This window comes from Camelus ferus, chromosome 9, assembly GCF_009834535.1.
Source record: "Camelus ferus isolate YT-003-E chromosome 9, BCGSAC_Cfer_1.0, whole genome shotgun sequence".
NCBI lineage: Eukaryota > Metazoa > Chordata > Mammalia > Artiodactyla > Camelidae > Camelus > Camelus ferus.
Genome location: NC_045704.1, coordinates 62371479 through 62921233, shown reverse-complemented (window position 1 = coordinate 62921233; position 549755 = coordinate 62371479). Strand labels below are relative to the sequence as shown.

Below are 549755 nucleotides of genomic sequence, written 5' to 3'. Positions count from 1 at the left end.
AGATTTATTGGCTTCTATAAATGAAAAGTCCAGGGGGGTAAACGTGGTTTTGGATAAGGCTGGATTCAGATCTCAAAGGTCCACCACGGATGGTGGTCTTGCACCACTGCACGTAGTAAACAAGAGCAGCAGCAGCTCTCAGCTTCCGGCAAAGCAGAGTGCATGCCCCAAGCCCGGAAGTCTGAGGGCATTTCATTGGCTCGGGCGGGTCATGTGACCATCTTTGGGCAGCTAGAATGTGGCTTAACCTCGGCCACACGCCCGATCTGGGGAGCCAGCATTTCACTCCAAGCACATGGGCTGTGCAGAGAGGAGGGGTGGCTGCCGCAATGCGGAGCTGAGGTGCAATGCCAGAAGAAGGGACAGTAAGTGGGGTGGGAAAATAAATGGCCTCGCTACCTTTTGTAGCATTTAAATTAAAATTTTAAAACAATCTTTGGGAGGGGAGGGTATAGCTTAGTGGTAGAGTGTGTGCTTAGCATGCATGAGGTCCTGGGTTCAATCCCCAGTACAAACAAACAAACAAACAAACCTAATTACCTCCCCCACAAAGAAGCAAACCAAAACATGTTCCCTTAAAAAATTAAAAACAAAACCTTTGAAGGGATTTATCATCATTATTTTGAGTCCTTCAGACTCTTTTAGAGTCCATTCCTCCATCACTTCCGTGTCCTAAGTATGGGTTATGCAGCCACATTCCTTAACTCTGTCCCCTACGTTTTACACAGCCACTTCGTTACATCCATTTGCCAGATGAAAATCTATGTGCCTCAAAAAACTGCTGAAAATGCATGTGTAATCGTGCATATTAACCGTCAGGAGGAATTGGAGCTGCACACAGTATGATGCCGGGGAGTTCGTTATTCCCAGGAGCCTGGCGTGTCCTTGTTGCCAGCGAATCTCTCTCCTGCCACCGAGAAATGCTCACTGTGTTCAGGTGAAGGTTTTGTTGCCACACTTTTTGAAAATCACATGGACCCCATGTCTAGTCTTATTTTTCCCAATCAACTAAAATATATAAACGGGCTTTCTGGACTTGCCACGATAAACCACGTTCTTTTATTGAGCAATAAAATGCTTTCTTCTATCTGGCTTTGCTAGAAACACAGAAGAGAGGCTGAAAACGTCTGCCACTGTATTTATACATTTTAATTGAAGTTATACCTGTTATCTATTGCTTTGACAAACAAAGTGGCTTAAAACAACCACCATTTTATTTCCTTGTTATTCAGGAGGTCAGCAATTAGGGCTGGACCCAGCTCGTCCCTCCTGGGCTTTGCTTCGCCTGTGGCCATGCATGTGGCTGCGGTCAGCTGACAACTCAGGTGGGAGCTGTTGATAATCTTAAAACAGCCTCATCTGTAGCTATGGGGGTTGGTGCTGGCCTTGAGCTAAATCCTTGTCTCCAGCAGGCTATCTTGGGTTCCTTTACAAGGTGTCAGAAGAGTCTTAGCAACAAGAGAGTCGGGCCAGATGTGCAAGCCAGCTTCAGTCAACTGCCTGGGTCACATTTGCTAATAATGTCCTATTAGCCAAAGCAAGTCCTGTAGCCAAGCCCACAGGCAGTGAGGGTGGACGCTGCCCAAAGGCGGGAGTGTGGGGAGGGAAAAGCCACTGAGGGCCATTACAGTAAAGATCTATCACAGGGGTTAAACATCTCCGTCATTCCTTTCACTGAAAAAGGAGATGCACCTGGGAAGGTGTCAGAGTGAACCCATTTCCAGGAAGAAAATCTGTCAGAGATTTATAGATCTAGAGCAGAGATAAATACATCTTAGAGATGTGTTAACACTGGAGGAGCTTGGCTCATGCATTGAAGTATTGCCCTATTATAAAACTAGCATACTTCAAAAATAAGTCTAGACTTGTACGTGGGGCCTGCCTGGAGTCCAGCTGCATTTAGGGCCCTTCCAAAGGGCTTCTTGGGAGGGGATAGCTCAGTGGTAGAGTGTGTGCCTAACATGCTGGAGGTCCTGGGTTCAATCCCCAGTACCTCCATGAAAAAAAAAAAAAAAAAAAAAAAAAAAAAAAAAAACCCTAATTACCTCCCCTCCTCAAAAAAATACATAAAATAAACAAAGGCTTCTCTTGGTATAGGGGAAGGTGAGGCATTTATTGGGTTAAATAAATCAGGCTGGTCATCCCAGTCCTGACAAGTAGGGAGAGACTAAGGCGGCTGATAGTTAAGAGTAACTAAGATTTCCTGAACACTTATTCTCAGCCGCTGTGCATGGTTTCTTTTCTTTAAGCCTTGAATAATTCTGGAAGTTGGGTAGTAATCCTATCTTCACTTTACAGAAGAGGAAACTGAAGTTTAGAAAGCTTAGCTGACCCACACTCACACAGCGAACACAGACGAGACTCGAGCCCTGTCTGTCTACAGAGCTTCAGTTATTGTGCACAAATCATGCTACTAATTCCATCACATGGGACGAATGGCTGGGGTCCATGAAATGATGTCTCTTCCAGACCCATCAATCCAAACGTGAAGTCCTGTCGTCGCATGCTGCTCCTTCCTGGAACAGTTAGTTTGCTTCCTCTGGACTTCAAAGCCATAAGCAGGGAACTGGGGAGAGCCTGTGGGAGGGAGGTGGCTTCCATAGTTCTCACAGCATAAGAGTTGTTGATGATGGGGTTGATTGCCTCCTAACTGAGCTCTGGGGTCCTTTCCCGGTTAGAATTAGTCCTGCAGAGAGCACTTTCAAACTGCTGCAACTGAGTTTTGCTTGAGAGAAGTCAAAGCTCTTTCTCACTTGACCTGGCTCTCAGGCATTATCCCTTATGTTTCTCAGTGGTAGCTGCAGAGCCCAGCACATCTGGGTTTAAGGGTATAAACAATCCTCCGTTTATGTCAGTGCTTTCCCATCAAACAGCATGATTGAAGCCCAGAGACACAATGATCGCCCCCCAACATATCTGAATAATGGAGTTATTCTGATAATACCAATAGGTAGAGATGATGATTAGAATGAGACGAGGGGTAAGAAGTGCTAATCTGAAATCTAGTTTCTCCTATGCACATTAAAAACAAAGTCATAGCAATATAAGTCAATTTAGTCCCTCTGTCTGTGCTCTATTCCCAAGTCCCACCCTCCACCTCCAGGAAACTTGGCCTCTATTTTTTCATCTTTCCTCCAACTTACCTTAAGCATCATTCAGGTTTTTGCAAAATGAGGCCCCTCAGATTTTTTGCCATTGTCCAGTCATATATTTTTTGGCAAAGAGGAGCAAAGAAGCCATAGTATGTGTCAGACAAGTGTTCTTACAACTGCCTTTGCAGGCAGATTGATGGAATGGAAGCGAAGGCAGTGTTTAGCTAATTTTGAAGAAGAATAAATGTATTAGGTGGTATTCAGTGAAGCATGCTTTGCATAGCATGTAAATTGTATAGAATTATAGTGCAGAAAACTCAGAGCTTGTCAATAGTGAATGAGTCTAATTTATAGCTTTTTCTAGAGACTAAACATTCTGTAACAATAAGTGGAAAGTTTACTTTCCATTTGATAATTTGTAGAAAACACAAAATAGGTCAGGGTCTTCTTTTTTCAAAGCTAACTTCTTGACTAATAAATTGCGATTCAAAAAAACAGAATGCACGTGTTTTTCCCTGATTCTGCACTGAAGATGTACCCATATCATCTGCCTCAGCTTCCAAGATTTTAATTCTTATTTATGTATTTATACAATTTGCTATTCTCCAAAGTAGAAGACATCCTAGAAAAATCAATTATTTAATGAGTTTCAATATTCAGATTTTTGGTTGTTTGCTTAGAAACAGAATATGAATTTGGAGGCACATTTAAATTTTAACCGTAGCTTGATGCAAATTAATAGCCACATGGGCAATGCACAGTCAGATGAAAAAAGGATGAAAAGGATGTCTTCAAAGAAGATAGGACAGAGAATCCTTTCTACCATGAAGCTTGTTGTTTTGATTCAACAACAATGAAGGTACAGGGCAGGAAGAAGGTCTAGATTCTGATGCCAAATTTAAAGTGCTGTTCCGAAGAGGGAACAGGGAGGAGGGTATCTGGAATTCTGTTTAACTAGAATTTGCAGGGCGTGAAATACAAGATACTCTCAGAATACGCAGGTGAAGAAGACATAGTCCTGAGCCTCAAGAAATGAACCATCTAGGGTAGTAGATAAACATCTACCAAATATGAGGCCAAATGCACTGTATGTTTAGAACTTGATAGAGTTGGTGGCTGTGCAACATTGTGAATGTATGAAATACTACTGAATTGGACTCTTAAAAATGGTCAATTTTATGTTATGTGAATTTCGCTCAACTTTATATAAGTAAATATTTTATTGAAGTATAGTCAGTTTACAATGTGTCAGTTTCTGGTGTACAGCACAATACTTCAGTCATACATGAACATACATATATTTGTTTTCATATTCTTCTCAACATTTTAAAAATGTGCTTTAAAGAGGCACAAAAGGAAAAGGCGAAACCCTGTGTCCTTGGGAATTTTGTCCATCATCTCTGAATGATTAATGTTCCTTCATCTCTGAAGAAAAGAATGTTACTGCTTGGAAAGGAAGGGGCATTGGGGGGCCTGTATTTCAGCGGCTTGCTGTGTGAGGACCTCAGCCCTCTGTTTTATGAGCGGACACCTGCTATTTGGAAGACTCTGCTATTCCATGGCCATCCTGGGCTAGGATACGAGTCCCTTGAAGAGCTGTTTCACTGGAAAGGTATTTGCCTACCTGGTGAGAGTTGGGGACTGCAAAGGCTCATCTGAACAAAGCACCAGTGTGCGGGTGAGAGGCGTTAGATTCAAAAACCAGCTCTGCGCAGACTCACCGTGTGGCCTTGGGGAGGTTAAGGTAATTCACTTTTCTGAAATTCTGTTTCCTCACTGGAAAATTGGGGATCACAAAAACTACCTCGCATGGTTTTGGAAAAGATTAATACCACATATGCCAAGTGACTTGCACAGAGACACTAATACATGTTACTGGCCTCCAGCCCTTTCCCATCTTCCACCCCCCTCACCTCTCCCCGTGGCTTGGCTTGAACTTCTCATCATGGAAGTCATTTCCTATGAGGCAGCAACAACACTGGCCTAAGGAATGACCCTCATGAGGGAGCACTCTCCATCCTTCTCCACCTCCTCTCTGGCTGGGAAGGCTTACCTGTCTGGATTACATCAGTGGACTCCTAGTTGGATGGATGGTTTCTAGTTGTGCTTGGCTAACAGGAAAGACCAGAGGTGGATCACACACTCAAGGACAGAGGGAGTATGAGGTCAGAATATTTATATGTATTCTGGATTCCCTCCTTGCAAGGTCACGGCAAGCTCTACGTGACCCTCTATCCAAAGCCCATAGCTTCTGTTGGGCAGCCCCTCCACTACAGCTCTTCTCTCCAGGTCTGATCCAGACTCCTTCCTTGGCCAAGTCATACCTCAGGCTGGAAGAGAGAAGTGGTCCTCAGTGTTGCCACCCCCAGGGTACTACACTGTTCCTTGTCAGTTTCCCTGAACCCTGTCTGCACCTTGGTAATGATCCCATTTTTAAGTTTTCCTCAGAGGCACGGTTTGAATATGTCACCTGCAGACTCCCTAACGAATATAAGAAGGAACTCCCTTCTCCTGATTTTGTATTTTCTTGCCTCCAGCCTCACGTCCCTCCCTTCCATAATGGCCAATCTTTCTGAAACACAAATCTGACCTCTTTTTCTCTACTGTGAAGATTAATTGCACTGATGGCCCAATCTTCTATGCCACTCTGTGCCCACACCCCAGGATAGTATCTTTCCGTATGGTTCTAGACTTGCTTTGGCCAAGGGGATAATGATAAACTTGCCACAGCAGAAACTTCAAAAAGCACTTGTGTGTTTCATCCTTTCTTGGACCCCTGCTAGTGCCATAAGAACATGCCCACACTAGCCTGCTGAGGGAGGTGAGAAACATGTGGAGAAAAGCCAAGTTGTAACAGTCAAGGTTGTCCTAGATGAGCCAGGCCCCAGCCAACTTGCCAGCTGTCTTCAAATGCAAGCCCTAGCTCAGAGCAGCAGAACTGCCTCGCCAACCAGTGGACTTATGAAAGAACTCATAAGTTGCTTTAAGTCTCTAAGCTTTGGGGTTCTTTGTTATTCGGCAATAGCTAACTGATATGCCTATTTAAAACTCTTTAATTCTTGTAATTGCCTCCACAACAAAGCCAAAACGCCTTCAGTGAATAACATATAAGATCTTTCATCATCCTCCTGAACTCTGTAATTTAGGCTAACCAGCCCACTCTGCTACTATACAGCTGTCACTTCAGAAGCTGGTTCCCAACACCCTTGTCTGCTTTACCAAGTATATCTTGAATTTTGTGCCTTGCCGCTCTCTTTCCTGGAACTTACAGTTCCTAGTTTCCTCTGCTCTGGTTGCCCCTGAAACTGAGTTGACCCTGCCTTCCCCTTTGACTGTAACTTACACTCCCCCTTTAGATCAGTGTTTTCAAAACTTTGAGACATGACCCACTCACTAGGTCATGAGATAAGTTTAGAGAGTCATGACTAGCATTTTTTTTAGATGAAGTAGGAAAAAAAGAGAGAGAGAGAGAGACCAGAACTAAAAAAATAAAATCAGGGTGAATCATGTACAGTAAGAATAAAGTTTCAATGTGTACATATTGGTTTGCCATGTAAAATACATTTTTTCCTGTGAAACACACTCCAAAGAGTTTGAAAACAGCTACTTTAGAACGTATCTTCCTCTGGCTGCTCTGAGTAAATATTGCCCCGATCCACCTGGTCCTCACACCCCACCCCAGGATAGGCCCTCATGGGCAGCTCCCCCAGGACTTGCCCATTCCCACCTGACTTCATCAGCCTCTTCCACCCACAGCTCCTCCACCCCCATCATGCCATTGTCACCCTGAAGCACGAGCTGTGCCTTTGCAATTCAGTTTTCCTCCACCAATAACAACCTTTCCTTCCTTATTTGTCTGGAAATTTGTGTTTGTTAGGAGTGCTGTAAGTGAGTCCATTATTTAATTTTCAACGTGCATATGATTCAATATGCCCCAAAAGCACATTCCCCTCCCCTTGCCTCTAATCCCATTCACCTTACACGCCGATGCTTATGGTGTGTCAAAGCTTAAGAGTATTTTTTTTTTATTTCTTTAATTGAAGTATAGTTGATTTGCAGTGTTGTGTTAGTTTCTGGTGTACAGCATAGTGAGTCAGTTGTACACATACATATTCTTTTCCATTGTAGGTTATTACAAGATATTGACTGTAGTTCCCTGCGCTATACAGTAGGACCTTGTTTATCTATTTTATATATAGTAGTTAGCATCTGCTAATCGCAAACTCCTAATTTATCTCTCCTCCACCTTTTCCCCTTTGGTAACCAAAAGTTTGTTTTCCATCTGTGAATCTCTGTTTTGTAAATAAGTTCATTTGGGTCATTAAGAGCATTCTTTTTAGAACTTAACTTCTATTTCCCATGCTTTCACTGAAGAATCACCTGGGTACCTACGTGATCCCATCGCCCCTGTGTTTGTAGTGTTCTAACCCCTAGCAACAACTGACTTCCAAGTGTGTATTTGCCACACAAGGTTGGGAACTCCTTGAGGTTAAGGCCTGAGTCTGTCTATCTTTGTATCACAGCACGGAGAGCAGGGCCAGGCCTCAGGACGAGTTGGCCCTCAGCTCGAGCTGAAATTGTCCCCTTGTACATGTTGGACAGCACGGGGGACTGTGGGTGAAGACACAGGGCCACTCCGTCTCAGTGGGAAGACGATGGCCCAAGGAAACAGAGTGAAGAGGGCGAAGTTCAGTGTTGCAGCACCTGCAGGGGCGAGTGTGAGTTGGCCACCAGGTCCACGTAGCCTCCTTACAAATTCCAGCAGCTGTGTTCCCCAACACTTGAAACCCCAAATGAAACCAAAAGGCCCCAACCCACACGATGTTAAGAAGCAGGAAAACACTACACAGCCTCTTCTAGGGGGGTTTGTGTGCTGCAACACAGGAGGAGAATAAAGGAGCACACAAAGTTATCAGCGATAAGAAAAAGCCCCGTGAAAGACACAAAACCCTCAGCGCTCGGGAAGGATGGAGCTGTTTACCGACTGTGAAGAGGGAGAGATAAGAGCTGAAGTGGAGACTGACTTGAAGATGGGTGTGCTAGGAGCCCTGATGAATCAGAAGAAAAACATGTCTCACGTATTATATCAAGGAACAGAAGTGGGTAGGGAAGTGAAGAGAGCTTCAGAGAGGCCGGGGGGAGGGGGGGTGTCATTTAGTTACACAAAAACTACACCCTGTAGAAAACTCAAATGAATTCTTTGCTTTGTGCTACCTTCGCACAGGTACTATTGTGGGATTTTTTTTCCAGATACCTCTTGTCCCAGATATCAGGTTTCCAATAAAGGGCTCTGGGGTGGCCATTGTTAATTAATTACAGCTACAAAGAATGGCTGCTGAGTACCAAATGGGAAAAGTTAGCACAGGAGGCTTTGACAGTCTCACTCTAAGTGATACAAGTCCCCAGAAGGAAATTAATTTAGCCTTGGGGGGCTACATAAACAATTCTGGTACCCAGCACAGTGTCTGGCACACTAGTCAAAGACAACAGCTGAAGAGGAGGCAATGAATCATTTTATAGCTCTTTTTCCCCTTCTAAAGCAACCAAACCATTTTGGTTGGTAAGAATAGCACTTCCAGAAATAGCCAGGATATCTTTAGAAGACTGTGTTCACCTGGCCATGAGGGGCAGAGAGGAGAAAGTGAGGAGGGGGAGGAAGGGCGAAGGGACAGAAGGAGAAAAAGCTCATCTCCCTTTCAGGACACAGAAGCCAATTTCAAGGAGAAATTTTTCTATATGAATGTATAATACAGCCAACTCGCTCAATCAGATTCAAAGGAAAATAAAGGAAGCAGGTGAAGCCCAGAGCCAGGAAGGGTGGAAGGGATTTTGGACTCAGAATTCACAATGAGATAAATCTATGAGAACCTGAGATCACTGTCCATTTCTTGGAGCAGAGCCAGTTTCCTGCTTTTTTTTTTTTTTTAATGATTTGTATCATCAACTTAGGAAATATGGGATTTGAACCAGATGATGAATCAATTACCTCAATGAGAAAAAATGCCCAAACTCCACAAACGCATCAGGAAACAACAAAAACCCACTGTCAGATGTCTTCCAAAAGGCAGGTTGACAAATCCTCTGATGTTAATCTCCTAGATTAAGTCTGGGGGTTGCAAGCTATCCTGGTCCACCCAACTCCCAGCCCTGGCCCAGTGCAGGTTACTGTGTGAGCCAGGACAGATCCCTCACTGCCCCTGGGGGAAACTAATGAAAATCAGAAAGCAGATAGTGGGGAGTGACATAGAGAGGAAAAGGGGCCACTCAGGTAACCAGCGGTAAGACAAAGTATCCTAGGACAGAAAAAAAAAAAAAAAAAAGGAAAAAGAAAAGGAAGGAAAGAATAAAACTAGTAAGAAGAAATTTGAATGTAGAGAATCAGGGGTTCCACTAGATGGGCTGCTCAAAGAAAAATCTTTATCTTATGTGAGTCATTTGTTGACTACTGCCTTTAAAGTGGCCCATGATCTCCTTACTCAGCCCCCAGGAAAAAAGCTCTCAAGTAGTTCAGGGAGCTGAAAAAAAGAACATAAATACTACAGGACAGTAATTTTAGAACAAGAAAGCACCTCCAGAGAGAGAAGGAATATTTAGATTCATATATTTTAGTCACAATGTTTATACCTTTAACACAGTTTGATATATAAAACTATATATGAGTTATATACTATATATATATGAGTTATATTACTATCTTGAGTATAAATGTACGCATACTGGGGTATACAAGCACTCTGCAGGCTGTGCCTGGTTCCTAACTCTGCTGCTGGTCTCAATCCAGATAGCAAACCATTTAGATTCCTACCTACAAGCTAAACCCTTGCTCTCCTGAATGTGACCAGCTGTGACCAGCCGTGACCTCACACAGCAGGCATCTCTGGATCTGCAGCCCAGCCTCATGGAGCAAGCTGTCAGGTCATCCGACTACAAGTCCAGCCCAGGCCTTGTGCCCCTGTTTGGATAACTAGCTTTCTATATTACTTACAATACTCCATCATCTCCTTGTGCCCTGGGATGGCTAATGGGTTTCTACCTTGGGAACCCTTGCTCAGATCACCTGACTGCTCCTCCAACTTTTCTAAGACTGGGATCTGAGAAGCCCCACTCACCCTGTTCTGTCCCAACACCAAACCGGCATGGAGTGCAAGGCCTTATGGTCCTCAGCAATGAGGGACAGAACCAACAGGGAGGCAGAGATGAGCAACAGTCCCGGACCTTGGAGAAGGGGCCTGGACAGAGGAAGAAAGGGCTGAGTGTGAAGAGGGGAGCTGGGTGGCGCAGTCAGTGTCTTAGGCCTTGTTCCAGAAGCCCCAGCAAATGCAGGCGTAGGGGTGTTTGATAGGGAGGTGTCGATTCTTCACTCCCGTGCACCCGTGCCCCAGATCTCAGAGAACGGGTCTGGCAAGAGCTATACCAAGCGTCAATCGATGGGGTTCTTGTCCTAGGAAGAGGAGCTAAAATCTCAGGCCACAAAACTGAGCACCAAGGAGACCTGTAGATTGCAAGATGCCTCAGGGAGAAGAAAGATACCAGACAGACCTGCAGAGATAAATCACATGCAGTTGTTCCAGCCTTTTCCCTGCCTCCCATCTCACTCTTCTTTGCCCTGCCTCTCACGTTCAGATCGGATTCCCTAAGACCCAGCTTTCAGCAGGTCACTCCCTGTTCATGCTCTCTGTCAAGTGCTTGCTCATGCCCAGATATTTGTGCGTTCAACTGTGTAACCCCACAGCTGTCACAAATCCGCCAGGACAGGCTGGCGTGGTGCCACCGGAGCCGAGGTCGGGGGTGCGCTGCAGAGAGGCTTACGAGGCGAAAATTGAAAATAGTTGTTTTTGGTGCCTGGGAGGCCATTGGAGACTTTTAAGTGAGGCATTTTTATTGTTGTTTCGAGAATGGATGACAGATTATGAGACACTGATGGCAAAAAAGAGAGCAGGAATCGGCTTTTGATCTACTGAAGAGAAAAAGACAAATGCTTAGTGTTTGGTGAAGTTACATGTGATCAATATATTTTTTTCACACTGTAATTTGTCTGCCCAATATTTATTCATTTTTTTCCCACACATATTTGTTGAGTACCTACATGCAGGCGCTGTACAAGATAGAGAGGACACGGTGGTAGATAAGATATACGTGGTTCTGCCTTGAGGTAGTTAACAGAGGATGACAAGTGTGACAAGAGGGGAAGAACAGTGCGTTACAGCAGCACATGCAGAGGGCATGTAACTCTGACTTTGATAGCCCCAGGTCTCAACTGCCCTCGTTCTCTCGAGCCAGGCTGTTTTCCACCCATTTCCATGCACGTGTCCTACATTCACCTGACATCAGGTCTGTGATTATGCTTTCACCCAGCCTGCTCAGGGCCTATGAATTCCTTCTGCCTGTCTCGAGTCTCAGATTCCTCCTGAAGCGATTTCTAGTGAAGATGGCATGCAAGTTAACGCGTTTACGTCCACACCCTCTCCCTGGGCCCCAAACACATACCGATGGTAGATAAAAATATTTTTCAAGAAATCTAAACACAAGTGGCCATACTCAGAAACCAAAGAAAAACACAGTACCACAAGTAAGGCTGAAGCCATGGGCTTCTAGGTGTGAAAACGGGCACAGGCTGTGAAATGTTAATATCTGTGGGGTAACAAGGACCAGACGTGTCCTATGAGAGGTGGGGAAGAGGGCCAGTTTCACTGAGTTAAACCAGTACTTTTATGGACTCCTCTATCCATAAAAGGAGGATAAAAAGGATGCAGTGGACCCTTGCCTGGAGCAGCAGTGTATATGAAGCTGAGTTTCCTGAAAGGTCGGAAATGATGGATCTCACATTGAAGCAAGAACATGGGTCCAACAGCCAACTGGGTTGTTAACTAGATTTTTTAAAAAATTCAATGGGACAGAAGCCTCTGAACCGAAAGGAAGAAAGAGAGAAAGACAGACAGACAGACAGACAGGTTGGGGGAAGGTATAACTCAGTGATAGAGTGTGTGCCTAGCATGCACTAGGTCCTGGGTTCAATCCCCAGTACCTCCATTAAAATAATAAATAAATAAACCTAATTACCACCCCCACCCAAAAAAAAAAAAAAAAAAAAGAAAAGAAAGAAAAAGGGAAGGAGGAAGGAAGAAAGGTTGAGATCTACACTGAGAGCTGGGGGGCCAGGATAAAGCAACTACAAAATCATCAGACCTTGAGAAAACAGAGAGAGAAAAACAATAAAACCTCGTACCTATAATGAGGCTTCAAACCCAATTCCAAACACATGGAGAAAAGTGAGACAAGAGCTATAAATAAAAGATATATTTACTCCAGATGAGATGAAAATAAGAGATTAATATGGAAATGTCTGCAATAGGTATGTTTAAGATCCTCAAAGAGATAAAGGAAGGAATAGCACTCATAAACAAGAACAAGAAATTCTAAAACAAAACAGAACAGGTGGATATAAAAAATAACTAATTGAAATCCTGGAAATAAAAAAATGCAATCATTGAAATAAAAATCAAAATGAATAAGATAAACTCTTGACTGGATATATTTGAACAGATAATTAAAGAATTGGAAAATAGAATTGAGAAACCCACTCAGAAGGCAACATAGAATGGTAGGAAATTAAAACTAGGAAATGTCAGTTAGAAAACAGAAAATAGATGGAACGACGCCAGTGTGGCTCTGACTGGAATTCCTGAAAAAGAGGAGGAGGGAGGGGCAGATGAGGCATATTTGCAGAAACTATGGCTGATGACTTTCTGGACTTAAAGACAGATAAAAGTGCACAACTAGTGTGGAACAGGATACATGTGTGTGTCGTGTCCTGCGTGTCCTGGCTCCTTCCCAGCTGCGTGACTTCGTCTCCTACTGCTTTCCTCCTCCCTCACTTTGCTTTAGCCACACTGGCCTCCTTGCTAATCCCTGAACAAAACAAACTCACCTCTACCTTAGAGCCTCTGTACTTGCTCTTTCTCTGTTTAAATGCTTTTCTCCAAGATAATTCTATATGGTTCGTTCCCTCATTCTCTTTCTATTTCTCTTCAAACATTTCCTTATCAGTGAGACATTTTCAGATAGAAACAAGCCAGTTTTTGCTTCGGGAATGAATGAACAGGTGGATGGATGAATAGTATCTTTTCTCCACCTCACCACCTTACCTACCACCCACATGTCTATGGAACTTAGCACAGTGTTGGGTACATGGATACACATCCAAATAACATTTAATTTTGATAAATTCCATGCAAAGCCCTGTCTATATCCTAAAAGCTGACACCCTTTTGTGTGCAGGTGATTTGATATTTAGTGACAGATATGTTCAGTCTATTTTCCCTAAAAGTTTATTCCTATGACAAAGTAATTAAATCACAGAATTACAAAGTTTATGAGGGCTCAGATGATTGGTTTAGGAAGATTTTTTTTAATATACCACCCCTCCCCACACAATGGAATATTACTCAGCCATAAAGAAAAATGAAATATTGCCATTTGCAGCAACATGGATGAACATGGAAAATATTATACTTAGTGAAGTAAGTCAGACAGAGAAATACAAATATTACATGCTATCACTTATATACAGAATCTAAAACATAATACAAATGAATCTATATACACAACAGAGACAGACTCATAAACATAGAAAACAAACTTACGGTTACTAAAGGGGAGAGGGAGAGGGAAAGGGAGGTATAAATTTAAAGTATGGAATTAACAGATACAAACTACTATACATAAAATAGATAAGCAACAAGGACTTACTATAATATAGCACAGGGAATTATATTCAATATCTTATAATAACATATAACAGAAAATAATGAAAAAATATATATATAACTGAATCACTTTGCTGTAAACTTGAAACTAACAACAATATTGTAAATCAACTGTACTTCAACTTTAAAAAAAAGTTTGTGAGGTTTAGAGCTTGTTAGTTTTAACCTCCACATTTTACATGTGAAAAGTTGAGGCCAAGAGTGGTGAAATGGACACACAGGCAAGTACTTTAGCAGAGCCAAGACTGGAAACCAGCATTTTGACTGTGTCCAGGGCCCATTTTACCACACGACAAGTCGTCTTCATCCTACCTGCATTCAGAGAAATTGGGTCGTAAACAATCCTATTCCCCCGACGAACATCTTCTTAACCTCTGTGTACACATGCATTGTTTCTAGGTAACCATAGATTATCCCTCCTTGCTTTGGAGACGTTGGGGCTTCCAGGTGCCACTTCATTAAAAATGTAATTTTAACATGTTTTTATTTCTACAGCTTCTTGTCATTAAGAGCCTATAATTAAAATCATTAGGAGAAGAATCTTGCCTGTTAATCAGTCTACATTTCAATAAAACATTTAAAAATTCACAGTCCAAAGCTGTTACCTTATTATTTAAGCATGAGTTCTATTATATAAATTGTCACCACAGCAGTGCCAACCAGTTATTTATAGACAAAAATCTGTTAGCTTTTCCTTGGTAAACCAATGTCACTCTATGCTGAAGTTATTGAAGAAATTATAGGGAGATGGACGATGGGTGGGTTTGCACATCCCCAGTGTAACTGGGCTTTGGAAGGTTTCCAGAGCCTCTTTTGGATGCGGTGGACGTCAAGACGGTTGAGAAGGAACACAGTTTTGCAGCAGCAGTGAGAATTCGTGGTGCTAAATTTTGAGTGTCGTGCATACATATATATACACACAGACATATGTATGTGGTAATAGTGATGAAAAGATTTTTTAAAGCTGCTATAATTCAGGCAGGCTACATTCCAGTGGTACAATGGGGTTTGAGACACTAAAAAGCAATGGAAATTATAACCTCTACAACTGATTGCACATTATAAGTATTATGTTCGCTGTTTACTGTGAGCCTGCACCTTTCTTCCTCCAGAAGCCTTGTGCTGGGGTGATTCTGTAGGACTTCTCCATTTACATTTCCCACAGAGATAACCTCTGCTGACCTAGAAGGGTGTGGGCTGGAAGGCCACAGGAGCTCACATACAGAGTTTAGAACGAATGTCATGTATTTATTTCATGACCCTGCTAACCGCACTAAATGCATACTTCCCTGGGGTCCTGTAAGTATTGAGCTTATTTCCAGAAAGAAGATGACAGTGCAACCAATAAGAATTAAGGCCCCAGTCTTAAGAAATAACAAATAATAATATTTTTAACCACCAGCATGAGATAAACATCCCAGTTGGGATTTTTAAAAATTTTTTTTAAAATAATAAACCTTTCTCCAAGCCCAGACAAGGAAATTTATGACAAGTTTGTAGGATTGGTAGAAATAAAAAGAAAAGCATTGGACATTTGATATAGCTCTCTGTAGCTAATAGACTCTAATTAAGATGCACCCCGCCCCCCAGCTCCTATCATCCACATCCAGGTGTAAGCCCCTCCCTTGAATGTGAGCAGAGCCTGTGACTTGCTTCTGAGCAACATAATATGGCAAAGGTGGTGAAACATCGCCATGATGATTATGTTACATAAGATCATAACTTCCATCTTACTGGCAGACTCTTTCAATCGACTCTCTGCCTTGATGGTGTTAATCAAGTCAGCTGCCACATAGAGGGACCCATGGAGCAGGGAACTAAGGGCAGTCTCTGGTTGACAGAGGGCCTCAGTCCAACAACCTGCCAGGACCTGAGTGCTGCCCACAACCGTGTGAGCTCAGAAGCAGATTCTTCCCCAGTCAAGCCTCAGATGAGACCCCAACCCTGACTGACACCTTACCTGGAAACTTGCTAGAGACTTCAAAGTGAAAAAACCAGCCAGTTATGCCCAGATGTCTGACTCACAGATAACGTGTGTGTTGTTTTAAGCCACTAAGTGTGCAGTAGTTTGCTATATAGCAATAGATAACTGTTAGACTCCTTAATGATAAAAGCCCAGGTGGGGGGTGTCGCATCCTAAAGAAAGAAGGAAAAGATGTAGAAAATTGAACAGAGCACAGGCTTAGATAACAGAGAGCCTAGGGTTTGAGTCCCTGCAATGTCATTTAGTGTCTGTGTGACCTGAGGTTACTTCATACCTTCTCCAAACCTCAGTTTCCACATCTCTAATATGAAGGTAATATATTCTATCTCGTGCTGCTGTTTGCACGAGTAAACCAGATGTGGTATTTAGTAGATCAAGTAAACCAGATAAACAGTATGTCTGGCAGATAGGAAATGTTTAATAAATGCCATCCAGCACCATATACCTCACCTCCAGGAATAGTCCCGCCCTTCACTCAGGGGCCCTTTAGCATGATACAGTGAGCCGGGTTGGTTTTGCTAGCTTTTTTGTTCCCTCCAGTTCGGACTTTATGTTTCAGGGAGACTGAGTGACCTTCCATGCAGTCCTAAAAAGGTTTTACTCTCCTGAGTATTATAAATATTCTCTTCTCTGTATGTGACTTGATTATCTAATTCCTTTTTGTCTGTAGCAAAACTAGGGAGATGTGAGTGATGAGGTATTAAGAATTCTTTTTCAAATAAGGAACTAGATGCCTTTCCCTCAGTGACATGAATTCCTGACCTGAGCCTTGGTGCACGAGGCGGCTGTGTGTGCAGGGGCTGGCTGAGAGCATGGGCTGTCAGTCATGAATTTCCAGCAACCTTTTGCTTCCTTTGTTGGCATTAATGTATTAGAGATTGTGAAATGTTTATCGTCCACTTAAATGGCGTGAGCAAATGCAATAGTAAAACCCTTCAGTCTATAATGCAAAAGTTTCTTAGATTCTGGCTACACCTATCAGTTAAAAAGAAACTATAATTTTGTTTGAGTACCCTGCCTTTGTGATTCAAGATCAGTGGAGCTTTAGATTTTAAGGAGTCAATTTGGGAACCCCAGGAAAAAAGGGATGTATTCTGCAATTGGGTGACAGACATCTGCACCACAGGAGAGAGAGTTGACGCTTTCTTGAGGAGAACCCATCCTTTCTTTCTTTTAGAATTATGAGATGTTCTTTTCCATCCCTCTTCTCCCCACCCCCAAACTTGCCTTTCTGTTTCCTACAGCAGCAAATCAAAACCGTATTCTTGCCATCACTTTGTGTATGTATGTATTGATTGAAAGACCTGGGTTCAAATCTTCACTCTGCTGCTTAGTTTTGTGCTCTTGGGCAAATCATTTCATCTCTCGAGGTCCTAATCTTCTCATATTTATAGTAAAATGAAGGGAATAATAACAGTCTCAAAGTGTTGATATAAAGATGCAATGAGATAAGATACGGGGAACGGTCAAACTCAATAATTTTCTTTTCCATGTAGTTATTAGGGTATAGAATCAGTTTCAGGGAAACATTTTTAGTGCTTCTCTTTTTCTCTGTATGTGAAATTTTCCTCATGTTTGAACAATCAGCTATCTGGTACAATGTTCAGAGATGTCTACTCTGTTCTATGGCATATTTTAAGTCAAAAGATTTGCTCAGGATTCTTTTTAAGGGAGATAACAATACCTAATATTTAATCGAGCACTTGCTATTGGTAGTTGCTTCACATGTATTAATCCATTCAATCCATGAAGAAACGGAAATCCGGAGAGGTTCAGTAACTTGCTGAGAACCATGCAGTTTGATGGAGTTAAGAATCAAACTCAATTATCTGAACTCAGAATCCACGTTACAGCTGCCCACACAACACTGCCGTGCACCTCGTGCAAGTGTTCATTTCCTGGGCACGAATCCTCTAAGCCCATAGAACCAAGGAAACAAGGAGCAAAAGATTTTGTAAGGCGGTCATTACGTGCAGCTGGGGTTGGTGGTACAGAGGCGACCACGCCTTGGTTCTCAGAGACCTGCATTCTGACTTCGGCGGAAAGAGCCGCATGTAGTGGCCCTTGGTTGACACATGCAGCAAGAAAGGACTGGCAGTAAATCTAAAGCTGACTTCTCTGGTTCTTTGATCTTTCAGCCTAACTGAAACCTTCAAAGGTGACTGGGTAGACAATGATCACCCTAACACACATTTATTATAAACATATTCCTATGAGAACTATATTACCAATTATAAAAGAAACCATTTAAATGGCATTGCCGCCGAATAGCTTTACCTCTACCAGCTTCTGAAAAATTACATAACCCATTTGAGCAGCATTATAAATAAGCAGCTTTATATAGTTTTATTTTCTTATTTTCCTTTAGAATCGCTGTGATCCATGAGCCTTCGAAAGCCTATCCTATCCAAAGCATCAGTAATAAATCATAAATATTTATAGCATTTAATCATGAGGCAGCCAAAGAACTAAAGAAGTGTTATATTATTCAGCAACTCATTAAGCACCCAGCATGCTTATAATCCAGTGGTGGGTCTGTGAATGGTTTCTTCTGTCACCAGTTGTCTTCCTTCTCTCCTACAGGAAAAAAATGTCATTAATGCTCGCATACGCGTTAAGTTGTAGCAGGTGTGGACCAATGTCAATTAGACAACACCATCCCTGATGTCCTGGAAATGTATAATTTAACAGAACAACCAAATGTATCCTCCTTGCCATCCCAACACAGAAGAAAGAAGGGGGAGACCGGAGGTGGAGTGGGGGCTGGAAGGGAGGAAGATAAACAATCACCGAACCCTCCTGCTCACTAGGCGATAATCACTGGAACATCACATTTACATTATTAATGATGCTATTTCATTTGCATTCCTGTGTTCCCTTTGTTTTATTGTTTCAGAGGGAAGATAACAGATTTGTTATTCAGTCCACAGGAAGAACTAACAATAAGATCCATTCAAATGTGGAGTGGGGGCTCCCTTAAGAGATAAGAGTCTTCTCGGAACACTGGCAGTGTTCCAGCAGAGGCGGGATGGCCCTCAGTCAGGGGTACTGAGGAGGGGATTTCCTAACAGAAAAAAATGACCAGGACCACTTCTTTAACAGGCAGAGATGCAAACCTCAGTTCCTTCTCCACAATGTAGGTTTAAAGGCTAGAAGTCTGTCCACTTTCCCAGACTCATTTGAAGATAGGAGTAGCCACATGATCTGGTTCTGGCCAATGAGATGTTTGTAGAAGTCTCTGGAGTTGGGGGTGGGAGAGGCTTTTGAGAAAAGGTTTTAAAAGAGTCAGACTCGTTGGAACTCTTGTACACTGCTGGTGGGATTGTGAAGTGGTGCGATCACCTTGGAAAACAGTTCAGCAGTTCCTCAAAAAGCTAAAATATTGAGTTACCGTACATTCACGTAAATACTTGTATGCAGTTGTTCACAACAGCATTATTCATAATAGCTCCAAAGTGGAAACAATCCAAATGTCCATATACCAATGTGTTATAACCAAACAATGGAATATTATTTAGTCTAAAAAGGAATCAAGTACCAGTACTTCTATTCTAAGGATGAACCTTGAAAACATCATGCTAAGTGGAAGAAGCCAGACACAAAGGGAGCCAGACCCAAAAGGCCACACGATGTGTGGTTTCATTTATATAAGGTGTCCAGAACAGGCTTGGGGATGGGAAGTAGGTAGTGGTTGCCAGGGGAAGGGAGTGGGGAGTGGGAACTGTCTGCTAGTGGGTGTGGGCTTCTTTTTGGAATAATGGAAATGTTCTGGAACTTGATAGCAGTGACGATTGCACAACCTGGTAAATACACTAAAAATCTTTGAATTATACCCTTTAAAGGGGTGAATTTTATGGTATGTGACTTATATCTCAATTAAAAAGGAAAAAAGAGACAGACTCCGCTGGCCTACTGGTAAGGCCTCTTGCCTGGTGCCCTTCAGCCACTCCCAACTCTTCTGATCTGCAATGCAGAGGGGAGGCCCGAGGGGCAGCAGCTGTGTTAGGATCGTGGAGACAAAGCCCATTGGCTCACAGGGATGAACGGAAGTTGTCAGGGCCCAGTAAACCTCCACTTTTTTAAACTACAGTTTGTCAAGTTTCTTGCAGCTGGTAGCTGAAAGGAATCGTCGCAACCAATATGCCTCCCCACTTTAAGATTTTCTGAAAAGCCAATTACGGCTAAAATGGAGAAGAATCGAGTTATGAAATGCAGTGCCTAGAGAGATGTAGAAAAATCATTCTTGAGAAGGTGCAATTTAGAGAGGAGCTCCCATTTTCTAGAGATATTTGGTGCGTGTGCTGTAACAAGAAGTGGTTGCATGTTTAAGTTTATGACGCTGCATTATGGCACAGGGTAATGAGACGTAAAATACGTGCTTAGAGCATCTTTAAGGAAAATACAATAAATATGAATAATTACCATTATAACTATTACATTAAGACAGGCCATGCAGTCCAAGTTGAAGAGTCTGTTTTTGGATTGTTTCCAAAATGCCTGAAAGGAAACTGTAATGGTAGGTCCTCGTTATCTAGATAAGGCTGAAGACATTTAAAAACTGTAATTTGCTAAGTAATAAATAAGCATAATTTGAGTATAAGGGGAGCTATTATAAGTGAAGACAGTATAAAATATGCTGACATTTATAGTCTTCTCTAAGATATTAGCATGTTCCAGCACCAATTTAAACCAAACTTTCCGAAATCTATACTCGTAAATTACTCATAAATTCTTAGTCTACTTTCACATGTTTCTGTTGAATTTACACATATCTTGACGTCCCGTCCATCTCTTACTGATTTTCCACCCTGTCCCAATCTAAAATTCTGAGGTTCTGAATTTTAAAATCATCGACCACGTGAATGTATGGTGCCTAGGCTTATTTAAATTGACTTTAGCAAACTGAAGTGAAGTTTGATTCCTGTGCGTGATCGTTCTCAGAAGTCATTTGTGTGAGAAGAAGGGCGGTCCCAATATCTGTCACTCATCAGGCATTTTAAACTACCAAAGATTTTGTTCAAAGACTGAAAAATCAAATTAACCAACTTGTCGCCTGGGCAAAGAGATTGCTGAGAATTATACCATGACTTCAAACAACACAGATAAATTCAACAACAACGTGAATTCAAGCAACACGAGCCAAGACCGTTTTTTCCCTTAATTAAAATTTGGGGATGAGCTAGAAAGAGAAAGGATGTGACAATCTGATTAATATCCTCCAAATCTCTTCTCCATTTTGCTTCTGATGATCCAATCTTATTGTTTGTCTTTATGGTAGTGCAGATATCTCACAATTTGGAAAACTGGACTGTCCTTCCCAGGTCACGTCCTGAGAGGCATGCCAAAGCGTAGATGAAAATCTATACTCATTTGATTTCAAGTTCAATAGATGTGTCACCTACATGTCCACAAAGCGCAAGCAAGAATATGTGTGAACGCCCTTTGAAAGGTCTAAGAAATGATCGGAATTTAAGGAGTTATGATGACAATCGTTTTATAAGTGACCTTTTAGATCTAATTGTTCTGTTAATCTTTCATCCTTCCTACATTTATGGGTCTGTCAGCTTCATAAACCATGCTCTTCTGCAAGTTCTTTGGACAAAGGCTCAGTGAAGATACAAACCTGTAAAACTGTGGATGATTTTTTTTCAGGCACTAAATAGAATTTGTAAAAAAAAAACCCTACAATTTCTACACTCACTGCTTCCTTCTGCTGTAATGATGTGTCAGCTCATTATGTTAAACTGTAGCTGATTGGCTACAGGCTGTGAGCCCAGGGGTCCTCAAAGGTCAGATGAGGATGTTATCAACCCAGGTGCTGATCAGTTTTCATTAAGCCCTGGTTGACCTTCTGGAGCAGATACAGAGAAGGGAGACCAACTGTATCACAGACAGCAGAGCAGTGGGAAGAAAGGTAGTTCACCATTTGTGGAAACATACGAGTGCATTCTTCCTAAGTATAGGTAGAAAACATGGAATTCCTCCAAGGCTCAAAATGCTTTTTAGCGAGGAAAAGAGAAAATGAATATGTTTAGCTCTAAAAGCCTTTGCTGATGAAAATAATCACAATAATTAGTCATTGCATCAAAAATGTATTGTGGAGAGTCGCTCAGCTGGAATAATTACTATTCTCCACCCCACTGACCTTTCGAGAAGCTTCATCTTGTAGTTAAATTTCATGTTCATCCCCCACACCATAACCTCGACTACTTTCAAGGGATCAGTGGTGACGCACATTTCTGTGCTGAGATAGGTTTATAAATATACACAGATGTGATAACAGGAAAGTCATTAGATTCACATCCAAATGCTACAGCTACCTTTAAATAGCAGTGCATTTTTATTACATACTCTTTAATGAGTGTGATGTGTTCTTTCTTTTTGCGTGATTTGTTTTAGCTTCTCTAAGAAGCACTGATGTTGTAAAGAAGGCTTCTCCAGGAACTCAGCATGTGTTCCGCATTCACGCCTGGAAAGCCAGTCAAACTTGCAGTTTGTGGCAGGAATCAGGGTCTGACCCCGGAGGGCCTTGAGGACAGAACACTGTCTCCTCCCCTTTGTGTCCTCCAGGTCTCACACAGCCTAATCCTCAAGTCAACCTCAAGGATCCTAAGAGGAAGCAGAAGACTAATTCCCCCTACTGAAGACTTCAAGTCCCTCCGACTGAGAGATCACCAAAGTGACATTGACAAAATCAAGGATGACAATGGCTGCTTTAATGATTAGTTGAATTTTAATATTTTAAAGAAATTACCCTAATATTAAGACTATTAAGATACGGAGCCACATTAAGGGAGCAGAAGTGTTATGAGCTTCTGAAATGAAATGAATCTTTAGAAGAAAGAAATCGCCTTTGGCAAATCCACGTGACTTCCGTTTTCTTTTTTTCATTAGTTATGGGATATTACTATTTTTGTGTTTGTCATGAAAAAAAGATCCCCCCCCCCATTCAGCCCTAAAGAATTGGTCAACTCTTCTATCACAGAGCTATTAGGGAACATCTAAAGTTTACAGGGGTACGATTTGGAAAGTGATTTCCTAATATGCTAACTTCAAAGGAGCTTTGACATCTCAAAATGTAGGATCCAGCCCAATGTTAATCCACCAAAGCACCAGTCAGTGGCCTGTTCGGGTTTGGTTTCTTTTCAAATTTTTGTAAAAATTCTTTTTCTTAGGGAGTAATAAGGTTTATACATACATACATATATATATAAAATGTTTATATATATAAAATGTTTATATATAATGTTTATATATATAAATTTTTTTTTTCTAGTGGAGGTACTGGGGATTGAACTCAGGACCTCGTGCTAGCATGCACGCACTCTACCACTAAGCTCTACCATCCCCTGCTCAGGCTTTGTTTTGATAGGTCTTTAGCACGTAGTCAAGCACTGAAGGCAACATTCTGAGAAACACATTCCTCTGTGCTCTTACCCTCACCTTTCTCTCTACGAAGTTGTCATGGTTTATAACACCAAGTGCCCAGGGAACCTACTATTTCCATCTGTATCTGCCATCACCTTCCTGCGCCCTTAGGATCACAGCATGGAGATTCAGATCTTTCCTTCAGGCTGAGAAGAACTCTAGACACAAACCTTGCTGGGTGGAATAGGTAATGTGAACCACTTTCTCCCCTACCTTTTATTCTTTTCACTCCTCAAGGGGAGAAAGAACTGCAGAACAGGCAGCAAAACGAAACAGCTGCTACAAATCCCACTTTGAGCATGTAGGCTGCTGGGACAGGATGAACGGTTATGCCAGCTTCAAAGGAAGGGTACCTCTTATCACCTCCCTGAAAAGCCGTGAGTCACGACAGACAAATGTAATTGTGGTTTCTCTGTAGCCACACCCCATCTGGGATCTGCCCTTTGAAGGCCTGTGTGCCTGGACAGGGATGTAGGTGTTTGGGTGGGGGTGGGGGGGCTGAGAGGAAGAAAGAGAAAAGGATACTGTCTTTCCTATCCTGCATGATAGAGCAGTTCTCTAACGGCTCAGCTCTCATATGTATGTAAAATCTCCTGACTGGAAAATACCGTCCATTAAGTTGTTCAAGGTCCTTTATACAAAAACCTCTCTGTGACAAATTATTTTCAGAGCTCAGTGTCAGAAAAGGTTTGTCTCTCCTGAATAATTGGCATTTTTGCTTTTACTAGAAAAAAGAAGTTGCATCACTCATTGTATTTTTCCTCTTTGCCTTGGTTACTAGGAAGCTAAATTTTGCACACAAACACAAGACCTTTCTTCATCAAATGTTTTGCTAAATTGTTACCTCTCCTTCCCCTCCCTGCCTTTACGCCCACTAAACTTGACAGACCCAAATGCCATTCGAAACCAAAATTTGCAGGGTTTGTTTTTTTTTTTAACAAACTAAGAATAACAGTAATCATTCACATGCATGTTCTATAATATTTGATCTGTATAGTTTACAGTAGACACTTCTTACCTTTTTGATAATTCCCGCCCTATCCCTCCCATCTGGGACCTCTTTTTTTAAACCATAACAGATCAGAAAGGGGAGCAATGCCTTCACTGGGTCACAGGATTCAGAAGGAAATTCTAAGAATCACTTGATGATAAAGTGATGTTTGCATTTCTGCCTTTTTTTCCTCATTTGAATTTACTGGATAGAAAATACATTTGCCTCATTAAAGCTGGTATTAACCAAGTTACAGATGATTTTTTCTTCATTTAAAGCCAAACTCTGCTTCTAAAAACTGGTCATTTATGGGTTATCTGTAAGCATGATGTCCATAAATCCTTGATTATCAAGGACTTTCTAGATTTCAAATACTCTGATTCTTTCCTATGAAAAAAAAGTCCCAGATATTCCAGTAATTTGTTGTCTACAGTATAGCTCACAAAATGTCTCTTATACTAAACCACAAGACAAAAGTCCCCAGTTAAATTACATATCCTGGTTTAAAGTTTAGAGAATGTGGCCACCAGAGCCCCAGGTTTTAAAAGAGGCATCGTTAGAGGAGTTTGGAGAAAGCAAAGTGCTGTAAAAAATGGCTAGTTCTGCTAAGGGTCTCCTATATTAGTAACAAAGTCTTGGTATTCATAATTATCCAGTCTTAGCGCAGCTCGCCCTCTGTGTCCTTGGGTTTCTCATTGGAGGAGTCAATGACCTGAGGATAGAAAAAAATTTTTATTGACGTACAGTTGATTTACAATGTTGTGTTAGTTTCAGGTGTACAGCATAGTGATTCAGTCATACAAACATGTCTATATTCTTTCTGAGATTCTTTTCCATTATAGGTATTACAAGATAGTGAATACGGTTCCCTGTGCTATAGAGTGGTCTTCGTCTTTTTTTAAAATCTATTTTGTATATAGTAGTTTGTATCTGTTAATCCCAGACTCCTAATTTATCCCTTCCCCTGTTTCCCCTTTGGTAACCATACATTGGTTTTCTGTCTAAATTTTGGTCCTCAGTTGGCCGCAGTTTGAATCCACAGATGTGAAACTCATGAGTAGAGGGTGGACTGTATATTTATTGAAAAAAAAAACGCAGATGTCAGTGGACTCATGCAGTTCAAACCTGTGATGGTCAAGGGTCAACTGCATTTTCTCACCAAGACCATTACTGGTTGACGATGACAGTCTTCACCAGACATAGAATCTTTTCAAGGAATCTGGGGTCCAGTATCATTTTATGATAAGAATCCTTTCTGTGCTATCCATTCATAGTTAGTCCATTCACAATGATGATGTTAAAATAGTTTGTTCTAGCAACATAGCTCTATATGTTACTATTTCCACTGTATAGATGGAAAAAACAGAGGTGTGTCCCAGGTTGACTGGTGAAATTTTACATCTCCATCACCAGTGCTCTGCCTCTCCTCTGTGATAAAGAATAAGGCGGCATTTGTGTTATCATTCACCATGCAGGCCTGGAAAGGTTAGCTAGATTAATCTACCTTAAGTGATACACAAACATGTGTCTGTATACATAAATGAACAGTCACATACCAAACAGCTATTAGCCTAGATATGTTTGCGGAAGGATGCTGTGGAAAGAATTTTTAAAGCTAGTCTCCAGAAGCAAAGGCCTTTATGCAACAGTCCTATTAATAATCTACAAAATTATTTAAGTCGATTAGGTCACTATAACATATCACTAAAAATACAGAGGCAATGAGTAACTTTGCAGTGATTGCTCCAGCCCACATGAAGCAATTGCTGAGGCAAACAGTGAACATTGTTTGAGGCTTTCCACATAATCATTAATATAGCTATGCAAAGAACACAAAAAGCATTCTTGGGAATTTTTTTGGTTTGAATTATCTGAGTAATCATCTCTAAATTAATTTAATTTTTTTGGTGTGTATGTAGGCTAGATGGAGAATTGAAAATGATTTAAAGATTTTCAGTTTAAAAAATTCGTTCCTCGTGACTGGCCTTAGTGATAGCATTTTTCAAAGCAGAAGTCCAGCTGATGTTTTTGTTAGTGGAGGCGAAGAAGAGAGGAAAACTACCTTCTGGGAAGCCAGCATCAATATGTCTCAGTGACACATTCTGCCCCTTGTTGCCCCTCCCCCTCCCCGTTCTCGCTCATCATTTTCAGGATCTTAAACTCCTTCTTAAGTAAGAAACCCTCCCCTTTCTCCAAAAGATTCATTTAAAGAATTTCTGCTTTTGCTCAGCCCTGTTCTTCCAGTGCCTTATTCTTCATGTGGGAAAATAAGGGTTGTTTGCATTTCAAATTCCAGGGGTTTATGTGGTAGACATGAAGCTCTTGCTGCCTTTTTTCTTTCTTTTTTTTTTTTTTTTATATATATAATAAGATTGGTTTGTATCTCGTGCAAACATTCTTCTCATTCATTAAGAGAAATGTAAGTGACTCTTCAGGCATAGAATTCCTCAGTTCTCCAAATGTGTGACCTGTTTACATCTTCAGAAGCCTGAGAGCTAGACCAGCCTCTCCTGGCTGGGGAGTCACTTGTTTCCCTTACTCCTGGCCTAGGTGGCAAGATCTTCCTCTTCAGACTTGAAACATTTTATCCTTCATCCCACATAGTAGTTCTTAAAATTATCAAGATGACTTTATTAAGCAGCTGCTGAACTACCTCATGGATATTGCCAATGGCACAGACTTTTTCTCTAGAGGGAAATATTAGTGTTACCTTTGGGACCTTGGAACAATTTTCTTTTCTTCCCTCTACAAGGTGAGGATGGCTTCTTTACTTGACCTCCCAAACAAGGGTATATTTTCAGGAAACTACTGAGCATTTATATTTAGGTAATAGAAGGAGATATTTGAGAAATAGAAAACAAGCTTCATACCCATGAGGGGCATAACTAAATGGAACAAAGACAACATTAAAGTGTCAAGTGAACAATTACATACAGAATCATAGAAACTGGAAGGGAGGAAGCACTGAGGAGTCTTCTAGACCGGGGTCAGCAAACTTTTTCCTTAAAGGGTCAGGAAATAACTACTTAGGTTCGTTAGGCTATGTGGTCTTTGTTGCAACTATTCAACTCTGCTATTTTATTGCAAAGACAGCCACAGACAATAATGAGTGTGATTGCGTTCCAATAAAACTTTATTTATAAAAGCAGGCAGTGGACCAGATTTGGCCTGTGGGCTATAGATTGCTGACCCCTGGTCCAGATCATACTCCTCCCAATACAGAAACCCCTTTCATAGCACCCAGATCATTCTATATTTGCACAGCTATAATACCTGGAGGCTTTCCTTCTACAGAGCTACACTGAATCTCTCTGAAATTCTCACCCACTGTTACTACCACCATCTCTGGCCTGGACCAAGGCAGGGGCCTTCTGACTGGTCTCCCTGGTTCTACCCTTGCCCTTCCTACAATCTGTTCTTCACCCAGCAGCCACTTGAATCATCCTTATAAAATGTTAAGTCAAATCATATCATTATCCAGGTCAAGACCCTCTTAACAGTGGTAAGTCCAGATGCACTGCTGTGGCCTGTAAGGCCCTAAACACTTGGCCCATGGTCGTGTCTCCAGCCTCATTTCCTGCTGCTCACTGATCTCTGGCCACACTAGCTCTTGATGTTTTCCAAATATGCTACATGCAGTCCCATCTCAGGGCCTTTGTGCTTGTGTTTGCTCCTGCCTGGAATTTCTTCTCCTGGACATCTGCAGGGCCTGCTCCCTCCCTTCACTCAGGTCTCTGTTCAAATATCACCATCTCTCTGGTTTATCAATGAGAGTTTATTTTATTTTTTAAACCCATTTTATTTATTCCAGAGGACCCAGCGCTATCTAACATTATAAGTATGTACATGTAATTCTCTTTTCATTTGTGCTCCCACTGCATGTTGTTTTATATTAGTAGGAGTTTATGTGCCTTGTTCACTATTACATCCCCAGTGCTTAGACCAGTGACTGGTATGTGTCAGTTACTTACTAAATGTGTTGACTACATGACAAGTGTAGCTTTGCCTTCTGCAGTTTCCAAAAATACACATGACCCACATATGCTCACTCATCCATATGACAGCCCTTCAACTCACGGAGGCAAGGCTCTACTTCCCCTCTAAATCTCCTAGTGTCCAGAGCTACGTAGATGTCACATCTGTGACATTTTGCATTATTCCCCTAGGCCAATGACTGATCATGCTCCTTAAGTTTTGACGTTGGCTCTTGCCTGCACTTGCTCATCAGATTACATGGCTCTGCCCCTGGCTACGCTGGGTACCCACTTTCCCAGGTCCAGCTGGATTTGGAGGACCTTTATTCCCTGAGATGTTCCCAGGCACTTGTGAAAGGGAATCAAATACCTAATGTGTGGACATCTGTCATTCCTTTTGGCTGCTCAGCTTCTGAACCCCTTCTTGTGTCTGAAGAATCCCCCATCTCATGAAACAGAACCCTCTATTCATCACAGAATCTGAAACTTCCACATACTTTGCCAGCCATCCTTACAGCATGAGTGCTGTCACAGGATCTAGGCTTCACCAATCAGATATTCTAATGCCAAATTCTGCAGTAGGAACCAGTGAGGCTAAGATGCAGTGACTGTCCAAAATCCATGCTGGTGACACTGTGACAAAAGGAGCCATGACCACCCATTTCAGAGGCATCAAAGGCAGATTCTAGTGCATACAGCTCTTACTGGATGATTTACTTGTATATTATGTTTATTATTTATTATGCTAGAATGTTAGCTCCATAGGGGCAGGGATCTTCATTTTGGTCACTTGTGTGTCCCAAGCATCTAAAGCAGGGGACTGGCACATAGTAGGAACTCAATGAATATTTATGAATGAATGCACACTGAGATGACATTCTTTAATCTATCAAGTTGACAAAAACTAGTAAGTCTGATAAGTCAAGGCTTATCAGTGAAAGTGTGGGAAATAAACATTTCCACGTGGTTGGTGAGATAGTAAATTGCCTCAAATATCTTTTCGATCTAAATTTTAATACAGTTCCACAGCTAGGAATTTATCCTACACAAGTTCCTCAAGAGCTTAATTCAAAGGTGTTCATTGCAATATTATTTACAACAGCAAAATACTAAAAGAAAAAAAGATTATAACTCAATAAAAAATGTTAAAAAAAATAAACCTGAGTGTCAGTCAATAGGGTCCTGGTTAAATAAATTATTATATATTCATAGAATAGAGCTATGTGCATTGACATGGAAAGGTTTTCAAAACCCAGAATAGTCTGATAAAATAAAAACCTAGTACTATTTTGCAAAGACTTTAATTTTTTAAAAATTCATAAGGGTATACACAAGAAAGTTTCTACTGTGATTACTCTGGGAAAGCAGAGAGGTTTGGGATTGGCAGAAAGAGGAAAAGCTTTATCTATTTATTTATTTATTTAGTTTTATGTTCTTCTATACTATTTGACTTTTTCTTGTATGCATGTGTTGTTCATATTTTTAAAAACAAGGAAAATTATTGTTTATAATTTTTAAATGATAACATTTTATGCAAGAAAAGATGCAAAATGGATTCTGCTGCATTACTAGTAGCATTGTAAATTGTTACAATCCTTTTGGAAAGTGTTTAATAATATGTAACAAAAACCTTAAAATGGTCATATCTTTTGAACATTGTAAAATTTTTTAGAAATTGAATTTAAGGGAATCTGTCCCACATATGCAAAGTGCTTTATATATAAAGTTACCAATCAAATTATTATTTTAAATATCCCCAAACTGGAAATAACTTAAATATCCAATAACAGATTAATTAAAGCACACCCATAGAAAGTTAATGTCAAATCATTTAAAGTGATATTTAAAGATTTTGTTACAAAATAAACGTTTAAAGTATAATACTGCAAGAAAAAATAGATCCACTGGTAGACAACAAATGTGCAGACTGATTACAATCGTATTAAAAGATATTCATGGAAAAAAATACAAAATGTTACTAGTCGGTGGCAGAAATTTTCCCTACCCTAGTTTTCTATATTTTCCAAGTTTTCTATAACAAGCATCTATTATTTTTCTAATGGAAAAAAATAACTTCTATAAAGAAGAAAATAAGGAACATTTGGTTTGGTTTGTTCATAGTTGACCTAATCTGATGTTAAATTAACACGCCTGTTTAATTTCTAAATTAAATGCTCACTTACCACTTTGAAAAATCGACTACGGCATTTTGCCAAGGATCAATCATCAAACTTGTCAATCTTTATTACCCAAAGACACTACTAATTACTTAGTACAAAGTGCTGCCAATTTTGTCATCTAAATATTTATTAATATCACCCCTCTTTTGCTCACCCTCTCCCCCTACTACTGACCTTGGCTAAAGCCTTTATCCTGTCCATGCTCTCAACTTCATTCTTGTTTCTCTCCATTCCATCCTCCCCTCCACCATGAGAGTAATCTTTTTACAACACTGATCCACCACATGATTCATTTCCTTGAGTCCCTCCACGGCTCTTATGGCTCTGGAGCTGTAAGAGTTCAAGTTCCTTGGCCAGCCTGCAAGGTCCTCCTGACCTGACCCCTGTCTGCATCTCCCTATCTCACTTATAGGTCTGAGAATACAGAACTGCCCATCATTCTCTGAGCTCACACTGACATGTCACACCTCCTTGACTTTGTTCACGCCATTGCTGCAGTCTGGAACCCTCTTTACCTGCTAATGCTTCACCTTCCTCAAGTGTCAACCCTGGCATCAGCTCCTCCAGGGAGACTTCTCTGACGCACCAGGTTGGATGGACCCCCTCTCAGTACCCTGACTTCACTAGAGAGTTTCAAAATTGCTTCCGCAAAGTAAACAGATTAACACTACTTGTTATGTTTTCAAAGTGCTCTCATAATAATAACACATCTAACCCTTACAATAGCCCTATGAAATAGGGCAAGAAGGACATAATCCCCATTTTATGAACAAGGAATGCAAGATTCAAAGACTATATCGTTGGCCAAAATCACACAGCTTATAGGGCGGAGCCAGGACTGGTACCCAGGTGTTCTAACCCCTAATGCAATGCTCTCTTTTCTTTCAATCTTACTTCCTGAGCTGTTAAGATTAGAGAGGTGAACCTGGGGAGACTGAGGAATTAGTAGGGAGAAGGAGGATCTTACCGATGGAGAATCTTGAGAACTAGGCTAAGGAGTCGTTTTCCCTCGTTAACCACATTTATTGAGAACATACTGTTCCTGAGTTGGTGCGAGGCACTTACTGTAAATTGCCTAGCAGTGGTTAAGAGGCAGACTTGATGCCTGGTGTGAATCCCAGCTCTACTACATCACCCAATCCTCCAAACGTTCACATTTTACACATGAAACAAGCAAGACCCATATGGGTTCAGTTGCCCAAAGCCACACAGCTAGTAAATGGCAGAGACAGCTCAGGTCCAAGCCTCTCTGATGCGGAAGCCTGTGCCATGCAGAAGAGCTTAGTGGTTAAGAGCTTAGGCTTTGGGTCCACACCTTCTGGTGATGAAAGATCTCCAGTGAGTCACTTAACCTTCTTAGTAGTAGTCTCTACTACTACTAAAACAGTGAGCTTACGGGAGCGTGAATAGAAATTGCAAATGTGGCTACTAGAAGCTTTAGAATTATACATATTCTATGTCTTTTCTACTCTATAAATTATATGTGTTCTTAGAAAATTATATATTTCATCAAGCATTTTAACATTTATTTTTAAGTGCTATTCAATAAATCTCAGTAATGACAGTGATTTTTACTAACTTTATTTCATGATCCAGGCCTTGAACTTTTAGTCTGTGTTAACTGATGAAATTAATATGAATTATGGATATCTTCTAACCTGAGAAAGGGGGGATCTCTACTAATTCAGTTAAGACTTCAGAATTCATCAGACACCATTATAACAGCCATCAACCAGAAATCCACATCTGTCAAGTGGAATCACGGTATAACAAAAACTCTGTCAGACACAATATTCCTCGTCTACGAAGTTCAAGCAGGGAAAATGATTCCCGGTTACTGTTAAGAGTTGATGGCTAGCTTTTGGCTTTTGGCTAGAAGTAGGCCAAAGGGCAGTTTTCTTCCATGGGCCCCAATCCAGGTTCATCCAACACCAGCCGCCTCCAGCATGCCTCCTAAAATAGTCTTATACCTGAGGTCAAAGTCTTATACCTGAGGTGCACCGGTGGGAAAGTTGGTACCACATCTGCCCTGGCCCCCGGCTCTGTCTCCAAAACAGGTTGGTGATGACATCACCAAGGCAACTGGTGACTGCAGTTTAGATATCTGAGGAAAAATTGAGGAAAAATCTGAGAAAAACTGTTTTCCCCAAAGCAGAACAAAAAAATTATTAAGGGCTTGTCTTAAATCAGGTTGTTTTCTTCTCCTAACATGTAAACTCTCTAAATGAATTGGCTAATAAGGCCTCTTTAGTAAGAGCACATAAGAAATACATTATCGGTCCATTTAGTATGAAAAATGATTGCTACCTGGACTAGGAGAGAAGAAACCATGTTGTGTAGGGACCATTTAAAATAGGAAATTTATTATAACCATATCAACAGAGCCGTGATATTAAGGGGGGTCTTGTGAGAGACTGAATACACAAATGGACAATGGCCAGACCACATGAAAATAGAACTCTGACCCACCTGTAGCCACCTGCCCAGGAAGCCAACCCCTTATCCAGGAACATCCAAGAAGCTAAATAATGACTTCTGTAATCGTCAACCCCAAAATGGCCAGGACATGATTAATAACTGAGAGCTTCCCTAACTTTTGTCTCTACTCTTAACTTGGGACCAACCAGAGAAAGCCAAATAATGTACCTAACCAACCACACAGGATGCCCCTCTTCTAGTTGGCCCACCTCCGGCTTCCCCCCACCAATAGCCTGCACTCAGGGCACCTGAAGCCTTCTCAGTTTCCCATTACAGAGCTTCCCCATGCCTCTGCCTGCCTTTGAGTCTCTGCCAAAACGCAAGTGACAGTGGCTGACTCCCATGCTACAGTAAGCTCAGAATAAATAGCCTCTGCTTTTCTCATTTGGCTAGTTTTTATTTATTTGCGCACTTGAGAAGCACAGACCTAATGGTAAGATTCTTGATTTTAATAGTATCAACATAAGATATTTCACCTCTGATATCAGCACCAATTGTGGATTATATAAACAAAGTTACAGGCAATGTCCAAATGACTGTGCACACAGAGCAGGGCAGGTACAGGAGGCTATAAACAAGGAATAGAGAATTCAGATACAAAGTAGCCAAATGGGAAGACGTGGCAAATAGATGGTTCTCTTTCCAGCCATATTTCTCTTTTGCCCTTGAGAACAAGTTGCATATGCATCCTTGTTAGTCATGAAAGGTACGTTACCACTGACTGTTTCCTCTGCTCCCCCCTTCCTCTACTTCTGTTGGCTCCTGGTGTTGCCTTCTGTGCTCCAGCCACCTTGAGAGAAGCTTTTGCTGTAGAGCAAAATGAGCTACCTTTTCATCCCATACTTCACTAGGCTGCGGGACCCGCTACGTAATTTGTGGGGCCTAGTGAAACGTGAAAACTCAAGGTGCCTGGTTCAGAAAGTATTTAGACTTTCTAGATGGTGACGGCAGAGCATAAAACCCAGCATGAGGCCCTGTGAACGCAGGGCCCCGTGAGACCACACTGGTGGCCCGCCTGCCCAGGAAGCCAGCCCTGCTAGGCTCAAGGGTCAATGCATTTTAGGAAATATTCTCCCCCTTTCTCTGCTTCGTTTTCTCTTTGCTTTGCTAAGGGAATAACTTCTGGAAAATGCCATCCTTTTCATAACAATAAGACAGAAAGATGAGCAGAACTTTCCTTCTGACGTTTCCATCCCACTAACCCTGGCTTGTACTTTGGAGGGACTCTGCCCCCATGGAGAAGAGATTCCGTCTCCACAGTCTCCTTGGTCTGCACTTGTGGTACTTTGCCCACCCTGAGACTTGAGAGCCGAAAACCTAAGCACCTGCGACCATCAAATGGGCTTCTTAGAGGCTGGAAGGCCACAGAAAGGTAAGGCTGTTGCGTTCTTTTTTCAGATAAAGCAGAGATCTGTCAGTGATAGATCAAAATCAGATACTGGACATTTGCAAACCAGGTGAAACAAACCATTAGCTAGTCTGTTATTTGCTAAAAATAATAAAAACACACACTGAACAGCAAGCGATCATAAATATTTAACCACCACATTCCTTTTTTACTGTTATTATAGCCAACAAAGAAGGAATAGTGGGAAAGCACTGCAGATAAAAAGGAGATTCTTGATTTTTTCTTTTTTTTTAGTCAAGAGTCAGCTATTTTTTTTTTAATGAGACAAAAATGAACCTATGTTTCCCCTGGCTTCAAAACACCAGTCTTCAGCAACTGAGACTGGATGATGCCTGTAAATACTAATTATCAAACAAAAAATCCATTGTTCATCCTCCTCTAGAAAATGTATTAACTTAAAGTTTAGGGTAGGTAAATTCATAGAAGGCTTGAACGTTTCTCAGAACAGGATTTAACTAGGACTACAGTCTATAAAGCGAAACCATTATGTTCAATTACATAACATGTAAAACCCGAGCACCCTTGAACTCCAAGCTGACTTTTGTATCATAAACGTTGGGATTCATGACATCTGTGATCTCAGGAAGTGAGGGTATGTTTGTTCTTATTTAATCTTTGTTTAGGCTCTCAGGCCACTGGAGGCTAAGGCATTCATAGGACAAGTCACCATGTCTGGTTATACTTCCTCAGTCACTTGGTCCCACATTCATACAGAACCAGGTTCAAGTCCTTCTGCAGGACATTTAAAGGAACTAGCACAGTAGAACGACTAAGGATGTGTGGACAGACTTGAGTTTGAATCCTGAGGCTATCACAGCCAGCCCTATGACCTTGAAAACAACTACATAAGTTGTCTGAGCCTCAGTTTTGTCATCTATAAAGCCGGGAAGTGATAGGGTCCTTGGAAGGATTCAATAAGGCCAATAAAGGGCCTGGCATGTAGTGGGTAGCAATAAGTCGGTTGCCTTCCCTGAGTTGCCCCACTCCAATCTCATTCCGCTTTACTTATTCATGACGCGACCCTCCACTTCAGCCAGTCTGTTGATCTCACTCACCATCCCCTGGACACTGTCACACAATTCTCCCTTTTCTTAAATGTTCACCTCAATCCATGTGCCCTCCTGGACTCTCCTCACCTAGCTAAATCCTGCTCATTCTTGAAGATCTGGCTCAAGCCCCACTGCTTCTCTATAGCCTTCCTTTGACCACTCCCCTAGGCACTCCTGAAGTGACCTTGTCTGGCTCATAGAATCAGGAGTCCACACTGTTATTAAACTTTGCATGCTTGTTTTATCTCCCCAAAGGTGCTGTAAGCTGCCTGGGGGCAAGGATGGGCCCTTCCTTCCCTTATATTCCCCCACAGAGATGATTATAGTGTGACACTGATGACAAGGGCTCAGTAATTACATGTTGAGTATATAAGTGAGGACTGCATCATATTGCATTTTGTGAAATTATACATGGATGCCAGGGGTGTGGGGAGGGTTGAAATGTGAGAAAATGACACTGCAATTTCTCCTCCTTCCAATGCATATTGCTTTTTAAAATATTATCTGTCCAAGGTTTTTGTTTTACATGTGTTCTTTCTTCTTCAATATTTTAATACACCACTTAAAATTTGGCCTGAAAGAAACTATTAAAGTGTGTGTATTTCAAATGGAAGGAAAAATCTCCAGCTATGACTAATGTCTTCAATTTATAGTGTATCCAATTTGGAGAGGACCATGCTTTTTCATAAGGTTGCATAACTACTAACAAAAACATTCTCAGCCACAGGATGTGTTTTGGAAGAATTCAGCCCTTTGTTAGACTAGGAAAAGTGTAAAAATTTAAGGGCACAGCTTTCCTTAATACACATCTTACCCTGCATAGAGAAAGCACACAAATATATGTCAAATTGAATGATCTCTTCTCATAGAATGCTTGATAGTGGACAGAAAGCAGGTTGGAACATTTTCAATAAAAATGGTTCGTTCTAATTCTAGATATTGCATTCTTGCTAATTGTTGCCAACTATTGAGGATTAGTATCAAGAATTACTCAAAGAAATGAGTGAGAGTTGACGTGTGTTTCCACTTCCACTGTTCTGGATTAAATAGTCTAAACAAAGAGACCTGTTTATTATGCACCTCCTAATGTTCGTCGTTACCACCCTTTGGAGGTGGAATAATGGTGAATAGTCCTCCAAGTGAATCGTGAAGACTAGAAGTCCAGTTCACTTGTTGACTGCTGACATGCTAGGAAGTAAGGTCCAAAGATGGATAATAGGTTACACTGGTGAATATCTCAAAATTTACACTCTTCTTTGGCAGTCTTCTCTACTGTCATATATGAGAATGTAAAATCTGAACCAGACCAAGATGTTGTCTGATCCTAACTTAAGAATGAACTGGACATATTCTCTTTAAAATACACAAAAGGAACACTCTTTAAAATTTAAGAACTATAATGCATCAATAGTCCAATAGGAAGGTTTAAACTCTTGGTTGCACAATTCAAATTTTTATTTTTAAATGTGCAGAGAAAAAATGTCAGAAAGCAACAACACCAGACCCCATTGTCTGTATCACCCTAATAAGAACAGATTTTACATTTTAAACTCTTGTTTTCTTTCTTACTTTGAGGATTCATCTTACAGTTAAAGTAGAAGATGTGAGAATTAAGATTTAAAAAAAGAATTTTGAATCAATCATCAGAGGCAAAAAAATGTTTTTGAGGATACAAATGCATTCTGACATTTTAATTACAAGCTCAGTGGAAAGTTTGGTAGTAAATATGAGCTCTGAAAATTATTATGTTGTCCTTATGAATTAATGAATATAAAAGAAATCAGTTTTGAGTGGTAATGGTAAATTACAGAGAAAAACTATGGAACTGCTTTCTATTTCCTGATGTACCTAACATATTCATCATCATTTACTTGATTAAAAAATCCAAACAGTGGAAAAATACAGAGACAGATTTTTTTTAATGGATTATATAAATATAAGGCAGCTTTTCTTAGCAATTCAGAAGATGCTCATCAAAACACCATTAATAATATTAAAAAACTAGAAGCAACCTAAATGTTTAACAAAAAGGGAATGAATAAGTAAATTATAGTAAATTCAATTAGTGGGTTATGCAATTATTAAATATTATAAATATAAAGATACCACAAATTTTAAAATACAAATAATGTAAGGTTTTATGTTTTATACATGCAAACATTTATGTATGCTATTACAGGCATGTAAAAATATGCACAAGAGAAAATAATGGGAGGGAAATGATCATAGAATTTGTATTTGTGTGGTAAATTATGCATTTTTTTCGCTTTCTGTCCAAATCTCATGTAATGCTTTAAATTCTATTTATAATTTTTAAAAATTAATTTCTATTTTTAAAGACCTATAACATGCTGGGATATTCATTATATGAAATTGCCAATTTTAAATCATTTTTACTTATTGAAAATTGCAATATTTGGTTCAACCCAATACTCTGTTATTACTGCCCAGCTAATAAAATGAATCCTTTTTTGGAGTAACATTTGCTAATTCCTATTTTAAAATGTTCTTTAAGCTTCAAAATAGAGTCCAACTTTTTGAAAACTTTTAGTGAAATAAATCACTTGAAAATCACATTTGAAAGTATAACTCGAAAATACAAAGTTTTTTGATTTGTTTAGGAAAAGTTCCAGCTGTTCTGAATTGATGCAAAGCTACTGCCATTGCATCTATTTTTTCATCTTTGGAATAGTGTCATGTTCATTTTTAAATTATTCAGTGACCAGTATAAACTAAAACATTCATAATTTAATAAGTAAATTTGCTTCTAACCTATCTATGCTAGAATGACATTTAAATTGCTTCATACTCTGTGATTACTCAGAGATAATTAGTCCTCTAGATATTACTGTAATGAAAACCATGGGTTTAATGAACTATACAAATTCAAACCAAATAGAATCTTTACTTCTTTACTGAATATTTAAGTTCAACATAAAAATTGTTTAACCATTGGTTAGAATTTTAAAAGATAGTCTAGGGCAAGGCAGACCATAAAAATGTGAGGCAAAATTAAATGTATTCGTAGGAGTTTGTAACAGCAGTCATGGAAAAAAGTTGATCAGCCTGGATTTGAGGGGAAGATAAATTTTACCCTTGCTATACAATTGCTACTTTAAATGTATAATTTTAAGGATCATTGTTTCTGAAATTTCAGAGATGTATTTTACAGTCTTTTATGATATATTTGTTAATAACTATAGAAATGTAGATGGCTTCAGGAAGAGACAGTAGAGTCTGTGTTTGTATGTGTGTGTGTGTGTGGTGTGTGTTCATAATTGTGTCACCAGCACCAAGCTCAGTGTCTGGCACATGGTGGATAACCAATAGGAGTTTGGTAAATAAATGCCTGGGTTGGTTGAAAAGGTATATTAAAAACAAAAGTACAGGGGGAGGAGGGTATAACTCAGTGGTAGAGTGCAGGCACAAGGTCCTGGGTTCAATCTCCAGCACTTCCATTAAGATAGATAGATAGATAGATAGATAGATAGATAGATAGATAGATAGATAGACAGACAAACAGATAAATAGGCAGGCAGGCAGATAGATAAACCTAATTACCTCTCCCCTAAATTAAAAAAAAATTTTTTAAGTGCAGATAAAGTGCTGGCAGAGAGCTCATTCGTGGACCTTCACCTTGGTTGTTAAGTCCTGTTTTCAGTGACTTGGATAGAGATAACATGAGATGTATTAAACAAGGGCTTCAAGTCATACAAAATTGGTGAAACTAGTCAATTACATCAAAATGCTAAGTTATCTTAGGCTTGGAATAATGAGTTAAGGCCTGAATGATGAAATTTTAAAGCGATGAATGCAAAGCCCCCCATTTAAGTTGTTTGTTTTTCTTTTTTTTTTTTTTTAAATCAATTTCACAGGTACAGGATGACAGAGACTGGACTTGGTGATAACATGTGTGTTAAGAACTGGAGAATTCATGTGACCACAAGCTTAACCTGAGCCAACAGTGCTTTAAAAATTATTGTAGTAAAAAAACACAGCATAAAATATATTATCTTGATCATTTTAAGTATATATAGTACAGTTAAGTTAACACATTAACTGCATGTTGTTGTGCAACAGATTCCCAGAACTTTTACTTCTTGCAAAACTGAAACTCTATACCCACTGAACGGCTCCCACTTCCCCCTCTACCTCCAGCCCCTGGCAACCACCATTCTGCTTTGTATTTCTAAAAGTTCGACACCTTTAGACACTTCGTATAAGTGGAATCATACAGTATCCATCCTTTTGTGCCAGGCTTATTTCACTTAGTATAATAACTTAGTATAATAACTTAGTCCTCAAGTTTCATCCATGGTGAGCATGTGACAGGATTGCCTTTTTTCTTTTTTTTTAAATGCTGGATAATATTCCATTGTGAGTATAGATCACATTTTATTTATCTATTCATACATCGATGGACATTTGGGTTGTTTCCACCTTTTGGCTATTGTGGCTAATGCTGCAGTAAACACAGGCATGCAAATATCTCTTCAAGATTCTGTTTGTAATTCTTTTGGATATATACCCAAAAGAGGAATTGCTATATCATATGATAATTCTGTATTTTCTCTTTTGAGGAACCTCTATATTCTTACCCATAGTCTATACACAATTTTACATTTCCACCAACAATCCAAAAGGGTTTCAAATTCTCCACATCCTTGTGGACACTTGTTATTTTCTGGGTTTTTTTTTTTTTTTTTTTTTTGATAATGGCCATTCTAACATTTGCAATTTGGTATCTCAGCATGGTTTTGCTTTGCATTTCCCTGATGATTAGCGATCTTGAGCATCTTTTCATCTGTTTGTTGGCCATTTGTATATCTTCTTTGGAGAAATAGCGATTCAAGTTCTTTGCCCATTTTTAATCAGGTTATTTGTTTTTTGTTGTTGTTGCATTGTTGGAGTTCTTTATATATTCTAAATATTAATCCTTTATTAGATACATGATTTGCAAATATTTTCTCTGATTCCATAGATTTCCTTTCTTCTCTGTTGATTGTTTCCTTTGATCTACAGAAGGTTTAAAGTTCAATTTAGTTCCATTTGCCTATTTTTGCTTTTGTTGCCTATACTTTTCCTGTTGTATCCAAGAAATCATTGCCAAATCCAACGTCATGAAGCTTTCCCCCATGCTTTCCTCTAAAAGTATTACAGTTTTCATTTTTACTTGAGGTCTTTTAGTCCATTTTGAGTTGATTTTTGTATATGATGTCAAAAAAGGATCCTAAGATTAATTTTTAAATTTAAAATTTTGTATTTTAGATTTTTATAGCCTTAATAATATTACCATTCAAATAGAAATAAGCCAATTTAAATTAATTTGAATTTTAAAGCAAGACCAAAACTAACAAAAATGTACAACTGATTTTTTATGGTAAAGATACTGGGAGTTTTTAGTGCTTGTTACAAACATGGCCTTTGGAGTCAGACCAACCTGAGGTTGACTCCTTTGGCATTACCTTTTGTGGGCATTTTAGGCAAGTTTCCTGACCACTCCAAGCCTACACTGCCCTTTTGTAAAAGAGAAACTGGAGTTTCTACCTTATAGGACTCTAGTGCAGCCTCTCCAGTTCTTGAGAGTTTTAAATTAAATAATGTAATCGTAGTGTCTGGAACATAATAAGCACATCATAAATGGTAGCCTGGCTGTTATCATTATTATCAAATGTTGATTTATTTAAGAATTTGTATTCCTTCTGATGACCTCAAGATTTAGAATTTATTTATGAGAACAACTGTTGAAATTTGAGAGGGTCAAATTAGAAGGCCTAATTTTGTTTGTTTCTAGAGATATGATTGGAAGAATTGTGCAGAAATCACTCCTAGAAAGTTTCTGTTTAAATGTTACTTGCTCTGGAAATGTAACTGAAACTCTCCCCAACTTGGTTAGGGCTCTGATCTCATAGTGCCCTGGCTTGATGGCTTGTCTGTTTAACATTCCCATGGGCATGTCTGTAGCTTGTGTCTGCCCTTATTCTGGGAATTCATTTTTCCCCTGGGGAATTGTCCCTCTGTGCCACATGTGGTCTTGGTGGGACTGTGGGTAAAGTTGCCAGGCATTCCCTGGCCAAGAGATGGGCATGTGATCAGTCTTGACCAATTAGACTCTTCGGAATTTGCACTGAGAGTGATTGACACAATGTTAGGAAATGATGGGGGAGATTTATTTAACTGTGAAGACTTGAAGAGGCTCTCTGTTCTTTCTTGTTCTCTAGATCCCTAGAGTTATTTACGTTTCTTTTTCCTTTTCTTCCTTCCTTCCTTCTTTTCTTTCTTTCTTTCTCTCTCTCTCTCCTCCCTCCCTCTGTCCCTCTCTTTCTTTCTTCCTTCCTTTTTTTTTTGAAGTCCTAGTTCTTCATCTTTTCCTTAAGGTTAAGGTTTCCTTCTCCTTAAAAGCTGCCTGATATCCTTCCACACCTTTTTTTTTTTTGACTCAGGCAGCAGATTATCATGTGTTGCTTCCTGCCGGAGAGCCTGAATGGATTCAACCCTCGTCACTCTGTACTGTAATCAACAGTTTATTTGTCTATCCTCCCCCAGCATCACATGCTCCCTGGGAACGGGAACTGTGAAAACTGTGACAATGCGTTGCCAGTGCAGTGACCAAAAAGCTATTTAGTTAAGAGCAGAATCATTCCTCATCTTTTCTTTGTAATAGGAAGTTCTATGTTCGGCGATTTTTCAGGTCATTTTCATGATACTTAAAATTGTTGGGACAAATAAAAAACATTGACGAGTGTGTGACTCTTGCCCAAGCTCACATTCTCCCCAGCGCCCCTGTGCCCCTCCCCTAGCACATATCCAGGAAGATAAGGAAAGTAACCAGCTGAGCAGTCGCAGAGCCTGTGAAGGGAGTCCTTACATCTGCTGAGCCTGGTCTACAGCTGCTTACAGGCTTTTGTTTTCATAGGAGAGGCCATCCCTGGAAGTTCTCTTCTTCTTTCCCTACAGTTAGCCAGAGCGAGGTGTGTCTTTCCCTCGGCTATGGCCCCTCTTTCCAATCTAAAGAAGCTATTTGTTCTTATTATAAAATCCAATGAAGCAGTCAGCCTCGCATTGTTACCAGTGAGTAGCGTGTATCTCTCAAGACCTTTGTGCAGGTGTCACCCAGCTTTGCCAGGGGAAGAGTCTACTTGGGGCCTCACTTCACAATGACGATTGTGAACATTTGGGCTGTGGGTCCATCTGTTTATACATTTGTTCACTCATTTGACAAATGTTTATTGAGGGTCCACATTGCTCCTGTGCTCTGTGCACTAGGGATAATAAGGTGAGCAAAGATGGAAAAGGGTCATCTCCCATGGAGTTGACTGTCCTGTTGGAGATGAAGGACAATGACAAGCTGTATTAAAGGCCATACAGGAAATAAACTCAGTGCTGTGACAACATCTTTAAAGATGACCCTCCCACCCCCTAGTTTCAGTAGTCAAGGAATGGCTATCCAAGAAAGAGATGTGGTGGACATGCTAACCCCCAAATGCCCAGTTCTATATTCCTACTAAGATAAGAACTGTCTTTATGACCTTAGGCACATCACTGAGCCTGTCTGGACCTTGTTTTCTTCGTCTATAAAATGAGCGAGACTAGGTGATCTCTAGGTCCACTCCATTTCTAATACAGCTTTTTAAAAATGTTATTCTTATCAGCAGCTTTATTAAGCTTTTATACTTTACGTATCATAAAATTCATTCATGTGTATGATTAAATGACTTCTAGAGAATTTGTGAAATTGTGCAACCGTCATCACAATCTGATTTTAGTATATTTCCATCACCACAAAAAGAAATCTTATGCCCATTTAGTCACTTTCTGTTCCCATCCCCAGTCCTAAGGAAACACTAAGGTATTTTCTGCCTCTGTAGATTTGCTTTTTTTGTACATTCCATATAAATGGAATGCAATATGTGTTCTTTTGTGCCTGGCTTCTTTGAACAAGATTTTTTTGAAATTCATCCATGTTGTAAGGATCATCTTATGTTGAAGCACGTATCAGTACTTTGATCCTTTTTACTGGTGAATGGTACTTCATTGTTCCATTTTTTAAGATGCGTTCACCATTGACGGACGTATGTGTTATTTCCACTTTTTGACTATTGTGACTGTTGCTGCTATGAACATTTGCACATGAGTCTTTGTGAGGACATTTGTTTTCATTTCTCCTTAGTGGATACCTAGAAGTGGAACTGCAGGTTTATATGGCAACTCTATGTTTAACATTTTGAGAAACTGCTGAACTATTTTCCAAAATGGCTACCCCATCTTACATTCCCATCAGCAATGTATGAGGAGCATAACTTCTCCACATCGTCACCAACACTGGTTATTGTCTGTCTTATTGATTATAGTCATTCTGGGAAGTATGAAATGGTAGCTCATTGTGATTTTGATTTGCCTTTCCCCAGTGATTAATGATATTGATTGTCTTTTCATGTGCTTAGTGGTCATTTGTATATCTTCTTTAGAGAAATGTCTATTCAAATTCTTCGCTCATTTTTAAATTTGGTTGCCCTTTTATTATTGAGTTGTAAGAGTTTTTAATATATTCTAGATATATGTCCTTTATTAGGTATATGATTTACAAATATTTTATCCAATTCTGTGGATTGTCTTTTTATTTTCTTGATAGTATATTTTTAAGTTTTTAATTTTGATTAATTTATCAAATTTTTGTTGCTTCCCCAATCCAAGTTCACAAAGATGTTCTTCTATATTTTTTTCCTAAAGTTTTAGTTTTATCACTTACATTTATATTTTTGATCCATTTCAAGCTAATTTTTGTGTATGGTGTGAGGAATGGGTTCAAATTTATTTATTTACTTTTTTTCTTATGCATACCCAATTGTCTCAGAACAATTTGTTGAAAAGACTGTTCTTTTCCTATTGATTTTTCTTGGCACCTCTGTCAAAAATCAATTGACCATAAATGTAAGGGCTTTTAATTCTATCCCATTGACCATTATGTTTGCCTTTATGCCAGTATCACATTGTCTTGTTTACCTAAGATTTGTAGTAAGTTTTGAAATTGGTATGAACTTTAAGGACATTATACTAAGTGAAATAAGCCAGTCACAAAGAGACAAATACTGTATAATTCCACTTATATGAGGTACCTAGATTAGTCAAAATAATAGAAACAGAATATGTGATGGTGGTTTCCAGAGACTAGGGGAAGGGGTAAATGGGAGTTATTGTTCAATGGGTATAGAATTTAAGCGTTACAAGATGAGGAGAGTACTGGAGATGCACAGTGGTAATGGTAGCACAACATTAGGAATGTATTTAATACCACTGAACTGTGCACTTAAAAATGGTTAAAATGATACATTTTATATTATGTGTACTTTACCACAATTTTTAAAAATTGGGAAAAAAACCCCACAGAAAGTAGAATGATGGTTGCCAGAGCTGGGGATGGCAGGAGGTGGAAGCAGGGAGTTGTTCAATGGTTATAGAATTTCAGTTTTGCAAGATGAAAAAGTTCTAGAGATCTGCTGCACAACAGTATATGACTATAGTTAACACTACTGAATTGCACACGTAAAAATGGTTACGATGGAACAAATTAATTAGGCAATTCATGTTTCAAATGTTATTATCAAAGAAACCAATGTGTGCTTACAGATTACTCCCTTGGTATTGTCTCCAAGTGAAAAGAATAACAGAAATGAAAGTCAAATGATATGTGAACCTTAAAGCTTTGTGGAGACTCAGATACCAGATCGAAGTGACCACATCAGAAGTAGCTGTTATACACAGTCAGCGCCATGTTAATGAAGAGAATAAACAACTTCAAAATAGTCAGATATCATGACTTTATCTAAATGTATCTAAATACAATAGCAATTTGCTTTCCTTTTTATGTACAGACATAACAAAAACGATGAATAATCAGTCTCTTTTGGTCTCAACCAAGAGCTCACGGATTTTTTTTTTCTATAAGAATAGCTTTTCAGGTAGTAAAGTTTGCATTTACAATTTTTATTTATTTTTTTAATTGACGTATAGTTGCTGTACAATAGTATATACTACAGGTGTATAACATAGTGATCCACAATTTTTATAGGTTATCCTCCACTTACGGTTATTGTAAATATTGGCTATATTCCCCATGTTCTACAATATATCCTTGTAGCTTATTTTATATATAATAGTTTGTACTTCTTACTCCCATGCCCCTATATTGTCCCTCTCCCCTTCCCTCTCCACATGGTAACCACTAGTTTGTTCTCTATATCTGTGAGTAGATTTGAATTTTTTTAAAAAAAAAGTTTAAAACATCACATAGTTTGAAAAAGGAACTTCTTCAATATTTAGAAACTACATTTCAGCACTTGAATCATTTGCAGCTTTCGTTACCTCCTCAGTATAATTGCAAACACCTTCAACAGAGTGATAGCAAACTAATTAGCAATTCCTTTTCCTTAAAAAAATACTCCTAATCAAGGAAGATAATCATTTTTGATTAAACAACAACCAGAGTTATCAAATGTAAATTTGCAATTGATCACAGAAAAAATATAGAGTGTGCTTTTCCTCTTAATAACAGTAAGCATTATTTCTTCTCCACGCAGTTATATTTAGTTTCTTAGATTAATTTAGTCTGATCCATCTCTTTTGATGGTGTATTCACTAGAAATGCCCATATTATTTCCCAGAAAAATTAGCCCTGTGCAAATAAAATATCCAGATGCAAAAATATGCCTGTGATAAAAAGAAATCTGACAGTTGCCCAAATATTTTAATAATCTGGATGCTACTAAACTACTATAATTCAGTCTTTCAAATCCTTCAGGGACTAGTAAGGCCATGGGGAATAATATCTAGACCTTAAGGATAGAAACCTGAATGTCTCATTTTTGAAGAGTTCATTCTTTTATCCACTTATTCATCCAGTAAAAATAAATAAGAAGCTACTGTGTTCCAAATACCATCCAACGTCCTGGAACTCAAACCATGGACAAGACATAGTCCTTGCCTTCAAGGAGATTTTCAAGCTGACTGGGAAGACAGGCAAGTTAAAAGGCAATTGCAAATCAACAGGACATGTGCTAGCAGTGGGAAATAAGCAGGGTAAGCCTGATTATTATGGCATGGGTGGAGTTAGGGAGCTCAGAAGGAAGTGAAGTATTAGTTTAGTCCTGAAGGACCAACAAGGGTTAGTTAGGTAAGTAAAGGAAGCAAAGACTGACATGTGCAGAGTTTCAGAGGTGAGGAAAAGCATGTCTTTTGGGAAGACCTGAAGAAGTTCAGCATGTGTGGAATAGAAATGAGAAGAGAAAATGGTGAGAAAAGAGGCTGGAATGATAAAAACAGGACGATTTTATGAAGAACAGTATGCACCTCCAGAAGAAATTTGCATGCAATTTTAAAAGCAATTAAGACCTACTATAGGGTCCATTTTTAATAGAATTCTTATTATCCATGCAGATTAAATTTGCCTTTTCCCTCCCATATGCACTATACCTGATTGCAAACTGGGTCTGTCTGTGGTTCAGAAAATGCTGGTTAAAGACAGAACATGCAGGCAGTTAAATATTACTCTTCATTCTCTAAGTTATACTTAATTTAGGTTTATAGGAGCAGAAGTTACAAGAGTGAAGATAGCCAGGTAACTCCTAAACTTGAAACTGCCTTCTGAAATGTAATAGGGAAAATGACAATAAGATCAACTGTTTGTATTAATCCTTAACAGGGGTAGAATGTAAAACACCGTTTCTGAAAGAGATTCCCCTTGGATACAAGGTAGGACATTTCCTCTATGCCAAAATCAAAACCAGAAAAAGAACAAACAGCCCCCATCTTAAATTACCAATGGGCAGCTAAATTGTTTTGGGGCAAAAAAAATTCTAATCCCAGTGGCCGGATGTATTGTTAAAATAGCAAGACTGGACTTGTAGGCTTCACAAATGCACCTAGATTTAAATCCTGATTCTGCCACTTTTGGTCACTTATGCCTCTCATTCCTCACGTCGGGTGTTTCCCCAGTGCTGTTGTACGAAAAACAAGCTGTCTTCATATCAGCTTCTAGAAAGTGGGACTTTAAAAAAAGCAGCTGATGACACGGATCCTTTGATTATACATAGGGAGAGAAACAAAGTTTATTATTTTAGTTGAACAAAAACTGTCTTGAGTATAGAGCATACACTTTTTCAGACAAATGACAATGGTAAGAATGGGTTCCAGGATGCCCTTGTGGCTACAGTGTTCTGAGAAAGACAGCCTAAGAAAGCATTCTGTCCGATTCTGCCACAAAAATAGCCCAGTGTCTAGACAGACAGTTGATGATAGACCGGCTGATAGATATTGACTCAGTGTAATAACTAGGTAATAAATGCCTACTATGTTCAAAGGGAAAAGGTGGTGACACATGGTATATAAGCTTCAGTAAGGCAGCAGCCGTGTCCTGTTGTCAATTTGGCTTTGAAAAGATTCAGCAAAGAATCTATAGAACTTTGTGCTAAGGCAGAAGTTTTGTGGCATAATAAGAGAGGTTCAGTCCAAGTACTGTGTGGGTGATCCCATTTGGTCTGAGGGAAGAAAATGGTTTCATGAAGGAAGACGCATTTGCAATGGTCTTTGGAAAATGGGAAGAATTTTTTTTATAAGAGTAGTACACACATTTCAAACAAAGGAAAGAGCATGGGTTTTGGAGACAGGTGGACAGGATTCAAATCTGGGTCTGCTACTTTATAGCTATGTGATTTAGGAAAGCCCTGTAACTCCCCTTAACAATGTTTTCCTCTGTTAAAATGGGCTAATAGTTCCTACCGTACACTGTCGTTCAGTTAATGAAATGTAAAGTGCTTAATGCAATGCCTGGATATAGTGCTCTATAAATTGCAGCCATCACTACTGTTATTACAAGCAAAAAATCCCACAAAACAAGGAAAGTATATAGTCTATCCTGGTTGAAAGGAAGGACGCTGAAAGATAAGACTGGAATTAAATGTTGGGACCATATTATAGGACGCCATGGATGCCAGACTGAGGAGTTTGAGATTACTCCAATAAGCAAAGAAATCTTTGATCTCTCCTTCTTCTCCTCCTCCTCCCTGTTCCTTCTTCTTCTCCTTCTTCTTTTTACTAGACCAGAACTGACTTTTAGACCAAATAAGCAGTATGTGAAGTGGACAATGGGTTAAAAATGGGAGAATAAGAGACTGGCATCAAGGTGACTAGTTGCAATGTCGTAAAAATAGTTTGGGCAAAGGAAAGACTTCTTGAGTGTTTGTGGTGGCAGTGGGAAAGGACATGAGAAGTAAGAGGAATAATCTATAGACCAACATAGAAATGGAGTTGCTCTTGAGCCTTTGACCCAACCTCAGCATGGTTGGGTCATTCATGGACGTTTGGAGGCACAAGTTGGAAAAGCAATGGTCTAGGAAAGGAAATGGGGAGCGGAGTATGCTGACCTCCTGCCTCAGCCCAGGAGGTCAACAGGAGTTAGGAAAAGGAGCGGTGCCCAGAGAGAATTGCAAGGGAGGCCCTGGAATATAAGACCAAATAGATTTTTCCACCAAATAATGTTGGTTGAAAATGAAAGAAAACCTGAAACAGTAGAAGGTGTTGGGGGTAGGGGAGAAGGGGGCAAGTAAAGGCAAGACTGCTGAGATACGAAAGGATTTCTTGGGAAGAGATAAAAATGGGGAGGAGTGTGCTTCCCACTAGTGAAACAGAAGCATCAAAGCTGACAAGATTGTTGAAGGGACGTATTAGAACTGAATATGAAAGATATGGGGATGGGGCACTGTTAATGCAGTAGAATTTAGTTAATAGAGAAGTTTGCAACTCATTTGTCTTAAGGTTCCAACTATGTATTTGCAGCTATAAAATCCCTTCATTTGGAGAGAGATGGTAGACAGAATCTGACTGATGGCTGAGTCACAATTTTGGCTAGTTTGGATCCTACCTTTGTTGAATTCCTTCACTAGAATGATGGTTTCATCCACCAGTCTACTTTCAACTCCCTAGAGACAGCTCTAGGTTTTCTAAGTTCCACTTCTCCTGCCAATGAGGTCAGAAATCGAAGCACTGAACACCTCAACAACATGAGAAGTTAGAAAAGAAATGGCCCCCAGAAAGATAGGTCAGTGGCTAACAGACACCAAGAGGTAATAGATATTTGCTCTATCAGGTCATTTGTGAGAACCCACGTCAGGCCAACAGGAAAGACACTTGGTAAGATTGCTCACAACTCCCCAGAACCCGTTAATGATGCAAGACCCATGACATCGCAGAACTGTCCGAAGTATAAACTGTGAATTCTGGTGCGTATTGTGGTGACAGACATCAGTGGAAAGGATGGCATAAGAAAATTATGCTCTATATCTTTTAATGAACAGGAATGAAACCCATTTTATGGGTTGAGCACTGTGTTAGGTTCTGGAGATACAAATATTTGTAAGTAAGAAATTGTCTCTATTCTCAGTTGCTCCCATTCTGGTGGGCAAAGGCATAGACAGAGCAGAAAAAATCGCCACCAATGTAAGCAAAGTTACCTATAAAAGAAAGAAGATTACTGAAAAACACGGAACCCAGGGAGATCCAGGCCCTGCATTAAATACAGATCAAGGGGTACTAGCTTTACAGTGAAGCAAAGCTGCTCTCTTAGAAGCAGGAATGTTTTTAACGTAGGGAAAATGATACACGTGGAAAGCTGCTTTTTTAAGTGACACAAATGTGTTTTAATGTAAGGAAAATCATGAGCATCTTGTTGGAGACAGCAGCTATTTGGCATTTCAATAACTGAACATAAGATAAGTTATAAAGTTCCTTCCTTGCATGCAAGGTAAATATTGCCATTCTCTGTACCAAGCACAGCAGGTGTTGTTCTCAAGCCCATCCCGAAAAACAGAGCCAGCAACACCAGTGAGTTCAAGTCTTTGAAGCCAACTTTCTGATGACGTCTTGCCCCGCAGTCCAGGAGACGGGGGAGGGAGGGAAACGAAGGAAGGTTGATGTGCCTTTTCCCCCTCATCCTGTTCTTCAGAAGTCTTCTCTCCCTCCCACCCAGGTCCCATTATGCTTGAGGACAGGAAGCAACAGACAGGAAGGAAGCCTCTGGCAAACAAACACAGCCAGGCTTTCTGTACCATTCCCTAAGCTGGGGGAGGGAGAGGGCAGGCTCTATCTATGCCTGATGTTCAGACCTTCCGTACTTCTCGCTGTCTCTGCTCGTCCTCTTCCAAAGAGACTTCGCTCCTCTGCTCTATCTCTACTGAGAATCATGTAACACTTGTTCCTAGAGTTCACAGGAAAATAAGATTTGATCTGTAACATTTTACCTAATGACAAACTCTATGAGAACACAGAGTTTTCAAATTTCAGGAGGTATTTGTGATTGTCCCAGCACAGTGATGAATGGATAATAATCAATTTGATACTAAGGCATTCATCTAGATGCGTAAGCAGAACACTCAGTAGTTCTTGAAATTTTCCCTTTGGAAGGAAAATATAGGTTAACTGATGATATTAGTGTTTGCAAATGTATGACAAGGATTAAAATCTATTAAGACTAGTGGTAAAGCGGGGGCAGGGTATAGCTCAGGGGTAGAGTGCATGCTTAGCATGCACAAGAGCCTGGATTCAATCCCCAGAACTTCCAATAGATGAATAAATAAATAAATAAAATCCTAATTACCTCCCCCATCAAAAAATAAATAAAAACAAACAAACAGACAAACAAAATTAAATAAAAAAATTTAGAAGGAGTAATAGTAAAAGATAAACTGGTAATAATGAGCAAAATTTGCTTACAGGATTATTAAGATTAATCAAGAAGAAATTTTACAATGATAATATAAACAAGCCTCCCAAAGGCAGTAATAAAATTATATTCTTGTAAACATTTAAGAATAGTTAGTAATGGTCATCATGAATATTCAGCAAGGACAACTGGTCACCAAGGAAATAAGATGGGATGGGGAGCACTATGACCTGGCCTGTTGGTCTTCAGTTTTAGGATTGTATCAGTTTGAAAAATGGCATCTCCTTTGTTCACATTTATAAGAAATCAGCAGCCAAATTCTACCTAAAAACAAAACTAAAAACTTGAAATGCTCAGATAGTCTTTCAGAGGGTGTGTGTAGGCTGCAACCTTGTTATACACACTCCAACAAAACATAGCTCTCTCCAGAGGATAATAGAAGCTTAGAACCCTACCCTGTGATAAGCAGACACAGTTTTTTCCTGAGAAAAGCATAAACATAGAGATGACTTGTATTTAAACAGAATAACAATACAGTGGAAGTAAATTTCTACTACTTTGACTCTTTTGTAGCTGGCTGTAAAAAGTATGTTACATTCTTCAAAATTTTTAAATTATACATTGTTTCCAAAGCTTCTGATTTTCTTTAAGCTTTCTGTGTCCTGTCTTTAAGCTACTTTCTCCTTTATGCTTTCTTGTCCATTTCACCAAACAGCATGGTTAACGAAGTGCTCCTGGAACATCATACAGCTTTAGACAGCAGTGACATACAGTGGCTAAATGTCTGCTGTATGTCAGAGGCAGAAGAACAAAGATTTTTAAAATAAATATAAATTGAATTAAAAATTTTAAAAATTGATTTTAGATTTTACTTTAATTTTAGATATTTAAAATAAAAAAGTTTTTATTTAAAAAATTTTTATTTTGCAAACATTTCAGATTTAGATTAGAAAAGTTGCCAAGATCCTACACAGAGCTCCCATCACCGTCACCCTGTTTCCTCTATTGTTAATACCTTCCATTTCCACAGTACATTTGTTAAATCTAAGAAACCATGTTAGCACATTAATTATTAACTAAACTCTAAAACAAGCAGTTCTCAATGAAGACATACAAATGGCCAATAGGCACATGAGAAAATGCTCAATATCGCTAATAACAGAGAAATGCAAATCAAAACTACAATGAGGTATCACCTCACACCAGTCAGAATGGCCATCATTCAAAAGTCCACAAATGATAAATGCTGGAGAGGCTGTGGAGAAAAGGGAACTCTCCTACACTGTTGATGGAAATGCAGTTTGGTGTAGCCATTATGGAAAAAAGTATGGGGATTCCTCAAAAAACTAAAAATATGATCTAGCAATCCCACTCCTAGGCATATATCCAGAGGGAACTCTAATTTGACAAGATACATAGACGCGAATGTGCATAGCAGCACTAGTTACAATAGCCAGACATGGAAACAACCCAAATGTCCATCAGTAGATGACTGGATAAAGAAGGTGTGGCATATATATACAGTGGAATACTACTCAGCTGTAAAAAAAAAAAGAATACAATAATGCCATTTGCAGCAACATGGCTGGGCCTGGAGATAGACATTCTAAGTGAAGTAAGCTAGAAAGAGAAAGAAAAATACCGTATGATATCACTTATATGTGGAATCTAAAAAAAAGACAATGAACTTACTTACAAAACAGAAACAGACTCACAGACATAGAAAACAAACTTATGGTTACCAGCAGGGAAAGGGGGTGGGAAGGGATAAATTGAGAGTTTGAGATTTAAAGATACTAACTACTACATATAAAATAGATAAACAACAATTTTATACTGTATAGCACAGGAAACTATATTCAGTATCTTGTAGTAACCTATAATGAAAAAGAATATGAAAACGAATATATGTATGTATATGTATGACTGAACTATTCTACTGTACACCAGAAATTGACACAACATTGTAAACCGACTATACTTCAATTAAAGAAAAAAAACTCTAGACTTGATTTGGATTTCACCAGTGTTCCACTGATGTCCTCTTTCTAATTTAGGATCCCAATCCAGAGAACTACATCACACTTAGTTATCATGTCTCCACTGTCTCCTCTAGTTGTGATAGTTTTTCAGTCTTGACTTGTTTTCTGACTTTGATGCTTTGAGGGAATATTGGCCAGGTATTTTGTAGAGTGCCCCTCAGTTTGGTCTCATCTGATTTTTTTTTAAATGATTAAACTGGAGTTATGGGTTTTTGGAAAGAAACTCACAGAGGTGAATTGTTCTTCTCATCACACGTATTGGGACAAGTATGACATCCTCACGACATCACAGAAGATGTTAACCTTCATCGCTTGGTTAAGATGGTGTTTCTCCTCTGGTAAAGTTACTATTTTTCTCTTTCCATACTCTATTCTTTGGAAACAAGTCAGTAAATCTATCCCACATTCATGGGGAAGAGGAGAAGTTTGGCTTTTGAAATACATAACTTAAATGTAAAAATCTGAATATACAACATAGCTCCTGTCTTTCATTCAGATTTAATTCAATAAACTTTTAGGATACCATGAAGAGAAATATTTCAGAGATTTATACAGCAACAACTGTAATCCTTAGAAGTAGCTGTGGGTATTACCATCATATGGAAAGACACAAACCTTAATCCTTATAATGAACATAGATACTAAGAGATGGTTATCTTTACCTTACCTGAGTTGTTATTAAAATGGCTGCTTATTTTTCTAAGCTCTTTTTAATGTCTGATGAAATCCCCAGATGAATTCTCTTCTGAGACTGAACATGCTACAATGCAAATTGTACACAAGCTAAAAATTCATCTTCATATAATCGTACTCCGGGGTCACACAACATTTAAATGCACGTTGCCAAGAATGTTGTTAGTCTGCAGAATCATAAATGCATAAATGAATTACTTTCTTTCAATGGTCATGTGTTTATAAATTTTCTCAGAGGCATCCAACTTACTAAATAGCTTGCTAGCTTACATGTAAGGGCTTTCCAGTTTATCATTTTCATTAGAATCTCTGGTGTCATGCTACCTTTTAAAATGTTTTGTTTTCAAGTACTGGTTGTTGTTTTTTTCCATACTACTGGCTTTCCTTAACCTTTGAGTAATATTTTAGTTGGCACAGCTTATGCTGCAGGCAACAAGATGAAAATGTGTTCTGTTCGCTTTAAAGGAATCACGTGATCATCTTGCAAATCTATAATTAAGGTCTTGAATTAGTTATATTTTCCTAATTTGATAATTTATAATCTATCTTTGCCCTGATCAAATTATGTCACCATAAAGATATAGTTGTAGTGTTAGAAATGCATATCAACAAGATAAAATTTCCTTCTAAGGTTTTATTTACTGATTTTTTTCAGTATTTATTGATGACTTCAGACAATATGCTAGATGTTGTGGGGGAAATAAAGCAAGGATCTTACTTTTTAGTAAAGAAGCTCAAATGTATACAAAATTTATTGTAACATAGAAAACATGTGACCTAGATGAGGTACAAATAAAATGGATCAAAAATGGGAAGCCGCAGAAGGTTTTTAGTGGACAAATGATAAGACCAGAGATGGTGTGCCTTACAAAAACTAATTCAGTAGCATTTTATTGGATGAATTATAAGTAGAAAAAAAGGGGAGGAGGATGGAGCAGGGAGAGACTGGGGCAAAGAGATAAATAGGAAACTATCAATATTAAAGAGGTAATGTGAACTAGGGCATTGGCAGTAGAAATAAAAGATGTGGCTCCAAGTAACACCGCAAAGGCAAAACCAACAAGTCATGGCTATTGACTGAATATGAGGATTGAAGGATGGGAAAGCTTCAAATAAAACTTTGATTCTTCAAGAAAGGAAATGTGGTGCCAGTCATAAAAAAGTAGGAGCATTTTCTATTTTTTATTTATATTCCTTTGCAACATTTTTTCACAAAATATTTTAAATGCATTGAGAGCTAGCCTACTACATTCGAAGATTTTCTTGTCTTTATGTTTCTCTTATGATTCACTCATTATAGCAGCCTCTATTCCTTTCTGGAATAAGTTGCAGTATAAATAAATGAATATGCATTCATTATGCTTGATTATATAATTGTGCTTGCTTCTCAGCAAATGTCTCAAGGTAGTAATGTAACGGCTTCTCATCATAACTAAAATCTAGGGATAGTTAAAGGGATGTTTTTGAGCTATATTGTTTTTATTACACATTTTATACCATTTAACTTTCTTAGCAATAAGAAGTAGCTTTCTACAGAAAGGAACTTTCTCATTTTAGTTTGGAATCAAGTAAACCAATAACTGTTTTGTTTTCTTTTGAATAGGCATTCGTGACCTTTTCCAGGAACCAAACCTTCATTAATACTTATCCCTTTAGAATCAAATCGCTTCTCATTTCTGTGTTAACATTATAGGAACTTTTCAATAATTATAACAACACAAGCACCACTAATACTTACTGAGCATTCATTACGTTCAAGACATTGTTCCAAGTGTCTTTGACTCTTCAAAATAACCGTTTGAAATAGGTACTTATTAGAATCTCATTTTACAGATGAGACGCAGAGAAGTAAAGGAGCCTATGCAAGTTTACATGACAAGTAGCTGGGGGAGCCAGGATGAGCACATGCAGTCTGATTGCAGAGCCCATCTGCCCGCCAGCTCTGCCCTCAGCCACTTTGTCTGTGTGGAAGAGTCCAATTAGTCCAGCCTGCCACTTAGTGGGGTACACCTCTCAAGTTTTCCTGAAGTTGGGTCTATTTTAATAGAGAAAAGAAAAGACTCGTAATGGTCATTGGCATTCTCAGAAACCTTAATCATCAAGATTCTACAAAAACAGAATTCCCAGGGGCAGTGGGGAGGGTATAGCTCAGTGGTGGACTGTGTGCTTAGCATGCACGACGTCCTGGGTTCAAGCCCTAGTGGCTCCAAAAAAACCAAACAAAAAAACCCTCATTCCTTATACACCAAGACATTTGATTTGGTCATTTTAAACTACTCACTTCCTGTGGATAGCTGTAGGAAAGAAGCATTCCTTATGTGTATTTAAGCTGAAAGTGGTAAAAAGAAAGGGAAAATAAACGAAGTTGGGTTGATTTTCAGTCAACAAAGCATATACAAGAGTTAGGAAGGTAAATCGGATGTCTGAGTTTCATTACTACAGGGAAGTGGGATTTTGGGTGATGGGAGTTCATTGCTTTGGAATGAGGAACAGGAGGGTCAGAAGAGGAGGCTTGGTGGAGACATTGATCTTAGTAAAGGTTTTTTCAAGATGGAAAGTTGACAGCTCTCCTCATGGATGCCTTTAAGAAACATAAATCACTTTTTAAATTCAAAAATATGAAAGGCCTGAATTATTTCTGTAGATACCGAGGTCCGGAAGTACATTTCATCAGAAACTCATTCACCAAAGGCCTTTATGGAAAATATCTTCATAGATCACCCATGCTGAAAAGATTACCTAACATATCAAAAATTCATCAAGTAAATGGGCCCTGAATCATGCAATCTTCATCCTTTATGCTTTTCTGCTTACTCTGTGCACTTTACTGAGTTTAGACTATGAAATGAGGCGAAGCTAACACACTTCTACCTGCACACACTCTCACACACACATGCCTTATCTTTTCACATCTTGGACAACATGAGATAACCTAAGACAAGTTTCCCAGTGGAATGGTAGAAGATTAAAAATTTTAAACCTATTTTTTATTTTAATTTAAAATATTCCTCCATATGAAATATGTCTGACACTTTGTCCTCCAAGGGTCCTAAAAGCTAAACAACTTTCTTACTTTTTAAACTTTATTTTACAGTATCATACTTTAAAAATTCAAATATATTTAGTGTACAATATTATATGTTAAAGCTAAACAACTTTAAATGCAAACTATTTTATTGAATATACTCACAAACACACACAAACACATATTTGAACAGAAATTAATTTTCCTGCCTTTTAAATCTTAAACAGGATAGGTTAGAAAATTGAAGTATTGCTTTCACTATTTCAGTCCTACTTAAAGACATCTAATTTTTGGCTGTTTTGTACAAAGATCCCATTATTTTGAAAGTAGGAGCTTCTCTGTCTAAAGCTGCTGAAGGATTTCACCCTAAGATAAATTTTCTCCAGGTTCCCAAATCTGCTATTTTCTATAATTCTCAAAGAGGAGGGTATGGAAGGATGGCAGAGTGGAGGCATGTGTATTTTGGAAATTGCTTAAAAAGTGGTGGAATCAAGGAGAATTGAATTAAATAAAACCAGTGAAATATCTCACAGGGTCTTGTCCTAGGATGATGAGTGGAGCTTAAGAGCTGGTTTCTGCATCACCTAGGAACTTGTCAGAAATTAAAATTCTCGGGCTGCCCCAGATCTTCTGAATCAGAGACTCTAGGAGCGGAGCCAACAATCTGTGCTTTATCAGCTTGTTCAGCTGATTCTGTTTATTGCTAAAGCTTTGGAGCCACCAGACTAGAATCATCTATACCAGGATCACCTGGGGTGCTTGTTTAAAATCTCAGGTTAAAGGGTTCTACCCTACACCAAAAGCTCTAATGGTGAAACCCAGGAATCCATGAGTTCAACAAGTTTTCCAGGTGATCCTTATGCTCGCTAACAATCGTGAGTCATGGAACCAGCAGATAAATCAGTTGACCAGCATGCAGTGGAAGGAGACCAGTCTCAAACAGCTTTCTCTGGAGGCAACTTCAACAATGGACGGGAAGAGCACTAGCTTTAGAGTTGTACTGACTTCACTTTGAATTCCAGGTATGCCTTCCACTGCTTCTGTGATTTTCCATCAGCTACTCAAACTTTCTCCGCCTCCTCTTCCTTGTCTATAAAATGGGCATAACCATACCGTGCTTGCTGCACTTGGAGAGGATTGACTACGATGGGGTATATACTCCATATGATGTCTCTCACGCTTTAACAGACATTAATCTCTTTCTTTTCTATACATCCCTCTTTCAAAGATGTTCTAGCTCATGCCTGTTGTGGTGCCTGCTACTTTGCTCAGTAATATTTGCCAAATAGACACAAGGTCCAAAGCAGAACTTTTGGATTAGAGTCTTAGCGCCACAGCTTATTAGCAATGAGATCATGAGCGAGTCGTTTGACTTCTCTGTGCTTCAGTTTCAGTATCTTTAAAATGGGGATAAAAACAGCATTTACCTTCTAGGCTTAGAGTGAGGATTAACTAAGTTAATACATGTAAAGAACTTAAAAACTGTGTCTGGAACATGGTAATTCTCAATTGCTATTGAAAGAGAAAAAATCCTTACAGATACACTTTGAAGCTTCAGAAGGGTTTAACTCTCAAAGACATAATGTGATACAGACAATAATTTTTCCATGAACACTTGTACATAATGTTGCAGGCTCTGTGAGGCCTTGGGGATACACAATCTGTTTTCATGGAGGATGTAGACTAGAGGGAGAATCAGACATTAATCACATAATCATGCAAATGAGTATGTAATGACAAAACGAGAAACGGGTGCGGTGTAGGGAAGCACAGCTTGCGTGACTCAGGCTCAGGGATCCGAGGGCAGGAAGATGGAGCCAGGTGAGCTGTGGGAGGAGAGAAGCAGGGGGAGGCCAGGTCAAGCAGAGCCATCACACGTTTTGGTGTATTTCCAGCAGCAACGGGAAGCCTGGGCAGAGTTTAAGCCACAAGGTGACATGCTCAGATACTGAAGGAGATTGAAGGAGGCCCAGATAGGTTGCAGGGAAGACCAATTAGGAAGTTTACACAAAAGTCAAGATGGTAGCTGAGACAGAAATGGAGCTATTTTGAATTCAAGAGCTGGGTAGGAGAGGAAGTGGACGGGATTGAGGGATGTTGGAAATGGGAGGCAGGGAAGTGAGAGCAATCTAGAGTGACTGCTCAGATTCTGACTGCGCTGGGGAAGGACTGGATTGGAGCAGGGAAGACTGTGAGTGTGGCACTGTGTATATTTAGTTTGACGTCACTGAGAGATACCCAAATGGAGATATTGAGCAGTTGGATATGTTGTTCTGGGGCTCAGTCTGGGCCAGGGAAACAAAACAGGGAGTCATAGGCTTATGGATGGGAACTCCACCCAGGGAAGTGAATGAGATTATCTGGGAGAGACTGGAGCGAGGCCGTGGGCCCAGCCTGGCGGGACTCCTACACTGGAGGACCAGGGGGAAGAAGGAAGATGAACGTGCAAAAGAGCCTGATGTGGCAGCATAATCTGTGGAAATATTAATTTTTGTTTTCACTCTTAATTTTCCCCTTTCCTCCCATGTTAAGCTGATAGCCTGGTTTTATTATTCCTGGCTTCAGGGATCTTGGCAGGACCTAAAGTAAAAGGATCCTGAAGTTAAAGCCTCTTGCAGTTTTTGATCAATGACCAGAAGGCAAGGAGAAACTATGAGGCATGAGGAGAGAGGCCTGAAGGGTCTTTTTTTTTTTTTTTAAATTGAGTTATAGTCAGTTTACAATGTTGTGTCAATTTCCAGTGTAGAGCACAATTTTTCAGCCATATATAAACATATATATATATTCATTGTCACATTCTTTATCACCGTGAGCTACCACAAGATCTTATATATATTTCCGTGTTACACAGTACAAACTTGTTTATCTATTCTATATATACCTGACAATATCTACAAATTTCAAACTCCCAGTCTGTCCCTTCCCACCCCCCTCCCCCCTAGCAACCACAAGTTTGTATTACATGTCTATGAGTCTGTTTCTGTTTTATATTTAAGTTCATTTGTCTTTTTTTTTTTAGATTTCACATATGAGCAATATCATATGGTGTTTTTCTTTCTCTTTCTGGCTTACTTCACTTAGAATGATGATCTCCAGGGACATTCATGTTGCTGCAAATGGCATTATATTGTCATTTTTATGGCCGAATAGTATTCCATTGTATAAATATACCATATCTTTATCCAGTTATCTGTTGATGAACATTCAGGCTGTTTCCATGTCTTGGCTATTGTAAATAGTGCTGCTATGAACGTTGGGATGCAGGTGTCTTTTTGAAGCAGGGTTCCTTCTGGATGTGTGCCCAGGAGTGGGATTACTGGCTCAGATGGTAAATCTATTCCTAGTCTTTTGAGGAATCTCCATACTGTTTTCCACAATGGCTGCACCAAACTGCATTCCCACCAGCAGTGTAGGAGGGTTCCCTTTTCTCTACACACTCAGCAGCATTTATCATCTGTGGACTTTTGAATGATGGCCATTCTGACTGGTGTGAGGTGATAACTCATTGTAGTTTTGATTTGCATTTCTCTGATAATATTAAGCATTTTTTCATGTGCCTATTGGTCATTTATATGTCTTCACTGGAGAATTGCTTGTTTAGGTCTTCTACCCATTTTTGGACTGGGTTGTTTGTTTTTCTCTTATTAAGTCATATGAGCTGCTTATATATTCTGGAGATCAAGCCTTTGTCAGTTTCATCTTTTGCAAAAATTTTCTCCTATTCCGTAGATTATCATTTTGTTTTGTTTATGGTTTCCTTTGCTGTGCAAAAGCTTATAAGTTTAATTAGGTCCCATTTGTTTATTGTGAAGGGTCTTGAATTGTAAAGGCCCACATGTGGCTTGAGCTCCCAACCTTAGCAAAGTTCCCAGGGCCTTTCAGAGACCTTAGATGCAGCAGAACCACTGAGCCTGAAGGCCCGGGGTCGACCTGGCAAGCATGTTTTGGAGGCAATTAGAATTGATGGCCAATGAGCAGAAGGCCCTCCCGCATACACTGGGGGTAATGATGGCTTCCAGATATTTGCCCAGCTCTGGGATGGGAAGCTCCGAAAACAACAGAGGTTAAATTTCTCACCAGGCTGGTGGGACAGTAGGAAAGAGTTTGAACTTTGGTTTAAAAATAGAATAAAATGTGATATTTCTTGGGAGTTCCATAATGTACCTTATTGGAATCTGAGACAAAGGGAAAAATATGCCCCTGGCTTTATTGGAAGCAAAATTGCCAATAATAATTTTCAAACACTAATTGTTTGATTACTTTATTTTCAATTGAGATAGTAACAGAATTGCCACGGGTTTTGTTTTTGGGTTTTTTTGCATTCTTTTTTATTGAAGTATAGTCAATTTACAATGTGTCAATTTCTGGTGTACAGCATAATGTTTCAGTCATACATATACGTATATATTCATTTTCAAAAATAATTGCCATGTTTTAAAATGTCTTTTGACCAAGTGACAATCTTAAATAAGTCTTAATTAACTTCAAGTAAAATTATAATCAATTCCTTTTGGGTATAAATAAAATTATATTCAAACTTAAAAATGTGTTACTACATCTGCTTTTCAATCTTTAAATATTTTTCTAAAACTTTAATTTTCAGGAAACAAACTAATCATTACAGAATATATAAAAGCATATGTATAGAGTCATACATTTTTCTTTTGCCTCAGGCTCCAATCTGAATCAGCACAGCACTAGCTTTTGTTAAAATTTTGATATTTTGTTCAATGTGGATTTTTGGCATTAATTGAATTTTTAAAGTTTTGCATTAAATATTACTTTTTGTATATATATTTTTATTGAAGTATAGTCAGTTTACAATGTGTCAATTTCTGGTGTACAGCAGAATGCTTCAGTCATACATGAACATACGTATATTTGTTTTCATATTCTTTTTCACCATAAGTTACTACAAGATATTGAATATAGTTCCCTATGCTATATAGTATGAACATTTTTTTATCTGTTTTATATATATTAGTTGGTATCTGCAAATCTCAAACTTCCAATTTATCCCTTTCCACCCCTATCCTGCTCTGGTAACCATCTTTTTTTTTTTCTCCTATGTCTGTGAATCTGTTTTGTAAATAAGTTTGTTTGTCTTTTTTTTTTTTTTTTGATTCCACATATAAGTGATATCATATAGTATTTTTCTTTCTTTCTGGCTTATTTCACTTAGAATGACAATCTCTAGGAAATATTACTTCTTATTTATGGAGTTATTCATCAGCCCCTTAAATTTTGTACCTGAGTGAGGAAGTCTGAATGTCTCGCTCACCTCACCCCACTAAGTCTCCATTTCTTGTGCACCTAACCATGAACTAAGAATCATTCTTCATATATGGAGAAAAAGTAACCACGGAAGAAGAAATCCAGGAGAGGTAGTGTCATTAAAGGGAGTATTTCCAAAAGGGAGAGAATCAGGGTATTAAATGTTGCTGTGAAGTCAAGTAAGATGGAAACATTTGTTGAATGACCTGAGGGTCATTGGCAGCTTGGTGTGAAAAGCCTCTGTGGGTTGTTGGGGGTGGAATTGGGCTGAAAAGGATTGAGGAGTGAGTAGCAAGCAGGGAAATTGAAATCTTGACTGTGGACAGCCCTCCCAGGAAGTTTGTCTCGAGAGGATAGAGGGACAGGGCAGTAGCTGGAGAGAGAAGAGTCAAGGGGTTATTGTGGTTTCATATGATCCAATTTGTGAGGGAAAAGTTTGATATACAAGAGAGAAACTAGGGTCAGCAGCAGTGTCGGTCCTGAGAGGACTGAAAGGAGACGGATGGGATCCTAATAAAAGATGAAAAGACTGGCGTTCAGCAAGAGGTGAAAAGTCTCCATGTTGCAGCCTGAGGGGAGAACAAGGTCAGGGGAATCGTAGGTGGGTTTTCATATTTGATAACAGGAAATTGAGGAGGCTCTTTCTGAAGGCCTCGATTTTCTCTACTGACACGGAGACAAAGCCCTGAAGAGAGGCCAATGGTGATGGAACGCTGGACGCTTGTGGGGAGGGGAAGGTTTCAGAGCTATTGGGAGGGACTGGTGGCTGGCAGGCAGCACTCATTAAAGCTCCCCTACATCTCGGTAAATAAACAAATAAACATGGTGCCTCCACTCTGGAATTCTATGACGTTATAAAAATATAAGGAAGCGTCCCTAAGGAGCACTAATAGATACTCTGTATCTCTGGGATAAACTAAGTGAAAAAAACCAAGGTATAATACATCTAGTAGAATGCCTTTTGTGTCGGAAAGAGGGAAAATAAGATACGCTGTATTGTTATATTAGCTTGTATTTACATTAAGAAACGTGGGCAGAAGAAGTAACTAATAAAAAATGATACTGGAGAAAGCAGGGGACAAGCAACAAGGTGAGTGGGGACAGGTGGGAAAGAGACTCTAAGTGTATCTTTTTATTTTTACTTTTTGAAGCATGTGACTATCTTACCTATTAAAAAATAAAATTAAATGTGAACGCTGAAGTTCCTACACAAATAGATACACATGATGAACTCAGAACCTGTTTGCAAGTCCAAGCTGTCACGCACCCTGGTGATGTTTTAAAATGACTGCTCTGTCAGTCGAATTACTGCATTTCTACATCTTTCTGAAAATGTGTTGTTGAGGATCATTAGGGTCACAAGAAGGGAGAATTATTATTACTTTCACTCTTAAAAGCTGGTGTGTTTTCTCTCTCACTGCGTGGAGGTCACCCAGGGTTCTGCCTCTGATGCTCTTTTCCTCACCTACTCCCTCTCAGTCAGCAATCTCATTTCCCCCAGCTTAAACTCAAAACCTCTCTTCCAATTTCGAGACCTGAAGTCACAGATCAGCATGGTCTATCACTTAGGGGCCCAACAGGAAGCAGATGGCACCTGCAAACTGGGATCATTTGGGTTGATTTACCAAGAGACAATTAACAAAGGTTTGGGGATAAGGGAACCACACAGGGTGGTGAACCACTTTTACCAGCCCTGAGTCCCAAGGGGTGAGGAGAGGGAGAAGTCACTAGAACCTAGAAGGAGAGAGAGTTGTGGAGAGCAGACTGCCTTGAGAGAACATGATCATCTACCAAGGGACACAATCAGCCGACAGTGGCCTCATTGGGGAAAAAAAAAGAGAAATAAATACCCAGACCTCATTCTCTTCCTTCCTACCTACTGTTTGGCTCCCCACTGGCCAACTCAAACAGAAGGCAGAGGGCACAGCAGGCCATGGATGGAGTTTCTCAGATGGGTACCCCTGGAGCCCACGGCAGAATGGGGGAGGATGAAAAGCAGATCTGGAGGGGCAAACCAAATATATGTGACCACCATGGCTCCATTAATGTCCTGCTGGCACCTCAAAGTGAACATTTCCCAAAGCAACCACACGGTCTTCCCTTTGTTAACCTGATCTCTCTCCTGGGTTCCTTAGTTGCCTTGGTTAATGATGCTTCTATCCTTCAGCATCATACCCAACTCCACCTCCCTGCCCCGTGTGTACACGCATGTGCACACATGCAGTGAGTCTCTCTCCTCCACTGGATTATTGTGAACTCCTGGAGGCAGGGCCCTTGAGCCTGGACTCAGCAAATGTCTCATGAATAATAACATCTAACACTTATCGGGCATTTGTTACATCAAGCACAGCACTGATCATTTGGATTGCCTCCTTTAATCTCTCAACACCTCCATCAGTAGGTCCCATGATTATCCCCATTTCACAGGTTAATAGACTGGGGCTGAGAGAGGTTAAGGAACTAACTGAAGGTCACATTTTCACAAGGAGGACATCTGACATGGGAGCCCACCCTTAAGCACTGTGACCTTCTCTCTGCTTTCCCTGTTCCAGGTTGAATGAACCAGCCACAGTGACAGCACAGTGCTTTGCTTATGGACAAAGATCGATGTTAATCAAACAGTGTACTTCAGAGACAGAAAGGGCTGGAGCTCGGGCTTGAGCGTGCAGAATTCTGACGGCAGAGGGGAAAACGAGGGTACACTGGGTTAGGAGGCCAAGGAAGGGCTGGGAGAGACTGTAGTTTGTGGGCTTCTGTAGAGAAGAACTTGACCGAGTCAGAGAAATCAGAGAATAAATATTCCCAATGAGTAAGACTGAGGAAGACAGAGGGAACCTAGATTTCAGAGGGCCTTGAAGCACTGGAGCTGCTGAGGCTCCCTAGAGAGGTAAATGAAAGTGGTGTGTTGGTAAGATCACCACTTACGAAGTATGTTGGATGGGTTGAAAGTGGAGGATCGTGTGCTGCTAGAGAGCAGCTAGAAAGCTGTTCTAAGGGTCCGTGAAGGAACCAGTGACGGTCTGGACTAGAGTGAAGCGATGGAGGTGAGGAATGAACATTGGATGTAAGAAATATTTCAAAGCAAAAACCATCCAAAAGCACTTGTCGATGGATTGCTATGCAGGTTAAAGAGGCTTGGACTTCAGTTAAAATGACTTTAGTTTTGAGCCTTTCCAGTGATCTTGCCCTTGATCAAGAAGCTGGAGTTGGGTGGCAGAGAAGAGAGAGAATAGTTCAACTTTAGATATGTTGGGTTTGACTCGAGGGCCTCATTGACCATTAGTCACTCCCAATTTTGCTAACCTAGAGGTCCAGGCTCATAGAACTAAAAGGGGCACACGTTGTGGGTTGTATATCTGTTTTTTATTCCTATTGTCATGGCTTTCTGGATTTCTACCTTAAAAGAAACTTTTGTTTCTCAACTTTTTCCCTTTTTGGTTTTGCTCTCTATTCATTTTAAGTACACATTTAGCCTCTGAGCACATCTAGTCCTGCTGTGATCTATGTGCTGGGGCGGGAAGCAGGGTATTGCTTTGGGTATCATAACACACCAGGGTACTGAAGCCCTGTGATTCAGGACTAACGCACTGTGGCTCTAATTGATAATATTTTCTGCTTCACAGTAGCTGAGCTGAATTGCACAGATTTAGAGGGGTAAATGAAATAAGGGTTTTATGGAAGAACAGGCAAACCATTTAAATCTATAACTACTATGATTATGTTTCCTGCTTCCTTGTCTACAAGAGAATGTAAGTGGCGTCTATGACCCACATACCGTCATTTCCTTTTATGTTTGCAAATAACACTGCAAATGATATAATATCCTTGCTGTAGCTCATAGGAGACTTAAAAGCCTGAGATGACAAAACAGGAAAGCTAAATCATTTATAAGGATGTAAACAAGCCAATTTTCACCACCACTGCTATCCCCCAAATGCTGGAGCACAAGTTCATAGAAATAACATATAACTGATTTTTGTGGTCACAGAGACAAAGATTGAAAGATTAAACACTTATTTTTACTAGAAAGAATAAATACTTCTCTGAATTGCCTATAAAGTTTTGCCACCTCTAAACTTTGGCAATCCCAAAGTTTAACCTTAAATCAGAATTAAGTGTACGTACTCCTAGAGTTTGACTATGAAAACATTCCATAGTATTTGTAGTTTATTTTATAACTTCAGCTAAGAGCAAAAACTAAATGTGCAGGCAGATATCTGCAGATTTTTAACATTGTGGGGAATAGAATAGCAGCATAAGTGTACTTAAAAGATCTTTACTTATACATATTTTTTTAAAACTTTTTTTACTTGAAAGGACTTAAAAGATGGCAGGAAAAGTTTACACTAATGGGTCATGAAAAGAGGTGAAAAGGAAGAAACTACAGGTCTGTCTGACCAATTCATACTGCAAAATAGCCTTTATTCTTCTGGTGTAATGAATACTAGTACCCTTTTTGACTTTCAACAGTGTCTGGATTTGGGCAAAATAGTCTCCTTGTACCTAGATGTCATGGTGCAATATGCATTTAAGGGAAAATCCAGAACTCTTTTATCAACTTTAATCCATTCAAAAATTATTTTTTATATATTATTTACTTCCTATAGGCCAGGAATGATATTTGAGATACAAAGATGAAGATATTGTCCCTGATAAACAGCAAGGTCCTTCTGTATAGCACAGGGAACTATATTCAATATCTTGTAGTAACCTATAAAGAAAAAGGATATGAAAACAAATATATGTGTGTTCATGTATGACTGAAACATTATGCTGTACACTAGAAATTGACACAACATTGTAAACTGACTATACTTCAAATTAAAAAAAGGTAAAAAATAGACTATTTAAAAAAAAAAGACACTGTCCCTGCCCTGAAGCACTTGCATAATTCAATGAGAAAAGTGCCTGTATAATGACAGTAAAAGTTCGATAAACACATGTTAGCTCTTTCCTGAGTAAACAATGCAGCTGTCAACTGAATGTGTTATTATTGGGTGTGCCAAAACAGTGTAATGGTAATAGTGGGCACCTTGTTTTCTTGTTTATAAAGTGAAGGGCTCTGGTATTTCACTCTTAAAGAGTTATTTCTCTCCAATGGTGGTTTTGAGATTTGGTATATTTCTATTTGTTTAGGTGGGGAAGAAACCCAAAAAACCTGAGTGAGTTTGTTGCCAGGTTGCTTGAATTCAAATTCTGACTCAATCACATCATAGCCAAATGGTCTTGGGCTCCTTGCTTCTTCTCTTTATTCCTTGGTGTCTTTTTCTATAAAAATGAATAAATCAGTTGTACTTCAGTTTAAAAAATGTAGGTAATGAGTGCCTACTTCATAGTGTTGTCAGGACTGAAAGGGTTAATGCATGTAGGGACTGAGGATATGCTGGCTCACATGGTAAACACTTCTGATGCTTTAGCTATTTAAACACTCACACACATTCATATTCCTTACTAGTGGTGGGGAGGAAAAGGTTAATAATCACTGCTTTAAAGGTTAAAAAAATATCTTGGCTCCCATGGTGTGAACGTAGAGAGGGTACTTTGTTTAGGCTAGACCAGAGGATAAAAACACCCTTAAAGCACAAAGGAGGTGTTATTCATTACTTAACATTTTGCAAAGATGTATGAAAATGAAATGAGAGTGCTATTGTAAAAGACAGGTAAATTCTATTCAGTAAATGCTGGCTTGAAATTTTTACTTAACAGATCACAAAGAAGCTGAATTTTTCCTTAACTGAAAAAGGATACTGAGGAAAAAGGTTACCTACTTGGGCAAGTGTTTTTGTTTTTTTTTTTAATATATTTTTATTGAAGTGTAGTCAGTTTACAAGGTTGCATCAATTTCTGGTGTACAGCACAACACTTCAGTCATATAGGAACATACATTTATTTGTTTTCATATTTTTTTCCACCATAAGTTACTAAAAGATATCAAATATAGTTCCCTGAGCTATACAGTATAAACTTGTTGTTTATTTTATATATTACTTAGTATCTGCAAGTCTCAAACTCCCAATTTATCCCTTCCCACCCCCTTCCCCCACCAGTAACTGTAAGTTTGTTTTCTATGTCAGTGAGTCTCTTTCTGTTTTATATGTAAGTTCATTTGTCTTTTTTTTTTTTTTTTTTTAGATTCCACATATGAGCAATCTCATATGGTATTTTTCTTTCTCTTTCTTGCTTACTTCACTTAGAATGATATTCTCCAGGTCCATTCATGTTGCTGCAAATGGCAATATTTTACTTGTTTTTACAGCTGAGTAGTATTCCATTGCATAAATATACCACAACTTCTTTATCCAGTCATCTGTCAATGGACATTTAGGTTGTTTCCATATCTTGGCTATCGTAAACATGTATCTTTTTGAATTAAGTTTCCCTCTAGATAGATGCCCAGGAGTGGGATTGCTGGATGACAGGTAAGTCCGTTCTTAGTCTTTTGAGGAATCTCCATACTGTTTTCCATAATGGCTGTACCAAACTACATTCCCACCAGCAGTGTAAGAGGGTTCCCTTTTCTCCACAGCCTCTCCAGCATTTATTGTTTGTGGACTTTTGAATGAAGGCAATTTTGATTGGTGTGAGGTGATACCTTATTGTAGTTTTGATTTGCATTTCTCTGATAATTAGTGATATTGAGCATTTTTTCATGTGCCTATTGGTTATTTGTATGTGTTCCTTGGAGAATTGCTTGCTTAGGTCTTCTACCCATTTTTGGACTGGGTTGTTTTTTGTTGTTAAGTTGTATGAGCTGTTTATATATTCTGGAAAGTAAGCCCTTGTCAGTTTCATCTTTTGCAAATATTTTCTCCCATTCTGTAGGTTGTCGTTTGTTTTGCTTATGGTTTCCTTTGCTGTGCAAAAGCTTGTAAGTTTAATTAGGTCCCATTTGTTTATTTTTGCTTTTATTTTTATTGCTTGGGTAGACTGGGACAAGTTTTTAATGCTGACAAGTCTGTTTTTTTTTTTAAACAAGATTCATTTTAGAATGCTTACATATGCTCATTTACTTCAAACTATTTTGAATATTTTCTCCATGAGTCTCAGGGTGGTAGCACCCCTAGTTGTCCAGGAATCGTCTCTGTATAAAATTGGCTTTTAGATTATACCTTCATTTCTTAAAACAATTTTTCACCCGCCAAAAGGAAACAGCATCTTGAAAGATAGGCTGATTCCAGGCCTGTGGCAGGAAATTAAGAGGAGTCTGGGACATCTGGCTGTGCTGGAAAGCAAGAAAGCTATCAAGAACTAATGCGTCGGGTCAGAAAGACACAAGAACCAGCAAGAGTAAGATATTGGTAAAGGAATGAAGAGAAAGGAAGAGAGAGAGAAGAGATGGTCTATATAGAACAGGAACTATACTCAGTATTTTGCGGTAACCTATAATAAAAAAGAATATGAAAAAAATTATGTGGGAAAAAAAAAGAGAGATGGAGCAAATATGGCAAAATCTTGATAACTGTTTAACCTGGGTATGTGGGGTTCATCTTACTATTTTTTGTATTTTGAATATTTTCATTATAAAAGAAACATTTACATAATTCAGGCCTTCTTAATGCAAAGCAATGCATGTGCATTTTCAATAAAATGAAACAGCCCAGATGGATAAAATAAAGAACATTGATAATTCTGTCACTCAGATCATTACTGAACTGCTAATAATTTGTTGTAATGCTTTCTTGACATTCTTCATTACATATGCAAATTTAAAAACACTAATTTCTTCTTCGGTTTCTCATATCTTCTACGGCCTAAGAGTACCACTTTGATTATACTATTGTCCTGTTTTCTAATCCACTGAGGCTTTTCCACACTTACTGAGTATCATCTGGGCTCCTTGACATTCAAGGTTTTCCAGCATTTTTTCCAGAATTCTTCCTACCACCTTGTCTCTACAGACCCTCATGCTCCAACCAATCTGATTCCTACATTTGACTTCAGATTGGTTTCTGTATAAATGTCATAATTTGTAATCTGAACAAGCACTCAAGACTTTTAAAAGAATATATTTTGGGATTTCAAAGTTTAAGACACTTGATACAACTAGCAACTTGTCCCAGCACAGAGCCTAATTTTTCTGAAAAGGCCAAGCTGTTACATAAGCATTTTGCTGAGATCCATGAAAAGAAATCAAGAAAATGCATCTCAGCCTGTAAGGGATGGCTTGAAAATTTTTTTAAAAAGGTGAGAGAACCTGCCTCCACTAGTCGCAGTGCTCCTGCAAGGTTTGTTTCTGCTTTGGTGGTGGCAGAAGAAGCAAAAGCATGCCTGTTTTGCTGAGTACAGGGAATGTGAAGTTCCCCAAAGGCCTTAGGCATCACACTCTTCCAGAATTGGGAATATGCTTGTCCCTTGTTCATCTATGCTCCATGCACTGCACCTTACCTCTACAACTATGAGAAATTATAATTTTGGTCATAAAAATATGACTACTGTTTCTAAACTTCAACAGTTTTTAAAATTTTTAAAATTATTTTTGAAGTATAGTTGATTTACAATATTGTGTTAGTTTCAGGGGTGCAATAAAGTGATTCAGTCATATATATATTTTTTCAGTTTCTTTTCCATTATAGGTTATTACAAGATATTGAGTATAGTTCCCTGTGCTACAAAGTCACTCCTTGTTGTTTTATCTATTTTATATATAGTAGTGTATATCTGTTAATCCCATACTTTTAATTAATATTTCCCCTCCCTTTGGTAACCATAAGTTTGTTTTCTATGTTTGTAAGTCTGTTTCTGTTTTGTAAGTATGTTCATCTGTATTTTTTAGATTCCACATATAAGTGATATCATATAATATTTGTCTTTCTCTGTCTGACTTACTTCACTAAGTTTGATAATCTCTAGGTTCATCCATGTTGCTGCAAATGGCAATATTTCATTCTTTTTATGGCTGAGTAGTATTCCATTGTGTGTGTGTGTGTGTGTGTGTGTGTATATACGTGTGTATATATATGTGTGTGTATATATATGTGTGTATATATATATATATATATACACACACACACACATCTTTATCCATTCATCTGTTGTTGGACACTTAGTTTGCTTCCATTACTTGGCTATTGGAAATAGTGCTACTATGAACAATGGGGTGCGTGTATCTTTTCGAATTAGTTTTTGCTTTTTCTAAATATATGCCCAGGAGTGGGATTGCTGGATCATATGGTAACTCTATTTAGTTTCTAAAGGAAACTCCATACTGTTTTCCATAGTGGCTGCACCAATTTACATTCTCAACAGTGTCCAAGGGTTCCCTTCTCTCCACACCCCTTCTAGCCTTTATTATTCGTAGACTTTTTGATGATAGCCATTCTGACCAGTGTGAGATGATACCTCATTGTAGTTTTGATTTACAGTTCTCTAATAATTAGCAATGTTGAGCATCTTTTCATGTGCCTGCTGGTCATCTATATGTTTTCTTTGGAGAACTGTCTATTTAGGTCTTCTGCCTATTTTTCGATTGAGTTTTTTTTTTAAGCTATATGAACTGTTTGTATATTTTGGAAAGCAAGTTGCACCTTGTCAGTTGCATCATTTGCAAATATTTTCTCCCAATATCTTTTTTGTTTATGCTGTGCAAAAGCTTATATGAATTTCAATGGTTTTCTATGTCAATTATGTGTAGTTTTTAAAATAACTGAAAGGTTCTTAATCATGATAAGCGAATACTGTCTTCTTATTTATTTTTACCAAATCTCTAAAAAGCCACTTTTTATAATTTTGATTTATTTTTGAGCTCAGTTATGGACAAACAGGACTAGGATCCAAATGAAAATCGACTGTTTCTTCCATTTTCTACTGCACATGTGTCCTAATACTTTTAATCAAAATATATGAAAAGATTACTTTGAAAAACTGAATATTTGTTCCTTCATATGAGTCATAAGATGGAGAAAAAGAGGGGTGGGTTGTTAAGCTTCTGTGTTCCCAATGTCTAAGAAAGCCCACCATGGTAAAATTCCCTTGTGGAGTCTTAGGCAGTAGAGGGATTGGAAAACTGCTGTTTTTATATATTTAATTTTTCAGTTACTTAAGGATTAATCCAAAACAGGTATTTCAGTTTATGTTGTTGAAAATGGCACAAGTCCATCTCCCTGCATTAGTAGGCTGTAGGTGATTTTAATTCCTCCAGATCTAAAAGTCTGTGAGCCTATGAATTGTTCTCTCAGATAACTGTGGCTTTCTGTTGTCTTGTGGTGGCTCCTCAGAGCAACTGTTCTCAGTGTTATGCATCTTGCTGTAGGGATTAAGGGACTGGGTTGAATCTCTCAGACCTGGGATAGCCCAAGCAATTGGTTGGATTTTTAGGCTACTCAGAGCCTAGTGTCTTATGCTTTACTCTTTTTTAGACAATTGTGGCAAGCATGTAGGACAAGATGACTTGGCCAGTAGGTTCTGAGTTTTCATTTATTTCTTAGATTTTGCTCTAAAAAAAAAATATATATATATATATATACACACACACATATATAAAATATATATACACACACATAATTACATATGTATGTGCATGTGTGTATATATATATTTTATATATATATAATTTATCTAGTTTCTCTCCTACTTAAGTGAATTTTACATGATCATTGTTACAGCAGTTAAGACTATAAGACTGTTTTGGTTGTAACAGAAAGATCCATCCAAATGGGCATAAGCAAAAAGTTTAATTTTTTAAAAATTTTATGTTTTCTAGTTTTATTGAGATAATTGCCATATGACATTGTATTGGTTTAAGGTATACAACATAATGATTTGATATATGCATTTATTATGAAATGATTACCACAGTAAGTTTAATTAACATCCATCACCTCGTCTAATTACAAAATTTTTTCTTGTGATACGAATTTTTAAGATCCACTCTCTTAGCAACATTCAAATATGTAATATAATATTGTTAAGTATATCTCCAGAACTTATGTACCTTATAACTGGAAGTTTGTACCTTTGACCACCTTCATCCATTTCCTCAGCCCCCTACCCCTACCGCTGGTAACTGCCCATCTGGTAACTACCCATCAGCTCTCTGTTTCCATGAGTTCAAGTTTTGGGGTTTTTTGTTTCTTTGGGTTTTGTTTTGTTTTAAGAATCCACCATATAAACGAGATCATATAGTATTTGTCTTTCTCTGGCTTTTTTCAGTAAAATCAGCCAATTTCAGACTAATACATTAAAAAGTGAATTCCTGAGACTTTCCTAAGTTTTACTGCCTGTTTACATTGGCCATTGCTCTATTAATATTCTGTGAAACTTTGCTTAAATTCACTTTAAAATAACTGCCTTTGGGTACAGATTACCCTGTTAGATCAAGATAAGCATGGGCCAGAACACTCTCTACAAGTCACCCCAAATCTAGAAATCAGCTGAACCCCAAATCTCTTCAAAAACCAACATTGATGAAATTTCTGCCAACAGGTCTTGTCTTAGTAACGTCCCCTCTTTTTTTTTTTTTTTCCAATTTCAACTTTTAATTAGAATATAATTAAACAGAAAGTAAAGCTATTTTTTAATTTAAAATCATTAGAAGCACAAGATGGGCACATAGACACAATTGTTAAATGTCCTGGTGACTCCTAACATGTCTATCTTTAACTTCAGATAGCTAACATGCTGCTTTGGTGTAACTGGGGTTTTTTCACCAATGTTGATTTACCCTTCACCTCATCTAAAGACAGTAAGCAATAGGTAAAGTTTAGTTTCTTACCAGCATAGACTACCTCCAAGAACAAGAAAAGACCCTGGCCCAAGTACCTCTTGCCTCAAGTAGTCTGGTCTTAAAAGGTTAATCTGAGCTGAAAATACTGACCTGGTGCTTGGATGAGATTCAGGACTAGTCGAGTCAATGTGAGGGTTTCGTTGACGCAGCAGGCTCTGTGTAAGACACTGGGCTAGGCCATGGCGGGGCGTGCAGATGAGCAAATCTTGATTATTTTTCTTTCTCCTCATCTACCTCCTCCTCCTCTTCCTCTCTGCCTACTCCTTCTCTTTTTCACTCCACTTCCTCCTCTTCTTTGAACACAGTGCTTTTATTTATTTGTCTATTTATTTATTAGAAGTATAGTTGATTTACAATGTTATTAGTTTCTGATGTACAGCATAGTGGTTTAGTTATACATATGTATACTTTTTCATATTCTTTTTCATACATCATAGTGATTCAGTTTTACATATATATGCTTTTTCATATTCTTTTTCAATCTAGTTTATTACAAGATATTGAATGTAGTTTCCTGTGCTATACCATAGGACTTTGTTGTTTATCTATTTTATATATAGTAGTTTGTATCTGCAAATCCCAAGCTCCTGATTTATCTCTTCCACTCCTTTCCCCTTTGGTAACCAAAAGTTTGTTTTCTATGTCTGTGAGTTTGTTTCAGTTTTGTAAATAAGTTCTTTAGTGCTTTTATTTGTATCTTTTTTTTTTCAAGTAATACATATACTTTGTAAAAATAATAATTTACAGTGCAAACGGCTTAAGGGAAAAGCATTTCCCCTCACACTGTCCAGAGACAACCACAGCCATTAGTGTCCTCTGTGTGAGGACACAGGCCTGTACAGGTGTATGCAAATATCCACCATCTCCTCCTCCCCTCTTTTTAATCCAAATAGGAGCAAACACATCAGTATCTTTAAAAATGTATCCTGGGGATCTTTCCACATCAGCATATGAAGCTCTCCCTCATACTGCACAATATTGTATTGAATGTATATATCACAGTTCATTTAACCAGCCTCTCTCTAGTCTAGACATTTTCTACTGCACACAATGCTGCAATGCATTTGCTAGTACATGAGTCTTTGAAAATTCCTGGTAATAGAACTGCATTGAAAATTTTAAAATTCTGATGATGGCATATTACTCACTAAAGAAGTATTCTAATTTATAGTCCCATCTCAACAACATAATATGTTATCAAACTTTTTGATCCTTGCCCGTCTGTTAGGACCAAAATGGAATTTTACTGTTGTTTGAAAATCGACACTTTTTCATATGTTTAAAGTCAGTTTATTTTTTTTCCCGGTAATCTAACTTAGCCTGTCTTTCCACACTGTAGTATTTATTTTGTTTTACCTTGCTTGCTTATTAATTTATGAGGACTTTCTGTATAAGAAGGAAATCTGCCTTTGTCAACAAATACTATAAATATTTGTTCTAAGAATGTAATTTGTTTTTAAACTTTGTTTATGGTCATTATTTTGTCATGCACACATATAAAATTTTTGTAGTCAAATTTAATCATCGTTTCTTTAAGATTATCCAGTATTTTGTTTCTTGGTAAGAAAAGCCTTCCTTTTGCCATGTTATAAATCAATGTTACCATTTTTTATTCTAGTGCTCTCTAGATTTTTTATATGAAATAGTTGATCATCTGAAATTTATTTTTAAGTAAGGAATATGGTAGCCATTTGTTCTGTAACCTTTTATTAAACAACCCATCATTTCCTCCTTGATAGAAACTATTCATTTAAGAAACTAATATATTGACATATAATTTATGGCAAAGTATATAATCTTAAGTGTACAGCTAGATTAATTTCTACATGCGTTTATACCATTTAAAGCACTACCCAGATCAAGATACAGAACATTACCCAGACCCTAGAAAGTCCTTTGTGGTACCTTCAGTCAATATTCCCTCAAAAGTAATGATTATTCTGAACTTAATCACCATAGATTAGTTTTGCCCATTTTAAAGATTCTTATCAATGGAATCATATAGTATTTACTTTTATGTATGGCTTCTTTTGCTTAAAATTTTGCCTGTGACATTCATCCATTTTGTTGTGTTCAGACTGGGCTTTTTTCTCCCATTGCTGTGTAGTATTCTAAGAATGTACCAAGATTTATGTAGCCATTCAAATCTTAATGGACATTTGGTTTCAGGCTATTATGAATAATTTTTGTATAGATCTCTTAGAGAACATAGGCAGTCATTTCAGCCGGATATACACCCAGGAGTAGAACTGATGAATCCTGGGGTGTACGTTTGTTAACTTGAGTAGAAACTGCCAGTTTACCAAAGTGGTTGAACCAATTTACACTCTGATTAGCAGCGTATGAGAGCTCTCATGTGTCTACATTTTTTGCTAACACTGAATAGGGTCGGTCCTTTCCATTTTAACTATTCTAGTGCCATGTGTAACAGAGACTATTTCTTAATTTGAGTGTTTGACATTTTGTTCTACTGTGAAAATGTCTTAGAATGACCACCATGGTATAGGAAAGGAGACTCGATGTGGAGTAGAAAATTCATTTTGACTTAATATTGAGAAACCTGTGGGTGACTACATTAGCCTTTCTGACCCACTGGTGAATAGGAAGATGATGACAGCTACCTCACAGGATGATTACAAAGATTGAATTACTTAAAAATTATTATGAAGATTAAATTACCTAGCATACTTAATATAGCTAAAAGAACTTTGAAGGGAAAGCACTGTAACAAATAAGTATTTATCTGGTCTCTACTATGAGCTAGATGTTATTCTAGACACCAAGGATAAGTGGTGAACAAAACAAAGATCTTTGCCCTCATGGAACTTATACTCTAGGGTAGAGACAGACAAAAATAAGAGACATAATGAGTAAATTCTGTGGTATATCACAAAGTTACAAATGCTGTGGACAAAGGACAAAAATCTCTTCTTTTCAGGGGGCCACCAATCCTATTGAATTAAGGCCTTACCCTTATGACCTCATTAAACCTTAACTAGCTCCCTGTGGTTCCCATCTCCAAATACAGTCACATTGGGGGTTAGTACTTCAACACTCAGTCTACAGCTGTTTACAAGGTGAAAATTTTAATCTCTTAACATTCTCGAATACACTAAGGCTGAAAACGTAATCTTGAAAAGTAACCGTGTATTGTCTGGATTAATGGTTCTGAAGGTTTGCTGTTGATATAACCAGTTGCTCTCTTTGTCCTATTTGTGCCCTTCAAGCTGTGAATGGATAATTATTTGATATTTATTTTTGATGGAGGTACTGGGGTTTGAACCCAGGACTCCATGTATGCTAAGCACGCACTCTACCGCTGAGCTATACCCTCCCCTGATTGTGTAATTGCCATACAGCATTATATTAGTTTCAAATGAATCACATCGTGATTTGATATATATGTATGTAAGTACAGCAAAATGATCACCACAATAAGTCTAATTAATATTCATTGCTATACAGAATTTTTCTTCTTGTGACAAGAACTTTTGAGATCTACTCTCAGCAGACAGTTGTTAGATATTGAAATGTGCAAAGATTAACCTTAGATTCTAAGCAGAAGCACTTCCTCAGAACCCATACTATCGAGAATGTTGCCCTGCTTCTGGACTAAAATTCAGCTCCAAATCCAAGAAGGTTACTCTCCATTTCTGAATGAAGGAAAATGTAGACTTTATTTGGATAATTTGGTTAAAGATAATAAAGGCCACAGTACCCAGGCCTTGAATGGGGTGTGTTTATTTTAAGTTCATGTGGTGTGTTTCCAATCATTTTTACTGTGAAATTTGGGAGTGTGCGTTTGGAAATGTTTCACCTAAGCTTAGCCAAGAAAATGAGAATTTTCCTTCTGTTGAAGAAAGGGAGCTTCACATCATACTTTGTATTGGAGTCCACTAAAGGCATTGCTTATTTGCTTTCAGTCTGCAATGAGAAAATAAGACTCAAGGGCCTGAAGTTTTCAAACTAGTCAAAGAACCTAAAAGATGTTATATAGTGGTAGAACTCTTTAAAACAAAGTTTGTGAGTTCTTTTATAAGTTAAGAAACAAATTCCCCTTCTTATAACAACACATCCTGTAGATAAAACAAAACAGTATCTGCTGTTTCACAAACTCTAAGGTCATCATATTCTCTGAGTGGATGCTTCCTAAAAGATTAAACAAAAACCTTGAAATTAACATTCTGTTTCTCTGGATGCTCTTATTAATAAACATAATAAAAGAACCTGTATAAATTCAAACTTAATTAAGAATTTTCCCCACTTTTTATTTTCTAACTTCCTCCTTATCTTACTGGGAAGAGACATTTCAACAAAGCAATTACAGTCCACAAAGCTTCTTATTAAATACGATGGTAACATATTTCTTTAACTGTGATCAGTCTAGGAAATTAAAACTATAATTTCTGATTTCCACAGTGCATTCAAGACATTTTCATCTCCATTGTTTCTACCCTGCTCTGCGCCACCGTCATCTCTCGCTGGGCTCCTGTACCAGTGGCTTCCCTGCTTCTACTGTAACCTTTTCTATGGAGCGATCAGAACAATCAGTGTAAAATGTAAGTCAGATTCTGCTACTCTTTTCCTTAAAACTCACTGCACTGAATAAAACTCAAATTCCTTTCCTTGCCTGAAAGGCTGTATGTGATCTCCAGCCCTCCTCTCTGAATTCTTTCCCTACCACTCTCTCCTGCATAACCACACTTTAGGCTCATTAACACTCTTCTGTCCCTCAAGTTCAGACACAGGTCTATCCAGGGTCTCGTGTTGGCCTGGAATTCCTGGTTCTTGGGTCTTCACTTGGTTCCCTCTTCCTTGTCATTCAGGTCTTGGCAAAACTGTCACCTTCTCAGCCACACCTTCCTTATGACCTCTATCAATTGTAGCCTGTGTCTTCTAATCATCCATCACTTCATTCTGTTTCATCTTCTATTTTAATGATAGTATGATTACTACTGGAAACAATCTTGATCATTTCCTTCTTTTGGGTTTCCTGTGGATGGGGTTCAGGACATGATACCCAAGAATATGGCAACTGGGCATACTGAATATTTGAAGCTGAGAGAGTTTGAAGAAACCACAGAAGCAGACCTCCCCCGCCCTTCATCCCTGAAGCAGTTCATCTGACCCTCAGGTGAGAGGTGCCCTCCCTATGCCTGGAGGAAAGGAACAGCCTCATATCCAAGATGGCCAGATATGGGAAGAATCTCAGCGAATAGGCCTTGCTAAGTAACCCCATTTACTACGCTTAGCTAATCCTCTTTGCCCTATCATATTTCTCCATGGCTTTCAACTCCTCATCAATAGTGTAAAAACACTCAGATTTATCATTTCTTCTGATCTTCATTTCCTTATAAAGATGCCCATCTCACATACAACTTACATGAAATCAATTTGTATACTCTTCTCCCGTTTATCTGTCTTTGCCAGTTTAGTTTTCAGATCTAGCCAGGGACCCTAAGAGGTTGAGAAAAAACTTTTCCTCCCCTACACTGCCTTCTTCCCCATGAAAGGAGGGACCTGGTAAGTTCTTTCATTGCAACTTTCAACCAGCAACTAAAATAATGCCTGCTCAAAACAGGTACTATCTATTTTTGAATGAATGTGTTCTCACTATAAAGACAAAGTGCCCAGCCCAATGGGGGATACACAAATGAATCAGGAAGGGACCCTGCCCTCAAGGATCTTGAGGTCTGCTGGTAAAGAAAACACATAAAGACAACATGCTGCTGGTTCTGGAGAAGGATAAAATGACATCCAGATGACATCTGCCTGTAGGTAATCAAGGCTGGCCTTGAGTAGGAGGTTGCATTTAAGCTGAAAGATGGGAAGATGTGTATTGTGGTATTTTCTACTTCATTCAATGCTCTCTTTTTGTCCTGCTATGTCTGACAAACTTGACCTCTGACTGCTTAACTAACTCCCCTCTTTCAAAGCATGTTGGTGCTGTACTTGGCTCTGAATGTTCCTACTGTTGTATGATTGGGGCTGGATGCATTTGGTCATTTGCAGGTAAGTACACCTATGGGCAAAAATACACGCTTATATATGAAACATAGTAATACAGATTTTAACAATAAATCAGTTTAACTGAAATAAAATTTTCCATGTTACTGCCTTTGCAATTGAGCATATTTTAGCATTAGCATACAAATTAGCCCATAGGCCTAGGCAAATAAAAATGCTAATAAAATGTAAAGGTACAATAGAATATTAATACTGAATTCAGTTAGGCTATTAACATTAGGCTGCATTACACGTATCATTTCCACAATACAGGTATGAACGTTTTCTAAGCCAGTGAAAGATTTTGCGGATCAGGAATTTTAAAATTCAGGATGATCTTATTATAATCTATGGGAATAAAAACGGGATAAATGTTCCTGTATTCTGTATAGAAGGTGAATATTTGTTTTCTCTGTCCATTTCTCCCCCACCCTCTGCCACCTTAGTATGTGAAGATGACTTATCTTAAATAATGGTGATTTGATCAACTGTTACTAGAGATTCAGGTTTCCATGAAAGAAACAGTGAGAATATAAAAATAAATGAAATAAAAATTTCCCCCATATTTCCCTGGCTTTGGTACAGAGCCATGCACAGCCCCAGGGGCACTGTTCAGAGACGCTCACATGAGTGATGCTCCTGGAGTTGATGGCGCCCACACTGCCATGCGAGGCATCCCTGATGGTACAAAGGAGTAACGATGGAGGGATCCTTCGGAAAAATTCGGGAACTGATACTTGCCATTCTGAAGTTTTCTACTTAAAGGGTTTGCTTAACTTTTATTAGGAACACTTGGCACAATATTATAAAACAAAACAAACTTTCCACCTTGTGAAAAAAATGTGTCTATGTATATATAATTTATATATACATGAAGCAAATCAAGCAATCTCTCCTTTTCCTATTGCTAAGAGCTCCCACCCCTACCCCAGCTGTGTTCAGATACTGTGCAGCCATGCAGTTTACAAGACGCTGGATCCACTTCTGAGCACCAGAGGGTGAAACTAGATAAAAGCATTTCATTACCCTTTGCACCTTTGGTTTAGGAAAGGACATCTAGGCAAGTCTGGCCAATGAGCTAGAGGGGAAGTCTTGCTGGGGGGGTCTTTCGGGAAAGGTTTCCTTGACTGGCTAAAAGGAAATGAGGAAAGGAGACACACTTCCTTCCTTTCAGTCATTGGATAGTGTTATCTGGAGCCACTGCAGCCATCTTGGGACCTAACTCACGTATTCTGCATATTGAAACACATCTATGTTTATCGCTGTAGATTAGATGGATAGAGGTAGCCCAAAGAAATCTTGGAGATCATCATATTCAACTGTGTCATTTGTTTTTGTTAAACCAGGTTTCATATTTTTTAGCTTATTAATACCCCCCAATGGAAATCACAACTATTAAGTCAACTGTTAGGTTTGGGAAACAATGATAAATATGGATATGATCTGATTATTTGGTTAGGTGCCATTTTAGACAGAGACATTTGCCATGTGACTCCTTTAATTATGTAGTAATTTCCAGAATAGTATCTTACCAGAATTAATTCACAGGGGTGGGCAGCTTATTTCTAGACTATTTTAAAACTGAACTGAAGCTTACTAAGGTGGGTGAATTTAATATTTATGGAGTTAAAAAGGTAATTAGCAATGCTTTTGGCCTTGTCACAAATATTACTATTTAGCATAAACTAAAATCATTTGAGTGTTTGTTTAGATGCCAGACTATAGGTTAAGTGCTTACTTGACTCAAATAGCTCCATTCAGGTCTCATAATTCAGGTGAGCCTTGTTATCATACCCATTTTGTGGATGAGGAAACTGAGGTTGGGTAAGGTTAAATAGTTTACTCAAGATCACAGAGCAGTAGGTAGAAAAGCTGGCACTTGCAGTCTGAGAGTCTCCAGAGCCCTAGCTCCTAGTCGCTGCAATTTTTTGCCTAAGAGTCAATATAACTTAATCTCGGTTGAGGCAGACACTGTTAGGTGCACAGTTACCAAATATTTCCTCTTTCTCCCCTGAAACAGAATCCCTGTTTTGCTTGGGAGCGACTCATGGTTAAGTTAACGAATTATGGCAATTCCATTTTCTTTACTTATCAGTCTGCAGTGGGCATGTGGCCGTTTTCTGGCCAAAAAGGGAGATTCTACCGGGGAGGGTGGTTGGGAAAAGATTTTTCTCCTTCATAAAAGTGGTAGCACTGTCTTTCCCTCCCTGCTTGTATAATGACCTCTGAGAATGTGATGTCTGGAGCTGTGGTGGTCATGCTGCAATCAAGAGGTAACAAGCCTGGAGCTAAAAACCCATAAGAATGATGGTAGTGGGGAGACACAAAAAGTCTGGGTCCTTAATGAGATGATTGTGCTGCTGAACTAATCCTGAGACTACTTACATCTGAACCTCATCTTAGAGACGTAATAAATAACCTTATGCTTTAAGTTACTGTTAGATATTCCATTCCCTGTGGCCAGAGGTATCCTGCTGGATACACTCTAGGCAGGGAAAGATGTTTTCCCAGAGTTGCTGCAAAAATAAATGAGGTGGAGGTTATCAAGATTTCATCCAGGAATCCATTAGTGTACGTAGTTGTTCAGAAAAAATACCCCAGAGTTGTCTCAGGTGTGGGTAAATCTGAGCAATGCTCATGCTGCCTGTGCTGGATATTTCCCCCTTTTCTCTCCAGGTGCACTGCTTCTTCTTCTCTGTGTGATTGACTGATAGGGATTGCTTCAAAAGGCTCTCCTGCCCTCTGGCTTCTGGTTGGATTTGGCTATTGGGATGCACCAGCAGGAGGAAGGAGGAGGGAGGTGAGTGAGAGAAATCCCCCTACCTTCGTCGTTGGGTGATTACTTAGGCTGACTGCATCCCTTGACTGAAGGTCAGAGGCTCCTGTCAGGCTGCCTTTTTTGTGCAGAGTTTTGATAACTGCTCCTTCCCTTTGCTTTTACAGATCTCAGAGCTTGTAGCCCCAGGATTCCACACTTCCCTCGTGGTTTCCCACACCCTACCCACATCTTTGTAAAGTACCATTTGTTTCCTGCCTAGACCCTGACTGATACGATGGTGTAAACAAAATCAGTGCAGCTGCTGAAGTTTGGTCCAGTGTCTCTGAGATGTGGTGAGATTCCATGGAGTTATTCATAGTTGAAATAAGGGTACCCCAACCATTAAAGAGATAGAGGACTACATAAATGTCATACTGCAAAAGTGAAAGTATCACAGCTCAGAGAAAACACTTTCCACCTGAGGACAAGATATCAAAGAAGGCTATATGGAAGAGACGGCATTTGGGGTGAGGATGGATAGGATTTTTAAAATACAAAGATGGGAGACTGTGAGTCAAGTCAGGAAGGAGAGAAAACTCTAGAATACTTTCTGAAAAATTAGTGCTGAAGGGACCCAGGATGTCCTTTATTCACTATTTGTTTTCCCTCCATCTCCTTTATGGGCGAGTAAACTTGAAGCTGAAATTTGGCCAAGGTCAAATAGCAAGTAAGTAGCATGCCAGGACTTCAAGCCAGGGCAGCTAGCTGCTAGGCTGATTCCTAACCCACCTTCTACCTCCAGCCCACCCTACTTCACCTCAAGTAGTCTGCTTGCTTGTCAGTCTCTCCTACTAGACTAAGACCTCCTTCAGAGTAGGACCTCTGTTTCCCTCATCTTTGAACGCCAGTATGTAGCACAATTTCTGACATAAAGTCATCCTCATCAGCTACTAAATAGTAAGAAGAACTCACCCCTTGCCAGACACAATATTGATATTTTATATGCACCTCATGTAATCTTCTTAACAACTTGGAGGGGTAAAATTACTTCCACTTGTCAGCCAAGGATGCTGTGACTCAGAGTTTCTCTAATCTGCCCGAGGTCTCACAGAGGAATGCAGGACTCTTATTTTACCTTCCAGCAGCCGGACTCTGGAGTCCCTGCCTCAACGGGCGTTCAGTAACTTTTGTTGAATGAGTGAAAGAACAAAAAACGTCGCCTCAGTGTAAGTGATCGGCTGTCACAGGCTCTGCTGCTGTGCCGCCTCTGGCCTCAGACTCAGCACGTTGTCTCCGCTCCAAAGTAGATCCGCTGATCTCTGCTCCCGGTGCTGGCTCCCAGGCTCCGCCTCCGATTCCGCCCATCTTGTCAGCCACGCCTCCACCTCGGGGAGTTCGTTTGCTCTTCCAGGCCAAGTTTTCTCCTGGCTGCGGCCGCTGCACTAAACTTTTCTCAGCCTTGCAATCTGGAGCCGGTCCCACTTCCCTGCCCTCCCCTCCCCTCGCCCTCCCTCACTCTTCAAACTTCTTTTTTCCACCCTCTTTAAACTTCAGTCATCCTAGTGCCCGCCTTCCCCACTCCCATCAGCCAATCGATGGTTCTCGTTCTCGTCGAGGGTCCGCCCCCTGTCCGCCGGGGGCCAATCCCCGGCGAGGGAGTCGAGCGCTGGGGCTCGTTCCCAAGCGCCTGGCCCGTGACGGCAGCGCGCCGGGCGCCGCGCGGCGGGAGGGGGCGGGGCTCTGGATGAGGGATGGGCGAGGGCGGGGGGAAGGGTAGAGGGAGGAGGAGGAGGTTGCGGCGGGTTTGAAAGCGGCAGTTTCCTGGCAGCTTGGGCAGGCGTTGGTCTCCGCGCTCCAGCTCCGCAGCGGCCACGATCAATCCTGCGACGGGTCTACGCGCGCTTCTGCGCGCCCCCGACGGATTTTCCCGTTCCGGCTCTTCCCCCTTCACCTCCCCGCCCCCCTGCTCCTGCCTTTCCCGCCGCTCCAGCGCGGAGCTCGGGGGCCAGCCGACGGCTGTGACCCCGCCCGAAACCCCTCTGGAGCCGCCTGGGGACAATCCTCTTCTCCTTTCTTCAGCCTAACCCGGGGTGGCCCTCGCGGACCCCGGCCAGCCCCAGGGAGCGCCGCCAGGAGGGGCGTCCGAGGGGCGTCTCGGGGCTTGGAGCGGCCCGGCCCCCAGCGGGCTGTGGTGGTGGGGGGCGCAGGAGCGGCGAGGACCCCCCACGCCGGGCTGCGCGGGCCGCCCGGGGCCCCCAGGCTGAGAGGGGGCCGGAGCGGCGCCCCCGCCGCCCGCGCGGGGTCTCCCCCATGGTGCAGCGGGGTTCGGGATGTCGAAGACGCTGAAGAAGAAGAAGCACTGGCTCAGCAAGGTGCAGGAGTGCGCGGTGTCCTGGGCCGGGCCCCCGGGCGACTTGGGCGCCGAGATCCGGGGCGGCGCGGAGCGCGGCGAGTTCCCCTACCTGGGGCGGCTCCGCGAGGAGCCCGGCGGGGGCACCTGCTGCGTCGTCTCGGGCAAGGCGCCCAGCCCGGGAGATGTGCTGCTGGAGGTGAACGGGACGCCTGTCAGCGGGCTCACCAACCGGGACACCCTGGCTGTCATCCGCCACTTCCGCGAGCCCATCCGTCTCAAGACTGTGAAGCCAGGTACGCCGGCCCTGCGGTTCTGTCGCGGGGATGGGGCGGGTGATGGTGGTGGGGAGTCCGAGATGGGCGTCTGGGGACCCGCGGCCCCACCCCACCGCTTATCGTCCGGGGTAATCTTAGACCTCCTAGGTGTGCAGGACTCCCTGTCGAGGAGGAGGGGTGGTGGTGGTGATTCCCATTTTGCCGATAGGAAAACTGAGCTCTGGGTTGTCAGGGTTGTTCTGTAAGCTGTCATAGAATTGCCACCAGAAGCTAGGTTTCCTTAATTTGTAGCTTGGTCTCCCACCGCAGTTTTTGACTCGGGAAATAACCAGCGTTTTTCTGCTATCCTTTGTGGGAAAGGTCCTCGGGATTGTAGCATTTTCTTTGGAAGAGTCTTACGCATTTTCTAATAGGGAAAAAGGTTTTTTGTTTTTTTTTTTTTTTTTTTTTTTACTACTGAGGCACTTGGTGCCAAGGTTACCTGGGAAGGCTTAGCTGCTTCAGTGTTTCTTGCACACTAGCAACACCTCAGAGCTGACAGCCTAACTCTTGTCAGTCCAGGTGGTTCAGTTATCTGGGTACCGGTGTTGTACAATATGTGGTTTGTGGCAGAATGGTGTGTTCTTTCAGGGAGCTGTTGAATAGCCTGGGTTTCGAAGGAAGACGTAGGTACCTCTTGGAGTAAAATCTTTTGTAAATCTTTGATTTTACAGAATTTTGTTGAAGTGTGTTGCAAAGGCCCCCGTCGCCCTGGTGTCTTTTTTGCTAGTAAAATCTGCTGCAAAGCTCGTTACATTTATGGCATACAGTTTCAAAGCATTGATCAGACTGTGTACAGTGAAATCTGATAGTAGGTAATAGCCCTCTTGTATTTGTTGTCGACAACATCGCTGGTAGTTTCATCATTGGTAGAATATGGTTTTGTTTTCTGAGATGTTTGTAGGGGAAGAGAATTATGACTACAACGTTATTAGAAATCATAGTGTTTTTGCTGAATGTGCTCTGCTGAATACACAGTGCATGGAAATATAATGGGCTGCTTCATTATAACTTGGGATAGAAAAATCAGTCCATCCCTTCAATGAAAAAATGCTAGAAAATTCTGGAGAAAGAATTTAACATGTTATCTTCCTCACAATTTTTCCTTCTTTCTTTCTCAGCAGCTCACTTGGGAAATATCTCTTATTTAATAGTCCTTAGGCTTAATGGGAACTGATGGTTTGTGGTGCAATATACATATGTGTGTGTATCGTGGGTGTACACATACGTACACACATGTCCCTGAAATCTTAAATTAAGATTTTCTTCTTACGGTCTGTTCCATCTCATTCATTTTAAATTTATGGATTTATGCGAAGCTTTCTTTTTATTGTTAATTTTTAAAACTTTGACAGACTTTAAACATCTTTTTCTGTATAGTTTTGTAAATTTAAGATTTCTTTCTTAATTCAGACTTTTAGAGCCATTGTGAAAGGTAGAGGAAAGGTTTTGGGGGCTGTAATTCAGCTAGTCAGGCACTCTCTAATATCCAAAATACTATATATATATAGCACTTGCTGGTCTAAGTGCCATATGGTTCAAATCCCTTGAGACAGGGAATAATGAGAATATTTATATCATTGCTTTGTGTCTTGTTTTCATTAGTGGGGGGCATATATGAGAGTCTGTTACTTTCAAAAATAGTTTAAAAGTTGATTGGAGGAAGTTAATGTGATTCTTTTAGAAGACTGGGGAAATGTATCTTTAATTGACATTAGTCTGGTCGCATGTTATACATTTTCTCAAGCTTTATATAAAATTTAAGAATGTAATTCAAAGTTTAGAGTATATTGAGTAATGCTAATTGTGTCAAAAAAAAATCATATGCCCCAGAATGTAGTTGACATTTTTATAGTAGTCAGAATTTTCCCTCTTAACAACTGCAGATACTGCCCTATTTTAAATATTTAGCCACAATAAATAATTTATATTAATGGGTGTAGCACATTTTATAATCATTAATAATAAAAGTTCTGAATACTACACCTATTTTTTAAAGATATACTCTACTTCAGTAATTTCTAAAAGATACCACTATATGTCATCTGAGATTAATATTCTTGTTTCTGAGCAACTTGTTAATAATCTCTTTTAGAAAATAGTATTCTTTGTTTCTTAATGGCCTCATATTAGGCATTATATTAAATGGCTTTCTTAAATGGCTACTTAAACATTTGTTATAAAATAGGATTTTTGCAGGTTAATCACATGACTTTAAATATTAGAAATTAAGAACTTGAGGTTATTTGTAAAACTTCAAGTGTGATTAGAAACAGCATAAATATTATCTCCAGAGGAGACAGATTGTATCCTGTTGGAATTAAATTTGAAAAGTATGAAAATACAGAGTAAGGGAATTTAAAAAGGAACTTGTCGTCCACATTGGGGCTTTTTTCCCCCTTTTACCTTAATTTTGTGAGAGAAATGGATTTTTCAATTCAATAAAGTATTGTAAAGTGTATTTAGCATTCTGTCTCTTGATTACTAACTCTTTATCCAACTGTATTTATAACACGTCATTGAGAAACTAGCACAATGCAAGAGTAAATCCAGCCATTGCTATAAGATGTATTATTAGTGGGGAATGAGCTCATACTGTCTTCTGACAAAGTCCACAGTGGAAGGATGAGCTGGGCTGTAGTATATGACTGTTGTAGAGCTGTTTCTTTCGTGATTTCTCCTTTCATCTAGTAGATATTAAAGGGAACCCAGCCAAAGCGAGTACCATCACCCAGAGGACTTAATGAGGCTTCTTTCTGGCAGTGACTGTCTTTAGCTTTGACTTGGGGTTTTATTTATTTACTTTATTTTGTTATAATCTGTAATGGAGATTTGAAAGTAACTCTTTAAAATCCGATGCCTATGAGGCTTTTGTGAGAGAATTAGGAAATTTCTTACTGAAATCTTACTGTGAATGTAGTACTTAGTACTTCCTTGCCTCACGTATTGCTTGGCCCAACACGCCACCTGTTTCTTAATTACAACCTTGTCATTTTCTGCAGAGAGAAAAGTTTACACTTGAATTTGAACTTTGTATTTTCCTGTAGTGGAGGACGTTGAACTTTGGACCTTGGGTGGAATTGTTTCACATTATAGTCCCGTGACCAGGATTACTTTCTTTGATTTTACTTTACAGTATATTTTTAAACAATTCCTATTCTGATTAATGATAGAAGTAGTTAATTTTGTTCTAAAATTCCCCAACCTATGCACGTGCAATGTTATGGAATATTTGCTTCAGATACCTTGAACACATACTTTAGCAGTTGTAAATTATGTGGGCTTTATTCCAGAGATGAAGTATTGATACAGTAAGTATGTGAAATCTTTGTCTACTGCATTATCATGCACACAGTACATTCAGCTGCCCTGTCTGATACTATATCTAGAGATGAAAATCATGAAGAGCAATATTTCAGTTTGTTTAAACAAAAGCTTATTTGAAACAGATCTTGTGTAATGCTAATTAAATCCAGGTAAAAGTCTTCACTGCTGACTCTTTGAGACATCCGATTTATAAGGGAATTTCGTTAAAATGAGCACATCCCTAGAAATACTTTCTCCATTGGTGAAGATACATTACTAAATGCTTTTAAGTAAGGGTGTTTATGTTACACCAATAATGAATAACTACCCCTTTCTTGTCTTAACGTTTGGATCTTTTTGTTAGTCTTTTTGGTTTAGTGGGTAATTTGGGGATTTCAGTCAGTTTTGTTTAGACGGTTGTAACATTTAAATAAGGGGAAGGTGAGAGAAATTAGAGTTAATTGCTAGCCTCCTAGGTTTGCAACACAGACATTTTCTTTACCTTTTCTCAGACACTAGAAACAAGAGACTGGGTGAGGCAGCCCTTTTGTTAGGGAAAATAGCATCAAATTTTCATAAACCTTAAATTTGAAATGTTCCTGCTTTTCCAAAATTTGATTGCAACTTTTTGGGTCTAAAGTTGGTTTGAATACCTCAAGTTTCGAGTTCTGGGCTCTGTTCATTGACACCTTCAATGCATGTGGCTGCTGGGCTTATTATACCCCAGTGGCAGAACAGACACTTAACATTGGCCCTTTCAACTTGCAGATCATTTTTATTTTATTCAGTTTAATGCTGAAACTGATTTTTTGGAACATAACTCTATGTCCCTGAGGAATGTAAACTGTTTTTCTTCTGAGATCCTGGGATGTACTTTATAAAACCTCTTGTTATGAGAGACAGATTTCAGTGATTTTTTTTTTCTCCTTCTGGTCTCTAATTTATATAAATTTACGGTAAAACAGATCTCCTACATTTGTTCAAGCACCTGATTTATGAAGTCAGTGCATAATCTTCTTGGGTAAATAGTTTCATATAATGTCTTTACAAAGCACTTACGGGTTATATAGTAAACTCTCTGGGCACTTAGTGTTTGGGGAGTGTATTGTAGGGGAATTTCATTTTTATGAACCATTTTAGTATTACCTACCAATTTCAGACTCTGCCAGTTTCCGAGTCAATATTTGGTTTGTGATTTGGCAAAGAATAAATGTTTTCATATTAAAGACTAGAACTGTTTCTCCTTTAACTAATTAATAATTTTTGTTTCCGTTAACAAACATTTTAAGAAATAATCTCCTTGCAATACTACATTTTGGTAAGGAGAGTGAATACCCTTAATTTAAAACTGTTCCTAAGGGTAAGATTTTCAGTAGTTCGGCGGCTGGTGGTGTGAGAGACCTGTTTGTGGGGGAAGAGAGGCGAGTTCATTGCTCTCCTCTCTGAACACATTATTCAGAATATTTCCCCAAAAGTGCTCATTTTGCTTTATAGAGAGAAAATTTAAAGCTCTATTACTGGCACATGTTCATTCCCTCCTCAGACATTTAGTGGTGACCCCATCATGTAAGCCAGCACCACTGATATAAAAACATAAAGTATAAAATGAGTCAGAAAAGGTCTCTGTCTTCAGGAAGCTCACAATTTATTGAGAACTTCGCGATTTGCTGGTCAGCAATACCTGTAGTAAAGATTTTTACCTTTTTCACTTTTCCCCCAGTACTTAAACAAAACTCTTTATGTAAGTTTTAGTATGAACTTCGGTAGAAACTAGACCGATTAATTGGCTGCCCAGCATGCTGTCCTAAAAAGTGGTGTGGAGTTGCATCTTAGAGAGAAAGGATTCTCAAGTCATTACAAAAAGAGGGAAATCAAATACAAATGAAATTATCTTTTGAAAAGTTCTCAAATTTAAATTGCCCTTAAAATATATTGTATTTGTGTTTTATGTACAGTGTATTTTACAATACAATCTGTTTTATTTTACAGTGTATTTTATACATTGTGTTTGTATTATTTATATTGTACCCTACAATTTTTAGGACGTGTCCTACATGCCTCTTTTCCACCCATGCTGGCAACAATTGCTCTATTTTGGTTGAACACCAGATGAAGTAGTTTGCTCAAAAAAGATGTTTCACAAAAAAATGGCTCTCTCTTAATTCTAAGAGATTATCCTTACCTGGATGTGCATAGTGAATTTATAGAGGTTAAATGTGTACATGAGGTGAAAGAATGGTTTCATTCTTTTTCATATCTTGTTCGAGTCCTTGCCACCTGCCCTTATTTTCAGACTTGGATGATTGGGGAGTAGGTGAGAAGCAGAGCAGAAGCAAAACACAGAGCCGGAATGGTCAGTACCAGAAAGTCTATAGTATAGTCCATCTCTGTAGTTTTGTGTATGTGTGTAAAACCACAAAACCCATGTTACAGCATACTTAGAAAATACAGGCGAAAATCATACTGTTTAAATGTGTAGGTAGTTCCATTATGAATTGTGTCCTATAAGTTTTTTTCTTTTAATTAGAACTTGAAATGTTTGTTCTTCTACAAATAATGCAGGTAAGGTGCCTAATGCTCTTTCCACCTTCAGCCTTACTCAACGCAAAATGTAATACTGTGAGTATTTTTATTTAGCCCATAATGTAGCTGCCATATTCCCATTAGTTCTATACTTTACGGTTAATTGGCTTTCTTGGGTTGCCTTGGAAGCCTAGCCAGTTTTATGGGAGAATGCAATTTGCTACTGTAGTAAAAAGGAACTGGAAATATATTTCCACTTTAACCTTGCCTGCTCTTTTGTTAGAATCACAGTTGACTGGCTTCCAGTGGAAAGGGTAGCACTATTACATCTCCATTTCCCCCTAACCCTAGCAATTTAATCGCTACGCAGCTGCATTGCAGTGGGCCCCAGGAGCACTTTTGCCCCCTCCCATCCCAATTTCAGTCATCCCAGCGTGGCCAGGAGAGATGGACTATGTTTTGAGGACCATAATTTGACTTGTAACATAACTAAATACCTGAGAAAGGACAGACTGTGCCCATAAATTGTACTTTGTTTTATCAACACTCATACTGGACATTACTATTTTAGAGACTCAGAAATATAGAGAGTTAAATAAACTTTTCTGTCGTAATTTATTTGGGGTTTAGGATTTTTAATATTATGGAATGGGAATTGAAAAGAAACTTGGCTTCAGATTTAATAATTAGGATCCATTCTGTTTAGAGGCTTCCCTTCCTCTTGTCTTGGGTATGCAATATGAACGTAACCGATCTACTTAATTAAAATTTTCTGGCATCTTAGGCCTTTTGCTATATTTTTTTGCAGAGAATTTTAAACACATAACTATTTTTCTTCAGGGAAGTTTATGAGAGGCTACCCTGTATCTCATTGTTGTTCTGATTGGGAATTACATGTGACTGTGAAAAATTGGATTTTACTATACATGATGACATTGAACAGAAGTGGTTTTATAAAATGAAAATACTTCAAAAGGGAGGAAAAATAAATATTTATTAATCAATGCTTTATCTCTGAATTTAATCAAATAGAATTATGTTAAACTGGCTTTGAGTTCCTTCTAGTAAAATAACTTGAAAAAAAATCCACTTTACTGGAGTAGTTATTACTCTTTGGATGTGGTTATCCTGTTTGCAGCAGGTATCTTGTGATATGTAGCTTAGATTTCAGCAGGAAGGGAAAGAAATTCCTAATTCACATCAGTTTCTGTGTTTGTAAGGATTCTGTACTGAGAATCCTGACAGAAACTCTGAGATTAATTGAGGCGAAGAAGCTGATTGGCTTCCATACGTGAAAACCCAGACACAGGACAAGTATGAGCTAAACTAGGTTCCCAAGGATTGTTACTTGACTCTCTTGTCCTCCAGGTTGGCTTCTTTCTGAGTTCAGCCTTGTGTAGCAGAAAAGGCAGCTCTCAAACCCCCAAGTCATGAAGAGTCCTTAAAGCGTCTCGTATTTTTTCTGGAGTCCAATAGCACATCAGATCTCATGCAGGGACTTTGGCCTTCACAGATCAGTTGTGGGGAGAGAGGGCTGTGGGGTACGGTGATGGGTCAGGCCTGGGGATATGTCCACTCTTGCAGCTGGCTGTGGAAAGCACAGTGTGGTTAATAACTGTAGCAGAACCCCAAGAGATAAGGGAGGGTTAGTTCCTCAAAGGATGGAATGATGGGAGGCAGCACTGCAGGAAATGGCCTCCTTTAAAACATTTAATCTCTCCTGCTTTGAAGCCAACAGCAGTACACGGTTGTCATAAAGCTATCATTTTTAAAGGCCAGACATTGACTGTAGACCACAGCTGAGGCATTGATTTTACTCACATATTTTACTTAAATGTTATCATTTTTTATGTTTTTTAATCTAAAATGCTGTTTTATATAAATGCTGTTTCTTAGAAAAATTGAGATGTTGATACCTTAATGTGCACAATTTAAAAGTGCTGCTTGTAGTTTTTCTTCAGTTTCCTTTGAATTTTTTTTAAAGTATCAAATGAGAGTCTCTAAATCATTGCTGCTTGTTCTTAGGTAGATAGAATACTTTGGAGGATCATTTAATTATCTTTGGCATGATTATTAGTCTAATTAATGCAATTTTAAAACTTAATACTGGAAGTGAAATTCTAAACCAATTGCTTTCTGAGGTGTTTTCGCTTTTAAAACAATGGTCTTTTTAAACATAAATTGAGACTGAATTTTTATTGTATTGTTTCTAAGGGCTCCTTAACAAAACTTTTTAACCATAATTGTATAGAAGTTATACATAAAGGATCTACTTCACTGACTCTGAACTTTGAAACACTGCTTAAGAGTGAAATAGGAATCTGTTTACTCATCAAAAAGGCTATTGGCATCACTGTAGAGTCTGACCACCTTTGTTAAGTTTTTTCCACCTCCACTTGGGGAACAGAGGTACTTGGGGTAGAGGTGGAGGGTTGAAAGATAGGGGCAGGTTCTCTGAATATCTTTTCACACTGTTTTTATATTCAAATTACTGTATTAATGCCTTCAACTTTGCCATAAAAACAATAATTTTGGTATCAGCTGTCAGTTTATGTATGACGTGCACAGTAGGAGTTTGCAGTCTGCCAAGTGTTGTTTGGTGGTTGGACCTTTAGTGAGTGTTAGATGTTGCCAAGGTTATTGGTAAATACACTTATTGTGCATAAAAACATCCATGGAATTGGGTGTAATTTGTCAGTAAGAATTATGGCAGGGGCTTTGTATTTTTAGATTAGTTTATTGTCTCTCTTTGGATATCTTTAGACCACATTTGGAAAATCACTGCTTCTACTGCAGAAGCCTGCTAGGACTAGAGTTCTCTATTAATTCCATGTATTGATGAATTAAGTCATGAAATCTGTTAAAATAATATAGTCTTTCTCACAGAGCTGTATCTTAACCCACTTCTGTAACTTTTGTCTGAACACTTTGTCAAAGTATTATTATCAATTTTAGCTAAGGTTACTATTCATGATTTTCCATGTTTGATCTCAGTTGGAATGTACATGCTAATGAAAGATTCATTAAAAATCAACTACACTTCAATAAAAAATAAAATTAAGAAAAATAAAGGATTCAATTCCCTTTGAATAGAGTTAGATTTGCTAACTAGAGCTATCTCACACTGTAATGCTGATGAGTGACACATCGACCTCCCTTTGGTGGCAACTCTAAGTTGACAACCTTGCTTTACGTCTAATAGGAATATTCTGACTTGGGGACTTGTCATGATAATGCTATTTACTGAGTAACAACCACAGGTCAGGAGTTATCTGCCCGTCTCATTTGGTTTATAAGGATGGACGTGTTGGCATACGTGTATTCCCATAAAGAAGTTCTTATATTATTCTCCGTGAGTCAGGGATTATCATCCCCTTTTTACACATGAGAAAGCTGAGGCTTGGAAAGGTGAACATGCACAAGGTCACACAGACTCATGGGGATGACTGTGAACTGAAACGGTTTTGAATCTTTCCCTTCACATTCCAGACAGAATATTATTTCATTATGTCTGAAAAACCTCTCCCACTTCCCTTTTGTCTATTAAAGGGAAAACCCCCACAGTTCTGAATTGTTCGAGTGGGTGTTCAATGCAGTAAAACACTGGGCAAGTACTTAAAATAAAAGCTTCATTGCTTGGTTCCGTTTCTAAACAAAGTTGTGACAGTGCCATCGGATGTGTACAGCTCAACTGCTGATAAAGAAGCTGTTTCTAAGAATTACTAATCAAAGTTAGCCTTAATTCTTCTTACCTTTGTAAGAAATATTTTCAGCAGTTATATGTAAAAGCCTAGATACTTTTAGGATAAATATATGTGTAAAAATGATATAGTTGATACTGGAAAGAATATCTTGTTCTTGTGTTTCCTGTCCACTTGCTCTAAAGTTTTCTCCCCGGGAAGGGGTCTGTTAGACAGGTAGCCTAGAAAATGTTCTGAAGGATGGAAGAGTATGTTCTGGAATTAGAAATTTTTAATAAGTATTCAGACTCTGTTCAGAGTCGACTTGGCTTAAATAAAACTTAGCCTAGCTAGATAAAAGAATAACTCATTGTAGTCAAGTCAGTCTCTCTTTTTCCAGCCTTCAAATACCGCACAGTAAGGTGGTTCTTTTGAAGAGGCAGTTAAAGCAGATTGTGGAGTGTGGGCACCTCTTGTTAATCTTCAAGTGTTTATGCTGTTAGATTTTCTGTCTGGGCCGAAAGTCAGTCCCTCAACTGCAAGGAGCCATAGCAATCCAACCGGTACCCTTTGTCTAGAGATAAACAAGTTGAGGTTTGGCAATGGTAGGTAACTACTCGGGGGTCCTAGCATGAAGCTGACAGAGCAGGGTCTGGAACTCGGGTTCCTTTTATTGTTTTGGTTTCTGGTATACCACTTTCTGTAAGAAACTCATGAAAGAAGAATTAGCCTGCTGACCATATTCTGTCTCTTTTATGAAATCTGCATTCTTTTGGAATTAAGTATAGCAGGCTGACTCCGTTTGTCAGGCCCTCAGCATGTATGAGTGTCATTAGAGGCACTGGTAACCCAGAAATTGGGAGCACAAGAAAGAATTTTAATCACTATATGCCACAGGTTGTCAAGGCGTTTTTAGCCTTCCATAGCGCTGTAGCTTATGGTTAAGACTTAAATAGTCAGAAAATTGTTAGCTGGTGTAACGGCTGAATACTTAAGTATCTTTTGTTGTTAGTTGTTTTAGCTTTGAAAAATTATTTTTCCTATCAGAAAGATTCTTCGCCCTGCTTTCGGGGAGTCCATCTGAATGGGTGTCCCATGCCTGTGCCTGCCATGCTCCGGAGGGGTGATGAATTCATGCAGTTTAGATCCTGGCTATGCTTTGGCTTTTTTCCGTCTTGACTGACCAGGGAATCCAGTGGGGGAAGATGAGTTTTAAGGCCCGGGACTGCTCAGGGGTGTGGTGGGTGCACTGTCAGGGGCACTTTTGGCTCAAGGTCCCTGAGCTTGTCTGGCTGTGATGTTTGTTGACATGACTGCTGTGTCTGAGAGGAGGGACCGTGCTCCTGTGGGTATGGGACAAGTGGCTGTCTCAGGACACAGGGAGCTGGCCACAGCAGAGGAGAAGGTTATCACCTCTGTGAGGCAAAACTGAAGGAAGGGCTTGACGTGGCCGTTCTGGGGAGACTGATGGGAATGGTGATGTCTTGCTTGGGCTCTTTGTACATCTGTGAAAGAACAGCACTGAGTGCAGACATGAAAAACTCTTCCTGTAGACTATGAATCTGCCATGTGCCCTTTGCAGTATCAGTCAGGGTTCGGTGTAGAAACAGGAGGGATGTGATGCAGGGAGTGAGTTGCTTGGGGAATCTTTGGAAGCGCTCGAGGGCTGGGCTGCAGGCCAGGCCCCTGAGAATGACTTTCAGGATACCTTGGAATGACTCGCCGTGGGAGCTGCCACCTCTGCCACAGTCAGGAAAGTGGCTATCAGGGGGTTGCCACTGAAACCACAGCAAGAAAATACCGCTGTGGCTGTGATCAAGGGGATCACAGCAGCCCCTGCTGTTGCCATCGTAACTGCTTGAAGTTTGAAATTTAGCTTCTCCGTGATGCCTGTGAACTCGTGACTAGACGCTGGAATGCTTGGTCTGGCACTACTGCTCCTGCCACTGTCCCTCAACACCCACGAAACTGGAGACTAGACACTGACATGTGTGTGGCCTTCTTTGCTAGCTGAAAGCAGCTAAAAGCTGTAGCTAGGCTGGCAGGGCTCAGCCTCACTTCTGCCTTCTGTTTTCTGTGTCCTGCATCTTAATGGTTGAATCAGATTTGCATCCTGAGCACTACCTGTGAAAGGAGTCTAGAAAACTTAGTTTTTAATTTCCCAGCCTCTGCATTTCAGGAAGGCATACTGTAAGGAGGTGGACGCTCTGTGCATCTTATTAAATACGGTGTTTTCCATGCAGTATAGACCTTTCTTGAAAACTCATTGTCATTTCTGTGAGCTTCTCTTTCTGAAATGGCCAATAGTTGGAAGGATCTAGGCCTGATGGGTTTTAACATCTGCAGTGGCCTTTTGTGTGAGGTTAGCTTGTGTCTGTCCGACCTGCCGTCTCTGCTGCTGTGACGTCTCTGTTTTACTTTACTTGATCTCAGCCTCCGCTGCAAGCCACAGGCATCCAGGGCATGGAAGGCACCTCCACTGAAGCAACCAGTTCATAGACTGGTCAGCAACGTATGATTTCTGTGGCTTAAAAAGATGAATGGGGCCAGTAAGAAGCTTTCCTGGGGATTTGAACTAAGACAAAAAGGAAAGAATTTTCAATTGGGGTTGGAGCTTCAGCTGAGAGGTTTTGCAGAGCTGCCCTGGAGTTGACGTGTACTCTTTCGGGAGATTGATTGTTACATTTTCAGGAATTTTGTGAGTCAGTTGTTCAACACAGCCATTTAAAGAAAAATTAAGTTGTATAAAATTACAATTAACCAAATTATATTTAAAACAAAGGTACTTTACTGTTCAGAATTAATCATTTTCTTAGGATTTTTCAGCTTTAGTGAGATATAATTGACAAAATTACAGTATGTTTAGGGTGAACAACGTGATGATTCAGTATGCGTATGCATTGTGAAAGGATTCCCGCAACTGGGTTAACACATCCATCACCTCACTATTTACCTTTTCTCTTTCTTTTTGTGAGAACACTGAAATTCTACTCTTAGTGAATTTAAATTAAACAATCAGCTATAGTCACCACGTTGTACCTTGGATCCTCAGACCTTTTTCATCTTACAACTGAACATTTGTGCCTCTTACTACTTCCCCCACCCCCCAGGCCCCGGCAACCACCGTTCTACTGTTTCTTTGAGTTCGACTACTTTTTTTTTAAGATTCTGTGTCATTTCCTAATTATTTCACTATATTTGACTGCCATCTGTGCTCTCGAGTTTCTTTACATCTATTCTGTCTGTAGGACAGAAATACTGTAGAATGGTTCGCCACCGCACTTACCTTCCCAGCTCTGTTTTCACTCCTGTCACGGCCGTGGTGGGAGTTGTTAGCACTTACCAAGCACAGCCCTGATTGTGGGGCTGGGGCTGGAGAGTCAGGGTTGGAAAGGCCACGCTGAACCGTGTACAAACTAAAATTATGGGAGAAGAAACTATGAGTAATAAGAACACACTGATCTAAGTGTGATGTAAGGCTGAGTGGTGTTAACAGCAGGGCACGGGAGGAAAGGGCCCCGACTCTTCTTCCCAGGGTCCGGGTCATTTTGGAATCATCGTGCAGCTCCAGTCTCCAAGGGCTTCGACCCAGCGCTATTCCCTGTTCTTGAATTGTGTGAAATTGTGTGAATTTCTGTGTGTTACAAACCTTCGTAGAAGGCTCTGGGATTTCATTTTATTATGTTTATATGCCTTTTTCTTATGAAGAGCAGACAGCATGTTAAAAATTGGGGTTCACGTTTTCTGGGGTAGAGATGCAGGTAAAGAAGGAAAAGAGAAGTGTGATGGGAGAGAATTTCTGAACGTGGGGGGTGGGGATTTGTAACTTGTAGTTTTTGGTCTATACCCCTCCCCCTAATACATTTCACATTAGAATAAGAGTGAAAACTCCATTAAGGGATGACTATTATAAATATATATATCCATGTAAGTATATTTAAAATATAACATATATATTCTTTGGTATTTTTCGTGTGTAGACAGTGAGTGCCGAGACTCTTGCAGTTGCCCAGACTCACAGAGCAGCTTGTGACTGTATAAATGCCTTAAGCCTCAAAGCCAGAATCCTGGGACGTAGTTGATACCTTCCTCTGTTCTTGTAGCTCTGGCCTCTGCGTTCAGGAGCTGCTCAGGTGTTGACTCTGGATCTGGTCTGTCTGTGTCTGTAACTCAGAGCCTCAGCCTCCTCAGTGGCCTTTGATCAGCTGCTCTCTCTGCGCATCTCTCCAGCTTTGTTTTCTCTTTACTCTGATTGCTTCTCCCACGCTTCTCTGCTTTCCAAAGGAAAAACGGACCTTATATAGATCCTGCCAGCCAATTGCAGTGCTCCCAAACTTCTCCCTGGGGAATTGTCCAATCTCAGGCGGCAGGTGTACGCCGAGGGTGGTATTCTTCTGCCTTCGGTTATGTTTGTCCATGCATAGGTATTCAGAAGCTGCTCTTTACCCCCAGTGCATGAGTGTATGTATTTTTTCTATTTCTTCATTTGGAAATATTCCAGAAACCAGATCTCTAAATAGATAATATTTTACTGTTCATTTGGTATCCTTGTTTTAGAGATTCAAACTGGACTGCTTTTAGTAAACCAAACTTTCTTCTTAAAAGTCATTAAAAATAGTGATTAGAGATGGATCTTTGAAAGGCCAATAGATAATCTCTTGGGATAATTTCTTGCTAAATGAAAGAATAAAAAAAATTGTCCAATTGTGGCATATTAGCCCACTGTCAGTGTTGTAATGCAGATGAGAATTTCATCACTACCTTTAATGTAGTAAGGAACCTCTTATTATAAGTAAATAATGTAGGAATATTTTATCATTACAAAAAATACGAAAATTTTTCTTATGACCTGCAGTTTGCAAACTTTTCACCTCCCAAGATGCTATTTTTCTCCATCCCTGTCACTGGTGGTGATTGAAGAAACATCTATGTGAATTACATTGAAAGCTCTCAGCTATTCTGTGGTCATTTTCTAACTTTGGGAGCCCGGCTAGATGAGGGCACATGATCAGAATTTCTTCTTTGTTCTTATGTGGAGCCCCCTCTCTGTAAGCAGTGGTATATACAGCCTCACCGAGATGTTCCTAAGTTTCCTGAAAGAGCAGTTGTGCTAGAGTGTAGTCTGCGTGTACCAGTTGGCTCTGTTCCTTTCTTGCCCGGAGTTTTTACATCAAATTGTTGTAGGAATCTTTTTATCAGGGAGAACAGGAGTACTTGTTTGTTGTTCTTGTTTATTTATTTGTTTTTTTGAATAATGTAACTAAATAGAAACACAGGATACAGGTAACTTTATATATCACAGTTTAGGACTACTTGTCTTTATTATATTAATAGACATAATACAAGACAGAGAAGAAATTATAACCTCCAGTCCATCTTTTGGTCAAATAAATCTAAGTAGACTTTTAGTGAACTGTAATGGGAGTTTATTTTTATTTTATTCATGACACTTGTTTGTAACAGGCTTAGAATATTTATAATTTGGAATCACTGACCTAGTTCTATTTCTCATGATTATAAAGCTGTTAATTCACCCATAGAGGTAACAGTCCTGGAGAATGGGACCAGAAAGAATGGGCCCTTATTAAGTATCAAACTTCAGAAATATACTTGTGTCTGCCTTAAAGGTAAATAGTATCTTGACAAGATGAAATTTGTAACTATAGGTAATAATGCAATATATTCCTAGGTATATGTTATGTGTTGAGTTTGTGCCCTCCCCTCCACCAAGGTATGTTGAAGTCCTAGCCTCCTAACAGCACTGCAGTTTGGAAATAAGGTCATTACAGACATAATTAATTAAGATGAAATCCTCCTGAGTAGGTGGGCCCTTGAGGACAGAGGAGACACAGGTACATAGGGGAGAACACCATGCGACTATGGAGGCAGGTTGAGGTGCTACAGCTGCAAATCAAGGAGTGTCAAGGACTGACGGCCACTGCCAGAGCCCGGGAGCTGGCAAAGAAAGATTCTACCCAGAGTCTCAAAACATGGCCCTGCTAATACCTTGATTTTGGACTTATAGCCTTCAGAACTTTGAGAGAATAAAATTTCTGTTGTTTTAAGACACCTAGTTTGTGGTACTTTGTTACAGCTGCCCTAGGAAACATTTTATATATATATATAATGATGAATATATCCATGTTGTTATTTAAGAAACATCTCAGTTCATTAAAAATATCATCTTTATAGCATATTAAATTGTGGATTAATATGCTATGAGTAGCCAAACATTTTTTATTCTTTCAACAATTAATGTGATAGTTAACAAAAGCTTATTACTGTATAGGTTCCCTAAGTCTTAAGGGCTACAGTATAAAGGAGGAGGCAGTAAGTCCCTTCCTTAAAGCGGTTTCCCTGCTCATGTATGCTGCTCAGCACCATCACTTGACTTTAACTTCCCTTTAGGTGTACTTTCTGAAAAAGGTGATATGTAGATGTTATACTTTGATTATGAAATGAACAGGTGAGAGCTAAACCTGTTTCTCACTGCTTTAGCTAAGGTGGGAAGGGAAAGGAGACTGACTTATTTTCTTTCAAACTATGTTTTGGTTATTTTTTTTAATGATAGAGGAATTTTTAAATCACAAATTAGAAGTTAATGGAATATTTAATATGCTGTGTTTATATTGCCTTTTGGCTTTCTTTCTTCCAAATAATTTCTGGAACTTATGCAAAAGGGAAAAAAAACTACATTGTAAGTAAATGTTTACTGAGGGCAGATGAAATAGCACCACAATCAAATGTAACAATTTAATAGTTTTTTTATTCAGCAGATATTTATTGAGTATCAGCTAAGTGCTTGATAGTGTTCTAGGCATTGGGGACTTAATAAACAAGGCAAACGGGATCTCTTACGCAGTTAAACATTCCCGTTGGAAGATAGATAATAAGAAAATGTAAGCTAGTGCTGTAATAATAATGGTAGCAAAGACTTAACTAGGTCCTCTTATGTGCCAGCTATTGCTCTTAAGTGTTCTCCATATTTAGTCTCACAGTGACCCTATGAAGTAGTATTGTCTCATTTCTGCAGATGAGAAAACCAAGGCACAGAAACGCCAACTCACAGAGTAAGCCCAAGGTTGCACAGTTAGGAACGTACAGAGCTGAACCTTGAATCCGGGCAGCGTGACTGCAGATTCTGTGCTCATAAGCCATATCCTCCACTGCTCTAAGAAGAACAGATCAGGATGATGAGAGAGAGTGTGTCTTCTTTAGATTGAAGGGTCAGGGAAGGCATCCCTGAGGAGGGGGCGTATAAACTGCAAGTTGAATGACTAGAAGGAAAGAGTCTGTTATGTGAAAAATTTTGAGATAAAACATCTCAGTCAAAGGGGGTTGTAAAGTCCAAGACCTTAATGTAAGAACTTAGTGTGTTACAGGAGTAGAAAGGCCAGGGTGACAGGCCCCTAGTAAAGGAGGGGGTGAAAGTGATGGGGGTGAGATCAGAGAAACAGACAGGGGCCAGCGAGGATCTGTAGGCCACAATAAGGGGCTTGGATTTTATTAATTCTTAGCGCCCCTGGAAAGTGTAATCCTGGTGAATGGTTGTCTGGTGTATATTTCAGAAAGTCACTGACTATGATTTAGAAGAGGGCAGGAGTGGAAGAAGGGAGACCTTTTAGTTCAGGTGAGAGATAATGATGGCTTAGACTAGTATAGAGTAGGGGCAGTGAAATGAAGTGTGTGGGTTTGAGATGTTTTGAAAGAGGAAGTAATAGGACTTGCTGATTGATTGTGAGGGAAGAAGAGGAATTCAGGATAACTTCTAGGAGAGGGGCGGGGTAGAGCTCATGCTTAACATGCGGGAGGTCCCGGGTTCAATCCTCAGTACCTCCATTTAAAACGAACAAATACTGGGATTTCAAAATTTGTAGATACCCACAGGCATATGCAGAATAGATAAACAAGATTATACTATGTAGCACAGGGAAATATATATAAGATCTTGTGGTAGTTCACAGCAAAAAAAAGTGACAATGAATATATGTATGTTCATGTATAACTGAAAAATTGTGCTCTACACTGGAATTTGACACAACATTGTAAAATGACTATAACTCAATAAAAAATGTTAAAAACAAACAAAAAAACCTAATTACCCCTCCCCCACCAAAAAAAAAGTTAAAAAAAAAAAAAAGCTAGTCCAGGATAACTTCTAGTTTTGTGCTTTGAGCAACTGGGTGAGTGGTGGTACCATTCCCAGGAATAGAAAAAAGTGGGAGTTGGGGAGGATTGAACAGGTTTACTCTGTGGAGTAGGTATATCCACCTAGATTATTTTCCTAACTTTTCACTCTGCTTGGTTTATTATATGTTTATCCATCTATCATGTATCCTATCTTTTTTATGCACTTCCAAGTAAATTGCAGTCATCAATGTATTCCCTCAAGGAAGATTTTTAAATGGCTATATTTCTCATTTTACAGATGAAAAGATTAGGGCTTGGAGAAAAGTGGTATGTTCAAGGTCATGTAGCTAATTGTTGGTGGATCTAGGATTATCATGCAGGTTATCATTAGTCTAGGATTGTAGTTTGATTATATTTTAACTAGTGAATCTTGAAAAGTGAATTTTGGAAATTAAGTGAATTTTGCTGCCAACTGATTTATGTGCTAAAAATCACTTGGACCCAAATTTCAAAGACAGAATGCAGAGGATGTAGTATTACTATTGCATTTGATTGGATTACAAAGTTAGCTTAGCGATTAGGACTTGTTGGAAAGTACAATATAATGCTGTAGAATTGAGAACATTTTCATATATTTGGTCCAGGAATGTAGCTTGGGATTCTTTCAAGCATTAATCCTCTTGTTGGCAAGGCATTGGCATTTAATTAGCAAATGTTTCTCACATGCCTACTATGCACCAAGTCCCATGCCAGGCCGAGATATGATTCAGTTCCTTTCTTTCAAGGAATTTAGCCTTTGACTTTCCATCTTCTGCTGTATGTTCGTTTAAAAAAATGTAATAAAAGCTGACGTTCAAAAAGGTAGAGAAGCTTACTCAATCTAGACAAAACTTCAGCCTCTCTAGTAAAAATTATATGCATGTGGATGTAGGCTGCAGATTTTTCATTTGCTTTATGTAAGCACCTCATTTTCTAAGGAGTAAGAATATGCCATTTTAGTTTCTGTCTGATGGTATTAACTAGCTCAGTTGTCCGTTGAGTCAGTATCAAACTTGGAAGTAAATAAGGATTTAAGTTGGTACAGAAATAGGAGTAGTGTTTGACTTTAAAAGTTGAACTAATTGTCTTATATTGATGTTATTTTTGTGCTTTCTTGTAAAATAAACACTTTCACTATTTAGTGACTTCTCATCACTTGGATTTTAAAGAAGTTAACCCGATAGAGCATTGTGTTCTTTCCTTGCTATGGTTACTCTCTGCTCTAACATATACTGTCCCTCCAGCAACTCTCAACTTTTTCTAAACAATTTCCAAACTTATTTCTTGTTAGTACACAGTATGGATATTCCCTTATAGCCAAAATAAAGTATTTACCATATTTATTCAAAATCCAATCCCAAACTTATTTCCATCAGATTTTCCTAGGATTAATCTATGACCATTTTTGTTTCTCTACTTTGCAGCCCCAGGATACTTGAATAGCTCTGTTCTTTGCCATTATATATTATTAATTTTATAACTCTTCAGCCCAGTAATTTAGACTCCACCCAGCAGGCTATGGTGAGAATATGTTTAAATTTACTTTAATCAGTGAAACACTCTTTAGCTTGGAAGGCAACTTTGTACCTTTGAAGAAGTTCATCTTGATAGAAAGTTTCAAGAGGAATACATAGTTTACTCTCCCAGATTTGACAAGGAAAAAGAGAAATGAGTGGAATTTAGCTCCTTGGTGGTAAGAATTAGAAAAGTAGAAGGGGAGGAAAAGCCAAAATTGATGTCCATTTGAACCTATTTGAGATACATGTTTCAACTAGTAGTTGACATTTTGAAACCTTCTCTTTTTAAAAACATAGCATGAACATAAAATGACTTTATACAGTTGAATTAAGCAAGTTATATGTCCTTTTTTTTTTTTTTAACTTAAGCTTTGGAAACAAAGTCCAATAAGGAAGTGAGATGTGTCACTGTTACTTATATAGTTCCCCATAAAGTAAATATGTACATAAATTTATAAAGTATAAAATTATCATATATGATTTTCTTTGATATCTCTGGTTTACCCCCATGAAATATTTATGAATTGTTTACACTTAACACAGAAGACTGGCTAGTTTGGTCATAATCAGTACCAGTTTGGTCAGAATCAAGTAGGATGTCTGGGATAAGACTTTAATAACAGCATCCTTTACATTAGAGACAGAGAGGAGGCTTAGGGCTAGATATAGGTAAGATTATAAGGTGGAATTAGCATTTGGTAGCCCCCTCCCTTTTTTCCCCCCTCCTATGCCATCCTCACTTCTGCATCTTGATATTATTTTCCTGTGTCTGTATACTGTCTGCTGACTGTTTACTCTTAGCACCCTCTCCCTGATTGGCACTACACACTACTTGGCATTTTTCCATTATATAACAAGTGTCAAGAAAGTTATCTGATTAAGCTATTCTGTAATAAGTTATACCAAACTGATGTAAGGAACTACCCCTGTTAAACCCACTCAGGGATGTTTTCTCCTTAACCTCCTATGTAACTCCAAATCACAGAATTCAAGCAATGCTGTAAGGACCTTTCCCCAATTATCCCATTAAACTTATTCTGCCTCATTTAACTGAATCCGAAAAGTATAAGAAAGGTGTCTGTGGTTCTTTGCCCCCTTTTATCATCACATTTCTCAGGCGGTTCCACCTCTCTTGCCTGAGGGTTACCTTTCCTGATCTGTCTTTACTAGATTGCTTTCTGTAACAGTATTTTGTTGTTCAAAATAAATTAATTGAGGGAGTGCCCTGTATTTTGAGATTCTTTGTAAGAACTGAAATGTAAGTCAGCTTCATCTTTTCTGAATGACAGTCCTTTTGTGGGATTGGCAGAGCTCTCCTTGTATTACAAAGAGATCTAGTGCCTGAGTTTTGGTTATTAGTTCTAAATTTGAATCCAGCCGTGCCACAATCCTGTATTCAAAAGCTCCGTAGAGTGTAAAGAATCAGGACAAAGAACCACTACTGATCATTTACCACCCAGAAGCAATCATAATAATTACTTTTTCTTTTACTATTTTAAACTTTGGCTGTGACATTCTTAGACACAGGATTACTTGATCAAGAAATATGAACAGTTTTGGGGATCTTGATAACTATCTTTCTGGTTCTGGAGCTAAAACTTGTGCATCATATATAGTTTCTCAGTATCTGTAGAGTTTTATTTTCTCTTTTAGATCTTCTAGCCAAAAAGAGATTTTTTTTCCTCTTTTGATTCCAAAAGCCATCCCTTATTTTGGATTATTTGCTTAATTATTAACTCTACAGGAAAAACCCAGCCCTCACCTCACAGCAGTATCTGTCATATTGATAAACAATCATGATATACCAGGCTGTTAGCTCTGCTTGGGTAGTTAAATGGCCCTGTGAGGTTGCCTAGTACCTGCTGGTGATTGGTTGTAGTCTTCCACACCTAAAATTTTGCCACTGGTAACTGCTTTGATCAACACAAAGTATGGTCCTTTTATTCTGTATGTAACCATCTTCTCTAATTTACATCTTTGGAACTCAAGCCCCCCTTTATATAGCCAGATGGATCTTGTGTAAAAGCAGAAGTAATCTTGGCTATACAACCAGAGTTGTTGATATTTCTGTTTTTAAAAATTGAATCAGTCTTATATTTCAAGTCAGTAAGTAAATTAAAAACCAAAACCAAACCTGGGGTAAGCTACCAATAAATTGCTAAATTGTTTAAATATGTGAACTTGACAAATATAAAACTGTAAACTCTCAGAAACTTAATCTCCTTTTTGTTGAGTGGCAATGTTTCAAAATTAAAGCTGAACTGTTTGGGCACATTGACCTTAATCTAGTGGAAAGCAGTAGACTTTTAAATTGACACATATGCAGCCTCCACCTTAGTCTGCACAAAATGCCTTATTTTTAAATTATTGTTTTTAAACATTGTGTTTTCACTAGCTACTTCTTATAGTATAATTAAGCATCTCTGTATCCTCTGACAAAGTCAGAAGGCTAATTTGTACAAGGCTGATTTTCATGTGTGTCCTTGTACATTTGTGAATTACTGCCTCTGATTACTTACCCATAATCTATTTTAACCTCAGGTAAGTATCTGAAAGTAGGTTTTAAGTCACAATGATTCTCGAAAAGTTGATGAATTAAATGAATTATAAATTTTGTTGGGAATTAAACAAAACTGACTTTTTTGAGGGAATGTTTATTTGTTGGTTTCCTCTCTGAATCTTGAGCAAAAATTAATTTTTAAAGGATGAAGTCGAATTTTCTATTCTATTTAATATCTACATTAAAATAAAAATACATTTACTATTTGGTAATAGTAATAAACAGTTTATAAATTGTCTCAATCCAAGTTAATGTATATTACTAAAGCAGATTCAGATAAATGATGTTTATGTATAAAACACTACTAGGTGTTATAATTAAGATGAATTTCTTTCTTATTTCTAACACTAATTCCAATTGTTATGTGAAATTTGATATATTATTTTCTTAATGAGATCACATGATTACAAGCTTCACAGTATTTGGGTAAAGGTGTTACTAGACTGAATAATGAAAATCTGAAGCAAACCTTTGGTGTTTTCAGAAAATGGAGCAGTTTTAAATCCTAGATCCTCTTCCTTATTATGTTTTTAGCTTTCTTCTAACTGCTTAGTTAGTGGGCTTTATAGCCAGAATAAACAATTATAACTCAGTTGGTCTTTCTCCAAAAGGAGAAAGGAATTTTGGGTATTTCTGAGTTATCTACGCCATTGCTTTCCAGATTGATTAAAATTAACAGAAATTATTCAAATAATGTGTGGGTGAATTTTTATAAACCACCCGTTAGGTGATAGGACATCTAACACTGTCTTATTGGTACCTTTGGGAGGTTTGTATATACCAGCAGTAGCTGAGAATAGTTTCTCCTGTTCCCTAACTTCCCTGCCACTGTTAAAATCCTTTTCACTTTATGCTGAGACTGTTTATGATGCGATCCTCCTTTTCCTCTTTCCTTTTTCACCCCTTCATCACCACATCCTATATTCCAGCCCCAGAATAATGTTTTTTGAGCCTCACCTTTGTTACAGCATTCCCCTTTTCCAAAAAATCCATGACAGTTTCTCTTGTTGCCTACTGAAATCCTCAGGCTAGCACATAAATCTTGCAAGTGTGGACCCAGCTTACTTTTCCAGCCTCTTTCGTTATTGCCGATGAAATTGGTCATTTTTTACTCCTCAATATGCCTTGTACTCCTTTTAACTTTTAAACTTTTAGTTCATTTCCTTACTCCCTCTCCCAGTATCTTCCCTTTCTATAATTTTAAAATCAGTTCATTTTATACTGTCTAGATGAAGTTATATATATAGTATTAGGTCAGATTATGGAGGATTTGAAAACTAGTCAGAAACATTTGCATATATCTTAAAGCCAGATGTTTTTGAGGTGGGATTTATATAATTAATAAAAGAGCATATGACTAATCTGCAACTGGTGTGTAGGAGAGGAGTAGAGATTAGGGTAGAAATCTTTAAAGGAAGAATCATATTTCCCAGGATAGGCAGAACTGGTACTGGGGTAAGGAGGAGATACCTGGTATCAAAGGTAACAAATCTTGAGATAAAAAAGACGTGAGAATATGGAGGAAAGCTGGTTAAGGAGGAATATGATTTAGATTTATTTAAATTATGATAGGATATGAACTGGGTCCTCAGGTTAGGTCCTGAGCCTGAGCATTAAGACACCTTCTTGAATTCAGGATGAAATGCATAAAATTCTATTCAAATAAAAAATATAAAATTACATATTTATTAAGAAAGTATAAGTGTTTATAACGTGTATACAGTACTGTAAATAATAAAGGTGATACTGGCATATACATTATTTTTAATATAACATTAAGTAACTACTGAATTGTCTTTGAATAATTGCCAGTGAATTTAGCAATTAAGAAGTCATTGGTGATCTTTTTTTAAAAATGTCAGCTTTATTAAGATATAATTTACATACAGTAAATTCACCCTTTTTCAGTGTACACTTCTATTGATTTTGATGAATGTATAGTCATGTAAATCACTATCATAAAAATTTAGAATATTTCCACTTCCCATAAAATTCTCTAGTGCCCCTTTGTAGATTGGTGATCTTTGGGGAATGCAGTTTCACTTTGTAATGTAGTTCATCAAAATAAAAATTTTGGGTTTTAACCAATCAGATTATTATAGAAGTAGATTTTTGGAGGTCGAAAATTTGAGACCACATTTCCTGATTTCCAATAGCTTGAATCCCTTACATGTAACTTAATTAAGAAAGGGACTTGATGTATATGTGTACTTTCACTTTTCTGCTTCTTGCTCCACCCCATTCTCCATTTGATTTCCTTCCTAAGATCGCTTTCCTCTCCCGGTCTCAGGTTTGGGCTATGTACTTTTCCTACACGCTTTACTTTCCTCACCCGTAGTGTTTGTCACACTGTTAGAACTGCCAGTGCTTTTGTGTTTCAGCCTCATGTAAGTAGTTCATTGTCATCATCATTATTTTGTCCCTACCACTTAGCTCAGTGACTGGCCTCGAAGGGACTCAATAAGTAATTTCTGAATGAATTTTCCTCGTCACCCGTACTTAAATACTTAAACTAATTGCCAGGTTTTGTCAGTTCTTTGTGTGTAATACTTTTTGTAGTTTCATCCATTCATTCTCATTTTTATATCTACTTTCTTGTCTGGGCTTTTCCCACCTCAGATCTAGGTGGGGGTTGTTTTCGATTTTTTTGCTGTTCTCTTTTATCTTGTATACTATTGCTAATTCTGTTTTATGTAAATTATTCTCTTATCCAGAAACCTCAGCGGTTCCCTGTTGTTTACCAGAGAAAAATATAATCTTATTTGTCTAGTGTTCAAGACCTTTATTTACAGTTGACTGAAAAAGTTCGAGAGTCCGCTACATGGAGTGCCCTGTGGTGGGTGATTTCTTAGGCTTTGTAATTTGTCCCCAGTACACTTGTCCTGCCTTCCTTTACTGTTTCTCATGTAGAATTCTCTGTGGTGTCTAATTGGATTGTTTACTGTTCTTTGAACATGTCTTTTGCCTTCTTGCCTTTACTTGTGCCTTTTCACTAGTCTGTGTTGTTCTTTTTCCTTTTCTTTTTGAGTCCCACCCAAGTCAATTCCCACCTTCAACTTCTTTGACCATTCTCTCACAGTACATGTTCTTAGAACTCCTTTTCGGCCTTAAACTGTCTGTGCTACTTATTTGTTACAGGGCCTTGTATTAATTCTCTTATCCTCTTTTTACTTATAAATGTGCCATCTTCTTGTACAAGGATGAAAGCAAGTTGAAGTTGGGGACCATGTCTTATACACATTTGAATTTCCCACTATCTTTAATGTAGGGCTTGAGCTCAGTGGTCTTCAGTAAATATGTGTCTGATTAGAGTAAGTAGAGACCTCTTTGCCCGTATGCATAGACACTCAGTGAGAAAGTATTCTAATGAGTCACTTAATATCTAATAAAACTCTGAAATGTAATGGTCAGTGCACTAAACTTTAACATCCATGAATAGAAGTGTGATATAAAAACCTTTAAGATTGTAAAGTAGGTTATTCTATAGGCACAATGTTGTTACAGTGTATTTGTCAAACCTTTTACTTGTTATTTTTGCTGCATCATTATTTTGTTGGACGAAATTAATGTTGGCAGATAAAGCTATTATATAATCATTTAAATATTTTGTAAAGACATTTGGCTTAACTGCACTTTTGTTTAATTGATTTTTGTAATAAGTTCTACAATTTGCATGATAATTAAAAATAAATGGAGAGTTTAGGGGGGCATGATATTAGGAAGCATTAATCATATACATAATATAGAGAGTTTTTACTTTTATTTTCAGTTTCTGCAGTGGTTTTATGAATCAAGGAGTCATATCACTGACAGTCTCAATTGAGAAGTCATCTATGTAATCTTGTAGAATCCTTACAAATGGGAAGGAACTTAAGAATTCTCAAGGTTAAATCACATTATTATTACTCAGTTTGGAAGGAGAGAAGAGGCGGAATAAGGCTTTTTAATCTTCTAGAAGATTGGGAATTCTGAATGGTTGTTTTATTTCAACTTAATATTTATTGAGCAATTGTTCTGGAAGTGTGCTTCATAAAGGTGAGTGGATCATAGGGATGGGGCTTTAAACATCATTGCTTGGGAGAAAATCTAAAGCTATTTTGGGCCAGGACAGTAGGGTACAGGGATAGGTCAAAGGAAACACATGAGGTTTTCAACAAAAGAAGGGTTGAGAATGTCCTAAGGGTGAGACTTGAAACTGTCATTTGAAGAGTGGTTAAAGAAATCTTTTAGTCTGAAAAGAGTTTCCTTGTTGCTGTAACAAAGTAACACAAATTTAGTGGCTTAAAAGAACACAGATTTATTATCTTACGGTCCTGGAGGTCAAAGGTCCTCCAAGATGCAAGGCTGCTTTCCTTTTGGAGGCTCTGTCGAAAAATCTGTTTTCTTGCCTTTTTCAGCTTCTAGATGCGCCTGCACCCCAAGGCTTGTGGCCCCTTCCTCCATCTATAAAGTGCATCACTCCAGCTTCTGCTTCCTTTGTCAGGTCTCCTTCTCTAACTCTGACCCTCCTATTTCCCTCTTACAGGGACCCTCATGTTACATTGGGCTCACCAGGATAATTCAGGCTTATCTCTCCATCTCAAGATCTTTAACTTAGTTATATCTGCAAGGTCCCTTTGCCTTATAAGACTCTGATAGGTTCTGGGGATTAGGACATAGACATCTTTGGGGGAAACAGTATTCAGCCTGCCACAACAATCATGGGAAACTTGATGACTATCTTCAAATGCTTGAAGGGCTGACATGTGGAAGGTGGAAGAAGGATTAGGCTTTTTCTGTGTAGTCCCAAGGGATAGAATTAGAACTTGTGGGTGGAAATTACAGAGAGACAGATTTGTACCCACTGTAAGAGAACTTTCTAACAGAACTGTGAGGATGGAGTGGGCAGTCTTAGAAAGCAGCATGTCCCAGACACTGACAGTGTTGAGCAGAGGATGAAAGATCTCTTTCGGGAATTGTTGCAGGTGGAATCTAAGTTTTGGCTGGGTCTAGACAAGCCTTAGACCTTCGGTGGCCCTGAGATGAAGTGATTCTCTCTGCACAGCCCAGTGCTGTCAGCATTGGGGTATGAAACATGGCCTCTGCCTTAGCAATTCAATTTTGACTCCATTCGGTGCTCTGCTGCTTTATGGTCAGCCCTTCAACACTGCAGCAAGGCCTACAAGAGAGGTTGAAAACAAGGGCTGTGATTTAGGAACTGACTACTAAGACAGTGACCCCATTCTATTTGGTAAAACTTCTTGTGGATTAAATATGTTTTCACTTACTTTAATGATTGGTTCTTTCATTCAGGTGAAAAAGAATCATACTTAAAACAAAACAAAACAAAACAAAACAAACAACGGAATAGATGGCAGTCCTAAAAAGTTATATGGAAAGGAGTTTGAATTTTCAATCTTGCAGTTTTTCAAATAGGAGGTAAATTTCTTAGAAATCACTGGGCCCATGTGAAGACTCTAGGTGAGGAATGTAGTAAGATCGAATCAGTTTATCCTTGCTGAATATTTTACAGTTTCAATCAGAAGATCTAGTCCCTGCTAGTTCACTTTCAAGTACACCCAAAAGCTATCCTGCAGCTCAGGGAACCTACTAAGGTAAAGGTCTGTATACTGGGGAGTGGCTTTTATGCCCGTAGTCAATGAAGATTGCATTAGGAAACCTGAGAAAGTTAATGTACTTTTTGCACTTTTGGGCATCTCATAATGTTTTAGACATCTCATAAAATGCGTTTCTTTCATACATTTTTAATGCGTTTTACAGATTAAAACTTTTGGGGGGAGGGCTGCTGCATTTGCTTTGAGAAGTGTTTTTGCTGAAACTGAGCTAAATTGAGCCTACTTTCTGGCCAGTCCCTGGCACAGTGCAGCATCAGGGCATTTACCTTTTTTTCCTGAGGCAGTTGTGCCTCATGTTTTCTAACTAAGGATTTTGAGTCTACTAAGGATAGCACGGAAGATTTCCATGGTTTTCTAGCTTCCTCCTTACGGTTTAGACCTGTCCCGGGTGGTAAATATGCTTAAGGGCCCTGTGAGATAAACCGAATGTTCAATTAAAAATTCTCTGTCATTATATTTGACAGTGAAAGAGAGGTAACCCCATAAGAGGGTTTGACCAGGATGTAAGTCATTAAATTATAGCACTGGAAAGGGCTTTGAGAAATTTCTTATCTAATCCTCTGCTTTAAAGAGGCAAATGACCTACATTGCTGGAGTAGGTTCCTCGAGATGCAGAATCTAAAGCAAGGTTTCATAAATTGTGGACTTCAGGACCTTCAAGAACTTTCTGAAGCTACATGTAAAATTTCTGTGAATATGTCTTTTTAATGGCATAGGGTCCATAGATATTCATTCATTCATTCATGAATTATTTCCTTTCTCCTTTCTATTCTTTAATAAGAAGTGTGTGTCAAGTTGGTACAAAGTATTGGACCTTGCTCTTAATATAACATGTAATTCTTAACTCACCTGGCTTTTTGATTTATCTGCAGTCTGTAGGAAGTTACCAACCTTAAAACAGATAGAGAACTCAATTGCTAGTATAATAATGGATGCCAGTAATTATTGTGGTTAAATAGATCCCACAGACTGTCCTGATTATTTTAGTAAGGATCTCAAGAGTGGACAGTATCTGTGTGCAATAAACCAGGTATAAGGGGCTGTGGCTCTGTAGTTGCTCCTGGTCTGTTGCATTGTAGTATGTCTAGTCTACTCCTGTCTTGTTTTCTTCTTATACTCTACTGTCTGTCACTACTTCGGCTTTTTTTTTTTTTTTTTTGAAATCTATATGTGTTTGGGTTTGTCCTTGCTTACCGATTGTCTGATACACAGTTTGGTGACCTGGATGCTAGACTCTGTGCTTCCTTAGAAGTCACGCTGTTTTTGGAATTTTCCTTCCTACATTAGTGTGAACTGACTTTACACCTGTAGATAAAATGTGTCCTGCCCAACTCTCTACCGTTTTTTATTGTCTGTAGGGGAGTGAACTTAGAAATTATTGGGTTTTGTGTAATTGAAATTTTTTTTGAGACAACTGTAAATTTACATATAGTTCTAAGAAATAATAGATCCCATGTACCTCTTCCCCAACTTCCCCCAATGGTAGCATCTTGTACAGCTGTAGTTCACTATCACAATTAGGACATCATTGTCGGTCCAATCCATCAATCTTACTGGGTTTCCCCAGTTTTACTTGTATTCGTATATGTGTGTGAGTGGGTGTATTAAGTTCTATACAGTTTTATCTGTGTGGGTTTGTGTATCCACCAACATAGACAGGATATAGAATAGTTCCATCACAGGGATCCCTCTGATTGCCCTTTTATAAATATACTCACCTCCTTGTGGCCCCTCTCTCTTCCTAAACCCAGCAACCACTTCTATTTTCCATTTCTGTAAGTTTGTCATTTCAAAATGTTTTATATAAATGCAATCATGCAATTTATAACTTCTGGGGATTGGCTTTCTTCATTCAGCATAATTTCCTGGATATTCATCCAGATTGGTGCATGTATTGATAGTTCCTTCCTTTTTATTGCTGAGTAGTAGTCCATGGTTTGTACGTACCACTCTGTTTAACCAGTCACCTGTTGAAGAACATGTGGACTGATTCCAGTTTTGGGTTATTATGAATAAAGCTGGTATGAATATTCATGTACAGGTTTTAGTGTGAACATAAATTAAAAGGTAATACTGGCCTCATAAAATGAGTTGAGAAGTGTTTCTTCCTCTTCTGTTGTCTAGAGTAGATTGACAGATTGTGTAAAATTTGTTTTAATTTTTCCTTTAATGTTTAATAAAATTCTCTAGTGAAATCTATTCCTGGAGATTTCTTTTCTTTTCTTTTCTTTTTTTTTTTTTTTTACAGCTTTTAAATTACGAATTCAATTTCTTTAATGTTTATAGGACTATTCAGATTATCTATTTCATATTAGTTGAGTGGTTTTGAGGAATTATTCATTTCTTCTAAATTGTTGAATTTGTAAGCATAAAAGTCATTCATAATATTTCCTTATATCCTTTTAATGGCTGCAGGATCTGTAGTGTTATCCCCTGTTTATTTCTTGATATTGGTAATTTTTGTCTTCTCTCTTTTTATTTTTCTTAGTCTTTGTAGATGGAGGTTAATCAATTTCAGTGTTTTTTTCCCCCTAAAGAACCAGCTTTTTGCCTAATTTATTTTCTCCATCAGCTATTTCCAGTGCCATTGATTTTCACTTTTATCTTTATTTCCTTCCTTCTGCTTGCTTGCTTTGGATTTATTTTATTTTTTCTAGTTTCTTGGGGTAATCACTTAGATTATTGATTTGAGACCTCTCCTTGTTTTTAATGTAAATATTTAGTGCTACACATTTTCCTGTCAATAGTGCTTTAGTTGCATCCCACATATTTTGGGATGTTGTATTTTCATTTTTATTTAGTTTTATGTTTTTAAAAGCTCCATTGAGACTTCATTGGATTATTTAACACATAGATTATTTAGATTATTTTGAAGTACATTGCTTAATTTTCGTGTTTAGAGATTATCCTGTTGTCTGTTATTGGTTTGTAATTTGATTCTATATAATTAAAGAACACACTGTGTATGATTTTATTTTAAAAAATCTGTCAACAATTTTTATCCTCTTGGTGAATGTTTCATGGGTGCTTGAAATAAATGTGTATTCTGTTGTTGGATGAGATGTTCCATTTATTTAAGTCAGTTAGATCCTGGTTTATTTTGGTTGTTCAGATCTTCTACAGTCTTGCTGATTTTCTTTCTAGTAGTTCTGTCAGTTGCTGAGGTGGGATATTGAAGATTCCAACTATAATTGTGGATTTTTCTGTTTCCCTTTTCAGGACTGTCAGGTTTTGCTTCCTGTATTTTGAGACACTGTTTTTTGGTGCGTGCATATTTAGGATCATTATGTTTTCCTGGGAGATCGATATTTTTATCTGCATATAATGTCCTAATTTGTCTTTTGAAATTTACATTGCTCTGAAGTCTCCTTCATCAGATACTGATAATAGTCATTACCACTTTTTTTAAAAAATTAATGTTTGCATAGTATAACTTTTCTCATTTTACTTTTAACCTACTTCTGTTACTGAATTTGGACTGAGTTCCTTATAGAAAGCTTGGATTTGGATCACTTTTTTTTTTATTTTGAAAGAATGCTGTCAATCTCTGTCTTGATAAGTGTTCAAATCATTTGCATTTGAGGTAGTTGTCTTGATCTGCTTGGGCTGCTGTAACAATATCATAGGCTGGATGACTTAAACAACAGATGTTTATTTTCTCACAGTTTTGGATGCTGAGAAGTCCAAGATCAAGGTGTTGGCAAGGTAGGTTTCCTTCTGAGACCTCTTCTTTTGGCTTGCAGGCAGCTGCCATCTTGCTGTGTGCTCATATGACTTCTTTGTCTGTGGGTGGAGCGAGAATGGAACTCTTTAGTGTCTCTTCTTATAAGGACTTAATCCTATTGGATCAGAGACCCATCCTTTTTGACCTCATTTAACCTTAATTACCTGCTAAAGGCCCTACCTCCAAATAGGGCTTCACCATATGAATTTTGGGGGGATACAATTCAGCCCATAGTAGTACTTGTTGATATGTTAGAGCTTAAGTCTGACATTTAATTATTTGTATTCTGTTTGTATCCTCTGGTTCTCATTCCTGTTTCTCTTGTCTTCATATGGGTTACTTGAACATAATGTATAGTTTCTGCAGTAGTTGCTCTGGGTGTGTATGTATGTGTGTGTCTGTGTGTGTGTGTGTGTATATATATATATAGATATATTATGTATGTGTTCAGTCTCCTGGTATCACATTTTACCATTTTGAGTAAAGTGTGAATAACTCATTACACTTTTGAGGAAAGTGTGAAAACCTTACTTCCATTTAGTTTCCTTTACCTTCTTCACTTTTAAATATTAGACACCAGATGGTATTATAATTGTTGTTTCAATCCTCAAATATGATTTATAAAACTCATGGGAAAGATAGTCTATTGTATGTACCCATATTTCTTCTCTTTTTGTTATTCTCTCTTCTTCATGCTCCAAGATTGCATTCTTTCTTTCTTTCTTCTTCTTTTTTTTAAATCATTTACTTTCTGTTTCAAGAACTTCCTTTTGCCCTTCTTTAAGGGTATATTTGCTGATGACAAATTCTTTTAGAAAATCTTTGTTTGATGATGCTCTTTTCCCCCTTCATTCCTGAAGGATAGTTTCTCTGGATATAGAACTTGTGATTGACAGTTCTCTTCTTTCAGTGCTTGACAAGTGATTTGTGTTCCTTCCTTTTGGTCTCTATGGTTTTAGATGAGAAATCCACTGTCATTCAAACTATGTTCCTCTAGAGATAATGCGTTGTTTTTCTCTGGCTGCTCTCCAGATTTTTTCTTGTCTTTAGTTTGCAGAAGGTTAATTATGATTTGTTTTGCTATGGATTTCCTTGGGTTTATCCTGTTTGGTGTTTGCTCAGTTTCTTGCGTCTGCACATTTGTTTCTTTTGCCAGTTTTGGGGAGTTTTTAGCTATTTTTTTGAATACTCTTTCAATCTTAGTCTCTTTTCTCCTCTCCTTCTGGGATTCTGATGATACAAATGTTAGTTCTTTTATTAGAGTCCCACAGGTTTTGAGGATTTGTTCATGTGTGTTCAGTCTGTTTTCTCTGTTGCTCAGATTGGTTAAATTCTGCTGTGTTTTCACATTTACTGATTCTGTCCTCTGTCATCTCCACTGTACTACTGAGCCCATTCAGAGAGTATTTATTTCTGTCAATGTATTTTTTGATTCTGTGATTTCCATTTGGTTCCTTTTTATAACGTCTATGTTTTTACTCATTTATAATTTTTAAATGTTGAGGTATAATTGACATAATGCTGTGTTAATTTCAGATATACAATATAATGATTCTGTATTTGTATACATTGTGAAATGATTACCACAATAAATCTAGTTAACATCTGTCATCTTACACTGTTGCAAAAAATTCTTTTTTCCTGTGATGAGAACTTTTAAGATCTACTCTCTTAACAACTTTCAACTTTAAAATATGCAGTACAGTATTAACTATAGTCCCCATGCTGTACATTACATCCCCATGATTTATTTTTATCACTGTTTGCACCTTTTGACCTCCTTCATCCATTTCTCTGACCCCCCAACCCTTCAGCCTCTGGCAAGCACCAATCTGTTCTCTGTTTCTATGAACTTGGTTTTTTGTTTTTAGATTCCACATATAAGTGAGATGATACAGTATTTGTCTTTCTCTGTCTGACTTATTTCACTTAGTATAATACCCTGGAGGTTCATCCAAGCAGTCACAAATGGCAGGATTTCATGCTTTTTATGAGTGAATAATACACTATTGTGTACATACACCACATATTTTCCTTCTCTGTTCATCTATTAATGGACAGTTAAGTTGTTTCCATATCTTGGCTATTGTAGATAATGCTGCAGTGAACATGAAGGTACATGTACCTTTTTGAGTTAGTGTTTTTTGTTTTCTTCAGATAAATACCCAGAAGTGGAATTGCTGGTGTATATGGTAGTTCTAGAAAAGAATATATATAATGAATAAGTAAATATTTATTATTATTTATATATTTTTGGTTGAGATTTTTGTTTTTCATTTGTTTCAAGAGAATATGAAGTTGAGTATGAAAGCATTTTTATGACCACTGTCAGAAGACATTCCCTGTCAGGTAATTTCAATATCTGATTCACCTTTCTACTGATGGCACTTTGTTTCCTTTCCTTTTCTCTCCTTTTTTTAAATAGAAGTGCTGGGGATTGAATCCAGGACCTTGTGCATGCTAAGCACACACTCTACCACTGAGCTATTACCCCATCCCAACCCCTTGTATTTTTTTTGTTCAAGTTGTGTTGTTCTTGTTTTTGGTATGACAGGTGATTTTTTTTACTGCATTCCGGATATTTTGTCTCTTACGTTGGCTACTCTGTGTCCTATTTAAATCTTTTGTTTTTAACAGGTAGTCATGGCATCCTGTCTCCGTTTGTGGGCTGTGATTCCAGTGATGGCTTAATTTTCAGAACCTTGTGGTATCATTTTGTTCTGCTTAGTTTATCTGGTACCACCAGGGCTCCCACTGGTCCTTGCTGGTGCTTTCATAAGGAGGGCTTTCCCCAGGCTGGGCCACCTGATGTCTCTGTGGAAGAGGGGAGTTTTAGGCCAGTGGGGCCAAAGATCCTGCCCAGGCTGGTCACTTGTGGAATTCTTCTTGCCAGTGCCATTTGGCCATCCTGGTATCTCTCAGTAGTGCAGGGAAGTCTCAGACCTTGTGGAGAAGGAGATTGCGCTCCCTGGCTGCTTGTTAGTGGGACTCCCAGTCATACCCCTTGCTTTTGGTGGTGGGCTTACCTGGCATTGTTGGAGAGATTCTTGTTTAATCCTGGGGAGGAATGGGCCAGCCTGGACTGCCTTCTGTTGGGTGGGGGGCATGTAAGATGCCCTGCCTCTGTGTTGTTTCTCTAGTCTTGGGATCCCAAGCCAGTATGCCATTCCAAAGTTCTCCATTGGTTGTCTTTTTCATTATTTTTAGGGTTTATACTTGAGCTTAGAAGGGAGGAGCAGTGAGAAACCAGTCTCAGCCATCTTGTGTGAGTTGAAAGTCCCAATAATGTTTTAAAATATTTAAAAATTTTAATTTACAGGTGACCTTAACAGAGGATACATTTTGTTTGAGAATATCTTACTTAAATACTGACTCCAACCGTGACCTCACGTGATCATGTAAAGGTTGATTTTGTGTATATTACTTTTACTTTGCCAACCAAGAATATATAAGTATTTCTAAACCAAATCAAAACTGGCTAAATCAAATTTTTGTTTCTCAAATGGGTAAAACTTCAGTTGCTTGAAATTTTGCTTAAGCAGAACATATTAACAGGAAAACAATGGTCAAAGTATTGAGATATTTGTGTATATACAGTGCATATGCTCTGTGTGTTTCACATACTCCTGCCTCTTTTTCATGGTTTAACTATGCTCTGAAGCTTTTCCCCTACTCTGGCTTGTCTTTTCATTATCTTAGTGCTTCTTTTGATGAGAAGGTCTTCTTAATTTGCAGTATGGTTTTTTTAATAAACCAGGTATCTAAGAGTGAGTCTTTTTCTGGACACACTATACCAGGGCTGTCCAGTGGAAGTATAATGCAACTCACAAATGTGAGCCATATGTGTAGCTAAAATTTAATAGTAGTCACATTAAAAAAGTTAAAGAAACTGACAAAGTTTATTTTAATGATATATTTTAATGATATATTTTATTTAACCCAGTATATTAAAAATATTAATAAGTAATCAATATGAAATTGAGATATTTTACATTTTTTGTTACCATGCCTTTGATATCTGGCATATGTGTTACATTTATATTGGATCTCAATTCAGTCATAATTGTCATCAGAAATACTTGATCTGTATTTGCAGTTGAAAAAGTAGATTCACAGTTGGTTCAAACCGTATTTAATTGATTCAGTTATTTGAAAACTTTGATCAGTTCTTGATTTTAAATACATTAAAATAAAGAAATTTAAAATCTAATTCATGAATTGCACTCGCCACGTTTCAGGGACTCAGTAGACGTGTGTGCCTGGTGGGCAGTGTAACTCTTCTGTTGTCTGTCCTTGCTCCCGTAACAAGCTGTCTTAATAACTGTAACTTTATACTAAGTCTTGGCATCTGGAAGTATAAAGTCTTCCAACTTTATTCTTGATTGTTATTAATCCCTTAAATTTGTGTATATATTTTAGAATCAAATTCTACTAGCATTTTCTCCTATAGTTACTGCTGTCCCCAATGTTACTGCATACATAACAAGAAAAACAAAGCAATGTTGCAGTATGGAGTTTGGCTACTTAGTTACCTTGATTCTTCTCCTAGCTAAGCAGCTGATTCTGAAACTTCAGCATTACTGTTTCTGCCATTTACTGCCGCACCTCTGCAAAACTGTAAAATAGGAGGTGTCATAGGCTTTTCAAGATCATTGTGAATATCACTTATTCATGTCACAAATCAGCCATGATTTTTATTAGAGAGTGGAGTCTGAGAAGGTGTTATGACCAGAGAAGAGGTTGGAGTAGTTGCTGGTATAAGAAATTACATACTTTTCTTTATTAGCTCTAGTCCTAAGCACAGGACCTGACACATAGTAGGTGTTCAAATATTTGAATAAATAAATGGAGGCAATATACTTAGAAGTCTTTGATCAGATGCGAAGCCATTACACTTGTATGTCGTTCACAAGCTAGGCCCTCTGTTACTGCAGAGTGACACTTTTTGGTTAAAATGGCTGAGTAATATTATACAAAGTGATGTATGGCATTTAGGCTTTGTGACATTTCTTTAAAATATGAAGAGAGGTCTTTGGGGACATAGTTATAATAGAATTACTATATAATTTGGTATAACTCATGATGCATGATGTGTGACTATGAAGTGAATTGCTCTGATTTGAATAGAAAACTATTCAAGTAAATCATCTCATGTTTTTTAAATAGTTTCCCAAATTGTATTCACACAAGACCAGTTATCTGGCTAATTGTTCTGATCTAACCATTGCCACATCTAAATCTTTGATTTCATTACCACCCCTGTGAACTAACTTATTAAGTTCTTATTCCAAAGGAATTTTCCTATTGGAATAGTGTATCCTAAAGTGATTTCTACACAGTTCTTTTAAGCTGGAAAATGCTTTAAAACTCACTATTGCTATGGTATTAGGTTGAGCAGTCGAGAAAACATCCATTGGATTTCTTTTTCTGGCAGTGTGACTGCTTGAATCTTTAAGTTATAAAACATTTAAGACATCCTTGACTTTCTGTTGTCACACTTAAAAAGAAAATCAATTTAAATGAATGGATGAGTTTGCAAAAAGGAGCAAGCAGGATATCAGGAAAGTAAGTTGTGTACATTTGGGGTTAAATGAATGCTGTTTGTGTGATCTGAAAAAACCTAAACCAAGAAGTATAATTTAACCAGAACTTGGGTCTTTAATGGTCAGGTGCTTGGCAGAACATGCTCAAGTTCTACCTGGAAGTAAACATCTTTAACCAAGCTGCCAAGAATTGTCACAGTGTTATACAAAATAGAAGCACACAATCAGGAACTGCTGTCATAACAAGCAAGCCACCGTGAGAGTCAGTAGGAACACCATCCCAAAGAACCAAACCCAGTAGACTTCAGTTATTTGACTATAAATGCAGTTTATGAAAGTATTTTGGTATTATTAAAGGAAGAAAGGGAGAAATTGAAAACATCATAAGGAGCAAGTGATTATTATTGACCAGGCAGTTTTGAAAATGAACCAAACAGAAATTGTAGAAATGTAAAATGAAAAACAAATTTTAAAAAACCAATAATAAGGTAAAATAGGAGATTAGACACAGCAGGAGATTATTAAAAGGTAGATCTGAAGCAAATGCAGAGAGGCAGCACAGAGGCAGAGGGATGGAAATTATGGTAAAAAGGACAAGAGATAAAGGGAATCGCAGAAGATGATAGTGGGAGAATGGGGAAGAGACAATATTTGAAGGGATTAAAGGCTGAAATTTTTCTAGAAAAAAGGTCATAATCTTCGCATTTTAGAAACCCAAGAAATACAAAGAAATTTATGCCTTGGCATATGAACTCATTGTAGTGAAAAGCAGAACAGTAGAGACAAAGACAAAGTTCTGGGAAATCATCAAAATGCTGAAAGAAAATAATGGCCAATTGAGAATTATATTTCTAGTGAAACAGTCTTTCAAATATGAAGGCAAGATATATTTTCAGATAAACAAAAACAGGGAGTTTAATACCTGTTTACCTAAGACCTTCCTCCTCCAAATAACTTTGATAATTTACTTTTAATCTTAGAAGGAAGGTTTGAGATGTAAGGAGGCGCATGATGAAGTAAAATGGTAGATATGGGGATAAATCTAAACATACATTAATGATGTAAAACAAAAACAATTAGTGGAGTTTAAAAGACCACAGTAATAATCAGGATTGTTGTAAAATACTGTATTACAATTTGATGTAAGAAGGAGGTAACTAGATTTAAAACCTCTTCAGTCCCTTGTATTATTTGAGAACAAGCTAAAAGATAGGATTTCTGTACATATGAAAGTTAAAAATCAAAGCTTAACATTTAAAAGGATGAAAACAATAGATGTCTTCTAAATGAGGAGAGAAAAAACATTTAATGAGGAAAAACCTATCAACTTGACAAAAGGCAGGAAAGAGAAAAAAAAAAAACAGAAAATGTGGGGAAAATAACACAAAATAAAATGGTAGAAATAAATCCAAATATCAGTAATCAAATTAAGTACCAATGGACTCTGCAAGTTAAAAGACACAGTTCAAACTGAAAAGGAAAACAAAATCTAGTTACTTATAAGAGAACACCTAAAGGATAAGGGCATAAAAAGATTGAAAGTAAACAATGGGAAAAAATAGGCAAATACTAACCAAAATATTTCTTGTATAGTAATGAAATTGTCAGACCAAATAGATTTTATGGCAAAATGCTGATTAGCATCTGAGAAGGGCACTATATAATGATAAAATATTGGTTTTACTAGGAAGCTATTTCTAAGTTTGTATGAACCTAATAGCTTAACTCCAAGCTATAAAGAAAAAAATTGAATGAGCTACAAGAAAATTTGGACAAATACATCATCATAGTAGGAAATTTTCATATACCTCTCTCAGTAATTCTTAGATTCAGCAGACAAAAATAAGAAAAGTTATAGAAGATGGAACATTATTAACAAATCTGATTTGGTGAATGTATATGGAACCCTTTTCCTAACAATTGGAAAGTAACTTTTTTTTTCCTAAGCACATATTGAACATTCATGAAAATTGACCATGTTTTAGGCCAGGGGATTACAAACTTTTGGTAAATGGCCAAAAAATAAGTATTTTCTGCTTTGTGGGTCATATGGTCTTTCTTGGGACTATTCAAATCTGCTATTGTAGATTGAAAGCAGCTGTAGATGGTATACAAACACATGTGTGTGTCTATATTCCAGTAAAGCTTTGTTTACAAATACAGGTGGTTGGCTGGCTGGCATTGGCTTATAATCTTAGTTTGCCAGCTCCAGTTTAAGACTGTAAAAGTCTCAACAAATTTCCATACCATGCAGACTATATTTTCTGACCGAAGTACAATGAAGTTAGAAATCAATACTCTTCTCCCCACACTAATATACATACGTATGGGGGAAAAATCTTTTTAACTCCTGGATCAAAAAAAAAAAATCATAATGGAAATTTAGAAGGTACTTAGAACTGAATAATAATGAAATCACTATAAATTAAAGTTTGTTGAATTCAGCTAAAGCAGTGTTCACAGCAAAATCTATAGCCTTAAAGGAATGAAAGAAGAAAGGCTGAAAATGAATGTGCTAATAAACATGTGATATAAATTTAAAAAAAAAGAATTAGAATAAATTCAAGCCAGGTAGATAGAAGGAAATAATAGAGATAAAAGCAGAAGTCAATGAGATAAAAACCCCAGCAAATCCAAAGTTGTTTTCTTTTTTTTCAAAGAAGACATTAATTTAAAAAAATTAGGAATAAAAAGAGGATATAATAATGATGCTACAGATATTAAAGAGATAAGAGAATTCTTGAACATTATTATGCTGCAGAATTTGAAAATTTAGATGAAATGAGCAAGTGTCTAAAAGAACACAGCTTATCAAAAGTGACTGAACAAAATTGTTTAAAAACACAAAAGTTGGAGTAAAGAAATTAAGTCAGCGATCTGAGATCTTCCTAAAAGAAAATAGATTCAGACAGTGTTTCAAACATTAGAGTAATAATTCTAGTGATATACAGACTAGAAACAAAAATATAAACCTATTCTATGAGATTAGTATATTCTGAATACTGAAACTAACTAAGGACAGCATGACAGAGGAAAATGACTGCACCATTGCATTTATAAGTGCAGAGTAGAATTCCCAAACAAAATAATAGCAAACTAAGCAATGATATAAGCAACTAAGTATAAGAAAGGTAAGTCCAGCTTGGTCACGAGGTATTTTTATGACTAGCCAGGAATACAAAGGTAATTATCTGAAGAGACATGGAAAAAGCATTTGATAAAATTCATCAGTGTCCATTCAGGGTAAAAATTCTTAAAAAACTTGGAGTAGAATGAAACTTTCAACCTACTGAATTTCACTATAAACCTACAGCAAGATACTTAATGATGAAGTAGAAACATTTAAAAAAAAAAAATCAGAGACATAACAAAGGTACTCACCATCACTGCTTCTACTTTATGTTGGAATTATAAATTATGTGTAAATTATAAATATATAAATGAGTTATGAATTATTAAAAATACCTTTTCAGTTGGAAATTCTAGCCAGCTTAATGAGACAAGGCAGAGAATGAAAGATTAAAAATTGGAAAGGAAGATACAAAATGGTCATTATTTGTAGATGATATCATTGCATAGAAAATTCTAAGAAATCTGCAGAAAAATTATTAGTTTAAGTTGCTGGATGTAAAGTAGTGACTAGAAATGAACAGCATTTAAATAAATCAGAAACTAAAAAATGTTTTTAAAAGATAGCATTTATAATTCCATAGAAATATGTAGTAGATATAAGTTAACCAGAAATGTATAAGACCTTTACAGAGACTATAATAAGACTTCACTGAAATAAAATAAAAAGTCATAAATAAATGGAAAGATCATGTTTATGAATAGGGAGACTGGTTAACATAATTAAGTCAGTTCCTAATATTGATTTGAAAATTCATGTAGTTTCATTCAAAATTCCAATAGTTATTTTAAAAATGAAATTTGAAAACTAATTTGAAAATTTACAAAAAATAAGTTATTCCAGATACATGAAGAACAGGTTGGGATTAAGGTCTTGATCTACACTGCAGTTTAATAATTACTGTCGGTAATTTGTAATTTGACAGCATGGTAGCAGCACAGAGAGAGATATATAGACCAGTGGAGCAAAATAGAGGCACAGAAATAGACCTTTATGGAAACTTAATATATTTCAGAGTGACATTGCACACTAGTGGGAAAAAGATAAACTGTTCACTGTATATTGCTGGAATAATTGGTTATCTATAAGGGAAAAAATGAAATGAGATCTCTGCTTCATACTCTATGCAAAATCAAGTTCAGGTAGATTAAAGGCTTAAGAAAAACCAACTAACAATTACATAGTGCTTGTTATATACTTGACCTTGTTCTAGCACTTAAATACATTTACTCCTTTGATCACTACGTTTATCTTCAGTGGTAGCTGCTATTATTATATCCTTTTCTATTCAAGAAAACTGAGGCCAGCACAGAGAAATCAAGTAATTAGGCCAGGGTCACAGTAGCAGAGCCATGTTTGACCCCAGGTAGTCTGGCTCCCATGTCTGTGTTCTTTGACACTATGCTGTATTGTTCCCTTCACTGAAATGCGTGGGACAGAATTCTAAATTTTTCAACATGGAGGCATGTCTTTTTATGACCTCGGGATAGGGAAGGATTTTTTTTTTTCCAGAAATAATTTTACGTTTATCATAAAGAAACAAATTCAATAAATTTGACTACCTTAAAATTAAGAACTTCTGTTTGTCAGGAGATATTCCAAAGAAAGTGAAAAGGCAAGTGGGAGAGAGATTTGTAATACTTCTAACAAGAAAGGATTGTATAACCATAAATATAAAGAATTCCTATCATACCAGTAACATATAAGAGTTTTGTTCCTCCATGTTTTCTTTCATGATGGGAATGTCTGCTGAGCCTAGTGGCCATAAAGTGGTATATTTATGGTTTTAATTTGCAGTCTGATTTTTAGTGAAGAGAAGCATCAATTCCTAGGTTAATGGCCATTTGTGGTTTTTTTCTCTAAGGAAGAGCCTGTAGGAGATGGGACGTGGGGCTGACCAGTTGGCACTTTGGGGAGTAGGTTGTACTTCCACCTCCAGGTACTCCTGGGTCTACAAATTTGATCAGAGAAGCGCCCATGATCAGATCTGCTTCTCTGGCTGATTTTTGGTTTCTAGGATATTTTTTATTTTCATTTTAGGCTGTACTTTTAAATCATTTAATCAAACACTGAATTTGCTGGTACGGTTCATAACATTTGAAAGGATTAACATTTGATTTATTCTCTCTAAATCCACTGCTATTAGGAAATAACCTATAACTTCAGGATTTACTTTGCAGAAATGATTTCCTTCTAATGTATGCTCTTTCAGAGGAATTCAGAATCCTGTTACATAAGAGGCTATGCAGCTTTAATCCCATGCATTGATATTTTAGTGACCAGTTATACTTAAAAAGTTTAAAATCCCCCTAATTTTCAAAGTAACATATACTCATGTAAGAAAATTTGGGCCATCAAACATGTAGGTGATAATAAACTACTGTTGAGAGAACTGTGACTTAACACTTGTGGTATATTCTTTTGTGGTCTTTTGTTTTTATATCTTTATGTACATAGTTGAGAATAATAGTCCCGCTTCAAAAGGAGAGCTTTAACTTCTCATGCCAAAAAAAGGAGTAATCATGATTCTTTAGAAATTTAATTGCACAGAAGTTGAGTCAAAATTTGTGCTCCTATTTTCATAAATGTCTATCTTCTTATTTTATCTTTGGTTTTCCCAGGCTGATTTTTTTTTTTCTTTACGGTTATGACCACTTCAAATCCTTCTGAGAAATTAACCGAGAGCATGTGCCAGTTGTCAATGTATTGCCTCCAAGTCCAAATCCATCTTCATTGCACTGGTTTGTAATCCTGGAACTGTACCCTGAAACATTTCTCCTTTGCCAGCTGGCATATTGTTAACTTCTGTCAGTAGAGGGGTGCTGGAGGGAACACAGCAGGATGAAGGAGCTTTTCTTCCTGGTTCCAGGATAATTTCCTCCTTCATGCTCTTTGGCACTCAGCCTACGTGGGGTGGGGGTGGGGCAGCAGCAGCAGTGAAACTGACCTCCTAGTGAGCCTCAGCATCACCCCACAGGGGCCTTGCACCCAGCAGGTGATTTCTTGCTCGCCAATAGAAACCTGTGGCACTTCTGTCATCCAGGGGGCTAGAGGTGCACAGTCTCCAAAGAGAATTTCAGCCCTGGGGGGTGAAGGGACTGCAGGGGAGGAGTTAGAGGATTTCCTATGCAATAAAGAATATTCAGCATTATGCCTGGCCTCTCCCAGCCAGGTACTGGTAGCACATCCTACCTCCATGAGTCATGACTCTCAAAAATGTCTGCCAGATGTTGCCAAATGTCGCTTTAGGGACAAAATCACCTCCAGTTAAGAACCCCAGGTATCGTAGAAAGCTCTTCTGTGCTGATGTTTTCTTCTCTTGATTTTGGTAATATCACTTCTCTTGGTTTTCTTTCTTCATATTTATTGTTCCTTTTACTCTTTGCTGGTTTCTTTCTCCTGGCTTCTTAATGTCCATACCACAATTCTCTCCTGAGCTCCACACTCATCTAGCCACATGATTATCAGACATCTCCACTCAGATCTCTAATAGACTTTCAAACCTGGTATGTCTACAAATGAACTCCTGATTTCTGCCTTCCCCCCACCCTCTCCATTTGCAGCCATCATCATTCAATTGATGGCAATTCCTGTTGTCAAGGCCAAAACCTTACAGTCTTGTGTAACTTAACTTGTTTCTTTCAGACCTCACATGCAATTCATCAGGAAGTTCTGTTGGCTCTACTTTTACAATTTATTCAGAATCTGACCTTTTATTACTCTTTCCACTGCTGTCATCATCATCTCTTGTTCACTTTACTGCGAGAGCCTCCTAACTGGCCTCCCAGCTTCTGCCCTTGTGTCCTTAATCTTCTAATCACAGCACCCTGAGTGACCTTTTAAAATGTTAAATTATATCTGCCTCTCTTCAGAGCTCTGTAGTGGCTCCTGCCTTTTTTTTCTCAGAATCAAAGCCAAAGCACCTGGTGCATAATAGGTGCTCCAGAAATATTTGTTGAATGAGTGAAGTGCTGACTCAAATCCATTCAAATGCATTTTTTCCTCCTTCATCTTGCTGATGTGTTACACTTTTGACTCTCACTCCCTCTTTCTTGAACTTCCTCCTCCTTCAGATGTAGTTATTTCCTCTTAGCTCTCTGGTTAGTTGTCTATTTTCCTCGTGGCCCCACTTCTATATGTACAGTCATATAAATCTCTGTTCAAATCCTTGGCCCTCTTTTGCCTCTCTGTACTCTTCATTTTTTCTTGGTGGTCTCAGTCACACCAGTGGCTAAACTGACACTTCTTTGTTGATGCTTGTCAGTTGTATAATAATATATCCAAGGAGTCTTCTTTAAAATTTTTATCAGCACCGACTTTGAGCTTCATGAAAGCAGGGACTGGATCTTTCTGGTCAACTACTTTATTTCCTGGGCCAAATATGGTTCCTGGTACATTGCGGTCATTTAGTTCACATTTGTTGAGCTGAATGGATCTTAAATCTGTGTTTTCACAGTGCTTTTTAGGACATCTTCAGGTGGATGTCTTTATAGCAATATGTAATATTTAGTATACCCCAAACCAAACTCAGTATTTTCTCACAATAAACCTACCCCTTCTCCTTTCCACCTTGCCTGTTTAATAAAGGGTAATCCCATCCACATCATTATTAAAGCCAAAAATCTAGGCCTTTTTTTTTGGTTGTTGTTTTTTGTTTTGTTTGTTTACAGTTTTTCCCACTTGCTTTTTATTTAGCACAGCTAATCAGTTGCCAAATCCTGCTGATTTTTTTAAAAAACAGCTTTGTTGAGGTATGATTTAAATACCATAAAATTTACCTTTTTTAAGGGTATAATTCAGTAAATTTTAGTATATTTATAGAATTATATAACCATCACCACAATCTAATTTTATAACATTTCCACCACCTTGGAAAAAAATATCATACCCATTTACAGTCACTCCCCATTCCTACCCTCAGTCCGAGGCAACCATTAATCTACTTTTTGTCTCTGTATTTGCCTGTTTTTAAAAAAATATTTCCTGTAAATGAAATAATACAATACATGTTTGTTTGTTTGTTTTTCTGTCTGGCTTCTTTCACTGAACATACTGTTTTTGAGGTTCATTCATGTTGTAGCTTGTATCAGCCCTCTGTTCCTTTTCCTTGCTGGGTAGGAGTCCATTGTATGGGTATGTCAGATTTTTCTAATCCAGTCACCAATTCATGAGCATTTGGGATGTTTCTAGTTTTTGATTGTTGTGAGTAATACTACTGTGAACACTTGTGGGCGGGCCCTTGTGTGGACATACATTTTCATTTCTCTTGGGTAGATAATCTGAGAGTAGACTCACTGAGTCATATGGTAAATCTGTGTTTAAGTTTTTAAAGAAAGTGCCAAACTGATTTCCAAAGTGGCTGTGCCATTTGATGTTCCCACCAGCAACATACAAAGTTGTACTCTTCCTGATACTTGATATGACCTTTTCGATTATAGCCATTGTGGTGGGTGAAAAATGGTATTTCATTTGGTTTTGATTTGTATTTGATATGTTTTGATATGACTGATGATGTTGAACATCTTTTCACATGCTCATTAGCCATTTGTATGTCTTCCTTTGCCCATTTGGAAGTTGAGTTAATCGTCTTTTTATTGGAGTTCTGTATATTCTGGATGTAAATTTCTTACCAGATATGATTTGCAAATACTTTCTCCCAGTCTGTGGGTGGTTTTTTCACTTTCTCCTTTTTTGAGGACTTGAGATATAATTCACACACCATAATGTTCACCTCTTTAATGTGCACAATTCAGTAGTTTTGGGTATATTTTCAAGGTTGTGCAGTCATCACCACTGTGTAATTCTAGAATATTTTCATCACCCCAGAAAGAAAGCTAATATCCATCAGCAGTCACTCCCGATTCCTCACTCCATCTAGCCTCTGGCAGCTGCTTTTCTTCTTTCTGTCTCTGTGGATTGCCTAGTCTGCCTTCTTGCTTTCTGGAATGCTGTCTTTTAAAGCAAAAAATTTTAATTTTTATTAAGTTCAGTTTATCAGTTTTTTTCATCTCATGCTTTTGGTGTCATAGTTAAGAAATCACTGCCTAACTCAAGATCACAAAGATTTGCTCCTATATTTTCTTCTAGGAGATTTATAATTTAGTTCTTACATTTAGATTTGTGATCCCTTTTGAGTTAATTTTTGTGTTAATTTTTATGGATATCGAATTCCCCCATACCATTTATTAAAAAGGATATATTTTTAATCTAAAGCATGTCACTTGCAGACAATATATAGTTAAACATTGATTTTTATCCAGTATGACAGTCTCTGCCTAAAATCTTTTCATTCTGCCTCAGAAATTCTTGAGTTTTCTCTTTGTTTTCTGTTGATTCTCCCACTGCCTTGTCCTTGTCTGGAATGTCAGTAGCCTCTCAGATATTTTCTTAGTCTCCTAATGTGGATTCCCTTCCACCATTTCCAGATATATTCACTATACTGATTGCTTTACTCAATTAATTTACTGGCCTGGCCCATGTGCACCTTTCAATTTGCAAACTCTGGCATAAAATGTCATATTCTGATTCCTGCGAGTCTTCCTGGTCATTATTTTATTCACTGAGTATTTAGTGAGTGTCTACTAAGTGACATGCTCTGTTCTAGGCACTAGAGGTGGAGTAGTATGTCTGTCAGCTTTTGATGATTAACTCACCACTCTAAAATGTAGTGGCAAAAAGCAGCCACTTATTTAGGTGGTGATTGTGCGGGTTGACTTTGTACTGGGCTCATTGTGCGATTCGTTTGGTCTTCTCTGGGCTTGGCCGTGCATTTGCAGTCAGCTAGGCAGTATTGCTTCTGGAGGTTGGTTGGCCATCATCTAATGCAGGAGTTAGATAGCTATGGCTCTAGTTTTGTATGGTCCCTAAACTAAGAATGGTTTTTATATTTTGGAAGGGTTATAAAATAAAAAGTCAAAGAAAAATATGGGATAGAGATCATATATGGCTCTCAAAGCCTGAAGTTTTTACCATCTGTCCCTTTAGAGAAAAAATTTACTGATCCCTGGTCTAAGGGTCTAAGGCAATGGAAGTTGACTGGGCTGCATCTCTCATAACTGAATGGGCTAGACTGGGCTTTTCACATGGCAGCAACGGGGTTCCCAAACAGAGTGGAAGCATACAAGACTTTCAAGGCTTACATTTGTAACTAGCACAACTTGTTTCTGCTACATTCTGTTGGCAAAAGCAAATCCCAAAGCCATCCGAAATCCAACAGATGAAACAAAGGACTCCGTTTTTTAATGGGAGGCACTATAAAATCACATTTCAAGAGGCATGGATAAAAGAAGACAAACTATGGCCATTTTTGCTGTTTGCCACAAGCAGTGGAAAAACAGACAGAAAGCCCCTTGCCGTTGTGGACTGTACATTCTATTGACAGCAGTAAATTCTCATGTCTTGTCATACCCCCAAATCTGCCCGTTAATTCAGCCATACTGCCCTAGTTGCATGGCCCTGAATACTCTGTGATTTCTCACTTCCCTGTGCTTGCAGTCATACTTTATAAATGTTTATGGAATGAAAGAATAGTGTGACTTTCTTCTCTCATTTGCTTGGTTAACCCCACTCTTCAAGTCTGCTCACCTCTGGGAGGCATTTCCTGTCAGTGTGCTATATTTCTCTGTGTTTACTGACATGCTCTGTTACAGCCCTGGTTCATGCAGAATTGTGGTTAGTAATTTCATATCTCCTTCCTTAGTAAGGAGTTTGAGGATGAGGGTTGGTGTCTTGTTGATACATTTCCATTTTCATTCAACGAATATTTATTGTATACCTACTGTGTGTCAGCACTTTGCCAAGTACTAGAAGAAAATAGACAAGAAAGTTCTTGCATTTGTGGAACAATATAGGTAGTATTTTTCATAGTACTGCTTTTTAGCAAAATTAGTATATTAATGTTTTGTTGTTTCATTTTGTCCCCGAAAACGTTTTTCATCTATAAGTCTCCTCTTACATGTTTTATTCTTCTGAAATTTTATCATTAAGGCATTTACTGGATCACTTTTGATTCTTATAGTTTCATCTTTAGCTGTTATGCAATGTGTGTTTTGAAAACTAAATGTACTAAATCTTTATGTTGAAATTCATATACTATTTTTGTTAGTAGTTCAGCCTCAGTTATTCAGTTTTTAAAATTCTTGATACTCAATCTCCAAGGACAGTATGTCTTACACATTTTAGAATAGAAGTGTGAGGTTCTGAATTATTTTTCCTCAAGGAAAATTAGATTTTAGTGTTTGGTATAGCACCAAATACATAATGGGCAGTTATAAGCATTTGTTCATGGTAATAGCCTCTTTGGTTTTCTGTTTCATTGAATTTTACCCAAGGTGATTATTCTTGACTGACTTTTAAATGGCTAAATAAATTCTTGACCTTCAGTATAATAATTATAATAACTTTTTCATTATGAATCACAATGATACTTGCATTTTCTCTTCCTTCCCCATTTTACTGTTAAAAATATTAATATGTAAATTTGGCAGTGTCTGTTTCATAATTGCCAACCTATTTGAAGCATTTTGAAAATGTGCATACAAATTTTATAAATTAATGCCTCCAGAAATTAAATTAAAGGCCAATTTAGAGAAGGGATTCATTATCTTAAAAGAATTAATAGTGTGATTCTTTTTAGGGTGTTATTAGATATTTATTTATTCTTTCTTTCTTGGTTCAGTCATTCATCCATATAATAAACATTTTTTGAGTACTTACTATATGTCAGTCACTTTGCAAGATGCAAAGGTACAAAGAAGAATTAAACATAGATGATGTGTGAAGGGAGGTCTTTATTTTCATGTTTAAAATTTGGAATATTATAAAGGGCTAGAATATAAACATCTGCTGGAAAAGGGAGTGCAAAAAAGAACTTCATGGGATTTTAACCTGTTCTAGCATCCTACTTGACCATTCTGTAAAATCTAGCAAAAGATATTCTGATATAATATTTTGGATTGAAAGCATAAGGCCGTAAGTCTTTCGTAAGTGAAGAATTTTTAGAAATGCTAATAACAGTTATTACTGTAAATTTTTAAATGTCATATTTGTTGCAGTGAGTTTGTGAGGATTCAATTAAATGTTTGGAAATAATGATTGTTGAAAATATGCATATAAACATATGCATCTTATGAAAGCTAATGTCAGTTCATCAGCTTTCTGAGCTGTTCAAAATGATGTATAATTATCAGAATTATTGTAGAATAATATAAATTATTTTGATTGCAGATTTAGAGAAATTATAGTTTGATCAGAAAAGGCTGAAAAAGAATCATTTTCCTCTCATTAACCTCTTTATAGTTCCATTGCATTGTGTAAGACGTATGCTTTTATATATATGAAATCACGTAATTGCCTTCTCTGTTATATTTTGTTACATGTAGGAGGCCAAATCAAGACATGAAGACATTAGTGAGATAAAAGCAGATTTCTCTGATGGCCATTTGGTTTATAAGAATGGTGAAGAAGCTATACAGCAGCTCATATATTCACTAGCCTATGTGATTTTTATTCTGTGTGTTTGTTTACACATGACTAGTAAATTAATCTGTAGATCAGCAGGGAGGTTTAAAGTATTCAAAAATTGAAAGCTAAGCTATTTTAGGGGGTTAATTTAGTTAAAGTGGAAAGGGTATTATTTAATCATTAATCTGGGTAATATTAATAGTTTGATAGGGAAAGTGAAATGGTACTCCTTCCCCTGTGGTACTCCCTTACTTTAGTAAACAAACATCACTTTTTTTTGTATTGTTGAAAATCTCTGGGAATGGAATGGTAGTTGAACAAGTTATATTAAAGCAAGATCAGTCTTAAGATTCTAATATTTTGGAAAATTTTATTGAAAAAGCAGTCTAAACAAAGTCATTTAAAGGTCCATTTCCATTTTGTGCTGCAGGAGTTCATACACTCAAAACTATTCCTTCAAAGGCAGTAATTATGTATTATTCTGTTTATTTACTTTGACTAGATAAGTTAGATCCTATGTCTTATTCAGTCTCTACTCCCAGAGTGAAATGGCTTGGGCACGTATAAATGCATGTCTGTCTGTATTATACTGTATATGTAAAGAAAAGTGCATGGGTCCTTCTTCTCCTGAGATAGTCCAACTTTTATTGCATATGCATCTACAGAGTTATTTGAACATGACATTAATAGAATAAAGTCAATATTATACCAGATATTTTAAGGCTGTCTTAAAATGAGGCAGTTAGAAGTAACACTCTAAAAAATCTTATTTCTTTGATTTTCCTCTCCGCTCCCATGCTTAGCCTGGTTTTTATGTAACTATTGTTTAGTATTAGTTTTGTGTAAATTTTAACATTTCTTTTTTAATCTTTTCTTTTCCCCCTTCCCTCTTAGGCTTAGAATTAAACTTGTCCTTGTCTATTAATGTTTAATAAGAACAGTAAATTTGGAATCAGAGCAATTGCATGTTATCTTTTAGATTGATTACTGTGTCCGTCATTCATAAGTAATTCAGTAGTTTGATTTTTCTAGATCCTTGCTTTCCTCCTTTTTCTTTCTTGCCCATCTCATTGTCTTGTAATTAATTTGTGTTTCTTAGTCCCCTCCCACCCCTACCCAGATAACAGAAAGGGACGGAAGGTAGAACTAAAGGATTACTTGATTTTCATAAACTTATTTATTATTTAACTGTGTTTGCCTCTGGCAGGAATATTTCTCTACCACCTTTGTATGTATTGAATAATACATTAAACTGCATATACTCAGTTACTCTTTCAGTCCTCAAACATAGAATTAATCTTTTTTCTTCTTGTATTTGGAGCACTATAGTTAATAGTTTAGAAGCTCAGAGGCTTGTTTCCTTAATTTTAAAATCTGTATACTAGCTGCGTTTTTTTTTGTTGTTGTTGTTGTTTTTCAGTTCTTCTCCAGTCAATTCCCTCAGCCCTCACTGGCAACCATTCTTTTCTGTATTAAGGACATTTATGACCTGTTCCTTGTCGAACTCTCCAGCCCTTTCTCTTGTCACTTCCTCATTATTGGCCCCAGCTGTGCTGAATTACTTATAGTTCCTGAAATCTACTTTATTTTCTCTTCCCTCCGTGCCTTTGCACATACTGTTCCCTCTGCTTAGCATGTTCTTCCGTTGCGCCCTCCCTCTCTCATCAGCTGGCAAGCTCCCTTCAGCTTGTTCACAGATGATTTCCTGGAGTCAGTTCATGACACTTCCTTGAGTCTGTGCTTCCACAGCATCCTGGGTAAGCCTCGGAGATGACTACACTGCATTGTAGTGTAGCACAAACCGACTCCTTCCTCTCTCTTCATTCATGGGACTGAATTGAATGAATTCGATTGCCACAATGATTTTGCAAGAACTTATTAGTATCTTGATTTTATAGTTCAGAGAACTGAAGTTAATTTGCCCAATCATATAGTTATTAAGTGGTGGAGCCAGGATATGACCCAGGCCTGGTTTGACTCCCTAGTCTTTGGTTATTTCATTGCCACGCTGCTTCCTCAACCATACAAGTGTAATCGTTAGTGCCGGGCAGTAGTTTATTGTAGTGTAAAAATACATGGACGTGGATGTCAGACAGTTGAATTCTAGTTTGCCATTTAACCAACTGTTGGCAAATTTCATCATCTTTATAAATCTCTGTTTTCCTCTTTTAAAAATATGGTCTATAGCATTACCTACTTCAGAGGATTGCTGCGAGAATTAAATGAAATAACATGTGAGGATGGTTTTGTGTAGTCCTGGCCAAGTAGTTGTTTAAGATAAGATCTACAGCTACAAGCAGAAGAAAGAGTGACTAGCAAAGGCTTAAACAAAAAAAGATTTTAAGTGGCTTCACATAATAAAAGGCCTAGAGATAGTCTTCAATGACTTAAATTTCTAGTCTTGCAGTCACGGGGTATCTCTGAAGTCTCCGGTATCATATCAAAAGCCGGAGAAAGTAAGAAGGCATGGGCTACGGTAATAGCTTACCCACTCTCCTAATCACAGTCTTGCTGCTATCCAAGCTATGTGAGAGACTGGGAAGGTGGAGGATGGGGTAGCTGTGATTAGACCAGCAGTCACTCCTCTTCCGGGGATGAGGAAATTGCTCCCTCATGTAAAATTAGAGAAGTGTCTTCCACAGTGATTGTGGCGTTGCTGCTGCTGCTGTGTGAAGACATGGTCCTGAAAACTGTCACCAAGTATGCTTATCACTTCATTAGTCTGAAGCAGCTCACAAGTAAGCATTGTCTATTGTTTTAATCCATATCAAGTAAAGGCTAAGAGTAGATTAGCCATATCCCTATGATATCATTATTTAGGTGCTAATATTTTGCAAAAGTAGCATTTTCAGTCATTTTCTTATCTTACTGACTTACGAATGCTTAGAAAAAATTGCTGCTGCTTCCGACTACCTCTTCATCCCCCAGCCAACACGTCAAACAACAAAAACCAGATGGACACCCACTACCACCAGATAGACAACAGCAAAACCACATGACGTCACTGGAGTCCCTCTGATAGTCTGACGGCCGCTGCTTTTTTTTTTTTTTTTTTTTTTTTTTTTTGAGAGAGACCCGAAGTTTTGGCTTCGACCGCCTGAAGTTCATGGTATTCTTAAAGTCACTACTTCTCCGCTAGTGTCTCACATTTGGGATTTTCCCTGCCACCCGCATCTGATGCAGAGAGAACAGTGGGAACTTCTGTACTTCTTCCTCCTACCACCCAGCTTCCTGTTGTTGCAGATCTTTCGTAATTATTACACCTCCTTCCACCTGCTCACTCTGTTGATTTTTGGCCGATTGGGAAGACTAGAGAAACTGAACTGTGGCGCTTTTGCTACTTTGCCAGTGGTTAGGAGGATTCTCAAATGCTCATTTGGATTCTGGAATGAATTTTGCTATATAAACAGTGCTATGAAGAATGTTAGGGTTGTACACTATTATTGGTTCTCTAGTTCAGTTACATTTTGGCTTTTGAGGAATGAGATACATTATTCCAATAGGGAAATATTTTATGACTTCCAACCAATTTTAAGAAAAACATTTGGAATAGAATATACATCATGAATTAAAGTTTGGGTTTCACCTTTCTGTATCTTGGTAGCATGCTGAATTAACACGCATCCAGGGTGAAAAAGCAGAAGGAGAAGCTAAGGACATAGATAATTCACAGACCGGTTAATTATTCTCTATCATATCCTTAATTATTCTCTATAATAAGAAGTATATAGAAAATCTGAGTCTTGGCTGCAGAATGAAGTATGTTCTTTCCTGTGGGCACTTTGTGCATTTTTTCATTTTAATATTTATATTTTGAAGCTTCAGTTATTTTTCCATTAAGTCTTCACTCAGAGCTTAGAGGTATTTATATAAAGAATAATATCTGATTATTACATGGCTCTTACTGAGTTTCATTCTTTGGCTCAACTATGTTGTTTTACCAATCGATGTTAATGCCACATTTTCTAGAACTTAGATTCGCTGGATGGTTTTCAGTTATTCAGAAGCCACTGATAATTTAGTACAATAATAAACATAATGATGATTATTAAGTTTGGATTCCAATTATTGAGAGGCATATATGCTTTACTGTGACAGCTTTTACAAAAGGTTTTGAAGTAGATGAAAAGAAGAGAGAAGATATGTTGGGAAGCAGATGTTGTATGACTAAAGTACCCAGCTGTGTACTAACAAAATGAATCTCATGCCGATTAGTTAACAATTCTTTGGCAGTCAGAGACATATGTAAAGCAGTAAACACAGCATGGGGAAATGAAAAAAATTAAAAGCATTTTCTAAGCTTAAAAGATTGGCAGTGTCTAGTCTACCATCTGTGTTGCTGAAAACTTGATTTTGTTGTGGGTAAGCCATACCAAGGTCACGTCCAAAAAAGTTGTTTAAGCCATTAGAATCATCATTCTCAAATACTAGCATTACATGTCTTGGTACTTCAATCAGTGAAAAGTATTTCAGTAAATTAAATTCTATTTGGTGTATATAAATCTAAATCCTTTTATGTTAGCACTTCTATTTGTCTGTTATGAAACAGATTTTTTTTTTAAGTTCTTTTAGGTCAAATCTATTAATTATTTTAAAATTTTCTATTGAATGCTTCTTTGCCCAGTTGAAGTGTCTGACCATTTCACTACAGAGTATACTGCTATTGACCTTTATCATCATCATGGTCGTCTGTAAGAAGATGTAGGGCTTTCTCATGCTTCAGATCTTTCCTCTTTGATTGAGTAGATGGTAAACTATTTTAGGTGGTTTATTTAGGCTAAAAGTTCACCCTTCAGTAGTTAAAATAATCTTCCATTCCAATTTCTCTTAAAGGACCAAAAATTGAAAATTTTACATCCGTAGATTATTTCTATATATACATCAGCTCTTTGTAATTAGTTTCTTTTGGTTCAGCAATTTTCTTCCTCAGTGCTTAGAGATGTTGCAAACCACACATGGGATTTTCTTAGAGATATAATGAAATACCTTAAAACTTTACAGAAATCGAGGCCAATATAATTTGCCTGAAAATGAAAAGTATAATTAAACATTTCTTAATGTGTGGGTATGATTAAATTAGACACCATAAAATTGCTAAGCTTTGGTATTCATATTTCTATATTAATAGTCTGCAATAAATTGAAAACACACTAAATGAAGATAGACATTCTTATTATAATATGGGTCAAGAAAGAGATTCTTTGACTGGAGTGTTCACGTTTCTTTATATGTAACTTACTTTTAAGCTGAAACCTAGGATTATGAGGGCCTTGTCATCCCGCATAATTTATGATGTTCTGGTTACGGTACCTACAAAAATTTTGGTTCATTGGCCGGTCTTATTTTTGCCTATATAGCTCTTTTGATAAGGGTTGAAAATGTTTTATGCACATAATATACCATCTTCCTTGGTGAGTACCGAGAAGCTCTCTTTCAGTTGAGCACCAATCTGGCAGTACCATATGAAGCTTAAGTAGAAAGTAGACAGAGAGGGAGGGCTGCATGCAGTGAAAAGAGAAAATTATACAAAGGAAAAGGAAAGAGTGAGAGGAAAAGTAGTGGTCATTATTGGCATTTAGAGATTTACCTCACGGCCTTCTAGATACTCCATTCATTAATTCATACAGTATCTTTGTGAACTGCTGGAGTCCTACAGAGGACCATAGAAGGGAGGCTTCTTGTAACTATTACTGTCTCTGTAATTATATTTCTCAAAATGAAGGAAACAAATGTTAATTGAATTTCTGTAACAAATTTTAGGAAATATATTTACTTGATTAAAAATATAATTTTAAAATTATTATTAAAGGCAAAATTTTATACTTAAAATCTGTCATATCATCAGTAAAAGAAGCAGCCTTAGCACACGGAAGGCACTTAAGTTTTCATGACATTCTGTAGTTGTTTATTTTTTCAAGCAAGGGTTTTAGTAATATTTGCTGAAAACTTTATAACCATTATCATTATAACCATCACCACTAGATTACATTAAATCTTCTCAATTTTTATCCATCCACTTCAGATTTTTCATTGTCTTAAGGATGGTGGTAGAGGGAAGTTATATAACGATTCAGTTTTGTTAAGCAAATGAAGACTATGAATAGCCTTTAACTTATTAGTGAGCTCATGCTATGTATTTCAATGGGTTGTGTGAGTTTTGAGATGGTTCTTCATTCTTAGTTTCCTCATTTAGAAAGTAAATGTAAATCTAAAAGTATATAATAAAATATACTAGAAAGTATATAGTAAATCTGTATAATGAGCTCTAAACTCTGTATTTAAGAGACAGTGAATTTATTATTCAATTCAAATCCTGTGGTATGGTACTCTAGCCTTTCATAGCTAGAAATCGTTAGGTATATTTCATTTAGTTTACTTTCACAAACCCTATTGTAGTATTCACCATTCTCTGTTATGAATTATGTCTGCTAACCTCAAGCTAATCTCCACCCTTATCCCCATTTACAATTCTTCCTGTGTTTTCTGTCATGGTCAGTGGGATCACTGTTTACCTTGTCATCCTGTGTAATAGGCCCTGCGCTAAGTGCTTAACATACATTCTTTTCTAATTCAGTCCTCATGACAGCTATATGATATGTAGGTTTCTATTATTATCTCCATTTTACAGATGAAGTGGAAAACCTATGGTGATGAGGCTTTTGTAAGTCATTGCCCAGTATGCACAGCTGGAATGAGTCAGAGCCAAACCTCTCGCCCGCCCGGGAGTGTGTTTTCAAAGTCTATGCAAGCCTTAATCTCTAGGTGGTATTGCTTTCTCTATATGCAGTTACCTCCCCCAAGCTCTGTTGATTCTACCTCTTGAATTAGACTTGAGAGCCTCTCTTCGTCTGTCCTTCCCCTGCCATTACTTTAATTTAGATGCTTCATCATCCTTATCTAGACAATTGTGTCCATCTCCCAACTGGTTTCCCTGTGCCTGGTCTCTCCTAGTCTAACTCAGTAGATGGTTAAGCTAATTTAATAGTTTCCTCATTACCTATAGGTTAAACTGTGAGATCTTCAACATTTATAACCCTCCCCATCTATTACCTGCTCACTTCCCTTTTGTATTATATTGTAAATTCCTTCACTGTAAGGACTGATATCTTTGTATTCCTTATAATACTGGGGACATCATAACTGCTCAGTGAATAGTTGGTTGACTTAATGAAGTAGACCTAGGCAGGTTCTTGGCTTGGCAACTAAGTATATTTCTCTAGAATTAAAATGAATTACTCTGTGTAGTAGGAATAAAAAGATTATTAATAATTCACACCTTATTATTTTATCATAGTAATAATTCATACAGTCCTCCAGTAGTATTAATTTAAATTAATGAGATTTTAAGCTATTACATGCAGTTGTTCTGAGTTCCTATAGAAGTGTCTTTTTTATTCCCCCCAGAAGGGAATTAATGGAATTGAGACATAGCAAGAGCATAAATTCTAGGGTTTGGACATTTGTTGTGGTACAGAATAAAAATTAGCAGTCATTGACTCCTTGTTAGAAATTTGAGTCCTAGTCAAAAATTTATTAACTTTACATTGTGTAAATAAGTCTGTAATCATGATCATTTGATTCTCAGAATGTACCAGTGATTCTTGAACCACCCTAAGGGAATAGTGTAACTGGTATAACCTCAAACTTGGTTTTGGTTTAATTTGCAACTTTTTGAAGTCTTTTTTAATCTACAGTTCTGATGGATACATTGAAACATGGTAGAAGTTATTGATAGTTGTGACATTTTTAATAGAAATGTTTATATCATAAAAACAAGTTTATTAATAGATGTATAGAAGGATAAGATTTCATAGTAGATGAAATATTTAAAATATGCTTCATTTAATATCTCAGTAAGTTTCATTAACTACATATTTTGTGTTAATTCACTTATACTTTTTTAAATTTGAGAAATAGTTTCACATACAGTACAATTTATTGCTTTATAGTGTACAGTTCAGTGGCTTTTAGTATATTTACGAAGTTGTACAACTATCACCAATCTATAATTACAGAACATTTTAATCACCCCCCAAAAGAAATCCATGCTTCTTTGCAATCACTACCTTTTTTTTTTCTCTGTGCCTAGCCCCTGGCAACCACGAATCTACTTTCTGTCTCTATGAATTTACCTGTTCTGGATATTTCGTATGGATTTATACAATACATGGCCTTTTGTGCCTGGAGTTCTTTCATTTAGTGTGTTTTCAAGATTCATACACGTTGTAGCACATATTAGTTCTTCAGCTTTTTAATAGCAGAGTAATATTCCATTGTATGAATATACCACATTGTGTTCATGCATTCATCAGTTGGTGGACATTTGAGTTGTTTCCACTTTTTGACTACTACTACATAATGCTGTTATGAACATTTGTATACAAGTTTTTATGTGAATATATGTTTTTGGTTCTCTTGGGTATATACTTTGCAGCAGAATTGGTACATAGAACTCTGTGTTTAACCATTTGAGAAACCGCCAGATAGTTTTTCAAAGTGGCTACGTCTTATATACTTACGGAAGTGTGTGAGGAGTCAGATTTTTCCACATTCTCAGCAACACTTGTTATTATCTGTCTTTTTGATTATAGCCATTCTAGTGCGTGAGAAATGATCTCTAAGATAAGTGAGCTTCCTTGTAATGTGGTGTTAGATGAAGGTAATAATTATTTTCCAGTTGACAGAAAAGTAACTAAACTTTAATTTTTCTTCTATAACTGTTATAAAATAATTAAACCTACTATTAATTACTTATTCTATCTCCAGATATACAAAACTATATATTCTTTAAAAAAAATTACACATAGAGATGTTTCGTAAGTGTTTCTGGTACTCCATCACCTAAATACATTTGGGAACTACTATTTTTATATATTTAAGGCATACGTACTTAGGCTCATAGAACATTGCTTTTTCTTTTATTGTTCATGTTGATTATGAAAGAACAGTTCTCTAGTCAGTATATTCACATTGATTCTAATAGGATTAGAAGTGTAATTTAAATAATATTTTAAGCCTTTCCTTTTAAAAGTGTTGCATTTAAGTAGGATCACATAAATGGATAGTGGAACTTTAAATGACTAAAAATGAAAACAAGCTATAATAGGAATATATTTTGTGCTAGTGTTGGTAGTGTTCACTATATTTTAAGTAAAGACAGAGCAAATAATGCTTTGATTCATTTTCTTCAGTTGGGCTTAGTTAGAGCCACAGAGCTTCTTTGAAAGCAGTAGTGCATTAGACTTCCTTGAATGATTCTTTATGCTAAAAGTCATATCTGGGTTTTTTGTTGATTTTTTTTTTCTATGTGACTGTATATAACTAATTTGGCCAGTTTTCTCAGATATTTCTTGAGGATGTATATAAGAATAAGGATTAAGCTTTAATTTTAGAATAGGCCTTCCCTTATGAGTAGAGTAACATGATTACTCTGGTAAAGACCCTGTTTTGACCTGAGCTACTGCTTGGGAATTGAAGTAATTGGGAGATCTCAACCTAGTCTCCTTAACACTGCGTATCACCAGTATTCCTGAGGTTGTAAGAGCTGAATTGCCAGATATTCTTTTATATAATGGGTAGGAAAAGTTGTGTTCATTGATAATCTGTGTATGCTAGTACATCTATATTCTTTCCTCATCTGTTGGTAGGGATGATGTCCTGCAGACTAATATCCTGGCCCTTTGGCTCTTGTGACATGCCTGCTCATAAGAATAGTGAAGTTTCTTCATATAGGTAACCGTAGTTTCTGTCAAAGGAATGAGTTATGGTATTATGACCCAAATGCATTTTTTTTTAATGTTACATTAGTTGCTTAAAAGACAAAGAATATTTTGCAATATCAGGCGGCAATACTGTGATATACTGGATGGTAAAGGATCAGTGCTGATGACAGAGATGCCTAGGCTGAACAAAATAGATAAAAGGGGCTGATCGTAGATTGATGATGAGAGTAGCATCACAGTGGCACCGCAAATAATGTGTAAGTCCTGAATTCCCTTGTTCAGCTGTACGTTGGGACAACAAACAAAGCCTTTGTAGGTGTTGTATTGCATTTGTGGTGTGTGTGCAGGCTTCAATCTTGAAGTCATATAATGTTAAGAAAAAACAAAATAATTTGTCCAGCAGGTTTTGGGGCTCTATCTTTATTTTTTCATCATTGTGACATTTGGAGGTTATAATTTCTAAACAGTTGGAAAGGATATCCCTCCAGAATAACCTGGAAATTTCTTTGTCAATTATCTGCAAATAAATTATTTTTTCAATCAATGCAATTAATATCTACATTCAATTTGCTGTTTTTCTTTCTTTCTTTTTTTTTTTTTTTAGAGAAAAATGTATCTGCATGAGTGAAATTGGTCTAGCATTTGCGTTAGGGGAGGCAATTGTTTTTCTTTTTAATTTTTTATTGAAGTGTAGTTGATTTACAGTGTAATTTTCAGGTGTACAGCAAAGTGATTCATATACATATATTCATATATATTCAAATACATATTTTTTTCTTTTTAGATTCTTTTCCATTATATTTTATTACAAGAAATTGAATGTAGTTCCCTCTGCTATGCAGTAGGTCCTTGTTGTTTATCTATTTTATATATAGTAATGTGTGTCTGTTAATCCCCAACCCCTAATTTATCCCTCCCTGCCATTTCCCCTTTGGTAGCCATACTTTTATGTCTGTGAGTCTGTTTTTGGTTTGTAAATAGAATTTGTATCCTTTTTTTTTTTTTTTTTAGATTCCACATATAAGTGATGTCATATGGTATTTGTCTTTCTCTGTCTCACTTCACTCAATGTGATAATCTCTAGGTCCTTCCTTGTTGCTGCAAATGGCATTACTGCATTCTTTTTATGACTGAGTAATATTCCATTGTGTATATATATCACATCTTCTTTATCCAGTCATCTGTTGATGGAGATTTAGGTTGTTTCCATGTGTTGGCTATTGTAAATAGTGCTACTGTGAACACTGGGGTGTCTTTTTGAATTCTAGCTTTCTTCAGATATATGCCCAGGAGTGGGAATGCTAGATCATATGGTAAGTCTGGTTTTGTTTTTTTTGAGGAACCTCCATACTGTCTTCTGTAATGGCTGCACCAATTTACATTCCCACCAGCAGTGTAGGAGGGTTCCTTTTCCTCCAACACCCTCTCCAGCATTTATCATTTGTGGACTTTTTGATGATGACCATTCTGACTGGTGTGAGGTGATATCTCATTGTAGTTTTGATTTGCATTTCTCTAACAATTAGTGATGTTAAACATATTTCAATGTGCTCATTGGCCATCTGGATGTCTTCTTTGGAGAAATGTCTATTTAGGCCTTCTGCCCATTTTTTGCTTGGGTTGCTTGTTTTTTTGATATTGAGCTATATGAGCTGTTTGTATATTTTGGAAATTAGTCCCTTGTCAGTCACATCATTTGCAAATATTTTCTCCCATTCTGTAGGTTGTCTTCTCATTTTGTTGATGGTATCCTTAGCTATGCAAAAGCTTTTAAGTTTAATTAGATCCCATTTATTTATTTTTGCTTTTATTTCCATTACTCCAGGAGCTGGTTCGAAAAAAAATATTGCTGTGATTTATGTCCAAGAGTGTTCTGCCTATGTTTTTGTCTAGGACTTTTATAGTATCTGGTCTTACGTTTAGGTCTTTAATCTATTTTGAGTTTATTTTTGTATATAGTGTTAGAGAATGTTCTAATTTCAGTCTTTTACAGGTAACTGTCCAGTTTTCCCTGCACCACTTGTTGAAGAGACTGTCTTTTCTCCATTGTATATTCTTGCCTCCTTTGTCATAGATTAATTGATGTAAGTGCCTGGGTTTATTTCTGGACTTTGTGTCCAGTTCCATTGATTTATGTGTCAGTTTTTGTGCCAGTACCATACTGTTTTGATTACTCTAGCTTTATGTATAGTCTGAAGTCAGGGAGTATGATTCCCCCAGCTGTGTTCTCCTTTTTCAAGACTATTTTGGCTATTCAGGGTCTTTTATGTTTCCATACAAATTTTAACATTCTTTGTTCCAGCTCTGTGAAAAATGTCATTGGTAATTTGATAGCAATTACATTGAATCTGTATATTGGCTTGGGTATTATGGCTATTTTAACAATATTGATTCTTTCAATCCAAGAGCACAATATATCTTTCTATCTGTTTATGTTGTCTTCAGTTTTTTTCATCAGTGTCTTAGAGTTTTGGAGTACAGGTCCTTTGCCTCCTTGGGTAAGTTTATTCATAGGTATTTTATTCTTTTTAGTGTGATGGTAAATGGGATTTAAAAAATTTTTCTTTTTCTGCAATTTTGTTGTTAGTGTATAGAAATGCATATGATTTCTATGTATTAATTTTGTACCCTGCAACTTTACCAAATTCATTGATGAACTCTAGCAGTTTTCTGGTTGCTTCTTTAGGATTTTCTGTGTATAGTATCATGTCATCTACGAACAATGACAGTTTTATTTCTTCTCTTCTAATTTGGATTCCTTGTATTTCTTTTTCTTCTCTGATTGCTGTGGCTAGGACTTCCAAAACTATGTTGAATAAAAGTGGTGAGAGCGGGCATCCTTGTCTTGTTCCTGATCTTAGAGGAAATGCTTTCAGCTTTTCCCCATTAAGTATGATGCTAGTTGTGGATTTGTCATATATGGCATTTATTATGTTAAGATATGTTCTGTCTGTACCCACTTTCTGGAGAGTTTTTGTCATAAATTGATGTTGAATCTTATCAAAAGCTTTTTATGCATCCATTGAGATGACCATATGGTTTTTATTCTTTGGTTTGTTAGTGTGGTGTATCACATTGATTGACTTGCAGATATTGAAAAATCCTTGCATCCATAGGATAAATCCCATTTGATCATGGTGTTGATCCTTTTCGTGCATTTTTGCAGTCGATTTGCTAGCATTTTGTTGAGGAATTTTGCATCTATATTCATAAGTGATATTGGCCTGTAATTTTCTTTTTTTGTGTGATATCTTTGTCTGTTTTGGTATCAGGCTGATGGTGGCCTCATAGAATGAGGTTTGGAAGCATTCCTTCCTCTGCAGTTTTTTTTGGAGTAGTTTCAGAAGGATAAGTGTTAACTCTTCTTTAGATGTTTGGTGGAATTTGCCTGTGAAGCCATCTGGTCCTGGACTTTTGTTTATTGGGAGTTTTAAAATTACTGATTCTATTTCAGTGCTAGTAATTGGTCTGTTCGTATTTTCTATTTCTTCCTGATTGCATCTTGGTGGATTGTACCTTTCTAAGAAGTTGTCCATTTCTTCTAGGTTGTCCACTTCATTAGTGTATAATTGCTCATAGTAGCCTCTTATGATCCTTTGTATTTCTGTGGTGTTGATTGTAACTTCTCCTTTTTCATTTCTGATTTTAATACTTTGAGCCCTCTCCCTTTTTTTTGATGAGTCTGGCTAAAGGTTTATTGATTATTTTTTCAAAGAACCAGCTTTTAGTTTCATTGGTCCTTTCTATTGTTTTATTTATTTATTTTTTCAGTCTCTGTATCATTTATTTCTCCTCTAATCTTTGATTTCTTTCCCGCTACTGACTTTGGGTTTTATTTGTTCTTCTTTCTCTGTTGTAGGTGTAAGGTTCAGTTGTTTATATGAGATTTTTCTTGTTTCCTGAGGTAAGCTTATATCACTATAATCTTTTTTCTGAGACCTGCTTTTGCTGCGTCACATAGCTTTTGGATCATTGTGTTTTCATTTTCATTTGTCTCAGAGTATTTTTTTATTTCCTCTTTGATTTCTTCAGTGATCTATTGGTTGGTTAGTAGCATATTGTTTAGTCTCCACATGTTTGTGGTTTTTACAGTTTTTTTTCTTGTAATTGATTTCTAATCTCATAGCATTATGGTTGGAAAATATGCTTGATATGATTTCAGTTTTCTTAAATTGAGGCTTGCTTTGTGGGCCAGCATGTGATCTATCCTGGAGAATGTTCCATGTGCACTTGAGAAGAATGAGTGTTCTGCTGCTTTTGGATGGAATACTCTGTAAATATCAGTTAAGTCCATTTGGTCTAAACACAGGTTTAAAGCCTGTGTTTCCTTATTGATTTTCTGTCTGGATGATCTGTCCATTGATGAAAGTGGGGTGTTAAAGTCTCCCACTATTATTGTGTTACTGTTGATATCTCCTTTTATGTCTGTTAACAGTTGCCTTATGTTGAGGTGCTCGTAATTTGGGTGCATATATATTTGTAATTGTTAAATCTTCTTGGATTGATCCCTTGAGCATTATGTAGTGTCCTTTGTCTCTTGTAACAGTCTTTATTTTAAAGTTGATTTTGTCTGATATAAGTATTGTGACTCTTTTTTTTTTAATTTCTATTTGTGTGGAATACCTTTTTCCATCCCCTCACTCTCAGTCTGTATGTGTCTCTAGATCTGAAGGGAGTTGCTTGTAGGCAGCAAATATATGGGTCTTGTTTTTGTATCCATTTAGCCAGTCTATGTCTTCTGGTTGGAGCATTTAGTCTGTTTACATTTAAGGTAATTATTGACATACATGTTCTTATTGCCATTTTGTTAATTGTTTTGGATTTGTTTTTAATAGGTCTTTCTCTTCTTTTATTCTCTTTTCTTGTGATTTGGTGACTCTCTTTAGTGTAGTGTTTGGATCCTTTTTTCTTTTTTGTGTGCATATCTATTATAGAATTTTGGTTTGTGGTTACCATAAGGTTTTGGCATAAAATTCTGTATATATATGTGATTGCTTTAGGTTGCTGATCTCTTATATTCAAATGCATTTTAAGCACCCTGCACTTGTATTTTTCTCTTCTCACGATTACTGTTTTTGATGTCACATTTTACATTTGTTTTGTGTATCTCTTAACTGTTTATTGTGGAAACTGATGATTTTATTACTGATGTCTTTTACCCTTCCTACTAATTTGTACTAGAATGATTTCCTACCTTTACTGTATGTTTGCCTTTACCAGTGAGCTTTTACATTTTGTAATTTTCTTGTTTCTAGTTGTAGCCTTTTCTTTTCCACCTAGAGAAGTTCCTTTAGCATTTGTTGTAAAGCTATTTTGGTGGTGCTGAATTCTTATCTGTAAAGCTTTCGATTTTGCCATCAAATCTGAATAAGAGCCTTGCTGTATACAGTGTTCTTGGTTGTAGGTTTTTCCCTTTCATCATTTTAAATATATCATCCCTTCTGTCCTGCAGTTTCTGCTGAAAAACCAGCTTATAGTCTTATGGGAGTTCATTTGTATGTTATTTGTTGCTTTTCCATTGATGTTTTTAATATTCTCTCTTTATCTTTAATTTTTGACATTTTAATTATATGTCTTGGTGTGCTCTTCTTTGGGTTAATTCTGTATAGGACTCTGCTTCCTGGACTTGGGTGACTATTTCCTTCCCCAGGTTAGAGAAGTTTTCAGCTTTTATCTCCTCAAATATTTTCTCAGGATCTTTCTCTCTCCTCTTTCTGGGACCCCAAAATGCAAATATTAGTGTGTTTCTGTTGTCCCAGAGGTCTCTTAAACTGTCCTCATTTCTTTTCATTCTTTTCTCTTTTTTCTGTTCCATGGCAGTGATTTCCACTACTCTGTCTTTTGGCTCATTGATCCATTTTTCTGCCTTATTTACTCTATTCTTGGTTCCTTCTAGTGTATTATTCATAGGAATAATTGTGTTCTTCAACTCTGTTTGGGTGTTCTTTATATTTTCCAACTCTTTGCTAGAAACTTCTCTCTATGCATCTATTCTCCTCCTGAGTTCTCTGATCATCTTCACAATCATTACTCTGAATTCTTTCCCAGGTAGATTGCCGATCTCCTCGTCACTTATTTCTTCTTCTGGGATTTTATCTTGTGCCTTTTCTTGGAACATACTCCTCTGCCACCTCCTTTTGTCTAAATTTCTATTTGTATTTTTATGTAGCTTAGTTAGGTTTCTCTACCTTGGAGAAGTGGCCCTCTGTAGGAGATGCCCTTGTGTCCCAGCAGTGTACTCCCCTCTTGTCACCCAGGGCCCTCTATAGGAGATGCCCTTGTGTCCCAGCAGTGTACTCCCCTCTTGTCACCCAGGGGACCACCCAGCTGGTCCCAGGGTAGATTCTGGCCTTTGTTTGAGGACTTGTTTTAGAGATTGTTGAGATCAAAGTTTTCTAGCTTCTAATCTGCCCCCTGGTGGGTGAGGCTGGCCTAGAGGCTGGTGCAGGCTTCCTGGCTGGAGGGGCTGGTGCCTGCCCACTGGTGCCTGGAGCTGGGTCTTGGCCTTTCGATGGACAAGGCTGTCTAGGGTCGTGTCTAGAGGCAGTTGTGGGGTCAGCCTTAGGCAGTGTCTGCTGATGGAGGGGGTTGGGTATGTCTCCACCTAGTTAATTGTTTGACCTGGGGTATCCCAGCTCTGGAGCCTGAAGGCTGTTGGGTGGGGCCAAGTCTTGGTGTTAATGTCCAAGCAAGAAGCCAGCCTCTGATGGACAGTTCATTCAGATTAACACCTCTGAATATCTGCCGCTGTGTCTATGTCCCCAGGGTGAGCCAGAGCCACCCCACTTCGAGGAGGCAATTTTTATTAAGTTTTGTTACCATGATTAAGTCAGTTTATAGAATGAGCTGATAAACTTTCTATAAGGATTATTTGTTATTTTAGGCTTTATCCTCTAAAATTGATCTCATTCTAAATGACTCTGAGGGTATATAGATAATTGACTATTTTTTCCAATCTCTGGCTTTGGAACTCTTCAGATATTCTTCATCTTGAATGATTTTTGATAATTCATATTTTTCTAGAAAAATAGTCTAATCTGTAGATTTTTAAATCTTTAAAGTAAAATTGTACATGGTATTATCTATTTAAAATTTTTTTCCACATATGCAGTTATATTACTTTTTCATTTGTAATGCTCCACGAGGCTCCATAAGGCTCACTTTTTTGATACCAGGTGTTCCTGAAAGTGTCATGATGAAGATCACTGTAGGAACAATGTTACACTTGAGATTTTTGTCCCTCAATTAAGGAGGTTTTTTTTTTTTTTTTTTTCTTTGAGGTGGAGGTGGACAGTACGGTCAGGCAGGTGTATTCCTCTGGGGAAATATAGTGTCAATAGGAGAAAATAATCCCAAATATTAAGTTTTCCTCTATATGATAGGACTATAGATGGTTTTTATTCTCTAGCCATTTTCTTTTCTATTTTTGTACATTTTCTACAAAGAAAATGAACATATAGTAGAAATAAACCCGACTTTAAATGTCATGGCAGTGTTTCTGTATGTACACATTAGTTTTTTCTTTTTGCCTACCTACCACCCACCACCAGTTTTCCAGTGCTTAAGAAAAATGAGGATGGATGGACATTAAATGCTTCTTCATAGTAACTTCCTTAACTCTCAGCAGGGATTCTGAAGTATTCCATTTCACAGGGATAGTCAATTACAGACATATTGAAATGACCACTTTTTGCTTTAGAAGGACAGTCTTTGCTTATAGAGAGGAGAGAGAGATAACAATGTCTTCCTTTCCTGAGCAGTAGGAATGTAGACTGTTGATCCCTCTTTTTCCTGCAAAGGGAGGATCTTGCTTACTTCTCCTAACTTCCCATTTCAAGAAGGGGAAGGAATGAGAGAGAGAGAGCAAGGTGAATGAGCATTGTTAGCACCAGCTGCAGTAATGTTCCTATTCTGGACTCCTAGTGTTATTTTTAGGAAGTCAAGGCATGTAGCCATAAGGGTATTCATTTGGAAATTAAGGTGCAGTGAAGTCATTTGGCCTTAATTCATTTTTGGTGTTTTGAGACAGTTGACTGACTCATTGCAGAATTTTAATCTGAAATCTATTGTGAAGATTGATGTCATCTCTAAAAGATTTCTCTGTAACTATATTCCATTAGGACGTCAGATTTAGCCAAGTATTGATGTGTTAGTTCTGTTGGATTAGTTTCTGTGCATTTATATACACATATAGTGAAATCTCAATTGTTCAATGAAAATTTTATTTTATTTTTTATTGAAGCATAGTTGATTTTAGTGTGCTAGTTTCTGGTGTACGGCAAAGCAAAGTGATTCAGTTATACACATGTATATATATTCTTTTTCATATTCTCTTATGGCTTATTACAGGACATTGAATATAGTTCTCTGTGCTGCACAGTAGGACCTTGCTGAAAATTTTTATTTTTAAATTATTGAACCTCTTTTTATATACTATTAAGGAAAATTATGCTGGAAATGCAAAACTGTGAGCTTGCACTGACAACAAATGTGTTCTCTTGTTTTCTTTAATCTTTTAAGAGTACACTGAAGCCTTTTGTGATGACTTATGATTCAGCACTGTCTCCAGGAAGCAACTGCTTTAATATTTTAGAGTGACAAAAGGAGAGTCACAGCATATTAGTCGTGTTTTATATTTTTTTCTCTGTTGATTTGAGGAGGATTAAACAAACTCTAGGGTGAACCACCTATTAAGCAAATGGTACAGGCCAAAAAGTAAGGAGGTTAAAGTAAGATGAGGGAGAAACGAGGAAAATAGGACAAAAGAAAACCCAAGGTTGGAAAGATTCCGTGAAGAAATTTTACCCAAAGACATGAAGAGATTATCTTCCTCACTACCCCCAAAGAAAATGTATGGCAGGAATTCTTACTTTGATTATTCATTTTCAAGCAAGTAAAAGTGGAATCAGTAGATGGTTGGCAAATTGATACATTCTGTCTTGCACGCATGGTCAGGGCCTCATAAGTAGTCAGGTATATGCTATAAATTACATGTGAGTAAGCATAAGTACAGGTATAAGTTATAGATTCCTTATGGGAAGGCAACCCAGCCCAGCCTTGCTGAAATATTACCCGGTGCTCTCTTATACATGTAGGATGAGTTGAAAATGCTCATTAAGGTAGAGAATTACAAATTGCTATATACATTCTGTAAACATTTTGTTTTTAATTTAAAGCATGTATTATACTTTAAAATCTTTTGAAATGAAGTGCAGGTTTTGTTTTCAGTGAGTATGAGTCCACTGACTGGAGACTGCTGTCATCTTTCTTCCATAAATAACCTATAATGCTTATCTACGGTTTCCAATTCCGAATTCCATAAAGTAGAACAAGAACTCAGACATCTGCAAATCAAACTTGTATAGAATCCTACTTCATTTTTCATTTTTATAGTAATTTCTCTTTTCTAATTTTTAGAGATTTACCTCTCCAGAGATTTCAATACTTTCCCCGAAACATTTATCTTAGCTTTCATGGAAACATCCTTTTTTCACAATATTTAATTCAATATTAAATTATATAATCACAAACTCTCATAGAACGAATGAGAATGAACACAAGCATAATATTTTAACTTGGGAAAACAGAATGTGACAATATACTGCTAATTGAGTAGTCTATTTGCCTTGAGCATTTAGCTTGCTCTGGACAACTATGTGTTTTAAAGAGGAAATGTAGAGCTAGCCTATAAATACAGCAGAGACCAACCCACTTGGGGAATGTCTTCTGTGTTTAATTTAGCTGCTGCCTGTATTCTTCTGTCGGGACGGTTAGCTATGATAGGCCCTTACGGTTAAGACCTTTACCAACAGTCTTTTGAGGAGGAGAGTTGTTAAGGAGCTAAATATACATGAGAGAGCAACATGCAGTCTGAGTTCAGAGCTCATGAACTTAACCTATGCTCTCTACAGCGTCCCCTTGTGGGAGGTATTAGCTTACTCTGTCTTCGACATAGTAAGTAAGAAGGAAATGATGCATAGAAAATAATATAATAATTTGATCTATTCTCTATATTAAATGAACTCAAAAAACAGAGTATACTATCTTTTCAAATATCTCTAGAAGAATTACCGAAACCATTCTTATATTAGGATAGCACCATGTCAGTAAATTAGTAAGAACATAAATTATGCAAACCATTTATGCAGACAAGATACAAATAAAATTATGAATTAATAACAACACTTAAAACCCATTTGGTTGATAATTATTATTTGGGAGGAATATTTTGCTTATTTTAGATTAGGTATCAGAGTCTCTTCCTTGTGGGTGGTATTTTCAACCTGGTCTTCAGCCTGTTCAGTTCCTGAAGAGAAGGAGGGATAGCTACCTTGTATGCAGAGGCTACATGGTTTAGGCTCTGAAGTCAGACTAACTAATAATGTCTAGCCCACACATTTTTATTTCATTAAGTAGCTGTGTGACAATGGGCAAGTTACCTAACCTTCCTTGTCTCAGTTACATCGTTATAAAATAGGGATTAGTATCTGTCACACAGGATTTCTATAAGGATTAAATAAATTAATTCATGGAAAGTTCTTATAAGTGCCTGGTATATAGCAAGTGCTCAATAAACTATAGCTACCATTATCCTTATCACTGAAGAAGGAGAATAATGAGGTTGTTGTTGAAAATGTGCCCTGGGAGATGCCCCTCAGACATGCAATATTGATGGTTAGGTGCAGAAATAAACAAGAAGTAGGAGAACCAGAAAAGGCATCAGTGAAGAATTAATATGCTGTCTAGAATACTTAACCATAGTTTGTAGCTCTGCTTCTTGTTCATTAAAAGACAAATACTGCCTCAAAGTAAAAAAAAAAAAAAAAAGCTGAAAAAAGGATATAATAAAAATGACAGAGAAATTGATAAGTTAGACAATAGAAATATAATGGGATAAACATGAGAATGACCGTTAAACATTTTTTCCAGCTTTACTGAGGTATAATTGATGAAACGTACATATTAATGATGTACCATGTGATGTTTCGATATACGAATGAATACATTGTGAAGTGATTACAACAATCAAGCTAATGAACATATCCATTACTTCGCATGGTTGTAATTCTGTGTATGTGGTGAAAACATTTGAGATTTACTCTTCTAGCGCATTTCAAGTATACAATATAATGTTATTAACTGTAGTCACTATACTATGCATTAGATTTCCAGAACTTATTCCTCCTGCATAAGTGAAACTTGATACTCCCTGACCAATATTCCCTCAACCTCCAACCCCTACCAGAATCGACTTTTTGAAAAATCCCAATAAGATCTGTAATTGAGGAAAAAAAGGGAGAGAGAGAGAAATGGTTTTAAAAACAAAAAAGGGATACCATTAAGTTGGAAGGAGATCTTAAAAACTGTAAGACTTCTATGCATAATATTGTGATAATGCATTTGCAAATCCTGATGAAACCTAACATTTCCTAGGAAATATAAGTTATAAAAATCGACTAGAGAAGTAGAAAGATCTGGTTATGTGACACCCCTGTTTGAAATCCCCTTAAATAGCTCCCAATTGTTCTCAAGATAAAGATACAGATGTTCACGTTGCCTTCTGTGCCTTTATTCCTTTGGCTCATGGACTCCAGCCATACTGATCTTCATGCTCACCTACCAGACGCTGTCCTGTTTCACACAGGACCTTTCCACATCCTGTTTGTTTTACCTGGAATGCTGTTACCTTTGTTTTGAACAGTTAATTTCTATTTGTCTTTAGGTTTCAACTCAGAATTTCACATCCATGGGGAAACTGTCCCTTAATCTTTGCAGACTCGATTTAGGTCCCCAAGCCATATGTTCTCATAGTTCCCTGTATCTTTTCTTCACGCTTAACATTGTTAACAATGATTTCTGATTATTTGTGCCTCTTTCCCCCCAACTAGATTGTACTCTTTTTGAGGGTAGCATTGATGGCTCTTTGGCGCACCATTGGAACTCCAGTGGCATGTAGATGGATACTTACTCAGTAGATGCTGAGTGAGTAAGTGTCTCCACAGCCAAACAGCTTTTTTTCATTTCTTCTTTATTTATGAGAATTATAGACTCATTCTCTCAAAACAAAACAAACCCAAAATCTAAATGGTTTTATGGACACATTCTTCCAAGCTTTCTAGGAAACAATTTTCTATATTAAACTCTTTCATAGTACACATGTATACATAATGGAAAGCTGTCTAGCTCATTTTGTCCCAATATAAAATTTGACAAAGTGTCAAAAGGCAGTATTATAGTCCTAGTTCAGTTACGGGAAAAGCCAATTTATAATTCTAGCAAATCAAATTCAACAGAATGTTAAAGAACAATGTGTCATAATTAGATAGAATTTATCCATTGAATAAAAAATTTGCTGAGTGGGTATTAGGTCAAATATGAAAAACTACATGGTTATCTTAATGTCAGAAAAGAGTTTGATAAACTCAACATTCCTTCTTTTTTAAGTCTTTAATAGGATGAAGACCACTTTAGTTGGGGGAAAATTTTCTATACAAATTAATAGCCAATATCATGCATATTGATATAATGAAATGCTAGATACATTTCTGTGAAAACAGAATAAAACAAAGGTTCAGTAATACCACTTTTTTTTTTTGGTTGTTGTTGCTAAGTTCTGGACAGTGTAATAAAAAACATAACAGAAATGAAAAGCAGGACTTATAGAAAAAAAGATACAGCTTCCATTACAGGCATACCTCATTTTATTGTGTTTGCTTTATTGTGCTTCACAGATATTACAGTTTTTACAAGTTAAAAGTTTGTGGCAACCCTGCATTTTCAGATGATGACTAGCATTTTTAGCAATAAACTGTTTTTAAATTAAGTATGTACATTATTTTTTTAGACATAATGCTATTGAACTTAATAGACTACAGTATAGTATAAACATACTTTTATATGCACTGGGAAATTTAAAAATTGGGGTGAGTCACTTTATTGAGATATTCACTTTAATGCAGTGGTCTGGAACCAAACTGCAGTATCTCTGAGTTATGCTTGTATTTCTAGAAACCAAAGAGAAAATGGAAAACTATTAGAATTAATAGATATGAATATGAATGTATGTAGGATAAAAGATAAGGTTAGTGACTTTTCTATAACAACAAATTAGATTATGTAGTAGAAAAATGCTCCATTTACTGTAACATCAAGGAACACTTTAATGAAAGAAAATAAAGCAAATAAATGAAGAAAATTGTAAAATTCTACTGAAAGAGACAAAAGAAAATTTAAATGGAAAGTCATATCATGATCGTGAATGGGATAACAATAAAGATGTGAGTGCTTTCAAAATTGGCTGATATTCACTGTGGTTAAATCTCAAAAGAAAATTTAAGTTTATTTGGAAAAATAAACAAGTGATAAAGACAAAATTTTCAGTGAATGGTAATTAGGAGGAAATAGCATAACCAAGTACACGTTTTGTAAAACAATAATTGAAACAGTATATTAGTAAAGAATAGACAAACACAACTGAATAAGCCCAGAAACAGATTTCATTGTATGTAAGAAATTAATACATGATTTTAAAAAGAAGCTTGAAAATCAGGCACTTAGTGTCATAAAACAAAAGATGTATGAAAGGCCAATAAGCATATGAAAAGATAATATCATTAATCATCAGGCAAATGCAAATTAAAACTGCTATTAGATACTACCTCTATATACTCATTAGAATGGCTAAGTTAAAAAGCCTGATGATACCAAGTGTTGCAAGAATGTAGAAACTTTTCATAAATTGTAGTGGAAATATAAAATGTTACAGCTGCTTTGGAATACTGCTCAACAGTTTCTTTTCTCTCTCCTCCCCTCCCCTCCTTTCCTCTCTCGTCTCCTCCCCTCTTTTCTTAGTAGAAACCAGGAATGTTGATTATTTGTAATTGAAGTATAGTTGATTTACAATATTATATTAGTTTCTGGTGTACAGCATAGTGATTCAGTACTTTTATAGATTACAGTCCATTAAAAGTTATTAGGATAACAGCTATAATTCCCTGTGCTATACAGTGTATCCTTGTTGCTTATCTATTTTATATATAGTATTTTGAATCTCTTAATCCCATACCCCTAATTTGCCCTTCCTCTCTTCCCTCTCCCCTTTGGTAACCACTAGTTTATTTTCTACATCTGTGAGTCTGTTTCTGTTTTGCATTATATATTCATTTGTATTAGTTTTTAGATTCCACATGTATTTGACAGTATTTGTCTTTCTCTTTCTGACTTATTTCACTACATATTATATTCTGTAGGTCCATCCATATTGCTGCAGTTGGCAGAGTTTCATTCTTTTTATGACTGAGTAATATTCCACCACATCTTCTTTATCCATTCATCTGTTGATGAGCTCTTGGGTTGCTTCCAAAGCTTGGCTGTTTCTTTTAAAAAGTCAGGCATAAACCTAACAATACAATCTATCCATTCCATTCCTGGTTATTTACCCAAGAGAAATGAAAACATATGTTCACTCAGAGATTGGTCCACGAATGTTCATACTGGCTTTATCCACATTAGCCCCCTACTACTGAGATCTGTTTTTCACTCATACCACTTCTGATACCAAATGTGAGTTTTCCACATCAAGCAGTTCTCTAATTCTTTGCAGACACCAGATGAGTATCGAACGAATTAATTCAGTTCTGACACTACCTGAAGTTAGCGCAGGTTAAGGGTTCAGTCTCACAAGACCGCCCCCTACTTTAGATGCCACATGTACTGGATCCCCAGGTTACCCACACTTCTGTCTGACTTGGCTACAAATCAGGGGTTCTTAAAACCCTCCTCAGGTTAGATAATTTGCTACATAATGGCTTACAGAGCTCAGAGAAACACTTCACTTACTATTACTGGTTTGTTATAAAGGCTGTTATAAAGAATTCATATGAACAGTCAGATGAAGTCAGACACATGGCAAGATCTGGAAAGGTCCCAAGTGCAGGAGTTTCTGACCTTGGAGAGTTTGGGTACACCATACTCCTTGCACAAGGATGTCTTCACCAACCCAGAAGCTCTCTAAACCCTATCATTTAGGGGTTTTGTAAAGGTTCCATGATGTAAGCATGACTGCATGACTGATAGTGCTCATTCTCTACCTCTAGAGGTAAGGAGTGGGGCTGAAAGTTCCAACCCACTAGTCACATGGTTGGTTCTTCTGACAACCTGCCCGCATCCTATAAGTATTAAGGGGCCCATGACAGTCATCTCATTAACATAAACTCTGGTATGATTGAAAGGAGTTTATTATGACTAACAAAAGGTGATCCTCTCACCCTTGTCACTCAGGGAATTCCGAGGGTTTTAGGAGCTCTGCGCCAGGAATCAGGAGGAAGACCAAGGCCGAATATAGACCAACACACAAATGTCTATATGCTTTTTAAATTGAGATATAATTGACATAGAACATTGTGTTAGTTTCAACTGTACAACACAGTGATTTGATATTTACATATTATAAAATGATCACCACAGTAAGTCTAATTAAAATCCATCACCACACATAGTTACAGAATTTTTTTTCTTATGATGAGAACTTTTAAGATTTATTCTTTCAGCAAGTTCCAAATATACAATACAGTATTTTATAACTGGAAATTTGCATCTTTTGACGCTCTTCACCCATTTTGCTCACCACTACCCACTACCTCTGGCCATCACCAGTCTGTTCTCTGTATCTATGATCTTGATGTTTTGTTTTGTTTTGTTTTGTTTTTAGATCCCATGTATAGGTGAGATCATACAGTATTTGCCTTTCTCTGTCTGACTTATTTTACTCAGCATAATACCCTCAAGGTCTGTTCCTATTGTCACAAATGGCAAGGTTTCCTTCCTTTTTATGGCTGAACAATATTCCATTGTATATATATATACACACACCACATTTCCTTTATTCATTCATCGTTTGACGGACACTTAGGTTGCTTCCATGTCTTCAAAATATACATTTCTTAGACGGCAATATTACAGCCCCAAACTGAAAACAACCTAGAAGTCCATCAAAAGGTAAATGGTTTACAAAAAGTGGTGTATCTGTGTAGGGGATATGCCACTACTCAGTAATAAAAGAGAATGATTCACTGATACATGCAACAGTGTAAATAAATCTCAGACTCATTATGTTGAATGAAAGATGGCAGACACTGGACTTCATACTGTAAGATTCCATTTATATAAAATTCTAAGTACTACAAACTAATGTATACTGTCAGAGAGAGCAGACCAGTGTTTGCCTGGGGTGCTGAGAAGGAGTGTGAGAAATCTTTTCGGGGTGAAGGAAATGATCTGTGTCTTGATTGTGGCAGCAGTTTCATAGGTATATACGTCTGGCAAAACTCTGAAAAGATGCAGTGTATTATGTATCTGTGTTTGTATTGTAATGTATGTGTGTTTGTATGTTTCTCTTATCTACTACATTCAGCTTGTCAGCACATCCTGTTGGCTGCACTTTCAGAAAGTATCCAGAGTTCAGTGACTTCTTATTTCCAGTGTCACCCTACTAGTCTAGCGCACCATGATCTTCTGTTTGGGGAACTGTTCTAGAGTTTTAACTAGTCCTCAGATGCTACACCTGGCTTCAGTTTAGCAGATGCTAGAGTCATCCTATTAAATCATAAGTCAGATCACGTTGTTCTCCTGTTTAATACCTTGGATGATGTACATCTTACTTAGAGTAAGTCCATCTTACTAGAATCCTTTTGATGGCCTAGAAGAACTTACAGCATCTGGCTTCCTAATACCTCTCTGACCTCATCTCCTACTGTCCTCTGCCTCCTGCATTCCAACTGCATTACCTCCCTTGCCTGCCTTTGAGCATTCCTGACATGCCCTTGCTTCAGGACCTTTGTCCTTGCTGTTGCCTTCTCTGTAATATTTTTCCTCCAGATGTCTACATGGCTTATTTCCTTACCTCCTTCGTATCTTTACTTACATGTTACCTTCCCAGGGAGTCTTCCGTGACTACTGGGTAAGTCCCTGCCAACTTTGACCCTACTCCATATCTCCCTTTCCTGTTTTATTTTCTCCACAGCATTTACTACCAGCTAACATACTGTGTTTTACTTATTGCCTATTTCTTTTGCTTATTGTCTTTCCCTCCCCCTCTCTGGTATGGAAGTTTGATGAGCACAGGGAATTTTGTACATCTTCTCACTCCAGCTATTTTCACATAGTAGGTGCTCAGTATATATTTGTGGAATGAATGAAGTGCTTTCACTTTGTACTACATGCAAATCAAGCTCAAAATCAAATTCGCTGAATACATGAAGCTTCTGGAATAGATGATTGTAATATTTCTGTTCTTTACATTGTCCAGTAGATATTCTTCATCTAAAATATGGACTTTAAAGGAATTGCTAAATTAGGGAATTAATTTGACATGTAGTACTTTCTGTTTCCTAGTTTGTAAAAGGAAGTAGGCAGACCGAATGATGCCTAGAGTTCCTTTTTCTTTTCGAAGTCTGCGACCCTTTTAACCTGAACCCTTGTGGTCTGGGGATGCTGAGAAACTCTCCTTTGGTTTCTCTTTATAGATAGAGATATTAGTGCCTTTATATTCATTCAGTCCTTATTCCTTTTTATTCCTTTTTGAAAATCCACAAAACTCTGGAACCCAGAGTTTGGCAAGGAAGAGGTTAATACTAGAAAAAGGATGGTAATTCACGGGACCAGAGTTCATCTCAGCAGCTGGTTGGAGAGGGGAAAAAACAGTTTCAAATGACTAAGAATGGCCAGAATGTAATCTAAGAATTTGGACATACTTTTTTCTTTGTTTACTAATTGAAGAATTTAATAGGTGTTATGCCCCAGAAATTGGTTTCAAATAATGAATGTTAAGTCAGGAGAGAAAGTAGAATTTGATATGCTACATTTTATAAATAGCGATGGCTTTGTCCTGTATATAGGTAGATTTGAAAAAAAAAAAAAGATGCAGAAGATGCAGCTCTTACTCCTTCGGGCGCTATCTTAAAAAGAAGGCAGTGCTTAAAAGAAAGTGTTCTTTTACTGAAAAGTGAAGATTAAACCAAAAAATATGCTAAAATGTTTCTGTTATCTAAAATGGCAGTTCTTTTGGTGGTTTTAAATGTCAAGGTGGTAATGAGAATTGGGTTACAGCTGTTGTATTTTAGCCGTGCTTGCTTTTAAGAATGTAACTAGTTTCATTCGCTTATGCTTACATCAGTTCTCGTCTCACTAATCTGGGGAAGCATAAAATGCTAGTGTTAATGATGGGTTTTAATTAATGCATCACTTTTTAATGGATAGGCTTCACAGGATTATGTTTTATATTGCTTTCCCATCAAAGGTTCAAAAGAATATTTGAATATTTTCAGTACACTACTGTAGTTTTATTGAAATACCTTGATATTTTAAACAGCTATTATGTTGAAAATTAAAACCATAATAATGACCCAGTATCACTTATTCACAGTCAGTAGAGCACATGCTGTAGGTTGTTTTTCTTGTACAGATGTTTTTGAGCTGATTTTTCAAAAGCTTTCCAGGCCCTCTTGTACTTACTGGGCTGTCTTTGCTGAAAGCTGGCTTTGTAGCGTGCAGTCATGAGTTAGGGGTGGAGTAAGAGCCTGACCAGACCCTACATTATTCTGGGCCATATTTCTTTTCAGTGGAACTAAACCAACATGAATGTTGAGAGCGATTAAAATCTGGCAGTTTTTCATTTCCTTGATATTTGCAAACAGGCTTTTCTTTAGGGAAAGGAATTTGAAGGAGGACAGAGATGTCATTCTCCTTTTTTACACATGTGCAGTTTCCTGTTTGACCCATACAAATTAAATGTATTAATATTGATAGTCCATTTGCATTTGAGACCATTTGAAAATGATGGGTTGATATACAGACATTTCTATTCCTTATCCAGTAAGGAATACTGAGTAAGTGGGAGAGAGGAGGTCATGTGCCAACCTGTACCCCTCTTACCTTGTCTTCAGCAAGGAGTTAAAGGTAACTACCATGGATTCCCTTCCGTTGATTAAATGGCCAGCCTTTACTGAGTACCTACGAAGTGCCTAGGCTCTGTTCTTGGTGGTAGAAATGCAGTGGTGAACTAGATAGTGGTTTCTACTCTTAAGAAGATTGTAGAGGGGGTAGACAGATAATAGATATACACATAATTAATTTTAATTATCAGTAAGACAAAAATCAATAAATATGGAGAAGATAAGTAGGTATTGGTCAGTTGTGAAGGCATGGGGTATTGTGAGAGCTGTTGAGCTAGAGTCAGAGAAGTTTTGACTGAAGAGGTGATATCTGGATTGAGACCTGAAGGATGAAGAGGAGGAAACCATGAGAGGTCCTGCCCTAAGAGCACTCCCCGCAAGAACAAGGTAATGGGATGTGATGTTCAAGGACAGAAAGGAGACCACTATGGCTGAAAAACAGTGAGCCAACGAGGGAAGAGGAATAAGAGAGAAGGTTGTAGAAGTAGCCAGGGGACAGATCACATAGAGAATAGTAGGCCACAGGAAGGAGTCTGGATTTTTTAAAATGGTAGAAACCTTTTGAGGGTTTTTCAAAGTGAAGTGTTTATAATCTGTTTTGAAGATAGACGAGAGAAAAACAAAAATGGAAGCAGGAAGACTAGGTAAGATGCTGTTTGTGTAGTCTAGTGGGAAGATGGTGATGGCTTAGTTCAAGGTGGTGGTAGTGGAGATTCACAGTTTGTTTTTTTGATTAAAGGCAGTAGAACTTGATAGGTTGGAATGGAGTCAAAAACAATCCTAATTGTTTGGTCTCAGTAATTAAGTAGTAGTGATGCTGTTTGCCAAATTGGGCAAGTCTTCAGGTTGGATGTGAAGATTTAGATTGAGAACGCTCTCTCTTTGGGCCATAATAACTCTCAGTATAACAAGGAAAAATAGTCATCATCATTTGCCATTTTAATCCATTGCACTCTTTCTTTACTTTCCAATTTTTATATTTTTTAGTTATCTTAGAAATAATTTGTAGAAGTAAGTATACAGAAATAATGAAAAAACTTTATTAGAAATTTTAATTAGACTTTAAACCTAGCAAACTCAAGCTCAATTTTTAAAAAATACTCTTTTGTTAGACCAATTTTATGTTCATAGCAAAATTGAGGGGGTGGTACAGAGCCCTCTGCTCCCACACATATGTAGCCCCCCCCTGTTGTCAACATTCTCCACATATTACACTTATTACACTTGTACACTTGTTACAACTGATGAACCTACATTAATACATCATTATCACCCAAAGTCCATCGTTTACATTAGGGTTCACTCTTGGTGTTGTGCGTTGTATGGGTTTGGACAAATGTATAATGACACGTATCAACCATTATAGTATCATACAGAGTATTTTCACTGCCTTAAAAATACTCTGTGTTCTTCCCATTCATTTCTCTCTCCCCTGACAAGATAAAGGATAAACAAGGTCACTGAGGCCCCATAATATCTAGATTTATAAAAGGATCCAGTGGTACCCGTATAGTAATTGCAAGATAAAATGACTTTTATTCTATTTTTTTAAAGTAAAACTTTTCTTTGTTCTTTGGAAGACCTTTAAAAAAATTAAAAGTCGTAAAGTATCAATCCTTACAAATAGAACCGTTCAAAAAAGATGTTTAAAAACAAAACTCGGATCTCATGGATCCTGTTAATATCCATGATATTAACAAGGATTGTTTGAAGTGCTTGTTAGACATAGTAGTGGAGATGTGTACTAGTGGTTGTCTCTGTGGGTCTGGAGCTCTGGGAGGAGATCCAGGCTAGGGATCTCGGTCGGAGAGTCATTAGCACATATATGGTATTTGAAGCATTGGGTCTAGATGGGGTTGCCTGTGAAGGAGTATAAAGTGAAAAGAGGAAATAGCCAAGCACAATGGACTTTAGAAGTCTGGTTAAGGAAGAAGCTACAGAGAGGGTATGCACTGTGAGGCTGGAACCTGTGATATTTGGAGACGAGTGTTTTAAGTAATTAGTTGAGTCAAAAGATGCTGAGAGAGAATTTTTTTTTTAAATGAGGTCAGAGAGGTTTGATCATTGATCATTTTTAAAAAAATAGGGATCACTGATGACCTAGAGAAGAGCTGTTTTATGAAGTGGTGGGGCAAAAGTCTATCTGTAATGGATTGAAGTGAGAAGTAGGAATAAAAAGTAGAGGCAACTTTTCCAGTAGATTTTGCCATGAAGAGGAAGCAGAGACATGGTAGTTGGTGAGGGTTTCTTTTTAACACACGTTAGGGGATTGAGAAGAATTGGTTGAGTACCTAGAATTGGGGGTGTGAGCCAGGGAGATAGTGGTAGCTTAAGATACCACTAACATTTTAAGGCTCCATATTAGTATTTTCATATTAATACTCTCTCAGAAGAGCAGAGCAGCCCTTGCTGAGTTTCTTCCCCCACCTCCTTTCTTTTTTGATGCTAAAAAATTCTGCTAGGATTGTTACTTGCTTTTTGCTTGTTGGAGACGAAAACATTGAATACTGACCTGCCTGTCTGATTTTATGATGCAAATCAACAGGGAAAAATTGAAATCTTTGTTAAATATATCCCAGAAAACTTGGATTTGATTAATACTTGAAGTGACATGTACCTGCTTGCTAGATTTCCTTATCTTTGGGGACTTTTTGAATTATAAAATTATTGCTATCTAAATGGTAAGATGAATTGAAATAGCATTTTATTTAGAATAGCGTAAAATTTGAATTTAGCTTTTTTTCTCACGTGAATGTTGCTTAGGATTATGAAGAACAAAGGTTCTAAAATATATTTTATGTTTTGAGAGAAATAATTAAAATGGAGGAAAAATCTTGAAAACTTTTACTGTATAAACAGATTTTCTAAATATCTATTGAGTGGGCCAGTTTGGAGCAGTTAGAACTTATACTTAAATACTAATTTGGATACTATTCTGTTTCATTAAAAAATGTTTCTTCAGAGAGTGTAAGGGTTATATCTAGTGAAGTTGACTCTGAAGTTCACTTTAGAAGTTTTCTTACTTACGTGCTTTAGATTAGGAATATGATCTTTACAAAATATTTAGTTGTTTGGGATATGTAGTTGTGCCAACTTCATTATTTTATGTTTCAAGGGAATCAAAATATCTTCTTTACAACTTTTCACTTTGATTTTTTATTTTACTTATTCTGTGTTAAAATCTTAATCCTCTGTGTTATATGTGATAGCTCAATATTGTAAGCCTGCTTAGACAAGTAAGACTTTCTGGAACAGTTCTAAGTGATGTTCCGGGAAGTCAGTGGCAGTTAAACAATACAGATGTCTTTTGGCTCTCAAAATTTTCATGGTTGGCTTCCACTATATGAGGTTGTTGGATGCAGAAATTATTTAACATCATTGTCAAAAGTCCCTTCAGACTAATTTCCAAGCCTAGTTTCTAGAACTCTCCAAAGAAACAAGATCTCAAAATTTCTTAATATCGACTATTTGAAAATTCTTTGGTTATTAATGGCAAAATGCTCAGTTAAGCTTATTTGAGGTAATGTGTGCCAAAATATTATTTTACATGTTTCTACTCATAAATTTTGTATTTTAACATTTATTTTTAGCGTCTTGGACTGAAGATAGAGTTTCTTTGATCCCCCTCCTTCTTCCTTTCATTATGATACTGACATCTTTCTTCCTTAATTTCACCACAGGTTTAGGGAGAAAAGGTTTCCTCCAACACATCTCTAGTATCTTGCAGTGCTATATCATGGGCCGTAAAACACTTCAGGGTTTGGTCCATGCCCTGACCTGGCCAGTTTCATGTCTTCAGTAATCTGGAGCTATTTATGGTTTTCCTAATAAACCCTCTGAAGCTCCTGGGCCATTTCTCATGGTTTTGTTCCTTTTACCTGTAGTACTGTCTCTCAACTTGTCTGTCTAGCATATTCCTACTTATCCTTTACATTTCTGCTGATAGTTCACCTCCTGTTATGTGTTTCCCTTGGGCAGTCCTCTTAAATATTCCTGCTATACTTTGCAGGTGCTTCCACTGTAGAAATGATCAGTGTAGTTGTTGCACATTTGTCTTCTCTCTAGGCCTGCAGAGTTCAGTACACAGTGGCTCCTGAGCACTTTAAATGTGGCTACTGCGACCGAGGAACTGAATTTTAAAGTATATTTAATATAAATTAGATGTAAGGAGCCACATGAGGCCAGTAGCTACTCTGTTGGACACCATAGTTCACGGCTTCTGTAGGGTGTTGATAGAATGAATAAGGGAAGACAAGTGCAAAGATCGGTGTTTCCAATAAAAGTTTAGCTTCTGAATTGAGATGTGCTGTAAGTATAAAATACACTCTGAATTTTGATGACATAGTACCAAAGAACTGTAAACTTGTCATTAATAATTTTTAATATTGATTATCTTTGAAATGATATAGTTTGAATATATTGGGTTAAATTAAATATATTATTTAAAATAATTTCACCTGTTTCATTTTAGTTTTTTTAAATAGCCACTAGAAAGTTTAAAATTCTACATTTGGCTCACTTTTGTGGCTCACATTATATTTCTGTTGGGACAACGCTACTCTGATAATGAGCTCCTTGTAGGCAAAGAACTTATCTTTTCATTTTTATCACAATTATTACCATACCTTCTATATAGTGAGTGCTTGATGTTAATTGTGGAATGAATAAGTAGTCTTTAGAAATTATAACCATGAGCCTTGTGAGGAATTGAAGCTTTAGAATAAAGCAAGTGACTTGGCAGGTCTTTAGGCGTATGTCTATTTCATAGTATATTTCGATGTATGATTGATACATAATAAACACACACCTGCACATGGAAGGAAAAAACTTGAGACCTAGGAAGACAACAGTAATAGCACTTATTCTGAGCACTGTCTGTAATTGAATCATTAAGTCCTCATAACAGCATCTGTGAGCCAGGTTCTATTAATAATCCCCATTTACAGGAAACTGTGGCCAAGAAATTAAGTAACTTGCCCTAAGACACAAGCATATTAACTGGTGGACCCATGGTGTGAATCCTGGAAGTCTGGCTTCTTAGCTTGTGCTTGTTACCATTATTCTAAGGACATGTAAAGTAATGTAATTTTGGTCACCCATGATTATTCATTCCTCTCAAGATACGGAAGGATTTATATGAATGAGTCCTGGGCAGCAGTGGACTTGGGTGATTTCATGGTGTTTAGACTCCTTTGCTTTCCTTAAAATTAAGAACATTTACTTAGGAATTGCAGTCTGCCTTTTAATTACTTTAAGATTTATTAAAGTTCAGCAATCAAAGGCTTTGTTTTTGTCCATTCAATATGAGCTCTTATATTGTATTTTTAGTGACTTTTTTTCATCTCACAGAAAAGCATTAAAGTGTTGTCACTGGTAGGGTGTAAGTGAAAGTTATCATTTGGCTTCTGGGAAAACAAGAAAACAAAATGGTCACTGATATATGGGTCCCACAAATCAACGACTTGGTGACAGACCTATAGTGCTTTACTTTTGGGGGGGGGGGAATGAAAAAGCAAAAGAACATGTTTATTTCCTCTCAGCTTTCTGTTAATGTTTTCCACTGAAAGTTTTATTTCATATCTAATTGAAAATCCAGTATGCTATTATTCTGAACAAATCTTATCACATGAATAGTCATGAAGCAATAGAGTATAATGTTCAAGGGAAAAGACTTTTTTTCCATTTTAAATGTGCTGCTACAAATCGCATATATGCTGAATTTTGGGGTTTTTTTTTCCCTATTCACATGATTCTTTTCAGTAGTAACATACCTTTTGAGAATTCATACATTTATAAGGGTATTCTGGAAAACTTAGCTTGAAAAATATGCTGTCAGAAGATTCAGATGGATTCTAGGTAGTGAAATGAACTTCCTTGTGGCATTATCATTTTGCATGCAGAAAACAGGTTTACTTCCCTTGCTTGGGTGAGTCTGGGTTGGCTGGCAGTTGAGTTGGCAGTTCTGAGAGTTGGGCACCTCTGTTCACACTGCCATCTAGGGACCTCATTCTGTTTATCTTGTTCCACCAAACCCCTAAGGAAGCTGTTGCTCTTGTCTGCAAACATGAATCTGAATCACTCCCACCACATTCACATTCTAGTCTGTGGGACAAGGGAGAGAGCAAGTGGAAGGCGAGCAGCTTTTTAAAAAAATATGTGACTTGGAAGTTTCATGCAACATTTCATGCTCATATCTTGTTGGCCAGAACTTAGTCACATGGACACATCTATCTGCACATGAGATCAGAAAATGTAGATGTTATATTTTCAAAAGAGAAGAATGAGTATTGGAAGATTATCAGTCTCTGCCATGTGAATAATCCCCATTTATTCAGCTCCTCCTGTAGGCTAGACATTGTACAAGGTCCGTAATCTGTGTTATCTCATTCAGTCTTCATGACTAAGATTCAGAGAGGTTAAATATTTCAGGCTAGGTCATCCAGAAAGTGAGTAGGAGAGCTGGAATTTGAACTCATGGTCTCAGATTCTCAAAAGATCATGTTTCCACCACACATGCCTGAGAGATTAATTAGATTAATTAGAAGAAAGGATCAAGATATTTGACCCAAGCAACTGGAAAGACGATGCTGTCATTAATGAAGGCAAGAAAATCAAATAATTTTGAGTGGGATGATCAGGAATTTACCTCAGGGTATTCTGAATATAAGATCCCTATTTATATCCAAGTGAAGGTGAAGAGTAGGCAATTGTATATGTGAGCCTTGAATTCAGGGTAAATGGTTTGGCTGAAGACAATTTGGTAGGTGCCAGTTTATAGATGATGTTTTAAAACAAATAAGGGAGTAAGTGGAGATGAAGAGATGAGGCTCAAAAACTGTGCTCTGGGACATTCCACCTGTAAAAAATCTGGGAGGTGAAGAGAAATTAGAAAAGATTGCTTTCTTAGATGAATTTTTATCCCTCTCATCAACTATCTTAGTGTGTCTCTGTTTCTGTCTTTCGCACACAAAAGCAGAATGTCCCACTCTCTACTGCCTAATGCAACCTTTGAACCCAACAGTAGCAAACCTTTATCATCCTAAGAATCATGGATATGTTCAGCCATTGTCTTTGAAGTTGGAAGTGTCACCAGAAGTACCTGGTCCCAGAAAGCCAGGAAGAAAGGGCTTCATTCTCAATATGCTGTTTAATACAGTCAGAATCTGAATGTGGATTCTTAACCTACTGATAACCTGGTTTGGTATAATCACTACCCCCATACTACTTAAGTAATATGCATCTTATCTCTTCTTTCCTTTTCTGGCTGTGTTCTTTCTAATTGGTTGCTTGTTTTTGTTTTGTTTTTAATTTTCCTAGTTTCCTTCATTAATTTTCTATTTAATAATGCATGTTACTTTCTAGAAGTGTGCATCTCAGCAAAAACTACACAAGAGTTCAGAGATACTTTTTAGAAGATCTCTCCTTACTTTATCCCCCGAAGCTTATAAGTCTCCTTAGGTCTGCCTTTGTAGTTCACCATCTAAGTCTGTTTCTGTGTATCTTGATTGTTTGGGTAGAGGTGTTATTCTACAATAATGAGCAGCACACATTGAAGGAAACAAATGGATGAGTTTCACAACAAAATAAACTCAGTTATGTTAACAGTTTAAATCACTTTATAAAACCTGGAGCTTTGAACTAAGAAGACGATATCTTTTAGCTTTAGGTTTTTGAAAAAGAGAAGCAAATTTCTACCATCATCTTTAATTCTTTCATTTAGAGCACCTGAAGCTGATGGCATATACTTGGTTATTGTTACTTGGCAAATTCCTCAGTTTTATAATATATATAACCCACATCTTTCACTCTTTTTTTTTTTTTTTTTCAGATTAAACCCAGTATTTTCCATAGAATCCCATTAATCAGCTATGCAATAAACCCAATTCGGTATTTGTATTAGTTTTCAGTTGCCGCTGTAACAAATTACCACAAATTTAGTGGTTTAACACACATCTGTTATCTTTCAGCTTTGTAGTTCAGAAGTCCAACACAGGTCTCACTGGACTAAAATCAAGGTGTCACAGGGCTGCCTTCCTTTCTGGAGACTCTAGAAGAAAACCCTTTCCTTGCTATTCAGGTGTGGCAGAATTCAGTTCCTTGAGGTGGTGGGAATGAGATCCTGTTTTCTTGCGAGGTGTCACATGAGGGCTATTTCCAGCTTCTAGAGACTGCCCTCATTCCTTCAAAGCCAGCAACAATAGGTTGAGTTGCTCTCAGGCTTTGAAATTCTTTTCCTTCTTCTTCAGTTTCATTTCTCTCTGACCTAGCAAGTTAAAGTCCTCTGCTTTTATGGACTCATGTGATTAAATTGGTCCCACTGGGATAATTCAGGGTACTCTCAACATCTCAAGATTCAAACTCTTAATCATATCTGCAAAATCCCTTTTGTTATGTAAAGTAGCATTTTCCCAGGCTGAGGGAGGAGTAGGAGTTAGGGGCATGAACACCTTTTGGGGGAGACATTATTCAGACTATTACAGCATTTCTAATATTTACGTATTTCTTAATAGAAAAAGTATAATTTGGCTTTCAGTAGTAACAAATAATTTAGACAAACTCTCAGTTCTCTTTTTTTCCCCTCTCATCTCCTTTAATATGATTTCAGTCATTTGAAATTTAGTTTAGAATTTGAGAAGAGCTTAATCTATGTGACAGGGACTAAATCTCATTTGTCTAAATCACACTATCTAAATTCTCTATTTAATTGTGATACTCAGGAGACAGGAGAGAAAAGCTTTAAAATTGTCAGTGATGGTGGTGGTGATTATAATGTTAAACCTTTGAGGGTCTCAGTTTCCTTTTCATACACATAAAAGCTCTCTTGTAGTCTTTTGAAAATTATCCTAATTGTTATGATGTATGAGTTTCATTTTTAGTTCAGATTATTCTACCCATTTTTAAACCATATGCTGATTCTCTAACTGAATCTTGTACTTTATATGGAAAAGATTATGTATTTGTGAATTGGCAGCATGGGTATAAATGTGAAACCTTTGCTGAATCGAATTGCTCTATCATTGTCAGAAACAAAAATATCTAGGCTACTTTTCTCATACTTTCCCTATGTTTTAAAAGATTACTGGAAATTTAAATGTGCCTCATATTTTAACATACATGAATGCTATTTTGATATGAAAGCAAGTTGGTACTGATATTTACATATGAGAGCTCTCCCTGGTAACTGACTTCTGATGTTATTTCTTCTTAGGGAAGTTTTCATAAATTCTTGTGCTACTAAATAAAAGTATCAGCACCACAGAGCTCTATTTTTGGAAGAATATCTAAAAGATCTAAAGGCATGAAATGAATATTGTTGGGGTTGGTGTGGGATTTGAATGTATTTCTTTTTCTCCAACTTTTTATTCTGAGAAGTAGCAAACCTCACTACAGTTGCAAGAATAGTACAACAAACCCTGTATACCATTCACCTACGTTCACTGACAGTTACTGTTTTGCTGGATTTGTGCACGTGCTCTAACATATGTAAGTGTGTGTGTGTGTGTGTGTGTGTGTATGTGTGTCTGTCTGTCTGTCTGTCTGTCTGTCTATATAGATGTAGGTAGACTTTTTTCTTCCTGAATCATTTGGGAGTTGTTTGCAGACATTTCACTTTCAAATATTTCAGCATGTATCCCACTCAGGAAATTTAACATTGATGTAATACTGTTATGTATTATATAGTTCATATTTAGATTTCCCCAGTTTTCAGATTCTGAAATAGCAAATGGTTTTAAAGGGGCATTTATTGCTTTGAAAATTTGAAAACCACTTTGAAAAGTCTGGAGTTTTAAAGATTGATCATGTGGAGACCATGGCAAATTCTAAAAGAATGCCCTGGAGTACAGTTCTAAGCCAGAGAGAATTCATGCTGTGAATTTTCGATAAGAGTTTTGGACATCAAAAATACCCATAAATGATACGTGGTCCTAAACTGTGTGTCCTGCTAATGTTTTCTTATAATTTTCATACTTTCTTGAGAAGATAAAAACAGGGGGTCTCCAAAGTCTTGAGATGTGGGGAAGGTTCCTTGTCAACTTCTCGTCTAACTTAAATTCTGTGTCTTTCAATAACTTAGCAAACACTACTGATCTATGAAACATGTAACATTGTGCTGGGTACTCTAGGAAATGTGGAAGGTAACCCTTGATCTCTAAGCATTAAAGGGAAGTAAGAAGTTGTACACAAAGAAATGAATGAAAGTAAATATATGTTAATAGAAATCTAGAGTTTCTAATGTAATTTCCATTTTATATCAAAATTTTAACTGGAATTAACAACATTAGTAAGCACAAGGCATGTGTAACCCAGATGAACTGAACAAAAATAGAGGGAAACTCATGTGATATATTGCAAATAAAAATAACCATTACGATTTTTAAGGAAAAGAACATATAAGTGTAGACAGCTCTTTAAAGATTTTATTTGATTGTCTTCTGACTTCTACTTTCTGATGAGAAGTAGAAGCTGAGTTGCTCTCTTGAAGGTAATGCACAGCTGCTTTTAAGAGTTCCTGCACCTCTTTTTAGCAGTTTTTAACTATGATATGCCTAAAAGTGTGATTTTCTTTATATTGTTTATCTTTCTTGATGTCCATATTGCTTCTTGAATCTATAGCTTGATGTCTAGGCCAGTTCTGGAAGTTCTTGGCTGGTGTACCTTCATTTATTGCTTCTGCTACAATCTCTTTCTCTTCTTTGGAACTGCACTTCCATCTATTAGACCTTTTCACCCTGTCTCATATGCTCATACACTCGTTGCCATATTTGCTAATCTTTTTTCACTTTGTCTGGATAATTTTTTCTGAATTTTCTTCGGTTCACTGATTTTGTTCTCCCGTTCTGTTGAACCTGCTTGTGAACCCAGTCTGTTGAGTTCTTAATTTTAGTTACTGTCTTTCTCACTTGTAGAGTTATATTTGATTATTCCCTCTAACTTTTTATTGTGAAAAATTTTCAAAATTTGAAAATTTCTATTTAAAGAAGAGATCAATACTTATATATTCTATCTGAATTTATTAGTTGAATACATTTTGCCACATCTGTTTTATCTCTGTATATAAAATCTTTCTCCCCCTGACCATTTGAGAATAAATTGCAGACATTGGGACCCTTCTTTCTTAAATATTTCATAATTTTTCCTCCTAAAAACTTTGGCATGTTTTTCCATTGAACGAGGACTTCTACTGCATAAACCTGCTATAATTATTACACTCTAGAATTTACTGTGAATATAACACTTTATGTAATATAGTGTCCATCTTTATAAATTTTCCAAATGTCCCAATAAAATCCTTTACAGCTGAGCCACCCCTGATCAAGGATCACATATTGTATTTATAATATGGTATAATCTCCTTTAAATTAGAGTAGTTTCCCAGACTGTTTTTGGAGGGTAAAGGTGATCTTCCTAGGCGTTGACATGTGTAGGTTCTAGGTTAGCTGTTCTGCGGGATGTTTCTTCAATTTGGATTCATCTAATTGTTTTCTCATAATTAGTTTTGTATTAAACATTTTTGGCAAGAATATATCAAGAAGTCATTTTGTCTCATTGGTGAGGTTGTGTTTGATCATTTGATTAAGGTGAAAATGCTTATAGAATTATAATCTCTGAATTAGTAATAGTTCATACATGTTAAAAGCTGTATCAAGATGTCTCTTTCTCTAAAATATAAAACCTGGCAGAGACTCAAATCATTTCCTAGTACTGGAGTATTTCAAAGGGAAGGATTCATAAGTATTGTTCCTGTTTTATGTCTGAGTCACTGGCAACTCAGTTAACATGTCCACAAACAACTCTATTTTAGTTAGGGGGTCTTTACTCTTGAATTTGAATTGCTCAACCTGAGGCCCTTTAGTGAGAGCCAATGTGGGTACTTTTATATACTTAATACAAATTAATTGGTTTTGTTAATAATGATTTAAACTGGCTAGATTTTGTTTACTTACTTTTTGTTATTTTTAAAAATGATTGATTCCGGTCTGCTATGCTAACTTAAATGTATCCTCAAAATAAGGCCACACATTAAACAACAACAAAAACAAAAACGGGACATTTAAGTTGGAAAGAACCTTAATAGTTTTTTGTTAATGCTTTAATTTTTCCATGTTTCCATAGGAATTAACTCTTACAAGGCATCACTTTAGACTATATTGTCTGCAGGTAGATGCTCCATTTACTTAGAGATGAGAAACAGTTGGAGCCAGTAAAACTACTAAGTGATTCAACACAATACTGAATACACAGACGAAGAAAATCATAGAGGAGCTAAATATTTTTAAAACCCATTTACCAATCTCTCAAATAAATGTAACACTTAATAGAGCAAGTCCCACATGCTTTTTTAGAATTCAAGATTTCAAGATATTTAGCTTGTAGACTTCACAAAGAATATGGGGTTCTGGTTTGGTTTAGTTTTTGAAGACGCTGTACCTTTACCTTTCTTTTAATGCTAGCTTATAATGCATATTTGAACTTCTAATTTCATAAATCTGTGAAGGTGAGATATACATAGTAGGAAATAAACCTGATTAAGATAGTCCTTTTTATGCAGCATTGTTAATTTAACAAACTCAATAATCATTAGGGCCAAAGTTTGTGTTTGTTATTATGGATATGAAGACTATTATCTCTAGGAGCTTATAGACTAACGTAAGAGACAGAGGTGTAAACAAATACTTACAATGAAGTATCTATAATAATGCATTGTAGGAAATAAAAACAGCAGTGAGCTCAGCCAACTGCTGTATTAATTATAGAAGTCTGTCTTTGGCAGGTAGTTGTGCTGTCCTACAACATGCCTGGGTTTTCTTGAATGTGCTAGATGAACCTGACTCATGATTTAGTGGTTAAAATCTTTTTGTCAACTTTGTATTTTATTTGTTTACCTTTACCTGATGCTTATGTTAGCCTTTTAGTCTAATAAAGAAATTGTACTTTAACTTGCTACTTGTTTGCTGTTGTTAATGCTTTTTATGATTTTCAAGTATTTCAACTTTAATATTGAAGAGTAAACATATTTTCAGGTAGATATTATACTTTAGTTGATCACTACTTCAATTTAAAATTTGCTGAAATTTGTCTTTTCCAAGGGTAGAGTTTCTGGTCAGTATGAACAGTAGTGTCTTGAGTCTCTGTTCCAGAAACGTTGGATGGTTTTGATTTAGATTTAGAAATTGATTGTGCCAATTGATGGATGGTTGGATAACTGCTTGCGATAACTCACTACCTGTGAAGTCCTGCATGCATTTGTTAAGTGTGACTGTCAGCACTGAGTATAGATTAGTAAGCAAGTTACTCTTCAGCCCCAAGTAAGGATCTGTAAAGTCTCTTAGAATTTCACAGGAGCAAATCTCTGATTATCAGTTTCTTCTGTATATTGAAAGCATTTTGTTTATCTTATCTATTTATCAGTTTGCTCATTTCTTAGTATTATCATGATTGCATTTTATTAGAGAATTTTGACTGTATTTTTTCCATCATATTGAACCAATTTTTAATTGTTTAAAATTTCAAGATGTTTTAGTGTTTGTGTTTATAGTTTTGTAAATTTTTGCTCAGTCTTGGGATAGTACTGATTACCAAAGAAAACCTGAACTTAATGAGCAAATAAATTTACAAGCTGGACACTTTTTTTTAAAATTAATTTTTATCTAGGCCAAATTACCCTTCAAGATATGTGATATACTGCCTGGGGCTCCTTAGATCTCTTGTAAAATGTGTTATATTGCCTGACATGAATACATATTATCTGTGTAAAACAATATAATTAGAGCTTAATTGATTGAACCAGATTCAAGAAAACAGTGCTAAATTTTAATTTTCTCAATACTGTAAATGTCTTTTTCAATCTTCAGCTTGGTTAACTCCTATAATTTGCAATTATCCCAGTTATTACCAACTGTATGCACTAGAATTCCTTAAAATAGATCTTGAGTAGCATTTTCATTGTACAGTAATTTTCTCTCTATGTAATTTATATGTTCACAATACGCATATTTAATTATATATATGCTACTTTTCTATGACTTTAAGGTCAGAAGCTGTGCTTTGCTTATAGTTATATTTCTAATATTTGTCATAAAGAAGATATTCATCGGTGGAAAGGGAAAAGAAAATGAATAATCTTTAGGTACCAATGTTGAATTACTGAGTCTGATTCTCATTCTCTTACATACTTGCTTCGTTTGGTTGTTTAAACAGGAATATGAAAAATATAGGTGATTCTGAATGAAATGAAAATGAAATGGTATGGTCTAGAGAAATAATAAGCGTCTCATTACTGGAAATGAGCAAGCAGAAGTTAGACTATTCTTTGGCAGTGATGCTGCAGAAGAGAGTCCCTTTAATGGACAGAAAGCTTAAGGTGATATCTAGTATCTTTTCTATTCAAATTTTTGTGGGAAGTCTATTTACTTTAATAATTATAATGTCAAGACTTTGCACTATAGTAACTAGAGAGTCAAAAGAATAAAGTGTAAAAATGAAAAAGTGTGGGGGTGGTTCTGAACAACATAGTTTAAAGAGCATTTCTCATATTTTATGTGAAAGTAAAATTTCTCATATCTTTGTATTATATTTTGATATTTTAAGTAGGAATCATCCTCTAGAGAACCTTCTTTATTAAACAGGAAATCTGGAAGGTGGACAAGGTAAAAAAAGAATTTGGGTATATAAAAGTCTAAACTTTTATGACAAAATGGAACATATACAAAATTAGTAGTCCACAGCAAACTTGGAAAATAAAATATCCACAATAGAGATGTCAGATAAAAGGATTTGTATCTATAATATGCAGAAAGCTCTTACAATTTGACAAAAAAACCAAATAGGAAAATGGGCAAAGGGTATGAATAGGCCATTTTAGACGAGCATTCAGATGATCAATAATATTTCAAAGAATGATCAGACTTATTAGCAGTCAATGAAATGCAAATTAAAATAACACCAAACTATCACTTTATATCCATAAAACTGGGAAAAATTAAAATGATCAAAAACACTTGTTACTTGCAGTAGGGATGTGGGAAGTTTTTTGAACACTACTGAGAAATATGAATTGTTATTGCCTTTTTGGAAGGTAGTCTGGCAATATATATTAAAATTTAAAATAGACATATTCTGTGCCCTAATGATTTCACTTAAGGGAGTCTATCAGAATTAAAGTATTGATATGTACAAGGATGTTTACTTAAGCACTCCTAATAATAGCAAAAATTACAAACTACATTTCTGTAAACAGTGGAATGGATAAATAAATTATTGTATATAGCAGCATAGAATATTATATTGCCATCAAAAACAGCATTATATGAGCTAACTTAGTGGGACTTTCTGTGAGGTATAGTTGAATGAGGAAAAAAATAGGTACAGAAATATGTCTTAATATATCCTATTCTTTTATAGAACAGTGGCCAGGAAACCTTTGGATGGGTTTATGTAATTGTATGTGTGCCTGTACATGTGTATATTCATATGATAGTAACAGCATAAAAGAATGCATACCAGAAGGTTAACATGTTTTGGGGGAGCAATAACAACGCAGCAGGAACAGGAAGAAGAAGGAAGTCGGGTGCATTACCAGGCAATTAGATGTGAAAGCAGAACTCAAGAAGGAAGTCAAGATCCAAGATCTAAACTTGAGAGTCCACTATAGAGGTGATATTAGCTGCCAGCAAAGACCACGGCTGACCTCTTAACATGAATCTGTATTTTTTTGCCATGTATTTTTATCAGTAGCTGCTTCACCTTAGTAAGACAAGAGCTCAGCCATAGGTTTTATAATATTTTCTAAAGCTTCAATCGGCTTACGTAAAGATGCACTAATTGATGCTTGTAAGAAGCTTTAACTTATTCAACAAATATTTATCGAGCAATTGTTTTGTGTCAAGCATTGTTATAGGCCCTACAAGGATAAGACATGCAAGGTCCCTGTCATCATAAATGCATATGTAATTCAGATCACATAAATACTGTGAAGCATTGTAAAGGGATACAAAGAGGGCAGGGAAGGTGAGTGGAGGAGAGGCGACTATATAAGATAGGGTAATCAGAAGAGGTTTTTCTCTAAGGAAGTGAATTTGACAGAAGACTTGGATGAAATCAAGAATCTAGCCAAGTGGAAATATGGGAGAAGAGCATCTTGGTGAGACAGAAGAAGAAAGAAGGCCCTGAGGCCGGAATTGGCTTGGCGAGTTCTAGAACCCAGAGGACCAGAGTGACTAAAGTGTAGAGAGGGAGGGAAGGGTGTGAATAGATGAGTTTGCACGTATTTACTCATGTAAAGAGACTGGATCTTAATCTGGTTGTGGTGGGAAGTGATTAGAGGGTTATGAGCATGGAGGCTGTGCTCGTTTGGATTTAGGAAAGCTCACTTAAGCTGCTATGTGGAAAACTGACTCTAGGAAGTAAGAGCGAAGACTATTGCACTCATGTAGGCAAGAGAGGATGGCATTTCTGTTAACAAGATAGTAATGGAAGTCGTGAGCAAGGGGTTAGATTTCAGATATATTTTGAAGGCAGAGGGAATGGAACTTGAAAATCTTGAGAGCCCTGATGTATTTTGAGTCCACTTTGGTATCACATAAAACAAATATTTTAGAATTTGAATTTATTTTAGTACCCTCACCCTTAATAAAGGAGAACCCTTTAGGGTATTAAAAAGCAAAGCAGATACATTAAAAGATGGGGGGAGTGACTAAAACTTCCCTTTCCTGTAAATCTCAGAGCAGTCCCAAGTCCCATCCAAACTTCAGTCATTTTTTGATGATGGTTGTAGATCACTCTCCAGTGTTTGCCTTTCATACTGTTTCAGAACTGGCTTTGGCCCTCAATTTTGTTGTTTTGTTGTAATGGTAGTAAGAGCTGGGGTAACAAAAACCACTTATTATTTACCATGTGCAAGGTGTTGATTTAAGTATTTTTCGTGTAAGAAATCCTTTCATTCTCAAACAGTGAGCTACTAGTATTGTTCCTGTTTTACATGAGAGGAAACAAGTAGCCTATGTGTACTTTAATTGGCATCAGATGAACTCAGGACCTGAGCCTTTTCATCATAATTATATTTTATAGGATCCCCAACCCTACTTGTGCAGGGATAGCATTTATATTTTCTTATTTCACTTGTCTTTTTTTAATTGTTATATTTTACATGGTGTTGAAAACCTGTAACTAGATATGAGGGCCAGGTGACACCTTATAATTATGGCAACTGTTATTTTTGCCTTTTTCTATTATGCTTCCTACTTCAGATATCTTATTGATATTTTTATCCTCAAACTACCCAAATGTCTTCGAAGTTACCATGTTTTTCAATCTAAACAGTGTCTCTCAGATAACATCTCACAACCGGAAGATATACAAAAACCTTTCAACAGATAATGTCTTGATTTTTGATTCACAAGATATTGTCACCATTCTGCTTTATTTTTATATCCCCAGTGCCCAGCACAACACTTAGCACAGAGCAGATGTTTAGTAAATGTTAACTGAATGACTGAATGGAGAGACCAGTTTCTCTTTGTAATGCGGTATCATTTTTATCTGCTAAAGACAGGTTTGCTCTATGAGACCGGGAAATAATGACTACTTACTGCCCCCAGTTTAGCCACTCCAGTGGAAAGAGAGTCCCCATCTCCCAGTATTTATTTACCTGTCAGCCTTACTGAAGAACCCAGGCCCCTTTGGACCAATTAATACTCCCAAAAGATGAGTTATGACTGGCCAAGCCTTGGCCTTGGAGACAGATTCCATTACTAGAAGGAAAGCTATAGGCAGCTTGAGCAAACCAAAGTGGTAACCTGTATTGTCCACCATGAAGACTAATTAGAATTTAGATTCCAAACAAGTCTCCTCTCTGTTAACTCCTGCTAATTTGTGAAAAAGTACAAATTTTTAAAAAAGAAAAGAATCATGGTGTGTAAATATGGAAAATACACATCTTCGTATTTTTGTTAAGGGGAAGAAGAAAGAGAGACTCTGAAGTGATTGAAAGATGGAAATCTTAAGGGCAAGCATCCCACTTTTCAAGTTTCCCTATGGAGTCCTCCTCTCTGGTCAGAGGGCAAGAGCCCAGGCTGTTTTTGCAGGTCTGGCTCATTTTCCCACCGTTTTCCTCACAGACCCAAAAGTCCATTAAAGTGGTAAATAAATGCACTTTGAAGCTATCACAACTCACCTTGTTTAGCTAAACTTGCTTAGGGCAGTGATCACAGCTCCTCGTCAGCCAAGCGTGTTACTGATGACTGTGGGGAACGTGTGAGGAAGTCAGAGGAGTTGGATGGAGGACCGTGTAGGGGAGGGGAGAGTGTCAGTGCTACTGAGCTTTCCTTCCCTTTATCACTGATCAACATCTCAGTGCTACTCCTTGTCCCTTTTTTTCCTCTTTTTTTCCTTCTGTGTCCCTTTAAATGTGCCTGTACCACATTTTGCTGTATGTGGAAAGCACTCCCTAATGGGAGAGTGGAGTCAGAGCAAGAGGAAACATCTAAGCTCTATTGATCTGAGCTTATCCTACATCACCCCTCCCCACCCGGAAAATGATTGATGTTTAAAAGAAAACACTTCAGGGCCTTTGAGTGTTGCCATTGCTGTTTCAAAACAGGAAAACAATTATACATAAATTATGTGGCGAGAGTATTTTTCTTGCTTTTTTTTCCTCCTAAAAATGAGTGGGAGGAAATTATACAAAGTGAGTAAACTATGGTGTATACTTATAAACAATTCCATTTTTGCTTAAGCAACTCTAACATTAAGCAAGAGGGTCTTTGTGAGGACTTTCCTGTTATGTTTGGATATTTACTAAAACTCTTTGATACAAAGGTTTTTTTCCCTTAAGTCACCATTTTGAGATCCAGAAAATTTTCCAACCCGAAACAACAACTGCATATATACAGGCAAAAAAAAAAAACAAACCAAAAACTCTAAAACTTATTATTTTTAAAATACCCTAATATTTCTCAGCCCTAAAATGAGCAACTCCATGGTTATTTTTGCTTTCTCATTGTGAATTCTCTCAGCTGAAATTAAGGTAAAGTTTCAATTTAAGTCATCGCTAATGAATACAACTCAATTATCTTCATGCAAATTATGTCCCTGTTGCATACATGCAGTTTCTGTGTGTGAGAATGAGTGAGCCACCATAAAAATAATTCTTAAAAATTTGCCTATGAATGGTACTTTCTGTACCATTATCAGTTATGGTCCCTATTTTTTCTTAATAAATTTTTTAAAATGCAATTATTAAGTTTTTTTTAAACCAAATATCTGTAAACCATAACCTCTTGCATATTGCTAGTACTGTAACTGCTACTTAGGTAACAGAAATTTAATAAGTATTTGATAAGGTACTTTCCAAACATTATACAGAAGAGCAATCAACTTCTAAAATAAACAGAGATGTAAAATAAACTGAATCCTAGGCCTTGACTGACTTGTTTTCTTTTACATTTGAGATAGTGTCATCTACCCTCATGGCATTTCAAGTATGTAAATGTGCACATGATTCAAATCAAAGATGTCTGTTTGCTCTTTTCAATATTATTCTTGAGTCTGTCTCTTCTGCTTGTAACTTTGTCTTTCACCAAGACTAAAAATAAACCTTAATTGGGATCTCTCCCTGAAACGTTTGCAACTTCAACTACTTCCTCTTTCACACTGTTGCCAGGTTGTCTTTCTAAAGGCGAAGTTTTGGTCATGTCACACTCCTACTTCAATGTCTTCAACGTCTTGAATTGTGAAGAGGAAAAATTCTAAGCTCTTGCGTGACATATAAATCCCTCAATTTTCTGGCCTTAGATTCATTTACTAGTTTCAGAATCTTCACCATGATCCTCCCCCAGTCATGAAACCATATCGAATTAACTTGCTGTTTCCAAACTTGCCTTCCTGCTTTCCATCGTCACATGCACTGTTTGCCCTGGAGTGACATTCAGTCATCCTCTCATTTTGCTGCTCATACGTCCTTTGATTTCTCTAGGACTCTGCATCCTTATAACATGTGTCTAGATCCGTTATAACATTAACATGGTATGATTAATAGTTTATGTCTTTCCCACTAGATTTGGGACTCTTAAAGTGTGGGCCAGTCATTATTTTTGTCAGTCCTGCCTTCTGTGCCCACTGGGGTACCTGACGTGTAGTAGGTGTTTCTATGCCTTTGGATGTTGAATTGGGTACGGATGTAGGGTTTAAACACTTTTTCCCCTGAAATTTTTTCAGCTGTAAAAATGTCTGAGGAATATAGTATCCTCTTTCACCATCACATTCTCTCAAAGTAAGACCTGTTCAGAATATTCTGGTAGTTAGATGGCAGGAGGTATCCTTAAAGTATGATCTGTAAAACCTTGTTAAAATTTGCCTGGTAATAAATTTTTTAAACTGAGTTAATAAATATTACAGGAGAGAGATCGTATATGAACACAAGTTGGGAAAGAATGTGGGGGTAGTCATTTTCTAATTGTGCAAAGTCTTAAATTATATCTAACTTTGTGCTTATCCAGGTAGTGTGTTTTGTTTTCGCTTGAACGGAAAATAGTGGTCGGTTCAGAGTACCAAATGTTGATTACTTGGAAACTTGTCAGTGAAGCAGCTGGATTTTTCCTTCTAAGCTTGTGTGCATTCTTAGAAGGGGGAGAAAAATCAGTTTTGCTTTCTGTTTCTCTCCTTTCAGCCAGCAACAGATCAGTTTCAAATTTAAGCATAAATATGACTGAACTTCAGTATTTGCTATGTGAATGTTATAGGTGTGTACTTTTCAGTTTTATGTCTCTATGTGATTAGTTTAGAAGATTTTGATTCATGAAATGGCAGATGTCTTCCCTGCCTCAACAAGGTAATTAATTACAGGTTGATTACATTTTTATGTTCCATATCTGCATAAAAATATGCCTATCACTGCATAAAAATTTGGTCTGTCACTATATTGAATAATTGCATCTGTCAGAGAAATATTTGTACTAATATTTACCCCCACCCACACACACAAAAAGACCAAAACATCTTTACTTAAGTAAAATCAAGTTAAATTGAGTGTTACAAATAGTATTGAAGGAGAAAAGGAAGAACCCCCCCCCACCCCGCCAGCAGCCTATATTAAGTTTCAGATGTACAGCAAAGTGATTCAGTTATATATATATTATACATATCATATATATTCTTTTTTTATTCTTTTCTATTATAGGTTATTACAAGATATTGAATATAGTTCCCTGTGCTATAGAGTAAATCCTTGTTTGTTTTATATGGTAGTGTGTATCTGTTAATCCCTTTTTATCCCTTCCTCCCACATTCCCCTTTGGTAATCGTAATTTTGTTTTCTACGTCTGTGAGTCTATTTCTGTTTTGTAAATAAGTTCATTTGTACTGTTTTTTAGATTCCACGAATAAGTGCTATCATACAATATTTGTCTTTCTCTCTTACTTTCCTTAGTGTGATAATCTCTAGGCATCCATATTGCTGCAAATGACATTATTTCATTTTTTAATGGCTGAGTAATATTCCTGTGTGTGTGTGTCTGTGTGTGTATCACATTTCTTTGTATGGTTCATCTGTCGATGGACACTTAAGTTGCTTCCATCTCTTGGCTATTGTAAATAGTGCTGCTGAGAACATTGGGGTGTGCGTATCTTTTCCAGTTAGAGTTTTTGTCTTTTCCAGATATATGCCCAGGAGTGGGATTGCTAGATCATATGGTAGCTCTATTTTTAGTTTTTTGAGGAGCCTCCATACTGTTTTCCATAGTGGCTGCACCAATTTATAGTCCCACCAACAGTGTAGGAGGGTTCCCTTTTCTCCACACCCTCTCCAACATTTATTATTTGTGGACTTTTTAATGACGGCCATTCTGGCCAGTGTGAGATGATACCTCAGTGTAGTTTTGATTTGCATTTTTCCGGTAATTAGCAATTTTGCGTATCTTTTCATGTGCCTGTGGGCCATCTATATATCTTCTTTGGAGAAATGTCTGTTTAGGTCCTCTGCCCATTTTTTGATTGGGTTGCTTGTTTTTTTGGTATACTCAGTATGTGTTTAAATGAATATATGTCTGAGATTTTAGGGTATTTTAATAGCAAAAAATACCATTCCCACTTACTATCTCCCCAGTTTTTGCTAAACTATAGGGATGTTCTCTTACTTGAAGTCAGGATAGTTTTACTTGTTTTGTTGTAGTTGATTTGCTCTAAATATTTTCTTTTAGTTTTAGACCTCTAAAACCTCTTATTGGAATTTTAAATTGTTTTAGGTAGTAACAGGAAATGGCATGAAAATAAGTTCGTAAGAAAGTCATGTGTTAACTTTCTAGGCAAACTTGAGCAGGTCCTTCATCTTCTCTGTGCCTCAGTTTCTTTATACTGTTAAAAGATTGAATCAGAAATCCAAAAACAAAAAATGGAAAGATTTCTTACTATGGTTATAAGTGGCTAGATAGTAGTTTTATGAAAGTTAATAAGAAAGGATATTTAATGAAGCTGAAATTGGACTTTAACTTAAATGGGTTTTGACGCAATGGAAGTTGGAATAATTGAGGAAAAAGTCACCTTTCAGGAGCATTGCTCTCAGCTGGCAGCAAATTGGAACTGTAAAAGTAGCATAATTATAGTGAAGTATAAACTACTTTCTCACATGAAAGTTAGAATTAATGAATTACAAGCATGGAAGAATATTTAATCATTTGAAATGTAATGGGAGAGATGATGTGAATGGGGAAAGCGTGATTTATAATTGTGATAGAATCATTGCCAGTTATTGCCTCCATTACACTGTCTCCCAAACCCCTCACATAACTGTAGAAGAGGCTGAAATTCCTGGCTCAGATTTTCCTGGTCTTCTCTTGTTTTGTATGGGTGATAAATTTAAAAAATGGAAAAGTTTCCCCTTTAGTCATCTTATTTCTCTTTAAATTTGGAGGTCATTTAGTAGTTGAAGGGGGAAAAGACAGTAATTTAATTTGAAAATACTTAAATGGCAACAAAAAAAAATCCCACATTTAAAATCAATAAAATAATGATTCTTAGGGTGAGACAGAATGGGTAAAAATGCTTCATATGTATTTGTGGGACTAAGGGAATCATAAAGAAAAAAATTTTTTTATATATGTCAAGTGTTAGATTTCTAAATCAGAGTCATAGTATGTCTTGCAGATGTTTAAGCATATTAATCCTCCATTCTGAAAACTAAAAGACTTAAAAATGAAATGTTAAGATCTGTCTTTATTTGGGTTTAATTGTAAATTGCAGGCCTTGAAGAGAGCATAATTAACTCTATTACTGTGGCAAGCACAGAGCTAACTGCTTTGAGTGTTCAGTTTGAAAATGATGGGGAGAACTACTCTCCTCTAAGCCATCCACAGCTCTGTGTTCTTTTTATTCTTTCCCTTCAGAAAGTTGTGTTTGTTACACGCGTAAGGAAGAGGAATAAAAATATGATTTGGGGGGCACAACGTATGAGATTTTTACAGCCCGCTCTTTTCGTTTTGTCCTCTTCAGAGTGGCCTGCTTCGTGATAAGGCAAAGCATTTGTGCCCTTGTAGCTCTCTTAAGCCACAGATCCAGATTCCAAACATAGAATTTACCTCCAGGATATGAAAGAATAATGCTAAAATGTAAAATTTGAAGAACAAGTAAGAGAGGAATTTCCATACTGTGATACATGCTGACACCTAGTAGTTCTGAGTCAGTGCCCTAAGTGCCCACCTCTGCCTGGTATTTGAAGGCATATACTATATGTCTTTATAAGTAAATCTGATGAGGATACAATAGAGCTTTTCAGACAGAGGTTGATTTGGATCTCTGAATAAAAGTTTCTCCTCTGTAGACTTTTGCAGTGGCAAAATGAAACTATGAAGAAGAGAAAACCATTTCTTCAGTAGAAATGGCAAAAAAACAAAAAATTCTGATCTCATTGCAACAAACTCCCAAAGGCCACTGATGTTCATTATTTTGTTGTAATATTTAACTGACATGAGTAATGTTCGGGACTGTTCCGTTTTTGTGACATGACATTCGTTGCAATGGAATCTAATCTGTAAAGTGGTAGTGGCCTGGCTTGATGTAGTTTTGATTAAAAAGAATGAGAGAATGAAGACTAGGAAATAAATTTTACTATCTCCTCTCAAATGTTTTTTCTAAAATTAGTCAAGAACTTCTTAACATGAAGAAGCAGTTAAATTTCCCAAATTAATTAAAGTTGTTCTTCATATAAGACCTTGAAAAGTGGCCTGACATTTTTGAACGCATACTCTGCCAGTGTGCCAAACCTTGTATGTGATAATCTCACTGTCTCGTTTAATCCTTAAAACAACCCTGCAGAGTAGGTATGATCTTCATTTATAGATAAAGAAAGTGAGGTGCCAGCGATAAGAAAATGGCTCAAGGCCTCTTACCCAGCTGGTAAGTAAATGACAGGGATTCAAAAATCAGGTTTTGTCTGATTCCTCCCAGTGTATCTCTACTGTACAGTGTGGTGTGAAACAGAAATTCGACCCTTTTAGTGCCCTTTCTTTTAACCCTTGAGTGGTTCTTCAGTGCCTGCCAGGAAGATTTTCCTCTACTGTCATATCCTTCAATACCTCTAAAATTGACCACCTCCTCTTTTTTGCCCCCAAATCTATCTTACTGGTTTCTGTGAAAACACCAGGAAAGACCACATTTTTCTGTCCCCAGTGATGGTTCATTCATGTTGACTGAATAAGTGAATGAATGAAGTTTTAGATTTATGGCTGTTGTTTTTATTCACTGTGTTCAACTTAACTGGTTTTTTGTGTTTTGATGTCTTACAGTATGGCTTCATAAATTCAATAGTCATTTTTTATTTATATAAATAATGGCTTTCCGTTGAACATTATGATTGGCCTCATACTTAATTTCACTTTAGCAGTTGGGAAAAGCAGAGTAGTTAAAACCATACTAGAAAGAAACTTTTTTTTTCTTACATGTCTACATATAGTACAATAAAAATATGGTTATTTATATTTTAAACTTGGCTATTTGATGAGGTATTGAAGTATTTCACCCATAATCAGGATAGCAAATCTCCTACCCCCCACATCCATTCCTATTTGTAAGTTGCCTCATTCATACAGTGATTTAAAGTTTTGAGTTTTGATAAAGTACCTAATCTTTCTGTAGCTAGCAGAATTATTTCAAAGTAGAATTTCTATAAAGCTTGCTATGTCAAATACATTCTCCTGTGATAAATAAAAATGAGTATTGTGTACTGTCTCTAAAGGGATCTTAGTCTAACCATTCTAATTTAAAAAGTAATGATGTTTATTTAGAATGTTATTCAAAGTTTTATATAAAATATGTCTATTCCAAGACAATGAATGTTTAAGAGTTCTTGTCAGTGCTTGTATATAAATGGAAATATATAATGCTGGAAGCAACTAAATGATTTTTGAGTATATACTGTCTCCAAATTTTACTTCATCAGAGGAGTTAATAATAGTTTGTTTCCTCCATTATTATGAGCTATACATCATTATAGGAAGAAAAGGAGGAGGAGCTTTGATGCTTTCTGACATAACCCTAATCCTGTCTATGTAAACAGAAACAGAAGCCTCAGGAGTTTTTTTAGAATATAACCTTTGAGCTCCAGACGCCTGTTCTAGAGATATGTCTGCTGGGCTTTATATGAACTTTTTGAGAGTAGAGTGAGATGGAAGTGAGATTTCCTAGGAATAATTGCATTACTTTGGAGGCTTGAGACCTGGTTCAGAGCTTAAAGTATGATTGAATTTCTTATAATTAATTATCTTTTTGCTTCCTTATCCCATGAGGGAAGCCTATATTAACCATTAGATAGAAGTAATTATTGTAAAACACAGTCCAAAGTAAAAATCTTGATGGCTTCTATTACATTGATTTTTGTTGTAACTTTTTTATGGAAATGTGTTATGTTTGATAATGTTCATTATCCCAAAACACTGGGGCTACTTACGATCTGATAAAGCACACCTGTATCAGGTGTCTCCAAGACCACTTGCAGGTTTGGTCATAGCTAGGAGGACACCTGAGACCTAGCACAGAGTTGTATGCATAGCTGTGATTCATTACTGCCAAAGGAAAGGCACATGGTACAAGGCCTGAGGAAACTGGGCTCAAGCTCCCAGTGGAGTCACATAGGATGCCCTTAATTCCTCCAGCGCTGAGTTATGACAACATGTGTGAAATATTGTGTTCCAGGGAAGCTTGTTAGAGATTCAGTGCCCCGTTTTTATGGGGGTTGGTCACGTAGGCATCCCCTGCCTAGCACGTACCAGAATTCCAGACTCCCAGAGGGAAAGCAGATACTCAGCATGAACCACATTGTTTTCACAAACAGTTGAGGCAGAGCGAAACATTCTTACTAGGGAATGGTGGGAACTCTCAACAAATCCAAGTTCATGGAGGTGAGCCAAGGTCCAGGCTCAGGTCTGCTGTGTTAACTCTTTTCTGTGCATGTGCACTGTAACGTGGATGGTTATGGGTGAGGTTTGTCTGTCATAATTATTATTGCTCTGGAAGATAATAATAAATTCATGTCTGTTTTATGATAACTAATATCTATGGTTTGAAATAAATATAAACATGATCAGTTCGGACTTTAATGCTTAAAGCATATCAATGTTTGGGTCTGATGTTATGTTTTTAATAGAAATAAAAATCACATGTTACAAAATGATTGTAATATGAATGACTATACTGAGACTTTTATTCTCAATTCTTCACACATAAGTTCCACACACTGATGGAAGTTCAGCAAACATTTGGGTGCCTCTTGTGTACCTATTTTAGATTCTAAGGATATAGAAGTGAACCAGAAGGCATGGTTCCTGCCCTGAAGAAACCCATAGTTTAGCAAAGGTGATAGCGACATAGACAAATAAATGTTTATAAATTAACATAGGGAATGTTATTTTATTTATCAAGTTGTATATTGTAAGAAGTTTTAAAATATATTTCCTTATGCTGTTGATGTGTCTGTGTATTCTTGTGGACACTACTGTGTAATCTTAAGGCTTTTATTTATTTATTTATTTATTTATTTATTTATTTATTTAGTGTCTGTTCAGACTTCTGGATTTTTGTGCTGGAGAAGGAGGGGCTATGTTGAATTGTAGAGACTGGGCTATGATAAACCACTGTAGTGGAACCTGTTTGTGCTCTCTGCCTGCTTATGGTCACCACCAGCACTTTAGTAACTGATAATTTTATTTTAAGAAAAGTTTTGCATTTAGTGCTAATCTTTAAGGTCTAGAACTAACAGTAGTCAAATTTTGATTTTATGCAAAATTTTATGTGAAAAAAAATCAATTATTGTTGTTTCCTGTTTCAGTCATGTCATCTGCCTTTTTACTCCACCTTTAATCCTGAACTACCAACTTATTAATTAACTTTGCTTTCTTTCATGTCATTTCTCTTTTTGCTTTCTTTTTTACAAAGTCTATTTTTCTTTTCTTTTTTTTTTTAATGGAGGCCCTGGGTATTGAACCCAGGACCTCGTGTATGCTAAGCATGCGCTCTACCACTGAGTTATTCCCCACCTCCCCAGGTCATTTCCCTTGTTGATTTGGCCACCTTAACATAATAGGTTTGGAATTTGTCCTGCAGTCTACATTTCTCTAGGGTGGTTGTTCCAGTCTGTCTTCTAATCTGGTGACAGATACTTCTGTCATGTCTGTAGCTCCACAGAAGGACACAGGATGAGAAACCAGAAAGCATGGGCTCTGGATTTGGACTTTACTGACTCTTCTTTCCTTCACTTTAAATTCCTGTGATGCCATATGTGCATTTCTTGGTTTATTGTACCTTATTTAATAGTTTCTTATGTGTTTATCTTCACTTTATATCCTCTTGGAGGCTGTGTTTTTCTTTCTTTTTTAACTTCATAGGTACAACTAGCTGTGACTTTGGGTAAATTACTTAACCTCTCAATGCCTCAAGCTACTCATCCATAAAATGGGAGTAATAATAGTAAATACTATAGTAAGACTCACAGGGGTCTTATGAGGATTAAGTGAGTTAATATATGTAAATATTTTAGACTGGTGTCCAGCCCATTTAAATCACTCAATAAATATCAGCTATTTCTCTCCAACTTTTTAAGTTCAAACCTACAAAAATGGGAAAAGAAGAGTCAATGACAGACTAATTTGCAGCCAATGCCAAGTTTGCTTTCTCTCTTTCTTGTATGTGTGATTTTTTAGGTAAATTACTTGAAAGCCAAGTGGCACACATACTTATATACTTCAGTATGTATCTCCTAAGAATGAGGACATTTTCCTACGTACTCACAATACCATGTTCACACCTAAGAAATATAAGGGTGAGATGGTAGAAGTACTTAATATATAGGCCAAGTTCAGATTTCCCCCGGTTGTTCCAAAAATGTCCTTTATAGCTTTTCTTTTTTTCCCTTTTTCTAACTCTGTCTTTTGGGACATCTGGGGTCCATACAAGAATCACATTTGCTTTACATGCCCTGACCTATCAGTCTGTTAATTTGGAGCAGTCTTCTTGACCTTTTTCTTTCCTTTTCTTCTTCTTCTTCTTCTTTTTTTTTTTTTTTTTTTTTTTTTTTTTTTTGTCTTTTCATGACATTGACATTTCTGAAGAGTCTAGGGCAATCGCTTTGTAAAATGATCTTTTGAAGACTGCATATAGAGATGAAAAGATAGCAGGATTTTGTTAAACTATATTTTCTCTCTGTAGTTTTCACTTAATTATTACAGTTCAGAGTTTTGAGAGGATAAATGAATAATGGAGGTAATTTGAGTGATATGAGAGATCATTAAAAATAAAATAGGGTGGGAAGGTATAGCTCGGTGGTAGAGTACATGCTTAGCATGCATGAGGTCATGGGTTCAATCCCCAGTACCTCCATTAAAAAAAAAAAAAAAGAACACTTACACAACACTGTAAATCGACTATACTTCAGTAAAATAAAGTCAGATGAGATAAATGTTGTGAGTAGAATATTCCAGGAGATAAGAATTATTAGATTTATAAAGAAAAAAATATAAATAGACCAAGAAGGTTGTTTTATTTGACAAAGGCTTTAAGTTGTTCTTTTGCATTTTATTAATTTTTCAGTATTTATTGAGCTTTTGCTTTTGTTACATTGTCCCTGTTCTAAATGCTTGCAGTCTCGGGAGTGAGACAGACAAGTAATAGGCAGTTACAGTACAGTGTGAGAAAGCATATGGGTATGTGTATTTGATAAAAGTATTACAGGGCACTAGGGAATTAAATAAGAGAGGCAGCTGACTTAGAGTTGGGAGATCAGGAGTCTTCTCCAAAGAAATGACTTCCATGTACAGACATGAATGCAGATGCAAAGAGTATATAGAAAATAGCCAGACTAGGGGCTGGAGGAAGAGTGTTCCAGAGAGAAAGAGCATCGCATACAAAACCCTAGCAGAAAAACCAAGATTTGAGGAGTGTAAGAATTACAGTGATGATGGAGTATGGAGAGGGAACTACAGAGGAGTTGAGGCTGGGAGTAAGGCTGAAGAGGAAAGCTGGAGGCTCTGCAAGCCATACTGAGGGGCTTGAATGCTGTTCTTTGTTCAGTTGGAAACCACTGGAAGGTTAGGTATGAAAGCAGAGGTTGATGTAATCAGATCTGTACTTTAGGAAAACCACTCTGGCTACTGCATTGGACAACAAGGCTAGTGGCAGGAGTCCAGTTAGGAAGCTATTGGCTTAACCAGGCAGAAGATGATGGTGACCTGGATTAGCGTAGTCGTCGTTAAAACGGAGAGAACTGAATGAGTTTGAGAAATATTCAGAAGATGAAATCAATAGTATTTGGTTATTGAGGGGGAGGTATAATGTATTAGTTAAAGAAAACAGAATCTAGAGCCAAAACACCTGGATTCAAATCCTAACTCAGCCACTTAGTAGCTTTGTGTGCTTTGGCAAATTCCTGAACTTCTCTGTGCCTCATGTGTAAAATGAGAAGAAACACAATACTTATCTCATAGGATTGTGTGAAGATTAAATGAATTAATATATGTACTGTGCTTAGAAGAACAGTGCCGGGTACATAGTAAGTACACATAAGTGTTAGCTACTGTAATAGTTATTGTTGCAATTTATTATTATTATTACTATTAATTTGGTATGTCATTAGTGGAGAGAAGACCCAGGATTGATGCCTGGGTTTCATTTGGCTGCTGAGGCAAATTATGATAGAAGTTTTTTTTTTTAATAGGGGAGGAGACGTGATGAATTCACCTTTGGGCTTGCTGTTTTTGAGGGACTTCTGGGACACCCAGGTGAAAACATTCAGTAGACAGAAGAGTCTGGAAGTAGGGAGAAAGATAGAGGTAGGGCTGTCCTTTGGGAAATTATTAGAATATTGGTGATCATTGGAGATGTTGTGGGAGTAGATAAGACCATGCTGGTGTAGTGCATGTTAATCAGGGAGGAGCAGGTATAAAGGCTGTGTTATCTGTAAGAATTTATTATTTAGGCCATAAGGCTAGGTATAAAACTTGGTGCCAAGTGGAAGGTTTAAAAGGCTTTTGGCATTCAGTACAGCTTCATTTACGTTAACTTGGGCTTCAGAGGATTTTGAGCTGAGGTCAAGTGCCAGTCAGGTGGAAGAAAATTCTCTGTTGAGAAAACCTAGGACTGTAGAGAAGTCAGTTTGCTATCATAAGGAAGATGTTGCTGACTGCTGTTTTGCTTCTGACTGAGTGAAATAAAAGATATAACATTGATTCCTTTTTAAAAAAATTTTACTTCAGAGTTATTATATTTTAGTTGACATATAGTCAGTTTACAATGTTGTGTCAGTTTCTGGTATACAGCATAAGGTTTCATACATATACATACATATATTTGTTTTTATCTTCTTTTTTATTTTCATTATAAGTTTCTACAAGATACTGAATATAGTTCCCTGTGCTATACAGAAGAAACTTGTTTATCTATTTTTATATATAGTAGTTAGTATCTTCAAAGCTTGAACTCCCAATTTATCCCTCCTCACCTCCTCTCCCCACTGGAAACCATAAGTTTGTTTTCTATGTCTGTGAGTCTGTTTCTGTTTTGTAAATAAGTTCATTTGTGTCTTTTTTTTTTTTTTTTTAGATTCCACATATGAGTGATATCATATGGTATTTTTCTTTCTCTTTCTGGCTTACTTCACTTAGAATGATGATCTCCAGGTCTATCAGGTTGCTTCAAATGGCATTATTTTTATTTTTTTATGACTGAGTAGTATTCCATTGTATAAATATACCACAGCTTCTTTATCCAATCATCTGTCAATGGACCTTTAGGTTGTTTTCATGTCTTGGCTATTGTATATAGTGCTGTTATGAACATTGGGGTGAATGTATCTTTTCGAATTAGTTTTCTCTGGATATATGCCCAGAAGTGGAATTGCTGGATCATATGGTAAGTGTGTTTTTAGTTTTTTTGAGGAATCTCCATGCTGTTTTCCATAATGGCTGCACCAAACTGCATTCCCACCAACAATGTAGGAGGGTTCCCTTTTCTCTACACCCTCTCCAGCATTTATCGTTTGTGGACTTTTTAATGATGGCCATTCTGACTGGTGTGAAGTGATACCACATTGTAGTTTTGATTTGCATTTCTCTGATAATTAGCGATATTGAGCATCTTTTCATGTGCCTACTGGCCATTTGTATGTCTCCATCAGAGAATTGCTTGTTTAGGTCTTCTGCCCATTTTTGGATTGTGTTATTTGTTTTTTTGTTACTAAGTTTTATGAGCTGTTTATATATTCTGGAAGTTAAGTCTTTGTCAGTTGCATCATTTGCAAATGTTTTCTCCCAGTCCGTAGGTTGTCTCTTTGTTTTGTTTCTGGTTTCCTTTGCTGTGCAAAATCTTATAAAATTTAAATTAGGCCACATTTGTTTATTTTTGCTTTTATTTCTACTGCCTGGGTAGACTGCCCTAGGAGAACGTTGCTAAGATTTATGTCAGAAAATGTTTTGCCTATGTTTTCTTCTAGGTGGTTTATAGAATCCTGTCTAATGTTGAAGTCTTTAAGCCTTTTTGAGTTTATTTTTGTGTGTGGTGTGAGAGAGTGTTTTAAGTGCATCAATTTATATGTGGCCAGTTTTCCCAGCACCACTTGCTGAGGAGACTGAATGGCAGAGAACATAGAATGAGTCATGTCTTTTTGTGAATTATGTGTCCTGTTGAAGTACATATTGCTAGGATTAGTTAATATTGTGCTTACTAAAGAATTATCTATTTTTTCATCCTTTTGTTATGAAAAATGTTCAAACCCACAAAAAACTTGAATAGGGCGGTGGGTATATGTGTGATATAACCATCACCTAGGTTCCATACTCACCTTTGAGTGAGTTGTGTATGTTTAGCTAAACCATTTCAAATGAAATTACAAACTTTATGATACCTCATTCCTAAACTATTTGGCATGTATTTCCTGTTATACCTTGCAGTATTATACCTTTCAGTATTATTATCACACCTAAGAAAATTAACAATAATTTCTTACTATGACTTACTGTTTGGGCCATATTCATATTTGCCAGTTATCTCAATGTTTTATAGATTTTTTCCCCCTCTTAAAAAGAATCCCGTCAAGGTTCATATGTTGCGTTTGGGTTTACCTCTTTAATGTCTTTTATTCTGGAAAATTTTGGGGGGGAGGGGAACATTTACTTTTTAAGAAACCAGAATGTTCTAAATTCTATATTTGTCTGTTTCCTTGTAGCATCTTTTATCTTGTTCCTCTATCCTTTGTAATTCTTGTAAACTGGAATGTAGGTCTAAAGGCTTATTAGATGAAAAATTTTGGCAAGAATATGTCATAGGTGATACTTCATATTGTATTGCATCAGGAGGATGTCAGATTGTCATACTACTAGCAATACTAAATGTGATCTTTTCTGTATAATAATATACTTTTCCCCTTTGAAATTAGCAAGTAATCTGTGAGGTAATCTTTTCATTGATAATACTATCATTCCTTCTACATCTATTAGCTGACATTCTTAGGTAAAGAATTTTTCCTCTGCCCCTGGAGATGAACAACAGTTCTTTCCCCAAAAGGCAGAATAAATGCTTAATTCTTTACTTTTAATGAGAAGTTTCGAGAACAGGAAGTTTGTTGTTACAGTCCCCTCCAATGGTTACAGGTGAAATCCTTTTTTCCTCTTTCTTTTTAGAATATCATAATGGACTCATGGATTTTTATTTATTCAATTAGTTATAATCAGTTATAACTGTTACTCTTTTTAATACTCAGTCTCTCAAACGACTGGTGAGAGCCTCTCAGAGTTGGTTCAGATACCCTTTTGACAACCCTTCATTAGTTTTTCTATTACTTTCTAGAAAAATGTAATGACCTAGGTTCACTTACATTTTCCCTGCCCTGGATCTGAAACTAGTTATTTCTCCAAGAAACCTTGGTTCCTTTTATGGAAAAGGGTATTTAGAAAGCAAGATCTGAACATTAAAGATGTTCATTACTATTGGGATGTTATTACCTCTAGTGAATATAGTTAGGAAGCATATATATACATATATATATTCTACTTACGTTTATCTATATGTATGTATTTTTAAGTCATGGCTTCATGTTGATAGCTATACAAATTTAACACTACGGTTCTAATTGTATCTTTTGTCTTCCATTGCACACCTTGGTTTCTAATATCATCTACATAATTACCTATTTGTTTATCCTACAGTGCAAATAAAATAGGTTCAAAATTATAAAAACTAGTATTCATATTAATACCACAACCATTATATGAGGTTTAAAATTTCTTTGCAATTTTAGTTATCCTTAGAATATATCCCAGTAAGGATGCAACTCGGAGTACTAAGTTCAATTGTGACTTGAAATATTTTTTTGTCTTCAATGTGGTTATATTACTAGCATGATGTGCAGCTAAGTTCATTTATTTCCATTTGTTTTTAGTGTTCAGGTTTGCTTTTTTAGGTTTTTAAATTTAGTTTTATTCTCTTGAATGTGTAAAACATTTGTATGGTTCAGAAGTCAAACTGTATTCAGTATACTTTTGCTTCTTTTTTCTACGTCTACCCCTTACCTCGGTCCTTTCACCACCTCCACCATAGGTAACTATTTTTATTAATTTCTGGTTTAGCTTCCCAGTATTTCTGTTTATGATTATGTAACTACAACTCTAACTGTCTCCATTTGTTCTTCCACACTGGTTGTGTCATTTTATACTCCACAGGGATATACCTACTGTATTTGAGCGAAGGTTATTTTTTAATACATCCTCTCCTATATTATAAAAGTATTTTCAGTAATGACCATGGAATAAAATAAGTAATGATATAAACAAACTGTATACATTAAACATTTCCTTTTATTGAACCTTTGAACATGCAGTCATGCTAGTAAAAATACATTTTAAAACAAAGTACATTACAGAAAACTTTGTTAAAATATCTTCACTAGAAAACTCATCTTGAATTTTATTATATTTGGCTAAAAATAACTCCTAAAATTTTTCTTTTTCTGGAAAATCAAGAGAAAATGATGGAATGATAGCAAACATTGACACTGTTTGATCCACTAGTTAATAACCAGGCATTGAAATAAATATCGCCCTTTTGTTTCCTCTAGTAATGTAAGAGCAGCTTAGCATTCTAAAAATTTGATTCTTTTTTCTATTGGAATGTCCATTTCCTTATGTTTTATTGTTGTATAGTTAACGACCTTAACCACGGTTTCCGTGCACTGTTCTTTAAATAACTGTTTTTAAAGCGTGTGTTTTACTAGTCATTGTTCAAGGCTGATTCCAGCTGTCTGCAAGTATATTTGTCTGATTAACTCATCTAAAACATCCCATCAGAAAAAAAAAAAGATAACCTAGAAAAGAGAAATAGCATACAGCTGTCATTGTTTATTTGGAACCTATTGTTTAAATGCAGGAATTTGTTGTATATCACAGGGGCTAGAGACAAACTGTGCTCAAGCAGAGTTTGAACCATTTCAGAACATTACAAACTTAACTTCTGAAATGAATGTGTAGAACTGAGTCCATGTAAATCAGAGGCCAAACTGGGAATTCTCCAAATTAACTTCTCTATATAGTTCAGTGTTGAAGAAAAAGTACTAAGTCTAATTTGAAGCTTACTTGCATGTTTTTAAAACTCAACAGCAATCACAGCAATTACTTAGAATTTGGAACAGCAAAAGAATTTTTTGTGAGAGCATTTTGTTGCTGACATTTAGAAAAAACTGCTGGCAGATGATAAGAAAGAGATCAACTTTTAGTTTTAGTCTGTAAATTCTCTATGGTCAGTGCACCCCCTTATTGTGGGACCTGCCGTGGTCTATTTCCATCACCCACTCTTGGTTTGCCACTGCACCCACCAATTTATACAAATGCCTGCTTCTTCACACCCTCATCAATGATGCTGAATATTTCATCAGTCTGATGAGTGAGAAATGGTATCTCAGTGTTGTTTTAATTGGCATTTATCTTATTAGGAGTGAAGTTGAATCTTTTTCTATGTTTAAAGGTCATTGCATTTCTTTTTCTGTGAACTGTCCAGTCATTAATTTTTGCCACCTTTTTCCTAGTGGTTTTTCCTCCTCTCTTTTCAGTTTATAAAAGAAGACTTACACATTTAAACAAAAGTTGTATTGGAAAAAAAAAAAAGGAAGAAAGCAGGGCATCATCAGTGACTAAATTGATGATGCTTATGGAGGCCTTAGTATATAACATGATATTAACAGAAATCCCTATTTCCCCCTTGAAGGTGACTGATGCATATTGTAGCCGAACTGAGGAACTAAAACAATCTCCTATGTATTAACCTGGTAAACCTGTGACTGGTGAAGCATTGTTTTTAAATTGGACTCGGCAGTCTTATCTGTTTTTGTACATTTGAATTCCTCATAAAATTTCTTTGAAGGTAGAATTCTGTTCTTATAACATTTTTTAAACCTCTACTATAAAGTAGGAGTTATTTTAAATTTCATAATATGCGGTTGTTCAATGACAATATATAATTATAACCCAAACAATTAGTAATCATTAATTTAACAAATAAAGTCAGTTAAATCGGTTCTTCACTGAGTTGAGTAGGTAACTTAACTAAAATTGTTATCACATAAATAAAGCCTTACCACTTAAAGATTATTCATACTTTGTACGAAAAATGGTATCTTTCATTTTTATAGAGTTCAACTATGAATCTTTTTGGGTCTGCTTTTCATTAAGTTTTTATATTATAAATGTACTCAGCTTCCCAGAAGCAGAACTGGACATTAAACTTTATTTCCATAAAGTTTGCAAATTCTCTTTCAGTCAATATTAATGTGTATCTCTTTCTCTTTATAGTTGTAAACAAAGTATACTTACATTTTTGGGTTTGGGATTTTTCTAGCTTTATTTTGAATTGTAAAAATGATAACATTTAAGATAAAAACTTAAGGCAAGGCATAGTAACCCATAATCTTATCACTAGGAAAGTGTTTACTTTTTTGCCGTTTTATCTTATTTTTTAAGATATTGTCTAAAATCCTCCCATCTGACTCTTTAAAGACCCTTGATAACTAAGAATACTTTGCTTTTCAATGGTAGTTTTTGTCATCAGCTAGCTCTTTTAAATAGGCTGGTCTTCTTCAAGAACAGCAAAAGTGCTCTTTGATTTTAATTTTAGATTTAAAATTCCACAAAGTATTATGTGAAGTATACTGAGGTTAAGGTACAAATGAATCATTATTTCTTGAGAGTTTAGAAACATTAATCATAACTATGTGTTATAAAAGTGCCTCATAATGTCAGTAACAAGGTGATACAAGCATATAATATATGACAGTGTATGTTTTTGAGGAGGTACAAAGAATTAATTTTAGTCTGGAACTAACCACAAACTTTTTCCAACCTAATTGTGATTAACTTATATTCTTCTACAAAGCAGTAATTTCTGACTTCCTACCATGAAAAATAAGGTGGTTTGTGGATTGTGCCTGCCTCCTGTATCTTTTGGTCTTGTTACCTTGCCCATGCCTCATTTCTTTCTCATGTGTCACCTGTTTATTTTTTATCACAGTAATAATATTATATGGTTTGCCTACAGCAGCTCTAAATTACAAGGTGTTTTGTTGTTTTGTTTTGTTTTGTTTTGTTTTGTTTTAGCTACGGGCATAGGGCTTGAATTACTCCTTTCACTGCTCCCTGAAGAAAAGGTAGTTCAGTGGAAAAAAATTTTTTTTTCAACCACCACTGCCACCACAACTCTGAAAGACTTTATTGCCAAGCCAGTGAAGTACAGAAGGCACGTGATCTCTTTAACCATGGAATTATTGTCTTAATTGCTCTTGATTTTGACTCTTTTAAATATTATCTAGTCTTTCTTTGGGAAAACCTAAAGATTACCTTACCCCACTCCCTCCACTGGAAAAAAAATAAAGACGTTAAATTTGTGTCTTTATGATGGTGTTGTTTTTCTTTTTCTTGAGACGTGGTAAACCTTTCAGTTTCCAATTTCATTCCTTTAAAATTTTTCAGTTTTCTTCAACTGTACTCCTTACTTATTAATTGTTTAGTTCATTCTTTTTTCCTTCAAGGACTCCTATCACTTGGAGTTAGAATTACAGCATGCTATAAATCTGCAAGCATTCACTTCCTGTCTCAGTTAATTTCTTATGATCAGTGTATGTTTGTCAAGTCAGCCTCCTATTTCACCAATCCAATTTTCTGCTGCATTGATTCTTCTATTACTGCTTCTACTGCAAGTATTAATTGGTTTGTGGCTAAATTTATTCTGTGCTGGTCTTAGTATCCTCCAACTGTTCTCCTTGTCACCAAGGTCCACATTGTTGCCAGAATAATCCATTTAAAACACAAATCTGGGTACGTCGTTCCCCTGGTAAAATTTCTAGTCACTTCTTCACTACGGAATAATGTTCTAACTCTTTATGACATAAGGGTTATCTGATCTTCCTAAACCTCTCCCTAGTCTTATAAGCCACCAGCACTCTACTTTTTGCCCCCACGCCACTGTACAGGTTCTTCCCCTGCCTGGGATGCCCACTGCTCTCCTCATCCCATCCTCTCCATCTTTCCTCCCAGCCCAGAGTAACTGATTTTCCCTACCAAACACAATTATTTATATTCTCTCGGCTCTTGTGCACCTTGTGCATGAGTTTTGACTGGATTTTATAGTTATTTGTTCATACTTGTCTATGACGCCTTAATACCAGGGCAGGTACTGTGTTAGGGTTTTTATAGCTTCAGCACCAGTGGCAGTGCCTACTGTTTTGTTTTATTACCCTCCTGTCTGTTGGTTTTATTTACTTTAAGGGAGAGGCTGACCTCTATCTATCATATGATCTTTCTATTCTTTTTCTCTTTTTTATGGGAAATATTTTTAGTGGAGTCAGTCTGTTTAATTGCTTCTCTCCAGTCTGTGTTTTCTTGTGCATGATTTACTAATCCTTCAAATGTGGTCTTACAGTAACTTGTCCAAAAAAATCACATTATAGTGCTCAATCCCTGGGTCAGGGCTCAAGAACCAGTTCTGTGAGTGACCTGTGAAACACCCAGTCACCATTCATTTCAGTAATCTCATTACAGGCTTAGGTCAGACAGGACTGACTTCTGTAGCCTAGGTGTTTGGTCTGAAGCCTGGGGTGGTACTCCAGCTTTGACAATGTGTTCCTAGTTATGCAGCCCTGAAATGTGAAAGCCAGCTGTACAGGCAGGGTGGTCTTCCTCTCCTGTTTTTATGGTTTACCTCCAAGGTTATATTGTGCTCTAATTCTTACACACTTAAGAAAAAGGAAAAAAAAATCTTATAGAGTTCAAAAAATGGTATGCTTCTGTCGTTATCTTTAATCTCTCAAACAATATAGAAAATTATAAAGATGAGGGTAAAATTCAACATCTTGCCACTCATAGGTAAGCATTTTTAGAATATATTTTTGCATAAATACACAGAAGAAAACTGTACCTGTTTCATAAATGCCACTTGACACTAAATGCTGTTCTATAGCTCCCTCTTTTTCACTCAACATGTTTTGATTCCATCATATGCCAGTAATTGAAGATGTATTTCATCATTTATGATTTACTCACTAGTTACCTATAGTTGGACATTTAAACCCTTATAAATAATGCTATGATGAACATTCATTTTTTATGTTCTTTTTTATGTTTTAGTGTGAATATGACTTTAGTGAGCTCTTATGTCATGAGACATGAAGTATATGTTGATAGACATTGTCATAATGCCTTTCAGGAAAGTTGTATCAACTCATATCACCATCAGTAGTGCCTGAAAATCCTTATTGCCCCACATCTCTACCAAGGCCAGATTTTTTCAGTTACTCCCTGTGAGCTGAAGACTCCCAATTTTCAGGTCTACATTCAGATCTCTTGATATTTTCACATGGTATCTGTCTCACTAGCATCTCACATAGCATGCCACAAACCATAACCTGATTTCCTGCCTTGATTCCCAAACCTATTTCTTCCCTTTTCTATTGCTTTTCTTTAAATGGAACTTACATTCCTGGTTGTTCAAGTTAGAAACTTGGACTGAGCTTTTCTGTTTCTCTTTTTTCCTGAATCTTCCTGTCAAATATATTATGAAGGCTAATGGATTCTATTCACAGTATCACAGATATCCAAATGTAAGGAGACTCTGTAGTTAAGCTTAAGTGCTCCCACAGTTTTTTAAAGAACACTTAAAAAAATACATATCCTTTCAGTTAGGCCCTATGAATCTAAACTTTTAGGGATATAGTCAGATTTCTACCTCTAATATTTAATTTAATTACCTGTATACTTAAAATGAAATTTAGAAATACTGCTTTCCCACTATTTCATGTAAAAATTTGTGCAAACTCTTCAACTCACATCTTTGGTATTTTGTCAACACTGGAATGAGTCATCTAACACAATTTTACAGATCACTTCCTCCTCCTTTCCATCTAAGTTGTTTGAGATATTATATTTTTTTAAATCTGTATAATGCTATCCTAGCCACAAGTACAATTAGGGCAGATTCCACACCCCCCACCCCACTTTTGTTGTTGGCCTATGTTTATGATCTCATAACCTAAATATGGATGAATCACTTTTTTCAAAAGGTGATCATTGAAAGATTGCTTGACAGTGACATCTACCACATGCAGCTGTGGAGTAATACCCCAAGGAATAATTACTAAGTTTTTTCACTTTGCTTCCCCCTCTTTCCTCCTCTCAGCAATTGTGTCAGATTATCTCTTAAACAATTGTTGGTTCAGACTAACATAACTTCTTCAGACTGTACTTGTATTTTCTCGAAATTAAATAATTTATCGATCATATGTAATCTGAGACTCTGTAAGGTTCAAATAAAAGACAACTTCCTCTTCTAAGGATAGTGTTTGGTATTGGAAAACTTTGCATATATATGGGCATGTACAGTGAATCTCAAATCCGTCTACTTCTCTACTGCCGCTACTGATCTGAATCATCTCTTACCTGGACAATGGTCCTCATATTTTCATTGCATGCCCCATAGCTGTTGTTGGTCTTGTTTATTCTCCACACAAAGTTACCTTTTATTCTCCACACAAAGTTACCTTTTTAATATGCCAGCCTAATCTTGTTACTTTGCTTAAACCCATTAATGCTATGTCTTAACTACCTTTCCTGTTTACTTGGGTACCATGTGGAGATTACCATTAGCACATGAACTGTTCAGCTTGACATGTATCCTCTATTTAGCTACTCTGATATCTGAGGAGGTAGCGAGGAGGGGGTAGTTAGGCCAAGGCAGCTGCATTTTGGGAGCTTTGTCACTCTTTCGCTCTGAATGTTTCTGTCTCCTGCTTCTAGGAGTTGGGAGCAGCAGCTCATATACATTTTGTTTATACATCAGCATATACATTCAATATTAACATTTTGTACTCAGTCTGCAAAATGTGCTGTGTTTATGAGCTACAGTGTTGTATGTCAGCTTCAGGCATTTTCTCAGTGTTCTCCAAATTATTCTGTATTCTTTGGAGTTGATATTTGAGTGGACAGAGATTAACTCTTTCTTTTCCTTCTATTTTTGATTACTCCCCCTCTATTTGTTCTGTATTAGAGAGTCTTTTGTAAAAATGACTTATATTGTCATGTTATCCAGAAGACTGTCTTTCAGTTCTTGAACCTAAATTCAGGACTATCAAGTTGGATAAGGCATTTAGTACTCTTGACTGTGGTTCTTACAGTGCATTTTCTTTGTTCTTATTGATGTTGGAATTTATAGAAATTCCCATTGCCTTTTGAAATAGATTCATTTCTTTCCATTGGTTTAGTTTAGCGGTACAGACCTCCCTCCGACCCTTCCTTCCCCACCTCCGTCTTTTTATGTGAGTATGTGTGCGTGTTTGTTTAAGATACTTTAATGGGAAATGGGAGACTGGAGATCTTCTGACTTTCACTTATATTGACATGTTCTGAAAGGTCCTGATTCATTCAGCCTTATAGCGGGGATGAGTTGAGGAGGGGGAGGATTTTTAGTGGAGGAATCTGGATAGGGAGATATAGGAATGGTGATCTGTCTCTAAAAATGTTTTTTTGAAATGATGATATTTTGTTGTAAGGATAATAGAATAAATCCTTTTAAATGTGTTACTGATTAAACATAGAGATTAGAAATGAAAATGGGAAATAGCAAATTATTTTTTAATGAATGAATGTTGGCTCTCCCTGGAGTCAGATCACTTTTGATGTGTAATACAGTTTTTAGGACCTTTAACTATCTACTTGAGAAAATTTCTCAGGATTAGTATAAATTTCTATTTTCAAAAGCTATCAGAGAAAAAGAAGCTATTAAATTGCTTCTTTAATAGCAGTTAATTATATCATCCTGAACCTAGAGGCTGAGATTGTTTACATAATGATGCATCTTAAGATACAATCTGAATTCTCTAATAGTCAGACTTTCCCAGTCAGACTTCTAAGCAAGCACACTTATATTCCCTTTCAGCTATCTTTTTATTAGCTGTTATAATGAAACATCAGTAACAGATCTTCCACCTCAAGTCCTGGACATTCTGCTGAAGCATGTAACTTTGATTTCCAAAGACTGCAGAACCCAGTTACTCTGTTTTCAGGGAAAGTGACAGGGCACAATAGATGGCTTTGTACCCTCTTGTCAAAAGGATGAAGCATTAATGCTATGATTCAGATATTGGTGTGCCATCCAGGCACTGGTTATCTGGCATTATGACAGGTTTGCTAATGACTCCTGATGTGAGTGCCACAAAGAAAAAATTGTAAATAGCCTCAGGATAGCACTTTAAAAATACTGTTTTTCTTTAAGGACTAAATCTACATGATCCCATCAAATGAAAGCTTTGAAAAGAAAAAGACCCACTTTAGATGATTTCTTATTTTTTCTACTGTTCAGTGTGAGAGGTTCATCTTACTTCTCTCTTCCTGATACATGACTTTTAAGGGGAAAATTGTGGTGATTTTGTTGTGTCTTTTCTAGAATCGTGATTTTCATCTTATTTTTCAAATGTAGGTTTTAATATTCTATGGCTTGTTTATCAGTTGAGAGTTTCAGTTAAAAACAAATTGGTTGCAGTTTAACCTAGCTATAGTGAAAATACTACTTATTGAAAACGAATGATTAAAGGAAAACCTACACAGATAGTATCAGCTCTCACATAGAACTGCTGCAAGCTTTTTGTCATAATGGTCCGCTAGGTCACGCTCCCTTTTCCACTAATAACCTTTGAGGGCACAGTTTTTCAAAAATACGTTCTCTAGTTTTTAAGTTTTTTTCCTCATTATAGTAATAGATTTTCACTGTAGAAAATTTGAAGATACAAAAACTATGAAGATAAAAGTTTTTAAAAAATCACCCAATAATTATACCTGCAATAATACTTTAAGTACTACTAATTGTTTAAGTATGAGTTTGTTTCATGTTTGACTCTTTTTTTTTTTAAATTTGCATATCCTCAGATATATTTCAATATGGGGTCACACTGAGTATTGTCTTGTGACCCCCTTTTTTCGTTTAAAATACATTTGACCACATTGTTATAATCATTATAAACATTTGACCACATTGTTATAATAAAAACAGTACTCTTAACAGTGCTGTTTAATGAAAGGATTTCTGTTAGGATTACAGTGAAAGTGTTTTTCTGAGATGAACGCCATTGATAACACTATCTGTATAGCACAGGGAAGTATATTCAATATATTGTAATAACCTTTAATGAAACAGAATATGAAAACAAATATATGTGTGTATATGCATGACTGGGACATTGTGCTGTACATCAGAAATAGACACACTGTAACTGACTATACTTCAATTAAAAAAAAAAAAAACTCTATCAGGGTAGCAGTCACATTATCAAGTGTCATTTTGGTGTGTTTAAGAGAAGTGTTTATTTGGTGCTACGCTATGTGTTTTGGAGGGTAGAACCAGAGATGAACAAAACATAGTTTCTGACTTCACGCAGGCTTAAGATCCAGTGAGGGAGGCCAACGCGTACCCTACTGTTTGTAGTAAGAACCAGTGGGGAGAAGAGATGACAACAGAACCTCCTGAATGTGGACTCAGGGTTCTGCCTGGGTGTTGGCTTCAAAGAGCAGGTCAATGTGCAGGTCTTTTTCTCCAGTAGTACCTATACGTACACAACACTGTGGGGCGCCAGGTGGAGTAGACACAAAACTGAAACCAGTAGGGGAAAGAGTTGGGTGCGGAGGTTAGACGGGTGGGGCAGGGTGTTCACAGGACTGGTGTAATTGCCTCAGTAGGAAGAATGAACATAGGCACAACAGCCTTTTCCTCTGGGGTACCAACTCTTTTTTCTTTATAACTCAGATCCCTGGCCAAGCTTCAGAATTTTTTAGAGAAATGATTGTTGTTTGCAGATACATCTTACATGGAAACACTTGCTTTACTTAAGCAAATAAAAACCGTAAAAACTTTCCCCCAAAAAAGTGTAAAGCATGATAATAGGTTTTATTTACACATAATTTGAATATGATGAAGCAATTTCTATGCTGCATTAAGACTGAATTCTGCATGTGGTAAACAGTGTTAGGCTTTTGGGAATGGATATATTTAGTTTGGTGTGGTTCAGGGATATTCAAATGTATAGATTTGAAAGAGTTCTTTCTAGCTATGCTCCCAATTCTTCTGATGGCAAATGCATGAAAAATAATAAGGAAGGGGGAGAAGGAAGAAGGGAAGGAAAGAAAGGGAGGGGAGAAGAGAAAACTTTTCTTGGTTGTACTGAGCAAGAACCAGTTGTGCAGCAGCAGACATGACCTTAAACTGCCAGTGATGTAGGACCCAGCACAGTAGATGAAATCTGACCAACGTGTTTGTGATGGCTGCTTCCAGGACCCAGGGGAGAGTGGACACTCCCATTTTAATATATACTACTGCCATCATTTGTAATACAGATAAAAGAATGTGGCCTCTGCCTAAGAAAGACAAACACTGTATCTGCTCACTTATATGTGGAATGTAATAGAGACAGAAACAGAAGCTCATATTCTCATGGAACCAGAGAGTAGAGTGGTGGTTTTCAGGACCTAGGTGTGGGGCAGATGGGGAGATGTTGGTCAAAAGTTACAAACTTATGGCTCTAGAATGAGTAAGTTCTGGGGTTCCAATGTATAGCGTGGTAACTCTAATACCAGATCAGATACATGAAAGTTGTTAAGAGAGTAGCTCTTCAATGTTATCACCATCCGTGCATAAAACAGTAATGATATGAGGGGGTGGAGTTGCAAACTAACCTTATTGTGGTCATTGGTTAATGATATATACGTGTATCAAATTATCACATGCCCACCTTAAACTTACATGTGTTATATATCAATAACATCTCAAAGGGTTGAGGGAAAAAAATAGAATGTGACTCTGTTAGCAGGAGACCTTGTCCTGGCTGGTGGGGTGGCAGCAGAATTCTGCAGCGTTGCTTGATTGCTTCAGTCTGTGTTTCTTCATGCTGTAACTCAGAAGAGTGCTGAAAACCATCCAGTTTTAAAAACTGAAACGGCTCAAGAGATTCCAGAAGATTTAGTCTTTTCAAATTTGGACCAGAATAAGAATTTAGTTATATAAATTATTTTTAAAATTCATTAAGTTCTACTCACCTGTAATGAGAGTGGCATACTTAAAGAGCCGTGTGGCTAAGGGTCTTCTCTAACCTCGAATATACTCTTATAGATAAAAGACAGAAGAGAAATAATGAGGTGGCATTTGAACACAAATATGGAATATAAATGTGGCCAGTAAGAATATATCCATAGTTGTCAGCTTATGGCAATTATGAAGGGCCTTGGTGTCATACCTGAGTTAGTTGAAGTTCTTTTAAATGGTTGTTACGAGGTTCTGCTCAGCCCGCTGGCCCCTGGAACACTTGTCTTAGCTTGTGTGTGAACTCTTCCTCACTTTCTAAGAACCAGCTATACTGGATTTCTCTTAGTTCCTGTAAGCACTGTGTTCTTTCCACCTCCAGTAAGTGCCTTAGCATGTGCCACTCCCTCCACCCACCTCCCATCCCCTCTTTAGTCTGGTTGAGTCCTCTTTGTCCTTTCAGCTCCAGGGGGACTTACTCAGCGACGTCTTCCCAGACGGCCTAGACTTGGGACCTAGATTACAGAGTCCCTCAGTGCTCTACACTTCTCCTCCATGATGCTCTCATAGTTGACATTTCTTCTTCAGTATTCATCTTCTGTGTGGGACTTTAAGTTCTATTTGGGTGCACTCTCCTCATTCACTGCTTTACCCGCAGGTGCCTACTACTCAGGACTCAGAAAATCTTCGTTTACCCAATAGATGTGACTGTTTCATGGAAGGGTAGGCTCTTATGAAAGATGATCTTCTAAGCTTGTATTCTTATAAACTTATGCAAGAGAAGAAATTCATCAAAAGATATAAGTAGGTCTGTGGATGGATGGATGGATGGATGGATGGATGGATGGAAGGAGGAGAGGGAGGAAAGAAGGGGAGAGGGGGGCAGGTGTTCTAGCACAGTGCTTGAAGTACAGGTTCTGGAGCCAGGCTGACTGGGTTCAGATCCCAGGTCTGCTACTTTTACTGATGTATCTTGGCCAAGTTACTTAACCTCTCTATACCTCAACTCCTTGTCTACAAACTGGAAATAATAATAATACCTACCTTAAAGGTTCTCATGAAAAGTGAGTGAAAAAATATAGCCTATAATATATGTATAATATAATAATTATTATAAAATAACAGTCTTGGTCATCAGTGTTCTCTATTTCCCGTTTTCTTTTCATTCTTACATCTTCCCCCTCCAGAAGAAGTGGAAGAAGGGTTTGGGTTTTTTGTTTTTTTTTTTTTCCCTGTTCTAGACTTGTTATCCCCGTTGGAGCTAGAAGACAATAGACTTGATTAGCTAATTTAGCCTTATTTTATATTAATGGATAAAGGACAGAATTTGAGGAATTGACATATAAACTATAATTAAAACTTACTTTTAAAGATATAGAGCTTGCTTGTCAATGAAGGATTTATTTTAGCTTTATGACAGAGTCCAAATAAAGTTAATTTCATTGTTTAAGACACACAGTTTAAAATAAAGCTGTAGATAGACTGAAAGAATACTGTATCAGTTAAGTCAGTATCCTAAAATTTTACGTATTAGAGAATGTGGAGGGTCAAATGAACAATTGAAAATACCAAATTTAGCTGATTTCCTCACTCTATGTGCTAGACCCTGGGACTAAATCTGTAAAAACAAACCATCATGCTGACCCTGCGAGAGCTGACAAACTTTTATGTTTAACAACTATGTAAGATATTTTTTAAGACTGTTTGTGCCATAGGATATATTTTACTATGAAATATGTAGATACTGATTATCTGGAAAAGTCTTGCTTAAATACCATTTACAGTTTCACAAACAAGTGGAGTTTGGTTTATTTTGTTTTAGGGACCTCCTGCTTTGAACCAAAGAGCCAGTTTGGAGTTAAGCTTATGTGTCTTTTCCACTCCTTCCATGGCGCTTTCTCTCACTGCTGTGGAGCTCAGGAGGCACAGGAAGAGTCCAGGTCTAATGGGCAACGACTAGTTAGTAAGATTATCTGTGTTGAGCTAGTTACATTGAACAGTTTATTGGGGAAAGTCACCAAGCTATCTCACGGGCACCACAGTAATTATGGAAGAGAAGTGGGACATGGTGATGCCCATACTGTGCCTTTGAGGGAAACAGATTTTTAACAGTTATTAGCATCTGTTGATGTGATTCCAGGACTAGAGATTTTCAAAAGAAAAGTTATGTGAAGAATTCTTATGGGTACACAGAATGTTCTGAGCAGCTCAGGATTTTTAAGAGATGTGTATGATTTGATAGTTGGATGGAGCACATAATCAAATTTGTGCAGTGCTAAGTAGACTGTAAGAAATAAACATTTAAGAATTTCTTTTACTATAGGTCAAACTTCAGAAGGAGTTGAGATACTTCAGAGAGCTGAAAGAACTTTTAAGACTGTGTTTGGAGCAAGAGTAATGAGAAGGAAGAGATAGGCTTACTGTCAGAAGACAGTGTTTTGTTAGCTGTTTATAGACAGAAATCAGTTCTATACCATTCTTACTTTGCTTCCATCATCTTGAACTAGAAGAATTACCTTTCCAGTCGTGAAAGATAAAACAACTTCAAAATGAGGGAATTAAGTTTTTAAAAGATGAAGAGAGTATAAGGGTAGCATTCACTTTAAGTAAAATTAAGTTTTCAAGCCTCAGCTGAATTGCCTGCCAGGAGTCAAAGGGACTCTCAGATATGATCTCAGGGTTATTGTCAATACTCTTTGTGAAATCATGGAGAGTGTGGGATGTACCAGGGGTCTGAGGCAAGCCAAATGTCCCAGTTTCCCAAAAAGCATAAATTGTGAAAACTCGAGTCTACTTCCTTAACTTTGAATTGTGACAACATTCAAAGAGATTATAAAAAAAAATAATAAAATATTGAAAGTGTATAGAAAAGAATGGGGTGACCCATGAATCAGTGTGAATGTATAAGAACAAGACATGCCAAACTGACCTCATTTTTTTTTCTTTTTTTCAATTGTATAATTCTGGATTAGACAATAGTAAAGACATGTCATATCTTGACTTTAAAAAGTGGTTGACAAAAATCTAGATTTTCCTGATGGAAAAGACAGTGCAGTGTTGGCAATTGGATTGGTTAACGGCTGCCTGGGTGGCCACCCCTAAGCCAGCATGCCCCAGTGTTTGTCTAAATAATAACCAGTGACTGTCTACTGATTCCTCAGATGGAAATGGTGCTGAATAGTGGCACACATTCAGAAAGTATGGATCTGAGTGAGGAGTTCTTTTGACTAAGGATTTGTACAATGAAACTTGAGTGCCTGAGTTTATTTATATGATGGAGATTTCCCCACCTGAGCTATGTTTGTAAGATTTATAGACCTGTTTTTAAGTTTCATAAATCAACTTGACTTACACATCATTTAGAAGTCAAAAAATAATCTTAACACTTAAAAGCAAAGGTTGGCTACGTACGAATGCAAATCTGAAGAATCTTTTCTTCTTATTTGTTTAAAAGCAACTGCATTAACCCCAGGTAGATGTTTTTCATACTCTTAAAATGTCAAGTTTCTGTGAAACTCCCTAAACAAGAGGCAAAAGTTCATATACAATTCGATTAAATAGATAATCCCAGCAGTGTCTTTGTGAGCTAATGTTTCTGTTGGCCTTCTGGTAATTCCACAGCCATCTGCCTTTTCAGGATATTTACACTTTTTTTTTTTTTTTTAAGAAATTCCCTGGAATCACATCAAAGAGGGAACCATAATATTCTGTCCCCTTAAAAAAGATATTTTGGTTTCTTAAAGCAAGGAAGTCCATGATGACTACCATATCCAATGTATTTTATTATTTATTATTATTCATCTTAAAGAATGCCAAACCATATAATTTGTTAATCTTTTATAATTGGCATTTCATTGATACTTGTAATATTTTGTCACCAACCTCAGAAAAGTGTGAGGACTTCTTTGAATAGTTGCACGTTTTAAATAAAATATCCCATTTAAGAAATTGTACTTCACCTCTTCTTTGTAACTGTTTATCTCTGCGTTGCATCTGGAATCCCAGTAGAAGTTGAGGGTGAAGAAGTTATTCCTGCCCTGATAATTCTCGATGTTGTTCTTCAAATCTAATTCTTTCTGCTTTAACAGTTCTCTCAGTTGTAAGCTCTGTGGGCCCTTGAAACAGGAATTGAGTTGTTTAACTTCCTTTTCCCTTAAGAGAGCCCCTTATGCTATAATTTATAATCTCTGATTTGTATTATGGCTTTGTCTTTCCTTATATCTAATTTAATGGCTGTTGTTTTTATAGATTAAAACCTAGTCTGGGTTTTTAGCATCTTATAGTTATCTCTCTGAGTTATACCACATTTTATAGTAAAGCTTCAAATTAAAAACAAAACAAAAAAGCTTGAATTAAGTGTTGATTCAGAGTGTCTTCTTTAATAAAACAGGCATTATCCTTTATCCATATTAAATCTATTCCTTAAAATCTGTTCGATAGCAGGCTTTTAGACTTTGGAGCCTAGATAATATTCTTTTAAAAACAAAAAAATAATGCATTCTCTGTCTAGCCAAAAACCCTGCAAACATCACAACACTTTTAAGCACCTGTGTAACAATCCACCAAAGTTATTGTATAATGATTACAATTACAATGCATTTGAAACACTCCTTACCTAACTTTTAAAATACTTAGTTGAACTTATTATTGGGTATGTTTTTGTTCAATAAGCAATGAAACTGGACAGTATTGATTATGAATTAGGTTTTTCTTCTACCTAGCAATGAACAAGTATTGTAGTGTAAATAAAGAATAAAATAATATGATTCCATCTAAATTGGCCTTGGGTTGGTGGGACCCCTAAAAGCCTGGCAGAAGCAGCCTCTGAGACCACAGATTGTTCTGTGTTCTACCTGTAAATGTCTTTCAAGTTTTCTTCTTTGATCACGAGTTTCCCCCCTTCCTCCGCATCTATTTTTGACAAGGCGAAACAGGGACTTTTTGGTTTATGTTTATTAGTTTAAGGAGCTGAATGTTATCTCTAAACTTTAGAAGCACTGTGATTTCCTGCTTTTTTAAACACTCTCTCTATAGGCAATGTTTATTTATATATATGTGAAAAGAGACCAAAAGAGGGGATTAGAAATGCTATGTTACGGAATAATAGTTAAAAGAATGAACTGATCTGCAGTAACCTTTTGGCTTATCTAATCTGGTCATAACTGTACTATTCCAAATAAACAAGAGTATATTTTAATCGACTAGTCATTTCTAATTCAACAAGATAATCTAGTCTGTTTTAGCATTGTTCTTTTCTAATTATCTGAAGTCTTGTCTAAGGAACAGTGTTGGATTGCTTTGATGTTCATTTAAAGTTCAACCCTTACTACAAATCCACTGCTATCAGATTTCTGCAATCCCCTGTTTTTTTCTGCTTAGTATTTCTTTGAGATCCCTAATACTTCTCTTATTTCCCCATAAATAAAAAAATCTTTCACTCTTCTTTATTCACATTGTATCTAGGAGTCAAGCAAGTGGATAGAAAATGCCCATTCACTCTAGTGATACACAGAAGGTTCTGAGTAGGGCCCATTTGGCCTGTTAGAGATGAGAAAGATGGCCAGTGTGGGTGGGACACTGACGGGAAGGGTGAAGGAGCCTGGTCAGAGATGGTCAGAGATGGCCAGAGCTGGAACAGGTAGGGCCTCCTAGGCCCTGTTTAGAAGTTTGTATTACACTCCAAGAGCAGCAGGAAGTCATTGGGTAGCTCTAAACAGAGTAGTGATTATCTGATTTATGTTTAAAATCTCGTTTTGGCTTCTGTGTGAGTGGTGGGAGCAGGAAGGAGCCAAGAGTGGATGCAGTGAGACCAATTTGAAGGCTGTTGCTGAATTCCACATAAGAAATGGTGGCTTAGCTTAGGGTGGTGGCAATGGAAGTGGAGAGAAGTGGGCAGTGTGGGATATGTTTTGGAGGGAGAACTGACAAAAGTTGCTAATAAATTGCTTCAGGGGATAAAAGTCAAAAGGAGAAATTGGAGATGACGTCTAGCTTTTGCGTTTGTTCTTTTAGATGGGTGGTGGTAATTTTTTAAAGCAGGGAAAACTAGAAGAGTAGGAAATATTGGAGGAGGATAGAGTTAAGAGTTCTCTTTTGTTTATCTGAAATTTGAGGTGCTTATTTGACTTACAAATATATCTGAAATATATATGAAGGAGTTAGATGAGTTTGGAGCCTGGTGGAGATAGGCCAGGGATAGAGATATGATAAGAATTTGGAACTTATCAGCATATAGATCGTATTTAAAGTCATGGGACTGAATGAAATTAACTTGAATATTTGTTATATTTTCTGACCTTACACCTCCTCCCACTCCTACCATGTAAAATTATGCCCACATTGTGTATTACAGGTTTATGTTTTAATTATAGTACCTATAATAATTTGGTATTAGTTATCTTGCTTTTGGTGAACTATTTTTATTTCTTTTTCCCATTTATAGCTAAATGTTTTAAAGGTATTCATTCACTAGCATCGATATTTAACTGGAGATCTAACAGTTATGTGTTTTGTCTTCTGTGGTTTTTTTGTAGGCAAAGTCATTAATAAAGATTTGCGACATTACCTAAGTCTTCAGTTTCAGAAAGGATCAATTGACCACAAACTGCAGCAAGTGATCAGAGATAATCTCTATTTGAGAACCATTCCATGTAAGTATGAGATGGGATAAAAGAAATGAGTCCAGAATATCTTTATTTAACTAATCAAACATCTAGAAATAATTCAGTAGACTATCTTCTATGAAATTGTGAAGACTAAGTTGGAGCCATAGAACGAAACAAAAATTGGATGAAGAGAAAATTTTTCAGAGGATTTTCAAGGGTTTTGTTTTTAAAAATAGAAAAACGAGAAGACTCTATATTGTGACTTTGTAACAAGTCATAAGACTTTAAGAATTTAAATGTACATGTTGCTAACTAGCTTTTATTCCTGTAAATCAATTTCTGAAGCCTGTGCAGTAAGAAGACTTTTTTGCTTTCAATGCCTTGTACGCTGAAAATAAACATTTTGGCAGTATTAGGCTGTTACTAATTTAAAAATCTGCCCTTTCCCCAAAGGGAAAAAGGAGGAAGCATGCAGTGCCACCTTTGTGGTAATCCATTTTGAATTTTTATCTCGATGTTGGTGTATCTATTCCAGTCTTAATAGTTTTCTTCAGGACCTGGTTATTGTTGTAATGGTGTTTGGGGCTTTTTTAAAAGACGCATAACAAATAATGTGTACTTGGTTTAATTAGTGTAGGTCTGGGGAAGAATAAAAGCAGTAAACAATAAAAGGGCATAAAAGGACATTCTGGTTACTTTTCGGTGTCTTTGTAACTCCTTGTGGATACTAGCTTTTATATTATATGCCTCAGGAATTCTTGATTTCTTTTGTTTTGTTATTATTAGTTAGTCTCACACAATGTCTAGTCCATCACCAAACTTCCTAATTATGTTTCTTAAATACCTATCCCTCTGCACTGTGGTAGACCCTCACTCTTTCTTACGGACCTTAAAAAACAAAAAACAAATAGCATTGTATAGTGGCAAAGAGTTAAGTAAAACTGACTTTATAATGTTGATTCTAGCATTTTACTAGTTGGTTCACTTGGGCAGGTTCATATATGTAGATTCTGAAGCTTAGGAAGATTCAGAATCTCTGTATATGAAATATGAATAATAAGGCTCACCTCATACAATTATTAGAATTAAAATGAGAACATGAGTGTAAACCACTTGGTCTAGTGTAGGTATTTAAGCAGTAATTGTCACCTTGCCTGATTCTAATTGTACCCCTTGCCTCCCATGTCACATCAGTCTAGTCCATCTTTAACGTGCACGTCTGATTCTTGTCCATCTATGGTTAAGCCTTCAAAGACTCCTATTGACTTGCAAGTCTGGATTCCTTAACATGCTATAAAATATTTTGTTTTAAAATCTGACTCCTTATGATTTTCTCCCATAAATCTACCTTGTCAGATTTTAGAATTGCAACTCCTACCTTCTTTTCTTTGCATTTGCCTGACAAATCTTTATCCATCTTTTTATTCTCTTATCTTTCTGAATCTCTTTGCTTTAAAAAGTGTTGAACTTTGTAGCCAATGTAAAACTTTATATTTATTGATGTGATCTATATGTTTAGTCTCAGTTTTGTCATGTTTTTCTATTTTACCCATATACAAGTCTTCTATATAAAAAGCCTTTCACTGTGTAGTCTATTTTACTTGATTTCTCTGTTTAGGAAGATTTGTATCTTTATTCTGATGGCTACCTTTATACTTTTATAAATGGTCTTTGTTCCTCCTCCATCTTTTTTTTCTTTTTGTTCCTTTATGTATGAGCAATATTAAAATTGTCTAGTCATTTCTTCTTCCCCCTTTCCTTTCCCTCTCCCATCTTCTGGCTTGAAGTAGTATCTTTTTATTCCCCACAAACATAAGGTAATCAGCAAGCTTATTCTACTTTGCATATGCTTTTCTCATTCTCACTGTTTTTTGATTCTTGAGCTTTATCTAGATTGGAATGCAAACAGCCATTACATACTGCACTCTCCCCTTTATAAACCTCATTTATTCTCTGTTCTATGGGTAAACAGCTATTTAATCTAACCATCAACCCTTGTGCTGTTGTTTTTCGATAATTGTGATTCTCTAAAGCTTGTTCTTGACCAGATTTCCACGAAGGGGTCACAGGATCATCTTAGCAGTTTGCCTGTGGCCTTTTACTTTAAAGTTTGTTTGGATAGATATGAAATCTTTGGCTCATCATTTCTTTCCCTGACTATCTTAATTAGTCAGTTTATCTAATTGTCTTCTCACATAAAGCATCGCTCTTAAAAAATGGAAAAGCAGTCTGATTTTTATTCCCTTATAAGTAACTTTGCATTTTGCCCACATAGGGTGTCTCAGGGCAGCGTTTTTCGTGTCATAGCTCTAGAGCTCCCTCTTTCTTGGTTAAAGCAAGTTAATAAAAATAGGTCCTTGTACTTTCTGCTGCCCTCTGCCACTTGGATCTTCTTTTTAACTTACTTCTACTGTCCTAGTTTTGCAGTTTCTCCCCACTGTGAGGTTTTGTCCTAGAAAGGAGCTATAATTTATTTGTTTTAATTCACAGAGTCCAAACAGCTGCAGCCATTTCCGTTCCTAACAGAAGCCTAACCTATAAATTGAAGTGTCCAAAACCCCTCCAAGAACCTCGAAGTGTCAGTAGCAGTTAGCAAGCTGAATGGTCACATCTGGTCTTTAAATGCAATTCTTTACTAAAGGACCACCAGATCTTCTGGGAGAAAATTCTGATTCCAGGTCTGAGGCCAGAAAAGTACAAGGTGAGCTTAGGACATCTAATTGTACCAGAAAGTATGCTTTAAAAATTGTAGGGAAATATCAAAATAACATTAAAAAAAAGAAGCCACCAAGAAGGAGTGCTCACTGACAAAATTTGAGACAATTTAAGCAACAAAATTAATAAGAGAGAGACTTCTACTATTGTCAGACATTGCACTATAGATGAAACATGACCATGATCCCTAAGAGAAGAGGAAAGGAGGCTGCACACAAAGGGGTCATAATTCCCTCAGCTTTCTGCCTGGAGGCACTTTCTAGGCCACAGAGCGGGAGGGAGAGCCCAGGCAGGGTTCAGTGGACTCTGAGTTGAGGAGACAGAAGTCTGAGTTCAAGATGTTGGAAATGTGTGAAATTTGCAAGACAGGGTGTCAGGTGGGGAAGGCCTGTGAAGAAAAGTAGCTCAAGCAAACTGCAGAGGTGCCTTCTTTCTTGGGTCTCTTGCTGAATACCAAGCTGACAGTGTGTAGGATAGGACTCCACACGGCAGGGCAAGGAAGTCTCTGGGAGCTGTAAGGTTAATAATTCCCAGAGCTTACGCAGGGCTAAGAGAAATTAAGTTCTAAGCAGCCTAAGTGGGAGACCCCATAAGGGTCATGGCTTACTAGTTGGGTTAAAAGGATTAAGCTTCTTGAGGCCCACTTTAAAGAAGTTTAATTTTAAAATCCTTCAAAAGATCAAGTGACTATGCATGTAACTTGACTGTTAGCAAAAATACAGGGAAGGAGGAAGGGAGGTAAGGGGAAAAAGTCAACACTGTTTAAAGGAAGACAGCAAAATCTAGATACTGAATAATGTAATATTCATAGTGTTTGGTGTCTAATAAAAAATTACTAGGCATACAAAATAGCAAGAAAATGTGACTTATAATCAAAAGAAAAGTGAACCGGTTAAAGAAAGAAAAAAAAAAAAACCCAGAAATGACACACATAATGACCATACCAAGAATTTTAGAATTATCATAAATATACTCAAGGATTTAAAGAGCAGTATGAACAGAATGAAGAGAAAATGAAATATACATTTTTAAAAAGAACTAAAGGGAATTTAAAAAATTCACTGGATGGGCTTAACAGCAGATTAGAAACTGCAAAAGAAAAGATCAGTGAATTTGAATGCATAGAAATATAAATGAATCAAACTGAACCATGCAGAGGAAAAAGACTAAAAAAGTAAATTTTTTAAAGCAATCAAAAAGTGAAGGAGGCAGAGACACTTCTTCTTCTGCCATGAAGGACTGACTGGTGCTGGATTTACTCTCCACATAAACAGCTAGAATTGGGCAAGATATGTATATAACTGGATTATAGGCAGAACAGGACTGCAGTCTGTTCATATTGACCTGTGGCACACTAGTAAGCCAAAGTGGGAGAAGCTGAAAAAATATTTGAAGAAATAATGGCTAAAATGTTTCCAAATTCGATGGAAACTATAAACTCAGATCTCATAGATCTAAGAATCTCAACAAATCTCAAGGCAGAAAAGACATTTTAAAAAAAAACAGATCAACATACATCATAATCTAATTGCTGAAAACCAGTGATAAAGAGAAAATGTGAAAGGCAGATGGAAAAAAAAGATACATACATACAAGGGAACATAGAATGACTGCAGACTTATCAACAGAAACAGTACAAGCCAGAAGTCAGTCAAATGTCATCTTTAATATGCTGGAAGGGAAAAAAAAAATGGCAACCTAGATTTCTGTATACAATAAAAACACCCTTAAAAAAAAAAAAAAGGAAATAGACTTTTTGAGACAAAAAAGGGTGAGAGAATTTTTCTCCAGCAGACTTGCACTGTAAGAACTGTTAAAGGAAATTCTTCAGGTGGAATGGAAATGATACCAAAATGATAGAACCAAAAAGAAAATAAACAACTTCATAATTATAGTTGAAGATTTTAATACCCCTTAGGAAAAAGTAAGCAGAAAATCAATAAGGTTATAACATGAATAACACTTTAAACCAACTTAACCTAATTGTTGCTTGTTAGGGCATGCCACTCAGCAACATAAGGATATACATTCTTTTCTAGTGAACATGGTACATCAAATATAGACCATGTTTTGGACCATAAAACAAGACTCAGTAAATTTAAAAGGATTTAAATCATATGAAATATGTTCTGATCATAATGGAATTAAATTAGAAATCATTTACAGAAGGATATCTGGAAGATCTTCAAACATTTGGAAAGTAAATAGCACTCTTCTAACTAACCTGTGAGTTAAAGAATGAGCCATAAGGAAAATTACAAAGGATCACACATGTCAATATAACATATCAATTTGTGGAATTTTGCTAGAGCAGTATTTAGAGGGAAATTTATAGTGTTAAACACTTATATTAGAAAATAATGAAGATGTCAATCAGTGATCTAAATTTCTACCATAAGAAGATCAAAGTAAACCCAAATAAAGTGGTAGGAAGGAAATAACAAAGAGCAGAAATCAATAAACTAGATAATAGAAATGAGAAAATTTCAAAGAAAAATCAGTGAAATCCAAAGTTGCTTCTTTCAGATCAATAAAAGTGATAAACAACAGGATCAGGAATGAGAGAGACGGCATCACTAAAAGTCCTAAAGATGTTAAGTGGATAATAAGGAATATCCTAAACAACTTTATGCCAATAAACTCAGCAACTCAGATGAAATGGATTGGAAGACAGAAACTATCAATGCTCACTCAAGAAGAAATAGATGTACTGAACAGCTCTCTAACTTTCAAGAAATTAAATTTGTAGTTTGTAACTTTCCCATAAAGAAAACTTCAGGCCCAGATGGTACTGGTGAATTGTTCCAAATATTTAAAGAAGAAATTATACCAGTTCTACACAAATTCTTCTGAAAAATAGAACACTTCCCAGCTCACTTTGTGATCTGAGCATTACCCTGATTCTAAAGCCAGACAAAAATATTGAAAGAAAATAATATTAGACCAAATTTTTTTTCATGAACATAAACTCAAAAATTCTGTAAATATGTTAGCAAATCAATATATAGCAATATATACTAGGATAACATATTACAACCAAGTGCTATTTGTCCCAGGAATGCAAGGTTGGTGTAACATTTGAGGATTAATATAGTAACAGACTGGAAAAGCCATATGATCTTCTCAATGGGTGCTAAAAACATTTAACAAAAATTCAACTTTAGTTCATGATAGAATCTCTCAGAAAAGTAGTCTGCCAATTATTTCTGCCTCTTGGCTACACATCTACTCTTTTTTCCTGCGTATGATACTGTCACATTTTTCCTTTCCATCTGGCACAGTGTTAAGCTTTGTCAATAGAGGGTGCAGGAAGGATACTGGAGAAAGAATAAGCTTCTTTTCCTGATTCTAGTGTGTTTTTCTTTTTGCTCCTGCCTACAAAAAGATACTTAAAAAGTTTCAGCAGCACTCTAGCAGTCAGCTACCCAGGGGCAAGTTCAGTAGTGCACCGTTGAGGGGAGAGGGTGGGGAGAGTCCCAGCAGTGAGTTCAGGAACACCCTAATAGATGCCTACAAATGCACCAGCTGAATTCTTTGCAGTTTCCTGATGAGTTCTGTGGGAATCCCAGCAGGCTCCCCAGATCTCAGCAGTATCTCTTACAAGTGGTTTTCCTGTGGGTTTCTAGCAAAACCAACTGGCTTTCCAGTAAGTCCCCCTATATACATCCCCACCACCCAAGGCAGCTTGCTGGTGAATGTCACTGGTACTCCAGCAGGCAGTTCCATGCCTGACAGTCAACCCACTGACTGTGGATGAACTGTGTCCCCAGGCAATCCAGCACACTTCTCTACCATCCAGTGGGCTGCTACACACCTCCAGCAAAGTCTGAATTGCAGATTTTGAGTGTGTCCCTTTCTTCTAAGTTTGTTCTCGTTCATCTCTTGGGTGATATCTTCAGAATTCTCTTTTATTCTCTGTTAGTTAATTCTTTACAAATAGCTCATAATTCTTTACAGTAAGCTCTCCTTATTCAAGTTACTGTCTAGTTTCTGGCTCCTGTTTGAACCCTGGCTGATACAGAATTGGTGCTGGAAGTAGTCCCAGGAGACAGACCTTCCAGGAAGGAGTTTAAGGATTAGTTTTGGTTGTGTTCTTGAGCCCAGAGCCAGATTCCTTCCAGTGAGAAGTAGGATGCTCATAGTTCATGACGAGTGCATCACAATTTAATCATAGTATAACCTGTGGCTAGATTGTGATCAAGTACCAGTTGAATCAAGTACCTTAAGAACCAAAATGATTGCTGCTCTTGACCGTTACAGCAGTAATAATGGCTATAAACAGAGGTGTGGGTTGGATTATCTTGAGTGCACCAACCGCCTAGAGAAACTGACAATATAAAATTAATGGATTATTATTATTAGAAACTAACATGACAGTATTTAATACAACTTTCAAATAATTTCAGCCTGATAGTCATTTGCAAATAGAACCTTAAAAGAAGGGAACAGTAACATAAAATGCCAAATAAAAATCATACACAAATTTGAAAGATAATATCGCACATATTTAATATTTGAATTTTTCACTCCTGTAATGAAAATTTAAAGCATACAAAGTATCTTCACATTATCTGATGGCCATGATCTTTGTTCGTTAAGAAATATTCCAGACATAGAAAAAAATGTATTTCATTTTGCATTGACATTCATCAAATTGTTGAGTGTGTCCAAAGCATCTTCAAATTGGGCATTAGCCACTGGTCACTCATTTAAACTTGTTTCCCATATTTTGTTTTCTTGCCCTGATTTTGTTTTTGCCATTGAAGTCTATGTTGCTTTTACTTCGGATTTTAGACCAGTTTCTGATTTCAGGGTAAAGTGTGCTATGACATTCCCTTCTTACTGCATTTACTCTCTCAAAGTATTTACAAAGCACTGAAATGCATAGCAAATATCAAATGGTGGAAAATGTCAGAGGACATTGTTGGATAATATTCAGGTAACATTCAGGTCTCCCCACCAATGTTAACAGCATTACACAGAATCACATGTTGAAACTGCCAATTTAGGTCTTACCTAGCCTCCAAAACTTGTCACTTTTTTGGCACATCACTCATAGGCTTTATATAAGTTATAAATATATATGTTCTTACTAATATTGTTTTTGCAAGAATGACCCACCATTAGCAGACAGGGCCCTTACCGCACACTTGCAGCGTGGGAACAGCTGCAGGTAGGACTGGCTGCTCTCCCCCGTGCTTCTGTCCTGGTCCCTGGAAATGTCAAGCTTTAACATTTGATTCTACTTTTCAGTGTTCCCTGCCCTTGTTTTCAATTGATATCAGTAGTTTCCTTTAAACCAGTATCATCTCTATGTCAAATAATTAAGCTTTAATTCTCACAGCAGAATTATAATACTTTTCTTTTCTCATTTTCTCCATCAACTGATTTTTTTTCTTGGAATTTAGAAAAAGTAAATCTGCCACGAGGCTCCAGAAAGGAATTTTTAAATAGAAAAACCAATGTAAATTAGCTATAGCTCTCATATATTGTTGGTAGGAATGCAGGATGGTGCGTCTGCTTTGAAGGGACGTGTTTTTAATAAAGTTACACATACACTTGTCATATGACCTAGTTATTCTACTCTCAGGTATTAACCCAACATAAATTTAAATACACATCCACCTAAAGACATGTAAATTTACAGCAGCTTTTTTTATTTTTATGGTACCTGAAATCTGGAAACAATCCAAATGTCCACCAGTGGTGAGTACATAATCAAATTTTGGTATATCTATACAGTGGAATATCCCAACAAAATGGATGAATCTCAAAAGTGTCATGCAAAATGAAAGAAGCCAGACACAAACCACTACTAGAATCAAATTAAAGTATGATTTAATTTCTATGAGATTCTAATAAGGGCAAAACTATAATGACAATAGATCATAGGCTCCCACAGGGTGGGAGACTGCAAAAGGATACAAGGAAACTTTTAGGGGTGATGGTTCCCAAAATTCGTAGGATTGTACTGTTAATATTAGTGAATTTTATTATAGGTAAATTATATCAAGATAACGAAATAAACTCCCACAATTATATTCTTTTATACCATCAATAATTAGAAGATGAAAATTTACAGAAAGATATCATTTATAGCATCAAGATAGTATAAAAATATTTGAAATATCTAAAAATTAATCTAAAGACCTCTATAAGGTAAAATTAAGGGACATTAAGGAAAATCTAAGTATATTGACAGAGATTTCTTGTTCATGGATTAAAAGACTCAATATGGCGAAGATACCAGTTCACCTCAAATTGATTAATAGATTGAATCTAATTCCATTAAAATTCCAGCATTTTTAGCCTATCTGATTCCAGAATTTATATAGAAAGGCTATGAATAGAAAAAACAAGATAAGTGGACTTGCTTTATTCTATCTCAGGATTTATCACAGCAGTGTAATAATTACATACTGTGATGCAGCTGCAGGAATGTACAGTAGATAAACGGGAGGTAATAGAAAGCCCAGTGATAGATACCCAGTCTTAAATGTGTGTTTCTGTGTAAGATTGCTGTGACAGAGGTGCTATTACTGATCAGAGGGGAAAATAATTGACTTTCAGTAAATCTTGAAGAGGCATTTGGGAAAAAAAGGAAATTGAATTACTACCTCCCACTAGGTCCAAAAAAAATGTTTTAGAACATTAAAGTACTAGGTGTGAAAGGCAAAACTGTAATTTTTTTAAAAAGGATATGGAATATGTCCATGGCCTTGGAAGGGATTTCTTCAACAAGACACAAAAAGCATTCGATCTAAAGGAAAAGACTGATAAATTTGACTACGTTAAAATGAAAAACTTCTGTCATCAAAAGACCACTAAAAAACAAAGGTGAAAAGAAATCACAGAATGGGAGAAGATACTGTTTTGCAACAACATTTGTTTTGATAATGTGGATAAGTTCATATGTGATTCCTAATTAGGTAGGAGAATGATGTCAAGTGATCTGAGATAATGTTAGTTCTTATTTCTTCTTCCCAGCAAGCTAATGTTTTGTATCATCAAGTAGCAGCAGGTAAACATACACTGTACAAACATAGCCAAATGTTGCTTCTACCATATATGATGCCTGTTCACCTCAATTTGGCATCTTTTTTCCACTTGAACTTATGCTTGATCTTAAAATTGTTGTTTGCACATTTTGCCATATCTTCATTTTTCAATAGCCTCAACCCTGCTTGTACCCCTTTCTGCCAAGCTACCTTTTCTCTTCATTTCTTTTTTTCTTACTGTTTTTAAAGACAAAGTATTTTATTTACTCTAATATTTTTATGAGGAGTATAACATATCTTTTAAACTGTATTAATATTTTTATTAGGATTGTTACTGATTTTACTTGTGCCCTGGATACAGAGATCCACCCTACCTTATTTTCTCCATAATCTTCTGTTAGTTTTGGTGCATGATTTTGCAGAAAGCATTATTTCAAGAAAGTATATTTCACATTTTAGCAGAAACACCCCATTTGCAACACACGTATCGATTGGCAAAGGACTGTGGTGCTTTAGTACTAAGACAGTTATTTCACATTTTAACCTCTCTACAATTGGATGCGTCTTGCAATACATGACATCCCTCAACTGTAATTGCCAGGGTTTTTATATCTTTCTTAGGGATAAAATAATGGTGCATTTGGAAGCTGCTGTTTACTTAGATTTGATGAAGTACTGTAGTGTCCAGAATGTAAAGAACTACAATTTTTAAAAAGATAAGCACCCCAAAAGAGAAGTGGCAAAGGACTTGAATAGCCACTTCACAACAGAAGCAATCTCTGTGGCTAGTACATATATGAAAAATGTTTAATCTCATAAGGCATTTGTGCATGAAATACACAGTGAGATGCCTTTACGTATTTAGCATGTTGGCAGAAATTTCAAAACCTGATAACAGGTATTGACATGGACACAAAAGGATGCATATGGTATAATTCCTTTCATGTGAAGTTACAAAACAGGCAAAACTAAGCTCTGTTGCTCAGAAATGCATTACTTCGTTGGTAAAAATATTTTTTAAAAGACAGGAAATCATCACAAGTGTCAAGAAGGTGGTTACGTTGGGGGTGGAGGAAGAGAGAGATTTATGGTTGGAGGCACACAATGGGGCTTTTGGCGTCCTCATAATGTTCTGTTTCTTCACCTGGATGAGTTTGCTTTATTATTACTTGTTAAATTGTACATGTATGTTTTATGTACTTTTCTGTGTATTTCAGAATAAAACAAAAGGGAGGGAGAATGATCAGTTATGTCAGAGGTTGTTGATTGGCCGAGTAATATGAGCACTGAGACTTGACCATTGGGTCAAGCAAAGTGGAAACTACTAATATACATAACAAATTGTCTCAGTGGGAGTGATTGGGGCAATGATCTGATTGGAATGGCACCAAGAGAGAATGAGAGGAGAGGAATTGGAGACTGAGTAAGGAGAACTTAGAGGAATTTTTATGTAAAAAGGACAAAGACAGTATTTACTAGATGGGGTATACAAAGCTTTACATTAAGTTTATAGAGTATCAGAATAGAAAGATGAATTTTCTGGAATGCTGAAGGCAATGGGTAGGGTAGGGGAAGGTAGAGGACTTTTTATGTATACGAGATTATATGTTTTGAGGGGAAGAAGTGAAAATTTATAATACATTTGTAAAGAGAATTAACTTTAAAGCTACTTCGTGAGTCTTGGAAACATATATGTTGGAATCATACATAATGTTTTATATCTATTAATGGAAAGAGTTAAGTTAAGAGCACCATCTCGCTCAATGCCACTTTGCAGAAAGAGAACGAAGCCCAGAGGGATTAAGTGCTCACTCAAAACTGTACCATTAATCATCATCCCAGACTACAATACAGAGTTGCTCCTGCCCCTTGGGTCAGTGTTTTTTTTTAAATAGTGTTATCTGTAATATGGTTTATCCTTAAATTGGGTTTTATATAGTCATTATGTTTTATAGTAGAGTTTATTTGGGTAATATTTCAATTAGCCTTTGCTGTATTACAGACTACCCTAAAACTTAATGGCTTAAAATAACCACCATGTATTATTTCTCATGGTTTCATGAGTTGGCTGAGCTCAACTGGGACCACTCATGTGGCTGCAGTTGTTGGCAGCTCAACAAGGGTTGGAAGGGCTAAAATAGAGTCACTCATATGTCTGGGGCCTTGGTGCTGTTTATTGGCTGGGACTCTCATCATTCAGTGGTCCAGCCTGGATATCCATACATGGTGGTGGGACCATTCCAAGAAGGCAAAGGTGGAAATCTAGACTCCTGAACTTGCACACCATCACATTAAATTATTCAAAGCAAGCCATGAATCCAGTCCAGATTCAAGAGGTGAGGCAACAGGCCCCATCTCTTGTGGGGAGGAGGTTCAAAATATGGGGCCATGTTTTGCCATCTGTCATAGCTACTAATCATAAATTTAATTGTTTTGAATTTATTTTCTAATGTTAACTTTTACTTAACATGGAACTAAAAGCTGTTGATTTGGGCACTCTAACAGTGTATTTTAGTCAGTATATGAGAAACCAAAATTTGACAGTGAAAAAATATGTTAAGAAAAAGGAAGTTACGATTTCTAGATTTTGCGTCCTCTGTAATATAAAACAGATAAAGAAATGGTTGTTTTTATTTAAAAATTGGGTAAAAATAAGGGGGAAATTCATTGCATACAGTCTTTGTTTAGAATATTGGCTTAATCATTGTTTTCTGAGATCATTTACCATTAATGTTTTATCATCATTATTGTGAATCTTTTTCACATGTCACAAAATATAATAGAATGTAATGCCACTAAAAAGTAAAAGCAATCAGTAGCTTCCTATGAATTAATTTATAATGATGGCACAGGTACTGTGCTAATTACATTTGTTTAAAGTTTCACTTAATTTGACAACTCTCCATATTGAGTACCTACCGTGGTTCTCACACTGTGCCAAGACTTGGAGCTCTTGCTGTGAACCAGGTAGACATGGTCCCTGCATATTGCCACACCCTAGATGGGGAATCAAGAAAGGTTCCCTAGGGGGAGGATATAGCTCAGTGATACAGTGTGTGCTTAGCATGCACAAGGTCCCTGGTTCAATCCCCAGTGCCTCCATTAAAAAATAAATAAATAAACCTAATTACCTCCCACCGCACCAAAAAAAAAAAAAAAAAAAAAAAAAAGGAAAAGAAAAATTCTGTAAAGAAACTTTCTAAGCCAGGACCTGAAGGATTGAGTAGGAGTTAGCTGAGGTAAGAGTGGGAAAAGGAATAGGAAAACTTCCAAGGAAAAAGAAAAAGCCTTGGAGATAAGCAAGTGCAAGAAAGCCTAAAAGAACTGGGGCGGGGGTGGAATCTGCTATGGCTAAAGCCTTGACTGTGAAAGGGATGAGGCAAGAAAGAAGCTGGAGAGGTAGAGTCTGGATTTTATGCCAAGGATCATGGGAACCATTGATGGCTTTAGAGGGCTTTTTGCTCAGATTGTTTTGGAAAAGTCACTGGCCCCAGCTTGGGTAAGGAAGGGTCTTGTTTTGGGAAGGGGGTGACCGCAGGAGACCAACAATACAGGCCATAGATAATGGAATGAATTTAGTGAGTATGAGAATGAAGAAAAGTCTGTAAATCCTAGAGGTATTTAGGAGATGGAATCAACCAGATTTGGTGCCTGGAGTAGAGGGAGAAACCCAAGGTGACTGATTCTCAGGTTTCTGGCTTGGAGTGCTGTTAACAGGGAGCACAAGTAGAGGGACAGGCTTGGGAAGGCATCCTCGTGCAGGACAATGCCCCAGCTCTGCTTGCAGCCTGAACCTCTGGGTCTCTTCCTTGGATTCTCTAGTATTTGAAATGACATTTCCAATATCAGTTCATAAAAGTAATAATTCTTGTTTGGTGAAATTTGATTAAAAATATAGCAATGATGCCATAACCTGAATTTATAGCTTGGATCTGAAAGATTTTACTTTGGCATTCATTCCTTAATAGCTAGAAATTTAGTGCTCTGTTGCTGTAGTGAATTTCCTTAAACAGTTTACTTACTGCTTAATTTTTTGAAATTACTTGGAGAATAATGGCTAAGAAGTAATATGTGAATTCCTATCTTAAGCCTTAAGCGCTTTATTCATTAGTCTAAAATAATTACATAATTAATATTTGTTCAGGATTTTTAAATGGAGTTAGTTCACTAAAAGAACTTTAAAAAATTGTTTCTTTTTTTGTCCTTCGTGACTCTAGTAAGTAGAATAAATAGTTTACATTTATGCTAGGGAGGAAAAAAATACGTAAGGTAGCTACATAAAATGAAATCCTTAGTGGATTTATCTTTCCTTCAAATGTTAAGTAATGGTAATTGAGGTTTAAAAGAAGAATTAGCTGTTGGTGTCTTGGAAAGTTAAGCTTCCTTTGACACTAACATTTTAATCTTTGTAATTTTGAATTTCATAGCTGTCTGTAGATTTTATTAAAGTATATTTACTCATCCTACGTTATTTATGGTCCTACTTTTCACCTAGGAATGTTAATTTACCTCAAGTTCTCTGATCATCACTCTAGAAGATATAATATATTCAATAGTCTGTTTCTCTATAAACTGAATTTTCTATTATTCTCAACATTTTGTAAGTTTAAAAGCACTTTACAACCTATTTTTTTCTTGTTTTTTTCCTTAGGCACTACAAGGGCCCCCAGGGATGGGGAAGTACCAGGGGTGGACTATAATTTCATTTCTGTTGAACAATTCAAAGCACTGGAAGACAGTGGAGCGTTATTAGAAAGTGGAACGTATGATGGTATGTCCCCAAATATTGACAAGTGCACTTTAGAAAACTATCTGAATGATTGGAGTTATTTCAGCGGGAATGATCAGTAAAATACCGTTTTTTAAAAGTTTTTCTATCAGTCTTTGGGAACTTTTTTTGATTAGGCTATTTGTAATTTACTAATTAAAATGAGATTAAACAATAAGCAAAAGCATTCCATTGTATTATAAAGTTGATTGTGAACAATATACTGAAATCATTCAAACTGGCCAGTTTGCATATTTCATAGTAATTCACATTCATCAGATGAACTCAGCAAGTTCTTGCGAGTTCTGTTTGTGGCTGGAAATCCAAATACTGTACACTTTTAAAATCTATTTATACCGTGGTTTTCTTGGAGAAAAGAGAATACAGATTGTGAGGAGAGGGGATAACAAAAACAGAAAAACTGGATTTTCTTTTCATAACTCTTTACTCACTTGAGTCTAGGAAGTACTGATTTAAGATCAGTTTCACCTTAAAATTTTTTTTTCCTTATCTAAGACTCTTCACTGGAAAGCTTGTGCACTCCCATAGCACCCTGTACTTTTCCATTATTGCTTTATCACACTATTATAATTGCCCTTTTCTCAAGCTCTGTGGAAGCAGATGTCATGTCTTTCTTGCTCAATATTATCTTCAGTGCCAAGAGATGTTGTTCAATAAGTATCTAACCATGAATGCGACATATCCAGATATGCATTTGTGTTCGGTCCAAAGGAGTAATTCTTCATAATTTTTCTCTTTAGCTGCACTAAGAGCTGAAAACAGGGGAGTCTTCATTTACTTCCTCCTTTTTCTCACAGTTTGCATCCAGTCTGTTACCAAGTCTAGTCATTTCTTCCGTTGTAGCAGCTCTCACAATGCCTTTCTTTTTACTTTCATCACCTCACTGTAGACCCACTGGACTAGCTCATGTCGGCCATCCCCGTGGATCTCATTTGTGCCACTCTCTTCTCTCTCACCAGTCCACCCTGCCTATTGCTACCATGCTGGTCTTCCTCACATGCAGTTCTGGTCATGTCTCTCTCCTCTTCAGAATCTTTAGTGATTTCCTTTTGCCTGCTAAGTTGACCCAGCTACCCTTTCTGGGCTTAGCTCCCAAGTCTCATTCATTCATTTATTAATTTATTTGATCCTTCTTTCATTCATTCAACAACTCATTTATTAAGTACCTACTATGTGCTGAGCACTATCAGAGGGACTAGAGATACTGTGCTGAGCAATATTGAAATGGTACTGCCTGGATAAATCTTAGACCTTAGTGGGGAAGGCAGTCAAAAACAAACAAACAAGCAAAATACCTAAATTGAGATGTTATAAAGGAAACAAAAACAAGGATTGAAAGAAAATAATAGGAATGCCTTATTTAGATCAGATGGCCAGTGAAGACTTCTCAGAGGAAGTGACAGCTGCTTATTTTTTATTTTTATGCAAATAGCCTACTCCCATTCACCTCCCTCTTATAGGCAACCATTCTGATGTGTTTAATATATATGTTTTTGTTTGTATGTGTTCTTGCAAAATGTATGTTGTATCTTGTGCACGTGTATTTCAATTTAACATCTGGACCATGTTTTATATCTCATTAGTTTTTAACTATTTTCCTTATTCCTTTGTTTTTTAGACTCATCTATGTTGTTATACTGTATTTGCACGTAACTGATTGTTTTTTAACACAACACACAACTCCCTGTTGTGAATCCACTGCATTTTACCTGACCGTTTTCCTAGTGATGGACTTCCAGATTGTCTCCAACTCCCCATCACCACAGATAATCTGCAACAAACATTCTCACACAGGTCTTCTCATAGACCTGTGTGATAATGTCTTCGGAATATACATCCAGGAGTAGAATTGTTAGGTTATAAGAGCTACGTATAGTTAATCTGGTACAGTAGTTCTGGCTAGGTCTGCAGGCTGTATTCCCACCAGCAGTGCCCTGGGGCTTGGTTCTGTAGCAGTGACTCCACATTCTCATCAACACTTGGCATTATCCAGCTTTATAATTTTGCCAGTCTGATGGTTGTAGAAGTGGTAAGTCGTTTTAATTTTAGTTTCTCTGATAGTCGGAGAGTTTGAGCAGCTTTTCATATGCTTGTAAGTTTTTTGGACTTCTGAAAATTGCCTATTCATTTGCTTTGTCCATTTTTTTTTAAAGTGGGATCTCAGTCACATTCCAGTTTGCAGACATGCCTTAGATACTTAGATATTTACTTAGATATTAATCCCTTATTGGCTATAGATATTTTCTCCCATTCTGTCACCTAATAACCTTTTTCTGTGTGTCTTCATCAGACAGAAATCCTTAACCTTTGTCTGATTTATTTATTTTTCCTTATGATTTGTGCTTTGAAGTTTTCTGCAAGAAGTCCTCCTCTGCCCTTTGATCACAAAGATACTCTCCTACATTTTCTTCTGTTAAGAACGTGGTATGTGACAAAGTGGCCTATTCTGTGTACTTAATTACTGTGTGTTCAATTCAAAGGAAATGCAGATTGAAATAATAGTCATCCATCATTTCACACCTGTCAGATTGACAGAAATTTTAAAGTCTGATAATTGTGCGAAATGGAAACTCCCATACACAGCTGGTGAGAATATAAATAATACAGCCCCTTTGGAGAACATCTTGGCAATAGCTAGTAAATTCAAAGATGCATGTAGCTCTGACCCAGCAGTGCCCTCTCTGGATGCCTGCTCTAGAAAACCCTTTTTTATGTGCACATGTCGACATGCACCAGAACAGTCATTACAGCATTATTTGAAACAATGAGAGAGTGGAAGCAACTCCCTTTTAGTAGGACAATGAGTAAAATACATTTTAATGTATTCATAAGAATGGACTACTGTATAGCAGTTAGATGAACTAGAGTCTCAATGTACCAGCGGGAATAAGTCTTAGAAGTACAGTTGTGTAAAAAGAAGGTTGCAAAAGGATACATACAGTACACTGTTTAGAAAAAAAAGTATGAAATATTATAAACACTCTATGAAGCTTTTATTAAAACGATAGTATTTATATGTCATGTGTGTATATGCATTTGTCCTAGATGGACACAATATGCAGGGACATGACATACACCAACATTAGGATAATTCAGGGAGAGAGTGGGAAGGACCGAGACTGGAAATTAGGGCTGTAATTGTATATGCGACCATGTATGTATGCCCTTAAAGAGGAAAAAAAGGGAGACCTGAAAGGATCCTGGCAAAAGTTAGTATCTGGGGATGTGTAAATAAATAAGTTACTTACTTATAAATAGTAACACTATTGTCTGGGACTTTTATATAGGTTTAAAATATTTAATAGTTGATTGTTGAATTATAAAAATTTAAAAGTCTTCAGAAAGAAGAAAAATAACTGTGAATAACTATAGTCAAGGTTCACAAACCTCAGAATTCTATGCTTTCCTGTATCTGAAATCTTGATGTTTACCAATAACTCAAGAAAAGTAGATCTAATTTACTAATGAGCAATGCTAGTTTTCTTTTTTAATCTAAGCCAATACTTTTTTAAAATAAGGAAACTGCCAAAATTTATTACAAAGTCTTAAACTCTAATCAGTGATGATGGATATAACAATCACAATATCCTGAAATTTTCTATTTTCACCCTAGAAAAAAGCCAAATCTCCTAGAATTAGATAAGTGTTACTAAGAATACACAGTAAACTGTGTCTCTAGTGTTTCCTGTAAAACTATCATCCTTAGAAAAAAGTAGACTTTTTACTTTGGTCATGGTGTATCCAGATTCCTTGGTAGTGTGATTATTGGACATCATGCAGAAGAAAAAAAAAAAAAAAGAGAGAGAGAGATCCTAGAGCTTCCTAGTCCCCTCTGCTCGGAGCATCTCCACTCCCACTCCCCCAGAGAAGTGTGCACTGGCTTTTTCATTGGCTTCTTGCATTACTTATGGGCCAGAAAGTTTGCAGATATCCTCTTAGACTGTTTAATACAGACCTTTGCATCCATCTGCATGACAGGAGTAACTCTATTTCAAACATGGATTTGGAAGCAAGGGAGTAGTTGAGTGGGGAGGCAAGATGTAGTTGAAAAGTCTAATCAAATTAGTTTGATTCCGTTGTTTTGTCTTGATCATTCTACTGACAATTACTGCTCAAGGTCAAGTTTCCAAAGAATTTATCTTAATACTTTCCCCCTGAAAGCATGCAAGACTTAATGTAAACCATGTTTTTTATAGATTTGCCTCAGTGATACAGTAAACAACCTATACTTTTTTTTTTTTTTTTTTGTCCAGGAAACATAATCCATCATGTACCCCATCAATTTACCTTGTGTGAATTGAGCATCTTAATTACCTCCTTATGAGTCAAGGAATTTGATTAAGAGATGTGATTTTTAAAAAAAGACGACGAAGATCATGAGTATTTTACTCCCTGGCCATACTTATCTTTCTGTAGCATCAGTATAGTGATTGATGTAAGGTCAAAACTAGCAAGAGCCACAAACTGTTAATGTAGCTCAACCCATTGGGTACTTGCCTATTGTATGTGGCTGCCTAGTGGAGACCAGCGTGGCAAATAGAGAAGATACTCCGTTGTTTCCATTCTATTCTGGGACATTTCATTTTTACTGCAAAAATGGTTGGCTTACAAGACTTAACATATTAAAGTTAAAGTGTTTCTTGCTTTCCTAAGAGTAAGCCAATATTATGCTAATAAAGTCTCTATTTGTTCACTGTCAGATAAAATTATATCATTAAAATGCTCAGAAAAACTTAAAAATTACTTTTATATGAACAGCTTACATTTCACCAACAGACTGGTTGGTTCTGAGCTTTATCCTTTGCCTGCCTATTTCCTTATTTTACCAAAATAGTTCATTATGTTACACATCAGAATAAATTTATTTGAGTTAGTTTTCTCCTCCTTTACTCCCACTTTTTATGCCAATTAGTCTTACATGAGAACACTGACGCATTTAAATTCACAAATTAGACCCTAATATAGAACCCATGCAAAGCAAGCCTAGTAGGAAGTAAATAACCTACATACGTGTAAAGTCAGCTTCCTGGCCTTAGCACAAGTAGCTTAAAATGTTAGATAATGTTAGATAATATGTGGTGAAGAGCACTTGAGAAATTAGTTCTTTCTGGTTTCTCTACCTCCTCCTCTCCCAAGAAAAAGTGTTTGTGCCTCCTTTTGGCCGATGGTGGGTATTCAAAAACTTCAGTGTAAGGTAACAGGGCAGAGACGTACACTAGGTCATATTGTTCTGACTCTCAAGTCAGCATCAGTACTTTCAGCTGCTGTTATTTTCTCCACTTCAGGAAACTTCTATGGAACTCCCAAGCCTCCAGCAGAGCCCTAGCCCTTTCCAGCCAGATCCGGTTGATCAGGTCCTCTTTGATAATGAGTTTGACACAGAATCCCAAAGAAAACGAACCACATCTGTCAGCAAGATGGAAAGAATGGACAGCTCTCTTCCTGAAGAGGAAGAAGATGAAGACAAGGAAGCTGTCAATGGCAGTGGAAATGCAGGTTAGTAAATAGATGAACAACTTAAACTGATCTTCCAGGTTGACTGTAACATGACTACTGAATTGGAAGTAGTAAAAATTTTTCACAGAGCAAATGCAGAGCAAGTATGGGATTCTAAGGGTTTGTTTTTTTTTTTCAAGGTTTTGTGTGAAACAAAGTGTACCTCTGTCTTGTGAGCTGACGTGAGCTGCCCCAAGTGGCAGTTTTGATAAATCAGTTATAGGCTCTCATTAGTAATACTATATATATGCCATTACCCTGAAGCTTAAAAGATTTGAGATTCATTTCTGATGCTTGAATATGAGAGTTTTGTTGGCCTAAGTCCTACTTTACAGAACATGAACAAAATGTAGATGTTTTAAGATACAGCCTTCAAACAAAACAAAATACAGAGATGTGGAGATATGCTAATAAAAATTATCTGAAAGGTTTCTTAGCAATATTTTGAGTTTTAGATTTTGAATCACTCAAAGAAAATTTCCAAACTTGACTGTCATATTTTTCATTAAATGCAAAACCAATAGAAATTTAAGGGTAGAGAATCCACCTTTTGAGTACCCCTAAATAATGGATTGACTGCTTAAGAGATTCTTATACTTATAATTAAGAGTATAAATAGGAAACCACAGAATCACAGCAGAACTGATTTCAGTGCTATTATAATAATTCCATTAAAAACAGTAAAATATAAGCTTCATAAGGGCTGGAATTTTTGTTTGTTTTCTTCATTGTTGTAGCCCTTGAACCATAAACAGTGCTTGGCACATAGTAGAAACTAAAAAATATTTTATTGGTACCTGGTAAATGAATGAATTTGATCATATCCCCAAATTTGCACAATACATTACCATATTATGTTCTCAAATGCTTTCCTTCATCAGTTATTAAAATTTGCTGTATATATTGTATCTCTGGTTGTAATACATTCATTGCTTGTGTCCCCTCCAGAGTGCGAGACCTGTTTTATAGTTCTAACACCTCACATAGTTATGTCACATGTATGTTCAATGAATTACACCAGTATATTTGAGTAAAAACAGCTCTAAAAAGGTTTAGGTGAATTCATGTCTAATTCTTTAGGGATCATTAAGGGAAATCATCATATCCTGGAGTCTTTTGATGTTGATTTCAGTTTTGCTCGCCCACAAAATTAGGTCTGTTAACATTTTAAAATGCCTAAAACTGGGATTAGAGACCTTGACTCCATCCCAATATGGGAATTTATACATTCTTAATTTGAAGGAAAAGAAAATGCCCTTTTTTAACTTCCTGATGCAGAGCCTTTCAGTGACCACTACAGTTCCCTTGGAGGTAAATGTATCTATAATCTCCATAGTTTATGCCTGTCATGTAAGCCAGTTGTTAAACCAGATGTTACATAACCTTTAATGTTAATATTTAAAGGGAATGCATCCAAGAGTGTGTGGGAGGCAGTTTGTATACTCTCTCTGTGTGTAGATACCATAAGACACTTCCACTGGATTATATGTTTCTTTGTAACAGAAAATATTCAGAATATTTTAATGAAAAAATAATAAAAGGCATGCTCACAGTCCTTAGTGTTTTCTGAATAAGTACTAACCATAGTTGTTAACTTATTCAAAGTTGGGAAATGTGCTTTGTGTATTGCTTTGTGGGACTAGAGTCCCTACTTTGAGAACTTGGGAAATGGTTGGGGATGGAAGTTGGAGAGGATAGGTAGAGATTTGCTTGTATATACCGATATGTATATTATTGTGTCTCGCTGAAGAATTGACATAGGAATGCTAATGTGCCCAAACAGGATGACACATGTTATGTAATAATGGTAAAATTTTTTCTTAGAGGTGGTGTTATTTAAACAACATTTTCAAATTATTAGCTATTAAGGAAACTCCTTTATGCAGTCTCTTGAAACTATATTCAGAAAAGCATTATGGCTCATATAGGTGCTTTTGCTTTTCTCCAGCATATTTAAATCCTAAGAACAGAGCTCCCCTCCAGATTGATTTATACTTGGAGTGCCTTTTAATTTCTATCACTTCTTCTGCGTAGAGAATAAATCATGTGTTTCATTCAAATGATTTATTCAGCAAATACTTACTGAGCACTTACTAGGCTACTAAGTGCTTGGCATTGTTCTAAAAGGCTGGGAATAAAGCAGTGAACAAAACAGACAAAACCCCCTGTCTTTGTGAACTTTACCTTCTGGTGAGAGCCACATACTTATCCAACATAAATGAATAACGTGTAGTATGTCAGATGGTGCTAAAGAGAAAAAGCAGAGGAGGAGAAGGATAAAAAGTAGTGGTGGCCACGTTTTGCAATTTTAGATAAAAGTGTCAGAGAAGAACTCACTGAGAAGAGGACATTGAAAGACGTGAGGGAATAAGCTCAAAGTATCTTACAAGAGAACGTTCCAGCCAGAGAGAATTATAAGTACAAATGCCCTGAGGTGGGAGCGTGCCGGCATTATTCAGGCAACAGCAAGGAAACCAATGTAGCTGGATACAATGTGGGCGATACGATATACATGGTTGGGGCAGACTGCTGGAAGGGGATAGAATAGAACAGTAAACAGTGAGGTCAGTCAGATAATGATTGACGGCAGTGGTGGAAATACATATTATATAGGATCTTAGAGGTCATTGGCAGAATTCTGCTTTTTATTCTTAGATGAGAAGCCATTATATGGTTTTGAGTAGAAGAGTACCATGATAAAACAGGTCTGACCAGGCTCGTTCTGGCTACCATATTGAGAATAGGCAGTAGGAGGGTAGTATTGGGCATAAACAGGGGTGCTAGTTAGGAGGTTATTGCAGTAATTTAAGTGAAAAATAGTGGCTTAGACCTAATGAAAATATGAGAGGTAAGAAGTGGCCTGAACCAGTAACATTCACTGACAGACTGGACATGAGGTATGAGAGAGCAGAGTCAAGGATCACTCCAAGGGTTTTAACCTGACTATCTAGAAGAATGGAGTTGCATGTATTGAGGTGAGAAAGGTTTTATGAGGAGTCAGTTTGGGTTGGGAAAGGGAGCTCAGGTTGGGATATTTAAGTTTGAGATGTCCATTAGATACACAAATGGAAATGTCATGTTTGAAGTTGGATTGAAAAGTCTATGTTCTGGTCTAAAGATATATGTTTGGACACCATCAGCCTATAGAGCTTATATAGCAGTGACACTGCATGAGATTACCCAGAGGGTGAGTGTAGAAAGAGAAGAGGTCCAAGGACTGAGCCCTCAGAAGGCACTCTGATTATATGGAGACTAGGGAGCCCAAGAAGAGCCAGTGAGTTAGAAGGAAGACCAGGAGAGTGTAGTGTCCTGGAAGCCAGGGGAAGAGAGTTTCAAGCAAGGGCATGATCCACCATGTCAGAAGCTACTGATAGCTCAAGCAAAATGGGCGCTGAGAATTGATCATTGGGCTTAGCTATGTGGAGATGATTGATAGATCATCCTTGATAAGAACAGTTTTATTGATGAGAGATCAAAGGATTGTTGGAGTCAGTTCTAGAAATAAATGGAAAAATGAAAACTTCTTCAAGGAAGGTTTGTTGTAAAAAGGAGAGAAATGAGATGGTTGCTAGAGGGGAAAGAGAATTGTTTAACTTCCTTTTAATGAATGGAGAAATAACTTGTTTTTATGTGGGTGGATATGATCTACTAGGTAAGAAAGATTGGTGACGAGAGAGAGTTGCTGTGGGCAGGAGGGGTTAGAGGTATCTGCTAGAAGCACAGAGAGTTCTTCCATAGTAATGGTAGGTGGAGTAAAGGGGCAGAGTTGCTGTGTAAATACGATGGTGGGAATTTGTGGAAGTTCTCTTCTGCTTGCTTCTCTTTTCTCTGTGAAACAGGAACCAAGGTCATCAAATGAGATTAGGGATGAGGCAGAAGTAGAGAAGGAAGGTATGAAATTGTTATCCAGGGGAGTGTTAGGGTGAATGAACTAAAGAAATGCCCTATGATTGTCATACATCATTGAATAACTTCTTGCGATTAGTGATCATGAATTAAAAGTGAAATAGTGTTTCCTGTGTTCACCTACATGTACTGGCAAAGAGTAGATGGAGAGTGAGATTTAAGCAGAATTATAGTTCAGTCAGGCAAGTATGATGAAGTAAGGATGGGACAGAGAAATCAGGAGTATTTACAAGGGAGTGACTGTAGTGGTTGATAATGGAATTTAAGTTGGGTAAGTAGGGCAGTGCAGTGGGGACATGGCTAGGGCATGGATGGAGGTGAGGAACAGTGAAAGGTAATAAGTAGTAGGATTAATGGATTATAGAACTTGATTGGATAAATGATGGTTGGAGTGGAAGTACTGTAAGGAATGACATATAATGATACCTAAGGTCTCTTCTAAGAGTCTCTGATTCTGAGGCATTGCCTGCAGTTTGGAGTTATTACAGTTATATTATCTTTTAAGCTCTAGAAATGAGGTTTTGGGTTTTTTTAAATTTTCTTTCTTTTAAAAATTTTTGTTATGTTTTTATTTTATTTTATTTTTAGAGGGGATAATTAGGTTTATTTATTTATTTATTTTAATGGAGGTGCTGGGGATTGAACCCGGGACCTTGTGCATGCTGAGCAGGCATTCTACCACTGAGCTATAGCCTCCCTGCTAGAAATGAGTTTTAAGTGCATAAATTGTGAACTCCCTAGAGAGTAACCACATTTTAGTATTCTTAACCTACTTGTGGACTTTCGGGCTCTGAAAGGATTTTAATGTCACCAACAGAGAATTGTATTTAATAACAGGAAGTCTATTGAGTTTAATTTTTTTAATTAGTATTATTTTAAAGGCACATGTTAAATGTGTACAAGACAGCTTGTTATAGCAGTTAAGAGCATGGACCACTTAAATTCACATCCTAGTTTTCCTGGTTATTAGCTGTGTAACCTTGACAAAATTAACTTAACCTTTCTCTGCCTTAGTTTCCTCATCTATATAATGGCAATAGTAATAATATATACTCACAGGGTTGCTGTGAGGATTATGAGTTAATATTTGTAAAGTGCTTAGAGTAGAGCCTGGCACATAAAAGGAACTATATGAGTGCTGCTGTGATGGTTATGGTTAGTATTATATTGATTGACATATGTTTAGTACACACGGAATTGATTCTAGTGTTGTTTTTTGCTTCTTTCCCAGACTAGTATCAGAGGTGTTATACAGGGTTAATGTCACTTAGGCAAATGGAAAAACAAAATCAATATGTTTATTTGTTTTCTCAACAATTATAGCAGAATGTGAACATAATAGACAAGGAAATTTGCAATATACTTTGGCATTTTGTTAGAAATAGGGCTATTTGAAGAGAATATAACTACCTACTTTTCATACTTCTATTTAAATAGCAGAGAACAGAGAGAGGCATTCTGAGTCATCTGATTGGATGAAGACCGTCCCAAGTTACAACCAAACGAATAGTTCCATGGACTTTAGAAATTATATGAGAGATGAGAATCTGGAACCACTGCCCAAAAACTGGGAAATGGCCTACACTGACACGGGGATGATCTACTTCATTGAGTAAGCAAGTGTCTGTATCTTTTCTCATGTGCCCTGTCACTGTGAGACTTGTCCTTAAATTTTTCTTGACCTCATTTCACAAAGCTTCCATTTCTTTTCTATTTCTTTAAAAATATTTTTCATGCAAGCTATAGTTGATTCTTAATCTATTTGCCTGGATGATATTTCATTTTATTTGATTTGGATAAAGGAATAGTGTATTTGACCTCTGGTTTTATAAAAACAGGAGGATTAAAAGCAGATTTATCACTAATAATGAAAAATGCAAGGAATAAAAGGTATTTTGCTTTGCTCTTTTTTTTTTTTTTCTAAACCTTTTGGGTAGATTGTCCAACTTAATGAGCATTTCATGAATTACCAGCATTTGGAAGGGGGCCATATTTTTTTATCAGAGCTGAATATTTTCAGACCTAGAGTTTGAGTTTAATGTATTCAGTTTGAGCTGAATGTATTTAAATAGCATAGGAGGAAAATATCACTGATCCTTAGAGCAAATGATACAATATAAATTCACAAAAAATAAAATTACTCTATGGAAAAGCACTATTAATGTAAATATATTTATAGAGATATAGGGTACCATATGTATTTACACAACTTAAAATTTTACATTGTTTGTGCCTGAGAACAAATATTATATAAATAATTATACAAATATATTATACAAATAATTTATTAGAAGTTTGATTATGAAGTATTTATATTCCCATGTAGCTATAATTCTCTCTAAAGTAGTTTTCCCAGAGGTAAAATATGAATTTAGTAAAATCATAGAATATAATAAGTAAATAACAATTAAAATCTTATGGGCTGGACACTATACCCAAAGAACATATATTTTCTCGGAAATGAATTAGGGGTAGGAGACTTGAATCTGTTTCCTCAGTTGGTCCCAAATTCCACAGTCTTCCCATAGAGTGAGCATCTTGCTGTACAAAGTGAGATTCTAGTGTTTAAAAGATATAGATTTTATAGACATGGTGTTATTTTTACCATATATATTACCTTATTAATTACATTATACATTTAGGTAAACATTAATGATCAGGATATTACAAAATGGAAAAGTCAGGTATGCTCTTCTCTGTGGACAATTTAAGGGATTTTTTAAGAGTAATTTTGACTTTTGACTTTGATGCTGATTTTAGAACTAAATCCTCAAGTAGGATGTAGAGTCACTAAAAGAGACCAGGAAATCTGTAGAAGCACATTATGAGACATTGAATCTGACAGTACTTCACCTTGCAAACAGAGATAAGTTAGCACATTCTGGGGGCAGGGGAGAGAATTTATAAAAGAAATGTCTTTATAGGTGAACATTATTAAAATGTATTAAAAGCCTAAATATAAGATCTGAAACTATAAAACTCCTAGAAGATGCAGAGGGGAAAAGCTTCATAACAATGAATTTAGCAAAGGCTTCTCAGATATGACACCAAAGCCTAGGCAACAAAAACAAAAACAGATGAATGGAACTGCATCAGACTTTAAAACTTCTGTGCAGCAAAGGGAAACAATCAACAGAGTGTAAAAAGAATCTATGGAATAGGAGAAAATATTTGCAAACCATATGTCTAGTAAGGGATTAATATCCAGAATATAGCTGAATATTAGGTGCTGCTAGATTAAAAAAAAAAAAAAAAAAAACTCTCCTGTTTGCTGTAGCTAATGTGTTTGGTCTGTGTTACTGCTGCTGTTAAATCATGAGTCTGTAAGAAGAGAATATTAATACAGGTCTACAGTCTTTAGCTCTTTTGTTTTGGGTATAGCCCCCATGGGCGTTCCTTTACCTTGGGAAATATTGAGTAAAATCCTAGCAGATTGCCTACATCTGCTAATTTAGCAGTAAAATTTTTTTATCTTTGGATCCAAAGTTAAGCTGTTCTGAAGTAGCAATTTTGAATTTGGTTTAGCTAGATATGTCCATGATTTTTTTTTCTTCTGTATGCTCCTAGGCCTCTTTAGAGTCCTGGTCATTTTTATTTGGCTAAAATTGATATAACTGGTTTTAGTTTGGGGAAATTATCTCTTTGACCGAATGGGTAACACAGACTTTCAGAAACAATCCCAATTTCTCTTGCTTAGATTGTTCATTATTCAGCTTACAAAAAAAGTGTTCCTACCACAGCCTACCAACGAGTATCATACCTGGCAACGTGTAGGAAGCGACTGCCTAGCTCGCCCTGTAAGTAGCTCAACAGTTAGAAAAGGTATAGAAGATGTGATTTAGTCCTTGAAGCCACTGGCTTCATTTCCTCAAAGTGGTCACTGTGGAGATGAGTGAGTTAATCTCAAGCTGAAGACACCAAGAAGAGATCATTTGTTCACATTGTTATTCTCAGTGTTTTGATAATAACTTTAGATTTACAATTTGTTGCCTTCTTATATATTTTCTTCTAGGTTTTTTCTTTCTTTAATGTCCTCATATTTGAGAGACTTAATATGATAGCAGTATGATAGTTTTGTTTTAGCACTAGTATTAACTGCATGGTGACCTAATCGGAAGCAAACAGACTTTCCTCTTTTTTTTTTTTTTTTTTTTTTTCAGTTTATTTTTTAGGGGGGAGGTAATTAGGTTTACTTATTTATTTTTAGAGGAAATACCAAGGCTTGAACCCTGGACCTTGTGGATGCTAAGCATGTGCTATGCCCTCCCCCACCCAAGACTTTCCTCTTTCAAAATATCTGTGGCCTATTTCATAAAAAGGGGCGAGGGGCATCTTTTTGTTCCACCTTTTTTTCCCCATTAAATATATGACCCATATTGACGAAAACTTATTTTTGTAGAGTTGGGTTTTACTGTACCCATCATTTTTACTTGCATGTTGCAGAAACAGTCTCTTTAAAACTTTCTTTTATTTTATTTAACTCTATTTTATTTTAAAGAGTCCTAGTGAGGACTGAGGCTCTGTCCGACTGTTCATCTCTGTATTCCCAGGCCCCAGCACAATGCCCACACATCACAGAAACTCGAGAAACAGTGTTTTTTGAAGGGAGAGAGGAAGGAATTCAGCCAGCAAGTAAACAAGGTTTTCAGGGCAGCTTTTTTGGCTAAGATAATGCACAGTATGGGGCCATGTGCCCACCCTTTGAAACATTTTTGATGGCTTAAATAAGCATCTGTTTTTATACACTTGGCATCTTGTCCTTTCTTTAAAGTCTTCATTCTCAAATTAGTGTGCCTGGCATTACCCTTCCTTTATGACAGTTTTGAAGTAATAGACTGAGAACAACAGGACTAGTTGAATCAGAGGGATACAGATGAAGCCTATAGGAGATAAATTTTCAAACATATATCTTTTAGTCACTTTTCATCTCTGCTTTTGAAGAACTTTCCTCTGTCCTTATTTTACTGTTTCTAATTGAAATCTTTATTCTACAGCCACAATACCAAGACAACCACCTGGTTGGATCCTCGTCTTTGTAAGAAAGCCAAAGCCCCTGAAGACTGTGACGATGGAGGTAGAGATTCAGAAGCCTTTTATACCATACTTATTCTCTTAATCCCTTCTTGCTCTTCTGGTTTAGACAGTGAGTTTTCCAAAACCCTAGACAAACCATAGAGTGCAGAAGCACATAAGCAGTGGGTGGATATCATCATCAAGTGATTCTGGTCATTATGTCATTGCATCTGATTTTATAAGACTTTATTTCTCCTCTTTTTTGAGAACTATACAATTAAATCCTTAAAAATTTTTTTGAATAAAAATAGATTTGCCATTTATTTACATTTGTTTTAAAGACAAACTTTTAAAACTCTAAATAAATATTTTAATAAATTAGGTACATTCTCAACCACAGGGTAGACTCATCATGGGTGTTAATTCCTCAAAAATATATTTAATTTAGGATCACTAGTATCTCTAATCCTTCAACATTTAGAGCAGCAAGAGAAACTCAGTGAGAGTCTCTAATATACCCCCACTCCACACACAATTTTTATTGCTTAGTAGAAAAATTATTTCTCTAAGAGTCATTAGATAATAATGCTTGTCTGCCTTCTGTATTACAGGTTCTCTTTAGTAGTATAGTCTTACAAAGAAGTTTAGAATTTACCCCAACCAAAATGTTTGCTGTACCTTCTTGAATATAGGGTGTAGATGAATAAAATTTGTGTTCATTTTGTATTATTCATCAGAAATTATTTACCGTGGTTAAAAAATGAGTGGATTAGAATGAGATTCAGATAATCCTCCTAGAGATCGAATGCCGATTTATGAAAAAAATTTAAGCAGAATTTATACATACTTTGTTCAGCATGATCAAAATATTAAGAATTTTTCTAGGGCTAAACAATTCAAAAGTGAAATTATTTAAAATTTATTTGTATTTTTAAAAATTGATACCTTGGAGCAAATCTACTGAAAGATGTACAAGTCTCTATGCTAAAAACTACAAAACATCACTGAAACAAATTAATGAGGACTTAAAATAATTAAAGAGATATGCTATGTTTATTGATGTACTGTATAGATTGGATGACACGATATTGTTAATAATGTCCATTCTCCTTAAATTGATATCTAGATTCCATACAATCCCAATCAAAATTCTAAAGTCTTTTTTAAAGAAACTGAGAAGCTGGTTCTGAAACATATAAAGAAATTCAGAGACTCTAGTTAACCAATCTTTGAAAAAGACAAAAATAAAGGATTTAGGCTGCCAGATTTGAAGACTTACTATAAAGATACAGTAATCAAGAGTGTGGTATTGCCAGAAGGATAGACAAATGGATCAGCAGAACAGGACAAGAGAATCTAGAAATACTGTGGTTACTTAATTTGCAGCCAAGGTGCCAAGTCAGTTCAATAAGGGGGAGAAAACCTCTAACAAATGGTGCTGGAACAACTAGACATTCATAAGGAGAAATGAACTTCAACTATACCTTACTCCATAAGCAAAAATTATTATTTAAAGCCTAAGAGCAGGCAAACTCATCTATGCTGTTAGAAGTCAGAAAATGAGGGGGGAGGAGGGAGGTGGGATGAATTGAAATAATTCTCTGGAATGGTGGATATGTTCTCCACCTTGTTTGGGGTGATGGTTATACAGGCTCATGCAATTGCTGAAACTCTAATTTTATACTTGAACAAGCACTTAAACTGACTTTTTAATCATTGAATGAGCACCTTCTTCTTCCAGAAACCAGCCTTATTCCCTGTGTCCGCCTGGCTCATACCTGCTTATCCTTTTAAGCTCAAATCTAAAGTATAATTTCTTTGTAGCCCCCTCTGTCATTCTCTTCCAGGTCAGAATTAGGTGTTCCCTCCTCTGTGCTCAGCTGTACCATATGCATTTTCCTATTGTAGCACTTACTACGTATTGCATTGTAACTAGATACCTATACTCTGTGAGAGCAATGATTTTGTCTTATCTATATATACCCCTTCAGTAAGGACTTAAATATTTGGAAGGAGGGGAGGAGGGAAAGAAAGGAAAAAAAGGAAAGAAGCTATTCTATCTCCTAGATTATTTTGGCCATCCTTTTTTGTTTGTTTGTTTTTACTTTTTTGGGGTGGGAGGGAGGTACTTAGGTTTACTTACTTATTTTTTCAGTTTTAGAGGAGGCACTGGGATTAAACCCAGGACCTTGTGTATGCTAAGCTTGTGCTCTACTGCTTGAGCTATACCCTCTCCCCTGGTCACTCTTCTTGAAAATGTTTTTTAAATCTCTTTAAGGTTCTAGGGGAAGCAATAAGTAATAATTCTGTCTTCATTTACTAATTAGGAGTCAGTAGAGAAATAAGACACAAGAATCAGAGATGAGGTTAGAATGCCAGCCAATAAGTGAACATGGCTTTAGCTCTGCCCCTATATGGCTTACCATTTTTACCCTACAAGAGGCAGACTTAAGCACTCAACCTCTGGTCTCGGTGCTCAGCTGTATGCTTCCTCCCACAAGGCAGGCATGGTGTATAGACGCAGTTACACCCTCTCTGCAGGCAGGCTGACATCCAAAACAGCAAGAGATTCCAAGAGGCCCTGAGCCAAGCATATTGAATTCATTCTTTAAAACTCACCAGTCAGATAAGATATTCTTTCTTCCTTAGAAAACGAAGTAAAGGGGCTCAAAGAAACTCAAACTGTTCCTCTGGATGAATGTGTCTCTCTAATGCTCTTTACATGGGTGACCTGTGTATCTCGGTTGGCCCAAGACTAACCCAGCTTATTCCTATTGTCCCAGCATAATTATTAGTAGTGTCCCCTTTTACTTTCAAAAATGTCCACATTAGATGGTCATCTTGATTATATCTTTCTTAAGACAGAGCAACCAAAATTATACTCAGCATTCTGGGAATGTTGAAAACCTTTGACTGTAAGGGCTACTCTCTCACCCCCATAACTGGGTATGCCTTTCTAACATCACCTGTATTTCCCTGTGGGGACCCAAAAATTCGGAACCTCTAGCCTGCCTATTTTATGCTCAGCCAGTCTTTGCCACTTTTGCCGTGTACTTTGTCTCCTCCCTGAATAGGGGAGAAATAGCCCCACAATAGGCTATGTCCAGACTAGACTATCTCTAACTTACTGACAGTCTCCCTAGTCCTTTGCACAGAGTAGATGCACAAAAGGGGATAGTAATGATAATATTTTAAATATAAGTTTTTATAGTTCTAAGATATTGTTTGCATCCTGCTGGACATTTAAAATCTTCTAGAAAAACCTTACGGTTTCTAAAACTTGCCGTTTTCTCCCCAGTCTTCTGATATTCAGAATCTGTGTTTTTATACCGTATCTGATGGTTTAATTGATGTACATATTTATTATCCACTCAAATAAAATAATGAATGTTTTAGTTAAATGGTTATCATAAAAATTCAACATCAGGAATCCATTTTGCTCTCAACCCACCCATTTTCTCTTATGATGAAAGAAAGATTACATTTTTTACTAAAGGCATTTTTACTAAAATGTATTGAATGTCGATGTCATTGTGGAGCTCAGAGAATGGTAAAAGAAAATTATCAACTGAATAGAGCTCCACAATGAGAAAACAATTGTAATTCACATATTTAAATAAGAAAAATCCTACTCTGGGAAGAGAAAAGAAAGAAATTCATGGGCTTTAGAACCAGTCAGCTGCTTGATGTGTCGGAAATAGTTCTGCCTTTTGAATCAATTTTAGCTTCTAACATAGAAAAATATGGTTAAGTCTTTCCTATCTCAGCAGTAAATAAACATATTTCCTCTTGACCTTACTTCTCCTCATGGTTCTTACACAATTTTTTTTCACAACCAAGCTTCCAGGGGGAAAAAAAGAGGAAAAAAAAAAGGCTATCTCATCTTAAGGGCTCCACCTTTTATTTTACTCTTCAATACTACAATGTGCTGAATTTTGCCTCCTACCTTTTGGAGTGAATCTGCTTTTCTTTAGGGTACCAGTCATCTTCTGCTTGATAGCAGAATTTGGTGAGCTCTTTTTAGCACTTACCTTTAGTCCTGACAGTTTATAAAGCATTTGCTCTCTTCTATCTTCTTTGACACCATCCCCCTGACTATTCTTACTTTCTCTGCTTCTTAAATTGTTAATGTTCCTAAGCTTCTGTTCTCCATCTTTATCTATTCACAGTTTATCTAGGTAATCTTGTCCACTGCCATGGCTTTAACTGCAGTGTCTCCCAAATCCTTATCTTCCTACATCTTTCTTTTGAAGAGGTTCATATTTCCAAGAGACTGTTAGATATCTCTACAAGGATATTGCATAGCCCCTTGAATGTAACCCCTCCCAAACTGAGCTCAGTCTTCCGTATACCTGCCCTCAACAAATGCCTTCACATCCTCCCAGTTCTGTGAGCCTAAAACTGGTTATCATCCTCAATTCTCTCCTTGCCCTGTCCTCTTCATTGCAATTAAGTACCAAGTTCTGTCAATTCTGACTTTAAAAAACCTGCCATCTCGTAAGTGTCCAATGGTGCTAGGCACTTTTGACATATTATCTGTCTCCTAAATGCCTCTAAATCCAAATTAATACCTCTGTCCTATTCCCACAGCGATTTTCATAGTAGGTATCCAGCAAATTATCAATGTATCATTTTCATGCAAGAAGAGCCATTAATCTGGGAATCATCTTGGCTTCCTCCCCTCTTTTCTTCCGTCAACCTTCATGTTAGTCATTGAGTCCTATTACTTGGACTCCCTTGTCTCTATTACCCAGTCTTTCTCTGTATTTCCACTACTAATGCCTTAGTTCCAGCCTTCCTAATTTTTTAACTAGACTATTAATGATTTTCTTGTTTGTCTGCCTTGATTCTCACTACACACCATCTATTTCATTTTTTATTGCTGCTGCCCATAATCTTTCTCAAATATATATTTAATCATGTCATAGTCCAGCTTAATCAGTTTCACCATTGTCAAAATAAAAGACCAAATTCCTTAACCCAGCACTCCAGAAATGTGATTTGGTGCTTGTTTAGAAGACAAGCCCCCTTGTATACAACCTTCACTCTAGTGCAATCAGATTATCTGTAATTACTGAAAATGCCAGGCATTCGTAATGCCTCAGTGCTCTTTGATCTGTGGAATGGCTTCCCTCTCCCTAATCCCAATGCATTCTAAAACTGCTCAAACATCACCCTCTTTCAGAAGGTTTTTTTGATAACTGCTTTACCAGGCAGTTGGTGTCACTGCTCTGCACTCCCCCAAAAGCTTGTGTTTATCTTCATTGTATCGTTGATCTCTTCTATTTTCATGTTTAGACTGTGAACTCCTTGAGGTCAAGAACTGTGTTCTGTTTCTAATTTTTATTTTTGCATGAGGAAGAAAAGGAAGGAAGGGGAAAAAAGAAGGAAGAAAGTGGATGAATTGATCCACTGGTTAGTGTAGAAAATTGTTAGGCATTTCAGTGTTGCTTTTATTACCTTTATTTACGAAAGTGGGCAAATAATAACCACTTCTTTATCTGCATGAATCTGCCCTGCAAAAAAACTGGCTAATGTCACTAGTAAGGATGTAAAGTGATTACTACAAGTTATCCAGAAAATAAGTTACCAATTTGTGTACTCTCCTAAAGAAAGGGCTGTACTTTATCTGTTAGTTGCTAATTGCTCTAAGTGCCAACTAAAGCGCTGACTCAACTTTCATGCTAACATTGAAATGTGTTTATGTTGATCTTTTATTCTTATTAGGCATTAATACATCCTTTTTAGTGAATTTTTCAGATGTCAAGTGGAATGTTTCAACTGTCTACAGTTCCTCCGATTCTTCCAAATTTTCTAAAGACATCACATAAATTATTGTGGTACAATTGTAGAATTCATCTTTACGCAGCACAATTGATTTCCTGTGCTATTTCAAAAAAAAGTCTTACTAAAGAAAAATATCTCTTTTGTGGAAGATCCCTAATTATAATGCTTTGGTAATATTATTATAGAGCATTTTTCACAGATATAATCCAACAGTTGCTCTTATCCATGTTAACCGTTACTTGGTGTGGACTTAAAGAAAAACGCACAACATGAGAGCTGTAAGTTGGAGGTTTTTTCACTACTCAGTAGCTCTGAGGGACTGCTTCGAGAGGTGAGGAAAAGCCAGATATATATGAATTTTTTGGCTAGGAAATAAATGTAGTCAAGCATACATCTTGGTAAAAGATGACTGCTAATCACCAAGAACAGCTCTCTCAAGTTAATGGTCTTAATACTTTTCTACATACAGGAAGATGCAAGGATCTGGGTTCATTGAAATTCTTCCTGCGATATGTATCTAATTATCTAGGGGCCCATTTATCCAAATCACAGAGTGCCTCATCCCATTTTGTTTTGTTTTCATTCTGAATTCTTTTCACGATACACTGTCCTGCATGACTGCAGTGGGTTGCAGCTTAACCCTTGTAGAAATGGCTGATGAGCAATGCTCTTTGTTCTTCTATGGCTCACATGGGTCATAAAATATTGTACCTGCTTAATTGGTGATCGTTGGCTTCATAGCTGTGGAGAATCAAAGTGAACTGAAGTGCATCCCAGTTCTTCTCAGTTGTTTTGATGTGTTTTCACATAGGAGTTACTCAGCTATACTCATCTTTTCCACTTCAGATATTTCAGCCTGGTCCTTCAAAGGAAAACCACAAAAACTCACCAAGCTTCAGAATCACCAATTAATATACATACACAGGAAAAAAAAATATGCTGGAGAAAAGGGGTAGAGGTGATTCAAAGCTTCTCATCAAGAGGCTTGTTATCTGTTCTCTCCTTTTATTCTGAATGTGGAATAATACTTTTTATTAAAGCTTAACAGTTTGTCTAGCTTATCAGGTTCCTTACAATGGAAATTTTACATCATACTGTAGCTAAATGATATAAAATTGGTAAGTCCTTTGATATTTCCTGAGCCTGTGTCCTGTCTAGCATGTCTTGTGTGTGCGTGCATGTGTGTGTGTGTGTGTGTGTGTGCGCGTGCACACACACAGATATACGTGTTTCAGTATAGCAGAAAAACACTCTAAAAGAAATTGAAAATAAATAGGTAGGTCATCATAGTGTACAACTGTAGGTTTTTTAAAAATTCTTTCTTGCTGGGCTCCTGTGTATAATTGATAGCACTAAAAGCCACCTGCGAGGAACATTCCTGCCAACTTAATCCACGTCTGACAAATAAAGTGATTCTTCAGCAGCTTTACTTTGGAAAACAGACAAAGTGGGAGGGAAAGAGGATTCTTTCTTGACAGGGTCAGTTTATGTTGGAAAGACCAGACTTTTTTTTTAATTATCAGAAATTCAACTACCTTTAATTTTTCTCGTTCTATTTTATTGGTCCGTTACTTGGAATAATACAGAATAACCCTACATAAGATTTTTCTTTGTTACCAAGCACAAGTAGAATTTCTACACAAGGCACTGTGGTAGTTAAATCAATTCTCCTTTGGTTACTTAGATCAAGTTAATGCAAGGGAAAGTAGATATTTTCTTAGAATTTCAGCAAATCTAGGTTGCCCACTTGAAGTGGCAAAAATCCAAGGCTGGACTTTCCTGTGGGGAGAAGTGGGTCAGGATTTGATAGCAGGAATAATTGACAGATCTTTTGTAGAATAGTGAAAAAATTAACCAGCAGCTGCTCCTTGCATTGAACTATAGGGTGTGTCTCACATCAGCTCTATCAAGCTTTTTAAATGAAAGAAATATAGCAGGTGATTTCTTAAATAATTAGCATTTTTATGGCTTGTGATTCTAATAAACACCTTTGAGTTTAAAGTCGCCTTTTGTTCTGAGCTTCTAATTACTTGCTGAGACACTCACTCACTTTTGAAGAAGATCCTCAGACTCAAACCGTTTGTTCTTTGAAAGTGAGCCCTCAGCTTTCTGTCTCCCACATATTAATATAATGAAATAAAAGACACACATTCACTCGGTAAATTCGGTTCTTCTTGGTTTTGAAACTGGAATCTCACTCAATTCTTTTTTATTTGCAGAACTTCCTTATGGCTGGGAGAAAATAGAGGACCCTCAGTACGGGACATACTATGTTGAGTAAGTGTCTTACCTCAGTGAATGTTCTCCCAAACGTTTTCCTTTCATTGCACACCGTTCAGGGATGCTGAATGCAGCACTTTATGCTTCTGCAAGCCAACTTTCGGGTTTTGCCACCAGGGGAGTGAGAAGATAGGGACAGTGAGCATTTATTTCACTGACTCTGGGCTCCCTAGAAGTTGGCTTTGAAGTAAGTAGAGAGAGCTGGGGAAACTTGCCCAGATGATTAATAGCTGGATTGTTATCATTACTACCACAGCCTCTAAAGAGAAAAGTAGTAGATAGAAAACTGAAATAAGGGCACTGGACTAGGTGAGCTATTAAGGTCACTTTCAACACTACACCTGCATGGTTCTGAAGCAGTGGAAGGACTTTAAGGGTATCGTACCATAATGATCCAGAGTTTTGACGTATATGATTAAAAGCGTTCTCTTTTTCATGGAGTTAATCAAAGAAAACTTAGTATTCTTCTGGAGGGTGAAAGTTGCTTCTCACACAGCTGTTATGGTTAAATTTAAACACAAATCTGTGTTGGAATAGAGCATCAGACACCTGCCTGTGTTAGCCAGCGAAATTAGGATAACGCCAACATCTAATTTTTCTTTCCTTTTCTTCATTTATCTAACTGCTACATTGTTGTGATTGCTGGGATTGCCTTCTTTCCAGATGCTGTAGATAGAATTTTTTTAAAGTATATTTTATTTCATTTATTTCTAGGGGGGGGAGGTAATTAGGTTTACTTATTTATTTTATTTTTAGAGGAGGTACTTGGGATTGAATGTAGATAGAATTTTGACCTCAGGCATTTAGTACCAGGCAAATAATTGCATCAGAAACTACTTACCTGGAAACTAGGAATCTGCACCAACTGCCTAGGCAGTGAGGGCAAAATGATACTATTACCTGGAAAAATAGCAGACATGAGAATCTTCTAGTCTTACGATTGCTTATTAGTTTTTCATCACTTTTTGCCTGTAAACCAATGCCACTTCCCTAAAGTAAGTAACTGAGTGCTCTTGTAACTCTTAACCTTTAATGTGTAAGTTGTTACTTGAGTCACTGTGGTTAGAGATTTTTGGAATCATTTCTTAAGATCTAACTTGTACCCTAAGAAAATGATGCAGTTTGACCCTTAAATATATAAATTAACAGTGTCACTATTTTGGTACCATTGAAAGGTTATGTTATGGGGGGAGGGTATAGCTCAGTAGTAGAACGCATGCTTAGCAAGCACGAGGTGATGGGTTCGATCCCCAGTACCTCCAGTCAAATAAAAAAGTAAATAAACCTAATTACCTCCCCCCCAAAAACAACAAAAACAAACAAAAAAAGAAAGGTTATGTTAATTTAATTTCCATTGTGTTACTTAATATCTTTCTGATACTGTAATGGGAAAAGTATACAGCAGCTCTTTTGTTACTTTTTCTAAAGCATATTTAGTGTTAAAAGGAGAAAAACATTTTTCAAGTCAAAGGGATATTTGAAGGCTAGGAGAAAAGAATTTGGGGGATATTTTCCCCCTCTAATAGTCTATTTAAATTGGGTTTCAGTCAACTATTATTTGCCACTAACACTGCTGAACATTTCTGAGATAATGATTCTCATCCTCATTATCCATTCCAAGTGAATTTGAATACATGGTCAAGAGGTGAAAGTCATTTGCCTATGATAAAATCTTGGGCTAAAATGATCTGATTCTCATTAAACAAGGATGTACTAATATTGAAGCAACTTGAGGGCAAATCCTGAAGTGACCTGCTCCCAGCTGTCATGGAGGTATGTGAAATAGCCTGATTAGAAGCAACAGCAGTGGCAGCGATGTGATTTTGTATGATTGTTCCCAGAACGAGCTCATTTTATAAGAGGGTAATTTATTAGATTAAGAAAGAGCAGGCTGTTCTCAAGATGCACATTAGTATGGATTCAGCTGAACTTTGTGGAGTGTGGCTTGATTCCCAGATTAGTTAGGCTTTGAATCTCAACTATAGTAATCTGCAGTGAGTTTACTGATGGAGATAAAAAGCTGTTACTTGAATGGCTACTCTTTGGCTCTCTTAGTTTGTCAAACCAGATGGCACAATGATTGCTTTTGGCAGGAGCCTTGTAGTAGTAACACCAACTGCAATGACAGGTCTTTTTGGTAAGTATTTATTTTAGAAGATGAGATTCTGAAATGGATTAATTAATTTTTGAAAATAAAATTGTTCCCAAAATTTAATGGCAAGCCTTCCATAAGATTGCTTATATATTTAGAAATGTCTTATTTTATTGAATTAACCATCTTGATGCAGTTAGGTGACAAAGTCAAAATATACATCTGCTTTAATATCTCAGCTCTTCATGAAGCTTAATGATCTTGTTTGTTGAGATGAAATCTTTAAATCCATATATTATACACAAAATTTCAATACAGAGGAGATTGCAAATTATTTGTTATATTATATATTTAATCATGCTTGTTTGGCACCCTTGTTTAATTTATCTGATAATCTGTTATATTCTCCTCTTACTTCCCATAGCTAGTTATATAGAAAACAAAATCTGTTAATATTATGGGTATAAGTAACTAAATGAAAAGGAAAGTATTCTTACTGTTTTGTTTTGGGGTTTGGGTGGCATTTTAATCTGGGTAGTCTAAGGTGACAGATGCAATTACTCCTTTCACTAAAATCTTACATTCTTTTGTCAGCGAATTTTCAGGAAAAAGATTACTCATTTGCATACTTCTACTCTCTTCTCCCACGCATTACAAAGAGTATGAATACAAATTACTACTTTTTTATGTTCTAATGCCTGGGTGGCAAAGTGAGTCATTCTTGCAGATGACGTTAAAGTGAGCCAAGGTTCTTTCTAAACAGGTTTATTCTTTTTCTAAGTGTCAGTTTCTAGTTGTTTTATTTTTTCAAGAATATGTAAAATATCAGTACCTAATACATAACTTTTAAAAACGGTACCTAACTTAATACCAAAGATCTTCTGTTTCACAGAGGGTTAGACAGTTAACTCAATTGATAAGGTACCCCCTCATAGTATGAAACAGAAACATGTTTGGGTTTTAGTGAAAGCAGAACTCAATGTCAAGTAGAACTTGCCATATTTAGAGCCCTGAAACTAAAGAACTGTCTGTGGCAGAGTAGATAATGCCTGTAGAAGCATAAAGGCATAGAGAGGCATACTCAGAGGCTAGCATACCTTGCCATAAGGGTTTTTGTTTTTTTTTTTCGGTCCCTGCTGCCCCCTCCTCCATCACCATGAGTGTTCACAAATGGCACAGTAAATATCCAAGTTTTACAACTACTTACATATAGATTTTGTAATTTTCAGCCCATCTGAAGACAATCATAATCTGAAACTCTCATGATTTGATGTTTAATTATTGGTATTCACTCATGTCACTTGTTAAAAAGAATTCTACTGGAAAATGCATAGTTTTTGGCTAAAATCTATTTGTACTGTGGAAGCACTCGAATATAATTCTCCTTGCTTCTATGTATTAGATATATTTGTGATCTCAGACATCTTTTGTACAATAGTTGCATTCTTAACCAACTTACTTAACTGACCTCCGGAATAACCAATGCTCAGTTCCCTCATAAAACATGCTCTTGTCCATAGTGTATTGAATACTGTTGGCTAATATCCTATCCCCTTAGACTTAGGTTGTAATTCTGTAATTAATTATTATATATTAATATATAATAATTATTATATAAAATATAATATATATTATATATTTTGAAGAAATTTAAGTGTGAAAGAATTGTTCTGTGATACAGTTTGGTAAAGGCTAGTCACTTTCTTAGTTGCTGCTACATTGATATGGATGAGTCAGTTGGAAAAATAATAGTAAAATTCCAGAAGACTTCTTCAGAAGTGTCTTGACAGCTGTTTCACTTTAGAGAAACTTGGATGCTTCCTACCATTAACTGCCTTTAAAAAAATTAACTGGTTAATTATCAACAGTTCTGATAATATCATGTATGAGGGCTTCTACTATGGTTTGGGAAACTGTTATTAGCTACATTGGGAACGTTTGTAAAGAAGTTATTGTAAATATTTAGCAGCTTTGACTTCTAGGCATCTTCTAGGCCCTTCTTTAGTTTCCAGAAGCCCCTTACATGATGACCTTTCAGTGTCTTTGGGTTCCACAGCTTAAAGGTACATATTTGTCCCTTAACCTTTATTGATGGAACAGTATGATGGTCTATTTTAAAATACGTAATTCTTTCCTATTAAGCTGAAATGCACATTTTTCTACATTTTACAGTCACCTTAACCAGAAAACCCAGTTTGAAAATCCAGTGGAAGAAGCCAAAAGGAAAAAGCAGTTAGGACAGGCTGATACTGGGTCTTCAAAACCAGGTAGAACTTTTACCTTTATCTTCTCTTCTAAAATAACGTGTGAAGTTTATATGCTGAAATAATGGAAGTGAGTTTAAATTTTTTATTGTCAGGGCTTTGAAATTGAACAGAGGTCTAATTTATGTCACTGTAGAGATATGAATAATCTGAATAAAACATCCAGACATTTTGAAAATCCTGAGATATTTTTCTCATGCTGCTTATAAAGAAAGTATGAAATTGTTGGGAGAAGGGATTGAATAGCTTTGTTGTGGGTTTGAGATTTTTATGTGAAGACTGGATTGTTTCCTGGTGTTTAAGGCTAATAAGCCAATATGAAATCTCTAATTCATTATGAGCATCTCCCAAGTTAATTGCTTACTTTAACATCAGTAATCATTCAGGATTCTTCATTAACTGCTATGAACAAATACTAAATAATAAATAAACCCACTATATTATTTGCCTACATCATTGATTCTCAAGTGGGATGGCAGGGTATTAGTAATATCAGATCATTTCTGGAACATTTGAAAAATACATAGGTCCTGAGATTTTGGTAAGCCTAGCCATGTGTATTTTGAAAGAGCTGCCTGGGAATTTCTTATATCCTACTCATCCTTCCTCATTTCCTCCCCTCTAATTCTTCCCCCTCTGGTCATTAATAACCAGCAGTCTCTATGGTCATATTGTATTAATCTAGTAGATTCTTCACTTCTGTTGCCAAGGAGAGAAACAGTTTTTTCTTATAACTACTTTTTAAAAAACATAGCCTCTTCCCTTAAGTTTTGCATTTGATTTAGCAAACCTTTTAAGTTAACAAATATTTTTGAGCACTTACTGTATACCCAGTGCTTTGCTAAGCACATGGTATTAAAAAATGATTAAGAGTAAGAAGGTCTTGCCCTCAAGAGTTCAGTCTAAAACAGGAAACTAATAGTTACAATATATGGTGATAGGTGCTATCCTGTACTAGTAGTTAAATGTGCAGGGGTGGAACAGGTTTGCATTCCACCTTGGATAAGTTTTATAAACTCTTTGTGTCTGTTTCCTCATCTATAAAGTAGGAATAATAGTTGTTCTTACCTCTTATGGTGGTTCTGAGTATGCAAATCAGCACATGTAAAGTGCTTACAAATACACATCTGGCACACGGTGACCAGTAAATGATGGCTTTCATTGTTATTAACAGAGATGTACAAGGTACAGTGGTGGCATAAAGAAGGGAGTGCTTAACTTTGTTTTGGTAGAGGAAGTCAAAGGGGCAAGAGAACTTGCAAAACAGACATATTTGAACTGGGTCTGGAAGTGTCAGGAAAAGTTAAATCAGGCAGATAAAAATTTTAGAAGAGCAAGAAGGCATACCAGGTAGAAGGAACAAAATACATAAAATCATAGAAGTATGAAATGGTGGTCCAGGGGTCAGAGGACAGATACAAATGTCCAGAGCATAGGGTATTGTAGGATAGTAATGAGGATGAGGTTGTGAGGCTAGGCAGCCATGAGAGGAGATGAGTTTCAAAGAGAAGTTGAGTGTTTGTGTCACATGGTGCTGAAAAGTCAAGAAAGGTGAAAATTGGAAAGTATACATTGGACTTAACAATATGGAGGTCAGTTGTTACTCTAGCAAGAGCCAAGGGAAGAATGAAATAAAATTACAATAGAATAAAGAGGGGATGGGAGGTATAGAAGTGAAGACAGTGGGTTTAGCTAACTATTTTGGTAGCTCTGACTGTGAAAGAGAGTAGACAGAGGACATGACCTGAAAGAGAAACATGAATCCCCATTTTACACATAAAGAAGCAAACTTTAGTAAAAATTAAGCCACTTGCTTAGAATCATAGTGTCAGGCTAGAATTTGAACCTAGTTTTACCAACTTCAGATTCACAGTTCTTTGTGTTATAACATGTAGTTCTGAATGCCCGTGTCTTCCATGGCACATATCAAGGGAGATCTTCTCTCCCTTATGAACTCTAAGCTCCTTGAAGGCAGGAACCATGTGTTTTATTAATTTAGATAGCCAGGCATTCTCCTATGAGCTGGTCATTAAAAGGAGAGTAATAATTCAGCACTGGTCTTTCAGGAGCTCACAACTTAGTCAAGGAAATAGACACATAATTTTAGTACAGTATCATAATAGAGATGTAAACAATAGTGTTGGAACAAAGGAGAGAGAAATTAAATCTGACTGTGGGAGAGAAGGAAAGGCTTCCTAGAAATGATAGAAGTTATGTTAGTCCTTGAAGGAATAATAGCTACCATTTGTAGAGATACTGAGTGAAGTGCTGAACTAGATACTTTATATACAGCATTTCATTTAAGCCTCAAAATACTGCTGCAAGGTTATTAATAATATTTTCCCCATCCAGATGCCTTGGTGGCATCGAGTTACAGTTGTCTAATGAGTCCATCTAAGGGATATACTTGCCACAGGGACAGAGGTAGTCAGGTTTGTGAACCTCCTTCCTTAGACAGCCTGTATGGGTTTGTGTTTATCTACATGTATTGGGCACTTACTATTTGCCAAGCATTGTTTCTCATGCTTTGTATGTATTACCTAATTTAATCCCTGTAACAATGCCATGAATTAAGTACTATTATCTGCATTTTATATATGAGGCAACTGAGACTTAAAAAGGTTAAATAACATTCCAGGATCACTCAACTAAATCACAGAGCTTGGATTTGAAATCAGGACTGTTAGACTCAACGATAGTTTCTTTCTTCCTTTCTTATTCTCACTTTTCTTATTTTTCCTTTTTGTTGTTGTTGTTTTTCTTACTTTTTTTTTATTTGGGGGGAGAAGGTAATTAAGTTTTTATTTTTTTTTTTTAGTGGAAGTTCTGGGGAACTGAACTCAGGACCTTGTGCATGCTAGGCAGACACTCTACCACTAGGCTATACCCTCTCCCCATTGCTTTTCTATGATAAGATATTATGATAAGATCTACTTCTGACCAACTTTTAATTGGCTTTGGCTGTTTTCTTAGTAGTTTCTCAAATTAGGTGTTTACCAGAGCTTTCTCTCCCTCTTTACTGTTTGCAGTATCTTGGAGCTCATCCCTTATGGGCTGATTTTCTGGTGTAGCTCTCAGGAAGCCAGTCTTATCCTGATATTCATGGGGACTAAAGCATGGGATAGCTCACCAGAAATATCTCAATATTTGATGTAAAAATGAGAAAGGTACATTTCATCAAAGATATTTTTCTCAAGTGCCTAAGTACACAGTAGCTAAACAAATGATCTTATCTACACAGTCTGATGGGCAGCCCTAGCGGGCAGTCATCATTAAGCTGAATAACTGAATGGACTTTGAGCATGTCAAATAATTTTTTTAAGTAATATTTTATTCAGAGATGAGCTGCTAGTTAGAATGTCAGAGGCTCATCAGGAGCTCAGCAATGCCCAGAGGTATCACCACAAGCAGGCTGGCTGTCCGCATTCAGAGGCCTCACAAAATGGTATTTACTGCGGTGGCTGCACTGCTGTTTGGAGTCTAGTTCTCTACTTTAAGAAGCCCAAAAAAAGCTATTTTTTTTTTTTTTTTTTAGTGTCAAGTACTTGTATTTGTAAGAAATCAGAAAATCTGGGGAGAACGTAACAAATAAAGTAGACCTATTCCCACCCCACACCTGTCTTTATCAGTATTTCCAGGGCTGCCCTGTCTCTTAAAGGAGCCGTGTACGTACTGCATCATCTATGCAACCATGCAGAGCAGACCCAAGGATTGCTCCTTTATAACTGACAAGCTTTAAGGCATGCCTCTTAGAACACTTTGCTAAGAGGGCAGCAACAGATACACATAGTTAACCCTGCACTTGAGACTAGTGCCAAATATGGTCTAAATATGAAACAAGTCACCATTGTTCATTTGAGTCATTAAGGAAATGAGCATCAAAACCACAGTGAGAGACCATTCTACGAATACTGGAAGGGCTATAACCAAAAGTGCAGACAGTAGCAAGTGTTTGCAAGGATGTGGAGAAATTGGAACTCTCATACATTGATGGTGGAAATGTAAAATAGTGCAGCCACTTTGGAAAAGTTTGGCAGTCCTTCAAAATATTAAACATAGTCACAGTATGTTTATGGTAACTGCTGCAGTTCCACTCCCAATATAATCCTAAGAGGAATGAAAATATTTACCCACATAAAACCTTGTATGTGAGTGTTCATAGCAACTTTATTCATATTCAGAATAGCCAGAAAGTGTAAACAACTCAAATATCCATCACCTGATAAATGGGTAAAATGTGATACATTTACACAGTTCCTGTACAGAGGAATATTACTTGGCAATAAAAAAGGAATAAAGTACTAACACATGCTACAACACAATGAACCTCATAAAAAGTATGCCAGGTGAAATAAACCATTCAAAAGACCACAGATTATATGATTCCGTTTATATTAAATGTCCAGATTGGGCAAATCTATAGATAGCAAGTAGATGAGTGGTTGCCTAAGACCAGGGTGTGAAGGCAGGTTGGGGAGAAGTGAGGAGCGACGGCTAATGGGCATGAGGACTTCTTTGGCGTATGAGAGGAGGAGGATAATGTACTAAAATTAGATTATGGTGATGGTTACAAATCATTGACTTGTACCCTTAAGTGGCTGAATTCTATCACATGTGGACTGTATCTCAGTAAAGTTGTTAAAAAGTGATTTGTCCAGAAAGTTTAAGCCACTTTTTTAAAAGATTATTTAAACAATGCTTTTTAAATTATAAACCTGTACAAAACCTTATGAAAACTATTGTACAGGTTTTCATAAGTGCCGAGTGGAAGAGAGGAGGGAACGTTTCTGGGGAAGAGAAGGGAGGTAGCATTTGCAAGTATGGATCACTTTTAGCTGTAGGATCATCAGAGGAAACCTCTAAAAATAGGCTTTTTAAAGAAGCTGTGCTTATTTTTTTTTCCTAACGTATCCACTAAACATGAGTAAAAGAGAAAGAGGCATGAGGCTATTTACTCATAGTGCAAGAATTTGCTTCTCTCATCAGATATAAATTAGAGGCTACAGAAAGCCCGAGTTGTGAATTATAAAAAGTTCTCGATGTACTCTCCTTTCTAAGTCTGTGACAGTTGCCTTCATCTTCCTAGTATAGTGTTTTCTACATAGAGCTCAGTAGCTGCTTTATTCAAATGAAATGTACAGCTGAATGAATGCCCAAAGCTTTTTAGGAATTTAATAATAAAAGTTGTCCCTGAGGTATGTCATTTTGACTTCATATAAAAGACTCTTTGGGGTGAGAAAAAGTAAGTACAAACAAGGCAGTGAGGAGGAGGTAAAATAGATTCTTTTACCTTTCAAATAACATAGACAGGTCCTCTAAAAGAGAAATGATTCATTGGTTACGTTTTTTTTTTTTCAGTGATTTAGGTTATGAATTCAAATTCTAACTGTTCTATAACACTAGATTCTCTCTTATTTTCTTTCTCTTATGGTTTGTTATATTTAAGTTATATAGATTAACTTGGAGATTAGCTTTGAGGGATGTATTCATTGTAATTATTTTTGTTTCTCATTTTCCCACAGATACGGAAAAATTACACTTTACTCGAGATCCATCCCAGCTTAAAGGCATCCTTGTTCGAGCATCACTGAAAAAAAGCACAATGGGATTTGGTTTTACCATTATTGGTGGAGATAGGCCTGATGAGTTCCTACAAGTGAAAAATGTGCTGAAAGATGGTCCTGCAGCTCAGGATGGGAAAATTGCACCAGGTAACAGATTTTTCAGAATTACTTGAAGAATTGTGATACTATAACAAAAATTATAGTGCAAATGTATATATATTATACATATGTAATTTATATATAACAAGTATATTAATAGCTATGTACATATGTATCATGTATAATTTACATATATGTAAATGAGAGAGAGAACTAAATTATGCAAGTGAAGAAGGAGATTCCTATATTAAAATAGTTTATCTTCTAAACTAAGTGCATGCTAGTTTTGAGGGAGGGTCATTTTTGCAGATAAGAGGAAACTTAGTGAAAACATTTTTATTAATTTTTTAGTCTGTATAATTTTGAGATAACTCTTTGGCTGTACTAAGCTGTAGACTTATTAACCATCTCAGAAAACTATTTGATTATTTGATTTTCTTTGATTATATAGGGTAATTTTGGAGTTGGTTAATATTTACCTATAATCTTTTTTGAAAAATGATCCATTGTGGTGTTTATAGTGATTCTGAGTAAATTGTTATATCCCAAGTTTTTTCCCCAAGTTGATTTTTTTTTTTTTGCTTCTGTGAGGCTGTTAATAAAAATTAAACTGCTATGTTAAGAATTATAGACAATAATATTACCATTTTACAGAGCTGTACAAATTTGTCTTTTACATAGTTCTCCCAAAGTCTTTACTTGATAATTGGTAGATATTTTTATGTGGCTGGCAGCTTTTATGGCTGAGGGGGTTAGAGGAAGTTTAAGACTAGTTACTGATTATGGGGAAGGTTTAAATACTTTTTTCCAGAAAGATTTTAGTATTCCACTGAGGTTGCTTCTTACAGTTTGCTAGACTTTTCTAATCTGTTTTTTCACACACCATGTGTAAATACCATTTGGACAGTTCAATTGTCATCTTACTTTTAATGGCACATATGAACTTATTTTCAGTCAGGATATGAGATCTCTCATATTATGCTTCCCCATTTAGGTGATAGAAACTTAAAACAAGGAAGCTTAAAATAATCAAAAGTTATAAAGAAAAATTTTTAGCTCTCCTTTATTATTTTATAAAATTAACAATTGCTGGAGATTAAAATTAATCATAAGGTTTTTTTCTAAGTCTTCAATTTTGACTTTTTTGTGTTTTGTCTATGAAACACATCTTGTAGTTATTGTATATGCTGTCAGGATTTTATGGTATAAATTCAGATTTGCCTAAAACCGTTATTAATTTACATAGCAATGCAATACTTCCATAAAAATTCTGGGAACTTCGACCAGGGAGGAAAAATCAAAACTTTGTTTCTAATTAGTTTAATTTCAGTATCTTCTTGGATTTTGAAACAAATTTTAATGAACTAACATTTATTTTTAACTACCGTTCATGTTGATTTTTCAAAGCCTACACGCAATCAGAACAATTTAAAGCACCTTTATTTGGCAATAACCTGTTAGATAATCATATTCTAATAAAAGCAGCAAATAGATGAGACATCAGAGGACAAATTTTAAAAGTTAAAGCTGAATTAAAAAACACACAACTGATGAATGTCAAGTGGTAATGACACTGCAACCAAAGTGGTCATAATAATGTAAAATGTGGAAAGCAAAACCAGCTTTTACAAGGATTAATTCAGCTGAATGTTTCAGCATCTTAAATAATATGTTCTTTGCTTGTGTTGAATTTTTTTGTTGCTTATTTCCCCTTTTGAAAACTGAATTACACTAAATTGAAAATCTCCGCACAAAAGAGTGCTAAAAGAAAATACACTCATAAGTAATTATTCTAACTTCAGCCCTACATTGTTCAAACTCGAATGAATTTTTCAGGACATTGTAACCAATGGTTACTTAAAATCAAGAAATAAGGTGCTATTTAAAGTTGTCTGTTTGTACAAGTAGCCAGTGGAGTTATTTGCTCCTCTTCTGTGTACTGAATACTGACTATAAGGTGCCCAGCTCTGTGTGACCACTGAGATATGTCTCATAGGATATACTAACAATGATAATATAAATTTGCAGCTACTTTTTAAAAGATTCACTTGTGCTTCAGGTTACAGCTCTTTACCACTAAGATAGTTAAGATTTTACACATTCATATATTCTTTTTAGAGAGGAGTCACAGAAGGGAGAATGACATGTCTGTGTTCAAAATCTAGCTTTTCAATAGTTAATGTACTGTAAGAGGCTTCTAGAATTCAAATTGAGATGCTAAATAAATTTCAGTCATTTTTCTTCTCCCCCCACATAACATTGCCTTATTTGGTGGTTTGAATATTTTTAACATGATTGTGTTTTACCAGGTGATGTAATTGTAGACATCAATGGCAGCTGTGTCCTTGGTCACACCCATGCAGATGTTGTCCAGATGTTTCAGCTGGTGCCTGTCAATCAGTATGTAAACCTCACTTTATGTCGTGGTTATCCACTTCCTGATGACAATGAAGATCCTGTTATGGACATTGTTGCTGCTATCCCTGTCATCAATGGACAGTCATTAACTAAGGGAGAGACTGGCATGAATACTCAGGATTTTAAGTCAGGAGCAGTGGTTCTGGACCAGAATGGAAAATCAGGACACACCTTGATCAGTGATCGTCTCAATGGACCATCAGATCTGAGCGAGCAGAGAGCATCTATGGCATCTTCAGGCAGCTCCCAGCCTGAACTAGTGACTATCCCTCTGATTAAGGGCCCCAAAGGCTTTGGGTTTGCAATTGCAGACAGCCCAACTGGACAGAAGGTGAAAATGATATTGGATAGTCAGTGGTGTCAAGGCCTACAGAAAGGGGATATAATTAAGGAAATTTACCACCAAAATGTGCAGAATTTAACACATCTCCAAGTGGTAGAGGTGCTAAAGCAGTTTCCAGTAGGTGCAGATGTACCATTGCTTATCTTAAGAGGAGGTGAGTAAAAGCACAGTAAGGAAAAATCTTCATTGTTCATGCATTTTTATCTGTTAATCATTCTTCCTTACAGGTCAGAATCTCTCTTTTCTCAGCAGACTTAACTGGTAATCGGTGTGCATTTTCCTTAAGGTCTCTCTGCTTCCATGAGCAGTATCTTTTGCAGCAGCTTTTTTAGTTATTAGTGGTTTCATTTGTGTCCATTATGGATTTCTTTCCCTCTATATTCTTTTAAAAATCTAATTTATGACTTTAATGATTAGAGAGAGTCACAACATGTGCTACTTCAAATGAAATATGTCCTCTTAATTTCGTTTTCTCTGCTGATGGCAATAATAGAAGTGGACTCTTTGAACCCATGGTACTTCATCTGGACCTCTGTAATGTACCAAAGATGCTTTGAAAGAGCTAGCATCTCTGTGAAGAAGCAAAACGTTGGATGGTGTGTTAATCTGTTCTGTAAAGCAATCATGATAGCTTGTGCTCATAAAGCTTTTATCTTAAGCTCTAGTATCTGTCCATAAATGTTAATTAAACCCCACAGTACTCATGCGAGAGAAACATAATTTTTATTTTCCAAGGTCATCAACTGTCTTGAACTGCTCCCAGACATAAATCCATTTCCAAAGACTAATCACAAAGTTGGGCTTTAATGGGCTTTTTAAAATCCATATCTGTGAATGACTAGTATTTTAAAGAATAAAATTTAGCCCTTCACACGTATCTCTCTGGCTTTTAGTTTTCATTTTTTGAGGCAAATGAGCAGTTTAACTTCACTGGGGTATTTTTCATTATTCTCATTTCTTTGAACTATTTTTGTTTCTTCTCCGGGTGACACAGGGGAATATGCTCAGAGTAGGTGCAGATCTCTTAGTGAGGGCTGGAGAGTTATTCAGAGTTCTGACAAATAAGAGCCCAGGGTTTGGTATTAAACGGGTTGGGTGTCAATTTCCTGCCTTGTTACCTGTTGGTTTGACGGTGTAGGAAAGTAATGTTAATCTATTTGAGTCTTCATTTACTTTATCTATAAAAAGGTAGTAACATTTATGTCTTAGGATTGTCATAAAAAACAAAATAATATGTGTATAATGTCTGGCATGTAGGATGTGTTGGACATAATTTACTAGCCTACTAAAAGCTGAATCTAGTTTTATCATAAACATGAGCAGTATTTGTGATCTGGAAATGCTTCCTCTGTTTTTAAAATGTGGCTCATTTTTTTTAAGGTCCTCCTTCACCAACTAAAACTGCCAAAATGGTGAGTATACCACGGTCCTCAAATGCTTCTTCCCACCACGTGGAGAGAGCCGCTCACAGTGGTGGCAATTGCAGACTGGAGAGGTCGGGGGGCCGTTCTGCCCTGGGCTTCTACTCTAGCGAAGCGTGTGAGTTAGAAAAAGCCCGCTAGAAAGGAGGTGTGCTCTCCTGGTGAAGTATTACTGTTGGAGGAATATTAGAGGCCTGTACTACCAATAGTTCTGTCCTCTAGGTAGTAAAATGTGGACACATTAAAGTGCCTATTGATCAGTCCTTTTACTTTCTTCATTTTTGTTTCAGAGGAGCAAGGGGAAGAAATAGCTTACTAGACAGAGATATCTACAAAGAGAAGATGTCGTAGTTGCACATAAGGTCATGGGGACTGTAAATGCCCACTTAAGACAACCTTCTGATGTTTAAGACTAAATAAGACTTTCTAGAGTCATTGTAGACTCTACTCAGTTTGTTTATCAAGCTGAGAGGCTTTCAGATTTGAAACAGTGTTTGGCATTCTTCTAAATAACTGACTAGCCTATTTGAGGACCTGTATAGAGAATAAGATCGGAAAAGAAGGATGCACCAGATAATGCTATGAAAGAAACTGTGCCAGGTACACACGTGTAGCTACGTAAATATCCACAGTTACCTGGATGTGGCTATAAAGACAATTATGTAAATATCCTAATTTAGCTCTAGTTTGCATGATTTGGAGTCTATCATCTGAAAGCTAAAAGATGGTCTTCCATAACCATAAACCATAGGCTACTAAACAAAAGACCATCAGATATGAAATGGATTAATTCCCTGTGGCCCACCAAATACGGTGCTCTGCAGATTTGCTGTTTTATGGATCAAAAGGAAAGAAACACGCAGCATTTAATAGACTGTACCAGTTAGATGCGGTGTGAACAGAAATTCTTTTTGTCTCTTCAGTTAAAATTGTGCCATATTTTTCTCCATTTCTCTGGCCCCTCTGGTAATCATTTTTAACTCTTGCACTACCATGTCTGTTTATAAAGGATGCCAGTGCAGCCATGGTGACTGAATGCTTTGTAACTGATGAAAGTCTCTGATGCCCTCTCACTTCTTCTAGGACACAAGAGAAAAGGGAGACTGCTCCTGTCTCCCTGCCATCTGACTAGGTCTGGGTCAGGGAGGGGTCCCTCCAGCATAACACTTTGTAGCACCTGTCCCCCCGCTGCCCCTGCATTCTAGTCACATTCATTATTTTATCACAAACATCTATCATCTCTGTCTCCTAATAGCTCAGTATAACAACCTGTTCTCAAAACCATAGTATTTAGTTTCTTAGGCTATTTATTGGATTTCATTTTTTAAAATTTTATTAAAGAAATCATTTTGCTTGGCTGTTATTTGGGAAAAGTTCTATCTGAAAGAGATCAGATGAAAATATGCTATTCTGTTTTCCCTTATCTGATTCCCTGGCATGGTGCATTTTTTTCGTAATATGCTTAAATTGACTGTGCAGGTTTTCACAGTGTCATCTTTATAACCCAAATTAGAGTTAACACTTCCTGTTTTATTTTCTTAGAAAGAAAATTCTCTTAAACATTTTCACTGGGAATTAAATTCAGGGAGTGGGGAGATGGGGTTTATCAAGACTTGTATGGAGGTGTTCTCTCAGAGCCTCCCTCTTGCTTTACTTACAAGTGCCGCTTTGGGTTGTAGCCCTATTTATCTTCTTCTCAAAGTCAATTTGCATTTTGGTGGTGGGGAAAAGGGCAGAATTGCTTAAACATAAGCTAATTAAGGCCTTTTGGTTGAGAGCATAATAAACTTTTTCTAATTTAAGTGAACTGTGTTCTAACCCAAATACACATGCTGTGGAAGGGAATTCCTGGAAGACTGCAGATGTGCTGTGGCTTTGACCCCTCCACCTCTACAGCTGTAATCAGTTGACATACCCATTTCAGGCAACAGTTTTTATGTACTCATCAACCATCTGGTTTTTTGAAATACTGAGGAAGGCCCTTTTCCATTTCAGAAAACAGATAAAAAGGAAAATTCGGGAAGTTTGGAGGCCGTAAATGAGCCCATCCCCCAGCCCATGCCTTTCCCACCCAGCATTATCAGGTCAGGATCCCCGAAACTGGATCCTTCTGAGGTCTACCTGAAGTCTAAGACTTTATATGAAGATAAACGTAAGTAGCTGGGGAATGTTTCAGGAGAGCATGCAACAAAATCAATTAGAATTTTTTTAAAAAACTCGGACTTTCCCATCTTTCAAAACCACGTTGGAGTTATTCCTTCATTCCCATTTTAATATGACTCTGGGCTTCTTCCATTTACACTCAACATTCATTCATTTATTTTCTTCAAAACCATGTATTAAGTGCCTGCCATCTACCTGACATCATAGTAGGTAATGGGAATACAGGGGTAATAGGTTACATAGGCCCTGCACCCAAAAAGATGATTAAACCGAAATGGAAGCCAAATAGCTAATCAAGTAAGTGTGCAAGTAAGTACAAATAAGCCCCTGACAGGTGCAATAATAGAAGAGTGAACTGGTTGACTTGGGATCTAAAGTAGGAAATGGTCAATTTTACCACTGTGGGTAGGAGAAAGTGCCAGATACTGCTTCGTCTGGGAAGTTAAGCTTTAACCAGGTCTTCAAAAACAGAGAGGTGTTTATGAGACAGATAAAAAGGAAAGAAAGAAAGGAGTAACGTATGCACATTGACCTTGCATGGCCTGAGTTCTGCAAGTGGTTGGGTTTAGCCGGGAGTGGTTGGCAAGGGAAACCAGAGGGGCGGGCAGGAGTAGCTTGTGGAGGGCTTTATGCTGATCTGAGGGAGCTGCAGACAGTGATATACACGATGGAGTAGCCACAGAGTGCTCTTAACTATGGGCATGAAATGACTGGACTTGTGTTTTAGAAAGATTTTCCTGGCAGGAGTGTGGAGGATGGTGAATCAGAGGGGTGTGCAATCTGAGTAGGAAACAAAGAGTGGATCCCTTAGAGGAGTCCAGCTGAGAGATGATGAGAAGAGACTGTGCATAAGGCAGAAGTTCATTTTCATACTAATTTTCTTACTAATGATAGATGTTTTCCAAAGTCAAATTATAGATTTACATAGGCTTAATTTTTTTAATTTATTTAATTCTAGAAATAGATCTAAATTTACCTTGGAAAAATGGACATTATATATAATTGACTTCATACTTATTTAACCAGTTGCAGATCTTTATCTTTATGTATGTGTATGTGTATATATATATATATATTTATATGTATGTATGTTTATATATATTTATTTTCTGGTTTTCCTTAGCACCAAACACCAAAGATTTGGATGTTTTTCTTCGGAAACAGGAGTCAGGGTTTGGCTTCAGAGTGCTGGGAGGAGATGGACCTGACCAGTCTGTAAGTTTAAATATTTTGGAATTTGGCTGTTCCTGTTTAAACTTCTATGGGGAGATTTGGTAGAATATGGTAGTTTTGTTTTCTGTTCTTTTTTTTTTTTTTTTTAAGATTTTTTTCTCTAACAGTTTCATTAATATGAAGAACTCCCTTTCTGTTAGTGTCATAATACCTGAGGCTAAAACTAGGTAAAAACTGAATATGGCAGCTGTAAACTGGAGAGTAACACATGTTTATGTTTGCAAAGCATTTAAATCTAGAATTTTATTTATACAGGATTCTCATTTACAGTTAGTTTAGAGAACAAATATAATGGGTTTATTTTTGTTTTGCCCTTAGTTTGAATGACAAAGAGTAATGTGCTTTTTAGAATTTAAGAACATATTTAAAGTTTTTTGCATAATATCAAGAAAGACTACATTATTATCATGCTTGGAAGTTAGCTGAATAACAATATTCTCTTAAAATGACATGCTTCTATTTCTGACTAGAACATTTGATCTACTTAGTCATATTGGTTATGGTTAAAATGATCATCAGAGACAAATAAAGCTTAAGGCAGGTTGCCCTATACAGGGCAAATATGAAATACCTTGATTGTTTCTTTTTCTTTCTTTTCATTATCAGAGTATAATTGACATTAGTTTCACGTGCACAACATAATGATTTGATGTTTGTATACACTGCAAAATGATCATCATGATAAGTTTAGTTACCATCCATCACCATAAAAAGTTACAAATTTTTTTCTTGTGATAAGAAGTTTTAAGATTTACTCCCTTAGCAACTTTCAAATATGCACTATAGTATTATTACCACAGTCCCCATTACATCACCATGACTCACTTATAACTGGCAGTTTGTACCTCTTGATCCCCTTCAACCACTTCAGTTACCCCCCAGGCCCCTTCCCGTTCACCATTCTGTTCTCTGTATCTATGAGTTTTGTTGTGTTTATTCGTTTATTTTCTTTTTTAGATTTCACATATAAGTGAGATTATGTAGCATTTGTCTTTGTCTGACTTGTTTCACTTAACATAATGCCCTCAAGGTCCATCCATGTTGTCACAATTGGCAAAATTTCATTCTTTCTTATGGCTGAGTAGTAATCCATTCCTAACTGCTATGGCTAGGACTTCCAAATACTATGTTGAATAAAAGCGGCAAGAGTGAGCCTCCTTGCCTTCTTCCTGATCTTAGAGGGAAAGCTTTTAGCTTTTTACCGTTGAGTATGACGTTAGCTGTGGGCTTGTCATATATATATGGCCTTTGTTATATTAAGGCATGTTCCCTCTACTCACTTTGTTGAGAATCATTATAAATGGATGCTGAATTTTGTCAAATGTTTTTTCTGCATTATTAAGATTATCATATGATTTTTATCCTTCATTTTGTTAATTTGGTGTATCCCACTGATTGATTTGTGGATATTGAACCATTCTTGCATCCTTGGAATAAATCCCGCTTGATCATGGTGTATGGTCCTTTAAATGTATTTTTAAATTCGATTTGCTAATGTTTTGTTGAGAATTTTTGCATCTTTGTTCATCAGGGATATTGCTCTATAACAAAGTAGGAAGCAATAAACTACATCTTAAAAAACTACATCAACCATTAGAAATAATCAAGGGAAACATGACTGGTCTGAGGGAGGTATGATCCAGCATGGCATGGTAGGATACTGAACTCACCTCCTCCCATGAAGAGACTGTCTTTTCTCTGTTATATATTCTTGTCTCTTTTCTGTAGATTGACTGACTGGAAGTGTTTGGATTTGTTTCTGGGCTTTTTTGTTTGTTTGTTTGTGTTTTTTGTGGGTTTGTTTTTTATTGAAGTATAGTCGATTTACAAAGTTATGTTAATTTCTGGTGTACGGCATAGTGATTCATTTATACATATATATATTCATTTTCATATTCTTTTCATTACAGGCCATTACAAGGTATTGAATATAGTTTCCTGTGCTGTATAGTAGGGCCTTGTTTTTCATCTATTTTGTATATAGTAGTTAGTGTCTTCAAATCCCGAACTCCCAGTATATCCCTCCTCAATCCCTTTCCCCTGGTAACCGCAAGTTTGTTTTCTATGTCTGTGAATCTGTTTTGTAAATAAGTTCATTTGTGTCCTTTTTTTTTTTTTATTCCACATATAAGTGATATCATATGGTATTCTTCTTTCTCTTTCTGGCTTACTTCACTTAGAATGACAATCTCCAAGTCCATTGATGTTGCTGCAAATGGCATTATTTTATTCTTTTTTTAGGCTGAGTAGTGTTCCATTGTATGTATATGTATATGTGTATGTGTATGTATATATACATATATGTATGTGTGGACAACTTCTTTATCCAGTCATCTGTCAGTGGACATTTAGGTTGCTTCCATGTCTTGGCTATTGTAAATAGTGCTGCTATGAACATTGGGGTGCATGTATTTTTTCAAATTAGAGTTCCCTCCAGATATATGCCCAGGAGTGGTGTTACTAGATCATATGGTAAGTCTATTTTCAGTTTTTTAAGGAATCCTCAAACTGTTTTCCATAATGGCTGCACCAAACTACAATCCCACCAGCATTGTAGGAGGCTTCCCTTTTTTCCACACCCTTTCCAGCATTTAGCATTTGTAGACTTTTTATCGATGGCCATTCTGACTGGTGTGAGGTGATACCTCATGCCAGTTTTGATCTGCATTTCTCTGGTAACTAACGATACTGAGAATTTTTTTCATGTGCCCATTGGCCATTTGTATCTCTTTACTAGGAAATATTTGTTTGAATTTTCTGCCTATCTTTTTGGGTGTTTTGCTTTTTTGTTATTGAGTTGTGTAAGCTGTTTGTATATTCTGAAAATTAAGCCCTTGTCAGTCACATTATTTGCAAATATTTTTTCCCATTCCGTAGGTTGTCTTTTTGTTTTGCTTATGGTTTCCTTTGCTGTGCAAAAGCTTTTAAGTTTAATTAGCTCCCATTTGTTTATTTGTGCTTTTATTTCTATTGCCTTGGTAGACTGCCCTAGGAGAACATTGCTAAGATTTATGTCAGAAAATGTTTTGCTTATGTTTTCTTCTAGGAGGTTATGATGTCTTATGTTTAAGTCTTTAAGCCATTTTGAGTTTATTTTTGTGCATGGTGTGAGTGAGTGTTCTAACTTCATTTATTTACATGCAGCTGTCCAGCGTTCCCAACACCACTCGTTGAAGAGACTGTCTTTTCTCCATTGTATATTCTTGCTTCTTTTGTCGAAAATTAATTGACCATAGATGTGTGGGTTTATTTCTAGGCTGTCTGTTCTGTTCCATTGATCCATATGTCTGTTTTTGTGCCAATATCAAACTGTTTTGATTACTGTAGCTCTATAGTATTGTCTGAAGTTTGGGAGAGTTATTCTTCCAGCTTCATTCTTTTTGTTCAGTATTGCTTTGGCAATACTGGGTCTTTTGTGATTTTATATAAATTTTAGGACTGTTTCTGGGCTTTCTGTTCTGTTCCATTGATCTATGTGTCTGTTTTTGTTCCATTACCATACTGTTTTGATTACTGGAGCATGAAGTCAGGGAGCATGATTCTTTTAGCTCCATTCTTCTTTCTCAAGATTGTTTTGGCTATTCAGGGTCTTTTGTGTTTCCATACAAATTTTAAAATTTTTTGTTCTAGTTCTGTGAAAAATGTCCTTGGTATTTTGATAAGAATTGCATTGAATCTATAGACTATCCTGGGTAGTATGTTCATTTTAACAACATTAGTTCTTCTAATCCAAGAAGATGGTATATCTTTCCATCTGTTTGTATCATCTTCAATTTCTTTCATCAGAGACTTCTAGTTTTCACAGTACAGGTCTTTTTGCCTCCTTTGGTAGGTTTATTCCTAAGTGTTCTATTCTTTTTAATATGGTGGTAAAAGGGATTGTTTCCTTAATTTCTCATTTTGATATTTTGTTGTTAGTGTATAGAAATGTAACAGATTTCTGTATATTAATTTTGTATACTGCGATTTTACTGAATTCATTGGTGAGCTCTAGTGGTTTTCTAGTGGTGTCTTTAGGATTTTCTATGTATAGTATCATGTCATCTGCAAACAGTGACAGTCTTATGTCTTCCTTTCCAATTTGGATTCCTTTTATTTCTTTTTCTTGTCTGACTGCTGTGGCTAGGACTTCCAACACTATGTTGAATAAAAGTGGCATGAGTGGGCATCCTTGTCTTTTTCCTGATATTAGAAGAAATGCTTTCATTTTTATCATCTCTTAAATGTCAAGTTTTAGCAGCTCTGAAACTAGCCCAAACGTTTAGGATTACCTAACTGTAGGATTCTAATTGCTGGCAAACAGAATGAAGTAGATCTTTTCACCTAGATGCAAGTGAATCTTAGGTCACTCTGTTCCCTTAAAATATTTACTGCTTTATAATTTAGGAATAAGAAATATTTCTCTCTTGTTAAACTTGTACTGATAGCCTTATGTGATCAGAGTATTATAAGAAGTATCCCAGTTGCTGTAACAGCATACAGATCTTTCCTAATGACGTTCAGTAAACCTTACATTTAGTTGCTACTCTACAGAATTTTATTTTCTGAGTTTAATGTTTCTGTTTTACAGTAGTGATGGAGGTGATAGAGGTACTTTTTAAGTTATTGAACCACTTTGTATTTTCTGTCCTTTTTGTACCCAGCCCAGAAGATCCAGAAGAGATTACATGATGTGGTTATTTGAAGTACTATTTGGAGAATGGTCAATTTCTAAGATTTCACCTTTCTAGAATGTAACTGTTCTCATGCTGAATTGCAAAAATCTGTTGATTTGCACAATACTGAGTCAGGAAGTCCTTAACTTAGTGGTTAAAGATCTTTATAGATCGTAGTAGACTGTACAGACCAGCCTACACTTTATATCTTATCAGATATACATTGGGGCCATCATTCCTCTGGGTGCAGCTGAGAAAGATGGTCGGCTGCGTGCAGCTGATGAGCTGATGTGCATTGATGGAATTCCGGTTAAAGGGAAATCACACAAACAAGTCCTAGATCTAATGACGACTGCTGCTCGAAATGGCCACGTGTTATTAACGGTCAGAAGAAAGATCTTCTATGGTGGTATGTGAACCTGTTCCTGCTCTGAGAAGTTAAAATAGAAATGAAGACACTTAGTCCACTTTCTTTTTTTGAAAGTGGTGGAGGGGAGGTTTATTATGTTTAATAGTGTATGAGGTAACCCATTTAGTATGATCCATGGCCTTCCTGTGGAAGACCATGTAAGGGCAAAGGGATTCAGAAATAGTACTATTACTCTAAAAAAAGAGAAATAAATTTGGGGCCTCTGTATTAAGATTATATGAATTTATTGATGAATTTTGCCAATGTGGTGTTATAGATCAGAGTATCAGGTTAAGTCTGTTTTCTTAAAAACAGATACACAGTTATTTAGTCATACCAAGATATCCCATTAGCAGAATATCAAAAGATTTTGGTTCTGATGAAATCCTAAATATTCAGAGGGCAGAATGTTTCTACTTGAGGAGTTTTCAGTTTTAGTATAATATGATTTAACATTTATTGAGTGCTTACTGTGTCCCAGATATATGGATTTTTTTTACTTACTCTTTACAACACTATGATGTAAACACTGTCACTTTTCTAGTTACAGAAATGTTGAGAAACACGTAGCTGATAAGTAGTAGGACAGGGATTAAAACAAGTAGTTTAATCACAGACCCTGGGTCTAAACCATTACACTAGGATGTGAAAATCTCATATTTTTCTCTTCAGTAGCTTTGTGAATATTAAGTAGAAATTTTTAAAAGTGAATTCTTGCCACTTAAAAAATTTTAAAAGACAGCCTTGTGGCACCACAAGAATGTAAGCCTCATGAAGGCTGGAATTTTTGTCCATTTAATTATGTGCTGTATCCCCAGTACTTAGAAGAATGCCTGCCTGGCACAGAATGGACATGAAAAATAAATGTTTGTAGACTTGGTTAATATTTGTATTATGCCTAAAAATGAGGCTCTGTGTTTTTGATTGCAACATCCAAAGTAAAGGCCCACCTCTTTCTGTAAATATCAGGCATTCCGAGACGCATACAGATTTAGTGCAGTGTTGCCTCTGTTTGGTTGTGCTGGAATCAGAACATAACTGCATAGAGTAAAAAAATGTGGTTTATGTATGTTACACAACTAGAGTTGGCTCTCTCCTGGAAAGCATCATGAAGTCTGTAGTTTGTTATATTGAAAGCATTTTAGCTAATTCATTCTAACCATGCATTATATCAAAAAGAACCTTTATTTTTTGTTAATGATTGGATATCGGTGACACTTTGTTGAGGTTCAAAAACAGATTCTCAGTATCACATAGATTTTGAGCCAAAGAAACCTTGTAAATGCATAGTCACCAGTGGCAGTATATTGTGGTTGTTGTTAAGGATGGTTTATATCAAATTATGGCACCAAATTTGATGCCTTTTTTTTTAATCAATAGGGACTAATTTGTGTCATTCTTTCTCAAATTCTGATGTTATCCTTGAATGGGAGAAAAAGGTATAGGTTAACTGCTCATTTACTGGAGATTCCATGTGACCTAATGGATGCCTAGGAGAGTTAGCTTTTCACGTGGACTGCTTGTTGTATACCCGAGAACTGCTAATGGTTAACCCATCTGGTATCATTGATCAGGCAACTGCGGTTGTAAAACTCATTGTAAAAGATAAATTCTGCATCGATGGCAGACTGGTCTCAACCCATAATGGGCAGCATCTCTGTCCCGATGCAGTGACCTCCCAGACATCATAAATGTCAGTCACTGCACTAAATTATATTTAAAGTTGACTTTATAAGGAAGTTTACTGTGTTCTTTCTCATTATCAACTTTTTGAAAACTTACTGGCCAAGGTTAAAACCCTGCTGGATTGAAAACAATTTCAAGAATTTTTTTTAACTATCAAATTTCACAGAAGCTTTGAAAAACTTCCTTTAAAGTGAGATAACATTTTATATTTTTCCAATTATGCACTTAGAGAGTATTTAAGAAGTCAGATGGCCTGCTGCTGCCTACATCTGCACTCAGATTATATCCAGAGCTCACTTGGGTAGGGCACTGCTTTTCTTTTCTTTATGTTATTAGAATCTAAACTTGCTTGTCAAAGGCTTAGCACAAAAACGCGTTAGTTATCAAAAATTATGATGTTCCCGAAATATCAAAATTGATCATGTTTATTATAGAGAAACAACCTGAGGATGACAGCTCTCAAGCCTTCCTTTCAGCCCAGAATGGATCTCCCCGCCTGAACCGAGCAGAGGTCCCAGCCAGGCCTGCTCCCCAAGAAGCGTACGATGTTGTCTTGCAACGAAAAGAAAATGAAGGATTTGGCTTTGTCATTCTCACTTCCAAAAACAAGCCACCTCCAGGAGGTAAGGGCTGCCATGTACCATTGTCCCTCTTTACAGTTGTAGTTTTCTGAGTCGCCCACTGGGGTTTATGAAACTAATAGGAATCATGTGTAAATTGCCTTAGAGACTTACCTTTTATTAAAATGCTGCGTATTCTCTTTACCTTTCAAAATTAGATAATCTGAATCAAGCCTTCCAGGCTTCGGTTTATCTATCATCTCAGATTTTGTGAAATAAGTCTCATTAGCTCAGTTTGCATCAGGATTATACTGCAGCAGTATATCACGGATGCGACCTTACTGATTTACTGAAAGAAAAACAGTGCTGAATTTTTTTTAAATTTGGGGGGCATAGGTTTTTTTTTTTTTAATTAGGAGAAATCATGTATGCAGAAATGAATTAAATGCTAGAAGCAGCTGAGAAAAAACAAAACAGATTAGCAGAAAAATCTTGACCCAAATATGTCTTAAATGGTCCTTTCATGTCATTTAATAAAAATTGCTATCTTCTAGCTATAAAGCAACCTTCTCGAATGATGAGGCATTCTTACTTTACATGCTTCATTAAAAGGTAAAAATTTTGTCAGACCCTTTAAAAATTAATCTAAATACCCTGAACCTAGTTTGACAGAATATTGTCATCTGAGAAGGGTGAATATATATATTAATTCCCTCAACAAAGGAGGAATTACCTCTAATATATTCAGGGCTGTTATGATTCAGCAAACTAAGTATTTGTTGTGTCTTTATGTTTCTAAGAAAAAAATTATCTTTAAATATAATTATAAAATCCAAGTGAACATACAATGAGAGCCAGCAAGTTGATATTGGTGTATGATGTTTGTCTGGTGTCTTTATTTTTCCAAGCCAAATGATTCAAATCTTTGACCACATGAAAATGTGCTCTTGCCTTTGCCAGTGAGTTTGGTTATATCTTGGGTAGTGAGATCCTTTTAGCCTAGATAGTCACTAAAACATTAGTGAAAAAAGGAAACACTTTCAGGAAGGTGTTGTGAGCCAAACCAATTTACAAAAGAAATCTTGCTAAAATTAATGCCAGTGTGTAAAGGAAGAAGATTCTGTGACATGGATGAGTTATTACTATAGTATCAGGTCACTGCTCACTGATACTAGTTTCCATTTTCCAAAAGCAGTTGCTATGGTAACGCTTGGAACTGGAACTGTCACTGATGCTGTGAGGATGATTATGTGGCCTGTGTCAGAAAAATGAAAGGAAGCAGCTTTTAGGTGGATTTTATGTTGTATCATTGGAAATCAGTATTTCAAAAACAAATAACCATTTTAGATAATCATATTCTCATTCTAATGTCATGCAGTAATCCCAGGCATTTAGAGTAACAGAAACAGTGAAAGATTATTACTCCGTGTGATACATGCTAACCACTTTTTGTGTTGAAGATACCCCTTCCCTAGCACCACAAAGACTAGGGGAGAGTCTAGTGTTCACGGTAAAACTAAGAGATATAGAGGAATTCAGCAAAGTAACTTGTGTCACATAAATATACTTAACATATTTTTATATTTGTTCTATTTAAACTTTGTCTTACTAAATTTTAATACATTATATATTAAATATATTTTTGTGTGTATTATATTTATTTGTTTATATACAAAATTTAAAAATATTTATATACTTGTTTAAATTTTTTCTTACTCTTTTGATGGTTTTGCAGACCATAGATGCTAAATCTCTGTATAAGATAGCGTCATTAAGTGCTGGGCTTTGTAATCAGACAGACTTGGATTCTAGACCTGCTTATGTCTTTTAATAGCTGTCTGATCTTGGGCAGATTACTTACCCTCCAAGAGCTATGGTTTCCCCCGGGAAATGAGGATGATGATAACACTTCTTGTCTCATATGTGAGGATGAAAGGAGATAACGCACGTGAAGCCCTTTGCCTGGACCTGCAGTGAATGTTAGCTGCTGTGGCTTGTTGTGGCTTCTCCTACCATTGTCAACATAATTATTTATAAAACTGTCACTGCCTCTTGACCTTTTTTTTTAAAGAAACTTTTAAAAGTTTATCGATATTTGAGTAATGAGATGGGAAAGAAAGCCCAATTAAAATGTAAGATTGAGGCAGCAGCTAATGTGTGGCAGGAAATGAGTATTTGCAGCTCATTAATTATCAGCCTGAATGGTAAATTAGGCTTAGGTTGTCAGTGAATTTTATACAAAGTACTTGAGATTTTCAGTCATGGTGAAAAACCAGAATTCATAATTTCACTGAAATGCTAGTTAATAATCTCACAAAATTCTGAGCCCTGAAAGCATTCTTCTTGGAACTCCATTTATCTCATATAGCTCAAAGATTTCCGGGGTAAGCTTGAATGAGGAACTTTTGCTCGGAGACTGAGCAGTTGCTGCAGACTGCATACCAGCAAAAGTTGGGTTTAGAAAAGAGTTAACGCAGGTAACAAGTCGAGAAACCTGTCTGTCAGAATAGATCATTCTTTGTGGACCTTGTCTTGGTGTAGGGTGGTATTCTGCACAGTATAGGTGGGTCTTTTTTTCAGTCTGATGAAATGTATTTTCTGCTGACATTTGTCACAAGAAGAGTTCCCAGTAGCATCTCTACTACCAGTTATAAAACCCTGAGATCCTCTACCACTGACTTTTTCAAAGATCAGGGATCCAGGTTCCGCATCGTTTGCCCTGGACGCAGTTTGTGTCAGTGCCAAGTGAACGGAGTACTTAGAAAAGACCTCTGTTGAAGAGGAAAAAGGACTTGGCTAGTTCTTGCTTTGCCAATACTTCAGAGGTTTTAGTGTTTCTCTTATCATGTACTTTTCAGTTCTGGTTGCAGAGGACTTCTTTGAGAAAGGGACATTGCCATTTACTGTCCTTTCTTTTCCTGAAAAGAAATATTTAAGAGCACTAAAGAGATCTCAGCAGCTGGACAAGTCAGGCGGTGAGACAGATTTAGGCCACAGATGAATGGAGACAGATAAAGCCAACTTAGCTGTATGGCAAATGCCTATAGAATTTGTACATAGGACTTCAGACTTTTACTTAGCCGAGTGTAGTCTGAGCAGTTACCTTGAAAAGTCTATTCAGAGAATGTTCGGAAGTTTGCTATTTTTAACTCTTTTGGTGGTGCTGTTATAAATACGAAGTCAGTAACAGTCCAACCACTTTGACCTTCCCTTACCTCGACAACTCACCCTTCTGGAAGTTCTGTACCAAGATCTGCCAATCCCCTTTGACCATATTGCTCACGTGATGAGAAAGGAACCACTGGGACTTCAGCGGTTAATTCTGTTTGATGCTTTCCCAAGTCCGAACAAACCCCTTTCAGTGTGCTGAGGAGCTAAATGATCTTCTTCTCAGGGGATCTGGAATGAACACTGTGTACAAGTAAATCTCTTCTAAGAAGGAGAATAACTAAGATACTGATTCAGAAGGTCACCACAGGGCCACTGTGTGATTCATCATGCGTTTCTGATGTGCCACCTGTGGTACTGTCAGGAAACCAGCCCATCCTGCCTGGAGCTTGTCTAATCCTGTGTTTATCAGGAAAAAGGTATAATAAATACTCGATATAATTCAGAGCTAAAAGGCACTTGCTTCCAACTTTGACTTCCTCTTTTTTCAGATAAAATTTCCCACTGTATAACCCTAGAAGAGCCAAGGGATGGCACTCACTGTCCGTGGGGACATAAATCATCGCCAAGAATAACTTCCAGTCCAAATGAAGGTCTATTAAAATGTCCCTGACATACACCTAGATATAATTCAGAAATACAAGTGAGGAGCCCATTTTATTATGGAAATTAAACATAATCATAGTGCCATTTAAAGATATTAATTTTCCCTATTCGTAACAATCCATATTCAACAGGAGCCCAAGTGCCTGATAAATTTACTGACCTGGGCAAAGAAATTCTCAGATAACGTAGAAGGAACATTTCTTTCTTAATACAAATGCCCCTTATTAAGTGGTGAAAGGTATTTTGACAAGGTTTCCTGATGTCTGAGAACTCATTTTAAGCCGTAATAACAGTGAAGTGTCTTAATAGTCTCAGAAGGCCTTTAGCATTGTGCTAGGGATACAGTAGACCTGCATGGGTGGCATTGCAAGCGTCTGAGACTCAGCCTTGTGCGTTCAGGGTAGGATTTTATCCATAAGCCAAATAATCTTAATGTTAAACATTTAATATTCTAATTCTACTCAGCTTTTCTAATTTTAAAAAGCTCTAAAGGCATAAACAAAAGGAATTAACTTTGCCACAGAAGTAAGTATGATGCATTTTAATGATCCGTCATTTCACTATAACTGGGTTTCTGACCAATCTGAGTCCAAAACTTGATTTCAGACTGCATTTATTTACAAGATTCCTTGTGGGAGTAAACGCCCCTTCAATAGAGCCAAAGATGGTCTCAATGGAGCAATTTCTAAAATAGCCAGAAACATGATGCAGCCTAAACAGCCAAAGACAAACAGAAAATGTCGTAAGTGTCACAGATGTCAGTAGCATTTAAACTGCATTATTAGAATGACAATAAAAATTGGAAAAAAGGTTTATGGTAAGTGGAAAATAGCAAAGAGGTTTTATATGCTATGATTGCAGTGATGTAAGGAGCATCTATGCATATCAACAAAGAGTGGAGGACAATATGAAAATAGTTGCATTTGGATAGGATGATCACACGTGGTGCTTTTTTGATACATGTTTAAAGAATTTTCTTTGCTGTTATGTTGAGTTTTTGATGATAAAGATGATGATGAATTCAACTCTAACAGATATGTTAAATAATTTAAAAACCTAGGTATTTTTCCCCCCCCAGTTATTCCTCATAAAATTGGCCGGGTCATAGAAGGAAGTCCAGCTGATCGCTGTGGAAAGCTGAAAGTTGGAGATCATATCTCTGCTGTGAATGGACAGTCCATTGTCGAATTGTCCCATGACAACATTGTTCAGCTGATCAAAGATGCCGGTGTCACTGTCACACTAACAGTCATTCCTGAAGAAGGTAAGGAACCAGTAAACCTGCTTTCCCCACTCTGATCTGAGGGACACGGAGCCTGCAGAAGGCAGCGGCTTCCTCCAGCATCGCCAAAATCACTGCAATGAGAGAACCATTTATTCACCCTGGACTCTCACTTTTTTGCCTTTTCCATTTAATGAATTTAAAAGACAGATTATTATAAAGTTGTCAGAGGCTCAAGAAGAATCATCTAGCTGGTGAGTGGTGGCCAGTTTATTTATGTGCCAGAGAAGTGAGCATCCAGAGTGAAAGAGATTGGTAATACTTTTCAGATCTTATTTTCTTAAAATAATGTCTTAAGTCTCTGCTTGAGTAAGAGAAAATCCTCAGAAGAGTTCAAAGAAAGGGACTGTTGGTATCAGGCCTTTCATGGCAGGCCCACGCCACAGTGTGCCTCGCTGTGCGCTGTGCGGGGCAGGGCTTCGTTCTCGGCAGCTGCTTTGTAAACGGGGAAAGGGAGTATGTAGGAATGGCCAGTAAATAGGGCATAAAACTCGCCTAGTATCTTGCCTAGCTTTAAAACTGCCTTTGATCATTAAGAATTTCTAATTAGGAACCATCCTGAATAGGACCAGTTCATGTCCTTTGTTTATGAATTACAAGGTAACCATTACGTAATGCTCAGCTCATGTTCTCTGATTTTGCAAAGCTACCGAGAAGCCAAACGCAGCAGACTTAGGAAGGCTCAGTCTTCCGTGTTGCAATTCCTTGTACTGTATAACGTGTATTCATGGCCCCCTGCCCCCGTGATCCTCTAATCTAGTCAGTTTTTTGGTCTTTTAGTTCTTGATTCTTCCCTTTCCTCTTCCTACTGCTCCGCTCACATACATTTATCTAAGGTGTTACATCAATCTGCCTTCTGCCTGAGAGTCTGTCGGGGCTGTTTCTTCATGGACATGAGATCACCCAACTGCTCTGTGAGGCCCCTTCTTGTTCTAAGACCCCGTGACATCCCTGCCTCTGCTCTTTTCCCTTCTCTGCCCAGACTCTGCTGATCCTTTTAAAATCCTCCTCAGCGGAAGCTCCAGTGCTTCCACACACTCTGAGCAGAAAGTGTTTTATGATTTTGCTCCCAACCTGCCTTTGAAATTTACCTCCCAGTGTTCTTTCCAAATCCTGTCTTGAGCTCAGCCTCATTGGCCTCTGTACACATGGGCTTCCTCTCCCCTAAATCCCATTACCCTCCTTATCTCTGCAATTCGTTGAGCATTATTCTTCCATCACTGTCTCCCTATTACAAGGGTCTGCTCTTTGAAGACAGAGAAAATATTACCAGTTGACTGTGATACTCGGTAGGCACTCAGTAAATGCTTTCTGAATGAAGGGATGAGTAAATGGATGAATGAACCAATGAACAAAGTAAAAGTCAGGAGGTCTGTGCCAATACCTAGCAGAGGCAGTATAAACCCGATAGAAGTAAGGCTTTTGACCGACAGAGTTCACTGACACCTGTTAGCTAGCTGCCTGACCTTAAACAAGCCACTTAACATTTCTGACCTTCAGTTTTTTATCTACAGAATGGGAACAGTAATATCTAGTTCAGGATCACTGTCAGGATTAAAGCTGGAAATGTACATAATCTGCATACATACCCCAGGTGCTCATCTAATGAGAGTTGTCATTATTTTACCACATCTTTGCTCGGCTGCCTCCCTCATTCAGGTCTCTGCCTCAGTCTCACTGCCCGGGGAGGTGATGATCTTTAGGAAGCAAGTCCCATGCAGCAGGTACTGTCCTAAGTACTTCACATCTGCGGCCTCCTCTCGTACTCACGCTAACCCTAGGTAGGCATGCTAGTCTCCCATTCTCTGCATGTGCACTTGCCCATGGTCATAAAAGTGGTGACAGAACAAGTGTTTGAATCAGGCAGTCTGGCTCCAGAGTCTGTGCTCCTAACTGCTGTGCCTTCCCTAACCAACCACAGTTTCGAAAAGAAAGTAACGCTACCCACCGCCCGCCCCAGCCTTCGTCCAGTCCTTACGCAGCTTTACTTTTCTTTTTATTTTTCTTCATTGCACTTAGCTCTACCCAAGATTATTGAACTATGAGTTTGTTTATTGTCATCTCCTCCGCTAGAATGTAAAGTCTTAAGATTCATGACGTTAGAGAGTTTGTCATGTTCAGTGCTAAATCCCAAGGGCCTAAAACAATGTTAACCACGTAGTAAGTGCTCAATAAAATTTTTTGAATGAAGGTTCATTGTTACTTCATGTGATTTTGCTCAGATTTCGTTACCTCAGTTTCTTTACCATGATCTCTATAGCCTGCTTTTTAGCCTTAAACTTGTTCTGTGACCCACAAAAAAGCAGGCCTCACTCAGTGCCATAGGAAATAACACTTCAGGGTTGTTCTGAGAATGATGTACGTAGTGCACTTGTGTCACCATGCTTGGCACCGATTAGTTGTCTGACCTTGAACAAGCCACTCAACATTTCTAACCTTCAGTTTGAGAGCTAACAGTTCTACCCTAGTGATAGAAGCTGCTGGAAGCAGTGGAACTAGCAATAGTATAGATCAGTGCTTCTCAAACCATCTGTAAGCATCAGTGTTTTTTCCCTAGTCCATCACAGACCAGCATTTTTGTGAAATAGAACAAAAAATTAAGTGAAAAAAACAAAGAAAATTATTCTGTTAAATCATCATAAAATTTTCTAAATTCTTACTCTCAGTATAAGTACGCATCTTACTGCTGACTGACCAACAGACCGCACGCTGAGGAGCCTTGAGACAAAGAAAGAAGTGGTCTTTCTACTGCTGAATTGTATTCGTATATTTTTTTCCCCAAAATTACCCTTTATTGTTGATGGTGTTTTCTGTGAAATCTTGTCCAAAGTTGCTCATTTTTCCTGGAATAAAAAATTAAGTTTGACACATTCTGGCCCAAATACTTCTAGACCTGTCTTGTTGACAGTCTCAAGATTTCCTACATAATGCCAGGCAGTGTTTAGGAAAAGTGGAAGGATGAAAGGAAACTCCCTAGCAGACCCATGCTTTAAAGTGTATTTCATATGTAGGTGCAGCCTCTTAAAATACAATTGCATTTGACATGTAAAATCACATTTCAGTGATTGCACCTTATTATACGCTAAGTTTTATTAAGCTGTGGGAACATTCAGAATCTCTTAGTGTTTTCAGGTAAGAAATGGACAGATTTTGGAAGAAATTTCTGTCCATAAAATCCCATTCATGGAGTTTTTAAGTCTTCCAGGGTTTTCATTGTATTCGTATAAAATCTATCAACTACACCAAAGAAGCAAGCGATTATTTATAGCTCTACAGCTGTTTTCAGAAATCACACATTCAGATCGATTCCCCAGAGCTGCGTTCCTTCCCGTGTGATACTGCTTCCCGACTCTCCACAAGACACTCACTATTAACACATAGCAGACGGTTACCTGGTAAAAGAAAACTTGTTCCCTTCCTCTTCCTTTCCCCCTTTTGCTAGAAACTATTTAATATTTGTGCTTATTTTGCCAAGGAAATGGTTAACCAAGTTCCCAAGGCAAGTGTCATGTGTGGTACAAAACTCTCAAACATATTCGTGACTCGGGACCCTGGCTGGTGGCATCCTGGCAGCACCGCCACCTCTTCCACCGTGCTGTCTTGTTCTCAATTTCTAGAGCATAAACTGATTAAGCCTGCTTCTTCTTGCTTATTGTAAAGAAATCTTTAAACTGTATTATTTTGTGGAATCAATTTCTAATGTTGCATCAGGTCTTGTTCATTTCATTTTTAAGAGTGAACCCAAGTTCTCAAAGGCTGCGAAGGGCTGTGTTAGTGATGGCAACACTGCCAGAACCATTCTTTTGTTTTGTTTTGCTGTCCATTTATTTATCTGTTTATTCTCATTTGTCTCCATTTTCCACTCTCATTTCTCTTACTACTGCCCCTGGCAGTTACGCCAGTGTGTTTTATGTGCCTCTTTTTATTTATGTCTTTTAAAATACATACTTGTGTGTGTGTTGGCATTTATTTTTGAGTTATATAAATGGTGTTATTGTGTTACAGGTTTTATGCTGCTTTTTCTCTCAGAACCGTATTGCTTTTTTTTTTTTGAATGTCATTTTATTGTCCCAAGATCCAGTCCAGGATCTTACATGGCATTTAGTTGCTGTATCTTTTTTCTTTTTAATTGAGACATAATTCAAGTACTCTAAAATTCATCATTTTAAAGTATACAATTCAGTGGTAATGAGTATCTTCACAAGGTTGTGCAACCGTCACCACCAATTCCAGAACATTTTCAAGAAACCACTACTCTACTTTCTGTCTCTATGGTTTGCTAGATATTTCATGGTATATAAATGATATTATATAATATATGGCCTTTTGTGTCTGGCTTCTTTTACTTGGCAGAATGTTTTCAAGGTTCATCCATGTTGTAGCTTGTCCTTTTTATGACTAATGAATAATATCCCATTATGTGTGTATATACATTTTGCTTATCTATTCATTCATCATTTGATAGACACCTTGGTGATTTCTTTCTTTTTTTTTTTTACTATGTGAATAATGCTGCTATGAACAGTGGTGTACAGGTTTTTGTACAGATGTATGTTTTCATTTTTCTTAGCTATATACCCAGGAGTGGAATTGTGGGATCGTATGGTAACTCATGTTTAACTTTTTGAGGAACTGCTAGACAGTTTTCCACGGCAGCAGCATTATTTTACATTCCCACCAGTAATATATGAGGCTTCTAATTTCTCCACATCCTCACCATTTATTTTCTGTTGTGGGTTTTCGTTTTGTTTTGTTTTGTAATTTTAGCCATTCTAGTGAGTGTGAAATGGTATATCACTGTGGTTTTGATTTCTATTTCCCTGATGACTAATGATGTTGCTGTTGGCCATTTGCATCTCTTCTTTGGAAAAATGTTTATTCAAAACCTTTGCTTGCTTTTGAATTGGTCTGTCTTTTTTATTGTTGAATTATAAGACTTCTTTGTACATTCTGCTGTTAGATCCTTATCAGGTATGTGTTTTGCAAGTCTCCTCTCCCATCTTGCAAGTTGTCTCTTCATTTTCTTGATGCTGTCCTCTGATGCACAGAAGGTTACTGTCGTTGATGTCTAATTCATCCCTCTTTGGTTGCTTGTGCTTTTCGTACCATAGCATCATGTGCCTTCAGGATTTATCCATGTTGCTGGGTGAACATAATCGATGGCTTTTAACTGCTAGATGGTTTTCCACACTGTATATTTTCCAAATATTGCCTGTCCCCTCCCCCACAGACAGCCACACTACCTCCAACTCCACATTATCACCAGCTACCTGATATACCCTCATGTATGTACCTTCTAAAACAGTGTGAGAATTCATTGGAGGGAAACTGCTTGTTCAGATAAATTGCTTAATTTAACCAAATACTGTCAGATTGTCCTCCATAATTGCTGCAACCATCTACGCTCCCACCAACAGAACACTGACGTGTCCTTATCTTTATATCCCCGCCATTACTTGGCATCATCCAGCTTTCGAATTGGCTAGTCTGCAGTATGGAAAGCGTTGTCTCATTGGGACTTAACTTACGTTTCTCTGTTTACCCATAAATTTGAGCATCTATTTAGGTGCTTATTTGGGGGTTTTCTTTTCTTCTTGTGAATTGCCTCTTCATATCCTTTACTCATTTTTCTTGAGGGATTGCTGTCTTTTTCTTGTTGATATTTAGAGATTCCTTGTGAATTACATAGGCAGTCATCAATTTAGCTTTTAAAAAAGTACAAATATCTTTTCATGTCATCGGTATGTTAACTTTGACTAAGGTGCCCTTTATTATACAGAGATTCTTAATTCAGATGTCACCAAAGTAGTCAGTTTTTACCTGTGGCTTGTACTTTTCAAGTTTTACTTAAGTTATCCTTTGCTACCCCATGTCATGGAGATTTTCCCTTACATTATCATCTGTTAGATTAAAGACCTGAATGCAAAATTAGAAAACTATCTGGACCCTACCTTTATATATAGTTTTAGGAGGGATCTAGTTTTATTTTTTATTCTTAAGTGAGTCAATTTTTCTAGGACCAGCTATTGGACAGTCCTTCTTTTCTCACTGATTTGTGGAGCCATCTATTCTGTATATTAACTTCCCCTTTAAACATGAATCTCCAAGCTCTCAATTTTATTCTATTGGTTTATCTGTTCTTATCTATATATATATATATAGTGTATATATAATTTTAATATGTATAAATAGAATTTCTAATAGTGTGTGTATACATATGTATATTCATACACACTTTTTAAAAACTCAGTAACTGTGTTATATCCTAATATCTGTCAGTTAAGGCCAGTCTTTCTCTAAGCGCCCCGCAAGTCAACTAGATATTCGTGAAACTTTTCCATACAAAATTTTAGAGCAACTTGTTAAGCTCCTCTAAAAAATCTAAGTGCAATTTTTATTGGAAACATTGAAAATATATTAACTTTGGGAAAATGTGCACCTTTAAATATTTAAAGTCATCCTACCTAAGAGCATAGGATATCTCCAGTTATTTGGATCATCTTTTCAAAAGAGTCTTAGAAAGTTCTTCCACAAGGTTCTTATTTATTCTTAGTACAGATGATTCCCAATGTATTACAATGTTTGTGGCTATAGTTTAACTATGGGATTTTGTGTTTTTCCTCTGATAATGCACTTCCTCTTAAATAGTTACATAAAGAAACTCCAGCAAAAGTTTAATTCTCATTGGTGGAAAGATACACTTAACCCAATGCTTTACTAGAACATAGCCCTGTTTGACATCATGCAATAAATATATAACTTTGAGAAGTAAAACAGCTTTTAACACAATTGGAGAAGCCATGTTGCGTGGGTGGAAGGACTAAAAAGGAAAAGAATACCAATGATAGAAAGTTTCTTTAACCCTGAAGAGGATAACATAAAACCGTGTAACTGGAAGAGTAAGCACCAATCTGTGGTGCTTCTGCCCGGCAGTGGCATCTCTCATCCTTAGGGGAACGGAGCAGAAGCCTTGAAACTGATCAGCTTATTTATACGTTCCTCTCCGAAGTTATAGACCCATTGCTTTAGCCAAGCTAGTGAAGCACAGAAAATTATCCAAATTAGACTAATACAAAGGTATAAGTACCTCCCAGTCATCTTGTTGATAAACTTAATTTTTCCCACCAGTTTCCATTCCCTTAATAGTACCATGAATTTACAATGACAGAAGAGAATTCAGCTCTATCATGGTGGGCACTTAGAAATTGGCATACTCATAAGCAAAGATGGAAGGACTTGTGGAATTTCTGGTAGGTACAGGGATATAAATGAGGCGTGGCTTCTGCCATCAAGGAGTTTACAATCTAGCAGTAGAGACAGGTATTCACCCAGCTCTGAGACAGTGTGGTAAGTCCTATGAAAACAGTGTGCTTAAGGAGCCAGGTAAGATTTCACAGAGGAGCTGAAGTTGGAAGCCGGGAGTGCCAGGTGACAAGTGTGAATAGCATCTTATGAGCAATAGAAGTAACCATGGGTTTCTAAATAAGGCGGTGGCATGTCCAATTTATGTTCTAGGACTGGAATCCAGGAAAGGAAATAAAGATGAGATTGGTGACAAGGAGGCGAGCAAGGAGGAGGCCAACATATGTAACTTGTTAAGCTAGTTAGGAAAATTAAATTCATGATAGTAATAAAAGAGCAACAAACAAATTTCCTGGTTCCCCCCACCCCACCAAAACTAAAAATGAAAAAAGTTCATGCTCCATTCTCCCTTCCTGGAACATTTGGCTTTAAAAAGGAAAGACATCTCTCTGGATAAATTCTGCAAAGGTTGGTGCCACATCTCTCCATCTGGTACACGTTGTTGAAATCCACATAGACACACGAGCCAGGCGGGCAGAGTCGGAGCATCAGAGGGCCTCACGGGGCTGCCACAGCTTAGCCGCATCTCATTACTCCCTGCCTGCCACTTAGACACATGTCTGCTTTTTCAGAGTACTCCCCAGCTTTCAGCTCCAGGAAGTTCTTAAGAAAAAGTTATTTATCTGTTTTCAGTCCCAAGAACTTTGAAGAGAAACAACTTAATCCAAGCCATAAAACAGTGATGCATTTAGTGACCCTGAAGTCCCAGCTTTCTCAAGAGAAGTTCCTTCCTTAAACATTCATATCCCTTGTCTTTCACATCAGTCTTTCTCTGTTTTCATTATATTCTGAGATTCAGTTTATATCAGTTTCCACATGTTCTAACCTAAAAATGGCCTCTACGTGGATCATTTTTGCTAAGTAAGGTAAATATTTCAGAATGTACACTTTAAGAGAAATATAGCCCCAAATGACTATCATTTTGATGATTATGATGATGATAACCATTGTGATCATTTTAATAGAAACATTGATATAGTAAATATGATATTCCAGCATGCACATTTATATCCTCACTTCATACAGTAACCCACGAGGTAGCTGTAATTCCCTTTTCATAGATGAGATGATTAGAGGCACAGGATATTTAAGTAATTTGTTCAAGAACACACAGCTAGTAAGTGATGGGGTCAGACTTAAACCCTGCCAGCTTGCTCCAGAGTTCATGGTCTTAATCATTATGCTATGCTCTCTCTCTCTCTCTCTCTGATATTTTAACTATCCTATGTCTGAAAATTTAGGCAGGATAAAACATTAGAAAGTTTCAGCTTTAAAAATATGAGTCTGACAACCTTAAGAGTATCTTTTAACCATCATCTCCCATAATTGGCATCCAGTTCTCGGTGCGAGCAGTTTCCATGCTTAGTTATGAAATCCGCCCTCAGGGAACAGCCGGAGCTCTGGAGCTGCTGGGAGTGATGCAGAAACAGATGTTCCTTTTTCAGCTGTATTTGTGCTCTTAGAAAACAGAAACAGTAAACTCTTCATAAACATTTGTCAACACTCATGATGATTTGACAAGTTTGTCTTTGATACTAGAATTAGGTAAAATAACTATTCCTATATTAAAGATGCAGGTTGAAGATATGTGTGTAGTTTATGGACGGGCCTCTGTGTTCCAGCGTCCTGAGGCCTGTCCTTGTCTTCTTGGTGATTTGCCAGTGATGAGGGGTACTCTCTGGAAACAAGGCAGTTCCCAGAGCTCAGTCCTCTAGACAATATTACGGAGTATGTTCATTTCCGATTTTCGTGTTGTGTGGACGACCAAACCAAAGGTGAAAGAGGGAAAGTGTGTGCAATAAGAATGATTCCTGTTTTCTTCAAACACAAACACTAATCAAAAGCCACGGGGAGAAAGATGCTAATGTTCCAGTTGCAGGTGGCTGACAACAGTGCTGTTCATGTAAAGTCGCTACCATTAGGAAAGCAGTAGCCACTTGTTACTGCCTCACTTTCGTAGATCCACTTGATCCTTCACATTTTTATGTACAGATTCTTATTTCTGTTGTTTTCTCATTTGAACAGAGCATCTTGGTCCACCATCAGGAACAAACTCAGCCAGGCAAAGCCCAGCCCTGCAGCACAGGCCCATGGGACAGTCACAGGCCAACCACATACCTGGGGACAGGTGGGACTGCTTCTTTTCAGGTTTTGGTTTCTTTCTCTCCTGGTCTCCCCCACTTTTCATCGCCCGCCCCCACCCGTCTCTACACAGTTGTGCGGAAGCCAGCTGGGGAGGTCGAAGTGAGACCTCCACTCCCTCCATCCCTCCGTCCCTCTTCCCAGCCCCCACCCCAGGTGCAGCGGGACCACCAGTCACACTGACAAGAGGGGATTAGGTAGAAGTGACAGCCGCACCCGCTCTGCTCCTCTTGGTCCTCATAGTTTGGGGAAGAAAGTCCCCGACAGACCCCCATGGACTGCTGTCTTCCCAGACTACCTGAGCAGAGCAGTATTTCCACATGTTTCTTTCCTCTTTTGTTGAAAATATTAGCCATGAAACAAAAACCAAATTTCCAGAAATTCAGCATCTTCACGGCCGTTGGTGCCACAGGAGAGCCATTCTTCATTCCGACAAGGTCAGCTTATCTGCCCTCTGGTTCAGTGACTTGAGTGCAGTTTTCCTTGATGTAAACTGCAGTTCACGACGCCCTTAAAACAAAAACAAGACAAACAGAAAACATGGGGGTGTTGACAGACTTTAAGCGATGCTGGAGTTAATGGCCGGGGTTTTGCCTGGCATCTCTCTGCTTCTAGATACAATCTGTCTTTATAGCAGTTTGTCAGCCCGAGACGGGCAAGGTTGAGCATTTAAAAGAAAAGAAATTGATCTGCCTTTACCTGTAGACTCTTTTCCATTTTCTCAGTGCAGAGGGTGACTTGATTTCTCTCCCTTGTAGAAATGCCACAGAGGGTGAAGCTGGAAAAGACGTCTCCATTTCGTACAGACACTCGTGGTCTGACCACAAGCACCTCGCACAGCCTGACACAGCGACGATCTCGGTCATAGGCACTCGGCACAGTCAGGTGAACAGAGACCACCCCCCCCACCCCGGGCGTGGGCACTGAGGAATCTGTATTGCAGATCAGTTTAGATGTATTTGTTCCCAAAATTCATCATTCCTAAGAACCTATTCTGTGTTTGGCATTCTGTTAGGGTCCATGAGAGAATGTATAGAGTGAAAGAAAAGTTTGCCCTTTATTGGAGAAATGTGAACCTTTAGTTAAGTACATAGAAATAGCAGTGTTTTAGTAGGATCAAAGTAGGATTTGGGGTTTTGTTTTGTTTTGGCTTTTTCCTTTTTTCAGGAAAATTAGTCAGAGACTACTTAAGGGAAGCACTTTCCAAAATTCTGTTCTCTGATTGGTGGCACATTGACCAATGAGTAAAGAAGACATGTAATCTTCAAACTAATTGAGGCTGCTTTGATAATTGTATTTATTCAACCAAATTCAGCCAAAACTTACATTCCTTCCTTATGATACAGAAATGCATACTGAGCGTACAAATCAGTTCTTCCAGCTATCAAAGTAGCCTTTGTTCAAACTTTTTGAATAAGGCAGTCCGTGAGAGCTTGTTTTCCTCATCCGTCTCCCCCCTCCAGAGCCTGGGCTGTTACCCGGTGGAGCTGGAGCGGGGCCCGCGGGGCTTCGGCTTCAGCCTGCGGGGCGGGAAGGAGTACAACATGGCCCTCTTCATCCTGCGTCTGGCCGAGGACGGGCCTGCCATCAAAGACGGCAGGATTCACGTGAGTTGGCTGCACCTTTTGGTTCTGGCTCCAGAATGGAAACTTCTGGGAATAGTTGATTAAAGGGAGTGCGGAAACCTGCTGAAGCTGTGAAGCGGGACTTTCCGCCGCTGAGACCTGAGAGGCAGAGGCTTGTCCTGGTCTCACTTCCTCCTCCCGGGCTGCTGCGTGTGTGGCTGTCATGCTGCCTTTGCGGCCTCGACTGTGGTCAGAAAAATCATTTTTATGTGCATAATCCACATTTAAGGGTAAATAGATTAATAAGTACAATACACCTTCATCTTATTGGAAGTCTTGGAAAAACCAGGGTGAAACAGAATCTTCCAACTTCTTCCAAGAAGCAAGAGGCCTGGGAATTTTTTTTCCTCTTAGCTATTCCTAGAGATAGCCACAGATGGAAGAGCATGACCCTCCCGAGTTGCAGGACTAGCATTCGCATCAGTAATGTCCAGCGTAAGTGTTCTCAATCCTGAAACTGCAGCTTCGCACAGGGCATTGCAGGCCTGATTGTTTATGGACCTGCATGAGGTATTTTCCTCCTTCTCTGGGTAGAAGATTTATTTGCTGGCTTCAATTTTTAAAAGTAGTTAAATCACTGGTATTCAGTTAGTTTATACACTAAAAATTTTCAAATCTGGACGACCTCCCCCTACTACTCAGGAAGACTTTCTCTTTCCTCCCTCTGCCACCAACAGGGATCAGGGAAAGAGAAGTTTTTCTTTTTCTTTTCTGTTTTGTTTTCTTTTTTCCCTTTTCCTTTTAACTAAGTAAACTAATTAGAAAGGCAAATGGCCCTGGCAAATTACTAGATGGTATATTCTAATGATAATTAGAAAAATCTGAGTGACTGTAGTTTTGACTTTTCCCCGTCACTGCTCCACTCCCATCTCTCATTTCATAAAGATACATTGAGTGTTCACTTTACCCAAGGATTTATACATGGCACTGAATGAGCTGGGAGAAAGAATGACACCAAAACAAGATACCATCCTTTCTCTAAATGACTAGACTTGTGTACAAGTTCCAAGAAGGTGCATGTGAATGGAGAAGACTTCATAGAATAGGTGGCATTGGACGGTGGATAGGATTTCCATAGGGGGAGATTAAGGAAAGAAAACATTCCAGGCTGAAGAAATAAGCAAAGGGGTAAAACTGAGGAAGTATAGGTCATATGTAGGGAACTGCAAGTGGTCAAGTTTACCTAGAGGCTATTAGAAAGTACAGAGGGGAGCAGAAGAGGATGAGAATATAAATGTAGGATGGGTCACCAAATGTAGGTCCAAGACAGTGGGAAGTCACAGAAGACTTTTGAGCCAAGAGCTCCCCTCGGAGCAATACACTGATAAAATGAGTCTCCTGGCGTGTAGGGTGAACGAGGGAACAGGGCTGGCTATAGTTTTAGGCGTCCAGTCCTAGTGGTGGGAGTAGAACTTGAATGGCAATGCTCTGGGAGAAGGTAAGTGATATGTATCGGATCAGCTGTTAATGAGAAAAAGACCAGCTTAGAGTACTTGTTAAATGAGTGAAGGATGAAGGAAAGGAACAAAGGGTGGCTTAGAGGCTTTACCCTGCCTGTACTATGAAAAAAACATTGGAGAGCCCAGGAGGAGAAAGGATTGGGCAAAGACTGATAATGTACTTTTAGTCATGTTGATGGACCAGCTGGTTGGAGCAGGTGTAAATATTGAGCGGGCCATTAGAGGTAAAGTCCCAGATGATTGCATTATTCAGGCAGAGGCAATGGCTGAAGCTTTTGCTGTGGATGAGATCACTAAAGGAGAAGATTTAGAGATGTGGGCAGGGCCGGGACTCTGGAGAAGGCCTGTAATTAGTGGACCAGGGACAGGAGGGAAAATGGGGAGGGTGAGAATGTGGAGCAGCAGACCTGAGCTGGGGAGCCTTGACGGCAGGGAGAAGGGTTGATGGCCAGAGTCCGGGAGCGGGGCTGCAGCTGATCGAGATCTGCTGGCTTTGCCTCCCTCCGTTCACTTTCTGGTAGAGACGGATTAATAAAGCAGGAAGAACGTGGGTGTGGAAGTCTGAGGGGAGAGGGATCCAGCTCTGGTTCTGCCACCTTGCAGCTGTGTACAGCTGGGTGACTTCTCCAGACCTCAGCTTCCTCACCTGCAAAACATAGAACCTTATGTAAAATACACGGCCCAAGTAAACTTCTCAAAATTCTACTAAGAGCAGTTTGAGGCACTGTTTATGGGATGTCATACTTATTTCTGGTTTTCTTGGTCCTTTTTCTCCTCCACTCCCCACCATTTTTTTTTTTTGAAGCTGTTTAAGTAGTTTAAATATGGAAGTTTTTTTTAAAATCTATTGTATTTTGTATCAAAAAATCCAATTAAACCAAAAACTAGGATATAATTGAAACGTTCTTTTCAAATATAACCTCCAGATGCACTAATCTCACCAAAGGCAAAGAAAGAGGCCTCAAGGGATTCAAAGTCTGTTTCCAAAACATGTTATTCTTTATAAATGAATTCTAAGATTGAATCAGTTTTAATTTGGGGGAAAAAAAACCCTGAAATTAAAAAAAAAATTAGCTATTACTGCTATGCCCAGGTTTGTTTTAAACTCTTAAGAAAATAAGTCAGCTTTTCAGAGAATTATTTTTCTAGCTACTCAGTTATCAAAATCTTGACCTGGTGTAAGGATCATGGGAGCTTTGTCGTTAATGACAACTCAGTGGGGCAGGCGCTGCCCAAAAAGATGAGTGCTTAACTCCAGCTCAGACCTGCACCTGGAGCCACCTGAGCATCCTCTCTGCCTTCCCCTCCTGCCTCTCTCTTCTTCTCCCTTGTTTTTTCTGTTAGGCTGACAACCTGACTTTGTACCAATTAGTCCAGTATCTTCAGCACCTGAGACAGTGCCTTGACTACTAATAGTAGCTGCTCCATAGAGATTTGTTGAAACAACAGAAGGCATGGTTAATATTTCTACATAATGAGAGAATGGATTTTTTTTTAATATTTAAGGTTAACGTCCAGAACTTATTACTGGGTAGACAGGACTTGGGCTATGTGAAGGAATTAGCAAACAGCGTAATTCACTAAAACATGAAAATACTAACTTTTACTACAGATGGGAAGATGTTGAAAGGATCTGTAAACTTAATGAGTCTTCAGCTGGCCCTTAAAGCCTATTAAGATTTAGAGAGGAGAACAAAAGGTTCTGGGCTAAAGGAATGAGAAGTCCACTGAATTGAAAAAGTTATTACAGAATAGTGTCAGACTTAAATGTTTAACATAGAACAAAATCAGATTTAAATAATAATTCGAGTTGGCTGTCTTCCAGACAACGTGTTTTCACTTGTGTTACTTTTAGTTTCACAAAAACGCTGTGAGACAGGTGGCGCTACCCCCACTTACAGATTTAAAACTACAGCTCCAGGAGACTAAGTCCCAGCCACAGGGGGACCCAGGCTTGTTGTCCCTCACCCAGTTTGTGTGCTTTCCACGTCAGCCATAGCCTGTGTCGCTGGGATGCAATTCCTCTGGGAGGCATTGTAGGTTCTTAAGTGGGTTATAAGACAATGTAAGCAATGTGCTGGAAATACTGTTTGGTAATATTAATACTTTTTTAGTGGCTGTTTTAAAAACTTGCAAGATTGCCTTTAAAAAGTGACTTTATTTGGGGTTTTTTTTTTTGTTTTTTTTATTGAAGTATAGTCAGTTTACAATGTATCAATTTCTTGTGTACAGCATAATGTTTTAGTCATAGATATACACACATATATTCCTTTTCATATTCTTTTTCATTATAGGTTACTGCAAGATAGTGAATATAGTTCCCTGTGCTATATAGTAGAAACTTGTTTATCTGTTTTATATATAGTAGTATCTGCAAATCTCGAATTCCCAGTTTATCCCTTCCCACCCCCTTTCCCCCTGGTAACCATAAGTTTGTTTTCTAGTCTGTTTCTGTTTCATAAATAAGTTCATTTGTGTCATTTTTTTTAGATTCCACATGTAAGTGATAACACGGTATTTTTCTTTTTCTTTCTGACTTACTTCACTTAGAATGATCTCTAGGTCCATCCATGTTGCTGCAGATGGCATTTTAAAATTCTTTTTCATGGCTGAGTAGTGCTCCATTGCATATATATACCACATTTTCTTTATCCAGAAAAGTGACCTTTTTAAGGAACATAGTTTTTCTCTGTCCCTTCTTTCTACTTCTTCTTTGGTTCTCCTAGTCTCTTTTTCCCCTCCCTTCCATTTATTTTTTCTGTCCCCCATATTCTATTTTTCAATTCTACAAAAAATGTGACCTTGAATATTTTGTTTTGGGTTTTTTTTTTCTTTTTTTTTTTTCTGATTTTGAATTTTTATTCTTATCAAAAGATATATTCCCCATTTTAAAATTCTTGTCACATTTAAATTCTTTAAAGTTAACAAACTTTGAAAAGAATGTTTATATTTCCCTCTCAAAGGTTCCATTTTTTTATCTTTAGCTCTGTATAGTCCAGTTCAGAACTTTTCCCCGAAGGCCTCTCTACCATAAATCTTAAAACCATGGCTTTCTTCTCTTTTGCCCTAATTTAGTTTTAGTTAAACAAAAATGACACCTGGTGGCAAATCTGTTCAATTACAAGTTTTATTGCAATTTATTTGTTGTGCAAAAAGAATAATACGCAGGTTTGGACAGTGAATTTAAGCCAAAGAATGTGACTGAGATTACTTATAACCTCAATCATGTTTTTTACAAGATATACCCAAAACATGCTCCAAACAGTATCACCTTTAATTTTCATTTCTCTAATTATCAGCAGGATTTTATATCTGGTGCTAATTTATTATGTTTTCTTCAGAAAATGATTTTTCTTCACTTATTAGATGAAATCTGGGTACTGACTCTTGTTTCACTTATTCTAGGTTTAAGGGGGTTTATTAATTATTTTTATTATTTTTCTCCATCCTATTACATTTATTACCATCTTACTTTGGCTGGTGTTTCTTTAAGGTTTTTTTTTCCACTTTATATGTTAAATCCATCTATCTTGTGATACCCTCCATTTCTTCATGAGTAAGACTCCCATTTTTTTTCCCATAAATATGCAACAACTCATTCTGTTTCATAGTTTACTTGAAAATGTTTGCATTGTATAGAATGGGGTGCAGACTAGTTAAACCTTCTTCATCGTGATACACTTTAAATCTTTTTTTTGGAAAAGCAGAAAATAGATCATTTGAAAACTAACATTTATTTGTGCTTGATATATAATCATGATTATGTTTTTATCTCAGTAAATCCTCCCAACAACCCCAGGAGGTAAGTAGGTGCTAATATTATCCCCGTTTAACAGAGAGGAAAGTGAGACCTACTCTGCTCGGCCAAGGTCGAGCCAGGAGTGAACCACAGACATGACAGTGACTCCTAAGCCCACCTTCCCGGCCACTGTGCTCTGCTGTGTCTCTGGATACAGAGTTGTCCTACCAACCTTTGTTAAATAATTGTTGCATCCTCTTCTGTTCTGTCTGGATTGTTTTAGTGAGCTCTTATAAACATGCTTTTTGGAATTTCAGTAATTGTCCATTGTTCAGTTTTTCCGTTTGAAAGCCAAGACCCTCCAGTTGCTTGTCACCCTGAAATATAGTTTAAAATCCAGAATATATTTTAAAATCATTACCATCATTATCTTTAATCAGGTCCTTTGTAAAAGTTATACTTGACCCATTCATGTTTTTCCTTTCTCTTTTAAAATAACTGCAGACAACATTTCTAGTAAATAGAACGTCACTGAGGCATCTTATTCTGCTCCCTAGTTTTTGTTTTCTAGGGAAATCATTGTACACTAAAGTCATGAAGTGTAAGCCAGTTATTGGTTTTAAATGAGTATTCATAATAGTATGTGCTCCAAGCTGAATCTTCTGAGAGATTTAACCTATAAATATTCCCTTTACCTAATGCTGCGTCTAAGTACAGGGTGTAGTGGCAACACAAAGGAGGGAGTGGGCGGTTCTCCCTGGAGGCCAGGAAAGGCTTCAAAGATGAGGCACCACCTGCCCAGGTTTCAGAAGATTCAGCTCATGTCGGGAAGGACCCTTCGCAGGTGGATCAGAGGTAGCTCCATGGTGTCACGTGGGTCAGAGTCTTCACCTCTTCCACCACTTAACCTTTGGTTGAAAACTTAGAATTTGAGTCTTGATTTCAGGATGCTCAGATCCTGCTTACTGTGGTCACATAAACTTTTATGGAGTAAAGGCTGCCATCTATCTACTCCTCAACTCCAGCATGAGAGCAGTGTACGAGTTGAATATTTTACAGATGAAAGAGAGTCATTCGGCTGAGTTGAGCGCTCCAGGATTGACAGAGCAGAACTTGATGTTGTTTCTGTGAATGTTCCCCGTCCAGGTTGGTGACCAGATTGTTGAGATCAATGGGGAACCTACACAAGGCATCACACATACTCGAGCAATTGAGCTCATTCAGGCCGGTGGAAATAAAGTTCTTCTTCTTCTGAGGCCAGGAACTGGCTTGATACCTGACCACGGTAAGTAAAGCAGCTCACTTGTTGCTGAAAAGTTGAGTATGTTAGGGAAGGGGCGGCAGAGGGAAAAGGGGATAGATACTTTGCTAGCTAATTCAAAGGTAAACACCAGAACCATCTTAAAGTCAGTTACATAGCAGAGTTAATAATAATATTACAAAATAAGTGACTTCATGTAGGACTTTCGTTGGAACTTACATATGTTAGGCTAGTCTCAGCAGAAAGCAGTTGCTTTTGTAGAGAAATGTGTCTGTAAAAAATAAGAACATTAGAGGCAAACGATTTAAATGTCATGAAAAACATTTGAAATCTCTTCAAATGTTGTTTTTTTCCTCCTAGTAAGATAAGTTTCTCTCTTAATGAGTTAACATAAAAACTTGAGGTTTTTCTGGTCATTGTCAAAAACGAGTTGCTATAGCCCTACCTGGAGTCAAGGAGTTGGACCCAGGGACCGTTTTTGTACTCCTGTATTGACCTTAAACTTCCTTGGTTTCATCATATGCTTTTGAAATATCACAGTATTTGAAAATCACTGCTTTTCAGTTGAGTGCACTAGTCTAGAAATAAAATACCACACCACTTAGCCCTTGTCCCTTCTGGTTCCCTTCCCTTCCCCGCGGAGAGCATTTGAGGGATCAGTGTAGACGTGACCTCCTACAGCCCCCTTCCAGCCTATAATTCTCTGACTGTATTACCTTCCACAATCTGCTTGTAAATCATACGTTCCCGGTTGACATCCTTGCTAACTGCGCTGTGATTTTTTTTTTTTACACAGTCCTAGGCTTTTTCTCTTCCTTCTTCAGGTTTGGCTCCTTCCGGTCTGTGCTCCTACGTGAAACCTGAGCAACATTAAGGCTTTCAGGGCTTTTCTTGGTCTTTCCTTAAAAAGACTTGGTAAATTTGCATGTCTTGTAAATCACTTCCTTCTTTTTAATTAAAAATGATGCTAATTAAATACATCTACTTCTATCTTCTGCACTTTTCAGTTTCCTTTTGACATTAAATTTGGCAGCTTAATGCAAGAAAATGATTGACAAATGCCCATGAATTCCATTCTGGTACCATAATTTGGCTCCTTTATTAGTGATTCTGGCCTATCCTTAAGCTGTGTCCGTCAGTAACAGCTACATCAGTAAGCTGCTTGGACCAGGTACTTTGGTCTGATCTTATTATTTATTTAAGGTTTTTTTAATTGGGCTTTTACTATTTATAAAGAATCTACACATCATATACTTCACTTAGTATTCATTTTTCTAATTATTTTGTGTAATATTATTTTGTATATATATATAAAATAACCTACCCTTCATGTTCAAGTACAGCTGTCCGTATACATCTGGCTTTATATAGAGAGATCTAAACATACATAAACTTCTTAAAATACTCAGGCTGTTTAAGCAGTTAGTACAATTCAAATGGCTGTCACAGTTCAAAACTTAATTGTTCCTATTCATAATTCTAAAATGTAATAATATTCTATTCAAATCACTTTTTTTAGGTGATTGGGATACTAATAGTCCTTCATCTTCAAACGTGATTTATGATGAACAGTCACCATTTCCCCCATCTTCACACACTGCTTCCATATTTGAAGAGTCTCATGTGCCAGTAAGTGAAGAATTTTTAATGAGAGTTCAGATATGTGAAAGGGCAGAAGAATTCAAGGACATTGTGCCTGAAAAGAAAAGCACTTTAAATGAAAATCAACCTGATTTAAAGCATCAATCTCTTCTCCATAAAAATGTGAATAAAAGGGATCCACCCAACAGTCATGGGCACAGTGATAAGAAAAATCTCTTGAAAGTAGAAAATGGTGTCACGCAAAGAGGTAGATCTGCTAGTCCCAAAAAGTCAGCCAGTCGCTATTCAGAGGAGCACTCCTCTGAAAAGATTCCCAGTCCTCTAAAAAATGACCCCAAAAGAAGACCCAGAGATCGATCACTCAGCCCCAGGAAAGGGGAGAATAAAAGTTGTCAGATCAGCACGAGGGCAGGTTCTGGACAAGATCACTGCAAAAAAAGCAGAGGACAGTCTTCAAGCCCAAAGAAGCAGCAAAAACCTGAAGGGAGCAAAGACCAACCAAGTGCGAGTGGAAGAGGAGGGGGCCGTGCCAGTGACAGTGCTGAGCAGAGCGCAGGTGCGAGGGAAAGCGCAGGTGTCAGCAGGAGAGATCCGAACCACAGTCAGCCCGGAAAAAACAGAACCAGGTCTCCAGAGAAAAAGAGCAAGAGAACGGATGAAACTTCTCTTCCATCCAAAAAGACTAACCCTGCTGGTAGAGTAGTGTCGGAAAATGAAAAAGGGAAGAAAGCAACCTTAGGAGAAGCAAGTCCCAGTAAAGAGAAAACAGGAGAAAATGTCAAAATGGCAGAAAAGAAGCTGAAGCAGGAACCCGAAGAAAGAACGGTTTTAAACAAAATAGAAGATCACAAAGGCAAAGAAGTAGAGGCGGCTGACAAAAACAAAGAGAGCGGAGGGCTCAGACCTGAGAGCGGTTCTCCAGTTAAGAAAACACCCATCACGCCAGGGCCGTGGAAGGTGCCCAGTGCAGGCAGAGCCACAGGCACTACTGGTGTGGCCGAGAAGCGGCTGTGACCTTCGGCGTAAAACAAGGAAACACAAGTTGTCACCTTTTCTTATTAAAAAGCAGCATTTCCTACCCCTCCAAAAAATCAAATTTTTCAGAAATTCTGAAACACACCTAAGTACATTTTAATTTGAGCATCGAGTTAGCTGGCTGCATGAAGGGCCTTTAGGATTGCTACGAATCCACCGCCCCCCCGCCGGCTGCCCCTCCTCGCGCGCACCAGCTCGTCTACCCGGCGTCCCCACACACGACGCAGTGATACCCACAGCGTGGTCACAGCTCCCGTTACATTTGTGCCAGGTTATCTACTGTATCATATCTATTTTATCCTTCTCACAAACATATTTCCACACTAATGAAAAAAACTAGCTTTGGCTTGGAAGTTGATATTCTCAATAGCATGTTGCATGTTTACAGAGAGACGTATTTGAGCCCCTGCAGAAGAAGAGATTGTCAACTCATTAAAGGCGGCCGTTGCTGCTTCTAACAGCTACTGATGGTGTCCCAGTATAAAAATACAACCTCAAACGTCACTACTGTAAAGAAAAAAAATGTAGTCAAATACTGGCCTTCTTACAGTTTTTTATGTTAATTTCGGCTGCATAAGGTATTTCAAGTCACTGTTAAAGATATGACTTAACAAATGTATGTTCCAAGGAGAAAATACTTCAGGCAATTAAGAGCTCACCTCCTGCTATGTTACCCAACCCTCAAGCGCTGTAGCATCCCAGACCACCTTTTTATTTCAGTTATTTTACTGTAACGCCACAACGAAGCACGCGGACCATACTGCTTATCGCTGTTTGAAGAAAAACTACGAAATTTCTATGTCTGGGTATTTCAGTTGAACCAACTCCTAAGTCATTAGTCATTAATACACAATACGTCTTTGAAGAGGGACTTAGGAAACCAGCTCCACAGTCCATTGCCAGGTGGAGTACCAGCCCCTCTGGTAGCAGCTGTACAAGTCCGTGTGTTTAGAAGCAGAACCTGCCTGGGACGGGCTCAGCACATGAGGACAAATGTGGTGGGAGACAGTCTTTGCTAGATCTTATTTCATTTTAATTTCTAGCTACATTAACATTTAAACACAAGAAAGGGAGACTAAACATCTGAAATTTTGTACAAGCTAAGCAGAAAAAATTTGTAAGTCAATTAGAAATGTTTGTTAGAAGGTTGAGAGTTTTTAACTCCATAAAATAGATCCAGGTTTTTCAGCCCCCGGAAGCAGCATTCAGTAGCATCTATAAATAAAGGCGCACTCAGAATAAAACCATTTTATGGAGTAGTTGAACACACTTGTTCTGTTGCCCTGGGTTCATCTCGTTATTGTGAACACATCATGTCCCAGTCCTTCCCTCTCAGAGTCCGACTGTGAAATTCTTCACTGTAACAACTGAATCAGCCCCTGTAGATAAGACCTGTTTCCCAGAGTGAGAGTTTTGAAACCCCCTTTTCATCCAGAACTATATTTACCCACCTATTGTAACTACTTGAATAGAGCAAAATTAGAAGGCTTGATAAACGCTAAAATTTTAGTACCACAGAAATGATTTATTTTCCCTCTAGTCCACAATTAGTGATAAAAAATCCTATTTTTATTGTTAACTGTGACATAACTTTGATGTCATATGTTGTCAGTCTGAAGTGGCTCTTTCCTCAGTAACCTGTCACTGTACTGATTATATACCGACTTAGCAATGTGGCCTTGGAATGCTAAGCAAAATATGGATGTACTGGTTGTAAATGTTTATATATTGTACAGTTCCTTTATATATACACCTGAGGTTCTGATTAGAGAAAGAGATCTGTAAATCGCTCGTTATTTTTTATATAGATATTAAAAAAACCAAACCAGAATGTTTATGGCCTGCATTTCTTTTACCATCAGGTTTATTTAATGTTGCTCTCTATTTATGGAGCTAATTGTCATCATGATCTGAGTCCGCTAATAGATTTTGTCTCTGCACGTAACAAACATTCAGAGTCCTACAGTCAGGAAGACTCTTAAAATGATGACTTTTCCTGCATAGCTATATGTGTAAAGATTAAAATTAGCAGTAAAAGTCATTACAGCTACCTCATACCCTTCCTTGTAAGGAAAATAGCTTTGCATAAGTAATTTGCTTCCCCCCAAAATCCTTATACTGTCAGGGAGAGAAAAGGACTTGTCTTATTGGAAATTGGTCCTAGACATTTCTAATGGACACAATAGTACCAGTCCAGTTACCGCAAGGTCACAAACTCTGTTTCATCAGACTATGGCATTTCACGTTATTTTTAAATCGTTTTATTTGCTATAGGTTGTACTTACTTTTAGAATGAAGGGTCTTGACTTGATTTCACTTGAATTCTTGCTATAAATGAAGTCTAAAACCTATTTCAAGACAATGGTTAACTTAATACTCTTGAAGAGAAAAATTAACTCCTACCTACCAGCGTGAACCCACACTAAAAATAAACATGAGACCCCTGGCTCCCAAGCCCGACCATGGAGGTGGGTGTCACAGCAAAATCACTTTGTTGTTGGTTTAGTGGACACATTGCCTCACTGATCACAAGAGCAAAAAAGTTCCGGGATGCCATCACATTGCCTCCCTAGAGAGATTAGTAAGGTTCTATAATGCTGTCTTCTAACCTACTTAACAACAAATTTTTTGGACCAAGTAGCTTTTGTACAGCATCAATTGCTATTTCAGAAGTCTTGGACACAGAAAAGCATTTGGCTTTTTATTTCTACATGAGAATATCTTGGTTATTTCCTTTTTTAATAGTCTCATGTAGAAAAAGTTAATTGCTTTTAAACATGTGGACAAATGAATTTCATATTTAATATACCCAACATTCAAAAAGAATTGGGTTTTTAAGAAAGCAAGGAGTACTCAAATTAGGTAAACTGTGTGACAGTCTGACTAATGACCTCCGCTACGAAGTGTTTAAGCTGAAGCTCAATCCACAGTGAGGTCCAGGGACTAAGGGACACTGGCGTAAACAGACTTCAGTCACAAAACGTGATGTTTCAGTCTGCTATGAAGAATACATCACAACAACTTCTTACATCATCCTGGCATGCGCCAGTGCTAACAACCACTTGTGCTTTTTACATGATAACAGATTTCACTTAGGCAGCTCTTTACTGGTCACGCTGTTAAGGTTTATCAGCAATGCGATGACTTGTTTACCACATGCCATAATCATTGCATGAAATCTACACTCTCTGCTTGAGTTAACTGAATTACTTTAAGATATCCGATAACTTGGATCTGTTTTCAATCTTGCTTTTTGCAAGTAAAGCCTTAAGTGTAAGAAGGGAGTATGAAGGTCTATGAGAACTAGAATTCTCTGTTAAAGAACTCTGAGCATTTTGCACATAAAAATTAAAATACAAAAATATAGCCAAGTGCTTTAATTTAACCTGAACCTATATTTTTACAAAGAATCCTGTGGGTATTTGTCTATTTGACAATATTTGCATTAAGGTCAAGCAGAACTACTAACAAATACGCAAACCAAGAGGCTTATTTTGTCCTTAATAAACAACCACCATCTGTTACCTGGAGTAATATCTCATTACAGCGTATAGGCTCAGAACGTGCTGCAGGAAAGGCACGGAATTACTGCACATTGTGAAATTCAAATTGCGTTATTCTAGATGGGCACCAGTAACTGCAAGAAGCAAAGGATTACTTTAAATGACAGTCTAGTCAATGCATGAGATTAATGAATTTACTTCTTGACTATCCCAAATCATATGCTGTATTTGGGAGTGAGACCCATGTGGCCCATTATAGAGCGGTAGTTCTAAAATGTCAAAAATGAACGTCACGAACTTACAAGAGGGTTATTTTTGCAGTGCATGGGTTCACTTACCTCTAGATACAATGTACCAAAAATAAAAACAGACCCGTAAGCTTATACTTTGTAGGACATCCCGGCATTTAGAATTTTTCTACTTGTCTCTGAAAGTCAAGAAAACCATACCCCAATTAGCCAAGTATTTGGATATTCGACTTTTCAGTGTTTATATTATACATGAGGCATAATATACATATTTAGGAAGCTTGAAGTTAGACCTCCATAGCAATTTTAGGAAGGATAATTTTTCCCAATACAACAAATTGTAAAGTTAACTGAACAGGTATTTTCCTTCGCTTTCTAGGGTTATTACTATTTCAATTGAATATATGAATGGCATAATCTAGTTCATACATCTTGGTTTAATTTCTCAATAATAGGTAAATGTTGTCAATTATATTTCACTCCTTTTGGGTGATTAAAACAAAAGTCCAAGTTCTTAGAAGTTATTGTACAGGAATAAATGAAGCACTGAGAGTACAAGTCTTCCATCCTAATAGGGAAAATACTGCATAAATGGCAAATTAGTTGAGATCCATTCTTCATTCATTCTATACATTGCTAATGAGTACCATCGAGTACCTATTATGGGGTCAGGTACTCTTCTGCATTCTGAGGACCTAGGAGTGAAAAACCACAAAAATTCCTCGCCTTATGAGGCTTACATTCTAATGGGGAAGGACAGAAATAAAAAAATTAATAGGCAAAAATATAAACAAGATAATCTGATTTTGATAAGTGCCATGAAGGACATGAACAGGGCCGTGTAACTGACAAAAAGGGTAAGGCGGGGAGCTGCTGTCACTCAGGTCATCAGAGAAGGTCCTACTGAGAAACTGACAGCTGAGAAGCCATTCAGGGGAGAACTTAAGAAAACATATTCCAGGCGCTACCTGAAATAAGAAAGAACTTGGTATAATGGAGGAACTGGAGGGAGCCAGTGTGGTGTGGTTGTCAGGTACCAAGAAGGTGAAACTGGAAAGGGAGTCAGGCCTGATGAGGAAGGCCTTGGAGGCCACCACAGGGAGAGCCAGAAAGAGAAAACAGGAATGATACAGTTTTATAGTTTCCGTATTTTTAAGCTCGTTTATGTGGCTGAGGGAGGCCAGAGAGGAGAGGGGACAGCGGGTCAGCACAGTAACCAGGAGAAGGAGACTTAGCCTGGTAGCTGGGGAAACAGAACAGATGTGACTTTGCAGCAGGTTAGATACAGAGGAAGAGAGAGGAACCAGGAAAAACCCTAAGCCTTTGGCTTGAACAATTGAGTAAACTTTGTTCCATTTACTAAGGTAGAAAAACATTTACTCTCCCATCTTAACTTTAAAAAAAAAAATGGAAAAATATATACGAAAAAATGGGTGTTAGATATTGGACAACAGGCAGTAAAAGATGGTGGCATTAAATGGAGTGAGCCCCATGACTGCCCAGGTCGCTTGGAGGCAGTTGCTAGGCTGTGGTGCAAGAAGGGGAACCCAACCCAAGCCAAGTAGTCTGGCTGAGTTGAGGAGACAAGAGTTAAGAATTTCAGGAGGCCAGATCAGCTAGAATTGGCAGGGCAGAGGACCAGAGAGAAGACAGCTGCACAGAGAGAAGAGAGTACCAAAGATGCACACAGGGTTCCTCTGAGGTCTTTAGGAGAGTGTTGATCAGCACAAGGAAATACTCAACAACAGGGAAAGAACCACCAAAAAAGAAGCAGGCCAAAAATTCTTGAGCTGGGAATAGTTCATGTTCCTACTGTCAAACTGGAAAACCCTTACCATGAAGAGGGCATCGAGTAGAATCCTTTGGAGGAGCTCACTTCAGTAGTGGAGAAAAGTAGTCCAAGACTCAAGGCTGCTCAGGCCCACCTAACGAAGCTTAAAAACAAGCCTTGAAATGATCAAACTGTTTCCAAGTAACTCGACTGCATTCTAAGACAAAGCTTGAGAATACTTAATACGCACATATACACAAAAACCCAACACCCAACAATATAAAAATCCACACCCAATAAGAAATTGCTAGGCATGCAAAGAGGCAGGAAAATAGGACCCAAAATGAGGAGAAAAGTAAATCAATTAAAAACCCCAAATGACACTAATGATAGCTGTTTTAATGTCCTTATTTACAATTTCTATTGTAAATATTATGTTAACAAGGTGGAGAAAAGAAATAGCATGTTAAAGAGACACGGAAGATATGAAAACCAAAAAAGCAAAATCAAACGTCTATAGACAAAAATACATTGGGTGGGAAATTAGTGCAGAAAAATAGGTTAGTGAACTTGACGGCACCGCAATAGAAACTATCCAAGATTAAAGACAAAGAAGACGGGGACAACGTACAGAATACCAGTAAGCTATGCGGCCACTTCAAACAGCCCAATATGCATGTGAACTGGAGTCCCAGGAGGAGGTGGGTGAGACTGGGAGAGAGAAAACTTGTTTTTAGAAATAACAGCCAAAATTTTTCCAAATTTGATGAGAACTATAAATCCAGATTTCCAGTAAGTGCTACAAATCCCAGGCACAAAAAAATGAAGAAAACTATACCAACGCACATTATAATTCAACAGACAAATTAAAGAGCAACATCTTGAAAACTAGAATTTTATGCCCAGCACAAAGTATCTTTCAAACATAAAGATTTCAAAACGTTACTCAACAGGGTAGGCCTGTACACTCTGCTAAAAAGATTTTGGATTTTTATCTTCAAAGTAATCCTAAATCATTAATCGATTCTATATGATGAGAGTTGCATTTCAGAAAAGACACATTAGCTTTTGAGACGAACAGGCAGGCATGGGGGAGGGGGTAATATGCATATGTAAGGGCAGAAAAGCAGAATCTTGTTCAAAAACAAAAGGCATTAACTCACATGAAGGTGGTGGAAGTGGGGATGGAGAAAGGACTGACTGGGAAAATACCTAGAAGATAATTATTCAAAGACTCGGAGATTGGATGTGAAGTGTGAGAAAGACCAAGAGTCAAAAATGATTCCCAAGTTTCCGTGATGAGCAGCTCTACTTACATACGATTTTACCACCTGAAAAATCATTTAAACCAATTATACCCCATCAAACCATAACTGAAACAACTTAAGAGTAAACTATTCTACATACTGCATTTGAGCTGAAAGATTCACTGCATAAAACACAGAACAGCAGTTTTCTGTAGGAGAAAAAGATGACGGCATTAGGTTTGTTCACCTGAAATCTACACTGAGCAGCTCAGTCTTGGATTTGAGATGTTGCTATTGTTCCTTATGGAAAATAGTTCCAGCATGATTTCCATGAGCCACCTGTTGAGACACTGACGTGCCTTTACAGAACAGTTCCTTCTAGAGGTGAATCACCATAGTGGGGTTTTACCTTTTTAAAAAATTGTAACTCTCAGGAAGCATTTAGAATGGCTGCAAACTTTTGGTAATTCACCTCTAGTTCAGCAACCCTGCCCCTGTGTTTCTATCTTCACAGTTAGGAATCTATCAACAAAAGATTTTTAAAGGGTTTTAAACAGTAATTACAAATGTTGATTGTGGATTTACTAAGTGCTAAGTACTTTATGCTGTGTTAAGTACCTTACATCATAATCTCACTTAACCTTAGGTAGTTTTTATCCCCATTTAACAGGTAAGGAAATTGAGATGCAAAAAGGTTAAGTAACTTGCCTTAGATTATGAAGCTATTAAGTGATAGAGCCAAGAATATGAATCCAGAAAGGTCTGACCTCAGTCGCCTTGAGAAATTCATCTTTAAACCTCAAAAATTAGGATATGTGTAAATGATAGCCTGATTTTGCATGTACATATTTTACATGTAATAACTAAGTTTAATTATTTCCATTTTAAAAGTCACAAAATCTTATTAAAATGTGGGCTTTCAATCTGCCTCAAGAGATTCTTGAAAGCAAGTAAGTTAATGAGCAAGAATTATATGCAGACTATGAGAGTTTCCATTAACTTATGTACATGCCTGTGTGTGTGTGATGAGGGTGCTGACAAGAGAATCCAAGTCATCAGTGCCAGAGCTTGGCTGAATATAGACACTGAGGACCTGAGATTGTACTGAGAGTTGAATACGTTAAGCTGCATAACACAAACTATTGATGCTTCACTTAGCACTGCCATGGGAAACACAAGTCCGGTGATTGAAACAGAAAGCATGGTGCCCGGTGGACGTGGGTGAGTGTGCGTATCCTTCAGTTTCTCATGCTGAATTACGTGCCTTGTATGCATGACTCTCACCAACAACTATACAGTTACTAGGATTAACTTCAAAATTATAAACTAATTAAAATTTTCTCCATAGTTTAACAGAAAGTCACAGTTTAAAAGGTTATCTTTTTTCTTTCAACAACAACAACAAAAGCCTAGAAACTGAAATTCTCCAATAAAGTTCTTTTATTTGGGTTCAACCTGGAATAGTTTAAACTTGATCTCTCTTTGCTAGAGAAATGAAATCTCCAATTCTATAGATTGTAATAGAAAAGTACTGAATTTGCATATTTCCAATAAAGGATATTTGCTTCATGCTTTGGGCAACTACCATAGTTACCCAGAAGAGTATTTCCAGTAAATATAACTGTCACAGCACTGAAATGCCCAGAATAAATTTCCTAACTTTAAAAAATTGTCCTTATGTTGCCATAACACAGTGGTCTTTAGTCTCCTGACTATTCACACTATTTGAAAACCATGAAGATACAGCTTTTTAGCATGCACGCTCAGTTGGAAAAGGATTTGTTCCTCTGAAAGCACCACTGGTCAGATTAGGCAGAATGGAGGCACCTCTGCGGGTGAACAAGCAGGTGGGTGTCCTCGTGGTCTTACAGTCATCTCTTTCCTTAACAGGTGAAGCACTGATGCCAGCAAGGGGAGCGAGTCCAGGCACGTGACTCAGCTCATGACTTAATTTTCCACAGCTGAGAAAAGAAAATCACCAAAATAAGTGAGTTTTAGGACAAACAGGTGGGGTTGATGGTACACTTACCTGACTATGAATCAAGAACCCTTTACGTAAGAAAAAAAGTGCCAACTCTGGCAATAGCAACCAGAGAACATCATCAAGAAAAAACATTAACAATTTCCAAGATCAAAAATGATATACTGCAGCTCATGGGGTTTTGGTTTTCATTCATTCTGCCTCCGTACCTTTCCCGAGATCAGAAGCCAACCCAGCCCATGCTATTAAACAGACGTGAGATTCAAACTTGCTTTTTATGTTTCATTCAAGAGCAGTCTACTGTACTTGTGTAAAATGAGAAAATCTAAGCTGAATGTCTATTTCAAATGTCTATTTCTCTACCTTGAGTTATTTCCATGCCAGGCCCTCCCTCTCTCCATGCCTCCCTCCCCTCCTCTCTCTTCCTCTCTCCCCCTGCCCCCTGCCTCTCACACAGACACACACATAGTGGGAAGAACAAAGATTATCATATATAGTAAATTTTAAGACTAAGGCAGATGCTGCCAGAGGTAATCACACTTACTCTTATATTAAATCCTAGAAGATCACTTATAACACCTGAGACAGCAGAAAGGATAACTACTCGTGTGATGTTGTAGATTAAGGGATTCATCGTCAGTCCATAGAGTCTAAATGGTGTGTCCAACTCCTACAAAAACATGAAAAGAACTGAGATGGAATACATGGTTTCACAATAGCTATCGGTGATTTCTGGGCTGTTTTTTGAGTTTTAGGGGAAGATGACTGCTTAAGGCCTCTTCCCTTAATGTCAATAGCTACCTTCAAAAAAACCTGTAATGGATTCTCACCTACCTTTCCACTAGCTAAGTTTTTAAAGGTGGGTTCAAGCAATATGCTATTTGTGATTTTTTTAAGTGTAATTTTTAAAAGGTCACAGACATCAACAATCGCAAGAACTTGGGTAGCAAGATGGGAAAGTTTTTCTCAGAGTCATTAACCCCAGACTATCCGGCTGGCATTCTGAAACTACATAGCCTGGCATCTATCTGTTACTAGGGTCTTCTCCAAGCCCAGCACTGATTTACTTTAAATGGTAATAAAAATGTATCACGGGATATTACTTACTTTCAACAACTTGGTGGATAGCTTTAGCACATTGTTTACTAGAGTAAGCTGTTCTTTCTTATTCGGCTTTTTTTCCATTTTAAGATATAAATTAATCTAAGGGAAGGAATACAGATTAAAGCAAATGCCATGGAAAAGATATATATAAATATTGCATTCAATTTGGCAGGCTCTGAGGGCAATGTTTTCAAGTAAAATAAACTTCAAAATTCCAGTAGCTATTTCTACAGAGCACATATGTCATGTACCCAACCCCCCGTCCCTCAGTCAGTCACATTTGGCAAAGAAAAGCTATTTAATGAATTAAAAAATGATGACGCAATTTATTAAAACAAGGGAAATTTTTATATTAATATTAACTATAGTAATTGAAGTGTAAATTCCTTGAGTTCAAAAACTGTATCTTGCTCCTCTCAGTATCCCACAAGTAATCAACACCCTCATTAAACATGTATGGACCGGAAGAAGACAGCTGCTTTTAACTTCCCAACCCCTTAGTTTTTGCCTTGTAGGAAGAACTCTCCACTATATTTCTAAGGCAAAAAATAAAAACTAATGATATCAGATATTTTTATTTAAAACTTATAAATAAACATGAAATTTAAAAAAAACTTTATATTACTCCGTATTTATAAGAAACATTTTTTAATCTTAATATCTATTCACATACTAAAGAGAAAATATTTTCTGAACACTTGGTTGTATTCTATGACTGATAGAGAAGAAATTCAAGAAGCTTATTAAACATACTCTAATGATAGGTATTCTAAAGATCTAATACTTGACATAGAATATGGGACCAAAAGCATGCTCCATTACCACCAATAAAAATAATTTTTATACTACAAAGTAGCATCCAATCCTGGGAGCAGGTGGGGAAGACATACTCATTTTACAAGAAGGGAAACATCATATAGTTGCAAAGTGACTTGTTAAGCTGGAAGGTCACATAGCTAGAAAGTGACAGAATCTAGACTCAACCCTGAATCTTCTGCACAAACCTTATCATGCCGTCTCTAACCACTGAACCAAACTGACAGGGACCAAACAATACCTGTTCAGTAAGTAATATTGAAACATTGCTGTATTTCTTATTGGTTTCAGACCCCAGTGAGGCCAGGCGCAGTAAGAAAAGTAGCAAAGCTGTTTCCCAGATCAAAAACTCCCAGTTATAAGCATCATTCAGGAAAGTTTTATGTCCCCGGAGAACCTATAAAAAGGACCCAAAACAGTTAAGATTTTCATTTGTCTTAAAATCTGTAATTACTCCTTTATTCTAGCAATTTAAAAACATTTACAAGATACCAATATTTAAATACTCAAGGCAGGAGAGTTTTAATATTCATAAAGTATTATCTATGTAATTAGTCATTATGTATTTCTCTAAGTTTCCTAGGTTTTTTCTCCTTTGCATGAAAGACAGCAAGGGTCTGGAAGTAACCAAGGAGGAAAACAACACAGTAAGACGAATGCATTTCCAAGTTCTCTGACCACTCACAATTACCTGGTGCCCATTTTTCAAAGGATTAAATCTGCATTTGACTCCCTAAAACATGTGGCCCAGCCCACCGGCATGAGCAGAAAATCCTGAGGGTCAGTCCTTTTCTCCATCTTAGGCTCTGAATGACAGCAGCAGCTGCCACTAGTTACCAATGCCTGTGATGTGTCAAGTTTCCAGGTAAAAGTTTTTGTTTTCTTCAAAATTTTCATTGCTTGAAATGTAAAAAAGTTTACCCAAGCAAGCCCAAGGTAAAATGGGATTTACTGAAAAATATACAGAGAACCCTCATGGAAACTGAATACAGGCCTTTGAAAAACAGGAAACAGCAGGCGGCTGCCCTCTCCATCTCCCACCAGGGCCATTTTGGCTCCCACCTCCATTCCTCTCAGCCAGTTCCACTGCCTTGCAAGACCCCTGTTTACTGCTCCCCTCTAACTCTGGCTTGTTCCTGCTTCAGTTTGTCTGAGCATCCTACTGACCCCACTGACCCCTCCTGACCTGTCTTCTCCAAAGTCTGCCACTGATGCCTCAGATTTTCATTTCTAATACAAAAGAGGGAATATGTTTACCGAATCTGAATCAGGTACTCACTCCTGCCAGTCAGTACACAGGGGAGGAAAGTGACAGCTAGTAGCAACCTAGGCTCACCTCTTCCCCAGCGTGACACAAGAGCTAACTAATACACAAACCCCAGCCAAACTGCTATAAAACCAAACACAAAGAAAAACTCTTAAAACCAGCCAGAGAAAAGGGACATCACTTTTAAAAGGGCAGCAATAAGACTAACACTGATGTCTCAAGATAAAAGATGGAAATTATAACAGAATCCTAAAAGTGCTGAAAAGTAACTACAACCTAGAAATCTATACCCGGTGAAAATATCCTTCCAACATAAAAATGGTAAAAGACATTTTCAAACAAACAAAAACAGAGAATTCATCACCCGCAGATTCTTCAAGCAGGAAGAAACTAATTTCAGAGAAAAACAAAGAAATGCACAAACTAATGAAAAGTAATGAAAAGGATAAATATACAGGTGAATTTAAATGAATCATTAACTACAAAAAGCAATAATTACATCTTGTAGGTTTAAATACATGTAAAATTGAAATGAATACTAATAACACAAAAAGTGAGTATGTAAATGAGATAAAGTGTTGTAAGATCCTGGCACTATCAAGCAACTGGCAAATTAATCATTTTATTAGACTATAATAAGTAAGGATGTAGTAAACTCGGGTCAATAGGAGTAAAAGAACCTATACAAAGTTAACAGAGAGGATTAAATAAAATCTTAAAGAATATTTAATTAATAAAAGATGGCAAAAAGGGAGAGAAAAAGGAAAATTAATAGGTAGACCAAATAAGAACCAAATAACATTTGTAATTATAGCAATTACATTAAGTTTAACTGGGCGAGACATTCCAAAACACTAAAACTGTGCAGCTGGATTAAGGAATAAGCAACCAAAGAAGGATACGCTGATTATAAGAGACACAACTAAAATCTGCAGACAAAGTAAGTGAAAGCAGGTAGACAAAGATATGCATACAAAAACTAATCAAAACGCAACTGGTGTAGTTAAATTAATATCAAATAGAGTAGACTTCAAGTTAAGAAACATTAGAAATAGAGACATTTCATAAGGTCATGAAAGATAAAGCCTGACACTATTCAGGATTAAAGGAGATTAAAGAGACATGGTAACTAAATGCAATGATATGATCCTGGATTAAGAAAAAAAATAAAGGACGTAAAAGTCCATATACCAAGAAGATGCATAACAATTCTAAATCTGCATGCACCCCGTTATAGTGCTTAACAATATAGAGAGCAAAAATAAAAACTGACAGAAACAAGAGGAAAAGATAAACCCACCATCAGGGCAGACTTGACCACACCTCTCTCAATGGCTGACAGAGTAAGTAAATCAAAAAAATGAGTGAGGATACAGGAAATTTCAGCCATGCACCTAGTAATATTATATACATGTACACACTTAACCACAGTGAACTGGTTTAAAGCAGAACTGAACGCTGTTTTCCATTTTCACTGAAACAGATCTGAAACTTACCTGGGCACAACAAATGAAAGCAATGGAAAGTGTCAGTAAGAAGACTGAAGACACGACCACATCCACTGAACGCTGCGGGCCCCGTCTCTGTGGAGTGAGACACGTCGTTAACGTCTTACATCACCGCTGGAGCCAGCAACAGCCCTCACATCATTCATACTCTGAACTTTACTACACCAATGTGAAAATAAACATTTATAAGAAGTCTCTGACACAGGATTTTAATATATTTTGGACATCTTCAACTTTAATTAAGCTCTGAGATCCATGCTATTCAAATTAAGGATGTGACTGATGCACAAACATGCTTTCAGTTGAAATATTTGCCAAAAAGTTAGAAGAAGATGCAACATTCAGTTTATCACTCTGCCGTAGGAATTTAAATTTTCTTTTCCCTTTCTAAGCTTTTATGTACGTACCTCTACCAGCTTTGTAGATAGATCACTCCCAACTGGCTGTCCAGTCTGTCAGCCACTGACAGAGTCTGTCCAGTACACAGAACTACACTGCCCACTGAGCATCTGCCACCAGAAATTCCACTTGGCATGTTTTCTGAGTATTCCTGCATATTCCACTGTTAGTCAAATAAAACTCACCTTTAGAAAGGAACGCAGTGATAACCATATCTTAATGTTCTCCACCTTTTTAAGTCTGAAATGAGGTATTTCATACTTCCTAGCTTTCCTGGCAGAAGTAATATGGCTGAAGAGTTTTGCAAATAAAAATCTCTAGAAGTTAAAAAAAAAATCACAAAGTGAAATGAACATGTGTGTCACTGTATATTTATATATTTATATATTTATTTATATATATTTATATATATATATATTTATATAATTGTAAACAATATTCCCAGCATAAAAAACATTAAAAAGATCAGGTTCTAATCAGCAGTCACTAAGACAGGCAGTGAAAAAGCATTGTTAATAGCTCATTAACCTGTTCCTTGCAAAGCACATTATGTAGTAACATACTTCTTCACAATGTGGTACACTCTTGACATTTTCAAGATGTCAAGCTTTGTGAATCTCCACCTTCACAAATTCAAATGTCTATACAAAATTCTGGCTTACTCTCAAACTACATTTCCATTCAAAACCACATTTTTTTTGCACATGTCACCAATAAATTAAGTTCTGAATCCCTAACCCTTATCAAATTTCAGTAAATTTATTTCTCACTTGGCTACTTTTCACAGAACCATTTTCACTTTGAGAATTACTACATATGCTATGTATACAAACCAGCAAATGCACATCACTCACTCCTACATGTGGGCTCAGCAAAATTTCAGATTACAACATGTCATTGTGACAAATAGCTATCACAAGTGTTAAATGCCCAAATAGCAAAAGTCCACTGCTCAATCCTTCATTGCCCACATGAACTTTTGGAGAGGGAACAAATCAAGAGAACACAAGCAACTCAATGGAATACCATACACAAAAGGGAGGTGAGAAATTTTACTTAATTTACAACCAACCTGTTTATATGTTCTCTCTGCCACACACATCATGAAAAAAAACATCCAAGTAAGACACAATCGTTCAAAAAAATTAATTATAGACAAAATAATAATAGGCGTGACAGGGGGTGCCCCACAAAAGAGAGTCAAGATCTCCTCAGCTGAGATGGACTTGAGTTGGTCAAGGCTCTTCTCACGGAAAAGTCGATGTAAAAAAGGAAAAAATGCTAATCCGATGGTGACGACATTTCCCAGCATCTGATAACCTACTCCTTGCTGATAGGCATTCACCTGGGAATTAATTTAAAATGTCCATCATTATTAGATAGCTAGATGGAGCTATGAAGCAGTGTTTATCAAATATTATTTAAAGTGTTAAAAAGTAAGTCTGTTTTAAATCTAAAAGAAATACAAATTTAAATGATGTACAAATTTGTGACTGTTAGATCTTATTAAAAATTAGGCTTTTGCTCACTATATATAAAAATAGATTTAAAAAATTCTTCTGTATAGCACAGGGAACTATGTTCAATATCTTGTAATAACCTTTAATGTAAAAGAATATGAAAACGAATATATGTATGTATGTATGTATATATGCGTGATTGGGACATTGTGCTGTACACCAGAAACTGACACATTGGAACTGACTGTACTTCAATTTAAAAAAATTAGGCTTTTGTTATAATGCACAGTGCAGGCCTGCTTATTGAGCACAGAACTTTGTATTATAATTTTTTTAAAGGCCTGATTACAAAGAGTGTTTGCTTTCAGATGCCACGGGTTACACTTTTATGGGCATGACTATAAACATTTCTGTAAAGAGTAAGAGTTGTATAAAATAATAAATGCAATACTCATTTCCTTTCATATAACATCATCAGACCTTTAAAATCAGCTCTTTCCCCCTTCAAATACAGTTATGGGGGAGACACTATTTACTGTGTGGTAGCTGTTTCATCTTTTTTTGTTCCTTCTTGTTTTTCTCTTATAAAAATTTTATCTGGGACTGTGATGTGTTCATGAAAAATATTCTTTCATTATACTTTCTTACAGTAGAACTATTCATCATGGATATTTGTGCTGCCCAAAACATTCTAAATTAATGCTGGCAAAAGATTAGGTATGTAGTTTACTCTTACTGATTCAGCTCTATTCTTCTGGACCAAAGCAACCTGAGAGCAAATACCTTTCACACCAGTTAGGATGGACTTGAAATTGCCATATGTTTGGAATGTTATGATCCTAAGCAATCTTTACATCATTTGAATTGTATGTTAGATTTTTTATAAAGTTTGACTAATTTTTACAGAAGAAATCATTTCTCTGATCATTTGGTCCTATCTAATTAGAAATATGTAAAGCTGGAAAACTGGATTTTTTTTAAGGTAATAAGTGACCGAAGTTAATTTTCTTCCTAAATAAAGAGAAGATAGTTCCCCATAAAAAGAAAAGTTAGGCTTAAATGAAATAAGGAATATTTGTAGAATATATTTGAACAACTGATCATGCTCACAGGGATCTTTGTAACAGATAAAAAATTATATTACCAAGTAAAGACTCTGACTATAAAATTTAAGATACCCATAAAGCAGAGATACTGTTTTGATCATTAAACAGATACTGTGAAATAGCTGCGGATCACTAAATAGATTTTTGGAAACATCTGAAAACTTATGAAATCTTACCCTGCTCATGATGATGCCACTTATTTCCAACACAGACATGTCCATCTTTTTGCACTCATTCCCTTCCCAGATTATTGCACTAACTCGATCAGAGGCAGGACTTGAGTTCTGAAGCCAGAATAAATGATTCTGAGAAGAAAAAATAAATATTTCCAACCACTCCTTCTTTCTTCCCTCTAGTAGACTTTTTCCCTCTGTCCAGCTCCCCAGCCATTTTGCCAGTGCTCAGCCTCACCAGTCTCTTCTCTCCCTGCATTTTCCTCTGCCATATCATGTCAAGTATCAACTCAAGTCCCTTTTCACCAATGTGTCCTCTGACGGCCACAAACCTCACCCATTTTACCCTTTTCTGAAATTAGAAACCCTCATAGTCTATATCAAACAAATTCACATCTCATTATATGCTGCTTTTATAGCGTCTTCTACTTATTTCCCAAACTAATACATAAATTGCTTTAAAAAGGCCATTTAGGATATTTCTTCTCCTTCTCCAATGATGCTTAGCATAATGCTGATGAGCATTTATGGATATATTAATTGATTAGCCAAAAATATGTATTAAGTAGCTACTATGTAACATGCACTATGAATACAAGAGAGAACAAGACAGATGTGGTCCTTGACATGACGGGGCTTACAGTCTTATGAAGGAGACATGACTAAATAGAGTCACCACAAAGCATGACTGGGGTGGGGGGAGGAAGAATGCTTAGGAGCATATAGAAAAGGCTTCTTAAAGAAGTATCAGTCAAGCCAAAACCTGAAAAACAAAAAGGAGCAAGCCAAAGGAATAGGTATTGGAGAAGATGTGTTCTAGGCAAACAAACCAGTTCTGTGTAAAGACTCAGAAGCACATGAGGAAACTGGAAGAAGTTCAGTAGAGTTAAATTATACCACATGAGACTGTATTAGAGCAAATAAACGAACAGAAGCAAATAATCCAGAAGGGAGAAGAAAGCAATTAAATGATGGTAAGAGGAATGGCATCAGGTTTGTATTTGAGAAGCATCATTCTGGCTGCAGTGTGGAAAATGAAACGAAGGGAGGGCTAGCCTGGAGAAGCTGTTGTAAGGATCCAGATGAGGGCTGATGATGCTCTGCACCAAGCAGGGTGGACACAGGGGGCAGATGCAGATACTGTACAGCAGAATCAAGAGAATGCGATGATCGACTAGAAACATGGTGGGAGGAATGGCCCCAAGGTTTCTGTCTTGGGTGATTAGCAGCAGCATTTAGAAATACAGGGAATAAAAGAATAGATTAGGTGGCAGAATTGGGAAATGATGGATTCTATTTGATGTAGTGAATTTAATCTTACCTAGTTATTCTTACATATGCCTTAAATTTACACTGTAAATCCCAAAAGTACAAAGTAGGTCAAAATCATCATAACGTTATGCATAGCTATTGAGGGCTAATGTAATTTGGATGAATCCTCAGACTGAATGTAAAGAATATTTAGTTTCAAACTCTGATAGCAAGATCAGAGGGAAAAGCTTCAAACTTTATTTGACAAAATGTATGTTGTTTCTAGATAGTTTTGGAAAACTGTATATATTTAATGAAGCAGGATTTTTCCCATTAAAACATGTAACCTAAATCAATGGTATCTTAGAATCAAGAAAAGTCAATAATTAAACAAATGAATATCCATCATCAACACTATTTATTAAGTCATCCTGGAAATATTTAGCATAAAGAAAAATAAAATTAAGAAGAATCATGATCATTGTTCACTGAACATATGAAGGTTGGTATGAGAACCATTTCTTAATCATTCGGTCTGTCCAGCAGCGGAACAAGCTCATGAAGTAACAATCACTCCAGCCACACAAGTATTTAAGCAGAGACTAACTGATCTGATCGTCTGATGGGGATGTTGTAACAATGTTAACACATATTGGGTGCTTACTCTTTGCCAGGCATTGTGCTAAGCACTTTATATTATCTCATTAGACACATCACATTAGTCCTAAGAAGTAGGAACTATTATATTACCACGTGATAGGTTTAAAAACATTTCTGCAGCTGTAGAATGAATTCCTATATTCATTGGAAGGCTAAAATACCTTCCAAGGACTCACCATTTCTAGGCTATCTGATTTTATATTAAAATAAAACCTAAAATTAAAAACATCACTTGGTTTATACATCATTAGAGAAGTAAGACTAGTAATTCGTATGTTAACAATGTGATGTCTCTGAAAATATAATATGAGGTTAACGTACCAAACAATGTATCCTGCTCATATAAAAGGGCATTAAGGATCATCCTAAGGAAAATAAATAAACATAAGGAAGAAAAATCTAGGTCAGGGGAACTCAAGAGTTCTTCCCCCTGAGTTCTAATCCCGACATCTTCACTTACAAATTGTGGGCAATTTCCTCATGTCTAAATTAGGGGTAAAATAGCACCCACCTTACAGGATTATCATCAAGTTGAATGAGATAAAACAGTGCTGGCACATGGTAAGTACACACTAAATATCAGCTCCTATCATCATCACCTTTACAGACCTGCTGGAAAACATCCTCTTTGGGGTCGCGTTTGGTCCCTGGGTGGAGGGTGTTCACGTGGGCCCCCTCACTGTCACTGGTGACCGACGACCGGCACTCGGGGCCGTGCAGCAGGTCGTCCCACAACATATCCTCAGTCTCCGAGTCGTGGCGGGTGCTCTCTGAGTCTCTTCTCGACATGTTGAGGCCTCGAGAGCCACCACTCATGCCAGATCTAGAGCCCTTTAGGGGAAAACAAAAACCAAAAAAACTTTTTTTCATTGATTTTAAAAAAGAGTTATAGATCCGAAATAAAATTAAAACAAGTTAACCTATGGTGACAGCTGACAAACTTTCATAAATTGTATCTGTTCCATCACAAGGCTTCACATAACAATAATACATTTTAATACTTAAATGCTAAACTCCGACGACTCTCTAACAGACTGTAAAAGAGCACTCCCTCTGAGAAGTTATAGCCAAGTCATGGGATTGTTCACCTAAGGTGTCCTGGGACGGGAGTGACTCCTGCAAGCACATCTGGAGGACGGAGGTGTGGCTGAGCCTACTGACGGACTCAGCGTCCCCTACTCTAAACACTGTGAGCTTGACTGCAGATCAAGTCACGTCCAGGGCCCCAGCCAAACAGGGAAAGGGAAGATCAGGCAGAGAAAAGGATGGACACTGCAGCTGTCCTGCAGGTACAAACAAAATATGAAAGTTTTTCCACAGCCCCAACTGCCTTGTCAATCATAACAAAAGCCACCGCCATCTACTCGCCTCACTTCTGATTTATAATGTCCCAAATGTACAAAATGCCCACTGGCTTTCATGATGAGATTTACGGCTCCCGTTTCTCAGGGGTCCTTTCTCAAATATCTGTCCTCTTCATCATCAATCCCACTTACATAGGAACGATGCTCAAGAATAAAAGCCATACTCCAAGTGAATATTAACTGGACTTCTCATCATCTGGGGATTGAGGAATCTCTTTCTGAGCAACACTTATGATACTTTCAAGATTAGCTCAAAGAGAAAGAGCTTACTCTCTTCATAGGGGTAAGTAATCAGTCATTAAAAGCTACGAGATAGGTAGACAGATAGCTGGAGGCAGGGGAGGGTCAGGCAAACAGAAACACTACTTCAGGACAACCAAGTAAAAACGGAATGGATAAAGTTTTTACACTCAAGAATACGCCTTGAAAAAAAAAGGGCACTTTACCTGACTGAAGGCTGCCGATTCGAACTCTGACTCGGCCAGACTATCTGAATCCCGCATGACAGGGCACCACTTGGAAGTGGTTTTCTTCACCTGCCAAAATCAAGCCAACAGACAACAGGAAAACACGTTCCATACTCTGTTACTGCTCCGTGATGTGGGAGTTAACGCCTACACTTTTATAAACTAAAATAAAAATTACCTGAGTGTTGAGGTGCCTTGAAAGTATGGACTTCCGACTCTTCACTTCACAGCCGTTGTCACTCGAGGCCCCTTCCACGCTCCTCCGCAGGATCATCATCTGGGTCTGCGCTTCGCCGTCTTCCTCGCTTGACAGATCATCTGAAATCCCGTTACCCAGACGCCGAAAGGACTCCTACAAAGAGAACAGCAGCTTCTTCACCGGGGACAGCTCAAAATACTCTCTGACGCTGTGTGTATAAAAACTAAGAAGCATTAAAAGAGAACTATATCAGAAGCGAACAAACCTACACGTTACCTGGCCTCAATAAAGAAAAATATTAAACTTCCTTGAAACTGAACAGCCTAAATGACGAGGCAGTATCACAGAGAGGTGAGAAGCACAGGCGTGAGTCAAACTGAGTCTGAATCAGCCCTGCTACTCACTCGCCATGTAACTTTGGGCACGTCATTAAATCTCTCTGGGGCTCAGTTTCCTCATCTGAAAAGGGATGATGGTAAAAGTACCCATCTCACAGAGTTGCTGAAACAATTAAGTGAGTTACCACATGTAAAGCTCTTAGAATAGTGCCGGGCTGCTGTCATGGCTCCAAAATATTAGCTCTTTGTGTAATTCATAAATACCACAGTCTAACAAACAGGAAAATAGTTCAAGACTATAAAGGAAAAGTGTAGTTAGTTTTGGACATAAAGCAGAGAATATTTCTTCCTAAACCTAGAAGTTTCCCAAATCTTACCACACTATCACTGCCCCCCCCCCCCCCCGGAACAGGACACAGCAGCCTCTACCCTCATCTGCTTATTAGATCGGCCAGTCTGCTGCTAAGGCCAGATCAGTAGCAGATACAATGACAAGTTCTAGTCCTAGAAATTAGACGAATGAGCCACAGCCTTCATGTTATTCTTCGTAATGCCCTCCTTTTCACGTCCTGTGGTTTTACATTTCAAATTACACCAATCTATTAGTGTCTAATTTGTGTGTCTAGCAGAGCCTAAGAACAGAAAAATCTGACGCAGGAAAGAGAAGACCTCGTAATACTGACACTCAGCTAAATCTTACCCGACGTCCCTTTTCTCCATCTGAAAACTTTGCTTTCTCTCTTGCTTGCCACATTCTAATGTCTGGCCGACACTGTCTCTTCTTGACAACAGGATGCAGACAACCTGAGTCATTGTCAGTTTCCGTCCCTTTGTTACATATTAGTTTTACTCTTTTAATCCTATGTTTTAAAAAGGAAAAAAAAAAAAAGGATTACTAATTACTTTTCTGAAAGGAAGATCTTTTCTAAAATCACTTTCTTCTGAGGGGTATGATATATTATTCTGGAAATCGGGAAAACTCAGAAATCATTATTTTTCAGGCTTTTAGCTTGCCTACGTGCGTAGGAAGCCAGACAATAGTTCTCTCTAGTCTCCAAAGACTCGTGTCAGTTAACTGAGAGGAAGCCTGTTCTTTTCCGTTTTGCAAGGAAGTAGATTCAGTCTCTCTCTCAGACACAATGTCAACCTCTAATTCACACTGCCTGTCTGTGCCACTTCACAGGCTGTCTTCCCCTCTCCTGTCCTTCAAAGCCCAGCGGCTCTCGGCTCCTTCATGACTCCTGCTGCCTGCTTCAGCCCAGAATAGTCACCCCGTCTGCTGAACTGCACGGCCTTCAGTCAGCAGGTAATCATTCACGGCATTTCCACATTGCTGTGGCTGTGTCACACCTGCTACTCTAACCTTCCTGATTAGACAGGAAAGTCCCTGAGAACAAGGATGCTCAGGGCCCGGCACCAGGTTCAGCATAAAGAACTCAAACATTTCAACTAAAGAGTGTCAACTTATCTTCAGAAAAATATGTGAACAGACTTCATCTTCAAAAAAGGAGTTGCAAAAGAATTTTAGTTTTGAGTCACAAACATTAATGTATGATAAAATAAGTTTTTCTTTGAACTATAGAGTGCTGTCATGACCTGCAAAATCACAAAAGAGGTCGAATTTGTCTTGGATTCATTTCCCTTTCTGTCCTCAGCTCATCAACACCAGCCTCCCATCCTGCAGCCCACTTCCAAAGAGGTATCAGCTCTCACACTGAAAAATACCTCATCTTTTAAAAATTTTTCTGTCTCTCAAGATGTTGGCCAACATGGCTTAAAATATTTACCCCTTGAGAATATTTATACTTCCGTAATCTTGGGTTCTAGAAATAACCATTAAAGATCAAACAGAATGAAACTTTTATGGTAGATGACTGCACTTACGGGTAACATGAAAGACACTGGAGACACTTCAAATAAGCAAATCATTCTAGGGCCTTTAAAACTCAAACCACAATGATAATATGCTTACAGAGTATACGCCTATAACCGAATTAGATTATAAACTATGTAAACACTCATGTGAACACAAAATCAAGTAAAAATTCCAATGGAAGACTTCCCACCTGTTGCCAAAGAGAGTCCCCCAAAAACCACCATTGAAGGGCGCAGATTCCAAAGTTTCTACTCCTCTGGCTTTATCCGAGGAGTTATTTCCATTTTCTCGGCTCCCGTCACCATTTACCGTTTTTCGTAATTTTCTACAAAAAAAATTTCAATCAACTTCAGATTATTCAAGACCTTTTCTATTTCTGCTCAGAAAATCCCTACTGATTACTATCTGAAATTAAGTATAATGAACTTCATATAATGAGGGTAAATTATGTAGGAATATTTCTGACTTAAGGGTAACAACAGGTTCCAAACCAAAGTCCTAGTTATTATCATTTTGCTCATTCATTAAAGAAATAGAACTGCTACTCAGAAACATTACTGGAAGGAAAACTTTCATATGTATGATCAAGAGTCTTCAGGAACCACTGAAAGAAGGAACAATTCCTTTAAATGTGTATGTCAGAAATCGACCCATTTGGCACATCTAATCAGGGGAACACGAAATAATAGCAACTGATCACTTTTTATTGATATCCTATGCAGTGGAAAGATACATCCTATAAATACCAATGAGACACCACACAATATTTGAGTTCCTTAGAAAACATTAAATCAACTAAACTGAATTTTCAAGGAATATTCTTTTCTGAAAAAATAGTTTTGAAAACATTGAAAAAAAATAATAAATATGTTGAAATTTATGGCACCAAATGAAAAAAATCTTATTTAGTAACTCCTTAGGGGAACAAAAATCTACAGATATTCTGAGGAAAGATGACTTTGGGAAGATGATACCATACGTACCCAAGAAACCTTTAACAGTTCCAAAACCCACACAGGGCACATAATAAAAACATGATATGAATTCAATGTGTAGAAAAGTTAAATCTTTATTAAAAGTTTAGAACACTTAGAAATCGATTCTCATTATACATGCTTGGAAAAAAGTAGGAATTTTAGTAGCACTAACCCAGTGTACTGAGATTCTTGTTTATAAGTGAATTTTCACCAAATTTTAAGACTGAATTGTGAAGAATGCCTTTTCAAAATCATTATTTAAGGTGAATTTTAATAAGAAATAATATAGTATAGGAATCTTCCTTTTAAACAACTGTACTCAATGACAAAACCCCACCTTGGGTTAAAAGTTCATGACAAGGTTTCTCAGCATCAGGGAGAAAAGTAAAAAGTAAAATCCACATTTTTAAGCCAAAAAATGATGAAAAATGTATGTAAAAGAGGAAGATTCTTTTTTGTATTAATTGATTCAAAGACCCTGCAAATCTCTACAATGCCTCTCCCAGAAAACACACAACTACAGGTATAATTTCTCATCTCACCTTCTTCTCCGATTTCCATTGTTTCCCAATGGCCTTGTTATCTGAGTAGACACGATTTGACAGTGGACAGTTCCCATGAGTAACATAAGGCACAAGGGTCCAAGCACTTCACTTACATTCACAATAGGCATCATACAATATAACACGAGAGCTATCACTGAAAAGAAGAGGTGTCAAAATGCAGAACATTAGGGCTCATCTTTCAAACCAATTCTGATGACTGTACAAAAATCTATTTCCACAAAAATCTATCAGTTTGAAAAGTATACAAGTGAAAGCACACAAATTCCTACAACACAATCCACCTGCACATTAGCTGAGTGAAAACTTGAAGCCCTAGATCACAGAGCTAGTGAAGAAATGATGTGTTCTAAGGATCTGCCTTTCTGGCAGTATGACAATCTAGGTATTTCAAGAGATTTTCCACCACAAAACCACCAGCAGCCATATAATCCTTTGAAGCGTTCTGCTCAGAGAAACGGTATTTTCCAAGGACCAGAGTTAGATAGGTAGCAATTAGCAGAATTGGGTTTTGAATCCAGGCAGCTGGGCTCCAGAGTCCTTACTCTTAACTTCTATGCTATAATGCCTCTTTGTACGTGTATATGAAATGTCCCAAGAAATAAACAGCAAAAGAAACAGAAAACTATCTCAAATTATCTCCCCAAAATTCCAGATACAATTTTATAGATGAGTTCTTTTAGACTTTAACAAAGATAATTCTTGTGCTATCTGAACTATTCCTATGTGGAGAAACAGCTACCAAATTCATTTTGTGCCCTAATACCCTGATAACCAAACATAACAACAGCACCAAAGCAATAAACTACAGACCTTGCTGACTTATGAACATGGATATAAATTTACATCTAAAAAGTAGGCACCATGAAGGCAGAGATTTTTGCCTATTTTGTTCACTGCTATTCCTAGATCAGTACCTAGCACATAGTAAGCACTCAACATTTGTGGAATGAATTACTGAAATACTATCAAAGTAAATCTGACAATAATAAAGCAGAAGAGTAATTCACCCAGACCACATAGGGTTTACGCTAGGACAGTAAGAAATCTTTCTCAGAGCCCAGAAGAGTCCTTGGCACATACATGTTAGGCACTTAAGGATTTGTTGACCGAATGGATGTAATTTAACAATTATATGTAACTTTGATCTCATGCATATATATCTCAACTGACAATTGGGTAAATGGCCTTTGTCCCTAATTCCTGGGAGGTAACCTCCACATCTTTGGAGTTTCCCACACGGTGGAAGTATCTTTGCTATTCACAGTGGGCCCCTTGCACCATACCTGTCAGTTTAGACAACCAGAAAGACCAACTATGTAACCAGAGGGTGGGGGCTTTGAGCCACATTATACCAGCCTGACCTCTGGGGAAGGAAGCTGGGCTGAAGATAAGAGTTCAACCACTTGGCCAATGACTCAATCAATCATGTCTATATAATAAACCTACAATTAAAACTCTGGATATCAAAGCTTGGGTGAGCTTCTCTGCTTGGCAATGCCCTGTGTGTACTGCTCTCTTTCATGGCTGGAAGAGTAACACATCCCTGAGAACGATGAAAAGTTCCTGTTTGGAACCCTCCCAGACTTTGCCCTGTGCACCTCTTCTAATTTATATCCTTCTGCTATAATAAAACTGTAATTGTAAGCACAGCACTTTCCTGCGAGTCTTCTAGTGAATTATTAAACCTGAGAGAATGAGGAGGGGAGACCCTGGACACTGTAGCCAGCTGGTCAGAGTAAGGGTGGCCTCCTAGAGTGGGGCTGGTGTCTGAGCTGAGGGCAGTCTTGTGAAGGACTGGGCCCTTCATTGTGAAATTTGGTCGAACTCCAATAGTGGAAAAGCATTCCATAAAAATTAACTTGTGTTCCTGATCTGTAGTTAATCTTACATGCCAATCTTTCCTAAAATACTAGGAATATAAAAATATTTCCTTCACATGCTAAAGAATGTATAAATAAAATCAGCTAGTTATGTTAATGAAGACACTCTGAATAGGAACAAAGCAGGATGACCACTCTTACTGCTATTATTTCACACTGCTCTGAAAATGGTGACTAATTCGATAAAAGTCAATAGAAATGTATGAAAAAAGAGGAAGCCAGATTTTCATTATGCCAACAATATGGCTGTGTAATCAGAATATCTGAAAGAAGCACTGGAAGACTATTACAATTAATGAGAGTTTAATAAAGTAGCTGGTTATAACAATTTTAAATATAAAAGCTTTCAAATGTAACCACAATAACCAGTTAAAATTCGTAAAACAAAAAAACTCATGCCTGCAGCTGCAGCAACAAAAATTAAAACATAAAATATTTTACTTTAATGCGGAAGCCCCCACACATCCTCTGACGGATGAATATATAAACAAAATGTGGTATATATACACAATTGATTATCATTCACCTTCAAAAAGGAAGGAAATACTGACACATGCTACAAATGGATGAATCTTGAAGATATTACGCCAAGCGAACTAAGGACAAAAACTGTATGATTCCACTTATGTGAAGCACCTAGAGAAGTCAAATTCACAGAGTCAGAGAGTAGAATGGTGGTTGGCCGGGGCTGGAGGTGGGTGGAATTGGAGAGTTATTGATTTATGCATACAGTTTCCATTTGGAAAAATGAACAAAAAAGCTCAGAGATGGATGGTGGTGATGGTTGCTTAACAATGTGAATGTACTTAATGTCACTGAACTGTATACTGAAAAATGGTTAAGATGGTAAACTTTATGTTACACATATTTTACCACAATTTTAAAAACTTGAGTTTAACAAAATGTAAGCAGGTCTTATAAGAAAAAAAAATTCCTACACAGCTTTACTGAAAGATATAACAGAAGACTTGATTAAAAGAGAGACATATCAATTTTCTCCCCATTGCCCCCATATAAATTTATATCTATATTTTGGAGTGGGAGGTGTGGAGCAGGGAATTCCAATCCAAGTCCCAAATGTTTTTCTTTTGGTCTTTGATCATGATAAAATAGTTCTAAATTATTTTAGAAAGAAAAAGCAAGCAAGAACACCTAAAAGAAAATGTTGAAGAAGCAGAATAATAGAGGCATAGTTGTCCTGCTCAACGTTACTACATATTAAATACCTGCAGTAATTTAATGTGGCAGAGGTGTGAGAATAACCAGACAGACTGATGGCACAGAACATGCAGTCCAGAAGGAAGACTATGGTGTATGTGAAAAGGTAGTATATAGAATTTATCTCAAAAAGAAATAACAAACATGTGGAAAAGTATTTAACATTACCCTCACAAGTGACCAAATAAATGCACGTTAAATGAGCAAACTGCTGGAGGGAAGGGTATAGCTCAGTGGTAGAGCACGTGCTTAGCATGCACAAGGTCCTGAGTTCAATCCCCAGTACCGCCACTAAGAAATAAATAAATAAATAAACCTAATTACCTCCTCCCCATCCCCCCAAAATAAAAAATAATAATAATTTTAAAATAAATACATTTTTAAATGAGCAAAATATTAATTTTTGTACATTCACTTAGGTAACAATTTTTAATATTATAATAATGCTGGCAATTTGTGGTAAAACAGGAATTCTCACCCACTACTTACCAAAAAAATTGTGTCACCAGCAATTTCACTATATGTACTAAAAATCTTAAAATGTTTTGTATTCTTTGACTTGTTAATTCTATTTCAGAGAATAAACTTCAAGGAAGTAATACAAAATTTGAAAAATTTTGTTCATGATGGTATTATTAATAGGAAAAAAGAAACAAACAACCTAAATGCTCACAATATGGAATCAGCTATGTAAATTATGGTACTTTTATATAATGGAATATTAGGCAGTTATAAAAAGTGTCTATGGTGAGTCCATATGATAGACTCATACAGATATTAAAATGATAGTTTGAAATGATGGTGTGTCTATGTGGTGGAATATTATGCAGCCACCAATATGAGAGTCATGAAAATAATTCAAAAAAACTGAGATAAAAGAAAACAAAAATCACTCCAAATTCTTTCACCCTAACCCGATCTTCACCTTTCACCTACTCTTTGTTCTAATTCATGTCTTTTTGCTCGGGTATATACATTGCCCTCGTTCAGAAAGCATTCCTGGTAGGTAATGGAATATAAAAAAGAGAATACACTAGGTCCCTGCACATAGTGAGACGAGAAAAAACATCAGGTAGTGATGTGTAATAGAGAAATTAAAATAGATTCCTGTGATCGTGCCTGAGGGGTGCTAGATGATTTAGAAAGTACAGACAGGGACAGCTCTCTATGAAAGTTACATCTGAGCATGGACTTTACAGAGGCAAGAAAAGATAGCCACGTGAAAAGCCTTAAGATTGTTTCAAAAAGAAAGAAAGGCCCTGTGTGAGGAACAGAAAAAGGCCCTGTGCCTAGACTGAGCATGCAGAGTGGAAGACATCTGAGAGGTTTGCAGGGAACAGACCACATAGGTCACTGGAGGCCCTGGTGAGGAGTTTGGGTTTTTACTCTAAGGGTAATGAGAAGTCACCAAAGGGTTTTAAAAGCAGGAAAGTGACGACAGATGGTTTCCACTTTAAGAGATTTCTCTAATTGCTATGAAAAGAGTGATTGGTAGAAAGAAAGCCTGGAGCAGACGTTGGAATAATGTATGTAGGCCAGGGGATGCTGGTGCTGTGGACTATGATGGTGGCAGGAGAGACGGCAACAAGTTGTCAGCACATATTTTCGGAGGTCAAACTTACAGACTTGGTGACAGATGGGATGTGAGAGTTGGTGGCAGACTAGAAAAGGAAGACCTAACTTTTCACTGGAAAACTGGGTGGTTGATGGTATCATTTAATGAAATGGGGGAAGACCTAAACAGGAGTAAGTCTATATAAACGAAAAGATTACATTAAAAAAAAATCAAGAGTTCCCATTTGGGATATGACTGAGTTCAAGATATTTTTAATCTCCATATGGAAATGTCAAACAGGCAGTTGGATTTATGAGTCTGAAGTTCAGCAGAGAGATCTGGCCTGAAGATATACATTTGAGAATCACCAGCGTATCAATTATAGTTAAAGTAAAAGGGCTTGATAAAAGAAACTAGAAAAGAGAAGAGAACCCGGGCCAATCTGGTGGTAATCCAATATGCAAAGATCAGACAGAAGTTGTTTGTAAAGGCCTGGCCAGTGAGACAGGTGGAAAGAAATTCAAGAGATGAGAGTTAGACAATGGTTTGCGCTCTCTGAGCAAATTAATGTAAGATGATCTCCAAATGGTGTATGTCCCTTCATTTCTGTGTACATGAAACCATGAAATCAAAGGGTCAATGTAAGAACAGTAAGGTCTGCACGATCTAATAGCAAAAGTAGCAAAAAACAAATGTCCTCGTGTATCCCCACTCCTCTAATTACCTTGCATGAGGTAAAGCAGTAGCAGCCAAACAAAGATTCTTAAAGAGGTAACCTGAATCCACCAATTGCTGAAAAATGGAAAAAATACAACTCGAACAAGCCCCTTCCGAGTCAGAGATGTCCACGGAATTTCAGGCTTGGCTTTGGCAAATGTTGAGCCTTTAAATATACAATAAAACAAAACATCAAACATTGATATACACTATACAAATACCCACTTGTAATACTATATTAAAAGCAGGTGAGAAGAAAAAATCATCACATAACCGTTTCAGCTCAAAAGAATCCTCTTAGATGTTTGCCTCAATCACTAGGACAGGAGCTCAAAGTAAGTCAGGCTCGTTCGAATGGTAGACAATATATTTTTTTTTTAATTACACAGCAGTAAGTCTCCAAGTTCATCCCTCTTTCACTCTCATGGAAACCATGTCATCTACCTAGCTACGCAGTATTAAAGCAAAGGGGAAAAAATGCTAAAGCCTGAATGATGAGGGAAGAACATCACTTTTGGAAATTAAAGTACATCATTATATAGGGACAGTATCTAAAAAAGAATCTTTACTACCACTGTGAAATAATATGACAATACACCTAAGAAACAAGCCAACTTTAGAACTCACCTCTGATTAAGTCAACATCAATCAAGTCGGCCTTTATGTGACCCATCTTTTTTGGTTTGTTTTTGAAGCCCTGGGAAAAAACAAAACCATAAATAAACAAAGAAAAAAAGCCCTTTAAATCAAAAGGTAAACTTATGTTTCTTTTTCTCGATATCTGACTCCCTTTTACTGGGGACACTTCAATCCTAATGCACTTTGGAGGAACCTATCATTAACATTTGTTTTAGTTTTTTGTTTTATCAAGAAATGCATGCATATACTTTTATCACTTTTAAAAATAACCAGAGTGCCAAAAGATCAGTAAATGGAAAACAGGAGTTCTGGGACCCACCTCATCTCTCCTTCCAATTTCGTTCATTAAAAACAAACAGCTTTCATCTTTTTTCTTTAGCTGTTTCTCTTGGTATTTATGTATGTCTAAACAATATATTTATACAGTTTTAATTTATTGATTTTAGAAATAATCTATGGATTCTTAATATAGTCTATGAGAATTTCACTCTCTTACAGCACTAATCCCCACATCCTAACTTCCACCCCCAAAACTACATATCCTCACAATATAGTAATACTAATTTTTAACAAATCAGTAGTCAGCAGTTACAGTATTACTATGAAATATCATTCCTTATAAGCTATATTTATATTCTTCCATTTATTCTATGAGGCTGGTGAAAATATTCATCATTTTCCAAATACTCAAATGCCAGAAAATCAAAGTCCTTTTTTACCTTAGTTAAAAAAAAAAAAATTCCTGGAAACACCCTTCCCAGAACCCTCTATCTTCTTGCTCCAGTTAGATAGCTGCTCCCAGACCTGCTACACCACTGTAATCCCAGGATTTCCCACTCTCGTCCTGACAATTCCCTTCACCTCTCTCTGCGCTCAATCCCCATTTCCTATACCCATGTCTTCTTGGAGCACATCCTTCAGGACCTTCCTGAGAAAGAGGTCACAGAAGGTAATGTTTTTACTCCTTGCATGTCTGCAAATGAATTCATTCTACCCTTATACTGGATTCAAGTTACACTAGATGTAGAATTATAAATCGTTAATCATTTTCCCTCAGGAATTAAGATACTGGCCCATTGTTTTGCAGCTTTCAACGTTGCTGTTGCAAACTCCAACGCCATTCTGATTCCTGATCCTTTGAGCATACACTGTTTCTTTCCTCTGAATCCTCACTTTATTCATGGTGTTCAGAAATTTCATAATAATGTGCCTTTTTTCCTTGATACAAGTGACATTTATTATTAAACATGTGTTTCATTTTATCACATAATGATGTGTCTTGATATGAGTCTTTTATCATCTATTGTGCTGAGACTCCTTTCCATATGAAAATACACATCTTTCAGTTTTAGGGAAGTTTTCTCATAATTTATATTTAAATTTCTTCCCTTTTAAGACTTTCAACTTTTTTTGTCTTTTTTGTTCTGCTTTCTGGAAATTTCTTCAAATTCTTCTCTTGAAAGTTTTCACTTTAATTCTTTGGGTTCACTTCTTTCCATTCTCTTCCATCCTAGAAGATGTTTTCAAATACTTAGTAATTGTTGGCTGTCCATTTACATATTAGAATGAGGAGCTAAAAACCTGATGGACATTTCATTTCAAGGTGCATAACCAAGGTAAATTTCACTCATGTGTACAAAATGTTCATAGAAGATTTATAAGAGCCTCAAATTGGTCACTACACATCAACAACAAATGGAAATTGCCCATCAACAGTAGAAGGGATAAGTAAGTGTGGTGTTGTACTGAATAAATTACAATTATGCAGCCACATGACTGAATCTCAAACATAATATTGAGCAAAAGAAAGTAGTCTCAAAAGTGTATGTGTTGTATAATTCATTTACGTAAAATTCAAAAAAGTCAAAATTAATCTCTGGTGCTTATAGTAAGGATACTGGTTACCTCTGCTGGTGGCAGGGACTGGAAGAGCATGTGATGGGGAGCTTCTGTGTTACTCCTAATGTTCTATTTCTTAGCATCTGAGTGTTTGTTACACAGCTATGTTCAGTTTGTGAAAATTCCTCACGCTGTACACTTATAACTCTGGGGTGTGTATGTGAATACAGGTATCCCCACTTTTCAAAAGTTCGCTGTATGCCATTTCGCTTTTACAAAAGACCTACTTCAGTACCTATTTTCACTAACCAAAAAGAAAAAAAAAAAATCCAAAGAGGATTTTTGCTTTTACAAATAAAGGCAAAAAAGCAAAAACAGAATTCAGTGACTATTTTGCAGAGGCAGCACACATCTGAGCAGCAAGAGCGGCACCGCCACACTCCCTCCCCGGAACTACACTCGGCATCTCAGCATCAAGCCTCAGTAGCTTTGAACTGTGTGAGCATCTGTGCTCTGTCTCAATTTATTCTGTGCATCTGTTAGCAAGATGAGCCCTAAGGTAATTGCTTCTTCACTCTAAGCCATTTTGGCTTGTGAAAAGTTTCACAGGAACACTACTTTTGGATAATGGGGGAAACCTGTATATTCATATTTACTGAATATGTTTTATTTTATTAACATGTAGACAATGGTTTTATAGGAAAAACTCCGGATTTTAAAGTCATGATAACTTTGCTGTATATTATGAATTCAAAGTAAATTTGTGAATCATCTTTTGTGTTTCAAAGTCTAAGTTTGCACAACAGTTTTGCTTCATTACTATCAATAAATAAAACTGTTTTAAAAGATAAATTTTAATTTCATGCTCAATCAACACTTGTACATGTTAATTCCCAATCAAGTTCTTTAAATTGGCTATTCAACCATTAAAATTAATGTAAAAATTAAAGGTTACAGTCATTTGCTATTTCCTTATTTTAAATATTGAGCCAGTATTGATCTTCAGTTCTGTTTAACTAAACAGATGCAGCCAAACAATTTCTCTAAGGGAATCCTATGTTTCTATCCAATTACCTACAAACTGTAGATTTTACCCCAAAAAAGTTCTAAAACTAAATGTAAAAAAAATTAAGAAGGAATCTAATTTGGAAAATAAGACATTTCAGGGAAAAAAAATAACCCTTTGAAAAAACATGGGCACTAATTTTTGAAATATGCATAATATTCATGGGAATAACAACAATCTTGTGTTACATTCGAAGTCGGAAATTAAAATTTAAAACGTAAAAATATCACTGTCTTGTATTCTGTCAGACACAGGCCTTGTGGACATTTGCATCAGTATTATTCCAACTAAAGAAGCTTAAAATGCCTTTTTCTTTGCTTTCTAGAATTTTCACCTACAATGCTACAGAATCAGAATTAGCATTAACTAAAGGTAAATACCAAACTATGAAAACTTCCCTTGGTAACAGAAACACATTCATTCATTCATTCACTTGGACAACTAATATTCCCCATGTTTCTTCTATATTCCAGAGACTCTACTAGAGCTAAGTATAGCAGTAAGGAAGTCAAAACACAGCCCTGTCTCCAGAGTGCACAGCACAGAAAGGAAGACAGACAAAAGAGCCGAATGTTCGAGGGCTCCTAGGGGATAAGCCCCTGAACCTCCCTCACCACTTTTTCTTTCCTAAGATGACAGAAGTCATTAATAAATGTATGGCCACTGTTCTTGAGACAGATGAGAGCATCACCAGATACTCCTGTATGTGTTTGCGCTGAGGAAGAATAAAAAAACACATGCCACACTTTTGTTTTAACACACTCTAGAGTATGTATAATAAGAGGAAGCACATGCCAGGCACTACCTAAGCACTTTACCAAAACTTATATTAATTTAACTCCTGCAGTCCTCACAACTGTCCTGTGAGTCAGGCACCTTTATCATCTTCACTTTACAGACGAGGAAGACAAGCCCCAGACACTGTAAGCCAGTCACGCTCAGGACAAACGACTACACATCCTGCTTCTCACTCTAAGGTACAAAATGCACTTGTAATCAACGTAGGTAGAGATGCTGTTTGAGATAAACAAGCTTGCACGCCTCTGAAAGTTCAATGAGATTAAACCCTGGGCGCTGTGAGTGAATTTCCTTATTGGCCACAACCTCTGGCCTAGCAGCCCGGGGAAAATGTGTAGGAGACAATCAGGATTCCCCTGCAACAGCTGTCAGAGCAGTGGCCTGGAAATTTCCTCCAGGGCCCAGCGACCAGCTGTATTCAGCCCTCTCCGTTGGTTGCCCCCCACATGCCTGTGTAACATCATCGAGGCTCAGAACCACCTGACCAGTGTGGTTCCCACTTTTAGGCAGAGGGACAGGAGCACTGGAAATAACTGCGACTCCATATTAACAGGGAATAAAAGACAAGTGAAACCCTGTAACAGATCCCCCTCAGTGTGCTGAAATGTCCACTTTAATTGCCACTGATTCGTTACTACTGTACAGTAGTCAGGCACAGAGAGAGAAGTCACCCGGTCTAGGGCAGGTGATGAACAACAAAGCACCAATTACAAACATAGCGCCATAGGAGCATGTGTAAAGGACACTTAGATTTAAGAAGTCAAAGGGAGAGCTCCAAAGGAAAGTAACATCTGACTCGAGACCTGAAGGATGTATGAGAATTTGCAAAGGTGGGCATGGGGTGTAGCAAAAGGGGAAATTAAGAAAAGTGTATGAGAAGAACTAGAAATCAGAAGTAGCAAGACAAAAACTAAAGAAAGTTCAGGAAGGCCTAAAGCAGGGTGGAAGTGAAAGGGGGTTAAGGTATGAAAGAGAGAAACTGGAGAAGGAAGCAGAAGCCAGATTTTAAGACGATAAATCATGTTCTAAGAATGTTTATTTATTGTAAGGATACTGGGAAGTCAGAATAAGTCAAAAATATAAGAATGACAGTCAGACTTGTGTTAAAAACAAAATGACAACAAGCCAGCTTCAGTGATTATGAGGGGTGTGGGAGACAGGGAGCAGAGGAGACAAAATTTAAAAAGCTACTCTAACAACCTAGATCAAACTTTGTCTGTAAAGGGCAGATGGTATTTTAGGGTTTGTGGGCTATACTGCCTCTGTGCAGATAATCAAGTCGGCAGCTTTGCACAAAAGCTGGCTTAGACACGGACAACACACAAGGAGAACACCAAGGCTGTGGTGCCCCAGGGGTGTGGCTGCCGGCGACAGCTTGCGGACCAGATGAGTGCAAACAGGTCATCCAGGTAATCAGAAGCATGAATTGGGAGAAGTATTCATAGTCAAAAAGATCTTAGAAAGTAGACTCCAGAAGTCTTGGTAATTAAAACTGTGGGATCAGTGTGAAGATGAGGCCACAGAAGAATTCCGAGCCCCAGCTTGAGCACTCTGACGGCTCACTGAGGAAGAAAGGTGAGTGCAGGCACAAGGCTGGTCAGGGGCAGGGAGGTCCCGTCGCTCCCGGTCCTCTGGCCAAGCTGGGGAGGGGAGGAATCTCCTCCCACAGGAAGGCACTGCAAGTTACAGGACAAGAGGTGAAGACAGAACAATCTTCTTACAGGGAGGGGACAGAAGAATTAGGAAAAGTAATATAATACACATTGAAGTCTATCTGACTCCAAAGATCATGCCTAAACATTGATGAGATTTGTTGTGTTTTGCTAGTGGTATAAATAAAAGATATCGATATATCTATCTTATTACTCATGTAACTTCATTCAATGTATTTGTCTTCTTTTTGGAGGGGAAACTCTTTAAATTGAATTTTTTTATTAAAATATTTACATTACAAGGCTAATAAAAAAAAAAAACTCTTTCCAGCCTCACTCTTCCTTACCCTGGATTCCTACTTCCTCATTATTTCTTCTTAATTATTTCTAAATAAGATGTGTACAGTGCTTTCCTCAATGTTAGACGCTATCCACTCACTTCTTAACTGTTGAAGATGAGGAGATAGGTTTCTTACTTAGTCTTCCTATACTTCAGTACCTTTACCTGTAAATTGAGAATGATAATACATCTACCTCATGGGATTGTTGGAAGGACCGATTAAGAGAGTGAGAGTGAGAGAGCAGTGCTTAAAATAAATGCAAGACCCATGCTAAATACTAATGATTATTATAACACCAAGCACACATACACATGCCTTCCCGCATGCACTGTAGTTTCCCTCCCATAAGTTTCATCACAATTTTATTTGTTGTTTAGAGTATCATGATTACATAAATATTGTTCCCGCCTAAATAGTAAATAGTGATTATATTTCCTTTCTTAGAAATTCTGTCCTAAAATTGTTAATTGCCTCATTTTCCTCCCACCTTTATTTAGATAGGATTGACAAATAAAAATTATATATATTTAAGATATACAGTGTGATGTTTTGATATACATATATATTGTGAAATGATTACCACAATCAAGTTAATTAACTTATTCATCACCTCACATCATTAGCATTTTTTGTGTATTGCAATTTGAAATCTACTCTCTTAGCAAATTTCAAGTATACAATATAGTATTATAAACTATAGTCACCACGCTGTATATTAGATCTCCCAAACTTATTCATCTTGCAACTGTAAGTCTGTAACCTTTGACCAACATCTCCCATTTTCCCCACCCTTCAGCCTCTGGTGACCATTCTACTCTCCACTTCTGTGAGTTTGACTTTTTCAGGTTCTGCATATAAATGAGATTATGCAGTGTTTGCTCTCAGTATGATGTTCTTCAGATTCATCTGTGTTGTCACAAATGGCAGGATTTCCTTCTTTTTTAAGGCTGAATAATATTCCATTGCATGAGAGCGCTAGATAGATGGAGAGATAGGGCACATTTTCTTTACCCATTCATCGTCAGCAGACACTTAGGTTGTTTCCGTATCTTGGCTACTATAACAATAATGCTGCAATGAATATGAGGTGTATGTATCAATCTCTTCAAGAAAGAATTCTCTTCAAGAAAGGAAATTTTACTTCCTCTGGATAAATACCTAGGAAGAAGGATTGCTAGATCATAAGATAATTCTAATTTTTTGAGGAGCCTCCATACCCTTTTCTACAATGGCTGTACTAATGTACATTCCCACCAACAATATACAAGGGTGCCCTTTTTTCTATACCCTGGCCAACACTTACTATCTTTTGACTTATCTGATAATTGTCATCCTTGGGTGTGTAAATATTTACAAATGTTATATCCTCTTATTGTTTTCTTAATTTCTCTTTCTGATAGTTCATTTTCAGCATATCAAATGCAACATATTTCTGTATACTAATTTTGTATGCTGCAACTTTACTGAATTCGTTTATAAGTTCTAATCACTTTTTGGTGGAGTCTTTAGGGTTTTCTAAATATAACATCATGTCATCTGCAAAAAATGACAGTTTTACTTCTTCCTTTCTGATCTGGATGCCTTTTATTTCTTTCTTTTCTTTTTTCCTAATTGCTCTGGCTAGGACTTCCAATATGTTGAATAAAGTGGCAAGAGGGGGCATCATTGTCATGTTCGTAATTCTTTGAAGAAAAGCTTTCAGCGTTTCACCATTGAATATGATGTTGTTAGCTGTGGGCTGTGAAATCTTGCCATTTGCAACAACATAGATGAAACCTGAGGGCAGTATGCTATACAAAATAAGCTAGACAGAGAGAGACAAACACCGAATGATTCTTCTTATATATGAAATCTAAATTTTTAAAAATTCTTAAAAGATAAAAACCACATTCACAGAAACAGAGAACAGCAGATTGGTGGTTATAAGAGGTGGGCAGTAGAAGATAGAAGAAATGAATGAATTTTATTTTTTAGTCTCAATAAATTGAATAAAATTTTAAAAAATAATACGGAAACATTGGTCTTAAACAACATGTTAGACCAAATGGACTTAAAAGATTCCATCAAAAAGCAACAGAATCTACAGATTTAATGCAAGCCCTATCAAATTACCCAGGATATTTTCACAGAGCTAGAATAAGCAATCCTAAAATTTATATGGAATCACAAAAGACACAGAATTGCCAAAGCAATCCTGAAGAAAAAGAACGAAGCTGGAAGAATAACTCTCCCAGACTTCAGACAATACTATAGAGCTACAGTAGTCAAAATGGTATTTGGCATAAATAAGACATGTGGATCAATGGAACAGAATACAGAGTCAGAAATAAACCCACAGAAGAAAGGTCAATTAATCTTCAACAAAGGAGGCAAGAATATACACTGAAGAAAAGACAGTCTCTTCAGCAAGTGGTGTTGGGAAAACTGTATAGCCACATGTAAATCAATGAAGTTAGAACACTCCCTCACGCCATACACAAAAATAAACTCAAAATGGCTTAAACACTTAACCATAAGACAAGACATGATAAATCTCCTAGGAGAAAACAGAGGCAAAACATTCTGACATAAATTTTAGCAATGTTCTCCTAGGGAAGTCTACCCAGGCAATAGAAATAAAAGCACAAACAAACAAATGGGACCTAATTAAACTTTTATAAGGTTTTGCACAGCAAAGGAAACCATAAGCAAAACAAAACAACCACCTATGGAATAGAAGAAAATATTTGCAAATGATGCAACTGACAAGGCTTAATTTCCAGAATATACAAACACCTCATAAAACTTAATAACAAAAAATCAAACAACCCAATCCAAAAATGGTCAGAAAACCTACACAAGCAGTTCTCCAGTGAAGACATACAAATGGCCAGTAGGCACATGAAAAAATGCTCAATAAAGCTAATTGTCAGACAAATGCAAATCAAAACTACAATGAGGTATCACCTCACACCAGTCAGAATGGCCATCGTTAAAAAGTCCATGAATGATAAATGCTGGAGAGGGTGCAAAGAAAGGGAAACCCTCCTACACTGCTGGTGGGAATGTTAATTTGGTGTAGCCATTATGGAAAACAGTATGGAAATTCCTCAAAAAACTAAAAAAAACTTACCATATGTTCCAGCAATCCCACTCCTGGGCTTATATCTGGAGGGAACTCTAATTTGAAAAAAAATACATGCACCCCCAATGCTCACAGCAGCACTACTTACAATAGCCAAGACATGAAAACAACCTAAATGTCCATACAGATGACTGGATAAAGAAGTTGTGGTATATTTATACAATGGAATACTACTCAGCCATGAAAAAGAATAAAATAATGCCATTTGCAGCAACATGGATGGATCTAGAGATCATCAATCTAAGGGAAATAAGCCAGATAGAGAAAGAAAAATGCCATATGATATCACTCATATGTGGAATCTAAAAAAGAAAAAAGAAAAAAAAGACTACAAACTCATCTACAAAACAGAAACAGACTCATAGACACAATAAACAATCTTAGGGTTACCGGGGAAAGGAGATGGGAAGGGATAAATTTGGGAGTTTGAGATTTACAAATGTTAGCCACTATATATAAAAATAGATGTAAAGAAAAAAAAGTTTCTTCTGTATAGCACAGGGAACTACGTTCATTATCTTGTAATAACTTTTAATTAAAAAGAATATGAAAATGAATATATGTATGTATATGCATGACTAGGACACTGTGCTGTACACCAGAAATTGACACATTGTAACTGACTGTACTTCAATAAAAAACTAAATAAATTTAAAAAGCAACAGAATACATATACTTCTCAAGTGCATAAGGAATATTCCCCAGGGTAGGTCATATGTTAGGTTACAAAACAAACCTTAATAAATTTAAGAAGACTGATATCATCTCAAGTATCTTTTCCAACAACAATGGTATGAAACTAGAAATCAATTACAAGAAGAAAACTGATGAATTCACAAACATGTGGAGATTAAACAACACGTTACTGAACAACAAATGAGTCAAAGAAGAAATCAAAAGAGAAATTAAAAAATACCTTGAGAACAAACGAAAATGCAAATGAAATACCACATACCAACACTTACGGAATTCAGCAAAAGCAGATTAAGAGGGGAGTTCATAGTGGTAAATGCCTACGTTAAGAAACAAGAAAGATTTTAAGTACACAACACCTAACTTTATACCCCAAGAGACTAGAAAAAAGAGAACCAATGAAGCCCAAAGTTAGTAAAAAGAAGGATATAACAAAGATCAGAGCAGAAATAAATGAAATACAGACAAGAGACAACAGAGAAGATCGACAAAACTAAGAGCTGGTTTTTTGAAATGATAAAACTGACAAACTTTTAGCTAGACTTATCAAGACAAAAAAAAAGATAGAATTCATAAGTAAAATCAGAAATGAAAGAGACATTCCAACTGATACCACAGAAACACAAAGGATAAGAGACTACTATGAATAATTATATGCCAACAAATTGGACAATCTAGAAAATAGATAAACACCTAGAAACATAATCTACCAAGATGGAATCATGAAGAAACAGAAAATCTGAAACGGCCGATTAACAGTAAGGAGATTGGATCAGTAATCAAAAACCATTCCAACAAATGAAAAAGTCCAGGACCAGATGGCCTAACTGGTGAATTCTACCAAACATTCAAATTAGAATTAATACCAATCCTTCTCAAATTCTTCCATAAAACAAAAGAGGAGAGAACACTTCCAAATTCACTTTACGAAGCCAGCATTACCCTGAAACTAAAACCAGACAAGAACACTATAAGAAAAGAAAATCATAAGCAAATATTTTTGATAAATATAGATACAAAAATTAACAACAAAGTATTAGCAAACTGAATTCAATAATATTTAAATGACCACACACCATGATCAAATGAAATATGTATTCCAGGGATGTAAGGATTGTTCAACATTCACCAGTCATGGATATGTGATATATATACATTATCCAAATGAAAAATAAAAATCATATTATCATCTCAATAAATGCAGAGAATTCATCTGACGAAATTCAACACCCAGTGATGATAAAAACTTCAACAAAGTGAGTGTAGAAGGAATGAATCTTAACATAATAAATAATAATGACAAGTCTCATTTTTTTCATTCACTTCATTTTCTACACATCTATTACTAATTCATTTTGAAACTCTCTATAAGTGTTATAAATGTGCTCCCAGCATACTCAAACACAACAAACCCTGATTTCTTTTTTTTCCTCCTTGAAGATACCTATAAACCACAATTTTCCGTCCTCATGCTTCCTTCTGGTCTTCTTGTTTTCTAGGCCTAATAAATGAACTTTCATTTTGAGACATCTCTTAATTATCCTAGAATTCCCTTTACCTCTCTTGGTGCTGGCCATCCTGTTTCCTGATAGTGTAAATTCCTCTTTTTTGGTTTACTCACTCATTATAATACAGTAATGTGTACTCCTCTGAGAAGAGGGGGCAAGAGTGATACATATTTTGAGACTGGTAGGTCTGAATATGTCTTCATATAGTGCCTGTGTACTTAATACTTAGGCTGGGCACAAAGTTTTAGGTTGAAAGTCATTTTCTCTGAGAACTTTGAAGGTTCCATTGTCTTACAGCTTCCAGGTGAGCCAGAGGTTGCTGCTGAGAGGCCCCATGTCATTCTAACTCCCAATCTTGTACATGATCTGTTTTGATCCTTCTCTCTACTTCCTGCTTAATCCAGGATCTGATCCCAAATGTTCTTGTAATGTTGCGGCTTATAATAAATTTCTGTATTGATCTCTGTCCCCAGTTCCTAACACAGGTCTCCTGAAACCCTTGTAATTTCCTGGGTGGCAAGAGTGTCATTTGTTCTAATGAAGCCACTCTAGGTGGGCTCCTAGATGGCTCCTGGATGATGGCTGGCCACCAGAAAGTACAAGCCATGAATAGAAGCTTGGAATTTTCAGCCCTGCTCCCCATCCTCTTGGAAAGGGCTCAAAATAGAGTTTAATGATCCATCATGCCTACCTGATGAAGCCTCCATAAAATCCCATTATTATGGGGTTCAGAGAGCTTCCAGGTTGGTGCACACATTCGCATCAGAAGGGTGACATAACCCAAACTCTACAGGAACCTTCCCAGACCTCACCCTATATATCTCTTCATCTGGCTGTTTATCTGTATCATTTATCATAACCTATAATAAACTGGTAAATATTTAAGGAAGTGTTTCTCTGAGTTCTGTGAACTATCCTAGGAAATTAATCATACCTAAGAAGAAGGTTGTGTGGGAACCTCTGATCTGTAGCCAAATTGGACAGAAGCTGGGGGTGACCTAGGACCTACTACTTGCAGTTGGCATCCAAAGTGGGGTAGGAGCAGTCTTGTGGGACTCAGCCCTTAACCTGTGAGAACCGAAACCATCTCCAGGTACAAAGTGTCAAAACTCAGATGAACTGTAGGACATCCAGCTGGTGTCAGAGAATTGCCTGGTGTGGGGAAAAAACCTCTGCACGTTTGATGACCAGAAATGGTTTTGTGTGAGTAGTAAGGGAGACTCACAGGAGAAACATACGAGGTAGGCTGAACTGAATTTGTCTAAAATTTAGCTCTGAAACCTCAATCATGTTTCTTAGTTTAAATGCTGATCACTGAAAAGATTCTTCTTTCAACCTGTAAATGTGTGTATTTCAGTTCTGAGTAATGTTTCTGTATTATTTACTCGATAATTACTTTTTCTGGAACACCTATTAGTTGCATGTTAGGCTTCCTGATTAATTGTACTCATTTTTCTATTATCTTTTTGTCTTTTTGTACTATTCTTCTGGGAAATGGCCTCAATTTTATCTCCCAACTTTCCTACTGAATTTATTTTGGTAATTTTTATTTTCTGGTTCTCTTACTTTTTCATCTATAGAGCTTTTTTTAAAAAATCCAGTTATTAATTATGTCTTTAAAAAATAGTATTCTTAATGTTCCTACATCACTTTTTAAAATCTCTTTCTTTTTCTTTAGGTCTCAAATATTTGAGCATCTTTAATTATCCATTTACACCTAAGAGTGAGGCACTACTAACACGCTGAATGCAAGTTCAGTGTGTAATGTGTGGTGCTTGTTAAACAGTGGTCTCCCTGTAGAGGATAGCCAGCCATTTCACTTCCTTAGGTCTTTTTACTCAGCTTCTGCAAAAAGAAATTCCAGCCTTCTGTTTAGAGATTATAAACCTAGCCAGCAGACTTTTACTTAATCTCCTTTATTAGTATAGTATTTCACTCTACCCATTTGTGTGTGGTATTCCAAAATTCAGAACTTCTCTGGTCCAATCTCTGCAGAGAGCAAGCTTCACCCTACTCTTCTGTTAGAGGAAGATAAGGGTAACTATGAGGCCATGTAGAATAAGGAGGAGGATCTGGGGATAGGTCTATTGCCCCTTATACTTATGCTCAAAAAATCCTATTTTCAGTTCTACTTCATACATAAAGGTATACCTGATCCATCTAATTCCTGAGTTTTTCAGAAATCAAATACAAGGGGTTTTGGTGGGGTTTTTTTCATTTATATTAATTTATTTATGGAATTACAAAGAAGAAACACCGACCAACAATCAGCTAGAAAATATAATGGAAAAATAATCCCATTTGCAAAAGCAACATGAAAAATAAAATATCTAGTAATAAACTTAACAAAAATATTTAAGGTGTATATGTGTGTACATATATACATATATATTTATGAAGAAATCTTCAAAACATGATTAAGGGATGCAAAATTTTAATAGATTTATTTTTCCTTTTACACTTTAGAAATCTTTAGTGCTTCTTTTGGCATTACTTTAAATTTATAGATTAATTTAGGGAGGATGGGTATCTGGTAATATTGAGTATTCCTTTCCAAGAAAAGGCATTTGTTCAATTAAATACAAGGGTTTTAAAACAGGGAGTTCATTTGTTTTCTATTAGCATCCCCTGCTATAGACACTGACATTTTTACTTTCTTCACTTTCCATCCACTTTCCAACTTTCAAAATTGTGTTAATTGTTCTCATTTACTATACTCTTCTCTTCCATTCCTTCAATCCTTGTGGCTGATTTTTTCTTAATTATTATAATTTTAAAGGAGTTTCAGAAGAAACCAGATGATTAATGCACATATTCAAACAGCCATTTTTAATGAGGGTTCTCATCTGTCATGTACCCACCATCAAGTTCAAGAAATAAAACATTACAAATACTGAAATCACCTCTGCGCTTATGATTAGCCATTTATAATTTTCAAGGTATAAAATCATGTCATTTTCAAATATTAATTTTTGTTATTCTAATATTAACTAGAAAAAGAAAATAAAAACAAAAGAAAAATATTTTAAAAGAAAAGAATAGTAATTAGAATGTTTTGCTCATCTTAGTAAATATATCTCAAACAGCATGTTAAATAATAGTGATAGGGGCCATTCTTATTTTATTCTTTTTGGAGGGGTACTAAGTTGAGCTCCATCACTGAAAATAATGTTAGATCTTAGATTTAATATACTCTCTCACTTAAGAAATTTTAGAAGACAAATTACTTTGGGAATATATATGAGTTTCTTGCATATTACATTAGTAGTCTTTTTTGTACACTACAATTTTTTTCTATTGGTGTGATTTAAGAAAATAGCTATATTGACGTATAATTAACACACTATAAAGCTCACTCATTTTTAGGTGTACAGTTCTAGTAATTAATTTAGTAGATTTCTGTCAACTTATAGAGTTGTGCAAACATCACATTCAAATTTTAGAACATTTCTATCACCTCAAAAACCAGAATGGTAGTAAATCTCTGTTCCTATCCCCTAGCCAAGGCAAACACTGATCTGCTTTCTATTTCTACAGATTTGCCTTTTCTAGGTTTTTCATTTAAACTGACACTTCGATTCAACATAGTTTTGGAAGTCCTAGCCATAGCAATCAGGCAAGAAAAGAAATAAAAGGGATCCAAATTGGAAGAGAGGTAATAAAATTGTCACTCTGTGCAGATGACATGATCCTATATATTAGAAAACCCTAAAAGCTCCACACAAAAACTAGCGCTGATAAAAGAATTCAGCAAGGTAGCAGGATACAAGATTAACATATAGAAATCAGTTGCATTTCTTTACACTAACAAATAACAAGAAAAGAAAATAAAGAAACAATTTCATTTAAAATCACACCCAAAACAATAAAATACTTAGGAATAAATTTGACCAAGGAGGTGAAAGACTTATACACAGAGAACTAAAAAACATTGATTAAGGAAATTAAAGATGACATAAAGAAATGGAAAGATATCCCATGCTCTTGGGATTGGAAGGATCAATACTGTTAAAATGGTCATTCTGACCAAGGCAATCTACAGATTTAATGTGATCCCTATCAAATTACCTATGACATTTTTCACAGAACTAGAACAAATAATCCTAAAATTTATATAGAATCACAAAAGACACAGAATTGCCAAAGCAATACTGAAGAAAAAGAACAAAGCTGCAGGAATAACTCTCCCAGACTTCAGACAATACTACAGAGCTACAGTAGTCAAAACAGCATTGTATTGGCATAAAAACAGACATATGAATTAATGGAACAGAATAGACAGCCCAGAAATAAACCCACAGACTAGTGAATTAATCTTCGACAAAGGAAGCAAGAGTATACACTGGAGAAAAAACAGTCTCTTTGGCAAGCTAGTGTTGGGAAGACTGGACAGCAGCAGGTAAATCAATGAAGTTCGAACACTCCCTTCACACCACATACAAAAATAAACTCAAAATGGCTTAAAGACTTAAATATAAGACAAGACATCGTAAACTTCCTAGAAGAAAGTGGGCAAAATATTCTGACATAAATCTTAGCAATGTTCTAGGGCAGTCCACCCAGGCAACAGAAATAAAAGCAAAAATAAACAAATGGGACCTAATTAAACTTGTAAGCTTTTGCACAGCAAAGGAAACCATAAACAAAATGAAAAGACAACTTACGGACTGGGAAAAAATATTTGTGAACAATGCAACTGACAAAGGTTAAATTTCCAGAATATATAAACAGCTCATACAACTTAATAACAAAAAATCAACAACCCAACCCAAAAATGGGCAGAAAACCTAAATAAGCAGTTCTCCAATGAAGGCATACAGATAGCCAATAGGCACATGAAAAAATGCTCAATGCCACTAGTTATCAAAGAAATGCAAATCAAAACTACAATGAGGTATCACCTCATACCAGTCAGAATTGCCATCATTCAAAAGTCCATGAATGATAAATGTTGCAGAGGGTGTGGAGAAAAGAGAACCCTCCTACACTGTTGGTGGGAAAGTAATTTGGTGCAGCCATTATGGAAAACAGTATGGAGATTCCTCAAAAAATTAAAAATAGACTTACCATATGTTCCAGCAATCTCACTCTTGGGCATATATCTGTAGGGAACTCTAATTTGAAAAAAATACATGCACCCCCAATGTTCATAGCAGCACTATTTACAATAGCCAAGACAGAAACAATCTAAATGTCCACTGACAGATGACTAGATAAAGAAGTTCTGGTATATTTATACAATGGAATACTACTCAGCCATAAAAAGAATAAAATAATGACATTTGCAGCAACATGGATGGACCAGGAGATCGTCATTCTAAGTGAAGTAAGCCAGAAAGAGAAAGGAAAATATCGTATATCAGTCATGTGCAATCCAAAAAAAAAAAAAAAAAAAAGGACAAGATGGAGAGAGAAAGACTGTCTACAAAACAGAGACAGAGTCACAGAGAAAACAAACTTACAGTTACCAGAGGGGGAAAGGGAGTGGGGAGAGATAAATTGGGGGTTCAGAATTTGTCAATGCTAACTACTATATATAAAATAGATAAACAACAAGGCCCTACTGTATAGCACAGGGAACTATATTCAGTACCTTGTAATGGTCTATAATGAAAAAGAATATGGAAAGGAATATATACACACACACACACACACACACACACACACACACACTAGTTTCCTCCAGATACAAGCCCAGGAGTGGGATTGCTGGATCATATGGTATGTCTATTTTCAGTTTTTTAAGGAATCTCCATACTGTTTTCCATAATGGCTGCACCAAACTACATTCCTACCAGCAGTGTAGGAGGGTTCCATTTTCTCAACACCCTCTCCAGCATTTATTGTTTGTGAACTTTTTTAACGATTTGCCCATTTTTAAATTGGGATTTTTTTTTTGTCTTCTTACTGAGTTGTAGGAGTTCTTTATAAGTTAGATAGAAAATTCTACTATACATATGATTTGGAAATATTCTCTCCTGGTCTGTGGCCTGTCTTTTCATTTTTTAAAATGGGATATTTTGAAGAAAAGTTTTAATTTCTGATGAAGCTCAATTTATCATCTTTTTTCTTTTTTGACTAGGCTTCTACAAAACCTCTGCCTAGCCAAGGTCATAAAGATCTTTTATTTTCTTCTAGAAAACTTATACTTTTGTTCTTACACTTAAGTCTATAGTCCTTTTTAAGTGGTTTTTGTGTACAATGTGAGGTCAGAATCAAGGATCATGTTTATACATGTGGATATCCAATTGTTCCAGCACCATTTGTTGATGAGACTATCATTTCTTCATTGAATTGTTTTGACATCTTTGTCAAAATCAAATTATCAAAACTGTAAGGATTTATTTCTAGATTTTCTATTCTGTTCCATTCATCTACAATTCATACTAATACTACACTATCTGAATTACTTACAGCTTTACAGTAAATTTTGAGGTTCAGTAAGTCTTCCAGCTCTGTACTTTTTAAACTTGTTTTGAATGTTCTAGGTCCTTTGCATTGCTTATCATTTTCAGAATTAGCTTATCAATTTCTACCAAAAAAAAAAAAAAGCCTGCTGGAATTTTGAAGGGATTATATTGAATCTGTAGATACATTGAGATAATTGCCATCTAAATGTTAAGTCTTTCAGATCACGAATATGCAATGTTAATCCATTTATTCAGACCTTTAATTTCTCTTAACAATGTTTTGTAGTTTTGGTCTTATACATTCTATGTTAAACTTAATCTCAAGCGTTTTATTCTGTTGGATACTACTGTGAATGAACTGCTTTCTTAATTTCACTTTTGGATTACTCATTGTTGGTAAACAGAAATACAGATAACTTTTTATATTGATCTTATACTTAAAGACCTTGCTAAACTCATTTATTTATATTAGTAATGCCCTTGGATTTTCTAAATACAGAATCATGTCATCATGAATCAAGGCAATTTTCTTTTCCATCTCAATGCCTTTTATTTCTTTTCCTTGACTTATTGCACTGGCTAGAATCTGTAGTAAAATGTTAAACACATGTAGTGAGAGCAGACATCTTTGCTGTGTTCCTGATTTGAGGGGCAAAGCACTCAGTTTAATTCCTAAATACAGTGTTAGCTGTAGGTTTTTAATAGACACCCTTTGACAGTTTGTGGAAATTACTATTTCTAGTTTCTCATTAATGGGCATTTAATTTTGTCAAATGCTTTTTCTCTCTCAACTGAGAAGATCATGTGGTTTTGTCCTTTATTCTATTAATATATTACATTAATTTATTTTCCAATATTAAACCAATGTCACATTCCTAGGATAAATCCCACTTGGTCACAGTAGATAACCCATTTTATATGTTGTTGAATTCAAAATTTTTAACTTATGTTTATGACAAATTGTCTTTTTTCTTAATGGTCAGTATGATAGTTTATTAAAAGCTCCATATTATGACTCAGGTAAGACTTTTTTCTTCCAGTTTTACTGAGAAATCATTGACACACAATACTGTGTAAGTTTAAGATACAGAGCATGAAGATTTGACTTACATGTATCATGAAATGATTACTACAATAAGTTTAGTGACCATCATCTCATATTGATATAAAATTAAAGAAATAGAAAAAAAATTTGTCCTTGTGATGAGAACTCTTAGGTTTGACTCTCTTAACAAATTTCATATAGAACATACAGCTGTGTTAATTATATTTATCATGTTGTACATTACATCCCTAGTATTTATTTATCTTCTAACTGGAAGTTTGTGCCTTTTGACTGCCTTCATCCAATTCTCCCTGCCCCTCAACCTGTGGTAACCACAAATCTGATCCTTTTTTCTATGAGTTAGTTTGCTTTTGAAATATAAATGACCTACAACAGTATGTTAGTTCCTGTTAAATAAAATAGCGATTCCATGTTTCTATACACTTCAAAATGCTCACCAAGATAAGTCTAGTCATCATACACAGATACTACATAATTATTGACTATATTCCCCAGACTGTACATTTCATACTCGTGACTCATTTATTTTGCATCTGGACGTTTGTATCGCTTATCTCCCCTAACTTATTTCTTGCACCCACCCCTCCTCTGCTCTGGCACCACCTGTATGTTCTTTGTATCTATAACTGTTTCAGTTTTATTATGTTTGCTCATCTGTTTTGTTTTCTATATTCCACATATAAGTGAAATCATACAGTGTTTCTTTCTCTGTCTGACTTATTTCACTTAGCATAATACCCCCTAGGTCCAACCATGTTGTCACAAATGGCAAGATTTCATTCTTTTTATGGCTGAGTATGTGGCTCCATTGTACATATATGTGTGTGTGTGTGTATATATGTATCTTCTTTATCCAGCTTTGTAGTATAGCTATGACAAATTTTCTTCTGCTGTCTTTGTCTGGAATCAGGGTAATACTAGTATCATAAAATGAGTTGGGAAGTACACGTCCTTCTCTGTTTTCTGAAAGAGTTTGTGTAGAATTACTATATTAGTTCTTGCCCTAATTAATTGCAACTTATCCTTCGGATCTCATTTGAAGCATCAATTCTTTAAGGAAGGTTTCTATGATCTCCTTGACTAGGTCCATTTCCTTTATTATAAGCATAATAGCTTGCAAGCAATAGCTCTCCTTCTTTGTATTTATCCAAAGTAATTTTTATTCATTAGTAGAATTCATTGTTTCTTTCCCATTTTATCGTAAGTTCCATGGAAAAAAAAAAATAAGTGTATCTTTTCACTGCTATACGGACATAGTGCCTAGTCTACTGCCTGACACATGGTAGGCAGGTGCTCAACAAATATTTGTTAAATGAAGAATATATAATGACTGTTTTAGTTTTATTTTTGGTATTTCTTTCCCTTTACTCTGACTTATTGTCTTCTTTCTCTAGATTCTTCGTATATTAACTTGAATCACTGTAACTCTTTCTTCCTAGTTAATCTAGACATTTTTTGTTAATACAGACATATAGAACGATATTTAATCAAGTATTACTTTAGAAGCATTCCATAGATTTTGTTACATCTATTATTTTTATCTCTATCCTTCAAAAATACAGATTTGATGTGGCCTCTCTACTCAAAAACTATAAAAATTTTCCATTTCCTACAGGAACAGTATTTAAAGTTCTTAGGAAAGCAGTCAACTCAGCTCCAAACTGATTTATGGCCTATCATCTCATCTATATACCTTACACTCCACTCAGATTAAGCTACTTGCTCTTCCCTTAAACAAGCATACTCTGTAAATACCATCCTCTTGTGCCCAGCACCTAGCAAAATGTCTTAAACATAATAGCTCAATAAATGTTCATAGAACAGTTCATATCACTTTTCATGATCCAAGTTAAGATTTTTTAAATTTTTTTTTTTTTTTTTTTTTTTTTTTACAATTTTGAGTGTTTTTATTATGTAATTTCTAATTTTATTGTGCTATGATCTGGTGTTAGTGTTGTTAGTTTTTTGGGGGGGTTGTTTTATTTTTTCTTTTTTTCCTTGTTTTAAATTTGTTTTAAAAAATACTTACATTTGTGTAATTTTTTTTAAATTGCATCAAATACTTCTATGGAGTCTATACTTTGGTCAGTTTTTGTTAAAACTTAAAACGTTATCTTTGCCTTTCTCCCATCACCATTACACTGTGAAATTCATGAAAGTAAGACCCATGTCTATGTTAATAACTGTATCCTTTGCACCTAGGACATGTTGGCACATTAACTCGGTAAACTTTTACAGTTGTCTTTAATTTTACTGTTTCCACTGCTGTCAAATTAAAAAGTATACCTTAAGGAGTTGTTAGGTAGATTCCCCTAGGAGAGAAAAATGAATAAAAATATACATAATAGATGGGGTTCAATTAACTACAGTGACACTGAGTTCCTAGTATGAATCAAGATGTTCTAAGAGTGGGATGCAAATGCAATTCCTGCCCTTGAGGGCTATGAAGATACCCAGGTTAACAAGTAACTTTGATACGGTGTACTAACACGAAGGTCTGTATAAAATGGCCTGGACAAAAAGGTTTAGGAAATAATTAAATTGGGTGGGGGAAGGAAGTTGGTAAGGAAATTCTATAGCAAGAAGTAAAATCCTTCTAAGGATAACTAAACCCAAACCCAGACACACTACGGTGCTGGTTCAAGATCACAAGGCTGGAGACAGAGATCACAGAAGGAAATCCAACTCCCAGGTCTGTGCATTTTTCATTATACCATATTTACTATCCATATTTTTTAGAGCTCACAAAAGAATAACAGGACAGGATTTAGAGAGTTACAAAATAAAATTTGGGCATTTATTCATCCTGACCCCATCTTCTATTAATATAAAACATCAAGGACTGTACAGAACTGTGAAAAGTTAGCCCAAGTACCATGTAGTGGAAACAACTTTCTAGTTGATAAAAAGAATGCACCCTTCATTAAGCTAAGTGAAATAAGTCAGAGAAAGACAAATCCTGTAAGATATCACATGTGGAATCTAAACAAACTAGTGAATATAACAGAAAAGAAACAGACTCACAGAGGTAGAGAAGGAACTAGTGGTTCCCAGGTTGGCGGGAGGGACAGGGGAGGGGCAAGATGGAGGTGGAAGATTAAGACGTGCAAACTATCAGGTATAAAATAAGCTACAAAGATGTATTGTACAACATGGGGAATACAGCCAATATTTTATAATAACTATAAATGGAATTATTAACCTTTAAAAATGTGTGAATCATTATACTGTATACCTGTAACATATAATATGGTACATCAACTATACTTCAATTTTAAAAATATGATATTATAAAATAAATACATAAAAAAAAAGAATGCACCCTATTTCACCAAAGATTTAAACGTTCCAGTCTAATCAATCTGACTTGGAGATAAATAGAACAAATATTAAGTTGTATTACACTCATATGTACATATATTTATTTAAATGTTAATAGAGGGTCTGAAGAAAATCTTTAAAAAAGACAGGTCCCAAAACAAGAATCTGCCAGTCACTATTCAGTAATTTCCATGGAGGTAAGACCCTGAATCTGTTGATCCAAGTATTAAGGTCAATAGAAAGACATTCTATAGGGGTAGGATGGTTTTTAGGCTTTCCACATCTCTCAAGACTGTACAATTACATTTGGCTACCACACAACCTTTCCATGACTACTTTGCACCACCCTCCCCATCAATACATGTTGACCCCAAAACACCAACTTTGGAACATTATTTAACCCTCCTTTCCCTATTATAAATTAATAAACTGGCATTCTGAATCACACATCAATTTTTGGTTGCTTAATTAGCATGAAATAACTCAAGAATCTGCTCAGTTCTAAGAGCAGTATAGAAAAAGTTTCAGAACTGGAAAAAATTTAAGCCATACTCTACATCAGTAATTGAAAAAGTGATTCAGGCAACAAATGAATTTTGTTTGCCTTGCACAGGAAGAAAAAGAGAAAGAAGAGGTAGGGGATGATGTGAAGGGAGAGGTGAGGGAGAGGGAGGAGAAGAGGGAGATGCTCAAAATACCTGGATATTTTACATAAAAATGCATATTCACAGCTTCCCTTGAAAACTTTGAATGAAGCTCTGACAACACTAGGTTTGCGTTACCACAAAGCAAAACCACCAGAGTTAAACAGCCATAGCACCATTTATATAGGACATTTGCTTTCAAATTCATCATAGACCAACTCCTTTCTATTTCCCTGATACCGAGGCCAAATGTCAATTGTCATATATCATTCCGCTTGCAGTGTTGTTTTCCTTATAAATTTGAAAGAATAAAGAACACCACACTTGGTGGATAAGTGCAGATTTTTTTTAAAGTAAGTACAATCTACTTTTCACATTAATGAAGTAAAACAAAGCTAAAAATTAATCAATTTACCTTAATCTGAGTCTGTTCGATTGACTTTTCCCATATCTGCTGATCATATGCTCCAATCTGAAATAGGAAGCAGGCCATTTAAATGATGCAAAGGCAATGTTTTTATTTAGGTCAAGTCTCACAAAAGTAATCAAACTATTAGGTTTCAATATGATATCTGGGAAATGTTTGTGCTTCTCTGAGGCTGGAATAAATTATTATTTCCAAGGACTATTTCCTTCCAAATTCTGGAAGGTTTAGCTGCATCTAAGCCTAAGTTAAAAAGCAATGTCCAAAATATTTCAAATTAAGTATCACCTTAAAAGATATTTCCACTTCTTACGGGAAAAGCACCAGTAGGAAACCGAGAGAAATAAAAGGTAATGGACAGCTCAGTAAGGTTGTTGACAGTAGCAATGGGAGCTGTGCAGATAAAAGTTTTATGTCTAGAAAAACAGCAGTTTGATCAGAAACAAACTTTCAAAGCATTGCTGTGACACTATGAATGCAGCCTGGAGATGGGAGGTAATTTGAAAATCTTATTCAGAGGCCTGAAACTGAGTTTAAAAGACCTACTGACCTTGTACATCAGTTTTCCCATGTATGTTGAGAGATACCTTGTAAGAACACCTGTACTACCAAGCTCAGGGAAAACTAACACGATAGGTGTTCTTTGTGGGAGCTTTTTTCCAGGAAGCATGCTTTACAACTAAAAATACATTGATATTACCTTCTTTTGGTACCACGATATAGCATCTCTCTCATTTGAGGCCATCTGTGTCTCCAGCCAGAGAATGGGATTTCACTGAAAATAAAGAAAAACCAGTCAGTGAGTCCAGTTGCTGAAAGGTACTCTCCCAGTTTGGGCAGAACTCAAAAACCGCTTCTCTCAGCCTCTCTCTGAGCTGCTGACTGTCTCATTCTCCGGCTGTTTGCCAGGGGGAAAAAAAACAAAAACAAAAGCATACCAAAAAAACTCTGGCGCAGTGGCGACCGGAGATGCCTCTCTGCGATATTTTGTGCGAGCGTGTTCAGGGATGCAGAGGGAGAGGAGGGGAGGTCGCTGGAGAGGACCTGCACCCCGCCTCCTCCGCTTCCCAGCGTCCGGCTCTCACCTGGTGCCCGCAGCCCAGCAGTCCGGCGGCCGGGACCTTCCTCTTCAGCGGCCCCCGCCCCGCCGTGAGGCCGGGGGCGAGGCTGCGGGCCCGGCAGGCCGCATCTTCCCCCCGAGGCGGAGACGCCGACAGGGCCGTTACCATGGAGACCGCGGAGGCCGCCCCAGCCTCGGAGGCAACCGGCCGCCCAGCGCTCAAGGGAGGAAAGTGTGTTGCCAGAGAGCCGACGCCCTCCAAACCCGACCTACAGGCTCATCGGACTGACCCTAAAATAAGCAAAGAATGAACTGGGAAAGGAGGGAACTAAAATGTGAAGGGGGTCTTCGCTAGGCCGCCAGTCGCTATGGCAAAGGCAGACGTCTCGGGGCCGGGCTAGAAAAGTCAAGTGCAAAGGCCCCAAGGCCGGGGTAGCAGCCGCTCCGGGGCGGCGGGCGGGCGTCCTCGCTAGGCCGGGCCGGCCTGGGCCGTGGCTCAGCCCGCCGAGAGCTGGGCTACTGCAGCGCCGCAGACCACGGTGCAGCTGGGCCGCGGCTTCCGCTTTCCGGGTTTTACCGCGGAGGAGGCTCCGCCCCCGCCCGAGGCCTTCCCTCCGCGTTTCTGCCAGGTTCCCGGACCAAGAGGCTGGGGAGCCGCACGGAGATCAAGGCCACGAGCAGCTCCCCCAGATCACCCTTCAGGTCACTTCCTCAGAAATGACTTTCCCAGCCATCGGTCTAAAGGAGGTCGGTCCTGATATTCCAATAGTTCCCCATTTATTTCTTTGCAACACTTATGTTTTCTTGTGTTTTTGTAGGTTTCTTTGTGCTTAATGATTTACTATCGGTCTTTCTCCTTGGGCTGTGGGTGCCATGAGGTCAGAGATTGGGGGCTGGCGCGAGCCTGGCACGTAAGTTCGCAACCCTTGCTGAGTGAACAAATGTTTTCCTGAATTTACGCTGTCCTGGGACGAAAAGGCCTGGCAGGCTGCAGCTTACTGATTGCCTTCCTCTCCAGCCCCTCAGCAGCTGTGGGACTTCAGCGTTCTGAGTGCTCAAGGGTAAAAAGGGCCAAGGCTTGGGGCAGTTCCAGGGCCTTTTCCCAAATTAGGGTAGGGGAAGGTAGCGGCGGGAAGAACCGTTTCTAGGTTGAGTCAAGCAGCTGATAGAGGTCAGGGGAAAGGAACGGTTGCGATCTCAAATGAATACTTAAAGATACGTTAAGAAGGTTTTAAGCCGCTTTCCCCTCTCCCTCCACCCTCCCCCCGCCTCTCTCTTTCTCTATAATTGGGGGGTGGGGGGGGCATTAATGGAACGCTGACCTCTAACGGCCATTCTCACCCCACTTGAAGTACACCTCACGTGTTCTTGCTTGCCTGACATGTAGCATTTGGGTCAGATAAAGCTAATGAGATAATGACTAGACCACTTCAGAAAGCCTAAGAAGTGCAGTTCTAAATGTTTTACATCTTTATTTTTGATTTATCAAATCGACATAAGGTGTAAGTTATCCCCGTTTTACCGGTGAAGAAAATCAACTGGGATAAAAGTAACTCCCACGAAACTAATTAAAATTATTTTACCCAGGCTTTATTTTTATATTGCACACATGGGCAGTGGTTTCCTTTCCGCTTTTGCTTGACAGCTTTTCCCTTCCTTAGAGCTGAACACGACGAATCCCTTGGGTTTCAAGACAAATGGCTGACTTAACAACAACAAAAAAACCTGGAAAAATGACATGAGAAGGTCATTTTTTGTGTATCTAAATGTTTACTTTAAGACGTAAATTTACACTAGTAGCAAAAACATTTTACTTCATTGCTTGGCACACTAAGAAGCTTGGGGGAGGTTCCTGAAAGAACAGAATCAGGTAAGATGCGCCAGGAAAGAATAAGCAGCAGCAAATCATCTTTTAGGAGCCTCTGGACCAATTTTCAGTGCTTAAGTCTCTCACCTAACACAGGACTCTGAACCCAGAATTGCATTCTAATTCCTATTCCCACTAACTGACTTTTAGGCAATGTATTCAACCTAACAAGCCCATTTGCTCACCTGTATTATGGCGATTGTTATTGTTATCTTCCTATTGAAGGCTGTGAGGATTAAATGAGATATCCGCATATAAACAGCCTAGCCCACAGCAGTTACTCAAAAAAACATTCGGTCCTTTCCTTTTCCTTTCCTAATCCTAAGCAAGGGCTATCAGTGCTGAGAACAGTAAAATGAGAAGTCCACACAAATAAAAACTGATGAGGAAAAAAATCCATTTGGATTATGTCACTTAATACATCAATGACACCTGAAACACCTGTAAATTACCTTCATTAACTAACACTACATGCATGTACTTTCAAAAATAACATCCCCAGAATAAAACTTTGATTGCTCTCTCATAGGTATAAATCAATTAATGCAGCAAGAGGCACAACTGCCACAAATGCCTCCACTAACTGCTTTTCCCCGGGTATCTATGACCTTTTCTTTAGGAAACAAAGGTCACAAGATTTTCTAAAATATCAGAAAATAATAGGAGACACAGAAGGGAGAGATTAATACTTTAAAAAACAGGTTCCAGGTGGCTACAATTCACACATGCTATTCATTTTGTCACGAAACATCAGTAAAGGACAAATCAGACTTTGTTTATTAAAAAAATACTTTACAGGAAAAAAAAAAAACCTCTATGCATTCCATTGTCCTATTTTACAAAGAAATAGCTTAACAATTTAACACACTTAGACAGCTACAAAAAAGCACTGTGTTAAAAGGATTATTATTCACACAAATTTAGATTTAAGACTATTCATTAAAAACCTTTTTAAAACACTCATTAATGTCAATAAACAAACTAAGGCCACAAAACGCAAATAGTCCGCCAGGCAAATTATACATTTCATCTATATGCAAAGACCTCTTAAGATAAATTAAAGCCACAGGAAAAAAAGTCTTAGCTGCCAATCATAATGGAGTTTAGTCACAGAAAACACTATTACATGAAAATTTACAACATGTGATAGAAGTAGTACATAAGTATTTCTTTAGAGAGAATTGAAAAGTGCTATATTAAGAGACAGTGGTCTCAACTACATGCACAAGTGGATCCTAAAAGATGTATGAAGAAAATGGAAGGCCGTAATATTTATGGAGAGATACTTGCTTTTAAAGCAACAAACTTTCATAATGAGGATAGGTCCCTTATGTGCTAAAGAAAAACATCTGTCTTGTACATTTCCTCTACTGACTGCATGACCAATAAATACAACTAAACCCTGTTTTAAAAAAATTAAACTTAGCAGAAATACAAACCTCTGGCATGTACTAGTGAAAGGTTATTTTTCTAAAACTTGTAGCAATGATAAAACAGATTCATTAGAAAGACACAAACTCAATTACTCTAAAGGTATAAATGCAAAGAAAAATTTAATGGCAAATATAGGTTAAAATAAATGATCTAATAATGAGCTAATAATAATAATCAAGAATATATGCACTAATTGAATTTTGGAGTCATGTTCCTAAATTAGCTTTCATTCTAGACAATATTTATAGAAGGAAAGGCAATAAGCAAAAGTTTCTCCAGTCATTAAGGATGAACTTTATGCCTATTAAGACCGATGCAAGATGATGCAAGACATCTTTTCCTCAGGTTTATATTTTGTAAATAATTTGATTTAGTAAGCTCCTTTTTCCCCCTACAAGCGCTTGTGATATTAGTCAACTGATATTCCAACTGTCTCTAAGGGGAAAGGGCACCTTTCAAAAGTCTTTAATTCAAACCGATAAAGTACCAGTGAAACAAATTCTAAGTAAGCAAATTAAAAGTAAAATTAAGCCTAGGAATTCATTTTTAAAGTTAAAACTTTGGAGGGGGAATAAATATGTAGTTTTTTTTTTTTAATTATTGCTTTATGAATTTGGAATACCTCTTTGAATCATAATCCTACTCCTAGCATATCCTGGTAATTACAGAATGAGTTCTGGGGCAAGGGGAAGACTTTTCTCCTGATTAATGAAGACCATAAAATCATTCTAGTTACTAAGTTAGGAATACTCATTTACTGGGTCCTTTCCATAAGCACATTTTGAAAAATATCCCTCTGCTCCACAAAATACTAAAACTTGTAGCCACATTCTGCAAGTAATCTCAAAAAGTTGGCACAACGGATAATATACCAAAAAGGAAGATCAGCTTAAATTTCAGTTACAACTTCACTGCCATCACTACTTTAACAAATCAGAAAACGCCAGATTGCTCCATGCCTCACTCCACCAAACCGAATAATTTAATGATTTTAGAAAAGTTGCAATCATTTGTATCACTAAACTAGGATACAGCTTTAAAGCAGTAAGAAACTCAAAACTTGCGCTTTTATATTCATCAGTCTTTAAAGCATGCTATTAAAATCTAATACTCACATAGGACATTCAGTTTCCAGATACATTACTAGCTAAATGTTTCTCTCTCGGTTCTATTGCAATTCTAACATACAATGAATTTATTAGTACATGATTTTAAACATTTTTTATTCTTTTAATATGCTTATAATTGGAGTTGAGGGTAGAATGTTTTATAAAAAGAAAATGGGGATTTGCTTTTGATTGTAGGTCTTTGCAGATCCGCTGGTTCCTGAGTGATTATACACAGTGCTGGCTGTCAGGAGACAGTCTCCTTGTTTATTAGCAATGACCAGCTTAGATGACAGATGGCATCTGCTGGATGGCAAGTGGGAGATGGGGAAATCGGATCTTGGAAGACAAGAAAAAAATAAAAAGTTTTTGCTTTAACAACCTTGTTCTTCATGATTATTTTAAAAAGCAAATGTTGCCTGAGAAGAATTTTACTTTGCACAGCCTAGTAAAGCTCTATGAAATTCTTCTGGACAGAAAAACAAAACACAAGAAATAACCCAAACCCACATACTTTGTGATTAAGCCCCTCCCCGCAAAATAACAAAAAACACCCTCAAAGGCAGGTCCCTTAAAAACTAGTCTTGATAAACTAGAATTTAGCCTAGAATTTATACCCAAGATTTTAAAACACCCCTGCAATAATCACATTACTTTTCATACCATTCTAATTACCTTATTTACAAAGATAACTAAAACCAACATCACTTCCAATTCATAAATGTTTTACATTGAAATGTTTCTCTATTTGTCTTCATCCTTTGTAACAGAGAATACATACATATACATATATATAAGGAATAATACAGATTCTAACTAATCACTGCAGTATTTGCTGATGGTTACTTTTCTATCGGTTTACACAGTGACCTCTATACTTTGCTAATATGCATTTAACTACACAACAATATTGCACAAAGTAATATTTATATAAGATTTAACCTATTTCAGAATATTTTAGAGAAAATTCATATTTGATATTTCAAAAGATGCAGCTAAGTTTTTGTGGTGACAGACATAATAAAGCAGCATCTTTTTTTGCCTATGTTAATGTAAATATTCCAAATCTCACCCTCCAGGAAAAAAAAAACCTCCAAATTGCACTATAACCAGGTAGATACAAGGATCTGGTCTTAGGTGTGGGGAGTACTCTTCCTTTAACAAACAAAAGGCCTACTGTATTATTAACTAAGAGAAAGTGAAATGTGTATCACATTAACATTCCAAAATAACAGAAAGTTAAGACTACACTAGCTATATGAACTGTGCCTGTTTGAAAAACAATTGTTAAATACTCAGGCACTAATATGGATTAGGCTACCTGAAACTCTAGGATGAAGTCTAGTGCCATATTCTTTGTAAGACAGTAGCAACACAGAGCAATAATAAATAAACCCAGGTATTCACCAGTTGAAACTAAATTGAAGTGTCTCAACAGATCTTTACCATGAAGAGGTTGATGCCAGCTGAAAAAATTAGTTTTTCCTAAGTTTCATGCACAAAATATGGCAGCCTCATCAGAAAGATAGGTATCATCCTCCAAGTTTGATACTCGTGATCAGTTTAGGAAGCAAAAGTATCCACACAAAATGTGAGGACGCTAGGAAGCAGAACAATAGAGTATCATGTCAACATTATCTCTTTTACCCAAAATATCTTCCATAGTTACCATGTATTCTAGAAGAGCTTAATGAACCATGGATAATGAATGACCAAGGACTATTCATCTTTAGATATTTTTAATTGAAATATCCACTGGGCTTTAAATAACAAATACCAAAAAAAAAAAAAACAGTTTGGATCAGAAAGTGCTGTGCTTTCTCTTTTGTTAAGAAACCAGAGAGCCACTGAACTCCTTAGAAACTACCTGTTCTGTTTGGTTGGAACTAAATAACTGACTTGCCTATGTACAAGAAGCAGGAACTCTTTCCCAAAACCTATGCCATTTTTTACTGTAGAAGCTGAATCTGTGCCATAAAAGCACAAGTACTAAACCATAAATCTGATCTTCTATCAAAAAACAGCAAATATGGCAAGAGACAAAGGCAAGATAAAATTAAGGGAAGTGAATAATTTACCAAATAAGAATCTGTTATTCCAGAGAATTCTCGTTTTGATTTGAAGAAGAGATTGAATTGTTACCTCACACCTTAAAACAGAAAGTAGCAGCAGACCCACTATTACGTACTGTACTAACGGGATAAGATACAACTCTTAACTTTGCATAATCTGTGTAAAAAAGATATGCTTGACATTTGTGGAATGTCATTTCTCTTTATAGAATTATAGGCAAGATTTCTCCAATAAAACTTAACTTAAGCCAGTTATAAAACTATAACTTCACATCAAAATTTAAAAAAGTTAAAAAATGTGTTTGAATATGTACATATCACACAGGAGTGCTTGAATGTTCCTGCAGATTGTGTTGCTGGTCAGAGTCCAGTCTACTTTCCACCTTTAAAACTGGAATAGGCTGAGTCATCTCCTCTTGCTGTAGATTAAGTTCAGATGGAGGTGGGAAGGATGATGAAGCAGTTGTTAAAAGCTGCATCTCTGTGCATGTTTTCTCAGGTTCAGTTTTTATCCTCACACACTGGGAGTCAACTTCTAATTCTCGCTTTCCACAGTCTACATTAGAACTGCTTTCTGTGTTTTGAGAGGCTTCCACAACGGGGTGGTACTGTTTAAGCCTTATATGCCAGGCTAAGCTGCACACCGCTGACACTGTTTTGAACTGATGAATGACATTTCTAGGGATGAAGTAGATATCATTGTCGCATAGCTGAATCCTAGCGTAACGAATGCCTTCCCGCCTCATTTGGTTAAGTTTTGCTTCATCCACCCACTGAACACACTGAAGAGAGGAGAAAAGTGGCATGAGATTTTAAAGTAAATTATGTAATGATTTAGTCAAATAAAATATTATAATTAGCATAGGGAAACAGGAGGGTCAAATTAAAGTTAAGCAATACTAAATGATATACAACTTTCTAAAATTTCCTGTAATTCTTGAGACACATTTTCCCTCATATTTCACTGTTTTTTTAGTAAAAAGTACAGGCTGAAGTTAGGAAGGCCTAGGGAATCATTTAGATAAGTATTTCAAAGTGCAGCTAATCAATATTCTCTGACATACATAAGGGCAACATTCATCTGCTCCCTCAGTGTCTTACAACCATTTGCAGGTGAGGACACGCGGTGCAATGGGGTTAACAGCTGAGATTGCTCATGGCCAGAACTGAGCTCCCTGGGCCCTGGGACCATCCCAGGCCCACATGGCATCCCAAATATTGAAGAGATCCTAAGCATTCTGCTTGGGAAGCTCTGTTTTAATGATTTTCAACACCCTCCACACACAGCCTTTAATAGTAATAAAATTAAATTCACTATCCCATGTATACAACTATAAAATAAAATGGGTAAAAATACTTATTTCCAAAATCTCACTCAAAGAGTAATAAATAAGTAATAAGTAATAAATAAGCTAAAGTCATTACCTGGGAAACCGGAGGTTCATGAAGGTCTAACTGAAGTCTCTGTACAACGTCAGTAAAATCCTCAGCATGAAAACAAATCACATCTTTGGTTATACGAGGTTGGTCACTCCTAAAATTAGCAAAATTAAGCTTTAGAAACAAGCATCTCATAACTGAAAGTGATCACAATGAAATGATAACAAAGAAAATGACAGTTCCTGTACACTAGCACAGAAATAGATGCATAGATTCTAAGGACAAAGTATATCTTTGTTTCTTTAATCAACTTAAAAAAAAAAAGCTGATTTTTTTTTTAATTTAAAGAAATTTTATTGAAGTTTTGTCAGTTTACAATGCTGTGTCAATCAATAAAGCCACTTATAAAAAAATGAAAATTAGCTGTTGTAAAACTAAAACATCAATGACTAAAAACAAATAGTTTTGTTGTAAACTAGTTACATTGGCATCCTCTAACCACTCTGCCCACATCTCCTTGCCACCCTATAATGTCAACATCAGGGCAGAATGAAATGGAGACCTCAAACACATCTCAGCCATGCAAATGTTATACCTTTCAGTTTTCAAAATAGCAGAAAAAAGCTAAATGATCTTTAACTTGAAATACTTATTGTCAACCTGTGACTGAACTATATACTTCTAAGAAGAAGGTCAGATGAAACTCAACCATAATATTGAAGGCCCTGAAGGCATAAATATGAAAAACAAAGTAAAACAGCTTTTAAAAAAGCTAAATTCTATGTTGAGCCTTGTTAAAACTGGGCCCCAACCAAATGTAAAAGGGTGCAACCTCTATGAAAAACAACAGTTAAGAACAGAATTACCATATGGTCTAGCAATTCCACTTCTGGGTATATACCCAAAACAATGCAAGCAGGGACATGAAGAGCTATTTGTTCGTAACAGCCAAAAGGTGGAAGCAACCCAAGTGTCCACTGACAGATAAATGGATAAACAAAATGTGGCATATACATATAATGGATACTATTCGGCCTTAAAAACGAAGGAAATGATACATGGTACAATATAATGAACCTTAAAGATATCATGCTAACTGAAATAAGTCAATTATAAAAAGATAATGACTGACTCCACTTATGAGGTATTTAAAGTAGTCAAATTCATAGAAACAAAGTAGAATGATGGTTACCAGGAACTGGGGGGGAGAGGGGAAAAGAGAGTTATTGTTTAATGGGTGCAGAGTTACAGTTTTATAAGATGAAAAAGATCTAGAGATCTGTTTCACAACAATGTGAATATACTTAACACTACTGAACTGCACAGGTAAAAACAGTTAAGATTTTAATTTTATGTTATGTGTATTTTACCATACTTTAAAAAAATTGTCCCCAACCTTTCAAACTGAGTCCATATCTTAAGACAATATAAACCAATCATGCAGTTGAGTTCTATTAACTTACCATTCACCAAACTGTACAGCTTTCAAAACCCCAACAGCAGCCGTACTCTGCCAGTCAAACCCCTGACCTACATGATCAGCATGAGCTCTTGTCCTATCTTCAAAGAGGACTTCACGGGGTTCACTGGTCCGAGGTAGGTACTGGAGATTTTTAATTTCATTCATTGATCTGTAGTTGATTTGGTTGTGAAGTAAAGGAAGGGGACAAAGCATTAACAGCAATAAGGCAAAGAAGTCTGCTAAAATACCAAATTTTAAATACAATGAGGGCTGAGAGGGGTTCAATCATTTTGATCATTAGCATTTAACACACTAGAGTGTAAATGCTGAATGTGATTACCTTCTCTCAGTACGCCATGGTAACACAGAAGCTCTGTCTTTGATTTGGCTCAAATGTAGTGTGTGAATATATAAAATTTAGTTGTCTATGAAGCAACAGAAAATACAATTCAAAGTTCAAGGCTGTATGTTTCTTTGCCCTGAGTCATTTTTAACTCTCAAAATATTCTACTAGACTTGATTCAAGGCGGCAAACTGAGCATCTACGTGATCTCCTTCCACATTAAAATGAAAGTAAAAGGCTTCAAACTAATGTGGCAGGGGTAGGGAAGAGTAGTGGAGGAGTGGATGAGTGTACAGATGAAACAGAATTGGCTGTGAATTGACAACTGTTGATATTGAATACATGGGAGTTTATTATATTTACCTTCTGCTTTTTTTATGTGTGCAAAACCTCCTAAATGTAATAATCTAAAGGTGACAGTAAAGGAATTAATATGAAGCAACAAAGGAAATGAATCAGTGAATGAACAAAATCAACACATTTCTGGAAGATGAAAAATGACTAAGTGTCTTGAACTAATGAAACTGAGCAGAGAAAGCCACAGGCCTAGACTATATAAGAAGGGAATGGCAGCTAAAAAGGCAGCAGGCCTGCCCAACAAACCTTGGAGAAACCTAAGAGTCAAGAGAAAAAGGCTAGTATAACGATGCTAATGGATAGAAATGAAGTTAAGCTGAGAAAGAGCCAAATAAAGTGAAATTCTGCAGATAAACCTGTCACCTGCCACCTCGTGGTAGAAATCTGGACAGTCAGGCATTTAGCCTCATGGGTGACCCACCAGCAGCTATCCTTCATCTTAATTTCCCTGATAAAACTCTGATTTTTATTAAGTATCTGCTCCTCCCCTATAAGGAACCTCATTCACAAGCTCCAGAGGTAGATCCTGACAAGTTCTGGCAAATTATGCTAAGCTTATTTGCCAGTGACTGATTTAGGAACGGGCATGAATCTGGCTAGCAGTATGAGAGGCAATCTGGAATATGAATGTGGAATATACAGGAAGACTTCTGGGAAGTTTCCTAGCTCCTAAGAAAGAAGTAAAAGGAGAGAGTCTCTTCTATCAGATGTAACCAGATCCAGATGTGGTACCTAGAACAGCTACAGCCAACCAGCAACCATAAAGGAAGCCACTGTAAATACAAAGCCTAGGCAGAGAATCACAGAGCAGAGAGGAAAAAACCTGGTTCCTTTATGACAGTACTGAGCCATTGACTATATGGTGCCTAGAGTCTGCCTCTCTGAACTTCTTGATATACAGAGGATAACATTTTATTTTATGAACCAGTCTGAATCAGTTTTATTGCTTGTAATCAAAAGTATCCTGACAACCAAGCCACCATACCAAGCAGCCAAAAAAACCCTGCATGTTCTTCTCTAAACATACTGAACTTAACCATACGATTAGAACTAACATAATCCTCTGGTATTTGGAACATCCTTTAATGTCCAGTTCTATGCCTGTTAACTCTAAAGTGAAACCCACCTATTGACAAGCCTCACTGAAATACAACTAGAACTCCCAGTAAGCCAAATGCTTTATTCCTTAACTTGAATGGGTCAACCAATCACCAGATATATGAAGATAGCCAATGGCAGCCTGACAAAGACCAAAATAAACAATGCTGAAATTAAAGGATTTTGTCAGAAGCCAAGAGTCAAGTAAATGTCCCAAAATTGAAAGCAAAAAGATAAGTAAGAAACATAATAAGAAAACTGAAAGCAAAAGGATAAGAAATAAGAAATGAGGATAATCAAACTGGGTTCATTATTTAACCAACAGTAGTTTCAGGAAGAAATAATAGAGAAAATAAATAAATTACTGAAGAAACTAAGCAATAAAAATTCTGAGAAATGAAAGGGGACACGAATCTTTAAGTTTAAGGGACCCACCAAAAAACAAAAAGGATTTAAAAATGAAAATAGAATGAAAGACCCAAATAAAGACCCAGAAATATCACTGTGAAATTAAGCTTTCAGAGAAGAAAAGAAAGCAGGTTACTTACAAAAGAACAAAAATTACATTGGCATTAAAACGTCTCTTAAACAATAGATACCAGAAGACACAAAGGCAGTGCTAAAAATTCTAAGGGGAAATACATCCTCTGAACTCCAGCTAAACTATCACATTTAATGACAGAAAAAAATTTCCAGACATATGACTCAATACCTACCTTTTCTTACAATATAACTTGCGCATGTTCTCAGACAAGAAAAAGAAACAAACCGAGGAAGACAACCATAGGTTAAAGCAGAAAACTACTAAACGGGAAGTCCTAGGTAGGGAACTGTGAAATAAGCTTTTCACACTGAGGTAAGAAAAGAGAGTTCCAGAAGATTTCCAGGTACAAAGTGACATGTTAGAGCAGACAGTATGATTAAAATTCTGGATTCATTAAGATAAAAGCAAAGAATGCAATGTAACTACCAACACTCTACCCCCAAAAAAGGCTATATAAAAAGGCAATACCCAAAGGCACAGTAATAGAGGAAAAGGTCAGTGTGATTCTAGAAAAAAGTAATGTATCTTAAGCAATAAAGAGAGTAAAAATCAGCACAATCCAAATATGAAACAAACTAAAATGCGGCACAATTTTCAGTATCTAGGTGAAATAAAGAAAAGAAAGATCTTTTTGTGTATTATTCCTCTGAGTGATAACAAACCACTGGAACCCTAGAATGCAAATTTTAGCCTATTAGTTTGGTCTGCAGTAAACTTACCTACTCATAATATTTAAAATGCCATTTACTGGTTTTCAAATTTTAGAACATACCTATTGACAAAGCATATAATAGAGCCTAATTATGTTTTTAAAGGAGACTCTGAATTAACCTCAACAATGTAAAAGCACAGTTAACAAAAGTAGAAAGGGGATGAAGAGCATAAAGTAAGGGTCATTTAACTATCTGGAGAACCCATGAAGGGAAGGAATCCCTATCTATTATACCAAAAAACTCACAAATTTCTTGTCAAAGCCTTAAAACAAAACAAACAAAACAAAACAAAACAGGCATTAAAAACAGAAATTTTTTTTGCCTTTGGTAAAAAGGTGTTTGCCTCTGGAGGCAAAGGTGGCCAGGTTTTTCATTATAAACCCTACTATACTGTTCACTGTTTTAAAACCCTGTACATATATTTCTCTAGAATTCATAAATTTAAAGATCATCTTCACTAGCAGTGCCCTTGATAACTAGACAGCTTCTCACATTGATTTCACCACTTTAAGCAACAGGGTATTCTCATTAACACAGAGAGATGACATTAGTATTTAAGTTCTGTTTTATTCACTCTAATTCAAAGTGCTTTTGAATGCCTCTCCTAAGAATATTTTATCCAATAGAAATAAGATTTAATAGCACCTCAGGTTAGTGGAGAAATAAATAAATGATGTTGGTACAGCTGCCTAACTACTTGAAAAGAATGTTAAACTAACTCTCTCCCTTCATACTGAAAGGAATACTAGCTAGATAAAATATATAAATACTGAATTCACCGATGTACTAGAAGAAAATAGTAGGTAAGTATTTTATAATACTAAATGAGAGAAGGCCTTTCAAAGCCTGCCACTGAGAGAAACCTCAGAGGAAAAGATCAATCTGACAACATATAAATAAAAATTTCCGTGAGTTAAAAAAAAAAAGAAACTGAAAAAAACGGAGTAAAGAAAAACCTTTAAGCTAAAGTTTATGCTAAAAGAAAAATGAGAAAAACTTGCAACGTAAGAAAAAAATAATAGTTATAATTAATACACAGGGATTTTTACACATTAAAAACACCCCAATAGAAATATGAGTAGAAAAAATTAAAAAGGAATCACAAAAGAAATACAAACCCCTAAAAGAAAAGCAAATTAAAATAACACATTTTTGTTCAATCAATCAACAAAGTTAAAATGAATGTTGGTGAAGGGTAGGGGGAAAAGGTACTGTCTCACTATATGGGTGAGAGTATAAATTGGTACATTCCTGGAAGTCAATTAGGAATGTGTATATACTTTGAGCCTTTAGTAATTTCTACCAAGAAAATAAACATGCACATGCACCTCCCTCCCTATCAACCAGTCAGCCAGCCAGCCCTCTAAGTCAGTCAGCCATAATCAATATGTTGTACATGTTTAACAACTGGCTTTAGAGGGTAGAAGGCTGATTTGTAGCTCATATGCTGCTTTCTGTGGTATAAATACTCTCAACATGGCCAATTTCAAGCTACTAATGTGACCTCACTCAATGTGGAATTGCGAGGCTAATAATCGCCCTATGAGCTGGTACAAACAGGCTCTAGCATATCACTGTCATGTTTGTCAAAACACCATTTATATTGAAAAACTGGAAACAATTTACATGAATAAAGAATTGGTTAAATAAATCTTGATACAACCATACAGTCAAAACTACATAGTCATTTAGAAATGATGATATGGCTGCATTTTAATGTAACACATAAATCTAAGGGGGAAAAAAACAAGTTTTAAAGTAAACATCACGTAAAGAATGAGTTCATTTAAGTACAAAGAAAATTTATGAGCATACATGGACCAAAATTTGAAAGGTTAATATGCCTAAATGGGTGGGATTATAGGTATTTTTTGCCTTTTTACTTTTTTCTATTATCTGATTTTTTTTTTAAGTTTATAATAATCAGGAAACAAACAATGGTCATTTCCTTTTGGGAGACTATAGAGTAAAGGTATACAATACTTAAGAATTAAGACTATCAAGATTCATAATCATGATGTACAATTAATGCTATAGCCTAGCAATGTGCAGAAGTTTTGGTTTACTGCCATGTTTTACCATGCCACCACCTTGCATTCATAAATAGTTCTTACAAAGTATTTTCATGATTATCTTAAGTAGCTAGGATTATTTCATACTTAGTTCTAGTATCACTCTCCTATGAGCTTTAAGGTAAGGTCTAGACCAGTCCATTAAAATTCACTTAGGGGTTTTTATTATAGTCTAAGCAAATATAAATCATTTCCAGTCTCATTAAATGAGATTTTTTGTAGTACTAGAGTAAGTTAATCTACATTTGTTTTAAGCAAAATAAATTTTGTCTGAAACAAAAAACCTGTTAGCCCAATATGAATTACTACAGGAGAATACTGATTTCATTCAGTAAACACTGATCACTTGCTATGTGCCATGAAGACAGAGAAGAATAAGACTGTCCTCAAAAAAAGGCAAAATTTAGTAAAAACCAAAAAACTGTAAACAGATCATTAATGAACAGAATGATGTGTAAGCACAGAGAAGGGAACGACTAACTGTCTAAGGAAACAAAGAAAAGCTTCACAAAAGAAATGATGTTCAAATGTTTTGAAATTTGTTAAAACAGTTTGCCAGGTAGAGAGGAAGATAGGGGAGAGGATGCCATTCCAAGTAAAAAGAACAGCACAAAAGCACAGAGTTGTGAAAGACCATGGTTTAGAAACAGAATTCAGTGTGGCTGGAGTGGACTAGAAGCAGACAAATCTAGAAGAGATACTGTTGGGGCCAGATTATGAAAGATCCTTGTAAACCATACAAAGGAGTTTGAGCATTTATCTTGCAGGCAGTTAGGACCCAGGTTTTAAGAAAAGAAGTAAAAATTAAATTTGTTTTTTGGTAGGATTCCTTACTCTGATAACTGTGTAATGAGTGAACTGGACTAAGGAACTGACAACTAGAAGATTTACTTAACATAGCTCTTCAAATAATTTAGACAAATGGTTTTCAAACTGCTCAGATCTCAATCATTTCTATAAGCAATCGACTAAAATAAAGTGCTTTTTGATTATTTGAGAAAAGTAAATGTTTACCGTCGTCTTTTGAAGGGTGACTTTGGCATATCTGCTGTAGGGATCATCTGCTCTCCTGGCCTTACCCACATGATAGGCCCATCATCACTCTGGGACCTACACTGGAGTCGAAGGCTGGAAAGTGTACCCCAGGGCAAAGTCATCTGGAAGTCAGATGAATAAGTTACATTAAAAAAAATTTTTTTTGCTAAGATTTTTTTTAATTCTGTTTAAATACCAGTTTAAGAAAAGTTGAAGAGCATGATGAATATATAAAAACAGAAAATGTTATACAAAGAAATCAAATGCATAATGAGACTTAAAGTGATTTTGTTCCATTTAGTAAACAGACATACTAACCATCAAAAAAAAATTTTTTTTAACTATTTACAAATTAACCCTTCACACCTAAAAGAAAGCTTGAGAGGGGGAAGTGGGTACAGCTCAGTGGTAGAGTGCATGCACAAGGTCCTGGGTCCAATCCACAGTACCCCGATAAAAACAAAAAAAGCCCAAAAAAACAAAGCAAGCTCTAAGAAGTTTATATGTGTACATAAAGAAAAAAAATGCTTCATTAGACAGTAATTTATATGTTAAAAAGAATAATTGAAGTTAAGTATTTTATATCAATAATTTTCTAAACATTTCTATTCAAAACAGTGGAGAAAATTTAATTTTAATAGACAAGATTAGCTTAAAACTTTTTAATGGAAAGTGTCCATTTAAGTAATGATCAGAACTTTAATAATTTGAAAAACACTCACTTTCAGAAATGGTGATTCTTCTAACATATCAAGGAACTCTGGAAAATAATCACCAACTTCTTCATCTACTGCTCCAACAAGACTTATCTGCCGCATAGGACCTGCTCGGTAGGTGCCACAGCAGTATGTCCTATTGACCTGAGATAAAACGAAAGAGGGGGGAGAAAGGACTGAAGTACACTGTAATATAAGAATTAGGATAAGGTATCATTTCCAATGTTGCTATTTCTTCTACATACTAAGAACTCCAAGGTCAGTACCTTGGATAAAGTCAATAGTTACAGAAAGGCACCCTAGCACACTGACAAATACGTTGATATATGTGCCACAAACAGAAATTTCAAGTCCAAGTTGGTCTATGGTCCCAGCATCTCAAAGAAATACTGGAAACATTAAGATATAATTAAACTTCTCAGAGAATGATGATTTTGGAACTTTGTAAACACTTTAAAGTGATCTTTATTAAGGAAAAAAAACAGTAAGCAAATTAAAACTGGCAGGGCAGGAAAGAAAAAAAGTATTATTGTCAAATTAATCTTCCATACTCACTTTGCACTCCCTAGCTTGAAAGACTTCACATCAGGCCATATACCCGGATGACTGTTAGCAAACCCAATCTCCCATTACCTCCGTGTAAGATCCTCCACCCTAGGCAGCCTAATCGTTTTCTCTAAGCAACTTATGCCGAACTTATTTCTGTCAGCACTGATTTTTCTCTTGCATCTGTCCCTTCTTAGAATGTCCTCTTTTCTGACAACCTAAATCTTATCTTTCAAAGATCAGTTCAAGACTTTTCTTCTGGAAGCCACCCTGATCACCCTTCATAATCTTTCCTTTTTCTGAAGTCTAATGTCACCTACAAGCACAGAGACATTTTCTCTGTATCAACTCTCTAGTAAACTTAGCATATTCTATACAAATTTGTAGCCCAGAGAATCCTAACATTCAAACAAAATCTACCAAATGATTCAATGCAAGCTTCTTATTATTCTTCTGGTCATCATCTCACGTATGTTCTTAATATTCCTATCCCCAATTCAGAATGGCTGTTTCTCAAATGTAGAGACAGATCCTGTGTATACAGATGTCTAGACTAAAAACATTGGATTCTAACCAGGATTTCCACCTCAGATCAGTAACCTAGCAAATTCTACTTTAGCTAAGATGTAGACGAAACTGAAAAAGCCTAACACGTAATTATGCTTTTGTAAGGTGGGTCTCTATTAAACATTCAAAAAAATTGTTTTTAAGAATCAATTGTTACTATTTTGCCTCAACAGAAAGTATAAATGAACATCTAGTACACAGTTCTTTACTATTAAGTTCTTCAGCAGGATTTTCAGAATCATCCCACTATTTTTTTCCACAGACAATTTAACATCATCCCACACATACACATAAACCCATAAAAGGTCTCAGATCTTGTTATAAACAGCAGTGATTTCCTAATTCCTTACAAATCTTTCCCCCAAAATCTCCTTAGGTGATCCTTAAACAACAACTGCCCAGGCCAGAATACTTTGCATATATTTGTATGAATTACCTTCCATTTCTTTGTGTGATCACCATGTGTAAAAAGCCAGTGTAGAAAGTCTGGGAAAGAGGATGATTATGGGATATAGAGATAAAGAAGGGGAAGCAAGGGAACTTTTCTAAGCAGTATTCTAGCTTTTCTAAGCCTAGTACCCAAAATGACTACAGCAGCTTTAACTTCAGCACCAGTTCTAGGAACACTACGCTTTCTGGGCTAGTAAGAGGTATCAGTCTCCTCCGAATACCACCTGCCACTATTCCCAATTATCAGAAATGCCTTCCAAGAAAGGCTTTCAAGCTATGTGATAAATTTCTTAAAGACCTGTCACAATTTAAATCTCACTTAACAGACCAATCTTGAAGAAGTACACTGCCATGTGGTAGTTTTCGTTAACTTACTTGGCCTGCTAGTTTTGAGATTATACAACTCTTAATGGATTATTAATTTGAAGGGATTCACATTACTTTAAATTTTGCACACAAAGTTAGACTGAATTAACATTGTTATATCACAGTATTTCAAGTTTACCTAATTTAAATACCACTAAATTCAATAGCATTGCACTGAAAGACAACAAAAAAAAATGCAAATACCTAGGATAATTAATATATGACATGAATAAATATAAAGCATCCTTTCCTATTTGGAAAGAGAAAGAAAATGAAGAGGAGAAATTGTTGAATATGTTTGCTGAGCCTAGAAATAATCAGCCATTAAACTCTGCCCCTCCCAAAAACGTAGTAGTAATAAAGCTAATTAACAGTATGTATCACTTGTATTGAATAATTTAATAAATGCTAACGTTTCCAATGTATTTAAATAATTAACAGCACAAATTCAAAGATGGAAAAGCACTTACGGCCAGAAATTCAACGTGTACCAATTGTGATACTAATGCCAAACAAGCAAAATAATTATTCTACTCTTCTTTTTAGTAACAGAACTTCCTGGGAATATAGCCAATAAGCTAGACTCCTTGGCAGCTAAGTATGATCTGTGACTAAGTTATGGACAGTGAAATGTTAGCATAAGTTACATATGCAATTTCTAGAGCATGCCTTTGTAAGTAAGTGGCTGGCTCTCCACATCCTCTTTCTCCCTTGGGCCAAGTTCAAGCATGCACATGACACCACCACCAAAGGAAATGGCAAAACTTAAAGACAGAAGGAAAGCAGAATCCTGGATGACATCACGAACAGAGCTGCTTACTTCTAGACTTGTTACTCAGAGAGAAACTTATTTTGTTCTAGCCACTGTATGTGAGAGCTCTCTGTTATTGGTGGTTTAGCCTGTATCTTGCACACTTTATACTAAGGGAGGCAATACTCTGTATTGCACAGATTACAACACCTGGATTATTATCTCCTGCTCTGGGCTAAAAAAAAGTCTATTACAAGAGCACAGCCAAAAGAGAACAATTAAGATGATTAGTGACTTGGAAACCATACAAATTTTAGGAAGAGTGATGAAATTAAATATATTTCGAAAGTATTTGACTTGAAAAGATTAAAGTAGACACATAATAATCTTCAAATACTTGGAAGCTTATCACAAAAGAGCAGACTCACATAACTTTAAATAAAGAACAGGATGTACAGGAAAGCCGCTATCATCCACTCAATTAATGTTTACTGTGTATTATATGCCAGACATTGTCCTAAATACAGATACAGCAAACCAGACCCATTCTTGGCCCCTGGAAACTTACAATCTAGTAGAGAGAGGCAGACACTACACAAGCATTTAATTATAAACTGTAACAAATCTTCTGAATGGCATTTGTAGGATACTATGAAAGAGAACATGGGATCCTGATATAGGGGATAAACTATTCCTCAAAGTAACGGTGAATTAAAATCTACAAAACAAGTTTAAAGAAAAAAAAATCCTTTAAGCATCACACTTTCCAGGGTCTAAAAGAAAGCTACTGATGCTGAACAGAAAACAAAAGAGAAAAATAAACATGAGACTGGAGAAATGAGCTGTGGCTGGGTTAGGGAAAGTCTCAAAGACTACATTAAGAATTTGGGAAATCACTAAGGATCTAAAGTAGTAAGAGGAAAGGAAAGTTACCCGATTTGCCTTTATTTTTTTAGTGGGGAGTGGGGCTTGGGGTTTGGTTTTGTTTTCTCAAAGGGACTCTGAAAGACAAGAGACCAGGTAGGTTACAAACAACAGACTAAGCCATTAGCAGTGGAGCTGATTTTAAAAAGTTTTTTTTTTTTAATCTGAAAAATATCCTTGAGATAAAATTGCCTGGACTTAGAGAAAGATCAGTTATGACAGAGGAGAGAAACGAGTATCAAGGATGTCTCCCATGTTCTGCCCTTTGTAACCTCATGAAGAAACTACTCTTTCTGTTGGAGGAGAGGACCAGGTTTGGGTGGGGAGGTGGTATCTTCACTCTGGGACATGATGAGACTGAAGTGTGCACTAGGCTAAATAATGGCTCCCAAAGATATCCAGGTCTTAATCTCTAGAACCTGTGACTGTTATATGCTACAGCAAAAGAAGGGATTTTGAGCTGGGGAGAGAGCCTGAATTACCCAGGTGGGCCCTAAGTGTAATCACAAGTGTCCTTATAAGAAGGAAGCAGAGGGAGACTTGGCCACAGAGAGAAGGTGATGTGATGACAGAAGCAGTGATTGGACTGATGCACTCTGAAGATGGAAGAAGGGGTCAAAGGCCAGGAGATAGTGATGGGCACTAGAAGATTAAAAAGAAAAAGGCAAAAAAAAACCCAAAAACCCCACAAAACAACAACAAAAAACAAGCAAACCCAAAAACATATATAAAAAAATTTCAAAAAAGCCAGATTCTCCTTCAGAGCCTTCAGAACTGTAAGAGACTAAATTTGTACTGTCTTAAAGCACTGTTTGTGGTAATTAGCTAGAGCAGCGATAGGAACTAATACAAAGTACCTTCGAAACACCCAAGTGCCTGTGTCAAAAAGGTATATGAGTTTGAAATCAGAAGAAATGGTGACTTGAGGATATAAATCCGAGTCATTGGCAGTTATTGGAACTTTAGTCTTAAAAGAGACTTGATTAGAGAAAATAAAGAGAGTTCAAAGACTAGGGGTCTTGGAAAGCTCCAAATTAAAAGAATACAAAAGGGAAAGAAAAGCTAACAAAAAACAATGTAAAAGAGTTGTCAAGAGGTCAGAGAGGTTAAAAAGAAAACCAAGAGAGCACAGTATCATGAAAGTCAAAGTAAGAAAATATTTCAAGAATATGGTCAAAATGTTGCTGAAACGTCTAATAAAATGAAGATGAAAAACGCCCACTGGTGACCTTAGCAAGAGCTATTTGAGAGAAATTATGAAGGCAGAAACCAAACTGGTATGGAGATATAAGGAAATGGAGACAGCAAGTAGACACAATTTTTTTTAATGGAAGTACTGGGGATTGAACACAGGGCCTCCTGCATGCCAAGTACATACACACTCTACAAATGAGCTATACCCCACCCCTAGACAATTCTTTCAAGAAGTTTGTTTATAAAAGTATGAGTTGCCCCATAATCTTATTAATAGAATGTTATAAAATTTTTGGATTTTTACTAGTTGATAAAACTGGCATCTTCTTGGTTTTAATTTCATTTTCTTAGGAATAAAGTTATATATCTTTTCAGATAAGATTAAAGGACCATTTGTATTTCTTTTTCTGTGAACTATTTACAATCCTTGCTTATTTTTATACTTTGTTCCTAGTATTTCTCGTTATCTATTTCTAGAGCTCTTTATAGTTTAGGATGGTTAATCCTGTCAGTGACAGAAATTTGTCTTTTGACTTTATTTACAGGGATTTTTGTTCTGTTTTAGTCACAGTTAGAAAGACCTTTGCCACTCCAAAGTTATAAAAGAATTCTTCCATGTTTTCTTATATTTATGGCCATCTTCTACATTTAAATCTTTGATTCCATTTGGAATTGATCATGGTATATACAGTGATATGGATACTAAGGTAAATTCTAGATACCCTGATGTCCCAACACTACATTCTCTCTGCCACCAAAGATTTGAGATGCTATCATTTTTACTTATCAAATGCCTATATATATTTGGGTCTATTTCTGGACTTAATTTTTTCACTGAACAATGTTCATAAACTAGTATACACCTACTTAATAATTAAATCTTTAGAGTGTATTGGTATCTTACAGGGCACTCCTCCATCACTCCTTTTCTTTTTCAAAGTTTTCCTGGCTGTTCTTGTCTGTTTATTTTTTCATATAAACTTCTAAATCAGGCAACTGTCCCAGAAAAAAAAAACAACCATTGGTATTTTTATTTGGATTATGTTCAATTTATAATTTAGGGAAAATCATCATTTTGATGTTCGTTCTTCTTAATCCAAGAACGTAGAACATCTTTCCGTTTAAGTCTTCTTTTCTGTGAGGTTTTAAAGCTAATGTGAAGTCTGGTAAAGGTGAAAAGGTGAAGACTGCTAGTTAAACAAGGCCAACTGAACACATGATTTATTTATATTCCTTACCAAAACTACACTCAAGTGAGAGTAAAATAGAAAGGCTGTAAGTCCCAGAAGCTCAAAGAGAACAGAAGTAAAAATGATAGATACAAGCTATTGAAACATTTTTAGAAGGTAAAAAATGTATAGGGGAATTAGCAGACTGAGCACTTTGAATACTGAGTACCTATACAGAAGATACCTAAAAAACAAGTTCATGCTACAAAATTATGGAAAGGCTAAGTATCACAGAAGGTGGGGAACAAAGCATTAAACTAAAAACAAAGGCGACAGCTTTAAAATCTGTTTACGAGTCAGTCAGACCCTCCACTTACCTTTCATGTTCCCATCCTGTACTTTCTTACCTATGTATTTTTTGGAGAAAATGAACCAAAGAGACTATAGAAACAAAGATACTAGGCACAAGTATGGAAAAGACCTAGTATACTGAAAAAGATAATTAAATAAAATTCCATATATTTAACAGTGAAATCACTTACATAGAATCCTAGCAGACAGGGGTATAAGCTACTCTACTTTGGCAAAAATGTGGGTAGATTCTTAGCTGTAGAAATTAAAAGCCCCAAAGAAAAGGTCTCTAAATGCTGATAACTGGAGTTTTTCTTACAATGATACAGCCAGATTCCCTACTCGGTCATCAAATGATAAGTCCCCCCTACTATGTTCATAGTTTCTAATCAGTTTTGTACTGACTCATATTTAAATATAAACAGATCACCAGACATTTAGGGAAAATATCTAACATAAAAGATTAAAACAAACAAAAAGGAACTTGATTAAAGAGACAACTGAGAATAAAATTTCAAAACAAGTGTAATTAATATCACCAGAGATGAAATGGACAGTGGAGACGGTTGCATAACATTCCGAAAGTACTTAATGCCAATGAATTATACACTTTAAATTAAATAGCGAATTTTATGTTATGTATATTTTGTGACAATTTTTAAAAATCCTAAGCAGGATGAGGGATGGAATCCAGAACACAGGCAGAAGGATTAACTTCTGAAGAGGAGGTGGGATAGCTGCTCTACTATAACAGGAGGGAAATGCAGAAAAGATGTAAACAGATTAAAAAGTCTGAATAGTCATCATGAAGTAAAGGCAAGCAAGTTGACCAAAGAACTAAGCTTCCTACACAATGTTGAGGGCCCACTGGAGGCCTTATGAATCCTTATGTAGAGACAAGCTCCTGAATAATTATCAATCCAACACTGGTTTTCTAAAGCATTTGCACTAGGTAGAAGTTAGACAAGATTATCTCCAAGAGCCCTTAGTCTATGATTCTATAAAATTCTAAGAGGATTGTATCTACTGGTCAAATGAACGGAATCTGACTGTTGGTAGATGGCACATAGTCTAAAACAGTATTTCTTAAACTTGCCTTATCATAGGAATTGAATCACTTCGGGTATTTATCTCAGGCCTCAATCCAGACCTAGTGAATCAGAATTTCCAGGAGCGGAACCTGAGATTCTAAATATGTGTTTGGAACTAGCAACTCAGATATTCTTAGGACCTGGCATGTTTGAGAAACTCTGCCCTGGAAATGGCACTCAAAACCAAAGAACAAACTGAGTTCTACCACCTCCCAAAGTGTATGCATTGCAGGCACAGTGGAGGAAGAAACAGGTGTAAGGACTGGAGGGAGGTAACCAGAGACCAAAGAACAGAAAAAAGTAAGGCTTCGTGGAAGCAGAAGACAAAACAACCAGAGGGAAGGCCTGTTTGGTTGTTTTGTGCCGTTTTCCCCAAACAGGGGAAAAAAACACCAAACAGGGGAAACAGCCTTTAGCAAAATTAGAAGGCAAAGTGGGGAGGGAACAAAGATTGTGGAATAGTTCGTACATAGGGGGATAATGCCAATAAGAAAACAGTTGTTAGCTTTGTATGCATTAAATTTTTAAATATATTTATAATATCTGTAAAAGTTTAAACAATTATATTTGAATATGCAAATTGCTGTGTCAACACATATGTAGTCCTTTAGATCAGAAACTCAACTTCACAAAGTTATCCTATAACAATTGCTGAGTGTGAAATAAGCTCAACTGGGCTCCCAATGCATACACCTTTTAATAAGGAAAGCCATGAGTAAGTTAAAAACTTAGAAGACAGCAGCTTTATTCGTAACTGCCCAAACTTAGAAACGAACATGTCCTTTAGTAAGTGAGTGGATAAATAAACTGTGGTACATCCAGATATATTCACACTAAAAAGAAATGATCTATTATGCCATGAAGACGTGATGGAACCTTAAATGCATAACACTAAGTGGAAGAAGCCAATCTGAAAAAATTACATATTATATGATTCCAACTACATGACATTCTTGTAAAGTCAAAACTATGGAGACACTAAAAAGACCAGTGGTTGGCAGGGGTTGGAGGAAGGGGAGAAAGGGAAGAATAGGCAGAGCACAGAGGATTTTTAGAGCAGCATAAATACTCTATGTTGCCATACTGATGGACTCATACCATTACACATTAGTCTAAACCCACAGATTGTACAATACCAAGAGTGAACTGTAATGTAAACTATGAACTTTGGGTGGTTATGATGTGTCAGTGTAAGTTCATCAGTGGTGGGGATGATGGTGATGGAGAGCTATACGCATGTGAGGACAGGGAGGATATGGGAAATCTCTGTACCTTCCTCTCAATTTTGCTGTGAACCAAAAACTGCTCTAGAAAAATCAATTCTTTTTATAAAAGAAAAATTCACAAGAACACCAAGCTAGAAATACAAAATATGGAAAAACCCTGGGGGGAGGAAGGGGAGAGGGGAAAGGGGAGGTTAGTAATTATTCCACATAACTCATGTTTCAGGAAGAAGCCCATTCGAGCTGATTGTTTAAAAAGCAGAAAGGAAAAAGCTAGCCAGCAATCTTCCTAACCCTGTGACCTGAACAGAAAGGCATTCCCACTTTAAAATATACAGTGAAAAAGCAGTGTGAGTCAAAATGAGTTTATTATAAGCTGTACTTAGAATGAGAGAAAAAAAGAACCAACCTACCATTTTTATGCTGTTTTATAAAGTCAGCTACCTAAAATATTTATTTCTCCTTTTAAATAGCACACTAATGTGTAGTTCCTTAAGAGTTTCTAAGTTATTTACAAAGTCACAAAGCACTCTACTAGTTCTACTCTCTTAATTAGTACTACCAATTTACTATAAAATGTTAATTATATTAATCAAAGATGGAGAACACATATAATAACCCCATTTTAAGCCTTGCCACAATACAAATGAAGAAATAACAGTTGCTGATTTTCTCTGAAACAGTAGACATTATCATTTTATAGTGGAAAAAGTAACAGTTGTTAAGATCTACTACCATGTAAAGTTAAAGAGCTATGATTCTCAGTAAGATTTCAGTATCTTATGTAGAGAGATTTTTTTTTTTTAAAACAGAACTTAAAATATGCACACTTGCCAGATAAAGAGAACAAAATCCTATTATGGTAGACATATTTTTTAAATCAATCTGCTCCCTTCCTTACCACGTACCTTTCATTTCCATATATACCCATCAGTTACTTAGATGCTATAATTGGGAAAATAGTCTCAGATGGTGATATTTAAAACAACTCTCCATTTAACTTCACATATATTTTAGTGTTTTTTGTTGATTTTGTTTGAAACACATGTACAGAATCTAAGACTGAGAGCCTTGCTGATTCTTGGGACCAGCAACACCAACATCATCTGAGACCTTGGTAGAAATGCAGACTTACAATCCAGGCCTACAAAATCAAAATTTGCATTTTACATGCACATTGAAATTTGCTCAACCCTCATCAATAGGATTAAATACCATTCAGAGACAGAGGAAAAAACAATTCCTCTTTGAAGATCTTCCACTATGTAACTTCGGGGACGGCCAACCAAAATGTAACCTTCCCCATCTATAAAACAAAGGCTTAGAAATGGCTCCCATTTGCTCTAAAATCTTCTTAGTCTATAAAATAACTAGAAGAACATGTGAAATTTTAATCAGTTTATCAGCTGCCACAGGATTTTTATACAGAGCCATGGATTGCATTCTTACTGCAGAACTATCACACTTCAAAGTTGAAAACCATTCAAAAGGTTTTCAAGTAGCCAATAATTACAAGATCTAACACCTAACTAAAAAGATCATAAATTATACTTATTCCATACTTTAAGAGAGAAATACATGTCTTAGTGAACATTAGTTTTTCTCCATTAACTGACAAAAGATTCCATAAACACTTAATTTTTTGGTCAAAATAGTTATTTAGCCAATGACTATTTAAAACTTAATTAGGCCTAAATAATTCTACAGAATTGTAAAAATACCATACTGTGTCGATACCTATGTAGTCCTTTAGAAACTCAAATTTACTAAGTTATCCTGTATCAACTAAGAGTTAAGTAACCAAACTTGAGGATCAGCTTGGTGCTTCAATTGATATTTATCATGAACTTACCTCTCTGCTGTTAAAAAACATTTTTTAATAGACTATCAAAAGAAAAAAAAACCTGTATGTGCATCCTAGCTTTGCTACTACACTAATTTAAAAATATAAAAATAACAGAAGCTATCATTTTTCTTGCATAAAACAAAGCTACATTTTACTTTCCTCCAGCTAGAACAGGTGAGTACTAAAGTAGCACTTCTCAAAACTTAGCATGCTTATGAATCACCTGAGGATCTTATTAAAATACAGATTTTGATTCAGAAGATCTGGGTAGGGGGTCTGAGACTGCATTTCCAGCAAGCTCCCTAGTGATCCAAACTTATTCACAGTACAAATAGCAAGCCTCTTAAAAAAAAAAAAAAGCATAATTTAAAATATTTAGATAGTGATGGTTTGCAAAGCACTGGTCTTGATAATATTTTCAATTAAATTCTTAATTGAGCAACCTAACACTTTTCTGTGATCAAACTTGACCTCACATACGGATGTGATATTTAATCACTCCATCATTCTTTTTTTTTTAATGGAGGTACTAGGGATTCTACCCAGGATCTTGTGCATGCTAAGCATGCGCTCTATCACTGAACTATTACCTTCCCCCCACTCCATCATTCTTAAAACCGAAAAAACCTGTATTATCATCTTCCTTCTACTTCTCTTTCTTTTTGTTCTCTTTCCATGTTCCTCATACATACAGGTGCATCACAGAATTCCATCCTTAGCTTCATTTCTTCCACTTCTAACGCTGTGCCTGGATCACCCATATGCTAATGGTCCAACTTCTGCATCTCAGGCCTAGACATGTCTCCCAATCTTAGATCCACATATTTCACTACCTAACAGACATTTCTGTTCATCTTCACAAGTATCTCAACATAAAACATCTCAAACAATTCATCAACACCTTACACCCTTAGAAACCAACTTTTTGAACCCTGTATCAACTCTGTGATCAGCACAGCCATCCATCCATTTGTCCAAACCACATTTTAAGACTCTATCCTTCTCACTCACCAAGTGCAATTAATCCCAACTTCTAATTATTTCTCAAATTTCATTCCTTCCTTTCTAGTGTCAATATCAGTTTAGACATGGATCATTTCTGATCTGGTTATCATAGTTAACCAGTCTTGCTTCCAATTTCATTTTCCTCAATTCCACCCTTCACACTACTGTGTAATCTTTGTGAACATAACTTGATAGCACTCCCCTATTAAAATTCACCAGTGATTCCCCATTCATTACCTTTGGGAAAAAGTACTAACTTTTGTTTTAATCACATCATACAAAGGTCCTCACAACTTTGATTTTGTCTACCCCTCTGGTGATAACTCCCACCACCCCTTAACAGTCAGCATGTACTCTTGCCATGTCAAGAATCTGCAGCTTCTGAAAAGTTCCACATTCTTTAATGTCTTCATGTGTTTGCATAGGCTATTTTTCCCTTTGCTTAAAGTGTTAGTATTAGGCTAAGTACCAATCTTCTTTCAAGACTCTACTCAAGCATCACACGCTTTAAAATGCCTTTTCTAATCACTTCACATCTCCCCCCAGTTAGGGAACACCACAAACTATGCTCCATTATAAGGTTTTCCCTATGCATACCTCCATTCTAGTACTTATCAAACTGTATTACAATTGCTGGTTTATTCATCTCTTCCACTAAATTGAGCTCATCAATTAATCCTTTTCAGAACAGAATGTGCAGTACATGGTACGTTCTCAATAAATGTTTGCTGAATAAACTATCTTGAAATATAGTCATGAAGCAGGGAATGTACAGCTCAGTGGTAGAGCACGCGCTTAGCATGCATGAGGTCCTGGGTTCGATCCCCAGTACCTCCATTAAGAAAGAATGAAAGAAAGGAAGGAAGGAAGGAAGGAAGGAAGTCAGTCAGTCATGAATAATTATCATGGCTACCTATTTAAACTATAAATAACTTCCATTAGCTGTATCTCTAAGGTAATAAAAAATTTACTTCACTTCATTTATAGGCTGCACAGAACTTCATATGACTTCACAAAACACTGAAGTCCAAAACACCTAGGGTATTCATTTAATTCCCAACAATCTAAAGGTATCTGTAAAAACTATTAGAAAGGCATTCTGAATACTGTGTTAAACTGAGATATTTTAATTTCACTGACTAAAACGTTTAGACAAATAAAAGCACTAGTCCCTCCTCCAAATGTAAAAGGAAGGAAGGAGTATAGTAAAATGATGCACCTATTATACAAGTGACGTAAGTGTGCACAGTGACTACTTCCACTTACTAGCTACATGACCTTGCATAACAATGAACATCTCCAAACCTCAGTTTCTTCGATGGAAAACAGATAAAACTGCTTACCTACCCCACAGATTATTTCAAATATTAAGATATGAATGTGAAAGCATTTCTATAAACTATGAAGTGCCAAACAAATCCGAACTACTGTGTTAGCTTCCATCCCATCATGTGTCAAAGTTTTACAGTTGCAAATTTATAGTTTCGTTGGCTACTTCAACCTCCCTTGCCCACCCCGTATGTCTGAATGACTGAAATGACTGAAAATTCATAAATAAAATTAAGTTCCAGGATCACCAGAGCACAAGACTTACTGAATAGTCCTCAATATTCTTATGTGGTTGAAGTGATTAATGATTTCCAAGTTAGTAATAATTTGATGCATTCTTATAAAGTCGTTATTTCATAAATCTCCAAGTAAATCTCAAGGTAAGTTGTTGGTACAGTCATTTAAATTTCAGCTCCATTTAAAAAATTAATTGGAGGACAAAAATCAGCAGGGAATATTTAGAGACATTTCCTTCTATTAACTATTCAGTCTGGGTACTGTCTATTGATATATAAGCTTGATCCACTAGAGACTAATACGAAAGTTAAAAAGTCATCATTACAAAACCAAGACTTTTTTCACCCAAATTTCTGGCTTATTTCTCAGATATGCTTGCTGTTCTATCTATTAGAAGAGAAAATTTGCTGCATTTTCCTAAACTAAAAAAGTGACAGAGCACATTAATTCTGCTCTCAGCAATATCTTTCTTTGTTAAAGAGGGACTTAGGATGATTATGGACTAAATTAAAAGAACTGTTTTCAGTCCCTTTTGCAATATTTATAAAAATAGGATTCCTTAACCTTCAAAGGGCAAAACTCCTCTTTTAAAAAAAAAAGAAAAAGGAAAAACAAAATCTACTACAAAAGTCAGCACTTCGGTACCTGATTGTGGTAACAAGGCCAAAATCCAAGACGAAGCCCTTTATTGCACATGGTGTTCCAACGTCTTGGGCAGCCCCATCTTGCGACCTCTCCAGATTGGCTGCTCCTGCTCTCTCTACTGCAGAGAGAACTTCAATTAGAGAAATTCTGAAGCTTATAAATCTAAACTGGATGCTCCCCTCATTGGAGGCAAGGATGGTAAGGATCACTAAAAAGATTCAAGTTAAAGAAGGTTTCATATAAACCTAAGTGGCTTGAAACCACTATAATACAGGCAGCTGAGAGTCTTATTATGTAACAGTCTATTTACCTAAAAAAAAAATCTTAAGGAAAAGAATGGCAGCAAATTATTAGATAATCCAAAAAAAAAGAGGTTATATAATCATAAATCTCTAAAAAGTTAAATATTCTCACTAAACCTGTGCAGAATTTATATCTATAATACAAATTTACAGCTGACCATTCATGTATTCATAATCCTTATGAGAAAAGCAAGCAAGAAAAAAAATAGGATACATTATCAACTTTTTATGCCCTAAAATAACTTCATTGAAAAAACTGGTTAAAAAGGAAGGAGAGGTTTCCCTGCTGACTTAAGCCTAGCTGCCCAAGCAAAGCTTCAGAAAATGCCTTCACCTACAACAGTGCATAGGCAGAAGGAGCAGAGTCTATGGCCGTCTTCCTAGTGACACTTCCAAGTCACATAAATGGGGTATGTTTCTGGGATAGACTGCCAACAAGTTACTGAAAGAGAAACAGAAACAGCAAAAACCTGACAAATAAACAGGCCAATGTCCTCGTATGTTTTATTATGACATAAAAGGTAAGTTTTAACTAAAGTTGCCTTGATGCTACCAGATCTAAATCACATCCTCCATACTAACATTACCCGATTTGTGAAAAACTCTATCGGTTTCCAAGCTGGTTTTCCAAAGACTTGTAAAGACATTTAACACATTTCTTAGACCAAGCAAGTAACAATTCACATCCCAAAGAACTTCAGCAATTAGAATTTTTCAATTAGAGGTATAAACAAACAATATGAACCACCTTCACCACCATGAATTTTTATCAAAAGTGTACTGTTATGTGTTAAGCAACAGAACGAGGTTAATACTTTTGAGATACTGTAACCTGTATTTACTAAATAATTTAACAATGATTTTACCTTACCTGAGTGTGAAAATTTGAAATGGTGGTTGTTTCAATATCTTTCTTGCCCAGAATTTCCATTTTCACTGGAGTGTTCGGGAAATTAAAAGCAAAGTAGTCCAAGAAGTCTGGGAGATAAGCGGCCGCTCCATGCACTATTGCTAAAGCATAGTAAGCAGCATTTTTCTCATTTTCACTGAATGTCAAAGCAAGAAACTCCTCAGAAAATCTCTCCATCTCCATTGGAGACAAAAATGAGAGTTCATCCATGTAAGCATGAAGGACAAGAGCACCACCATTGGACTGGTGTTCCTCATGAATGAAGCTGCTAAATTTAGTACCTGTTTTTAAGAAATTTCTACGAATAGAATGCTCCTGGTGAGTCATAAAAGGTGTTTGTACTCCCTGGGGTACCCGGTATTCTTGCATGCCCAAATTTAATCGACACAGCTGTTCATCTTTCAGATACCTGAAGGACTCCTTATTAACACCTGAAGTGCTATTTATTTGTCCTTGGGTGAGGATTTCCTTACTGATGCGGGTCAGGCCAGCACAGACGGTTTGTACTTCCTTATTGTACATTTTAAGGCGTCGTCCTCGCATATCTTCTCGGTGTTTCTTTTTCTTTTTCTTCTTTATTTTCTTCAAGACAAAATCATCAGCTCTCTGGGTTTTACCATTTTCATCTGGTGTTTCTGGCCACAATAATTAAAAAGAAGTTAGTTGCTAGGCCTAGTGTCAACATACAAGCTTCTTAAGGTACTTGATCTCAAACTAAATAGCTTATTCTCAGCGTCTCTGAATTTGTCATTATAATTTATATGTTTGTAAAATGAATGAGATAAAGATCTTAAAACACAAAAATATTCTCGGTTGAATATTATGATAAAAAGTAGGTAATGCAAAGGTAAGCATATAACTTAATATGACTTGCAATCTAAACTAAAGGTAATATCCAGATCATTTCACATATGCCATACTGTATGGAATAGCTATTCAAAAACCACTGTAAAATCTAAATTGAAGTTCATCATATTATCCTATTTGTCTACAAATTACTGTGATTCATTTAGACAAAGCAAACAAAGACAAAATAAGACACCATTCTGCCTACCTAACTGGCAAGATTTTTGGGGGTGAGGCATTCTTATATACTATCATTAGAAATATAAACTGGGTACAACCTTCATGGAGGACAATCTGGTTCCCCCGAAAATGGATATATGCACCAAAGCCTTTGAAAATATTTTTAATTCTTAGACCCATAAATTCCACCCCCAAGTAAAAACTACGCAAGAAAATAACTAAGAAAGGATAAAAGACATCCATGACAGTGTTATTTATGGAATCCTCTAAATGTCTAACATCAGGATTTGATTAAACTCTGGTACTTACATTCTGATAAAATCCTACCCAGCCATTATAAATTATATTATAGATGAAAAGAACTGACAAATTACAAGGTTACAAAAATGCTTATATTGTCACGCTTCCAGAAAGCCTTCTCTAACAACTCTTCCCAACCCAATTGGACAGCTACTCCTCCTATGTGCCTCCTTAACACTATACTTCCCCTATTACAGAACTTACCACATTCTGTGTTATTACACATTTAATTTTCCACCTTTCCTCTAGACTACAAGCAATCTAAGTTCAGAGATATGTATCTTACCTTTCTTTCCAAAGCATCTAACACGTGTATAATCTGATTCCATTTTGATAATATTAAATATTCATTCATTCAAACATTTATTAAGTATCTACTACATCCCAGGGACACTTCTGAGCACTAGAAATACAGTGTTGACAGAGACAGACATGATCCCTATTCTCTTGGACCTTACAATCTCACTGGACTAGAAAGAGAAAGTTATCAGTACGCTACTCTAAATGCTGGGGAAGTTCTCTTTGGGAGGTGACATTTAGGCTGAGTCCTAAATAATAAACAGGCCAGGCATATTTTCTAGGGAAAATATTCTAGAGGAAAGCAAAGAACCTAAAGAGAAAAAAGTATGACTGATCTATATGTATTTTTTATATATACATCACAGAAAAATATCTGGAGAAATACACACCAAGGTATTAATGTAGGCTATCTAGGCTGGTAGGATTATAAATGTCTAGGTTTCCTCTTTTTTGCGTACCTGTATTTTCTAATTTCTGCAAGAAACATATATTACTTTTATAATTTAAAAAATATTTTTTAATTTTTAAAGGATTATCATGGGTTGATAAACCCAAAATAGAATAGCATCTTTACTAGTTGGAAATTAGTCTTGGCAAGAAATCTTTAGGATTAAATATCAGGTATAGTCCTGACCAACCTTCCAGCTTGGTGTGGTATTTACTGTATAGAATTTGTCTTCTCAAAAATAGTGTTTCTGATATGATTCAAGTAATTCAGTATTAAGACAGATATTCTAATTAATTCTATCACATCTGAAGATAATAAGTTCAATAAATTCTACAGTAAAGAATTTACTTGGTATAATATGTAAATATATGACAACTGCAATACTCTATACAAAATCATTCCAAATCACCGGATAATCACAATCGTTACAAAACCTTCTAAAGAAAGTATTTAAAAGTACAAGTCAAAGACTTTGAAGTGTACAGATACCAAATGATTTTCATTCTGTTTAATATTTGCTTTTAAACAACAAAAAGAAAACCCTTCATTTGCAGGCATCAAGTATGATTAAACTGAGATCATACACCAAAATATAATATAATTAGATTGTTTAAAGTGGCAGAAAAAGCAATCTTTTACTTTATATATAACTAAAGCTTTGAGAATTCCTTAAAATACTTAGTGAAAGTCATTTATATTTCTTACCAAATAAAATTCATCTAAATACTCTTTCCAGATATCAAATTGGTAATTTGGGCAATTCTCCCAACCAACTAAATGTTAATGCCATTAAATATAAAGGTTAGACCAATTTTAAAACAGTCATCTAATTACCCTCTGCTGAACGTTTTGGCAATTTTGCAGGTAAAAAAAAAGAAAAAATTCCTCTGAATAGACTCTGTTAATTTAAGCTTCAGAGAAGGTATTTGGTATGCAGAAGATGAATTGTGACCTAGATCTGCCACTGAAATTAACACCAAGAAGGAGCTGCCTTGATTGTAACACGTTTTCTATATTACTATCCGCTTACCAATGGTATTTCTATCATGGCCAAGTCTCTGTGGGTTTTATTCCAAAACTCATTTATATGAGAACCATTCAATTAGTGCAACATAGCCCAACTCAAAAAAAAAAAAAACCCACTGTACAAGGAAACGAAAAGGACCTTAAATTGATTGTAATCTCGTATTTCAGCATAAAAGTTTAAAACAGAATAGATTTCAGTCTCCTCACTAATCCTATTTCCTGAATTTTGATTCTTAACTAAGGCTGAGACAAAGAAAGCTCGACTTTATTTACAGAGAAATTTGAGACTGTATCATATTAGCCAGTGAATTTCCATGAATAATCACAATTTATTTCTGAACTATTGTGGAAGCAACTAACTGAGAACGGTATACATATACAAAGTTGTTAAAGATTATTACAGTAACTCATTATTGCTTCAAGAGGATGATACCAAGGTTGTCTTGCCTTGAATTAAAAATGTCAATTAAAAGTCAATGTCTTTGCAATAAATGTATCAAATCAATGTATTGTATCCCTTAAACTTACACAATGTTATAGGTCAATTATATATCAATTTAAAAAAAAAAATCAATGTCTTCACAATCTTTCCACTTCTAGTTGAGCGATTTTAGCTTTCCAGAGAACATATTCAGGAAGTAGTATTTTGAGTATTTCCCTATAGTACAAAAGTTAATATTAAGTGACAACAGTTCTTTTACAGAAAAAGAGCCAAGATTCATTGTATCTATGATTAAGGAAAGCTTTCACATATCAAACTGTGAAATTAAATATAAAAGGGAGTATGTCATTCTACAGAAGAAGACACAAACATCTTAGAGACAAACTGCTGGCTGTCTTAAAAAAGGCCATTATAACTATAGATTAATACATGACATTATCAATAAAATCCTCTACGTGCTTATATCATTAATATTATCAACCATTAAATAGTACCATTAATTTAACAACACTATTGAAAGCTTTCATTAATGCAAAAAAATTACCTTTCCACATTACAAAACTTAAATTCATAACACCATTTTTATGACTGAATTATAGCTTAGAACTTAAAAATACATAGTATCCTCAATTCCAAAAAATCATGGTGGATAAGCAAAAGCAAAATTACGATTTTTTTTAAATATTTCATTAATCATAATAAAGAAAAAAGTTTAGCTAAAGTTCTATTTTCTGAAAATAAATTCTTTCTGAAAATAAATTCTTTTCTGAAAATAAAGTTCTTCCAGCTCCACAGAAAAGCCTGACTAAAAAGGAAAAATAAAAAGCTGCAGATTTTGAAGGCCATCATTTTAGTACATCATTGTATGCTTAAAACACTGCCTTACTTTACCTGCCACCCCTCAAATTATGGTGTTTAAAAGTGACTGGCTGCACTGTCCTATCACTTCCTAGCAGTACTAACTTTTGCAAGTTAACTTCTTTGTATCTTGTTTCTTATTGGTAAAATGGGGGAAAGTAACAGTATTTCCTCATAAAATCAGTTTGCAGAGCAAATGAAACAAAGCTTATAAAGTACTTAGAATAGTCCCAGAACATGACAAATTATACATGTTAACTACTATTATTACTCCAAAATAGCTGAATTGTAGAGACAGTAGATATGCTATTTAAGAGCAAGTGTTTTACAGTTAGACCTAGGTTAATGTTCCAGCTCCACTGCTTACTAAGGCCTCTGGGCAAGCTCATAAATCTCCCTAAACTTCAATTTTATCATCTACAATGTTACTAATACTAGTATCTATTTCACAGAATTATTGTAAGAATTAAATGAGACAATGAATATAAGGCCCTCATTGACACACAGTAAGTCCTCCCTTACCATCTTTATCATTTTCATAATGATATTTGATAACCTTCCTTGAAATAACTGTCAATAACTCTGGTATATCAAAACTAGAGCTAGAGATGATCAACTTAGAGTACAATGTGGTGTACCACAAGAAAATCACCTAAAATGGGGAGAAAAAAATATCTGAAAGAGAAAACTACTATTCACCAAGTGTCTGCTAGGGATCACCTATGTTATCTCACTTTAATTTTCAAACAAACCAGTAAAGTACACTTATAAATCCTTTTTATGGAGAAGAAAACAAGCTTGAAATAAGATGTTACTTATATTAGGTCACAAAGGTAGTAGATGACAATCTAGATTCAAACTCTCACCTGTCTGACTCCAAAACTGTTCCAATACACTACACTATATTCTCTTCCTTTCTGCCTTCTCTATCTTCTCCTCTGCAGCACTGCTCTTAGATGATCAACTAAAATTGTCCAGTTACAACAAAAGACTTGAAGTGGCTTGGAAGAAACCTCCAATAAAGGAAGCATCACTACATTCAACAAATATGTTATTGAGTGCCAATTACATGATAATTCTGCATAATCACAGAATATTATTTAGATTCTGCAAAAAAAGTCCTTAAAGGCTTTTTTGCTTCCCTCTAAGTGGATAAAGAAAAACATCAGTCCCTGAATGTGTTGATCTGATAAATGAGGTTATCTGTTTATTCCAGTTCTCTACATAACCCCCAAGTAATTCCCCATGCCTATCACCAAAAACAATCAGCTGTTTCTGGATTAAAATTCCTGCTAATAGTTTTTTGACATCACAGAAAATTTCAATTAGTTTGTGTGACTTGGGGAGTTTCCCTGTAATAGCAGTTTTCCCTGGTCAAAAACGAAAAAAAGTGAGAAGGGAAGGTTGACTCACAAGAATACACAAGAGCAATCCTATCATTTAACGACACTGAAGAAGAGAGCTACAGGGATCAACTCCTCCTTTCCTTTTAAAAAATTATTAAAATACTATTAAAATTGTACATTTATTAGCCAAAAATAACTAAAAAGAAGCATAATTTATTTTGATGGGTTTTTTCTTTTAAGGAAGTTTGTTTCCTCTAGGCTTTATTATGAGCAAGAAGAACAGAAAAAAATTAAGATTTCAAAAGACATAGGTAACTATCATTTAATTAAGACTCAAGCCTATTGTTTACAAGAAACAAAAAATATTTTAAATCTCTTTATTAACAATGTATATGTGCTTAGTGGAAAGTGAAAAGCCAACTAGACAAGGCAAAAAAACTGGGTTCTAGATTCAGTTCTATCACGTACTAACTGGAAAATTTGAAGTGTGACACTTCACCTCTTTGAAAATAACTTACCTTCCATTTTATATATGAAGCAAGTTTACCTTTGCATTTACAGATTAAATTTTTTTTCAACTATTTATGAGCAACTCCAAATGTCTGGAATCTGAAATTCATAATTAGCCTATACAAGAATTTGGATTGTGTACTGTTGGGCTCTGTGCAGTAACATGTTTCTTAACTGAATGATCTATCTCAGAGGTCAACAAACTTTTTCTATAAAGAGCCAGACAGTAAGCTTTGCAGGCCATATGGTCTGTCTCAACTACTCACTCTACTGCTGTAGTGTGAAAACTCCCACAGACAATACATTTCAATGAATAAAGTGGTGTCCCAATAAAACTTTATTTCTGGATACTGAACTTGAATTTCAAATGATGTTCAAGTGTCATGGGGTTTTCCCAACCATTTAAAATGTAAAAACCATTCTTAGCTCACAGGTCATATGAAAATAGGCAATGAAACTGATTTCAGACAAAGGTACAAAAGCAATTCAATAGAGGAAAAACAGTCTTTTCAACAAAAAATGCTGAAGCAATTGGGTATCATAGAAAAAAAAAAAAAAAAAAAAAGAAAGAATCTTGACCTAAACCTCACACATTATACAAAATTAACTCAAGTGGATCAGAGATTCAAACATTAAAGTTAAAATTATAAAACTTTTGCGAAAACAACAGAAAATCTTTGGGACTTAGGTCATGGGACCTTAGACATGACACCAAAAGCACAATCCATAAAAGCAATCAATAAATTGGACTTTATCCTTTAAGAGGATGGAAAGACAAACAATAGAGTGGGAGAAAATATTTGCAAACCATTATTCTGATAAAGGATATACATATCTGTAATATATAAAGAATTCTCAAAACTCAATAGTAAAAAAACAATTCAATTAAAAAATGGGCAAAAGACATAAAGAGACATTTTACTGATGAGACTATATGGACAGCAAATAATGGCATAAAAAGAGGTTAAATATCACTAGCCACTGGGAAATGAAACTTAGGTCCATGATTAGGTATCATTACATATCTATTAAAACAGATAAAATAAAAATAGTAACAATACCAGATACTGGCAAGGATATGGAGGAAAGTGGATCTCTCATACGTTGCTGGTGGGAATGTAAAATGGTACAGATATTCCAGAAAATAGTTTGGCAATACCTTCCATAAAAAAAAAATAAAAATAAAAAAAAAAAACCCAAAAAACCCCTAAACATACATTTAACATATGACCCAGCAATTGCATTCCCAGAGAAATGAAAACTTATGTTCATACAAAAACCTGAACATGAATGTTCACAAAAGCTTTATTCATAATGGCCAATTTGGAAACAACCAAAATGTCCTTCAACAGATGACCAGTTAAACTATGGTATATCTATACCACAGAACACTACTCAGCAATGAAAAAGAGTGAGCTATTGATATACACAACTTGAACAGATCTCAAGGACGTGCTGAGTGGAAAAAAATCTCAAAAGTTCACATACCATATTATTCCATTTATGTAACATTCTCAAAATGACAAAATTATAGAGCTGGAGAACAAATTAGTGGTTTCTAAGGGTTGCGGAAGGTGGGGAAACAAAGGAAGTTCTAAGATTACAAAGGGATAGCACAAGGGGGAATCTTTGTGGTGACAGAACAGTTGTGTTTCTTGATTGCAACAGTGGTTAAACTAATCTACAGGTGTTAAAATGGCACAAAACTATACACACACCATTGCACCAATATCAGTTTTCTGGTGTTGACATTATACAACAGTTATGTAAGATGTAACCTTTGGAGGAAACTAGTAAAGGGTAAAGACCTCCCTGCACTATTTGCAATTTCCTGTGAATATATAATTATCTCAAAATAAAAAGTCAAAATAGTTTCTGAAAATCTAAGGAAAAGAGAAGGGAAGACATAGTTCTGTAAATAACAAGGATCCAACCATTCTCCTTATTAATCTTAGAGTTGTTTCAAGGCCCAAGCATGATAAAGTAACAAAAAGCAGTTTTAACAGTGCCTAATAAGAAATTTTTTTAAATTAAAAAAGTAGTGCTTAATAACAACTAGACATTGTTTTACATGCTTTCCACATATTGTCCTCATTTAATCCACATGACAATCTGACAAAAGAAACATCACAACCCCATTTTACAGACAGAAAAACTAAAACTGAGAGAGATTAAAGTAATTTACCCATGGTCATGCCATAATCGGGTAGAGCCACGATTTTTTTAAATTCAGAGGCACGCCTCCAGCATACCACTGTAACAAGTATAAAGAGACTGAGTGGAAAAACAAAAGGTATCTATTGAAGTGTATGCAAAAGCCTGTATTAAACAAGGTTAAACCAGTTTACTTTCTGTAAGGTTCTCAGAACTTTTAAAATGCCAATGTATGCCATGTATCTAGAAGGCTACTGTATACATTTTTTCCCCAATGTATTTGGTCAGGGAACCTTTCCCCCCAGAATATATAATCTAACAATCTCTCATTCAAAAGTCAAAATGTTTAATCTAGACTTATTGTTGGGATCATTTCACAATGTGTGCAAATATTGAACCATTTTGTACACTTAAAAACTGATATAAAGTTATGTGTCAATTATATCTCAATTTCTTTAAAAGTTAAAACGTTTAAATGACCTAATCTTCACCCACTTTCCATCTTCACATATTGGCAAACTACAAATGCTTGGAGCTGTACTGTCCAATGTGGTAGCCAAAAGGAACTATCTAATTATGAATTAATTAGAATTAAGTAAAATTAAAAATTCAGTTCCTCAGTCACACTAGCCACATTTCAAGTCTTGAAAATATTTGTTTCAAGGGCCACATATGACTAATGGCTACCGTACTGGACAACACATTTATAGAAAATATTTCCATCATCAGAGAAAATTCTGTCAGGCAGCACCTGGGTTAAAGGTTTGTTTCTATTTGGTTTTGGTTTTTTTTTGTTGTTGTTTTTAAAGGAAATAGAAACTACTTATTTTGAATATAAAAGCTGATTTTGTAATGTAACATGGCACAACAGAATTCAAGTTTTTTTACAGATTTGGACCACCTCTTATTTTGTGTACGTGTGACCCAAATAACACCCATCAGAGCAAAACTTCATTAAATTGAACTGTTATAATAGCTCTATGAATAATGCACAAGAAAAAGTTAATCTATGATTATTATAAATACATATGTTTAAGTCACTAGATGAATTTCTGCCAAAAGAATCAACAAGACAGAAAACCCTTCAGACCTTGTTACTTAACACTACGTTGCAATATCCTTTTTTTTTTTTAACTTTTAGTTTTATGTTTCTATTTGTTTTTTAAAGACATGGGCCTCTGCAATTTTCAGAGAAGTACACTGTCAATTATTATCATCTATTTGCCACTATCCCCCCATAAAAGGGGGCCAAGTCAGAAATTTTTAATGGGGTTGGCCACTGCCACTCTGATGCCAAGGAACAGGGAAAGGGTAAGCAAAGAAGTGGAAAAAATGAATAGCAAAAGGAGAAAGCAACATCATGCAGCTGGGGAATGAATCTTGAACTGGGATTCAGGAGATCCGGGTACTTCCCCCCATTAGGCCAATGATTCATTTTTTTGGCACTGTTACTAATTAACTGTGACTAGATTAGACGAGTGTCTTCACTACCTTAGCCCTGGTTTCCTCTCTTCTACAATACAAATTTGACTTGGATGATCTCTAGATTCCCTCAGCTCTGCACAGTTAAAATACACAAAAACATGTACACACATGAAATGAGAAAGTGAGAAAAACAAAGATAAAAATAAGAGAGAGCAAGATCATTGCACACTGGTGGCGAAAACTGGCACTCCTGTCAGGCTGGCATAAATTCTACTCCTGAGGATAAGATGTGGGTATCACCAAAGAAGATTTAATTCAATTCAATAAAAAGTTACTGAGCAATTATTTGCAACAGATTGCACTATCTGGAAGTAGCACAACAAAACAAACAAAGAAATTAACTGGCCCTAGGTTAAGACCAAATATGTCAAAGAAATCCAAGACTCACCGAACTTTGGATTGAAAGACAAAATTTCATTAACGTGCAGTAACTTAAGCGCCCCAGTATTAAGAAACACAAAAGTACTTTTAAATCTTAAGTAGATACAACTAACAAATTACATAAAATCATATACAAACATATGACATAATTAAAATTCGTATCTTCCCCTCCTTTCTTCTAAAGAGAATGTAAATAAATGCTGCAGGTACTTGGGAACAAGAAAACATTAATTTTGGTCAACCTAATTTCTCTCAAACCCACATTTAGTCCTACATTTCCTGGGCTAAATATTTTTTACTTTAGTGAGGGTTATTGGAATTAAATAAATTCTCATTTATTGTGCCAGACAACTGGAATTCTTGCCTGTACTCTCTACTACTGGACGCTTCCACTTTTCAGAGGCTGGGTTGGTTCTATTTTCTAGGATCAAAGGAAAGGGAAAACCTTCCCCACCCCTTTTCAGAGCACTAAGATTTCATATGAAAATTAAAAATGATTTTTACCTCCACATAAAAAAGAACCAAGATAAACTGCGTTTATCACTTTACAGGAGCCAAGGCAACCACTGAGTCGAGCAAATCTCTGGAAAAATTCAAACTCATTAAAGTCCCAAACCATACTCGTGAATGTTCTGAAGCAGAGGAGAGTCAATAGTAAAGCTTTCCATCAAGGAAAACAGGAAAAAGGATTCTGAGCGACAAGCCTTTACTTTGGACAGGTAGTTTTTAATACCCCACCTACTAATTCCACTCTAAGGACCGCGCGGCGCGGAAACCCTGGCGAATTTGAAAACAAACGTTGGTAAAGGCTCGGGGAGGGGGACTGGCCAGGGGGGAAGTAACTGACAGCTCGGCCTCGAAGCAAGAAGCCTCAAGTAGGTCAGACTGTGTCAACGGTTTGAAATCCAGGGTCCACCCCAGTGGGCTTAGGGGAGTACAGCAGCAGGAGGTAAGCAGAGGGCTGGCCTCTTTCAGGGCCAAAGGGGCGGGATATCGCAACAGAGAGAGCCCAAGCTCGGGGCAGTTCGCCTGCTCTCACCTCTCTTGGGGGCCTTGATGAGAGGCACTCCTCCGGTCCTCTCGCCGTTTTCCTGCTTGTCCTTGTGCTTGAGCTCTCCCGGAACGCAGGAGCTGGGGTCACCATCAGAGCCGCGGTGGTGATGGTGCTTGTGCCGCTCCTTGTGGCCCTTATGCTTGGGCCCGGCCGCGCTCACCGTCAGAGGCGAGAAGGTGAAGAGGGCCGAGGTGCCCGGGGCCGGGAGCGGGGCAGCGACAGCGGGCCCGGCGGGTGCCAGCGAAGGTGGCGGCGGAGGCGGCAGGAGCAGAGGCTCAACAGGGCCTGGGACGGTTGGGGCTGCATTCGTTGGCGGCAGCGGCCCGGGATGTTGGCGGCTGCGACGCCGCCGGTGAGGGGGAGCGAGAGGGGGGTCCTGGCTTGGCCGCCCCCGCTTCTCCTGAGACCCCCCACTGCTGGCTCGGCGCTGCCGCTTCACTCCCCGCGGCGAGACCCCAGCATGGGGTTTCTCCTTCCCCTCTTTGTCCGGCTCCTCCTGCGCCGCCGCCGCCCGTACTACGCGCACCGCTCCGACCTGCGCAGCCATTTCACCCACAAACACACATTTAAATGGCCCGACCGCCCCCCCGTCCGCGTATCGCGCAAGCGCCACCGGCGCACGGCCCGCTGGGCATTGGAGTCTCTCCCCAACCCTCCACTTCTCGGCCGTACTTCGTCCAGAGCTGAACATGCCGGAAGCGGAACTTCCCAGCCCTTCTTCGCAGGCCCCTCCAACCGAGCTCTATTGTAAAGCACCCTGGGCCGCGCAGAGCCTCACGGGAGCGGTAGTTCCCCCGCACCCACTCAGCGTCGCGGCTCGGCGAGTGGAGGAGCCGAAAGAGAGCGTGCGCCGAGTCACGCTTCGGATCGCGACGCAACCGACGCTGGGCGGAGAGTTGCCGCCAACCGACTTAACGGCCGAAACAATGTTAAAGGCTTTTCAGAGTCCGTCTGCGCGTTCCCATTATTGTCTCCGTGTGCCCCTTTCTTCATTTTACACGGAGGAGGTGGTCTCCATAGTTACTTATAAATTTCCTCTTCCTCTGGTAACCTTTGTGAGGTAAAAGAATCTCCGGCCTTTTACCCTTGGACAAGCGGTTTGATGAAGAGGAAAGGGGAACTTAATATTATCAGATGAGGGCGATTTTGCTTTAAAATCGAATGCAGCTGCAAATCAGACAGTTTTGAACCTGTTCCTGGGCACTGATTGCTATGGTTACAACTACAGGCGCGACAAGGCAGGTGCAAGAACTGCCTGCCTGGGAGCCTGGTGGGCGCCGCCCCACCTCGCCCCGCCCCACCTCACCCCGCAGTCGGGCCACATTCCCTCCAGTGCCTGGGACGGTAGCAAACATTGATTATTTTGAATACATCCCTACAGTTACCGCTCCATTCTAGATGGAAAACTGTTTCGAAATTTCTTAATGTTTTCAAATCGCACGTATAAGGTTGCATAAATTTGAGAAGTATGTCTATCAAAGAACGCTCCAGAAATCGTCCCTGCTCACCAGGGTTTCCGCCCGGAAATCTATTTACAATTTGATCGTCACTTTAGATTTTACCTCCTTGATAAAGATACTTAGAAATAATTGATTACAGTAAAGAACTCAGGGAAAATCACTGTGGTTTGGTAGCACTAGTGCCTGGAGAAATATCCGGCACAATGAACACTACAGTAAAGTTAGTTTAAAAACAAAAAGTTTATTGAGCATCTCTTGTGTATATTGCACTGCAATAAACAGGTAAAAATATTTCATCCAATATGTGCCTTCCTTGGGCTTCCTAATGAAGGATACTAAAGAACACACGGTATTTAAGTATTCCATTTCTAGGAAGTTATAGACTTTTTTAAGTTAAATCATTATGAGAACTCAGGGAAATGCTTTGTAATAATAATTACCCACTAACTTGTTACATAAAGTTAGATTTGCAAGGTCAACTTTCTTAAGATAAAGTAGATCCATATTTATATAGAAAAAAATTTAACTAGTAGTACCTCTGGTTAGTTGGATATAAACTACACAGTTTTTATATAGGAACTTTGAAATGAAAAAAAAATGCTACCAAAAGACAACTACTTTATTGATTATTCTTCCAAATTTGGCAATTGAATAGCTGGCTATAGCTTATCAGGAATGTAACTGAACATCTTGTTAATTGGTATATCCAAATAAAAGAATGATTACTGTCTTTAAAGACTATTACGTTCATATATATTTTATTCTCTTATTAAATATGACTTCTTCTCTTACTATTCTTATTTCCCACAACATTTGGAAAGATGTGCAAGATGTACTCCATTTAGGCAAACATAACTCCCAGGGAATAGTCATTGTTACAAGCAGTAATTTTGTACTGCAAACACAAAGTAAGATTTTTAAAAACACTTTTTATAGTAACATCTGGCAATATGCACATTTAATTGAGATCCAATCTTACAACTCTTTCAAAGTCTTATATATTTACGTAGAAAAGTAAAATAGAATAAAAATAGCTTCCAAAAATGAAAAATAAGTCCATTCTAAAACTCTCATACAGCATTCTCTATACGTAAGCTCAAATGACAAATTCTTATTTGTGATTTCCAACGCAATGTAAATGAGATGAAAGTATAAAACTTCTGGCATTTATTTGCGTATTGCTTTTCTTTTAAAAACTATTAATGCATTACCATATCTTAATTGTTGATATTATGAATATAGAGTACTTATTTTAGCTAGCAGTATTCCAGTAGTTTTATCTGCAGGTGCACGTGCAGCCTGTATTCCAAAGTTGTGTTAAATATTCCACGATGGTGGTGGGTTCCTTGGTCCTTTGGGTTTTGAAAAACGATTTGCAAAACCTGGGAACAAAAATGAAATTGAATGAAGAAAGATTTCTTAAATAGAAATGAATACTTGATTTTAGAGTGTATTATAACATATGCAAATATATGGATTTTTTTCAAAACGTTAGGCAGCATCTTTGATCAGTTTAGTAGTAGATTTAGTAGTAATAGATTGTAACTTATTAAAATCTATTACTCATAATTAAATTAATGCTTAAATGATAATAATAGAATTCTAATAACATTAAAATGTATAGAACACTTACAAACTTAATAATGGTAATAATTAGATGAAGAACCCTGGTTATAATAGCCTTTGGTAGTTCAGTATATAGTATCCTTTTTCCCACATCTATTGAGATATTACTGATATGTATGTTTATATATGACATATGTAAGTTAAAGGTGTAGAACATTATGTTTTGATACACGTATATATTGTGAAACTATTACCATATTAAGGTTAGTTAACACCTCCATCCCCTTACATAATTACCTTTTTGTGTGGTGATTACATTTAAGATTTACTATTTTAATAGCTTTCAAGTATATAATATAGTATTGTTAATTATAGTCACCATGCTGTATGTTACGTCTCCCAAACTTACTCATCTTATAGCTGGAAGTTTGTGTTCTTTGACTGAACTTTCCCCGTTTCCCCCACTTCCTAGCCCATGGCAACCATCATTCTACTCTGTATTTCTATGAGCTCAGCTTTTTTAGATTCCACATATAAGTGAGAACATACAGTATTTGTCTTTCTCTATCCAATTTACTCCACTTAGAATAATGCCCTCCAGGTCTATCCATGATGTCACAAAAGGCAGGATTTCCTTCTTTTTTTGTGAATGAATAACAAATATATACACATTCATGTATATAATATTTAATATACATATGTGTATACATAGAGTTGGCCCTTTCTATCCATAGATTCTGCATCCACAGATTCCACATGTGCAGAGTCAACCAACAATGGATCAAAAATACTTGAAAAAAAATTTTCCAGAAAGTTCCAAAAAGCAAAACTTGAATTTGCAATTCACCAACAACTATTTGCACAGCATTGACATATGTTAGGTATTATAAATAATCTAGAGATGATTTAGAATAAATGGGAAGGTATAGGTAGGTTATATGCAAATACTAGAATAAACGGGAAGGTATAGGTAGGTTATATGCAAACATTTTATATAAAGGACTTGAGCATCCTTGGATTTTAGTATCCATGGAGGCCCTGGAACTAATCCCCTGCGGATACCAAGAATTTTCCACTGTGCAGGGGGTGGCCACCCTTAACCCCATGTGTTCAAGGGTCAACTGTATACATATCTCTCACATTTTCTTTATCTATTTTTCTGTAAGTGGACACTTAGGTTGTTTCCATGAACTGGCTATTGCAAATAATGCTGGAACAAATATGGGTTGCAAATATCTTTTCTGAGATAATTTCATTTCCTTCAGATATATATTCAGAAGTGGGATTGCTGGTATATGGTAATTCTGTCTTTAATTTTTTGAGGAACTTCCATAGTGACTGTACCAATTTAAATTTCCATCAACAGTACACAAAAATTCCCCTTTCTCCATAGACTCACCAACACTTGTCTCTTGTCTTTTTGATAATAGCCATTCTAATAGGTGTGACGTGATATCTCATTGTGTTTTCAGTTTGCATTTCCCTTATGATTAGTCATGTCAAACATCTTTTCATGTGCCCGTTGACCATTTACATGTCTTTTCTGGGAAAAATGTCTATTCAAATCCTTTGCCTATTTTTTAATCTGATTGTTTGGCTTTAAAAAAAGTATCTTTTATCTTTGTCTTTTTACACACCACTCACTCAGCAAAAAAACAAAATTGGAAAATTTAAATTTCAGAAAAATAAGCACTATTACTTTAGAAAATTTATCATATCAAATTCAGTTATACTTCTACTTCGACCCAGAAAGCCCTCAATTTACTAAGGGATTATCTTTTAAAAGATTAGAAAAAATAAAGTAATAAACAATCCTGAAAAACTAAGTATTTTTATTTATCTTTCTCCCTTAAACACTCCTCACTGATTCTCCCCCAACACACACACACACACACACACACACACACACACACACACACACACACACACACGAAAGACGAGGAAATTTTGCATAACCAAGATGGCCTATTTCTGGGTACCTTCAAAATATATGCACATTGATGACATATTCTTTATAACTTTAACAACATGACTTTCTTTTTCTTTGATGGAGTTTATTTTCAAGGTACTCTTACACTTAGCAACTTTTAAGGGCTCAAATTGAGCAACAAAACTTTGAAATACAAAGAGAAAACAGAGAATGGAAAACTCAAAGATGATTAGTTTCATCCTCTTACAAAATTGTGGGTATTATATAACTTTTAGAACTGATGAAAAGGATCAGATGAGATATTTGTTAAAGTATCCAGCGCAATGCCTGGCACGTGGTAACAACTCAAATGTTGCTTAAAACTGAACCACAAAAAACTATACCAAAACTAGAAGAAAAGGAGATTAGGTAATAGGAAAGGAAAAGAAGATAAAAACAAGAAACCCACTAAAATCAAATTTATTACTGGTGGTGGTTAAAAAAAAATCGGGGGAGGGGGCATATTGCCTAGTTCATGCACATTTTACTCCTCTGAGTGGTAAATGAGAAGATAGAAGGAAAACTATTTCATGTTAGTTTCACACGATAGTCACAAAATCATCCAGAGAGCTTGATTGTAACCCAGGTGGACTGAGAATAGAAGTCATAATGTAATATGAAAGTACTAAGTATCTGAAATTTGAGGATCTTTTTCACTGATCAATTCTTAATAATTTAGAATAGTAGTGAACTACATTTTTTGCATGTAGGCCAATTCAGGAAAAATAAAAATGTCTATAAACCACAAAATTTTTTCATTCAAATATACTTTTTGAGTAAAATATCCTATAATGCCTCCTTTATAGAAGAGAACCAATGGAAAAGTTGTCCTGCTTTTTAAGTAGGTAAAATGTTCAACTTTAAGAAGAAACAGCATGGAGGCAGCTCTCTAATATTTTAGCCTTATTTTAGATCACAGATTGTTGTAAAGTTTAGATGAGCCATGAGTTACTCAAGTGGTATCACTGATTGAGAGAAAAGAAGGAAGCAAGGGATATTTGTATTCCAGGAAAAGTTTAGTGGTTTTTTAATAGGTTATATAATATTCTATGTGAATTTTTTAATGATTTCATAAGAATAATAACTTTTTTCTAATTATAATATTTTAAACCTTAGAGTTAATGTAAGCGAAATAAAAATTTTAAACCCATGAAAAGATCCAAAGATTCTAGTTAAATACATTGCCACGGTGAGATAGGGACAGTAATCCAGGTGCGGCGGAGATTACTACGTGTCCACCAAATCTTTCCTTGCTTTTTCTTCAGGAATAGAATAGTATATGGGAAGCTGCCTGCCCAGCATTATTGCATTTCCCAGTGTCTTTTACAATTTAGATATAGCACATGTGTAAGTTCTCTTCAACGAAATGTGAGCCAATGTGATATTGCCTCTTCCAGGCCAATGTCTGAAGACCAGAAGAGAAGGTCACACCTCATCCACATTTTTCTCTCATCTTCTTGCCACCTGCAGTCTGAGTGTGGCAGCAACAATTTTGGTCATTCAGGTAATGACAATACCATAGAGCAGCAGTTCTCAGGGTGTGGTCCCAGGGAGGGGACCCACTGGAAGTCCCCCCAGATCTTTTCAGGAAGTCTGCTTTTTGGTTATAATAAACTTTAGTAATAATATCCCATATTATTTGCTATACTACTTACAAAAAAATTGTAGTATATATGATACTATCTAAATAGTATGATGGATTTATGTCATATAGAGTAATAGAATGCTTAATATAAAATTATCATTAAAGTTTATAACATATTTAGGAGCGATTGGGCAAACAGTTCCTTTAAACTGTCAGAATTGTGCTTCAGCTCCTACTGTGCAGTGAGTTATACAAGATTAGGTAGCAGCACCTGCTCTTCTTTTCATCACACTTGTATTTTTTTTTGTAACTTTGATTAGATATGAACCAGAGTATTATAGCACCTCAGAATTTCTTCATACATTCATCTACCACATGTCAACATGATCATGGTCATTTGGTTACCTAGCTTGATTTTCCCCATATGCTAGGTAATTCAGGCCTGTGTAAGCTGTTAGAAGTAGCTTAGGTCAAAAATAAAAAGGTAAATGGAAAAAATAGTAAATATAAGGATTTATATATGCAATCTTAAATCATATTAAAAGTGTATCTTTTATACTGTAAATAAATAATTAAGATAAATTTAAAAAAAAAAAACTGCTGGAAAGTAACACACATACCAAAATTCAGGAGGGAGCTGGAGTTCTTTGACTGAACAGAGTCTGCAGGCTTGTTTGGTGAGGAAGAAATACACATACCTAAAATCAAAAGAAAAAATGTAAGGGGAAGAATAAAGAGACACTGAGACCACATAAGTATTGAGGCTAAACATTTCCTCCAAATTAATTAATGCTCCTACATAAACATATCACTATCAATTAAAACAAAATATAGATGCTTACAAATGGGTTGATACTATAATTTTCTCATTTACATATATATATATATATTTTTTTTTTAAAGGTTTCTTTCTTTGCAAACAGATTCTTTATATATCACCCAAATGGATCAGGATCCATTTTATTGTGAATCAGTTTTTTCTGGGATTCAGATCTTGGCTTTCAATTGCATCTTTGCACTCTGACCACTCAGTACACTTTTAAGTTATTCGTTCTCCACATTATTTCACCTATGGCAAATCTGTGATTTTTCTTGTACCATCCTCTACTCCTAGAATATCTTTCTTCATTTTCAGCCTACTTTTTTTCCCATTATAGGTGATTCTATTTAGGCCCAGAATCTCCCAAAAGCATTGTTATGTTTCTTTGTTTTGCTATTTTGGCTACATATAGGCAGACTTAAAAATATATTTCTCTTCCCAGCACCTTAGTACATTCACGTATCAGTTTCCGCACAATTTTGAAAACAATCCAGTGAAAAACATGATCCATATTTTGCACAAGCACTGTCCAGGAGCAAAAAAAAGATAATTTCAGGCTTGTATAAACTTTCTAAGAAACAGTACGTGGTGGAGGAGAAACTATTAATTATTCACCTTTTTTTGTTATCAACATTTTCAGAATGTAGCAGGAGGACTACGTATATGTTTGTAAACACATACATAATACTAAGATCCTAGAAACACCTTTTCCTGGAACTACCTGAGTATTAGTCACTAGAGTAAATCATGAATTTCAATGTGCCAGGCATTGGGCTAGGCACTGACTACAGAGACATAAATAAGAAGTAGGCGAAGGTGAGAAAGTTCAGCAGATAGCAATCATGCCTATACTGCATATGAGCTAAGAATTGTATACATCCTTCAGAAAGAAAACAACTGTCCCAAAAGGAAATAATGGGGTTTTTTTACAACTGGAGTCAAAGATTTTGCATAGGTATCTCTCAGAGTGAACTCTTTTGCATATTGGCTTGTCATAGATATTTTTATGCTGCCTGCCCAGCATTAATTCCTTCTTATAATAGAACTTGTATTTTCCTTTAGGAAACCACCCTTCTCCAATTTTCAGCTCCCATACTTCTCGTGGAGTTGATTCTATCCTTAGATCAAGGAACTGACCCATGACTAGGGCTTTGGTACTTTGCCATGGTCACACCAGTTGTTTAGCTCTTACCTCATTCCTTACTGGTCAGGGTCCACGTGTAACAGTTGTTAAATATTAGATATGACACTGTCCTCTTAATCAGAGCATTGAATGTATTGGCAATAATTGGCTTAGGGGTAGGCAAATGAACAAAGCCAAGATAATCAGGCCCAATCAACATTAGTCATCAGGCTGTTACTTGAACAACCAAGAAAGAGCTCATTTTTTCAACATAAGCCTGAAAACACATGGTAAAAGCCTGCCTATGAGTAAGCTAACACAGAGTGAAACAGAGTTGGAAGATATGGAATGAGAGATTAGGGCCTAATTACATCATTTGAACTCTTGGTCACAAGCCAATAAATCCCCTGCTTAAGCAAATAATTGTCTGCTTAAGTTAGCTTAATTTGGGTTTTCTGTCACTTGCAACTGAAGGATTTCTTAGCAATTAAAATTTCCCACCAAAAGTAGTCATTAGGCACCACAGCTGACACCTTAAACTCTTGTCACTCTATAATTCATTCTCCATACAGCAGCCAGAATGATCTTTTCAACAAACATGTAATCTTTGTCTAGAACACTTTTGTGATTTCCCACTGGGTCATTAACACGGCCTATAAGGATCTAACTACCTCTCGTCTCTACCATCTTTTCAGACATACCTTACTCCTTTTTCCTCATAATACCCAGCGTAGTACAAGTCTGGGGGTGATTGTTCTGATACATAGGACCCTAGCAAGGCTCTGTTTAGGAATAATATTGCTTTTTTTTTTGCACAGATGGTTATAAAAGAGAAAATTACATAGTGGTATATATATTCTAAAAAAAAGTAAAAACTTACTCTTTTTCATGTTTCGCAAAATTTTCAAACTCTACAAAAATGAAGAAAAGGAAAAAGTTAGGTTTTTTCCCTGTGAAATCTAAAATAATTTAATTAACTAGAAATATAAACTTCAGCCAAAAGGATTAGTTTCTTTAAAAATGGCTATCAAAATTATTTTTCTATCTTGCCATTTTTAATTCAGTGCAAAGTCTCCACTTGATTTTATCTTGTTATTTTTCCCACCTTTGTAAGAATCACACTATGTATTTAGAAATAGTGCTATCGCTATATCAGGGGAAAAGATAATTTTTGATAATTTTTTTGTTTCTCGTATAGGCTATTCTAATAAATTAACTGTGCTCTTCAAGGGCAGGTAGATGGTCCTTTATGACCTTTCTGTTTTCCTACCACTTAACAGAAATGTAATCTTCTTCATAATAGATATTTAATAAATTCTTTTTGAAATATTTTATTTATATTTTTAGAAATCGATTATTTCTAATTCAAAATATCCTGGTAAAAATGCTCCCATTCTTATTCTCCATTTACTTAGTTTCTAACCCTCTTCCTGCAGGTAACCATTGTTGTTGGTAGTTTCTTATGTATCCTTTTAGAGATCTTTATGAATATATAATATAAATATAGGTCATATTTTCACCCTTTCACGTAAAAGTTAATAAAATATATAAAAGTATATTGAGAGAGTCCTCATTCTTTTTTTAGCTGCGTAGAATTCCAGTGTATGCATATACCATGATTTATGATTTATTTAATCAGTTCCCCTAATGATTGACATTTATGTTCCCAATTGTCTGCCCTTATAAATAATGGTATAATGAATACCCAGTGTACATTTTATTTCATGTACGTGCAAGCATGTTTGTAGGATAAATTCCTAGAAGTGAAATTGTTGCATCCAAGGGTATATACATTCGTAATTTTGATAGATGTTGCTAAATTGTCCTCCATAGAAGTTACACCACTTGACATTCCCACCAACAGTGCAAGAGTGGACTTATTTTCCCGTAATCTGCCTAATGGAGAGTGTAGTCAAAATTTGGAATATGCCATTCCAAACACATAAAAAACAGTGTGTCACTGTGGTTTTAATTTGTACTTCTCTTATTATGAGTGAGGTTGAACATATCAAATGTTTAAAGGGCAGATTATGCACATTTACAATCATATGTATTATTACTTACTTTTCTTTCAGGGTTGTTATGTTCTATGAATTTCTAGGATCTCTTTATATATTAATAAAAGATAGTCCTTTGACTATGATGCAATTGCTGATTTTTTTTCTCCAATTTAGTCTCTATCTTTTGATTTTTAAGGTGATTTTTTGGTTTGTTTTGTCAGGCAGAAATTTTGTTTTATTTAATTGAATTTATAAATCTCTCTCTTTATGGCTTCTGGACTTTGAGTCATCGTTATAAAGGTCATACTACTCCCAGGTTGTAAAATAATCTTTCCAAGTTTCTTTAGTACTTTGATGGGTTGTTTTTTGATTTGTTTGTACCTTGTTTTTTTTTTTTGTTTTTTTTTAACATTTAAATCTTTTATCCATGTAGAATATATGCTGGTATAGCTGTGAGGTATGAATCCTATCTCTTTTCCCTCCAGGTGGTTACCCAGTTGACCCAACAACAGTGATCAAAACAGCCAACTTTAATCCATGATTTGAAAGGCCCCCTTCATCATATACTAAATTCCTATACATATTTGGATCTATTTCTGGACTTTTCCTTCTGCTCTGTTGGTTTGTGTTTCTTTTCATACACCAATATCATACCATTTACTATGTTTTAATATTTGGTAAGGCTACCTTCCTTTTACTTTTTTCCTCCTCCACCCCTCTTTTTTTTTTTTTTTTTTTGGAATCAGTCTAGTTTTGGGGGGAAAAAAAAGTTGATATTTTTATTGGGCATGCTTTAAACTAAGTTGTATTTTTTTTCTTTTTGGTTTCCCTCCATTAATTTTTATTGTTGTGAGATCAACAACCTATATTAGTGAAGATATTTAGTCTAAATTTCCATCTTAATGCTGGCAGCCCAGGGTTGGAGTGGCAGCAAGTGGGGACACTTTCAGTAATGGAAAACCTCTGGCATAAACTCCTATCTTCTTTACCTTACTCCTTGTGAAACTTTTTCCAGGAGTCTTCAATGTCTGTTTTGAAGATGAATTTTCCATGGTGTTAGGATAGCTAGTAGAACAAGTCAATATAGATTGATCCTGTACACCTGAAAAAAATGTTTTGTTATTATATTCAATAATTCTTAGCTTAGCTTTTTTACACATTATTTTCGCAATACACTATGGGTTTTTTAATGTATTATTTTGATCTTATTTGATCACTCTTTGTACCTTTTCCATTTATTTTACCTTTTCCTACTTTATTGTTAATCTTTTAATAGTCTCATTTCTATAACTTTTTTGAGAGAGAATATTGCCACTTACAATCTTCATCAGCAAGAAGGAAGGACTCTAGGGTTCTTTCTGGCAGAGGAGGTGGCAGAGGAGAAGAACGATCTTGATGTAGATCTATGAAAAGAATAGTATACAACAAAGCAAAAATCCATCAATTAGAAGTCTTAAGTCAAGATTCCTTTTTGGTTTTGCATAACTTTTCCAGTTTTTCAATATTATCCCACAAAAACCAAATAAAAAATTATCTGAACAATGACTGAGCCTCAAGAACTTTGTTGTTCTAGCTCTTTAGCCAGTGACCCTATGCTTCGTCACAAACGTGTAACTTACTTACAAACATATTCTTCCAAAGAAATTGAAACTGAATTTAATCAAGCTTCTAGTTCTTACTACAATTTTACAGAGACTCCTGGAGATAGAGGAACATGTTAAATAAAATCATCAGGATACAAACAGCCAAATCCAGAATATTAGCTGTCTTAAGAACAAATAGTGGGGGGAGAGTATAGCTCAAGCAGTAGAGTGCATGCTTAGCATGTATGAGGTCCTGGGTTCAATCCCCTGTATCTCCTCTAAAAATAAACAAACACAAACAAACAAAACCTAAGTACCTCCCTCACCAAAAAGGAAAAAATTTTTAAAAAAGAACAAATGGCCTATTCAACAGCTTAATAGCATGAGAAATATAAAAAGAACTGTTACAAACTTTAAAAGACTTAAGAAACATATAAAGCAAATGCAACATGTAGACTTTATTTGAATCCAGCTTCAAATAAACCAACTGTAAAAAGACATTTTTGAAACAATTTGAGAAAATTGAACAAAGTTGGGATATTAAATAATATTAAGGGATTATTATTAATTTTATTAGTGTGATTGATGCTATTATGGTAGGTTTTGAATGTGTGTTTGAAATTTTCCATAATAAGAGAATTTTAAATAGTAGAGCTACTTTCCCACAATGCAAGTGCTAAAGATACAAATGTTGTTCTGTTTACATAGGCTTCTTGTTACACAGTGCTAAGTTTAATTGTATGCTTTATTAATGTCTTTTGAAAATGAATATGTGGTTAAGTGATAGAGTTTGTCTTTGCTCATTGGGCTTTTTAGGTCTTAGGATTTATCTACAGAACAAATTCTTTTGTTTATTCCTTATACGCTGGGTAATATGCAAAAGTAAGGTACAATACTTCCAGCATCTAGTATAATAACTGGCATACAGTAGACATTTAATAAATATTTGATAACTGCTCTGAAGTAGCTTATCTTTCAGTTTGCTTTTAGGAAATATTCTGAGAACTATAAATTTCAAGTAATAAAATCCTGCCAAATCCCTTCCTAAAATACCATTTTCATCTCAATATTCCCCTGATGAAGAACCTACAATGGTTATTACTTACTGAATTAAATCTAAATTCTTCTGCCAGCTTTGTGTGTGCGTGATAAAATACACATAACAAAATTTGCCGTTTATGATATTTTGTACATTTACAGTGATGTGCAGTCATCACCACTATCTAGTTCCAAAATATTTTCATTGTCCCGGAAAGAAACTCCACACTCATTTAGCAGTCGCTCCCCATTTCCTCCAGATTAGACTGGCAACCACAAATCTACTTTCCCTATACACAGATTTGCCTGTTCTGGATATTTCATCCACCTAGCTTTTAAATCCTTCAGCATCTTCCCACATTTCATCTGTCCAAATTTATTTTCCATAATTCCCTAAAATAGAACTTCTGTTACAATTAACCTACTTACCATTTCTCTGTACCCATCATGCTTATTTTTACCTTTGAGTCACTATTACCCTGATCCCTGCTCCTGGAACTCTCTCCTTTTTCCTCTGACTATCCATATTCTTAAATTTCTTTCTTCTACTCAGTGAAGGCTTTTCTAAACACTACAGTGATATCTTCTTTTTTTTTTTTTCCAGACTCCTGGTGATTATAATCAGTGCCACAAAGATTATCACTTAATGGTACCAAGTGAGTATTAATTTTGTCTACCCAACTTGAATAGATACATAAGCATTAAGCAGTGCCCTTTCTTATATATCCTGTGTATTCTAACACTGTATAAGGCACACAGAACTTGCTTAGGAAATGTTCATTTAATAATTCCCTAATAAAAATGATAATAGATAACATTTAATGAGAGTTTATTACTTGACAACCACTGTGCTAAAAGCTTTATATGCATTATCTCACTAAGTAGTCACAAAAATCCTCTTAGAAGGGAGTTCTGTTATCCTCATATAAATGAGAAGAATTGATGAAGTATATAATTTAACCAAGGTTATACATTTTGATCACTATTTGTAGGCTAGGGATTTGAATTAAAGTCCACCTGTCTCCAAAGCCCATGCTTTTTAACCAATTATTATACTACTATTTATGGATTTGAATAATATGTTACTATGAATAAATATGTTAAGAGCAACTACTACCTGTTATAATGTATGTAAAGTACCTATCAGTGCTCAGTAAATGTTCTCTGCTGATGTTGTTCAACATATAAATTAAGTAGGAAAGTACTGGAGAAGCAATAGCAAGTTTAAGACGTTAAGTGGCCAGAAATAATTTTTTAGAATCACACTGTTAACAATGATAAAACCAACAAAATGGAACTGCTGCAAAGTTTTAAGAGATGGTATCTGAAATAGTTTGTTCTTTTTTTTAAAGGCTTATATATTAAGGAGCAGAATTCTAACATCCTGTCTTCACCTTGCCTTTAACAAAACAAAACTACTAGCCTGGGAAAACCAGAAATGAATCAATAAATAGTGGAAGCTATTAATGGAAACCATGCCATCTCCTGAGATGAATTACTCTAAACTTAATGAGCCATTCTTACAGTACAAATTCTTAGGGCTAAATGTCATCCAAAGTCAAAGGAAAATTTTTTTACCTGATTCGGTACTCTGGAGTTTTATACTCTGAAAAAAAAAAAGAAAAAGAAAAAGTCAAAAAGAATATGTATACAAATTTACAAGCTCCAAGCAATTAATAGTATAATAGAGATAGCAATGAAATGTTGACCCTATTTTTCCTAATTTATAAGTGTGCTGAGCTATGAAAGGTCATCAACTCTTACAGTGATTTTTATATGTATGGTAATTGGTCCTAAATTGATCTTTTTTGTACTTATTTCCTTCCTACTCAGAACATTCCTCTGAAAATTTAATTCAAGGTAAGTTATTGAAATTGAAGTTACTTCATGACACTAGAAAAGTAGTGATTTTTCTTTGCTCTAGGAGTTAAGATAAAGACTATTAACAATAATAATAACAATTACTAGTAAATTAAAAGTGTAATTTAAAAGGTAGAGAATTTTTGCCTATCGGCACTGCAACTGTAGGCATGTTTAAATGTTTTAATCACCTTTCTGATCTCTGAAATTTTAAGATAGTTGGTTCATAGAATTATATTCAAATATATAACAGATTGGTGAAAGTGTAGGTGTTTCTTCTAGAAGCATGGAACATTATTCCAAAAGGTTTATCTTAAATAATAAAGACATCTGTCATTTACCAAAAAACCACACTTAATAATATATTATTACAGTTAACATGATACAGCCTATCAGATGACTATTATGAACAAGCAACCTACTTATGAAACATTTATTTCTGCCTTAACTGTCCTTCAAGAATCAGCTCAAATATTTCCTCCAACCTGAAGGGATCGCTCACATTTTCGAAGCTCTTATCTCTCATATGGCACTGATTAAATTTGCCTTATTATAATAAATACAGACAAAAAGACTCCTGTACACATCCTGTATCTCCATTGCTAAACTGTAAGCATCTTAAGGGTAATAATTGTGTCTTATACATCTTTTTTATTCCTCCACATTCTCTAGCACATGGTTTTATAAGTAGTATCAGCTTAATATTTATTAAGTGATAGGTGTAAAAAATAAAAGGAATAGGACTATGGTCTATTGAGTTCAAATGAGTAGAGTCAGAAAAAAGTTCTTGACCGTGTTTGGTCTAAGTCTTACCAAATCATCAGATTTCTTTGATTCAGATGTTCCACTACATTCTAGTGATATTCCAGCTTTTACCTTCACAGCTGAAGATAAAGATTTGGGAACACTCATTGGGAATTCTCCTGCAAAAAAGTAAATATGTTTCAACTCTTAGAAATGTTTTAATTTTGGAGAGCAAATGTTACTTAGCAATGGTACACAGAACATTGAAAGGATCTGAGAAGTAAGCTAGTTAATCTACACTTCATCTCACACTTACTGAACTGTACTCACCAGCTTCCTCTACCACAATAAAAGATTCGGGTGTCCGCTTAGGAAGTGGAGGGGGGATTTCATCATCTATCCTTGTAGAAGTTGCTATCCCAAAATGTCAGAAATATAATCACAAATTTTAATTAGAAAAATTTTAAAAAACCCTTATATTCTAATCTTGGTACAAATTATATCAAGCAACATCAAAATATTTAAGCTGGCATCTGTTCACTCAAAGAAAAAGCGAAATAAATTCTCTTATCCTAAGTTGGAAACCCACAAGGTTTTTGATTCTTCTTCAAAATTTATCACTTCTTTTAAAATCCCAGAAGTATTTTGATTAATTCATCAAGTATCAGTTAATATAATATAAAACATTACATTAATTTAGGAAGCTTTGGATTGTTTTCTGCATAACTCTTGCTTTTTGTTTTACATAGACTATTACAATGCAGCATCGTGAAGCACTTTGACATGACAGACTCAATTACAGATTTTAGTAACAATGAAGAAGATGGATATTTTTCCTTTTCCAAAACAATGATATAACAGTGTTTTCTATATTTCTACAGAAATATTCAGAATTTTTACAGAAAATCGCAAATGCTATTATAAGAAACTGCCACCAGATGGCACACATGTCAATGTTGCTACAATCCTTAAAGATAAGGATTTGTTTTTGTTTTTGTTTTTTTTTCCACCGGAGATCTTTTTTTTTTTTTAATTGACATATAGTCAGTTTACAATGTTAGTTTCTGGTGTACAGCATAGTGACTCAGTTATACATATACAGATATATATTCCTTTTCATACTCTTTTTCATTATAGGCTATTACAAGGAATTGAATATAGTTCCCTGTGCTATATAGTAGGCCCTTTTGTTTATTTTATTTATAGTAGTTAGTATCTGCAAATCCCAAACTCCCAATTTATCCCTCCACTCCCCTCTTCCTTCCTGATAACCTTAAGTTTGTTTTTTATATGGATTTGTTTTTTAATGTTGATACTCAGAGAAGTTTAACATATTATGGGTATCTAGAAAAATAAAATTTCTTTTTAAATTGGAAAAGAAGATCAAAGTATATAAACAATCAAAAAAGGAACTAGATCTAGATAAAATATTTTTATAACAAAACTATGCATCTACTGGGAAACTATATAGTAAATAATATTATAGAGAAAAACTTTATTTACTACTTGGGTAGAATGTTCTTTATAAATTTCTGATGATATACCTAAGAGAGCTAAACTTGCTCTTTGCTTTCCTTCATCTTCTTCCATATTAAACTATTATAATTATCTAATGGAATACTTACTTCTACTTTTAAATCACTAAGTAAAATAAAATAATATGTATAATATGCAAAAAAAAACCCCAAATTATAAAAGAGATAAAGCATGAAAGTAAAGGTTTATATATGATTAAAATACTACACAGAATACTGAACACATATTTTCATCTATTACGTTATTATAAAAGGACAAGAGGAAATCACATCCTTCTCTTCCAATGCCTGCAGGAAGAGAATTCAATTCTTCAGCAATCTGTTAAATTTAGTATAGCCACATGATTCTCCAAAAAAAATTCTGAGTGACCATGTGGTGCTGTTGATTAAAGCTTTTCTGATGTTCTTTTAAAAGTTGCTTCTGCATATTAAGGATAAATTTTTTACTTTTGATAGACACTTCTAAGAAGGAGGATTGCTGCCTTTAAAAGCACTCCTGCTCGTATAGGTCTTATACCAGATCTGACTGTCTCCACTGCTGCTTGTTTCATGGAATATTACATATTTGTTATTGTTATCTTCAACTTATCATATCATCAAAACACTCCTGGAGTTTATTTATTTGAGAAGGAGAAGGAAGCAGAGAAGGGCAAGGGGGAGGGTGAGATGAAACCAAATCTTACAGAAACAAAGTCAAGTCTAAAATGCCATACACACGAAAACAAATGGATCAATGGGACAATAGAGAATCCAGAAATAACCCCCAACTCTTATGGTCAATTAATCTTTGACAAAGGAGGCAAGAATATACAATGGAGAAAAGACAATCCCTTTAGCAAGTGGTGTTGGGAAAGCTGGACAGTCACGTGTAAATCAGTGAAGTTAGAACACTCTCTCATACCATACACAAAAATAAACTCAAAATGTCTTAAAGATTTAAACCTAAGACAGGACACCATAAATCTCCTAGAAGAGAACATAGTCAAAACATTCTCTGACATAAATCATAGCAATGTTTTCCGAGGTCAATCTACCAAGGCAATGGAAATAAAAGCAAAAATAAACAAATAGGGCCTAATTAAATGCATAAGCTTTTGCACAGCAAAGGAAACCGTAAACAAAATGAAAAGACAACCTATGGACTGGGAGAAAATATTTGTAAACAATGAGACAGATAAGGGCTTAACTTCCAAAATATATAAACAGCTCATACACCTTAATAACAAAAAAACTAAACAATCCAATCCAAAAATGGGCAGAAGACATAGACAGACATTTTTCCATGAAGACACAGATGGCCAATCAGCACATGAAAAGATACTCAATATTGCCAACTACCAGAGAAATGCAAATCAAAACTACAGTGAGGTATCTCCTTACACCAGTCAAAATGACCGTCATTAAAAAATCCACAAATGATAAATGTTAGACATGGTGTGGAGGAAAGGGAACCCTCCTACACTATTGGTGGGAGTGTAATTTGGTGCAGCCATTATGGAAAACAGTATGGAGATTCCTTAAAAAACTAAAAATAGACTTACCATATGATCCAGCAATCCCACTCTTGGGCATATATCCAGAGAAAATTATATTTGAAAAGACACATGCATGCCACAACAGCACTATTTATAATACCCAAGACATGGAAACAACCTAAATGTCCATTAACAGATGATTAGATAAAGAAGGTGTGGTACATATATACAATGGAATACTACTCAGCCATAAAAAGAGAATAAAATAATGCTACTTGCAACAACATGGATGGATCTAGAAATAGTCATTCTAAGTGAAGTAAGCCAGAAAGGGAAAGAATAATACCATATGATATCACTTATATGTGAAACCTTAAAAAAAAAGATACAAGTGAACTTATTTACAAAACAGAAGCATTCATAGACATAGAAAACAAACTTATGGTTACCAAGGGGTACAGGGGGTGGGAAGGGATAAATTGGGACTTCGAGTTTTGCAGATACTATTATATATAAAATAGATAAACAAGTTCATACTGTATAGCACAGGGAACTATATTCAATATCGTGTAGTAACTAATAATGAAAACGAATATGAAAATGAATATATGTATGTAAATGTATGACTGAAACCTTATGCTGTACATCAGAAATTGACACAACATTGTAAACTGACTATACTTCAATGAAAAAGAATGCAAAAAATTTTTTAAAAGAATGAAATAATGCCATTTGCAGCAACAAGGATGGACCTAGAGATTATCATACTAAGTGAAGTAAGCCAGAGAGAGAAAGAAAAATACCATATAATGTCACTTATATGTGGAATCTTAAAAAAAAATGACACAAATGAACATATTTACAAGACAAAAACAGAATCACAGACATAGAAAACAAACTTATGGTTACCAATGGGGAAAGGGAAGTGGAGGGATAAATTAGAAGTTTGGGATTAGCTGATACAAACTGCTATATATAAAATAGATTAAAAAAACAAGGTCCTACAGTATAGCACAGGGAACTATATTCAATATCTTGTAATAACCTATAATGGAAAAGAACATGTATGTACACATATGTATGACTAAATCACTATGCTGTACACCAGAAACTAACACAACATTGTAAGTCAACTATACTTTAATTAAAAATTTTTAATTTTTTAAAAATAAAATGTCACACAAACTTTTAAAATAACTTACCTACTGCTGTCTCTTGGTCCAGTGGAGGGGGAAAATTAGTCAGAGGATTCAGTGCTAAAGAACCATGTGAATTATGAGAAAAGAGGGTTATAGAGGAGTTTGGCAGTGAAGAACAAGGTAAAGCAGTTCCATCTTGCTCTTCAGATAAATCAAGAGACATCTTAGAAACAGCAGTACTTGGAGACAATGATGAAAAATAAGGATCTTCCACTAAAGACATGCAAGAACGTACTTTAAAAGCAATAGAGTCATGCTGTGTTGCATTAGAGGCATTATACATTTGATGCTTAGAGTCATCTGGCAGTGAATGATTTAGTTCCGCTGAAGAAATATGCATCACTTTTTGAGCCTGCTCAAGGCAAGAATTGTCTGGTTGAGATTCCAAATAAAATTTTTCCTTGCTGTCCAACTTTTTGGTGTCTCTCTGTTGCATCAGTTCAAAGGGAGTTGATTTGGTTCGCATTATTGGCTTCTTTAAATTAAAATATCTTCCTGCTGCATTTACAGGTTTAGAGTTAGGACGTGCTCCAAACAAAAGGGAGCTCAAGTCCAAACTTTGATGCTTCTGAAGAGGCTCCCCAACCACTGGAAATGGCTTTGTCTCCCATTTCATGGTTGTGTCAGCATTTTTGTTACAACCACAGTTTAGCTCCAAAAACTCTAAAGAACTGCTCTGTTTAGCAGGGTGTGTAACTAACCCTTCCTTTTTACTTATATCAGAAGATGTGAGGTCAAAGGAAGAATCTTCTGCACTTTTTGCCCTTATCCTTTCTTGGCTCTGTTGGTTCATCACTTCTGTTTCTTTTATGCTGCTGAAACAAAAAGAAAGTAATGATGGTATCATATCCCAAAGAGGCCCCTTCCCATATCCTCTTCTCAGCATCACAATGAGGTATAAGCATGAGATTCACCTCCCAGACACATATTAGACATTATATTAGACAACATTCAGACGTTTAAAATTATACTCACCTTTTTGCTAAATTAGGAGAATAAGAGCCTGCTTCTCGATTGGGATTTTGCTGAGAAACTGAATACTTTGTATGAATCTTCAAGAGAAGAGACTGATTTTTAGTGAAGCAATGGCAGTGAGAGATTTTAACAATCATAAGACTGAGAAGTTATTTTTCAGGAAATATAACAATTTAAAATAATTCATGAAACAGTCCGATGAGTTTCCAAAATATTAAACCCAGCAAGAACTTGTTCACATAGTGAGGTCAAAAGGATCAGAATAAAGGGTAAATAGTATTACAGAAATTAGGAAGGATTCGCTTATATCATCATCTTTTTATATGTGGGAGTTTTAAAATGTTCTTTATTCAAAATGCAACTTTATTCTCAAGAACATTCTACTTATAGAAATTTTATCATCTCAATCTTTATGTTGTAAATCCTCATACTTATCTCGTTCTACCTTTTCTTCCTCATTGTGCTCCAGCTATACTGGTTTTCTTGCCATTCTTTAAGCATACCAAACTCATTTCCAATCCAGGGTGTTTACTCTTACTATTCCCTCTTATTGAGACTCTTGCTCCAGATTTTGCATCGCTTGCCCCTTCTAAATGATTATTCTCTACTTAAATGTCACCAACATAAGGAAACCTTCCCTGACCACTCAACCAAAAATCACACTCCCACACACCTGTCCAGCCAATCTCAATCTTTATTGTCTTCATAGCAATGATCACATTATGAAATCTGTTACTGTGGCTCATGGAACCCAAGCTAACATCAACTGTAAAATATATCCTGCTTTCAGGGATGTTTAAATATTTTTTTCTAATTGCTTTTCCCCTACAGTTAAGATCATTTTTATTTGGCTGCTTTTTAGGATTTTTGTATTTAGTTTTCATAAGTTTAATTATGATGAGTCTTTCAGTACTTTTTTAAATCCACCTTTTTCTCCTCTCCTTCTTGGACTTCAATAACACAAATGCTAGGGGTTTTGTTATAATCCTTTAGTTTCCTGAGACTCTGTTTATTTTTGTTTTCAGTCTATTTTATTTCTGTTGTTCAGATTGGGCGATTTCTATTGTTCTGTCTTTCATTTCATTAATTCTTTCCTTGCACCCTGTATTCTGCTGTTGAGCCCATCTACTGAGCTATTTGGTTTCAGCCACTGTATTTCCCAACACTAAAAATTTCCTTTTGGTTCTTCTCCACATAGTGTTTGTTTGTCACATCTTTATATTTCTTTGCTAAGCCCTTCTATTTTTTTCATTTGTTTTAGGCATGTTTGTAATTGTCAGTTGGAGCATTTTAATCATGGCTGCTTTAGAATCTTTGTCAGATAATTCTAACATCTCTATCATCTCAGTGTCATCATCTATTGATTGTCTTTTACTCATTTGGTTTGAGATCCTCCTGGTTCTTGCTGTGACAAGTGATTTTCATACAAAACCTAGATATTTTTGGATTGTCATAAGATCTGGATTTTGGATTGTTATCTGCATCTTAGTTAAACCTTCTCTTTTAGCTGGGGTGGGTTTTTTTAATCCATTCTGACAGGGGAAAAGGAGTGGAGAGGGTGCTGCCTCATTACTGCCTTGCTATTGTCAAGTGGATTCTACCTCCATCAGTTTTCTCACAACCTCTTGTTGACACGGGAATGGAGACATCATGGGAGAGGCTCTCCCTGTCAGCTCTACTGACACTGTGGTGGGGGTGGCCTTATTAATGCCGAATGATGGTGAAACTCCTAAATCTCCACTAGGCTTCTGCTGATACTACATCAGTGGGGAGGCATTGGGGTATCAGGTCACTGCCAGGTGGAAACTCAGGCTCCCCACATGATCTCCACTGACACTGCAGGGAAACCTCATTGCAGGCCAGTGGGGATGAAAATCCTAGCTCTGCTTGACGTGCTCTTTATTATAGTCTTGTGAGTGTGGAAATCTAGGCTCTCCACTTCTTTGCTGGCATCGGTGGGGTTGGTGGCCATCTTTTTTCTTTGGTGTTGGCTAAAGTAGAGTAATTATTATCTAAAAGTTTTCTCTGTGGGGCTGCCCTTTTCCTGTTCCTTTGACTCAAGAGAGAGGGCTTTTGTTGGGGCTTTTTTGTCTGCACTGTTGGCATTTCCAGGTTGTTGGTTTCTTCAGTACCAAGTCTGTGATATATGAGGCAAAATAAAACCCAAGGAACTCACCATCATATCTTTCCTCAGGTCTCAAGGTCCCTAGCTGGTCTGTCTTCTCTCCATCTTTCCAACTCTTCTTATATTTGTTTTATATATAATTTCTAGAGTTTCTAGTTGTACTTAATGGGAGTAATAGGGAAAAGTATATCTACTTGATCTTCTCAGAAACAGAAATCCTCCTTGGCTGGCTTTAACCAATTCCCTCTGTGAGAGATTGAACCATGTTCCCATGTTCCCATCTACAAGATTAAGGGCCCAACTGTCTGGATCCATGGCACTGCTACTAGGCTAAATTTGATTACTGACATTTCCTGTAACCTAAATAAAATATTAACCTACATACTACAGCAGCACATTAAAAGAATATTCTTTGTTCAAGAAGGTTTTATTCTAAGTACAAGGATGGTTTGGTATTAACAAATCCAAGGATATGACTGTATCAATATGTCAAAGGATGAAATCCAAGTGATCATAAATGCAAAGATATGCAATTGACAGAATTCAACATTCCTTCTGAAAAAAATTCTTTTAAAAAATTATTATTTATTTATTTATTTATTTATTTATCTATTTGGGTGGGGTAATTAGGTTTATTTATTCATTTTTTTTTAATGGAGGTTCTGGGGCTTGAAACCAGGATCTCATGCGTACTAAGCACACACTCTACTGCTGAGCTATACCTTCCCATGTAGAAAAAAACTCTTGATAAAATAGAAATCAAGGAATACTTTCTTTAAACAATTAAAAAAATAAGTATCTCCAATCAAATCAGTATCACACTTAGTAGTGAAACATGAGAAGCTTTTTCATTAAAATTAGGTCATCCATATCATCTCTGTTATTTAACGTTGTTCTGGGAGTACTAGCCAATGAAATAGGCATGAATAGGATATAAGTGATAATATCTGGCGAACTATATTCTTGTTTCCAACTCCTTCCCCCCAATTTTTTCTTCAGAGTTGACATTAACTATAGGATTGCTCAACTCATTCCCTCGCCTCAAAAGTTTTTGGCTTTCTTTCACTCCCCATGCTTCATCATTCAATTGACAGGAGTTAGGATCAGGGTCAGGTCTTATATACTTTGTATTCCTAATGCTGTGAAAACAGGAGGTCCTCAATGAATATTTTCAGATTCATAATACAAAATGTGATATTAAAAATTAAATTAATTGTATATGTTACACACACGCTGGAAGGTAAATCAATAATTTTGCCTTCTTAAGGTTTGTTCAGAATCTAATACCTTGTGATTACACAGTATTTGGCTTACTGATTTTTGTGATGAGATCAAAATAACATATCTAGAATGCTCAATATTTTTAATTAAAAGTTGGCCAAATCATAATTGTTTTTATTGTTTTATACCTAATATTCTCAAAATTTGATGATACATATGAAATCAAAATAAAGCTAGAGTAACCTGAAAAATCACATCAGGACTCAATTATAATTTTATTCTCACTTCTAATGTGCCACAGAACTAAAACATGGGAACAGAACTTATGCCTATCCCTTCACTCCTGTTTTTTTCCAAGTTTATATGCAATAGATTAACCAAGAAATTAATTTTCTAAGTTAAAGTACTTCAGTTAAATTGTCCTTCTCCACAGGAGATTTATAGTGTAGTCCCATGCACACCTGACATTAAAATTTAGTCCTGATGAGAAATTATAAGTTGTCCTGCAACTAATTCAAGATCCCCTTGACCAAAATAAAACATGAAAAAAAAACTTTAAAAAATAAAATAAATAATAAAGGAGCTTTAAAAAAACACTTTTACAAAATACCAAGTTTAAAATTTACCTCTATTCCAGAGTATTTATCCCTGATAACATCCATCTGTCTCTTAAACAGTTCTAATACAGCATTGTAGACCAGTTCATACTGTTCCTGAAGACCATCACAAGCCAGAATAAATGAAGACAAACAAAAACTTGGTGAACTAACCACATTTCAGGAATATGAACACAAATCAAATCCTAGTATAGCTGATCTGAAAAGACTATCAACATTAGTTTAATTGCAGTGCCTTATGTGTGTGTACCCCATGTCAGATTTCAAAGCACTTTTAGGCTGCTAGAAACAGCTAAATATTTGATCTACCTCTAGCTAAATACAAGGAACTTGCAGCATGCTTTCTAGGTTCTAAGCCCACTTTCTTATTTATCTTTCCTTCCACTGTTATGCTTCCAATTCTGTTTTCCTTGCTCACACTTTAAAATTTTTATTTCACCCTGGATATAGTTTTTTTTGTAATTCATCTTTTAGATGTGGTTTAGATGTGGTAGAAAGATGCTAAATAGACAGCTTCAATATGCATTATTCAAGATGACTCCCACAGTTGATCTATAAAGCAGAGAGGCTGTTATCCCTGTTTGCAGACAATTTGTCCACGGTCATTCAGAAGCAATTTCCAGGGCTTGGGTTAGAGCCTGAATCTTTTGACTCTTAGTTTATGCACTTAGCTCAAGCTGCTGAAATTCTGTCAAAGAAAAGTAGTCCTCTGAATAGAGTTTGGAAATTTGTGGTTATAAAGGGATTCCACCATAGGGAAATGAGACCTCTACAATTACAAGGTTTATGGGTTTTTACTACTCCAGTTTGGACCCTATACCTGCGTAGGCACTTGATTTGGGATCTACTTTTCAGCTGAATGGGCCTATTCAGGGTTTTCCCCAACACTTTACATAATCTTATACAAATAAAGTATAACTTTTTCCAAAAATAATTGTCACAGGACACCAATGCAGTCTATATCACCCAACACAGCCATTGGTACACTCTTCAGTTATTTTAAGAAGAGAGAAAAATCAGACAGGAAGCTCTCATCTGGTTACAGTGCTATTTCCTGGTTAGTGTCAGAAAAGACAGCTACAGCTGGGAAGATACTTGTTTCCCCCATTGCTGATGATGCCAAAATGTGGAGGCTAACTTAAAATTGTTTCAGCTGTCTTCCAACTCTTAAAAAGTCAGCCTGAAATGGGCTTTTTCTGAAATAGAGTATGGCTTTATTCAACAATTCAGTATTACAATTAAATATTATAAAACTTGGTTGCATACTTCCTGGAATCTTTATACATATACATGGATGCTTTTAAGTCTTTGCTTTCACTTCACATAAACTTTCCCCCCTACAGGTTGAATATAGAAAACACCTACAGTCAACACATGAAAAAGAATTCTTTTTTTCCACTAACTATTAGTGGAAAACCTGTGTGGGCCAAACAGAAGGCTGATATTATAATAGCTCTTCATTTTTTCCCTTCAATTCACAATTTCTAGATGAAAATACCTGAACTGCCTTTGCCAGTTGTTTTACTGCTAACCCTATGTGCAAGTTCCTTTGTGAACGCTTTAAACACTGCAGGGTCTTGCTATTTAAGCAATAAAAAGTGGTTCTAACAAATTATGCAAAAGTGCCTGTTACCTAATAAATATCAATTAGTGTTTGATAAAAAGAATGAATGGATGAATGCTAAACTTCATCTTAAAGGTGGAGATCATTTAGAAATATAGGTAAAATTATTGGTGTTGAAATATGGGTGGAATTAATATTATAGAAAGTGAGAGACTTGGACTGGGAATGTTTTACCTAGGAGGTAGAACATGAGCTGAATAGGAGGAACCAGGGGAAAAGAATTCCTAATGGAGTGAACAAGTGTGAGTGATGTGGGGTGTTTACTGTGATACATGTATAATCATATATGTAGTATCATTGTAATTATGGGGGGTTTTTTGGTAATTTTTTTTAACATGCATACAATAAGGACCAGAAGAAGCTACAGAAAAATAGTAACAACGGCTACCTCTAGGTGACAAGATTACAAATGATTCTCTTTTTTATTATTTCCTAAAGAAAGCACATAGATTGCATTCTCCAGATTCTGTTACCACCTTAGAAGTATAAATTATAAATCTCTGATTTTCTATGGTTTCAGAAATGAGTTACTACTACAAAATTTCAAGTTAACCTGACCCATCTATTTCTAAGTCAAACAGCTTGTTGAATTTTTTCAACAGCCTTTGTGAGAAATATTATACTGTTTTCTTAACACTGTTCTGAACAGACAGTAAAATATAAGGAATGAAAGGAATCTGGCTCAGGGCAAGGGATACAGGAAAAATACTGGGATATTCAGAGTTAGAGGAAATGGGAACGGACTAACGCACTTGATAGTAGATTGGTGTTAAAGTAAGCAGTCAGTTGTTTTTGGATGCCTCACTATTATTCAACGGAGAGATGGAGCCAGACTCAGACATGTTTTTTTTTTTTTTTTAAATAGTTCCCTGTGCTATACAGTAGGTCCTTGTGGTTTATCTGTTTTATATATAGTACTGTGTATCTATTCGTCTCAAACTCCTAATCTAGCCCTCTCCCTCTTCCCTCAGTAACCACAGTTTGTTTTCTATGTCTGTGAGTCTATTTCTGGTTTGTAAATAAAATCTGTATTTTATTCAGATTCTACATATAAACAAGATCATATGATATCTGTTAGAGATGTTATGTTATTTATCACAGTGCATACCTGAGTTTGAACCAATGAAGGCCTCTGTGTTCGCATTTCCTGAATCAAACTGTAAACACTGAAGTTCTCAGGAATTATCTACCAAATAAAAGGCAGAAATATATTACTCCTTTGTTCCTCTCTTTATTAATGAATGATTGCCACTTTCTCAGAAGTGTTACTTCCATGAAATCCGCTCTCCAAACATGGGATAAGAGCAGAAAGAGAATGTATTTTTAAAACAAATGAGGTTTCTCATCACTTGCATCATACTTTAGAGCCTAGGAAATATTGAAGAAACTCTTCAAAATGATTTCACATGGGATGCTCAAAGGTTGAAGTTAAAAATGTAATGAGGGAGGAATCTCAGTAGTGAGCAAGTATGAGAGTTTTAAGAAATAAAAGAAGTTTGCAGATGGGTCCAAAGCCCATATTTTAAACTTCTCATTTCCTGTTAGACTTTTTAAAAATTTATAGATTGGAACACAAAATTTGCAGTAACTTGAGTTCATCTGCTAAAGCAGTAGAGCTATGTAATTTATATAACTATGTAATTTAGGCCAGGGGTACTCAAAACCATAGCCCGCATCAGAAGCACTGGGAGAGCTTGCTGCCCCCCGCCCCTGCCCCTCCTCCAGGGTTTCTGCTTCAATTCATCCAAGGTGGGACCACGATTTTGCATTTCTAACAAGCTCTCAGGTGATACTGATGCTGCTTGTCTGAAGACCACATTTTGAGAATCACCAACTTAGGAACTGAATTCATTGTCTGACAAAGCAAATCTGCGAGTGAATATTCTAGAAAAGATGAATTGTGACGATAGGTGTTTTGAAGAACCAAACAATACCTAAGTCTGAAAGTAGCAACGTAAGAAAATGGCACGTGCCTGCGGAGAGAAACTCACCCCATCTTTCAGCAGCATCCACGTATAATCAATAGCGCAGATAACACCGGTCCTTCCACAACCAGCGCTGAAATGAAAGATCACAGAAGCATGTATAATTGCAGAGGGGATCATTGACAGTAGCTGAAAATTTCACCAGCAGAGTTGAGGAAGAAGAAACCTAGAGGCCACCAAACTTTCTAAACCCTACCTTTTCCCAGAACAGGCTTGTCAATTGCCACGTGCCACCCTGAACCTCAGGACACATCCCAGGCAACTTCTCACAGCAAGAGTCTCTAGAGCTGTGCTGTTCACAGGTCACTTATCCGAAAAATATTAATTGAATGCTTAGGTTGAATTCATGATAGTTTGTTTCTGCTATTGACCCTTCTCTTTCAATCATTCTCATGTTTAAGCTTCTTTCCTTTCTGATCAAGTGGAAAAGTGAGCCTAGAACTAGGAGCCCGTGTTCTATGTAGGCTTTAAATTCCAACAAAGTGAATCTTCCTTCAGTTAAAGTAAAAGTCCTGACCAGACTGTGGCATTTGGTTTATGCTAGGTAGAAGGTTCATTCAACAGCATCATACCTGCAGTGAATGCATACGGGAACACTGTTGTCCTCTTGGTAACAACGCACATCCCAGATGAGCTCAAGAATAGGGTCTATAGATGAAGGCACATCGTGGTCTGGCCAGTTCTTGTAATGGAACTGGTAGATAGTTCGAGTTTCCTATTTAAAAAAATAGCCAGAATAAAAGGAGAGTTCAAGGTTAGGACTCCATCTCATTCTACCACAAAATTACTCTGGCTTACTAAATAGCACCTACATCTTTTCCAGTTTATGGAGCTTCCTTCCCTATAGATCTCTGGTGACCACATACCCTCTAAAAACAGTTATAAGTAATTTCAGGTCACTTACTATTGGCCTGCCCCTATCTGCTCTATTCACAAGAGGAGGTAGACATGAAAATAGTCCAAACCAGAACTTCCCAACCGGTGTGATTCAAATGGGTCACAGGCACACTGATACACTAACTCCCTTTGCTTAAAACCCAGCAGCCTGAGCTCTCAAGTTGGTTCCCAGGCCCTATTCACCTTATAAATATTATCATTTTATATGTGTGCCATTTGTGTGGAATAGATTGGAGAGCACAGATTACATCAAAGGTCTCTTTTGGGTATGAAGAGTTATCCAGAACTTCAAAGGCCCCACCATTTCCCCTTGTCTCATGCCCAGACTGAGTCACACATATATATTTACTTGCCTGATCTCTGTAAGCTCTGATCAGGCTTACCTCTAGTGTTCATACTTACACTATTGAACTTGGCTTTGAGAGTCCTGATTGTATAATCAGATTTTCTATTTTCAGCTTCCTAAGAAGTAAATTAAAATGTGAGTTATTTCAGGGGAGAGGGTATAGCTTAGTGGTAGAGTGTGTGCTCAGCATGCACAAGGTCCTGGGTTCAATCCCCAGTACCTCTATTTAAACCAACAAACAAACAAAACCTAATTACTTCTCCCCCATGAAAAAGAAAAGAAAACATTAGTTATTTCAAAGACTAGTATTCAAAAAACTATTTTCTATAAAGTAGACCCTGGAGCATTTGCTCAGCCACAGTGGAAACAGACATCATACTTACACAGGTTATGGAGAAAGGACCAACTTGCAGTTGCATCTCTCCTGGCTCAGCCCAGTAGCGCTCACATTTTTTCTGTTGCACAAAGTAGAATGTAGTGATTTCCCTCCATATATTCTAATCTTTTCTAGGTAACAAAACCCACTCCCTCATTCCGATGCAAATTCAGCTCTGCGTCCTCCACCTTCAGTTAGGAATTTCTAACCCCATTGGGCTTCAACTCAAGTCTGGTTTCTCCAAGGATGGGAAAATTAAAGGACATACAAATCAGACTTCCTAGAAGTCTGAAGAAGTGGAAATAGGGATCTAACATTTTCAGTATTTCAAAAGGATTAAAATAAAGCTGCCCAAGCTAACAGCAATACCAAGTTCCCTTGGTTTTACCTGCAACCGTACCAACTCAGAATGGTAACAGTGGGTTAGAAGGGTGTTGTTCAATAGAAATACAATATGTAATTTAACATTTTCTAATAGCCACATTCAAAAATGAAAAAAGGTGGAATTAATTTTAATAATATACCTTAGCCCAAAATATCAATATTTCAACATGTAATCTATATGAAATAGTTACTAGGTATCTGACAGTTTTAAACTAAGTCTTCAAAATCTAGTGTGTGTTTTACATTCACAGTATATTTCAATGAATATGCTAAATTTTAATTGGAAATATTTTATTTCCTTTTAGATTTCATAAAATTTATGATTGAGAAAGTGCGACATACCCAGGTTATTCCAAACGTAAAGTTTTCAGACAGCTGAACTGAATCAGTCTTTAAGTTTAAATTCACTAAAATAAGACAATTGCGTTCCTCCATCCCACCAGCCATATTCCAAGTGTTCAAGAGGCTAGTGGAGGCCATGTTGGGCAGCAGAGAAGGAGCTCTGACCGGCAGTTAAAAATGTCTGATTAATCAAAATAGGAAAATAAATTGCTACTTTAAAAAGTATACCTTTTGTTTTACTTTAAAACACAGAGCCTACTGGAAAAATGGACAACAAGGGTTCTCGGGGTGAGAAAAAAAAATCCTTGAGAGTCATTTGGCATTCCCAAACTGAAAACTAGGAAGACGAGCATAATTTTTACCAAGACACACTTAAGGAAAATTCTCGTTCCAGGTTCACCTCTTCTTTTTCTACGTTCCTTTACCTTTAGGTATATTGGAAAGCAACTCACCTTCCCCATTTCAAACTCCATGCAGGCCATAACAATGATCTAGGGGGATGAAATAAACAGAAACTTAAATCTGATAGAGTTAGAAAGAGCAGTTAATACATGGGTCCCAGAGTCAAAAAGAATGATTCATTCTTTTTCTGTTTTGTTTTATTTTGTAACCAAAAAAAAAAAAAAAAGTCCTGAAAAATTATAAAATGTTGCTCCTACCCTTCTTTCCTTCTGTCCGCACTTCCCTTTTCTCTATGCAAATCAGTAAATTCTTGTTAACAAATGAGCCTGTCAAGATGAGAACTTATATTTCCTTGATCAATAGAGACATGATTTTGACTAAAAAGTGCCTGAACACTAAAATTCTAGTGACTAACCCTCCCCCCAAAGAAGTATTGATTTTAATACACAGAAAACCTCAGTCATGGAGAGGTTTTTCACACATAGAGAATATAGTAACAGAAGCAACTCTGCACTTACCAGGACGCTGTATTCCCAAATCATCCTCCAGAAGTCCAGGAGAGTTGTAGGCAAAGGTCCCTGGGTGGCAATATAAGCCTTGGGACCATAAACTCCCTAAAGCGGAAAAGAAATTAGATGGGGTGTCTACAAACAATATCCTCTTCTTCTTGTCCAGTATTCTCCCCCACCTTTTGTTTAGGTGAGAAATACGGAATATTGAGTGTACCTTAATGAAGTTGGCATTAATGTAGCTGGAATCCTCATCTGAGGTTATCATGGACAGCTCTACTCGGCTATGATCATCTATAATACAAAAGAAGGATGGAACAATTAAGAGGGCTTGGTCAGAGGGCTTTCTGTAAGTCAGGAACTATCGCTGTGAACAGTGGATGCTCGTTAAGTGTCTGAAGAGTGAATGAATGAATGAATGTTCTTTTACAGTCACATACAGTACAAACTCATTTGTCAAAGCCACGTTCCAGGATTAGGAAAACAACCAATGCGTAAAAAGAAGTAAGGTGATTGAACTTTGGAGAAAGTACAAATTTATATGGAGAAATGAAACTTACAGGGCAAGATATCCTTATATCTGTTTTTCTTGATATTCTGGGGCCTCTCAGCCACAGTTGTGGGATAGGTTTTATCTGCCTTGTACTTGGTGGATTGTCTTTTCAGTGCCTGTAATAAAATTACAATAATTAAATCTTCTTAGAGAAAAGGGGTAGGAAGCTATCTCTAGAGAGCTGTCCTTCTCCACTGCCCAGACATTCCACTTGAGCCATTTTAGCATCTGCTAAGGACTGTTTCCATTCAGGACAGAACCCCAGAGAATAAGGACAACAGAGTTCAGTGACATTTGGAGAAGTGAGAAGATCACACTTAATGCAGCTGAGCTACAAATAGCTAAAACTTAGGAGGTGAAACTGGTGAATATTTTAAAAAACAGTATCTTCTGAAAACACACTCTATGTTTCACTCAAATTTTCAAATATTAAAATTTTGATTTACTTTCTTTACAGCTACTATGGGCTATTTTAAGTAGAAATGGAGCTTAAGATGAATAAAATCTCTCTATTGCTAGCAAAATTTCAAAGATTTCAGTCCCAAAAGCAGGCTTTAAAATATATATACTATTAAATAAATAAATAAATATATATATATATTTGATATATATTCATATATATATATATATATATATATATATATATATATATATATATATATATATGACCCAAACTTCAAGTCCACATCTCAACCAAACAATAATCTTTAAAGAGTATCATATTCTGTCAGTAGAATATGATCTGGGCCAGTCAGATGCTAACATAATATGGTTGAAAAAGACAGTGAAGTATCACCTTAAACTTATTCTCACTTGCCAGTATTATACTGTAGACGAAAATTTCAGGTCAAGGGAAATGATTTTTCCTCTTCGGTGCCTTCTTATGAATCAGCCATGTACCAAATTTTAACTCCCTTATTCAAAGAAAGCATATTTAGTACATTTAACCCTGTAAACTCTTACTCAATTTGAGAAAGTTAAGGGGAAAAAAATCTGTGATAGCTAATAAATATTTGCTGAATACCAATACGGAAAATAATTTTCATCATTTGCCCATATTTAATGGTGACTTGGGCACCTGAAGATCATTCATTACTTCCTAGGGGTCAGATCCCTCAGCATCTTCTCAGTCTTCATTCTTTTTAACTTAATTTACTTCTTGAAATTTCCTCCTTGAAATTTCCTCCTTCCTTTGCCCTTATTAGTCTACATTATTTTTGTTCTCTTTCTTCTCTGACTTCTCTTTCTCACTTCTCCCTCTTTCTTACTGCCTCTCTGTCTGCCTATATCTTCTAATTGTGAATTATCTGAAGTTCCAAAGTGAAGCCCTCAGCTCTTAGCTCTTCTCATGACGTACCTTTTCTCAGAGATATCATCTATTCTTACAGAAGGTACACCAATGTTTTTAAAATTTATTTAACTGATTCAAATTGAATTATAATTCCAACCCCTATTGGATAACTCTCAAATTTCTTTATTGAGATTAGATTACTAAGTTCCAGTCCTGCATTTCCAACCATGTCCTAGACATTTCCACTTGGGTATCTTACTGCTATCTCAAACTCACCACAAAACTAAAATCATTACTGTCCCCACTGTTAATGCCAATAGCACTATCTTTATTCTGGGCCACCATACTCTAGAAACTCAGTCACCTTGGGATCCCCCACACACACAATTCACACCTCTAACTCAGTCAGCAAGTTTAACTGATTCTTGTCATGCAATATCTTGCATCAACTTTCCTACGCCCATACAGATACCTTAATTCAGACCTTTCCCTTAAAGTTTGAACTGTTACAGTTGCTTCTTAACTCATCTACACATGTTTGTCTTTCCCCATTCAAATCCATCAGGCATAATTATACTAACTTTATCTTTTTAACGTATGCTTTTATCTTGCTTATGCTAAAAACTACTGCAGCAAACCCCTCTTGCTGCCAGAAAGAAGTCAAAACTCATTAGCCAGGTACTTTAGATTTTCCCCAATTGGACCCCAAAGTAATTTTCCTGTATTTCCCACTCTCCTACAATTATGATTTCTAAGTTCTTTCATGATTGTACAAACGGATCTCACTGACAATTATGTATAACATCACTTCTGTAAAACAATGGCTTTCCTTGGAGAAGAGTATAGCTCAGTGGCAGAGTGCATGCCTAGCATGCATGAGGTCCTTGGTTCAATCCCCAGCACTGCCATCAAAAAACAAACAGATAAGCAAACCCTAAGAAAAAAACACAAAAAAACTCTATGGCTTTCCTTTTCTTTCTCATAAATGTGTATCTGATACTGCTTTTGTATTTCTCACCCATGATTATGGTCCATTTTGTGCCACAGGGTAAACTAATAGAGAGAAATAAGGAAACAGAAAAAGAACTTTTCTCATGTGACTGGCAACAAGAAGTAAAAAAGAAAGGCATTGTTAATTATTGTTCCTTAGTTGTTTATATTTCATATAGCATTTTCACATAATTAATTAGGATGTGCGTCTAGCTGTAGGAGTTTACTTAAGGACACTTATAACTAAGTCATAGAAAAATGGGTGAGGAGTGGGGAGGTAACAGCTCAGTAGTAGAGTGTGTGCTTCGCATGCACAAGGTCCTGGGTTCAATCCCCAGTTCCTCCATTACAATAAATAAATAAATCTAATTAGCTCCCCACAAAAAACAAGCAAACCAAAGAAAAAAATTTTTTAAAGAACAAAAAAAAGTGCAAAAAGCCAAAAAAAGCTAGCTCTTTACAAAAAAAAAAAAAAATGAGTGAGGAAGGGAGGGCCTAAAATAATGGTTTGATGACACAAAGAGATAGAGAGATAAAAGAGAGAGTTGAGAATAGAAATTTGTTCCAACAAATCATCCAAATCCATCATTATATTTCAAAATTAGCTCAGGATAACCTGATAACTGAATCTGCAAGGAGAGGGAAAAAGTTAGGGTCATGAGATGTTTGTTAGCTGGGAGTTCATAATACAAAGAATTATCAAATATCTAGAATCTAATTAAATTGATACATTCAAATAATAAATAGATCATTTAATTATTATAACATCTAATGTATAGGAGTGTAAGCTTTTTCCAACTAAGGAAGACAAATGCAACAGACAGCCACTGCCTGCTTATTTGCTGGACCACAAATGCCAGCATGTATTGTTCCAATGGCCATTTTTTTGTTTCCAGAGTTAGATCAGACACAGGTGACCTATTAAAAAGCAAGTATATAGTCCGTTCTTAAGTCCTAGTTTCTTACCAGGGTTTCAATTCTTGTGGATTTTCAGAATTGGCTTTAGGAGAGATGCTGAACTGATAAAAATACAGCCTATTTTTACTTTACTAAGATTGATGCAAGTGGGCTAATTTGGGAATTTAAGGACTTGGCACAAATACATGAAAGACTATAAAATATTTCCACTCAAGTTATACCAATTTTTCAGCTATCTCGGCTTATAAGCACCTTCAGAATGATAATTCTCAAATTGCCATCGATTCCAGGGCTGCTGAAAAGATGCCAAGTCCCAGAGCAGTTTATTCTAAAAATCTCCAGAACTGAGCCTAGCACATACTTCTTGTTACACTGTTTTTTGTTTGTTTTGCTTTGCTTGCTTGTGGAATGCTTTCCGGGGAGAATGCTGTAGGCAAGGCCCTTTTTGTAAGATACACCTAAATTAATTTGGTAAAATCTCACAGATGAATGTAGTGTGGTTGTAACCTATGCTTGTTTAGCTGTCTTGATTGCCACCTTCAGCAATGGGACAGAATGGCTTTTTTCTTCCTACTCTGTTCCTTCTCGTGGAGTCATCTGGCTGGATGACAAATGAAGATACTCTTTCAGTAAAACATCACATAGGAAATGCCTATAGAACTGTTAATTTGGAAAGTGTGAAAGATTTTTTTTTTGAAAATTTTTTTTGGAGGGGAGGTAATTAGAGTTTTTTTAAATTTATTGTTATTATATTTTTATTTTTATTTTTATTTTTAATGGAGGTATTGGGGATTGAACCCAGGAGCACGTTAGACATGCATTCTACCACTAAGGTATACCATCTCCCCTACAAGATTTTTTTTTTTTTCAGATAACTTACCTTGAGGTCAGACCACTGTGAAGGTCTCCTTTTTTCTTATTCCCCACCTCTCCTTGCTGGACCTCCAGGCTCCAACACCCCATCAGAGAATGAAACAGAGCGGACTTATGACAGAAGAACTGATATATCTCACCAAAAAAAGAGGAACTCTGAGAGTAGGAAGGAAAAGGGTATAAAAGAAAAAGCAGGACCATGGGGGTAGGTTGGGGTTGGGGGAACAAAGATAGGTCAAAAGGAAAAGGTATTTCTCAGCCAACCACAAAGGGGATGTGAGTTCCTTAGAAGCGGCCGCAACAAGAGAAATTGGGGAATTAGGAAAAATCACTGACAGAATAAAGAAAAGGGACCAGAATCCCTCTTGAGCCCTGATAAGTTGGGATGGATGAGAAACCAGATTCTGTGTGCGCTGGCTAAGCTAACAGTAAGCTGATTTGGTTTGTGGACTATATTACATCTTTCCTTTCAAGACAAGAAAACAGAACTGAGTTCCTGGCCAGAAAAGTCTAGAAATCAGGACTGAATCTATTGAATGTTCTTCTCACCAACTACTAAATTAATTACCAGTAAATTAATTAAGGTCATTCCCAAAAGAGAGCAGAAAGGAAAAAGAAAGCACAAGACCACAATATCTTTGCCTTGGACGAGATGACTACATTATTATATAGGAAACATAATATAAGTTACATTATGGAGTGGGAAAAATCACACTTGGCCCTCCTGCCAAGTGGAAGAGGGGACTCAAAGTTGGAGTGTCTCCAGAGCTTCTCAAGGTAGTTCCTCAATGCTTACAATTGCAGGTCAGTATTTTCTATTCCAAGCCTCCAACAGGATACAGAAAGCATGAATGCTAAGGAGTGGAATTAGGAACTCCGGCTTCTACATCCAGTAAACAAGGGTGCTACTAGTAGGAATGGGGGACAAGGCTGAACTGGCCCTGAGTGTGTACACAATTATCACCAAATAGACAGGTAAATTTATGAGGACTGTGGTACAATCCTATGGGCAACTGAGTATGTGGATAAGCATAGCTAAACCATGGTGAGTAAACCAAGAGGTTCAACTTTAGTTAAATACAATGTGACGATATGGCAATAAATGTACTAAAAAATGTATTTTAAATGTCCTGTGAATAACTGAAAATGAGGGACTGGATGGTCCCTAGTGAGAGGCCGGAGATGGAGCTGGGAGAAATTAACTTAAGAGGTAACACGATACGTTACTGTAGTAGAAGCAGCAAAGAGCTGCACCCTAACGTGCACAAAAGTCAGGAAATGCTGATAAGTATGTTCAAGTGATAGGCTGATTCACATTAAATGAGTTATTTCAACTCAACAGATGTTTGCACACTTGCTACACGGGGGGGTACTGTGTTCACTTCTGCTTGGGTAGTATTGTTACTGTAAATCAGTATGGAACTAGGGTGTGTCTAGACCTTCCCTACTAAAATGTATCCAGGTCTTCTCTAATCTGTCTATGGTAAGTCTCCAGAAGTTGCTACAATACCAGTGGGACTTCTAGTGCATTATAAACCAATATTAGCACCTGGCCTTCAGAACTGGGTATATTCTTTCAATTAGGTTTCACTGAGTCCTTCATATTTAATAAATATAATATTTACTTTTTCTACAAAAATACCTCATCTACAGGAAACATAAAATTCTTTTTTATTGTTGCTTTTTTAAATTGTTTAAATGGGATCTCATAATACTAAAGGAAAAATTTAAATATAGATTCTTTAAATTAAAAAGTAATGCATATTAATGGGAGAAATTTTAGAATTCAGAAAACCAAAAAAAAAGAGGATTAAAAATCACCTATAACCCCACTAATCAGAGCTAATCATTCTTAGTATTTTGTAATATTACACTCCAACATTTTATCTACATGTATGTAATGAAGATGTGACCACACTGTGGTTTTGTAACTTATTCTTTTTACTTATCAATTTGTATTCTTCTATGTTATTTTTAATGATGGCAGAGTATCCTACTGTACAAGGTACAGCATAAGTTACTTAACCTGTGTCTTTAAATTACTGGAAATTTGAGTTGCTTCCAATCTTCCTAAACAATAATTCTAAACAATATTACAATAGGTGGCCAAAATCTATATAAATATCTTTCGTTTTTTCCTCCAGATGAATTCTTAGAGGTGGTCAAAGAATTTGCCCATTTTAAATGCCCATCCCCATTACCAAACATATGTCAGAACAGGTATACAAATTTTGCCTCCAGAAAGTTATAACAGCAATGTATGAGACAGCATATTTCTGAACTCTGACCAACGTTAGGATTACAATGTTTTAAGTACAGGTACATTTGGCAGGCAAAGTAGTATTAGTGGTATTTTTGTTACTTAGACATCTATTTACAGTTTCTTTACTCCAAAATGTTTCATTTGTTTGTTTGATGAGGGGGAGGTAATTAGGTTTATTTATTTATTTCTATTTGGAGGAGGTACTGGGGATTGAACCCAGGACCTTGTGCATGCTACGCAAGCACTCTACCGCTTAAGTATACCCTTCCCTTACAAAATGTTTTTTAGAAGGAAGAAAATATACTGTATTCCAAATACCCCACCTAAATGAAGCTGTGTTTACATTTCTGTATTCACATCCAGTCTTTGAACAAATACATATAGATATCCAATGAGCTCATGTATGCTTATTTATCACAATCCTTGTCATTTGCTAAGCTCTCACTTTTCATACACAGTTCATACTTTCACATACGCTTTCTAAATGAAGATGCTTCAACTGCCTCCAATGTAGAAAAGAAAAAAACATATCTAAAGAGTTTTAAACATAAAGACATTGACCAGCATATAACATATAACCAAGTCTTAACCCATATTTAATACGACGGCTGAAATGTACACATCATAAAACCACAATCAGTTACAGTAGTTGACCAAAGTGAATACCTATTCCTCTGTAAATTATAATAAATCTCATAAAAATGCACTAATGGAAGAGGATAATCCTCGTTAAGCCTAGAAGAAGGAAATTAAAGTTCTTAGTGTTGTCCAGAAAAGGGTGGTGGCCATCAGCCTGAAACTGGTCCACATGGGACGCTGTTAGCCATTCACGAAAAAGGGCTCTTTGGGAAGTAAATGAGGTTCTGTCTGTGAAGCACTCTAGCACAGTCTGGATCATGGGTCCATGGGTTAGATATTGTGGAGAGTAGATGGACAGAAAGTTCATAAGAGGAAATACAGACCGAAAACAGTCATGGTCATGGGGAGGGTATAGCTCAGTGGTTGAGTACATGCTTAGCAAGCACCAGGTCCTGGGTTCGATCCCTAATACCTCCATTAAAAGTAAATAAATAAATAAAAACCTAATTACCTCCCCCACAATAAAATTTAAAAAATGAAAATGTGAAATTATTTTTTAAATGCTCAAAAAATAATTGAAAAAAATTTTTAAAAAAGAAAATACTTACGGACATTTTTCAGGCTCAGGTATCAAATAAATAAAATCGATATAACAAAGTATTATTTTACACAAATTAAATTAGAAAACTAAAATAGGTTATTTTACTTGATGCAGTTTAAGTATAGAGGTTAAAAAGGCCTTGGATCAAGCATACCAGAGTTTCAAATCTTGGTTTTGCCATTTCACAGGTAAAACAAAGATAATATTTTCCTCTTGGGGTTGTTGTAGTGATTAAGATCGTATATGGTAAACCACTTAGCTTGCCTAGCATATGATAAGCAGTCAAAAAATTTATCTATTCCTATCTTTTTCAGATATTAAATTGAGACTAACAAGGTAGTAGAGCAGATGATAAATTCAAATACTGCAAATTGAAAAAAAAGTCTATTGGAAATACATTTAGCAATAATTAACCAATATGATGCTAACACTCTTTGATCCAGTAGTAACACTTTTGGGGATCTAGCCTCAGGATAGGGGAAAAAACACATGGACAAACATATTTATTGCAGTGTTATTAATAACCAGAAATAACCTAAATGTCCAACAACAGAGAAATAATTAAGTTATTTGGGTACCTACTACATACCAGGCATTTTATATATTTATTGTATTATCTTCCAGCAATTTTGCAAAGTAAATATTATTTGTTACCACTTTTTAGTTACTTTGTTCAAAGTCACATAGCTTATAATAGGCAGAATGTAAATTCAAACCCAGATTTCTATGACTTCAGAGTTGTTACAAGTACAGATGGTAAAGCAAGACTGCCTGAACTCAAAACTCATTTCCACCGCTTGTGACCCTGAGTAAGTCAATTAACCTCTCTGTGTCTCAGTTTCCTCATCCATAAAATGGAAATAATAACAGTATCTTCCTCAATAGACTAAATGAGCTGATACATAGAAGGGTTTAGAACAGTCTCTATAAGAGGTATTGAAGTATTAGCTATTATTGTGACTATCATACTTTCATTATACTATCCTGCATCAGAAGTCATTAATATACATTTTAATCAACATGATAGTTTTGTTGTAATGTTAAGTGAAAACTGTGAGAATGCAAAATTGTAGCTATGCTCATCTTTACAACAATAGAAAAGACATTCTATAAAAGGACAACTAGAATTTCTGCACCCCACAAAATTGTATTTGCTGTGATATTAGTACCGTTGTGAATTTATTTTCTTTCAACTTGTAATAACATTGTTTTATAAAAATAACAATAGGGCTTTTTCCCCTCAAGTACCTTTAAGAAATTTTCAATAGTGTGGTTGCATACTCTTATTTCTGTTGTATAGAAACTATGCTAACTAGGGACTTAACCCTCAGGCCAGGCCCTTTGAGGAACTCAGTGTTATCGGCTGAAGCAGGACACTATCGCATAAGGATTAATTTCACAGGCTCTGAAATGACAGATCCAGGCTGAATTTCATGTCTGTAGCTGAACAGCTGAATGAGCTTAGGCCAATTACTTAACTTCTTAGAGCCTCAGTTTCCTTTTCTGTAAGTCAGAAATCACAACTACTTCATAGGGCTTTTTTTTTTAATGAGTAATAAATAAGATAATGAATGTGATGCTTTCTTGACACCCCATCAGACTATCACAATTACAATTAAATATTTAATAGAATACTTAGTCGTTTAATGTCTGTCTCTCTAAGACGTCCTCTAACATCTTAGAAGATAAGTTCCACTAAAGCATGGAGCATTGCACCACAACACCAGCGTCTCGCACAGCGCTCTGCACATAGGAGGCACTCGATAAATATCTGAATGAATGCATGAAAACCTTATAGGGGTGGTCAGTGGCAGTTTCAACTACAGAAGGATTATTGAATTGAATCTTGGCTTGGGGAAAAGATAGAAGCAGCATGGTGTTGGCTTTAGCTGTCAGAGCAGGGCTATGTGCCTTGCCCAGAGATACATGGCCAAGGGGAACGTGGGGACCGAAACCTCAGCCATGGACCCAGCAGGGGGCAGGGGGCACAGAGTGTCTACCTGAAAGTAGAGACGACTTATGATAATTCCAGAAAGGCATCACCATTTAGGCCAGCAGTGGACTTGTGTCACAGAATCGGTCCTCAAACCTCAGAAACATCAAATCCTGGGAGAATATGTCAAAGGCTTAAGGTGGAATGTGGGACATGACCAGGTGGGAAGCCTTCCAATTTAATGGCAGTATTCACCTTGTCCAAGCAAGCAACCTGGCCCCATTCACCATTCTCCATCTCCCCCAAGGCTACTCTCTCTGGTATCTCTGCTAAACCTTTAGGTGGGGCTGAGGGAAAGACTCTGTTTTTCCACTGGAGGACATGAGTCAGTGAACAGTGAGGTTTCACTTAATCACCACCCAAAAACAAGGCCCTTAAAATCAGGAGCTAGAGAAGCCAGGAAGTGATTAATATAAAAGTCAGGACAGTGATTATTCCTTGGGTGGAGCAGGACAGGGTGGGGGTCGAGGGGGTAAGGGACCTGATGGGAAAGGGACATAGAGAGGACCTCTGGGGCCTGACAGTGTTCTATTCCTTGACCTGGTGGTGGCTGCTTTACAAATCCACTTACATATGTTTTATGTAATTTTCTAAATGTGTATTATAGTCCACAGTTTCAAACAGCTGGAAAAAATATAAACTATAAAAGGTTTTGAAGCAGGGAAAAAATAACCAGATCTGTGTTATTAAAAGATCACTTGGGTGTTGAATGGAAAATTGATTGAAGGTGGGGTTAGGCTAGAGGCAGAAAAAACAGGAGGTGAGGTAGCTGCTAGTTTGGTGAGAGATTATAATGAGTGAGCTGAGAAAAGGTAAAACATTAGGGACGTAGTCTATATTATTTTTAAAAACACACCCCAAATAAAACAGGCTGGCACTGCCCCCTCAGCTCACTTTTTACCTCTCTGCGTCAGGTGAGTTTGGCTCAGGAGTTACAGTCCAGGGGCAGGCATATGTCCAACAGACACATAGGCCAGGACTTTTGCCTTCCCTCCCTCCCTTCTTGTTAACTCTACTCAGAGGGACACAGACTATCTGCCAGTGGCAATTAGAGTACAGTTTTTCTTGACACCACGGCAGCATGCAAGTTGAGCTGACATAGGAGTTTCTATCGTAATATGTAATCACTCAATCATAATATCTAATCACTCGAGACTTTACGGAGTGCTTTCACATCTACTGTCTGGTACGAGAATGTTAGTTCCATGAGGGCAAAAGTTTCCGTTTTGTTCACTGCTATAATCCTCAGTGCCTAGAACTGAACTTGGTACACAGTAGGTGCTCAGTAAATATTACGGACTGAATAACCACATTTAAGTATTATTAGTATTGATATCCAGTCATCAGAGTAATCCTATGCGGATAGGTAGGACATGAAATATTATCTCCACTTTAGAAGTTAGAAAACAGAGACCTGGTAAGATTATGGAACATGTCAAATAGCTGATCATTTGGTTGATGACAGCATCATGATTTAATTTCAGATTTGACACGTAAATTCCCTTATTTTTTCCACTTCTTCACAGCTGAAGAAGTAAGGTTTCGAAATTCTTGCAGCTCTGAAACGCCAGCTGGACATGTTTCAAAATATTAGGTACTCTCAGATATCCAGTGTCACCAGTGTGCTAGGTACAAGGATGAATGAGGCCTGCTCAGTTGCCGTTGCATCAGTAACCACAGTTCCCCCAGTGGGGATGCAATGATTCTCTAGGTAATCAAATCCAGTTGACTTTAGGCTACCCTGTGCTTATGTTTCTCTCCATGTCCCTCACATTTCTCTCCTCCCCATCCTCACCATTCCACCCCTCCCAGCAAAAGAAGGTTAAGGAAACCCTGTTATTGCAAAAACACATGTTCCGGTATTTTTTTCTTCAGGAAAAAGAAGAAAAGAAAAAAGAAATGTGGCAGCAGGTAGTCTGGGTGCCCTTCAAAAGCCTTTGACATCCAAGTGGAATTACACAGGAGGCTAAAAGCATAATGTTCCACAAAAAGTGAACCTTGGTCTCTTTCCTCTTGATGGTAGTTAAAAGTAGACATTTGAAGCATAAACCACAACTCAGATACCTGGGAACTCTGGATGTTCATTCAATATTAAATTTATACAGCTTGAATGATGTATGTCTTCTGTCGGATTCCTAGTCGAAATCTAAGAACTAGCCAACAGAACATCAAAAACTGTACCTTGGAAAGAATATCTAAAATACACACAAAACACTTAGAGAAGTCAAACTTTCAGATTGCCTTTCTCCCTTCTTCCCCTAAAAGGTTAGACATTCATTTCATCCCAGGAGCAATTTGGTCTAGGAGAGTTGGACCATCATAGTCAAATAGTCTATGTAACTACCCTGAGAGTGTCACACACAGGACTCACCAGAAATTCTTTGGCAAGCTCCTCTTTGTTAATTTTCTTGTTTTGAGCCTCGTCCAGGAACTTCTGCAGAATTTCTCTTTGGTCCATGCTGCAAGGCAAGAGAGACAGTCTCTGAGTGGGTTAAGGGAGGGCATGTCAAATGTGTGTCATGGCAGAGACAGCACTGAGGAGACACTGCTGCTGCCTGAGCAGAGCATGTTGAAGGCTGTGGTTTACTGACTTCATCACAAGCCCCAGAGGAAATTAGTACGTAACCATCCTCTGTGGTCACACAACAAAGCCATCACCTCACTCCTGGGCCCTAGTGCCTTCCTCCTCAAGAAAGGAACCTGGTTACAATTCTAGTTTTTAACAAACAAGAGGCTTGCCAGAACAACAAGTGATGTGCTTAGCTCTGAGCCTTTTCCACTCCACTGCTCTGAAGTGAAATTCACCATTTTTCTTGCTCCCTAGAGAAAAGGCAGAATTACAGGTCTCACAGTTGGGTTCTGCCTTTTCCCATTTCCCCAGTGGGCGCAAAGGCCCTGTTGACACCTTCTGTTCCCTCATGTCCCAAATGAACTCTGTAAAGTTCATTTAGGCCCAGGAGAGGAGATAGACACTGTTTGGAGTTGACATTGTCTAAAAAGTTTCTTGTCATTGGGATCAGTGGCAAACTTCTGCTCATCAGAGAAGGCATTTTTACTCAGAACTTTTAATTCGGCTATAGACGTCTCAAATTCTCTTTTGGATGAAGCAAAGTCAGCTGCTTCTGACAGTCTGTGTCTCTCTCAGGGCTGGGGAAGTGCTCACCTCCGTTAGGGGAAGTGTTGATTTCAGGACCCCACCCCCACCAGCCAGTAATTTTTGAGTTTCATTTGGGTTCTGGATATAAAGACTTCTCAGTATTGGTCTATACAGGACCCAGGAGCGCAGTGGCCCCACGAAGAGCACCTGACCGGGAAGTTGGCACAAAATCACCTGTATGTAAAGCTAGTATAATACGAAGGAACAGAAAACAAGTAAAATCAACCAACTTGCAGGCAACAGTACAAATGAAGAACTATTCTTAGAGAAGATGTTTCTACTCTGCCACTAATGCCTTGGAAAAGGCCATTGTTTCAGGAGGCCATGCTGCGCATGTGGCATTTGGGCCTCGATAGGCAGGCTGTTCTAGAAAAAGCTTCCACATCTCCGCTTGCATGAATTCTCTCCTCAGTGCATGCAGACCTACCCAAGAGTGTCTTATCTGGTGTGAGAACAAACCAAAAATCAGCATAACATCTCTGTTTGAGGACAGAGTTTCAATAAATAATATGTTAACAAAATTAGTCCAAAATGATCATGAAGAAAACTTGGAAATGTGCCTTTTGAACTTCCTCTATTTGATATTAGCAATCCTTTCTGTTTTGCAACATTATTCAAACTTCCTTTAGGAAATGATTCTGCTCACTATACAGTTGCACCTACTTTATTGAGCCTTACAACAGGGAAAGAGAGCTCACTGAGGTATCTTGCTTATAGGCAATGAGAGGCCAATGAAGAATTTCAGTCCCAATCTACACCATAAATTAACATGAACCACAATTCTTCAACAGAACTTGACAGCGGGGAAGTATTTCTCAAATTATCCCTAACATTAAAGGAGAATTTCTTGCTGCTCTAAAGAATGCAATGTTTAATTCAACTTTTTAAAAAAATTATAAACTAAGGGAAATTTTTTAAATAGACAAAATTTCAAGTTCACAATAACTAAAATCAAGTAAAAGTATGCACATGGTTAAATGAAGACTAAAAGATGCAAAAAAGGATCAATTGTATAATTGCTGGGGTTAAGGAGGGTCTTTTAAATTATTTTAAAATTATCACCATTTTTTTATTAGAAAAAATCCACAGAAATCCATTAATTTGTTCAACAGATTTATTGAGTTCCCGATGAATGCTAAGCACTGTGTTAGGGGCTGGGTAGAGAATAGTGAACAAGCCAGAATATGGTGAAAAATACCATTAACCAGTTAATAAAGCATCTCAGAACTAAAGATAAAGATCTAATTACTGATAAAAATTAAAATATTCCAAACGAATTTGCTTATTTTCAAAGTAGCAAAGCATAACCCTAAAAGGAAAATGATTTTCTGTAGTTGGACAATAAGAGACATACAGTTTCATCATCTCTCTGTCACCTTAGAGTGCCTTCACTTCCAGCAAAATCAGAATTTTACTAATGAATAAACAAAAAGACCCCTAAGAAAATGAAATTTAAATCTATTTTCCTCAACCCCACATTTCAGAACAATCTCTCTCTAACTTTATTTTCTTCTTAGGGAGGGATAACAATGAAACAGATATGACATAAGAAAGAAAAGCTTGCTTAGAGCCAACATACAAGGATCTGAAAATAGTGTCTTAGTAGAACTGCAGATCTTCTTTAAAAGCAAGCAGCAATGCTCAGGATTCTGTTCCACTCTAAAACCAAAAGACATACAAACATCGTGAAATAGCCAAACCTCAAAAACCCACTTAGCTGAAAGGCCATTTCCTGAGCAGACCACTCAAGCGAGAAAAAAAGCAAACTTCAGGAGAAAACAAAACATTTATTTTTATTTTTAATAAATCTAAGCTACTACTTACTTTTTCACACTTCTTTCTGCAGGTACTGGAGGACAGTAGGAGCAGAATTCTTTTTGAAGAAGATTCTGTTGACTCATTTGTATCTTGTGGGAAGATCAAGAGCTGTGGAAGGGAAACAAGTCCTGCAGCAAAAATGAGCAAATACCTAAAAGAACTGACGAATTGACAATGAAACATTTCAACCAGTCTGGCATACACCCTAAGTGAACACAACAATTCCATGCACTGAAAGACTCGTAAACACTTTATCAGAGCCATCAAGGGTGAGTGATGATGGAAAGTAAAACTGTGGTACCTGAAGAGGAGTGGGGAGGGAACATCTCACTGCTGCCTCTTATGGCTCTGGTGTTTGTTCAGAAGGAAGATGATAAGAGAGGAGCGTCAATCACACTGTCACCTGTTCCAACAAGAGGCGAGTGTGCCAGTTTGTGGGGAAACATCAGTGTCATGGAGTTTGGGAGCTGGATGACAAAAAAACTTGAACCAAAGAGAATGTCAGGGGGGGATTATTAAGACAAGATAAACTAGTCAAGAGGAAACACACTCAGCTTAGAACATCCTTTCTCTAACAGGAGGCATGTTTTACCCTCAGAAAGCCACTCACCAACCTTTGCTTTACTTTCACTGCTCCTGCCTTCCTCTACGTCCCAGGGTCACTGATTTGATATGGGCTTTGTGTATCATCTGTGAAACACTCAGTCCTTTGTAAGCATCCTCTTGGTGACCAAGACCTCTTGGTCCTTTCTCTTCAATGTCTTTCAGATTCAATCTCTTCTCCATTTCCATGTTAACCCCCCACTCTCATTTTCATAACTGGATTCCTGCAGCAACAAGCTTAGTTGTCTTCCTGCCTATGTATCTTCCATTCTAGTATCTCCTGGTAACTAAGATTGGATGAAAGTTCTTAAGACTCCTCTTCAATGCAAAAAAACAAAAGTACTTACTGATAGTCAGTAGGAATAAGTCTAGATTCCACGAAGCCCCTCCTCATCAAGTGTCCGCACCCAACCTACCCAACACATCACCCATACACCTTGCTCTTCTACTGCCACTTCTTTTGCTACTTCTCATCATTTCCTCCAGTTTTCACCAAGATGAAAATAAAGCTAGAAAGCCTAGGTACTCTTTCTTCAAAAATCCTGCCCTTAACTCTGTCTCACCATGACCTTCTTTTAGTCTGAATCTTTTCAATATGAAGCTTTATATTCAGCTATACAAATTTTCTTAGTTTCATCACTGGTTGCTTGTCTCCCAGAAGTTTATTTTTAAAAGGGATTTATTTTAAAAAAAAAAAGCATATAAAATGTCCCCTGTAGTTTGAAGCTTATCAAAGGCCAGGATAGCAACTTCTCTACACTTGTGTGACCCACAGAGCTTCACATGGTTTTGAGCAACACCTAAAATAGCTCTACTGGGATAAAGTGGTTAGGCTTTGGTGAGAGATCCACTCTGACTTGGTTCCTCACTGCATCAGTTACTCCAGATCTCTTGCCTGGCACGGTCTCTGCTTGTCTCTGGCTGGGCACCTTCGCTATGGCAGGAGCAGATGGGCATTCCCTACGGGGAGTTCTAGGAACCTGGCAAAGTGTACATCCCTGAAGGCTGCTTCCCAATCAACAGGGCTATTGTTGTAAAAGGAATGGTGCTCTTACTGAGACACAGAGTCCATCTGCAAAGAGCTGCAATGGCCAGGAAAAAAATGACCTCCTTTATCTCTAGAATAGACTGTTTCTCCTTTTAGAAATAGACGCAGAGGCTTATAAAATACCTCTAACAAAACTTATTTGCTTTGGTCAAGTTTTCACATCATCCACAGCAGGAAAGTCCCCGACCCATCTTCCAATCAGCTTCTTGTCACTACAGCATTCTGAGACCTCATCATGCTCTTCAATTCAGACCTTGTGAGCTTCACAGTCAGCTTCCCACATAGCACACAGGGACTCATACTCTGCCTTGGTTTCAGAAACAATCCTCAAGAGGCAAAGGTCAACTGATAACTTGCAACCAAAGCAACTTACAAGCTTTTTTTAAAATAGAGAGTTGGAAATCTTGGTGAGGCTTGGCATCTTGTTCAAAATATGATCAAATCTAAAGTCTCGTCTTTCATTTGATTGTTCATTCAGTTTTCATTCATTTATTCACTTAATGAATATTTAGGAGATCTGTATGCATACAAGAGAGTGGGGAAGAGAGGAGCTACAGACGTGAACAACAAATTGTCCTCCTTCAGTGACCCTGTATTTCAGTAGGGAAGGTAAGTACACAAACAACTCTAAGACCATTTGTGATAAGACCATAAATGTGATGCAAACAAAATTATGAGAAGACAGTCAGCGTCAGGAAAAAAAATTATGAGAAGTCAAAGATCACTTCTTACTTGGATTTCCTGGATAGCCTTCATGGTGGATGTGACATTTGAGCTAGTCTTGAAGATGTCTGTAGAGCCTGAGAGAAAGCAATATGAAACACAGAACAGTAGGAGGAGGGTAGCATACTGCGTCTCAGTTTGACTGAACTTTTGGTTATGTGGAGAGAGTCTTGGTCCGTAACGCTAAGAAGAGGGGCTGGGGTCAGACCCTGGGGGACTTTGCATACCAGGTGGAAAAGTCAGGCTTTATTTGATGGGAAATGGAAAACCGCTGTTTTTTAAAAAAAAACAACTTTATTGAGGTAGTATTGTCATACAATAAACTACACATTTCAAAGTGTACACTTTGATAAGTTTTGGCACATGTATATACTCATGAAACTATCACCACAATCAAGATAACGAATATATCCAATTACCTTCCAAAGTTCTGCTGAAAGAGTTTAAGGGAATGGCAACCAAAGCAATGCTTTGGGAAAATGATTCAAAAAAAATAAATAAATGCCCCCTTCTGATGAATTTTTTGAAAGTCTCAAAATCTCCTTCAGTGGAATGTAATATCTCAAAATGAATTATACCATATCTAAAAATGAATCAAAACAAGGGACAAAGAACTCACAGGTTTGGCCAATTTGGTGGCAAAAACAGGACAGACTGGAATGGGGCAAGCTTGCAACAGGACAATCAGCTGAATGCATAACTTGGAGGCTTTCCCACTGGTCCAAGCAGGTGGTAATAAACTCTTGTAGGGAGAATCAGAACAAAAAGGAAGGAGTAAGTAAAAAGACTAACTGGGGGAGTAGGCCTGGAAAGAGGGAGACGTGACAGGTTTGGGGCTAGTTGGATGGCACTCTGGAGAAGTGTAGGGATAAGAAAGGTACACAGAAATAAAGAATTAGAGTTTGCGGGTATGGATCTAGAAAGAAGGGGAATAAGCCAGATCTAAGAATCACCCACATTGGAGTAAAAGGTTAAATAAGATTGGCTTCCCTTTGTGAGAGACAGAGTTAATGGAGATAAAAAAAGTCAAGCTGGAACTTTATGAACTCCAAATCACAGGGGTTCCAAATTGTTTAAGCAGTGCTTAAAATATTCCAGGCACTTGGCTAAACCCTTTACAAAGTGTATTGTATCATTTATCCCTCAGAGTAATCCTATTGTGGAAACATGGGCACAAAGGAATTGGATTATTTACCTGATGTCACATGATTAGGCTATGTGAAACTAAGTTGTTAACATCAGACAATCTGCATGCATTCTTGATCTCTGGGCTACAGTGTCTTCTTCCTGCAGCCCAGTCACTTCAGCTCTCCTAGGATAGGGTGGCCCTGCAACAAACACAACACCCAGGCCAGAGCTTCCGTACCCATTGCCTTGTGTAATCCCCAGGGGCACCGTATTCTCTGTCTCAAGATACTATAGTACACTTGGAGCTAGATTCACAGTCGGATGTTTTGTGGGCAACACAGCATGAAAAAGGGAGCTGGTATGGCTAAGAGGGGAAAGAAAAGAAAAAGAGGAGGCTGCTGGCCTCTACCACTTATATTCAATTTATTTTTTTCCAGTTTTGTTGAGATATAATTGACATATAACATTGTGTAAGTTTAAGGAATATAACATAATGATTTGATATACATATATATTGCAAAATGACTACCATAACAAAGTTAGTTAACATACCACCTCACATAGCTGCAATGTGTGTATGTGTGGTAAGAACTTTAAAAATCTATTCTCTTAGCAACTTTCAAATACACACTACAGTATTGTTAACTATAGTCACCACGCTGTACATTACCTCCCCAGAAGTTTTTCATCTTATAACTGGAAGTCTGTACCCTTTGACCACCTTAACCTATTTCCCCACCCCGCCTCAACCCCATGCCCCTGGCAACCACCAATCTGTTCTCTGTTTCTGTACCATTCAGTTTAGATTGCACTTGCTGGGAATTAGTTCAAATGCAGAGACAGAAGAATTTCATTTCATGAACAGAACAGCATTAGTCAAAGTGAAAATAATGATTTTGCCTAAGAGGTCAAAAACCACAAAACTCACCATATTGAGTTTACAGTAATGAAAGGGACAAAGGAATGCATCAAGTGTCTTAAATTGGTAGCAAAAAAAAAAAAAAAAAACAAAAACCTAATTTCTATTAAAGAGAACATGAAATCTCATTTCTGAATTACTAACCTATTGTGATTTATCTAAGAATAGAGAAAATAGTATAACTTGAAAAAGTTAAAATATATCAGCAACCCTACATTTTATTTCTGTGCATTGAGGGGAGCCTGATGGCTGGCTGAAGGGAGGGGAAGTGGTTAGCTTTGTAAAACTTTAGCCAAAGCCATTAACACCTCTCTTAAAAAGTAGATACAGCAATGCTTTTCTTCTTGATGTTAGGTAGGCTGTCTGGTTTGGGGGCTCAGAGATGAAGCAGTCTCTACCTAATGATTGCCTGCTAACCTACGAGATTAAGAACTGTTATGAGATACACAGACCATGGAAACCGTATGCTTTGCTTTCAGTCCCTTCCAATCATTTGTGGCAGGGCCAAGGAAATGAATATCCTCTATAATGTGCAGAGTCACAGAGCTCTCTGATTTGCCAAAGGTCCTAGAGAAAGTGTGGACTATGCAAGAACCAACAAATGCTCAGGCTAAATTCTGAAAGAAGAGTTATCCTATCCACAATTCCATTTGGCAGGAACTGTCAGGATTGCAACAGAGCTTAAGTTACTCAAGGAGAAGTGTTCACTTAGCTTTAGAGCAGGGGTCTGCAAACTTAAAGGCCAGACAGTAAATATTTTAAGCTTTACAGGACAGGCCATATGGTGTCTGCCATAATGACTCAACTCTGCCGCTGCAATGCTAACACAGCCATAGATAATATGCAAACAAGTGAGTGCAGCTGCATTCTAATAAAGCTTTAATTAAAAAAAAAAAAGCAGGCTGATTTGGCCTATGGGCTGAACTTTGCCAACACCTGCTCTAAAGCGATGGTTCCCAAATTTTATATGTTCATTAGAATCACCAGTGGAACTGATTAAAAAGGTAGGATCTTAGGCCCCAGCCCACTCCTATAGGATCAGAATCTCTAGGGATGGGGCCTGGAGATCAGCAACATATAAGGTCCACAAGTGGTATGTGAAATATACTTTGAAAAACACTGTGGTGTGTAGCTTCATCTAAGCCGGGACGGCCCTACTGTCCTACATGTGGGCCAGCACTTCCTGCATCCTGTGGCAATAAAAATGCAGTAACTGTTATCTCTCTCTTTGGCCTTTCTAGTAGAAGGGCAGATGAACAACTGCTCTTTTTTGCTTCTAACCTTGAAAATACATAAAATAATTCAGCTCAGGTGAAATTAACATGAAATTTTGGTTATAAACTTAAAAAGAAAATCCTCAACTTAAAATAAAATTTTCCAACCAAAGATCTCCCTGAAATCCTTAAGACTGCAAAATTAGTAGATAAAATCCTTACCAAAGGGCAGGGCAAAATCTGCAGAATGGTTTCCTGTTGCCTGGAACTCCACTACTGACAAGTCATTACCTTGCCTCTGGAGGTCTCTGCTTCAACAAAACTTCATTAAAACTCACATAAGAACAGAAAGTATAAAATCTCTGTAGACCTCTGGGAGTCGCTCCTAACTTTAACAATCAGCAGAAGATAGATTATTCAGTCAAGTTCAGTTCTGTCCAAAAGAAAGTGTGTTTTGATTTGGCTGTTCTTCTGTTTTAATTGCCAGAAATCAATCACCCGATCAGTCAAAGAAGACGTCCTGTTCAGGCTGGAAAACAGCTCCACCTCTTCTTCAGCTCTCCAGGTTTTCCTAGGAAGGACAATGAACATCCTACAGTCAAGGGGATGGTCTTCAGGAACTCCCTAAAGAAACCAGAATGATGCGCAGATACCTTCAGGGAGTGCAGCTCTTGCTAAGGCTTCTGCTGATTACTAAGACACGGGCTGAGAATGCCCCCTATTGTTATCACTAGAGCAGATGTCGATAAACTGTTTGTTAGGTAAAGTAAGATAATTCTGAACTTCCTCAACACATACCCAAAGATGTTAGGGAAAGAAGATGCAGAAATTTACCAGGGAACAGAGCAAAGTCAGGCTGAGATTAGAACTCCACCATCAATGTACTTCACAGATGACTAGGTGGAGGAAGTGGAAATTAGCTTGCAGAGTTAGCAGTCAACATTTCAGGCAGCCTGACTCTGGAGTCCAAGACCTACCAGCTGGAGCTTCTGACTGCTCCCCTTTTCCATGGCAAAAAAAAAAAAAAAAAAAAAGCCTGGCATTTTCAGCGAGGTTGGAAAGCCTGTTTTCCTAAGTGGTTTCCAACTGACAGAAAGAATCATGAACTGGAGTTCAAGGTATTAGTACAAAAACAGTGCAAATGCCTAGCAAAGCCAGGGGCCCCAAAATACTTACCCAACCTCCCTGGCCCTGGATGTACTCTCGGATGGCACTGTTCCCATTGATCATATTTGTCATGGGCATAGCCACCTGTCTTGCCATATCAGGAGCCATGCGGACTACACATTCAAGAAGTTTCACTGACACTGCCAGAAAGGCTCTCTCATAAGCCAAGCTGGAATCCTGAGCACACCAGGCCTTGCTGAGAGATTTTACTGTGTCCTGAAGTATAGCTCCTGCCTGGGGAAAGACACAGGATTTATCAGTGGAGTATCACTAAAGAAGTGCAGGAGGCTGCAGGTGCAGGAATCCAGTTAAGCAAGTGTTTCTCAAAGAGTGGCAGGTGTACATTGGTTGAATCTGAGGTAATCTTAGGGAGTAGATGGATAAACTTTTCTCGTTTTAATATTTTAAAATTTATTGTAATGGGTATTAGGAAAAAAACATAAGCCCATCAGACTCACAATTTCAGATATTATTGCTTAGGATGAACAAAATGATTAAAAGAAAAACAAGATGATTTGAAAGAAAAATATTAAGTACATGATAGTGTAGCTGGTCAAATTGTGAAGGTATGGCTTAAATGCCTGAAGTCTGGGAAACTCTAAAGTAAAAAAAATAGATCAGTTTTTCCTCTTCCTCTTTCCTTCCCCGAAAGTTTGGTCCAAAAGCCTTTAGGTGGGGCCGAGCAAGATCTATTGTGGTAAAGCTTTGGGAGCCCAGTGTGGTCAGAGCCAGGTGTCAGAACCCAAACAAGCTGAGACGGGCAGCCACATGAGGGGACCTAGATCCTGGTTTCCAAGTATTGCTCTCCATTCAAAGAAACCAGAGCTCCCTAGAGAACAGCTCATTTCAGGCTCAGGCCTTGAGAATACAAGATCTCCTGTCAGAAATTAAGGAAGTACTCAGAGAATGACAGGGACATGGCAAAGACACAGTCCTGATTGAAAGGATTCCTACTGGCCAAAGCTGGGGCAATTTGAGCATACAAATAAATAATGATAATAAGATTATAGCCCATTGAATAAAGCAGGAATTCATGAGTCTGTGTTGATATACAAAATAAATAAATAAATAGATTAAAATTTTGATGAGCTATGGGATATTTACATGGTTTCAAAGTACCACCCTACCAAACACTTACTAATTAAAGGGGAAAAGATTAACTTGACAATGGAGGAGCCTTGCAGACACCACCTTACTGGTTAAAGTTAACACCAGTACAGGGACAAACTGCAATCTGTGCTCCTTGATAGGATGCAGTGAGACAAACACAGCAACACTTCTGTGATACTCCTTCCAAAGAGATATCCTATATCCACTCAAGAGGAAACACCGAATGAACCTAAGTTAAGGGACAGTCTACAAAATAATTGGCCCATTATCTTCAAGCGTCAAGGTCATAAAAATCAAGGAAAGACTGATGAACTCTTCCAGACTTAAGGAGACTAAAGAAACATGGCAACTAAATTCAGTGTCTGATTCTGGCCTAGTTCCTTCCACTGTACAGTTGACCCATCAACAACTCGGAGGTTAGGGGCAACAACCCACTGTGTAGTAGAAACCCACGTATAACTTTACAGTCAGCCCTCTGTATCTGTGTGTAGTTCCACATCTGCAGATTCGACCAACTGCAGATCATGTAGTATTTACTGAAAAATACTAATAGTATTTTCAAAATATGTACTTATTTACTGATAAAAATCTGTATACAAGTGGACACTCACAGTTCAAACCTGTGTGGTTCAAGGGTCAGCTGTAAGTGAAAGTGACATCATTGGGACAACTGAGAAAACCTGAATGGGATCTGAGGACGAGAATGATAATGTATCAGTGCTAATTTCCTGGTTTTGATGGTTAGATTGCAGTTACATCTACACATATATATAAAAGTATTAGGGGGTGATGAAACATCACGTTGGCTACTTACTCTCAAATGATTCAACTCTTCTATGAATTTGAAGCTGTTTCCAAAATTTTTTTAATTAAAAAAAAAATTAAACTCAGTAGATTCAGCTATCAGCTACCTAGGAAAGCTTCAGTGCAAGCAATTAGGTGTGATAAGTCCCTTTCTGCCAGAATAGGCATATCACCCAAGCTGTATTCCATAGGAAGATACAGCATAATGGTTAAGGGTGTGGTTCTGCACAGAGATACAGAGAACAAACTGGTGGTTATCGGAGGGGAAGGGAGGTGGGGCAAGGGCAAAATGGGTAAAGGGGTCAATTGCATGGTGACAGATGGAAACTAGACTTTTGGTGGTGAGCATGCTATGGTGTATACAGAAGCAGACATTATAATGTTGTACACATGAAACTTAGATAATGTTACAAACCATTGTTACCTCAATTTTTTTTAAAAAAGTGTGATACTGGAATCAGTCTGGGTTCTTAACTTCAATACTAACTAAGTAATCTAATTACTTATTTCCCTATTCCTCAATTTCCTTATCTGCTTAAATGGATACCAAGTCAGAAAATACTTATTGAGGGCCTGTGGTTCTGTTCTAGGTTGTGTGATTACAGCAGTGAACAAGACAGGTTAGATGTTTGCTCTCACGGTGTTATACACAGATGGAGAGAGGTTGCACAACAGATAATACTTTCTATAATACCTCGCAGAGTGGTGTAAGGGTTAAGTGAGATAAGAAGTATAAAGCATTTAGAATAAATACTAGCTGGTACACAGTAAGTGATGAGTTAATATTAGCTGTCATTATTGATATTAATCAGCAACATCTTCTAGAACATTGTCTATAGTATTTATATCCAATACAGAGTCCAGCATAGGGCTCGGATGGAAAGCCAGATACGCCCTAGTGGTGAGTACTTGTCCCTCATTGCATCAGACATGACAGCTGCCCATCCTTCCTGCATGTAATTTCATTGCTGAACCTTGAAAAAAAGACGCCCACTACCAGCAAAATAAATATTAAAACAGGTGTAGAAAAGGATAAAATGCTTTACCAAGAATAGAGTGATATATATATGTGTATGTGTATGTGTGTGTGTGTGTGTGTGTGTGTGTGTGTGTATAAAGCACAGCTCTGGTAAAAAAACAAATGGAAATAATCTGAAGGCTGATCAGCCTGTGCTAAAAAGCTCTCCACCTCAATACCACCTAGGCTTAGATTAACTCCTAAAGAATGGGCAATTGAAAATTTCTTGCTGTATCTCTTTGGATGCATTAAGCCCCCAAATCTTTCACAGCACATTTCAGTCACAGTTGTATAGAACAGTAAGACAAGGGTGTCTGAAACAGAAAAAAGCAGCAAACAATAAAAAGAAGTAGTAGAAACTTGACCTGTCCCCGGATGGTTTCTGTGATGACGTTTTTGGCAGAAGCTTCCAATTCTCCATTGAACTTGTCACCCAACATCCGAAGGCGACCAGCAATGATGGCCACGTCAAAACAGCTAGCCTCTCCTAAAACAGAGGGAACACATTTGTCACAGTGCTCGGAAGGATGGCAAGTCCCAGGAATCTGGGCACTGAGGAAAGTTCTCCAGACTTTTGAGCAATTTTGGCATTGCTCTCTCCCAAGAACACTTTCAATGTTCTGTCGACACCAATAGTCAGAAAATTTCTCTTCCCTGGGAATCTCTTTCCCTTCTATAAAGACTTCAGATATTGCTGGAAGCTTAGAGTTCACCTTTTGAAACTTAAGAGGAAATAAGAAAGCATATTCAGATTCTCTTATTGACCTGTAATTACCACCTCAGGCCGGAAGCCTTACCTGAATCTGGTTCATCTACACCACACAGGCTCCGGTTGGCAACCTGCCGAGTGGTGCCTAAGAAGTCTGAGAGCAGAGAGTGCACAGATGCATTCTGTTTGCTCCTCAAAAGTTCGGGGGCTCTTCATTTTAGATGTTTGTGGCCAAGTTTGGCTCTTCCACAAAAAGAAGCTGTTTTCAGCTCAGCAGGAAGTCAGAAACACTGGTAAACCAGATGTGTCTCCCTCTTGTAAAGTTGTTTAATGGGACATGTGGTCCTAGAGCCTCTCCTACCACCTGTCTTCAAAAACAGCTGCTCCGAAGGGTCATCTCTGAAGAACTCACCCACACAGAACTGCAGAGGTTCGTTGAAGACTTTCAGTTCCTTGTCTCAGAAGCACACCCAAGCCAGTCCCTAAGGTTAATGAATAACATTAATAGTTAGATAGCCAATCTAAAACTGAAATAGAGATAAGGAACAGCCTCTTGGGTAATTTCATCAAGAAACTTCTCATTGGGTTCTGTGTATGGTGTAACCTAAGGAAGGATATTTTTGAAATTATATTACACAAGCATTCAACTCCTGACTATGCATTTATTGCTCATAATCACGCATTGATCATCTACTGAGTACCCATTTGTAAGGAACTATACATACTTGGCACTGTAAATAACCCAGAAAAATGACACAGACATAGTTTAGTATGAACGATGGATATTAAATGCCTAATCACATAGTTTCTAGTGCTTATTGGGATACAGTGTATTATTACCATATACAATAAGGAAACAAATGTAGGGGGTTAGGAAGGCTTCCTTGAAGTAGTAACATCTGAGATGAGCTCGGAAGGACAAGTAGGGATTCATTAGACAAAGGGTAGGAATAAGACCATTCTAGGTGGAGGAAATAGGATACACAAAAGCTGAGAAGGTGAACAAAAATTTGAGGAATTGTAAATAGGAATAACACAAAGTGTTTCACAGGGAATTAATGAGGATTAAATAAGATAATGTTATGTGGAATGACCCAGCAGTCACTGACATGCAGTAAGTGTTGAATGTCTTCCTTTTAAGCCCAAAGCCTGATGACCAAGATGAAAGGGATCTGGGATCTACTCTCTAATAGAATTAATTAGGATTTTCCTAACAGGGTTGGACTCCATCATTGTTTTACAGTTTTGCAGGATTTGACACTTACCTTTGGTGGCTAACTTCTCAAGTAGCTACACCTAGACTTTGGATTTGTATCTCAGAAGCAGCATTCACACCTATCAGCCCTTCCAGGATATTCTGACCTGGTGAACTAGTAAAAAAGTCAAGCATAAACAGTAAGTTAGTTGTTTAAAGTGGAATATCTATCTTGCAAAATAATCAGAGCCAATCTTCTGTTTTCGATTCCATTCTAAAAAAACAAATGATCATAAATCCCTTTTGGACTAGGAACAGGAATTATGTAGCTAAAGGGCCATTTTTATTTGCCATTATCTATCACTAGGGCTGAAATTTCAGTTTCTATTAAGTAGCCTTCAGACCTCTAATGTCAGAAGGTCTCTCAGAGATAATTCTAGGCCAACCTCCTTTCACAGTAGAGCTAGCCACTGACAATTTAAGGACTCCAACAAATACATTTACAACATACTCTCAGAATAATATACCAAAACAAGTAAGTTTATAAAATGCCATCCAACTGGTGTTAAATAGCTTGCCCAAGGTAAGTGGCACAACAAAAATTTAAAACCTAGTCTGTCTTACCACAAAGAATAAACCTTTTCTCACAATAATAAACTACCTCCCTCATTTCAGTACTGATGTGCTTAAGGACAAATGCCATTGCAGGGATCTAATCTTTGCATTATCTTATCTATCCTTTGCATTATCTTGTATAATCAATGTTGTAAGTTTATAGAAACAGAACATACCTTTCATAAGCACTGTGGAGTAAAATTTCCTCCTTTGCTTATTTCTCTCTGGGCCTCCAAGGTATCACCCTCCCAACCACCCCTTTCCCTTCCCCCTCAGCCCACATACCTTTCAGTCTTGTGGTTCAAATGTCATATTCTTGCGGAAAGGGTACAGCTCAAGTGGTAGAGCGCAGGCTTAGCATGCATGAGGTCCTGGGTTCAACTACCAGTACCTCCTCTAAAAATAAGTAAATGAATAAACCTAATTCCTCTCCCCTCCCCCCAAAAACACCTTACTTTAAAAAAAAAAAAGGAAGAAAGAAAGAAAAAAAAGCAAATACCATACTCCTAATTATTACTGAAAAACAAGGCCAGAATTTTTTCACTATCACTTGCTTCTCTTGCTGCTCTGGCCATAACAATTTATATCCCATTCCCAAAGCCTCAACTCCAAATCCAGGATCTTGTCATCTGCACCTGGTCTGCATGTGAATGAGGACCCTTGGGTACAGCTCCTCTCAGTGTGAAGACCTAGAACTAAGAAAATAAGTTCTTTGTCACCCCTCCCCCAAACACCCAATATATGAGAAAGGGACAGAATCACTGTAATAATTATTATTAAATGTAAGAATAATTGTAACAGAGCTCCTATTCAAAAAGGAGGAGAAGGGAATGGAGGCATTTACCAGTTGCTGGTCCATGACAGTGAAATTATGGTCAGGGGCTATGCAAATGATTGCCTCTATGATGTTCCAAAGCACCACTGTCACTGGTGGGCACTCACTACGTGTGTTACATACCATTTACCAACTAAGACCATTAGAAGGCCGTTTTTCTAACAGCACAGTATTGACTACCTTCATGGATTTTATCGATAAGCATCTACTTATATCATCAAACCACGTGTCTACAGAGGCTAGAGAGCTCCCAGGGAGAAGGAATATTAAAAAATTCCTGGTATACATAAGCTTTAATCATTTGCTTATAAATTAGTAAAACAAGGCTACAGTTAAGGGAAATCATCTCTTCTGTGAAATCGTTTTAAAATTATACTTCTCAAAAGGAACAGTTTCATATTCTTCTATGCCCCTTACATTATAGAAAAGCAACCAAGGAGGACTCAATCTACTAAAAGCTCCAATAGTTGTGATCACTTCAGTGACATTTGATCCCTAAGCCATACTTTTTTTTTTTTTTTTTTTGTATTTGTGGGTTTTTGTACTTAATTTTCATTAGGTCAGTATTTCGATTATAGTCTCTAATTTTTAAAAAAGTCAGTCAGTGTACTCGATTTCTACCACTTACATCCTGTTCCCTTGAAACACTTTAAACTGGCAGCCCTTAACACTTCAATTTATTTCTTTTAGTACCTAATTAAACATTCACAGTTTACCCAAACAAGTCAAAATGTGGAAAGCAAATCTGAAATTTTTCTGGTCCCTCTACTTCCAGTCCCTGGGATCTATGGTCTAGCTCAGTCTTTCTCAATCTGGGGTGATTCTGCCCCCCACCCACAGTACCTTTGACAATGACTAAGGACATTTTCAGTTGTCACACCTGGGGGTTCTATTGGCATCTAATGATACAGACCAGATACTGTTAATGATTACCCTTCAGTGCACAGGAAAACCACCCCCACAGCAAAGAATTATCTGGTCCCAAATGTCAACAATACCACTTTTGAGAAACCCTAGTCTAGATAGAATTCCATCTATTATCTTCTGTATAGTCAATACAATATAACAAAACACACTTCAAACACCAATCCCAACACCAACAGAATCCAATTACTTCCAGTCATTCATTCAATACCATTTATTGAGTAATGACTATGTGGTAGGCACAATGGAGACAGAAGGAAAGAAAGATAATCACTGTCCTTAGAAATTGTTCGGTGGAGACAGACGACTCACAAGACCCAGGCCCTTGCCAGAAAATTCAGTACTAGCTGTATCTACTCCTATTAAAAGTCTAGTTGAGAGAAATGATGGGTGAAGAATTATTTGCAGGATATGCAGTCCATCTATGTATCCAGGAAGAAGTCCTTGAATTAAGCTGGATATTTGGGTCACATTATCTTTTGTCCTTGAGGGGATGCACTCACTAAGCTCCATGTTAGAGTGATGCCCTCTGCTTGCACGGAGGAGTGCCACAAGTCAGGTGAAGCACTTTACCAACTTCCCACAGGCATCTTCCACATACCACTCAGGGCCACCTGTGTGAAACTGCATGGAAATTTCTTTCAGAAATTAGAATTGAAATGTTTCTTCCTCTCTGATAACAACATATAACTATTTCTGTTTATTCTGACTGCCAGATCACTTCCAGAGCTAAGGCTGAGGCTCAACTCTGCCAACTACATAGGCCCTTTCAGCCTGAACGTTTGCATACCTTCCCATCCCTAACCCAGCTGGTTTTCATGGGTATTTTTATTTTTCCTGTGCTGGGTTCTCTGGTTATTTTATACTTCGCCATCATTTTATTACATCTGTTTTTGCCATAAGTTGTCTCAATGTGTAAAACGTGGTATGGTATGAAAAAAGTCAAAAGTGAGAAAGAGTGACAAGAAAGTAATTACAATAGTCCTGCTAGACACAGGCACTGACTGCTTTCACGGCTTGAGTGAGACCCCTAACGATGGCACTGAGGGTCACAGCGAACTCCCTGTAAGAGCTCATGCCTGAGGTGAACACTGAGATAGACTAGGTGTTACTTAAAAAAGATATGAGGGTGAGGAAATGTCCCAGGCACAAGAGAAAGCAGCAGGGGCCAAGGTGCAGGGGGGAGAGAGGACTTAGTAGTGTATCCAGGGAATTGCAGGTGGTTTGCTTTTGCCAGAACAGAGGGAATTTCGGGGAGTGCTGAGCCACAGCACTGAAGAGGCACTTTAGATGCCACACTGAGGACTTTGATCTCTGGCCTAAAAAGCATGATTAGAAATACGAGAACAGTAAGGAATTTACTGCAGTAATCCAGGGGAGAAAAAATGCCTCCCAAAAATGATGACGCCATCAGTCCAGAGACTTCAGGCATCTTTAAGTAGTAAAATAACCCCTTAAACTGATTAGAAAAAAAGCCAAATCCTATCACCGCATTCCCACCCGCTTACCGACAACATTAACCTTTACAACATCACCTGGAAAAATGGGGTCATTCACCAATAAGTATGAGAGAAATATGTCAATGGTCTTTGGACAAAAGCATAAGAATCTTGATCCCTAGATTCCTATTCTCCTTTGCATTTGACATTATCTGGACTTACAAGCAGCTGTAGTAAGAAAAACTAAGGAACTCTGACAGCTATTCATCTCACTCAGGACAGGCAAGAAGCTGTTAGGATTTAAAGTCTCCAATTGTTCCAATCACAGTTTCTAATACAGAAATAAAACTGTGCAGTGTCTCTGTCCTCGTCTTGCTTTGTTTCACAGAGACCTGCATTTCTAAGTTCTCGGGCTCCAACAGCAGTTCTGTTAGGAACAGACAGCCAGTATCGTCCTGAGCACTGAGGTAGGCTTTCCACGGCTGCGCCCCAGCCCTGCTCATGGCGATGGTCTGGATGTTCACCACTTGCAGGGCCATCTGGAGGGTGTCAGGATGGACCATTCCCTGCCACGGGAACACTTGCTGATGAGCAACTTTGAGGCTAAGCCAAGTTTTCTCAAAACACTCAGCAGTTAGCTGACGATTGGGGACTAGCATGAGGGCTCCGGAATCGGGGAGATCTTGTACCCTCTCCTTGTTCTCTGCAGGAACCAGGGGTCCTAAAAGAGTCGAAAAGTTTGTGTAAGAGATGTTCTTAATCGACAGGAACTACATTGTCAAATCTAGATGTCCAAACGTACACAATGTGACTTTTATCTGTAGATAAATGGCTTATATAACCAATGATGAACTACTTTCTTATTCACAAAGATTTCAAATTCAGGCAACAGGCTGAGACTTAGAGAGGGTCCTCTACTCTCTACCAGTCATTGCAAGAGATAAGGATTTTTCATGACAAGGTACAAAGTAAAGACTGTTTCTACCTGATGTGGCACAGGATGCATTAGGAAGCTCTGGGCCATGATGCTCTACCCCTCGGCACTTGGAGATGGTTGCCCAGCGGGCTTTGCCATATACTGGCACCAGTGTGTTGAAGTCGGAGGCCCAGCTGTTCACAGGTCTTTCTGCCTGATCCTCCAAAAGTCCAAGAGAAGGGTCAGACTTAGGGCTGCACAGGATCCACTTCACTTCGTCTACACCAGCTAAGAGGAGGCGATAATAGAAGAGACCTCGGTCCCGTACGGCCATATCTTTTTCTTCCTCTGAGGGAGAACAACAGACTGAGTTAATTAAAAACAAAATCCAACACACTCTTTCTACCCCTATGCCAACCAAAATAAGAGAGAAAAATAAAGGAGGGAGAAAACCCTAAAAAATGTTGACATTTTCTTCTTGGGTCCCAGACATGAGAGCCGTGAGACCTTACTGGCAGCCACGGCAGGTACCATTTCCTCCCGGGGAGCCTACCTATGCAGTAATGCAGCAAACGGCCCAGCGTGTCCTGACACTCGGCCGGTCGGGAGAGGAAAAGGCGCAGCAGTGCCGTGAGCAGCTCCATCTTAACAGCTGGAAACGTCTCTGACTTCACGTTCTCTACAAAGTCCTCCAACACATAAGGAGCATTGGGAATTCGTTCCCCATGGATGCCCAGGAGCCAAATCAGCGCCTGCTTCCCCTGGGGAATAAGGGAATGAGAACAGGGGCTCAACATTTGTCCAAAACACAGGCCACAGTAGACCACTGCAGATTTTGCTTTTCCCCTAGTGTCAGCAGAAAAGGTATAATACTGTATTTACTTCAACTTGCATTTATTGATCTCCCACTACTACACTCTCTATAAGAAAGAGGAATGAAATTCTAGCACACAAAAGGAGACTCAAGACTCTCATGGCCTAGATTGCTTAAACAGTAAGGTTTCCTCAGCTTTGGGACCTCTGCCCCAATTTGGAGTTTAACGCTTCAGTGGAAGCTACTGGAAGATTTCCCGAAGTTACTTCATCAAAGTGGTGGTTAACCTAGAATGCACATCAAAGTCACCTGTGAAGCTTCTTAAAATTCTATGTGTCTAGGTCTACCACTCCTGAATATTTGAGTAGACCTGGGGTAAAGCCCAAATATTTGCAAAAATTCCACAAATTATTCTGATTTTCATTCCAGCTGAAAACTCTCTGGTCTGAATCTCTGACTCAAAACTGTTCATGAGAACAATGGTATCAAAATATGTGTAATAAAACCACAGATAAATCCTAATATTTTTATCATTTATACCTTTTCTACACCCCAAAGAGAATCTGAGGTGGCAATCAATTCTGAGAATTTCCACTTCAGACACTGGGTAGAAAGAATGATTAGATTCCATTTCCCAGAGCAGGGTCCCAAGCATCCCCCTGTGCCTGGAAGGAAAGGCGAGCTACAGTCTACCTCGCTGTCCTGAATGTGCTCCTCACAGCCGGGCAGGGCCTGACACACGGCTTCCGTACACTGGGGACACAGCCAAACCAGGTCTCGGAAAGTCTGCACCACCACTGCAACACAGCTCAGGATACAAGAGCACAAGATTAGAGCCCACACGCAGGAAAGAATCTTGTTATATATTCAGACTAGACTGCTGGGTGAATTTCTGTAAAATGAGTGTTGGAGGGGGAGGTCAATGATTATCTGAGAAATGTCTGACATGGGCAACAATTCCTTCAATGAATGTCGCTATTATCAGATGGCCATGAGGATAACTGAGTTAATGTCTGCGAAAGCGCTAGGCAAAACAGAAAGCTATGTTCAAATGTGGTGGAGTGCTGTTGCTGAGTGATGCTCTGAAGACAGTATCAATGGAGTGACCAGGGCTGGGGTTATGGTGAAGCAAGCAAGGTGCCAGGGTGTGAAATTTAAGAAGACGCACAGAGCTAGCACCTGCACAAACCTGAGAATGAGTGCCTCTTTAAATGTCTGCATCCTAGGCACCTTGCTTGCCTCACCCTAGGCTCAGCCCCCAAAGCCTCTGCTTACAGTATGCTGCCATAAAGCAAAAAGAGGGGTAAAGGTGGGAAAATAACAAGCCAGGTCATCCTAGCATCCTTCACCATCTATAGTACAGCCTTGTTGACTCATGGCAACCTGAAGACTCTACCCTGTTATGCTTCTCTGATGGAAACAGATTTAAACTTCCCTATTATTCAACAACAGATATATTGGGGGCAACTACTATGGGTCAGGTAATTGACCAAAAAAAAAAAAAAAATCCTGGGATGGTAGCCGTTACCTGTGGTGATGTGCTCTTGCCGAAGTCCCAGCAGCTCTGTTAGAATCTGCACACACTGATCTGTATAGGTCCTGGCAATGCCACCTACAGAAGGAGGGAAAGGAGAAAAAAGTTGTAAGTCAAACACTTAGTACCTTATTCTAAGATAATTGTCCACTAGGCAAAGACAAAGGGGACCAGAAATACCTTTAAAAAATTCCCCCCATGGTGGATGAAATAAGAATCTAAGTTTGCCATATAAAGGGAACTGTGGTAAAAAGGAATTTCCATCGAACAAGGCTGAAAACTTTCAGCAGCAAAGGTATTCACGTGGCAGCCAGTGTTCTGCAGCACACCCACACGGGGGTATTCCTGCTAGGAACACTCTCCTGACTGCAGGCTTTCTACTCCCATCCTTGTTCCCTCTTCTCTGCCCCTAAAAATAACCATACTTTATTCCACATATGAGGGTTCTTTCTCCTCCTCCACCTGAAGCCCCCCAGGACTTAGCTCCCCAGCTGCTTTCATTGTGTGACTCACTCTAGCCTTCTGAATCCAGACAGAGTGGTATGAAAAAGTCTGTAAGCTTTAGGTGTGACTCTGTGTGGCCTACTCAGCACAATACATAGCCCAGTGAAGTTCAATAAACAGCTGGTGAACTGCCACAGGACTTTGAGTCAGGAAAGCTCGGCTTCAGGCCCAAGTCAAGAACTGTATGACCTTTGGGCAATTTAATAAACTTTTTGTGCCTGAGTTTCTTCATCTTTAAAATGAAGTTAATAACACTTACCTGCTTCTCTTGATTGCCTCACAAGACTGGTAAAATGATACACAGGAAGACATTTTGGATAATAGGCAACAAAAGGCAATATAAATTGTAAGTGTCATCATTTGAGTTACCTGTATTCTATATCCTAGAAGATATGGCAACACCAGTGTTGACCAAAAACAACGTTCCTCCTCCTGCTTGTTTGTAGTCATTGACCCAATTCTTTGGTGCAAGAAATTTGGTCTCTGAGGCAAGATTCATCCCCTTTGGCTCTCTGTGGTTCCACAGATTTCTAGCTGGCTGGTCTAGGCTCTTCAACACGAAGAGCAGCAGACACCTACCTATGGCAAAGACGGCGGCCTGTGCAAAGTCAGCAGACACATCGGTGCAGTACCCGCGGAGCTCCTCCAGCACCTGCTGCACGTTCTCATCGTTCACCAGCTCACACAGCACCTCCACCTTCTGGAGCTTGATGTAGTGGGGCTCCGAGTAGGAGCAAAAAAACTTTTTGTAGTGGCTGCTAAAGTGACCCGGCAAACTATGCAGGATCTGGCGTACATGACAGAGGGCGGCGAAACAGAGCTCACGGCTCTCAGAAGAACAGGCAGCCAGCAAAGGTCCCTTGACCTGCATGAGCACATCAGTTTGAACATGGGGGAATTTTTTGGCCAAGATCAGAAAGAGTTTGGCGGCTCCCATCACCACCCCTGGGCTGCTGCTCTTGAGAAAACTGTCCAACAGATTGAGAATGTCAAACAGCTCCTCCTCACTGCGGGGTTGGTAGCGCAGCAGAAAGTTCAGTACTTCAGCCTGGCCCCATTGGTCCAGTTTTGACATTCTATCCAAAAAAGAAAACGAAAGTGCTGTTTTAGCAACAAAATTAGGACCACCTCCATGCAACCGCAATGTCACCAGTCACCTGTTCATCATAACCAGAATTCTTCAAAATAGATTGAGCCATAGTCAAATTATTCTTTTTATGTACCACTTAAAGTGTACACATAATAAGGCTTTAAATTCTAGGATGAGTTTATAGTACAAATGCACACTTGTCTAAGGCCAAAGACATGATCACTCTACCCTAGATCCAGATTCTCTACATTTTAAAGCAGCATGAATGGCTTAGTTTGGGGGACATAATGATTGCAGAGGACAGAATCTATCCCCAAAGGATGTTTCTGCCATCTCTCTGTATCACCAGATGAAATGAAAACAAAAAATTCTCTCAATGAAATATGAGGAAATTAATAGTTATGGTTAACTTTCTTTACTACTCTACAGTACTTGTTGAAGACCTCTCCTTAATTCAACACATCAACAGCATCCCACTGGGATGCAGATCTGATCACGACACAAAGAGCACAGAGGCATCCAAACCGATTTAAGAGATGGTGGGCGATGGGCTTATTGATGACAACACCTCCTTCCTGTTTCAGAATTTCCTCCAGAGACCTCAAGCAGTTTACAACCACAATTGGATCCTGGTCACGTAGCAAACTATATAATTCATTTACCAGGGCACCATCTATAAAAGAGAACAAAGATCTCAGATAAAGAAAAGCTTCAGAGTCACAGGGATAGAGCCAGTCACGGCTCTAGGTAGACGAAGCTGAACTTCTCTGCTACAAAAATAATAATGGCAGTAACAAAGTGCAACGCAAAAACAGTTGCCATTTCCAGACTTTTCTAAGTTACTATTACAAAGGTTCTCACCTCTGTCCCCAAAGAAAGGATTCTCTAATCACAGAAAATACCAAGCCCTGCATCCTTCTTAAAAGAAACATACAGAAATAGAGGCATGGTATTATTTTCTACCAAAGCTACATAATCTTTTACAAAGTCAAACATAAAACTGGAAACACAATTAAATATTGATCATGATGGATTACACCGAAACTTACCCACTTCAGAATCTCCATGAAGATTATGCATCTTGGCACAACCAAGGACTGCTACCCTCCTGACATACGAAGCCTTATCCCGCAGACCGTTGAGAATTGGCTGCTGGATATATTCCTGCACACCAGGCATCCTAAGCAAGACATCCTGGAGTCAGCCAGATCCTGAAATACTGGTTCTGACATAATTTAGCCCTGATCCACTTAACAGGGGGTTTAGTGATGCTTGAATATGCATCCATCGGATTCTTCTCCAACAAACTGGAGAAAGCTGCTGCCAAACTCAAATAGCCTCACTTTATACAAAATAGATAGACAATAAGAACCAACTGTATAGCACAGGGAATTATATTCAATTTTTTCAACTTCTTGTAATAACCTATAATGGAAAAGAATCTGAAAAAATTTATGTATGTGTGTATATGTATAACTGATTGTTTTGCTGTACACCTGAAACTAACATTGTAAATCAACTACACTTCAATAAAAAATATAATTTTTTTAAAAAGGACCTCACTGGACTTTTCATGTAGAATAATGCTGCACAGGCAGCAGTAAATAAATAACTGAAATAATATATATATTTAGAAATCTTTATAATAATAATAATAACATACATATTTAGAAATCTTTAATTATTTCACCTATAGTAAGGATAGAAAAATCCCTTAATGAAATCATATATATACAATTTTTTAAACCAAAGCAATGGCCAAAAACATAAGTGCAGGTTATAATAGTGTTTCCCCCAGTATTATGAAGCTCAAATAAATTGTCATCATTAAAAACCTGCCCCATGGCCACATGAACTCATCAGCCACGAGATACTGGCAGGGAAGGTGTGCTCACCTGAGGCTACACATGCTCCGTAGTGCCAGCCCTCGCACCATCGGGTTGGGGTCCGAACAGTCTTTGCACAGTGTATTGATGGCCAGGAGAGCCAGATCTGGTTTCAGAGGGGCATAGGTACACATGTACAGATAAACCAACTTCTTCTGAACAATATCTACAGTGGCACTGGCCTTCACCATTTCCATGAAAACACCAGACATGTCCAAGCCCTGAGTCATGTGCCTAAAACCAACACACATAGCAGGAAAAAGTAAAATATTTAACCCCCAACCAACAACAGAAAGCATTTTACTTATATGTGTCCTGGATATCCAACTAGATTGTGATCTCTTGAAGGGAAGCAACCAGGTCTACCTTGCCTGTCCTACCACACAATACCTCATACCATGGGCCTGCAATAAACGTTCTTCTAGTCATTCAACAAATACTTATTGAATTCCTAGTACATTCCAGTGAAATTCAACTTGTACATTCCACAGGTATGTCCTGGAGTCATAATCTTGAAGAAGGCAAGGTCTCAGATCTCTAGGAACTCGAAGTCTACCAAGGAGTGAGACAAGAACACCGCTAATTACAGAAAGATAGATAAGTGTTATAATAGAAGTAACAGACAAGGTGCAGTGAGGATCAGTGGGTCATACTGCCAGAAGGTCATACATTGTTTCCACAGAGGAAGTAATACTTTAGCTGAATGTGCAGGAGCTCAGGCAAGTATAGCAGAGAGGTAATAACACATGCTACGAGGCCTAAGGACATGAGCAGGAACAGTACATTCTTCTGAGAGTCTGCAGGTAGTTAACTGGGTGTTCCTTGGGTGCTATAAGAAATTTGGACACTATGCTGTAGATCACTGTTTCTCAAACTGTGATCTCCTAGAGAAATTAGATGGGATGTCTGTTTAAAACGCAGATTCCGTGGTTCCATCCCACCCTACTGAAATCAGAATTACTGCACTGGATGAAAAATTTACGTTTTCTTCAAAAACAACCTAAGGGACTTTGGTGCACACTAAAGTTTGTGATTCACAACTATAGGCAAGAGTTATATTGTCAAATTCAGATGTTGGAAATCATTCTGACTGAAATGAGCAGCCAAGGTGACCTACTTCTAAGCTATTGCAATTGCTTTAATAAGGAAACCAGAACAACAGCAGTGCCAACTAAAAAAAAAAAAAAGGATGTATATTTAGAACCATGAACCCATACCATCTGACCTGAGCAGTGGAGATCAGGAGCCAGTAGGACTGACTCCCACACTTGGTCAGCTGGGTGGTGACATTCACCAACGCAAATACAAGCGGAAGAGCAGGTTTGGGGAGGGGGGAAGGCTGCAGGTGCTATTTTGCATGTCTTTGAAGAAATATGCAGGTGGAAATGTCGAGCTGGCAGTAGGATATGTGGGTCTCACGATAAAAAAGGAGGCCTGTGCTAAACATATTAGAGATCTGGAAGTCAGCAGTACAAGTTCGAGATATGGATGAAACCACCCATCTGAGTCAAAGAAGTAAAACATGTCCCACAAGGGAGATGACACTCCAGAGGAGCAGAAAAACCAAATTAGACAACTGCCGTGTATGGAAGTTCATTCGCTTTCAGAGCGGCCAAGGGTAGAGGGCCCTGGTGGGGATGGCAATGTGGGAGTTAGGGCGTTAAGCGATACCTAATCACTCGCTGGATGACATTCCGATAGCGCAGCCTATCAGCCTGAATGTGAGGGTTACACAGAGCCTTCTTCAGCTCCTTCACCACGTCCTCGGAGCCAAGGTACGGCATCTTCTCGAACAGGCACGGGGCACTTCCCACAGATCCCTAGGTAACTCGTGGGCTCCTCTGGCCCCGAAGAGGGGACCTGGGTAAAGGAAACGTCAGTCAGCGAAGACACTACAGGCGCGGTCTCGCCCCAGCCTTGGCTTCCCCTGGGCCTAGCACGCCCTCACTTCAACCCGCTCGCTCCCGGGCGAGGCCCACCCTAGGCTCTTCGTTTCCTTCCCGGGACCAGCAGGCCAGTTCGCTCCGCCCACAGATGTCTCCCGCAACCTTTAGGCCCTTCGACCTATTTCCAGCCCGGCAGCCCACAGTCCGCGGACCCCTCCCTCTCCCGTTCCAGCCTTTCTTGCGCCTCCACGAGGTTGCCGTCACCTACAGGCCCAATCAAGCTTTCCGCGGAAGTCCCGCCTTCTCGAGAGACACCGCGCAGAGCAGCTGCCAATCACCCTCTCCCGGGGAGCGCCGAGCGTAGCCTGGACTCGACCTTAGGGTGCCCTTCCCCCAACCTCTCACCTCCCGGCGCAGACGCGCGGCTCCCTCTGGCGGAGCTGCAACGGACAATCGGAGATCGGCTACTTCGGCCTGTCCCCGCCCCGCAGCGCGCGCTTTGAGTGCCGGGCTAGGGCCCCGGTTCCCGCGCGCTGTGGGGAGTGGCGCCCGGGCAAGCGCCTTTCACGATTTGCAATCCCATCTCCCGCCTCCCACGACCACTGCCACTTCCTTCTTTCTGCCCAGTCTAGGCACTCATTCCTCTGTTGGGCTGGCTTGTCCTTAGGGTCTCCGGCCCTGTTCTTGCCTCAGCATGACTTTTTCCAGGGCGCTGTTGCAGGAGCCTCACGCAGGGGCTCTCCCATGAAGATCCCACTGGTGACTCTGCAACCCCGCCACCATGAACGGGGTCCTGATCCCTCATACGCCCATCGCCGTGGACTTTTGGAGCCTGCGCCGGGCTAGCTCCGCCCGGCTTTTCTTCTTGTCCCACATGCACTCGGACCACACCGTGGGTCTGTCTAGCACCTGGACCCGGCCGGTCTATTGCTCCCCAATCACTGCTTACCTCTTGCATCGTCACCTACAGGTATGAGGGGCTGGAGTGGCCGTCGAGAGTTGGTCCCGGCATCTGGGTGGGGACTTCCGATCTGTCACAGCCTTGGAGTCACAGAGTAGGGGCCAGGAGGACCGGTTTTTACAAATGCGGGAGTTGTTTGAACCCAGAAATGCATCATTAGCACAGAACAGGAGTGTGTCTTACAACTGGCTGACTTGGGATGTTTCAACGATAAGTTGGGGAGATCTTTCAGTTCAGCCAGGGAAACTTTTCCTACCTTTTTACATAAGCTGGGCCAGTGTTTCCCAAACCTGACTCATAATAAGAATCCACCTAATGTACTGAGTGAAACACAGATTCTCTAGCACCTCCTGCCTCCACCATCTGATTCAGTAGACATGGCTGGTGCAGGTCCTGGAAATGTGGTTGGAAAAAAAATTTTTAACCAGTGTCCTCTCCAAAAGGGTTATTACGATCAAGAAAGTTTGAGAATTGCTGAGTAGACTTGTTTTTTGAACTCTTTAATTTTAACTTATACAAAGGGTGGGGCAGAGAGTGGAAGGAGGAAGGAAGGATTGGGAATCCCCATTACAGCTTCTGATCCAGGAAGGTATCAGGGAGAGGAGCCTGTGTTCTATGGGATACCCAACTGTTTCCTTAGGTGTCTAAGCAGTGGATCCGAGCCCTGGAGATTGGTGAGAGCCATGTCCTGCCTCTAGATGAAATTGGACGTGAGACCATGACTGTAACCCTTATTGATGCCAATCACTGCCCTGGCTCCGTTATGTTTCTCTTTGAAGGATACTTTGGAACCATCCTCTACACAGGTGGGCTTCTGGAGGGGTCCTCCCCATTTTCCAGCCTACTTTTCTTGAGCAGCGTTAGCTCATAATAGAAGTCTGAAGATCTTCATGCCATATGAGCACGGTGACCCTTTCTCAACTGATTTCCCACCCTTTAAGGGTATAACCTCATAAAGAGTAACGAAAAAACAGGAGCAGGATAGAGACATTTCCACAAAGAAGCTCTACTACACTAGTTCATTGCCAAACTCCAGTTTTCCCACAAGCCAGTAAGCAAATGCTCATCTGTTCTTGGAGTTGGGAGAATCTGATCTTCCATACTTTTGCCTGACTCTCTGCCCCCCATATATTCTTCTTCCAGGTGACTTTCGGTACACACCATCCATGCTAAAGGAGCCAGCTCTGAGGCAGGGGAAACAGATCCACACCTTATACCTAGACAATACCAATTGCAATCCAGCCCTGGTTCTTCCTTCCCAACAAGAAGCTACCCGCCAGATTATTGAGCTCATTCGAAAGTACCCACTACATAACATAAAAATTGGTGAGGGGTTTCCTTTCCTTTTTCTCTCACTCAGTTGGAGCTGGTGAATCTAGGTTCTTGGGGAGGGGGGGAGGTTCTCACATCTTTCTTTGTGCACATCTCCTTTTCTCCAAGAAACTTACCCTGACCACCTTATTTAAAATTGTAATCTGCCCGCATCCCTACTCCCACATTCCCAACTCCTGATCCCCTATGTCAATTCAACTTGTCCGTTTTCTCATAGCACTCGTCAACTTCCTATGTACCCCATTTATGTTTTAATATGCTGTTGCTTTGTTGTTGACTGTCTGTCCCACTTCCCCTGCCACACACATACACGCATGCACACACACACACACATACATACACACAAATTCCTTGAGAGCGTGGATGGAGGTGGGAAGAAGTCTTACGTGTTTGTAGAACAAAGCAGCAGCAACCAGTGTGAGAGGCGCACAGTGGGTGAGGCGGCTGGAAAGGTAGGAGGGCCCAAAGTGCTTGTAAGACATTTTGAACTTGATCCTAAGTGCAACCATATTGAAGGATTTCAAGTAGGAGAGGGACACCATTGTATTTTTATCACCTTACAATATAGTCCATAATTTACATATTTATTGTATTTAGTTTTTATCTGTCTTCCTCTGCTAGAATGTAAGTTCTGTAATAGAGAGTCTCTTTGTTTCACTTGTGGATTATCCCAAATGCCTCGATTAATGCCTGAGAGAGGCATTCAATAAATATTTATTATATCAGTGAATGAAATTTATCAGAATGTAGATATTCAAATGAGTGTAGTGCTTGAAATTAGATACATTGAAAAACCATCTGTCTCCTTGTTCTAGTGACTCCACAACAGTCTAAAACATTTTGAGACTCTTGGAATTGTCTTTTGTGATAGTTTATGAAAACCAGCTTTTCTTTTTAAAACTATAATAGATTTAATTCCAAAAGACTTTTTTGATTGTTTCCAAAATTGTAGTAAGTCCACAAAAGGAAAAAGATTTGCCATCATGCTGAATATTTTCAAAGGATATGCCCCAACTCTGAAATGAGTTTCAAAACAGTTTTAAACAAAGGCTTTGAAAAAAAACTGTATGCCTTCCAGAGTGACGACCAAATTGATGGAGAGATATTCCCTCTCAGGGTTGCTTGACTACTCATGAAGAAGTATCGGTCCTCACTCTTCTTGGAGTTTTCAATGCAGAGTTTTCCCAGAGAAGCACAGCTGGGTAGGAGGGTACTATAGTAGCGCTTGGTTAATTTGCAAATATACAGTAAGCCCTTACTATGTGCTTAATATTCTGACAGGCAGTTGGAATAGAAAGATGAACAAAATATGAGGGTTTACACTCTCATACACACTCATCATAAAGGACCTACGTTTGTGCCCAAAGAGTGAGGTTTTGAACCATGATGGGGAATAAGGTGGATATAAAAGAAATAAAGGTTCTTTGAAGGAGTTCACAGTCTGGTGAAATACACCTTCAGAAAAGGCCTGAGAACAACTATTAAACAGTACCTCCTATATCTGTCACCACAACCATTACCCAAACTCAGTTCTCCATTTCCTTCTGGGTAAGTACTGTTTGGGTTTTCTAATTGGCACTTCTGCTCTCAGCATCTTCTCATCCAGGCCGTGGAATAACACTGCTACCACATTTTTGTCCTGAAGCCCTGCTCTGATCACCTGAATCCTATGATTAGAACTAGCCATTTTCCTGCTTCAGACTCTTCAATGGCTCGCCTTCACTTCCAGAATTAAATCCAAGCTCCCCAGCAGTACATACAAGGCCCCCTAGTATATGGCCCTAGCTCACCTCTCTAGTGCCTTACCAGTTTCTTTGTACCTTAGTAATATGGAAATGACCCCTCTTAAAATGTCCTCTACCATCCTCTTTGCCAGGTTAACTGGGACCCATCGTTTAGCACTTGGCTAGGTTGTCATTTTCAGGAAACTTTCCCTAACTCCATCACTTGGTGCATACTTTTCTGTGCCTTCCTAATACCGTGTGCATGTCTCGAACATGCATTGTTTCTGGGTCCCCTTGTAGATGACACTCCTTGAGGACTGAGGCTTTTTGTTGGTTTTCACAGTGCCTAACACTTGATAGATGCTTTTCTTTGTTGAGCTGAATGAATGAGTATCTTCTGTGTTAAACTCCCTTCTACCCCATCCTCCGTATAGCTCAGCTCAAATGCCACCTCCTTACTGCTATACAATCAGGGAGGCCATAGCCACCATTAATTTTGTGTATTTTTGTTAAATTTTGGTTGATTTATTTGGTTTCCCCAATAGCTTCATTCTCTTCCTTCTCTTCCTTTCCCTCAACCCCTTAACATTATTCAGGACTCTATAGCCTGGGGAAAGAGTCACTGCTGGAGCAGCTGGCCCTGGAGTTTCGGACTTGGGTGGTTTTGAGTCCCCGGCGCCTGGAGTTGGTGCAGCTGCTGGGCCTGGCAGATGTGTTCACGGTGGAGGAGAAGGCTGGCCGCATCCATGCCGTGGACCATATGGAAATCTGCTATTCTGCCATGCTGCGCTGGAACCAGACCCACCCCACCATTGCTATCCTCCCCACCAGTCGGAAAATCTACCGCTCCCACCCCAATATCCACATCATCCCTTACTCTGACCATTCCTCCTACTCTGAGCTGCGTGCCTTTGTCACGGCACTGAAGCCTTGCCAGGTGGTGCCCATTGTCAGTCGACAACCCTGTAGGGACTACTTTCAGGACAGCCTGAGCCCCAGGCTCTCCGTGCCCCTAATTCCAGACTCTGTGCAGCAGTACATGAGTTCCTCCTCTAGAAAACCAAGTTGTCTCTGGCTGTTGTTAGAAAGGAAGCTAAGGAAACTGAGAACCCAGGGTGTCATGTTTGAATCACTTGAGGAAAATGCAGACCACTCTCAAGCTGACCCGGACTCAAAAAAGACCAAGAATGAGAACCTTTCTGGGGACCTTGCAAAGCAGCGCTCCCACCATCCTTTGCAGATCAAGAAACAGTGGTTCCCAGACGTCTGCAGCAAAGAATGGGAGGGGGCAGTCCCTTCCACTGAGTCCCAGAAGACGGGGACTGTATTGACTGCCCCTTCGGGGTTTTCAGTGCACTTAAGGTCTAAAGATGAGGAATTTCTCTCCCTGGAAACTGGAGAGGAAATCGGTGGAGGGCCCTACTTGATAGGCAAGGAAGACAATGAGGACTCAACAGCCACAGGGAACCAGAGAGCCTGGATGGACCAGGATTCTTCCCTGTCTCATAGCAGCAAGGCTGCCTCTCTTCTGGCTCCCGAGGTCAGGGGCCTGGCACTAAAATACCTTCTGACTCCAGTGAAATTTCTCCAGGCAGGGTTCTCTTCCAGGGGCTTTGACCAGCAAGCAGAAAAATACCATAAACTCTTGCCTCAGTACCGACAGGAGAGTATGCAATGACACCTTGTTTGGTCCGACACCAGTTTTGAAGATAGTGGCTGATAGCTTATTTGGAGCCTTACTTTTCTGTGTTGGCAGGATTCTTATGGGCTCACCCTGTAACAAGAGTTCTCAAAACGTGTTCATTGGACTCTTAATGCCTATGGAATCCTTATAATTTTATAAAATTATAGTTTTATAATTGAGTATATTTAAGAAGCACTTTTTTTTCCACTTTTCATTATAACCTCTTTATAGGATTTCTGAGCATATTGCTCTGTGCATTGCAAAGCTGCTTCAAGGATGTGACCTTTCTCTAAAAGTATATAACTTGAGGGGCCTGCCTCCTGTATTGTATTCTTTCTTCTATTTTGAAATGGTTTATTACTTGAAGAAAAAAAGAAAGAGGTACTTTTAAAGTTTCTGAGAAGTCGTGCAGTAACTTAATCTGTTTAACTTTGTTTACTCCAGAATTTCTCCACACTTTTTGGACATGCAGTCTTCTGTGACTGCAGAAAGAGAAAAAGTCTGATCAAAAAGGACCAGGTTATTCCCTTTGCTGTTTTGTGTGTTGTGAGCCATTCCCAATGGCCCCTTCTATCTCTTTCTAGATAAAAGTCCCTAGATAGTTCTGTTTTTCAGTTTAGGAGCTGTGGGGCTGGAGGACAAAATGGTGACCCAGGCAGCACATTCCAATCCTGAAGGTCACTGACTTGCTTTGACAGCATCGAAGTCACTTCCTTTCTCTGCGTCTGAGAGGGAACAGGAAGTGATGATCCTTGGAACAGTGGAGAACACCTCTGCCTCCATGACAGTTTGCAGTTTGTGTCCCTGGGGACCTCCCTGGCACAGAGCCAGCTGGGGGATTGGGCACACCCCCCCCCCCCCGCCAGGGCAGTACCTGGAACCCAGCCGAACATTAGGCTTAGGGTACGATGGGCCCCCCAGACGCCGGAAGGCCCCATTTGGCTGCAGTAAGGTTACAAAAGATCAAATGTGCTGCCAGATAGTCCTGATTGTTCACATAGCTGGGATATTTGCTGCCCTCCCCCCTGCCCCAGTATCCTCCCCTCCACCCCGGGGTTGAGTAGGGAGCCAGAGGACACAGCCTGTTTGTTTTAGTATCCAGGGCAGAGACCAAGGAGCCAGCTGGTGGAAGGGGTGGGGGTGTGCAGTGCTGCCCTGTCCTTCTGCTCGCAGCCTGACAAGATGCCAGACCAATAAGCAGGACAGCAGATATCACAGTCTCAGAGACAGGGCACAGGCATGCAGAGCCCGGCACATGGATAAAAACTGTTTCAGAAGGGAGCCTCAAGCCTTTACAATGAAGAAGCCTCTGTTTCTTGTCCAGGAAAAAAAAAAAAAAACGAACTCCACTTCTGAAGATATGAAGAGTTTAGAAAGCAAAATAAGGCCTTCCTCTTGGGCAAGCTGTACACAGCTCTGCTTTGTCAGTGACCTTCGCTGTAAGCCCCGCCGTGGGCCCGCTAGGAGCCAGAACAGGTGAGGCAGGTGGGGCAGCAGGAAACATGGGCATTGTCCTGGGCTTGAACCCAGGGAACCCTGGGCAAATAGAGATACCCTGATTCAAGAGCAGAGCCTCGCTTTCTCATCTGTGAAACGTACTGAGACACCTACCTCTCCTGATTACCAGGGAGGTTAGTTAATGGGTAAAATTCCTAGCTCAGTGCCTACTACATGGTGAGCATTTTGAGTATTCGTTCTCCTAGCCTCTGGTTCTTTAAAAAGAAATTATTCTCTATATAAAATGAGAAACTCTGGAAAATACATAAAATGTAAAGAAGAAAAATATCAGTTATAATTCCTCTATGTCAGTCCATTGTTTTCTTCTAGTCTTTTTCTGTGGATGTAAATACATTAAATATATAAATTTTTTTCCAAATTGGGGTTATACTGTATGTAGTTTTATATCCTGCATTTTACTTTCTTAATATCTTAAGCATTTTCTCATGTCATTAAATATTATTCAAAATGTTGTATAATTCGCTATCAGATGGGTATACCTTAATTAGATGATTTTCATTTTAGTCAGCATTTTGTATGCCCTTTTCTCACCAATATACATATTACAATAAACATCCTTATGCATATATCATGGTATTTTTGTTTATTTTCATGGAGTAAATTACTGGAAGTGGGACGACTGTTTTAAGTTCCCGATGCAGATTGTGCCTAGTTGCCCTCCAGAAAGATTTCCTTGCCATCCTTTCTGCAGAAGAGGATAGCATTAAAATACCTGAAGAGTCATTAAGTTTAAATGATGCTATTAGAATGGTACCTGTGAATACATGGAAAACCATCCTGTGTGCCACGTTAATAAATATTTACTAAGCTGTGTGGGCGAGGCTTAGCCTGACTTCGTCTGGAGCCCCTAGCTGTCTCACTTCTGCACTGCCCTAAGGTGGCTGGGAGAGATAAGGTGCTCTTCAGGACAAGGGCCCCAGATGGGTGTTATCTTCCAGCACAAGGGAACCTGTCCAGTCTCAGCACGTGCTGTGTCACACGTATTCCTTGAAGCGGGAGCTATGTGAATTCAGATAGGGCAGTAGAGGCAAAGGGCTTTGAGGAATTTAGTTGTTGGTGGCACGTCTGGGTGTTAAAAATGGGAAGACTCCATGCTATTCTAAACTAAATTTGTCTGGCTTCTTATAATAGAGATTGGCTGTTGTCTGATTTGATTTCTCAAAACTCATAAAATTGCTGCCTTGCATATATTATTAAGAAACCAATTTAATTTATTTTTAGAATCTAAGGATGACCCCATAAATCTATGAAGATCTTGCAATTACACTTGAAGTTACTGGGAGAAAGGAAGTTCCCTAGAGATCAATTAGTTATTTGTTTCATGATCTGCTGGAAAACTTGTACTTTTCCACAAGGAGACTGACAGCGCCGATTTAAGTCCCTTTAGGGAAGGAGATCAGCCTGGCTGGCCTTGGGGGACCATCTCGTACTCCTGACCCAGACTGCCCTTTGTGGTAGGAAATAGAAGATAAGTGAGTCTGTTTGTTCAAGAAGAGGGATTTAGATCTGGATACTCTATCTCAAGTCCACTCCCAGGGAGACAGTGCTCTCTGCATTCTTGGAGTGGTTCTTAAGCAGGAGAAATTCCATCTAGGGGTCCATGTGCACATATCTTTGATGCTACCACTAGTGAGTAGCTGTCCGTCTGTTACCTGCTTCCCACTTCTCACCATCTCTAACCACCACCACAAGCCGTTTTTGTCTTGGATTCATGGTGCTCCCTGCCTCCCAACCCCTCCTCTGTCTCTTCCTCAGGACATCCCACCTACATCAGTACGGGATGATTCTGCTTGCCCTTAGGATTATCTGTATCTACAACTGCTTGTGGGAGATTCTCATCCTCAGAATAGTAAAGCTTGTCTTTATTTTGACCACAATGCTTTTATTTAGATATACCCTTCCACCTTGACTTTCTCATTCCTGAGTCACTCTCTCTTCTTTGAACATGTCCTTGACCCACTGGATCATAGAAAGTTCCCAAAATCTTGGACTCGGTTCTTTTCCTAAACAGATAGCTTACTGAATCATCTTTCAATCATACAGAACTTCTGACTAGCCTTGGGTTAGTCTTTCCCTTGCAATATACACATATTTAAAACACTATTGTAATATGTTAATTAGCCTTATTGTGGTAATCATTTCATAATATATACATATATCAAATGATCATGTTGTGCACCTTAAACTTACACAATGTTATATGTCAACTATATCTCAATGAAGCTGGGAAAAAAAGGATTGTAAAATAAATAATTTTAAAAATATAATTTGGGCACACTGGCTTAAATAATATTTTGGACACATTGGGTTAAATAAAATGTTGTCGAAACTAAAAACAAACAAGCAAACAATAACAACAAAAAACCCCATAATTGTATTATAGCCTGCTAACCAGTCCTGACTCCTTCCATCAATTTACAGTAACTTTGGGGAGTGGAGGATGAAGTTTGTCCCCAGTGCTACAACTTCACCCTTACTGTGCTCACTGAAAGGTATTCTTTTAAGGAACCAAGGAAACTGGGTCGAACTCACTCACCCTACTAATAAGGCTCTGTGGAAACAAAGCATCAGGGTGAGACCAGACTCCTGGTCCTTAGGGAGTCAGGGACATAAAGTTTGGAGGAAACCTGCTAAAAGGCTGGAGCACCCAATTCCTAAATTAGGACCAGGGATTCCCCTGCCAACCAACAGTGGTCCAACACCAGCTGGGTGTCCTATAACTCAACTCAATTCTGACACTGTCTACTCAGAGGTTGCATCAGATCACACAGATTAAGGTTTCAGTCTTACAAGACTGCCCTGTACCACTTCAGACGCCAGTCACAAGTCCAGGTTAGCATCTGTGCATCTGCCTGACCATTACAGATGGGAGATTTCAATGACCTCCTTCTTGGTTTCAATTAGTTTGCCAGAGCAGCTCACAGAACGCAGAGAGACATTCTACTTACTGGATTGTCAGCTTATTATAAAAGGATGTAACTTAGGAGCAGTCAGAGGGAAGAGACGCATAGGGCAGGGTATGTGGGAAAGGGCAGGAAGGAAGCGCCACGCTCCCCACATCTTGACGTGTTCAATGCCTCCTTCCGATCTCTGTCTTCATTCTGGATGATTTCAACACACTGGCCTCTCAATTTCTTTGATCCACTCATCTCCAAAGACCTTATCTCCTTCTACCTCACCACCCTGTCGTTAACAAAAATTGTACTACATTTGAAATCTCAAATTTAAACCCTCTTTTCTCTCAGCTTATTTGCTACAGTACTTTCATTGCCAATGTTTTACTGTTTATAGCCCTCTCTGAGCATCACTTCCCAAGTTGACTGGACTGCACCCCATGATCCATCAATAGAATTTCACTCCTTTGATCTCTCTTACACAAATTTGCCTTGAAAAACTCCAATTCTGGATAAATATACTATCTATTCACTCTTTGCCTGCACTGGAGCAGCTAGATGTTGTTGAAAAAACTACTTAACAAGGCTGACTGGTTTCATTTCATTTTATTTTATTTATTTCTAAAATCATATTAGATGAACTGTTTTTAATTTTTTGGAGGGAGGAGATAATTAGGTTTGTTTACTTACTTATTCATTTATTCTAGTGGAAGTACTGAGGATTGAACCCAGGACCTCATGCATACTAAGCATGCACTCTACCACTGAGCTATACCCTCCACTGGTTTCATTTTAAATTCAGGATTTCATAAATCAGAATGGCCTCCCATACTGCTGAGCAATACTATTATGTTCCTTTAGTAGGCTTGATTTCCTATTCTCCCTGTCTCTTTGCTTTCCCCTCCCACCCATGTTACCATCTGTCAGTAAATCCTGTTGATTGTACCTTGAAACATGTCCTGAATCTTATTTCCTTTTACTATCTTCACTGTTACCACCCTTGTCCAAGCAACTTCTGTCTCTTGTCTGCATTATTCAATAGCCTCTGTGATGTTCTCCCAGCTTCTAGCATTGTCTCCCTGCCCTCCAAATACACGAGTACAGTCCCCACAGCAGGCATGATATAAATCATATCATGTTGCTGCTCTGCTCAAAGCCTCCAGTGGTTTTCCAGCTCACTCAGAATAAAAACCAAAGTTCTCACAGTGGTCCGAGTGGCCCCCATGATCTGCCCCCTCATCTCCTACTCCCCTCCCACCCTTCACTTACTGCACTCCAGGCACTCTGACCTCCTGCAGTTACTCCAATGTGCCTGGTAAGTGCTCACCTCATTTCCTCCCATCTCCCTACAATCTTTTCCAACCAAGATACCCACATGGTTCCTTCACCGCCTTCAAGGTTTTGCTCAGTGAGGCTGTTCTTCATCATATTTAAAATTACAGCCACCCCTCCTGCCCCTCCCTCTTTTCCTTTCTTTTTCTTTTTCTCCATTGAGCACTTGCCATACTATGTCACTTGCTTATTGAGGTTAGTGTGTGCCTCACTGTATTAGAAGGCAAACTCCAGGACTTTTCTAGGGTCTCTTATTCACAATTTTGTCCCTACTGTCTAGAACATTCAGCAGGTTCTTAATGATAAATACTGGTTGAATGACTAAATGAATGTATCTGGAGGAATGGATGGACTGCACATTCTTTAGGCAATCCTTCCTCAATAAGTACTATTTCTCTCAAACAGGGAAAAGCAGAATTTGTAGCCCTCAAGGAGCTGACAACCATTGACTGCTGAGTTTGCCAGCTACTTTATAAATATGATTTCTATAACTTGCAACTATCCTATTTAGTGCCCATACCTTCCTTCATTCATTTGTTCATTCAACAAATATTTATTGAATGTCCAGTATGTGCCAGACATGTGTTCTAGACATTGGGGATATAAAGTAGAATAAGACAGAAAATGTCCTGCCCTTGTGGAACTTACATTCTAAAGGAGAGAGACAGGCGATATATGTAAATAAGTATCAGAGAGTGACCTGTGTTAAGAAGAAAATAAAACTGGCTAATGGGAGTGGGGAGCAGTTCAGATGTGGGTCAGGGAAGTGCCTCTGTGGAACTGACACTTGAGACCTAAGAGACAAAAAGGACCCGGGCCAGGTGAAGACCTGGGGATGGGATCAGCGCCAAGACCACGTGATGGGAATGAGCTCTGTACCCAAGGATCATCAAGAAGAGAGTGTGTCAGCAGGGGAGAAGGGAGATGAGCTCAGAGAGGGAGGCAGGAGTCAGAGCAGATGTGACCTCCAGGTCAAAGCAAGAACTTTGGGTTTTTGTCTAAGTGTAACGGGAAGCTACTGGAGTGCTTCAGTGTAGGGCAGTGATACTATCTGACACATATTTTTAAAAGAAACAGATGGAGAATGGGGCTAGAATGAGAGGAGGGAAGCCAGTGAGGAAGCCCTTGCAGCAGTGAGAGACACTGGTGAGCTGGACTGGGGTTTTGGAGAAAGAGGCTTTACATTGCATTTGGATGTGAATCCACTAGCGTTACCTCCTTAGCACAAGCAGCTGAAGGAAACATACGTTTTCCTTCACCAAAGCTTTCATAAAGGAAACGTGTACTGATGACCATATCTATACCCAAAGATGCCATATAGATACACATATGTGGAGGGGATGAAGAAAAGAAGAAGAAAAAATGAGTGAGGTTATTTTACAATACAAGAATTATGGGAATGTTTTATGAATTAATACTATTTCCTATAATAGGAATGTTTTATAACTATGTGCTTAAGAGGAAAAAAAGGGTTTTTTTAATTTTTAAACTTTTTATTGAAGCATAACACAGACATGAAACGTGCACAAATCTAACATGTACAGCTTAATGAATTTTCTTATTATGAGAAATTGAGTATTGTTTCCTGTGCTATAGAGCAGGTCCTGGTTGTTTCTCTAGAAAAAAAAACATGTTTCACATGTGGAGTCAACACAGGCTTTGGGGTTAGAGGCCACATTACCTAAGAGACTAGGACTCTTAAGTAAAAAAAATTAATTTATTAGAGAATACTTATTTTTTAATTATTTAAATTAGTATGAAGTTTTAACCATAAACTTTTATAGAAAATAACAGTCCTGAATTTTGAATATCTGCATCTTTGAGGAGAGACTGGTAGGATGTAACAGAGAACAGATCATAGTCAAATTCAGTCTGAATTGAGCCTTTCTAGTTTAATTCACCAAGTTGTGACATTTACATCCTTATAGAAGAGCATCTGAATGACTAAGGTAATTTTTGGTTCATGAGACTGCATCGTTGTTCTGCGAGGCTCCTAGTCAATACATGTATAATTAAAGCCTGCACTTTTAATCAAGATAGAACTGAAAAATCTCTATTTATTATTCCATATTTTCTCATATTATAAAATACTCTGTATTTCATTTCTCATAGACTTTCTGATTTCATGGACAGTACCAGTGGAGATGAACAGTAGTGGATTCAGGATATTTTTTGGAAGTAACATTGAAGAACTTTTCTGATAGACAGAAAGAGGGAGGTAAAGAAAAAGTCTTTTCATCTCCATTTTAAGGATGAGGAAAGTGGGGCTCATGAGCACACCCACTGTCACGCCCTAGTAATGAGAAGAGTCGAGATTCTGACCGACTTCAGGCTCCAAAGCCCACACTTTTCTTCTCCACTGGACATCCTGGGAGCACGAAGGTTGGTCAGGCAGTAGCCCTATTTCACATCAGAAAATTTACCCTCTAGGGTTTTAATAGGGCACCTCCTCCAACCCCACCCTCAGTGGAGAGAACCACTTGCTAACCACTTAGTGACAGTTTACAGATTTTATAAAAGCGAGTTTCCAAAAGTAACGATAAAAAATTCAGTTAAATTCACTGCTAAAGATGAAGACTGTTGTTTCGAGGCTTCTTAAACGCTATTCTATAGTTAACTGAATTCTGATGCTTTGAGTAAACCCTCCGTAATTTACTTAGCACATAGTTATTTGTGCCAACCACGTATAAGCAATTGTGTTAGGCAAAGGATACTTCCTTAGGGCCTTTTTGATTTCTGAGTTTGTAGGATTTGTGCAAAATGACTTAGCACAAATAATATTCAGTTATTCAATTCTGAGTTCCTGTCCTGATTCATTGCCCTCTCCCTTGTGGGTCTCTGTGTGCCTTCCCAAAGCATTTGTTTTGGATTGGCTTTTGCATAGAATGGATGATAGGGAGGGATACATGGAATACAGGTGCTAAATGCTTGTGTGGTAGTAAAAGAAAAGGTGAAAAGCTACAGGATGATGGAAGCACGATAATGAGAAATGATGATGATTCAAGGAAAGGGAGAAGAAAGCATTAACCCTTGCTTTTGCAGAATAGTTAGTACATGAAGAAAGTGAGAGATTAGAAGGTTACTTGCAGATAAGGGAAGAAACAGAAATATTCTGCGGGAGGAGGGCTTGAGGAAGAGTAAATATGGGCTTTGTAAGCAGTTAAGGTATTTACTCTTCCCCCAGAATAGTCTCTGGGTTGACCCTTGAAAACTAGGAAAAATAGGGGTTAAGTCTCCTACCCGTTATCTCTAAATCCTACAAACTTCCTATCCTCCTCCTCCTTTTTTTTTTTTAATTGAGGTGAAATTCACATAACATAATTAACCATTTTAAAGTGTACAATTCAGGTGGCATTTAGGGCATTCACAGTGCTGTGCAAAAAGAACTTTCTCTTGTTTCACCTTCCAATTCTTTTACTAAGTTATATTTGAGTCTTTCTCTTTGCTTCTACAGGCATGGCCTTCCCCCAAACTCTCATTCCACCAAAGCTATCATTTTTTGGGGGATCCAGTCCCCCAAATGTCCTATTCTGGTGCAAAAAGAAAACAAGATTAGCAAGATTTAGACTTGAGAGCAAGCAGGTCAGACTCCTACCTGCAAACACATCATTCAGCCCAGCAACCAAGCCGGCTCTAATGAGGAGATGCTGGGGAGGGAGGGAAGTGTGGGGGCAGTGAGCAGACACAGCCTTCTCACAGTACAGAGAGGGGACCTTCGCGGTGAAATGGAGAGCATCACTCACCTGACTTGTCCTGGGCGGATTATCAGCTGGGCGCTTCACTTCTCAGTTTGGAACACCATGCTCTGCTCTGCCCTGCCCTGATTTTAGTTTCTAACCCCAGGGCGCTTTAGCAGCCTAATGCAGACCAGTAACCTCTTCTTGCCCAAAGTGTACTTGGCATACTTAAGAGCGCATGTCCCTTATGTATGATAATATAATGGCATATTTTCTTCTGTTCACATTTTGCATGAAAAATGTACCCAAAGTAGTTATTTAAAAAAAAAACCCAAAACCAAAAAAACAAAATACCCTCACTGATGCCCTACTGGAGCATCAAGATGGATATGGTAGCTCCAGGCCTTGTGTCTTCATTCCTTTGTCTTAGTGAAAAGACAGAGGAAGGAGCAAAAGAGTTTCTTCTCTCAAAGTACTGTTTTGCTTTTTGTTTTTTAACAAAAAGAAACAATTTTCCAGAAGCCTCCCAGCAGACTTCCTGTCAAATTTCATCAACCAGAATTGAGTCCTATACCCACTCCTAGACTAATCATTGGCCAAGAGAAATGGAATTACCAGGATTGCTTTAGATCAATTGTGATTTGGGGGGAGAAATTTACCTTCCTTGAAATCAAAGAATCTTCCTTCTCTCTGAACAAAACTGGGATTCTATTTATAGGGAAGAAGTAATATAGGGAATGGTTTATGGCTAAATATGGCAGAGGATGGCTTAATTTTTTACTAAATCATATTTCTTTTCCTCTTGGGCGCACAGCTAGATTGCATCATCTCCTAACCTCTCTGCAGTTAGCAGCATCGACACTCCCGAGTTCCCACCAATGTAACGTGTGCAGAAGAGATGTATGTATTTGCTATCTCCAGCTCTGGTCTATAAAAACTTCCTACACAAATTATCCTTATCCCCCCACCCCTTTTTTAATGTTTAATCTTGTTCGGGGGGCAGGGAAAGGTAATAAAGATTATTTTTTAACGGAGGTACTGGGGACTGAACCCACGACCTTGTGCCTACTAAGCACACACTCTAGCACTGAGCTATACCCTTCCCACTACTTCCCTTTTTTTTTTCTGGACAGATGCAAAATATCCAGTGGAGAAATCCAAGGCTCCAAGGAATGGTGAAGCTGCAAGAATCTAGACAGAAGTCACCTGAATCCCAGAATGACTTCATGGAGCAGAGCAACCCTCTCATCCCTGGCACTTTGCTTTGGCCACCTAAAATAGACTGATGATGTGAGCAAGCAATAAAACTTATGATTTCTTATAGGATACTTGTGGCCTTGGGTATGATTGCCAACCCTGAATGGACAGTTGGCTTATTTACCCCTTCCTCCAGGGTTGCAAGACTGAGATATCCCCAAGATTTTTCTTTTCAAGACCCCTTCAAGGTGTCTTTAGCAAAGAAAGCTTGAGTAGGAGAATGCAGCAGACATTGTTCATTGCCTATTCAATCAATAGTTAGGGTTAGCCAATTGCTGTAGCAAATAGCCTTCATATCTCAGTGACTTAACACTTGTGCTAAGGAATTACTATAGCCCATTATGTAGTATTCTGGCCAGAAATGGATAACCTGAATCTAATTGTGAATGAACATGTGCTAAGGATAAATGACAAGCCTAAAATGAGGAGCACTCTATTATTTAAAAAAAAAAAAAAGTTTGGATTCTTCAAAAATATCAAAGACAAAAAAAGGCTAAGGAACTGTTGCAGATTAATGGAGACTAAAGAGACATAACAATATACAATTCTAAACTGGATCTTATACCAGAAGGGGAAAAGATGGTGAGAAAGACATTATTGGATTTATTGACAAATTTGGACTCTGGATGGTAGATAAAAGTATTTTATTAATGTTATGTTTCTTGGAATTGGTAATTAAATGTATTGTGTATGTAAGAGAATGTACTTATTCTTAGGATATTCAAGTAGAAAGGGATAAAGAGGCATGATGTATGCAATTTACTTTCAAATGGTCAGAAAAAAATGTGTGTGTAATCGATCTATCTATTGGGCTTAGAATGCAAATGTTAAAGCAACAGGGGTGAAATGTTAATAAGTGAATCTGAGTAAAGGGTATATGGGTGCTCTTTTAATTAATTTTACCATTTTTGTATACATTTGAAATTATTTCCAAATAAAAAGTTTTTTGGAGTCTAGATTAAAAAAAAAATCAGTGAGGATTCACTCCTGTTGGTTCAAAGGATTTTCCCACACTGGGCCTCCTATCCTTTACTTCAGATATTCACTCTCACCTGGTTTTCCCAGTTTTACAACTGTTGGCTTCTACTTGAATTCTCTATTTCCTCTTGGTCCCTTGGATTCACTACTTGTTTGGATAGTTTGCCTAGCTCTTTGACTCGGTTTATCTCAAGACACAGCCTTTTGGTCAGCTTCTCCTATGTGGCCTTGAGCACTGCAGCTCCCTGGCAAGTGACTTCCTGCCTATGACACCTGACTTTAGGCTCCAGACCCTAAAGGGATGACACGCCCTAGACGAGATTTCAATGCTTCCAAGTGACAACAGCTCCAACTCCCTCTCTAGCTGTCCTGACTTTGTCTGGGAGGAAACAGTTTACGTATCTGCCCTCTTCTCTCCATGTTCCCTGCTTGATCAAACCCTCATCATAGTTTTCCTTCTTTCTTTTTTTTCTTTAACGAAGATAGTTTGCAATGTTGCATCAATTTCTGGTATACAGCATAACGTTTAAGTCATACATATACATACCTATATTCCTTTTCATATTCTTTTTCATTATAGGGTACTACAAGATACTGAATGTAGTTCCCTGTGCTATACAGTAGAAACTTTTTGTTTATTTTATATATAGCAGTTAGTATCCGCAAATCTCGAAGTCCCAATTTATCCCTTCCCATCCCCTTTCTAATTAAGCTCTCTTTCTCTTGTCTTCTGCCTCTCCAGCCAGCCACCAGTTCTCTCTTTAGAGAGAAGATTCCCTCATATTACCTGTCTGATGAAACCTCTAATAGCTCTTCATTGTCTTTGAAAATCTGACTCAACCTACCTTACTAATTCCAAATCCTGCCACTTCTTGGCTGATTCGTAAGCCACAACAGACCATGCCTTTTCTCCTTTGTATCTTTAATTTCTAACATAGTGCCTGGCATACAGGATACTTAATAGATATGTGTTGAACAGACAAAGGAACTCCAGTTACATTAAACTTCGAAACATCTTTGACCATACCGTGTTTAAATATCACCTTCTCTGAAGATCTTCCCTAAATCTGTCATTCAAATCTTACATATGTCTCCATGCGTTTTTTAAAAAAATTTTACTGAAGTATAGTTGATTTACAATGCTAGTTTCAGGTGTACAGCAAAGTCATTCAGTTATACATATATATATTTTTTGTTTTCAGATTCTTTTCCATTATATGTTATTACAAGAAATTGAATATAGTTCCCTGTGCCATACAGTAGGTCTTTGTTGTTTATCTACTTTATAGATAGTAGTATGTGTTTGTTAATCCCCAATCCCTCCATGCATTTTTTTTTCTCACTAGACTGTAAGCTCTCTGAGGGAAAAGACCATGTCTTATTCATTTTGCTTCTGATCCAGTGTCTAGCAGAGTGCCTGGCATCAAGAAGGCACACAATTGGTTGGGTGGATGAATGAATAATGTTAAGAGAGGGGAAAATACTAGATTTTAAGAAGGTCTCTATGTAGTGAGACACTCTGACGAAATGACCTAAGAACAACGAAGACAGACATCAACAATTATAAATAAGGTACAAGAAGTAAATTAAGTAGTCAAGTGATGATGCAGAACTGAGCACCTAGAATAAAGTGGGGGTCAATCAGGAAAGGCTCCCTAAAGTGGAATTTTGAGATGTGTTTGAAAAGAAGAAAGGGACAGAACTTGGGAGAGTAGGAGCTTAGAAGCCTGTCACAAGAGTTGGGTAGAACCAAGGTATGGTAAGCAATTAGCATCTTTGAAGCCTGCTTTTCCAGCAGGGTATGTTCCACCCCAGAGCACTAGTTCTGGCTTTTCCCTTGCTCCACAGGCACGCATGCTCACCTGCTCTCCATGTTGTGATGTTTCCCAGGTCAGCCCAGTGTAGGACTTTATGTTCTCTAAGTTCCTGTGAAAATAAGCAAACAAAACTGTCCTGTGGGATTGAACACTTTTGTTAACCCAGGTCCTCTAGGGAAATAAACTTCCCTGTTCCCAATAAAATAGAATCATTCCCAGTGCTAAACAAAGGGAGAAACCCAAAGGTGGTATGACCATTTTAGCATATCTTCACAAAAATGATCTCTTTGATCCCAAGAGGTCAAAGATATATGAATGAGATCTGAGAAATATAACTTGATAGCAGAATCTTATCTTAAACACATGTTCCCTCTCCTTAAAGAGTATGTGCAGATATCCATGGTGCTGCACAGCCACTTTCTAGGGCTCAGATCCTTGCTGCTTCCAGCACCTGCAGGATGGGAAAAAAATTAATATACTGCTTATAAAACTTTCCCACTTGAGGAATCAGAGTCTTTTACTCAGTGAGTGACATGTCTGAAGTCTTCCAGAATCTCTTGGCCCTGGGAGATTGCAACTGTCTTTCTTATTAGGATAACCTAGTTTTCAAGCAGTGTCTTACTTTTTTTCAGAATGTTGTGTGCCCAACGCATTCCATTTCCTGAATACCTGGCTTTACTATCTCCTGGTAGACGCAAGAAAATTATGGTAGTATAAGCTCACTGCAGGTTTTGAGGGGTTGGGTTCAGAGCACTGCTACTCTTTCTCACCTCCTAATACAAACCCAGGGCCCCAAGGCGGCAATGGGAGAGTACCCTAAGGGGGCTTCTAATGTGCTTGGAGGCTTAAGGATCCCAAACGCGGCTGTCACTCAGCTAGACCGTCTCCGGAAGGCAACGAAACATTAAAGCCTAAACCTAGGTGATTTTTCACCAGCAGGGGGCTTCCCGGGTAGGCACTGCCTCCCCGCGCGCTGCCCAATCTCTGGGGGTGTCACACTAGCGGCTGGTGATGTCACACTGGCGGGGATGACATTTTAAAGCTGGACCCCACACTGCCACCAAGCACCTTTAAATCACCGCGAAGTCGACCGTGCGGAGGGGGCGGGGAATCCGACCCCCGCCCTCGATCCACGCTGGCTCCCCACGGAGGCCCACCCACTCCCAGTCCCATCAGTAGTATGCGGTCGTCCTAACCCACCGGCTCTCCGGCACTTCCGCCTCAGTAGGTGTCATGGCGCGGGGCGGGGGACTAGTTCCCGCGAGGCGGGGCCGGCCGGATAGGGGCGGCTGCTCGGCGCTCAGCTCGTCGGGTCTGGCGACAACGGCGGCTGCGGAGCAAGGGGCCGGGTGGTGGCCCCGGACGGCAGCGGGAGGCCGAGGCGGGAGCGCGCGGGGCTGAGGCGGCGGCGGCGGCGGCGGCGAGGGGCCGGGCGGCGGAGCGGGCGGGAGGCTGAGGGGGCTCCCCCCGCGGGACGGGCGCGGGGACGGCTCCGGGGGGCAGGGGCCGGGGCCCGGGCCGGCTCGCGCGGGGGGTATGATGACCCGGCGGCGGGGCCCCGGATCTCGTCTCCTCCGCCGCCTCCTCACGGCAGCCCCAGCTCGCGGCTGAGAACCAGACACACCGGCGGTGAGTTGCGGCGGGCGGGCGGGCAGGGGCCGCGGCGGGGAGCGACCTCTCATAGACTCCCCGAGGAGGGGCTGGGCCGGCTGCGGGCTCTCCGGGTCGCCCGGCCTGCGGGGGGCGCCTCCTTCAGCGGCCCCCACCCGGGACCCGGCCGCTCCCGGCTGCGGAGAGGATGGCGTTCCCAGGAAAGTGGGGAGGCTCGGGGTTTGTTTTCGGGGCAACTCCCCCAGTCTCCTGCCACTTCTTTCCTGGGCGTGTTGTTGTCCTTAGATGACAGGGGGCCGCCTGGCGTCTCCTCGCCCCGCCAGTTTTTTCCCGGCTGTCGTGGCGGGTTCCCAGTGTGGCTGGTGCGTGTAGATTTCACAGCCCCTCTTAGCGCCATGGTTTTCGGTTATTTGTGCTGTTGGGGACCAGGAAGCGGTGTCTGGAGAGGACGGCGGCGGTGGGGTGGGTGTGGAAGCCTTCTCATCCTCTTCGCTCCTGTTCTTTAATCGTTAGGTTTGTAAATTGTAATGATGGTTGGAGACTACGTGGGACCGGCCCACCTAGTGTACATCTGTGCAAGGCAGATCTAGAGGTCTGGCTCAAAGGGAAACTTTTGCTGTCTGTCGCCACTTTTCCAAAGCTTTCGTTTAAAAAAAAAAAAAGGGGGGTGAGGAAACAACCAAAACTCTTGGGTAAGCCCTCCCCGCCCCCCCCGCCCCCTCAGTTCACAGGTTTGTGGGAAAGAGGCTCTTTTTGAGCCTAGCAACCAAGACCTGGGGCTCGGTTTCCAGGAGCGCTGGTGTAACCTCCAGTTTGTTGTGGTGACAAACCGTGAGCTTTGGCCTGTGTTTATGCTGGGCGCGCTTTCTTTCCTGTTAAGGTGGGGGCAGGAGGAGGGGCTAGAGAGGGGGAAAAAAACAACCCCAAGTTCCAGTGTGTCTTTCCTCCACTTAAACCACTGACTCAGTTGTAGATACTCATTTTGAGGTAGCCCTAGATGCTTTTTCTTAGTGACACTTTAGGAATTTTCAATAATTGCATCAAAATATTAGTTTCGACCATAGACTCTTGTGCCCAATCTGTCCTTTATCTTATTTGTTTCCTAGTAACTGATGAAAACAGCAGCATGGCTGACTGCTTCTGATGAAGAGGGGTTAAATTAAGTGGCTGATGCCCTCAACAAAACCTACAATTTTGCTCTTGTTTGTGTAAAGCTATTTTTGATTCCTGGTCTGTAGTGTTTTGGTTTTTTTCTTAAGATTATAGAGAATGCATATCATTACTAGCTCTTTTCGTTTGTAGGTCTAAGGCTTTCTGTAAAACGTTTAAAAATCTAACAAGTCATTTTATCTAATAGTTGTTAATTCAGCTGGTGATTTTGTATATACATGTAATCATCTCAGGGTTCAGTGTTGGAAAAAGACTGCTATGATGGTATGATGGGGGTTATCATTGACTTTAAAATACTGTTCCTGGCTTGAAGGATATTTTGGTAAAGTACTTGTGGTTGGAACTGGAGGCAGCCAAGCCAGTAAAGAGCAGCAGACGAGTGAAATGGTGAATAAGATCTTGTAAATATACTGCCTCTGGTTAGTAAGTACTACTTTTGCTGGTGATAGCTTCATGAATAGTTCATCCTGTCTTTGGACATTGTAGTTTTATGGGTTGCAAAGCAAGCAGATTGGTAACTTGAGGTTTAAAACCAAACTGGGACTCTCTCCTAAAAGAAAAGAAGATAATCTCAAGGTTCACAATTCTCTGGAAAACAGAATTCTTTTATTCTGTGGTTTTGTTTTCATAAGCACAGTTTAGTCAGTGGTTGGGTTAGTAGAAATTAGTGAGCCAAACCTGTCCTATAAGCTTCTTACACTTGGAACTTGTGCAACTTGTTTTTAGTTACATATTGTAACTGGTCCTTTTGTAATTTGAAGTAATTTTGCAAAGATGAACTTCCTTATCTGCCCTTTTATTTTCATTTTCATGACTATATAAAGCAATCCTTTTTTTCAAAGTTGCAATTATTAATTCCTCCCCAGTTTCTTTCTTTACATTTCATGCCATTCTGAACACAAGTCATCAAAATAATTTTTCTATCATACCACTTCAACAATCACTGATTTGCTTTTCGGTTCCTTTTTTGTTTTTGTTTTTTGTTCCTAATCTCCCAGCTTCCTAAATGCCTATGTATTTTGGTAGAGCATAATTTGACACTTAAAAAAAAATTACATCCTGTTTTTGTATTTTTCTTTTTTGTGTGTCATATCACCTCAGCAACATTCTGAGTTCTTTGAAGATAGGAAAACTTATGTGTATTTCTTTTGGATTCTTCAAGGGCACCTGGTACAGTGCTTTCCCACTGTGCTTAATGAAAAAGAATCAGAAACCCTGAATCATTTGCCAACAGTACTACTCACCAGCTCTGTGTGAAACTTATTTGACTTTCTTGTGTCTACTGTTTTTCATCTTGGAATTAGGGGGTTTTAGAATCTCTTAAGATACATTTTAGCTGTAAGAATCCCTGTACTTTTTTGCCAATATATCTTCTGCTCCAATCAAATACATCTTACTCTAAACATGTTTCAGTTTTCCACATCCCCTGATATACTGGCAGAAGTTATCTCATTCATCTGTAAGTGCTGCTTCTACCTTCTCTCTGCCAAACTGTTGTTACCTTACTTAAGTCTTGTTTTCCTTAGGCCTTTTCTGGCTGATCTGAACAGGTCCTCTCTTAGTGTTTTTGTTTCATATTGACCTATCCTTTGTTAATTTGTCACTTTTCTTACGCTGGAAACTCCTCGAGATATAATTTTCTTTATTCTAAACTTTATACACCTTGTAGACTGTCCTGTGCACATGCTAAGAAAGTACCATTTTACCAGACACAGAAGCGCCTGTTTTTCTTTTGTTCTGTTGCTGTAGATTAGTCATTCCAAATAAATCTAAGAGAACTGTTGAAATTTAGGGGAAAAACATCCTGCCTAGGGAAAGCACCCCTCAGCCAGTGTACCAAAATATTACAAAATTGGTTAAAATGGCTGGAAATTATATAGAATTGTAGAGTTACTCCTTTGTCAACTAAGGCTACATTTTCCACACCCTGTTTTTGCGAACTAGTTGGGGAACTGGCTTGTTTCACTTGGTTCCATATGAAGGAAGTGCTACAGGAAAGAGGGTGGGGGACTTTGATTCAAGTGCTGTCCTTAGAGTTTCAAGCTTATTTTTTCCTTCTGGATCGCTATACTTAGAAAGGTGGTCTCTTGTAGACAAGAGACTCTAATTTCTATCTTGACATGTGAGCATTTCTCTAATTTAAGTCAGGCTGACTTCTGAGGTTCCTTTACATGCATGTGTGGAGAAGTAATGTGATCCTGTTATAGTCATTCATTTTAGCAAACGTTTGACACATGCTGTATGCCAGCAGTTGTGATGAATGCTGGTAATACACACACACACACGAAAAATACCTACTCTGCTATCTAGAATTACCCTCAGAGAACTGGCAGTTTTGAAGTCAACTTGTAAATAAATAATTACAAATAGTCATACTTAGAATAAAATTCAGAGTGGCCTGCAAGTCAGTATGTGATCTGGCCCTTGTCTGCCTCTTTGGGCCCTGCTTCTACTATATTTTCCCTTGTTTGATTCCATCCATACTGGTCTCTTTTTCAAATAGGCCAAGAATGTATCTTGGCACTATTTCTTTTGCTGAAATGGCCCCTTCTTGTCAAGTAGGTCTCAGCTTTAAGTGCCACCATCCTACAGTGCCTTCCCTGACCACCAAATCCAGAGTATCTCTCATCCTCCCACCATCTCTATCATATCACTGTGTTTGTTTTCATTATAACCTTTATCACTAGCTGCTGTTTTCTTGGGTGAGGGGACGTGTTTGTCTCCCCAATAGAAAGTAAACTCCAGAAGATAAAGGATCTTGTCCATCTGGAACACCATTGCTATCACTGGGCTCTAGAACAGTGCCAGGCAGACATACTGGGTGCTCGGTGTAAGTTAAATGAATAAATGAAATCAGTAAGCACAAGTGTGGTAAGTGCTAGGAAGTAGTAGAGGATGCTGTGGGTGCCTTTATCAGGAACCTTAGCCTAGTACGAGCTGGTCTGGAGAAAGCTTCTCTAGGTGTGTTTGTCAGCGTAGGGCTGACTAAACAGTAATCTAGCTGAAGGAAAATCGTTTTTCTCTCATGTAACAGCCTGAACTAAATGTTCCAGGTCGAAGTGAGCGCTCCTGGTGGGCAGCTCTACGTGATCATTCAGGCTTCCATGTTCTTTCCATCTGGCTGCTCTGCCATCCCTTGGGTGTTGTCTCATGGTGGAAACTGGGTCTCTATGGGTTCCTGCTGGTGGAAAGGGAAAGGAACACCAAAGGCTGGTACATCACTTTCTGTTGGAGAGAGATGGCTAAATGTAGTCTAATCGCGTGCCTGGGATGGAGGGAGTAGATTTTGATCCAGACCAACGGCCTGTGTGCTGCACTGAAAAAGTAAGCTGTAGGCAGAGGCCAAAAGGATAAGTAGTGGTTAGAAGAAGTGAAGGCTTAGACGGTAAAATGAGGTTCTGAGAGAGGACATTCTATGTGAAGGAACTGAAGCGGAGAAATCAAGGCCTACTCTAGACCCAGAGACATTTAGTACCACTGAAAGAGAGAGTGCCTGGGGGAGAAAGACTAAAAAAACAATCAGAGTCGAGATCTTACAAAGTCTGACAATGCAAGTTAGAGACTTTGGACTTTATCCTAAGGTTGTAAATGGGGGAACAGTTATACATTTTTAAAAGCTTCAGTTGTTAAGGTGAAGAATGAATTGGGAGAAGGGAGCTTAAAAAGGAGCTTGAGGGTACCAGGTGAGGGAGACAAGTTAGGCTATTGAAGTAAATAGTCCGGGATTGTGCGGTAAGGGTGGAATGAGAAGAGATTTGGTGTTCCGGTGAAAGCATTACCCAACCTTAGCTTCCTTTATTTTTACACAATGTGTGTTCTTATTTACCCACTTTAATGATATGCATACGCTTTATATATCACTGTGATGGAAAATATGTACATCTGTGTACATGTCAGTCAAGGACAAGTGCTAGAGGAAGAAATCAATATACAGTACTGATTTTAGGTTATTTAGGTCACCAATTGTTTAATTGATTAAAAGGGCAAAGATGTCACCAAGCAGAAGCAGTAGAAATTTGTTTTTGTTGTGTCAGGGGGAAAGAGGAAAGTTACTAAAGACTAAGGGCAAAACATTGTCAGATGATTACCTTGGTTGTCAAATCTAACTGTTTCATTCATAGTTGTAATATTTGAATTCTTTATAGTAAGATTATCTACCTGTAGTGCCCATAGGGTGAGGCACCCAGTAAATGTTGTTAAATAGTTGTGACCATGGCAGGGAGTGGAGAGGCTGTTAATTTGACTGTTTTTGAAAGCCTTGGATTCTAGAAAAATTCAGTTCTTTTTTTAGCAGTACGTAAGTACCAGTTGCCTTTTGTCTATTCTAGTTTAGGATTAATGCAGTTGGCAAATTTGTCATTTTATTTATATGGTTAAATCCTTAGAAAGTCAAGTTTGAAATGAAAAGACGAGTATATTGCTGGAGTCAAAAGGTGCAACATTTTCAGGAGTTTAGCTTTTAGTTTATTGGGAGCTATTCTTACGTGAATTGAAAATACGTGTAATTTGCTTAACAGAATCTGATACGTAGTAAGTTTTTCACAGATGTTAATTCTGTTCCATATTTTTGTTTGAGAAGTCTCAGCCTAGGAAGAAAAGTGTCTCCCCATTTGCAAAGCAAATTTTATGGAACATAGTATCTTTGTTTTGTGCCTAGAAATGTCTGTTTTTTAGCTGAATTTCAGAGTGTTACATAAGTCAGAGAGTTGATTTTTCTAGGCAATTTTGATTCCGTATTTTCTTCTCACCTAGTGCTAGTTGAGGTCAGGATGAGTCTTAGCCACACTGTAAGAGTCCTAGTGGCATGACATTGACTTAAGGACCACACAGCCTTGCTGGGGGGAAGGCCAATGAAATTCTGGATTCTTTCCCTTGTGGTAGACTTAAGCTTGTCATTAAGAATTATATTCATTTATATACTTAAACTTTCAGATCAGTCTTCTAGAACTAGTGCTTTTTGCAGTGCTCAGTGTGAAGATTTTAAGCCATTAGTATCTATTATTTTGTTCATTGGGTGAAAAGTTGTCAGTAACATTCCTCTGGTAAATGCAGTATTTTTAAAAAGTGTCTAGTTATGATCATACTTTAAAAATTTGGTATTACACTTAATGAATTCTTTTCAGTTTTATTACTTTGAGCCTCCGTATTCCTAGACATAGCTACACACTGCAAATTTTTTATTCAAATTCTTTTACTAAATACTTTTAGGTACATAAAGGTTGTGCTTGTGTTTTTTGATAGATTGTTAAAATTAGTAACTCACCAGATACGGAAAACAAATTTGAAAAATCTGCTTACTTTCACTGTTCAAAAATTGACTTGATTTTATGATAAATATTTTTGCATGTATTTTGTAAAGGCACTACTTGATTTCAGTTTTTCCTTTATTATAATTTGATATTATGTCAGTGATATAGGTAGAACAAGATGATTGTAAATTTGTAAACTAGGAGTTAAATTGCAGTAACTTTATCTTTTAATTTACACTTTTTTACCCTCCAGGTTCATGTAAATTATGGAAACTCTTGTTTAAAGTAAATCCAGAGCACATTTTAAAATGGAAAGTTTAGGATTTGTTCTTCCTTCCAGCTATTTGGTCCAGTGCAGATGGTTATTAGTTGCATTCAGGCACGAAGAGATGTATACTTTTGCTTTTTTATGTTCTGTAACATCCCTTGTCATGTTTCCTTCCTTTCTGGTTGTGTGTATTTATTCTCTTATGACTAACAAAGTTATACTGTATGTACTAGAGTGGAGACTTCCCCCCTATCTCAAGGGCCAAGTGGATAAAAGAGAGGGACTTAAGAAAACAAAACAAGCATTTGAAAATCTTGCACTTTATAACATGAGTAGTAGGAGGTAGACTTGAGGTTGGTAGGCAGGGGTCAAAACACCCTGAGTGTCTGCCTGTATATTGCCAGAATCTGTGGTAGATTCTGGCAAGTATAAGCAAAAGAACAAGACAGGTATGGTACCTGCCCTCCTGGAAATTTTACTGTAGCTGGAAATGTAACATTACATGTAACATTCATGTTATAAGGTAGGTACACAGTATTATGGGAGTGCATGGTGGGGGAGGGGCGGCACTGGTGGTGGTGATTGTGGAGAGTGTATTTTATGAGTGCGAGACTTGGGAAACAGTTTTCCTAGCAGAAAGTCTTCTACATGTTAGAGGGCCTTCCAGGAACTGAAAGAAGGGCAGTATGGCTGGAATGGAGGAATTGAGGTGGGGAGATTTTAGGACACAGCAACCCGATATTTGGTGAGCTTTTTAAGGCAGGTTTAGGATTTTGGATTTTATCACCAAAGCAGTGAAAAACCCTGGAGGCAGAGGGAGGGAGGTGGTTCAGAAAGAGCGGTCCTCTGATTTACATAGTTTAAAAACAAAGATCCCCTGAGTGCATTCGAGATGAGTTGGGAAGGCTACTGGCAGTTTGAACTAGAAAAATTCCAATAAGGGTAGAGAAAAATGGCTGATTTGAAACATGCTTAGGAGGTAGAATGATAAAATTTGGTTATAGATTAGATATGGGGGATTAAGGGAGAGGAATAAGGGAGGGGAATGAGTCAGGATAATAATATTAAATGAGTTCTAGGCACTAAGCACGTCACATGTATTAAATCATTCTCAGAATAACCCTCTAAGGTAGGTATTGCTGTCACCATTTTACAAATGAGGGAACTGAGACTCATTTCCTCCTTGTTTTTTGGCTTGAGGTTTTAGATGTATGGTGGTCCATAATTGAGGTAGGAAACTGGGCGTGGGGTGGAGGCTTCAAAAGTATAATATTGGACATGTTGCATTTGAGATGTGTGTAAGTTAATGTGTGGAGTGGTCATTTGTAAATAAGGCTTTGGAGTTCAAGAGAAGTCTGGGTTAGAGAGAGATTTGAGAATTTTTCGCAGATGACCAGTTCTGGGAAGTAGTTATTGAAAAGGGGGAAGTGTGGAGCAAGAGAAGAGGGATTACTGTGGAGCCCCAAGGCATCTGAAGGTTGTATGGTTGAGAAGGGGGAAGATAAATATGAAATGGCTTGTATGCTATGGTAAATGTTTGGACTTTGTTCTGAAAGTATTAGCTTTGGGATTAGTCTTTGGGTTTATTGAGCTTAAGATGTCTGTGGGTCATTTAGGAACAGAAAGGTGGGCTGTTCTCACTCTCTTTCTTCATATTTTTCTAAGAATAACTTCCCGTGGTTCTTCAGAAGAGTCTCTCTAGGCTTCACGTCATCCTGATTTCTTTTCTTCTGGTCAGCTTATCAGTGGTCCTCTTACAATGTAGTGGTGAGACCTAGACCCTATTTTATGTGTGATCTGAGCAGAGTGAATTGCCTTCACTTTGTCTTCCACTTTCTGGACACTACTACTTCTGTGAATATAGTTTAAGATTGAATTAGCTTTTGAGGGGAGGGGAACATTATTACATAATGTTTCCTCTTACTAACAAACTGTTTTTCATATATTCTCCTGCTAAACCTTATATCTCTTATCCTTGTGCTTTGTGCTTGCCAAATTTTGGACCTAAGTAGGGAATCTATATTTGTGTTAAATGTCGTCTGCTAGATTCACCTTATGACATCTGCTCCTTGTGATCTTTTTGGACCTGTTATTTAGCAATGTTGAGTATCCTGCCCAAATTTGGTTCATCTGTGAGTTTTATAAGCATGCCATCTATTGCTAAATTTAAGTAATTGATTAAAAAGTTACTCAGGGCAGGAATGAAGACAGAGCTCTGGAATGAACTCTGGAACAAAAGAGCCTGGTCTTGAATTTCAGTGCTACCATTTAATAGCTGTGTAATTTTGGGCAAATTACTTTCACCGCTCTGTGCCTTAGTTTCCTCATCTGTAAAATGGAAATAATGATAGTATTTTCAAAGGGTTGTGGTGAGAATTAAATGAGTAATGTGTGTGAAGTGCTAAGACTACCACTTGGCACATAGTAAGTGATCAATCATCTAAGCTATTATTATTGTTACTGTTTTTATTTTATAAATATTGTAGATGTTTATACTCTTTCAACAGTTTCCTATTATTGCTGAGTCTCAAAGGGTGATTGATGTGTAATTAGACCAAAGTGTTTATCCTTCTATTAATAGGAAAACATGTCTTGGAAAATGTATAAAGTAAAACCCCAGCCAGGTATATGTTTACTTGTGGTTTTTCTGAACTGAAAGATTTCTTATGTACTAATTGAGGGGATGGGTATAAAGTTGAGGGTCTAATTCTTTCCTCTTTCTCGATGTAGGTATGGCATCACAGCTGCAGGTGTTTTCCCCCCCATCGGTGTCGTCGAGTGCCTTCTGTAGTGCAAAGAAACTGAAAATAGAGCCCTCTGGCTGGGATGTTTCTGGACAGAACAGCAACGACAAATATTATACCCACAGCAAAACCCTCCCAGCCACACAAGGGCAAGCCAACTCCTCTCACCAGGTAGCAAATTTCAATATCCCTGCTTACGACCAGGGCCTCGTCCTCCCAGCTCCTGCAGTGGACCATATTGTTGTAACAGCCGCTGATAGCTCGGCCAGTGCTGCTACATCAACCTTCCAAAGCAGCCAGACCCTGACTCACAGAAGCAACGTTTCTTTGCTTGAGCCATATCAAAAATGTGGATTGAAAAGAAAAAGTGAGGAAGTTGACAGCAACGGTAGTGTGCAGATCATAGAAGAACATCCCCCTCTCATGCTGCAAAATAGAACTGTGGTGGGTGCTGCTGCCACGACCACCACTGTGACCACGAAGAGTAGCAGTTCCAGCGGAGAAGGGGATTACCAGCTGGTCCAGCATGAGATCCTTTGCTCTATGACCAACAGCTATGAAGTCTTGGAGTTCCTAGGCCGGGGAACATTTGGACAGGTAGCTAAGTGCTGGAAGCGGAGCACCAAGGAAATTGTGGCTATTAAAATCTTGAAGAACCACCCGTCCTATGCCAGACAAGGGCAGATTGAAGTGAGCATCCTTTCCCGCCTAAGCAGTGAAAATGCTGATGAGTATAACTTTGTCCGTTCTTACGAGTGCTTTCAACATAAGAATCATACCTGCCTTGTGTTTGAGATGCTGGAGCAGAACTTATATGATTTCCTAAAGCAGAACAAGTTTAGCCCACTGCCACTCAAGTACATCAGACCAATCTTGCAGCAGGTGGCCACGGCCCTGATGAAGCTCAAGAGCCTTGGTCTGATTCACGCTGACCTTAAGCCTGAAAACATAATGCTCGTCGATCCAGTGCGCCAGCCCTACCGAGTGAAGGTCATTGACTTTGGTTCTGCTAGTCACGTTTCCAAAGCTGTGTGCTCAACCTACTTACAGTCACGTTACTACAGGCAAGTGGCAAATGCTAAAAAAACGTGTCTTAGATTAGAGTTCTGTCTTTATACTTAACATGTATTACAAAGGGCTATATATAACAGTGAATTTACTTACAGATTTCAACACAGCGTAGGATAAATATGTTTTGGTTCATTCCATGTGTGTGGCATTCCTATATGTAACATTATTTCTGAAATTTTATTTAACACTAGAAAAATTAATTCACTCCGATTTTGAGGGTTTTTCCTAGTTGAATTATACTAGCATCTGGCTCTTTCTTTACTACCATTATACCTGATTTTCCCATTTTAAAGTGTCTTCAAATATATAAAGATGTTTACTTATTTGTGATGGATTTGGGCATATGATGCTACTTTTTTCCAAATTCCTATCTTGGCAGGTGTGATGCCTTGGGAATAATTCCAGGTTTAACTCTAGCAACATTTTATTTTATGCTTTCTTTCTTGCATAATAAAGAGAATTAGATTAGATGATTGCTAAGGTCTCTTCTTGTTCTAAGATTCTCAGATTACTTTGAATTTATTTGGACATGAATTTATTTGGTTTTAAAATGGCCTTGACCCAAGCATCTTTCACTTTAGCGATTTATATTTCCAGATTGGTACTTCTAATAAAGCTACCTTTTCAATATATAATAATTATTGGGACGGTCCTTAAATGCTGGTATACAGAATTTTGTCTGTACTGTAATGGAGGGACATTACTGAAAGAAGAGGGGAATGTCTTTAAATGAGCTTGTTATTTTTCAGTACCTCATTTTTCTTTCCACTTATTAATTTTAAGGATATTTTAACGATCATGCATTAAACACAAATTGTACATTCATCCAATCAAGAAGTGAAACACTAAACAAGAGATAACCCACAAAATGTTTATCAGGAGATACGTCTAACATGTCAAATGCCTATAATAAATTTTGAGGAAATAGAAATTCTGAACTAAGAATTTTATATTATCTGTGAAAATAATGTAAGGGTATTTTAACCTGTACGTGGACTCAGAAAATATGCCATCTACATATTTTTTGTTTTTCAATTGTGGTAAAATCTGCCTAATATGACATTTACCATTTTAACCATTTTTAAGTATACCATTCAATGTTGTGAAGTACATTCACAATATTGTATAGCCATTACCTCTATTTCCAAAATTTTTCATCACCCAAAACAGAAACTCTGTAACCATTAACCAGTAACTACCCATCCTCCTACCTGTTACCTCTGTTGGACTTTGTGTCTCTATAAATTTGCTTGTTCTAGATATTGCAATTAAGTGGAATTATACAATGTTTGTCCCTCCGGGTCTGGCTTATTTCACTTAGCAAAATGTTTTCAAGGTTAATCCTTGAAATTCTGTAGCATGTATCAGAATTTCATTCCTTTTTAGGACTGAGTAATATTCCATTGCATGTATACACCACATTTTGTTGTTTATCTATTGATGGACACTTGAGTTGTCACCACCTTTTGGCTGCTGTGAATAATGGTGCTATGAACATTGGCATATGAGTGTTTAAGTCCTTGTTTTCAATTCCTTTGGTTACAAAGGTAGAAGTAGAATTTCTGGGTCACATGGTAATTCTTTGTTTGACTTTTTGAGGAACCACCAAAAAAACTCTTCCACAGCCACTGCACGATGTTACACTCCCACCAGCAGTGCATGAGGATTCCAATTTCTTCTTATCCTCACCAGAACTTGTTATTTATTTTCTTTCTTTCTTTCCTTCTTTCTTAATTTTTCTTCCTTTCTTTCTTCCTTTCTTCCTTTCTTTCTCTCTCTTTTTTTCTTTTTCTTTTTTTGATAATAGCCATCCTTATGTATGTGAAATGATGTGGTTTTGATTTGTATTTCCCTAATGATTAGTGATAGTGAGCATCATTTCATGTGCTTATTGGCCATCTGTATATCTTTGGAGAAATGTCTAAGTCCCTTGTCCATTTTTTAATTGGATTTTTTGTTGTTGTTGAGTTGTAGCTGTTCTTTATATATTTTGGGTATCAATCCCTGGTCAGATACATAATTTGCAGATATTTTCTCCCATTCCATAGTATTGCCTTTTCACTCTATTGATAGTATTATTTGCACAAAATGTTTTAAATTTTGATGAAGTCCGATTTGTCTTTTTTGTTGTTGTTGCTTGTACTTTTGGTATCATATCCAAGAAATCATAGGCAAAACAATGACATGAAGCTTTCCCTGTTTTCTTCAAATGGTTTTAGCTCTTATATTTAGGTCTTTGATCCATTTTTGTAGGATATAAAGTATTTAATTTTTGTAAGGTATAAAGTATGGATCCATTTTCATTCTCTAGCATGTGGATATTCAGTTTTCCCAGCACCATTTGCTGAATGACTGTCCTTTCTCCATTGAATGGTCTTGCCACTCTTATCAGAACCCTTTGACCATATATATAAGGGTTTACTTCTGGGCTCTGTATTCTCTTCCATTGTTCTAAATGTTTGTCTTTATGCCAGTACCATGCTTTTTTGATTACTTGTAGCTTTGTAATAAGTTTTGAAATCAGAAAGTGTGAGACCTCCAGTTTTACTCTCTTTCAAGATTGTTTTGTCTATTTGGAGTCCCTTGAAATTCCGTATGAATTTTGGTTTTTGATAGGGATTGCACTGAATCTGTAAATCACTTTGCACAGTATTGACATCTTAACAATACGAAGTCTTCCAATTCACCCTCATCTATTTTTAGCTTTTTTTTTTATAGTTTTATAAAACTATGCTATTTCTTACTTGAGTGAGATGAATAAAGAAATTCTTAGGACCTTTGGTTTTTGATTTCATGCTGCTCTAGGCAGCTTGGATAATTTTGAGAATTTTACCTCCATTTATTTATTTATGACTTGGGGTATTTAGGTTCCAGTTACTTTTGCTTCTAATATTTTCCCTTGAGCAACCCCCCCCCCCCCCATATATACAGTATACGCTATAGGTGCACTGAAGTGTTGAACTCTGCATCTCATTTTGTGAGCACGGGGGTGGTAAGAGTGAGAGCACAGCTGAGGCATGAGGGCTGATCAGCTCTTGCTTTCTTGATCTTTTTCTCCAATCAGTGCCAGCAGGTGTTCTTTAACTATTTGCTCTGTCAGAGAGAAAGTGCATTCTCTTGTGGCAGCAGAGCAATTTTAAGATTGAAAAGAGTGATAGAGATAAGAATTATTTCATGAAATATTCTTTTCTGGAATTTTCTCTTAAAGGGTAAAGGACACTTGAGTGATAATTAGTTCTGGCAACTTAGCTTTCTCTAATGTGTAATTTATTTGAATACTTTTCAGTGTTAGGTTGCTGGTCTTTGCTGCTTTTCTCATTCTTTTAATTTAATTTAAGCTGTTCCTTGAGTAACTTTGTTCTGTTTTGTTTTTACAGAAAATATGATTTTCAAAATTTTAAATCCACCAGTAATTACTCTTCAACAAAGCTTCCTATAAATTCATTGCATTTAGTTGTTCGATACAGGAGTACAGTCATCCATCGTTATCCGTGGGGGATTGGTTCCAGGCCCCACCCCCATACCAAAATCCACAGATGCTCAAGTCCCTTATTAAAAATGGTGTAGTACAGCCTGCTTTCCACATCCACAGGTTTTGTATCTGTGGTTACAGAGGGCCAACTGTAATTTTAAATGGAGCTTAGTATACCCCTTAAAAACAGGAGTTCATTCTGTGTATTACTGAGAAGTTACCGTGTATACTGAGGTTCAGTATCCAGGGCATGACTACATTTAAGATTTAACACGAGTGTTCTGTTGTGTCACAGTAGTACTTGATAATGAGTCTAAGGCAAATAGAATAGCAACTTATGCAGTTCTTCTTTATTGTTAGTTTTATCCACAGTGATCCTCTTCATGTTGCATTGTTGCTTTATTAGAGTACATTAAGTCCTTACCCTCTTGTCTTTCAGAAAACCTCTCTGAAATCCTTTTGGCCAGTGAAACATTCTGGCTCCAGAGCCAGTCTTCCTCTTACCCTCCTGTTTAGTTTATATTGCTTCATCTTGCTGGTAACATGCCAAAGTACTATCAGTTGACATACATTTTTGCCACCATGCTGTCTCTGTTGGCCACTGGCATGACTCGATGATTCAGACAGTACAAATAAAGTACTTTATTTCCTGGCCTGCTGTAAATGTAAATGTAGACTAATTTCATGAAAAGTTGCTGTCTCTGGGGTTTGAGTTCTAGGCACAAAGGTTTGCCATGCTTACAAGCTCAAAGCTTTTCCATTCTGAACAGACTAGTTGGCCTTTATTTAAAGCTGAGGTCATTTTATTATGTATGGAAGGACAAGGTCTAGAGAAGGAAGGCATGTTTTCAGTTCATCCTAGACAAACAAACAATCCAGTTTCATCTGACAGTGAAACCACAGTTACACCTAAGCCACAGATGCAGGAAGTTAGACTGTATGTAACGACTCTTATTTGATAAGTAAGTTTGATGGCTCTGAGATGGGTAGGAAGAAACAAGAGTGTTCATGAAAATGAGCAGAGAATGATTTGTACTGTTAAATGATCCAAGCCGCAGCTTGCTCTGGGTTTCGGTGAAATAAATCTTTACGACCTAGGTGAAAAATTTCAATTTAAAGGTATTTAAAGTTGGGAAATAAAAAGGTATGAATTGCTGTCTCTAACACCAGGTTAATTAGAGCCTGTTTAGTATTTTTTTTTTTAATTTTAATTAAAAAATTTTTTTCAATGGAGATGCTAGGGATTGAACCCAGAGCCTTGTGCATGCTTAGCATGCGCTCTACCGCTGAGCTATACCCACCCCCAACCCAGTATTTGTTCTCTAAGGATGGAATGTACTTCAAAGAGGAGATCCACTGTGTCCAAAGTACAGTTAATACCATTTTTCTACCAAGGGCTGCCAGTTTTATTTTCCTCTTTCCTGTGCTTCAGTAGGTAGTCTTTTTTACTGTCCAGCTAGAATGTCAGAGCTGGAAAGGGACTTAGAAGAGTAATTGTCTTACTGTATAGATGAAGTAGAACCAGAATTTTAGTGTCTAGAGTTTATATTGAGGGATTGAGAGATAATGGAAGCCAAGAGGAAAGATGATATAGTAATGAAAATATTAAGAATTTTAATCTGAATTCACAATTTAAAACATTCAGTCTTTAAAGGTGAACTTGCTCTAAATTATTCATTTCTGTTCAGTAAAAGAAGATAACGTCAGTCTTTTTGTTTCTTAGAGTTTAGGTAAGTCTTAACATTTTTAGGCTCTAATGATAGTGAACAGCCCTCAATAGACTAAGCAGCCTTATTTTATTTTTATTTTTACTGCTTTTTTTTTCTTTTGATACTTACTTTTTTGTATGGTAGATGTGGTAGAGTTAACTGTTTTGAGTGAGCTTTTGCTGGAAATCCTTAGCTGCCTTTGTTACTCCAGAAGGCAGGGTAAGACCAAATGGAAAAAGTGACTCCAGCCAATCTTCAGGGTTTTTTTGTTTATTGGGACTTGGGGGCAGGAATTAGTGTTTTTCTTAATTTCCCTGAAACTCTAAGCTTTAGAAGCCTAACAATTGTCACATACTATGTATGGCTACCTTTTTAAAGAAGTAAATTATTGGGTTGTCTGGCCCCTCCCTGTGACCTACCTTTTGGGTTTTAAAATGTCTTCCTGGTATAGTGGAATGGCAGAATCAATCTGCTGCTCTTCAATTGATGTTTAGGAATGTTCTAAGCCCAGTTTTCATTTTGGCACAAAGCCATTTGCGTTTTCCCTGCCAGCTATTTTTGGCACTGTCATGAACTTAGAAATTAATGATTCTGCTCAGTGGAAGTTAAAATTTTGTTCCTTTTCAGTTTTAGAAAAGCTTTTATGTTTCTGCGTACTCTTACCCTCTAGTTTCTTAATGCTGTCAAACATGCCACAGTGGTTGTATTTCACTGAACCCTGAAATTCCATCAGTAATACGGGGCTCTAGCCACCAGCAACAGGAGTATCACTCTTGAAGATTTTTTCTTTGGCTCACAGAACCACAGTTCACATCAAACAGGACAAAAACTGATGAGATTAGTGCTTCAACCTTTAGCTTACAAACAGTGTAAGCCTCGACAGGCCTGGATCTTCTGCTGTTTCTGTGCAAGGATTGGGAAAGCTTCTAGACCCTATGAAGTCCTTTAATTTATCCTATTTCCTAAGGGAGGATATTCTTATTTAGGGCAATAGCTTTATTCCCTCCCCACTCAGTCTTTTGTTCCCCCTACGTACACACAAAGCAACAGTAAGCACACATTGCTTGAAAATAAAGTTTGGGAAACCTAGGCGTTCCATGAGGAGACATGGCCTATTAGATGGTTCCTGATGGAGAGATCTGCTTTTCCATTTAGCTTCGGTTAAATGAGGGATATGAATCTGGAGTGTCCTTACAGATTCAAATCCTGTGACTTATAAGAAGGAAAGGAAATTATTTGGAGAAGATGATAAAGTATTTAAGAACTCAGACCTTGAATCCCTACTGCCTGGGCTCCAGCCTTGGGCAAGTTACTTAACCTGTCAGTGCCCAGTTTATTCATTTCTAAAATGGAAATGATACTCCTATATAGACTTTAAGATACCATGATTATAAGATGAAATATGATTATGTACTAATAAGAAAGTAAAAGATCTGCCATTAAACTAAAACTTACCATCACTTGCAAGAATCTTAATTTTAGAGATGTTAAAATGTGAAAAAAATATGCATCTTATAACTGATGACTTAATAGTGGCAATGCCTGCTTTCATAGGTTTGTTGTAAGGATTGAGTGAACTCATTTATAAAGAACTTAGAACAGTGCATGGCACATAGTAAGCACTACACAAGTGTCATCTATTATTGTCAATAGTAAAGTTACCTATTATTATCATCCTTTTTTTGAACCCACTTATCTGTTAATTTTAGTCACAGTTTGAAAAATACCATGTATACCACCTTGCCAAATAGATGTATATAGATGGGTATGTATTTAACATTTACTCATTTGGAGGCAGAATAATTTACTCAACTTCAGAGCAAGACTGCCAGGATTCAAATTCTAGCTCTGCTACTTATTAACTATGGGATTTTGGGCCAATTACTTAATATGTCTGCCTCTGTTTCCTCTTAAATGGGGATAATAATTTTGCCTTGGATGTGATTATATATATAAAGCTCTTAGTTTATGGTTATTACCATAGTCTTCTCTTTACGATTCCCTATGGTTGGGTTTCTCACTGAGAGCATTAATGGAGATGAATATTTCTGGAAACAGTTCAAAGTTTTAAAATAGTGTTGATATAGTAATAAAAGTCATTGTTTTATCTGACACTTAGATAGTGCTTGCCATGAGCCAGGCCCTGGTCAAGAGCTTTAATATTTAAACATCATTATCATCATCATCATTATTATTTATTACTTATTTACTTAAATCTTACCACAACCTTATGTAGTAGGTACTCATCTCCATTTTATGAATGAGGAACCTGAGGCACAGAGAGATTAATTGCCTACTGCTATTAAATAATGGAACTAGGGTTTGAACGCTGGTAGTCTGGCTGTAGAGTCCTTACCGTCAACCACTCTGTCTGTACGGAAGACATTTCTGTCACAAAGGGGTATTTTTTGATCAGGCCATTTAATTGATTTTTCCATAATTAAAAAGGTGCTAAGAATAGAAAGAATAAATCCATAATCTCTTATCTGTAATTTCAAAATTCAGAAAGCTCTCAAAGCTAAAAATCTTTTTTCTGAGTTTGGTATAAGCTTATTTGTTGGCATGACCTGACTTGAATTAGTGTAAGGCTGTTTAAAGCATTTATCTTGCTTAATGTGATTGTTCATATGTTTTGTTGCAGAAATATTAATGTGTTTGATTATGAGGTGCTTCCTTAAGCTCCACTGGGATTTATCATGCAATATGTAGTACCTTTCTGAAATGCAAAAAGTTCTGAGTTCCAAAACATATCTGGCCCCAGGAGTTTCAAATTATGGATTTTATACCAAAGATCATTTTCAGTTTCATTAAATCAATGTACCTTTACCTGATACTAAAATAAGACTTAGTCAACATAGTTAATTTCCCAAAATAATGTTTATTTTTGTAATCTGCTATTTTTGTTTTTGTTAGAGCCCCTGAAATTATTCTTGGATTACCATTTTGTGAAGCTATTGATATGTGGTCATTGGGCTGTGTGATAGCTGAGCTGTTCCTGGGATGGCCTCTTTATCCTGGTGCTTCAGAATATGATCAGGTAAGAGTGTTTATTTGGATGGAAATAGAAAACAAATAGTTACTTGTGAAAGAGATTCTAGAGGAAAAGAAGTACTAGCGAAGTATTTAGATAGTAGGGAAGTAATAGTCTGATTAAAAATAATTTTGAAAGAATAAAATTTTTTCTACTGCTTCTTAGTCTGAAGTTGTTTGCTATTCTATATTTTAAAAAGGATTTTACTTTATGTAACTTTAGATTGCTACTTTTCCAGATCTAATGACTTATTAGAAGCCAGTGTGCCTTATGCGTTTAAGATATGAAAATACAGTAAGGATGTGAAATTGGAATTTTAAAAGCAAAATTTGACTCATTCAGAGCTGTTATTTCCTTTTATGCATGGCACATGCTGAAGTAATGCAATGTATATTAGGTCTCTGTAAAATAGGATTTAGGAGGATTTGCCTGAAATCATGTAAGTTGAAAAGTATTGTAATAAATTTTCCATGTTTGAAAACACACAAGCTTCAGAAGATATGCCACAGCTTCCTAAGGAGCTGGTCCTAAAGGAAGAAGTTTTGTCATGGAAGTAAATTGTGAATTCTCATTTCTTGTTCTTAAGAAAGTCTTCTAACTACTATGTTACAAGCTCTTTGAGGGCAGAAACTGATTGTACTAGTGTATTCGTCACTGCTGACTACTGCACATAGTAGGTACACGAGGTTTTTTGTCTTTGATTTTTTTTTTTTTTTGAGAAGTGAATGGTTATCTGGAATTATGAAAGGGAAAAAGAGTAAAACAGTGAAAAGAGCAGGATTAGGGATAGTTTATCTTGATGCATCTTTGGATATAAAAGATTCCTATGGCTGGATCCTTGTTCTTACAGCTGATTTTTTTTTTTTTAACAACTTGAGGTATAGTTCACATACCATATAGTTCAGCCATTTAAAGTATACAGTTCAGTGGTCTTCAGTATGTTCACAGGTTTGTGAACCATTACTGCAATCAGATTGATTGATTGATTGATTGATTGATTTAAATGGAGGTACTGGGGATTGAACCCAGGAGCTTGTGCATGTTAAGCACATGCTCTACCACTGAGCTATACCCTGCCCCCTGCAATCAGTTTTAGAACATTATCATCACCCTAAAATGAAGCCCAGTACCTGTTAGCAGTCAATGGCCGTTCTCCTCCAACTGCTTCTACCACTACGACCTTGGGCAGCAACTAATTTACTTTCTGTCTTTACGGATTTGCCTATTCTAGCATGTCATATTCATCATATACACTATGTGGATTTTTGTAATGGGCTTCTTTCACTTAACCCTAATGTTTTTCACCCATGCTGTGGCATGTATTAGAGCTTCATTACTTTTTGCAGCTGATTAATGTTCCATTGTATGTGTGTATATATACACATTTTGTTTATCTGTTGATAGACGCTTGAGTTGTTACCACCTTTTGGCTGTTGTGAATAATAATCCTCTGAACATTGGCGTACAAGTGTTTAAGTCCTTGTTTTCAATTCCTTTTGTTATAAAACTAGAAGTGGCATTGCTGGGTCATATGATAATTCTATGTTTAACTTTTTGAGGAACCACCAGACTGTTTTGCACAGTGGTTACACCATTTTCCATTCCCACCAGCAATGTACAAGAGTTCAGTTTTCCTACATCCTTCATCCTTGCCAACACTGGTTATTTTCCTTCTTTAAAAAAAAAAAATAGCCATCTTTGTGGATGTGAAGTGATATCTCATAATGGTTTTGATTTGTATTTCTCTAATGATTAGTAATGTTGGACATCATTTTATGTGGTTACTGGGCATCTGTATATCTTTGGAGAAGTCTGTGCAAGTCCACTACCCATTTTTGAATTATTTTTGTTGTTGTTTTTGTTGTTGGGTTGTAGGAGTTCTTTCTATATTCTTATCAATCCCTTATCAGTTATGTGATTTGCAAATACTCTCATTCCATGGGGCTGCCTTTTCACTCTGTAGACAAGTTTGTTTGCACAAAAGTTTGTATTTTTTTTCAAAAGTTTTAAATTTTGATGTCCAGTTTGTTGTTTTCTTTTGTTGCTTGTACCTTTGATATGCAAGAGATCATTGCCAAACCCAGTGTCTTGAAGCTTATAAGAGTTTTATAATTTTAGCTCTTATATTTAGGTTTTTGAGCCATTTAAAGTTAATTTTAGAATATAGTATAAGGGAAAAGTCCAGTTTCAGTCTTTTGCATGTGGATATTCAGTTATCCCAACACAATTTGCTGAAAACTGTTCTTGGCATCCTTGTCAAAAATCAATTGACTCTAAATAAATATAATGATTTACATCTTCTGTCAGTTCTGTTCTGTGGATCTGTATCCTATATCTATCCTTATATCTGTGCCACACTATTTTGATTACTGTAGTTTTGTAGTCAGTTTTGAAACCAGGAATTGTGAGTCCTTTAACTTTGTTCTTTTTCAAGATTGTTTTGGCTATTCAGGGTCCCTTGAGATTCCATATGAATTTAGGGTAGGTTTTTTTATTTTTGCAAAACAAAATTATTGTTTTGTTTTAAATAGGGATTGCTTGAATCTATAGATTGCTTTAGGAAGGATTGCCATCTTAACAGTGTTGTCTTCGGATTCATAAATATGATCAAGTTCATTTAGGTTTTCTTTCCCAGTGTTTAGTAATTTTCAGAGTTCAAGTTTCACATTTCTTTTGTTAAATTTATTTCTAAATATTATATTTTTTTATGCTATGGTGAATGGAATTATTTTCTTCATTTTATTTTCAGATTGCTCATTGCTAATGTATAGAAATACAGTGAGTTTTGGAGTTGATCTTGTGTTCTGCAACCTTATTGAATTCTTTTTCTAATAGTTTTCTAACAAGACTCTAGTTCTAATAGGTTTTGTGATGGATTCCTTATAATTTTTTAACTACAAGATCATGTCATCTACAAATAAAGATAATCTTACACCTTCCTTTCTAATCTGGATTTTTTTCCCCTTGCCTAACTGCTTTGCATTGAACCACACTAGTATAGTGTTGAATAGAAATAGCAAGACATCCTTGTCTTGTTCCTGGTTTTAGGGGGAAAGTGCCTCTCACTATTAAGTATGGTATCAACTGTGGATTTTTCATAAATGCTATAGCTGAGATTTTACAGCAGATGTTTGTGTCTTGAAGTCAAATGTGTGTACCCTCTCTAGATATTTGTTAATGGCTTCAACTTTGTTGGAAACATTTTAATTGTTTAAAATAACGAATGACAGTAATACTTCCTGTTTGTGTAAATGTGGGGTTTTTGCTGTTGTTTTGTTTTAAACTGTATGAAAAGCAGTATATGGATGATAGCTTCCCATTCTGTTTTCACAGTGAAGCTCTTTAATTCTATAGTAATAAACATTCTAATGCTTTAACTTTATAAGTGCATCATTGTAGAAAAATTAGAAAAGATGCCAAGAGAAAAATTTTAACCTTTAGTAGTTCTACCGCTCACAGGTAACCTGTTACATTTTGGTATGTTTTATAATTTTTTACACATATAATTTGTTAATTTTCTTTATTGAGTATCTACTTTGTGCTAGATACTCTGGACACTGGCGATTTGGTGCTGAGTAAACATTTTCCTTGTCCTCATGGGGGCTATAGTTTGGTGATGGAAAAAAGACATTCAGTAAATAATCACATAAATAGTTATATAGTACAATTGAGATAAAGTCTATGAAAGAAAATGTAGTTTTACTTCGTGTGTGTGTGTGTGTGTGTGTGTGTGTGTGTGTGTGTATGCATATACCTCTTGACCATTATGTCCTAGTGCCCCTTGATTATAGTCACTTTTTCCTACTGCTGTTACCCTCACTTACCTGGGCTGTGGACAGTCTCCCTGTATGTACTCTGGCCTCCCTCCAGTCTTTTTTCCAGAGTGATTTTTTTTTTTTTTTCAGAACACAAGTTTGATCAGGCTACTCCCTTGCTGTTCGATGGTTTCCCCTCACTTAGAATAAAGGGCTAAATTCTTAATATGGCCTCTGAGTCCCTACATGTGTTGTTCCTCCCCTTCCTCTCTCCCTTTCTGCATTGATTTTAACCCCATTTCTTCTTGCTTTTCATGCTGTAGCCCCAGTGGCATCATTTCAGTACTGGTTAAGAATGTCTCCTTCCAGCACAGGCCCTTACACATACTGTTCTCTTAGTCTGGAATGCTTTTGTACCACCCGTTCATTTCATTTAGTCAATCCTTGCTCATTTATTAGCTAAAGTGTCACTTCTTCGAGGAGCTTTTCCTCACCAGTCTCCAGTATAGGTCAGGTTCCTTTGTTATGTGTTTTATAGAAGCCAGTGTATTTTTTGTTGTTTTTAGGATGCCAGTGCAGGTTGAATTATGCATTGTGTCTGTCTCCCTCACTTGACTGCAAGGTGTATGAGAGCAGGAACCATGTCTGTTTTTAAAACCACCACTGCCTGGCTCAATAAGTACTAACTGAAAGAATGAATGAATATGTGCTACATATAGTTACGTTTCAAATATAAACTTACAGATACAGAGGAGCATAGACACTGTCTCATCAAATGTAAGACACCATTGATTGAAAGATGCACCTTTTTTTTTTTTTTTTGGTACTTCTAAGAATGTAACCAGTTAAACCATGATTTATCATGGCCATCAGTCATAAAACATATCCTGATTTCAAAGATGTTAATGTGAAAAACACGCCTCTTAGAATCAGTGACATGTAATTTTTTAAGTGAGGTTATATTTAATTTGTAACCTTCTTTTTCACTTGTACATCATGAAATATCTTTCTTTACATGTCAATAAATGTACTTCTACCCTATCATTTAAAATATCTGCATAGTATTTCATTGTACATATTTTATCCTGGATTCTAAATAATATTTCACCCTTTTTGTATGCAAAAGGAGTTCACATTGAAAATGTTCTTATCCATGTTAAAATTTTTTTTCTATTTTGCTAATGCTGTATTTTGGTTTCCAGTTATGTAGCTTCCACAGATTAAGAGTAATATCCTGCTGTTACCGCAAATTATCTTGTGACAGAAGGCCAGATTTGACATGTAGGCCATAGTTCGCTGACCTCTGCTTTACATTCTTAAAAATTGTTGAGGACCCCAAAGTACTCTTTATATAGTTTATATCTATTAATATATATTGCATTAGAAATTAAAACAAGTTTTTTGAGAGGTGGGGTAGGAAGTGAGATTTCCTTGCTTACAAGTTTCTTTTTCTCTAATTTCATCGTTAAATATAGCCATTCATATATGGAATGGGGAATGGTAAAAAAAAAAAATTACCTCTTATATTGCTTTCAGTAGGTCAGGAAAGAAGCAAATTGCTTTTTCGGGTAGGGAGAATTGTGAAAGCAAACAAAAGTGTGAACGATACAACTGAGAAATTTTTAAAACACAAGAATATATAAATCACATGTCTCGTTAGCCCTCAGAGCGATGAGACATCATCACACATCACCTCTGGAAATCTCTGCTATACACCCATGAGAAAGACATGAAAAGGTGAATAATTTCTTAGTATTATTATGAAAATAGTTTATATTTTATAGATTCCCTGAAAGGATCTTGGACCCCCCACCCAGGGTTCCCCAGATCACACTTTGGGAACTGCTGGCCTAGTTCATAGTATATGTTCAAAAAATGTTGAGTGAATAAACATAGAACCTATTGAGTGAATGAAAAAAGTACCTGCTCTTTATTGATGTGGGGATAAACTAAATTAAGTGCTTAATTTTATGGTATGAGAAATAAGCTCTGTGGCAATTTACAGTAAGGACAATTGACAAGATTTAGAGTAGCCAAGTAAGAAAGAAGTTTATGGAAATTTTTTCCTAATCTAAATTTGGTAATACATCAACAAACAAACAAATTCTTGGTAATCCATGAATTAGTTTGTTGGAAACTGTTCTGTCCTTAAAATCTCTTAAAGTTTTCTGAACTTTGTATCAGAAGTCTTACACAAAAACAAAAAAGGTCACACAGGAAATTTTCAAAACTGAGTTTTCTTTGAAAATAACAGGTATAGTAACAAAGCAATTACTGAATAAATATTTGGCAGTTGCCTGTGAGTGGGTTAGCATGTATATTTACGGATAAATTTTATTTGTGTTGATCAAATAGTTAATTTCTTTTCAGTACCTTTCTTTTCTTGGCTATAGCCAGTAATGTTTTAGTGTAAAAGTTTTTAATAATTTCCCTTTTCTCTCCAAATCAATGTTTTGATGGTTTTGATGTTTCAGATTCGTTACATTTCACAAACACAAGGCTTGCCAGCTGAATATCTTCTCAGTGCCGGAACAAAAACAACCAGGTTTTTCAACAGAGATCCTAATTTGGGATACCCACTGTGGAGGCTTAAGGTCTGACTCCCCTACTATACTTCTCATTCCTGTACTCCTTAATCCCAATTCGAATTCAAAGTTTAGTTAAATTCTTGAGGTGGAGTAGAGCAAAGGGTGGGTGAGGGGGCAGTGGGAACATATATTTGCAGGAGGAAATACTTTGAGAAATTATTTAATTGTACCCATTTGGTCTTATACTTACTTTAAAAACAAAACATTAAGTGCCAGTTGAGTTGGCTGGGGTTGTTTTATGTGTTTGAATCAGCGGCTGAGAAGGGGATAAGGAGAGTAGTGCTTATCATTAAGCAATGGGAAGAACTAGAATAATTTAGTAGTGGCTTTTTGTTTTTTAAGAGAATTCTCAATAACGATGCCAAAACAACATAAATTCATAACTGCCCACATTAAGACCTTACATATTTTCTTGAAAGAAATATCTACTTTTTACTTTCTTTCACTTTGAGAGATGTCTGAGTAATTTGATTAACCTTATGAGTTAATCGGACTCTAAGCCTATTGAATAATTACAATTTGAGATATCATTTCATTCGAAAGTAGCTTTAAGAGAAAAATGATAATGTCTTTTCTTACATCATTGCTTACATATTTATTTTATCACTGTTGAAAGTGTGGCCGGATATCAAGGTCCTATTTCTAGTGGAAGATGTTCTGGTTGTAAATTATTTTCATGTGTATGATCTCTGGTTGGCAAGGTGATGACACTTGTTTCTTTGTATTCTGGATTTAACTTAGAATAAGATGTGAAAATAACATACAGCTGTAACTTAAAAAAAAATCTGTATTTTATAGACACCCGAAGAACATGAATTAGAGACTGGAATTAAATCAAAAGAAGCTCGAAAGTACATTTTTAATTGCTTAGATGACATGGCTCAGGTGAGTATGGAAAATTTCAGAAAGCCAGACATTTATGTATTTCTTTAATCAGAGATATATTTTTGTTTGGTTATATTAAAGATAGATTCTGTCTGTTATCTTCCAGTATATGTTTTCATTTTTTACAGAAAAAGATGCATTAATATTCTGCCATGTATTAAAAGAATGTTTGAATCCTAGCAAAGGATATTTTTAGAACTATATATTTCTCTTTTGCTTTTGCTTAACTGTTACCAAACCAAACTTGGGTCAGCTCGCTTGAGCTCAGTAAAGCCAGTCTAGTGACACCGGGTTGTGGTGAAGGAAAGTGCAGCATTTACTGCAGGGCACCAAGCGAGGAGTGCAGGGCAGCTAGAGCTCAAAACGCCTGAGCTCCCCTTGGGTTTCAGGGAAGCATTTTTAAAGGCAGTGTGAGGGGGAGGGACTTCCAAGGGTATGTGATCAGCTGTGCACAATTCTCTGATTGGTTGATGGTGAGGTAACAGGGCGATTTCACAGGGATTAAATTATCCTTAGGCACCAGTAGGTCTGGGGGCTGCTTGCTCATGGTCATCAGGTAGTTAACATTTTCCATTTGGTGGGGGTTTTAGCATCTGTAAAACAACTCAGGAATGTGCATGGGATACTGTTATCTAGGTCCTTCAGAGAGGATTTGAGGGAGGGGTCTATCCCAGGAAGGCCCCATAGGGTCCTGCTCAGTTATATCACTAGTCTTGTTGCATGTCAGTATTTTGCAGTATTGTTTATGAACGTTTCTTTCCTGTCCATTTTCTCTACTAAATAAATATTTACATAAGAGCAAACATTTATTGAGTGCTTTTGTTCCAAACTCTAGTTAAACACATATTTTGTCATTTAATCTCAGGAATAGAAACTTATATAAAAATAATAACAGTTACTTTGGCTTAACTTCTTTGATCCAAACTTTGAATGAAAATAATTTATTCAGCTTTATGCTACCAACAAACTGTACCAAATTGAAGCTTTTAATTAAACAGTAAGAAGAGCTTCCATTTGTGAAAAAACTTCCTCAGGTTTTTCTCTTGAGAGATGTGTATGTGTGTGTGTGTGTGTATGTATGTGTGATATTTTATTAATATATTTATATATAGTGCAGATATTAAGTGTCAGCTTTAAAGGTTAAGTGATGAAGCGTAATATTTCTAAATTTTCCTTGGAAGGTGAATATGTCCACAGACTTAGAGGGAACAGACATGTTGGCAGAGAAGGCGGATAGAAGAGAATACATTGATCTGTTAAAAAAAATGCTAACAATTGATGCAGATAAGAGAATTACTCCTCTGAAAACTCTTAACCATCAGTTTGTGACAATGACTCACCTTCTGGATTTTCCACATAGCAATCAGTGAGTATAGTCTGGTCTGGGGCATTTTGCCATGATTTGGTTCTCTGTTGAGTTACCATCTTACAGCTAAATGGAAGTATCACATGAGCAGTGGCTTTGGCATTTGCATATTTGGCTCACTGATGGTTTTCTTTCTAATTGAAAAATCATGAGATTAAAAATTAGATGTGTGTTTTTCCTCTTTATGGTTATAAAAACTCGATTTATTTTCTGAAAGTACTTAGGGGGAAATGTTGATACATATTTGTCTTGAGTTATTTGCTATCTGTTTAAATCTCAGCATTTATTTCAGTGCATCTTTAATCTCTTTTTTCAGTGTCAAGTCTTGTTTTCAGAACATGGAGATCTGCAAACGGAGGGTTCACATGTATGATACAGTGAGTCAGATCAAGAGTCCCTTCACTACACACGTTGCCCCAAATACAAGCACAAATCTAACTATGAGCTTCAGCAACCAACTCAATACAGTGCACAATCAGGTAATCAGTAAATGATTTTGGAAACTCAAACCTAAGTGGGATGGGAACTAGTGATAGAGTATGGAGTAAGAAAGAGTATGGAGGTAAAGAAGCCAGTCTTTGCTTTGGTGGTATTGTTCCTTAAGAATTTTCAGACTGATAATACCTACCAGTCATGTGCTGACAGAAATTAAACACAACGGCCTAATCCATGCCCTCATTGTCTTAGCATAGTCAAATAAATGGAACCTGACTTTTGTACTAGTTACTGCTGTTGGTTTTACTGACTTCAGGCAAATGATTCTCTCTTTGTTAGATAGTTCGTATTACATATATTAAAAGGTGTTTCCAGTATTTTTTTCCATGCTGTATATTAGATCCTCAGAACTTACTCATCTGGTAACTGGAAGTTTGTACCCTTTGACCACCTTCCCTGCCATCACCCACCCTGCCCCGGCCCTAATCTTCTCTTTGTTTCTTTGAATTCTGTTGGGTGTTTCCAATAAGTAACTTTGAGTGGTTTTGCATTTGTTTGTCAGTGATATGTACATTTAAGTTTGTTTCTGAAGATGTAATTTTCCTAATTTCTTAGTGAGGTCTACTTTTTAAACAGAAGAACATAGGAGATTTGGTGGCATCTCACATCTAGCAACTTTTTGCAAAGAAAGAAGAGGTAGGGAGTTATTTACGTAGCCTCAACCAGAACAGGACTGTTTTTTATTCTTTGTTCTTATTCAACTTTATAAGCTGCCTTAAATTTAGAGATAGGGAAAATTTCCTAAGCAGAGAGTTATTTTAAAGACAGTTAACATTACTTTTTCAAACTTTGTTCTTAGTTTTTCTGGATTGATTCTGTATATATAAAAGTGTTTATACCAGTATACAGCTATAATGATTTTGTTTTCAGGCCAGTGTTCTAGCTTCCAGTTCTACTGCAGCAGCTGCTACTCTTTCTCTGGCTAATTCAGATGTCTCACTGCTAAACTACCAGTCGGCTTTGTACCCATCATCTGCAGCACCAGTGCCTGGAGTTGCCCAGCAGGGTGTTTCTTTGCAGCCTGGAACCACCCAGATTTGCACTCAGACAGATCCATTCCAACAAACATTTATAGTATGTCCACCTGCTTTTCAAAGTAAGTGGGGAAACTCCTATATCATATGGTAGTATATCAGACCTGCCTGCTTTTAGGCAGATCCTAATTAGGTATCTAGTTGTTTAGTTTTGATCTTTGACAAGTTTAAACTCAGTCTTTGATTATGAAGATAACTGAAGCTAATGAAGTAAGTTTACCTTTTTTACATTGGTTATTTATCTAATTATGATACTGTCTAACACATAGAAGTTCAATGAACATTTCCTTATTTGAACTACCTGATAACAGTTTTCTTGCCCAATGAGACCTTGTACCCATATCCTCTATCTAGTATAAACATGTAGCTTTCAATATGCAGAGTATATACATCTTGAAAAAACTAGTAAACAGAACTACTATATACTGAATCTTATTTCCTCTGTCATTCCATTATAAAATAAAATTAATGGTCCAAATAAAAGGTAATTTTCTTCAAAAATGTAAAAATCATGTTTAAGAATGTAGAAACCTCTTAAGTTACATTCAGAAGTAAAGATTATTATTTATTGAACTGAAAAATTCTACAAGCTGAGGTATTTGTGTGGGAAAGGCATTAAGATAATCTGCTTCAGCTTGAATTGTATTGTTGCTGCAGACTCCTATCAACAGAAACAGAACAGCTGAAGAAGGAAGGAGGCTCTGACCCACTGTGTTGCAATAAGATTTTAATTTTTCACATACTCATCCTTCCTCATTTTCTCATTGTTGTTCTGTGTTTATTGATCTGGAGAGCCTTTTAAAAGGTTAAATAAATTGTTTTAAGGATATATTCTGATGCTGTCTTGACTTTCCCAGTAGAAAGTCAATGTCAGTGCCCTGTGGGAATAAACCAGGATTCAGGCTTCTCATAGCACTTTACATAGAAGCAGTTAGCATTTTTATCTTTTTACTTCAGTTACTTACTGACTGTGACTCTTTTCTTTGTTTGGTTTCTGACAGAGTCGGAGCAAGCAGAAGGAAAAGAGGGGCTAGGGGAGACTGAGAGATTACCGGGAGGACAGGAGAGCAATAGCGATGTAAACCAGGGAGAAACCACAGGGAGAGCGGAGGAGCAGATTCAAAACCCGTAAATGCAAATTTAGCCTAACTTACCAAATTATTTTCTGTGTATACTTTGTAATAGTAAATTCTACACTTTGGGTTGTAATTTGTTGAGTGATTCTTGTACTGAACTTAGCAAATAGCCGCTCCCTCCCCTTCACCTTTCCCAAAGTGAGCTTCATTGGAAGTTTTTAGATGTGGGACTCTGAAGTTTTCTGCTGCTTCTCAGATGATATTTAAGAGATGAGGCAGATGAACTTTTTAGTTCCTTAAACAAAACAAAATGTAAACCAAAGAGGTAGAGGGGGAAAGTGGTATAACCCCTTTTCCTATAATTAGGTAAATATAAGCTCTGGACATTTTTTTCCTATTTAGGAGGTCTAAATCCCTGAGAAGAGCTAGATAGAGCAAAATTTTAAATTTTCCAAATGAAAGGATGTTTTTAAATTGAAGTGATGACAATGATGAAAACTGATATGTATTACTACATGCCAGATAATGTTCTGAGTGCCTTTACATGTGTTAATTCATCCTCACAAACAGCCCTGGGTAGTGGATAATGCGATTATGCCTACTTTATAGATGAGAAGATTGATCACGATTCCCTCCTCTGCCCACAGTTTCTGTGACTAGTTAGTGGTAGAACCACGATTCGAACCCAGGCAGTGGGGTTCATGGCTTATATATTTTGAAGTATTACTCTGTGCTGCCTTTCAGTATTTAAACTCAAATAGCTGTAAAAAGTTGTCAGTTGATTTGCCAGCCACAACCATATGCTGGTTTCTGCCCAGCAGTCCTCTATTCCAGGTTGCCTGTTTTTCTTTAACCGGCTGCTCTTTTATAAGATGCCTGTACTTAGAGGAGAATAGACCCTCATCCATTCAGTTTTACTTTTCTTTTCATACTTTCCTCGTTTTCTATTTAAAGGGCCATGTTCAATAAAAACAAAGAACAAAACAAATGAAAACTTCAGCAAGGAGGGGATAGCTCAGTGGTAGAGCACGTGCTTAGCATCACGTGGTCCTGGGTTCAAGCCCCAGTATCTCCATTGAAAAAATAAATGAGTAAATAAACCTAATTACCACCAAACAAACAAAATGAAACAAATTAGAGGAAAACTTTAATCCTTAGTTCAGGGGTCAGGGAGAGCTTTCCCTGAAGTGTTTCCCTGAAATGTTGCCTTTTGTTAACTCTTTGTTTCCGTTTGGGGTTCCCTGAAGAAGCTACCTTTAAACTAGCATTAAACTAGCTTGACTGCTACAGCTTAGCCTAAATTACAATAGTAATCTTATTTGGAATCACATTTGTAGGTCAGTGCAATATATACTACTTTCTACACTGTTTCAGTTGACCAAAATAGATACACATTTTGCTCAGTGGAAACTATTATTCTGTAATTTTGTCTTTTACTTCATCACCCTGGGACACAAAGATGAGCTTCTGTAGTGAATATTTCTTCCTAAATTTTGCCTCCTCAGTTCCTACCAATTTATAGGAGGCTGTTACAATAGTGTTGTCTTGTAGTTAGCCATGTGTCCTGGGAATATAGGCAAGAATTTTGATGTTAGTTAGCTTTCTGACTAGATAGCATTGCCTTAGAAAGAATAGCTGGCAAATGTTTTCATCTGGATGTCTGAATTTGTTACTTTTTATTGTTATATAAGTAGCACTTTAAAAAAAAGCTATTGGTGTCTTAATTCTGATTTTACTAGTCTCTCTTACTTTGTACATTTCTAGATTATGTTTTCCTATATGACAATTAGTTGCTAAATTACTTGTCTTACAGTTTTCCATTTCAGTAATTTAACTTGCTGAAAACAACAGTATTAGAGTTTATGAGTTATGCTCATTTAATACCACCTTAGTAATATTCAGAGAAATTAGTTGGCGATAGCCTAGAAAGTGTCACTGAAGGAGCAGTCTAATGAAAATGGTTGTATCCCATCTTCACAGAACTGTAGGCATTAGTGAACTAGAGGCATAATAGAAATTTAAATTCTCTACACCGAAAGTTTTGATCAGGTAGATTTAAAAGAAAGCTTTGAAGGCTCTCTTCTCAAGTCTTAGCAAAAGGGAAAACTATCTGAGCTCCTCTTTTCCCCGGAATGAGATATTCCTAATTGTAGGAAATGTTCAGCATTTGTGCCCAGAAGATAATGAATAAAAAGATAATGAGATATGGTCACTATTTTAAAGGCAGGAGAAAGTTCTTAATTTTCCTAACTGCCCGTTAGCTACAAAAGAGCCTTCTTAGAAAGCTGTCAATGACTAGCAGATTTCTAAAATAAGTACAAAAAAGTGTTTCTGTAAATCACAGTGTCTACTTTTTAAATATGTTTATCCTAGGCATAGTTCTTTCAGTTCACATTATGGTTAAAGATAAAATATATGACTTATTTGTGAACCAAGTTACATTTTTTCAGGAGCAGGGTAAAACATCCCCTTAAATATTCTAAACAAAAGGGTAACTCAGATAATAAATTATTGAACTTTTCATAATTTTTCTTATCTCACTAACCAAAAGTTATAATTATATTTAACTCTTTGCTTTTAATAGATGACACTTTTTAAATGCTTAAGTTTTTTTTTTTCTTAGTAGATTAAAAGATGAACGTAGCTTACGAACTGGAGGGGTTTGTTAGTTTTGGCCTCTTCTGTTAATGGGAATGGGATGAGGGTTACGTTTTAAGCTTTGTTGGATTAAAAAAAAATTTAGAATTTCCTGAAATTAGCCCTTCTTGTATCAAGCATCTTAACTCCTTAGACTTCTGTGAAACTCCTTTAAGTGTCTAGAACTAAAACCTGGTTGATGGATTATTTGAACCAGAAAGCTAAAAACAAACCAAAAAAACCCCCAACAAGCAGTACCTCCAGACCTAGCAAAGCAGTGTAACTGTGGTGTTGCTTTTACAGCTGGACTTCAGGCAACAACAAAGCACTCTGGATTCCCTGTGAGGGTGGATAATGCTGTGCCAATTGTGCCCCAGGCACCCGCTGCTCAGCCACTACAGATACAGTCGGGAGTTCTTACACAGGTAAAAGCCAGAGCTCCTTGAATACTCAGTAGTGCTGAAGCACTCTGAAGCACTATTGACAGTCAGATATTTTGTCCTGGAAAGTGATATCTGCTTTAGCTGTAAGATCTTTCTTGGTCACGATTCAGTGGGCTTAAAATAAAACATCTATAATGGAATGATGTACTTATTCCTAACACTATCGCAATTCTGCCAGTGTCTTCCTTAGACTTGGAGGGATAGATACCCACTTTGAGAAATTGTCTTCTGAGTATATTTACTCTAATTTTGTGGGATGCAGTTAATTTTTTATCTGGATGCTTTTAAAGGAACAGTACACATGTAACAACACTCTGATTCTAAAAATGAAAGGTTCCCTCTTTGCTGTCTTAGTGTCCCTTTTGCTCACTCTTTCAGGATTTCATCACGGTTGAGAGGCTGGTTCATATCAGGATGCCTCTTCATGTGTTAACATTCCTTCATTCCTACTAGGCTGTAGAAAGCTTTAAAACTTTATACCTGCCATGGAAAATGCAACTAAGATGATCAAGAAAATCATGAAATATTCATAGAAGCAACAAATACTGTATTTTTAATTCTGTGTATAAATGCATGGCCCATGACACATAGGAAATTCTGAAATCCAAAACTCTTATTTCATGAGTGGGAAGAGGAAGAACTATTTAATACATGCCTTTGTTAACTGCGTTTTGTAGAACTGATCCTTTGAATCTGACCCAAGAAGGATTCCTATACTTTTTTGCTTTAGGCCATTGATACTTGACCTAGTGGGCCAGTGCTGTGTGGAGTTGAAGGGTAAAGTTGTGTTTGTACATGCGTTTTAAGTGATACGAAGTTACATTGCTTATTGTGGTAATAACTGGGTGGGGGATGAAAACCCTTCTGAATCCAGATAACCTGCCTCCGTGTTTGTTTCACTCACCTGCCTAATCTACATTTCAGGGAAGCTGTACACCACTAATGGTAGCAACTCTCCACCCTCAAGTAGCCACCATCACACCGCAGTATGCGGTGCCCTTTACTCTGAGCTGCGCAGCCGGCCGGCCGGCGCTGGTTGAACAGACTGCCGCTGTACTGGTAATTCCCCTCACTTGATTGTGTTACTAACGGAGTTTCTTTGGTTTCTTTCTTTTTTTACTTTTTCCTGTTTGTTTTTGTTCTGTTTTCTTCTGGTTTTCTCATTTTTCACAAAAAATATTTTAACTTAGTCTTTGCAGAGGGCATGGAAGCATGTGCCATCTTGTGGCTGTGTTCTTGCTACATCTTTAATGTCTCATTGTTTTCCTCCCGAACATTTGCTGAAGCACTGTTTGACTCTGATGTTCAGTGTGGCTCTGTAAGGAGTCAGATCCCATGATTCTTCTTTGCCAGCCTAGTGTGATAAAAGCTCTTGGTGTAGCCTCAGGAGAGCTTCAACACTGTTATCTGTCTTCTGCCCTATCTTTTACCCACCGTACCTTGAGAAGGAAGGAATGAATGGCCTTTAGTTTAGTTTCTGCTGCAGGTACCCAGATGGCCAAAATTTGAACTCCTTGGCAAGTTAGCTTCCTTCTTTATATGTTGTTTTAAGCTTCTAAAACTTGTGTGCATATAGAAATGTTTAAGATGCTCTTAATTTGTTGCTTTATCAGTTGATATTAACTTTCCCTCTATGAATGCAGGAAGATACCTCTTTGCCACTCATGGTCAGTGGCAGTTTTTATCTTCCATTTAAACATGTTCCCTTTAGAACCCTTTTAGATCATATTTCATTTGTTGGTTGAAATCAAAAGCAAAAACTCTTTTATAGGGGGTTTTGGAGAAATTATTTTACAAGTAGATCTTTATACAAAAGTAAAAATATGGCTGAAAAACTTTATGCAAGTATAATATCCTTTTTTATCAAAAGTCATGGGGAAAAGCTATTAAATATCTTACAGCAAATGTCTTAGTATGGGTCTTAGGGAAAACAAACAAGCAGGACTTTGAGGTCCTTGTTCAGGACTGGTAACCTTAATAGTGATTTTTGGATATGTTTTGGTTTATTTGGGGGAGTTAGAATTGTTTATTTGATATCCAGCATTTTATTATTTAAAATTTAAAATTAGGTAACCATTTGAAAACCTAATTGACACTGTTGAATCCTGGTATTTCTACATCTTTCAAAATGGCTTTAAATTTCTTTTGTTGTTTCCCAAGGACTCATGTGAGTGAAAAACATTCTCAGAAACATACTTGGTTGCTGGAATTTGTTTGGTTTTCAGTTTAAAAGTCTTTTGTCACCACCAAATTAACTACATAATAAGCATAAAACCTGAGTGTAAGGGAGTCAGATGTATTTCCGACTTGATTGATCCACACCACTGGTTTTAACTGGTTTGACTCGCACACCTATAGTTTTGAGATTGGGAATGTTAGTTGACATTTCTCCTTTGCTGCTTCTCTTGAGTTTGCACTAGCTACTTGCTAAGCTTTGCATATTTTTGTTCTTCCTCTGTCAAAACAGTTCGTCGCTTGGAACGCCAGATTTCTGCCTCACGTTGGAATGTTTTCTTGCTCTGTATTAAACTACATGCTTTGTCTTGTGCAGGTGTTGGCTTATGGAAAGACGCATGGTGTGACTTAACATACTTCTCTTATTTTTTGTTTTGTTTTTGTTTTGTTTTGAATTCTGCTTATGGTAGCAGACGTGTTTGCAGTTTCTCTGATTTGAAGGCTTCTTGTTTGGAACCAGTATTTGTAACAAGTGGATCTGTTACTTGCAGAAATATTTTTAAAACAGTGTGTTGATGGCCTTGCAGTTTGAATTCAAGAAACAGAACCATATGTACCCAAGCAAGTAGGTGATTGTACTGTAGAATTCAAGTTTAAAAAGGAAACTTTCAAATCTGTTCCCATTTTTTTTCAGAAAATGCCACAATTTCTGTAAGAAGTACAGAAAACATATTTGTTGTCTATTGCAAGTGGCATGGCTTGTTAAAAACTACAGATCATTTATTTTCTTCGTGATTAGTTTTTATGTTGAAGTATGTTTCTACAAATGATACATAAAACAGTATCTTTTAGGTAACTATTAAAAACAAAGTATGGTACTCTATTTATTTCTTAAATATTTTTCTTATTGCCTTACTTTAAAATCCTATCCCATGGCTATAAACGATGAAGTTCGCTTTCTGTTGCTGGCATAAGCTTGTTTGCCAAAGGATTTTGGCCTTTGGTCATCCACATCTGGCTCCATTTTCCAAGTACTACCCTTTTAAAAAAAAACAATTCTCCCCTTTGTTTTATGGGTTGAATTGACCTGATGTATTTTATCTGATTGGCACGCAAAATTTTAAATTCCTACTTTTAATCTCAAGGGAGCTGTCTTAACTTTTTCTAGAGATATTTTTAGATTCTTTGCAAAATGTTACTTCATCATTTAACTAGAGCTTACCTCTGAACTTTCAGACTTCTTTATTCTACAGTATCAGAAACTCTTAACCACAGGGATCTTCTTTTCTTTAATACCCTGGTGGTCAGGTTATGGAGGTGGCCAAGAGAAAGCAGCGTGTTCTCTTTCCCTGTTCATAAGACTTGTAACCTTGAGCCCCTCTGACCTTTCTTCTTTAATCTCTGCAAGTTAACAATCTACAAGCAACTTCTTTTAAGATATGAATTTTTCTTTCATCTAAAAAACAGAAGAAAAGCCAAGAATGAGTCAAGTCTGGATCTTTTTGTGTGTGTGTGTTTCTTTACAGCAGGCTTGGCCTGGAGGAACCCAACAAATTCTCCTGCCTTCAACTTGGCAACAGTTGCCTGGGGTAGCTCTGCACAACTCTGTCCAGCCCACAGCAGTGATTCCAGAGGCCATGGGCAGTGGCCAGCAGCTCACAGACTGGAGGCAAGTGCCCCTGTGTTTCTCTCTGGGAGATTTGCAAGGGCGCATCCCTTAGGGTAGGAGCATTTGAGGATTTGGTGAGACTAGGAAGAAAATAAAGAGAAGGCGAGTTTACCTCTCTTTGAAATCCTTGAAGAAAAGACTCCATATCAGGCTAGAAGATGGAGTTATAAGAAAACTTTGAATTCAGGGAACAATAGGTTTGGAGTGGAGGAGGGGAAGTTTTTTTGTTTTTGTTTTTGTTTTTGGAGGTAGTACTGGGGATTAAACCCAGGGCCTAGCATGCACTCTACCACTGAGCTATACCCTCTCCCCTTCTCCCCAGGAAGTAACAGGTTTAAGTTCAGCTATTATTTACTTCAGATTTAAGGAAAGTCTTATGTAATTAGAAACCATACAGTGAAAACCTAAGAGCCTTATAATCCAGGTGCCCAACTTTAAAAATAAAACACAGTTTTATTTGGTTGTTTTAATTGCTTTTAGTACCTATTTGGTGCTAACTTCCCAGTATTTTAGGCATTCACTCTTCTCTTTCTGTTGGTACAGGAATGCCCACTCTCATGGCAACCAGTACAGCACTATTATGCAGCAGCCATCCTTGCTGGCTAACCATGTGACATTGGCCACTGCTCAGCCCCTTAATGTTGGCGTTGCGCATGTTGTCAGACAGCAACAATCCAGTTCCCTCCCTTCCAAGAAGAATAAGCAGTCTGTTCCAGTCTCTTCTAAGTAAGTCTCGTAGGGCTGATAGTTAAAACTGCTGGCTTGAGAGCTGTGTTGCCCGGCATTTGGAGTGTTGTGGTATAGGCATTTTTGGTGTGAAGCAGCAGGTAGCTGCCAAGTTGAAAAGAACTACCCTTTGGGCGTGCGTAGAGGTGTCCTGGTATGCTAATACTTTCTCTCTGCTGCTACTTCGAATCCAGCTTTCTTTTTTCTGATGTTTTTATTTTTCTGCCCACTTTATAGAGTGAAATTTAACCATGGGGTAAAGGGCGTACAAAAATAAAATCTGTGTTCTATTTTGGTGTTCTTGTCCCTGGAAACTCTGGCCAGAGTGGTTAGTTTATTTTTTTATTGGAACTTTTATATAGTTAAGTGTATCGACATAATCATTAGGTAGAAAGGAATCAAAGAGCAAATTGGAAAGAGTTCTGGGGGGAAAAAATGTATAATTTTGGGGACCAAGCACTCAATGATATTTCTTGTAACCTTTTCCTACAGGTCCTCTCTGGATGTTCTGCCATCTCAAGTCTATTCTCTGGTTGGGAGCAGCCCCCTCCGTACCACATCTTCTTATAATTCCCTAGTCCCCGTACAAGATCAGCATCAGCCAATCATCATTCCAGACACTCCCAGCCCTCCTGTGAGTGTCATCACTATCCGCAGTGACACTGATGAGGAAGAGGACAACAAATACAAGCCCAATAGGTAAGAAAGGGGAATGGTTCCCTGGCTCAGTGACTCCTACCCTTGGTCTTAGACTGTTGGCTTCAGGCAAGTAGCCCAGTTTTGGCCAGGAAAGGAAGGAGTAACAAAGGGTATTTTGGAAGCATGGCCTTAGACTAGTGAGCCAAAACAGTCAAATTTCCATAACTGAGCATTGCCAAGTTTTCTATAATATTACACATGTTCATCAGTTAAATCAGTCTTTCATATACATTAGATGGAAGGTGTGTATTATGTTGTCAGGCTCCCCTGGCTTGGAATGTACATTGTATGCTACAGACATGATCCCCTGCCTTTAAGGAACTTTAGAGTCTGAGAACAGATAATATAACAGAAGCATCTAAACAATAGTTAATTGGAACAAGTTGGTAGATATGTGATTATTTGAAATTTGTGTAAGTTGTTAATCTGAACAGGCCTCTTTGGAAGAGGTAGAACTTTAAGTAGGTCTACCTTCTTTTCCCCACTCTGCTCTGTGGTCATTCAGTTTAAGTACCAGATTACTTCCTCTTATCCCAGCACCTTATCCAGGTCCTTAACTGGGCAGTTAACTGAGAGAGAGTGGATACATTTAAGAACTGTGATACCTCCCTTAATGTGAACATAGTTCCTTGATTGTTCTGTGTTCTTCATTGGGTTTTTGGTGTTAGACATACAGAATAACCTTACTTTTACCTGAGGCGGTAGGATGACACATAAAAGTAATTTAGGAGACTGAACAGTCATATGTATATGAAGTTTAAATGAACTTGAGAGAGTAAATTTACAATGAAGTACTTCAAAAGAGCTATTTACAGTTACAAAATGGTATTTACAAATGGCTGTCTACAAATGGTAGGTAGACTTGTAACTAAGTTTTAAAAATGGCCCTTGAATTGATTTGGTGAAGAAAAATAGTAAACTTTACAGTGAGGAAAAGTGGCTTAGTACTGGCAAAAATTAAATAACCAGTAGGATTGCTTTGACTGGAGCCATGCCTATTAAAAAATAAGGAAAAAGTAAAGTTAGTAAGGCAGGAACCCATTTGTGAAAGTTTTTTTAAAAACACCTATAACAAGAAGTTTGATTAAAAGTGACAAACCACTTATAGTCTAGCAGGGAGATAGGAAAAAAAGTGGTGTTTGAAGAATACTGTTGAAATAACTGTGAATGGGAATGGCTGCGAGGCCACATGAAACAGTTGTTGGAGGTGCGTGCTCTGCAGTCTCTCTGTCCTGGGTCTGAATCCTGTCTTCACCACTTACCACTTACTTAGGTTTCTTCATCTCCCTCTGCCTCAGTTTCCTCATCTGCAGGGCAGGCCTAATAGTACCTACTTCACAGAGGTGTTGTGAGGGTTCAGTGAGATGTGTGTGGAGTGTAAGAATAGTGCCTGGTGCATAATCCGCACTCAGGAGTTTGCTGCTGCCACTGTTGTTATTATTACTGTCATCATCATCATCATCATGGTTATTTTGGGAGGACCAGAGACCATCAAAGAAACATTGCTTTTCGTGTCAAATTTTCATGTACTTTCTTCTCCTCAGCTCTGGCCTGAAGGCAAGGTCTAATGTCATCAGTTACGTCACTGTCAATGATTCTCCGGACTCTGACTCTTCCTTGAGCAGCCCTTATTCCACTGATACCCTGAGCGCTCTCCGGGGCAACAGTGGGCCCCTTCCGGAGGGGCCTGGCAGAGTCGTGGGAGATGGCGCTGGCACCCGCACCATCATTGTACCTCCACTGAAAACTCAGCTTGGTGACTGCACTGTAGCAACCCAGGCCTCAGGTGAGTATCTTCACAGCTAGACTTGAATTCTTGGTGTGATGTGTGCATCTCTCATATTTTGCTCTAATGCACTTATGCCAATGGTACGGATTGGTGGCATAGATTTTCTTAAAAATTAATTAATTCAGAAATCAGTTCCTTGTGATGTGGAATTGTTTTTGGCCATCAGTTTATCTTCCTATGTTTATTTTGCTTGGATTCATATACAGATGAGTTTGCAGTCTCAGAAGCATGCTCACTGTTGTTGGGAGAAGGTGGATAAGCGCATGTTGTGTGGCAGGGAGTGTTGTTTTTTTGCCACAGATGATTCGACTTTACAATCCAGAAGTGAACAGGAATTGATAATATTACAAATGACTGCAAAAGTGTTTTGGAAAACAGTACTTTAGGTCTTTTCTCACCCAGCGGCAGGTGTAGCAGTGATGCTTTTGTGGGTTTTATTATCAACCTGATTACCTCCATCTTTTGTGCTCTGTTAGCTGCTGAGTGTAGGCTCCCTGGTCCAGTTACTGGGTAATGCTAACTGCGGTAACAGGCCCGAGTTTTCCTGGCTGGACATAATAGAAGTTTACTTGTTATTCGCATGACTTCCCAGTGCAAGTCCTCCTGGTTGGGGGGCCTGCAGAGCCTTGGAATCCTCGGCGTTCAATCAGGAGAGACTAGGGAGGAGGCACACATAGTTTTTAACCCCTTTAGCTCTGGAAATAGTGAAAACTCATCACATGGCCCCACCTAGGGGCAAGGGGGTCCAGGAAATGTAGTCCTTGTCTGAGCAGCTGTTTTCCTGTGGCAACTCTAGACACCAGAGGAGGGGAGTGTGAAATGTTGGCATCAGTGTAGCCATCTCTTCCATACTTTTATAAACTAGTGTTTTACTATGAGTTACATTCCTGCCAAATGGAATGTGTCTGCATAGACAGGGCTCTAGCTTGAAGGTGTGTGGTTCTCCTCAGAAGTAGACAACTGTTCCATTGCAGACAAGGCACAACTTCCTGATGCCAGTCTACTGAGCAGCATGATTAGGAGCTCTGTCTGCTGTTGGGTCCAAAGAAAATAGGGTACTCCACAAGCCACTGAATAAATGCTCCAGTTTTCCTAGTGGGACCACAGAAGGAAGCAAAATTTTGGAAATTGATCATGCTTATATTCAACTGCCCAGCAGTTTCTTAGAATTTGAAGACAGTGAATGCCTAGCAAGATATAATCTTGACTTCCTTTAAATCCTTTTGACACTTGAATGTTCTCAGTATTACCAATATCTTACTCAGTTTCACACTGTCATTTCTGTTCTTGTTCAGACCCTTCCTACATAAAACTCTAGGCTTCTTGGGAGGAGGGACTGTCTTACTTGTGTTTGTATTTCTAACAGTACCTTACATATTTACTGTAATGTTTACTGAAGCGAACCTTTTGAAGATCCTTTATGGAGCTTTGTAGCAAGACAGAAAAGAAATGAATAATACAGTTTTTATTCTTCTAGTGTAAATGTAACTGAGAAAATAAGATACACACGAAACCTTAACTCTTGCAAACATGGCCTGATTAATAAAATGCCACCTGAGGTTTAGCTCAGTGATACTGAGCCGATGTCTGCTCATGACTCAGGCCTGGCCCTTTCCTAGGTCTCCTGAGCAGTAAGACCAAGCCCGTGGCCTCGGTGAGTGGGCAGTCGTCAGGATGCTGTATCACCCCCACGGGGTATCGAGCTCAACGCGGGGGGACCAGCGCTGCACAGCCACTCAACCTTAGCCAGGTAAGCGCTAGGGGCTGCTGCCTTCTGTTTGGGGACCCCCCTATTGTTCCTCTCTGGAGAACCCTGCTTCTGGCTGGACTGCTGAATAAAGCTAAATGAAGCCCCTTTTGTGTCAGACAGTTGGTGTCCCGTGGCCTGCGTCATTCCTGCATGTGCCGTGTCTTCAGTCCCTCTGTGTGTTCAGGATATACATTCCAGCTTCTCCTTCAGACCTCCCTAGTCTGGCCTGGAAGATTAGAGAAATGTCTGGAATTTAGAAAGAGCCTAGGATGCTTTAGTCCGTGCCTGGTTCTACACCACCACATGCACTGAGACCAGATTCTCTTCCTTTACCTCTCGGGTCATAAATAACCTGAGCCTTACACTGTTTACTTGAGCCAAGAGGCAGTGAAAAGCTTTCTGGCCACTTAATCAACTCATTCTAGTCCTACGTGTTGCCTGAGTCAGGGATTTGGGGCTTTTCCCCCAGATCTGATCCTCTGATGGGGTGGGGAGGGTCACTCTTCTGTTTGTGTTCACTTTTTCCTCAGCTAAAATTCTGGTGCTTGTATGATGTCTACCAGGAGTGAGAAAGTGTGACTATGAGGGTGTAACTGGATGTGTGCACGCAGGTGTGTTTGTATGCGTGTGAGAGAGAAAGCACGTGCAAGTGCAAATGTAAGTTCGAGTTAGTGCATGTGTTTTAGGCTCCACAATTCAAGAGGGATATGAAGAACTTAGAGGAGAACAAAAGAAAACAATGGCAAGGAAGAAAGGTTAGGAAAAATTCAAAGTCACTGACGCCAGAATAGGGTGAGTTGAGTCAACAGTTACTCGCTTGCAGGAGTGGGTACCCCTATGAACTTTTGATTCCCCCTTTCCTCTGTCATACTTGAGAGCAAACTGCTGCTATTTGGGCTGGGTTAGGATCTATTCTGCCAAGAGGCAGAGGGATGGATGGCTGACTTCTGACAGCATTGCCAGTCTGGGAGATTCTGTGCTATGGCAGCCCAGAAGTGGTATAAGTTAGACCCTCAGCTCTCAATTTGGCCTTGGTGCCTTTGGTGCCCTGAACCAGCGTGACCTTGGGATTCCTCACTCCCTTCTTCCTTCTTCCAGAACCAGCAGTCATCTTCAGCTCCAACCTCGCAGGAGAGAAGCAGCAACCCTGCCCCCCGCAGGCAGCAGGCGTTTGTGGCCCCGCTCTCCCAAGCCCCCTACGCCTTCCAGCACGGCAGCCCACTCCACTCGACGGGGCACCCACACCTGGCCCCAGCCCCTGCTCACCTGCCGAGCCAGCCTCACCTGTATACGTATGCGGCCCCCACCTCTGCTGCTGCACTGGGCTCCACCAGCTCCATTGCTCATCTCTTCTCCCCACAAGGCTCCTCAAGGCATGCTGCAGCCTATACCACCCACCCGAGCACTCTGGTGCACCAGGTCCCTGTCAGTGTTGGGCCCAGCCTCCTCACTTCTGCCAGCGTGGCCCCTGCTCAGTACCAACACCAGTTTGCCACCCAGTCTTACATTGGGTCTTCCCGAGGCTCAACAATTTACACTGGATACCCACTGAGTCCTACCAAGATCAGCCAGTATTCTTACTTGTAGTTGGTGAGCGTGAGGGAGGAGGGGTCAAGAACCTGGCCCAGAGTTCTTAGTAATGGGCTGTGATGAACTCCTCCCCTACCCTCTCCTGAAACTCCTTAGCCAGCAACTTGCTCTGCAGGGGCCCACTGAAGCAGAGGGCTTTTCTCTGGGGAACCTGTCTCAGTGCTGACTGCATTGTTGTAGTCTCCCAAAGTCTGCCCTGTTTTTTAACTCTTTATTTTTTGTGACAGCATTTTTGGTATTTGGGAGAGTTCAGATGCCCATCTTCTGCAGTTACCAAGGAAGAGAGATCATTCTGAAGTTACCGTTTGAAAAATATTTTCTCTCTCTGACTTGATTTCTATAAATGCTTTTAAAAACAAATGAAGCCCCTCTTCATTTAACTTTGTTTTATTGTAATTGCTGGTCAGAGGAAAAATGCTGATAGAAGGACTTGAAATCTGATAACAAGTAAGAAAAGAAAATTCATTGCTTTCTGCTTGTTTAAAACCAAGACCAATTTAATTGCTTATTTTAAAAGCAGCTTGCACAAGTCTGTATTTTACTATCTCGCATTTCTCCTCGAAATTTTACCTTTGCTAATGGGACATTTAAACTTACACTGTTTTCTTTCCATGTCACGTGATACTTAATGGGAAATTGTTGTTTTTGCAAAACTGGCTACGTACTGCTCTGTTACTATTGGGATTCTCTCAGTTGCTCCTGTGTTTATTATAAAGTAGTGTTTAAAAGGCAGCTCACCATTTGCTGGTAACTTAGTGTGAGAGAATCCGTACCTACCGTGAAAGCACCAGGTGTTCTTTTTAAATGAAGCCTTGTGCGTTCTTTTTAAATTATTTTTAAAGAGTCCTTCTCTCTCTGATTCAGCTTAAATTTTATTATCGGAAAAGCCATTAAGGTGGTTATTATTGTATGGTGGTGGTGGTTTTATTATATGCAGAATCTCTTTGTATTACGTGATATTGGCATTGATGAGCTTTGCCTAAAGATGAGTATGAATTTTCAGTAATACACCTCTCTCTCTCTTTGCCTCATCTCTCCCTTCATTCTGTGTGGTTTATTTGGGGAGAAAGTGAAAGGATCTGAAACCAGATGTAAGAAGGTCGTGTATAGCTTTTATACTTTAAAGTAGCTTTCTTTGTATGCCAGCAGCAAATTGAATGCTCTCTTATTAAGACTTATACAATAAGTGCATGTAGGAATTGCAAAAAATATTTTAAAAATTTATTACTGAATTTAAAAATATTTTAGAAGTTTTGTAATGGTGGTGTTTTAATATTTTGCATAATTAAATATGTACATATTGATTAGAAGACTATAACAAGCAATTTTTCCCGCTAACCCCAAATGTTATTTGTAATCAAATGTGTAGTGATTACACTTGAATTGTGTATTTAGTGTGTATCTGATCCTCCAGTGTTACCCCGGAGATGGAATTGATGTCTCCATTGTATTTAAACCAAAATGAACTGATACTTGTTGGAATGTATGTGAACTAATTGCAGTTATATTAGAGCATATTACTGTAGTGCTGAGTGGGCAGGGCCATTGCCTGCAAGGAGAGGAGACCCTTGGAATTGTTTTGCACAGGTGTGTCTGGTGAGGAGTTGTTCAGTGTGTGTCTCTTCCTTCCCCTTCTCCTCCTTCCCTTATTGTAGTGCCTTATATGATAATGTAGTGGTTAATAGAGTTTACAGTGAGCTTGCCTTAGGATGGACCAGCAAGGCCCCGTGGACCCCGAGCTGTTCACTGGGATTTACCAGAACAGGATTAGTAGCTGTGTTGTGTAAATGCATTGTTCTCAGTTTCCCGGCCGACACTGAAAAATAAAAACAGCAGCTTCTCTCCTTGACGGCCACCTCCACCCCTTTCCATTTTGGATTCTCAGCTGAGCTCTCACGGAGGCGTTTTCCCCATGCGACTCCCTCACTGTGCGTTGCTACCGTGCTTCTGTGAGAATTCGGGAAGCAGGTGAGAGGAGTCAAGCCAATATGAAATATGCATTTTTTTCTTTTTTTTTTAAGTATGTGCAATCACTTTTAGATGAGATTCGTTTTTTCCTTTTCCCACGTGGCAGTCCTTCCTGCACATAGTCGACATTCCTAGTACAATATTTGCTTGTTGAATAAAAACATGTAACAAATGTGTTTATACCAAAGAGCCTGTTGTGTTGCTTACCACGTCCCCATACTGTGAGGAGGAGTCTAGTGATGCCGCTGTTGACAGGGAACTCACAGAAAGGTCTCTTAGTTGGTGAAGAATATTAAGAAGGAACCAAAGCCTGTGAGTCATTGGGCTTTTGAGGTTTCTTTTTAACAACTTGTATATTCTTGGGGCCCTTCAAACTGTGAAATTGTCCTTGTACTCTTAGCTCCTACACGGATCTGGGTCAAGTAGAGGGTAGTGGGGATGGCAAGTTCCTGCCCGTAAAAGATTTGGGGGAAGAAGGTTAACCCTGAGATGTAGACGTGTTCCATCTGAACTGAGAATTGTGTATTTGAGGGATAAGTCTAGGACTGGTTCTTCGTAGAGATGGTGTCAAGGAGGTGCAGGATGGAGATGGGAGATTTTCATGGAGCCTGGTCAGCAAGCTCTGTACCGGGATGGACACCGAGGAGCTGTCAAGGTATTTGGAATTTCTTCATTGTAAGGAGGAAGGGCTTTCAAGAGGGGGGCAGATGGTCAGTACAGCCTAACAGGAACGTGTCGGTGTTTTCTGAATTTTTTTAATCATCATATTGAGTTGTGTTCTCAGCACCATGTTGGTCAAGATACCCAGGCAGTTTGTATAGTTTCTGTCATTGGTGTTATACAGCTTTTTGGCCAGCGTGTGTGATCTTTATGTCTCTCTTTGCTAAGCACATTCTCATTTTCTTGCTCAAAGGCAGATCTAGTTTCTAATGGAAACATTTTTTGTTCCTTATCTTTCCTTGACAAGGGATAAGATTTGTTATTTTTGTAAGAAATGAGATGCAGGAAAAAAAAACACGTAACACTTCACTCTCGTCCCCATCCCCCCCGCCCCGCCCCGCCCCCAGTCCAGTAAGGGGATACCACTTAAGACAGGAGTCTTAACGGGGAGAAGGCGATACCAGGCGCTTGTATGTTACCTTAATCACCTTACTAGCAATGTGTGGCTTTAAGAATTTTAGAGATTTTCAGTCTTAGTCTGCAAATTGGCGTTTCAGATTTACCAAGATAAAAACCCACCTGTGTCTACTGAATGTGTATGTGCTCAGTGTGGCTTTAGATTCCGTCCCTGGGGCTGAACTTTGCTGGCCCTGACAGGACGGGGGAAGCCCATGAATTAAGTGAGCAGCTGGTCCAGGTCACAGTGGCCTGGCCTCCGACCAGCTTAAGGCTCTAAGTCCTCTCAGAACTTGTTTCCAGCTTCTCCCCTTTAGGGTGAGAGAGATAGTGGGAAGGGTTAGGTCCAGCCAGTCTCGGCTCACCTGGACGCTCTGTCACTGCGCAGTTTTTGTTAGCTCCCAGGAGGTGATACTGCTGTCACTGCTCAGCTAAAATCCCAGCCCCAGGAAGAAGAACCCCATTTAAGCAGTTCTGGTCATCCATCGTCCTCCACTTGAGGGGCTCAGCTTGACTCAGCTTGACTGCCCGTAGCCAGGCAAGCACAGTACTGTGTGTTTTATTCAGCATTATTATGCAAAACGCCACTGGTTAGGATGGTTTGTTTTAGGATAGGAAGTGAAATTGCCTCTCAGTGACAGGAATGACCCAAGCCTGCTTCCTATTTCGATTTTCTTTTTGTTTTTTAAACTGATGGATGGTGCAGCATGTCTACATGGTTGTTTGTTGCTAAACTTTATATAATGTGTGGTTTTGATTCAGCTTGAAAAATAATCTCACTACATGTAGCAGTACATTTTATGTACATTATATGTAATGTTAGTATTTCTGCTTTGAATTCTTGATATTGCAATGGAATTCCAACTTTATTAAATGTATTTGATATGCTAGTTATTGTGTGCGATTTAAATTTTTTTGCTTTCTCCCTTTTCTGGTTGTGCGCTTCTTTTACAACAAGCCTCTAGAAACAGTTTCTGAGAATTACTGAACTCTGTTTGTAATGCAGATGTACTTAGGGAGTATGTAAAATAATCATTTTAACAGAAAGAAATAGATATTTAAAATTTAATACTAACTACGGGAAAAGGGTCCATTGTGTAAAACATAGTTTATCTTTGGATTCAATGTTTGTCTTTGGTTTTACAAAGTAGCTTGTATTTTCAGTATTTTCTACATAATATGGTAAAATGTAGAGCAATTGCAATGCATCAATAAAAATGGGTAAATTTTCTGATTCATGTGGCTGTGTTTGACTTCTTTTATAGGGGGACAAGGGAGTGGCTAAACACATTGCATCTGAACATCAGTAGTGTTAGAGACAAATTCTTTCTTCATACAAATCTCCACAGCAGAATAGGAGTGAGTAGGGAACACTTCCCAAGAATGGAGTGTCAGGGCCCTATGAAAGAGGCAGAAACTTCGGACACAAGCTAATTAAAATCTGCTTCCTAACGTGTTCCACCAGATATCTCAAGAGCAGAATGAGAATAAGAACAACCACAAGGAGATGCTGTTTTCCCTTCCTTTCAAACTGCACTGTTAGAAGCATTTTTTTTTAAAGAGGAGATTTTTGATCAGATTTCTCTTGATTAAAGTGAGTAAAATTTCTCATGATGAAGAATTAGAGATTTGTCTACATTCATCACTGCAGGTCTCTGAATAATCACTATGTTCATTTGACTTCTTTTGATGCATGTGTTTCAGGACAGGTGTACATTACAGTGGTCATTGTTCATTTTGGGCTCCTGCAGTCATCATTGGGATATAGAAATGAGGAACATTTAGAAACACCCTTTTGGACCATAACCAAAAGAAATTATCACTAACCCCTTCTCCCCAGACAGTAGGGAGGTCAGAATACATTTATTTTGGTTTAGACTGCAACATACATTTCAGATTTTTTTTCTTTAAATGAGTGTAAAATTAGTGTGAGCTCAGTGACTACTTCCCAGTTTTGGTAAGAATATACCTAGAAGCTTTGGGGCAAAGGAAGACTATATATAAAAAGGCTCTGTTGTCAGTCTCGCTTCCAGATAATCAAGAATTAATTTACTAGTTTCTCAATCACCTGTTTTGGGTTTTTTTGTTTGTTTGTTTGATAGTTTAATCTCAGCTACATTCTCTTTCTTAGGTTAAATCACAGAGAGATTGGGGTAGCCCCATAAGTAATCGGATAGTCCACGGGGAAAGCTGCATTGTAATCACAAAAACCCCTGTAAATTCAATCTGCTTGGCTTACTTCGTGGAAAATTTTCCACAGGAGGTGAAGTCTAAGCCTTGGTTTCCCTGTAAATCCTGAGGTGATACCAGGTGCTTGGCACAAGATGGCGCCAATGAGCTGTAGAAGAAGGTGGTACAGCCTTGCCCAGTGTGGCCCTTTTTCCCACCTCTTCCCCTCAAACCTCATCCCCTCTGTTTCCAGCCACCACTAAAGGCAGAAACCAATCCATGCTGTTATTTTTGGGAGAGGGAAGGATTCATGAAGCCTGTTTCTTAAGTCAGCACTGGAAGCATTCTAAAACAGGAATAGAGTTTGCTGCGTCTTCTCTGGGGCCTCTGCCTCCCCCTGCTAACTCCTTTTCCTGGATGACTGCCCAGAAGGCCTTTGCCCTAGGGTTCCCAGTCTCCTACCCCTCTCCTGAGTGGCCTGCAGCCTAGGCGGGAGGTGGTTAAGCTTCTGGCTGCTCTGCAATAGGGCCATCTGTGTTTGATCAATCCGAGCGGAAAGGAGGGGGTGGGGGCCGTAAAGACTGTGAGAGCATTCCAGAGTAGTGAGAGAGACCCGGAGATCCAGAAAGAGAGAAGGCACCGCCCCCACCCCGCCTCCAAAGCTAGCCCGCCGGCTTGAGTGGAAGAGGCCGTCTGCACACGACTACACACTCGGTCTCCCCTGGCCCCACTCTCCGGCTGCCATGGGGCCCCGCACTCCTCTCCTCATCTTGTTCCTTTTGTCATGGTTGGGACCCCTTCAAGGACAGCAGCACCACCTGGTGGAGTACATGGAACGCCGACTAGCTGCCTTGGAGGTAAGTGACTCCTTTCTTTTCTGGCCCAGCCTGGAAGGATTCCACATCTGTTGATTTATCCAGTTTGTCAGTGGGTGAATGCCAAGTTAGGGCTCTGTAAAGACCTACAGAAAACTCCATCTTTTAATAGGAGGATCCTCAAAGTTGCAAGCCCTCCTCTTTTCCCCCCACACAAAGAGCAATTCCAGAGCAGATAGACCCTTTTGCATTTTACCTCCAGGATTAGATGGGCTGAGGGAACAGAGTGGCCATGAGAGCTGGAATTGTGGGGCTGCATCTCAGGATGAGCTAATGATTCTGCTAAAGTTGGAAATTCTCAGAATATCTGCAACTCTCTGCCTTTTTAAGTTTGAAGTCTGTAGCATCTTAATTCCCAAGAGGAAGACTGTATAACGGAGCAGAGACCCTTTCTCACCCTCCTGCACTTAGACGGCCCTAGAAGCCCAGATGACTCAGTGGCATTGCTCACAGAGACAGTCTGCAGGACTCCAAGTCGGGATGGAGGCCTAGGTGAATCTTAGCCGGGCTCTTTGCACATTTAGCACCTCTGAACATTTGGTTTCCTTTCCGTGGGGTTGAAGGGGATGTTGATGCCTGGCTGAGTTTGTGCTTTTTGCCATTCCTGACTCCCTGGTTGGGCCTCTCCCTGGCCGGGAGTTGTAACCCTCCAGCCCTCCCTCCTGCTGCCCCATCCCTTCAGGAACGGCTGGCCCAGTGCCAGGACCAGAGTAGTCGGCACGCTGCTGAGCTGCGGGACTTCAAGAACAAGATGCTGCCGCTGCTGGAGGTGGCCGAGAAGGAGCGGGAGGCGCTCAGAACTGAGGCAGACACCATCTCGGGGAGAGTGGACCGTCTGGAGCGGGAAGTGGACTATCTGGAGACCCAGAACCCAGCCCTCCCCTGTGTAGAGGTTGACGAGAAGGTGACCGGAAGTCCCGGGACCAAAGGCAAGGGCAGAAGGAATGAGAAGTATGATATGGTGACAGGTAAGCAATCTGAACCGACCCCTGACACTCTCAGTACCTGTATATTTCCTTGGTTCTTTCTTTTTTTCTCCCTATCCCAGTCCATTTGGCTCTGTCTTCTGGAATCTGTCTTAGGGAAATCTCTATAATAACAGGTTTGTTAAGGAGAGTTTCTGAGGACCCACGCACCTTTTCCCTAATCCCGGTAAGAATAGAGGCAGCCACTGGGCAAATGCTGGCTCTTCTCCAAATGGCGCCCCCTGGGGAGTTCCTGCACTGAGCATCTAACTCTTGCCTGTGTTTCCTTGTCTTATGCTCTTCTCCTTTCCCACCAGACTGTGGCTACACCATCTCCCAGGTGAGATCAATGAAGATCCTGAAGCGTTTCGGTGGGCCTGTGGGCCTGTGGACAAAGGACCCACTGGGGCCTGCCGAGAAGATCTACGTGTTAGATGGGACCCAGAACGACACAGCCTTCGTCTTCCCAAGGCTGCGTGACTTCACCCTGGCCATGGCTGCCCGGAAAGCTTCCCGAGTCCGGGTGCCCTTCCCCTGGGTAGGCACGGGCCAGCTGGTATATGGCGGCTTTCTATATTATGCCCGGAGGCCTCCTGGAAGACCTGGAGGGGGCGATGAGTTGGAGAACACTTTGCAGCTCATCAAATTCCACTTGGCCAACCGCACGGTGGTGGACAGTTCCGTATTCCCCGCAGAGGGTTTGATCCCCCCGTACGGGCTGACGGCAGACACGTACATAGACCTGGCGGCTGACGAGGAGGGCCTTTGGGCTGTCTATGCCACTCGGGAGGATGACAGGCACTTGTGTCTGGCCAAGTTAGACCCACAGACACTGGACACAGAGCAGCAGTGGGACACACCGTGTCCCAGAGAGAATGCTGAGGCTGCCTTTGTCATCTGTGGGACCCTATATGTCGTCTATAACACTCGCCCCGCCAGTCGGGCCCGCATCCAGTGCTCCTTTGATGCCAGTGGCACCCTGACCCCCGAGAGGGCAGCGCTCCCTTATTTCCCCCGCCGATATGGTGCCCATGCCAGCCTCCGCTATAACCCCCGAGAGCGCCAGCTCTATGCCTGGGATGATGGCTACCAGATTGTCTATAAGCTGGAGATGAGGAAGAAGGAGGAAGAAGTTTGAGGGAGGGAGCTAGTTCAGTCTCTTTCACCTCCATACAGTTATATCCCTACTAAATTTCCCGCTCCTCCTCTTTCTCCCTATCCCAGTCCATTTGGCTCTGTCTTCTGGAATCTGTCTCCGAATGTGGGCAAGTTGTGATTCAAATCTCACATTTTTAGCCAATTGAAGCCAAATTCTCATTGCCCTTTCTTTTCATATGGGACTCCAGAGCTTGAAGAATCCTTTTAGACCTAAGAGAAAGCCCTAAAGGTTCACTCGTTCCCTCCCGCTCCCACGTCAAGGAATTTCAGGCCAGTCGGAGATGACCCAGACCCAGAGCTCTGACACTCGTGTGGGGGCAACCCCACGGATGAGGCAGCAGAGTATTTCTTGCCTCAGTGCAAGTCAGGGGAGAGAGGGCTAGGAGGAGACTTTCAACTCTGCCCTCCACCTCTTCCCACTCCAGTACCCTAAAGAATGGGACTCATTTTGTATTGCAGCCTTTTGCATTAAAAGGAAAATCCACTTTTCCTGGCCTGTGTTTGTTTGGGGTAGCCCTCCGATCGGGTTTCCTCCCATGATCCTCCATTTTCTTCTCTGCCCCATCCGCACTCCTTCAGCCACATTAGGGACTTGGCTGGGCTCCCTTGCTGAGGGAAAGGGGACTTCTCTAGGTACAGATTTGACTGGGAGGCGCCTGGAGAAGCGGCAGAATCCCGCCACCTCAGGAGGTTGGGTGAAAAAAGCCTCTGTCCATACCCACCTTCGTCCACGGCAGCCCTCCCAGAACCACCAGTGGCACTGTGCCTCTGGCCGCAAGACTGGAGCCCAGGGGCAGAGCTTCTAATTCCAATTCTCTGAGGTTTTGAACCAGAAAATGGATTTTAGTCACATTTAGTCTAATGTGGAAACCAGAGCCCTGAAGGCATGTGTGTTCAGTAAGAACTAAGTCTCACCTCTGGGATAGGACTCTGCCTCCAACGCTGAACCCCGCTTCTGTCTCCAGCACCCGGCTGTCTCCAGTGCCAGGTTGCACAATAATGCTTGGTCAGAACCACTCTGATTTTCCTCCTGCCACGGCGCCTGCAGTTGGGGCGAGGAGGAGGGGCAGTGACCATGGCCCAGATGTTATTCTTACCAGTTTCCCAGCACATCCCTCTCTCCACCCTCCTCACCCCCACCTACCGACCCCAGTCCTGGAACCTGGTCCGGGAGGCCTGGAAATTTAACCCTTTCCTGCCTAGTTCTTTGGCCTCTGGTCTGGAATTGCAGAATGCCACCCGGAGAAGGGAAAAGGGACAGGAGGAAGTGACCCGGGTTTTAGACTCCAGTCTCTAGGAATCTGCAGAGATCTGTACTGGCCCCACTCCAGCCTCTTCTTCCTTGTGTCCAGCACTCAGAAGCGAGGCTGTCTGATGGACGAGATCCACTGCTTTGACAGTGAAGTTGACCTCAGGCAGCCCTGGGAGTCCTCTTGGTTATTTACCTCAAGGTGGGGAGGAAGTGTAACGAGCAGGACCCTATGGTCCTTCCTGGGACCGACTCCTCCCCCATACCCTCTCTGAAGGACCTAGATAATGGTATGTGGTGCACATTTCCTGAGTTGTTTTACAGATGCTAGAATCCTTACCCAATGGAAGATGTTAGTTACTTGATCACGAGCCCCCAGACCTATGGGCACCTAAGATTGATCATATTAACCCCTGTGACATGCCCTGTTACCTCAACAGCAACCAATCAGATAATTGTGCACAGCTGACCACAGGCCCGGGGCTCCCCTCTCTCAACTGGCTTTTGAAAATACTCAGCTGAAACCCTTCAGGGAGTTCAGGGTATTTGAAACAGGACCACCCGTCCTCTTTGCTTGGCCCTGCACTCAACCTTCCTATGCTCCAAACTCTGATGTGTCGGTTTGTTTGGCCTCACTGTGTGTTGGGTGCATGAACTTGCATCCGGTAACAAAAGGCCCAGGTCTTCTCTCCCAAGTCCGTCCCTGTCCTGTCCCTGCTCCCTAGAAGAGGGGATCCGTCAGGGCCTGTGATCCTCCCTTTGTCATCTCTTGTCTCCCCCAGCAGAGCTGCTCCTGACGTAGGTTGGTGAGGAAGGGGAAAGAAAGGCAGTGAAGCACCTCACAAAGGCCCTATTGTAGGGAGCGGGGCGGGTGGGGGCTCACTCCCATTCAGTTCTCTCTAATGTGGGGCTGGCAGCAGTAATCACCGCCTGTCAGCCCACGGAGGGGTCTGCCCACGGAACATCTGGTTCCCACAGCTCACGGCGCACAAGGAGGGTGTGGAGGAGGGAGGGAGTTCTCAGCGGAGGCCTGGAGAAAGGGGTCCAGGCCCAGGAGGGCGCGTGTGCGCATGTGCGTGTGCACGTGGTGGGGCGCTCGTCTCCTTCCTAGTGTGACACTGTGTGTCACTGTCCGATCTTGAGCTGCTAGAGGGTGGGGCCGTGTCTGTAGAGTATCCTGACACAGCACCAAACAGCAGAAGCAGCTTTTTGACAACCCTGAGGAAGGAGTAACTCAGAGAGGCCCCGTGTAAGTGGCATCATCATGAGGAGCGAGTACTAACACTGGGTCCCTGCACCCCACAACGTGTGTGCCTGTCTTTGTGGCATCTTTCTTTGCCTGGTTCCTCAATGAGAGAGGGGGAAAAGCAGATTGTGTGTGTGTGCGCACCTGCCTCAGATTTCTTTGGAAAAGTTCACTCAGACTTCTCTGAAAGGGCAGAAATCTCTGGGGCCTTGTCACTTATTACTTATTGCTTTTTCTCTTTTTGGCTCCTGGACAACAGCTAGAGCTATCTTGGAAGCATTTTACAAGGTGAGTGGAATTGTGTGGGTAGATCCAGCCAAGTGTCCAAATTCATTAAACGAAATTCTCTGTTGCTCAAGGAGAGAGCCTCGGGGGCTGTATCCTATCGTCAAAAAGCAGCCCCACTGCCCCTTCTCAGACCCTCCATAACACATCACTTAGCAGAAATGGGTTATGAACTCTGGTTGGGGTTGAACAAGAGACAGTGGAGAGCAGAGGCCCTAATGGGGGAAAGAGGGGCTAAAAGTCTAAAGAGAATTTCCACGTCTGCTCCCAAGACTTGGCCCTACGACAATCAACAGCTGGGGATGGAGATGCAGGAAGAGCCTCAGGAAGCAGGAGAGGGGACGGCTGTCTGCCAGACCCTTGGTCCAGATGTCACCTCTCCATCCCAAGGCAGGGTTGCGAGGGCTCCCTTTACCCCTACTCTGCCCTGAGAGTTTCCCACCCTAACCTCCAAGCTCTCTTCTTGGTTCTCAATATCTTCTCCTCCCTGCTGCTGGTCTTTGTGTCTGCCTGCTGGAGAAACCAACGCATTTGTCTTGTCATTTTCATCAGGGAACCTGAGCCAATGTTGTCTGAGCCCTGGATGGTGGGGAGGGAGGGAGAGAGAGGGCAGATATATAAGGAATGAAGTTGTTGATTCAGCTGTCATCGCTTCCTCTGGGATCAGGCTCTGAGCTAAACAGGAACCAGCGCCCTTTCTCTCTTCCTCCTCCTCCAGGCTCAGAGTTTCTGGATCCCTTCTCAATCCCTCTCCTTGGATAGGCGCCCCCTTCCCTGTGGCTCCTGGAGCATCTCTTCCACTGCTCCCCATTTTACTACCTGGTTTAAGTCAAAACATGCCCATTTTGAGAATTGAGACTCTCTTGGTATTTCTCCCAGCCAGCAGCCAGGTCTCTCTGGGACCTGGGGTCCAGCCTCTCTCTGGCTGCCTCGGCAGTGTTGTCTCAGCTCCAGGAGGGCTCTTCTGTTCCTTCAGCCAGAGAGCAGAGGTCGTGCTTCTGCCCTTTGCCCCTCTCAGCAGCTGCAGCCTCTCCTCTGCCCCTGCAGCCTGACGCTTCCTCCTTTGCCACCCCGGCCACCAGGGCTGGTAAGCTCTCCTCTGCCTGTTCCTTAACTTCAGCTCGCACCATGCAGAGCTTAAAAGATTAAATCTTTATTTATGGATTTAATAACTCCAGAGAAGAATTATAAATGTGGAAACCAATGTATTACTTTGAAGGGCAGAATGAGAAATTAAAAACAAAGACCTCTCAGCACCTTCTCTCCAGGACACAGGGCTTCTGACAATGTCTGGAGTTGGACATATATCTGGGGTCTCTCCGGCCCCCCAAACTCCACCTTCTCTGAGAACAGACACCCTTACTTCCCATCCATAGCTGTGGATTCTCTCTCCTGGGGATTGAGACGTGTGGATCGGAGACGTTAGGTCTGAGAAAGCATCTGGAAGCATCTTCTGCCCTGCTATGGAGAGACAGTGAGAGCCAGACTGCAGGATAAAGGGCGAGGAGACACCAGGCAGAAGCAGAGACAGGAGTGCGAGGGCTGATGGGGCCAGTGCGCATGTCCCTCCTGTGGTCACAGTGCGTTGCTAGCCCTTGGGTTCTACAAAATGCCTAAATCCTTAAAATAAATACTCCTTTTCCTTGTTTGCTTTCCTTTTTTTGCTCAAGTTTTTATGAGTGTCTTTCTGTTTCCTCCAAGTCAAATACAACTCCTCATCTTTACCTTACCTTCCAACCAAAAATATCACCCCATCCCCTGGACTGTGGGGCACATGGCCTTGAGCTTTTAGTAGGTTCCTCCCTGCACACGACCCAGAGGACCCACCAGAATCAGGAAGAATCCGGGCAGGCCTGTCCTGAATCACTCTACCGCGGCTCCGCACGCCATCCCTCCTCCTCGCAGACGGCCTGCTCAGTGACCCTCTCCCGTTCTGGTCCCTCGTGGTGTGTGGTTTCTTCCTTCATCATAGCTTGTAGCACAGTGTTCTCTGAGACAACATGACACATTAGAGCAAAAACTTTATAGTCTGTCAAGCTTGGAGTTGGAGCAGAGCTCTTGTGTCGGAGTCTGGCTCTGCTATTTACTGCTCTGATGCCTCAAGCAAGTTACTTGCTACATTAACTATAAGATAACAATAATACTATTTGCCCAATACGATTGTTGCTGCGAGGATTAGAGACAATTTATGCCAACTCTTTCGCAGTGCAGGTGCAGACAATCAGAAGGTAGCTCGGGTAGGGGGAGGTATAGCTCAAGCGGTAGAATGCATGCTTAGCGTACATGAGGTCCTGGGTTCAATCTCTGGTACCTCCTCTAAAAATAAATAACCTAATTACCTTTCCCTGGCAAAAAAAAAAAAAAAAAAGAAAAAAAAAAAGTAGCTCTGAAACCCCACTTTGTTCCTTTGGAAGGCTTTTCTGACCTCTCCCACCCAGCAGGGCCAGGGGTCTTTCCTCTGGGCCCTGACTTACCCTGTGCAAATCCCAGTTGGAGCCGGTACCACAATGTGTTGTCTTGCTCATCTTTGTGGTCCCAGGGCCTAACACAGAGCCTGGCTCAGAGATGGGGCTCAGTTCATACTTGAGTTCGTGCTCCCCCATTAGACTGGGAAACCCTTGGAATTCTGGGCGGATTTGTCTCCTAACTTAGGACCTAACTCAGGAGTGGTCCGTGGCCAGCAAGCTGGACATGTTCTTTGTGGCATTTTTCAGTTCAAATGGACAAAGATGAACTACAGATAATAGAAAGCAGTCTGCTTTCAACTGCAGAACATGCTGGCCTTCCCACAGTGAAGATTTCCAGCTCCTACATCTAAGGGAAAAGTCTCAAAGTAGGCCAGCACAGCTAAGCCCCGTGGCCACGGGGGAGGAAGGCAATAAAATTACCAAAGGCAGTGGGAAGGTCTTTGCTGTTCAGCAGCTGGTTCACAGCGGGGGTTCCGGAGTAACTAAGCCTGCTCCCAGCCCGGCCCTGCCACTTGCTGGCAAGATCCTTCACCTCCGTAAGCCTCAGCTCTTTTCATCTAGAAAATGTAGAAGATGCCAATTCACAGATTGTGGTGAGAATTAAATGAAGTAATCCCCGTAAAGCAGTAAACCTGGTGCCTGGCACATAGTAGGTGCTCAGTAAGTCTTACTATTGTTATTGTTAAAGTTAATAGCATCTTGACTGCAGGAGTCTTTTCAGATTAAAAACTGCTCATGCCTTTCATATCCTTGGATCTTGACGACAATTCCATGAGATAGGCAGGTCTCAGGAAGCGGATGATACAGAGACTAAAAGATTTGTCCAAGGTGTCACAGCTCGTAAAAGTGTAGTGGGGCCAGAACCTAGGCTTGAGGGCTGTGTGGAGGCGCAGAAAGAGCCGGGGCTCTGAACCCAAGCTGTGTTCAAGCCCTTGCTTGGCCACTCGTTAACCGTGTAATCCTGGGTGAGTCAATTCTTTGAGCTTCAGGGAGGATTACCTACCCGAAGACTTGTGAAGGGTGGACGGACTAGCGTTTATAAAATCTCTAGCAGAACATCAGGAACAATGAAGGTGCTCCATACACGCCCATCCCCAGGGCTGTGCTTCTCGATGTCTCATATTGGACCAGAGGCTGCCAACCACCTCTGCTTGGTGATCGCCATATGTCTCGATCCGGTGGTTCTTAGCTGCCTTCTGTCTCCATTTGTACATTGTCTGCAGGCAGACGTGACACCTGTTTGCCACCATAGTCTGTACATTCTCAGCCACAGAGGGCTTGACAGGTGTCCTGTGCCAGCCACGCGAGAAGAAAGCAGGGTGTGGGAAAGCGTCCCCCATCTTTTCTCTGCGATTGCAACAACTCTGCCAACAACGACGTGTGTGTTTAGTTTTTCAGTTTTCTTTCTTTTCTTTTTCAAATAAGTGCTCCCAAGGTGTCTTTTCCGTCCTACCACATTTTCACTCTCCAAGAGATTTTAGTTTTTCAGACATGTGCCTTGGAGCAGTCACTATTGACGTTTTTGATTTATCTTGCTGTTGATTTTGACAGATCCTTCAATGCCATTTTGGTTGCGCTTGTTCTTACAGGTTATTTATGACTGTCCAACGGCACATGAGTTTGGTTTTGCAGCTGCCGAGTGTTGTATTCCTGGCCTGTAAATTGATGTGCTTGTCAAATGCATGAGCTATTCTCCATCTACTCGACTCGCCCTTTGGAGGAAGGATGAGAGTGTGGAAAGAGCACAGGGGTGGGAGTAAGACGACCTTCCGATTTTTGTGGCTGGTTTCAGTGTGGAGTGTCCTGGCTCTGCTTCTCATGGACTGTGTGACCTGGAGTCAAACGCTAACCTCTCCGAGTCTCAGTTTGTCATTTGCCTAACAGGCTTCTGTTACCTGGATTACCATCTCACAGGACTGTTGAGACTCAAGTCCTAATGCATAAAGCTTTTAGGACCTCCAGAAAGGAATCTTAGGAATCATTGAGTTTGACTCTTTCATTTTATAATGGAAGCAGTTGAAGTCCAGAGAGCCTTTTGAGGGCAGGGACCATGCCTTATCCATCTTTCCATCCTGGGGGTCCAGACAGAGTCAGGCACATACTGGGTGTCCAGTGAATGTTGTGAAAATGAGTTGAGTAATCAGCTCGCGGTGACATATTTATGATTTAACCTCTGATGACTCAGGGTTATTATCAACATCAATTACTGCACCATGTTGCTATGCCCTGATGCCTTCAGAACCAATTATGCTGTGTAGGATGTGCCCGTCAGGCTTTTCCTCTCTCCTCCCTCACTGTCACCTGTCATTCTCCCTGTACCCATTGGATCCACTCTGAGAAATCTCCATCACTGTTTCTAACTGGCTGTCCACTCTAGGCTGGGATGGAACAAGAGTTAAAGGGCTTTGAAAGGTGTAAAGTTGGCATACATGCCAGCTACCTTAACTGGAGTCACCAGGAGTGTGTCTGAGCACTGAAAGAGTAGAAAACTAACACGATGTCTACTGAGTTGTTCAGGCCTGTACTTCTAGCGAAACT

General features: G+C 37.7%; 11 protein-coding genes, 2 long non-coding RNA genes and 1 other non-coding gene across 25 annotated transcripts; 7 read left to right on the top strand and 7 right to left on the bottom strand.

Moving 5' to 3' along the window:
- Nucleotides 1-84767: 84767 nt before the first annotated feature.
- Nucleotides 84768-303825, top strand: MAGI3 (membrane associated guanylate kinase, WW and PDZ domain containing 3). The gene is given in 22 exon segments (XM_032486989.1): nucleotides 84768-85228; nucleotides 214750-214866; nucleotides 229186-229305; nucleotides 234609-234643; nucleotides 234645-234819; nucleotides 240166-240337; nucleotides 243720-243799; nucleotides 251745-251802; nucleotides 256070-256164; nucleotides 261684-261872; nucleotides 264134-264739; nucleotides 265966-265997; nucleotides 268002-268158; nucleotides 269293-269384; nucleotides 274274-274466; nucleotides 276587-276775; nucleotides 281565-281750; nucleotides 291156-291258; nucleotides 292031-292157; nucleotides 292736-292879; nucleotides 299243-299381; nucleotides 300877-303825. Coding segments are annotated over 22 exon segments (4422 nt in total). The 5' UTR covers nucleotides 84768-84912; the 3' UTR covers nucleotides 301974-303825.
- PHTF1 (putative homeodomain transcription factor 1) lies at nucleotides 297467-356603 on the bottom strand. 5 transcript variants are annotated; one of them, XM_032486993.1, is made up of 22 exons: nucleotides 356256-356603; nucleotides 355871-355945; nucleotides 355162-355218; nucleotides 332273-332342; nucleotides 331653-331811; nucleotides 326252-326408; nucleotides 324923-325057; nucleotides 323557-323716; nucleotides 322498-322671; nucleotides 322299-322388; nucleotides 321098-321319; nucleotides 318581-318709; nucleotides 316911-317183; nucleotides 316024-316155; nucleotides 315428-315514; nucleotides 312906-313061; nucleotides 311852-311947; nucleotides 311289-311414; nucleotides 305836-310724; nucleotides 305520-305631; nucleotides 304280-304342; nucleotides 297467-299628 (listed from the first exon to the last, which is right to left on the bottom strand). In XM_032486993.1, exons 2-19 carry the CDS (start codon nucleotides 355913-355915, stop codon nucleotides 310704-310706), a joined length of 2289 nt encoding a protein of 762 aa, XP_032342884.1. In that variant the 5' UTR covers nucleotides 355916-355945; nucleotides 356256-356603; the 3' UTR covers nucleotides 297467-299628; nucleotides 304280-304342; nucleotides 305520-305631; nucleotides 305836-310703. The 5 variants fall into 5 exon arrangements, with proteins under 5 accessions (XP_032342884.1, XP_014421887.2, XP_014421888.2 ...); XM_014566401.2 differs by having other exon boundaries at nucleotides 305520-310724; XM_014566402.2 differs by having other exon boundaries at nucleotides 304280-310724; nucleotides 318581-318688.
- Nucleotides 310613-316174, top strand: LOC116665870. Its single transcript, XR_004322621.1, has 2 exons — nucleotides 310613-310750; nucleotides 315415-316174. It is a non-coding gene; the product is annotated as an uncharacterized LOC116665870 (long non-coding RNA).
- On the top strand, nucleotides 356140-358138 carry LOC116666101 (translation initiation factor IF-2-like). The gene is made up of 4 exons (XM_032488200.1): nucleotides 356140-356462; nucleotides 356572-356977; nucleotides 357049-357141; nucleotides 357892-358138. The coding sequence occupies exons 1-4, from the start codon at nucleotides 356140-356142 to the stop codon at nucleotides 357895-357897; spliced, it is 828 nt and encodes a 275-aa protein (XP_032344091.1). The 3' UTR covers nucleotides 357898-358138.
- Nucleotides 358139-358773: 635 nt separating this feature from the next.
- Nucleotides 358774-399817, bottom strand: RSBN1 (round spermatid basic protein 1). The gene is made up of 7 exons (XM_006193142.3): nucleotides 398651-399817; nucleotides 387297-387970; nucleotides 372436-372573; nucleotides 371693-371835; nucleotides 365553-365720; nucleotides 364135-364243; nucleotides 358774-363491 (listed from the first exon to the last, which is right to left on the bottom strand). The coding sequence occupies exons 1-7, from the start codon at nucleotides 399354-399356 to the stop codon at nucleotides 363027-363029; spliced, it is 2403 nt and encodes an 800-aa protein (XP_006193204.2). The 5' UTR covers nucleotides 399357-399817; the 3' UTR covers nucleotides 358774-363026.
- Nucleotides 398265-451718, top strand: LOC116665869. Its single transcript, XR_004322620.1, has 5 exons — nucleotides 398265-398560; nucleotides 412414-412465; nucleotides 445490-445730; nucleotides 447625-447721; nucleotides 451584-451718. It is a non-coding gene; the product is annotated as an uncharacterized LOC116665869 (long non-coding RNA).
- PTPN22 (protein tyrosine phosphatase non-receptor type 22) lies at nucleotides 399949-445605 on the bottom strand. Of its 2 annotated transcripts, none has more exons than XM_014566418.2 (22): nucleotides 445468-445605; nucleotides 442858-442945; nucleotides 430986-431094; nucleotides 430643-430719; nucleotides 430435-430530; nucleotides 429967-430005; nucleotides 428796-428867; nucleotides 428469-428528; nucleotides 427742-427884; nucleotides 427176-427242; nucleotides 426293-426370; nucleotides 423570-423656; nucleotides 419598-419674; nucleotides 418626-419437; nucleotides 414744-414827; nucleotides 414483-414592; nucleotides 413388-413415; nucleotides 410508-410591; nucleotides 410178-410290; nucleotides 408069-408099; nucleotides 405866-405943; nucleotides 399949-401507 (listed from the first exon to the last, which is right to left on the bottom strand). In XM_014566418.2, exons 1-22 carry the CDS (start codon nucleotides 445542-445544, stop codon nucleotides 401443-401445), a joined length of 2475 nt encoding a protein of 824 aa, XP_014421904.2. In that variant the 5' UTR covers nucleotides 445545-445605; the 3' UTR covers nucleotides 399949-401442. The 2 variants fall into 2 exon arrangements, with proteins under 2 accessions (XP_014421904.2, XP_014421905.2); XM_014566419.2 differs by having other exon boundaries at nucleotides 418626-419434.
- Nucleotides 448430-456417, bottom strand: BCL2L15 (BCL2 like 15). The gene is given in 5 exon segments (XM_006193146.3): nucleotides 448430-451667; nucleotides 452273-452497; nucleotides 455561-455682; nucleotides 455993-456077; nucleotides 456079-456417. Coding segments are annotated over 5 exon segments (492 nt in total). The 5' UTR covers nucleotides 456121-456417; the 3' UTR covers nucleotides 448430-451649.
- A 3246-nt stretch (nucleotides 456418-459663) lies between these two features.
- On the bottom strand, nucleotides 459664-470583 carry AP4B1 (adaptor related protein complex 4 subunit beta 1). 4 transcript variants are annotated; one of them, XM_032486996.1, is made up of 11 exons: nucleotides 470492-470583; nucleotides 469328-469516; nucleotides 467666-467890; nucleotides 466820-466950; nucleotides 466296-466443; nucleotides 465260-465756; nucleotides 464171-464254; nucleotides 463336-463439; nucleotides 462382-462589; nucleotides 461898-462176; nucleotides 459664-461633 (listed from the first exon to the last, which is right to left on the bottom strand). In XM_032486996.1, exons 2-11 carry the CDS (start codon nucleotides 469438-469440, stop codon nucleotides 461206-461208), a joined length of 2217 nt encoding a protein of 738 aa, XP_032342887.1. In that variant the 5' UTR covers nucleotides 469441-469516; nucleotides 470492-470583; the 3' UTR covers nucleotides 459664-461205. The 4 variants fall into 4 exon arrangements, with proteins under 4 accessions (XP_032342887.1, XP_014421895.1, XP_032342888.1 ...); XM_014566409.2 differs by lacking the exon at nucleotides 470492-470583 and adding an exon at nucleotides 469811-469935; XM_032486997.1 differs by lacking the exon at nucleotides 470492-470583 and adding an exon at nucleotides 469605-469804.
- DCLRE1B (DNA cross-link repair 1B) lies at nucleotides 470069-477320 on the top strand. 2 transcript variants are annotated; one of them, XM_006193175.3, is made up of 4 exons: nucleotides 470070-470512; nucleotides 471144-471309; nucleotides 471647-471829; nucleotides 474156-477320. In XM_006193175.3, the coding sequence occupies exons 1-4, from the start codon at nucleotides 470324-470326 to the stop codon at nucleotides 475235-475237; spliced, it is 1620 nt and encodes a 539-aa protein (XP_006193237.1). In that variant the 5' UTR covers nucleotides 470070-470323; the 3' UTR covers nucleotides 475238-477320. The 2 variants fall into 2 exon arrangements, with proteins under 2 accessions (XP_014421896.1, XP_006193237.1); XM_014566410.2 differs by lacking the exon at nucleotides 471647-471829 and having other exon boundaries at nucleotides 470069-470512.
- A 3042-nt stretch (nucleotides 477321-480362) lies between these two features.
- Nucleotides 480363-480434, bottom strand: TRNAT-AGU. Its single transcript has one exon. It is a non-coding gene; the product is annotated as a tRNA-Thr (tRNA).
- Nucleotides 480435-487564: 7130 nt separating this feature from the next.
- Nucleotides 487565-490724, bottom strand: LOC116666100 (basic proline-rich protein-like). Its single transcript, XM_032488199.1, has 3 exons — nucleotides 490584-490724; nucleotides 489917-490503; nucleotides 487565-488825 (listed from the first exon to the last, which is right to left on the bottom strand). The coding sequence occupies exons 1-3, from the start codon at nucleotides 490722-490724 to the stop codon at nucleotides 488630-488632; spliced, it is 924 nt and encodes a 307-aa protein (XP_032344090.1). The 3' UTR covers nucleotides 487565-488629.
- On the top strand, nucleotides 490128-538038 carry HIPK1 (homeodomain interacting protein kinase 1). Of its 3 annotated transcripts, none has more exons than XM_032486990.1 (16): nucleotides 490128-490345; nucleotides 499745-500822; nucleotides 508924-509047; nucleotides 515271-515390; nucleotides 516183-516269; nucleotides 517451-517635; nucleotides 517952-518114; nucleotides 519001-519226; nucleotides 523181-523302; nucleotides 524245-524379; nucleotides 527022-527164; nucleotides 527708-527890; nucleotides 528383-528589; nucleotides 530134-530375; nucleotides 531998-532128; nucleotides 533227-538038. In XM_032486990.1, exons 2-16 carry the CDS (start codon nucleotides 499747-499749, stop codon nucleotides 533713-533715), a joined length of 3633 nt encoding a protein of 1210 aa, XP_032342881.1. In that variant the 5' UTR covers nucleotides 490128-490345; nucleotides 499745-499746; the 3' UTR covers nucleotides 533716-538038. The 3 variants fall into 3 exon arrangements, with proteins under 3 accessions (XP_032342881.1, XP_032342883.1, XP_032342882.1); XM_032486992.1 differs by lacking the exon at nucleotides 533227-538038 and adding an exon at nucleotides 532815-533202 and having other exon boundaries at nucleotides 490181-490345; XM_032486991.1 differs by having other exon boundaries at nucleotides 490182-490345; nucleotides 527025-527164.
- Nucleotides 538039-539486: 1448 nt separating this feature from the next.
- Nucleotides 539487-542458, top strand: OLFML3 (olfactomedin like 3). Its single transcript, XM_006193150.3, has 3 exons — nucleotides 539487-539828; nucleotides 540529-540814; nucleotides 541129-542458. Exons 1-3 carry the CDS (start codon nucleotides 539715-539717, stop codon nucleotides 541947-541949), a joined length of 1221 nt encoding a protein of 406 aa, XP_006193212.1. The 5' UTR covers nucleotides 539487-539714; the 3' UTR covers nucleotides 541950-542458.
- Nucleotides 542459-549755: the final 7297 nt, after the last annotated feature.

Coding starts and splice junctions, on each gene's coding strand:
- PHTF1 (XM_014566401.2), bottom strand. CDS start 355,915: ATGGCCTCAAATGAGAGAGATGCTATATCGTGGTACCAAAAGAAG. Junction 332,343..355,161: donor TCGAACAGACTCAGATTAAG/GTAAATTGATTA, acceptor GTTTTTTCCCAG/GGCTTCAAAAACAAACCAAA. Junction 316,156..316,910: donor CAGAGAGAACATATAAACAG/GTTGGTTGTAAA, acceptor TTTAACTTCTAG/AGATTTTTATTTGCAAAACT.
- LOC116666101 (XM_032488200.1), top strand. CDS start 356,140: ATGCCTCTCTGCGATATTTTGTGCGAGCGTGTTCAGGGATGCAGAGGG. Junction 356,463..356,571: donor CCAGCGCTCAAGGGAGGAAA/GTGTGTTGCCAG, acceptor TAAAATGTGAAG/GGGGTCTTCGCTAGGCCGCC. Junction 356,978..357,048: donor CAGCCATCGGTCTAAAGGAG/GTCGGTCCTGAT, acceptor GTGTTTTTGTAG/GTTTCTTTGTGCTTAATGAT.
- RSBN1 (XM_006193142.3), bottom strand. CDS start 399,356: ATGTTCAGCTCTGGACGAAGTACGGCCGAGAAGTGGAGGGTTGGGGAG. Junction 371,836..372,435: donor AAGAATCACCATTTCTGAAA/GTGAGTGTTTTT, acceptor TCTGACTTCCAG/ATGACTTTGCCCTGGGGTAC. Junction 364,244..365,552: donor GCTGTACAGTTTGGTGAATG/GTAAGTTAATAG, acceptor TGCTAATTTTAG/GAGTGACCAACCTCGTATAA.
- PTPN22 (XM_014566418.2), bottom strand. CDS start 445,544: ATGAGTCAACAGAATCTTCTTCAAAAAGAATTCTGCTCCTACTGTCCT. Junction 430,006..430,434: donor TTTGGGAATACAGCGTCCTG/GTAAGTGCAGAG, acceptor TCATCCCCCTAG/ATCATTGTTATGGCCTGCAT. Junction 419,675..423,569: donor ATAAATACTCTGGAATAGAG/GTAAATTTTAAA, acceptor CTTCTCTTGAAG/ATTCATACAAAGTATTCAGT.
- AP4B1 (XM_032486996.1), bottom strand. CDS start 469,440: ATGCCGTACCTTGGCTCCGAGGACGTGGTGAAGGAGCTGAAGAAGGCT. Junction 466,951..467,665: donor CGGAGCATGTGTAGCCTCAG/GTGAGCACACCT, acceptor TGTCTTGCTTAG/GATGCCTGGTGTGCAGGAAT. Junction 461,634..461,897: donor TGCATCCTGTGCCACATCAG/GTAGAAACAGTC, acceptor CGACTCTTTTAG/GACCCCTGGTTCCTGCAGAG.
- DCLRE1B (XM_006193175.3), top strand. CDS start 470,324: ATGAACGGGGTCCTGATCCCTCATACGCCCATCGCCGTGGACTTTTGG. Junction 470,513..471,143: donor TCTTGCATCGTCACCTACAG/GTATGAGGGGCT, acceptor CTGTTTCCTTAG/GTGTCTAAGCAGTGGATCCG. Junction 471,830..474,155: donor ACTACATAACATAAAAATTG/GTGAGGGGTTTC, acceptor AACATTATTCAG/GACTCTATAGCCTGGGGAAA.
- LOC116666100 (XM_032488199.1), bottom strand. CDS start 490,724: ATGGCGCTAAGAGGGGCTGTGAAATCTACACGCACCAGCCACACTGGG. Junction 490,504..490,583: donor ACAACACGCCCAGGAAAGAA/GTGGCAGGAGAC, acceptor TCCTCTCCGCAG/CCGGGAGCGGCCGGGTCCCG. Junction 488,826..489,916: donor GCGGAAGTGCCGGAGAGCCG/GTGGGTTAGGAC, acceptor TTATTTTCACAG/GAACTTAGAGAACATAAAGT.
- HIPK1 (XM_032486990.1), top strand. CDS start 499,747: ATGGCATCACAGCTGCAGGTGTTTTCCCCCCCATCGGTGTCGTCGAGT. Junction 516,270..517,450: donor GCTTAGATGACATGGCTCAG/GTGAGTATGGAA, acceptor TTTCCTTGGAAG/GTGAATATGTCCACAGACTT. Junction 527,165..527,707: donor CAGCAGCTCACAGACTGGAG/GCAAGTGCCCCT, acceptor CTGTTGGTACAG/GAATGCCCACTCTCATGGCA.
- OLFML3 (XM_006193150.3), top strand. CDS start 539,715: ATGGGGCCCCGCACTCCTCTCCTCATCTTGTTCCTTTTGTCATGGTTG. Junction 539,829..540,528: donor GCCGACTAGCTGCCTTGGAG/GTAAGTGACTCC, acceptor CCATCCCTTCAG/GAACGGCTGGCCCAGTGCCA. Junction 540,815..541,128: donor GAAGTATGATATGGTGACAG/GTAAGCAATCTG, acceptor CTTTCCCACCAG/ACTGTGGCTACACCATCTCC.